The sequence below is a fragment of the Oncorhynchus mykiss genome, chromosome 17 (assembly GCF_013265735.2).
Source record: "Oncorhynchus mykiss isolate Arlee chromosome 17, USDA_OmykA_1.1, whole genome shotgun sequence".
Lineage (NCBI taxonomy): Eukaryota > Metazoa > Chordata > Actinopteri > Salmoniformes > Salmonidae > Oncorhynchus > Oncorhynchus mykiss.
The window spans coordinates 82,914,172-83,438,301 of NC_048581.1; the positions used below are offsets into that span (position 1 = coordinate 82,914,172).

The 524,130-nt window shown below is 42.3% G+C and overlaps 9 protein-coding genes and 1 non-coding gene across 18 annotated transcripts; 3 read left to right on the plus strand and 7 right to left on the minus strand.

Moving 5' to 3' along the window:
* Nucleotides 1-41,374: 41,374 nt before the first annotated feature.
* On the minus strand, nucleotides 41,375-321,056 carry LOC110494726 (metabotropic glutamate receptor 4-like). Its single transcript, XM_021570042.2, has 11 exons — nucleotides 320,186-321,056; nucleotides 250,967-252,013; nucleotides 141,129-141,345; nucleotides 109,981-110,116; nucleotides 106,580-106,734; nucleotides 106,092-106,232; nucleotides 94,349-94,549; nucleotides 78,060-78,196; nucleotides 76,232-77,167; nucleotides 48,171-48,417; nucleotides 41,375-44,090 (listed from the first exon to the last, which is right to left on the minus strand). The coding sequence occupies exons 2-11, from the start codon at nucleotides 251,510-251,512 to the stop codon at nucleotides 44,041-44,043; spliced, it is 2,766 nt and encodes a 921-aa protein (XP_021425717.1). The 5' UTR covers nucleotides 251,513-252,013; nucleotides 320,186-321,056; the 3' UTR covers nucleotides 41,375-44,040.
* Nucleotides 321,057-332,558: 11,502 nt separating this feature from the next.
* On the plus strand, nucleotides 332,559-350,166 carry nudt3 (Diphosphoinositol polyphosphate phosphohydrolase 1). 2 transcript variants are annotated; one of them, XM_021567437.2, is made up of 5 exons: nucleotides 332,559-333,011; nucleotides 334,371-334,481; nucleotides 345,626-345,670; nucleotides 345,775-345,859; nucleotides 345,981-350,166. In XM_021567437.2, exons 1-5 carry the CDS (start codon nucleotides 332,886-332,888, stop codon nucleotides 346,175-346,177), a joined length of 564 nt encoding a protein of 187 aa, XP_021423112.1. In that variant the 5' UTR covers nucleotides 332,559-332,885; the 3' UTR covers nucleotides 346,178-350,166.
* A 198-nt stretch (nucleotides 350,167-350,364) lies between these two features.
* Nucleotides 350,365-353,730, minus strand: rs10 (40S ribosomal protein S10). Of its 2 annotated transcripts, none has more exons than XM_021567430.2 (6): nucleotides 353,596-353,730; nucleotides 352,749-352,898; nucleotides 352,188-352,362; nucleotides 351,635-351,721; nucleotides 351,011-351,066; nucleotides 350,365-350,451 (listed from the first exon to the last, which is right to left on the minus strand). In XM_021567430.2, exons 2-6 carry the CDS (start codon nucleotides 352,896-352,898, stop codon nucleotides 350,404-350,406), a joined length of 516 nt encoding a protein of 171 aa, XP_021423105.1. In that variant the 5' UTR covers nucleotides 353,596-353,730; the 3' UTR covers nucleotides 350,365-350,403. The 2 variants fall into 2 exon arrangements, with proteins under 2 accessions (XP_021423105.1, NP_001154094.1); NM_001160622.2 differs by lacking the exon at nucleotides 353,596-353,730 and adding an exon at nucleotides 353,423-353,464 and having other exon boundaries at nucleotides 350,366-350,451.
* Nucleotides 353,731-355,475: 1,745 nt separating this feature from the next.
* LOC110494727 (protein kinase C and casein kinase substrate in neurons protein 1) lies at nucleotides 355,476-397,193 on the plus strand. 7 transcript variants are annotated; one of them, XM_036950785.1, is made up of 12 exons: nucleotides 355,476-355,629; nucleotides 358,837-358,910; nucleotides 385,809-385,923; nucleotides 388,374-388,530; nucleotides 389,387-389,622; nucleotides 389,792-389,947; nucleotides 391,234-391,409; nucleotides 391,511-391,631; nucleotides 391,795-391,943; nucleotides 393,011-393,261; nucleotides 393,628-393,687; nucleotides 394,079-394,220. In XM_036950785.1, exons 3-11 carry the CDS (start codon nucleotides 385,864-385,866, stop codon nucleotides 393,639-393,641), a joined length of 1,320 nt encoding a protein of 439 aa, XP_036806680.1. In that variant the 5' UTR covers nucleotides 355,476-355,629; nucleotides 358,837-358,910; nucleotides 385,809-385,863; the 3' UTR covers nucleotides 393,642-393,687; nucleotides 394,079-394,220. The 7 variants fall into 7 exon arrangements, with proteins under 7 accessions (XP_036806680.1, XP_036806674.1, XP_036806677.1 ...); XM_036950779.1 differs by lacking the exon at nucleotides 393,628-393,687 and having other exon boundaries at nucleotides 394,079-397,193; XM_036950783.1 differs by lacking the exons at nucleotides 355,476-355,629; nucleotides 358,837-358,910; nucleotides 393,628-393,687 and adding exons at nucleotides 375,953-376,291; nucleotides 377,936-378,030 and having other exon boundaries at nucleotides 394,079-397,193.
* A 12,140-nt stretch (nucleotides 397,194-409,333) lies between these two features.
* LOC110494728 (SAM pointed domain-containing Ets transcription factor-like) lies at nucleotides 409,334-429,680 on the minus strand. Its single transcript, XM_021570047.2, has 6 exons — nucleotides 429,271-429,680; nucleotides 416,347-416,812; nucleotides 412,146-412,343; nucleotides 410,424-410,471; nucleotides 410,083-410,217; nucleotides 409,334-409,884 (listed from the first exon to the last, which is right to left on the minus strand). The coding sequence occupies exons 2-6, from the start codon at nucleotides 416,798-416,800 to the stop codon at nucleotides 409,706-409,708; spliced, it is 1,014 nt and encodes a 337-aa protein (XP_021425722.2). The 5' UTR covers nucleotides 416,801-416,812; nucleotides 429,271-429,680; the 3' UTR covers nucleotides 409,334-409,705.
* A 23,392-nt stretch (nucleotides 429,681-453,072) lies between these two features.
* Nucleotides 453,073-462,435, minus strand: LOC110494729 (protein ILRUN). Its single transcript, XM_021570048.2, has 5 exons — nucleotides 462,096-462,435; nucleotides 461,261-461,415; nucleotides 460,910-461,107; nucleotides 458,371-458,678; nucleotides 453,073-454,865 (listed from the first exon to the last, which is right to left on the minus strand). Exons 1-5 carry the CDS (start codon nucleotides 462,251-462,253, stop codon nucleotides 454,830-454,832), a joined length of 855 nt encoding a protein of 284 aa, XP_021425723.1. The 5' UTR covers nucleotides 462,254-462,435; the 3' UTR covers nucleotides 453,073-454,829.
* A 9,059-nt stretch (nucleotides 462,436-471,494) lies between these two features.
* Nucleotides 471,495-473,160, minus strand: LOC110494732 (zinc finger protein 329). The gene is made up of 2 exons (XM_021570051.2): nucleotides 472,860-473,160; nucleotides 471,495-472,433 (listed from the first exon to the last, which is right to left on the minus strand). Exons 1-2 carry the CDS (start codon nucleotides 473,050-473,052, stop codon nucleotides 471,622-471,624), a joined length of 1,005 nt encoding a protein of 334 aa, XP_021425726.1. The 5' UTR covers nucleotides 473,053-473,160; the 3' UTR covers nucleotides 471,495-471,621.
* A 1,328-nt stretch (nucleotides 473,161-474,488) lies between these two features.
* On the minus strand, nucleotides 474,489-480,711 carry LOC110494730 (zinc finger protein 37). Its single transcript, XM_036948439.1, has 4 exons — nucleotides 480,688-480,711; nucleotides 478,370-478,516; nucleotides 478,133-478,286; nucleotides 474,489-477,767 (listed from the first exon to the last, which is right to left on the minus strand). The coding sequence occupies exons 1-4, from the start codon at nucleotides 480,709-480,711 to the stop codon at nucleotides 475,690-475,692; spliced, it is 2,403 nt and encodes an 800-aa protein (XP_036804334.1). The 3' UTR covers nucleotides 474,489-475,689.
* A 2,757-nt stretch (nucleotides 480,712-483,468) lies between these two features.
* Nucleotides 483,469-494,544, minus strand: LOC110494731 (zinc finger protein 135). The gene is made up of 2 exons (XM_021570050.2): nucleotides 494,273-494,544; nucleotides 483,469-485,473 (listed from the first exon to the last, which is right to left on the minus strand). The coding sequence occupies exons 1-2, from the start codon at nucleotides 494,463-494,465 to the stop codon at nucleotides 484,296-484,298; spliced, it is 1,371 nt and encodes a 456-aa protein (XP_021425725.2). The 5' UTR covers nucleotides 494,466-494,544; the 3' UTR covers nucleotides 483,469-484,295.
* A 29,369-nt stretch (nucleotides 494,545-523,913) lies between these two features.
* On the plus strand, nucleotides 523,914-523,985 carry trnae-uuc. The gene has a single exon. It is a non-coding gene; the product is annotated as a tRNA-Glu (tRNA).
* The last annotated feature ends 145 nt before the right edge of the window (nucleotides 523,986-524,130 follow it).

Genomic DNA, 524,130 nt, shown 5'->3' on the forward strand with positions numbered 1-524,130 from the left:
TGTCAACGTAAAACATAGACATTTTGTCTAACGTCAACTCCTTTGGAGTGTTGAAAGATCTGATAGAATGATTATCTGTTTATTGGGAATTTTTAAACAAATAATTGTACAAATAATTTTGTGGTGTGTCTGTAACTTCAGAAGTGACTTGTCACCTCCATCACCGATGGCTAACTGCCTTAAAAAAATCTGAAATATTCACTGTTCTGCAACTATTTGCTGTGCTAGACATAAGGGATAATGTTTGTTTTAAAAATATTGTTTAATGTTCTAAATCTAGAAAAATATGCCATGATGTTTACAATTTGTCCTGGAGCATTTAATAGTGATATAAAACAAAACAAAAATAAGTTTGGAGATTTGTATTACATATTGGAATAATCTAATGTTAGAATTAAACAATCAAGGCTTTTAAACAATAATTCTACAAATGAATAGGCTGTTACGGTGTCTAACTGAGTTTAAAAAAACACATTTTATAATGTTTTTTAAATGGGAGGTTGTTCCTTTACATGGTGTGATAGACTTGTGCATGGGTTGGGGTGGCTTGCTCGGAACTTGCTCGGTCCCCACACCATTACAGGCCAAAGTATATCCCTTCCCTGCAGCTGCTAGTAGATTTAGAAGGCTTTGCTGTCATTTTACCCTTACAGTAACAGAATTGGCTTAAATGACTACCAACTCGTAGCACTCACGTCTGTAGCCATGAAGTGCTTTGAAAGGCTGGTCATGGCTCACATCAACACCTTTTTCACAGGAACCCAAGACCCACTCCAATTTGCATACCGCCTCAACAGATCCATAGATTATGCAATCTCTATTGCACTCGACACTGCCCTTTCACACCTGGACAAAAGGAACAACTAAGTGAGAATGCTATTCATTGACTACAGCTCAGTGTTCAACTACATAGTGCCCTCAAAGCGAATCACTAATCTAAGGACCTGGGACTAAACACCTCCCTCTGCAACTGGTGGTAAGGTTAGGTAACAACCCATCCCTCACGCTGATCCTCAACACGGGGGCCCCTCAGGGGTGTGTGCTCATTCCCCTCCTGTCCTCCATGTTCACGCGTGACTGCACAGCCAGGCACGACTCCAACACCATCATTAAGTTAGCTGATGACACAACAATAGTAGACCTGATCACCGACAACGATGAGACAGCTTATAGGAAGGAGGTCAGAGACCTGACCATGTGGTGCATGGACAACAACCTGTCCCTCAATGTGATCAAGACAAAGGAGATGATTTTGGACTACAGTAAAAGGAGGACCGAGCACGCCCCCATTCTCAATGACAGGGCTGTAATGGAGCAGGTTGAGAGCTTCAAGTTCCTTGGCTTCAACATAATCAACAAACTACCATGGTCCAAGCACATCAAGACAGTCGTGAAGAGGGCACGACAAAACCTATTCCCCCTCAGGAGACTGAAAAGATTTGTCATGAGTCCTCAGATCCTCAAAAGGTTTTATAGCTGCACCATCGAGAGCACTGGTTGCATCACTGCCTGGTATGACAACTGCTCATCTACAGAGGGTAGTGCGTATGGCTAGTACATCACCGGGGCCAAGCTTCCTTCCATCCACGACATTTATACCAGGCAGTGTAAGAGTAAGGCCCTAAAAATTGTCAAAGACTCCAGCCACCCTAGTCATAGATTGTTCTCTCTGCTACCTCGCGGCAAGCGGTACCGGAGTGCCAAGTCGAGGTCCAAGAGGCTTCTAAACAGCTTCTATCCCCAAGCCATAAGACTCCTGAAAGCTGCTCAAATGGCTACCCTATTTGCATTGCCCCAACCCTTCTACACTGCTGCTACTTTCTGTTATTTTCTGTACATAGTCACTTTAATAACTCTACCTACATGTACATACTACCTCAATTATTTAGACACCGGTGCCCCCACACATTGACTCTGTACCGGTACACCCTGTATATAGCCCCGCTTTTGTTCTTTACTGCTGCTCTTTAATTTGTTGTTATTCTTATCTCATGCTTTTTGGGGGGTATTTTCTAAAAAAACTGCATTGTTGGTTAAGGGCTTGTAAGTAAGCATTTCACTGTAAGGTCTACAGCTGTTTTAGTTGTCGCATGTGACAAAGAACATTTGATTTGTTTGATTTGATTTCATTCAAGACTGAATGGTGCTGTGAGATGGAAGAATGAGTCAACCATGATTCATGAGTCAACCATGATTCATGAGTCAACCATGATTCATGAGTCAACCATAATTCATGAGTCAACCATGATTCAGATTTGAGGATTCTTGGCAATGCCATGCTGTGATCAGGAAAGCAAATGTTCCTAGTCCTTATAAAGGGCATGTAGTCATGAGGTCACTGGCTCCCTCACACTGTTGGGCCTGATTTACAACTCTGTCAGGGTCGCTATGCTGAAACAACCTGCTCAGAACACAATCCTGGACAGCATTTAAATCAGAGGATATATTTGAGCCCCGTGGTCGTTAAAGAACTGGTTGTAGGGAGGTTATGAAGAGTTGCTTGGCAAAGCTTTTTGGGCCCAACGTCCATGATTGCCGTGTAAACAACGGAAGATTCCCAAATTCAGTTGTGTAGTAACAGAACACTTTAAATAAGCCTTTGCAGAATGCACACATAGTCTTATTTCAACTTGAGGTTTGGTTGTTGATCCAGTTAAAAAGTTGTATTATAGATTCCACTTTTGCCAATTTACAAAGGTATTTGATCGTTTTGAGACATTTGGCTGCAAAAGAAGTGACAACATTCGGAGAAATTGACTTCCTCATCGCAACGTCAGTCGTACACGAGGTTCTGTGCATGGTTGCAAATCATGTGAAAGCAGTAGATGTGATACTCCAGTATGGTGAATGTTCATAAACTGTCACTAGTGGCATGTATTTAATCCATTATTATCTGTTCCTGAAAGCCTTGATCCTCTGTCTATTTAGGTTTAAAATGCACCTCAACATTTTCTAACCATTTTCTAAGACTGCTGAACAATTCATCAAATGGCCACCTACACTATTTACATTGACCCCTCCCACATCCTTTGTTTTTACACAGCTGCTACATGGTTTCCATGTGTTTGATGCCATTAAATTGGCTCCATTCTAGCCAATATTATGAGCCGTCCTCCCTTCAGCAGCCTCCACTGATATACATGTACCATGTCAGCTCACTGAGTTTGTTATTCTCCATAAAAACTATTCCATACACTATCAATTACACAACAAGTACATACAGTATACCATCCCAGTTTATCTAAATATCTCCACGTGTCACCATAGTCATTAGACTGTTTGAAGACCAACCATCCATTGAAAGGTGATTGTGGTGTGTTTTGAGATGTTTGCACCGTGTACTGTCACGTACTACTATACCGATATATTTCATTCCAAATAAGAAGATGTGGGTTTTGATGCGGCGCTCATGTCTATAAATAATCATGCAGTATCTCGTTCTAGAATGTAGTACTGTAGTTTAGCAGTTGATGTAAACACGTGTGGTTACAGAGGGAGCAGGATGACACCAACTACAAACATGTTAATTAAGAAATTAGCACAAAATGTTCCACTGTCTTGCACCAACTACAAACATGTTAATTAAGAATTTAGCAAAAAATGTTCCACTGTTTGACACCAACTACAAACATGTTAATTAAGAATTTAGCACAAAAATGTTCCACTGTCTTGCACCAAGTACAAACATGTTAATTAAGAATTTAGCACAAAATGTTCCACTGTTTGACACCAAGTACAAGCATGTTAATTAAGAATTTAGTCCAAAATGTTCCACTGTTTGACATCAACTACAAACATGTTAATTAAGAATTTAGCACAAAATGTTCCGTTGTCTGGCAATCTGCCACTACCAATATTTGTTGGAGTTGTGGGACCTCTTATTACGGCACAAGGGGCAGCTTTTTATCCGGTTTCCAAATACAGTTCAAGAGAGACAATTATACGTGAGGTAAATTATATGTTTAACAGTGATCAAAGGTGATATAATTTGTACTTACACAGATCCCTTACCTGAACAATGGGCCAAAATGACAAAATATTCAAAACTATGTGCAAGAGATGCCTTAGCAACACTTTCTAGATAATCCTGCAATGTCTACACTACATCGTTGATGTTGTGTTACTCTATATTTTATCAAACAGTTTTCAAGTTCAGTTTCAAGGCTGAGTGAAAGTTTCTATACGTAACTCTTCCTGTCCTATACGTGGTGTTTTTATGTTGAATGATCCTCTTGTTTCTGTGAACTAATAAGATGGAAACATAAGGCCTTGCTAAGCACAGCATGGAGCTGTGGGTCTGTTGAGGCTGTTGATCTTTGGGATCATGTGTTATCTGAACGAGTCAGAGGAGAATCGGTTCATAGTAAGCCTCGTACTTTTGAACAGTGATTGAGTCTAGATTCTTTGGGGTCCTCTCCCCCGCTGGGGTCATGAGCAGCAGCTTTTGGGTTAGTCGGGGGGGGGGGGGGGGGGGGGGTGGCCTCCCTGGTATTTTCTCTGAATCATGTGGTCAGGGTATGGAGGGAGGGGAGGGGATAACTGAGATGTCTCTATTTTCAGCCATGGGACGATCTGTTTCATTTTTAGTCATCATCCTGCAATAAGAGAAGGCAGTACCTAATAGCCCCACTCCTCATCTGGTGCGATGGTGTTTTTTCTCTCTCAATGCCTCTCACTATTACCCACACCTCTAGACATCACACTATGGTGGCTCATCCCCTGACATTAAATCCCTGTTTCCCTCACCCTCTATTTCCCTGACCAGGGTGATAAACCCTGAGTCTGTCCCTGTCATATAGCTCCCAGTGCACTCATAAAGGGAACACCTGTTGTTTGTGAATGCCGGGACGCTTCAGTTGGAATATTGCAAACACAGCACTCCTTAGTTGACTTGACCTCCCTAATATCTATTTACTGGTGACATGTGTCCAATTAATGCCACTCAATCCAGTGCTAATACAAGACACATACAATTGAAAAGGTGAAAGATAGCAGGGCCGTGACTTGGCTGCTACTAAAAGGGATCAACACAGTATCATGAGGATGAACGAGGCTCTCTGACTTTCTGAGCTCTGTTGTGAGTTAGCTATGCACTGCTGCAGCCTACAGTACGCTCCTAGCCTCCAACTCCACCTTCACCTCCCAGCTCCACCACCCAGCCTCCAGCTACACCTCCTAGCTCTCTCTCCAACATAAGCCAGCCAAGACTAAACATGTTTCCCACCAGAAATCAGAACACTAATTATCACTGGTGTGAACTAGCAGATTCGCACCCTTGAACTCTAAACTGGAGCACCGCTGATGCCTCGCACATGGTCTGTCAGTGTTAGGGCAAGCGTGAAAGGGATTTTAAGGGACACTCCCTCATTCTTGCATCCCCTCTCTAAAAAGGATACTTGTGCACATATGCATTCTGTCAGAGAGCAGTGTTACATGAGCCCAATGATAGAGATAGCCATTATCAGCACGCTCAGCGGGTGGGTTGTCTCACTATGATGATCTGGGTTGTGGTGAAGGATAGCTGGTGAATGCTGTCAAGAGAGAATGTAACGAAGACAGTACAAAATATGACATTCTCAAATAAAACACACAACATGGCTTCCCACCTCCTCCCCGGCCAACACATCCATCCATCCCATCCAACATTATATTGCTACAGTCATGATCTATTATTCATTGTACAACGATTGGGTCTAATCCTGAATGCTGATTGGTTAAAACCGCATTCCAGCCGGTGTGTATTCCACAAGTTACCACTGGATAAATCTATGACGTTAAAATGCCTATTTACCCTGTTCCGGCTGATTGCGCAATCCGCTCTCTCATCAGCCCAGGCAGGGAAGTTCTGAACTTGATATCCACTATAAAAAGCATCTAGACAATATCTCACATTTCTTTTAGACTAACATTTAGTTTTCAACAGTGGAGATGTGTATAAACCTTGCTCTCTGTCTCTCCGACATTTGCAATATTGTTTCAATATTCAAAGTCGATCTCCAGCTGTCCCATAGTAATGAACTGAATTCAAGACGAGACAGACAGCCAGGCAGCGTTTCTCCGCAAGTCTAAATCATGAATCAGCTGGTGTAATTTTTTATGAATATATACAAACAAATGTAATTTGAAAAAATCTAAAACTAAACTAATCGCAGCTAGTTTGCAGTCTTTCCAGCTTCAGTTTGAAGTGAATGTGTTAGCTTTGTTATTGGCTAGCTCCTCTGAACAACAGTATCCTGAGGGGGAGCACATTTTCTATACCAGGCGAAATCGCGCCTCGTTAGCTCATTGTTATGGATGTATCCAAATAAATGGCACTAGAAAACAGCTTAAACAAATACAAATTCTGAGACTTTGCTCTTATTCTGGCTGCAAGTTCGTCATAGTTGGCTAGCTAGCAAGCAAAGAATAAGAACGTTGCCACCCAGTATGGTAAAGGAACATTCAGAACGAATGACTGGCTCGCAACCATAGATACAGAACAAATAGACTGAACGACTGGGTCGCATCTCTGGCAACTGAATCGATAGAACGAACGACCAGCCGGCTTGTGTAGCAACCTTAGCTTTCTGTCGGGACTATATCTTGTGGAAGGATTCATCAAAATAACGTTTTTAAGGTATGTAAATCATTATTTGATCATTATTTGACGTTTAAAGTATAGCAATCATTATTTGATTATGTTGATAAACCATTGTATAAAAGTGATAATCCACTCTTAGCCAATGTTTGGAGGATATATTAGCACGGTTTGCCTGCACTCCAGCCTAACGACACCCGTGCCATTATATCCGCCAAACACTGGCTTCTCGGGCATTATCACTTATTATAAACTGGGTGGTTCGAGCCCTGAATGCTGATTGGCTGACAGCAGTGGTATATCAGACCATATACCACAGGTTTGACAAAACGTGTATTTGTATTGCTCTAATTATGTTGGTAACCAGTTTATAATAGCAATAAGCCATTATACCACGCCTAAGGGCTGTATCCAGGCCATATACCACACCCCCTCTGGCCTTATTGCTTAAATGACATTGTTTGTTCCAAGAAATTGCACATTAACTTATTTTTTTTTGCAGTCAGTCTTAGCATAGAAGCTTCTTTCAAAATGTAACATACAATAGTTTACAGTTAATTGGTTAATTTATAAATATGCAATTCAAACAACAAAACGGTCACAACACAACTGATTTTTGCTCCTGAGTGGCACAGCGGTCTAAGGCACATCTCAGTGCTAGAAGCATCACTACAGACCCTGGTTGAATTCTGGGCTGTATCACAAACTACCGTGATTGGGAGTCCCATAAGGCGGCACACAATTGGCCCAGTGTCGTCGGGGGAAGGCCATCATTGTAAATAAGAATTTGTTCTTTACTGACTTGCCTAGATAAACAAATTATTGGTTAACAACTGAGGGATGGGGCTGAAGAAATATTACCACTGTCATGACGTTGCCCTCTTTGGGTACAGCGAGCGCCATCCCCCTCTCTCTGTCTCCTACACTCAGGCTGCTGTGACCTCAGGTTGTAAATTCCTGGAGGAGATTATCTCCTCATGGCCACAGTATAGAGAGAGAGTGAATTTTCATAGAGAGAACAAAGGAATTTCAGTTCTCACAGAACTGGAGGTCCAAACAGTATTTATGTTCTGGAGAATGTATAAAAGATCGGTGAACAATCCAGCTACGAACTGGTCCATTTGGTAAAATTTTGTGAAACTCATGAGAGACAATACGGCCACATTACCATAACGCCGTTTATACAATAGCCTCAGATATGAGGCTTCCGTCTTATTGTTGTATAAGATGAATGAGTGAGGATGATACTGTTTGTGAAATTGTGTAATGTCATTTTGGGCTGTTTAATGAAGGAAACTCCAACTCCCTTTGGATTTTAACTAAATCAGAGGACCGCCATTGAGCACAGTTATGGTCTGGCGTCCTGGGACAGGCCCTTTTCTGCTCTTCCGAATAAAACCCCCACCCGGGTTTTCTATCACCAGACCAGCTTACCTCGATAACGAGAGGGCCAAGGTTTGAGAGGAGACCATAAACCATAAACCAAAGTGAGATGGCTGAATCTTTTAACCATACCACGTGGTTAAACTCTTAAACTATCGATACCAACAGAAAAAGAGCGAGTCTTTGATATTAATTACTAGTCTGCAGCTAGGAATTCGGTATCATTGAACGCGAAAACCGACAACCGCCGAAACATCTATCCTATAATGACATGAATGAATCTCACTCTGAATTACCCATTCTAACCATGACAGAGAGAGAGAGGGAGAGGACGGACAGACTCTCCAAAAGAAACAAACTTCTCAACAGAGATCCCGACGACACACTGAGCGTAAATATATAAATTGATTGCAATTGTTCCCGAATGAGTGAGCGTTCATGTGCAAAGGATTAGCATTTAAATTGTGATAATTATCATTCTGTCTAACAAGCCGCCGTACCGGTTTAGCCCACTAGGGCACATTTCTTTGTAAACATATCTATTTTGTTTGTTTGTGTGATGCATTTCTGTGAATTATTTAGTTAGTAAATAAATGATTTTAAGACAAATGATGTATGGATGACTCATAGTGAAGACTGGGTTCTTGCTGATAACCAACAATTTATGACGTTTGGAATGAGACTAACGTGACTTTGTAATCTGAATATTTCCTTGGTGCCCTGACTTCCTAGTTAATTACAGTTACATGATTAAGTAGTTTAATCACGTAATAATAATTACAGAGAATTTTTGAAAAAGATAAGTCTTCAGCTTTAATGATGCCAAAGACACAACACCACTCTCAAACTCATAGACAGAGCTATAGATACAAGGACTAACCATGATATTAAAATTAAAGTATTTTTTTTAGGGCCATAAAGTGTTTGCTTACATTTACATTGTTTACCAACAAAGGAGTAAAACAAGCTTTTGCAGGGTTTTGATTGGGTACAAATGTTGATCTAAGCTATACGTTATATTCTTCAAGGATCAATAGGTACAGTACATATTATTAATTTAAAAGGCATTGCAATGATTTGGATATTAAACATAAAAATGATCATATAGAAATGATCATATAGAAATTATCAATATCAATGGGGCTGTAGTGTAGCGGGTCGAGAGTTTCAAGTTCCTTGGTGTCCACATCACCAACAAACTAACATGGTCCAAACACACCAAGACAGTCGTGAAGAGGGCACTACAAAACCTTTTCCCCCTCAGGAGGCTGAAAAGATTTGGCATGGGTCCCCAGATCTTCAAAAAATTATACAGCTGCATCACCGCCTGGTATGGCAACTGCTCTGCATCTGACCGTAAGGCGATACAGAGGGTAGTGCGAATGGCCTAGTACATCACTGGGGCCAAGCTTCCTGCAATCCAGGACCTATATAATAGGCGGTGTCAGAGGAAAGCCCATAAAATTGTCAAAGACTCCAGCCACCCTAGTCATAGAATGTTTTCTCTGCTACCGCATGGCAAGTGGTACCAGAGTGCCAAGTCTAGGACCAAAAGGCTCCTTAAAACCTGTTGTGACTAGGGGGCAGTATTTTCATTTTTGGAAAAAAAACGTTCCTGTAATAAACGGGATATTTTGTCAGGACAAGATGCTAGAATATGCATATAATTGACAGCTTAGGATAGAAATCACTCTAAAGTTTCCAAAACTGTAAAAATATTGTCTGTGAGTATAACAGAACTGATGTTGCTGGCGAAAGCCTGAGGAAAAACCAATCCGGAAGTGCCTCATGTTTTGAAAGCGCTGCGTTCCAATGCGTCCCTATTGAGCAGTGAATGGGCTATCAACCAGATTACTCTTTCTTCGTATTCCCGAAGGTGTCTACAGCATTGTGACGTAGTTTTACGCATTTATGTCGAAGAATACCCGTAAGCGGCTACATTGTGCAAGTGGTCACCTGATGCTCCCAGAGAGATTCTAGCGTAAAATACAGAGGTAGCCATTACTCCAATCGGTCCTACTGAAAAACGAATTGTCCCAATGGATATATTATCGAATAGATATTTGGAAAACACCTTGAGGATTGATTATAAACAACGTTTGCCATGTTTCTGTCGATATTATGGAGCTAATTTGGATTATTTTTCGCAGTTTTCGTGACTGCAATTTCCGGGCGATTTCTCAGCCAAACGTGAAGAACAAACGGAGCTATTTCGCCTACAAAAAAAAATATTTTTTGAAAAAAGGAACATTTGCTATCTAACTGGGAGTCTCGTGAGTGAAAACATCCGAAGCTCATCAAAGGTAAACAATTTAATTTGATTGCTTTTCTGATTTCCGTGACCAAGTTACCTGCTGCTAGCTGGACAAAATGCTATGCTAGGCTATCGATAAACTTACACAAATGCTTGTCTAGCTTTGTCTGTAAAGCATATTTTGAAAATCTGAGATGACAGGGTGATTAACAAAATGCTAAGCTGTGTCTCAATATATTTCATTTGTGATTTTCATGACTAGGAATATTTTCTAGGAATATTTATGTCCGTTGCGTTATGCTAATTAGTGTCAGGCGATGATTACGCTCCCTCCCGCATGTAGGATGGGGAGTCACAAGAGGTTTTAACAGCTTCTACCCCCAAGCCATAAGACTGCTCAAAAATGTATCAAATGGCCACTGGACTATTACATTGAACCCACCCCACCTTCATTTGTTTTGTACACTGCTGCTACTTGCTGTTTATTATCAATGCATAGTCACTTCAAATTACCTCTAACCTGTACCCGCGCACACTGACTTGGTACCTGAACCCCTTGTATATAGCCTCATCATTGTTATGTTATTGTGTTACTTTTTATAATTTTTTACTTTAGTTTATTTGGTAAATATTTTCTTAACTCTTCTTGAACTGCACTGTTGGTTAAGGGCTTGTAAGTAAGCATTTCACGGTAAGGTCTACACTTGTTGTATTCGGCGCATGTGACAAATAAGATTGTTTTCATTTGATTTTATATAGAGGATATTGACTTAGTTTCTGGACACAAATGCTAAAAAGTAATTATGGTGATCTATCTATCCCTTTATGCTTAAGGTTACCCTCCACCACATCACTAGCCTAACTCCTTATCGTTACAGAATACAGTAATTATCAAAAAAACAGGCAACTTACTGTTACTAGTAAGTCATATGCCTGATAAAATAAAGGTTTATTAAAAATGTTTTGTTTTTTTGTTATTCTTTGCTTTGAAGGTCATACTGTTAATTGTAGGATATTTCCAGTATAACTCCATGAAATAAAACAATTAAAGCAACATGCAGAATGCAATCATCGACTGTAAAGACTCTGAACCAAGGCATAATTGTAGGTTCTGTTGCTGGGTCTGGTGATAATTGTACCGGTCATACTTGGAATCTGCTGACACGTAAAAACAATAAATTATACCACACCATTAAATGACACACTCGCGCCCGGGTGTGTATTAATGTGCAACAGTTCTCCAGCAATCAATCAAACAGCTGCACTGTTATTTTACTCCACATACAGTTGTGTTTTGGATCGTCTCGTCAATCATTCTAATGTTCTATGGATCAAACCACAACAAAATCACTTTGGCTTTAATGTGTCCTCGTGAAGCCATTGTGAAATGGTCTGAGCAGGCCTTGGTAAACATGACATTTGTGATACATTCCATACAAAACCTTACTTGCTGCAGGGGAAACACTGTAAAATGACTTTTGACAAACGAGAAACACTGTACATGGGAACTCAAATTTATACACTTCATAAATTATGGAACAGCTGCTAGTATGAAGTAATATTATGCTTTGTAGATGCTTCATAAATCATTTGTACATTTATCATGAATCTGGGTACTTTTAAAATCATTATCCAGAACAGTATGGCATTCTTTACAGGCCTCATGGCCGCTATGAATTGTTCTTGATAACGGGGTACTGAGAGCATCTCAGATGATTGTTCAGAGTCAGTCAGCATCACCAGTGTGATTGTGACCCTGTACTTAATGCATTACAGTGACAGTGAACCAGTACTACTGCACTACTGTGACAGTCACTGCTTTATAGTAGGTATGATGACAGACAGAAGCAGACAGAAGCAGAAAATGACAGACAGAAGCAGTGCTGATGGCATATTTACTCTGTCAGTAAGGACTGGGGCCATGGGAAACAAACATGCAGGTGTAGGACCTTAATTTGTTTTTAATTTATTGAACCATTATTTCACCAGCTAAATTGACCAGAACACATTCTCATTCACCACAACAACATGTGAAACAGTTACAGGGGGGATGAATGAACCAATTGAAGCTGGGGATGATTAGGTTGCCATGATGGTTAGACTGAGAATTTAGCCAGCAGCATCAGGTCTCCCATCCAGGGACCAACAAGGACCAACCATGCTTAGCTTTAGATGCGAGACAGCATTGGGACACAGGTTGGTATGCTGCTGGCTACGTAAAAAGTGCAATACTGTTAATATAACTGTGTGCTAATGTAGGTTTTCAGTGAATTTATGTAAATCACAAAGCACATCTGCAATCCCTGTGGTTCAGGAAAGTTCACAACAACAAAAGAGTGATCGAATTAAGATCCTATATCTGTAATATCACATAATATGACATGATATAATGCTGAGTCACAGCCAGTACAGTCCAGAACAGTCCATTTAGTTGAAACATCATTTTCATTTAAAAACTGTTGCTTGCAGGGGAAAACATTTTTAAAATTCATGTTTGCTATCTAAAAATATTGGTGGTACTCTACCCACACTTTGAGTGTGTTATATTAATATTTTTCAATATTTGTTTGTAGAATTTGCATATTGGTGCCTTGCATCTAGAAAATAAGAAAGTTCAAAGGTTTTGACCCCTTGAGGACAGCACTTCACAGGTTATGCTTTCAAGGAAGTGGGCGCTAGTCCCTTACGTCCGTAAGCGCCATCGTGCGCAAACTGATTTTGTCCCCCCACACCAAACGCGATCACAACACACCCAGGTTGAAATATCAAAACAAACTCTGAACCAATTATATTCATTTTCGGACAGGTCGAAAAGCATTAAATATTTATGCCAATTTAGCTAGCTAGCTTGCAATTGCTAGCTAAATAGTCCTGGGATATAAACTGAATTGTTATTTTTCCTAAAATCACAAGGTCCTCTACGCCAACAATTAATCCACACATAAAACGGTCAACCGAATCGTTTCTAGTCATCTCTCCTCCTTCCAGGCATTTTTTTCTTTAGACTTTATCTCGCTATTGGCATCTAACTTTCATAATAATGTGTATTACCACAACTGACCAACTGACCTCAGTTCATCTTTCAATCACCCATGTGGGTATATGCTTCTATAAACCAATGAGGCGATGGGAGAGGCAGGACTTGCACCGCGTTCAGAGTCACAACAGAACCGACTTCTATTTTAGCGCTTGGCAACGCAGACGCAATGTGTACATTTATTTTGCCACACGCGAGAAGCGAGAGGTGTGGTCAGCATATTAGACACCACCCCATGGGGATAACACTTCATTTAATTACACATTGATTCAAATGGAATGCCACCTTGATTAAAATGTTTTTCTCATAAACGGGAGTAGGCCCCTTGTCAAGAGGCTCTACATCTCACAAGATGCAGGCAAGATGAACGGCATCACGGAGCGAAGCGTTTGTCGCCCATCGACAACTCGACCCCTCCATAACGGTAAACAGAGGCGCCCTTCGACATTGGATACGCCAATGTGTCTTCTCACACGCACAACCGCCCTCCTCCATTTTCTGTTTCAATTGAGATCTCTCGAATGGACTTGCAGTCAAAGTCACTACCAAGTTATAGTTAAGTTACTGTAAATAGCGCAACAAAAAAATTCTCCATGCCACTTGGAGTGGCATACTTTTGAATGATAAGGAATGAGGGGAAATGCAATTACAACGATACAAGCTTACATCAATCTACTGCATTGTCATCAAACTACAAACTACTATAATATCATTCTACCATCTTGTCCCTTTCCAATCCAAGTATATCCCAATCGTCAAATTGCAGTTACCCTTTATGCAACCCATATTTGGAGATTTGAATGCCATACAATAATCTTGTTCTCTAATATATAATTTACATTTTTGAGGCTGTTTCGATGACTACGGTTACCTAGGAGGGACACAACGAATTGATCAAAGGATTTTCCTGAATCAATATTTAATTGTCTTTTTCAAATGCTGCATAATCTTCAATTCAAACATTTTTGGAAGTCGTGGTCCTTTTCCCTGTCCCTATTACGTCTTCTAATCACATATGTGTTTTTATAATGTAAAGGATGTTTACATCAAGCATTTCCTTTTGCAAGTATTGAATGTATTCTCTTACAGATTTTGTAATTATTTTATATACTTATTTAACCAGGTAGGCCAGTTGAGAACAAGTTCTCATTCACAACTGCGATGTGGCCAAGATAAAGCAAAGCAGTGTGACAAAAACAGCAACACAGAGTTACACATGGAATAAACAAACATAGAGTCAATAACACAATAAATAAAAAAAATATATGTACAGTGTGTGGAAATGTAGAAGATTAGGGGGGTAAGGCAATAAATGGGCCATAGAGGTGAAATAATTACAATTTAGCATTAACACTGGATTGATATATGTGCAGATGAAGATGTGTGGGTAGAGATACTGGGGTGCAAAAGAGCAAAAGATAAATAACAATATGGGGATGAGGTAGTTGGTTGTGCTATTTACAGATTGGCTGTGTACAGGTACAGCGATCGGTGAGCTGCTATGACAGCTGATGCTTAAAGTTTGAGAGGGAGATATCAGTCTTCAGCTTCAGTGATTTTTTGAAATTCCTTCCAGTCATTGGCAGCAGAGAACTGGAAGGAATGGCAGCCAAAGGAGATGTTGGCTTTGGGGATGACCAGTGAAATATACCTGCTGGAGCGCGTGCTATGGGTGGGTGCTGGAGGCTATTTTGTAAATTACATTGGCGAAGTCAAGAATCAGTAGAATAGTCAGTTTTACGAGGGTATGTTTGGCGGCATGAGTGAAGGAGGCTTTGTTTGTGAAATAGGAAGACAATTCTAGATTTAATTTTGGATTGGAGATGCCTAATGTGAGTTATGAAGGAGAGTTTACAGTCTAACCAGACACCTAGGTATTTGTAGTTGTCCACATATTCTAAGTCAGAACCGTCCAGAGTAGTGATGCTAGTCCGGCGGGCAGATGCGGGCAGCAATCTGTTGAAGAGCATGCATTTAGTTTTACTAACATTTAAAAGCAGTTGGAGGCCATGGAAGGAGTGTTGTACGGCATTGAAGCCCATTTGGAGGTTTGTTAACACAATGTCCAAAGAAGGACCAGATGTAAACAGAACGGTGTCGTCTGCATGGAGGTGGATTAGAGAATCACCAGCAGCAAGAGCGACATCATTGATATATACAGAGAAAGAGGGGCCCAAGTATTGAACCCTGTGGCACCCCCATAGAGACTGCCAGAGGTCTGGACAACAGGCCCTCCGATTTGACATACTGAACTCTATCTAAGAAGTAGTTTTTGATACTGTCGCAAAGCTAACTAAAAAGCAGCATTCCCCAAGAGAGGGTGACTTTCACTTTAGCAGTGATAAATTCATGAACTTCTTTGAGGAAAAGATTATGATTATTAGAAAGCAAATTACGGACTCCTCCTTAAATCTGCGTATTCCTTCAAAGCTCAGTTTTCCTGAGTCTGCACAACTCTGCCAGGACCTAGGATCAAGAGAGACGCTCAAGTGTTTTAGTACTATATCTCTTGACACAATGATGAAAATAATCATGGCCTCTAAACCTTCAAGCTGCATACTGGACCCTATTCCAACTAAACTACTGAAAGAGCTGCTTCCTGTGCTTGGCCCTCCTATGTTGAACATAATAAACGGCTCTCTATCCACCGGATGTGTACCAAACTCACTAAAAGTGGCAGTAATAAAGCCTCTCTCGAAAAAGCCAAACCTTGACCCAGAAAATATAAAAAACTATCGGCCTATATCGAATCTTCGATTCCTCTCAAAATTTTTAGAAAAGGCTGTTGCGCAACAACTCACTGCCTTCCTGAAGACAAACAATGTATACGAAATGCTTCAGTCTGGTTTTAGACCCGATCATAGCACTGAGACGGCACTTGTGAAGGTGGTAAATGACATTTTAATGGCATCGGACCGAGGCTCTGCATCTGTCCTCGTGCTCCTTGACCTTAGTGATGCTTTTGATACCATCAATCACCACATTCTTTTGGAGAGATTGGAAACCCAATTTGGTCTACACGGACAAGTTCTGGCCTGATTTAGATCTTAACTGTCGGAAAGATATCAGTTTGTCTCTGTGAATGGTTTGTCGTCTGACAAATCAACTGTAAATTTCGGTGTTCCTCAAGGTTCCATTTTAGGACCACTATTGTTTTCACTATATATTTTACCTCTTGGGGATGTTATTCAAAAACATAATGTTAACTTTCACTGCTATGTGGATGACACACAGCTGTACATTTCAATGAAACATGGTGAAGCCCCAAAATTGCCCTTGCTAGAAGCATGTGTTTCAGACATAAGGAAGTGGATGGCTGCAAACTTTCTACTTTTAAACTCGGACAAAACAGAGATGCTTGTTCTAGGTCCCAAGAAACAAAGAGATCTTCTGTTGAATCTGACAATTAATCTTAATGGTTGTACAGTCGTCTCAAATAAAACTGTGAAGGACCTCGGCGTTACTCTGGACCCTGATCTCTCTTTTGAAGAACATATCAAGACCATTTCAAGGACAGCTTTTTTCCATCTACGTAACATTGCAAAAATCAGAAACTTTCTGTCCAAAAATTATGCAGAAAAATGAATCCATGCTTTTGTCACTTCTAGGTTAGACTACTGCAATGCTCTACTTTCCGGCTACTCGGATAAAGTACTAAATAACCTTCAGTTAGTGCTAAATAAGGCTGCTAGAATCCTGACTAGAACCAAAAAAATTGATCATATTACTCCAGTGCTAGCCTCTCTACACTGTCTTCCTGTCAAAGCAAGGGCTGATTTCAAGGTTTTACTGCTAACCTACAAAGCATTACATGGGCTTGCTCCTACCTATCTCTCTGATTTGGTCCTGCCGTACAAAACTACACGTTGACTACGGTCACAAGACGCAGACCTCCTAATTGTCCCTAGAATTTCTAAGCAAACAGCTGGAGGCAGGGCTTTCTCCTATAGAGCTCCATATTTATGGAACGGTCTGCCTCCCCATGTCAGAGACGCAAACTCAGTCTCAACCTTTAAGTCTCTACTGAAGACTCATCTCTTCAGTGGGTCATATGATTGAGTGTAGTCTGGCCCAGGAGTGGGAAGGTGAACGGAATGGCTCTGGAGCAACGAACCGCCCTTGCTGTCTCTGCCTGGCCGGTTCCCCTCTTTCCACTGTGATTCTCTGCCTCTAACCCTATTACAGGGGCTGAGTAACTGGCTTACTGGGGCTCTCTCATGTCGTCCCTGGAGGGGGTGCGTCACCTGAGTGGGTTGATTCCCTGATGTGATCTTCCTGTCCGGGTTGCCCCCCCCCCCCCCCCCGGGTTGTGCCGTGGCGGAGGTCTTTGTGGGCTATACTCAACCTTGTCTCAGGATGGTAAGTTGGTGGTTGAAGATATCCCTCTAGTGGTGTGGGGGCTGTGCTTTGGCAAAGTGGGTGGGGTTATATCCTTCCTGTTTGGCCCTGTCCGGGGGTGTCTTCGGATGGGGCCACAGTGTCTCCTGACCGCTCCTGTCTCAGCCTCCAGTATTTATGCTGCAGTAGTTTATGTGTCGGGGGGCTAGGGTCAGTTTGTTGTATCTGGAGTACTTCTCCTGTCCTATTCGGTGTCCTGTGTGAATCTAAGTGTGCGTTCTCTAATTCTCTCCTTCTCTCTTTCTTTCTCTCTCTCGGAGGACCTTAGCCATAGGACCATGCCCCATGACTACCTGACATGGTGACTCCTTGCTGTCCCCAGTCCACCTGGCCATGCTGCTGCTCCAGTTTCAACTGTTCTGCCTCATTATTATTCGACCATGCTGGTCATTTATGAACATTTGAACATCTTGGCCATGTTCTGTTATAATCTCCACCCGGCACAGCCAGAAGAGGACTGGCCACCCCACATAGCCTGGTTCCTCTCTAGGTTTCTTCCTAGGTTTTGGCCTTTCTAGGGAGTTTTTCCTAGCCACCGTGCTTCTACACCTGCATTGCTTGCTGTTTGGGGTTTTAGGCTGGGTTTCTGTACAGCACTTTGAGATATCAGCTGATGTACGAAGGGCTATATAAATACATTTGATTTGATTTTGATTTAGTTGGAGGACCAGGCGAGGCAGTCATTTGAGAAACCATGGGTGTTGAGTCTGTCGATATGAATGCGGTAATATATCGAAAGCTTTGGCCAGATCGATGAAGACGGCTGCATAGTACTGTCTTTTATCAAAGGTGGTTATGAGATCGTTTAGGACCTTGAGCGTGGCTGAGGTGCACCCATGACCAGCTTGGAAACCAGATTGCAGAGTGGAGAAGGTACGGTGGGATTCAAAATGGTCGGTAATCTGTTTGTTAACTTGGCTTTCGAAGATTTCAGAAAGGCAGGGCAGGATAGACATAGGTCTATAACAGTTTGGGTCTAGAGTGTCTCCCCCTTTGAAGAGGGGGATTACCGCGGCAGCTTTCCAATCTTTGGTGATCTCAGACGATACAAAAGAGAGGTTGAACAGGCTTGTAATAGGGGTAGCATCAATTTCGGTGGATAATTTTAGAAAGAGAGGTTCCAGATTGTCTAGCCCAGCTGATTTGCACGGGTCCAGAATTTGCAGCTCTTTCAGAACATCAGTTTGCTGGATTAGGGTGAAGGAGAAGCAGGGGGGAGGTCTTGGGCAAGTTGATGCAGGTGGTGCAGAGTTGATTGGCCGGGGTAGGGGTAGCCTTAGAAAAATGCTTATTGAAGTGATCCATTATCGTAGATTTATCGGTGGTGACAGTGGTTCCTAGCCTAGGGCAGCTGGGAGGAGGTGCTCTTATTCTCCATGGACTTTACAGAGTCCCAAAACTTTTGGAATTAGTGCTACAGGATGCACATTTCTATTTGAAAACGCTAGCCCTAGCTTTCCTAACTGACTGTGTATATTGGTTCCTGACGTCCCTGAAATGTTGCATATCGAGGGGGCTATTCGATGCTAATGCAGAACGCCACAGGATGTTCTTGTGCTGGTCAAGGGCAGTCAGGTTTGGGGTGAACCAAGAGCTATATCTGTTCTTAGTTCTAGGTTTTTTGAATGGGGCATGCTTATGTAAGATGGTGAGGAAAGCACTTTTAAAGAGCAACCAGGCTAACTCTACTGCCAGGGTGATATCAATATCCTTCCAGGATACCTGGGCCAGGTCGATTTGAAAGGCCTGCTCGCTGAAGTGTTTTAGGGAGTGTTTGACAGTGCTGAGGGGTGGTCGGTTTGACCACGAATCCATTATGGACGTAGGCAATGAGGCAGTGATCGCTGAGATCCTGGTTGAAGATAGCAGAGGTGTATTTAGAGGACAAGTTGGTCAGGATGATATCTAAGAGGGTGCCCATGGTTACAGATTTAGGGTTGTACCTGATAGATTCCGTGATAATTTGTGTGCGATTGAGGGCATCTAGCTTAGATTGTAGGATGGCCAAGGTGTTAAGCATATCTCAGTTTAGGTCACCTAACAGTATGAACTCTGAAAGATAGATGGGGGGCAATCAATTCACATATGGTATCGAGGGCACCGCTGGGGGCTGAGGGGGCATAAGAGGCTAAGCCAGGTTAAAGCCAGGTGATCATAGAGTCAGGGAGCCGTTCGGTAGTCACTACTACGCTATGCGAGCTGGAGACACGGCGATTCAGACAGCTAGCGGGCCTGGGCTAGCAGATGGGCCTTCGGCGGCGTCATAACGGAAAAGCCACGGCAGACCAGTCGTGTTGGATCGGGAGGGGCTCTGTGTCGGCAATAAAGGGTCCAGGCTAATTGAAAAAAGAGTAATTGTATCCCAAGAAATAGCTGGCAGACATCTTCAGCTCGCCGGGAGATGGGCCTAGCTTGAGGCTAGCTCAAGGCTAACTTGTGCTTGCTTCGGGACATAGGCTTTAGGCAGCAGTAGCCACTCGAATGCAGCTAGCTAGCTGAGATGATCCGGTGCAATGGACCAGGGCTTGCGGCAGGAATCCGGTGATGAGGTAGAGAAAAAGCTGTCCGATATGCTCAGGGTTGATATTGCTCTGTGCAGACTGGTAGGTATTGACCGAGCTGAAGCTGGCTGGTGTCCGAGTTAACGGTGAAGATCGCTAGCAGTTGCTAACAGACTACTAGCTAGTAGCTAGTAGCTAGTTAGCTGACTAGCTTCTGATGGGGGTTCCGATTCTAGAGTATAAAAATAGCAGATCCGTACCACACTGGGGGAGGCGAGTTGCAGGAAAGTATATTCAGTTCGTAGATGGAAAGTGAGATTAAACTATATGCGAAAAAAACGAGGAAAACAACTATTTACACGGGACAAGACGGGACGAGACAAACACACGTCCGACTGCTACACCATCTTGGATTACATTACAGTGATAGTTCACCACCACTGCAGAAAGTATGTACAGCTTAATCATTTGAAATGATCTTGAAAGCACTGCGTACATGACGACGGCCTTCAATCCGTCCATTTCTGCAATCTCTTATTTGTTTGTTTGACTGGCAAACATTCATATTCATCTTAAATATTTTCATACTGAATTAAATGTGTTTGCCCTACAGGGCAAGGGCTGACTATGGCCAAGGCAATAATGGGCAGTTTGGATGTTGGTATAACTGAACAAGGTTTTTGAACTTGAAGTCATGACCGACAATGTATGAGTAAGGCCAAGGTTATTCGGTCTGGGTCAATAGGATGAAGACTTTGATATTGACCTCTGGCTCATTTGACATCACTGGATTATCACCCTCGTGTTTAGAGACAAGCTCTTCACTGAGAACTACATAAAAGCAGAGAGTCATCAAGGAATATCGTCATATCTTACTGCTGTTGATAAACCAGGGCCTATTTCATTTGAAATACTTTAAGATTTAGACTTAGACTGTGAGAGAGTGAGTCTCCAGACGTGGACCAGGCATTCACTTGTGTGTGACTCGTGTGTGTCTGCTTGCAGTTTAAAATAGCCTCAGTGAAACTGATCAGCAATGCTGAGCATCAGTGAAAACCACTTGGATCAGGTTTCTGTAGAGAGCTGGAATTAGGCCACAACATCAGTAGTATCTGTGTGCGTCATATGAAATCATTCAGTGTTTGAAATGCTGAATTAGTTTGAATTGGTAGAAAAACATCAATCTTTGCCGCTGCTGAGAATGTGCTGTTTGTGGAAGAAGAACATTCCAGTTAACCATGATTGCATTCTGTCCTAATTTATCGAAGCTAAATGGTTTACCACTAGGTGGCATTGTTATTCTTTGACTCTTCTATAAATGACCTACTGTATCAGTTCAATACAGGTTAGATATCTCATTATCTTGGCTTGAGATTCATGTTTACTGTGAAGTAATAATAGAGAAATGCATAATAATTTTAGGCCCATTTGAAAATGGGATTTTCTCAGGACACTGATGTTGAGCTGGAATAGGCTTTTATATGGCATTCCTTTTTTTACAGAACCATTTCGCTCAGAAGACTGATTTCAGCCTTAAAACTCTATTACACATGAATATACATTCTGATGGGTGTATAGAGTTTGAAGACCCATGGTAACACTAGCTGCATGTTCTAATGTTAACATCTAAAGAAAGAGCCCCATGCTGTACACTTGGCTCCTTTTTTTATTAATTTGAGGAATAGATCAGCAATATTGTAAAAGCATCTGGAGAGGTGGACTTGGGGTCTTGGGTACCGTACATTAGGACTGATGAAAGGGAAAATCATCATCCTTCATTTACATCAGAAGGACCATCTGACTACTCATACAAATATTATTGATGTATTGATTTGAGTTCCCTACTAATGAAAACAGCCACCGGTCCTTGCTTTGATCCAAGGGGATATGCAGACAAATAGTAAACTCCGCCAATTTCCTATTCAGGAAAATCTGAGCCGGATACGTTGATGAACTAATAACTGAAAATATAACATTTCTGCTGAAGCCAGAAGGTTATTTTGAGTTTTCTTTCCTTTTGTATAATTCAGTAACGTGAAACTAGAATTGACCATGTGAAATCCAAGCCTCAAATTATTTTTTGCAGATGAAAAGACCTATTAGTAATCTTCAACTATCTTACAGGATGTTTGAAGAACCCGCAGAGAAGTTTTTCTACTTGAAAACATTATTGTAGCTTTTTATGTCCCTGAAAGAAACTTCTTCACAAGCAGCGTCTTTCCGAATCTCCTTCCTGTTTTTTTCCCTGCACTGTGCTGCTTTAACAAGCTCAAACACCAGACGTGTTGAAACATGAAGGACAGTGTCAAAGGTGTTACCTTTTAATTGCTTCGTCACTTTGACCCTGATATGACACTGGAGCTACAATGATCATCTATCATGCTATGAGCTCAGCAAACAGGTTTTAGGATATGTGACACACAGGGAGATTCTGTTATGTTGAGTCACATATTGTCCCATGACCTAATGTGTAGAGGGCTGAAATCATTTAGGAAAATTGCATAAAACATTATTTAATTCAAAGGACACCGTCTGGGATTGTCTTTTATACCACCGTCTTCTCTCCCTATCTACCTGGGACAGACTGTCAAATAGCCTGGCTCTCTTGACAGACTGACTCAAAGCACCTCCCAACCAGCCTGAGGCTATTTGGTATATATCACTGGCAACCCTAAGTACAGTACCAGCGAAAAAACTCAGCCGAAGCAGTAATTCATCAAGAGATGACTGGACTAGTATATATCTTTCTGTCTTGGGCCCAATAGCTTTTCCTGTCTGAGTGGTGTTTCTCCAGACGGGAATGATAACTCTACTCTAATAATAATGGAATGCTGCGTAGAACTCATGATGGACGAGACCCTCTTGTAGAAATACGTTTTTAATAAAGCACACTTCTTTAATAACAAGTCAACTCTTTGTGGAATCCACTCCGAAAGAGAATCACTGGTGTTAAAACCCAGTGGAGAGAACCCAAATCCCAACCCAACTCACCTGTGGAAAGTGGACTCCCGAGCTGTCTACGGCACTGCATATCAGTGCAAGATTTGGCACTGTAGTCCCTGGTTCGAATCCAGACTGTATCAGATCTGACTGTGATTGGGAGTCCCATAGGGCGGTGCACAATTGGCCCAGTGACTAGGTTTGGCTGGGTAGGCTGTTGTTGAAAATAAGAATTTGTTCTTAATTCACTTGCCTGGTTAAATAAAAATAAACCTGGGCTTAATAAGCAAATCAAGGTTCACAGAATCTAATGTCATCTGTGAATGAGTTGTCACTAAATGTAATTACACAGAACACAAATATAAATGCAACAATTTTAAAGATGTTACAGTTCACATAAGGAAATCAGTCCCTAATCTATGGATTTCACATGACTGGGAATAGAGATATGCATCTGTTGGTCACAGGTCAGTGTTTGGCGTGACCACCATTTGCCTCATGCAGCGCAACACTTCTTCACATAGTTGATCAGGCTGTTGATTGTGACCTGTGGAATGTTGTCCCTCTTTATGGCTGTGCAAAGTTGCTGGAAATTGGAAGGTACTGGAACACGCTGTTGTAAAAGTCAATCCAAAGCATCCCAAACGGGCTCAGGTACTTCTACACCTGCATTGCTTGCTGTTTGGGGTTTTAGGCTGGGTTTCTGTACAGCACTTTGAGATATCAGCTGATGTACGAAGGGCTATATAAATACATTTGATTTGATTTGATTTTGATTTGAATGGGTGACATGTCTGGTGAGAATGTAGGCCATGGAAGAACTGGGATCTGTGTAAACATCCTTACGTCATGGGGCTAGGCATTATCATGCTGAAACATGAGGTGACGGCGGCGGATGAATGGCACGAACAATGGGCATCAGGATCGGTCACGGAATCGCTGTGCATTGAACTTGAAATGCAATTGTTCGTTGTCCGTAGCTTATGCCAGCCCATACCATAACCCCCTCTGTTCACAACGTTGACATCAGAAAACTGCTCGCCCACACAACACCATTCATACTGCATGCCATCTGCCCGGTACAGTTGAAACCAGGATTCATTAGTGAAGAGCACACTTCTCCAGCATTCAAGTGGCCATCGAAGGTGAGCATTTTCAATCAATCAATCAAATATATTTATATAGCCCTTCTTACATCAGCTGATGTCACAAAGTGCTGTAGAGAAACACAGCCTAAAACCCCAAACAGCAAGCAATGCAGGTGTAGAAGCACGGTGGCTAGAAAAATCTCCCTAGAAAGGCCAGAACCTAGGAAGAAACCTAGAGAGGAACCAGGCTATGAGGGGTGAGTCCTTTTCTGGCTGTGCCGGGTGGAGATTATACCAGAACATGGCCAAGATGTTCAAAGTTCATAGATGACCAGCAGGGTCAAATAATAATAATAATCACAGTGATTGGGGAGGGTGCAACAGGTCAGCACCTCAGGAGTAAATGTCAGATCATTCAGAGTATCTCTACCGCTCCTGCTGTCTCTAGAGAGTTGACAACAGCAGGTCTGGGACAGGTCAACCCGGACAGGAAGATCACCTCAGTGACTCAACCAACTCAAGTGACGCACCCCTCCTAGAGGCCTGCGTCTTGTGACCATAGCGTACATGTAGGTATTTACGGCAGTACCAAATCGGAAAGATAGGTAGGAGCAAGCCCATGTAATGCTTTGTAGGTTAGCAGTAAAACCTTGAAATCAACCCTTGCCTTAACAGGAAGCCAGTGTAGAGAGGCTAGCACTGGAGTAATATGATCAACTTTTTTGGGTTCTATTCAAGATTCTAGCAGCATTGTTTAGCACTAATTGAAGTTTATTTAGTGCTTTATTCGGGTAGCCGGAAAGTAGAGCATTGCAGTAGTCCAACCTAGAAGTGACAAAAGCATGGATACATTTTTCTGCATAATTTTTGGACAAAAAGTTTCTGATTTTTGCAATGTTATGTAGATGGAAAAAAGCTGTCATTGAAACAGTCTTGATATGTTTGTCAAAAGAGAGATCAGGGTCCAGAGTAACGCCAAGGTCCTTCACAGTTTTAGTTGAGACAACTGTACAACCATCAAGATTAATTGTTAGATTCAACAGAAGATCTCTTTGTTTCTTGGGACCTAGAACAAGCATCTCTGTTTTGTCCGAGTTTAAAAGTAGAACGTTTGCAGCCATCCACTTCATTATGTCTGAAACACAGGCTTCCAAGGAGAGCAATTTTGGGGCTTCACCATGTTTCATCAAGATGTACAGCTGTGTTTCTTCCGCATAGCAGTGAAAGTTAACATTATGTTTCCGAATGGTATAATAAATAGTGAAAACAATAGTGGTCCTAAAACAGCCTTGAGGAACATCGAAATCTACAGTTGATTTGTCCCACAGAGACGAACTGATATCTTTCCGAAAGATAAGATCTAAACCAGGGCAGAACTTGTTTGTGTAGTCCAATTTGGGTTTCCAATCTCTCCAAAAGAATGTGGTGATTGATGGTATCAAACGCAGCACTAAGTTCTTGGAGCACAAGGACAGATGCAGAGCCTCGGTCTGACGCCATTAAAAGGTAATTTACCACCTTCACAAGTGCAGTCTCAGTGCTATGATGAGACTGACGCATTTCATATAAATTGTTTGTCTTCAGGAAGGCAGTGATTTGCTGCGCAACAGCTTTTTCTAATATTTTGAGAGGAATGGGAGACTCGATATAGGCCGATAGTTTTTTATATATTCTGGGTCAAGGTTTGGCTTTTTCAAGAGAGGCTTTATTACTGCCATTTTTAGTCCGTTTGGTACACATCCGGTGGATAGAGAGCTGTTTTATTGTGTTCAACATAGGAGGGCCAAGCATAGGAAGTAGCTCTTTCAGTAGTTTAGTTGGAATAGGGTCCAGTAAGCAGCTTGAAGGATTGGAGGCCATGATTATTTTCATCAATGTGTCAAGAGATACAGTACTAAAAAACTTGAGTGTCTCCCTTGATCCTAGGTCCTGGCAGAGTTGTGCAGACTCAGGACAACTGAGCTTTGGAGGAATACGCAGATTTAAAGTGGAGTCTGTAATTTGCTTTCTACTGATCATGATCTTTTCCTCAAAGAAGTTAATGAATTTATTACTGCTGAAGTGAAAGCCATCCTCTCTTGGGGAATGCTGCTTTTTAGTTAGCTTTGCGACAGTATCAGAAATAAATTTGGGATTGTTCTTATTTTCCTCAATTAAGTTGTAAAAATAGGATGATCGGGTAGCAGTGAGGGCTCTTCGGTAATGCACGGTACTGTCACGACTCCTACCGAAGGTGGCTCCCCTTCCTGTTCGGGTGGCGCTCGGCGGTCGTCGTCACCGGCCTACTAGCTGCCACTGATCCGTTGTTTCCCCCTTGTCTGTTTATTAGTTACACCTGTGTTTAGTTAGGTTAATTGTTTGGGCTTTATTATCCAGCCGGCCCGCCTGCTGGGTGTGCGGGATTGTTTTCTGTGTACTCTTGTGCACGCCTGTAAGTCACGGTTTTGCGTGTACGTGTGTTGTTCTGGACTGTTTAGTTCCCCTGTGTTTTGGGGCATTTGTTTGAGTGGCATCGTTTTCACCGGTGTGGTGAATAAAAAAGTATCGCTACTCTGAAGTCTCTGTTTCCTGCGCCTGACTTCTTCCTCCACTACACCCCGGGAATTACAGTAGCGCCATTTCCGTTCCATTTTTCTGGAAGCGTGCTTCAGAGCTTGGGTATTTTCTGTATACCAGGGAGCTAGTTTCTCATGACAAATTTTTTGCAGTATTTAGCGGTGGACTGCATCTAGGGTATTGCGCAAGGTTAAATTGATTTCCTCAGTTAGGTGGTTAACTGATTTTTGTACTATGACGTCCTGGGTAGGCAGAGGGAGTCTGGAAGGGCATCAAGGAATCTTTGGGTTGTCCGAGAATTTATAGCACGACTTTTGATGATCCTTGATTGGGGTCTGAGCAGATTATTTGTTGCAATTGCAAATGTAATAAAATGGTGTTCTGATAGTCCAGGGTTATGAGGAAAAACATTAAGATCCACAACATGTACTCCATGGGACAAAACTGGGTCCAGAGTATGACTGTAGCAGTGAGTAGGTCCCGAGACATGTTGGACAAAACCCTCTGAGTCGATGATGGCTCTGAAAGCCTTTTGGAGTGGGTCTGTGAACATTAAAGTCACCAAAAATGTGAGTATTATCTGCCATGACTACGAGGTCCGATAGGAATTCAGGGAACTCAGTGAGGAATGCTGTATATGGCCCAGGAGGCCTGTAGTAAACAGTAGCTACAAAAAGTGATTGAGAAGGCTGCATAGATTACATGACTAGAAGCTCAAAAGATGAAAACGTCAATTTTTTTTGTAAATTGAAATTTGCTATCATAAATGTTAGCAAAATCTCTGTCTTTGCGGGATGAACGGGGGATATGGTCATTAAAGTAACCAGATGATGAGGCCTCATTTAACACAGTCAATGCATCAGGCTTAAGCCATGTTTCAGTCAGGCCAATCACATCAAGATTATGATCAGTGATTAGTTCATTGACTATAACTGCCTTGGAAGTGAAGTTTCTAATATTAGTAGCCCTATTTTCAGATGTGAGGTATCACAATCTCTTTCAATAATGGCAGGAATGGAGGAGTTCTTTATTCCAGTGAGATTGCTAAGGCGAACACCGCCATGTTTAGTTTTGCCCAACCTAGGTCGAAGCACAGACACGGCCTCAATGAGGATAGCTGAGCTGACTACACTGACTGTGCTAGGAGCAGAGCTAAGCTGGCAGGATGCCTGGCCTGCACCCTATCTCATTGTGGACCTACGGGAGTTTGAGCCCTGTCTATGATTGTTGGTAAGATTTGAGCTTGATATTTTGGGAGGGGCAGAAAACAGTTTTCAACCAGCGATTGAGTTGTGAGACTGCTGTAGAGCTCATCACTCCCCCTAACTGGGAGGGGGCCAGAGACAATTACTCGATGCCGACACATCTTTCTAGCTGATTTACGTGCTGAAGCTATGTTGCACTTGGTGACCTAGATAAAGCGTCCGGAGTGAAAAAGTTGGATGAAAAAAGTTGAGCGAGGGATAAACTAAAAGTATAAACTGTAATTAAAAAGTTAAAAACGTAAAGTTGGCAGGTAGCAAAGTAAGGTTAGCAACAAAACGCACAGCAGCAGGTAAACAAGTCCCACTGAAGTCAGTTACGATGCTGAACTTCAGTCAGGTCAAGAACCTGGTGAGGATAACAAGGTGCAGATGAGCTTCCCTGAGACGGTTTCTCACAGTTTGTGCAGAAATTCTTCAGTTGTGTAAACCCATTGTTTCATCAGCTTTCCTGGTAGCTGGTCTCAGACGATCCCACAGGTGAAGAAGCTGGATGTGGTGGTCCTGAGCTGGAATGGCTACACGTGATCTGTGGTTGTGAAGCTGGTTGGAGGTACTGCAAAATTATCTAAAACGACATTGGAGGCGGTTTATGGAAGATAAATTAACATTCAGTTCTCTGGCAACAGTTTCGGTGGATATTCCTGCAGTCAGCATGTCACTTCCATCTGTGGCATTGTGTTGGGTGACAAAATTGCACATTTTAGAGTGGCCTTTTATTGTCCCCAGCAAAAAGACCACCTCTGTAATGATCATGCTGTTTAATCATCTTCTTGATATGTCACACCTGTCAGGTGGATAGATTATGCTGGCAATTGAGAAATGCTCACTAACAGGGATGTAAACAAATGTGTGCGCAAACATTTTGAGAAGTAAACCTTTTGTGCACATGGAACCTGTTTGGCATCTTTTATTTCAGCTCATGAAACATGGGGACCAACACTTTACATGTTGCGTTTATATTTTTGTTCAGTGTTATTCACCAGAGGAAGACATACTTCACTATGGCAGGGCCTGGGCATAACTTTTTAGTCCATTCGCCAAAGAGGCCTAAAACAATATGTGACCCCTTTTCAACAACCTTCCCTTGCAGTGGCAGTGCAGCTTCTGTACTATGGTCGCTGTTGCTTAAGAGGTAGCTAGTCCCAGTCTCTTGGCAGGTCTTGGCTGCTTGTCACATCCTGGTCTTCTACCCATGGAGCATATTTTTTCCTCTTATCTTAAGAAAAAAATGTGATCGAGGTGTAAATGAAATATGGCATCCCAGCTAATCATGGTCTTCCATAATGGCGTTACGATCATTACTTTTGGCTCTATGACCGTCACTTAGCACCAGCCATGCTGCAACCTTACCCTTTGCCTGAAGGAAATGATGGTAATAATTTAGGCTACCATGCTGAAAGTGCCCATCTTAGGCATTGCTGGAGGTTCGCAGAATTCCATCCATCCAGTGCAGGCAGATGAGCTGTCTAATATGTCACATAGTAATGGCCTCTTGAGATCCTTCTGCTGTCAGGCTCCCTCTGATCAGCATGAATAAAACGGCAATAGGAAGAAGGGTGGTGGGGAATGCTCTTTTGATGTTTGACCTGTCAAGTCCATACGTCAAAAGTGTAAGAGGTGATGGAGGAGCAATGGATCTCATCCTGCAGATAACTGTATTGCTGGAAATAAGGCTTACATTGTCAGCCTTAACCAAGAAATAGTCTTACTGTGTGGTGTGTAGACAATAGTAGGGTTTCCTGCATTGCCCATGTTGTATCTGTGGTCTGTTGCCTGGTTGTTATGTTAAATGTAACATTTATTTAACTAGGCAAGTCAGTTAATTAAGAACAAATTCTAATTTTCAATGACGGACTACCGAGGAACAGTGGGTTAACTGCCTTGTTCAGGGGCAGAACGACAGATGTTTGTTTACCTTGTCAGCTCAGGGATTCGATCCAGCATCCTTTCGCTTACTGGCACAACGGGCCGAATAGGTTTTTTTCACGACTGTCTAGATGTGCTTGGACCATGTTAGTTTGTTGGTGATGTGGACACCAAGGTTCTTGAAGCTCTCAACCTGCTCCACAACAGCATGTCGATGGGAATGGGGTCGTGCTCGGTCCTCCTTTTCCTGTAGTCCACAATCATCTCCTTTGTCTTGATCACATTGAGGGAGAGGTTGTTGTCCTTGCACTACACGGTCAGGTCTCTGACCTCCTCCCTATCGGCTGTCTCTTCGTTGTCGGTGATCAGGCCTACCACTGTTCTGTCATCAGCAAACTTAATGATGGTGTTGTAGTCGTGCCTGGCCGTACAGTCATGAGTGAACAGGGAATACAGGAGGGGGCTTTCCATCATCTGTGGATCTGTTGCTGTGGTATGTAAATTGGAGTGGGTCAAGGGTTTCTGGGATAATGGTGTTCACGTGAGCCATGACCAGCCTTTCAAAGCATTTCATGGTATTTCACGTGAGTGCTATGGGTCGGTAGTCATTTAGGCAGGTTACCTTAGTGTTATTCAGCACAGGGACTGTGGTGGTCTGCTTGAAACACATTGGTATTACAGACTCAGACAGGGAGAGGTTGAAAATGTCAGCAAAGTCACTTGCCAGTTGGTCAGCGCAAGCTCGGAGTACCCGTCCTGGTAATCCGTCTGGCCCAGTGGCCTTGTGAATATTGACCTGTTTATACTTCTTACTCACTTCGGCTGCAGAGAACATGATCACACTGTCGTCTGGACCAGCTGATGCTCTCATGCATGTTTCAGTGTTACATGCCTCGAAGCGAGCATAGAAGTTATTTTGTCTGGTAGGCTCGTGTCACTGGGCAGCTCTCGGTTGTGCTTCCCTTTGTAGTCTGTAATAGTTTGCAAGCCCTGCCACATCCGACGAGCGTCAGACCCGGTGTAGTACGATTCGATCTTAGTTCTGTATTGATGCTTTGCCTTTGTTTGATGGTTTGTCGGAGGGCATAGCGGGATTTCTTAAAAGCTTCCTGGTTAGAGTCCCGCTCCTTGAAGCGGCAGCTCTACCCTTTAGCTCAGTGTGAATGTTGCCTGTAATCCATGGCTTCTGGTTGGGGTATGTACGTACAGTCACTGTTGGGACGACGTCCTTGATACACTTATTGATAAAGCCAGTGACTGATGTGGTGTACTCCTCAATACCATTGGAAGAATCCCGGAACATATTCCAGTCTGTGCTAGCAAAACTGTCCTGTAGTTTAGCATCTGCTTCATCTGACCTTTTTTTTAAAGAACAAGTCACTGCTGCTTCCTGCTTTAATTTTTGCTTGTAAGCAGGAATCAGGAGGATAGAGTTATGGTCAGATTTGCCAATTGGAGGTTGAGGGAGAGCTTTGTACGCGTCTCTGTATGTGATGTAAAGATGGTCTAGAATTGTTTTCCCTCTGGTTGCACATTTAACATGCTGACAGAAATTTGGTAAATCTGTTTTAAGTTCCCCTGTATTAAAGTCACCGGCCACCAGGAGCGCCGCCTCTGGGTGAGCGTTTTTCTGTTTGCTTATTGGTGGAATACAGCTCATTGAGTGCGGTTTTAGTGCCAACTTCGCTCTATGGTGGTATGTAGACAGCTACGAAAGATACAGATGAAAACTCTCTAGGTAAATAGTGTGGTCTACAGCTTATCATGAGATAGTCTAACTCAGGCGAGCAAAACTTGGAGATTTCCTTAGATATCGTGCGCAGACTGTTGTTTACATAAATGCATTGGCCCCCGCCTAGTGTCTTACCAGAGGCTGCTGTTCTGTCTTGCCGATAGAGTGTATAACCCGCCAACTGTATGTTGGTAATGTCATCATTCAGCCACAACTCTGTAAAACACAAGATATTACAGTTTTTAATGTTCCTTTGGTAGGATACACTTGCTTTTAGTTCATCCCATTTATTATCCAGCGATTGAACATTAGCTAGCAGAACGGAAGGCAAGGGCAGATTAGCCACTCATCGCCTGATCCTCGCAAGGCACCCGGATATTTTGCCTCAAAATCTATGTTTCATTCTTCAGCGACTCACAGGTATAGGGGCCTGGTCAGGTGTGTGCAGTATATACCTCGCGTTTGACTCATTGAGGAAGAACTCCTCGTCCAATTTGAGGTGAGTAATCCCAGTTCTGATGTCCAGAAGCTTGTTTCGGTCAGCAGCAACATTATGTACAAAACGAACAATATAGCATGATTGGTTGAGAGCCGATAAGACAGCAGTCCTACTCTCCGGCACCACCATGAAGGCATGACATTTGACTGAGTTCTTTCTTTCAAGTTTTTTTCCAAGCCAAAACGAAAAGATAGATTTGTCTAAGAGTTTTTCTATCAAGGCACAAGGTGAGACCCAGATGCAGACACAGGAGGCAGATGGTTGGAGTCTTACAATGTTTAATAATCCAAGGGGTAGGCAAGAGAATGGTCGTGGACAGGCAAAAAGGTCAAAACCAGATCAGGAGGTACAGAGTGGCAGACAGGCTCGTGGTCAAGACAGGCAGAAGGGTCAGGCAGGCGTGTACGGAGTCCAGAAACAGGCAAGGGTCGAAACTGTGAGGACTAGGAAAAGGAGACTAGCAAAAGGCGTATGGGAAAAACACGCTGGTTGACTTGACTAAACATACAAGACGAACTGGCACAGAAAGACAGGAAACAGGGATAAATACACTTGGGAAAATAAGTGACACCTGGAGGCGGTGGACGCAATTACAGGAACAGGTTAAACAAATCAGGGCGTGACGTTTTCCTTGTGAGTTTATTTACCAAACCACAGTTATTTAAAGTATATCATCCAAGACAAAGGCAAAGGCCCTTTCACAGTAATGTCTTCAAATGTACTATAGAGTCTTGAATATATTATGCTTGAATTTTCACTTATTGTTTTGATATTTCTTTGAACATGTACTGTATAAAAATAAAAAAAAGTCTGATTGAAATGTTCGGTCCGTATCCTCTCAAAATATTGATTAAGTTGCAATTGCTCAAGAGCAAATTAATTATAACATTATCAAACATTTCGAGGACAGTAAACCGTCAAACTTGAAAGGTTTGATCCAGAGTCTGAATTTACCTTGTCCGGATCATGGGTGGGCTATTCACAGGCCCTTGCCAGTTTTGACCAATCAGCATTCAGGATTAGACCCACCCTTTGTACAAAAGATGACGGATTGCCAGATTAAGAAATAAATTGTAGTTTTGGAAGCAAAGTGTGAAAAAAATTATTGTTCAATTTAAGGCTTGTTTGAAATGGGATTGTGTACTCATTTAATGTTTTTGCTGCCGCCTGAGCTGTTTCCGACCTTGGACAAGGCAATATGGAGTGAAAACCAAATGTGTGTGTGTAATCCATCACCTCTCATCATAACAACCACTCATCCTGTTGCTGCTATGCTGGACTTCTTTCAGTATATTACAGCACAAAGTCACAACAAAGCAATAAAATGAAAAAGGGGAAAACAATTTTTTAACACATCTTACAATGACATGGTTTACAGATTGCTCTCTCTCCAGATATTTCAGAAATTATTTAAGACTTGTCAACTCACTAATATACATCAGACATGTTTCTCAGTCAAGTGTCTATCCCGTGCCAGCAGCAATGTTGAGGGCTAGCTGACATGGACAAGCCAAGTTCTTCCTGGAGGTTGAGAAGTAAGACATTAGGTGATATTATTTTAATTTAGTAATCCCTCTAGGCTCCCTCTCGCTGTCACATGGAGTGAGCAGTGACACTGTACTTATTTTAAACCCCTCCAGCTAAAGTAAACTTATTCACCTCCTAAAGTGTTACTTCTATAAAGAAAAATCCCTTTACTTTAAGCTGTCAATAGATATTTTAACACATTCGACATCAAACAAGAGCTCTTTCCTCCTGAACATGACTATTTTTTTGACAGATAACCATGAAATTGATGGTAATGCTACGATTTTGATTCATGGAATATGTGGGAAGCATAGCCAAATGCTTTCACTCTAAATGCACTCTCCTCTCAAATGGAATATGTGTTTATCATGAAATGAAATGCCATCTACTTGCACTGCATCTGTATCAGTTGATACCAGACTACTGCATCATGATGATTGAAGACAAACCACTGTATTCTTTTAGCCAGGTTTATTTCTATTTCTTTTGTTTTGTTCTTTAAACCCATGAGATACAGCTATGGGGTCCCTGTAACATATGACACCACGATGCCACTGCATGCCACAGTTATAGAATCTAATCAGGGCATGCATCGCAACCACTGCAGAGACTCTGAATAGCTAACAGGTGTAGTAATATCCCTTATATAATCATCACAGTTTTTAGTGCATTAGATTGAAAATATAAAAGATGCAGTCTTCTTGTACTTTATGTAGTCTAGACTTCCGGGACCCTGTCAAATGAAGGTTTTCTGTGTGACTTGTGATATCAATGGAAAGTCCAAATAACCTGTATCTTCCTGATTGTACATCATTAGTTCATAGTCACACATGCTCAGAATAAAATTAAAAGTATGCGTTGTACTCTTCATTTGAGTCTAGCTGCAGTTAACCTCCCTCTGTTTACTTATTAATAACATCCAAAAATCTATGTACAAGGAAGGAATGGAAAATGCTTTGTGAGCTGTAAGAGATCACGATTGTTTCAAACACACAATCAGCAGGATGAAGCTCCAAATAGCTTCTAGGCATCAAATTAGCCAAACACCTGTGGGCTATTAGGATAGGGGGGTTGGAAGGTGTGCTTTGCTGCAGAGTAGCATGGAACACTGGGCCATTCCACAAAGGGTACTTGATACTGGCCAGGAGTGAACTCAGATATTACATTTTCCACATGCAGGTGCCACATGATGGGAGCTGTGGATGGGAGGAGAAAAAACCTGGAGTCTTCTGTACATGCTCAGAGTATATTCAACACCAAATGAGAATTGTTTTGAACATTACGCGATAGCAGGTCATATGAATTTCGTTATCTTATTGGTACTGTATTAGTATGGATTGTGGGTGCAGCATATACTGTATATGATATCATAAACACTAGTCAGAAGAACACCTACTGTACGTCTTAATCAAAACCCACTGGATTATAATGAGATTTTTCTCTCCCCTCAAACCAATTTATCTGTTTGAAGTTTTATGTGAAATGTTGAAAATCCAGGAAGCCATTGTCATATGTTGCTACAATACCACTCTCCAGATAACAAAGGAAATGAGAGTCCTGACATGTTTGAGTTTTAAAATTCAAGGGACTTCGTCAATCGCAAGACAGAATTTAGTATCGCATACATTCTTAGTGAAGAAACAAGGGCACCAATTTCTTGGAGAAGTATCTTAAGTCCTTAAATCACTGTTCTAAATGCAATCCATTTAGATGCAAGCCATTCAAGATGCAAGCCATACTGTATCTGTCTCACGATTGACTACCAGATATTTAATGAGACCTCTCCATAGATCTCTCCATAGATTTCTCCATCGGCCTCTCTATAGACCTCTCTATAGACCTCTCCATAGACCTCTCCATATGTTGTAGACACACACTATTTAAATTACAATGCCCTTCCTGGTTATTTTGTACTGAGAATGACATGACTCAAAGCAAATCAACACAAGACCATTGACTCATTAATCTACTTAAAGTTACAAAGCAGGGATCCACATCATTGGCATATGTAATTTGTAAACCTATCTCCCGCTAATTAGACAGTGATGATAAACTCAGATTAGAGGACTGTCCACTCCCTGTCCCTTCTGGGACCCCATTTATTCTACTTTCACCAGTGGTTTCACATGATCTGGGCTGACTCCTAGGCCAGTGCTGAGAAGTTATGGCTGAAAGGTGCTGGTTAAGGGGACTACCTTCAGACAGATGTCTGTTCCAGACTTGGGATACGAGGATATGAGGGAGAGAGAGAATGTAGGCTAGCCAAGGATCAAGAGGAAACCAATGCGGGTCAAAACTTCCTTCTTTGTCAGGTTTGGATGGACTGTCAATTTACCAGGGGCGCAACTTTCACTGGAGATGGTGACATGTCCCACACCCCCCCACACAGTTTTATTATTGGAAAGTGATACATAACGAGGCAACAATGCACTTTACCATGTGGATGCCTCCGAGCGGCCAGGTAGACTGTTTGGTGTGTTTATCTGACTGGATACAAAATCAATTGTCCCCCCCACTTCTACAACCAAAGTTGCGCCCCTGCAATTTACCATTTATTTTTGTCTCCTTTTTGTTTTCTTTATTTCATTAAAACCCACACCACTGACCGGATCATGTTTCATTGTAGCTAGCAGCAGATGTATTGAGTAAGTTGAAATACCAGCAAGTCCCTATAGTTAGCACATCATTTCCAAGTGAAAACCAGGTAAGCATGATTGAATAGGGCTGTGAAATTAAGCAAATGCCTTGGCAGTAAATGGATACAGCAGTGGTGCAGTCCCGGTCACTTTGGCCTACTTTCATGGTAAAGCCATCACCCACCTCCTTACTCCTGGTTTGCCTCCCAGTGGGGAACATCCTACCAGAGTCTGTCCACATTTCTGCCTTCTCTCCCTTGGGCTCATTTAAACACTATGTTCAGTAGACACCTAAGGAATCTTCTGTTATTCAGCCATTCGGATGGGTAACCACAACCTTGGAGATGAGACGACCAGTTAGATATGGCAACATCTCAGTCGATAATGGATACAAACGCTAGGAGGGAAACAAGTACAATAGAGTTGAATGAATTGAAATAGATTCAAATAAACCAGAATTGCAATTCAGTTCATCATAATTAACAGATATTTACATCAGTTTCCTCTTCCCTAATCGCTGCAGGATAATTATGCCATTTCTCAAAGATTGAGTGGGATGTGTTTTCCGCGCTTAACAGTGTGCATATGGTTATAGCTGGGCATGTTTCTCTGTACGAACCAAACCGCATTAACCCCAACACAAGGCTTTAAACCAATCAGTGAACTGTCAAGACATTAAGAGCTTTGAGTTCTGCATTCACTGTGTCACGGTAGAGGTATTCATGAAGCAAACCTTGTGTTTCCTAGCAACATAAAGTATAAAAGATGTATCCTGTTTCTCCCTCCCTCCCTCAAACCTAGGAGCAACACTGTAAATGCAGTTGTTTATATTTGAATTATGAAATAGTGTGTGGAAATATACACTGAGTGTATAAAAGATTAGGATCACCTTCCTCATATTGAGTTTGCATCCCCTTTTTGTCCTCAGAACAGCCTCAATTCGTCGGGGAATGGACTCTACAAGGTGTCGAAAGCGTTCCACAGGGTTGCTGGCCCATCTTGACTCCATTACATCCCACAGTTGCGTCAAGATGTCTGGATGTCCTTTGGGTGATGTACCATTCCTGATACACGGGAAACAGTTGAGTGCTGAAAAACCCAGCAGCAGTTAAATACCCCGTTTTTAACACACTCAAACCGGTGGGCCTGGTACCTACCACCATACCCCATTCAAAGGCACTGAAATATTTTGCCTTGCCCATTCACCCTCTGTATGACACACATACAAAATCCATGTCTCAACTGTCTTAAGGCTTAAAAATATTTCATTAACCTGTTTCCTCCCCTTCATCTACACTGATTGAAGTGGATTTAACAAGTGACATCAATAAGGGACCATAACTTTCACCTGGATTTACCTCGTCTTCTATGTCATAGAAAGAGCAGGTGTTCTGAATGATTTGTAGCACCCACCCGTAGCACGCGCTCCAGCAGGTATATCTCACTAGTCATCCCCAAAGCCAATTCCTCCTTTGGCCGTCTTTCCTTCCAGTTCTCTGCTGCCAATGACTGGAACGAACTGCAAAAATCACTGAAGCTGGAGACTCATATCTCCCTCACTAACTTCAAGCACCAGCTGTCAGAGCAGCTCACAGATCACTGCACCTGTACATAGCCCATCTGTAAATAGCCCATCCAACTACCTCAACCCCGTACTGTTATTTATTTTCTTTATTTTGCTCCTTTGCACCACAGTATCTCTACTTGCACATTCATCTTCTGCACATCCATCACTCCAGTGTTTAATTGTTATATTGTAATTATTTCGCCACTATGGCCTATTTATTGCCTTACCTCCCTTATCCTACCTCATTTGCACACACTGTATATAGACTTTTTCTATTGTATTATTGACTGCATGTTTGTTTATTGAATGGAATATATTTTATTTGAGGTTTCTGACAACCCCCTTTGTAAAGCAAGAAGCCACGTCATTTCCGGGTACGCAGTCCCAACAGAATGCTGTTAAGCTTTTAAAAGAGCCTGTGTGGCTCTCCTCTTGAAAAGCAAAGCCTGGTTTTCACCGGAGAGGAGAGCAAGCAGGACAAGGACAGGACAGAGCTGTTAAGCTTTTAAAAGAGCCTGTGTGGCTCTCCTCTTGAAAAGCAAAGCCTGGTTTTCACAGGAGAGGAGAGCAAGCATGACAAGGACAGGACAGAGCTGTTAAGCTTTTAAAAGAGCCTGTGTTGCTCTCCTCTTGAAAAGCAAAGCCTGGTTTTCACAGGAGAGGAGAGCAAGCAGGACAAGGACAGGACAGAGCTGTTACGCTTTTAAAAGAGCCTGTGTGGCTCTCCTCTTGAAAAGCAAAGCCTGGTTTTCACAGGAGAGGAGAGCAAGCTGGACAAGGACAGGACAGAGCTGTTTGTTTGAGGCTATGCAGACAGTACAGTGCACCACAGTAGAGGGAGATCAGGACTCGTAAGGAGACAAACAATGCTGCAATGCCCAGGTCTCTGTACTGTGTATTAGTGCACAACGCAATGAACATTTGTTTCCTGTAGCTGTGTCTATTGGTTGTACTCATTCTGTCATGGGAGGTGGCAGTATTGTGGGCTGGCAGACAGTGAACTGATAAGAAAATTGGAAATAAGAAATGCCCTTCAACTACACAAGCTCATGAATCAGGCACAAACACTCAAATACTGGGGTAAGTGTATAATCATAATTGCCTTTGATGGCATCGTTGAAGTCAGTCAACTATTTAAATGATTTTCACCACCTACTCTATTGTTGGAAATGTTCAAGTGTCCCACGTCTTGGCCAGCGTGTTCAAGTTATCTATGGAATGTATTACACCCCAATGTTCTCTTACGGATGGATGTAAATGTGATGCATGGATGACGCATGGAGGCCTCATACTTGCAGGAATAATCTGTCAGAAAAAGATTTTCAGTGATTCTTCTCTGTGTCCCGTCTGCTGTGGAGTGATGTTTTGACAGGGTTGGGAATCCTGCCACCCATGAAGAAATCTAACTAATATCTGTGGATCTGAAAGATGGTCTGTTAGCTGTTGTTTGGTATGATGTGTCTTCTGGTGGCTTCACTAACAGACCTTTAGATCAACTATATGGATGTCAATTACTACTGGTGTCTTCATTAACTGTCCATTACAGACTCATCAGTGCCATATACTGTATGATTCATGGGCTTAAACATCTCAACTTCAATCAAAGCAAGTGTATTACTCAATCTGCAATTACACCGTTCAGAGGATTGCATTGAACTCCTCAGTACTTTTTCACAGTAGAATGGTCGGACTGTCATATTTTGACAGAATACACATTTTCTTCGCTATTACTTTGCAACAGCGGATGAAATTGTCCTAAATACACTTGAGTTTATTTAAAATGGCAGGCTTTCAGATTGAGACTTATTGAAGCAAAAAAAACATCCAGATGCTCAAGTAAAATGTTGTCATGTATTCATCTATTTTTACACATTGTTCCCTGTGGCAAGGAGGGAAGTCCTGCTTTTGGTGGTTTTGAGTTGGTTTAGTCACTAATGTTTTGCTCTGACCTTGTATTCCAGCTTGTTTTTGTTGTAAAAACATGTTGCCTTTAACATTGTGTTAGTCATCTATTTGTAGGTTAATTAAAACCTTATCATTTTCAGTCTATTGAATATGTGAACAATGATTATTTGGTTTTCCATGTGTTGTGAGCAATGTGTTTAATTGAGTTTGTTTGTTGTGATCTGAATACTAGGAGGTAAAAGACACAGGCATTGCTCTCTCACACCTTAAGTAGGCTATAGCGTTTGAGGGTGATGGTGTTTAGATGGCACCTTATGCTATTGCACACAATTTCAGCTATGTTCCAGTGTACAAATAACATGAATTTAGCAATATGAGACTGTGATACTGTTATTTTTCTGGCTTCTGTTGCCTAATTGAGGGGCAATCATTCTGAAGGCTTGAGATGAATAGACTCTCAATGCTGGACATTACCACTGCAGGGGCCATGGATTGAAGTATAAAAATATGGCCTACTAACCATTCATTTGAAATAATTGCTTGTTTTCCACCACCAATTCTGTTCCCCTGTGATGCTATTATTAAAGCAATTATGTCAACACAACCAAGCTGACGATGGAAGTCATTGTCTTTCTTGTCAAGTTGATGATCTTTCTTTCTTTCATTCTTCTGTTATTAATTGGTGTTCATCATCCTCTTTCTTTCTTTAGTTTGCTCTTCTTTTGTCATAGCCACACGCACGCGCGCACGCGCACACACACACACACACACACACACACACACACACACACACACACATGTATATGTGGCAGTTGTATCAAAGGATAAAGGGGTCAACAACGTCTCTCACAAGTAATGAGAAACAAACCAACTCACAGGATTTGTTGTCCCTCTAATTCAACTTTTTTTGTGATAGATACCATTGTCAACAAATCCTTTTTCGGTAACACTTTACATTAGCATTTACTTAAAATGACTTATAATGGAGTTAACAAGTTTATGAAACTGTTTAGTTTATAGATTCTTTATAAAATGGTAATTAGCTGTTACACCACATTGTTATTTTGGTTCTTGCCAAATAGTGAAGTTATTTTACCAGTTAATGTCCTGATACCTCCTGAACTTCCTGCTTCTAAACTAATGACATCGCTTCTGCCCTCTGCTGCCCTCTCCGAGACAGTCAGGTCAGTCCTGTTGGCTCTTCTTCCCTCGCTCTTTCCTTCCCTCCATCTCGTTCTATGTCCCTCTCTCTCCCTCTCCCTCTCCCTTCCTCTCTTTCTGACAAGCCAGACCAGTGGAGCAAGACCTCCTCTCATACAGAACGGGTAAATGTTGCACATTACACTCAATTATTACTTTACGGTTTCCACATTCTGACCTACTGACGCTTTACACTCAATTATTTATTTACTGTTTCCCCGTTCTGACCTACTGACACTTTAGGTCATAAAAATGCAATACTGTAAGAGAGAACAATTTTGAAAGAAAGAAGAGAAGCTTGTAATTTTAATTTTATTAGAAATGTGATTTTGTATTTTTTTTTTAAATGGACATGCTCCACACACTTCATTACTTTTCAATAGGTTTTACAAATACGTAGTCAGATAGCCAGGCACTGTTTCTTTTTTGTTTACATTTTTCCCTTTTTAGATTTGTCAAGACATAAAAGCGGACATCATCAATCTATTTAATAACGTACATTAACTTGCCATTTCATTTGGTCAGCACTCACGTTATTTTATTATTTTAGTAATACAGAGGTTAATGGAAAAGCAGCGTTGAGTTCACATCACAAATGACCTCACAATATAAAATAAAATAAACTAAAGGACTGTTCAGTTTTACAGCAACCACTTCTGATGTATTTATTCAGAGAACTGATGGCGGCCGAATGGACTACTGGATCCTTTGGCATTTTGTCTTGAGTAGATTCCTTTCTGTAGCTTGAGGTCATATAGTATACTAGTATATCGCTGAAGCATTTTGCAAAACAGGACACAGTCCTCAGAGATAATTCATTTTTTTATTAATTAGTCTACTGTTTTACCACATAAAACCACTGTTTTATCCATTATGGATATCATCCTGGGTGCACGACTACTGTGTGGCATACTCCCCTGGGGATACTTTACTCCCCATTTAATGGATTTGGATCTGTACAACTTAGCTGTACCTTTGTGTGACCGGTAGGATAGCTGCTGGAAATGGATGGGGGTCATCGATGGTATCTCACTATAGGGCCTCTTGCAGCCTGAGAGACTAGTTTTCCAAAAAAATGTATTACAATCCCTACCATGGATAGTATTGGATGTTCCGTTATTGGACTCCTTTATGGGAACTTTGTAGTATTTAGAAATGCCATGGAGTAGTCTTGGTGACTCGGAACAATTGGTTATCAATATACAGTTTATCGACAACGAGATAAACTACGCCGTTCTGCAATTTCCTTCGGGAACTGATCATTCATGCCTATTTTCGTGCCAGTGAGTCTTCCACCTAGGCTTTTAACTTTTCTTTTATTTCGGAAGAATGCAAATTTGGCAATGATTGGGTGCTTATATCTCTGTCCACTCTGTCCTAAACGGTGTACACGTTAGAGTTTGATTTGGTTAACAGTATCGCCTGGGATCTGTAGCTCTTCAAGACATCATTATTTCATCCCACTTTCAGGATCTTCACCCTCTTTTTCTTTGATACCAGTAAGTACCAGATTTGCTCTCATAGATCTAGTCTGTATTTCAAGTAAGGCTGGTCTCAGAAACATGTTCTCCTTTTAAAGTTTTTTAACGTCCGTTTCAATTGTATTTGACTGTACCTTTTAGCTTGTTTGTTTCTTTCTCCATTGTCGCAGCTTTTTCGTCACTGATCTCGAGGCTCGCCTTCAATTGCTTTATATCTTTACTGACTAGTTCAAGTATGCCCAGTTTATCGTTTATCGACTTTAGCAAGTCGGTTTCTACACTTACCATTCCCAGTGGTGAAAAGCATAAATCGTATGTGTCCATCAAGGATTCTAATATTCTTTTGGGGATTGGTACTCCATGCTTACTCTCCGACATGTTTTGGTGTTGATTGTATTGGTGAAATTGGTCGATACATTTCTCTAGCCTTACAATTTGTTTTGTGTTGTTATCCAGATTGAAGGTTATTGCCCATGAGAACAGTATGTGGAGTGAAGTGCTAATATTTAGTCAAATTTACAGATTTTGAATATTACGTTTTTATCTTGAGGCATTCTGCACCTCTGTGTTCAGTCCACCATGACACATCTCTATTTGTACTGAGAGACTCTTTGTTTTAGTCTGGAGTTACAGTATTAAAGTATGGGCAAAGTGGGCAGAGGACAGTGGTAGCCTTTGGTTAGTTAATAACACAGATCAGGGCCTCACCTCACACAAAGAAACAAAGATCACTCACTAGACCTTCACCAGTTTGGAATTTACATATAATAGAAACCACACTGCAACAGAGTTTGAACGCATTCCAATATTTTTTTTACAACACAACACAGGATGTTCAAACTGGCATGCTCAAAATCAGTAATGACCATATTATTTTTTTGTCAACATCATTATAATTTTTTGGGTCAACTCAATGAAGACAGGTAAGGCAAAAACAACAAAAATATGATGGCGTACAATTATCCTGCATTGTTGGAATGGTTTCTTGAATCCAGTATTTAAACTGGAATACCTTTAAAAAAACAACAAAAATCAATTATGTCACTTAAAATCCTCCTTGAAATAAAAGACTGATCTCATCCTGGTGGCTCTGCAACTTCCTGTAGCATTGAGAGCAATGTCCCTTATTGTTGAGAACACTAGCAGACTACAACCTTGCATGGCATACACCTGAACAGATTCTTTCAATTGGATTGCATGTCAGTCCGGTCGGCTCAAGATAAGATAAGAAAAAAAAGAGAGAGAGAGAGAGAGAGAGAGAGAGAAATAGAGAGAATAAAGCTGCAATGCAAACAACGAGAAGGGAGAAGAAGCCTCATCCCGCATCATATCCTCTCCGGTCTCTGCCAGGGGGGAAGTGTTGGCCTTGTCTGTCATGGCCGACAAGATGGAGCATCACCATTATACTGTATCTGTTCTGTTGGGCCCTTGAGGGTCCCTCTCTGCATCTCTGTGTGGTCTTCTCGCTTTCCTTTATTATGACTATTCCCTGGGAAATCCTTTAGTGATCCTCACAACATGTCCCATGTCCATTTTCTTCCTCTATTTCCCATTTAATTCCAGTGCATAAGAACATTTTCACCCGCCATGAGGTGACCATCCAGAACAACGACGACGGCCTTCCTCTCCTAGATGACATGGTTGCTGTAGCTGATGTATGTCTGCTTTGTGGCGAAAGCTGAAAGAGAAGAAGAAGCGAACAACACAGAGAAGGCCAGCGTTACGTCACAGTTATTACAGTACTGTATACACTGGGCAAAAGAAGTAGTGTTCACCTCCTATCCCCTGTCTGTCTAATGGGTAATATGGCTTCGACCATCCAGTTGTCTCCCCAGACCTCCACCTCCTATCCACTGTCTGTCTTCTGGGTAATAAGGCTTCAACCATCCAGTTGTCTCCCCTGACCTCCACCTCCTATCCCCTGTCTGTCTACTGGGTAATAAGGCTTCGACCATCCAGTTGTGTCCCCAGACCTCCACCTCCTATCCCCTGTCTGTCTACTGGGTAATAAGGCTTTGACCATCCAGTTGTTCCCTAGACCGTGTTGGCTGATCCTCTGCGGATAAATCCTACCTTCCCTGCTACTAATGTCAGCTGGTCAGGGAGACAGGAATTTTTCAATTACATCATGCTGTGTCCACAATGGCAATGACCCTGACCCATTGTGTTGTTTTAAACAAGATATTTTGTCACGAAAAGATGCTCGACTATGCATATAATTGACAGCTTTGGAAAGAAAACACTCTGACGTTTCCAAAACTGCAAAGATATTGTCTGTGAGTGCCACAGAACTAATGCTACAGGCGAAACCAAGATGACATTTCAGACAGGAAGTGAGACAGATTTTGAATGCGCTGTGTTCCAATGTCTCCTTATATGGCTGTGAATGCGCAAGGAATGAGCCTACACTTTCTGTCGTTTCCCCAAGGTGTCTGCAGCATTGTGACGTATTTGTAGGCATATCATTGGAAAATTGACCTTAAGAGACTACATTTGCCAGGTATCCGCTCGGTGTCCTCCGTCAAAACTATTGCGTAATCTCCAGGTGCGTGCATTTTTCAATTTGGTTCAGAGAAGAAACCAAACTGCCTCGAGTGATTTATCATCGAATAGATACAGTGCCTTGCGAAAGTATTCGGCCTCCTTGAACTTTGCGACCTTTTGCCACATTTCAGGCTTCAAACATAAAGATATAAAACTGTATTTTTTTGTGAAGAATCAACAACAAGTGGGACACAATCTTGAAGTGGAACGATGTTTATTGGATATTTCAAACTTTTTTAACAAATCAAAAACTGAAAAATTGGGCGTGCAAAATTATTCAGCCCCCTTAAGTTAATACTTTGTAGCGCCACCTTTTGCTGCGATTACAGCTGTAAGTCGCTTGGGGTATGTCTCTATCAGTTTTGCACATCGAGAGACTGAATTTTTTTCCCATTCCTCCTTGCAAAACAGCTCGAGCTCAGTGAGGTTGGATGGAGAGCATTTGTGAACAGCAGTTTTCAGTTCTTTCCACAGATTCTCGATTGGATTCAGGTCTGGACTTTGACTTGGCCATTCTAACACCAGGATATGTTTATTTTTGAACCATTCCATTGTAGATTTTGCTTTATGTTTTGGATCATTATCTTGTTGGAAGACAAATCTCTGTCCCAGTCTCAGGTCTTTTGCAGACTCCATCAGGTTTTCTTCCAGAATGGTCCTGTATTTGGCTCCATCCATTTTCCCATCAATTTTAACCATCTTCCCTGTCCCTTCTGAAGAAAAGCAGGCCCAAACCATGATGCTGCCACCACCATGTTTGACAGTGGGGATGGTGTGTTCAGCTGTGTTGCTTTTACGCCAAACATAACGTTTTGCATTGTTGCCAAAAAGTTCAATTTTGGTTTCATCTGACCAGAGCACCTTCTTCCACATGTTTGGTGTGTCTCCCAGGTGGCTTGTGGCAAACTTTAAACGACACTTTTTATGGATATCTTTAAGAAATGGCTTTCTTCTTGCCACTCTTCCGTAAAGGCCAGATTTGTGCAATATACAACTGATTGTTGTCCTATGGACAGAGTCTCCCACCTCAGCTGTAGATCTCTGCAGTTCATCCAGAGTGATCATGGGCCTCTTGGCTGCATCTCTGATCAGTCTTCTCCTTGTATGAGCTGAAAGTTTAGAGGGACGACCAGGTCTTGGTAGATTTGCAGTGGTCTGATACTCCTTCCATTTCAATATTATCGCTTGCACAGTGCTCCTTGGGATGTTTAAAGCTTGGGAAATCTTTTTGTATCCAAATCCGGCTTTAAACTTCTTCACAACAGTATCTCGGACATGCCTGGTGTGTTCCTTGTTCTTCATGATGCTCTCTGCGCTTTTCACGGACCTCTGAGACTATCACAGTGCAGGTGCATTTATACAGAGACTTGATTACACACAAGTGGATTGTATTTATCATCATTAGTCATTTAGGTCAACATTGGATCATTCAGAGATCCTCACTGAACTTCTGGAGAGAGTTTGCTGCACTGAAAGTAAAGGGGCTGAATAATTTTGCACGCCCAATTTTTCTGTTTTTGATTTGTTAAAAAAGTTTGAAATATCCAATAAATGTCGTTCCACTTCATGATTGTGTCCCACAGTTTTATATCTTTATGTTTGAAGCCTGAAATGTGGCAAAAGGTCACAAAGTTCAAGGGGGCCGAATACTTTCTCAAGGCACTGTATGTGAAAACACCTTGAGGATTGATTCTAAACAACGTTTGCCATGTTTCTGTCGATATTATGGAGTTAATTTGGAAAAAGGTTTGCCGTTGTAATGACTGAATTTTCGGGGGGTTTTCTCCGCCAAACGTGATGAACAAAACGGAGCGATTACTCCTACACAAATAATATTTTTTGAAAAACTGAACATTTGCTATCTAACTGAGAGTCTCCTCATTGAAAACATCCGAAGTTCTTCAAAGGTAAATGATTTTATTTGAATGCTTTTCTTGTTTTTGTGAAAATGTTGCCTGCTGAATGCTAGGCTTAATGCTATGCTAGCTATCAATACTCTTACACAAATGCTTGTGTAGCTATGGTTGAAAAGCATTTTTTTTTTAAATCTGAGATGACAGTGTTGTTAACAAAAGGCTAAGCTTGTGAGCTAATATATTTATTTCATTTCATTTGCGATTTTCATGAATAGTTAACGTTGCGTTATGGTAATGAGCTTGAGGCTATAATTACGCTCCCGGATACGGGTTTGCTCGTCGCAACAGGTTTTAATCTAGCTGTTGTTGTTATTAAACCAAATAAATGTATTTTAGGATATAGGCCTATATGGCGATGTTCTGTAACGCATGTCCATGCTCAGCATCCTTATAGATATGTGTGTGTCATTAAGATTTGTCCACAAATAGGTATTCTATCTCTGTTGACAGACCGACTCAGACCTCACTTTTCTTTTCTCTGGGAGGCAAGGCGGTCAGGTGTGTGACTCTTTTGGGCATCACCTGAGTCATTTCTGCTGAGTCAATGGTTGAAGTCATTCTTTACCACAGATGTATAAAGCCTGAGTCTGTCCCAGAAACCACCAAGCATTTTGATTGCTTTTGAAATTAGAGTGAGATGGACTTAGACAGCGAGACTTTCAGCTGGTTCAGAACGATAAAGTCAATTGCCTCTCAATTAATTACACATGGCTTTGAACACTTTGAACAGTGCCACAAATCTGAGCCAAACAGTGAAACAAGGAAACGTAGATTCCTGATCATCATATTGAGCACAAGTGTTTATCTGTGAGAATCAACTCAGTGCATTGAAATTAGAAAATAAAACATGGTTGTTGTAGACAGTGTAGAAGAAGAATTTACATGGATAGAATACGTTAAATGAAACACAATAGGTCCATTATAATAAGGTAGCTAGTGTAATAGTACTGATGCCCTTCTTTGTGACCTACACACAGTGGAGAATTTGAGCATATCAGGGAATGTTTTAAGATCTCCCCCAACTTACAAACAGACTTAAAATGAAAACAATGGCAGCCAATTTCCTAAATCCATTGAAGTGTAAAATAACAACGGCATGAGGTGGCTTGTAAATAATGAATTGGATACTGTGCTTTCTACCTTCTACCTCTTAGACCAAATTATTTATGTGATTTACAGCACCTGAAGGACTAAATTAATCTTAGAAACATTAAACACAAACACAAGGATTCGCTCAGCTAATTCTAGCATGTACAGTATATAGCATACATACTGTAAGTCTTCATCTTTTAACTCACCTTGTGTTTCCAGGCTCTCAGACAGCTCAGTCTTGGCCTCTCCATTGGGACGTAGGCTGGCCTTGGGGTTGAACTTGTTGGACATGGTGGTGGCAGTGACCATGGCCTTAAGGCTGCGTGTGCGTTTGGGCACGTTCTGCTCCGGGTGCCTGAGGATCACGTAGACCTTGGGCAAGTAGAGCATCCCCAGAGAGACAGAGGCACTCAGACTCACGGAGATGGTCAGAGTGGTGGTCTGGATGTACATCTGTAAAGTAATATCAAGGAGATTGAGTTAGACATATGGCTCAAAATTATTTTAAGGGTAAGGATGGGGTTAGGGTTAATGTAACCGCCATCTGGAATCTGCTGGCTGTATTCCCTGCCCAAAGGCAATAAAGAGCACTAAGTATTGACAGCTATTACCACACTCCTAAAGGTCTTCACGGATCCACCTGTACCCGAATACCCCCGACATTTTGGACCCGTGAAGGCCTCTATTCTACATGTTCATCCCTGGTGGTTTACTATAGATGTTAATGTTCATCCCTGGTGGTTTACTGTAGATGTTAATGTTCATCCCTCGTGGTTTACTGTAGATGTTAATGTTCATCCCTGGTGGTTTACTATAGATGTTAATGTTCCTCCCTGGTGGTTTACTGTCGATGTTAATGTTCACGTCAAGCCTTGTTGACTACTGAGGTTTAAATACTTCTGTCAGTTTGTCCTTGGCGTATGTCATTCATGAAGAGATGGACAAGGTTTGTGAAGGACAAAACTGATATCATTGAATACATGTCAAAGCCTTGCTCCTCACCAATGTTATTGTGTAAGAAGCTCATTTACTAGAACATATAGACCATGTATGTGGCGTATCACTATGATTAGTTACAATGCACATTAGACAAGTAAATTATTACTTAAGGTAATTTGTTGGTAGGAGGGCAGAGCACAAAGGCTAGTCCATAACACTGTTTATTAAATCAACATCCTTTCTTCATAAGACCCCACCCTACTCCCCACCACCACAGTGCATCAGACCAAGACACTTTTGTTGCATTTTTGCAGTGCTAGTTTTAACATGGAACCCACGGCAATTTCAAAACACCAGTCTATTTTGACTCCATACATGCTACTCTATACAAAGGAAACAACCTCATGAAATATTTATCCATGGCTGAACATTGTGAATCACGGGGGAGGGCCTTGCTGATCAGCAGTCTAACTCACTCCACTTGAAGTGTTTGCTAAGCAGAGCTGTGTTAATTAGGCTAGCTTATTGAGAACATTAAAGGGGAGGGACAGGCTTGCAGGAATTGTAATGTCTACATTGTTACAAATACTGATCACCCGACCTGATCAGGGGAAAGTAATTAAAGGTTGGGATGATATAAAATGGTATAGACAAAGGTGAATCCACAGCATGATACTGTATGCCCCAACCCCAAAACAAACATAAATCCCAATAGTGTGTTAACCTGTAAATATTGGATTTGACTTAGAGATCACCATTACAATAAAAATCTGCTCGGTTTGACCAGACCTTTCTCTCTAGCCAGCTATCTAACCCAGAAAATAAAATCCCTGCTGTTGTTTCATCAACATAGTGTACCTTCCCCAGACGTGACCCTCTGCTAGTGGGTCTGTGTTGTTATTCTCTCTCTCTCTCTCTCATAGGGGATGGTGGATGCAGGGTTGAAGGAGCAGAACCCAGCTGTGGTAGAGTCTCTCACAGACATTGACTATCCCTTTGAGCATGGTTAAGATATTAATTACACTTTGGATGGTGTATCAATACACCCAGTCACCTCAAAGATACAGGCTTCCTTTCTAAATCAGTTGCCGGAGAGGAAGGAAACCGCTCATGGATTTCACCATGAGGCCAATAGTGACTTTAAAACAGTTACAGAGTTTAATGACTGTGATAGAAGAAAACTGAGGATGGATCAACAACGTTGTAGTTACTCCACAATACTGAACTAAAGACAGGGTGAAAAGAAGGTTGTCTGAACAGAATAAAAAATATTCCAGAACATGCATCCTATTTGCAATAAGGCACTACAATAAAACTGTAAAACAGGGCAAATATGACACAACACATGACTACCACTCTTCATATTTTCAGGCATGGTGGTGGCTGCATCATGTTATGGGTTTGCTTGTCATCAGCAAGGACTAGGGAGTTTTTTCTGTTGATAAAAATAAATGGAATAGGCTAAGCACAGGCAAAATCCTGAAGGAAAACCGAGTTCAGTTTGCTTTCCAGCAGACACTCTGAGACAAATTCTCATTCTCATTTCGTCTTGAAAATCTATGGCAAGATCTAGCAATGATCAACAACCAATTTGACTGAGCTTCAAGATTTTTAATAAGAATAATGTGGAAATATTGTACAATCCAGGTGTGCAAAGCTCTTAGAGACTTAACCAGAAAGACTCACAGCTGTAATCTCTGCCAAAGGTGATTCTAACACACCTAGGGGTGTGAATACTTATGTAAATTCGATATTTCTGTATTTCATTATCAATACATTTGCAAAGATCTCTAAAAACGTGTTTTCACCTTGTCATTGTATGGTATTGGGTGCGTGAGTAAATACAACTATTTAATCCATTTTGAATTCAGGTTGTAACACAACAAAATGTAGAATAAGTATGAAAACTTTCTGAAGCCACTGTATTTTAGCACCATATTAACACCATGCTAGTACAATGCTTGGTTGAGTAGTTTACATCTGTAAGTCTAGAATTATCCAATGTCATTACTATTGTGTGAAGTCACTGTGTACTGATAATCATTTGACTTCTGTGATCACTTTATTGTATTTGACTGGTTCATAACTCTGGTTCCAACCCTGGTTTATAACCCTGGTTCATTACCCTAGTTCATAACCCTGGTTCATAACCCTGGTTCATAACCTTGGCTCATAACCCTGGCTTATAACCCTGGTTCATAACTCTTCTTCTGTCACACCCTGATCTGTGCTTGTCTCCACCCCCCTCCAGGTGTCGTGTATCTTCCCAATTATCCCCAGTGTATTTATATCTGTGTTCTCAGTTTGTCTGTTGCCAGTACATTTTGTCTAGCAAGCCTACCAGCATTTTCCCCTTGCTCCTGTTTTTTTTTATTTTCTATCTGTTTTCTAGTTTTCCCGGTTTTGACCATTCTGCCTGCCCTGACCCTGAGCCTTGTCTGCCATTCTATACCTTGTCACACCGCCCCGGATTATTTACCTCTGCCTGCCCTGACCCTGAGACTGCCTGCCGTTCTGTACCTTTTGACTCTGATCTGGATTACTGACCTCTGCCTGCCCTTGACTTGTCATTTTGCCTGCCCCTGTTCTGGTAATAAACTTTTGTTACTTCAACACTGTCTGCATCTGGGTCTTCCCTAAAATGTGATAGGTCCAGGGTTCATAACCCTAGTTCACAACCCTGGTTCACAACTCTGGTTCATAACTCTGTAACAGCTGATGTAACACTGATGTTATAAATGTGTAATTTTGTTCACCTGGAAATTTCTACAAGAGATCTTCACAGATCCACCTGTACGTGATCACGTCCCTCCCTCCTCTCCCTTGCACTTTATCAGTTCTGGATAATAAAGTAGTAAAATAATTGACTCAGATCAGATCTGGATTCGACCAGGTCTATATGGAACACGTCTAGTTGACCTCGGGTCGGTTCGGTCTGTATGTTTATGCATATCGTGTCCGGAGGGGAAAGCTTTTCAAATGTTAGGCCTCTAATTCCTGCTACTCTAGTAAACTGATGTGTAATTACACCCAGTTTGCATTCATCAGACATGGAGTCAACTGTAGCTGACTTTGAAGACAGGAATACTTCTATGTCCATCCCATGCATGCCATCCTCAAATGAAGCAAAACAGCTACTCACAGTTAATTATCTATGCATAGTCCCTTGACCCCAAACCACCTTGACTAACCTGTACCCCGGCACATTGACTCGGCACCGGTACCCCCTGTATATAGCCTCGTTATTGTTATGTCATTTTATTGTGTTCCTTTTTTATGTACTTTAGTAAACATTTTATTAACTCTAGGGCTTGTAAAGTAAGCATTTCATATTAACGTCTACAGATGTTATATTTGGCGTATGTGACAATTAAAATAACATCTGATTTGATTTGATTCCTCGCATGGCACCACGCGGAGTGCCTGTATACAACCGTTAGCGATGGTATATTGGCCATATACCACAAACCCCTGAGGTGCCTTATTGCTCTTATAAACTAGTTTCCAACGTAAGTAGAGCAGTAAAGATGAATGTTTTGTCATTGCTGTCAACCAATCAGCATTCAGGGCTCGAACCACCCAGTTTATAATGCAGAGTTAAATATTAGAATCCGATCACTGTAGAATCTGAATATTTGGATTATGGTTTGGCATTTTAGTTTTGTTGAATAAGCCTAAAATCAACTGTCCACCATAGGACTGTGAGTGTAAATCAGAGCAAAACCAGATAAAATCAATATTCCGACTGTGACTTGGCTCAGTAGACTGGCTGGATCATTAGCCTGTACTTCTTCTTAATCTGCCTCTGCCTCAGCACGTTCAGAGCAGCATACAGAGGTAGGATGGTAAAGGTGCACACACCTCTCATAACTGCGTCATCGACAGTGCAGGCCCGAGCCAATGCATGCCTCAGAAAAGACACCACACTGTAACACTAATGAGTGAAAGAGAGAAGCATAAAAAAGGGGACTGAGCGTCGACAAGGAATGTGCTTGAACAATTGGAACAGTGCTATTGGAAGACCTGCACACATAGAACATATGACATCTACGGACCTGTATTTCTTTAGCAGGCTGGATAACATGCTAGTTCTGAAGACTGATGAAAAAAAAACACTTTCAATGAGAAAACATGCTGGTTCTATAGTTTTATTCATAGTACAGTATGGCACATTCAAAATGACAGGATATTATTAATTTCAATGTAATTTCTATATTTTAGTTGTCGAGGGATTTCATAGCCTCGCATGGTTACTTAGAGTAGCATGGGAACATACAGTGCAGTCATATCTTATTGTATCAAAACTAACTGTGATTATAGTCTAATTAAGCCAATTACAATTTATTGCCCTCAGGGACACTAATGTGCTGTTGCTGGAGAACGTGATTTACAAAGAGACTGCAATGTTTTGGCCTTGATTAGCTTCTTGTCCAATCCCCTACTCTCCCGCTAGGAATGCACAGGTCAACAACTTCACAAACAAAGGGCTTGCATCTTGTAGCTGATGAAACCACTGTGAAATCTTAGATCGTATCCAGGCATCTGTGCGCTGTCCCATTGATCCTCATTATGTTCTATTGGGCCTCTGGGACAGCTGCTCAATGACTAATGTTGTTTATCTATGAAAAACCAACAACAACCCAAAGCAGAGTGCTCTGTCTGATTGCTCTGTCTATCGCTCTCTTTCTGCAGGTGGCGTGGTGAGAACTGTGTCTGACCCTGCATAACAGTATATGGACACATAACATCACAGCGTGTTATCCGATTCTGTTGAACTAACCTACTCTCTTAGCAGCCCAGAGACAACAACAAAAAACAATGTCAACAGAATTATGAAAAATACATAACATAAAAGAGATGGACAGAACCACTCACCAGCACCATAATGGCAGCTCTTCCTAAAGTGGCGGATTGTGTTGGAATTGTGTGCATCCGTGTATTTATGGGTGCCAAGGGAAGACAGGTATCACAAAAAAAATTGACCAATAAAAAATTGTAAAAACACATTGTATAGTAATTTATCTTTTGTTTCTCTGTGTTTCATCATTTCCCTTCACTCCGCAAGAGGCTGAATGTATCTCCTACCGCAGAAAGCATCCGAGCGAGTGAAACAGCACCTCTCTGTCTCCGTACATGTAGCCCATCTATCTGATGCTGTCTGGTCAAAAAGAGTATGATAGTCTTGCCGACTGTAGCATTGAATGCAACGGAAGCCAATCAGTGTTGAGCTAAACTAAGTGCGGTCAACTATGAATGGCCTGGCGCACCAAAAACGGAAGCTAGCTTGGAATTGGCCTCACAACAATTACATCACATCAAGCCAAACATCATTGACAAAAAATGTTTTAAAAGTTGCACCTTGTTGTGTTGTTGTCCTCCGGTTACTAGCTAGCCTCTCTGGGTTAGATGGGACTCTACCGTCCCACCTGACCAACATCCAGTGAAAGTGCAGGGCGCCAAATTCAAACTACAGAATGGTAAATATTTAACATTCTTAAAAATACACATGCAATATGTAAAAATAAAGCTTAACTTGTTAATCCAGCCATGGTGTCAGATTTCAAAAAGGCTTTACGGCGAAAGCAAACCATGCGATTATCTGAGGACAGCACCCCATCAAACAAACACAGACAATCATATTTCATCCGGCCAGGCGCGACACAAAACTCAGAAATAATGATATAATTCATGCCTTACCTTTGAAGAGCTTCTTCTGTTGGTTTTGGACAGCCCTACTTCTTCATTTCTCGAAGGAAAAACATCAACCGACTTCTAAAGGCTGTTGACAACCAGTGGAAGCGATAGGAACTGCAAGCAAGTGCCTTTGAAATCTAGATCCACATAGAAAACCCATTGAAAAGAGAGTGACCTCAACAATAACAAAAATTCCTGGATGGTTTGTCCTTGGTGTTTCGAATGCCGAATAAGTTCTGTTAAACTCACAGACATCATTCAAACAGTTTTAGACACTTCAGAGTGTTTTCTATCCAGATCTTCTGGGCCTGAGTAGCAGGCAGTTTACTTTGGGCACACTTTTCATCCGGACGTGAAAATACTGCCCCCTAGCCTAGAGAGGCTAGCTAGCTAAAATGGTCCCTTTCCTAAATTAGCCATGGACAGAGATAGGGATTTGGACTTGTGGTTTTACTCAATTCTCCATACTGGCCAATGATTATAATGAATTTATAACCATAAATTCATACATTGTGCCCCTGGCCTAAGAGGATGGAAGTTCAATATGTAGCTAGATGTAGTAGGCTAATATTAACTAACTGGCTTATTGTTTCCCATGAAAATAAGTTAGGGTAGCAAGCAAGCATTTTAGCCAGGTAGCACAGGTCAACAACCATCACAGTGTCATAGACCGTTCTGGCAAAATGAAATAGAGGAGGATGGCAATTGTGTTGAGGGTGAGGCAACATGTTTTTTCTAAAAGTAGTCAGAAAATGTCAAAAGCATTAACTTGATTGTCCATGCTGTAGGTCATGTTTGTTACATGCAATATGCTTTGTGGACTTCACTGGACAGATGTTTCTCTCTGGTTTTGCGATGAAACAAATGTGTTGTTGAATTTATTCTGCCATTGTGTCTTCATATTGTCTCAGCCTTAGGGCTATATATCACGGTGGCAAGGCATATGAACTAACAGGTTATAGAGCAAACAACGCAATTATCACAACACATTTTGTATCTCTACTATTTCAATATTCTCACCTCCATTTGATTTGTACACTGCTGCTACTCACTGTTTATTGTCTACGAATAGTCACTTCACCCCTACCTACATGTATAAATAACCTCAACTAACCTGTACCCCCACACACTGACTCGGTACCGGTACCCGCTGTATATAGCCTTGTTACTAACCTGTACCCCCACACACTGACTTGGTACCGGTACCCCTGTATATAGCCTTGTTACTAACCTGTACCCCCACACACTGACTCGGTACCGGTACCCCTGTATATAGCCTTGTTACTAACCTGTACCCCCACACACTGACTTGGTACCGGTACCCCTGTATATAGCCTTGTTATTGTTATTTTATTTAGTTTTTTATGATTTTGTACTTTAGTTTATTTGGTTAATATTTTCTGAACTTTTCTTGAACTGCACTGTTGGTTAAGGGCTCATAAGTAAGCATTTCACAGTAAGGTCTACACTTGTTGTATTTGGCACATGTGACAAATAAAGTTTGATTGAATTTGATTTTACATGGGATGTAATTGGGCATTTTTTTCCCTGGCTTGGCATCCACAGTGATTTTACCCACACACTGGTACTGCCATTATGAGGAGAGACACCTTCTCTTTGAACTCCATGGTAGAGCGCCTCTCCCACTCCTCCCACTCCCCCTACCTGACAGACAGCCTCTGACTCCCCCTACCTGACAGACAGCCTCCCACTCCCCCTACCTGACAGACAGCCTCTAACTCCCCCTACCTGACAGACAGCCTCCCACTCCTTCTACCTGACAGACAGCCTCTGACTCCCCCTACCTGACAGACAGCCTCCCACTCCCCCTACCTGACAGACAGCCTCTAACTCCCCCTACCTGACAGACAGCCTCCCACTCCTTCTACCTGACAGACAGCCTCTGACTCCCCCTACCTGACAGACAGCCTCCCACTCCCCCTACCTGACAGACAGCCTCCCACTCCTTCTACCTGACAGACAGCCTCCCACTCCTTCTACTTGACAGACAGCCTCCCACTCCCCCTACCTGACAGACAGCCTCTGACTCCCCCTACCTGACAGACAGCCTCTGACTCCCCCTACCTGACAGACAGCCTCCCACTCCTTCTACCTGACAGACAGCCTCACACTCCTTCTACCTGACAGACAGCCTCACACTCCTTCTACCTGACAGACAGCCTCCCACTCCTTCTACCTGACAGACAGCCTCCCACTCCTTCTACCTGACAGACAGCCTCCCACTCCCACTCCCCCTACCTGACAGACAGCCTCTGATTTACATCACCTCTCCAGGTGATGCCGTGCCACATCGACATCCATATCCAGCATCATGTTCCGTGAACACACACTATAGATAGGCCAGATGTCTCCATTTGAATGATAGAGTAGGACTCCCCATGGCATTTTTAACATTTCTCCTGACACACGATGACAAATGAATGAGTGTGTTTGGAGTGCCAGATCAGGGAGGCTCGCTGTAAACTGGTGAAGGGAACATATGCGGTCAATCAACAGCATTTAGTTTTCTCTAAAAGACATATAATCTCCAGCCGCAAGGCTTTGTTGCATCGCTCTTGATGATTATCAGCTTATTTTGTTTTGACATGTTCATTTCTTATAAAGGAACATGGTTTACATAACAGTGCAGAGAATCTGTCATGGCATTATTGTCATTGATTTGAAAATCAGCCAGTTTGTGTGTGCTGCAGCCCAGTATTATTGATTGTGGATGCCACATCCTGCATATTATAGCACAAAAGATCGTATTTAAGAACTGCTGACTAATAACATAATCATTCAAAACTGAATATTACATCTCCTTGAGATTCTGTGAAGGTGTCTTTACACCACAGGCAAAGTTTCCTGTGTGAGCACGTGTATAATACTATAATACTATCTAGCTGCAGTAATACAGTTTAAAGGAAAGCAGACAGCAGTATAAGAGACTATGTCTCCGTTCCATCATGCCACTGTGTTTTCTCTCTCACCTAGCAGAGCTTTGGCCTCCTGGCAATGATGTCTCTCCTCCTCCTAATGAATAACAGTTACGCTATCTCTCCCCAAAAGCGTCTGCACTTTTTTTGAGGGAAATACTAATGAATGAATGTCTAATATAATTGTGATAAGAAAAGCCACCTCCTATCTAAAGCCTCTACAAGATAACTTGTTTCAAGTCTTAAAATTGAATTAGCAGAGCTGGGGATCTGAGGGATTGTAAGGGGGGATAAAATAAAAGCTTTACCATCACATTCAAGGTATTTTTTCTTCCACTGTCCTGTTTAGTGATTCAAAGACACACTAGCTAATAGATTACCTTGTTTAGGAAAAAGCTGACATTAAGTATCTCTTCTATTCCACTATTCTCTTGTATCTTTCAAGGCAGAAGACAGCTGGAAGACAGTAGTTATTGATATCCATCGCTGTTTGCTACTGATTACAAGAGATAAACCGTGTTCAGATCAACATCAGATATTCATTTGGAGCTTTTGCAGTTGGTGTTAGTTTATCTTGTTCTTATTAAATACATCTTTAAACTGATCCTTATGCTCAGTGTGCTCTAGTATTTTTGTATTGTTATAAACATAATATGATGGTATCAGACAGGATTTAAGAGAGACTAAGAAAACACTGAATACTCTTCTTGTAATAGTTGTTTTCCCTTTTAAGCCCTGCAGGTGTCCTTCTGCTCTTCAAATCAAATCAAATCTTACTTGTCACATGCGCTGAATAAAACCGGTGTAGACCTTACAGTGAAATGCTTACTTGTAAGCCCTTAACCAACAATGCATACATTTATTTATGTATTTTAAGTAAATAAATAATTAAAGAGCATTAGTAAAATAACATAAGCAAGGCTATTTACAGGGGGTATCGGTACAGAGTCAATGTGCAGGGGCACCGATTTTCCTAGGTAATTGACGTAATATATATAGGTAGAGCTATTAAAGTGACTTATGCAGAGATAACAGAGAGTAGCCTCTGTAGTGTCTTGCGGTCGGAGGCCAAGCAGTTGCCATACCAGGCTGTGATACAACCAGTCAGGGGGAAATATGCTCTCGATGGTGAAACTGTAGAACGTTTTGAGGATCTGAGGACCCATGCCAAATCTTTTCAGTCTCCTCAGGGGGAAAAGGTATTGTAGTGCTGTCTTGATGTGCTTGGACCATGTTAGTTTGTTGGTGAAGTGGACACCAAGGAACTTGAAACTCCCAACCTGCTCCACTACAGCCCTGTCGATGAGAAAGGGGGCATGCTCGGTCCTCCTTTTCCTGTAGTCCACAATCATACCCTTAGTCTTGATCACGTTGAGGGAGAGGTTGTTGTCCTGGCACCATACGGCCAGGTCTCTGACCTCCTCCATATATGCTGTCTCATCATTGTTGGTGATCAGGCCTACCACTGTTGTGTCATCAGCAAACTTAATGATGGTGTTGGAATCGTGCCTGGCCGTGCAGTCATGAGTGAACAGGGAGTACAGAATGGGACTGAGCACGCACCCCTGAGGGGCCCCCGTTTTGATGATCAGTGTGGCGAATGTGTTGTTACCTACCCTTACCAGCAGCATACCACTGCTGGCTTGCTTCTGAAGGTAGGGAGGGTTGGTACTGGTCAGTCCCTGGATGGGAGACCAGATGCTGCTGGAAGTGGTGTTGGAGGGCCAGTAGGAGGCACACTTTCCTCTGGTCTAAAAAATATCCCAATGCCCCAGGGCAGTGATTGGGGACACTGCCCTGTGTAGGGTGGTGTCTTTCGGATGGGACGTTAAACGGGTGTCCTGACTCTCTGAGCTCATTAAAGATCCCATGGTACTTATCGTAAGAGTAGGGGTGTTAACCCCGGTGTCCTGGCTAAATTCCCAATCTGGCCCTCAAACCATCACAGTCACCTAATAATCCCCAGTTTACAATTGGATCATTCATCCCCCTCCTCTCCCCTGTAACTATTCCCCAGGTCGTTGCTGTAAATGAGAACGTATTCTCAGTCAACTTACCTGGTGAAATAATGGCTAAAAATATATTTTTTTAAATACGACCTGGGGACGAACCGTCAGGAAATCCAAGATGGCGTTGCAGTAGGATGTGTGTATCTGTCTTTGTCTTATCTCGTGTCTTATCCTGTGTAAATAGCCAGTCTTTTTCGTATATATATATATATATATATATATATATATATATATATATATATATGTTAATCTCACTTTCTATCTACGAACTAAATTTACTTTCCTGCAACCCGCCTCACCCAATGTGGTACGGATCTGCAATTTTTGTTCCTTATAACTGGAACTTCCATCAGCAGCTAGCCGGCTAACTAGCTACTAGTCTTTGTTAGCCACGGCTAGCAGTCTTTACCTTTTTCCCCGTCATCAGCCAGCCTTAGCTAGGACAACACCTGCCAGTCTGCACAGCGCGATATCAACCCAGAGCATATCGGACTGCTTCTCTCTACCATATCACCGGACACCTGGCGCTCTGGATCATTACACCGGATCATTGCAGCTAGCTAGCTGGCAACTGTTAGCTAATACCCCTGTCCTGAAGCTAGCACCAGCTAGCCTTGAGCTAGCATCAAGCTAGGCCCATATACCAGCTAATTCTAGGGCTACAATATCTCCTTTGCCAACTGGCCTGGACCTTTTATTGTCGACATGGAGCCCCGCCTATCATTCACGACTGGACTGCGGACGTGATCGCCCGATGTGGTCTCATCTGGCTATTCTGTAACGATGTCGCCGAATAACCATCAACTAGCCCCGGCCCGCTAGCTTTTCTGAATGCTGTGTCGCCGGAAGCTTTGGACTGGGAACTGTCACCGGAAGCTCTGGACAGGGTACTGTCGCCAGAAGCTCTGGACTGGGAACTGTCGCCGGAGGCAGCTGTTTATCGTTGTCTCTGATTGCACTGGAGACCAGGCGCGCTGAGCTGGCACAACCTATCCTTGGAGAGATACCCACTTTAGCAGGACAAGTGCGAGGAGTTGGCACAGAACGCACCGGGCTGTGAATGCGCACTGGAGACACAGTGAATACGAAGAGTTGGCTCTGGTTCAAAACCTGGCTCCACCAACCACCCCGTGTGCCCCCCAAAACATTTTTTGAGGCTGCCTTGTTCCCTCGCTGCCTCCGTCTTCTCCCATGGAAGGCGATCCTTTCCAGCCAGGATCTCCTCCCACATCCAGGATCCCTTACCGTCCAAGATATCCTCCCATGTCCAGGATGTCTGCTCCTCCTGGCGACGCTGCTTGGTCCGTTTGTGCTGGGATCTTTTGTCACGATCGTTATAATGAGTGGACCAAGATGCAGATTGGTATGGTTTCATCCTCTTTATGAGGTAGTAAAACTCAAAGAAAACAAGAAAATGCTAAACGAAACATGAAGCTCAGGTAGTGCTCGCAGGCACATAGACAAGATCCCACAAAGCACAATGGGGAAATGGCTACCTAAATATGATCCTCAATCAGAGACAACGATAAACAGCTGCCTCTGATTGGGAATCATACCAGGCCAACATAGAAAAATAATTACCTAGATAACCCACCCTTAATCACACCCCGACCTAACCAACATAGAGAAAAAAAAGCTTTCTATGGTCAGGGCGTGACAGCGTAGTAGTGACTACCGAACGGCACCCTGACTCAACTATTGCTGCTCTCTTGACCCTATGATCACTCAGCTACACAGTGGATGCCCCCTGGACTGTTTCAATAACACGGTATCTCATTTTGTTTACCTGTCAGCCCCAGCCTCAGGTCCTCTATGTACCTAACTGACTCGCTCTTTTATTTATTTATTTTATTTTTTATTTCACCTTTATTTAACCAGGTAGGTTAGTTGAGAACAAGTTCTCATTTGCAACTGCGACTTGGCCAAGATAAAGCGTAGCAATTCGACACATACAACAACACAGAGGTACACATGAAATAAACACAACATACAGTCAATAATACAGTAGAACAAAATAAAATAAAAAGTCTATATACAGTGAGTGCAAATGAGGTAAGTTAAGGAAATAAATAGGCCATGGTGGCGAAGTAATTACAAAATAGCAATTAAACACTGGAATGGTAGATCGGCAAAAGATGAATGTGCAGGTAGAGATACTGGGGTGCAAAGGAGCAAAATAAATAAATAAATACCAATATGGTGATGAGGTAGGTAGATAGATGGGCTGTTTACAGATGGGATATGTACAGGTGCAGGGATCTGTAAGCTGTTCTGACAGCTGGTGCTTAAAGCTAGTTAGGGAGATGTGAGTCTCCAGCTTCAGAGATTTTTGCAATTCGTTCCAGTCATGGGCAGGAGAGAACTGGAAGGAAAGACGACCAAAGGAGGAATTGGCTTTGGGGGTGACCAGTGAGATATACCTGCTGGAGCGCGTGCTACGAATGGGTGCTGCTATGGTGACCAGTGAGCTGAGATAAGGCGAGGCTTTACCTAGCAGAGACTTGTAGATAACCTGTAGCCAGTGGGTTTGGCGACGAGTATGAACCAACGAGAGTGAACAGGTCGCAATGGTGGGTAGTGTATGGGGCTTTGGTGACAAAACGGATTGCACTGTGATAGACTGCATCCAGTTTGTTGAGTAGAGTGTTGGAGGCTATTTTATAGATGACATCACCGAAGTCGAGGATCGGTAGGATGGTCAGTTTTACGAGGGTATGTTTGGCAGCATGAGTGAAGGATGCTTTGTTGCGATAAAGGAAGACGATTATAGATTTAATTTTGGACTGGAGATGCTTAATGTGAGTCTGGAAGGAGAGTTTACAGTCTAACCAAACACCCAGGTATTTGTAGTTGTCCACGTATTCTAAGTCAGAGCCGTCCAGAGTAGTGATGCTGGACGTGCAAGCAGGTGCTGGCAGTGATCGATTGAATGGTATGCATTTAGTTTTACTTGCGTTTAAGAGCACGGAAGGAGAGTTGTATGGCATTGAAGCTCGTCTGGAGGTTAGTTAACACAGTGTCCAAGGAGGGGCCAGAAGTATACAGAATGGTGCTGTCTGCGTAGAGGTGGATCAGAGAATCACCAGCAGCAAGAGCAACATCATTGATGTATACAGAAAAGAGAGTCGGCCTGAGAATTGAACCCTGTGGCACACCCATAGAGACTGTCAGAGGTCCGGACAACAGGCCCTCCGATTTGACACACTGAACTCTATCAGAGAAGTAGTTGGTAAACCAGGCTAGGCAATCATTTGAGAAACCAAGTGGCTGTCGAGTCTGCCAATAAGAATGTTGTGATTGACAGAGTCGAAAGCCTTGGCCAGGTCGATAAATACGGCTGCACAGCAATGTCTCTTATCGATAGCGGTTATGATGTCGTTTAGAACCTTGAGCGTGGCTGATGTGCACCCATGACCAGCTCTGAAACCAGATTGTATAGCGGAGAAGGTATGGCTGGATTCGAAATGGTCAGTAATCTGTTTGTTAACTTGGCTTTCGAAGAAATTAGAAAGACAGGGTAGGATAGATATAGGTCTGTAGCAGTTTGGGTCTAGAGTGTCACCCTCTTTGAAGAGGGGGATGACCGCGGCAGCTTTCAAATCTTTGGGAATCTCAGACGATACGAAAGAGAGGTTGAACAGGCTAGTAATAGGTGTTGCAACAATTTCGTTAGATAATTTTAGAAAGAGGGGGTCCAGATTGTCTAGCCCGGCTGATTTGTAGGGGTCCAGATTGTGCAGCTCTTTCAGAACATCAGCTATCTGGATTTGGGTAAAGGAGAAATGGTGCGGGCTTTGGCGGGGTGCTGTGGAGGGTGCCGGGCAGTAGGGGTAGCCAAGTGGAAAGCATGGCCAGCCATAGAGAAATGCTTATTGAAATTCTCAATTATAGAGGATTTATCGGTGGTAACAGTCTTTCCTAACCTCAGAGCAGTGGGCAGCTGGGAGGAGGTTCTAGGGTTTCTAGGGTTTCTGGGATAATGGTGTTGATGTGACAGGCCTTTCAAAGCACTTCATGGATACAGTCCGTGAATGCTATGGGTCGGTAGTCATTTTGGCAGGTTAGCCTAGTGTTCTTGGGCACAAGGACTTTGATGGTCTGCTTGAAACATGTTGGTAATACAGACTCAGACAGGTAGAGATTGAAAATGTCAGTTAAGTCACTTGCCAGTAGGTCAGCACATGCTCAGAGTACACGTCGTGATGATCCGTTTGGCCCTGTGGCCTTGTGAATGTTGACCTGTTTAAACTTCTTACTCACATCGGCTATGAAGAGCGTGATCACACAGTTGTCCGCAACAGCTGATGCTCTCATGCGTGTTTCAGTGTTACTTGCCTCGAAGCGAGCATGGAAGTAATTTAGAACATCTGGTAGGCTCGTGTCACTGGGCAGCTCTCGGCTGTGCTTCCCTTTGTTGTCTGTAATATTTTGTCAGCCCTGCCACATTCGACGAGCGTTGGAGCCTGTGCAGTAAAATTCGATCTTACTCCTGTATTGTCTGTTTGATGGTTCGTCTGCGGTTATATCGGGATATCTTATAAGCTTCTGGGTTAGAGTCCCGCTCCTTGAAGCGGCAGCTCTACCCTTTAGCTCAGTGCGGATGTTGCCTGTAATCCTTGGCTTCTGGTTGAGGTATGTATGTGGTGTACTCCTCAGTGCCATTGGAATAATCCCGGTCTGTGCTAGCAAAACAGTCCTGTAGCTTAGCATCTGCTTCATCTGACCACTTTTTTATTGACCGAGTCAATAGTGCTTCCTGCTTTAATTTTAGCTTGCAAGCAGGAATAAGGAGGATGGATTTATGGTCAGATTTGCATAATGGAGGGCGAGGGAGAGCTTAGTACGCATCTCTGTGTGTTAAGAAAAGGTAGTCTAGAGTTTTTTTCCCTCTGGTTGCACATTTAACATGCTGGTAGAAATGAGGTAAAACGGGTTTAAGTTTCCCTGCAATAAAGTCCCCAGCCACCTCTGGATGAGCGTTTTCCAGTTTGATTGTGGCGGTATACAGCTCCTTGAGTGAGGTCTTAGTGCCAGCATCGGTGTGTGGTGGTATGAGACAGCTACGAAAAATACAGATGAAAATTCCCTAGGTAATTAGTGTGGTCTATGACTTATCATGAGATACTCTACCTCAGGCGCGCAAAACCTTGACGCTTCCTTAGATATCGTGCACCAGCTGTTTTTTTTACAAATATACATAGAACACCACCCCTTGTTCTATCCTGCCTATACAGTGTATAACCCGCCAGCTGTATGTTATTCATGTCGTTGTTCAGTTACGACTCGGTGAAACATAAGATATTACAGTTTTTATGTCCCGTTGGTAGGATATACATGCTTTTAGTTTGTCCAATTCATTATCCAGCGATTGTACGTTGGCCAATAGTACCAATTGGCAAAGGCAGAATAGCCACTCATCAGCGGATCCTCACAAGTCACCCTGATCTCCTTCCGAGATACCTTTTCCATCTCTTTCTCTTGCGAATGACGGGGCTGAGGGCCTGTTCGGGTGTCTGGAGTAAATCCCTCTCTTAAATCCCTCTTTTTTTAACCTTTATTTGACTAGTAATTTAAGAACAAATTCTTATTTTCAATGACGACCTAGGAACAGTGGGTTAACTGCCTTGTTCAGGGGCAGAATGACTGATTTTTACCTTATCAGCTCGGGGATTCAATCTTGCAACCTTTTGTTTACTAGTCCAATGCTCGAACCACTAGGCTACCTGCCGCCACTAAGCTACCTGCCTATTGAACTGGACATAGATAAATTCTTCGTCCAGATCAAGGTGAGTAATAGCTGTTCTGATTTCTAAAAGCTATTTTCGGTCATTAGACATGGTGCAGTGTCTTAACAACAGTATGTTCTTCAGATGAGTCTGCAGTGTGTTAACAACAGATCATACTGATAACAGGAGTTACACACAATTAATCGATCTCAGTAAAGGCTTAATCCCGTTAACACAAGTATCTCTATGGACATTCTCACACTATGACTGAATGCATCTAACTGGCGATGGTCATAATGAAATGCACAGTAAAGCACTGCAGAAGAATAGAATAATGTTGCACGTAGTGAAAAAGTGATATTCAATCATGTACAAGTCATGTACAAGCTATTAATCATGTACAAACTATTAGTCATGTATAAGCTATTAGTCATGTACAAACTATTAGTCATGTATAAGCTATTAATCATGTACAAACTATTAGTCATGTACAAGCTATTAATCATGTACAAACGATTAGTCATGTATAAGCTATTAGTCATGTACAAGCTATTAATCATGTACAAACTATTAGTCATGTACAAGCTATTAATCATGTACAAACTATTAGTCATGTACAAGCTATTAGTCATGTACAAGCTATTAGTTGTGTACAAGCTATTAGTCGTGTACAAGCTATTAGTCGTGTACAAGCTATTAGTCATGTACAAGCTATTAGTCATGTACAAGCTATTAATCATGTACAAGCTATTAGTCATGTACAAGCTATTAATCATGTACAAGCTATTAGTCATGTACAAGCTATTAGTCATGTACAAGCTATTAGTCATGTACACGCTATTAGTAATGTACTAGCTAATAATCATGTACAAGCTATTAGTCATGTACAAGCTGTGTAGAGAAGCTAACAGAGCAGAATATGTTATTATAATTTTGTCATCCAGTGGGAAAGACTACGATGATGATGACATTATAGTAGCTCTTTAGACCCACTCTTTCTGTTGTTTTACTCCAACCTCACTGATAGTATCCTCCCTGCCAGTGAGAGCCATTCACTGGCCTCTCACCCCTGAGTAGATAACCAGTGCTCTCCATGACAGCTTTGAAGGCCCTGTTCTTTGTTTGACTGCCTAATAGCTGTCTACTTCCACCTACTCATTTCAACCATTGTTTTTATCTCAAGGCTGTGGAGCCCTACACTGCACTGTACTGTAGCTACAGTTATGTGCTAAAATCTCAACCTCCGTCCATTTCTCCCAGTCCTATTTGACCTGTACATCCCAGCAGACGTGGGATTCAAAACGTTTTTTTTTACATTTTGAATAGTGTTTCAGCTTACCTGGCACAACAAAACCCATAGAATAGTCCGAACAAGTGCAACCCCCACCCATCTAACACTCCAATCCAGGGAGTCTCCACCGATTGCTCAAAAGTATTTGAAAGAAAACCAATCATGTACGGTGGCCCATCACCCAAAGTGACTCTATTCAACGCTATGTAAAACATTTTATTGTCTTCTCAGGAATTTTTCCTTCTCTGTTTTAGTCTCACCAAACACCTCTTGTCACACCTCTGGGTAGCAGAGGTTCAGTTGTCTTCACATCCTGTAGGTCTGATGTCTGATTAAAGGTTCAACAACTCAGATTTTGAATGTAAACAACTCTGATGTTATAAAGGTGTCTTAGATTCATTGTTCTCTCTCTTTCCTTGTTCCTGACCTGGGCTGGTGAGATACTCTCTCTCTTTCTCTCTCCACCTCAGGGACTCTTAGGGCATGGCCTTTCAGGCTTTGACTTCTCTCCCTCCTTCTCTGATCATGCATAGAATAGCACCTTGTAATGCTTGTGAATGCCTTGTAACTTAAGCTTTATGCCTTGTATGTGATTTCATACATTTTACAAAGTTATTAAATTATACGCCTCATTCTTGCTCAATTTTGCATGCCTTCTCAAACAGCTACAACTGTATACAGTAAGCATTTGCACATCAAGTCTTCTCTTGAGTTGAGCTCGGGGATGGAACAACTGTTTAACATCTGAACTTGTTGTTGTTTTGGGGGGAAGGGTGGGGAGAGTGTGTGTGTATGTATCCCACATCTGTTGCTAAGAGGTAATGATGATAGGAACAGCATAGGATGAATCACAATAATTGTTTCCCAAACTTGGCTTGTTTCCAAGCCAAAAATGTTTTGTTTTCTAATGACAATCCGGTTTATAGGTCCTTCGTTTGAAATGCTTACACTATTACGCATACTATTTGTTAATTGTGGAAATGAATTAAGATATGCAAGATTTTTTTATATATGGATACTTTTTTAAATAACAGTATACAATACAATCAAGGTGTGTGGGTGTTGGAAATGCTTTTGGCTGTTAATCTGCTTCTGTTCTATAGGTGGCGCTGTGGGCTCTTTTTAAACAATGGGTCTCAATCTCTCAAAGGCCTTAGGGTCCAGGTGGGTCTGCCAAGGGGTGATGATATTAACAAACAATAATTTTGATCCAAATGTGCAAATTGTCCCAACAGATCCATAAGTAAGATGGATTATTTTAAATATGTTACTGTGTTACTGGACTATTAACAGATTTGGCTCATTCATCTATACGGTCAAAATAATGATGATCCACACTTATTTGAAAACATATTTTATACTTTATCAAGCCTACAACCAATACAATACTCTATTATTATGGTGGGAGATTACGATACAGTTTTAAATACCTTAATGGATCATAAAGGACAACACACTACAAACTATCACCCTCATGCACTTAAGGAAATCACTGATATCATAGATATATATGAACTAGTATCAGGAATCAAGGTAACTCCCAGATGCAGGCACGTCAAATTGACAATGGTTTAATTTTCCAACAGGGGCAGGCAATAGACAGGTCAAGACAGGTACCGGATGGCAGGCAGGCTCAGGGTCAGGGTAGGCAGAGGTCAAACATTCTAGAGGTGGGACAAAGGTACAGGTCGGCAGGCAGGCTCGGGGTCAGCGGCAGGCAGAGTGGTCAGGTAGGCGGGCTCAGAGTCAGGACAGGCAAGGGTCAAACCCAGGAGGGCAAGAAAAAGAGAGACTGGGAAAAGAAAGCATTGAGAACAAAAACGCTGGTTGACTTGACGAACAAGACGAACTGGCAACGGACAAACAGAGAACACAGGTGTAAATACACAAGGGATAATGGGGAAGATGGGCGAGACCTGGAGGGGGCTGGAGACAATCCCAAGGACAGGTGAAACAGATCAGGATGTGACAACTAGTGGATATATGAGGCTTACTTGTCTTGACTTAGTTAGATATACACTACCAGTCAAAAGTTTGGACACACCTACTCATTCAAGGGTTTTACTTTATTTGTCCTATTTTCTATATTGTAGAATAATAGTGAATACATCAAAACTATGAAATAACACACGGGATCATGTACTAACCAAAAAAGTGTTAAAACATTTTATTTTAGATTCTTCAAAGTAGCCACCCTTTGCCTTGATGACAGCTTTGCACACCGCACATGGCGGAGGCTCAATGAAGCTAGTCGCCTTGACTACTTTTTGTATAGCATTCTTGCTGGCACCAAAAGTTAGAATGCGGTGGGACCATCAAATATTTGGCATATATGTTACTCTTACAGAATTTCCATGTGGGCGAGGATATTGGAAATGTTATCAAATCCAATTTGATGACAACTTGTTTTTAACCAGGACTGAATCATTTTTAACTGATTGTTTCCATCATAAGTACAGCAGATCACCTTATTTTATTGGACACTTTCAAATGTGCCTTTAGAGGCCTTGCAATGCAATACTCATCTTTAAAACAAAAAACATGTTGGTTAAAAGAGTTCATATTAACAAAGGAAAGAGAGGAACTAACAGTACAGGTAGATATAAAAAAAAACTGTACCACAGACGAACAGAATAATTTAGAGGAAAAAAAAAAACGTATTTAAGAAATATCAAGTGGAATATATTATTTAAAACAATAAAAGAAACTGGATGAAATATGGGAAAACATTCACAAAATTATTTTTTCATCTTCAACATAGAAATGCTACCAAAAAATAATTTACAAAACATGTTATAAATGACGGAGTGATTCATCAAACAATATTTTGAAAGAGGAAGCAAAGTATTTTAAGCATATGTTTTCATTACAGTTTTCTCCATCTCCACAAACCAAAGTTAATTGTAAGGATTGTTTTTCTATCAATAATGTAAAATTAACATCTGTATAGAAATACTCATGTGAAGGCCAATTACAGAGGAGAAACTTCTTGATGCAATTAAGGCCTTAGCAGTTGAGATAAATCAAAACTGTTTTGATGTACTCAGACGACTGCTTTCAGCATGTTTTAACCACTCCTAGTAGATTACTCAACAAGGTCTGAATTCACTATTACTGAAACAGAACCCAGGTGGTAATACAAAGATCAAGTCCATATAAAAATGGTAGGCCCCATAGAGTTCGGTCTTGTGAGGCAAAAATTCCAGCAAAATGTATAGCACACAGATATATTGATCCTAATCAGACATTTTTTTTACATGGATGATACATTGGAGATAATATAAGAGACAATATAACACTATGAAGCATCAGGGAAACCAAGCCTGGTATTCATAGCTCATTTTGAAAAACTTTTGATAAGGTACGACTGGAATTTATTTATAAATGCCTCAAATATTTACATTTTGGAGAATAATTTATACAATTGGTTAAGTTATGAATAGTAGCCCTAGGTGTAAAATAGTAAATAATAGCTACTTCTCAGAAATTATTAAACTGTCAAGAGGAGTAAAACAAGGTTGGCACTGTTGACATATCTATTTATTATGGCCATCAAAAAGGTTAGCTATTAAAATCAGACCCAACAATACTATTAAGGGACTAGAAATCCAGTGCTTAAAAATGAAGGTGTCACTTTACGCTGATGATTCATGTTCCTTTAAATCCACAATAGCCTCAGAGGATCTAGATAATTTTTCTAACATCTCTGGATTACAACCAATTTATGATAAGTATACTATATTATTTATTGGAGCAAAAAAAATACCACTTGTACGTTACTGTGTAGTTTACCAATAAAATAGTCTGACGGTGATGTGAACATACTCGGTATCCACTAAGCGCAAACCAGATGGGATGGTGTATCGCTGCAGAATACTGTGGTGGCCATGCTGGTTAAGTGTGCCTTGAATTCTAAACAAATCACCAACTGTGTCACCACACACCATCACATCTCCTCCTCCATGCTTCATGTAGGGACCACATAATCAGAGATTGTCTGTTCACCTACTCCTGTGCCTCACAAAGACACCACGGTTGGAACCAAAAATCTTGAATTTGGACTCAAATTTGGACTTAAAGGACAGATTTCCACCAGTCTAATGTCCATTGCTCGTGTTTCTTGGCCCAAGCAACTTTCTTCTTATTGGTGTCCTGTAGTAGTGGTTTCTTTGCAGCAATTCGACCATGAAGGCCTGATACATGTAGTCTCCTTTGAAGAGTTGATGTTGAGATGTGTCTCTTACTTGAACTCTGTGAAGCATTTATTTAGGCTGCAATTTCTGAGGCTGGGAACTCTAATGAACTTGAACTCTAATGAATCCTCTGCAGCAGAGGTACCTCTGGGTCTTCCTTTCCTGTGGCGGTCCTCATGAGAGCCAGTTTCATTATAGTGCTTGATGGTATTTGCAACTGCACTTGAAGAAACTTTAAAAAATCTTGAAATGTTCTGCATTGACTGACCTTCATGTCTTAATGTAATGATGGACTGTCATTTCACTTTGCTTATTTGAGCTGTTCTTGTCATAATATGGACTTGGTCTTTTACCAAACAGGGCTATCTTCTGTATACGACCCCTACCTTGGCTCAAATGCATGACGAAGTAAAGAAATTCCACAAATTTACTTTTAACAAGGCACACCTGTTAACCTGAAGTGACGCCCAGCCCGTGAAAGGGACAGTTATCATCTGACACTAATTAGCATAACGCAACGGACATAAATCTTCCTAGAAAATATTCCTATTCATGAAAATCACAAGTGAAATATATTGGAACACAGCTTAGCATTTTGTTAATCACCCTGTCATCTCAGATTTTCAAAATATGCTTTACAGCCAACGCTAGACAAGCATTTGTGTAAGTTTATCATAGCCTAGCATAGCATTATGCCTTGCTAGCAGCAGGAAAACTTGTAACGGAAATCAGAAAAGCAAACAAATTAAATCGTTTACCTTTGATGCACTTCGGATGTTTTCACTCACGAGACTCCCAGGTAGTTCATTTTTTTCCCAAAAGATTATTTTTGTAGACGAAATAGCTCCGTTTGTTCTTCATGTTTGGCTGAGAAATCGCCCGGAAACATTGGAACACAGTGCTTTCAAAACCTGGGGCACTTCTGGATTGGATTTTTCTCAGGCTTTCGCCTGCAACATCAGTTCTGTTATACTCACAGTGTCACGCCCTGGTCTTAGTATTTTGTGTTTTCTTTTTATTTTGGTCAGGCCAGGGTGTGACATGGGTTATTTATGTGGTGTGTTTTGTCTTGGGTTTTTTGTAGGTCATGGGATTGTGGTTAGTGGGGTTGTCTAGAATAGTCTATGGCTGCCTGGAGTGGTTCTCAATCAGAGGCAGGTGTTTATCGTTGTCTCTGATTGGGAACCATATATAGGCAGCCATATTCTTTGAGTGTTTTGTGGGTGTTTGTTCCTGTCTCTGTGTTTGTTTGCACCAGATAAGGCTGTTTAGGTTTTCACGTTTATTTTTTTTTTGTATACTGTTTGTGTTTTCATCTGTTTTAAAGATGTATACAAATAACCACGCTGCATTTTAGTCCTCCTCTCCTTCGACGGAAGAAAACCGTAACACACAGACAATATCTTTACAGTTTTGTAAACGTTAGAGTGCTTTCTATCCAAAGCTGTCAATTATATGCATATTCTAGTATCTTTTCCTGACAAAATATCCAGTTTAAAACGGGAAACTTTTTTTTTTTCCAAAAATGAAAATACTGCCCACTAACACCAAATTTGAAATGCATTCCAGGTGACTAACTCATGAAGCTGGCTGAGAGAATGCCAAGAGTGTGCAAAACTCCCAGCAAGGCAAATGGTGGCTACTTTGAAGAATCTCAAATGTAACATATGTTTTAATTTGTTTAATTAACGCTCTTTTTGGTTACTACATGATTCCATATGTGTTATTTCAAAATGCTGATGTCTTCTTTTGGTGCTCTCCATGTGTAGCTTGTTTTTGGTTGCAGTTTCAAGAATAGCTGAAGAATTGAAACATTTACAGTACCTGGAGTTTACGCTTTAAATATCACTGCTGGGTGATCTGAAAAGTCATACATTCATTTATGATCTGAACTCTTGTGAAACATCACTGCCCATTTAAAAAATATATATACAATATCTGGATGGTGTTCAGAGATACATGGGAGGGGTTGAGGGTTGCTGAAGGAAGGGACTAAAAACAAACAAAATATAACTAATGTGAAATATACTGTGTCCATAAAATGCTGTGTGTATGTATAGGCTAGAAGTAGAAGCCTAAGTGTTGTTGTAAATTAGTTTACTCCAATTAGGGTGGAAATGTGCATCCTTTGTCCTGATCTTGTCCACATGGTGAATGTGCGCACATTTCCATGCTATTAAAATGTATTTTTTATCCATGTCCGCATTGTCACAAGATTCTCTGGTATACCATGTATGCACATTATATGACATATATTCTTTAAAAATAATATTTAATTATCTATTTTAAGAAACATATTGATGCCATAAGTCAATTGTGCCTCTGTCATTGATTTTAGAGGGCGACATAATGATGATTTAAATGGTATTATTGTCCAGATCAGTCTACACTTGTAAGATATCCAGACACAATTCGTGCCTGGCTATATCTGGAAGTGTTCAGGCAGATCTACAATGCCTTCAGAAATTATTAACACCCCTTGACCTTTTACTCATTTTGTTTTGTTACAGCCTGAAATTAAATGTGATTAAATGTTGATTTTGTGTCACTGGCCTATACACAATACCCCATAATGTTAATTAAAGTGGAATTATCTTTTTAGAAGTCTTAACAAATTAATAAAAAATGTAAAGTATTAAGTATTCAACTCCTTTCTTATGGCATGCCTAAATAATTTCAGGAGTAAACATTTGCTTAACAAGTCAGATAATAAGTATGCAATCTCATTTCTGTACCCCACACATACAATTATCTGTAAGGTAAATTGAATATCCCATGGTAAATGTATTAATTACCCTTTGGATGGTATATCAAAACACCCAGTCACCACAAAGTTACAAGTTTCCTTCCTAACTGAATTGCAAGAGAATAAGGAAACCGCTCAGGGATTTCACCATGAGACCAACGTTGACTTTAATTAGAGTCTATTAAAACTAGTTAGGGAGAGGCGGGACGCAAATGTCCCACCTGGCCAATTGCCAGGGAAAATGCAGAGCGCCAGATTCAAATAAAATACTATAAAAATCAAACTTTCATTAAATCACACATGTAAGATACTCAATTAAAGCTACACTCGTTGTGAATCCAGCCAACATGTCAGATTTAAAAAATGCTTCTCGGTGAAAGCATAAGAAGCTATTATCTGATAGCCTGCACCATCTGCACCAGCAGTAAACAAAGGAGTTAGCATATTTCAACCCTGCAGGCGCTATACAAAACGCTGAAATAAAATATAAAACACGCATTGCCTTTGACAAGCTTCTTTTGTTGGCACTCCGATAAACATCACAATTGGTCCTTTTGTTCGATTAATTCCGTCCATATATATCCAAAATGTCCATTTATAAAGCGTGTTTGACTCAGAAAAAAACAGCTTACAAAAAACACAACGTCACTACAAAACATTTCAAAAGTTGCCTATAAACTTTGCCAAAATATTTCAAACTACTTTTGTAATACAACTTTAGGTATTATTAAACGTTTATAATCGATCAAATTGTAGACGGGGAAATCTATGTTCAATACAGGAATGAAAAAAAAACAGCGCCACTTTACACGTCTTGCGCAACTCACAAAAGTGTACCCAGTTCCTAGTTGGCCTACTTCTTCATTGCACAAAGAAATAACCTCAACCAAATTCCAAAGATTGGTGACATCCAGTGGAAGCGGTAGGAACTGAAAACAGGTTCCTAAGAAATATCCCTTGGCAATGACAAGTCAGGGAACAGAGAGAGGCAAAAAAAAGAAAAATCTGAACAGTTAGTCCTCTGGGTTTTGCCTGCTACATAAGTTCTGTTATACTCACAGACATGATTCAAACAGTTTTAGAAACTTTAGAGTGTTTTCTATCCAAATCTATGAATAATATGCATATCTTATATTCTTGGCATGAGTAGCAGGAAGTTGAAATTGGGCACGCTATTTATCCAAAAGTTAAAATTCTGCCGCCTAGCCCCATTAACACATCCCTGCGTCAATTTAAGTAATATATTTTAAAAAATCCCCATCAAAATCCATCAGTTTAAACTAGAGATATCAGTTTTTTGCATGGTTTGCATCTTAATCCACCACATCCACCTGTCGTCCTTCCGCATCTGCGGTGGAAGGTGGCGGAGCTACAGCAGCGTTTGTCAGACCATGAGACATCTGACAATCGGTCTTCTCAAAAAAACATCTGTCCGGTCTGGACTAGTCTGAATTCGTATTGCTGATGTGCCCATTTCTGTCTGTAGCTTCTGAACCGTTTGCGCTTCAAACTAATATGACCCCACTATGGAAAGGGCAGACTCTCACGAACATGATGGTGTTTTGCTCTACGACCCCCACAAGTGTCACGAGACTCCTCAGAAGGTAACTGATACAAAATAATGGAAGTATAGAGGTCATTTTGTGACACAAATAAGTGATTCAATATGTGTCCAAAAAACGTAAATGTTTCCTGAGCTTTCTTATACCTCCTTATACCTCGAGACTTCAAAACCTTATTCCTTATGATTATTTTTTTACCGGTTGTTAAAGGACGGCTGTTAGAACCAGGTATAAATGGGCTAGATAGTCAGGTTTATCAACTCTAAATGGCTAAATATTAGTACTACAATACTATTTGACACAAGGTATGAATCCCAGTGTTTCCAGTGGATTTGCAGTTTACCAGGCCAGGCTCATTAATTTGACATGATGACAAGTGGGAATGCTGTGGTTGTGAAAACAGCTCATAAGGTCAGCTGTGGCACACATCCCTCACATACACATGTCACAAAATCACAAGTCATTTAACAATCTACTGTAGGCAAAGGGCTTGCAGAGCTCAGGGGAATTCTCCTCAAATGCTCTGCTTGTAGAATAGGCCTTTCTTACTTTTGTCTTCAGATGAGAAGTTTTGATATTCCAACAGTGAATGGCCTCCCCAATTGAATAGAATCTCAGATATAAGTCATAGAATTATACAATATTTTGCATGTAATTTTTGTCTTCCTCAAACCGAGACTGCAGGGGTGATTACATCTTTATGACTACAAAATGAAAATTGGTGTTCTGACACAGAGTATAACAGCAAAAATTCACCACCCTTTAAGCTCTGCCAGAAAACACTCATGCATACCATAGCATAATGCGATTTTCATCCAGCCATGTCCATTTACAGGACACTGACTGACCAGCACAATCCTTCCATGATGAACAAAGGTACAATTGCCTCTCTATAAACAAAGCATTATAAAAAATAAATATGTTTCAACTGAGAAAGAGAGAGAAAGAGAGAGACACGGTCTGTACAATCATATTTCTGCTAATGCTGTCCTTTTGCATATCAACAACAACAGAAAACGAACAGACCAAGAAAGAAGACGACTCTGAGCTTACCTTCTCTGTGGATTGGAAGGTGCCAAAGAAGATGGGGATAAAGGCCAGCCAGTTCTTACCTTCTCTGTGGACTGGGAGGTGCCAAAGAAGATGGGGATGAAGGCCAGCCAGATCTTACCTTCTCTGTGGACTGGGAGGTGCCAAAGAAGATGGGAATGAAGGCCAGCCAGACTATACAGGTGGTGTACATGGTGAAGCCGATGGGCTTGGCCTCGTTGAAGGTCTCCGGCACCCCCCGGGTCTTGATGGCGTACACCGTGCAGGTGACCATGAGCAGCATGCTGTAACCCAGCAGGCAGATCAGTGAAAGGTCAGAGATGTCACATTTGAGCACGCCACGGGCCATGTCCGGATTGGCCGTGCGCTGGTCCTCGTAGTCGATGATGGCCTGAGACGGGTCTACCCCAAACCAGATACACACCCCCAGTAGCTGCACCAACGTCAGGCTGAAGGTGATGACCAGCTGGGAGGCTGGGGAGATGAACCTGGGGGCGCTCACCGACATGGATCCCTGCTCGAAGATGCGGTAGATGCGGTTAGTCTTGGTGAGCAGGGCTGCGTAGCTGATACTCATCCCCAGACCCAGGAAGATCCGTCTGAGGGAGCAGATGCCAACATCAGGGGCAGAAATCATGAGGAAGGTGGTGGCATAGCACATGAAGATACCAGTCAGCAGAACGTAGCTGAGCTCGCGGCCTGACGCCTTGACGATGGGTGTGTCGTTGTAGCGGATGAATGTGACCACCACGAACAGAGTGGCCATAATGCCCGCTACGGAGATGAGGACAGGGATGATGGCCCATGGGGAGCTCCACTCCAGCTTGACAATGGGGATGGGACGGCAGGCAGTGTGGTTCTCGTTGGGACGCAGGTCAAAGCGACACATCTTGCAGCTGTAGGTGTCTGACTGGTACTGGTAGCCGTTGCAGCGCTCACAGTGCCAGCAGCAAGGGATGCCCTTCACTATCTTCTTGCGCTCTCCGGCCTGGCAGGGGTGGCTGCAGATGGAGTAAGGGATCTGACGACCTCCACCTGGCCAGTGCATTGCTCGGATCTGAGGGGGGGTGGAGAGGAGATGAGGGGTACAGTCAAACACTTCACAAATAACTAACACTGTAACCCATAAACAGTCTCTTCTTGCTTAATAGCAATTACCACTGGTAATACAGTTAGTTTTCGGGCTTCTTTCTCCTCTCCATTAAAAAGTCTATTACACATAATCACTATTTGTCTTATTGAAAGGATATATTTAGTGTTATGTTATTAACTTTTTTTTGCCATCAATGGTGGTTGTTAAATTCATAGGCGGAAAACGCATCCCCAAATGTGTATTTAATTAACAGCTATAAGAATCCTATTAAACTAAAAGCACACCACAGGACTAGCATTTACACCACATTTACAACAACATTCACTGTCTTCCACCATTCACACAGCGTTGAAGTACAGAACCAGGTCGATTCCATGGAAACAAATTTCTTTTTTCTTTCAATCTTTCTTTGCCCAAGGCCATCTCTTCATATTCCATTCAAACATTATTTGCAGGGCCGGCTTCATGTAATTCATTGTTATAGATTTGTAAGCTCCTGTGTCCACAACTCCACCATATTGTTTCACCAAGACAGTGGATGGTATCTGTTTTTAAGCTCTTATTGTTTTCTTTTCATCCCAGTCACTTGTTGTTAATCATTAAAGCACCCTCTGGATGTTTGCACCATTGAAGATATGTGCACAAAGCCGTAGCTAATGGTTAAGGAGGAATTACTGAGCAAAGGAAGCACTAAAGTAGAACCAACAGATGACAACATTCCATCAAAGTTTCTTTGGGAGGAGAACCACTGACACCAAATGGTGAAACAGGTAAAGGTCATTTGGAGGGCATAAGTCTGATAATATAATTAAAGTACTGTATCTGCATATTAAATATATAAAAAATAAATGCTTACGGTCAGAGAGAGCTGTTCGGTCCAGTGACCGATGATTTTGTACTCAGCTGTTCTGTTTCTGATCTGGTACTGATAAATCTCATAGCGACCAGGGGCGTCTCCATTCTCATTGAAGAGCACTGGGTTGCCAGCTATTCCTGAAGGACAGAGGAGAGAGAGAGTGAAAGCATTAGTTTGAATTGTAATATAATTGTAATATATATATATATGCATACACACACAAGTACCAGTCAAAAGTTTGGACACACTCATTCAAGGGTTTTTCTTTATTTTTACTATTTTCAACATTGTAGAATAATATTGAAGACATCACAACTATGAAATAACAAATATGGAATCATATAGTAACCAAACAACTGTTAAGCAAACAAAAAATAAATATATATTTGAGATTCTTCAAAGTAGCCACACTTTGTCTTGATGACAGCTTTGCACACTCATTGCATTCTATCAACCAGCTTCACCTGGAATGCTTTTCCAACTGTCTTGAAGGAGTTCCCACATATAATGGGCACTTGTTGGCTCCTTTCCCTTCACTCTGTGGTTCAACTCATCCCAAACCCTCTCAACTGATTGTGGATACCAAGTCGTCTGAAGCAGCACACCATCACTCTCCTTCTTGGTCAAATAGCCCTTAATCAGCCTGGTGGTGGGTCATTGTCCTGTTGGAAAACAAATGATTGTCCCACTAAGTGCAAACCAGATGGGATGGTGTATCACTACAGAATACTGTGGTAGCCATGCTGGTTAAGTGTGCTTTGAATTCTAAACAAATCACAGACAGTGTCACCAGCAAAGCAACCCACACCAACACACCTCCTCCTCCATGCTTCACGGTGGGAACCATACATGCAGAGATCATCCGTTCACCTAGTTTGTGTCTCACAAAGACACGGCGGTTGGAACCAAAATGCGCAAATTTGGACACATGAGACCAAAGGACAGATTCCCACTGGTCTAATGCCCATTGCTCGTGTTTCTTGGCACAAGCAAGTCTCTTCTTATTATTGGTGTCTGTAGTAGTGGTTTCTTTGCAGAAATTCAACCATGAAGGCCTGATTCACGCAGTCTCCTCTGAACAGTTGACTTTGAGATGTGTCTCTTACTTGAACTCTGTGAAGCATTTATTTGGGCTGCAATTTCTGAGGCTGGTAAACTCTAATGAACTTGTCCTCTGCAGCAAAGGTAACTCTGGGTCTTCCTTTCGGCGGTCCTCATGAGAGCCAAATTCATCATAGTGCTTGATGGTTTTTGCAACTGCACTTGAAGAAACTTTCAACATTTTAGAAATTTTCTGGAATGACTGACCTTCATGTTTTAAAGCAATGATGGACTGTTGTTTCACTTTGCCTTTTTGAGCTGCTCTTACCATAATATGGACTTCTACCTTCTCACAACACAACCCTTTTACTCAACCTCATTAAGAAGGAAAGAAATTCCACAATTTAACTTTTTACAAGGCACACCTATTAATTGAAATGGATTCAATATGACTACCTCATGAAGCTGGTTGAGAGAATGCCAAGAGTGTGCAAAGCTGTCATCACAGCAAAGGGTGGCTACTTTGAAGAATCTCAAATATATTTTGATTTGTTTAACACTTTTTTTAAAGACCCCTACTGTATGCATATATATATATATATATATATATATATATATATATATATATATATATATATATATATATATATATATATATATATATATATATATATATATATATATACAAAAAAGTCAAAGCAGAATATGCAAATGTAGGCGGGTAACCAAAATAAATATGAAAATTCAACTTCTCTATTCAAGAAAGTTTGAAATGTAACTTGTGGGGTGAGGAGAGAATAAGTGGCATATGCTGATTGTATATTCTCTCTCTGGTCTGTTATGTCTAGGGGTTTCTGCCTAGTCAAATCATCTCTTCAGTCATCTATTAAAATGTTTTCTTCTATTCTCTAAGTGAGAACTGTGGGTGGGGGGATTTTGGGAAACAGCTTTTGTGAGAATAATGTCAAACTACAATGTGTTACTGTGTAGTGTTATCGCACACTGAAATTCTTTGTTAATGTTTTTCCCCAATATGTTTTGCCATTCGAGCTATAGTAATGGTATGTCACATGACTTAGAAGCCAAATGTCTGCAGATTCTCACCATCAACAAAACAGTCCCCACTACACAACAAACAATACACAACGACATATTTTCCTGAGATTCTCCTTTGTGATATTATAAATTATTTAAACTACACAACAACATTTACTTCCCAAAGAAGCCCCTTTGAATATATTAAGCATAGCATCACTGCTCTCTGCTGAGGATGCAAAGAGTACATCCCTATCGACTTCCACTTCAAAACTCAAGTTTGAACATGCAGCAGTACACCGCCATCCACTGATGGAAGGCGTAAGGCGCTGACATTTCCCTTTTCATGCCTGTCTTATCAACAAGTCTCCCCAAACACAATGGGTGTCCCATCTTACAAACAAGGGGAAAGCGTGGATGATCTCGGCGGTTCGGATTTCTGCTGAAGAGTATGCTTTTTCCTTCTCTTTGTTTAGCGTCAGGCGTAAGACGTACGCAGCAGCCTAATCCACATCTCGATGAGCCAGCCCCTCTGGATTAAGGATTTACTGTGTGCTCAGCCGTGCCTCAGCGACAATGTAGCCCCACATCTCACAGCAAAAGAAGCAGATGAGAGGGATTACAGCAGATGTTATTTATGAAGGAGATATGTTTAAAAAACACTCTCCATGAGTGTAATCATTTGTATCGTTTGTATCTGGGATTATAATCATAATGTTTTTCCTTTACAATTATTTTTTTTTACAAAAAGACATAGCTTTCCCACTGGCTCAGTTGGAGCTGTGTATTAGGGCGTGTTAAGGCTTTGAGGCCGTAGCCCATCGCATGGCACTGGCACCATGCTGTCACTGTGAAAGGAAAATGGATCCTGACTGCCACATTGGTCCTTTCAGACACTAATGTGGCACCACAGCCTGCCACTGCAGATCTAATTACATTTAACAGTTTACGGTCTTTTGGTCATGCTTGCTGCTCCAATCTGAGGTTGGCCCAGAGATTATTGGCATCTCTTAACCAGGCTGTTCTCTAGATGGACTGTATGTTCATGGCATGCCTTCTGGCATGCATGCCCTCATATACTGTATGTATGAGTTTAAGCCAACTTCTCAGACTATCGTTGTCATGCAGGCATGCCGTTGCAATACTGTCTTGTCATACATGGCATGACAATGATAGTAAGAGAAGCTGGTTGAAGATTTAGGGACAGGCTATAGTACAGGCTACAGTATAGACTACAGTACAGGCTACAGTACAGGCTACAGTACAGGTTATAGTACAGGCCACAGTACAGGCCACAGTACAGGCTACAGTACAAGCCACAGTACAGGCTACAATACAGTCCACAGTACAGGCCACAGTACAGGCCACAGAACAGGCCACAGTACAGGCTACAGTACAGGCTACAGTACAGGCCACAGAACAGGCTACAGTACAGGCTACAGTACAGGCTACAGAACAGGCTACAGTACAGGCCACAGTACAGGCTACAGTACAGGCTACAGTACAGGCTACAGTACACGTCTGCAGATGCATGTCAGAAACATTACAGTCCAGACTTAAGGCTCAGACACATTTTTGTGCATTGTATGTCACTTTTTAGTACCATTGTTCTCCAGAGCTACATTTAAAAGGCTTTTGGTTTGACATTATGGCTAGGGAGTAAAGTTTTTCCTGGTTAAGTTATGTAGTAAGGAAAACTCGGAGTACTAATGGAAACTGAGTATCCGAAAGGTGTATCCTCACAGCAGACTGACATAGTGATAGTGAACCACTTTAGAGTATACCATACCAGAGCCTAAACTGAGGGCATTGTATGATACCATAAGCAAAAATCTATATATCCTCTTGCAGTCACCATAGCAAAACCCTGAAGACTTGAAATTAGCTAAATATTTTCATAACTTTTATTCAGAAGTTTCCTGAAGCATATTTTCGACTACAGAAACAAGGTCCTGAGAGCAATCTTCAAAATTGCAGCCATTTTGCAGTCCTGAAAATGAAATTGAATGCACTCTCGGCGCATTGTTTAGTTTCTCTTTATGCAGTCCATTGTCCTCGGAGTCATTTCCTATTCAGGAGCCGAGCTGAGCCGTCTAACAGTTGCCACACTCACACTTCCATGCACTTAGCCTACAGACTCACTCACCCTCCAAGTGTGATATTATCTGAAGAGAAGTTCAGCAATGAATGAGCAGGGCATTTTTCCTGCTATTTTATGGTTGATTTGTCTCTCGTGATTCAACCTCTCATTATTTTTTTACAATCAAGAAACATGAATAGTATGTGATTGGACTGAATACGAAAGTTGAGTCTCTCTCTGGAGAGCTCAGATAGACACGATAAGCTGATTAAACTTGATAGAGGTACATGTGTATGTGAATCTTGTGTGATTTTAATGTTCACAACGGCGCAAAAAAAAGTAAATGCTGTATTGTCATGTACACCGGATAGGTGAAATGTGTTGTTTTACAGGGTCAGCCATAGTAGTATGGCACCGCTGGAGCAAATTAGGGTTAGATGCCTTGCTCGAGGGCAAACCTACACATTTTTCACCTTGATAGCTCGGGTTTTCCAACTAGAGAACTTTAGGTTACTGGCCCAAAGCTCTAACCGCTAGGCTACCTGCCACCTGCAATTTAGGAAAAGGTTAAGATTATTTCAACAGAGGATTCGTGGAACGAAGGAAAAAAAATGTTACGTCTCGGTCTCTGTTTTCTTAATGTTTCACACCAGCACTGCCATGTACTCTAGTGTGTTCAGTGTTAAATGACACTATTCTGTTGGCATGTGATTGAGGAAAGAGAAGGCCAATACACATTCATACTCATCATCCTAGCATAATATTATCCTCAACAATCACTAGTCATCATCCTGGCATAACAATAATCCTCAACAATCGCTACTCATCATCCTAACATAACAATTATCCTCAACAATCACAACTCATCATCTTAGCATAACAATTATCCTCAACAATCACAACTCATCATCCTAGCATAACAATTATCCTCAACAATCACAACTCATCATCCTAGCATAACAATTATCCTCAACAATCACAACTCATCATCCTAGCATAACAATTATCCTCAACAATCACAACTCATCATCTTAGCATAACAATTATCCTCAACAATCACAACTCATCATCCTAGCATAACAATTATCCTCAACAATCACAACTTATCATCCTAACATAACAATTATCCTCAACAATCACAACTCATCATCTTAGCATAACAATTATCCTCAACAATCACAATTCATCATCCTAGCATAACAATTATCCTCAACAATCACAACTCATCATCCTAGCATAACAATTATCCTCAACAATCACAACTCATCATCCTAGCATAACAATTATCCTCAACAATCACAACTCATCATCCTAGCATAACAATTATCCTCAACAATCACAACTCATCATCCTAGCATAACAATTATCCTCAACAATCACAACTCATCATCTTAGCATAACAATTATCCTCAACAATCACAACTCATCATCCTAGCATAACAATTATCCTCAACAATCACAACTCATCATCCTAGCATAACAATTATCCTCAACAATCACAACTCATCATCCTAGCATAACAAGTATCCTCAACAATCACTCTCTATTTGCCACATTTTCAAACCCATTATGAATTCTCTAACCAAGTAGGGCACAGCGTAACATCGCAGTCCAAGAGCCAGCTATATCCACAGAGTGATAGACTGTATGGATTATGAAGAAACTAGACAGATCCAGAGGAATCATGCGGTGACACAAGTTATCTGAACATGGATGGTGAGCATCATTTTTAAGACCCATTGACATTTGATAAATGTCATTATGATTGACAACAACAACAAAAAACATTATTTCGGTGAGCGAGTTCATTAGAAAGTGCATGGATGATGTCGTTCCCATAGCAACGATTAAAACATTCCCAAACCAGAAACCATGGATTGATGGCAGCATTCCAGTGAAACTGAAAGTGTGAACCACTGCTTTTAACCAGGGAAAGGTGACCGGAAACATGACTGAATACAGACCGAATACAAACAGTGTAGCTATTCCCTCCGCAAGGCAATCAAACAAGCTAAGCGTCAGTATAGAGACAAAGTAGTCACAATTCAATGGCTCAGACACAGGAGGTATGTGGCAGGGTCTACAGTCAATCACGGATTACAAAAAGAAAACCAGACCCATCTCGGACCAGAATGTCTTGCTCCCAGGCAGACTAAATAACTGTTTTGCCCGCTTTGAGGACAATACAGTGCCACTGACAAGGCCCGCAAACAAAACCTGCGGACTCTCCTTCACTGCAGCCAAGGTGAGTAAAACATTTAAACGTGTTAACCCTCGCAAGGCTGCAGGCCCAGACGGCATCCCCAGACGCGCCCCCAGAGCATGCGCAGACCAGCTGGCTGGTGTGTTTACGGACATATTCAATCAATCCTTATCCCAGTCTGCTGTTCCCACATGCTTCAAGAGGGCCACCATTGTCCCTGTTCCCAAGAAAGCTAAGGTAACTGAGAGACTAGTCAAGGACCATATCACCTCCACCCTACCTGACACGCTAGACCCACTCCAATTTGCTTACCGCACAAGTAGGTCCACAGACGATGCAATCTCAACCACACTGCACACTGCCCTAACCCATCTGGACAAGAGGAATACCTATGTGAGAATGCTGTTCATCGACTACATCTCAGCATTTAACACCATAGTACCCTCCAAATTCGTAATCAAGCTCGAGACCCTGGTTCTCGACTCTGCGCAACTGGGTACTGGACTTCCTGACGGGCCGCCCCCAGGTGGTGAGGGTAGGTAACAACATCTCCACCCCGCTGATCCTCTACACTGGGGCACCACAAGGGTGCGTTCTGAGCCCTCTCCTGTACTCCCTGTTCACCCACGACTGCGTGGCCTTGCACGCCTCCAACTCAATCATCAAGTTTGCGGACGACACTACAGTGGTAGGCTTGATTACCAACAATGACGAGACGGCCTACAGGGAGGAGGTGAGGTTCCTCGGAGTGTGGTGTCAGGAAAATAACCTCACACTCAATGTAAAAAAAACAAAGGAGATGATTGTGGACTTCAGGAAACAGCAGAGGGAGCACCCCCTATCCACATCGATGGGACAGTAGTGGAGAGGGTAGTAAGTTTTAAGTTCCTCGGCGTACACATCACGGACAAACTGAATTTGTCCACCCACACAGACAGCGTCGTGAAGAAGGCGCAGCAGCGCCTCTTCAACCTCAGGAGGCTTGTCACCAAAAGCACTCACAAACTTCTACAGATGCACAATGGAGAGCATCCTGTCGGGCTGTATCACTACCTGGTACGGCAACTGCTTATGTACTGCTTATGTACATATTCTTTATCCCTTTACACTTGTGTGTATAAGGTAGTAGTTTTGGAATTGTTAGGTTAGATTACTCGTTGGTTATTACTGCATTGTCGGAACTAGAAGCACAAGCATTTCGCTACACTCGCATTAACATCTGCTAACCATGTGAATGTGACAAATAAATTCGATTTGATTTGATTTTAAACTGGATGCTGATTGGCTGACAGCTGTGGTATATCAGACCATATACCACAGGTATGACCAAACATTTATTTGTATTTCTCTAATTACATTCGTAACCAGTTTGTAATAGCAGTAAGGCACCTCGGATGTTTGCTGTACATGGCCAATATACCATGGCTAAGGGCTGGGTCCAGGCAATCTATGTTTTGTCGTGCTTAAAAATAGCCCTTTGCCATGATATATTGGCCATATACAACACCTCGTCGGGCCTCAATGCTTAAGTATATTCCATTCTATATTCCATTCCATTTACAATATCTAGATAGAAAATACATTTCAGTAGATAAAGAGGCATCATTGGTGCAGCCATGTATTTACAGACTATTGGCGCTATTCCACCTCAGTTCTCCAGGTGTGTTATTTCTCCAGCTGTCCATTTCAACTGGACATAGTTGTAAGTAACAGCATGCTGAGGCTGCCTGGTCAAGGCCTGTGTTGAGGGTGAGCGATTAGGCTTGTCATGTGGCACACATTGCATGTCTAAATGGGGCCTATCTGTGTCAGGGGCCTAATGAGGGCCCTTAGTGGACTCCGTTGTGGCACATACACACACACACATACGCCCACATGCACACAAACATGCCCGGGACAGCAACACAATTAGACCCAACCAAATCTTGAGAAAACAAAAAGATAATTACTTGACACATTGGAAAGAATTTACAAGAAAACAGAGCAGAATACCTGACCACTGTGACTGACCCAAAATTAAGGAAATCTTTGACTATGTACAGACTCAGTGAGCATAGCCTTGCTATTGAGAAAGGCCGCTGAATGCAGACCTGGATCTCAAGAGAAGACGGGCTATGTGCACACGGCCCACAAAATGAGGTGGAAGATGAGCTGCATTTCCTAACCTCCTGGCAAATATATTACCATATTAGAGACACATATTTCTCACAGAATACACAGACCCACAAAGAATTTGAAAACAAATCCAATTTTGATAAAATCCCATATCTATTGGGTGAAATACCACAGTGTGCAATCACAGCAGCAAGATTGTGACCTGTTGCCACAAGAAAAGGGCAACCAGTAAACACTATTGTAAATACAACCTTTAATTATGTTTATTTATTTTCCCTTTTGTACTTTAACTATTTGCACATCATTAGAACACTGTATATAGAAATAATATGACATTTGAAATGTCTTAATTCTTTTCAAACTTTTGAGTGTAATGTTTACTGTACATTTCATTTTTGTTTATTATCTATTTCACTTTCTTTGGAAAAGTAAACATATGTTTCCAATGCCAATAAAGCCCCTTAAATTGAAATTGTATTGAATTGAGAGAGTAAATCTGCAATATAAACAATGGGAGGAGAAGTCTCATACCACATCATATCCTCTCCGGTCTCTGCCAGGGGGGAAGTGTTGGCCTTGTCTGTCATGGCCGACAAGATGGAGCATCACCATTATACTGTATCTGTTCTGTTGGGCCCTTGGAGGCCCTCGCTGCATCTCTGTGTGGTCTTCTCTCTTTCCTTTATTATGACTTGCCTGGGAAATCCTTTAGTGATCCTCACAACACCATGTCCATTTTCTTCCTCTCTTTATTTCCCATTTCACATATTGAACATCATTTCTGATAATCCATTAACTCGAAAAAGCATTCAGTGGAGCGAACAGGCCTGAGTTTCAGTCATCTCAAGAGTAGTGTTTCAGAAGAAACAAATAGGCCTGACTTTCAGTCATCTCAAGAGTAGTGTTTCAGTAGAACAAACAGGCCTGACTTTCAGTCATCTCAAGAGTAGTGTTTCAGTAGAACAAACAGGCCTGACTTTCAGTCATCTCAAGAGTAGTGTTTCAGTGGAGCGAAAAAGCCTGAGTTACAATGTACTGCATGATCGCTCCATCACTGTAATGTAGTCTTGTGTGTGTGTGTGTGTCTGTGTGTGTGTGTGCGCGTGTGTGTGTACGGGAGCGAAAAAGCCTGTAGTGTCTGTTTGTTTTTCTGAACAGAGCCCAAGGACCAGCTTGCTTAGGGGGCTCTTCTCCAGGTTAATTTCTCTGTAGGTGATGACTTTGTTATGAAAGATTTGAGAATCACTTCCTTTTAGGTGGTTGTAGAATTTAACAGCTCTTTTCTGGATTTTGATAATTAGCGGGTATTGGCCTAATTCTGCTCTGTATGCATTATTTGGTGTTTTACAACGTACACAGAGGATATTTTTGCCTAATTCTGAATGCAGAGTCTCAATTTGGTGTTTGGCCCGTTTTGTGAATTCTTGGTTGGTGAGCTGACCCCGCCCTCACAACCATAAAGGGCAATGGGTTCTATAACTATTCAAGTATTTTTTAGACAGATCCTAATTGGTATGTCAAATTGTATGTTCCTTTGTATGGCAGAGAAGGTCCTTCTTGCCTTGTCTCTCAGATCGTTCACAGCTTTGTTGAAGTTACCTGTGGCGCTGATGTTTAGGCCGAGGTATGTATTGTTTTTTTTTGTGTGCTCTAGGGCAATGGTGTCTAGATGGAATTTGTATTCATGGTTCTGGCAACTAGACCTTTTTTGGAACACCATTATTTTGTCTTACTGAGATTTACTGTCAGAGCCCATGACTGACGGAATCTGTGCAGAAGATCTAGGTGCGCTGTAGACTCTCCTTAGTTGTGGAAGTAAGCACCAGATCATCAGCAAACAGTAGACATTTGACTTCAGATTCTAGTAGGGTGAGGCCGGGTGTTGCAGACTGTTTAAGTCCCTTTTTCAGGACCCTGTCTTTCAAAGATAATTAGTAAAAATCCAAATAACTTCACAGATCTTCATTGTGAAGGTTTTAAACACTGTTTCCCAATGAACCTTATATAATTAATGAACATGCACCTGTGGAAAGGTCGTTAAGACACTAACAGCTTACAGACGGTAGGCAATTACGGTCACAGTTATGAAAACTTAGGACAATGAAGAGGCCTTTCTACGGACTCTGAAAAACACCAAAAGGAAGATGTTCAGGGTCCCTGCTCATCTGCATGAACATGCCTTAGGCATGCTGCAAGGAGCCATGAGGGCTGCAAATGTGGCCAGGTCCATAAATTGCAATGTCCGTACTGTGAGACACCTAAGACAGCGCTACAGGAAGACAGGACAGACAGCTGATCGTCCTCGCAGTGGCTGACCACGTGTAACAACACCTGAACAGGATTGGTACATCCTAACATCACACCTGTGGGACAAGTACAGGATGGCAACAACAACTGCCAGAGTTACACCAGGAATGCACAATCTCTCCCTCAGTGGTCAGACTGTCCGCAATAGGCTGAGAGAGGCTGGACTGAGGGCAAACCCACCATCGTTGGACCAGACAGGACTGGGAAAAAGTGCTCTTCATGGTCTGGGGCAGTGTGTCACAGCATCATCGGACTGAGATTGTTGTCATTGCAGGCAATCTCAAAGCTATGCATTACAGGGAAGACATTCTCCTTCCTCATGTGGTACCCTTCCTGCAGGCTCATCCTGACATGATCCTCCAGCATGACAATGCCACCAGCCATACTGCTCGTTCTGTGCATGATTTCCTGCAAGACAGGAATGTCAGTGTTCTGCCATGACCAGCGAAGAGTCAGGATCTCAATCCCATTGAGCACGTCTGGGACTTGTTGTATTGGAGGGTGAGCGCTAGGGCCAGAGGCAATGTACTTGCAGGTGCTTTGGTGGAAGAGTGGGGTAACATCTCACAGAAAAAACGGGCAAATCTGGTGCAGTCCATTAGGGGGAGATGCACTGCAGTACTTAATGCAGCTGGTGGCCACACCAGATACTGACTGCTACATTTGATTTTGAACCCCCCCCCCCCCCCCTGTGGAACTTGTTCAGTGTATGTCTCGGATGTTGAATCTTGTTATGTTCATACAAATATTTACACATGTTAAGTTTGCTGAAAATAAATGCAGTTGACAGTGAGAGGATGTTTCTTTTTTTTGCTGAGTTTATATGTTGAAGAGGCTGCATCCCTATCATCCCTTAAGCTGCATCCCTATCTCCCTCTGGCTCTGTGGAAAGAAGTGTGTTTTTACCAATTTTAACCGCACACTTGCTATTTGTGTAAAAGGATTTTATAATGTTGTATGTTTCTCCTCCAACACCATTTTCCATCAATTTGTATAGCAGACCCTCATGGCATATTGAGTCAAAAGCTTTTTTTTAAATCAACAAAGCATGAGACTTTGCCTTTGTTTTGGTTTGCTTGTTTGTCAATTAGGGTGTGCAGGGTGAATATGTGGTCTGTCGTACAGTAATTTGGTAAAAAGCCAATTTGACATTTGCTCAGTACATTGTTTTCACTGAGGAATTGTACGAGCCTGCTGTTAATGATAATGCAGAGGATTTTCCTAAAGTTGCTGTTGAAGAATATCCCACGGTAGTTATTGGGGTCAAATTTGTCTCCACTTTTGTGGATTGGGGAATATGTCAGATGTTAAAGAGTTTAAATATAGCCAATTGTAATTTGTTGTCTGTATATTTTATCATTTCATTTAGGATACCATCAACCCTACAGGCCTTTTTGGGTCTGTATTTTGTCATGTAGTTCATTAAATGTAATTGGAGAATCCAGTGGGGTCTAGTAGTCTTTAATAGTTGATTCTAAGATTTGTATTTGATCATGTATATGTGTTTGCTGTTTGTTCTTTGTTACAGAGCCAAAAAGATTGGAGAAGTGGTGTATCCATACATCTTCATTTTGAGTAGATAACTCGTCATGTTGTTGTTTGTTTAGAGTTTCCCAGAAGTGGTTAGATTATACGGATTCTTGACAGATTTCTGACTTCTTTTCCCCTAGTGTATTTCTGTATTGTTTTAAGGTTTTTGGTTGGATAGGTTTAAAAAAAAGTTATTAGGTTTTTGTATTCTTCATCAAACCATTTGTCATTGTTGTTAATTTTCTTAGCTTGTCTGCTTGAACGTTTTAGATTTGCTAGGGAAGCTGAGAGGTCAGGTAAACAGTAAAACCTTTTGTCCAGGAAATTGTCTAGAAGGGATTGAATTTGTTTTTGCCTAATTGTTTTTTGGTAGATTTCCACACCCTTTTCCTTCCATCTATAGCATTTCTTAATATTATTCCATTCCTTTAGCTTTGATCACTCGTGATTGAGCACAGCTCTGTTCAAGAAGAGTGTGATTTGTTGTGATCTGATAGGGGTGTCAGTGGACTGACTGTGAACACTCTGAGAGACTCGGGGTTGAGGTCAGTGATAAAGTAGTCTACAGTACAACTGCCAGGAGATGAGCTATAGGTGTACCTACCATAGGTGTCCACTCGAAGCCTACCATTGACTATGTACATACCAGCGCCAGACAGAGCTGCAGGAGCTGTGACCCGTTTTTGTTGTCTTAGTTGTGTCTAGGGGGGCATATGGGGGAGGGAATGCTGTCACCTCCAGGTATGTGTTTGTTCCCCTGTGTGCTGAGGGTTCCAGTTATTGCCCAGTTCTTGTCGAGTTCTGGCATTTAGGTCTCCACAGACTGGTACATGTCCTTGAGCCCGGAAATTGTTGATCTCCCCCTCTAGGATGGAGAAGCTGTTAAAGTTAAAGTATGGGGATTCTATTGGGGAGATATAGGTAGCACACAAAGATATTTTCCTCTGTTGAGAGAATTTCCCTATTAATTTCTAGACAGATGTAAAATGTTTCCGTTTTGATTAATTTAATAGAGTGGGTTAGCCCTGCTCTATTTCAAATTAGCATACCCCCTGAGTATCTTCCCTGTTTCACACCTGGTAGTATGGTGGATGAGACTACCAGCTATCTGTAACCTAGAGGGCAACCAGTGGGTCCGTCTCCTTTATACCATGTTTCTTGTAGGATGACAATGCCTGTATTTCCAATATTCTTTGATTAAGTCTGGGTTTAAGCTCTTTAGGCCAAAGGCAGATGACCTCAGATCTTGTATATTCCAGGATCAGATAGTAAAAGCTTTGTGTTCCATAGTGTCTAATGTTGTTTTTGTGTGGTTTAGACCGTGACCATCACAGTAGGTGTGAGCAGAGCATATTGAGCATCTGATACATACCTCTTAGGTCACAGGATGGGGCTTGGGCAGATGTAATAGTGGGGGTTGGGCCTGTTGCTCTGCTCACGGCTTGGGCAATATGTCCTGCTGTCATGTTGAGGTCCTCTCTCTCTCTCTAATACTTTTCACTAAATTAACCTTTGCTATCTTCTCTAGTACTCTCAAGCTGGGCTATCATACCCAGAGACCATACTCATGAAAGAAGTGGACACCAGTTAATGTCCTCAGAGTTCACCTATTAGAATCAAAATGTTGATGTACTCATGATACAGTATTTAATGTACCTTGCCATGTAATTTAGAAACAATATGAGGTAGGAACTAGTTCAGATTACATTCTTTTAAACTAACATTTACATTCCTGTTTCCCCATTTGTAATTATAAGCCAGCAATATAGGTATGTACTGTATGTTTAGTGTACAGTCATTGGCTGACTTCGATGCTGTATGTAAGGCCTTCTTTTTTATGCGCCTTAACTGACGTGAAGCCTTGTTCTTCAAGTTCATGTAAAAAAAAAAGAGAACATCTGATGGCATGCAGATTTTTTTTTACAATTTCAATTGGCAGTGTCTGAGACACACAACAATGAAGAATTGGCACTTCCCTGAGAAGAGGGGAAAAGAAGCACGCTGAGAGGGAAAAACCCACAGTGCTTTGCCTTTGTTCCATAGTCACAACTGCAGTGTCTGTGGAGACTGACAGTCAAAAGGCCCACTGCATTCTGTCTGCAGTAGAGTTAAAAGACAAAAAGAAAACACTATTTCTCAGACGTGATAGCAGCAGACTCAGAACACTGATGGGAAGCTTCATTCAATCGCAGCTCATTGAAGTTTCTTGCCAGTCTTTGGAGCATCAAAGGAAGAAGTGGGCACAAGATGGAAGAATGTGCTGGGAGAGGTTGGGACCAGGGGCTAGAGTGAGGTTGAAAAATGTTTGATACCTTTGCTTTGTATGTTGAGGCATTGACGGCTACTGAGCGAGCCAAAATTAAACATTTGAGAAGTGGATGTTTTAGAATAGACAAAAAAAAGTATCAGAGGATACATTGGGAAGGGTAAAGCATGAAGGTTAATGATTTATAGAAATATGCCCTCTGTCTTAGAACTGAGTGGCTGACATCAACACTATTGAATTTTGTATAATTGAAAAATACTTTCTACTAACTATTACAAATGTCTATGCCAGGTCTTAACCACTGTCATACTGCTTGTGGTTTCTATAAGAAGAAGCAGAGCAAGACATCAAAGAACCTACTTAGTACATACTTTTTGAAATGACAGAAGGATAAGCATCCTCACACTTGAACAAAGAGGGGTTCTCTCTGCTACTGTGAGAGTAGAGATGTTGCGATAGTCCACTGAGGCCAATATTCCTAGATAAGATTGGTGATGATTGTCAGCCTGCCACAGATATGGCCACCTCACTGTGACTAATTACACTACCAATGCTTTGCTTTTGTGATGCTGTTGACGTTTGACCTTTTTTGACGTTTGTGCATTATCCTGGATGTTTTAAGCATAGTGTATAAGAGGATTGACACATCAGACCCTCTGCGGTTAAAACTGAGACTGGGTTGTAATTAAATCTCAGCGGAGACCTTGAACCCAACGACAACAACAACAAACAGCACTGGCTGTGGCCTCTGGAACAATTCATTACAAGTGAAACAAAAAAAGCATTTTAAACTGCTCTCACCAATCTGTCATATGATTTTTGTTTCCAAGCGATCTTTTTTTTTTTATGTATCCTTTGGAGGTATTTTGATGACTAATTTATGTATCTGGTGAGGAGATAAATATTATCTTTGATAAATGACCCTCCAGTCTGCTATTCCCATAGCCCCAGTGGGTTGGTTCTCCATGTTAAACATACTGATGTGTGCTGCTTATGATGCAACAGGAGGAAGTTGAGTGTAACCCAGAAGTAGCCCACTTGTGTCGCACAGTGTCTACAAAAAGATTGGGGTACCTGCTACAACTGATCTTGTTGTTAGTGTAGTTGGTGTAGTTTTCCTTGGTGTCTTCAAATAAGCCAGGAAAAACACATGCAGTTGTTGGTTTCATATCTCCTCCTTAGGAGATACATGTTTCTCACATACACCATTGCATCTTTTGTAATAAATGTATTCAATAATAGTGTTTTCTTGGATGTTTTGCCAAACATTGATCCCAAAAATATTCCCAGGAGTATGTATTTCAATGGACTGTCCCCCTTCAAGGAGTTTTCTAGATTTTCCAGCAAGCAGCATTGTTCTCTCTCCGTTTAATCCATTTGAAATGAATCTCTGTAAAACCCCAAAAGATATTTCCTCTATTTCTTCAAGAGGCCCTCTCTTGACAATGTGTTACTCTGAATGGTTTTTAGTCTCCTCTCCTCTCCTCTCCTCTCCTCTCCTCTCCTCTCCTCTCCTCTCCTCTCCTCTCCTCTCCTCTCCTCTCAGTTTAGAGATGTCTTCAATTGTTTGTAAATATTTCACATCGTGTAATTAATCCCATTTTATTAAATAATCATAGAAAAACATCACAAATCTGATAGAAATGGTGTGGTGGTGTGTGTGTGTGTGTGTGTGTGTGTGTGTGTGTGTGTGTACAAAGTAGGTGGCTGACCTGCGAAGTTGAGCATGCGGATGTGTTTGAGCAGTAGAGTGCCATTGATGGGATCCATCCTGGAGCAAAGGCCCACCTTCCCCGGACAGAGTTCCCTGTGCATGTTGTGCAGCGCATGGGCCATGGAATAGACTGCATCGATAACAAACTGCACCTTCCCCTCTTGCTCATAGTTGGAGTCCTTCCCTATCCGCTCCTGATCTGTAGAGCAGAGCGACAACCAAGTTAGGTATCTGAGAAATGCAATACGTTATACCACTGGTCACCAACCCTAGTATCACCTTAAGCTTAATAGAAAGGTGATCCCAAGCATATGAGCAATGTTACATGTGATAGTATAGGAAATAATACAGAAATACAATAACAGGTAGGCCTACACGTCTTGAATATTATGACGAATAACATGTTATGTTAAAATTGAGTTCCTATTGTGTTGATCCTAACAGTAGGTGATTATTACACTCAGGTGGTGACCACATGAGTAGCTTCCATACAGTGATGGTTCTTGGACTTGCAAATTAAGGAGGAAAATAACTTATTTTTGCTGGTACTCAATTTCTCCATTGTTAGCTTTGTCAAGCACACACTACCATGAATGCTGCGAAGCAATCATTAGACCCAGATTGAATTGTATCTTCTAAATGTGTATTTGAAATGCTCATCAATCTGGTACTACATGATTACTGATTGGTATTCCATCTGCTGTGGTGGCTTATCAAAAATATGAGTCCACTTTAAAGGGCAAAGTGGGTCCTTTGTTGGGGGAAAAAAAAGCTTTACACTTATCTACTTAAACACTGTCATCGGTTTTGTGAGCTGTATGACCTATGGTTACTCCGGTGTGAAGATGGCTGATGAGAAGGTACAGAAACAGACAGCAAGAGAGCAACCTGCTCTCAAAATTCCATGCCACTCCATTTAGTATGACATGTTACTTTATGTGAAGTTACATTACATTGGCCTACCAATGTGATAGCGGTCATACAATAAGAAAAATGGAAGGACGTATAGTTTCCTCGGTCTTTATCGCATTTGAACCATTTAGTATGATATATTACGTGCAACTGCTTCAGTAGGATATGCTATGTTAGGTTAGGGATTAATGTTAGGAGTTAGGTTAAAGGGTTATTGTTAGGGGAAGGGTCAGCTAAGCAACCCTAGTAGTAGTAAGAGAGTTAGCTAAGTAGTTGCAAAGTAGATAAAAAGTAGTAAGTAGTGGCAAATTTGCTAATTAGCTAAAATGCCTAAGTTGTCCGTGATGAGATTCGAACACGCAACCTTTGGGTCGCTAGACATTCGCATTACATTTTGCCTTAAGTATCCTACTGTCCATACCAAACGTAACATATGATACTAATTTGAAAGTCCCCGATTTACATTTACTATGTTACTTCTAGTCAATGTAATGTAACCTAATATAAAGTGACAATCACACTAAATGGAGTGGCATGGATTTGAGTCAAACATAATATGTTTTGCTCTGAGAAGAGGCTGAAGAGACATACAGGCAGACAAAGACAGCAGGTAATGTTTGGAAAATACTTTATACCAATGGTATATACCGATTGCCTATAAAGTCTACTAGATAGGAATTAGGGCGCTATTTGGGACAACCTGTGCCTATTTAATTACCACCAACTGGATTCTATGTACTGAGACTGTATGCTTTCACTATGCCAGGGTCCACAGTTATACTGCTAGTTCTTTGTCAATCTGAAATGTTAGGAACTTAGTGTAAAGTAAGTCAGCAAAGTTGAGTACGCGGCTAAGCCAGTTCTGTTTGAAGCACTTAAGAACAGTAGGACCTTGTAATGGAAGGCGTGGCAAAGGGCCAGGCGTCATAGAGAAAAATACATTACCCTTCCGTTAGGCTAGCGTCAAAGGCCTTGATGCACTGACTGACTGGCCCCTCCTTCCTGATACTTCTCACAATTAGCTGGAAGGTAAATGTTTAGCTAGACCACTGCCGAGGAGCCAATAAATTCCAATATGTGGAGTGTAGGGTCTTCTCCTCAGAGGAATCACTATTTTTCTTCTTTCTAGGAATACATGGATTATTGTTGTTCTTCACTTCCTGTTTGAAAAATGTCCAGTGACATATACAGTATAATATTTATGTGATGTATAAACATGTCATATACAGTATATTACATAGAATTACATCTCATAAGTGATGTATAGGTAATATGTTACATAAGCGACAATTAATCAGATGTAATTATATGTAGGTTGCCTAGGAAGCAACCATTGCTTGTTTCTGTTTTTCTACAATACCATGTTGTGTAAGGGTTGTTTGGGGGAGAATTGTTTTTGATACAGAACAAGATTGACGGTCTTGTGTGTAAGCATAAATCTACTAGGGAAATTAGTCTCAGTATAGGTGGGTCTGTTTGGACAATAATGTAGTTTTGAGTTTTGATTAATTATGATCAAACCTCATGTACATGGAAATATATTGTATTTTCACCCATTGCAAACCTAATAGCTATGGATTTAAAGCATTCCAGCAGGAGAATACTGTAAAATGTTTTCTTTATTCATTTCACATATAATCAAATCTAATTGTATTGGCCACGCCCACAGTTTACAGCAGGTATAAAAGGTGCAGAAAAATGCTTGTGTGCTAACTACCTTAACTATTGTAGTACAATAATCAATAATAAAGACTCAGATAAAAATAACAAGTAATATAATAGGTACTATGCCTAGTAATATAATAGGTACTATGCCTAGTAATATAATAGGTACTATGCCTAGTAATAGAATAGCTACTATACCTAGTAATAGAATACGTACTATGCCTAGTAATAGAATAGGTACTATGCCTAGTAATAGAATAGCTACTATGCCTAGTAATAGAAGAGGTACTATGCCTAGTAATAGAATAGCTACTATGCCTAGTAATAGAATAGGTACTATGCCTAGTAATAGAATAGGTACTATGCCTAGTAATATAATAGCTACTATGCCTAGTAATATAATAGGTACTATGCCTAGTAATAGAAGAGGTACTATGCCTAGTAATAGAATAGGTAGTATGCCTAGTAATAGAATAGGTACTATGCCTAGTAATAGAATAGGTACTATGCCTAGTAATAGAATAGGTACTATGCATAGTAATAGAATAGCTACTATGCCTAGTAATAGAATAGGTACCATGCATAGTAATATAATAGGTAATATGCCTAGTAATAGAATAGGTACTATGCCTAGTAGTAGACTAGGTACTTTGCCTAGTAATAGAATATGTACTATGCAGAGTAATAGAATAGGTACTATGCCTAGTAATAGAATATGTACTATGCCTAGTAATAGAATAGGTACTATGCCTAGTAATAGAATAGGTACTATGCATAGTAACAGAATAGCTACTATGCCTAGTAATAGAATAGGTACTATGCATAATAATATAATAGGTACTATGCCTAGTAATAGAATAGGTACTATGCCTAGTAGTAGACTAGGTACTTTGCCTAGTAATAGAATATGTACTATGCAGAGTAATAGAATAGGTAGTATGCCTAGTAATATAATAGGTACTATGCCTAGTAATAGAATAGGTACTATGCCTAGTAATAGAATAGGTACTATGCATAGTAATAGAATAGCTACTATGCATAGTAATATAATAGGTACTATGCCTAGTAATAGAATAGGTACTATGCCTAGTAGTAGACTAGGTACTTTGCCTAGTAATAGAATATGTACTATGCAGAGTAATAGAATAGGTACTATGCCTAGTAATAGAATATGTACTATGCCTAGTAATAGAATAGGTACTATGCCTAGTAATATAATAGGTACTATGCATAGTAATAGAATAGCTACTATGCCTAGTAATAGAATAGCTACTATGCCTAGTAATAGAATAGGTACTATGCCTAGTAATAGAATAGGTACTATGCCTAGTAATAGAATAGGTACTATGCCTAGTAATAGAATAGGTACTATGCATAGTAATAGAATAGCTACTATGCATAGTAATATAATAGGTACTATGCCTAGTAATAGAATAGGTACTATGCCTAGTAGTAGACTAGGTACTTTGCCTAGTAATAGAATATGTACTATGCAGAGTAATAGAATAGGTACTATGCCTAGTAATAGAATATGTACTATGCCTAGTAATAGAATAGGTACTATGCCTAGTAATATAATAGGTACTATGCATAGTAATAGAATAGCTACTATGCCTAGTAATAGAATAGCTACTATGCCTAGTAATAGAATAGGTACTATGCCTAGTAATAGAATAGGTACTATGCCTAGTAGTAGACTAGGTACTTTGCCTAGTAATAGAATATGTACTATGCAGAGTAATAGAATAGGTACTATGCCTAGTAATAGAATATGTACTATGCCTAGTAATAGAATAGGTACTATGCCTAGTATTAGAATATGTACTATGCCTAGTAATAGAATAGGTACTATGCCTAGTATTAGAATATGTACTATGCATAGTAATAGCCTGATATGTACACTGTATGATATACAGTATAGATAAGGAATGTGCTATGTCAAGTATGTCTGTATTGAAACATATTTATTTGATATTTTAGGTATTTTTTGCTATAGTTGCAGCTCTCTCTGGTAATTTGTTTCATGGAAAGAATTGATTCTTGATTTTCTCTGCAGAAACCGTGTTGCATCACTCTAATTCATTCCTCTTGCAACGCTGTCCTGATATTGGTGCCAGACAATTTTCTGATCTTAGCAGAACCACTTCAACTTAAAAGCTTGCTAGCCCCAAATCGATAGCTCTCTTTCAGTCATATTTCATCTGCCATATATCAGTTTGCCACAGCAAAAAACTAAAGCTTATGCATCTATGAAATAAATAAAGAACCAGGTTACGGCTGTGATAATTGTGGTAAACTGTGGTAATTGAGCGCCACATGCACCAAAATTGGACAGACAAATCGAAAGCTTAGGACTATAAGGTTCTATCTGCAAAAACAGTTGAGGCTGGCTTCTGGGTTAAGTGGGCATTGTGTCAAGAAGCAGTGCGGCTTGGTTGAGTTGTGTTTCGCAGGACGTATGGCTCTCAACCTTCGCCTCTCCCGAGTCCGTACAGGAGTTGCAGCAATGAGACAAGATTGTAACTACCAATTGGATACCACGAAATTGGGGAGAAAAAAAGGGTAAAAGTAAATAAATAGATGATTCTGAGATAATTGGCTTTGAAGTTCTGAACCCCCATGGGTTTGAATGGTTTTAGCCATTTCTATTGTGTATTATTTTGACCTTAACATGAAATGGTGTATAATATAGGTAGAGAACATTGAATAGAACAATGCTATGTCAATAACTACATTTTGACAAATATCCAGATAGAACATTTTAGCCCCAAGTTCTCTAAATATTGCCACAGGTTGGCTGATGCGGTTGGGCTGTGGGTCAACCCAGGAGCGAGAGAGGGAGTGATATAGTATATCTCTCTCAGGCTGAGGTATGGTGGCCCACACACACACACACACACACACACACACACTTGGTATTGCCTCTCTTTCCTAGCAAAGCCGCTCATCTCATTGCAGAGTCGGAGCATGCCCACGCACTCCCAAGGCTGGCTCGCTGCCTTCAGAGAAATCCTTTCAGACTAAGAGCAGCAGCACAGCAAGGTCGTGTCCCTCTACCAGGGTGCCACAGAAAGGAGTTAGTGATTCTGGGTCGGCTCTGACCCTGTTAACCTCTGCATGCTCGGGTTTGGCACCAGGCCACATCTCCCTTCATCGTCGATAAAAACATGAACTTCATCCATAGTCAATCTTCATCCATTTTTTCACATGAGAACATCTCCCCCTATGTGTGCCTTGGGAAAATGTAGGATGTTTAAGTTGATGAACATTCCCAATTCGTCTGTCCTGACTCTGCCATCTCAAAATCATCTGTCCTGAAGTTGCCAACTCAAAACCTGCAAGCTGGAACACATGGATAAAAAAACAGGATGTTGTAAACATTTTACAAACTGTTCATTAGAGACACGTGAGACCATTTTGGATCTCATATGACATAAGTTGGTGAATTAAAACCATAACTTATTGTGGTAATATCACATGGTTATGGCAAAGGACTCAGCCATTGTGTCTGTGTTGCTATGCTGCTTGCTGTGTGTTGCTATGCTGCATGCTGTTCTCCCCTGTATTAATTAGACAGAGGCATCAAACCCCAGGAAAGGGAGCTGGGACCCGTTCTACCTTCCTGCTCCTCTCCACATTAATCAATATCAGCTGTGTATTTCACTCATTCACAGATAAAAGACTAGTCTACCAGTCACTCACACGCTCGCTCTCTCTTTGATCACTGTGAGCACACAGAGCCCTCCCAGGACATTGATTATTCTTCACTCATACCCCATGTGGTCTGCTTAGCACCTTGAAGACAGGTGCAAAGCCTTCGCCAGCACCACCAGAGGCACCTGGAGAATTCCTGAAACGTTGCACGTTGAGAGGGGATTGCAAAGCCAAAGAAGTTTATGACTTTCTGCTACGTCAACAAACTTCCACACAGCCTTAGAAAAACAACACCCCATCATATTTCTGGCAAACAGAGCTGTGCAGGCAAGGTATTTAACTCAGACTGTCACTCACATAAATCCTTCACAGCCTTTTCACATGGCAAAGCTCTTCATCAGATCTTCATCTTATCCGGATTTTTCTCCGCACATTTAGCTATTTTGTTCACCCCAAGCAATGAGCAAAATCATCATTAATTTGGTTCTCTCAGGCACCTGAACTAGTTGGATGTGTCTATTTTTCCATATGTATTGATTAGTCCTGTACAATACTCATAGAACGTGGATATTTTCTTTATTTAACTAGGCAAGTCAGTTAAGAACAAATTCTTATTTACAATGACAGCTTACCAGGGAACAGTGGGTTAACTGCCTTGTTCAGGGGCAGAACAATAGATTTTTACCTTGTCAACTCAGGGATTCGATCCAGCAACTTTTCAGTTACAGGCCCAATGCTCAAAACACTAGGCTACCTGCCACCCCAATTAGGCATGAACGTGCCTCACAATGGGAAAATATAAACAACTAAAGACACATTCTCATTTTTAGAGACAGGTTAGTGCTACTGTAGCTAGAAAAATGTGTAGAATCGATTCCTAACTAACTGTAAGCAATTTTAGGTAGCTAGCTAATCCTCTTGCTAAACGTGAGGTGAAACAATTGACCTATTTACTGTTAATTAGCTAGTGCAAATCTCTTTGCTAGCAAACGAGACAATGTCTCCAAAACTGCTGGGTGTCTATAGCAATGTTTACTTTATGACATTCTTGATGTCTCCATTTTCCAAGCACATTGTAACTTTTTAGATGAAAAAGACAATGCAGGCTTCCAACTGTCATGTCATGACATCCATATGAGACCAAGGCTTTCAGCCACAGGGAGCAATGCAGATGTCAAGAAGTGTCAAAGAATAACATTCTGGCACACATGATTTACCCCCTCACAATAACATGCCTGTTGAGTTTGTATCACTATTCCAGAGCAGCTATGCCAGAATTTATGCGGTAAATGTGTAAATGGAATGCAGACTGTTCCATTGACCAGGCTGGCGCACATTCAACAAATCTAATCAAACAAAGTGGATATTTGTCAAATCCATCATGATTTATGTATTGTAACAGGCCCACAATGTTATTTATTTTGCTGCATAACATTTAGAAGTTGTCCCTTTTCAGGTTTAGAGGAAGTTACTGCTAAATGCTAACTCCCGTTTGTATACATAAATTGTTGCTGGTAGTCAAAGTATTTTTTAACTGTAGGGCAGTTGATTGGGGATGATGACATTAACATATGTTGGGGTTGACAACCATACAAATTTTATATGCTGATTTTTACCTCATCATAGTGTGAAATACACATATAAACAATAGCCTAAATGTAGGCTAATTTTGTTGGGGGGCAATGAGGAGAATAGGGATCTTTCCCCATTGGCCCGTTCCCTCACACGTTTCCATGGCAATTCCATTGTTTTGGTCAGTCCGATTGACCTCTTTACTCCATCTACGCCTCAAGACCAATCTATCTCAGTGTGTAACGCCCATGCATGGATGAGTTGATGAGTCAATGAGCTGATGAGTCAAGGTTGATGTCCCAGTTCCCCAACCCTTCCTCCTCCAGGTACTTCTAGTGAATGAAGTCATCAAGCAAGCTTAGTTCAACATTAAAAGACAATGTGACTGAGACTGACACAAAACCTGTCCTTCAGTTTGCAATTTATATCTCTCCAATCCCTACTCAGATCGTTCAGCTTATTGCTGACTTGTCATAGTGGAAATTACAAACTTTAGAAGCCTTTTTAAACCTTGGAATGCACTACTATTTGCATGTATTGCTTCAGAGGAAAAGTATCTGTGACAATAGTGATCAAATGAAGATAAAGATCTGTAGCTATATCCTTGGCTTTCTGAAAGGGGTTTTTCTTCTCCCAGATCTTTTCTTCACACGGAGCCAGTTCATCCATGAAAAAGCAATGCAGTAGATAGTGGAACTGAGAGGATGTGACTGGCATTAGTCTTCTGTTTAGACTGATGATATTGATCTGTTGAAATCTTATTTTGCCATATTTTTCCCAATAGATACCTAAGACATGTCTGCTTACTGAACTCACACTATTGCTGATTTTTGAATTACTGGCCTGGGTGAGTAGAGATGGCCTCTAATCCACTTGTATAGTTAGTTTCCAGTTGGATGGCTTGATACACTCCCAGAAACAGCAGTGCTAGCCTAACGACTTAAAACCCAAACAGTACCTAATAGAAAACAAAAGGGAAGGAAATTCTTCTGTTGGTGCAGCCTTTGACAGTTTTGTAGTATATTGCGAGAATTTGATTGCTGGTCCATGTAGCAGTGTGATTAAACAAACACACATTTACAATGTATTCCGTTTGTTGGCTTCTACTGAAAGCCAATTAGAACATGACTATGAAATATGCTCGCTTCATGAATTTTAAGGATGTACATTTGCTACATGTGAATTGAATGTTTGTAAATGCCTATTATATTTTACAGTATGTTGTGTTCCTTCATACACTGTATTTACCGTGCCTTGCGAAAGTATTCGGCCCCCTTGAACTTTGCGACCTTTTGCCACATTTCAGGCTTCAAACATGAAGATATAAAACTGTATTTTTTTGTGAAGAATCAACAACAAGTGGGACACAATCATGAAGTGGAACGACATTTATTGGATATTTCAAACTTTTTTAACAAATCAAAAACTGAAAAATTGGGCGTGCAAAATTATTCAGCCCCTTTACTTTCAGTGCAGCAAACTCTCTCCAGAAGTTCAGTGAGGATCTCTGAATGATCCAATGTTGACCTAAATGACTAATGATGATAAATACAATCCACCTGTGTGTAATCAAGTCTCTGTATAAATGCACCTGCACTGTGATAGTCTCAGAGGTCCGTCAAAAGCGCAGAGAGCATCATGAAGAACAAGGAACACACCAGGCAGGTCCGAGATACTGTTGTGAAGAAGTTTAAAGCCGGATTTGGATACAAAAACATTTCCCAAGCTTTAAACATCCCAAGGAGCACTGTGCAAGCGATAATATTGAAATTGAAGGAGTATCAGACCACTGCAAATCTACCAAGACCTGGCCGTCCCTCTAAACTTTCAGCTCATACAAGGAGAAGACTGATCAGAGATGCAGCCAAGAGGCCCATGATCACTCTGGATGAACTGCAGAGATCTACAGCTGAGGTGGGAGACTCTGTCCATAGGACAACAATCAGTCGTATATTGCACAAATCTGGCCTTTATGGAAGAGTGGCAAGAAGAAAGCCATTTCTTAAAGATATCCATAAAAAGTGTTGTTTAAAGTTTGCCACAAGCCACCTGGGAGACACACCAAACATGTGGAAGAAGGTGCTCTGGTCAGATGAAACCAAAATGGAACTTTTTGGCAACAATGCAAAACGTTATGTTTGGCGTAAAAGCAACACAGCTCATCACCCTGAACACACCATCCCCACTGTCAAACATGGTGGTGGCAGCATCATGGTTTGGGCCTGCTTTTCTTCAGCAGGGACAGGGAAGATGGTTAAAATTGATGGGAAGATGGATGGAGCCAAATACAGGACCATTCTGGAAGAAAACCTGATGGAGTCTGCAAAAGACCTGAGACTGGGACGGAGATTTGTCTTCCAACAAGACAATGATCCAAAACATAAAGCAAAATCTACAATGGAAGGGTTCAAAAATAAACATATCCAGGTGTTAGAATGGCCAAGTCAAAGTCCAGACCTGAATCCAATCGAGAATCTGTGGAAAGAACTGAAAACTGCTGTTCACAAATGCTCTCCATCCAACCTCACTGAGCTCGAGCTGTTTTGCAAGGAGGAATGGGAAAACATTTCAGTCTCTCGATGTGCAAAACTGATAGAGACATACCCCAAGCGACTTACAGCTGTAATCGCAGCAAAAGGTGGCGCTACAAAGTATTAACTTAAGGGGGCTGAATAATTTTGCACGCCCAATTTTTCAGTTTTTGATTTGTTAAAAAAGTTTGAAATATCCAATAAATGTAGTTCCACTTCATGATTGTGTCCCACTTGTTGTTGATTCTTCACAAATAAATACAGTTTTATATCTTTATGTTTGAAGCCTGAAATGTGGCAAAAGGTCGCAAAGTTCAAGGGGGCCGAATATTTTCGCAAGGCACTGTATGTCAGTAACTGCATTTTATAATTGAGTGACTGTCCAAACCAAAGACAAAAAAAAACATGATTTGAGGGGATTTTCACAAAATGTAATCCATAGAATTGTCCTTTAGAGGAAGGATTGTTTACATATATTTGACATGTGTATCTAAAAACATACTTGAGTAATAATTCATCAAAGTTGGCATATTTATGACATTTTGGCCTTACCCAGGCCTCTTAAGACTCATTATATATGAACATATGACAACAGAAATCACAATAGGAATAATTTGATTTTAAACCCGTAGGGAATAACGGGACTATATTAGCATTTTGCTGTTAATTGCAATTCAAACCATTATCATACCACTAGCCTTATGTCACATACAGCTGGATTCTTAGAACACCTAGAGAGAAGGTATTGAGCTCCAAGTCAAGATTGAACGCCTGGGGTGAATTTGTGACGATCAAACAATCTCCAGGACACTAAGACAGAACACAACAGGACACATCTGGATAGCATATGGCATTAATCCTGGAAGTAGAGATGTTTAACCACACAGACCTGCTACTACCCTGTTCTGTTGCCATCTCCAGGTAGGAGGACAGGCAAACGGTCTACTCAGCCAAAACACAAGGCCCAAATAATACCTCATCATCATAATTTTTAATCTAGCTCATGTTGTACCTATAGCTTTCGATGGTGTACAAAATGTCGTCATGTAACTTAAGCCAAGGGCCACATCATTCTATGATAAGGACAGAGGGTTTTCCTGGTTAAGTCAGATGGTCAGGAAAACAGCTGTTTCTACCTGTGAAACTTAACCATTTTCTAAAGGTAGTTGAGATCAGTAGAGATGCAATGTGGGCCTGTAACCGAAAGTTTGAATCCCTGAATGGTTTGAATCCCTGAGCTGACAAGGTAAAAATCTGTCATTCTGCCCCTGAACAAGGCAGTTAACTCACTGTACCCCTGTAGACCCTAATTGTAAATAAGAATTTGTTCTTAACTGACTTGCCTAGTTAAATAAAGGTAGATTTAAAAAAAAAAATTGTTAGAAAAGGAAAGGAGAATTGTCTTACTTGTACATTTCTTCAGCCCGGACCCTTTCTTCAAAGCGTGTCGGCTCAACTTGCAGGCGAAGTTGTTCTCCCAGAACTCAGCAAACCAGATATTCCTCCTGTTGTTCTCCAGTGTGCGGCTGATGAAGTAACGATCAAACCCTGGAAGAGATCGATCACATCATTGTCATCATCAGTGCACTCACTCTGGCAACAGTGTCCTTGCCAATACAGTTATTGACATGTGGTGGAATGTAATGGAGCATTGGGGTAACACTTTTAACTATGTTTTTGACTTGGCTGGCAGACTGAGTAGATCATGACAGAGGTGGGGACAGCAAATCTAAAAGTTCATAGCAGCAACCTAAAAGCTTTCTTTGTTCACCTTACATCCCCCCAACAATTAATTTACTAATTAAGCAAGCAATCATTCAGTCAATCAACCAAATCAATCTGCCAATCTAAAAGTTTTCCCCAGCAACCTTAAAGATGTCTCTGTTCCCCCTCACCTCTGATGGACTGGCGTTTGGGCAGGATGGTGACTGCTCCCTCTGCCATTTCCTCCTGGTGTAACACTGGAGAGATCTTTGAGCCCCAGCTGTCTGAGCCCACCCAGATGAAATGGCCAGTCTGGTTGGCCTTCTTGGCTGCTTGGAGTAGCCGCCTGGTACAAGTGGATAAACACATTTAGCTACCAGTAATACATGTGATATTATGGTAACACTTCGATTATAATCACAGCCGTATATATTCCCCCCCAAGCAGACACATCGATGGCTCTGAACGAACTTTAGTTGACTCTTTGCCAACTGGAATCCACATATCCTGAGGCTGCATTCATTGTAGCTGGGAATTTTAACAAGGCTAATCTGAAAACAAGACTCCCTAAATTGTATCAGCATATCGATTGCGCAACAAGGGCTGGTAAAACCTTGGATCATTGCTATTCTAACTTCCGCAACGCATATAAGGCCCTCCCCCGCCCTCCTTTCGGAAAAGCTGACCCGGACTCCATTTTGTTGCTCCCTGCCTACAGACAGAAGTTAAAACAAGAAGCTCCCGCGCTGAGGTCTGTTCAACGCTGGTCTGACCAATCTGATTCGACGCTCCAAGACTGCTACCATCACGTGGACTGGGATATGTTTCGTATTGGGTCAAACAACAACATTGACGAATACGCTGATTCGGTGAGCGAGTTCATTAGAACTTGCGTTGAAGATGTCGTTCCCATAGCAACGATTAAAACATTCCCAAACCAGAAACCGTGGATTGATGGCAGCATTCGCGTGAAACTGAAAGCTCGAACCACTGCTTTTAATCAGGGCAAGGAAACATGACAGAATACAAACAGTGTAGCTATTCCCTCCGCAAGGCAATCAAAGAAGCTAAGCGTCAGTATAGAGACAATGTAGAATCGCAATTCAACGGCTCAGACACAAGAGGTATGTGGCAGGGTCTACAGTCAATCACGGATTACAAAAAGAAAACCAGCCCAGTCACGGACCAGGATGTCTTGCTCCCAGGCAGACCTAATAACTTTTTTGCCCGCTTTGAGGACAATACAGTGCCACTGACACGGCCCGCAACCAAAACATGCGGACTCTCCATCACTGCAGCCGAGGTGAGTAAAACATTTAAACGTGTTAACCCTCGCAAGGCTGCAGGCCCAGACGGCATCCCCAGCCGCGCCCTCAGAGCATGCGCAGACCAGCTGGCTGGTGTGTTTACGGACATATTCGATCATTCCCTATCCCAGTATGCTGTTCCCACATGCTTCAAGAGGGCCACCATTGTTCCTGTTCCCAAGAAAGCTAAGGTAACTGAGCTAAACGACTACCGCCCCGTAGCACTCACTTCCGTCATCATGAAGTGCTTTGAGAGACTAGTCAAGGACCATATCACCTCCACCCTACCTGACACCCTAGACCCACTCCAATTTGCTTACCGCCCAAATAGGTCCACAGACGATGCAATCTCAACCACACTGCACACTGCCCTATCCCATCTGGACAAGAGGAATACCTATGTGAGAATGCTGTTCATCGACTACAGCTCAACATTCAACACCATAGTACCCTCCAAACTCGTCATCAAGCTCAAAAGGAGGTGAGGGCCCTCGGAGTGTGGTGTCAGGAAAATAACCTCACACTCAACGTCAACAAAACTAAGGAGATGATTGTGGACTTCAGGAAACAGCAGAGGGAACACCCCCCCTATCCACATCGATGGGACAGTAGTGGAGAGGGTAATAAGTTTTAAGTTCCTCGGCTGAACTGAATTTGTCCACCCACACAGACAGCCTCGTGAAGAAGGCGCAGCAGCGCCTCTTCAACCTCAGGAGGCTGAAGAAATTAGGCTTGTCACCAAAAGCACTAACAAACTTCTACAGATGCACAATCGAGAGCATCCTGTCGGGCTGTATCACCGCCTGGTACGGCAACTGCTCCGCCCACAACCGTAAGGCTCTCCAGAGGGTAGTGAGGTCTGCACAACGCATCACCGGGGGCAAACTACCTGCCCTCCAGGACACCTACACCACCCGATGTCACAGGAAGGCCATAAAGATCATCAAGGACAACAACCACCCGAGCCACTGCCTGTTCACCCCGCTATCATCCAGAAGGCGAGGTCAGTACAGGTGCATCAAAGCTGGGACCGAGAGACTGAAAAACAGCTTCTATCTCAAGGCCATCAGGCTGTTAAACAGCCACCACTAACATTGAGTGGCTGCTGCCAACACACTGACTCAACTCCAGCCACTTTAATAATGGGAATTGATGGGAATTGGTGTAAAATATATCACTAGCCACTTTAAACAATGCTACTTAATATAATGTTTACATACCCTACATTATTTATCTCATATGTATACGTATTTACTGTACTCTATATCATCTACTGCATCTATGTAATACATGTATCACTAGCCACTTTAAACTATGCCACTTTGTTTACATACTCATCTCATATGTATATACTGTACTCGATACCATCTACTGCATCTTGCCTATGCCGCTCTGTACCATCACTCATTCATATGTACATATTCTTTATCCCTTTACACTTGTGTGTATAAGGTAGTAGTTTTGGAATTGTTAGTTAGATTACTCATTGGTTATTACTGCATTGTCGGAACTAGAAGCACAAGCATTTCGCTACACTCGCATTAACATCTGCTAACCATGTGTATGTGACAAATAAAATTTGATTTGATTTGATATGAATCAACTGTTAGGGCTGTACTGCGTTAAGAACTACACATACAACAATGACTTATATAGTACACTGCGTTCATGATTCAACTTGAATTCACTCATTCTTACATCTGTCCTATCCATCGTGAAGGTGAAAAGGTAAAAACTAATTTGGATCCCATTGTATTTGTCTGGCTGGTCTGATTAATACAGAATGTGATGTGTATGTATGGTCTGGTGTGTTGTGTGCCCAGAGAAATCAACATCATTTTTTTTACCAGAAAATGTTAACAATAGAACTATAGCAAATACTTTCTCCAGGTTTTTTGTTTTTCACCTGAGTTTTCTAAAGCAGGTTTATGGCAACATTAGTCATCCAAAGCTTATTGCACAGTGGCTGGTAACATTGACTGACGTAAGGACAACAAAAGGCTAAACGATTAAGATCATTTCCAAGTTTATCCTGTTGTCACTAAGATAATGTGTGGAAGCATATTAACATGAGTTACCGACAGAGAATCTAAAAGGGGAATTATGACAGCGCTCGACCAAGGCATAATGCATCATTTAAATGTCAAGCTTTTTATTTCTGCCGATTGACTCTTCTCCCTTTGATTGATAATATTTCATGCTGCGTATTTCTTATAATGAACATTTGTATGATTTTAGTATATTCCATATTCAACTTGTCAATGCTACGATGATAATACCCTTACCTGATATCATCCTCATTGGCGAAAATAATGACCACCCTTGCATTTGGGTTTTCTCTTAGTCTGCGAATGACCTTATCAAACTCTCCCTGTTTCGGCTCCCGGGGAATCTTGACTGACTGAGAGATGCACACACCTCCTACAACAGAGAGAAAGAAAACACAAAGCAGTTGAGTGGCAGGTTAAGTGCTGGATTGGAAGGTTTTCACTTTTCACAGAAGCTCAATTTGAACTATCAGTACACTCTTAGAAAAGAAGGTGCTATCTAGAACCTAAAAGGGTTCTTTGGCTGTCCCCATAGAAGAACCCTTTGAAGAACCCTTTTTGGGTTCTATTTAGGACCATTTCCACAGAGGGTTCTACCTGGAACCAAATATGTTTATCCTATGGGGACAGCCAACAAGTATTTTTTTCTACGAGTGTAGATCACCAGTAAGTGCAGAACTCTCAACAACATTGTTCTCTCTGAGGTTTGTGACTGTATGAATCCTTCGGCCTCACTAAATACACCTGCTGTGAAAACATTTGCATCTGACGCTCAGTTACTGCCCAGTGGGGGGCAGAGAGGAAATCTGACACATAGGACTTCACTTGATCCATGTTCATTTTGAAGATACCCTTACCAAGGACATCTTTAATCAACACACTTAAACCACGGGGAGGAGAACAGCTTCAAATTAAATATGGAAATTAGAGACCCACTATACCAAAGCAGAAATACACACAAGGTGATGATGAAAGCAATGACAGACGTCACATATTAAAACAATATTTGCAAGTAGTAAATGTTATGGTAATTAGATAGCGGTAAGACAATAGGGTTAGAATCGGCGACGTGTATTCATGGATGCCAAGGGAAGCCATGCTTCTCCAAATATTTGACCAAAAAAGATGTTCCGTCAATTCGCAAGTGGCTGAATCTCACCGGAAAAATCATACGAGTGCCCCTCTGTCTCAGTATGTGTAGCCCATGTATCTGGTGCTGTCTGGAACAAAAGAGTGTGAGATGTTTCCACCGCAACATTTCATTGATTGATGTCAGCAATCATTTGGCCTCCCTTGATAAAACAATTCTAAAATAATTAGCCAATCAGCATTAAGTGTGGGATTGTCCTGGCGCAGCAAAACACCCCCCCAAGGGAGGCCAGCTTGGATTTGGCTTCACAACAACCAAATCATCTCCTAAGCAAAACTTCACCATTGTCAGAAAAATGTGACCCTTTTCTAAAGCATGGCTGGAGATGGGTATTAGGACTTGCGGTTTTGACTTAATTCTCTGTACAGGCCAAAGATTCTGACGTCGATTCTGATCTAACCATAAATTCATATGTTGTGCCACTGGCCTGAGGTGATAGAAGTTCAATATGTAGCCTGGATGTAGCCTAGTAGGCTCACGCTAGCTAGCTAACTTAGCTGGTTCATTGTTGCCCATGCGAGGATGTCAGGCTAGCAAGTATTTTAGCTAGGTAGCCTAAGAAAACTAAAACTAAAAGCATACAGAGCTATAGACCGTTTTGCCAACATGAAAGAGAATGGGACGGCATTGGTGTTCAACTATTCAAAAAGTGTGTGCGCATGCACGCATACACACAGAGACAGATAGAAATCAGCACCATGGACAACCACAAGATATTTAGCATCATTGATTGGACTAAATTATTTTTGGCATCTTACATTTTTTTCTACTGTGTATTACACCAAGCATATATAGCCTTGTTGATTTGATTATGTTTAAATGTATACGTTGAAATGGTGCTGGAACAGCGGAGGCAGTGCTCCTGTTGTCTTTTTGCTGACTTGGGGTAACTCTCTGTGGTTTTAAATCAGTAGTTGTTTAGTAAACTGTCGAAAACATTAACTGACCATGCTGTAGGTGATGTAACTGTTTGTGACATGCAATATTTGCTTTGTGAACCTCACCGGACAGATGTTGTTCTCCGATTTTGTGATGAAACAAACATATGCATAGTTGAATTTATTCCGCCACCATGAGACTGTTGTCTGTTTGTTGTCATAGCCTTATTGTATATCATGGTGGCATTAGAACAAATGGGTTATAGAACAAACAATGCAATTATCACAACATAGGTTGTAATATTACTTTTTTACTGGCTTGGCTTCCCCAGTGATTTTACTCACGCACCGCTACTAGCTACCAAACGCCCTAACAAAAGAAGCTATTTGGACATAAATGATGGACATTATCGAACAAAACAAATATTTATTGTGGAACTGTGATTACTGGGAGTGCATTCTGATGAAGATCATCAAAGGTAATTGAATATTTATAATGCTCTTTATGACTAATGTTGACTACCCAATATAGAGGATATCTTTTTGGCTGCTTTGTTGTCTGAACTCTGTACTCAGATTATTGCACTGTTTGCTGTTTCCGTAAAGTGTTTTTGAAATCTGACACAGCTTGTTGCATTAAGGAGAAGTATATCTCTAATTCCATGTATAACACTTGTATTTTCATCAACATTTATAATGAGTATTTCTGTAAATAGATGTGGCTCTCTGCACAATCACCGCATGTTTTAGAGCTACTGAACATAACGCGCCAACGTAAAATTTGATTTTTTTATATAAATATGCACTTTATCGAACAAAACATACATGTATTCTGTAACATGAAGTCCTATGAGTGTCATCTGATGAAGATCATCAAAGGTTAGTGTTTCATTTTATCTCTATTTGTGCTTTTTGTGACTCTCTTTTGCTGGAAAAATGGCTGTGTTTTTGTGTGAGTTGGTGGTGACCTAACATAATCGTTTGTGGTGCTTTCGCTGGATTAAGGAGAATTTTATCTTTAAAATGGTGTACATTACTTGTATGCTTGAGGAATTGTAATTATGAGATTTTTGTTGTTTTGAATTTGGCGCCATGCACTTTCACTGGCTGTGTCTTTCAGAACCCCTCCTATAATCCCACCTGTTTTGTTTGATTGTTGTCAGTGACTCTTTGTTCCCCCTTCTGTTTGAGCGACAATATTTGGATTTCTTGCTGGGGAACGTAACAGTTACGCTAACTGACTGACATTATTATGAAACGTAAAATATCTCCTAAACCTGTGTAAATCTCAGACCTTATTTCTGGTGTTTATCCCAAAACCCTATACTTTCCCCATTTATTTTCCCCATAGGAATGGCTGAACGAACCAGAAGTAACTCATTTACGTTATTTAGGACTAAAAGATGGTGAGATCTATTAATCACAGGGGAACTTCCTCACCAAGAAAATGGGAATTAGAATTGAATTGAAAATAGAAAATCATTAATGTCAAAATAGTTTGTGCACCGAGCAACCTACTGTTCAGATATTCCATTACACAGAATCATTCTCATTCCCACTGAAATGCACTGCTGTGAGCAACTGCTTGTGTTTTTATTCCATTTTCAGGACTCCAATATAGCTTTGTGTATAATGTCACCCTTTTTTCCAGCACATAATGATCTACAGTTCTAATTGCATACAGTGAAACTACTGTTTCTTATTCTCAAAATGTTTGTTGTCAGCAGCTGAAGTAAACAGTGAAAAGAAATGGGCTTAAATGAGGGCCTTCAGAAATAATTCACATGTTTGTGTAACAGCCTGCATTTAAAATGGATGAACTTTACATTTTGTGGGCTACACACAATATCCCATAATGTCCCCATAAAGTGGAATTTTGTTTTTACAAATTAATTAAAAATGAAAAACTGAAATGTCTTGAGTCAATAAGTATTCAACCCATTGGTTATGGCAAGCCTAAATATGTTCAGGAGTACAAATGTATTTAACAAGTCACATAAATACGTTTCATGGACTCTGTGTGCAATAATAGTGTTTAACATGATTTTGGAATGACTACCTCATCTCTGTACCCCACACAGTACATACAATAAATCTGTAAGGTTTATTAATAAAAATCTGTAAAATCTGTAAAAATCTGTAAATCTGTAAGGATTCCTGAACAGGAATCAAATGGCTACCCGGACTATTTGCATCGTGTGCCCCCCAACCCCTCTTTTAGACTGCTGCTCTCTGTTTATCATATATGCCTAGTAACTATAACTATACATTCATGTACATACTACCTAAATTAGCCCGACCAACCAGCGCTCCCGCACATTGGATAACCGGGCTATCTGCACTGTGTCCCGCCACCCGCCACCCACCACCCGCCAACCACTCTTTTATGCTACTGCTACTCTCTGTTCATCATATATGCATAGTCACTTTAACCATATCTATATGTACATACTACCTCAATCAGCCTGACTAACTGGTGTCAGTATGTAGCCTCACTACTTTTATAGCCTCGCTACTGTATATAGCCTCGCTACTGTTTTTTCACTCTCTTTTTACTGTTGTTTTTATTTCTTTACTTACCTATTGTTCTACTAATACCTTTTTTGCACTATTGGTTAGAGCCTGTAAATAAGCATTTCACTGTAAGGTCTACACCTGTTGTATTCGGTGCACGTGAAAAATAAACTTTGATTTGATTTGATTTGAACTCCGTTGCTAGAGAGGAAGGCAACCAATCAGGGATTTCACTTTGAGGCAAATCGGTACTTTAATAAAACAGTTAGAGTTTAATGATTATAGCGGGCAAGAACTCTATAAACAAAGGGGCTGGAAGACAGGACCCCACACCTAATAATGGAGATGAGTATAAAATAAAATAGTTTTAAGGTCCAAGCAATGGTTTAATAGCTGTCATAGGAAACTGAGCATGGATCAACAACACTGTAGTTACTCCATAACACTAACCTAAATGACAGAGTGAAGAGAAGGAAGCCTGTAAAGAATAAACATATTCCAAAACATGCATCATGCTTGTGATAAGGCACAAAATCAAATCTGCCTAAAAATTGGCAAAGAAATCAGCTTTATGTCCTGAATACAAAGCATTATGTTTGGGGCTGCATCATGTTATGGGTATGCTTGTCATCAGCAAGGAGTACGTCGTTTTTTGTTGATAAAAACAAACAGAATCGAGCTACGCACAGGCAAAATCCTAGAGGAAAACCTGCTTCAGTTTGCTTTCCAACAGACAATGGGAGACAAATGTACCTTTCAGCAGGACAATAACCTAAAACACAAGGCCAAATATACAATTGAGTTGCTTACCAAGATTACATTAAATGTTCCTTACTGGCCTAGTTACAGTTTAGACGTAAATTGGCTTGAAAATCTATGGCAAGACTTGAAAATGGCTGTCTAGCAATGATCAACAACCAACTTGACAGAGTTTGATTTTTTTTTAAATATTACGTGCAAATATTGTACAATCCAGGAGTGCAAAGCTCTTAGAGACTTACCCCGAAAGACTGCCAGCTGTAATTGCTGCCAAAGGTGATTCTAACATGTATTGACTTAGGGGTATGAATACTTATGTAAATTAGATATTTCTGAATTGCATTTCCAAAGAATTTGAAAAAATAAATGTGAAAAGAATTCTATAAACTTGTTTTCACTTTGTCATTTAGGGGTATTGTTTGTAGATGGGTGAGACACTCTTTCATCCGTTTTAAATTCAGTCTGTAACACAACCAAATGTGGAATAAGTCAAGGGGTAATACTTTCTGAAGCCGCTGTGTAATACACGTAGAATATGACGTATTCTCTAAATAGGATTAAGTATGAATAAAGATAATGAAATGTTTCACATCAGCACTCCACTACCCATACATTAAACTGTATACAGTGCCTTGAAAAAGTAATTGCCCCCTCTCTGATTTTCTCTATTTTTCCATATGTTTGATATTGCATCTTATCAGATCTTCAACCAAAACCTAGTATTATATAAAGGGAACCTGAGTTTGCAAATAACAAAACAAATTGATACTTATTTTATTTAATTAACAATGCTATGGAACACCCAATTCCCCTGTGTGAAAAAGTAATTGTCCCCTTATACTTAATGCTTAATGCTAAATTACAATTATTTTGCCTCCATTGCCTTTTTATTGCCTACCTCCCTACTCTTCTGCGTTTGCACACTCTATACATAGCTTTTCATTTTTTTCTCTTGTGTTATTGACTGCATGTTTGTTTATGTGTAACCCTGTGTTGTTGTTTTTGTCTCCCTGCTTTGCTTTATCTTCGCCAGGTCGCAGTTGTAAATGACAACTTCTTCTCAACTGGCCTACCTGGTAAAATAAAGGTGAAATAACAAAATTAAATTAAATAAAAACACTCAGTAACCAACCAAATGACAGCAACCAAATGCTGCCTGTAGTCGTTGATCAGTCTTGCATAAGGCCTGGCATAATTTTCTATGTAAAATAAATTAAATAAGTATGTAATTGCTGTTATTTGTCAACTAAGGTTCCCTTTATCTAATATTAGTTTTTGGTTGAAGATCTGACACCATTCATTATAAAAAATACGCAAAAATAGAGAAAGTCAGAAAGGGGGCAGTACTTTTACACTGCACTGTATACAGCTCAATGTATTTGTATTGGAGTGATGCCCTGAAACAGTAGAGCAAATTAGAAAGGGTGCAAATACTTTTTCATAGCACTGTACACCAAAAAAACTGTCTCAGACTTCAATTTATTTTTGTAAATGTGTACACGTATAGTCCGATGGTTGTGTTGAAGTGCAATGTGGCTTAAGGGTTCAAACTGACACAAAGCTATATCTTTCCCATGCTGAATTCATGTTCATTAAATTTAAAAACACAATCATTGTTGCCCAGAAACCCAATTCGTTGTTGTCCGCACTTCTCTGATGGGGTTAAATGCAGATGACACATTTCGGTTGAATGCATTCAGTTGTGCAACTGACTAGATATCCCCTTTCCCCTCAGGCAGTGTTTCGCTCACTCCACAAGTATTCATTGGAAACAGTGTGTGTTGTCATGATGTTGGCCTGGCTTATGACAGTCATAAATACCTCTTCCCCCCTTTTTCCTCTCTCTACCCTACTGATGTTACATTTTCAAAACCCTTGGTTAACATAGAGATTCTGGGAACATCAGAAGGTGGGGGGAAATGAATTATATTCTGGTAATCCGACCATCTGAACATATGCGGTGGTACTTAATGAATATGATGTCAGTTCGGTTGTCATCTGAGACATTCTCATCAATGATAAGATGACATAAACTCTACAGTGGAAAGTCTACACATCAGAGTTATCGGATTCACATGGAATTGTTGTTCAATTTAAATGTTTGAATATGAAATTATTTGTGATGGGATGAAATGTGATTTTAGCTTTTAAAATGTGAGATTTCGGTTTTCATAAGATAGGGCTCTGCTCAATCAGTGGCCCGCCCCTGTGAAGGGACATGGGCTATAAAACTTTTCAAACACTCCCTCCTCTTCCTTCCTATATAAGCCCTTGACAACAATACAGCCTCCTGTTCTGAGGACGTCAGGACGACGGTCCGATGTCAGAATGGTTCAGATAATAACTACAGAACGAAACCAACATCAGCGTGCGCTTTGGTTGCGAATGGTATGAACTTTGAACTCTTATTCACTACAGAAATGATACCTCCTAGCCGTTGAGTTAGCAACAGCCGCTGCAAACGAGGGTTAGGAAGGAACAGACAGAGTATCCCATCTACCACACAATGACGTTACTACAACGTATTCAATTTACCAGCAGAGACATTCTTCAAAGGACAAAGGACTCGGTTGGGCAACACGGCCTTCCATCTACCACCAACCTACCGAAGCGCAGCTCAGAGTCAATATTTATTGCATTTTCCTTTTCCAAATGGGCGGTAATTTAGAATGCATGAGATACTGTATTTACGATAGCACAGCTTTGCCCTTTGTTCCTCAGTCTTCCCGCTCTTTCACTTTCACCCAGCCCCTTTTCTTTTGTGTAACCAGCTGTCATATCTGTTCCGCCCGCTAGGGACGTTTTCCTTTATGACGTAATTTGTAATCAAGTTATGGATTAATTATGTGTATGTGTAATTCAGTGTGATTAGTTAGGTATTTAGTAAATAAATAATTAAACCATATTTTGTATTGCTGGTTCAACTTGTTAGCCAGATAACCAAGAATTTACAACTTTCAGATGAGACTGAATTAAGATGACGATTAATATTGACTGCTATTGATGTAAAATATTACTAGGTCTTTAAGAGTTTATTCGGAAGATAACAGCACTATAAATATTATTTTGTGGTGTTCGACTCTAGTTAATTACATTTACATGATTAGCTCAATCAGGTAATATTATTTACGGAGAAATTATTTTATAGAATAGCATGTCATATCACTTAATCCGGCATAGCCAAGGACACGACAGTGTGTTGAGTTTAATACCACACACTCAACTAGCTCTCTTCCCGGCTGAGTTTTCCCTGTATTTTACTTAACAATATTCTTTTGATAAAGTGATACATTAATTTGCTTAATTTCACTTAAAATGATTAGCTAGATACCTGTCTGTTTGTTTCATGTAAACAATTAGCCCAACAAAAATGACCTAATTAACTATTATTATTTTCACAAAACAGCAGATCCCCTTGCCCTGTTATTTTACAAATAGTAATTAGCATAATATGATACAAAATCATTTGAATTACGAATAAGTGGTTAGGCCAGGATGCAGGGCCTTGTGCGGGGTGAAGCACTTATCTCAACATCTTGTTAGCTCACATGAGTGGATAGAATAACAGATCAGAACAAATGAATAAATCTGTTCCCTGCTCTTTTACCCAGTGTTAAATTTCCACCCAAAATAGCAGCATAAGTTTTCTGCCACAAAACCGTGTCACAATGCCCCTTCACTTTTGTGAAGTGAACAACTCCAGTGGGACTGTGCAAATCTCTCCCATAACAGACAAATTGGCACAAGCAGGGGGGAGGGAGGCTGACTAGTGTTTTTCATATCGATGTGAAGTTGTTGAATAATGTATTGGCAACACTGCAAGAGTTTTTTGTCTTGCATCGGATGCAGACTGGTTGAATGCTGACACATGACACATGTCATGACACATGTCATGGTGTTGTGGTTTATAAACACTTGGGTTGTGCATTGGAATAGGTGAACCACAAATTGCCAATTGAACCACTTGCACTGCTATATTAATGCTGATATCAGTGATTCAAAGCATATTATTGTGGCCTTGTTTAAGCCTATGGTGTTACTTTAAACGCTGTGGTAGTGTACTATAGATCAAACAGCTCAGTGCAGGGCTCACATAGACAACTGCACCTGGAAGGTCATTCTGAATCTTAAGCTAAACTGACCAGAGTTTTTGGACTCAGCATGCAACCCTGGAGCAGTGGCCCACACCTGACAGACTGAGAAAATGTAATGCCTAAAGGGACCAAGCTGCGTCGAGGGCAGAGGTTTCAATCAGAACAGTTGACTTCCTCCTGACCTCACTCAAACGTCTACAGCTGCCTTGGGCAGACTGTCGGTCCGCTTTGCAGTAATATGCAATCTATGTGAACAGCAAGCCTTTAGAATTGGAGTGATGGGAATTATTCCGATTTGTTTTTGTATTCCTTAAAATTTGTTGTGGTTTTAGTAATATATAGAATGTCTGCTACATTTTTACAACTTACAGACACACAGACTAAGTCCCAGCTCAGGCTTTTAAACTATAAAACTATACGTCTATAATGTTTAGAACAAAACACAACTCCCATGTAGCCGACAGTGTATCAAGCACACCTCCCTTTGACTACCTTACATCTGAAGCAAGCTGAGCCAATAACTCTCTGATTTGGTTCAAGAAATGTATGGAAACCCAGGTCATTGATGCACCACAACACCATGTTTGCTTGTTGAGATAAATTCTAGGTGTTTTCTTTGTCTCGGGGACTGGCAGGTAGGTTATGCTCGTTTGTTCTGTAGATTGAGAGCTTTTGGGGTTTGAGTCATTTATAAACTGTATTATGTGAGAGAATAGAACAACCCCTGCCAATTAAATCTGAACAGCTTGTAGATGCTCCTCCCTGGGAGAGCGTTTTGCACAGGTTTGACCTGTCCTTCCAGAAAAAGGGACCGCCTTTACCATCTACAGGCGTTAATTAAAAAGCGGAGGGAATGGACTGGGGTGCCATATGGAGGAGACTGCCTGACAGCAGGATCCTAGAGCCCTGGCACATCGCTCCACTGCCTTCGTATGTCACAGTGGAGACTGGGTCATCCGGAATGACAAGGTGTCTGTCTGTAGTCAGGAAGTAGTGGGCCTCGCTGGGCCAATGGAACGTTGTGCCGCAAATCACAATCACATTCATTTTCTGGGTCAGAACCAAAATAAAACAATCTTCTACTTTTGGACTGTGTGTGCTTTTAGTTTCCATACGGTGTGATACTGTATTATAACATTTCAAATTAATGATTTAGTTTTTTAAAATGAATTCAGCTGTATGTTCTCTATTTGCCGTCTTCTCTTTAGACATATCTAGAAAATAAACTCTACGAAGTGTTACTCATTATGATTCCGGTTTGGAATAAGGTCGATAGCAGACAACTAGTTTGATGCATTAAGGGAAAGCCATTACTCATTATTCAGACAGTCTGGGTCAAACCAACCCCTTCCTCATGTTTTGCTTTACAATTCACAATTATTCTGACTGTTATTGGACGTCTAATGAGAAAGCTTTAAGTCAGTGGAAAGTTAAAGGCAGTTGGAACAAACATCCTCAACACAAGAGAATGTTGAACTCCCAGCTATGAATGCAGACTTTCTAAGACTTTATCTCAGCCTTTTTGTCCCTCTATAGTTAACACACCACAAGCATCATCACCCGTCATTAGTGAGACTTGTTGCCTGGGAGCAGTGGTGTAATGTACTTAAGTAAAAATACTTTAAAGTACTACTTTTACTCAAGTATGACAATTGGGTTCTTTTTCCACCACTGCCTGGGAGCAGAGTGGCTTCAGAGGAGAAAAATCCAAGCCCTTAAGATGCCAGGCGCGGAAGATAACAGAGCTCTGAAATCACACATGCAGAGATACGGGCAAAATAGGCCCACAATAAACAGGCATATGCTGCCCATTCATTACACAGGGTAGTAAAAATGCTAATCAAACGTTCTGCTGTACACAATGAATACAGAACGGGAGAATATATTTGCATAAAAACACTGCAAAACAAGCTGTAACTGAAGAATAGTGGAACCTGATGACTGATGTGTGAAGTCATTTACATAAATATCCTCTTTGTGGATCTGTTTTAAACATTTTGGGTGGTAGTGATAAAAAGCCATTTAGATGGAACACTCCATCTGGAGAAGTTGAAGATATTTTTCTGATTTACTTAATCTCTTTTCAGAGTAGAAAATATTTTTCCTCAACTTCCCTAAAATGTATCATCTGAAGTGTGTAAAAAAAAAAAGTGTTGAGTTCTGTGCATGGCCCTAAGATTAAGGATAAAAAAGAACATTCCACCTACCCTATGATGTTCTTAAGTGCTGTGCTGCACCAAACCAATTTTGCATCAAAGAAGCAAAAGATGAAAAGAATTCAAAGGGACAATATCATTTTTTTCATTATGGAATCTAATGCAGCAATATTTTCATTATGGCTGTGTTCGTCTAAATTCTGATTTTTTTCCCCACTGGAATACACTTCTGCCAGCACAGATTTTTTTTATGATGCACTTACTGGTATGTGGCTTGAAGAAAAGATGACTCTGGCTGTGTCCTCTTACTGTCTATTTCATTTTAGAGTCCTGGAAGTGGTGGATAAACGACTTGGAGCCATCTGTGTGCATTTCACACAAATATGTGTATTTCACAAACTACCTTATAGTTGTTGCAATTGTACTGGAATGAGAAAGTACAGTTTCATTATTTATCTTCCTAATGTTAATCATAGTTGACTGATGTTGATGATGCCATGTAGGAGGAACCCAATTATGACTTTAGCGTAGTGTTGTGCAGTGGCATGTATTCATTGATGCCAAGGGAAGGCAGCACAAAAATAAAAAACATATAATAAGTTATCTTTTGTATCTGCCTTCATAATGTTCCTTCAATTCACAAGAGGCTGAATGTATCTCACCGGAGAAAGCATCCGAGCGAGCGAAACAGTGCCCCTCTGTTGGCCGTCTATCTGATGCTGTCTGGTCAAAAAGAGCTAAACTAAGGGAGCTCAACTGTTAATGGTCCTGGTGAACCAAAATAAACGGAAGCCAGTTTGGATTTGGCTTCAATTCAATCACTTCACAATGAGAGCAAAATGTAATTGACAGAAAGAACTTGAATTGTTTCATCTCGTTGTTTTGTTGTTCTCCGGTGGTAGCTAGCTAGCTAAAATTAGCAAAGGATGGAGAGAGCGATTTGAACTTGTGGTTTTACTTAAATCTCAGTACGGATTTTAATGGCAATTCTGATCCAAATATACATTTATACATTGTGCCCTTGGCCTGAAAGTATGGAAGTTGACTCAGTAGCTACAGTTGAAGTCGGAAGATTACATACACTAAGGTTGGAGTCATTAAAGCTCATTTTTCAACCACTCCAGAAATTTCTTGTTAACAAACTATAATTTTGGCAAGTCGGTTAAAACATCTACTTTGTGCATGACACAAGTCATTTATGTCAGACAGATTATTTCACTTATAATTCACTATATCACAATTCCAGTGGGTCAGAAGTTGACATACACTAAGTTGACAGTGCCTTTAAACAGCTTGGAAAATTCCAGAAAATTATGTCATGGCTTCAGAAGCTTCTGATAGGCTAATTGACATCATTGTAGTCAATTGGAGGTGTACCTGTGGATGTATTTCAAGGCCTACCTTCAAATTCAGTGCCTCTTTGCTTGACATCATGGGAAAATCAAAAGAAATCAGCCAAGACCTCAGAAAAAAAATAGTAGACCTCCACAAGTGTGGTGCATCCTTGGGAGCAATTGCCAAATGTCCGAAGGTACCACATTCATCTGTACAAACAATAGTATGCAAGTATAAACACCGTGGGACCACACAGGCGTCATACCGCTCAGGAAGGAGACTCATTCTGTCTCCGAGAGATGAACGAACTTTGGTGTGAAAAGTGCAAACCAATCCCAGAACAACAGCAAAGGACTTTGTGAAGATGCTGGAGGAAACAGTTACAAAGTATCTATATCCACAGTAAAACAAGTCCTATATAGACATTATCTGAAAGTACGCTCAACAAGGAAGAAGCCACTGTTCCAAAACCGCCATAATAAAACCAGACTAAAGTGCAAATTGCACATGAGGACAAAGATTGTACTTTTTGGAGAAATGTCCTCTGGTCTGCCGAAACGAAAATAAAACTTTTGGCCATAATGACAGTAGTTATGTTTGGAGGAAAGAGGGGGAGGTTTGCAAGCTGAAGAACACCATCCGAACTGTGAAGCACGGGGGTGGCAGCATCATGTTGTGGGGTTGCTTTGCTGCAGGAGGGACTGGTACACTTCACAAAATAGATGGAGGCAGGAAAATTACGTGGATATATTGAAGAAACATCTCAAGACATCAGTCAGGAAGTTAAAGCTTGGTCGCAAATGGGTCTTCCAAATGGACATTGACCCCAAGCATACTTCCAAAGTTGTGGCAAAATGGCTTAAGCACAACAAAGTCAAGGTATTGGAGTGGCCATCACAAAATACTGACCTCAATCCCATAGAAAATTTGTGGGCAGAACTGAAAAGGTGTGCGCGAGCAAGGATGCCTAGAAACCTGACTCAGTTACACCAGCTCTGTCAGGAGGAATGGGCCAAAATTCACCCAACTTATTGTGGGAAGCTCGTGGAAGGCTACCCGAAACGTTTGACCCATGTTAAACAATTTAAAGGCAATGCTACCAAATACTAATTGAGTGTATGTAAACTTCTGACCCACTGGAAATGTGACGAAAGAAATAAAAGCTGAAATAAATCCTTCTCTCTACTATTATTCTGACATTTCACATATACAATTATCACAACACAGGTTGTAATACAACTTTTTTTTCTGTCTTCCCCATTGCATTTTACCCATGCACTGCTACTGGTGTACTGGAAGCAATAGTTTCTGTATCCATTCTCAATAGCGTGATAGTTGTGAGGTGTTAATAAGAAAAACATTGACATTTCTCCAATCATTTTTTCTTCTTCTTCACAGTAGGCTATGTTGTTAAATATTCTATATTGCAAAGATAAGCCTGTCTGACTCAGACACTATTGTTGCTGCCAACAGCCATTAAACATAGCTGACTCCAAGGCCTATTTGTCTAACTTGTGTTTGCAGTAGGCAGTATCATTTGCCTAATGAGTTGCAGATTGCCAATTGTCAGTTGCAGTTCAAATAGTCCATGAAGAAGCCCATTAGTATTGATTTAGACATTTAGATGCATCATTTTATCTAACAAACTACTAATAAATCATGCATTATTTGATGCACCTTTTGAAATGAAAATGCAATTTCAGAAATTGTTTCTGTAATGTAGTTTGATTTGATTACATCCAGCGCTGCTGCAACTCTTCTGTACAGATAGGGTTCATGGATTACTGTTGTTAACAAGTCATATTACTACCTAGAGCAAGGATAGCAATAGCTGCATACCCGGAGACTACTCTCAAAGGGATATTATTATATTTTCATTATTTGGGTGCATTAAAAAGGCAATAAATAGGATATGTAAGGTATTCCTGTAAGATTTTCCATAATGTGTGATGGAAATGTTATTTTAGAGTTAAAAAAGCATCTTGGAAGATGGCACTGTTCTGTGCCAGCTTTATCAAGAGTGTTGTCTAAATCGGGTCCCAGAAGAGAATTCAGAGAAGAGTGCAAACATTGTTCAGCTCCCAGTTCCACAATAAAAGAGAACTTGACAGGGCACTCCAGGCCAACCAAAACATGGATAACAAATGAGTGCATCATTCGTATTGGCTTGGGCTAAATTACTTTTTAGAGTCTGTGCAGCAGGCTCTATGGCATAGAGTAATGAGCTATGCTACTTTATGTGTATGGCTTGGACTGTGGGTACTGCGTCAGGCTTATCCTCTTAAAAAGTGAATTTAATGAATTGCAATGCAGAGAAACCAACAGAATATCAAAGATATTAATAATAATTGCACCAAACATCTCTCCAAACTATTTGTTTGGTAGTGGCAGACCAAGGCCTCTCTGTAGTGCTCTGAAAGTGAAGGAGAGAGAAAGAAGATAGAGGGGAGGGATCAGTCAGAGCTCTTTGTGATGCTAGTCATGTCTTGACTCCTCGCTCCTCGACACAGCTGACCCAAACATAGTAATCTGGGATTAAGCTCCAGACCATGTAGAACAGGCCGTGTCAATCAGGACTGCACCTCCTACATGACTGTTGGTCATGAGTGGAGGAGGTGGAGGAGCCATGCTAAAGTGGGGATAATCCCTGAAACAGTTATGGTATCACAGGGCCAAGCCCAGGTCCTTCAACTCTAATGGGATAGTGAAAAGCACTGAAAAGCAAACGGGGAGGAGATAAACTGAGTGGAGCTCCCTCTTCAACAAGCCAAATTCATTAGCCTTGCCTTTTTATTCCGCAGACAGTGAAACATGATAATTCTCTTATCATTCTATTATTTCTGCAGCTTTTTAGCTTCTCTTTGTCCTCCTGATATAATGGAGTTCATGTCATCACTCTGTATTGACAGCGGTGGAGGCTGCTGAGGGGAGGACGGCTAATAATATTGTCTGGAACGGAGCGAATGGAATGGCATCAAACACATGGAAACCATGTTTGATGTATTTGATACAATTCCACTGATTTCACTCCAGCCATTACTACAAGCCTGTCCTCCCCAATTAAGGTGCCACCAACCACCTGTGATTGCACACCGAATCAGAGTCTATGGTTGGTCGCTCATGCTTGCTCATGTTTTTTTACCTTTCTATTCTTCAACTTGCATCCTTGATAACTCTGGTCTATCAGAGTTATCAACCAGTATTATTGAGTATACACAACAGAGTCGAGCACAATGCAGTCAGACATCTCTGAATACCTCGAAATTAGGGGTATTGTGTATATATACACTGAGTGTAAAAAACGTTAAGGACACCTTCCTAATACTGAGTTGCATGCCCCGTTGAAAGGCACATACCATACCCTGTTCAAAGGCAGTTAAATAGTTCACCCTTTGAACGGCACACATACAGAATCCATGTCTCAACTGTTTCAAGGCTTAACAATCCTTTAACCTGCTGCCTCTCCTTCATCTACACTGACTGAAGTGGATTTAACAAGTGATATCAATAAGGGATCATAGCTTTCACCGGATCATGGATCATCTCATGGAATCATCTCATGGAAAGAGAAGATGTGCTTAATGTTTTGTACACTTTGAACGGGGTATGGTAGTAGGCATCAGGTGCACGGTTTGTATCAAAAACTGCAACGCTACTGGGTTTTTCAAGCTCGACAGTTTCCCGTGTGTATCAAGAATGGACCACCACCAAAAGGGACATCCAGCCAACTTGACATAACTGTGGCAAGCATTGGAGTCAACATGGGCCAGCATCCCTGTGGAATGCTTTCAACCCTTTGTAGAGTCCATGCCCTGACGAATTGAGGAGGGCAAAGGGGGTGTCATTCAATATCAGTATTTTCCTAATGTTTGGCATGCTCAGTGTATAAAATATTGCAAGCAGCCACAGAACAAATGTTAAATGGCATACCTACTGTAGAAAAGAGGAGAATATATTTCTAATAACTTTATTTCTCAACTACTAACATTGAGCCAATTACACTCACTGGGGCCAGTTACACTTGCTGGAGCCAATTACACACTCTGGAGCCAATTTTTTTTTTTTTAACCTTTATTTAACTAGGCAAGTCAGTTAAGAACAAATTCTTATTTTCAATGACGGCCTAGGAACAGTGGGTTAACTGCCTGTTCAGGGGCAGAACGACAGATTTGTACCTTGTCAGCTCCTTCCGGTTACTAGTGCAACGTTCTAACCACTAGGCTACCCTGCCGCCCGTCAATTACACTCACTGGAGCCAATTACACTCACTGGAGCCAATTACACTCACTGGAGCCAATTACACACTCTGGAGCCATTGCACTCACTGGAGCCAATTACACTCACTGGAGCCAATTACACTCACTGGAGCCAATTATACTCACTGGAGCCAATTACACTCACTGGAGCCAATTACACTCACTGAGCCAATTACACTCGCTGGAGCCAATTACACTTGCTGGAGCCAATTACACTCACTGGAGCCAATTACACACTCTGGAGCCAATTACACACTCCGGAGCCAATTACACACTCTGGAGCCAATTACACTCGCTGGAGCCAATTACACTCACTGGAGCCAATTACACTCACTGGAGCCAATTACACTAATTTGAGCCAGATACACTCACTGGAGCCAATTACACACTCTGGAGCCAATTACACTCACTGGAGCCAATTACACTCATTTGAGCCAATTACACTCACTGGAGCCGATTACACTCACTGGAGCCAATTACACCATCCACCAAAAAAAACCATCCACCAAATCTATTCACTTTATCATGCCATTATCCCTGCCATTATCATTCACCTGATAAGATAAGACGTGAAAATTTGCAAACGTATGATGGGGGTCTCCGGTTCGTCTGGGAGGAGGTCCCTGGGCAAGAAAAGGTTGAAGACCCCTGCTCTAAATAAATAAATAATGCTATTGGACCTGGAGAGAGGGAGTTGTGCAAAATGCTGCCAGATTTTACACTAGGACCCATGCTAGATCATTTGTGTATCCTGGCAGCCTTATCACATAATTGATGCCATTCATTTGTTGATTGTTTTTTTTTCTTTGGAGGGGGGGGGGGGAATTTAAGCCGCCAGATCATTGCTGAGAAAATCGGAGAAAAATGTTCACCTAGATGATTGATATGGGATTGAGGGCCGCAGGAGCTGGAGCATTGCCTAAATGCAAGTGGGTGTTTTTCTCTTTGCAAGCTTGGTGCCAAGCCATTAATAAACCCAGCAAATGGTGATAGCTGCTATATTGATTTCAGTTGCGTGCCCTCCATTCAACTAGCCCTCACTCTAACACTTTGCCTCAGTAAACACAATTTTTTTAATTATCTCCGGTGTTTTTCAAATATTTTGACAGTACAAGAGCAAACTGTAAGGTCTTGAAGATTGATGGTATTCTTTGAGGTATTCATCCTACAGTAGGATCTTGTTTGACCACTCATTGACGAATACAGACCTTCCTGCAAATTTACCTTTGGTTCTTTTCACTAGCAAGATTATCTACCCTTATCTACCCAATATTTCCTTATGGGATAGTACACTGATAATTTCTCTAATCAATCCTCCTATCTTCCCCTCTTTGCTATGGTAACGTCCTGCCAAAATCGATTCCAAAGTGCCAAGTCTCACAATGTTAGATGACTCTGAAAGTTGGAACTTTTTCTGTCTCTGCAACTTTCAACTCTCTCATTTAGCAACTCCTCTCCCTGTCCTTTTTTAGAAGGTTCTGTTCAGCACATTGTCACTGGTAAGGGGAATTACACGCCCTGAGTCAAAGTGACATTATGTCAAAATTGTACCCTGTGATTCCTGCCAGACTCAATCACTCTTGCCGCGCGCTTCATTCAAAATTAAATTGGAAACACTCTTGCAGAGCCTCCATAACTTAAAGGCTCCAGCATAATGTCTCCAATAACACTTAAATACTTGAACTCCAGCCAAGCCAGGCGTTCAGATTAATTTTGCAGATAAAGTTGCATACCTCTCTAGCCACTTGCTACTTCGTCGACGGAATTTCGATATTGGCAAAGAGAACAGGAGAAATGCACTCAACTTTTAAACAGCAACAAACAAATTCATGTTAAGTTTCCCCTCTTGCCACTAAAATAGCTGAAATAGCTACGCCTGTATCTCTGTCTGTACTGGCAGAAAATATGACATTTTATAATGCTGCAACAGACTCCTGCCGCTTGTCGAGGAGACTGATAGACAGCAACACATTCTCATAAAGCAGCGAGAGGTCCACTGTTTATATGAATCTGTTGTAGCGGAAACAGTCCCACATAAAAAACGAGACTGTGATGCGTAAATCCAAAGGGGAACAATCAGAAATGCCTGGGTGCCAAGTTGGCTGCAGCTCCTCACAGCTAGGCTAACAGAAGGATGATGATGATTGCTGGGAAAGAAACAGGAAAGAATTCCATCAACACATTGTTGAATTAAGCATCTTGTTTGTTCCTGTTTTGAGGAAAAAGTAAACAATCTACCATGACTGCTTTTGTTGTGATGCTGAAATCCATCAACCTCTAATCCATCAACAGTAAATAGAATACTGCATATGTACAAATAATTTGTGTTTTCTTGCAGGTTCATCATTTTCACAATTGTTTAGAATTTGAGTGCAGGGTTCTACCAATGAAGGTGAAAGTGGGAATCCTTAAAGACAGCTCTAAACTAAAGCTGTTTTTTTCTCTACCCCTCATTCAATCAATCCTCACTGTTGAGCCCCGAGTTCAAACATCAGCCCGACCTCATCAGCACTAATAGGCCAATCGCAATACTATTTGTATCTCAGTGTGCAACCTATTACCTTATGGAAATCTTATTCATGGAGCAGTATTAAATGTAAAAAAAAATCTTCAGAATCCAGTTTCCGTAATTAAGGTTTGAGTGATTTCAGATAGCTGTGTTGTAAGATTGCTCATCCACCAAGTTGTTTTGTGGCACCAGGCTACAATCTATCCTATGTGTCACATGTGACAGCAGCCTGTCTACCACATCTCTCTCTCGTTTCCTTGCTGGCTCCCCCGTCTCCACCAGTCTCCCTGCTGCCCCCCCCTTCCCTGCTGGCTCCCCCGTCTCCACCAGTCTCCCCGCTGCCACCCCTCCCGCGCTGTCTCCCCCTGTCCCTCTTCCATGCTATTTCCAAATTGACCCTTCAAGGTCCTCATGCAGAAACAAAATTACATTTGTGCCCCATTACAAGAAGCCTGGGGATTTTGAAAATAGTTGGAAATGTCTGACAGTGGTGAACACTGCAGAATAATTATTATGTAAATTTGCCAAGCGGTCGGGTTCCCATTGTTGCGAGGGGCCAAGGACTCACATCAGGATCTCTTAGCGAAGGTGTGAGCCATCTGCTTGTGACAATACCGCTCATGTTGATTCACTTCTCTCCAGATAGGCTACTGGAGACACTGATTAATGTGCTCAACCATAATAGGTTTCAGGTGTTCAACCATAATAGGTTTCAGGTGTTCAACCATAATGGGTTTCAGGTGTTCAACCGTAATGGGTTTCAGGTGTTTAACCGTAATGGGCTTCAGGTGTTCAACCATAATGGGTTTCAGGTGTTCAACCATAATGGGCTTCAGGTGTTCACATTAATTCCATTTGTGTTTTGCTGCACAATGAGGTCCTGATAGATTGTTTGACTTGTTTTTCCTCCACTTAACAGGGGCTTTCATCCAGCCATACCTGATAAAGAGGAGATTGGGAATGTATGGTTATGGGTATGGCAGTAGTACTTATTTTTCTATTATAGACATTTTTGTGACGTATTTTTCATATTCCATTGAGGCCACTTGTTGCACCCGTCTCAGACCTTCAAAGCCCACTCACAATATAGTAGAGGTTTTGTCACACAGTGTGTGTGTGCGTGGAAGTAGATGCAGAATTTATCTTCACCCTGTAGGGATTATGGAGCAGGGTTAGGGTCAATCCCATTTCAATTTATTCCATTCAGGAGATGCATTGACATTCAATTCATGAATGGGAAAAAAAATGCCATTTATCTTCAAAAAGGGTTTTTCAAAGCATGAATAGAATTTGAATTCCCTTCCTGTATTGACAGAACGGAATTGGAATGGAATTGATCCCAGACCTTGTTGTGTACTGTAGACAAAGGATCTGTGTTCCAAGGTAATTCATGGCTATTCTGTGGTAGGCTGTATCGGGCCCCATCCCCTCCTATAGGGAAAGCAACAGAGGATGTGTGTATGCCCTCTTCAACTTCTCAGCACTGAGAACATGTTGGTAATGTTGAATTACCATTTAAACAACCCAACTGAAACAAACTAAGTTATTGTAATGACTCAAACCAGTCCAATTTTTGGAGAAGTTTTTTGGCAATGTTCAGGCTGGCAGTGTTCAGGCTGTACAGTAATTACATTTTCCACCAGTCAAGACCACTGTAAGAATTTCAATAACTTCACTGTCACGGCTGTTGTAAGGAGGAGACCAAGGTGCTGCGTGGTGAGCATACGCATTCTTTTTATTTAGAAAAGACGCCGAACAAAACAATAAACACTACAAAACAAACCGTGAAGCTAAAGGATATGTGCCTTAAACAGTCAGGTGGATAAAAAGGGCTACCTAAGTATGGTTCTCAATCAGAGACGACGATAGACAGCTGTCCCTGATGGAGAACCCTACTCGGCCAAAACATAGAAATGCAAATTATAGAGTATAGAATACTCACCCCAACTCACACCCTGACCAAAACAAAATAGAGACATAAACAGGATCTCTGAGGTCAGGGCGTGACATTCACTTTCAAGCAAACTCGTGGCCTTCAATGGACATCATCTTTACATTTAGTTAATAGTATATTCTCAGATCAAATGTAGAGTAGTATTTCTGTAGAATTAAGGAATAATACAGAATATTTTGTTAGTATTATAGAATATGACATAATTTACTAAATGACACAAAAGATACAGATATCGTTTAAGTATTTCAGTTACTTCATGTAAAAAAAACTTTAATAATAATACAACAAATATTTGAATTGTCCTGCTTGATTAACAATATGAAGACTTTCGAAGTCGATTAGTGTATGCTGTAAATCTGATCCCGTTTACAAAAGTGCTCTAAATTTGTTCTAATGAGAAGCAGTTGGAACCGTAGAATTGTAATCCGTATTAGCTGCATGAGTTGATCAATTTCCATAATCTTCTGATTCTGTTTCACAAAAACCTTTCCCTTTCTTAATGAGTTATTATTGCAATGGAAAACATTTAGTCACTTCCGCCTACAAACCACCCACCCACAAAGACATGCGCATGCATCCATACTGTACAAACACACACGGACACTCACACACGCTCTACTCCAATTCTTGTTTCCATTCTCATTGTCCCAGTGGCCAGGATGTTTCAGAGTCATATCACCATTCCATGTATGGATTGTCCAATTATCTCATACATTTTCGACCCTTTGATATGCTTCATTTTCTGCTCTTCCCCTCCAAATTGATTGCCTCTCCTGTTGGTAAATGCAATTTGGTAACCACAAATCGAATCAAAACTGGATTCCTCGGCACACGACGGAGCAGCCGAGTGATTGGGTGCCCGCTTAATGTTGATCTCTCCCACAGCCAGCCAGACTACCAACCAGACACAGCCTATTTTCATCTCTTTTCCCAAAAATTATAGTCATATATTAGCTGACACTGACGTTAACCTTATCTATAGTAATTCACAACCTCTTTTGTGGCATATTTGTGCAGCCTCCTCACAGTGTTTCAGGATAAATTTACCATTCTTTCTTCACCCAAACTTTCTCTGAGGCTTTCCCCATGTAGAACAAACTGTATTGCTTGATTTTTACAATTTTTCTACATTGAATAATAATAGTCAAAACTATGAAATGACACATATGAAATCATGTATTAACTTAAAAATTGTTAAACAAACAAAAATATGTTTTATATTTGACATTCTCCAAAGTAGTCACACCTTGCTTTGACAACTTTGCACACTCTTGGCATTCTCTCAACCAGTAGTTCCCACATATGCTGAGAATATGTTGGCTGCTTTGCCTTCACTTTGCGGTCCAGCTCATCCCAAACCATCTCAATTGGGTTGAAGTCGAGTGATTGCGGAGGTCAGGTCATCTGATGCAGCAATCCATCACTCTCCTCCTTGGTCGAATAGCCCTTACAAAGCCTGGAGATGTGTTGGTTCATTGTCGTGTTAAAAAAACAAATGATAGTAAACCAGATGGGATGGCGTATCGCTGCAGAATGCTGTTGTAGCCATGCCAGTTAAGTGTGCCTTGAATTCTAAATAAATCTTAGAGACAGTGTCACCAGCACAGCACAGCACAACACACCATCACAACTCCTCCTCCTTGCTTTGCGGTGGGAACCACACATGCTCAGATCATCGGTTCCCCTGCGTCTCACAAAGAAATGGCCGTTGGAACTCAAAATCTCATATTTGGATTCATCAGACCAAACGACAGATTTCCACAGACCAAATGTCCATTGCTTGTGTTTCTTGGCCCAAACAAGTATCGTCTTCTTTTTGGTGTCCTTTAGTAGTGGTTTCTTTGCAGCAATTTGACCACGAAGGCCTGATTTACACAGTCTGCTCTGAACAGTTAATGTTGAGATGTGTCTGTTACTTGAACTCTGTGATGCATTTATTTGGGCTGAAATCTGAGGTGCAGTTAACTCTAATAAACGTATCCTCTGCAGCAGAGGTATCTCTGGGTCTTGAATGTTTTTTGCGACTGCACTTGAAGAAACTTACAAAGTTCTTGATATTTTCCGGATTGACTTACCTTCATGTCATGATGGACTGTCATTTCTCTTAGCTAATTTGAGCTTTTCCTGCCATAATATGGACTTGGTCATTTTACAAATTAGGGCTCTCTTCTACATTGTCACAACACAACTGATTGGCTCAAATGCATTAAGAAGGATATAAATTCCACAAACTAACTTTTAACAAGGCACACCTGTTAATTGTTAAATTAACTGTTAAATGCATTCCAGGTGACAACCTCATGAAGCTGGTTGAGAGAATACCAAGAGTTTGTAAAGCTGTCATCAAGGCAAAGGTTGGCTACTTTGAACAATCTCAAATATATTTTTAACTTTTTTTGTTACTACATGATTCCATGTGTTATTTCATAGTTTTGGTGTCTTGACTATTATTCTACAATTTAGAAAATAGTAAAAAAATATATTAAAAAATAAACTGGAATGAGTAGGTGTGTCCGAACATTTGACTTGTACTGTACATCTACAGTGGTAAATTTAAATTTAAATTTCAGGGTTGTGGTAAATGTATTTTAAATTCCAATCAACTCAGAACTGAAACCAAACTCCAAATTCTTCTAATTGAAAAGCATTAATTGAATTGAATTGAGTCTGCTTTCTCAATTGACTGGAAATTAAATTGAATTGACCCCAAAACAATCCAGCTACTTGTCTTCTACTGTGCCTCTACCGGCATGTCATAATATCTCTAGACACAGTCATTCACATTCATAGAAATGCCGGAGAGGCACGGTCATTCACTGTGCCATAGAGATGCCTGAGAGGCATGGTCATTCCCTGTGTCATAGAGTTGCCTGAGAAGCACGGTCATTCACTGTGCCATAGAGATGCCTGAGAGACACGGTCAGGGTGGCTGTTCCGTCCGTCTGGCCCAATTTAAGAACAGGCATGTAATTGTCTAAATGAAATACAACAGGACACATCTGGAGGGTTAGACAGACAATTGTTTAATGTCTGACCGTAAATTAAGACATAAATGACCATAGCATCGGGTTTTTATTTTTTATTTAACCTTTATTTAACTAGGGTGAATGGTTGCAAGTAAAAGGTCATATGGAACATCTGCTGCTATCTGTTGTATGAATTTATAGTGGATTAAGTTACAGACTGCCTTGATAGTTAGAAACATCAGCGTCTGCAGATATTTGTTGAATGGATTTATGGTGGATTAGGTTACAGAATGGCTCCATAGTTAGTTGCAGACTCTGATGTTCCTATCTGTTGTATGGATTTATGGTGGATTAGATTACAGACTGCCTCGTTGGGCGATTTGTCTTCTAGGGAGATATGAGGTGTCCAGTTTAAATGATAAAATAAAAATCATATTCATTGTTTACCGATTGTCATTCAATGGGCAGTTCTGGGTTAATTTGATGTGAATACAATCCCTACAGTTTAAATAAAAATACCCATATTGACCTCTATCAAAGTTTCAGTTGCTTATTAATGTTTCTATATACATGCTGAAAATGTTCTGAAAGAACCCTGGGCACAACGTTTGATTCTGCACACAGGGTAGCTATTTAGGCCCCTTGCTTTTTTCAATTTTACTAACGACATGCCACTGACTTTGAGTAAAGCCAGAGATTCTACTGTATGTATGCGGATGACTCAACGCTATACACGTCAACTACTACAGCGACTGAAATGACTGCAACACTCAACAAAGAGCTGTAGTTAGTTTCAGAGTGGGTGGCAAGGATTAAGATAGACCTATATATTTCTAAAACTAAAAGCATTGTATTTGGAACAAAACACTCACTAAACCCTAAACCTCAACTAAATCTTGTAATAAATAATGTGGAAAATTGTCATGTTCTGACCTTAGTTCTTTTGTTATGTCTCTGTTTTAGGTTGGTCAGGGCGTGAGTTGGGGTGGGTTGTCTATGTTCGTTTTCCTATGTTTTGTTTTGCGTTTGGCCTGGTATGGTTCTCAATCAGAGGCAGGTGTTGTTAGTTGTCTCTGATTGAGAATCATACTTGGGTAGCCTTTTCCAACCTGTGTTTCGTAGGTGATTGTTTTCTGTCTTTGTGTATGTCACCAGACAGGACGGTTTCGTTTTCTGTCTTTCTCTTTGTTATTTTTGTTTTAGTGTTCTGTGTTTAATAAATTCATCATGAACACATACCACGCTGCGTGTTGGTCCTCCGATCCTTCATACTCCTCAGACGAGGACTAAGAACGTTACAAAATTGAGCAAGTTGAAATGACTAAACTGCTTGGAGTAACATTTGATTGTAAACTGTCATGGTCAAAGCATATTGATGCAGTAGTAGCTAAGATGGGGAGAAGTCTGTCTATAATAAAGCAATGCTCTGCCTTAACAGCACTATCAATGAGGCAGGTCCTACAGGCCCTAGTTTTGTTGACTACTGTTCAGTCGTGTGGTCAGGTGCCACAAAAAATGACTTAGGAAAATTGCAATTTTCTCAGAACAGGGCATCATGGCTGGCCCTTGGATGTACACAGAGAGCTAATATTAATAATATGCATGTCATTCTCTTCTGGCTGAAAGTGGAGGAGAGATTGACTTCATCACTACTTTATGAGAATTGTTGAATGCAGCGAGCTGTCTGTCTAAACTACTGGCACGCAGCTCGGACACCCATGCATACCCCACAAGACATGCCACAAGAGGTCTCTTCACAGTCCCCAAGTCCAGAACAGACTATGGGAGGCACACAGAACTACATAGAGCCATGACTACATGGAACTCTATTCCACATCAAGTAACTGACGCAGGCAGTAAAATTAGATTTCAAAAACAGATTAAAAAAAGCACCTTATGGAATAGCAGGAACTGTGAAGCAACACAAACATTAGCACACACACACACACACACACACACACACACACACACACACACACACACACACACACACACACACACACACACACACACACACACACACACATACAATAACATACGCACTATACATACACATGGATTTAGTACTGTAGAGATGTGGTAGTGGTGGAGCAGGGGCCCGAGGGCACACAGTGTGTTGTGAATGTATTGTAATGTTTTAAAACTGTGTTAACTGCCTTAATTTTGCTGGACCCCAGGAAGAGTAGCTATTGCTTTGGCAGCAGCTAATGGGGATCCATAATAAATACATATACACACGCAGACAGTCAGGAGAGTTTCTCATGTTTATGTCAGACAACCTAATGGCTTGCTGGAATCTCGTTAGGGTCTTTATTGACATTGTGTTTCATTAACTTGATAGATGACATCTCTTAAGGCATGGTTACACAGTAGTCAACAACTCTGCGCCAAAGCGAGTGTCTAGTCTGTGGTCAAAGATGGCTCTCAACAGGTTTGGCCCTAATAGCCTACAGTTTACTACCACTGCCATGCCCTGCCTGTGTCACAACATGTCTGCATTCTGTGCATTTATTATATAATAAAAGCCTCTTAACAGCACCCCTCAATGACCCCCGGCATATGTGGGTGCACACACACACACACACACACACACACAGTGTTCTGCTCACTCTCTTGGCACATGATCCAGCTCAGGTCCATATGGGAAGTGTATTAGAAGAACCTATGACTGACCTTTATAAAAGGTTCATACTTAGTTGAAAAGAAACAGACTTTGTTCAGAGTGAGAGGTATCTCAAATGTATCATCTATAGTTTCTATGAGATAATGATCCTGTAATGTAAATGATTAGAAAGGTCTGCCAAAAGCCCAATCTACATGGGGATTAGTTACTAAAGCTAAAGAATCTCATCCATATCCCAGCCCCCAACTCGAGGGACACCTCTAATCATTGCGCCTGTCCTCATACAATGTTTTCCCGACAGCATGTGATGGCTACTACACATAAGGGGACATAATAGTCTGGTTAACAGCCCTTGCAGTGCACAAAATTGCAAAAAGAAGGGATGACACTTAATCCAAAACAAGTTTGGAATACTTAATCTCTCAGTTGCATCGCAGGAATCACAAATACTGTGTCCATTTCAATCTCCAGGGATTATTTCAGCCTTGTCGTGGACGTCTCAAAAATAGGTTTTCACACCACAGTCAAAATGACACCCACATCCAGACTGTGCCTGATTGGTGGGGTGGGTTGGGTGATTTAAAGTTTAGTCAAGGGGTTGAGAGTGATAGTAGGGTAAATTGATGATGGGTACCTAAGGCCAAGTCTGTCTCAGTTCACCGTTGCCTGCCCAGCCAAGTGCAAGCCAGGGACAGTCAGGGACATGACTAGGCCACCCCAAGGTCTCCTACATTTAATTTCCGTTCTGCTTAGTCAACCAAGTACAGTGAAACTCCTTGGAGGGACTGGGAGAGACTGACGGATTGGTGCGGAGGGGGAGAGAGGGAGACTGGAGGAGAAGAGGGAGCCCGAGAGAGAGACTGGAGGTGAGAAGTGGTGGGGCGGGAGAGAGAGAGAGAGAGAGAGAGAGAGAGAGAGAGAGAGCTAGAGAGAGAGAGACTGAGAGAGAGACTGAGAGACTGAGAGAAGAGTAATAGTGAGGAGAAGGAAGAGAGAGACTTTAGGAGAAGATTTGTGAGGTGAAAGACTTTAGGAGAGGATTTATGAGAGAGAGAGAGAGAGAGAGACTGGAGGGGAGGACTAGTAAGGAGAGTTAGAGAGACTGGAGGAGAGGAGTAGTGAGGAGGGAGTGCGAGAGAGAGACTGTAGGAGAGGAGTAGTGAGGAGGGAGTGCGAGAGAGAGACTGGAGGAGAGGAGTAATGAGGAGAGAGAGGGAGCGATAGGGCTCTTAAGTTGACTCATGGCAGTCACTTTTCACTCACGCTTCTTTTTATTGTTTTTATTGTAGTGATAAAAATGGTTTTGTGTCTAGCTTTTAATGTGTCATCTGTGTTACTATAGATGAAGACATCCCTATTTGTTTCTGTAGATGTTGAGCAGAACAATGTCTACACCTATAAACTGGGTTCTGTCAACCAAGCCAGCTTGTATGAACAACATTTTAGGCTTGATTGACTGAGATAAATGGCCAAGAGATTCCAACACAAAACTTATTCAACATTTTTTGCTCAATAGTCATGACACAATCCTATAATTTCAGGGCAATTCTTCGCACAGAGAACAACATTGCACAGGTGTAACAGCTAGCCATAGTGAAAGGTACTGTTGCTATAAAAAAAAATGGCCATATGCTAAACCTACATTATGTAAAAACCCATCAGACTACCTTATTGATGCATTACGTAAAGTGTCTTCTTTGGGTTCTAAAAAAGCACTTTGTATATGCAATGTATTATAATGATAATATAATGATGATATAATAGCATAATATACCTGTAATTCATTAGCATAATGTAGGCTACCTTATACTCAATCACATACTGTATCTGCAGTTGGTTAAACACCTGGTTTTGGTGTAGTGAAATGCCAGTGTTAGGACACACCAATTTACCTTATTGCCTGCTCCCTTGTTCGCACTCCTCGAATTAAACCTAGTTTATTGATTCTGATTCCTTCTGTTTCTAATTCTTGAGGGGACTGCGTTTCTCTACTACACTGTCCCACAGAGATATCCAGATGATCTCTGTTTTCTGTGTTAATGGACTGTAGGGAAACAATAAAGCTTGTAGAACTTGCAGAGCTTGTACTCTGGCAGTTGAAAGTTGAATATAAAATGTTTTACCTCGACAAGTGTTGTTGCTGTGCACAAGTGACAAAACGCTAATTTAATATTCAATTTACAGTTAGCTTTTGTAAACAGGTGGCTATGTGCAATGCTGTCAGAGTTGTTTGTTACCGCCTACTTGAATGCAGAAATACACCCACATGTCTAGGAAAAGGCCTATAGAGAGCTTTTATGTTTTTCTGGTTTTGATAAGTGGAGTTTGACGATCGAGTTGGTAAGAGACTATTGGCAGATTGTGTAATGCATTGCAAAGTCTGTCAACAAGCACACCCCTTCCTTGACAACTGTAAGGCAAGAACAATGGCAAAATGTAAAGTAGGTGTAGGCACTATTTGATTCATACTGTCGCCTATTTCTGACTCATCATAGAGTGAGGTTGGTGTGATTGACTTCAACACTTAACCTCAACACTCTCTTAGTGCTTTTGAGGCTGATGTGATTGACTACAACATTTAACCTCAACACTCTTACATGCTGGCCACACCAAAATAAATACATTTAAACATACATGTTATTCAATTATTGCACAAAGATGAACTGAGTTTGGTCAGTTATCATGGCAACTATGAGATGCCAATCACCATATAAAGTCCAAAGAAGAAAAAGCCTGGAAGGAGGAGAGATGACTAGAAACAATTTAGTTGACCGTTTTATGTGTGGATTAATTGTAGGAGTAGAGGAACTTGTGCATTTCAGGTAAAATAACAACTCACCATTTATATCCAAGGACAAATTAGCTAGCAACAGCAAGCAAACTAGCTAAATTGCCATAAATGTTTAATGGTTTTCGACCTGTCCCCAATTAATATAATTGGTTTAGAGTTTGTTTTGATATTTTACCCTGCATGTCGTGATCAGGTTTGGTGTGGGGGAACAATATCACGATAGCACACGCTCGCAGATGGTTTGGGTACGGTGTTAGTGCTTTTGAGGCTGATGTGATTGACTTCAACACTTAACCTCAACACTGTCTTAGTGCTTTTGAGGCTGATGTGGTTGACTTCAAAATTTGATTTCAACACTCTTAGTGCTTTTGAGGCTGATGCGGTTGACTTCAACACTTAACCTCAACACTCTCTTAGTGTTTTTGAGGCTGATGTGGTTTACGTCCAAACTTAACCTCAACGCGCTTTTGCAGTCGCATGTTGATAAAAAGAAGAGAATAAATCAGGCAGTTGTATCGGATCAAGGTGAAAGGGCATTTGACACCTAAGCTGCTATAAAAAGAAAAAGAGAAGTGAACCAGGTAGGTGCTCACTTTCAGAATGTCGGAGTACAAGGAAGGGGTTCTCTAGATTCTGAATAGCCTTAATCTGCTAATTAATACACACACACACACCAACTTCTGAGCTTATTTTAGTCATGATGCATTCAAAACACCCTATAAGTGGGCCATGAGTTATTACAAACTTACAGTATTTATTTATATGTTGTGAGACCACATTCATACTATGCAACAGATTTATCTCTCTGGACAATTTAATTGTGTACTTGATATTCAGCAAATCCCCCGATAGCCAAAGATATACGTCCCATATCACACATCAAGAATTGAATTAAATGAAATACTTATATTTCCAACCAACCATGGGGAATTGAAATGCAAAAGGAAATTGAAATGTAAAAGTAAGCCATGATGCATATCTCAAGTTTGGATTGAAGTTATATTTTCCATATGTCAATTTAGTATTCCGCCCACCTCCAATGGTTTGTGAGAATGGTAATCAAAAGGTTGCTGGTTCAAATCCCTGAGCTGACAAGGAAAACAAAGCCAATAAAACATGTTGTTAACCCACTGTGTCCTGGTAGGCTGTCATTGTAAATAAGAATTTGTTCTTAACTGACTTGCCTAGTTAAATAAAGGTAATAAATAACCATGTATTGGTGCAGATTGTTGTTTTTGGGTGAGATGTGTACAGCATATGGACTCCTACTTTCAGAAGACAAACCCAAGGAAAATAGGTCAGCTCGACCACTAGGGGCCTTCTTCTATTGCATCATCCTCAGTTCATATGGCAAGAGGAATGATGAATGAACAGAACAAAAGCACAGAGAACCCACTAACCATCCTCTCGAGACTTCTGTATGAAGGCATCCACCCCGCTCTCTCCGTAGTTGCCCTCTGACGCCACAGTGGAGACGTAGTTCCAGCGCATGGCCTTGACGATGTCCACCATGGCCTGGGCCTGGTAGGTGTCTGGGGGCACCACGCGCGAGAAGAAGTCATAACGTGTGTTGTCGCTCAGCTCCGGGGCCGTGGAGGCGTAACTCACCTGGGGGATCTAAGGAGAGAGAGAAGAAAGGATGAGTTAACATGGAGAAGAGGAGAAGAATTTGGAGGAGACAGGGAGGGTGGGTGGATGAGAGGAGAATAGCAAACAGTCAGTCTCAAGGGGACAGGAATGGTGATGGATCAGTTGGTAGAGCGTGGTGCGTGCAATGCCAGCGTTGCGGGTTCGATTCCCACAGGGGACCAGTAGGAAAATGTATCCACTCATTGCTGTGGAAAGGAGTGTCTACTAACTGACAAAAATGTACAACTTGAAGAAGTATTTTCCTGGCTGTGACGTAGTGGGTGATATGACTAACTGTTCTGTTTTAGTGGGGAACCGTGATTTTAATGCAACAGCTTTCTTTCTCCACCACAGCTAGGTGGTTCATTATCATTGGGCAGCAAGCTCAGAGGCACAAACACTCTCTGGAAACACTCAATATTACATCTGACCCAATGCCATCCTGCTGCCAAGTTAGCACCCACCACAGATCCATACCAAAACAAATATCTGGGCTGGCAGTGGACTGACACAGACTCAGGATTGTGGCTCCCTATCCATTGTCACCACATCCTCTCCAGACCCTTGTCATGTTTTAGCAATATTCAGTGTAAAACATTAGAAGAAGGGTAAAACTAACCTGTCTCACGACGTTCTAAACCCAGCTCACGTTCCCTCCTAAAAGATAAAAATCCTTTTCAGTTTACTAAGTAAAATATCACCTTTGATAGTTCAGTGGCCTTGTTGTTAATGTGTTGTCTCTGAGAATGGAAGGTTGGGGGTTCGATCCCTGGTTTATTCATACCAACGACTCTAAAAAAAAGGTGTGTACTTGTCCTCACGCTAGAGGACCAGGAGATGGGCCAATGTGGCTCAGACAAGTCTACATACAGATGTAGGCTTTTCATTTTAACCAGTTTCTCAAAGCAGGAAAATAATTCATTGTTATTACATATGTTTTTGTAGGGGTTTATACATTTTTAGTTATGACAAAACAAGTCTGACATTTTAAAGTGGACTTTTCATTTCAATCATGATGTTTTTACACAAATTTCCCTACCACTATTTTTAAAAGCAATGAAACAATTTAGTATGACACCAGTTCATCCATTTAAATCCTAAAATGACTCTCCATTTGCAGTCTCGCCATTTGAAATAGGACAAATATAGCACCCACCAAATAATATATATTTTTTTTTCTCAGACAACACTTAGCTGTAATTTACCGGTAGCCATGGTCCTGGTTATTACTACGTGTTTTACTTTTCTATCATTTCTCTATTTTATTTCTCTCTGCATTGTTGGGAAGGGCCGTTAAGTAAACATTTCACTGTTTGTCTACACCTGTTGTTTACGAAGCATGTGACGAATAGAATTTGATTAGATTTGGTCAGTAGCTTTTACTGTTGTTCATTTACATTGAGCTGAGGCTAAGAGACAGTATGTAGCCTACGTTTTATTTTACTTATCTATTTTGAATGAACCCTTATTTTACCAGGTAAGTTGACTGAGAACACATTGTCACGTTCTGACCTTAGTTATTTTGTTATGTCTTTGTTTTAGTATGGTCAGGGCGTGAGTTGGGTGGGTTGTCTATGTTTGTTTTTCTATGAGTTGGTATTTCTGTGTTTGGCCTGGTATGGTTCTCAATCAGAGGCAGCTGTCAATCGTTGTCCCTGATTGAGAACCATACTTAGGCAGCCTGTTTTCACCCTTGATTTGTGGGTGATTATTTTCTGTGTCTGTGTGTTCCACGCGGAACTGTTTCGGTCTTTGTTATTTCACGTTGTTATTTTGTATTTTTCTGTGTTCTATTAAAAGTATCATGAACACTTACCACGCTGCGCATTGGTCCTCCGATCCTTCCTACTACTCCTCATCAGAGGAGGAAGAAGACCGTTACACACATTGTCATTTACAGCAATGACCATGCTTCAGTTGTTAGGGAGCAGTGTAGCCTGCTCGATGCAGCTGTTGTGTTGGCATCATTAAAGTGAAGACTTATTTTATCAAATCAATTCTTTGTAATTATTATTATGTGATTAAACTAATAATGTAAATGTAATTAACTAGGAAGTCGGGGCACCAAGGAAAATCTTCAGATTACAAAGTAATACTTTTCCTAATATAACTTTTCAGATATTTTCATATCTGATCAATTAGTCTTCTAATTAATGAATCATTCTTTACCTCACGTTAGTCTCATTCCGAACGTCGTAAATCGTTGGTTATCTGCACAAACCCAGTCATCCATACATCAATTGTCTTAATCGTTTATTTATTAACTAACTAAATAATCACAAATGCATAACAAACAAACAAAGTAGATATGGTCACAAGGAAATGATAGGGGATGTGCCCTAGTGGGCTAAACCGGTATGACGGTTTGGTAGACAAAGGGACTGAGACGGGTGCGAAAGACAAAAGACACTACACAGTTAATAATTATAATAATTGAAATACTAATCCTTTGCACATGAATGCTCACTCATTCGGGAATAATTGCAATCAATATATATTTATTTATGCTCAGTGTGTAGTTATGATCTCTGTTGGAATCGTCCGTCTTTCTGTTGGAAAGGTCATCTGAACTTCTCTTTGCATCGCTGGAGTCTCTGTCGTTAGAAAGGATACTTCAGAGTTCCATTCAGAAATGTTCTTATAGAATAGATGTTTTGGCAGTTGTCGGTCTTCGCATTCAATGGTATATAATTCCTAGCTGCAGACTAGTAATTAGTGTCGAAGATTTGCTCTTATTCTGTCGGTATCGATAGTCTCAGAGTTTAACCATTTGGTATAGTTAAGAATTCAGCAACCATTACAACCTTAGCTTGTCCTGAGGTTTTTCTGGTCTCTACTCAAACCTTAGCTCCCTCAGCTGACCGAGGTAGGCATGGTCTGAAGATGATTTCTCCAGGTGGGGGTTTTATTCGAAACTGTGGAAAAGCTGTCCCATGACGCCAGATCGATGTCTGTGCCCATGGGGGCAGGCCAATGACTTAGTGAAACTTTAAACATGAATACAATTCTCTCACATTAACAGTTTAAAATCACATTACATAATTTCACAAATAGTTTCATCTTTACTCATTCATTTTATACAATAATAAGATGCAAGCTTCAGAACTGAGGCTCCTGTATAAACAGAGTTATGGTTCTGTGGCTATATTGTCTTTCCTGAGGTCACAATCATAAAACAAAATGGCCCGGTTGTAGCTGGATTCTCCTCCGACCGTTTTACACACTCACCAAAACATGGATATTGTTCAGTTCTCAAATTCTGTGATGTAGAAGTTCCTTTGTTCTACTGTGAAACTCTCTCTGACTATACTGCCTGGCCATGAGGAAAGAGTCTCCTGTAGGAATTTACGACCTGAGATAACAGAACCTGGGTGTAAGAGGGAGAGCGGGATAAGGCACTCATTATACTCAAAGAGGGCCACGTCATAACACAGTGTTACATGAAGATGCACAAATACATTTGAGCATTTCGATAACCCTTAAAATCTCTGCTCAGTTAAAGAAGATGTCATATGGTTGGGTAAAAAGCTACTGCATAACGCAGTAAAGAAAACACTTATTTTTTCCTATCTCTTTATTTGCCTGTTTGGTAGCCTACGGTATAGCAGCTACATTGCAGTAGGTCCATGGTGTTTGCTGTCCTATACCATAACCAGGACTGTTTCAGTCCACTCAAGCCGTAGCTGGGTTTGAAAAGTATTCAAAGAGACAAGTTAGAGGCCAGAGTCCCTGAAGGGCCCCAGCATGACCCACAAGATGCTTTGACCCTCAGAGTGTTCTATTTCCATGATGTAGTAGTTGCCTTGCCATGTTGTCCATAATAAGGGACATGAGCAGCCTGCATTCTTGTGCTTAATGTGGGTAGACTCAGGAAATAGAGTTGATAGTTGAAACACTTCCATGCTACTGTAGTAGTTAGCAACAATAAAGGCTCATTTCGAATTCACAATAATAGGAAAGGTGAATGTTTCACACTATATTTTTTAAGTTTTCCTTTATATAGTACCTAATTGTATGAACAGATTCAGTCTTGATACATGGAAGTATTCTCAGCTCAATTTCACAGTATATGTAGTGTACAGAGTAGTGTTCCAGGTCCAAGAACAGTGATGGCTTTTAAATGATCTTAATGCTTTGTTGGTGAGTATAACCTCGCATTAAGGGGGCGACTGCCTGTGATGTTTTTCTAGTTAAAGAAGGAAATGAAACAGATTTTCCTCCACAGATAGGAGGAACCAATGTCCTGATCGGCAGTATAGCCCTACTGTTTGATACTTTGTCTTACCAAAATACAGTGTATTAAAGAAAGAAAGCTGATGGTCACTAATTATACCAGCTAAATTAGCTAAGAGTGATTTATATTCTAAGAAATCTCTTTCTAAGAAATCCAAATGCAGTATAATTGTCTATGGAGTACACCTACAAAATGAAGGCACAGCGGGTTTTAGTCCACTAAGTGCCTTCATGTTAATGAAATTGAGAATGCCTCGCAGGGACTGTGATGGGATACTATCAGGAATAAAGAGTATCAAATTACATCATTCTCACAGGTATATCTAATTTGAGATGCTCAAAACATTAAGTGTTCTAATTCGGACCCAAATAAGACAAGATGTGTTAGTATATAGGCCAAGTAGGTATTGAGTTTAAAGGGTCTTTGAACTTTGACCTTAGAGAGTTAATGGGGTGCGGCAGTGTTAAGACTATGGCATCAATAAATCAATATTTCTCCTAAAGCTGTATCCGATGGATTTAGTTGGATAAATGTAATCATGGCATACAAATGTAATGGTAGCTAGTATGAAACTGGAAACAGATTTTAAACGGTGACCCTTGTGGATTACCATTGTTAACCAGATATTCCTTTGGGTGCTATTCCTGTTCAAGTGTAGCCATCTGAATGCGCACTGTATGTCTGTTATGTTGCTAGTATGCATATTATAATTGGAATCTTGCAGTTTGGAGTTAACAACTGTTTAAGCACAATTAGCAAGTCAAGAACTTGAAATTCTCAGGCTTGCATTTTATCAAGCACTCTTTGGAATGTAAATGAAGTTGCGGGAAAGATCACAGCTAAAGCTGAAAGACATTGAGTGACTAAACCAGAAGGTGTTTTTTCTGCTGTTTTTTTATCAACCTGGCTAAGCACTGTAACTTCACTTCACACACAAAGTGTCAAAGAAAACATATGCACAGTGGATATGTATTGTCTGCCAAGCTTTATAATTGCTGTGATTGTATGGTTACTAAAGAACGCTTCCAGAAATAGCAGGTCTCTGTAAGAAGAACTTCCGCCCTATTAATCTGTTACTGAAAACATGGCAATTCATTGGATACTAAAGGAGACTTGTAAATTAAAAGCCATGCATCAATAACCAGTGTGAATTAAGTTATTTAAATAAATTGTATTCATAAAATGCTGTATGTGTTTGGCTGGGTGTTATCTTTCCTTATGCCTCTTGTTGTACTTCATCAACTGTTCATGAGGCGGAAACAAATGTGGCATGGGCCCTCAGATCCTCAAAAGGTTCTACAGCTGTACCATTGAGAACATCTTGACTGGCTGCATCACTGCTTGGCATGGCAACTGCAAGGCACCCGACCGCAAGGCACTACAGGGGGTGGTGAGTACGGCCTATTACATCACTGGGGCCAAGCTCCCTACTATCCAGGACCTCTATTTTTTTATTTTTTTTATTTTACCTTTATTTAACTAGGCAAGTCAGTTAAGAACCAATTCTTATTTTCAATGACGGCCTAGGAACAGTGGGTTAACTGCCCAGGCAATGTTAGAGGAAGGCACAATGGATTGTCAAAGACTCCAGCCACCCAAGTCATAGAATGTTCTCTCTGCTACCCCATCGCAAGCGGTACCACTACACCAAGTCTGGAACAAACAGGACTCTGAACAGCTTCTTCCCCCAAGCAAGACTGCTAAACAAGACTGCTAAATAGCTAATCACCCATGTATTGCAATAGTTTATGTGTCAGGGAATAGGGTCAGTCTGTATATCTGGAGTATTTCTCCTGTCTTATCTGGTGTCATGATATTGTCCTCTTCGGGTACAGCAAGCCCCATCCCCCTCTCCCTGTGTCCTACACACAGGCTGCTGTGGTCAAAGAGGTCATAAAATTCCTGGAGAAGAGAATCTCCTCATGGCCACAGTATAGAGAAAAGGTGAATTTTCATAGAGAACAAAGGAATTTCTTCCACCTCACAGAACTTGAGGTCCGAACAACATTTATGTTCTGGAGAAGGTATAAAAGATCGATGAAGAATCCAACTACGAACTGGTCCATTTGGTACAATTTGGTGAAACTCATGGGAGACAATATGACCATATTACCATAACGCTGTTTATATAATAGCCTCAGATATGAGGTTTACATCTAATTGTTGTATAAGATGAATGGGTGAGGATGATACTGTATGTAAAATTGTGTAATGTGATTTTGGACTGTTTAACCTAAGATAAAATTCTTGTTAATCCAGCCACAGTGTCTGATTTCAAAAAGGATTTAAACCGAAAGCACCACAAAGGATTATGTTAGGTCACCACCAAGCCACAGAAAAACACAGCCATTTTTTCCAGCCAAAGAGAGGAGTCACAAAAAGCAGAAATATAGATAAAATTCATCACTAACCTTTGATGATCTTCATCAGATGACACTCATAGGACTTCATGTTACACAATACATGTATGTTTTGTTTGATAAAGTTCATATTTAGATAAAAAAAAATCTGAGTTTACATTGGCGCGTTATGTTCAGTAGTTCTAAAACATGCGGTTATATTGCAGAGAGCCACATCAATTTACAGAAATACTCATAATAAACATTGATAAAGATACGACAATTATACATGGAACTTTAGATAAACGTCTCCTTAATGCAACCGCTGTGTCAAATTTTAAAAAAACTTTACGGAGAAAGCAATAATCTGAGTACAGCCTTTTGACAACAAACAAGCCAAAAAGATACCCGCCATATTGTAGTCAACATTACTCAGAAATAGCATTTTAACCTTTTGTGACTAGGGGGCAGTATTTTAATTTTTGGAAAAATAACGTTCCCGTAGTAAACGGGATATTTTGTCAGGACAAGATGCTAGAATATGCATATAATTGACAGTTTAGGATAGAAAGCACTCTAAAGTTTCCAAAACTGTAAAAATATTGTCTGTGAGTACCACAGAACTGATATTGCAGGCGAAAGCCTGAGAAAAATCCAATCCGGAAGTGCCTCATGTTTTGAAAGCGCTTAGTTCCAATGCGTCCCTATTGAGCAGTGAATGGGCTATCAACCAGATTACTTTTTCTCCGTATTTCCCATTATGCACTTATGTTGAAGAATACCCGTAAGCGGCTACATTGCGCAACTGGTCACCTGATGGCTCCCAGAGTGATTCTCGCGTAAAATACAGAGGTAGCCATTATTTCAATCGGTCCTACTGAAAAACCAAATCCTGGTGGATATATTATCGAATAGATATTTGAAAAACACATGAGGATTGATTATAAACAACGTTTGCCATGTTTCTGTCGATATTATGGAGCTAATTTGGAATATTTTTCGGCGTTTTCGTGACTGCAATTTCCGGGCGATTTCTCAGCCAAACGTGAAGAACAAACGGAGCTATTTCACCTACAAAAATAATATTTTTGGAAAAAAGGAACATTTGCTATCTAACTGGGAGTCTCGTGAGTGAAAACATCCGAAGCTCATCAAAGGTAAACAATTTAATTTGATTGCTTTTCTGATTTCCGTGACCAAGTTACCTGCTGCTAGCTGGACAAAATGCTATGCTAGGCTATCGATAAACTTACACAAATGCTTGTCTAGCTTTGGCTGTAAAGCATATTTTGAAAATCTGAGATGACAGGGTGATTAACAAAAGGCTAAGCTGTGTCTCAATATATTTCACTTGTGATTTTCATGAATAGGAATATTTTCTAGGAATATTTATGTCCGTTGCGTTATGCTAATTAGTGTCAGTCGGTGATTACGCTCCCTAACGCGGGATGGGAAGTCATTCGAGGTTAACCTGTTGAACCTATAGGGGCGCTGTGTCATTATTGGATAAAAAGACGTGCCCGTTTTAAGCGCAATATTTTGTCACGAAAAGATGCTCGACTATGCATGGAATTGACAGCCTTGGAAAGACACAACTCTGACGTCTCCAAAACTGCAAAGATATTATCTGTGCGTGCCCCAGAACTAATGCAACAGGCGAAACCAAGATGAAGTTTCATACAGGAAATGCCCCGGATTCTGAAGGCGCTGTGTTCCAATGTCTCCTTATATGGCTGTGAATGCGCCAGGAATGAGCCTGCGCTTTCTGTCTATTCCCCGAGGTGTCTGTAGCATTGTGACGTGTTTGTAGGCATATCATTGGAAGATTGACCATAAGAGACTACATTTACCTGGTGTCCCGCCCGGTGTCCTGTGTGCGTAATCTGTAGGTCCATGCGCGTTCCATTTCTTCAGAATTGAAAGTAAACTGCCACGATGGATTTTATCGTCGATAGATATGTGAAAAACACCTTGAGGATTGATTCTAAACATCGTTTGCCATGTTTCTGTCGATATTATGGAGTTAATTTGGAAAAAAGTTCGCGTTTTAATGACGTGATGAACAAAACGGAGCGATTAGTCGACACAAATAATATTTTTTGTAAAAAAACGGAACATTTGCTATCTAACAGAGTCTCCTCATTGAAAACATCTGAAGTTCTTCAAAGGTAAATTATTTTATTTGAATGCTGTTATGGTTTTTGTGGAAAATGTTGCATGCTAAATGCTAGGCTTAATGCAATGCTAGGCTATCAATACTCTTACACAAATGCTTGTTTAGCTATGGTTCAAAAGCATATTTTGAAAATCTGAGATGACAGTGTTGTTAACAAAAGGCTAAGCTTGAGAGCAAATTGTCGTGCAGGTGAGTGAGGACACAAAAGTGGTTTAACAAAAACAGAGTCTTTTAATGTAAACACAGGGAAGACATAGATCCTCTTCAGATGTAGATAATGGAAAAATAGGCAACCCGCAGAGAGGGCGACAAATGAAACAAAAAGTCCTTCTGATAATTACAAAAGAGCCCCCTTCTTAGCAGCAGAGGAGAATAGCTGGGTTAGCAGCGACAGGCTGCAAGTCTGTCTGGGTAGGCGCGGGTCGTAGAGGAACAGTGGTGCCTGATCTCACATAGCATCAGATGAACTGGACACAGTACAAACGACAAGACAGTTAGCTGAGTACAGGATGCACTTGCCAGGCGGATTCCGACAGGACGGGACAGGACAAGGGTGAAGCAAACGAGACGATAGTTTGTTTCTGGCATGAGAAACTCAAACGAGAATCTGACAAAGAAAGAAGCAGGAACAGAGAGAGAAATAGAGACCTAATCAGAGGGAAAAGGGGAACAGGTGGGAAGAGGGTGAACGAGGTAGTTAGAGGAGATGAGGAACAGCTGGAGGAGGAGAGAAAGAGAAGGTAACCTAATACGACCAGCAGAGGGAGACAGAGTGAAGAGAAAGAACAGGAACAAGACATAACATTACAAGACATGACACAAATAGATTAATTTCATTTCATTTGCCATTTTCATGAATAGTTAACGTTGTGTTATGCTAATGAGCTTGCTGATTGATTTACACAATCCTGGATACATGGGTTTTTTCGTAGCTAAACGTGACGCAGAAAACGGAGCGATTTGTCCTAAACAAATAATCTTTCAGGAAAAACTGAACATTTGCTATCTGAGAGTCTCCTAATTGAAAACATCTGAAGTTCTTCAAAGGTAAATGATTTTATTTGAATGCTTTTATGTTTTTTTGTGTAAATGTTGCCTGCTGAATGCTAACGCTAAATGCTATGCTAAATGCTACGTTAGCCATCAATACTGTTACACAAATGCTTGTTTTGCAATGGTTGAGAAGCATATTTTGAAAATCTGAGATGACAGTGTTGTTAACAAAAGGCTAAGCTTGAGAGCAAATATATTAATTTCATTTCATTTGCGATTTTCATGAATAGTTAACGTTGCGTTATGGTAATGAGCTTGAGTCTGTATTCACGATCCAGGATCCGGGATGGGGAGATCAGAGAGGTTAAATATTCACTTACCTTTGATGATCTTCATCAGAATGCACTCCAGGAATTCCAGTTCCACCATAAATGTTTGATTTGTTCGATAATGTCCGTCAGTTAAGTCCAAATATCTTCTTTTGTTAGAGCGTTTGGTAAACAAATCCAAAAGGGCGTTCAGGTCGCGCTGAACGTCGGACGAAAAGTTCAAAAAGTTCCGTTACAGCCTGTAGAAACATGCCAAACTAAGTATGGAATAAATCTTTAGGATGTTTTTAACATAAAACGTCATTAATGTTACAACCGGACAATTCTGTTGTCTGTACAAATGAAGTGGAACGTAGCTACCTTTCTGAAGTGGAACGTTGCTACCATTCTGCATCACTGGTGGTGAAGAATCGCAAGTACATCTCTTAAAAGAAGTGGTGGAAATCCAAAAGTGGATCACTTTAAGATATTCCAGCAATCTCAATTGTTTGGGTATCATCGTCTCATTCAATTTATTTATTTAAATTGTCGAACATACCTTTCTAGGTTCTTCCAATTAAATGAGACACCTTAAAGTTTGCAACAGTAACCTGGATGAACCAACTTCCCAGGTTATTTCAAAGTTTAATTCTCAGATAGCCTATCCAGGTATGATTAATCATTATCATTGATTAATTCAATTTGCTTGTGCAAATTCATTCACGTCCAACTCCCGCAGTACTGTACAGTACTGATGGTTCATCAATGTCTATAAATAGATTAAAATCGTCTTTGCAGTTCCCAATATATTCCAAAAGCAAACTTTGGAAAATTAGGAAAAACAATTTTCCTTTCGAATGTTCTAATAATGTGCAAGCTATCAGAGGGGGTAGTCCCCACTCACCCACTAATTACTGAACCTCCACCCGCAAATGGATTGATCTCTGACCTCATGCCATTAGCGGAAAAACAGACGACAACAACGCTTTCCAACATCAAACATCGGGCGCAAGCCTCGTAAAGGTTCTCTCCAGTCTAGCCCTGATGTCTTGCCACCCGAGATTGGCATCTATCCAATACCATAGTGCACAGCTGAAGCACGAGCAGGTAATGGTAGACATAAAGGAACAGGTGGAGAGATCCGGGAAACCAATGACAAATGCAGAAAAGGGAAAATTCTGCTAGCTATGGAACTGCGCTTGAAACCTGAACAATTAAATATAATTGCAAAAACGTATGATGATGAACAAGCACAAGCTCTTCAACAAAATTGTCTTCTACAGGAACAAAATCAAATGCTACAGGAACAACTCGATTTAGCCAAAACTAAGTATGATGATGTCCACAACAAACTAGATAACTCTGAAGAGTTATCTACAAACAGGAGCGCTCTACTTGATAACATGCATGCAGTTTTGTTGAACGTTACTCAAAGTAACACAGTTCTACTAAAAACGCTGCAGAACAAAGACGATCAGTTAATGAACACAATGACAAAGTTGGATGACAAATCAGCAGAACTCATTGAAGTCGCTGACCAAATGAATGATGAGAGAACTCTGAAGATGATGATGGTGGAAATATTGATTTCTAAGCAAGAGGAGGAAATCTCATCACTGAATCTCTCGCTCCATACTCAAGACCTCTATCTGCAAACCATGACAGATAAGTTTGAGACCGAAAGGAGCAAGTGTGACACTCACGTGTCCAAAATCAGTACTCTAAGCACTCAAGTGGACTCTGCAATGCAGCAGAATACCACCCTTAGGTTCCATCTGGAGGTAGTCCAGAATGTTCACGCTCTACAGTGGGACTACCAATCCAATCAACCGAAGCCCTGTACTCACAGGAGTAAAGACAATAGGTTTCAGACCTTGCCTCCCTCATGTGTCCCTCAGTCTTCTCCTCTTGGTCATTCGGCACTGAGTAATATTGCGCCTCTTGTCCAACAACAACAAGGCTTGGCATCTCCTCTTGGCCTTTCGGCCCCAATCTCTCCACAGGAGAGCCCGTTCCAGGTCAGCAAAATGATACTGAGGCGTTCCTAGCTGACATAGAGGATGCGTTGGATGGCTATCCAAACGCTACGGGTTCTGACAGGGTTTACCTGTTGAAGCGAACGTCGAAAAGACACGTGACAAGGTTCATTCGTCTACAACAGCAACACGTGCTAAATGACTACACTAAACTTGCCCAAGCTTTGAAATTAGAACTCAGTGGTTCTGCGACTCGCAAACACGATAGCTCACTGGCTAACACGTCAAACAAGTTTGTAGCGAACACCTACAAGCTTACTAGCATAGGCTCCATTCAGCTTACTTTGGCCTACTCACTGAAACAGGCATGGAAGACCTGTTACCTTTTCAATAATTGTTCCTGTCGAACATGTATCCTACCTTCATTACCTACTTGGGCCCTGCCGCCCACGTTGGCTTGCCTATCTTACAACTCAGAGAGCTTGCAAGCTCAGCTTTTGAGGCATCAAAAGTTCACAACGCTAAGATCCCTGACCACTCGGTTTTGAAGTTTGTATTATCAGGTATTGGAGCGTTGAGAGATGACGCACAACAACAGTTTCTACCACGAAACCATGATTCCAATAACCTCCGCAGTCGAAATGACTGTAAAGTGCGCCACCATCAACATGACTACCGCTACAATTGACCTGTTCGCTACGTTCCTGCACCCAAGCCACAAAGGTAACAAAGGGTTGATGGACGATCAAAACATAGACCAATGTTCTCCAGAAGTTCCACTAAAGGAAAAAATAAAGTGAGAACAATTTGAGAAAAGGGTAAAAGATAAGTCACAAGGACTAGACGAGGAATTACCAGACACCAGGTCCGCAGGAATTAACACCCATAGCAAGGACGTTAAAGTTCAAATTTCTCCCGCTCTCATTCAAGACCCTATCCAGGGCCCGCTTGATCAAGAAACAAGCCCCCGGACTTTGTCTATAGACTCTGATACAAAGGTGGAGAAGAAAAAGGTCAAACGCTTTGTTAAAGCCAAGCCCACTCAAAATCGGAAAAGTCAGTCTGCTTCCACCTTGAACAGAAATGGCACATCAAGTCGTTGCGAACGACCACTCCACTAACCACGAATCTAAACGGCCATACCTGGAAACAGTCCTGGAGGACTGCTTAACTTGTCAATGCGCTAATTGATTCGGGTGCAACAATATCACTCATCTCTCAAACATTGTTAGATCATCTCAAAAGGGCTCTGAAGCCAACTAAACGTTGGTTAAAAGTGGAACGATGCGACACTACACTTCGAGTGGTCACTCAGACTACCTCGCCTTACATAGAGAGTCATGCTGTAACTACACTTCAAGGACGTATCGCTCATTCACCCTGTGTATGTTACCAGCCCCGAAACTGTACCCCTGCTACTTGGAGCAGACTTGATGGATCGGTTACTCCCATTGATGGATTGGAAAACCTACCAGGCATGGTCACAGGCCACAGTGCCTTCTCCACTGACCACACTGTCTTCCCCTAACGCTAGCTGCAAAACAATCAATCACAAGGGGTGTCTGTCGAAAGCAGCCCTTGGGAAAAAGACGTTTAGAAACCTCTTGGGGCAGAATCCGATCCAAGGAGATATAACGATATCTCGACACATTCCATGAGCCAACCTGATTGACCATTATTTTCATGATTTTGAGCCAGCTGTCTGTTTCGAGCCAGCTATGAATAAGCAACTTCCCTCCTCCTTGCAGTTCTGCAATACAGTAGTTGAGATGAACTCCCCTTGCCCTTCGGATACTTCCGCAAGCACTGCGGCCGTCTCAGCAAGAAAAACATTGATGCGCAGAGTATACTCTGCTTCTGATGATACACCTTCCGCTTTGTTGGGGACTGTCACCCCTTACAATGACACAAATGGCGTCAGTCCATCAACTAACCCGATGACTCCCACTGCTGAAACACTTCGCGATATCACAGACCGATATCCTCATCTCAGTTCTCAGGTACTGAAGAGGTTGCCACACGCGGACGCGGTGGTGACTGACATGCCTCGACAGCCACTGAGCGTTTTGAAGCACAAACACCAGGTGATTTGGTTGAAAGGTTACAGCCATTCTCATAACAATGCGGCCGCTGTCAACTCGTACATAGGGACCGACCTTTTCGTTTGTGGGGGATCCTGAGACACAAAGGTAGCCCAGACCCATGATGAGCCTCATCGAGGCCGGTGAGGGGGTCGAGACTACAGACAACACCGTATGAGGCCGCCAGAGCATAAATCAAATCTAGTTGTAAACTCCCCTATGAGAACAGCGAGGAGCAGACAGGCCCCTAGACAGGGATTATTTTAGAACACATCTAAGAGAGTACTGAGGTGTACCACACTGGTCATAAAGGAAGTCCAGTGGACTTGTCCACCTTCAAAACAAATGGAAACAATAATCATTCCTTGCCATGTGTAGGTTCAACTACAATACAACTAGTAAAATGCTCCAATCATGTGTTCCGGTAGTATAATATTTCTGAATAAATCGGTAGGATAACTGGTCCCTTTGAGCACCAGTACCAATACCAGTGACAGTCAGTCCTGCTACAATGAGTAAGAAGATTAGAGACCTAACCAATCAAATTACCCTTGACAATAGCGACATAGGAGTCACTCAGAGTGCAACACGTGGAAGGGAATCTCCAGTGCACTCTTCCAATAGTTAACACACATGTCACTAATAAATAGAATCCTCTGTTCAGGAGGAATATTATTAGAATCATTAACCATGATCACACCACGTACGACTGGTACAATACTTAAAGAGTACTTTGGTCGTGAGGTTAGCTCCTCCGTGGATAACATAGCTATGAAATAGACTTCATACCTAACACCACTACAATAGTGGAAGACACAGTGACTTGTAGTAAAAACTACTACAGACTCCCTCGACACCAATTCTGACTGACCTCCAGGCATTGACCTGAAAATTACCTGACTACGTCAGTGTTATGCGGTGAGTGAGGACCCAAAAGCGGTTTAACATAAACAGAGTTTCTTTAATAACGAAACACACGTAGGCTCAGATGGACAGGCAGATTCCGACAGGACAGGACAAGGTAAAGCAAACACGACGATAGTCTGGTTCTGGCATGAGAAACACAAACGAGAATCTGACAAAGACAGAAACAGGAACAGAGAGAGATATAGAGACCTAATCAGAGGGAAAAAGGGAACAGGTGGGAAAAGGGGTGAACGAGGTAGTTAGAGAAGATGAGGAGCAGCTGGGGGAAGGAGAGGGAGAGAAGGTAACCTAATACGACCAGCAGAGGGAGACGGAGTGAAGAGAAAGGACAGGAACAAGACACAACATGACAATACATGACAGTACCCCCCCACTCACCGAGCGCCTCCTGGCGCACTCGAGGAGGAAACCTGGCGGCAACGGAGGAAATCATCGATCAGCGAACGGTCCAGCACGTCCCGAGAGGGAACCCAACTCCTCTCCTCAGGACCGTACCCCTCCCAATCCACTAGGTACTGATGACCACGGCCCCGAGGACGCATGTCCAAAATCTTACGGACCCTGTAGATAGGTGCGCCCTCGACAAGGATGGGGGGGGGGGGGGGGGGGGGGGAAGACGAGCGGGGGCGCGAAGAACGGGCTTAACACAGGAGACATGGAAGACCGGGTGGACGCGACGAAGATATCGCGGAAGAAGAAGTCGTACTGCGACAGGATTAATGATCTGAGAAATACGGAACGGACCAATGAACCGCGGGGTCAACTTGCGAGAAGCTGTCTTAAGGGGAAGGTTCTGAGTGGAGAGCCAAACTCTCTGACCGCGACAATATCTAGGACTCTTAGTTCTACGCTTATTAGCAGCTCTCACAGTCTGCGCCCTATAACGGAAAAGTGCAGACCTGACCCTCTTCCAGGTGCGCTCGCAACGTTGGACAAAAGCCTGAGCGGAGGGGACGCTGGACTCGGCGAACTGAGACGAGAACAGCGGAGGCTGGTACCCGAGGCTACTCTGAAAAGGAGATAGCCCGGTCGCAGACGAAGGAAGCGAGTTGTGGGCGTATTCTGCCCAGGGGAGCTGTTCTGACCAAGACGCAGGGTTACGAAAAGAAAGACTGCGTAAGATGCGACCAATAGTCTGATTGGCCCGTTCTGCTTGACCGTTAGACTGGGGGTGAAAGCCGGAAGAGAGACTGACGGAAGCCCCAATCAAACGGCAAAACTCCCTCCAAAATTGAGACGTGAATTGCGGACCCCTGTCCGAAACGACGTCTGACGGAAGGACATGAATTCTGAAAACATTCTCGATGATGATTTGTGCCGTCTCTTTAGCAGAAGGAAGCTTAGCAAGGGGAATAAAATGAGCCGCCTTAGAGAACCTATCGACAACCGTAAGAATAACAGTCTTCCCCGCTGACGAAGGCAGTCCGGTGATAAAATCTAAGGCGATGTGAGACCACGGTCGAGAGGGAATGGGAAGCGGCCTGAGACGGCCGGCAGGAGGGGAGTTACCGGACTTAGTCTGCGCGCAGACCGAACAAGCAGCCACGAAACGCTGCGTGTCATGCTCCCGGGTGGGCCACCAAAAACGCTGGCGAATGGAAGCAAGCGTACCCCGAACGCCAGGGTGGCCGGCTAACTTGGCAGAGTGAGCCCACTGAAGAACGGCCAGACGAGTAGGAACGGGAACGAAAAGAAGGTTCCTAGGACAAGCGCGCGGCGACGGAGTGTGAGTGAGTGCTTGCTTTACCTGCCTCTCAATTCCCCAGACAGTCAACCCGACAACACGCCCCTCAGGGAGAATCCCCTCGGGGTCAGTGGAGGCTACTGAAGAACTGAAGAGACGAGATAAAGCATCAGGCTTGGTGTTCTTAGAGCCCGGACGATAAGAAATCACGAACTCGAAACGAGCGAAAAACAGCGCCCAACGAGCCTGACGCGCATTAAGTCGTTTGGCAGAACGGATGTACTCAAGGTTCCTATGGTCAGTCCAAACGACAAAGGGAACGGTCGCCCCCTCCAACCACTGTCGCCATTCGCCTAGGGCTAAGCGGATGGCGAGCAGCTCGCGGTTTCCCACATCATAGTTACGTTCCGACGGCGACAGGCGATGAGAAAAATACGCGCAAGGGTGGACCTTGTCGTCAGAGGGGGAGCGCTGAGAAAGAATGGCTCCCACGCCCACCTCTGACGCGTCAACCTCGACAACGAACTGTCTAGAGACGTCAGGTGTAACAAGGATAGGTGCGGATGTAAAACGATTCTTGAGGAGATCAAAAGCTCCCTGGGCGGAAACGGACCACTTAAAGCACGTCTTGACAGAAGTAAGGGCTGTGAGAGGAGCTGCCACCTGACCGAAATTACGGATGAAACGACGATAGAAATTCGCGAAGCCGAGAAAGCGCTGCAACTCGACGCGTGACTTAGGGACGGGCCAATCAATGACAGCTTGGACCTTAGCGGGATCCATCTTAATGCCTTCAGCGGAAATAACAGAACCGAGAAATGTGACGGAGGAGGCATGAAAAGTGCACTTCTCAGCCTTCACAAAAAGACAATTCTCTAAAAGGCGCTGGAGGACACGTCGAACGTGCTGAACATGAATCTGGAGTGACGGTGAAAAAATCAGGATATCGTCAAGGTAAACGAAGACAAAGATGTTCAGCATGTCTCTCAGGACATCATTGACTAATGCCTGAAAGACAGCTGGAGCGTTAGCGAGGCCGAAAGGAAGAACCCGGTATTCAAAGTGCCCTAACGGAGTGTTAAACGCCGTCTTCCACTCGTCCCCCTCCCTGATGCGCACGAGATGGTAAGCGTTACGAAGGTCCAACTTAGTGAAAAACCTGGCTCCCTGCAGGATCTCGAAGGCTGAAGACATAAGAGGAAGCGGATAACGATTCTTCACTGTTATGTCATTCAGCCCTCGATAATCTATGCAGGGGCGCAGAGACCCGTCCTTCTTCTTGACAAAAAAAAACCCCGCTCTGGCGGGAGAGGAGGAGGGGACTATGGTACCGGCGTCAAGAGCTACAGACAAATAATCTTCGAGAGCCTTACGTTCGGGAGCCGACAGAGAGTATAGTCTACCCCGGGGGGGAGTGGTTCCCGGAAGGAGATCAATACTACAATCATACGACCGGTGTGGAGGAAGAGAGGTGGCCCTGGACCGACTGAACACCGTGCGCAGATCGTGATATTCCTCCGGCACCCCTGTCAAATCACCAGGCTCCTCCTGTGAAGAAGAGACAGAGGAAACAGGAGGGATAGCAGACATTAAACATTTCACATGACAAGAGACGTTCCAGGAGAGGATAGAATTACTAGACCAATTAATAGAAGGATTATGACAAACTAGCCAGGGATGGCCCAAAACAACAGGTGTAAAAGGTGAACGAAAAATTAAAAAAGAAATGGTTTCGCTATGATTACCAGAGACAGTGAGGGTTAAAGGTAGCGTCTCACGCTGAATCCTGGGGAGAGGACTACCATCCAAAGCGAACAAGGCCGTGGGCTCCCTTAACTGTCTGAGAGGAATGTCATGTTCCCGAGCCCAGGTCTCGTCCATAAAACAGCCCTCCGCCCCAGAGTCTATTAAGGCACTGCAGGAAGCTGATGAACCGGTCCAGCGTAGATGGAGTAGCACTCAGTAGCGCTCACCAGTAGCCCTCCGCTTACTGATGAGCTCTGGCTTTTACTGGACATGAAGTGACAAAATGACCAGCGGAACCGCAATAGAGACAGAGGCGGTTGGTGATTCTCCGTTCCCTCTCCTTAGTCGAGATGCGGATACCTCCCAGCTGCATAGGCTCAGCACCCGAGCCGGCAGAGGAAGATGGTAGTGATGCGGAGAGGGGGGCAACGGAGAACGTGAGCTCCTTTCCACGAGCTCGGTGACGAAGATCAACCCGTCGCTCTATGCGAATAGCGAGTTCAATCAAGGAATCCACGCTGGAAGGAACCTCCCGGGAGAGAATCTCATCCTTTACCTCCGCGCGGAGACCCTCCAGAAAACGAGCGAGCAAAGCCGGCTCGTTCCAGTCACTGGAGGCAGCAAGAGTGCGAAACTCAATAGAGTAGTCTGTTATGGATCGATTACCTTGACATAGGGAAGACAGGACCCTGGAAGCTTCCTCCCCAACAACAGAACGATCAAAAACCCGTATCATCTCCTCCTTAAAGTCCTGATACTGGTTAGTACACTCAGCCCTTGCCTCCCAGATTGCCGTGCCCCACTCACGAGCCCGTCCAGTAAGGAGAGATATGACGTAGGCGATACGAGCTGTGCTCCTGGAGTAAGTGTTGGGCTGGAGAGAAAACACAATATCACACTGGGTGAGGAACGAGCGGCATTCAGTGGGCTCCCCAGAGTAACACGGAGGGTTATTGATTCTGGGCTCCGGAGATTCAAAAGCCCTGGAAGTGGCCGGTGGATCGAGGCGGAGATGGTGAACCTGTTCTGTGAGGTTGGAGACTTGGGCGGCCAGGGTCTCAACGGCATGTCGAGCAGCAGACAATTCCTGCTCGTGTCTGCCTAGCATCGCTCCCTGGATCTCGACGGCAGAGTGGAGAGGATCCGAAGTCGCTGGGTCCATTCTTGGTCAGATTCTTCTGTTATGCGGTGAGTGAGGACCCAAAAGCGGTTTAACATAAACAGAGTTTCTTTAATAACGAAACACACGTAGGCTCAGATGGACAGGCAGATTCCGACAGGACAGGACAAGGTAAAGCAAACACGACGATAGTCTGGTTCTGGCATGAGAAACACAAACGAGAATCTGACAAAGACAGAAACAGGAACAGAGAGAGATATAGAGACCTAATCAGAGGGAAAAGGGGAACAGGTGGGAAAAGGGGTGAACGAGGTAGTTAGAGAAGATGAGGAGCAGCTGGGGGAAGGAGAGGGAGAGAAGGTAACCTAATACGACCAGCAGAGGGAGACGGAAGAGAGAGAAAGGACAGGAACAAGACACAACATGACAATACATGACAGTCAGACTCATTCTGAACAAGTTGTAATCTGCCAGGATACTTGGTTTTCTTCCGTTGACATGCACGCTTGTGTAAGCATAAACGCACATGCACAACGGAACATCCAATTAGGATTTATGCTAGGATCACTTAAGGGTCCAAGCAAAATACCAGCCTTAGTAAAGTTGAACATTTACTTCTAGGCCTTTGACTCTACAGCACTCACCAGTTTTTTTTCCCCAGAAGTCCATAGGTCATTCCTGTTGACTGCCCAAAACTAGTGCCTTACAGCTGTAGACTTATCATATAGTTCAACTTAGGATAGTGCCTAAGCAACACACCAAGTAGGAAAACCCTAGATATGGCATTAGAGACAATGCCATGATAGTCATTTTGCCAGAACATTGGACGTATGTAGAATACAATCCAATTAGATGATTTTTGTGTGAGACCCATATTTTGTATATCTTTTGTTTATGCTTTCATTTCTTTTCGGTTCAGTTCCTTTGACACTTAGGAAGTGACAGAGCCATAAACAAATTCCACGTACAACCATCACTTAGTGCCATAAAGCCGCTCATTGGAAATGAATGTAATTATATATATTTCATGAGTGTGTGTGTATGCGTTGTTAACATCTGCCTAAGCTACTGCCCAGATCTTCCAGTCTGGACGACGACCAGACGACGGGTCCGGAACGGCGACCACAAATCCGGACACCCACGACCCATCATTGTGGCAGCATGCCCCGCTGTCAGAGAGCCTACCAAGGTAAACCACCAGAGGTGGGGACCGCAACGGCGAACACCAACCAGGACATCCCCTGGCCCTTCCTGGGGTACTTTGCAGCTTCCAGGGAACCTACCAAGGTAAACCACTAGAGGGGACCACAACGGCAATCACCAACCGGACATCAACTGCCCATTCTTGTGGTGGACTGCTCCGCTCTCAGAGAAGCCTACCAAGTTCAACCACCATAGGGGATTGCAACGATGATCTACAAACAGGACATCATGTGGTCATGATATTTTGTTGATTTTTAACTTGCACGACAAAGAAGTCGTATTTAAGACAATTGATGTACGGATGACTCATAGTGAAGACTGGGTTCGTGCAGAAAGCCAACAATTTACGACGTTTGGAATGAGACTAACGTGAGGTAAAATAAATAATGAATTAATCAGAAGACTATTGATCAGATATGAAAATATCTGAAAAGTTAAATTAGGAAAAATATAACTTTGTAATCTGAATATTTTCCTTGGTGCCCCGACTTCCTAATTACAGAGAATCTTTGATAAAAACTAAAAGTCTTCATTTAATGATAGTAAAGACACGACACGGTATCCAGTGTGAATATAATTATGCTCTCTAATTCTCTCTCCCTCTTTCTCTCTTTCTTTCTTTCTCTCAGAGGACCTGAGCGATAGGACCACTCAGGTCCTCTGAACTACCTGGCCTGATAACGCCGTGCTGTCCCCAGTCCACCTGGTCGTGGTGCTGCTCCAGTTTCAACTGTTCTACCTGTGGCTATGGAACCCTGACCTGTTCACCGGACATGCTACCTTGTCCCAGACCTGCTGTTTTCAAATCTTTAGAGACAGCAAGAGTGGTAGAGATACTCTGAATGATCGGCTATGAAAAACCAATTGACATTTACTCCTGAGGTGCTGACCTGTTGCATCCTCAACAACCACTGTGATTATTATTATTTGACCCTGCTGGTCATTTATGAACATTTGAACATCTTGGCCATGTTCTGCTACAATCTCCATCCGGCACAGCCAGAAGAGGACTGGCCACCCCTCATAGCCTGGATCCTCTCCTTGTTTCTTCTTAGGTTCCAGCCTTTCTAGGGAGTTTTTCCTAGCCACCGTGCTTCTACACTTGCATTGCTTGCTGTTTGGGGTTTTAGGCTGGGTTTCTGTACAGCACTTTGTGACATCAGCTAATGTAAGAAGATCTTTATAAATGCATTTGATTGATTGACCCTTTTTTGAACTAACTCTCTTGCACTGATGCTATGCACACATACTGGACTCTACCCACACAATCATACATACCTACACCCCAACACACACAAACACACATGCATACTGACGCAACACACACAAACACACATGCATACTGATGCCAAACACACACACACGCTGCTGCTACTGTCTTGTCTATCCTAGTCACTTTACCTCAATTACCTTGTACACATCGACTCGGTATTGGTACTCCTGTCACGTTCTGACCTTTATTTCCGTTGTTTTGTATTTATTTAGTATGGTCAGGTGTCATTAGTTGTCTCTGATTGAGAATCATACTTAGGTAGCCTGGGTTGCACTGTTTGTTTGTGGGTGATTGTCTATGTTGATGGCTTGTTTCAGCACAGTCCATATGATTAGCTTCACGGTTGTTATTTTGTTTACTGGTTTTGTATAGTGTTCAGTGTTCACTACTTTCTTTATTAAAGATTGACCATGGACACTTACCACGCAGCGTATTGGTCCTCAGATCCATCTCGCCTCTCCTCTTCAGATGAAGAGGAGGACGGCCGTGACAGAATCACCCACCAACCAAGGACCAAGCGGCGTGGTAAAAGGCAGCGATGGCGGCAGCAGCAACAACAACAGCGGCCGGCTTCACAGGACTACACAACTTGGGAGGAGATAGACAGATGGGCCATCGACCCAGGGAGAGTGCCGGAGCCCGCCTGGGATTCGATGGAGCAGTGCAAGGAAGGTTACAGGAGAATGAGGTTGGCGAAGGCAGCAGGGCAGTGCGACAGGTACGAGAGGCAGCCCCAAAATTGTTTTGGGGGGTGGCACACGAGGGGTGAAGCTAAGCCAGGTAGCAGACCTGCGCTCACTCCTCGTGCTTATTATAAGCAGCGCGTTACTGGTCAGGCACAGTGTTATGCGGTTAAGCGCACGGTGTCGCCAGTATGTGTCCGTAGACCGGTGCGCTAAAAGACAGCCCCCCGAGAGTGTCATGCGAGCGCGGGCATCGAGCCAGGGCGTATGGTGCCAGCTCAGCGGGTCTGGTCGCCGGTATGCAGTTTTGGTCCAGGGTATCCTGCGCCGGCTCTGCGTGCTGTGTCTCCGGGGCGCTGGGAGGGTGCAGTGCGTCCTCTGCCTGCGCTCCGCTCGTACCGGGCGACTGTGGGAATGGAGCCTAAGGGAGAGGTGCGTGTAGTAAGCACTAGATCTCCCGTGCTTACCCACAGCCCGGTTCAACCTGTGCCTGCACTCTGGAGGGTCCGGGCTAGAGTGGTTATCCAGCCTGGGGAAGTGGTGCCAAGGTTGCGCACCAGAGCTCCAGTGCTCCCCCACAGCCCGGTCCTTCAGGTGCCTCCTCCTAACCCCAAGCCTCCTGAAGGTCTCCCCAGCCTGGTGGTTCCTGTGGCAGCCCCACGCACCAGGCTGTCTCTCTGTCTCCTCCCTGCAGGTGGTCCTGTCTGTCCGGCGCCGCTGCCGGAGTCTCCCGCCTGTCCGGCGCCGCTGCCGGAGTCTCCCGCCTGTCCGGCGCCGCTGCCGGAGTCTCCCGCCTGTCCGGCGCCGCTGCCGGAGCCTCCCGCCTGTCCGGCGCCGCTACCGGAGCCTCCCGCCTGTCCGGCGCCGCTGCCGGAGCCTCCCGCCTGTCCGGCGCCGCTGCCGGAGCCTCCCGCCTGTCCGGCGCCTCTGCCGGAGCCTCCCGCCTGTGTCAGGCGCCTCTGCCGGAGCCTCCCGCCTGTCCGGCGCCTCTGCCGGAGCCTCCCGCCTGTCCGGCGCCTCTGCCGCACCTCTGTCCCGAGCAGCTGTCCCTCTGTCCCGAGCAGCTGCCCCACCTCTGTCCCGAGCAGCTGCCCCACCTCTGTCCCGAGCTGTCCCTCTGTCCCGAGCAGCTGCCCCTCTGTCCCAAGCAGCCCCTCTGTCCAGTGGGGTCATTGAGTAGGGTGGCCATGGTGAGGAAGCCACGGAGGCGGACAATAAAGCGGACTAAGACAATGATGAAGTGGAGTCCGCGTCCCGCGCCAGAGCCGCCACCGCGGACAGACGCCCACCCAGACCCTCCCCTATAGGTCAAGGTTTTGCGGCCGGAGTCCGCACCTTTGGGGGGGGGGGTACTGTCACGTTCTGACCTTTATTTCCGTTGTTTTGTATTTATTTAGTATGGTCAGGGCGTGAGTTGGGTGGGCAGTCTATGTTTGTTTTTCTATGTTTTGGGGCATTTCTATGTTTTCGGCCTAGTATGGTTCTCAATCAGAGGCAGGTGTCATTAGTTGTCTCTGATTGAGAATCATACTTAGGTAGCCTGGGTTGCACTGTTTGTTTGTGGGTGATTGTCTATGTTGATGGCTTGTTTAAGCACAGTCCATATGATTAGCTTCACGGTTGTTATTTTGTTTACTGGTTTTGTATAGTGTTCAGTGTTCACTACTTTCTTTATTAAAGATTGACCATGGACACTTACCACGCCGCGTATTGGTCCTCAGATCCATCTCGCCTCTCCTCTTCAGATGAAGAGGAGGACAGCCGTGACAGAATCACCCACCAACCAAGGACCAAGCGGCGTGGTAAAAGGCAGCGATGGCGGCAGCAGCAACAACAACAGCGGCCGGCTTCACAGGACTACACAACTTGGGAGGAGATAGACAGATGGGCCATCGACCCAGGGAGAGTGCCGGAGCCCGCCTGGGATTCGATGGAGCAGTGCAAGGAAGGTTACAGGAGAATGAGGTTGGCGAAGGCAGCAGGGCAGTGCGACAGGTACGAGAGGCAGCCCCAAAATTGTTTGGGGGGGGGGCACACGAGGGGTGAAGCTAAGCCAGGTAGCAGACCTGCGCTCACTCCTCGTGCTTATTATAAGCAGCGCGTTACTGGTCAGGCACCGTGTTATGCGGTTAAGCGCACGGTGTCGCCAGTACGTGTCCGTAGACCGGTGCGCTAAAGGACAGCCCCCCGAGAGTGTAATGCGAGCGCGGGCATCGAGCCAGGACGGCCGTGACAACTCCCTGTATATAGCCATGTTATTTTGACTCGTTATTGTTATTCGTTGTTCACTGTGTGAATGTATTCCTTGTGTAAAAATGGTTTTATCTTTCACTCTGCATTCTTAGAAAAGGACCCATAAGTAAGCATTTCACTGTTACTCTACAGCGTTGAACCGTATCAAACAGATGAAACTGTATGACTCCGTTCCATTGATTCCATTCCAGTCATTACAATGAGCCTGTCCTCCTATAGCTCCTCCCACCAGCCTCCTCTGGTCTACACCTGTTGTTTACAAAGCATGTGGCAAATAAAATGTGATTTGATTTGATCAGCTGTGGTGAAATAATACAGCCAAACAGAGATATGCTCACTTTGTCAATTAGTGACTTATGAATCACTGCCAATAATAAACAGAATAACATTACTGTTGTTTAACACTACTGTTTATTAGCTGATACAAAGAGAAATTACCTTGCAAGGTCTCTCAATGTGCTTTGTTTTCATTGAATTACACTCTGACTTTACAAGTCAATCTTGACACTTCATTAGAATTCATTGTCTCACAAGTGATTCTCGCTTTAATAATATGTATTACAGACTATTGCCTGTCTTTGGGGAGAGGGCTGATGAATGTAGATCCACATGATACACATCTCTGTTCCACCTGGAACGCAATCTGGATATCAACCTGACGCCCCATTTTCAAATGTCTAATTTACAATTAAAATAATGCCCTATGCGATCAAGACATTTAATGATAACATCTGTAAATGTCCTTAGATTAAATGAGATCCGAACAAGAGTCATCCGGACCTTAAGTAGGCATGCCTTTGCACTTATAGCTAAGTGCAGCATCATTACAACACACTGACATTCTGATGCTTTCACATTTACCCATTAGCCTGGAAATCAACTTTCATCTTGCCCCCAGTGGAGTTGAGGGTCAATCAATGACAATAATACAGTATATGTATTTTTGTAAATGAGACCAAAATCGTGCATATGTTTGCATAAATGTATAAATATACATCAGTAATGTAAACTTAGACTCTGACCAATACGTATAATGTGTAATTGTGCTAGTGCTTATTCACAGTAGAAACTTTATCGTTGTGTGGCCCAGCCACATTATGATGTGGACCAGGGATGATAAGTAATATGACCTCAATAACCCAAAATCATTATTGGACCATCCTTTCAATATGCAACGTGTCGAGCTCAAGGCAAACCATGCTAGAGAGAGTAGACAAGAGTAGTGGACTGTTTTGATATCCAGGTTTGAGAACAGATGACATCATCTCAACAGCAAGTTTATGATTGTCATAATTTCTCAATCTAGCCACAAAGTACTTTATGGATGACTTAACTTAATTTTGCATCCACTGTCAAATTGCAGAAACATGTAGTCTACTGAGTACTGACGCTGCTTCAACTGACAAACACTTGTGCATTAAATGGGTCAGGTCAGCAAGTTGAGAGTTTTTGTATCCTTCTTGTCCTCTGTAGCTCAGTTGGTACAGAATTATGCTTGCTTCGCCAGGACTGTGTTTGAATCCCGGGACCACCTATATCGTTTCTTTTTTTTATTTCACCTTTATTTAACCAGGTAGACTAGTTGAGAACAAGTTCTCATTTATAACTGCGACCTGGCCAAGATAAAGCAAAGCAGTTCGACACAAACGACAACACAACACATGGAATAAACAAACATACAGTAGAATAGAAAAAGAAAAATAGAAAACAATAGAAAAAGTCAATAGAAAAAGAATACAATAGAAAAAGTCTATATACAATGTGTGCAAATGAGGTAGGATAAGGGAGGTAAGGCAATAAATAGGTCATAGTGGCGAAATAATTACAAATATAGTTATTAAACACTGGAATGATAGATGTGCAGAAGATGAGTGTGCAAGTAGAGATACTGGGGTGCAAAGGAGAAAAATAAATAAAATAAATAACAGTATGGGGATGAGGTAGTTGGATGGGCTATTTACAGATGGGCTATGTACAGGTGCAATGATATGTGAGCTACTCTGACAGCTGGTGCTTAAAGCTAATGAGGGAGATATGAGTCTCCAGCTTCAGTGATTTTTGCAGTTTGTTCCAGTCATTGGCAGCAGAGAACTGGAAGGAAAGGCGGCCGAAGGAGGAATTGGCTTTGGGGGTGACCAGTGAAATATACCTGCTGGAGCGCGTGCTATGGGTGGGTGCTGCTATGGTGACCAGTGAGCTGAGATAAGGCTGGGCTTTACCTAGCAAAGACTTATCGATGACCTGGAGCCAGTGGATTTGGCAACGAATATGAAGCGAGGGCCGGCCAACGAGAGCATACAGGTCGCAGTGGTGGGTTGTATATGGGGCTTTGGCAACAAAACGGATGGCACTGTGATAGCCTCCAACACTCTACTCAGCAAATTGGATGCAGGCTATTTTGTAAGTGACATCGCCAAAGTCAAGGATTGGTAGGATAGTCAGTTTTACGAGGGTATGTTTGGCAGCATGAGTGAAGTATACTTTGGTGCGAAATAGGGGTCCGATGTTAGATTTAATTTTGGATTGGAGATAATTAATGTGAGTCTGGAAGGAGAGTTTACAGTCGAACCAGACACCTAGGTATTTGTAGTTGTCCACATATTCTAAATCAGAACGGTCCAGAGTAGCGATAATGGACGGGCAGGCAGGAGTGGGCAGCGATCGGTTGATGAGCATGCATTTGGTTTTACTTGCATTTAAGAGCAGTTGGAGAGGAGAGTTGTATGGCATTGAAGCTCGTCTGGAGGTTAGTTAACACAGTGTCCAAAGAAGGGCCAGAAGTATACAGAATGGTGTTTTTCTGCGTAGAGGTGGATCAGGGAATCACCAGCAGCAAGAGCAACATCATTGATGTATACAGAGAAAAGAGTCGGCCCGAGGATTGACCCCTGTGGCACCCCCATAGAGACTGCCAGAGGTCCAGACAACAGGCCCTCCGATTTGACACACTGAACTCTGTCTGAGAAGTAGTTGGTGAACCAGGCGAGGCAGTCATTTGAGAAACCAAGGCTGTTGAGTCTGCCGATAAGAATGTGGTGGTTGACAGTGTTGAAAGCATTGTCTACATCGAGGAATACAGCTGCATCGACCAGCTGCATCGACTATGTGAAATGTATGCATGCATGACTAAGTCGCTTTGAATAGAAGTGTCTACTAAATGGCATATGTTATTCTGTACACAAATCTGTATCTGTGTGCTGGTGGCCCTCTAACCCTGGCCTCTACTGGAGAGAAAAATATAGTGGCAGGTGAATTTCAGTTATCTAGTGACATGAAAGAATCTTATTAAAACATTTTTTCTGAATATTTAAATCAATTCGAAGAATATGGATGATAATTAACATATGTCATAATAGATGGACGATGATTGGTTACCCTCTTCCAGTGTATCATCACTGTTTTGAATATTTGAATCAGATTTTAATTCCCCACTAAATTCATAATAATGATGGGGATTTTGATAAATAAAACAAAACAGGAAGTAGAACGCCTCTTTCAGGCAGATTAACTGTAATAAGAGAAAATCAAGGTCTTTGGTTTTACTTCTCCTCATGGGTCCAGGTCTCTGTCCTTGTTTCTACTCTGTCTGTATTACCTTCCTCCAAAACTGTAAACCCTTTCACAACTGATACCCTGCTGGCTGTTGCCAAGCAAAGCCAGCATTCGTAATTGTTTCACCAGAAAAAAAAAACTGTTTTTAGTATTCTAGCAGAGCAATGTAAAGTCTGCAGTTTTGTGCTCCAGTTTCGTGTGGATTTAATTTAGAATGCATAGCGTTTTGGCTGTATTTAAATATGTAGAGGTTACACTCTCTAGCCTACTTAGTACATATAGTACTGTGAGGCAACAACATACAGTAGTTACATTAAAACCACTTTTAGAAAGAAAAACATCCACTAACAATGGTGTTTTATTTTGTTATTGTTCTTTTTATCATAGACTAGAGAAAGATTACAATAACTAATTTAGCAGATGCATTGGATTGTGGTAGCCGATACCATTTAGCTGTGTCCAGAATTGTAAATGGTGAAGTATAGATCCAATGCACTGTGAGTATTTCATTCCATTTGAGTAAAATTCTAAAATGTTGTGTCACCTTTAAGATCCGAAAAAATTAGTTTTCTATCTAGTAAGTGGTGGTTATCTTAATTTGCAGCCAGATAGCACAATGAGTGCTGTGGGTAAACTCATTTTAGTGAACTGGCCCAGTTCTGTTTCCAATGCTTCTCTTCAATTGTTATCAGCTGGTGTTAACATTAAGACGGGATGGAAGTTTCCCTTTGTTACTGTCAGGCTAAGTGGAGCAGCAAATGGCTGAGTCTGAAGAATAGAAAAACAAAGGTTGCATAATGAGAGAACAAAACAGATTGCTACCACTCAGAGAAGGCGCAAACACTAACCAAGTGGATCTGTGACAGAGACAAAGAGCTGTCTCCACACTTCACATCATGTGATGTAGCTAATATGATGGATTTAAATGACACCTTTTTTTAATTAGAAGCTCACAAACAAAACTCTTGTCACTTTGACACATCATTCAGATATCACAGCACTGATGTATTGCAACTATAAAAGTATCAACATCAAATTGAGAACAGAATATAGAAGATTGAGGTTTTGAAAAGTTGTTGCTGTCACACCCTGGCCACAGAGAGGGTTTTATTCTCTATTTTGGTTAGGCCAGGGTGTGCCTAGGGTGGGCATTCTAGTTTCTTTATTTCTATGTTTTCTATTTCTTTGTGTTTGGCCGGGTGTGGTTCTCAGAGCCAGCTGTCTATCGTTGTCTCTGATTGAGAATCATACTTAGGCAGCTTTTTCCCACCTATGTTTTGTGGGTAGTTGTTTTCTGTTTCGTGTCTGCACCAGACAGAATGTTTCGGTTTGATCCATGTCGGTATTTTGTCTCAGTGTTCAGTTTAAATCAATTATCATGAACACGTACCACGCTGCGCTTTGATCCACTCCTTCTTCATCAGACGAGCGTTGCAGTTGCCATAGCTCCAGTATAGTATACAAGTATTAGCGTGAAATTAGAGGTAGAATAAATATTTTGGGATCGAGTGTCAACAATTTAGATTATTCATTGTGCCATTGTCTGGCCAATTTAAAACCCCTGTCCCAGGAGGCTGATAATACAGTCACAAACCGTGCATTAGACCTTTCATAATATTTCCATCTCTGAAATTTGACCTTTACAGTTTTGGCTCTCCATTGCAGTGAGGAAATGGCTGTTTCAATAATGCCCATCCCCTCATCGCCCAAAACAGATTGACATCATCCTATGGCCCAATCACAATCATGCATATATTTTCAACAACTAGTCCAGTCTCTCTCCTCTCTTCTCTCCTTGGCTGCAGTAAAAAAAAAAAAATTGTAAAACTGTCTCAATCTTTGTGAACTGGACTGAATCTGTGTGATGACTTCTCTCCAGAGATCTGTTATGTTGAAGGATAGGAGCTTAGAGGTCCTGGTCAGGAAAAACAAATGGTCTTAAATGTGACTATTAAAATGAGAGAAACATGAATTGATGGCTCATCAGGTCAGCAGAGTCTACCGTTTGAGGCCAGCAGTCTATCATGTTTGTAATCCTTGTCCGAGCCAGAATGGACCATAACGGCATCCCTTTTCTGTATCATGAAGCAGCTTGATGTACAAGCACACCCTCTGGACAGGACGCTAGTCTGTCACAGGGCATGCCATGTTGGAGGCCAATATAATGTCTGGTAGGGAGAACTCAGATGTGTCCATTAACTGTGCCTTGCTGTGGGATATAGGCATTAATAATCTTAGCTATTCGTCACATTATACTCTTCCTGTAGTGGCTGTGTTATCCCACTTGTTTCCCCTAATGGAAACTGTTCCAGGTATTGATTTGTTTGTCTCACACTTGCTGTTTTGCAAACTCAGTCTGACACCAGTCTAGTTGACGTGATCGCTTGATGTCGTCGTCTGGAATGAATGAGATGAGACACTCCCTGTTGCAGTGTTTCACTCAGTACATTTCTGTAGGCAGATGGGGTGGGTCCAATTGGATATTCACATCATTCAAAGAATGAGGAAGACTATATTTGAACATATTCAAGCCATAATTTTTGTAATCTTTATTTAACTAGGCAAGTCAGTTAAGAACAAATTCTTATTTACAATGACAGCCTAGAAACAGTGGGTTAACTGCCTTGTTCAGGGGCAGAATAACAGATTTTTACCTTGTCAGCTCTGGGATTTGATCTAGCGACCTTTCAGTTCCCGGCCCAAACCCCTAGGCTACCTGCCACATAATCAATCAATCATGTAGGTCTGAAGTTGTAATTGGGTGTAAAGACAGTAGGTAGAAGTTACACCCTCCTCCCCTCTAAGTTTTAAAGGCCATAGCTGTTTATATAGTATGAATGCGTGTAGTTTGTAATTGAACCTAACACTGGCCTCAGTTTTTACAATAACCCAGATTGCTGATGACAGCAGATTCCTCTTTGTTAACGGCATCCCCATGGAGAGGGCTAGGCCCAGGAAGACATGCTAAACATACTAATTGGCTGTCCATAACAAAGGCTTTGGTGTATTTTTTAAGGTTGTCTCTTTGAATGTATAACTTCATTACCCACGACTAGAGTAGGGGCCCTTGTGCATTTTGTGGCCTCTGACTTGGTTATGAGGTGTTATGAATGTAATACATCAAGTGACTTCCAATTATCTGCATGGAAATAGGCAATGGTTTGGCCCTATGCTGGATAATAATATTGTTTGGAAAGATCAGGAGACATCAAAATAAGACTTATTCCAACTTTAAATATTGAGCATCTTCTATAATAAAAGGTCATTTGATCATTAACATTTACCTGTGATATCAATGTTCCTTTATTGAAATACTAATATGGATCATTAATTCATAAGCTCTGGTATTTTAATGTTAAGTGACAGTTATTTGGTTTAAGCTGCTGCCAAATTGGGAGCTAATGGCATCTTAATTCCTTATATGACAGACTCAGTCACTAATGAACACTCCAATATGAAGGGTGCATTCATAAAGTGCCAGAGAGCGCTCAGAGTGCGCATTGGGCCGTTCCTAAATTCAGAGTGTTGTCATATTGTCCATTTGTAAATTCAGAGCGTTTCACTTGGAGCGTTTAGACAGCACACTGGACGCTCTAGCTGAGGAATAGGGTTGATCTGAGGGTTCTGACCTCATAACGGCAGTTAAAGCACCCAAGCTAACTGGCTAAGGTTAGCTAGCTTGCTATCTACTTCCAGACATAAATGAGAGAACACCTCACTCTGACCATTTTACTTGCCCTAGCAGTGCTGGTTAGGCTGTTTTCATGTCATCCAGAGCATTGGTGACTGTAACTGTGCTGCTGGCAATAATTTAATTACGCTTTTTTGCCGATGTTTGCTGACACTGGCCATATTCAACGGGTGTTGAGCGTTAGTAAATGCATTATTATTTGACCATGCTGGTCATTTATGAACATTTGAACATCTTGGCCATGTTCTGTTATAATCTCCACCCGGCGCAGCCAGAAGAGGACTGGCCACCCTTCATAGCCTGGTTCCTCTCTAGGTTTCTTCCTAGATTTTGGCCTTTCTAGGGAGTTTTTCCTAGCCACTGTGCTTCTACACCTGCATTGCTTGCTGTTTGGGGTTTTAGGTTGGGTTTCTGCACAGTCCTTTAATATATCAGCTGATGTACGAAGGGCTATATAAATACATTTGATTTGATTTGATCAGTTAATCTGCGCTACAAACGTGCTGATGGCTCATCATTCATTTCTATATGAAGGTAAATTATTAAAGGGAAATGTCAGCGCTGCTCTTTGACTATATATGTCCATCTATATGTTATTAACATATAATATGTGTCATAAAAATAGAGAATTTCCCCACTATGCACAAATACAAGCGTTTCTGCATTTCACCATTAGAAATTGGCCAAATACATTTCCTGGTTATTTTATTTACTTAACCTGTATTTAACTAGGCAGGTCAGTTAAGAACAAATTCTTATTTACAATGATGGCCTACCAAAAGGCAAAAGGCCTCCTGCGGGGATTGGGATAAATATATATATATATATATATATATATATATATATATATTTATAAATGAGTTACGCCACAATACTAGCCTAATTGACAGAGTGAAAAGAAGGAAGCCTGAACAAACTAAAATATTCCAATATTCCTGTTTGAAACAAGGCACTACAGCAAAAAAATGTGGCATAGCAATTCACTTTCTGTCCTGAATAGAAAGTAGTATGTTTGGGGAAAATACAATACAAGACATTACTGAGTACCACTCTCCATATTTTCAAGCATTGCATCATGGTATGGGTATGCTTGTAGTCATTAAGGGGAGTTTTCAAGATAAAAAAATATCAAATCAAATCAAATATATTTATATAGCTCTTCGTACATCAGCTGATATCTCAAAATGCTGTACAGAAACCCAGCCTAAAACCCCAAACAGCAAGCAATGCAGGTGTAGAAGCACGGTGGCTAGGAAAAACTCCCTAGAAAGGCCAAAACCTAGGAAGAAACCTAGAGAGGAACCAGGCTATGTGGGGTGGCCAGTCCTCTTCTGGCTGTGCCGGGTGAAGATTATAACAGAACATGGCCAAGATGTTCAAATGTTCATAAATGACCAGCATGGTCGAATAATAATAAGGCAGAACAAAATAAACGTAATGGAGCTAAGCACAGGAAAAATTATTGACGAAAACCTGGTTCAGTCTGCTTTCCACCAGACACTGGGAGATGGTGATGAACTAACCTTTCAGCAGGACAAATCTACACTGTAGTTGCTTACCAAGAAGATAGTGAATGTTCCTGAGTGGCCGAGTTACAATTTTGACTTAAATCTACTTGGAAATCTATGGCAAGACCTGGAAATGGTTGTCTAGCAATGATCAACAACCAATTTGACAGAGCTTGAAGAATATTTAAAACGGATAATAGATAAATGTTCCACAATTCAGGTGTGGAAAGCTCTTAGAGGCTTACCCAGAAAGACACAGCTGTAATCACTGCCAAAGGTGCTTCTACACATTATTAACTCAGGGGTGTGAATACTTACCATAAAACCGCTTAGCTAGGCCAAATGTATACACTCCTTTCTTGAAACATTAATATATTAACAGCCTTTAAATCTATTATAGACATGATTGTTCAGTGGTGAACCTATAGACCTTCAGTGTGTGACAGGTTCATGATTCTGAAAGAACAGCAACCGTAATACCAGCGCACTAATGTAGAAGAGTGCACTTTTTGTAATACACAACGTTCCGGTGCTCTAGTAGACGCAATATGCAGGTATAAGCTATGTAGACACTTTTTTTCAGTGGGCATTACATATACTCACTTCTTAATCCCTGCTGACGTAGTGTAGTGGCAGTATACGACTTACCAATTATGTAGTACAATACAGAAATCATATACAAAGTAGCCTACACAATTGCAAATCACGTGAAATATATTCACATGCCCACCGCACACAAAGCCTAGTTTCAGAGCAATATCGTCTGCAGGCAGCAAGAGTTTTGGCATGGAGCAGCTCACAGAATAATGACATTGGTAGCTGGTAGGGAAGAAAATAAGTTTCAACTTATATTTACCAGTAAATGCTAACTAAGGCAACAATTGTCATCATGCACTGTTTGCATCAGGGTCATAGACATGGATTGGCCTGGGTGGACAGAGGCCCACCTACTGGGGAGCTAGGCCCTGACAGGCCCACCCAATCAGATTGATGTGGTTTAAGCATTGTTGTGGACTTATTATAGCAGTACATTTTTGTAATTTTTCTAATTAAAAAAGTGTGATTTTTGAGAGTGAAATCTGATAAATCTATGGTAAAACTAATCGGAAAACATTGGATTTTTCAAACAGGGTGGCTTTCCTTCACTGGGCGGGACATTTGCAAACTTTTCGGCAAAATTTGAATATACCAACTTCTCCAAGCACCACTACACCGCTGGATAGGGCCAATGGAAAGACAGCAGTCAGACACAGCATGATGTTAAAGGATAAAGCAGTCCATAAACTCGGTCAAAATAAGCCAGTAGGACCCAATCTTAAGAATACAAAAACACAACCATTAAGCATTTCCCAATAGAAATGTACAACTACTACTTCCCATTGCAAAAAATGTTTTTGCGTTTAACACACAAAGTAACCGTTGACCTAAAATTGAGTATGGAACTGACAGCGTTTTAACTACTTTGCAGGAATGAAACAAACAGACAATCATAATAGCTGTCAAAAATATATCAAACGTTTAAGAGGTTTTAAAAATAGGTTATATTTCACTCAATGTTCCATGACGTACACCAAGGCATTATTGGCAGAATAGATGGATGCAGTTCAATGCATGATTTATATAATTCAACAATACATTTCTTGGTTGTACAAAACATATTGCTATCAGGTTGTTAATCACAGCTGACCTGGCACAATGTTTGCTGTCTGCATTCGGGATGCACTGTTTCAGTTTCAATGACTCAATATTCTGGACAAAAACAGACAAATGTAACTAAGGCTGGGAATGTCAATACAATCAAACTGCAAGGACAATGATCAAAAGTCAGTCATAACATGGCTAATGGGCTAGCATATCTATTTATGTAGCAACTAAAACCATGGAGCCTAATGTTAGCTAGATAGCTACCTAGCTGCTAGGAGGATGTCATGTCATGCCATTGGAGTAGTGGGTGAATGACTGATTTTTCCCCTCATATTGTATTTCAGTGGCTATACACAGCTAGAGATGCAGGTGTCATTTGGTTAGCTAGCAAAGACCTGAACGACTGTTATCCAGTTAGCATATCTCTATCTACTCTGATTTCAGAGCGCTCTCATCTGAGTGTGCCAGAGCACAGAACAACTGATGGATTTACAAATGCGCAACACCCGCTGAATATGACCGTTGTCAGTAAAAGTAGACAAAAAAGTAATAGTTAGTCAAGAATACTCTAGATACCATGTAAACAGCCTAACCAGCTCTGCTATGGTGAGTAAAATGGTCAGAGTGAGGTGTTCTCTCATTTGTGTCTGGAAGTAGCTAGCTAGCAACTTGAGCCAAATTTAGCGGGTGCTTGGTTGGGATACGCATGCATTGGCAGGCAAGCTACAGAAGGATGAGCAGCCTACAATTCCCCATTGTTTTTCAGTGCTATTTTGACAGTCAGCTAGCAGAAAAGGTTTGAAAGGGTTTATCTAATCCTTCATTAGATTTTCTCTCATCTTGCTCTGGCTAGCATTAGTTGTTCATTGTAGTATCTGGGATCTACATCTGTTTATATTAGTTACTGTGCTGTTACTAAGCAGTAATGCATTACAACAGTGTTACGTTACTACACCTAATAGGAAATGCACATGCGCACTGGGGTGCCGGGAACTGTAGAGCACGAGGGGTTTTGACTAAATGAAAACTAACTATACTCCCGTCTCCTGCCTGGTCATTTCTCCACAACACAAATATTACAGTGGCGACGAGGATGGGATTAAACTACATAAACGGACATTGCTTGAAGGGAAGAATGTTGCGTGAGTAATGAAACTCAAAATAATTATGTAATTCGTCAGTTATTTTTTATTTTCTTTCGCCAGTAGAGAAGACTAAGCACTGCTAGCATTGCTAGTACAGAATTCAGGAGCTGCCAAGTAGCAAGACTATTGGAGTCCAGAATAGCGACACTGCCCTCTGGTGGTTAAATAAAAAAAAACTGTCATTGAACCCATTGAAATTAGGCGATCTCAGTGGAGAAATATTGGCAAGAAAAAAAAATGAAGAAGGAACGTAACAAGGTCTATACATTATTACAAATGAGTGCAGTGAATGAAGTAATTGCAGAAACTTCTGAAGTGAAGAACTAGATGAAAATTAAGGAATACAAGGAATAAGGAAACTGAACAATTAACTGTGAAAATGGCAACCATTGGTCGAGTACCAGAGTTTGAGGCTACAAAAGAGGATTTTGATTCCTATTTGGAGCGTTTTGAGCATTGGCTGGCTGCAAATGAAATCAAAGAGGAAAAGAAAGCAGACGTATTTCTCAGTGTTTTGGGTCCAACTGAGTATGGATTGCTGAAAGGTCTCATTGACCCAATAAAAGCAGTGGAGTTGAACTATGCAGAACTGACTGAAACTCTTTCAAGGTATTTCAAGCCTAAGCCAATTCTCATTGCAGAATGTTTCAGATATTACCAACGTTACCAGGGTCAAGGGGAAACCGTGGCTGACTACATCCTTGCTTTAAAAAGGCTGGCAAGTACATGTGAGTTTGCACGATTTCTTGATGATGCTCTCCGAGACAAGTTTGTATGTGGTCTCACAGGTGAAGCATATCACAGAAGGCTCCTGTCAGAGAAGGACTTGACCTTTAAGAAAGCCTGTGATATAGCACTTGGACTCGAGCTTGCCCACAGGGATTCTATTAAGCTATCGGGACATGCAGAACGTCAGAAAGGTGTTCACAAGGTCAGTGATGCACGTGGTGAAAAAAGCTCACAAAAGTCACACTTTTTTCAGTCCCGTCCTCAAGGTTACACAAGAACAAAGCAGCCCACATCTCAAAGGTCAAAGCCAAGTTGCTAAGCCAAGTTGCTACAGATCATCAGCACAGTGAATGTCGATTCCAAAATGAAAAGTGCCACAATTGTGGAAAGGTTGGACATTTACAGAGAGTGTGTAAGGCCTCGAAACGCACAGCAAGAGCGCACAAAGTGTCAGACGCAGCACAAGAAGAGGAAGGTACAACTGAAACAGTAGTGGAACTGTTCACAGTGTACACAGCTCAACAACAAAAAGATGAAATCTATCTCAACATGGAGTTAGCGGGAAAACCAGTAAAAATGCAGCTGGACACTGGAGCGTCTGTATCTCTGGTTCCAGAGAGACTCTACAAAGAAAAACTGAAAGAGTGCCCTCTTCCATCCGCCTTTCTTCATACACTGGTGACACTATTCCTGTGTTAGGGCAGATCCAGGTACCAGTCCGGTATGAGGGCAAGGAGTGGACGCTACCGCTTGTCATTGTTAAAGGAGAAAAGTCAGCCTTGCTAGGCAGAAATTGGCTACAAAAGATCAAGTTGAACTGGGGAGAAATCTTCAGTCTGAGAAATGACAAACCAGTGAGTCAGGTTACATTCACTAACATGCTGGAGACGCACAAATAACTTTTCAAAGATGGCTACGGTGAAATACAAGACTTCACAGCAAAAGTCAGAGTGCAAGAAGGAACCAAGCCTATCTTTCACAAACCACATAATCACGAAAGTAGCGAGGAGCGACTGGGCCGCTCCGATTGTTGTAGTTCCAAAGAAAGACAAGACCGTCAGAATGTGCGGTGACTACAAGGTCACAGTAAATCGCTGCATACTACCAGAGGAATATCCACTACTAAATGCTGAAGATCTGTTTGCCACTCTAGCTGGTGGGAAGGTTTTCAGTAAGCTGGACCTGGCATTCGCTTATCAGCAACTGAAGCTGGGTCCGGAGTCAGAACAGTATCTGACCATCAATACACACAAGGGGCTATTCAGATTCAATCGCTTGGCCTATGGAATCTCAACAGCTCCAGTGATATTCCAACACACAATGGATCAGATCTTGGATGGTATAGACCATGTTGTGTGCTTCATGGACGACATCCTCATGTCAGTACCAACCATTGGAGGGCACCTTGTAGTGCTGGACAAAGTGATGTCAAGACTGGAGAAATATGGAGTGAGAATGAAACGCAACAAGTGTGAGTTCCTCCAGGACTCAGTGGAGTATCTCGGATACAAGATTGATGCACAAGGCCTGCACCCAACCAACAGCAAGGTGGAAGCAATCGTAAACGCACCAGCACCCACAAATATCTCAGAGCTGAGGTCATTTTTGGGGCTCCTGAACTATTACGGAAAGTTTGTGGCAAACTTGTCCAGATTGTTGCATCCGCTTCACCAACTGCTGCAGGCCGATACAAAGTGGAATTGGTCCCCACAATGCGAAGAAGCATTCAAGACTTGCAAACAGCGTCTGCTAAAGAGCTAGTGGCTTGCCCACTACAACACAGAGATGAAATTGAGACTTGCGTGTGATGCATCTCCATACGGAGTAGGAGCCGTCATCTTGCCCTGAGCATAATATTCGGAGTGAAGAAGTTTCACAAATACCTCTACGGAAGGAAGTTCCAACTGCTGACAGATCACAAGCCTATGTTGGCCATCCTTGGACCAAAATCAGCTATACCAACCCTTGCTGCACTTCGAATGCAAGGTTGGGCTCTGATATTGTTAGCCTACGACTACGAGATTGAGTACAGACGATCCAGTGATCACGCAAATGCCGATGCACTATCGAGGCTACCGTGCAATAGTGACTCCGACAGTGAAGATGATAGAGCAGTCTTCCAGATCTCTCTCATTGATGAACTGCCCATATCTGCTTCTGACATAGCAGAGGAAACAAGGAAAGACCCAGTGCTTTCCAAAGTCTTGGACTTAACATTAGGCGGATGGCCAACCTTCGTAAATAACGATAACCTTCGTCCATTCATCGACAAGAAAGACCAGTTGTCCACTGATCAAGGGTGTGTTCTGTGGGGATCAAGGGTGGTGGTACCTCAAAAAATTCCAGAGGATACTGCTATCTGACCTGGTTCCTGTTTACTTACCGTAACACACCACACACAGTAACGGAATGTACACCAGCTGAACTGTTTCTGAAACGCCAACCACGCACCCGCCTGACATTGTTGAAACCAGACTTGTCAAGCACTGTGGCAAAGCACCAGCTACAGCAGAAGAAGGCTCATGACAGACACTCAAAGACAGTCAGAGAATTCAAAGAGGAAGAGAGGGTGATGGTACGTGATTTCAGACACCCTAAGCGCCTGTGGAACTCAGGTGTGATCTTGCAACGCAGAGGACCTTTGACTTGCTACGGTCCAACGCCCCAGCAGAGACATGCCGAGAGAACAAGAACAATAACGACACCCAGGCCTATTCTCCTGACTGTGGACGTACGGGAGAGACAGAGCCTGACCTTCCACCCGAACCTGGCCCACCACAGGAAGCCCAGGAGGAGCGGAGATATCCTATTCGACAGCGAAGGGCACCTCAAAAGCTTGACCTGTGAGTTGAGCTGGTTAAGGAGGTAACAGACAGTAAAACAAACACTTTAATATGTCCTAGATAAAAGGAAAGAAAAAGGACATTACCTGGGTTAGTTATTAGGACACAAACTCCATCTTCGGGGCAGAATAATCCCCTGGATTTGTCCTGGGCTCTGAAAAGTCTGCTTCAACCCAGTAGTTGAAAAATGTTTAAGAATGCATTGTTCAGATATTGCATTAGTAGTTACCTAACATATTTACCTTGTTCTCTGGGAGTTAAACACTATGGGGGAGGAGTGTAGTATCTGGGATCTACATCTGTTTATATTAGTTACTGTGCTGTTACTAAGCAGTAATGCATTACGGCAGTGTTACGTTACTACACCTAATAGGAAATGCACATGCTCACTGGGGTGCCGGGAACTGTAGAGCACGAGGGGTTTTGACTGAACGAAAACTAACTGTACTCCCTCCCGTCTCCTGCCTGGTCATTTCTCCACAACACAAATATTACATTCATGTTTGTTGTTGTTGATGTGCATGAATGAGGGAGAGAGAGTCTACCTTTTCAAGGTTGTTTGATCAAAAGGACTGTAAAATTCCCAAATGTAAGGAGGACTCCGGTGATGTTTACATATTTGCAGAAATCAATTCAGGTCCATTTTGTGGCTTTTGGCGAATGCTTCTTAAGATCTAAAGTCACGCTGCTGCAACTGCCTGTAAACACACAGTCCAGTTCAAAGTGAGTGATGGCAGGTCAGTGTGGCAAATGGCTTGTTTGTATAAAGGCCTACTTCAGCTCGGATTGGCTATTGCGTAATGGTCTGTGTAGACTCCAGTCCTGGACAAGACAGGTGTTGTTTTTATTTGGTTTTATTTACTGCAGTGTCTATTAATTGTCCAAACGCACGGCTGCTTTCCTATTCTACATTGCTACAGAATTTTCACAAATTCCTTAGTATACGCAATTCCCAAACATTCTAAGAATTTCTTAAAACGTGAAACTGACCATATTGAAGTGGTCGCTTGTAAAAAATACAATAAAAAAAAATGCAATCAAATAAAAATAACAACCTCTAATTCTTCCTGGGGGTGTATATGAACAGATTTCATGTTTGCTAAAATGCCGTCAGTACCACTTCAGTTATTATTTTCAAAGAGATGGCTAACAACAGCAAGTATACTGCCATAAAAAACACAGTTCCACTCACCAGATGATGATCATTTGAAACGTACTGCAACTTCTTATTGAAAGTTTTTTTTTTGAAAAGGGAAATTATCAACAACATCCTCTTTGATAACACTAGCTGCAGCCTCTGCAAACTAGCCAACAACAAAAGCTAGCAAGCTAGACCATGGGAAAACTGCTTCACAGTGACATGTTTTTTTAAACACCTTACAGGAGTTAAGGCATACATTTTTATACCAGTCTCGGTGAGAATCAAACCCACAATCCTTCCATTGCAAGCACAATGCTCTACCAACTGAGCTACAAGAGACCTGTTGGCTAGAAAGAAGGCAGAAGTTTCCATGCGTTTTTGTAAAAAAACAGTCCCATCCATTAAGTGAAAATGTGATTGGTTGATTCTGCTGTCACTCCAAAATGTTGTCCTAATACAGTTGAATAGCAGATGCCTTTATCTAGCTTTTGATGGCCTAGTCAATGGCTGACTTAGCTAGATTTATCTCCCCAGAGACCAGCAAATAAAAATCCCGACTGGATATTTTTTTCTTGTCTGTCCTAACTGTGGCCTCCTGAGTGGTGCTGCAGTCTAAGGCACTGCATCTCAGTGCTAGAGGTGCCACTACAGACCCTGGTTTGAACATGGGCTGTATCACATCTGGCTGTAACTGGGACTCCGGTAGGGCGGTGCACAATTGGCACAGAGTGGTTCGATTCTGGCCGGGGCAGGCTGTCATTGTAAAACAAGAATTTGTTCTTAATTGACTTGCCGAGCTAAATAAAGCTTAATAAATATAATAACCCTTTATTGTCCAACACAAACTAAAGAGACAAATCAGAATATCTTTGAAAATAATAATGCAATTCTATGTTATAATCATTTTTTATAAATCCTTAGCCCTTCTCTGAAGGCGTAGAAGGCCCGTTGTTCCCCGCTGTGTTTGGGTTAGTAATATTTGTTGCTCTATTTTCCCTCAGCATGCATTCTTTCACTATTTTGAATGTGTAAAGAATCTATTTGCTGTTCTGAATTATGAACACAGAAATACTGGATGTCTTATTATGGTGGGGATTTGATCAAATTGCGACTCAGACTCGATTTTCTCCGGTCTTGGTCTTGACTCGGACTCGATTTTCTCCGATTTTCTCGATTTTCTCCGGTCATGGTCTTGACTCGAACTCGATTTTCTCCGGTCTTGGTCTTGAGTCGATCTCGCATTAGGTTGTCAAGAACACAACACTGGTAGGGAGATTCGACAAACACCCCAAATAGTGTCTAGCGGTGAAGTTTCCCTATAAGGAAACTGTAATACACACACACACACCAAAAAAATACTACTAAATAATAATGTGTGTGCGCACGTGCATCTATCAGTTACACATACATGTCAGTACATACACCCAAAAATAAGGTCACACGAGGGAGCTTTATCTGTTTTTGAAACCAAATATGATGTTTACTTATGCTATATGAGATGGAAGGGAGTTCCATAAAATCATAGCTCTATATAATACTGCACATTTTCTTGAATTTGTTCTGGATCTAGAGACTGTGAAGAGATCCCTGGTGGCATGTCCGTTAAGGGTAAGTATGTCTAGCAGAGCTATATGTAAGTTGATTATGCAGACAATTTGGAATTTTCAACGCATTAATATCTCTCACAAAACAAGACTTGATGCAGTCAATCTCTCCTCTACTTTGAGTCGAGAGAGACCGACATGCATACTGTTGATGTTAGCTCTCTGTGTACAACCATTCACAAAAAACACCTTGGTTCCCTATTTTTCCTTGGAACAAACTGGAACAAACTGGAAAGAGGCGTCTTCAATGACACTACCCCTGTTGCTCTCCTTCTGTTGTTTAATGAATAAAGGACTAAATTATTAATGATCCCCAGGACCATTAATTATTCAAATGTGCCTGTGGTTGAAAGCGGTGCTCTAGGTAAAAGGGGGTGATGTATCGTCTGAGAAAAATACCTCTTTCTTAATTGTGGTGATTAGCATTGGTCACCTAATGATGTACCTCCCCTCCCTGTTTCTGATGTCAGAGAACCTGATGTACTTAACAGGGTAGAATAAATAGCTGCATATGTGTTTTGGAGAAATGTGTGGGAGAAAATGTCTCACCACACTGAATTATGTCCATGCAGTGGCTTGTACAGTATATATGAATAACAGTTTAATAATATAACAGCTGGAATCCTTAGCTGCTGCATAATTTTTTTTACTTTCATTAAATTCATTATATATACCCATTTATTCTTGAAGAAGATAACGTGTCAATTCCTCATGAGCTTAATTCCACTGTCTTAAGCCATCAGAAGTCAAAATAAGCTTGTATTACACCGTTTGTATACCAAATCAATGTAAACAAACATTATATAGCATCAAAACATGGTTCAAACTATAATTTTGATATCATGAATGGTTAGTCCTTGCATCCATAGCTCTGTCTGTATAGGAATTTGAGAGTGGCTAAATTTCACCCACTGTCTGGTAGGAATGTGTGAAACATTGCTTCAGTTGTATATGAGAACTTCTCAGTTCAGCCCAACCAATCAGTGTCTTCTTCTTGGATTCTATGAAGTAAACAAAAACCACTCTGTGATATTGTTGCCACTCAGAACATTAAAACATTTTCTATTACGATTTTTTGACATATCCTTTTTATGATCCCCAAATGTAAACAGAGTCAGAATTAGTTATCCTAAATACTGTTGGTCCCACAGTTTGTTGGCCGGAGGCTAGGGTCAATATTTTCTGTTTCTTTGATTTTTGTCACCTAAATGCATTAGAGCACCAGGCTGCATCAGGCTCTAGCGGCTTTGACAGGTAATTAGATTGGGGTGCCACCAAGGCAACAACGCATATTGACTCTCTTATGACACATCAGGCACCACTGCCCAAGCAGAAATAACCTAAATCTTTCATTCTCAGAGGGCAAAAAAACAACACAAGACACACCACAGGAACAATACTAAAAAACACTAAAGCACCAGCACCACCAAAACTAAAGCACAAACACCACAACAACACCACCAAAACTAAGGCACCAACACCACAACAACACCACCAACAATAAAGCACCAACAACACCACAACAACACCACCAACACAAAAGTACCAATACCACCAACTCAAGTACCAACTCAATGTCAACAAACTTAGACCAAGGAGATGATTGTGGACTACAGGAAAAGGAGGACCGAGCACAACCCCATTCTATTCAACGGGGCTGTAGTGGAGCAGGTTGAGAGCTTCAAGTTCCTTGGTGTCCACATCAACAACAAACTAGAATGGTCCAAACACACCAAGACAGTCGTGAAGAGGGCACGACAAAGCCTATTCCCCCTCAGGAAACTAAAAAGATTTGGCATGGGTCCTGAGATCCTCAAAAGGTTCTATAGCTGCAACATCGAGAGCATTTGCTCGGCATCTGACCGCAAGGCACTACAGAGGATAGTGCGTACGGCCCAGTACATTACTGGCGCTAAGCTTCCTGCCATCCAGGACCTCTACACCAGGCGGTTTCAGAGGAAGGCCCTAAAAATTCAAAGGGTCAAAGACCCCAGCCAACCCAGTCATAGACTGTTCTCTCTACTACCGCATGGCAAGTGGTACCGGAAACAAAGAACTTTCTTCTGAAAGTCGTCAGTATATTCTTGTTCCATGTGAGAAATTGCCAAGAAATTGAAGATCTCGTACAACGCTGTGTACTACTCCCTTCACAGAACGGCGCAAACTTGCTCTAACCAGAATATAAAGAGTGTCTAGTTTGTGTCTAGAGTCTAGTTTGAGAAAGTGTCTAGTGTCTAGTTTGAGTGAATAGTTTGAGAAACAGACACATCAACTGGCAGCTTCATTCAATAGTACCCGCAAAACACCTCAATGTCAACAGTAAAGAGGCGACTCCGGGATGCTGGCCTTCCAGATACTCATCTAGTCTAAATATACTCTATTATTATGGTTGGAGATTATAATATGGCTTTAAATACCTTAATGGACCAAAATGGAAATCACACTACAAACTATCACCCTCATGCACATCACAAATATCATGGATATATTGGAACTAGTTGATATATCACCTGACCTAGCGAGATTTACAAGGCGGAGGCTCAACCAAGCTATTCTTCTTGACTACTTTCCTTTGACATTCTCACTGGCACCAAAAGTTAAAAAAAAAATTGATAGGGCACCAAATAGTTGGAATACACATTACTCTTACAGAATTTCCACATGGGCGAGGATATTGGAAATTTGACAACTTGTTTTTATCTGAGACAGAATCATTTATAACTGACTTTTTACTTCGTAACACAGCTACAGGAGATCCCCTTATTGTGTGGGACACTTTCAAATGTGGCTTTAGAGGCCATGCAATTCAATAGTCATCTTTGAAACAAAAACAATGTAGGTCAAAAGAGCTCATGTTAACAAAGAAAAAATGGGAACAAACATTACAGGTAGATATCAACATTTGTACCATAGACACACAGAATAAGAGGAATAACAAAAATAACTGGAGTAACTTAAAATATATATTGGGTGTAGAATGAATCAAAATGTTATTGGTCACATGCACCGAATACAACAGGTGTAGATCTTACAGTGAAATGCTTACTTACGAGCCCCTAACCAACAATGCAGTTTCAAAAAATACAGATAAGAATAAGAAATAAAAGTAACAAGTAATTAAGAGCAGCAGTAACAGGGCTAGGTCTGAGGACCCATAGCAAACCTTATCAGTCACCTGAGGGAGAATAGGTTTTGTCGTGCCCTTTTCACGACTGTCTTGGTGTGCTTGGAACATGTTAGTTTGTTGGTGATGTGGACATGAAAGAACTTGAACCTCTCAAACTGTTCCACTGCAGCCCCGTCAATGAGAATGGGGATGTGCTCTGTCCTCTTTTTCCTGCAGTCCACAATCATCTCCTTTGTCTTGATCACGTTGAGGGAGAGGTTGTTGTCCTGGCTCCACACGACCAGGTCTCTGACCTCCTCCTTATAGGCTATCTCGTCGTTGTTGGTGATCAGGCCTACCACTGTTGTGTCATCTGCATATTTAATGATGGTGTTGGAGTCATGCCTAGCTGTGCAGTCATGATTGAACAGGGAGTACAGGAGTGGACTGAGCACGCACCCCTGAGGGGCCCCTGAGTTGAGGATCAGTGTAGTGGATGTGTTGTTACCTACCCTTGTCACAAATGACAGTCATCCACAATTCACCAAACAATATTTTCAAAGAGGAAGCAAAGGTTCTCCCATTTTCAGGATTTTTTATTTATTTAAGTGTAAAATAAATGTACATAATTAAAGCCTTTATGTCCAGGAAAACTCCAGTGCCTGGTGGCATACCAGTTGTTGTACAGTATATCAAACCTTTTTCGATGTACAGTGCCTTCGAAAAGCATTCAGACCCCATTACTTTTTCCATATTTTGTTACGCTACTCTAAAATTGATTATATTGTTTTTTTTACTCTCGTTAATCTACACATAATGCCCCATAATGACAAAGCAAAAACAGTTTTTTTGCATTTTTTGCAAAGTCTCTCTCTCTCACTCTATTAAAAATAAATCATCTGGAATTTCACATTTACATAAGTATTCAGACCCTATACTCAGTACTTGGTTGAAGCACCTTTGGCAGCAATTACAGCATCGAGTCTTCTTGGGTATGACACTACAAGCTTGGCACACCTGTATTTTGGGAGTTTATCTGATTCATCTCTGCAAAACCTCTTAAGTTCTGTCAGGTTAGATGGGGAGCGTTGGTGCACAGCTATTTTCAGGTCTCTCCACAGATGTTCGATCGGGTTTAAGTCCGGGCTCTTGCTGGGCCACTCAAGGACGTTCAGACACTCGACGCTAGGCATTCAGGCCATAGAGTTCAATCTTGGTTTCATCAGCTCAGATAATCTTGTTTCTCATGGTCTGAGTCCTTTAGGTTCCTTTTGGCAAACTCCAAGCGGCTGTCATGTACCTTTTACAGACCAAGGCCCTTCTTCACAGATTGCTCAGTTTGGCTGGGCGGCCAGCTCTAGGAAGAGTGTTGGTGGTTCCAAACTTCTTCCATTTAAGAATGATGGAGGCCACCGTGTTCTTGTGGATCTTCAACGATGCACACATTTTGTGGTACCCTTCCCCTGATCTGTGCCTCGACACAATCTTGTCTTGGAGCTCTACGGACAATTTGTTCGACCTCGTGGCTAGGTTTTTCCTCTTGGTTTTCCCACTGCACTGTCAACAGTGGGACCTTATATAGACAGGTGTGTGCCTTTCCAAATCATGTCTAGTCAATTGAATTTGTCACAAGTGGACTCCAATCAAGTTGTAGAAACATCAAGGATAATCTATAGAAACAGGATGCACCTGAGCTCAATTTCGAGTCTCATAGCAAAAGGTTCAGAATATTTAAGTAAATAATAATTGTAATAATAAACCTGTTTTTGCTTTGGCATTATGAGGTATTGTGTGTAGATTGTTGAGGATTTTTTTTATTTAATCAATTTTAGAATAAGGCTGTAACGTAACAACATTTTGAAAAAGTCAAAGGGTCTGAAAACTTTCCAAAGCCACTGTGCTCAGGGGTCCGTTATTACAATGTTTTATCCACTCCTATAACAATAGTAGACTATCAGATACTCAGCAAGAAGGTCTGATTTCACTATTACAGAAACAGGACCCAGGTGGTAAATATAAACATCCAGTCCACCTAACAAACTGGAGGCCCCTTACACTTCAGTGTTGTAACGCAACATTCTTTGCAAAATGCATAGCTCATAGAATTAAAAATGTTTTTTCGGATATTATTCATTCTAATCAGACAAGTTTTTTACATGGACAATACATTGGAGATAATATAAGACAAGTACTGGAAACAATAGAACACTATGAAAAAGTGGGAAACCAGGCCTGGTATTCATAACTGATTTTGAAAAGGCCTTTGATAAATTATTTATATACTGTATAAATGCCTGGGCTATTGTAATTTATATGGGGGATTGGAAATTATGCAGATGTCATGACTGTCCTGACCAGGTCAGGTTACAGGAGACCACAACCCTACAGATTATCTCTCAACCCCACCAGTGAGGAGAGATCTATGGGTCTGAAGATGTGGGGTTTTTATAACCCCTCACACCCCTGGTAAATCTCAGGCCACAGACAAATTAATTTGTCCTGTTACTATGGAGAACCAGCCTCAGAACATTAAACATGAAATAAAGGGACTTTTGGTTTCCGTCAGCCACAATGGTGGTCATGGCGATAGATGGAATATGAAAATGTATGTCATTTTTGTTTTGTTATTAAGGGTAAGGTTTAAGGTTAATAGGTTAAGGTTTAAGGTTAATATATTACGGTATTAAGGTTAATAGATTACGTTATTACAAAAACATTGTAACGTGAAGAGTTTTCCTAGTATATGTTTGATGTTTATACATTGTACGTTGTGTGGAAAATGTCCAAATCAAAGGGAATGTTTTGGTAGAAATGAAATGTTAAGTTAGTTGTCTAAAATTGGATTTGAGTGAAATCTAGACCTTGCCGTCATTAACTTGGTACGCCCAGAGAATTTCCCTAAATGCGGTTACGCCCAATTCTGACCCAAGGGTATAAAACCTGTGAGTAAAGAATTCACAGACAATACTACGTGACCCAAGCTGCAGCCAAGGTCTAAAAAGGCAATGAACCCAGAATGCAACACAAGTTTGAAGAAAAATAAATCATTTTCTACCCAAGCTACGGATGAGAAGCTGTGTCTAAGTGGGTGAATTCAAGCCGGACCCCGGTTTCATTCCTATGCTGTGAGCTCTGAGCTACAGCTGTCTGTCCTCAGAAGACCCCTTACAGAGCAAAGGGTGAGGGAACAGACTCCTAAGCCAAAAGGACACTGACATCGAGAGGACGATCAGAGAGGTGCGCCGGAGTAGTGCGTCATCGAGCAGCCTGAACGGTCCCCTGAACGGTCCACGCAGAGAATCCTCAGAAATCATCCCCACGTAATTACATCATTATATTCTGACCCATAAGAGCGGCAGTTTGGAGCAAGGCTAGGGTTAGAATAGCATAGCTGACAAATTCACCCAAATGTAAATTTCTCTCATGTACTTTCTTTTTTCTCTCTCTCTCTCTTTGAAATCCCCATTTTGAGTAACATGCGCCATAGTATGTTGGCCCGTTATACTAAGTTCTAATCAATAGCCTATAATGTGTTTTGTCTATGTGTATCTTTATCATCATTTTAGTTTTTTAGTAAATCAATATTAAGCTAAGATTGGTGTGGTACGAACTCATTGGTTAGACCCGGGTCCGTGCAGATTCACGGGCTATACGACATTCAGAACGTGATTGGTAGAGGTAACTGGTTAATTATCAGCTGTTGTAAAATCGATATTCTGATTTTCTTTGAGTTAATTTGGGAGATAGAAACTCAATAAAAACTAGTTTTCCCATGGTGCCCCAGGTTAATGAGTTAATAATTGCTTGATTCAGTTAATCACGCAATTAGAAACTTTAATCATTCGATGAACAACAGTCGTCACATTAACTAATACAACATCACAACACAGACAATTACATTGATAGAACCCACAATCTATGTGCAATATTAAAGCTGATCTACCCACCACCCCAAACCAAAAATCACCAACACAACAACTCCACCAATACTAAAGTACCAACGCAACACCACCAACACTAAAGCACCAACACTAAACACCAACGCAACAACACCAGCAACACTAAACCAACATCACAACAACATTACCAGCAACACTAAACCAGCAACACAACAACACCACCAACACTAAAGCACCAACACCAGCAACACTAAAGCACCATCACAAAAACATCACCAGCAACACTAAACCACCAATACAACAACAACACCACCAACACCAACACCAAAGCACCAACATGACAACACCACCAACACTAAAGCAACAACACCAGCAACACTAAAGCACCTTGGAAGCAGTCAGGGAGGGATTTGGGAGGCTTGGATTTATCATGCTGTTTACGTGCGATTTGACATGACCCCCTTTGAGTTGAAATACACATCCTCTGATTGCTTCAGCCTCTGTGACATGCACTTTCAATCTGTCTCTTTCAGACCAATTCCCCAAGTAGGGTTTAGTCATCTATATTTTCTAAACTATTTGTGGATGTACAAGGCAAGATTGTGCCAAGCTCAGAAAATGGTCTGAATTACTTTTTTTTTTACCCTCCCCCTGCCTTGGGAAATAGACAGCAAACAAGTAAACACAGGTATGTGAATGGTGTGTGTTCATGTAATGTCATAACATATTTTTGGATTAATCAATATCCTGAACAACGTTAGAATCAAATCTGATACTGTGTAATGTATTTTTTCAGTCATAAAAAACATGCTGTATGAATCATCTAAATCTTATCATAGATAACTGATGTGAAATTAACTATTTTATTTTCTACATTTTTTATTCATGGTAGGCTATTGAAGTTAATTAAATGTACTATTAGATTTTACTGTCACAAGATTACGTACTGATGGTGAAATGTAGTGTCACATACCCTCCTGGTGTGATTTTGGTTAAAACTCTTGACCGTGCATTTTCAGTAATTCACGCCTAAATTTAAATTTGCTAGAGACTAGAGAGAGAGAGGGAGAAAGAAGAAAAGTCATCTTAAACTGCAATTAAAGAGTATAGGAAGAGCCATGAATTCAGACGAGGCATGTTTAAGGTAGATAAGGTGAAACCAACTGACGGTCTTTCCCCTATTTCAGTAGCAGCAGACATGTTATTGTTAATAGTCTTCCCAGCCCTGATGAATGAGCCCGAGCACGACAACAGCTGGAGAAATGTGTTTGGTCACACAAGTCATTGGAAATGAAGGTTCTTTTTAGCAGTGAGTTTCCTCCATGAAATGTTCCTTTCCCTTTTTAAGGAATCTCCCTCCCTAACGAAGGCGTTCCATCACAAGCACAAGTCTGTTACGATTCACAATGTAATTCATAGGTCTCTTACATGCATGTATAGACATTTGTCAGGCTATATTTGTATAGGCATATGATGGGCTGGCTCGCTCCTAAAAATATATCCTAGTGTCAGGACAGTTAGTTAGTGTGACATGGATGTGAGATTTCACACGTTTTTGTGGGAGTATTATCGTTGTTCTTACAGGATGTCAGTCAAATGACTGAGGACATGTTATGAAGTTTCAAGTTTTAACTTTGTCCCAGAGGGCAATTGGTTTTGGTTATGGTATATCATACAAACACATACGTATGAAACTAGACAGACACTAAATACAGCAAACTAAAGTCCCTCTGATTTCCATGGAAAAACCAGATGGGCTCCAGGCACAGGAAGGTGATCAACCAGGTAGTGAACAGAGGTCATCTTAGCTCATTGCCCCTGAGCTAAGCTGTAGTGGCTAACACAAGTATTTGGGGCTCAGGCAAGACTAGAACTCATTCAAGCATTGGTTCTGCCAGGTCATGGCTGGAGATGGACAGTGGGTGGTTGAAGGATGGTTGGAAAATATCCCAATACCAGACAGATTCCTAAAACCCTGGATAGTGCTTGAGACTAGAGGCTCCATGAACATTTCCTCCCTGACACTTCAGTGGAAAGGGGGCATCTTGTCAAATAGGGGGAGTAACAGTTCACAACTTGCCTTGAGTGGTTGAGTACCTCACTTAAGCAGGTTGACTGGCAGGTTTAAACACTGTGTCCACCAACTGCTGTGGGGCAGCTCTGTTCCTGAAAACCACCAGATCCACTCACAGAGATACACTGGGGATAATCAGTTATGACAGACAGTTGAAAGTGAGTTAAAGTGTAATCTAGTCATAATCAAGACGCTGGAATGAATATTGAATCTGACATGTAGCAGTGGAATCAGTCATGTCCAGAAATCACAAGGGCTATTCTAGTCAACTAACTATGATAACAAAATAGTTGCTAAGATGCTGAGAAGCAACTGTAGAATGCATTGGGAAACCATGAAACCATGGAAATGGTGAGTTAATATATTTCCCAGAGAATAAATAAATCCTAATATTCCAGCTTGGGAAAGCATTCATGTGACATCCTATGAACACAATGTAGGTATTACTTAGCTATAGAGAGACAGAGAGAGAGAGAGACAGAGAGAGAGCGACAGAGAGAGACAAAGAGAGAGTGACAGAGAGAGAGCGACAGAGAGAGAGAGAGACAGAGAGAGAGAGACAGAGAGAGACCGAGAGAGAGATACAGAGAGAGGGACAGAGAGAGACAGAGGGGGACAGAGCGAGACAGAGGGGGACAGAGCGAGACAGAGAGACCAAGAGAGACAGAGAGAGAATGGCCTCACCATTGGCAGTTATCTTAGCCGTTACAAAGAATAATGTACTGAAATCAAGCAAAGCGAGTATGTATCCGCACATTACATTTCAAATAACTCCGCTCTGGGTACGTTCATTAAGTATTGAAAGCTATTCTTGCCTCGAACTTTGGATTTCCATAAGCTCATTAGTGATCATATTGCTCCACAGATCATCAGGGTTGGGGCAAGAAATTACTCTGCTACAAACGACCAGAGAAGGCAGCTTCAGCTAGAAATATGGTAATTAATAATGTCTTTGTGGGTAGACTGATTAAAATTACTGCAGGATAACAATGTACCAAATGGGTTTATGCCCACCCTGCTTTTCACCCATCAGCACCATATTGAGATTTTCCACCGAGAAGATTAGTTATCAAAATGAACATTCAAATAATGCTTAGTACATCTGACCCTGATGAGTCCTTGTGTTTGGGCCAGGCCTATTACATTGCATACCTAGCTCCTAATAATCTGCTACATTCACACACCTCTTCTTCAAGGCCTGGAGGTTATTGCCAGGTCATGCTGGCAAAATAGGTTTCTAACCTCCAAGGGGCTTTCATGGTTGAATAAATAAATATTGATGTCAATCCGTTCATAATGATTTTTGACAAGTGGGATCTCCATTCCTTGCAGGAAGACTAGTGAGTCTCATTCAACTTTCCCTCCAGAGCATCTACAGTGCCATCAGAAAGTATTCACACCCCTTGTCTTTTTCCACATTTTGTTGTGTTTGAACCTGAATTTAAAATGGATTCAATTGAGATTTTTTTTTCACTGGCCCACACATTATACCCCATAACGTCAAAGTGGAATTATTTTTTGGGATAATTTTACAAACATTTAAAATGAAAGGCTGAAAAATCTTCAGTCAATAAGTATTCAACCAGTGGAGGCTCTTGAGAGGAGGAAAGGGAGGACCATCCTTCTCAGTGAATTTCAGAAATGTTTTAATTGTAAAACATTTTAAAAGTTATCATTTTTACATAAAACAATACTAAATATAATCATGTCACCAAATAATTGATTAAAACACACTCTGTGGGGTAGCACCATGGTGTAGCCGGAGGACAGCTAGCTTCCATCCTCCTCTGGGTACATTGACTTCAATACAAAACCTAGGAGGCTATTGGTTTTCACCCCCTTCCATACACTTACACAGTAATTATGGCAACTTAAGGAGGACATCCTCCAGCCTATCAGAGCTCTTTCAGCGTGAACAGACATGTTGTCCACCCAATCAAAGGATCAGATAATTAATCTAGTTCTGAAAGCATAAGCTACAGCTACTAGCTAGCACTGCAGTGTATAAAATGTGGTGAGTAGTTGACTCAAAAAGAGAAAGACAATAGTTTAACAGTTTTGAACAAATTATTTTCTTCCAAAATGAAGGAGAATCACGAGAGAAATAGAGAGATTGTAATTGTTTCTCTTTCAGTTTCACTTACATAGCTAGCAAATGCAGCTAGCAGGTTTAGCCTACTGAAACACCCTGCTCAAACAGAGGGATGCTATGTTAGCTAGCTGGCTATGACTTTCCAACACAACACTGGAACTATTCCACGTCAAGGTATGCTTTTGGTATTATTAATTTATTGCCACTGGGCACGCCGTTGTAACTGCTTACTGACTGTACACTGTAACGTTACTGCATGATTGCAATAACATTAGCTATTAGCTATGCTGACAACGATGTAGGCTGTGTGAAGCGGTATGGCTTGGGAATGTTTTTTTCCGTTGGTGATATACAGCTGATGTGTTGTGCATTGAAGTCCACAAGCGAAGGGAAGAGGTGAGAGGAGTAAAGCGCAAAGATGAATACAAAATGGATACTAGAAAAGTAAACTGTGTTTATGCGTGATAAGGGGTGTATTCATTCCACCAATTGTGTTGAAACATGTTTCTTAAATGGAACCAAATGGAACAAAATGGTGATAAACCGTTTAGAAACGTTTGTTTGCAACTGTTGGACTTATGATTACGCCCTTTATCAGCTAGATGCAGGAAAGAGTGTGCAAGGCCGTATTGAATGTCACTGTCTGTCCATGTGTCACTGTCTGTGACCTCAAATGTGTATTTTAACCTGGGTGCACCTACGTTGTAAACTTTCATTCATAGGGTGGCAGGTAGCCTAGTGGTTAGAGCTTTGGGCCAGTACCCGAAAGGTTGCTGGGATTGAATCCCTGAGCTGACAAGGTAAAAATCTGTTGTTCTGACCCTGAGCAAGGCAGTTAACCCACTGTTCCCCGAAGACGTGGATGTCTACTATGGCAGCCCACCGCACCTATCTGATTCAGAGGGGTTGGGTTAAATGCGGAAGACACATTTCAGTTGAAGGCATTTAGTTGTACAACTGACTAGGTATCCCTCGTTCCCTGGGTTGTAGCAACCTCATGATGGGTATAGAGATAATTAGAGTATCATGTAGTAGCCTAAACCTATCGCTGTTATATTGAACTGGGTCTATTGAAAATGATGGAGTGTCATCCAATATGCTGTAATAGAAATAAGGCCATGCTCAGGAATAAATAATTGTCCTCCCTCATCGTAAACGTCACTGAACGCCACTGTATTCAATCCCTTTGTTAAGGCAATCCTAAATAAGTTCAGGAGTAAATATTTGATTAACGTTGCATAAAAAGTTGTACTAGGTGTGCAAAAATAGTGTTCAACATGATATTTGAATGACTACCTCATCTCTGTACCCCACAAATACTATTATCTGTAAGGTCCCTCAGTCGAGCAGTACATTTTAAACACAGATTAAACCACAAAGATCAGGGAGATTTTCCAATGCCTCACAAAGAGAGGGGACCTACAGTATTGGTAGATGGGTAAAAAAAAAATCAGACATTGAATATCTCTTTGAGGATGGTGAAGTTATTAAATATGTTTTGGATGGTGTATCAGTACACCAAGTTAGTACAAAGATAAAGCCATCCATCCTAACTTTGTTGCCAGAGAAGAAAGAATATACTCAGGGATTTCACCATGAGGAGAATGGTGACTTTAAAACAGTTACAGAATTAAATGTCTGTGATAAGGGAAAACTGAGGATGGATCAACAACATTGTAGTTACTTCACAATGCTAGCCTAAATGACAGAGTGAAAAGAAGGACTCCTGTATAGAATACAAATATTCCAAAACATACATCCTGTTTGCAATAAGGCACTAAAGTAAAAGTGCTAAAAATGTGACAAAGAATGTGTATTTTATATGTATGTACACGGCCGTTCAAAAGATTAGAAATGTCCTTGTTTTTGAAAGAAAAATATATATTTTTGGCCATTAAAATAACATCAAATTGATCAGAAATACAGTATAGACATATTTAATGTTTTAAATGACAATTGAAGCTGGAAACTGCAGATTTTTTATGGAATATCTACATAGGCATACAGAGACTCATTATCATCAACCATCACTCCTGGAAGCTTCATTCAATAGTACCCGCAAAACACTAGTCTTAAAGTCAACATTGAAGAGGCAAAAAAAGTGATTTTCTTTAAAAACAAGGACATTTCTAAGTGAACCCAAACTTTTGAACGGTGGAGTATATAATATGTATATGTGTATATAGGTGTGTGTGTGTGTGTGTATATATTTGTGTGTATGTATATACAGTGCATTCGGAAAGTATACTGACCCCTTGATTTTTTCCACATTTGGTTGCGTTACAACCTTATTCTAAAATAGATCTTTTTTTAAAAGAAAAAGTCAACAATCTACACACAATACAACATAATGACAAAGTGAAAACAGATTTTTTGAATTTGTAGCAAAATAATAACAACTAAAAAACACATTATTTACATAAGTATTCAGACCCTTTGCTATGAGACTCGAAATTGAGCTCAGGTGCTTCCTGTTTCCATTGATCATCCTTGAGAAATTTCTACAACTTGATTGGAGTCCACCTGTTGTAATTAAATTGATTGGACAGGATTTGCAAAGGCACACATCTGTCTATATAAGGTCCCACAGTTGGCAGTGCATGTCAGAGCAAAAACCAAGCCATGAGGTCAAAGGAATTGTCTGTAGAGCTGCGAGACAGGATTGTGTCAAGGTACAAATCTGTGGAAGGGTACCAAAAAATGTCTTCAGTATTGAAGGTCCCCAAGAACACAGTGGATTCCATCATTCTTAAATGGAAGAAGTTTGGAACCACCAAGACTCTTTCTAGAGCTAGCCGCTCGGCCAAACAGAGCAGTTGAGGAAAAAGGGCCTTGGTCGGGGAGGTGACCAAGAACCTAATGGCAAGGAGGTGACCAAGAACCTAAGAACCTAACCAATCAGGCCTTTATGGTAGAGTGGCCAGACAGAAGGCACATAGTAAAAGGCACATACCAGCCAGCTTGGAGTTTGCCAAAAGGAACGTAAAGGACTCAGACCATGAGAAACAATATTATCTGGTCTGATGAAACCAAGACTGGACTCTTTGGCCCGAATGTCAAACTCCACGTCTGGAGGAAACCTGGCAGCATCCCTACAGTGAAGCATGGTGGTGGCAGCATCATTCTGTGGGGATGTTTTTCATTGGCAGGGAGACTTGACAGGATCAAGGGAAAGATGAACGGACCAAAGTACAGAGAGATCCTTGATGAAAACCTGCTCCAGAGCACTCAGGACCTCAAACTGGGGCGAAGGTTCACCTTCCAACAGGACACCGACCATAAGCGCACAGCCAAGACCACACAGGAGTGGCTTCAGGACAAGTCTCTGAATTCCTTGAGTGTCTCAGACTTGAACCTGATCGCACATCTCTGGAGAGACCTGAAAATAGCTGTGTGGCGATGCTCCCCATCCAATCTGACAGAGCTTGAGAGGATCTGCAGAGCAGAATTGGAGAAACTCCCCAAATACAGGTGTGTCTCCCCAAATACTTGTGGTATCATACCCAAGATGACTCAACGCTCTAATTGCTGCCGAAGGTGCTTCATCAAAGTACTGAGTAAAGGGTTTGAATAATTATGTAAATGTGGGAACTCCTTCAAGACTGTTGGAAAAGCATTCATGAAGCTGGTTGAGATATTACCAAAAGTGTCACGGCTATTACCAAGAGTGTCACAATAGGTGGGGGAAAAGGGTACCTAAGTATGGTTCTCAATCAGAGACAACGATAGACAGCTGCCTCTGATTGAGAACCACACCCGGCCAAACACATAGAAATAGAAAATTATAGAACATAGACTGCCCACCCAAATCACACCCTGACCAAACCAAAATAGAGACATAAAACGCTCTCTACGGTCAGGGCGTGACAAAGAGTGTGCAAAGCTGTCATCGAGTCAAATGGTGGCTATTTTGAAGAATTTCAAATATAAAATAGGTTTGATTTGTTTAATAGTTTTTTGGTTATTGCATGATTCCATATGTGTTATTTCATGGTATTGATGTCTTCACTGTTATTCTACAATGTAGAAAATAGTAAAAATAAAGAAAAACCCTGGAATGAGTAGGTGGGTCCAAACTTTTGACTAATTTTGTGTTTTTATACAAAAAAAAATATATGGGGGATTGGAAATTATGCAGACAATTACATTAATGGAAGCTACAATCTATCTGCAATATTAAAGCTGATCTACACCCCCTCCAAAATTAAAAATAAATACAAAATAAATAAAGAACTTACTTTATGTCCTGAATACAAAGCGTTATGTTTGGGGTACGTCCAACAGTACCTTTTCATATTTTCGAGCACGGTGGTGGCTGCATCATGTTATGGGTATGCTTGTCATTGGCAAGGACAAGGGAGTATTTTAGGATTCAAAAAATGGAATGGAGCTAATCACAGGCAAAATCCTAGAGTAGAACCTGGTTCAGTCTGCTTAACAACAGACACCGGGAGACAAATTAATCTTTCAGCTGGACAATAACCTAAAACACAAGGCCAAATATACACTGGAGTTGCTGATCAAGACAACATTGAAAGTTCCTGAGTGGCCAAGTTACAATGTTGTGTGGATGGGTGAGATTAACCCAATGAGAGATGGTCACAAGTGTTTCCATAAAAGGTGTCTGGGTTTAAACATCTGTTTTTGTACATAAAGTGAATAGTTTAATCAGTTGATAGTGACAGAATTAGATTACTTCCCAATCAAAGTCAGCCTCTGAATGTCAAAGAAACGAAACAATGATACCCCATATCCATCGGAGTCACACATTTCCCAGGTATTTTACAGCTTGTTTCTAGCATAAAGCATTGCGCACCAAAACGCTGTTATAGATCACTTTATATAATTGGATCCCTTTAATTTTCTTCAAAATGTTAAGCTAACAAAGGGTAGGCTGTGATTTTTTTTGCCATTTTCTTTAATAAAGGTAGGCCTATAGTATACCCTCTCATTCCCCCTCAATTTGAGCATTGGTTTTAACTTAACAGCCTATTTAAAAAGTGCATGGTGAGTGAAGGAATTGACAAATCTATGGATATAGCAGCCTATAGCCAAATTTGGTCATTCAAACAGGTAGGCCGACCTCATTTCTTAAATAGGAAAAAATAGGCTCCAACCCAAAGCCCTCTTGTTGTTAGCAATGTCTAATTAAAATTAAGATTGTTTACATGAATTTGCCTTCTTTCATCACCATTAGCTGTCCATTTCCGCAGCTGCTGCTTTAAGTTTCAGCACCAAAATGTAAGTTACTCCAATCTGGCTTATTGTGAAGTCAATAACTCTGATAAAAACATAATGGGCAAGAAACATTTCATTAAATCTATTATAGTGGTAGCAGGCTATCAAAGGTGACCTCCAATCCTCCTTCTCATCCTTCTCATCCTCCTTCTCAACTCCTTCTCAAACTGAACAGAACATAGTGCATTTTTTGGAATAGGCCTAATCGAAAATAATTTTCGGAAGAAACATTTGACTCTCCTCCTGAACTGCCACAGCCCTTCACAGTATAGCATTTGGTTAAGCAGCACACAAAACTGTTTTTGATCAGCAAGAGCAGAGCAGCGGGACACAGAGTTGGAAAATCCATTGCACTGTGTAATGCAACTTAGTTTTATTTGGGCACACATCAATATATAGCCTAATAAGCAACGTATTCTAAAACACTGAGAAATATTGACATTTCAATGACAAATTACATGACCCTCCCATGGACTAGATTTTTAAAAAACTACTAAACCTTCCCCTTGGACTAGATTTTAAAAACTACTAAACCTTCCCCTTGACTGAAATAGAACATTTCAATGCATCCCTTAGTGAAAAAAATAAATCTGAATTGGGCTGCCGGTGTAAACACAGCCCATGAGACGCCATCTTAACCAACTTCATTTGGCTTCAATTCACATTTTACATAGGAATGAATGGTGTCATGTGATTGATGGCTTTGTCCATTCACATATACTGTAATTGATTCACACCAATAACTCTGAAGACATGATTATATGACTCTTTGAATATTGTGTATCAGGAGCTACTATCAAATGATCCAGATCTAGTCAAATGTTCAAGTCTTTCACATTTTCATTGGTATTTTAGGCTACTTGTATTTCACTTGTTGTTTTTTTACTTGACAATATAATTGTATTGTCAGCTAAATTGAAACTGGAAGGGAATAATGTAATTACCACCACTGTAGTATACCCTAAATCGGCCATAGCAGATGGTAGTTTCTATGCAACGTATCTTATTTAATTCCTGTGTAGCATCCCAGTTTTTGGTTCCTAGCTACACCCACACTAGACTAGTGTGAGAGAATCTCCTGAGATTGTGCTGAGAGGATAATAGGGAGGCACTTAGCCCTGTTCATACACTGCTCTTTCTCCACTCTACATTCTCATTCCTTCACAACAAAACTGCAGAGTAGGGAGGATCGTATTACCACTATAGCATAGGCTATAGTGGTAAGAGGTCGGCTCAAAATAATGGTACCACCAGCTCCCTGTCATAGGGTCCTTCTGGGTAATTTTGATACATTTAAATGCGATATAAATTAAAATCACCCTGACACTTTCTGGAGGACAGTGAGAGAGGAGGGTCTTTGTGAAGGTATCCACCAGGAAAACCAAAGAAGAAGAACACTCACAAACACTGGCGTAAACTTACAGAAAACTTAGATTGTGCCTTTGCGCAAATGTTTTCTCATATATTTTTTGACAAAATGAGAAAACCATGAGATGTCTCACTGTATTTTTTCAATATGTGTTTCCGTCATGTTATCTAATACTTTACATGACTGTGTGTGCTCACGGAAGGAGAACGTCAGTGGCTGTGAACTCCTCTCCAGCTTCCACAGCTATGGTTGGGGGGGGGGGGCAGGGCCGAGCCGAGCCGTTGATCCAAGCCTGAACCTTTAAAAATGGAGAAGATCAATCAGACTTATCAGATTGTATGAAATCTAATCAATAGGCACCTCTTGAGGAATACAGGGCTCTCAGCACCAGTGTAAGTCATCGATTGCCTTCTCAGGTTGCCGTTTCAATTAGACCGCTCTTATCAGTAGCCTGGTCTTTCTTTAAGGAACAACACAAGTCTGGATATATCAACATCTTGTTTTGCCTTGCTGTCCAATCTAACAGCACTTCAAAAACCAGGCTAGGACATCCCGAGATTGTACACTATCTGTAATGCTTCCACCTCTCACACAAGTTTTATATCGCTTCCACTTCTGCCACATGAGCTTTCTTCCTAAAATTGCGTTGCACCCCTTTTTTCCCTCAGAATATCCTTAATTCATCGAGGCATGGACTCTACAAGGTGTCGAAAGCTCTACACAGGGATGCTGGTTCATGTTGACTCGAATGCTTCCCACAGTTGTGTTAAGTTGGCTGGATGTCCTTTGGGTGGTGGCGCATTCTTGATACACACAGGAAACATTTGAGCGTGAAAAACCCAGTAGCGTTGCAGTTCTTGACACAAACTGGTTTGCCTTGCACTTACTACCTTACCCCATTCAAAGGCACTTAAATATTTTGTCTTGCCCATTCACTCTCTGAATGGTACACATACACAATCCGTGTCTCAATTGTCTCAAGGCTTAATAATCGTTCTTTAACCTGTCTTCTCCCCTTCATCTACACTGATTGATATCAATATGGGATCATAGCTTTCACCTGGACTCACCTAGTCAGGTTATGTCATGGAAAGGTGTTCATAATGTTTTGTACACTCAGTGTATATTGAAATTGCGAAATGGCTCTAGCAGTCATGTGCCTTTCTGAGATTCTACATAAGATATGGTGAATAGCAGGTTGGGTAGCCGCATTGTGAATAGCAGCAGGGTGGATGGCCTTATGGAAATCCACATCTGTGACCTTCTAATGCTTTCATGGCAAAGGGATGAGTCACAAGCGGGACAGCTCAAATTCCATTATCCTGGCGGCTTTGGGCATGAGCTAAATGGAAAAGGGTGGCATGCCCAGCCAAAATGGGATCCAATAGTAATTTATTTGATTTGAATTACAAAGGATAAAACTGAGAACTGTAGAGGAAGAATAGATTTCTGCACCCTAAGTATTAGTCTCTACCAGGGTTTCACACAGAGACCCTATGTATCTGCCGTATACTATAGCATCGAGGCCTGGGTTGAAGTCAAGATGGTATTGGAGGGAATGATAGCTGACATGTGGTAGTGGATAATGTGAATATCCCAAATGTTTTTTTCCTGGTCAAGTCACAAACATTAACATTTCTTAACAGAAATGCTTACCTTCTTTCATGGACAACACCAGACTGAGAAAATATCTCTAGTTCTACAGTACATCTCGTTCCCCTTTTACTGCCCATATCATTCTGGGGCCAAACATGCATTAGAGGAGCTATCAGCTCGGCAGGGCTTGGCTGTTTGAAACAGACCATGACTATCAGAGTTCGATAGAAACGTCTGACTTACGCGGTGCAGTCAGTTCCCCATATTTCTGTCTTTCACTTGTGCAACCACTCTGCCTTATCCTTATCAGTCCGCCATGCAGTGTTGTCGAAGCGAGAACACACATACTAACAACAGGAACAACAAAAAATGTCACAGGAATCAATTTATCATATGGTCATGTTTCATTACGGACGCTCGTCTTGAAGAGTCAAGGTCAGGAGTCAAGCTATAAAGGTCACGCTTAGCGGTGCAAGTGACCAAGTTAATTGTAGGTTAATAACGGAGGTTGAATGAGATGAATGAAAGTACTACTTTGGATGATTGACTTATCAAACTAGCCCCAGCTCACCAGTTTGTCACACCAGATACATACTGTATATACTGGTACACCAAATGTAACCGTGGATAATTTTCTCATTCTTGCACAGTGTGTTACTGAGAAAAAACACCTGAAAGATGGAGAGACTCATGTTACATCAAGGACTGAAAAAAAGTCATGCATAGAAAAAATGCATTTGACAGAACAGAAACCCTTGATTAGAGAATAATTATACTTTTAATATTGGATCTGTTCAAAAGTGGATTTCGATGTTTAAGACGTGGGAGAACATACCAACTCTAGTTGGCACTATGGTTGGACACGCAATAACATCAACAATGAGCATTCTGATTGTTGCTCACATAATTCTATAGTGGGGTCAATGGGACAATGGGTCTTCCACACTAGAGCGAGAGAGGGGGAAACGTGGCTCTGGAAACTTAATCAACGGCCATTGGACCATTTTGAATGTCCAGGGGAACTATAGGGAATTTCCAACTACATCCAAATGCAGCAATGTGCAGTGCATGCAGATGCTGCTTCCTCCCTCACGGTAGCACAGGCATACAGACATGGTCAAATACAGTGAGGTGAACAAGTATTTGATACACTGCCGATTTTGCAGGTTTTCCTACTTACAAAGCATGTAGAGGTCTGTAATTTTTAGCATAGGTACACTTCAATTGTGAGAGACGGAATCTAAAACAAAAATCCAGAAAATCACATTGTATGATTTTTAAGAAATTAATTTGCATTTTACTGCATGACATAAGTATTTGATACATCAGAAAGGCAGAACTTAATATTTGGTACAGAAACCTTTGTTTGCAATTACAGAGATCATACGTTTCCTGTAGTTCTTGACCAGGTTTGCACACACTGCAGCAGGGATTTTGGCCCACTCCTCCATACAGACCTTCTCCAGATCCTTCAGGTTTCGGGGCTGTCGCTGGGCAATACGAACTTTCAGCTCCCTCCAAAAATGTTATATAGGGTTCAGGTCTGGAGACTGGCTAGGCCACTCCAGGACCTTGAGATGCTTCTTACGGAGCCACTCCTTCGTTGACCTGGCTGTGTGTTTCGGGTCGTTGTCATGCTGGAAGACCCAGTCACGACCCATCTTCAATGCTCTTACTGAGGGAAGGAGGTTGTTGGCCAAGATCTTGCGATACATGGCCCCAACCATCCTCCCCTCAATATAGTGCAGTCGCCCTGTCCCCTTTGCAGAAAAGCATCCCCAAAGAATGATGTTTCCACCTCCATGCTTCACATTTGGGACGGTGCTCTTGGGGTTGTGCTGCAGGATTTTAATCCATGACGGCATAGTGTGTTACTAATGGTTTTCTTTGAGACTGTGGTCCCAGCTCTCTTCGGGTCATTGACCAGGTGCTGCCGTGTAGTTCTGGGCTGATCCCTCACCTTCCTCATGATCATTGATGCCCCACGAGGTGAGATCTTGCATGGAGCCCCAGACCGAGGGTGATTGACCGTCATCTTGAACTTCTTCAATTTAATAATAATTGCGCCAACAGTTGTTGCCTTCTCACCAAGCTGCTTGCCCATTGTCCTGTAGCCCATCCCAGCCTTGTGCAGGTCTACAATTTTATCCCTGATGTCATTACACAGCTCTCTGTTCTTGGCCATTGTGGAGAGGTTGGAGTCTGTTTGATTGAGGGTGTGGACAGGTGTCTTTTATACAGGTAACGATTTCAAACAGGTGCAGTTAATACAGGTAATGAGTGGAGAACAGGAGGGACAAACTAACAGGTCTGTGAGAGATGGAATTCTTACTGGTTGGTAGGTGATCAAATACTTATGTCATGCAATAAAATGCAAATGAATTACTTAAAAATCATACAATGTGATTTTCTGGATTTTTGTTTTAGATTCCGTCTCTCACAGTTGAAGTGTACCTATGATAAAAAATTACAGACCTCTACATGCTTTGTAAGTAGGAAAACCTGCCAAATCGGCAGTGTATCAAATACTTGTTCTCCCCACTGTATATTGGCACCCTTGCGCTTTACAATGGAGTAAACAGAATGTTACGTTTTCTTTAACGTTTTTTATTAAAGCTGGTTGAATGGCTATTTTTACCCTGTAGGCACCTGCAACTTAACACATGTGAGATAATTTACACAGTAAACGAGAATCATTACCTCCCAACAAATGAATATTAATTTTTAATAATTTAGATCATTTATTTATTGGCCCTGTCTAGTTGTAAATCAAACAAATAAATGTGTGAAGACAAAAAAATAAAAAATAATTTCAACCTATTTTAGAAGAAATTGTTAACCATGCAAGGGAGCCAGTATATTTGACCACATCTGTATCACATTATTTGTTTGTCACTGTCCCCCTTCCACCAGGCTCAGCTTAAAGAAGCATCAATTGGCCTCCCTGTGTAGTTCTCATGCATTTCTCATGAACATTCACTGGAGCCCCTTTGAAAAGACTAATCTCTAAAGCCACCATCACAGTTCTGTTTTCCTGCCTGTGATACAATACAGTGTGTTAGAGGGAACAATATTGCATTTCCCCCTGAGGCTATATGAGATGAATGGGCATGACAGATGAGGGGACACCATTAAAAGTAGGCTATAAACCTTAAAATAACTCCAGACATCCACACACCAACCCCACCCCAATGCCATACATTACTTATTGAAAATCTAAATTTAGAGGCCTAAAATAAACCTTAAAATAACTCCAGACATCCACACACCAACCCCACCCCAATGCCATACATTACTTATTGAAAATCTAAATTTAGAGGCCTAAAATAAACCTTAAAATAACTCCAGACATCCACACACCAACCCCACCCCAATGCCATACATTACTTATTGAAAATCTAAATTTAGAGGCCTAAAATAAACCTTAAAATAAAGAAATATTCTGTAAAGTTCATCATCTGCTTCCCTAGCCTAGATCATTCTTCCCTACTTTAAGTCACTAAGAAAGTAGATTTGTTGGTCACACCTAAAACCAAATATAACCTATGGAGGCTTAATGAAGCCTTCATACGCCCATTATAATACCTACATGAACACTACACAAATAATTTATTAGCAAACGCCTCACCTTTATAAGTTATGGTTATTTTAAAAACAATGTGAGCGACTTGTTATTCCACAGGAGAAGCAGTAGTTCACCACAGGCTATCTATATAATGTAGTGGTCTCCTCCAGCATGCTGTCTCCCAGAGAGACCTCCAGCCTGCTGTCCCCCAGAGAGACACGGATTGAAAGGGACACAGTCAGTAGAGCAGAAAGGGGACAGGGAAACAGGTAGGTGAGAACTCAGACACTGCAGGGAATCCACAATAGGATGAGAAAATAGCAGGAAACAGAGAGACAGAGTGAAAGATATGTTCTTAGGAAAGCAATTTTCGACGAGGACTGATGATGCAACCAGAACAAAGATAGCAGAAGACAAAGATAATCATGGAGATATTTCAATAATAAAGTATATTTTAACTGCTCTATAGCCTACATGAAATCCAACCCCTTGCTACAGTTCTCTTACATTATCAAATACATCAAAGTTTAAATGGATAATTAACCTGATCTTGTTCTCCCCTCAGCTAAATATTCAAAAAAATGATCTTTACCAGACAGAGACGTGTCAAAAACACAATTATTACAATTCTTCCCTGACTTTCTAATCATCATCATACCAAAGAAAGTTATAATCACTTACTTCCAATCACCTAACATCTCCAATGGCCAGATACTGTACATAATAAGAGGTCATAGATCATTCATTATAGAGAATTGTGACTTAAAGATCTGTACCGTCAGCAATCAGGGAGAGAGAGAGTTCATTTGGTAAAACTTACTTGAGTGCTTTACGGGCATATACAGGCTTTGAGGGCTGCTAGGGATAGATAGCATTCCCACACCGGATCATTGACACCGATGGGGAAAAGTTGCCAGTCTAAGAAGTGACTAAAGAAAATCCTCCTCCTCAGCACATCACACTCAGATGTGATTTAGTGGGGCATGTATCTGCAAGGAGATGATAAACATGGGGGGATCCATGTCCCCTCCTAACCCCTACGGCTATTTGGAGACTAGTTCACGATGTAGGCAGCTTAAACGTGTCCTTTACCACATCCAATCTGTTAGTCAACATTTAGTTCACGTTTCTACAACTTTATCGGCTTGTATACACCGGAACAACATTAGTAAGAAAAGGTTGTGATTTATCAAGACTTCCAGGTGTGGCACACCGGTACAAAAATCAACACTTTCAAGTTGTTGCTTCTAATTTCCACATGACAGTATCAAGCTCTGATTATCGTGTTTTGTTTACATCGTTGGGTTAGGCTGAAGACACAACACAGTGTGCAGTAAAACTAGTTCCCTATCCATCATCTAACCCTGCCTAACTCCTGATCTTAATTATTAGAGGTAAGAGAGGAACATGTGACCTCAGATGAACATTGGTAGACCTAACAGGACATCTAGGGCAACGATTATCATATTATCTGCAAAGTTGAAGCATTTTGGAAGCCCCTCAGACCTATCTGAGGGTGTAGATCAAACTTCAAAGTCTCCCAATCAAAGTCTATGGACCAATTTGGGGCTTTGAGCCCTGGGGCCAATGAGGTTTCTTGCAAATATTAGCAATAAATAGTGCTGAGCGATTAGTGCTTTTTGAGGTTGGTCTTGTACGATTATTAAAAAATTATCATGGTTTTTGATTTTGATTATATTCATAAACATTGAATGCATTATGAAATAATGACATAAAAATGATTAGAGCTTTTTAATGGAAATTCCGAAGCCAAAAATAGTGAACATTCAATTGTCAAAACATTGAAAATATTCCATTGTCTCTGTCAGGTCCACATAGTAAAATAGGAAAAGACTATGAAATAATAAAATATTTCAGTTGTGTATATTACTTACATTACTTACGTTTTATTTGATGACGTTATTACTTTAAATTCCTTAAAGTAATCATCTCTTCTCTGCTCAGGCAGCCAGCCTGACAACCATCTAACGTTATCTCTGTTCTCCCCACACTGTAATGTCTTTAGTCATCCTATTTAGCTAGGCTAGCCTGCCTAAGTATGGTGCAGAGCTGACTGACAATCATTGTACTCATTTTTCAAAGTAGATAAGGCATACTTTCACTAACTCTCTCTATCCCACTCTTTCATTGTTATGTTGTGTACATTCCTCTCTCATGCAGCGGAGCATGCGGTCTGTGTGTATCTAACCTAATGTAGCAGGTGTAATAGTGTAAACATTTCTGTTCGAGACGGAAAAGAACAGGTGCAATGGATTATGGTCATTGAAGTTCATTACCACGTTTTTGCGCTGAACTAGGTTAACTATTTGCTTAATGCAAACTACTACTCCCTACAGCCCAGCTGTTATTCACTTAATTAACTCATTAATTGTTTGATTTCTCTTTAGTGAAAAGGCGCTTTGGAATCAAAAATATATATATACATGGAATTCAAGTAATTGAACTAGTTGTTTAATCGCCCAGCACTAGTAGTAAATATCCCTCATTTTCCAATCTCTCAAAATCAGTAGTCTCATCTAATAATTTGTCTATTATACAAATTAATCTGAGTAGTGTCTCATACAAAGAGATACAGGTACTTTGCTCTGTACTTTTTTTAAATAAGCAAACATTGAAATATTACACCTGAAAACTCAGGCAGTATTTGTTGAGCACATACAGCGTAAATAATAACTATGACTATACTGATGACAAAGAGTGCATGTCAAGTCGACATAGCATGGCAGGGCAGGGATTTGGCCTGTATCGACTACAAATAGAATTTTGGCCAGGGGCTGTGGGGATGAGAGGAGAGGCATCATCTGAGATCTCTTCATCATCCAGACACAGAGTGCCAGGCATGCATGTGTGTAATGGTCCTCACATGCCTCAGTGCCCAGGCTCCAGCCCAGGGAAAACTACACACAGAATTACACACACAGCGCCTTGCTGAGGATGACAAACACTCTGCTGCTGCAAAGTGTCCCGGTAGTACCGGTGGCATTTTACCCCACCCACAAACACACTGGTACAGACACACACACACACACAGATATGCACACAAGTGGAGGCTAGTGGGAGGAGCCAATGGAGGACAGACTCATTGTAATGGCTGGATGAAATAAATAAATAGAACGGTATCAAACACATCAAACATATATAAACCACATGTTTGCCTCCGTTAAATGTATTCCATTCCAGCTATTACAACGAGCCCGTCCTCCTATATTTCCTTCCACAGGACACACACACACACAGATATGCACGCACACACACACACACTACCCCATACACACACACACACACAGATATGCACACACACACACACACTACCCCATACACACACACACAGATATGCACGCACACACACACACACTACCCCATACACACACACACACAGATATGCACGCACACACACACACACACACTACCCCATACACACACACACACAGATATGCACGCACACACACACACACTACCCCATACACACACACACAGATATGCACGCACACACACACACACTACCCCATACACACACACACACACAGATATGCACACACACACACACACACTACCCCATACACACACACACAGATATGCACGCACACACACACACACTACCCCATACACACACACACACAGATATGCACGCACACACACACACACACACACACTACCCCATACACACACACACACAGATATGCACGCACACACACACACACACACTGCCCCATAGACACACACTGCCCAATCCGGGGGCGCTATACTACTATGGCTAACCCAGTAAAACAACACATTTCATTGCACCTATCCGGTGTATGTGACAATACAACATACTGTCTGTAGCTGTATAACACACCTGGTCAATGATTATTCCTTCACCCATTGCTCATCTCTCATCATATGGGATTTTTTTATTTAACAAGGCAAGTTAGTTTAAGAACACATTTTTATCTATAATGACAGCCTTCCCCGGGCAAACCCTAACCCGGACAATGCTGGGCCAATTGTGCACCACCGTATGGGAATCCCAATCAGGGCCGGATGTGATACAGCCTGGAATCAAACCAGGGACACCGCTAGCACTGAGATGCAGTGCCTTAGACCGCTGCGCTACTCAGGAGCCCCAACAAAAAGAGTCCTGACCTTTTAGAATGGTAGCACAGTTACAATGGGACTAGTTTCACTAGTCAACCTCACTTCACCCTTGTCAATTTTACATTACTGCATCTGTCTGGACAATCGATCTGTGTTCCTCCACTACGCCGGCTAACAAGAGTTCAGACTCCTTTCAGACAGATGATTACATATGAGCCAGACTGCTGCCTCTCCTCTCCTCTACAGACTAGTCTACAGCCCAGAACAGTAACTATAGCAGCTATAGTGCCCTCCAAGTTCACCCTGGGAGTGAACACCTCCCTCTACAACTGGATCCTAAACTTCCTGACGGGCCGCCCAGGTGGTGAGAGTATGCAACAACACAACCGCCACACTGACCCTCAACACAGGGGCCCCTCAGGGGTGCATGCTTATTCCACTCCTGTACTTCCTGCTCACCTATGACTGGCTAGGGTCAGGCTGGGGTCAGTCTGTTATATCTGTACTTCTCCTGTCTTATCCGGTGTCCTGTGTGAATTTAAATATGCTCTCTCTAATTCTCTCTTTCTCTCTTTCGTTCTCTCTCTCAGAGGACCTGAGCCCTAGGACCATGCCTCAGGACTACCTGGCATGATGACTCCTTGGTGTCCCCAGTCCACCTGGCCATGCTGCTGCTCCAGTTTAAACTTTTCTGCCTGCCTCTATGGAACCCTGACCTGTTCACCGGGCGTGCTACCTGTCCCAGACCTGCTGTTTTCTACTCTCTAGAGACAGCAGGAGAATTAGCCGATCATTAAGAGTATCTCTATGAAAAGCCAACTGGCATTTACTCCTGAGGTGCTGACTTGCTGCACCCTCGACAACTACTGTGATTATTATTATTTGACCATGCTGGTCATTTATGAACATTTGAAGATATTGGCCAAGTTCTGTTATAATCTCCCCTCGGCACAGCCAGAAGAGGACTGGCCACCCCTCATAGCCTGGTTCCTCTCTATGTTTCTTCCTAGGTTTTGGGAGGGAGTTTTTCCTAGCCACCGTGCTTCTACACCTGCATTGCTTGCCATTTGTGGTTTTAGGCTGGGTTTCTGTACAGCACTTTGCGATATCAGCTGATGTAAGAAGGGCTATACATTTGATTTGATTTGACTGCATGGCAAAGTACGATTCCAACACCATCAATAAGTTTGCCGACGACACGACGGTGGTAGGCCTGATCACTGAGAAAGTCTAACTGGAGGAGGTCAGAGACTTGGCGGTGTGGAGCCAGAACAACAACCTTTCTCTCAATGTCAGCAAGACAAAGGAGCTGATCGTGGACTACAGGATACAGGGCCGAACATGCTCCCATTCACATCAACGGGGCTGTGGTGGAGCAGGTCGAGAGCTTCAAGTTCCCCGGTGACGCCATCACTAAGGATCGATCATGGTCATCACACACCAACACAGTCATGAAGAGGGCACAACAATGCCTCTTCCCCCTCAGGAGGCTGAAAATACTTGGCATGGGCCCTCAGATCCTCAAAAAGTTCTACAGCTGCACCATTGAGAGCTGCATCACTGCTTAGTATGGCAACTGCTTGGCATCTGAATGCAAGGCGTTACAGAGGGTAGTGCGTACAGCCCAGTACATCACTGGGGCCGAGCTCCCTACCATCCAGGACCTCTATACCAAGCGATGTGTGCCAATGAATCAAGTATGGAACCAACAGGACCCTGAACAGTTTCTAACCCCAAGCAATAAGACTGCTAAATAGTTAGTACAGGCAGCTATTTGGTTAACTTCTTGAGTGTAGGGGGCAGGATTTTCGTTTTTGGCTAAAAAACGTACCCATTTGAAACTGCCTATTTCTCAGGTACAGAAACTAGAATATGCATATAATTGTTAGATTAGGATAGAAAACACTCTAAAGTTTCCAAAACTGTCAAAATATTGTCTGTGAGTATAACAGAACTGATATTGCAGGCGAAAACCTGAGGAAAATCAAACCATGAAGTGCCGTTTTTCCTGAAAGCTCTCTGTTCCATTGGATGCCTTGCCTCCATTTAAAGGGATACCAACCAGATTCCTTTTCCTATGGCTTTTCAACAGTCTTTAGACATAGTTTCAGGCTTTTATTTTGAAAAATGAGCGAGAAAGATAACATCGCGTTAGTGGATATCTGGGTGTTCGCAGAGTTTTGCTTGCGCAACAGAGTGGGGCAGCCATTGTCCCTCCCTCTCCTATTGAAAAAGCGACAGTCCCGGGTTGATATATCATCGATTATATATTTTAAAAACAACCTGAGGATTGATTATAAAAACCGTTTGACATGTTTCTGTGGACATTACGAATACTATTTGGAATTTTCATCTGCGATGTCGTGACCGCTCGAGCCTGTGGATTTCTGAACATAACACGCCAAACAAATGGAGGTATTTTGGATATAAAAATTATCTTTATGGAACAAAAGGAACATTTATTGTGTAACTGGGAGTCTCGTGAGTGCAAACATCCGAAGATCATCAAAGGTAAGCGATTTAATCTATTGCTTTTCTGACTTTCGTGACCAATCTACTTGACTGCTAGTGTTTGTAATATTTTGTCTACTGAGAGAGATGTTCTTACATAAACGCTTGTTATGCTTTCGCTGAAAAGCTGTATTGAAATCTGACACGCCAGGTGGATTAACAACAAGCTAAGCTGTGTGTTTGCTATATTGCACTTGTGATTTCATGAGAATTAAATATTTGTAGTAATTTAATTTTAATTTGGTGCGCTGCTATTCAGCGGGTGGTGATGAAAATGATCCCGCTAAAGGGATGGGTACGTCAAGAAGTTTTTAACTATTTAACTATCTGCATTGACCCAACTTTTTTGTCTCATCACATATGTTGCTGCTACTGTTTATTATCTGTCACTTTACTCCTAGGTATATGTACATAACTACCTCAATGACCTTGTACCCCTGCACATCGACTCGGGTTCTGGTACCCTGTGTATATAGCCAAGCTATCGTTATTCATTGTGTATTTATTGTTACTTTTATTATTACATGTTTAACTTTCCTATAATTTCTCTATTTTCTTTCTCTCTGCATTGTTGGGAAGGGCCCTTAAGTAAGCATTTCACTGTTAGTCTACACCTGTTTGCAAAGCATGTGATTAATACAATTTGATTTGAGCTAGGAGTAATCACCTGTACTGCTGTTGTAGGGATGATAAGAAATACTGAGCATACCCACCATAGATAACCCATAGATAACCATGTCCATCAGCAGTATCCAGACCCCTTGACTTTTCCACATGTTGTTATGTTACAGCTTTATTCTCAAATGGATTACATTGTTTTTTTCCCTCATCAATGTACACACAATACCCCATAATGAAAAAGTGAAAACAGGTTTTTTGAATTTTTTTTATAATTTATTATAAATACACAGCAATTCAACTATTACTAACGGTGGAGAGAGAACCTGAACTAAAGTGGCCAGTGTTTGTCAAGATCAGTGTTGTTGTTGTCTTGATATGTTGGATGCCCAAACCACAGTGGTTAAACATAGCTTTTTGTTCATAGTATGTTGAGACATATGAAGAAGGGATGAATAACGTTTTACGTTTTGATAGATTGTACCATGATTACCTGTAAGGCACACACTCACATATGCATGAATGCAACTATGCACACTCATGCAAACACACACATACATTTATGTCAGTGTTAATTATTTTTAGTCTTCTGAGATGCCATCCAGCACAACAGATGGTAGAATGACTTTGGGATGCAGACTCACAAAAGTTGGTAAACGTCTTGTGATTTGCGTCACCAATGACGTGGACCATTACAAGTGTTGCAGGCGCCGGCTGAGTTGTAGAGAAGAATGCTATTCAATAGAGAAACAGACATGAATATTGACAGCTAAATAGGAGCAAATGAAGCACATGGTTTGAACAGAGAGTCCTTGGAAAATAATGATAATCACAGAAAGGGTGGAAGGATCATCACTTTGTACATTATAAATATCTATATTTTCTCATGGCAGAAGCGTACTTCTTCTTAAAAACATAAATTTGTCAGTTGTCGGTAGTGCAATTGACAGAATACCCTCTTTTTCTTTGGTAATGTCTGGAAAGCATTTTCATGGAAACAAAGGCAAACATCTTTCCCAGTGACTGTGATCATTTAGGATTATGGCTGCTGTCAGAATTTACACTATAAATACAAAAGTATGTGGACACCCCTTCAAAATACTGGGTTCGGCTATTTCAGCCACACCCGTTGTTGACAGATGTATAAAATCGAGCAAACAGCCATGCAATCTTCATAGACAAACAACGGCAGTAGAATGGGCTTACTGAAGAGCTGAGTTACTTTCAATGTGGCACCGTCATAGGATGACACCTTTCCAACAAGTCAGTTTGTCAAATGTCTGCCCTGCTCGAGCTTCCCTGGTCAACTGTAAGTGCTGTTAATATGAAGTGGAAACGTCTAGGAGTAACAACGGCTCAGCCGCGAGGTGGTAGGCCTCGCAATCTCACAGAGCGGGACCACTGAGTGCTGAACTCTTCAGTAGGGCCTTTCTACTGTGAATGTTTGTCTATGGATATTGCATGGCTGTGTGCTCAATTGTATACATTTGTCAGCAACATGTGTGGCTGAAATAGCCAAATACACTTATTTGAAGGGGTGTCCACATACAGTGCCTTGTGAAAGTATTCGGCCCCCTTGAACTTCGCGACCTTTTGCCACATTTCAGGCTTCAAGCATAAAGATATAAAACTGTATTTTTTTGTGAAGAATCAACAACAAGTGGGACACAATCATGAAGTGGAACAACATTTATTGGATATTTCAAACTTTTTTAACAAATCAAATACTGAAAAATTGTGCGTGCAAAATTATTCAGCACCCTTAAGTTAATACTTTGTAGCGCCACCTTTTGCTGCGATTACAGCTGTAAGTCGCTTGGGGTATGTCTCTATCAGTTTTGCACATCGAGAGACTGAATTTTTTTCCCATTCCTCCTTGCAAAACAGCTCGAGCTCAGTGAGGTTGGATGGAGAGCATTTGTGAACAGCAGTTTTCAGTTCTTTCCACAGATTCTCGATTGGATTCAGGTCTGGACTTTGACTTGGCCATTCTTTTTTAACCATTCCATTGTAGTTCTTGCTTTAAGTTTTGGATCATTGTCTTGTTGGAGGACAAATCTCTGTCCCAGTCTCAGGTCTTTTGCAGACTCCATCAGGTTTTCTTCCAGAATGGTCCTGTATTTGGCTCCATCCATCTTCCCATTAATTTTAACCATCTTCCCTGTCCCTGCTGAAGAAAAGCAGGCCCAAACCATGATGCTGCCACCACCATGTTTGACAGTGGAGATGGTGTGTTCAGGGTGATGAGCTGTGTTGCTTTTACGCCAAACATAACGTTTTGCATTGTTGCCAAAAAGTTCAATTTTGGTTTCATCTGACCAGAGCACCTTCTTCCACATGTTTGGTGTGTCTCCCAGGTGGCTTGTGGCAAACTTTAAACGACACTTTTTATGGATATCTTTAAGAAATGGCTTTCTTCTTGCCACTCTTCCATAAAGGCCAGATTTGTGCAATATATGACTGATTGTTGTCCTATGGACAGAGTCTCCCACCTCAGCTGTAGATCTCTGCAGTTCATCCAGAGTGATCATGGGCCTCTTGGCTGCATCTCTGATCAGTCTTCTCCTTGTATGAGCTGAAAGTTTAGAGGGACGGCCAGGTCTTGGTAGATTTGCAGTGGTCTGATACTCCTTCCATTTCAATATTATCGCTTGCACAGTGCTCCTTGGCATGTTTAAAGCTTGGGAAATCTTTTTGTATCCAAATCCGGCTTTAAACTTCTTCACAACAGTATCTCGGACCTGACCTGTGTGTTTCTTGTTCTTCATGATGCTCTCTGCGCTTTTAACAGACCTCTGAGACTATCACAGTGCAGGTGCATTTATACAGAGACTTGATTACACACAGGTGGATTGTATTTATCATCATTAGTCATTTAGGTCAACATTGGATCATTCAGAGATCCTCACTGAACTTCTGGAGAGAGTTTGCTGCACTGAAAGTAAAGGGGCTGAATAATTTTGCACGCCCAATTTTTCAGTTTTTGATTTGTTAAAAAAGTTTGAAATATCCAATAAATGTCGTTCCACTTCATGATTGTGTCCCACTTGTTGTTGATTCTTCACAAAAAAATACAGTTTTATATCTTTATGTTTGAAGCCTGAAATGTGGCAAAAGGTCGCAAAGTTCAAGGGGGCCGAATACTTTCGCAAGGCACTGTGTTACGGTGCGTGAATGAGGACCCAAAAGCGAATCAACTTAAACAGAGCTTCTTTAATTACCAAACATAGGTAGGCTCAGATGGACCGGCAGATTCCGACAGGACAGGACAAGGTTACAGCAAACATGACGACAGTCTGGTTCAGGCATGAATGACACAAACAAACAAGAATCCGACAAGGACAGGAGCAGAAACAGAGAGAGATATTGGGACCTAATCAGAGGGAAAAAAGGGAACAGGTGGGGAACGGGGTGAATGGGTAGTTAGAGGAGACAAGGGACAGCTGGGGGAAAGCGGGGGAGAAAAGGTAACCTAACACGACCAGCAGAGGGAGACAGGGTGAAGGGAAAGGACAGAGACAAGACAACATGACAGTACATGACAGTACCCCCCCACTCACCGAGCGCCTCCTGGCGCACTCGAGGAGGAAACCTGGCGGCAACGGAGGAAATCATCAATCAGCGCACGGTCCAGCACGTCCCGAGAGGGAACCCAACTCCTCTCCTCAGGACCGTACCCCTCCCAGTCAACTAGGTACTGATGACCACGGCCCCGAGGACGCATGTCCAAGATTTTACGGACCCTGTAGATAGGTGCGCCCTCGACAAGGATGGGGGGGGGGGGGGGGAAGACGAGCGGGGGCGCGAAGAACGGGCTTAACACAGGAGACATGGAAGACCGGGTGGACGCGACGAAGATATCGCGGAAGAAGAAGTCGCACTGCGACAGGATTAATGACCTGAGAGATACGGAATGGACCAATGAACCGCGGGGTCAACTTGCGAGAAGCCGTCTTAAGGGGAAGGTTCTGAGTGGAGAGCCAAACTTTCTGACCGCGACAATATCTAGGGCTCTTAGTTCTACGCTTATTAGCAGCTCTCACAGTCTGCGCCCTATAACGGCAAAGTGCAGACCTGACCCTCTTCCAGGTGCGCTCGCAACGTTGGACAAAAGCCTGAGCGGAGGGGACGCTGGACTCGGCGAACTGAGATGAGAACAACGGAGGCTGGTACCCGAGGCTACTCTGAAAAGGAGATAGCCCGGTCGCAGACGAAGGAAGCGAGTTGTGGGCGTATTCTGCCCAGGGGAGCTGTTCTGACCAAGACGCAGGGTTGCGAAAAGAAAGACTGCGTAAGATGCGACCAATAGTCTGATTGGCCCGTTCTGCTTGACCGTTAGACTGGGGGTGAAAGCCGGAAGAGAGACTGACGGAAGCCCCAATCAAACGGCAAAACTCCCTCCAAAATTGAGACGTGAATTGCGGACCTCTGTCCGAAACGACGTCTGACGGAAGGCCATGAATTCTGAAAACATTCTCGATGATGATTTGTGCCGTCTCTTTAGCAGAAGGAAGCTTAGCAAGGGGAATGAAATGAGCCGCCTTAGAGAACCTATCGACAACCGTAAGAATAACAGTCTTCCCCGCTGACGAAGGCAGTCCGGTGACAAAATCTAAGGCGATGTGAGACCACGGTCGAGAGGGAATAGGAAGCGGCCTGAGACGGCCGGCAGGAGGAGAGTTACCGGACTTAGTCTGCGCGCAGACCGAACAAGCAGCCACGAAACGACGCGTGTCATGCTCCCGGGTGGGCCACCAGAAACGCTGGCGAATGGAAGCAAGCGTACCCCGAACGCCAGGGTGGCCGGCTAACTTGGCAGAGTGAGCCCACTGAAGAACGGCCAGACGAGTAGGAACGGGAACGAAAAGAAGGTTCCTAGGACAAGCGCGCGGCGACGGAGTCTGAGTGAGTGCTTGCTTTACCTGCCTCTCAATTCCCCAGACAGTCAACCCGACAACACGCCCCTCAGGGAGAATCCCCTCGGGGTCAGTGGAGGCTACTGAAGAACTGAAGAGACGAGACAAAGCATCAGGCTTGGTGTTCTTAGAGCCCGGACGATAAGAAATCACGAACTCGAAACGAGCGAAAAACAGCGCCCAACGCGCCTGACGCGCATTAAGTCGTTTGGCAGAACGGATGTACTCAAGGTTCCTATGGTCAGTCCAAACGACAAAAGGAACGGTCGCCCCCTCCAACCACTGTCGCCATTCGCCTAGGGCTAACCGGATGGCGAGCAGTTCGCGGTTACCCACATCATAGTTACGTTCCGACGGCGACAGGCGATGAGAAAAATACGCGCATGGGTGGACCTTGTCGTCAGAGAGGGAGCGCTGAGAAAGGATGGCTCCCACTCCCACCTCTGACGCGTCAACCTCGACAACGAACTGTCTAGAGACGTCAGGTGTAACAAGGATAGGAGCGGATGTAAAACGATTCTTGAGGAGATCAAAAGCTCCCTGGGCGGAAACGGACCACTTAAAGCACGTCTTGACAGAAGTAAGGGCTGTGAGAGGAGCTGCCACCTGACCGAAATTACGGATGAAACGACGATAGAAGTTCGCGAAGCCGAGAAAGCGCTGCAGCTCGACGCGTGACTTAGGGACGGGCCAATCAATGACAGCTTGGACCTTAGCGGGATCCATCTTAATGCCTTCAGCGGAAATAACAGAACCGAGAAATGTGACGGAGGAGGCATGAAAAGTGCACTTCTCAGCCTTCACAAAAAGACAATTCTCTAAAAGGCGCTGGAGGACACGTCGAACGTGCTGAACATGAATCTGGAGTGACGGTGAAAAAATCAGGATATCGTCAAGGTAAACGAAAACAAAGATGTTCAGCATGTCTCTCAGGACATCATTGACTAATGCCTGAAAGACAGCTGGAGCGTTAGCGAGGCCGAAAGGAAGAACCCGGTATTCAAAGTGCCCTAACGGAGTGTTAAACGCCGTCTTCCACTCGTCCCCCTCCCTGATGCGCACGAGATGGTAAGCGTTACGAAGGTCCAACTTAGTGAAAAACCTGGCTCCCTGCAGGATCTCGAAGGCTGAAGACATAAGAGGAAGCGGATAACGATTCTTCACTGTTATGTCATTCAGCCCTCGATAATCTATGCAGGGGCGCAGAGACCCGTCCTTCTTCTTGACAAAAAAAAACCCCGCTCCGGCGGGAGAGGAGGAGGGGACTATGGTACCGGCGTCAAGAGCTACAGACAAATAATCCTCGAGAGCCTTACGTTCGGGAGCCGACAGAGAGTATAGTCTACCCCGGGGGGGGGTGGTTCCCGGAAGGAGATCAATACTACAATCATACGACCGGTGTGGAGGAAGAGAGGTGGCCCTGGACCGACTGAACACCGTGCGCAGATCGTGATATTCCTCCGGCACCCCTGTCAAATCACCAGGCTCCTCCTGTGAAGAAGAGACAGAGGAAACAGGAGGGATAGCAGACATTAAACATTTCACATGACAAGAGACGTTCCAGGAGAGGATAGAATTACTAGACCAATTAATGGAAGGATTATGACAAACTAGCCAGGGATGGCCCAAAACAACAGGTGTAAAAGGTGAACGAAAAATTAAAAAAGAAATGGTTTCACTATGATTACCAGAAACAGTGAGGGTTAAAGGTAGCGTCTCACGCTGAATCCTGGGGAGAGGACTACCATCCAGGGCGAACAAGGCCGTGGGCTCCTTTAACTGTCTGAGAGGAATGTCATGTTCCCGAGCCCAGGTCTCGTCCATAAAACAGCCCTCCGCCCCAGAGTCTATTAAGGCACTGCAGGAAGCTGACGAACCGGTCCAGCGTAGATGGACCGACAAGGTAGTGCAGGATCTTGAAGGAGAGACAGGAGTAGTAGCGCTCACCAGTAGCCCTCCGCTTACTGACGAGCTCTGGCCTTTTACTGGACATGAAGTGACAAAATGACCAGCGGAACCGCAATAGAGACAGAGGCGGTTGGTGATTCTCCGTTCCCTCTCCTCAGTCGAGATGCGGATACCTCCCAGCTGCATGGGCTCAGCACCCGAGCCGGCAGAGGAAGATGGTAGTGATGCGGAGAGGGAGGCGACGGAGAGCGCGAGCTCCTTTCCACGAGCTCGGTGACGAAGATCAACCCGTCGCTCAATGCGAATAGCGAGTTCAATCAAGGAATCCACGCTGGAAGGAACCTCCCGGGAGAGAATCTCATCCTTTACCTCTGCGCGGAAACCCTCCAGAAGACGAGCGAGCAAGGCCGGCTCGTTCCAGCCACTGGAGACAGCAAGAGTGCGAAACTCAATAGAGTAGTCTGTTATGGATCGATTGCCTTGACATAGGGAAGACAGGGCCCTGGAAGCCTCCTCCCCAAAAACAGATCGATCAAAAACCCGTATCATCTCCTCCTTAAAGTCTTGATACTGGTTAGTACACTCAGCCCTTGCCTCCCAGATTGCCGTGCCCCACTCACGAGCCCGTCCAATAAGGAGAGATATGACGTAGGCGACACGAGCAGTGCTCCTGGAGTAAGTGTTGGGCTGGAGAGAAAACACAATATCACACTGGGTGAGGAACGAGCGGCATTCAGTGGGCTCCCCAGAGTAACACGGCGGGTTATTGATTCTGGGCTCCGGAGATTCGAAAGCCCTGGAAGTGGCCGGTGGATCGAGGCGGAGATGGTGAACCTGTTCTGTGAGGTTGGAGACTTGGGTGGCCAGGGTCTCAACGGCATGTCGAGCAGCAGACAATTCCTGCTTGTGTCTGCCTAGCATCGCTCCCTGGATCTCGACGGCTGAGTGGAGAGGATCCGAAGTCGCTGGGTCCATTCTTGGTCGGATTCTTCTGTTACGGTGCGTGAATGAGGACCCAAAAGCGAATCAACTTAAACAGAGCTTCTTTAATTACCAAACATAGGTAGGCTCAGATGGACCGGCAGATTCCGACAGGACAGGACAAGGTTACAGCAAACATGACGACAGTCTGGTTCAGGCATGAATGACACAAACAAACAAGAATCCGACAAGGACAGGAGCAGAAACAGAGAGAGATATTGGGACCTAATCAGAGGGAAAAAAGGGAACAGGTGGGGAACGGGGTGAATGGGTAGTTAGAGGAGACAAGGGACAGCTGGGGGAAAGCGGGGGAGAAAAGGTAACCTAACACGACCAGCAGAGGGAGACAGGGTGAAGGGAAAGGACAGAGACAAGACAACATGACAGTACATGACACACTGTACTTTTGTATATAGTTAACACATAAATATACACATAAAAAACACTTTACACACCAATATACACATCATCATACACTGCAACGAATACAGCAATGAATACACATCAATGAATATACAGTATACTGAACAGAAATATAAATGCAACATGCCATAATTTAAATTTTACTGATTTTACTGAGCTACAGTTCATATAAGGAAATCAGTCAATTGAAAAAAATCATTAGGCCCTAATCTATGGATTTCACATGACTGGGCAGGGACGCAGCCATGGGGTGGGGCTTTGGAGAGCACAGGCCGCTGGCGTGGTTACACATGGTCTACAGTTTTGAGGACAGTTGGACGTACCGCCAAATTCTCCGAAACAACGTTGGAGGCAGCTTGGGCTAGAGAAATTAACATTCAATTCTCTGGCAACAGCTCTGGTGGAGATTCATGGAGTCAGCATGCCAATTGCATGCTCCCTCAACTTGAGACATCTTTGGCATTGTGTTGTCAGACAAAACTGCACATTTTAAAGTGGCCTTTTCCTTCCCCCAACACTAGGTGCAACTATGTAAGGATCATGCTGTTAATTCAGCTTATTGATATGCTGGGTGGATGGATTATCTTGGCAAAGGAAAAATGGTCACTAACATGTAAACACGGATGTAAACACATTTGAGCACATTTGAGAGAAATAAGCCTTTTGTGGGTATGGAACATTTCTGGCATCTTTTATTTCAGATCATGAAACATGGGACCAACACTTTACATATTGTGTTTAGATTTTTGTTCAGTATTCATCAATGAATAGACATTAATGAATGCACATCAATATACACACCAACACACAAAATGAAAAAAACACAATAATAGAAAACTAACACATTGTTCAGCAAAAAAAAGTCATCAGCCATCTGAATTGCCCTACAGGCACTAACTCTTCCAATTTTAGAGAGCTTTGGAGATTATTCCACAAGTATGGTAAAAAAAAAAAAAAAAAAAGATTTACCGCAGAAGAATAAGGAACATTGTGTTTCATTGCTCTGCCTTATCAGCCGCTATTGTGTAAAAAAATATATATTAACAAGAGAGAGGGTGTAAACAGATTTACGGGCCTGTTTGGGCTATCACCCTGGAATGAATGCATTGGGTAGGAGTCGACAGACTAATACTGAGCAGAGCTGTTCATCTTGATTCAGTTGTCATCTCCTAAATGAGGTGTTACATCACTGCAGACACAGGTCCTCATCCCACGATGTCACTCACTGGTCTACGGGAGAATAGGAAGCATTTCCTGAGGTGTAACTGTTTATGTGAAACAACCTCATATGTCAGTGTATCTCTCTGCAGTGTGTTGATAGGGTTTCCATCAGACACAGTGTGTTGATAGGGTTACAATCAGACAGTGTGTTGATGGGGTTACAATCAGACGCAGTGTGTTGATGGGGTTCCATAAAGACGCAGTGTGTTGATAGGGTTACATAAATACACAGTGTGTTGATGGGGTTACATGTATTTTTTACAATTTTATTTCACCTTTATTTAACCAGGTAGGCTAGTTGAGAACAAGTTCTCATTTACAACTGTAACCTGGCCAAGATAAAGCATAGCAGTGTGAACAGACAGCAACAAAGAGTTACACATGGAGTAAACAATAAACAAGTCAATTACACAGTAGGAAAAAAAAAAAAGAGTCTATATACATTGTGTGCAAAAGGCATGAGGAGGTAGGCGAACAATTACAATTTAGCAGATTAACACTGGGGTGATAAATTATCAGATGGTCATGTGCAGGTAGAGATACTGGTGTGCAAAAGAGCAGAAAAGTAAATAAATAAAAACAGTATGGGGATGAGGTAGGTAAATTGGGTGGGCTATTTACACTGCGATGGACTATGTACACTGCAGTGATCGGTTAGCTGCTCAGATAGCAGATGTTTAAAGTTGGTGAGTACATGAAGGACTTCTTAGAGAGGGGGGTTTCTTCCTTGGTCCTGGCGACCCAGCACTAAGAACCCTGATTCAGCTAATCAAAAGTGATTTTGAGGCATGGTTGATATGGTAGATAGGTACAAAGCATAAAGTAAAAGGCTTAAACTAAGCCCAAAGTGTAAGTCTAACAGCACCTATGATTGAATTTGGTCTGACGTCTTGTGTGCGTCATACCTAACCATTGGACCAGCCACCCTAGGGACTGGTGATGCAGTGGTGGGAGAAGGTGAAGAAATATCATGGGAGACAAGGCCACAGCATGGCTCTGCTGGCTAAATAATGGAACCAGAAATAATGACAAGAGACTAAGGTGACAATTCAATCAAATGAAGGGAAAACAAATAAAAGCATAGCGTACTAAAGAATACTCATGCTGGAGATACCTTTAAAATGTAAATTACACACGTGTTTACATACAGTACCAGACCAGTTTGGAGACACCTACTCATTCAAGGGTTTTTCTTTATGTTTACTACTTTTAACATTGTAGAATAATAGTGAAGATATCAAAACTATGAAATAACACATACAGTGGAGAGAACAAGTATTTGATACACTGCCGATTTTGCAGGTTTTCCTACTTACAAAGCATGTAGAGGTCTGTCATTTTTTATCATTGGTACACCACAACTGTCAGAGACGGAATCTAAAACAAAAATCCAGAAAATCACATTGTATGATTTATAAGTAATTCATTTTTCATTTTATTGCATGACATACAGTAAGTATTTGATACATCAGAAAAGCAGAACTTAAGATTTGGTACAGAAACCTTTGTTTGCAATTACAGAGAACATATGTTTCCTATAGTTCTTGACCAGGTTTGCACACACTGCAGCAGGGATTTTGGCCCACTCTTCCATACAGACCTTCTCCAGATCCTTCAAGTTTCGGGGCTGTCGCTGGGCAATTTGGACTTCCAGCTCCCTCCAAAGATGTTCTATTGGGTTCAGGTCTGGAGACTGGCTAGGCCACTCCAGGACCTTGAGATGTTTCTCATGGAGCCACTCCTTAGTTGCCCTGGCTGTGTGTTTCGGGTCGTTGTCATGCTGAAGACCCAGCCACGACCCATCTTCAATGCTCTTACTGAGGGAAGGTGGTTGTTGGCCAAGATCTCGCGATACATGGCCCCATCCATCCTCCCCTGAATACGGTGCAGTCGTCCTGTCCCCTTTGCAGAAAAGTATTCCCAAAAAATGATGTTTCCACCTCCATTCTTCATGGTTGGTTTGGTGTTCTTGGGGTTGTACTCATCCTTCTTCTTCCTCCAAACACGGCGAGTGGAGTTTAGACCAAAAAGCTCTATTTTTGTCTCATCAGACCACATGACCTTCTCCCATTCCTCCTCTTGATCATCCAGATGGTCATTGGCAAACTTCAGACGGGCCTGGACATGCGCTGGCTTGAGCAGGGGGACCTTGCGTGCGCTGCAGGATTTTAATCCATGAGGGCGTAGTGTGTTACTAATGGTTTTCTTTGAGACTGTGGTCCCAGCTCTCCTCAGGTCATTGACCAGGTCCTGCCGTGTAGTTCTGGGCTGATCCCCCACCTTCCTCATGATCATTGATGCCCCACGAGGTGAGATCTTGCATGGAGCCCCAGACCGAGGGTGATTGACCGTCATCTTGAACTTCTTCCATTTTCTAATAATTGCGTCAACAGTTGTTGCCTTCTCTCCAAGCTTCTTGCCCATTGTCCTGTAGCCCATACCAGCTTTGTGCAGGTCTACAATTTTATCCCTGATGTCCTTACACAGCTCTCTGGTCTTGGCCATTGTGAAGAGGTTGGAGTCTGTTTGATTGAGTGTGTGGACAGGTGTCTTTTATACAGGTAACGAGTTCAAAGAGGTGCAGTTAAAACAGGTAAAGAAAAACTAACAGGTCTGTGAGAGCCGGAATTCTTACTGGTTGGTAGGCGATCAAATACTTATGTCATGCAATAAAATGCAAATTAATTACTTAAAAATCATACAATGTGATTTTCTGGATTTTTGTTTTAGATTCCGTCTCTCACAGTTGAAGTGTACCTATGATAAAAATGACAGAGCTCTACATGCTTTGTAAGTAGGAAAACCTGCAAAATCGGCAGTGTATCAAATACTGGTTCTCCCCACTGTATGTGACCCGATTCAGGAAACTATGCATATGTCACAAGTCACGACTTCACAGGAGAGCCGTTTGAACATAAAAACATGTTTTATCAAAATTATTTTTTTGGCAGAAATACCTTCTCGAACATGTGAACTTTTATGTGCCTTAATAACAAACTTGTATGTCATCTGTAAATATGAATAACATTGTTAAATTACGAGCCTTGTTGTTTAAGCCACAGAAAAATCCAGGAATATTCCCACTAGCCATGATTGGGTGAGATAATGAGTAGGCTGGAAATGCCGAGAGAGGAGTTCGGATTGGTCTGCCATATTTGTTTATTTCATTTTACCGTTATTTAACCAGGCAAGTCAGTTAAGAACAAATTCTTATTTTCAATGACAGCCTAGGAACAGTGGGTTAACTGCCTGTTCAGGGGCAGAACGACAGATTTGTACCTTGTCAGCTCGGGGGTTTGAACTTGCAAAGCTTTAACCACTAGGCTACCCTGCCGTCCCATAGACGGCGTCTGTCTATTTGAGCTGGTCAGTCTGTGTTGGTGATACTGTCAAACGCCACTTTTTAAAAATGTATTGTGTAGTGGAGCTGCGTAAGTGTTGCTCTCCGCTTTCTGGAGGATCAAGTATTGAAATCAGTGGAATTAGAGTATGATAGCTAAAGATATGGAGAAAACACCTGTCTCCGGATTACATCTTCAAACTAAGGGCAAACATGGAATGGCATTTGTGACAGGGAGATGCGTTCATCATGCACAATGATGTATACAGGTAAGACAGTCTAGTGTTAGCTAGCTACATTTTCAGACTTCTGTCAGATTTGGACAGAAAGTGGTTTCATTTCAAGCTAAAGTGTACTGTTAGCAAGATAGCTAACGTTAGCTGGCTGGCTCCTTAGCTGACATTATTATTCGTATCCCAGAGCTGTTTTCTTTTCGAATTAAAGCCTAATGTTAGCTAGCTAACATTGAACCTGGTTGGTTAGCCCACAGCATATTCATGCAGGGTAGTAACAACATGATTTGGCACTGTGTTCATTGTTGTTTAACTAGCCAACGTTAGCTGGCTGGCTCATTAGCTAACGTTACGTGACTTGTGTGATCTTAAAAGTTGTTTATCTAGGTTCATTGTTTACCTAGCTAGCTAGCTACATGTCTTTTAAGCTAAAGTGTACAACACCCGTTGAATATGGCCGGTGTCAGTAAACGTCTTCAGAAAAGCATAATGAAATTGTTGCAGCAGAGCTGGTTAGGCTGTTTTATGTTATCCATAGGTAAACAAATCATCGGCCAGAGCGTCAAGTGTGTGCTCGGAATGCTCCGAGAATTAAACGAGATAGGTGGGGCTAAAGCTTAAGAGGGTGTGAATGGGTGTAGACAAGGAAGAGCTCTTCACTAGTTACCAAAATAGTCAAAGGCCATTTTCTCAAAAGTGAGTTTACAAGTTTATCAGCTTTCAAAACAGAATTACTTTCCCATTATTCCTCAAATGAGTCTCAACTTTTTTCCAATGTAAACAACACAATTTTAAATGTTGCTACATAAGACCAAATCCAGGTGGTGAGTCACATATGGAATCATGTAGTAACCAAAAAAGTTTTAAACAAATCAAAAAGTATATTACATTTTATATTCTTCAAGGTAGCCACCCCTTGCCTTGATGACAGCTTTGCACACTCTAGGCATTCTCTCAGCCAGATTTATTATGAATGCTTTTCCAACATTCTTTAAGAAATTCCCACATATGCTAAGCACTTGTTGGTTGCTTTTCCTTCACTCGGCGGGCAAACTCATCACAACCATCTCAATTGGGTTGAGGTCGGGTGATTGTGGAGACCGAACAAACCACCGACAAAACGTTGCCTAACATCGAACTCAGCAGCCCAAGTCCATAGAGCCTACGGGTTCAAAAAAGGTTCCCACAAAGACCCAAGGTGTCTGGAATGTCAGAACTCACACAAGGAACCGCAAATCCAAAACAACAAGGCACCTGCTGTGACTTGATAATGTGCAATCTATGCCGCCTCAAGTAAAACCCACGGCAGCCCAAGACTCAAACCCACAGGGAAACTGCGGTAACCTGAATATATGCACAATCTACGTGCTGCCGGACACCAAGGCAGCCCAAGGCTCAGACCCACAGGGCAGGGTTCGTCAACTCGATTTGGCCTTGGGACACATTTTTTCCTAGGGCCATAACATAATTAGTATAGAATATTAGCACAATTAATTGGCCTACACCACAAATTGAACAATATTTTTAACACATCTGATTAGTTCATAATAATTTGTGACAATAACATAATCATTTCAATCTGATTATACTCATAAAATCACCATGTCTCTATTCAATTATTATTTTTGTCTATTTCTCTATGCGTTGATTGGTGGGTAAAAACAGGTCTACGTAGCCTACTGTAGGCTACACTACTTTAAGGTCAACATTCCTTCAGAACAATTTGCTTGATAGCAAAAGAAAGGTGGATAATGAAAATTGAAGTTTCAAGGAAGAATGTACAGAGAGATATGTGTTCATCTTACCATCTTTTCCCAATACCAAGCCAGTGTGTCTTATTTGCAATGAATTCTTTGCAAACAGCGACATTTTCAATCTCAGACGTCATTATGAATCTGAGCATGGAACTTTCAAAGTGGCCTTCCCGTCCCAGAGGCCCGATGCAAAAACATTGAAGAGCTAACTACAAGCTACACACACAGCTTTTTTGGCTGACATATTCTGTCACTTAAACTGGTTAAATCTGCAGTTACAAGGAAGGAAAACAGTTGTGGACATGGTGGAAAAACTTAAGGCCTTTACTAGGAAGCTTGAGTTGTTCAATTTGGAATTGTCATCTGGAAGGCTACTGCACTTCAACACACTGAAGAAACAATAGGCAGAGGGACTAGGCCGAAGCATGGAAGATTTCATCAAGCAGCCAAGGGACATCTTCTCCACAGGATTTGAAGACTACAGCATGCACAAGGATATCATTGTGTTTGTACGTGCGCCTCTCACAGTCCACCCAGGTGGAGAATGCTCCTCCCTTGCTAAGAAAAATATTATATTGCTGGATGAGGCCGCAATTCAAACTGAGCTGATTGAATTCCAGACATCGAGCCAAATCAGGGATGCGTTCAGGAGTGCAGAGTCCTCCTGTGCGTTTCGGGTGGCATGCTCAGAGGAATACAGCCAATAAAGAAACTGTAAGCCTTATAGCCTACCTCAGCCAGTTAAGTTATTTCATATAGGCCTAGGCTCTGAAGAAATAGACTCCAATTAAGCTCTCTTGTTGTTTATAAAGTCAAATTAAAATGAAGATTATTGATGAAATGAATTACCCGACTGGTGTAGGTTTTCTCCATCTGTCGCTGTGCAACACTTGCATAACAAGTTATCTATATTTTCAGCAGCAGGCACTGTTCACCTTCTATTGATTGCGCTGTGGTTGCAGCTTTACGTTTCAGCACCACAAAATGGTCCGCTGCCTGCTTTATTTGACTGTCTCCTGCATTCTCTCTCCCCATGAATAAGCTTAAAATGTAACTTTTGCATTATTTAGGTAGGGTAACTTCCTTCTTGGGACATTGCATTTGGAAGTTTTTGCATCTCGGGACCGAGGTTTAAAATATGTTTTATTTATTTATTTATTTATATTAAACAAATATTCACAATTAATTTGTGTGCTTACACACTGATCTGAGCTGACGCACACCTTTCAGATACAGCACCACCAGAGGATGAGACCTCTGAGTAGAGCCATCAATCTTAAGATTGAGATGGCTGCCACAAAAACATTCAGTTTAGAAGAAAAAAATTCCTTGCTCAAAAAGCGTTTGCAAGAACATCAAAATGTCCACCAAAGAACTTGAAAAACAGTCTAACCGGCCCATCGGAACAGTGCCTTCATTTTTGTACTGTTCCCCTCTAATCAGAGACTGATTTAGACCTGGGTCAACAAGTGTGTGCAATTATTAGGTAGAACAGAAATCCAGGAACTCGTAGGGTACCCTAGGGGCACAGTCAGAGGTTCAAATCCGCCGGATTTGCCTTTTTGAACATACTCTTACCACTGGCCATCTTACTCAAGCAAGGCTGCACTGGCTGCCAGTAGTGTAAAGTACTTAAGTAAAAATACTTGAATGTACTACTTAAGTCGTTTTTGGGGGTATTGTACTTTACTTTTTATATTTATATTTTTTGACAACTTTTACTTTTACTCCACAACATTCCTTAAGAAAATAATGTACTTTTAACTCCATACATTTTTCCTGACATCCAAAAGTATTCGTTACATTTTGAATGCTTAGCAGGACAGGAAAATTGTCTAATTCATGCACCTCTCAAGAGAACATTCTTGGTCATCCCTACTGCCTCTGATCTGGCAGACTCACTAAACACAAATGCTTTGTTTGTAAATTATGACTGACTATTGAAGTGTGCCCCTGGTGTCCGTAAATGAAAAAATAAAATAGTGCCGTCTCTTTTAAGGTATCTTTAGTTTTACTCAAGTATGACAATTAGGTGCTTTTTCCACCACTGCTTGCTACACAAGCAGAGCAGAAGTGGTAGGCGTTTAGCAAACAAAATCCTACCCAAACAAGGAAGCAATAGCTATGTGTCACGTTCATTGTAACGAGGAGACCAAGGCGCAGCACATTCCTCTTTATTAAAGGAAGAACACTTAAACAACCGTGACGCTAATAACCACTAGTGCTGACACAGGCAACTATGCATAGACAATAACCCACGAAATACCCAAGGAATATGGCTACCTAAATATGGTCCCCAATCAGAGACAACGATAAACAGCTGCCTCTGATTCAGAACCAATCTAGGCAACCATAGACATAAAAACACCTAGACTAGAAACAACCCCATAAACATACAAAAACCCTAGACAGGACAAAAACACATATATCACCCTCGTCACATCCTGACCTAACCAAAATAATAAAGAAAACAAAGAATACTAAGGTCAGGGCGTGACACTATGCAAGCAGAGCAGAAAGTTGTTCCCTTTTAGCGAACACAAAAAAACGATACTAAGACCCAAAGCCAACAACATCTAGGGGGACGAGTACACTCTCCCCTCCAACGGACACCTACGTCAGTGCCGAATCCAGTAGTCTTTGTGTGCTTGAAAAAGTTTGTCAATTGCGTGATACGTTCTCCTTTAGGCTACCTGAAGTCCAAAGAATTTAGGAAATGAATATGAGCCACAGAATTATAGCCAGGAAATCGGGGCTTCTGTGGGTGGGCTCTACATTCAACGTGGACGTGTTTTTGGTTTTCTTCAGGTGAATGTGTTTGGTCATTGGTGCCCCATAGTTTGTTGTACCGAGTGACCTACTGAAAGGTAACTTTGTAATTTGACAAAACTTACAGAGAGAGACTACTGCAGTAACTGTTTCATTCCAATTGAACACGTCCTACTGGCTCAGCTCAGAGCAGTAATATCATTCTCCATATAAAGTGTGAAAACAGAAAAGCAAACAAGAAAATGACATGGTGCCTGGAGCGCTGCTGTTAAGGACGTGCAGGAAGTCCATTAATAAAGTACCGCCTGTTTAAAAAAGTAATAATACATCTTCCTATAGCTTCTGGCCACAGAGGAACTTTGCCATCGTGTTTAGCAGAATGTTTACTTCAGTGTTTATTTAGTCCCTACTTGAATTGTAATTTCACAGATAACGCAGTGGAAATGGATTTTTGTAGATCAAGACATGCCAGGAGGAAAGGAAAGTGAGTGTAGCAGTGGCACGTTTCTGTCGTGACAGCTAAAGATAGAGGGAAGGAGGGGGTTTGAAGTTTGGCAGTTTATTTACAAGAGAGGAAATGTAATTTAACCGACCAACCTGTTGTCTTTCAACTCTTGCCTTTCCCCACAGCAGAGAAAGTATACAAACTGAGGAACGTGACTTCTGACAGGACAGTGTGTATGTGCATGTGTGTGTGTGTGTGTCTGCATGTGTGTGCGTGCAGTGAGGCAGAGGAAGTTCATGTTTCAAACACATGTAACCCCATGAGACGGCGATAACATTGGGGGGTGGAGGCACGCCAAAATCTGCCCCAACTCTCTCTACACACCTAGGCTAGATTAGAACAGAGACTTGAGAGGTGAGCAGTTGGGCCGTCCCCTTTAGGGCAGTCAAGCACCTATTCGACAGCAGCCTTCACTTGTGTCCCTGTTCCCTTTTTCCTCCGACTCTCTATTGATTGACCTTTAAATGGGAGGCAGGGACCGTCAGGGAGTAGACTGAAGCGGACCATCACAAACACCTTCCCTCTAACACTAATAGATCTGTACTCATGTCACGACACATCTCTCCAGTCAACACACAATGGGTCAACAAATCTTAGAGGTTTCTAATCATTTCCGTAAATGCATTCAACGAGAGCCAGTAACTCAGGTGCTTGCGTTCATTTAAAATGTAAACGAGTCAAAGAAAGTGAGTAAACTAACTAGCAGCGTGAGTTGAAGAATCCTGAAGTTTATTCCTGAGTGCTAATCTTCTTTGAACTCTTTATTATCCGTAACAGCTTTGCATTATTCATAATAACAGCAGAATGTAAATAGTAGGCTCTCTTATCACCTCATGCATAGAATGACTCCTGATTGCACGCTAGGAAATATAACTTTTACTATCTGTTTGGGAAAAACTTGAAGAAAGGAGAACTAGCTATGAACATTATGCACGGTGATGGCACTCCACAGTGCAGGTGTCAATATTACATCAAGCGTGTTGAGAAATTTTACGGTTTGTGTATAACAACATGCCAGAGATCATAACAAATATGATGAGGATTCTCTAATTAGCCTATCTGGGCTTTGTTGACCGAGGCATATTCGGTTGGTACTATAGCTAATCCCCAATGAGCCTTTGCTGCTGTGTACTGTGATAAACAGTAAACGACTGCCTGGTTGTGAAATTTATAGGTGAGGGCATCTGCTATGCAAATTAATAATGAAATCACACAGCATTGCTATGGCTAGTCTCTTAACATTAATTATCCTTTTCTCAGCTGCCTGTCACAGTAGCTCCATTGTTCTGAGGGAAAAGCTACACAGAGATGTTCTGCAGCTCAGGGCCCTGTGCTGCCATTACGTAACCACAGAGTAAAATATTCATCATGCTGCTCTAGACCACATCTGTATGTAGGAGATATGCTGAGGAAACAGTTCTCTTTAAAACCTGCTAACTGCACGTGTGTGGCTGCTACTGGGAGAGGCAATCTCACAATCTCACAATCCCGTCAATCACCCTCACCCATCATAGCCCTGCCATTCCCAACCAATCAGAGCGCTTGGAAATACGCATCTGGACACTGCACCCGTCAAGTGTTATCATTGTCCGAAGGGAGAAGACACACTTTTGACAATTTTTTATTGTCGACAGTAACACCAATGTCTGAATGTTGTGTGTGTATAGAAATGTAAGTTGCAGGGGGGTTTATTGGTGGGTCTACATGCTGTATAATAATAGGTAATTACCACTAATTACTTAAAGTTCCTTTGATAACTTTCAGCCAAATATTCTACTGTATGGCTGTAACTATTCTTTAATGTTAGAGTTGTCAATACTGTTTTGTGTATTATTTATTGTATGTAGTATTATTCTGTACTGCCATAAGTATTATTAATGCATTGGTTGCACCAGTACTTTCACAGAAGTGGTTTAATTGTTTTATTGGTAAACATAGTATTTTGCATGCACACGCTACAGCAACATGTTCTATAGTGGCCTTTATTTAAGGTGTTGTATTGCTCGGCCAGCTTCTAGAGTCATCCCAGACGGCTCTTGGAGCTTGCACATGCCAGAGTAATTTACGACCCGTTGGCACCCGGTAGATTCTCAAACCAGTCTGGACATAGAGAGTGCCATAAATCTTGACCCCTTGTCAATCCAAGTAATTCGTTTATCTTCTCCAAGAGGTGAATGTTTAAGTTTATGTTTATAGTGATGCTGTGTTTATAGCCCTATGTAGACGTGTTATAAGTGTAATGCCATTAGCCATTTATTAATGTAGTTACAGTACCAGTCAAAAGTTTGGACACACCTACTCATTCAAGGGTTTTTATTTTCTTGTACTATTTTATACATTGTAGAATAATAGTGAAGACATCAAAATTATGTAATAGCACATATGGAATCATGGTAGAAACCAAAAAAGTGTTAAACAATCAAAATATATTTTACATTTCAGATTCCTCAAAGTAGCCACCCTTTGCCTTGATGACTGCTTTGCAGTCTTGGCATTCTCTCAACCAGCTTCACAAGGTGGACCTGGAATGCATTTCAATTAACAGGTGTGCCTTGTTCAAAGTTAATTTGTGGAATCTCTTTCCTTCTTAATGAGTTTCAGCCAATCTGTTGTGTTGTGACAAGGTAGGGGTGGTATACAGAAGATAGCCCTGTTTGGTAAAAGTCCATATTATGGCAAGAACAGTTCAAATAAGCAAGAAGAAATTACAGTCCATCATTTAAGAAATGAAGGTCAGTCAATCAGGAAAATTTAAAGAACTTTGAAGGTTTCTTCAAGGAAAGCGCAATGATGAAACTGGCACTCATGAGGACCGCCACAGGAAAGGAAGACCCAGAGTTACCTCTGTTGCAGAGGATAAGTTAATTAGAGTTGCCAGCCTCAGATTGCAGCCTAAATAAATGCTTCAGAGAGTTTAAGTAATAGACACATCTCAATATCAACTGAATCAGGCCTTCATGGTCAAATTGCTGCAAAGAAACCACTACTAAAGGACACCAATAATAAGAAGAGACTTGGGCCAAAAAACACAAGCAGTGGACATTAGAACAGTGGAAATCTGTCCTTTAGTCTGATGAGTCCAAATCTTTGTGAGACGCAGAGTAAGTGAATGGATGTTCTCAGCATATGTGGTTCCCACTGTGAAGCATGGAGGACGAGGTGTGATGGTGTGGGGGTACTTTACTGGTGACACTGTCTGAGATTTATTTAGAATTCAAGGCACACTTAACCTGCATGGCTACCACAGCATTCTGCAGCGAAACACTGTCCCATCTGATCTACGCTTAGTGGGACTATATTTTTTTTAACAGGACAATGAGCCGAAACACCTCCAGGTTGTGTAGGGCTATTTGACCAAGAAGGAGAATGATGGAGTGCTGCATCCGATGACCTGGCCGCCACAATCACCCGACCTCAACCCAATTGAGATGGTTTGGGATGATTTGGACCGCAGAGGGAAGACAAAGCAGCCAACAAGTGCTCAGCATATGTGGGAACTCCTTCAAGACCTTCAAGACTGTTGGAAAAGCATGCCAGGTGAAGCTGGTTGAGAGAATGCCAAGAATGTTCAAAGCTGTCATCAAGGCAAAGGGTGGTTACTTTGAAGAATCTAAAATATATTTTGATAATTTTTTTGGTTACTACATGATACCATATGTGTTATTTCATAGTCTTGATGTATTCACTACTTTTTTTTACAAGGTATACAATTGCGAAAATAAAGAAATCACTAGAATGAGGAGCTGTGTCCTAATGTTCTCGAATGTTCACCAGTGAGACCCAAGAAAAGCAGCCACTGTACTGTGGTTATCCTGACTGATCCTGATGTGATTGGCTGGCTGAAACATGGCTTAAGCCTAATGAATTTACTGTGTTAAATGAGGCCTCACCTCCTGGTGACACTAGTGACCATATCCTCCTCAATCACTTTTTATAGCTACTGTTTACAGGCCTCCTGGGCCATATACTGTGTTCCTCACTGAGTTCCCTAAATTCCTATCGGACCTTGTAGTCATAGCAGATAATATTCAAATTTTTGGTGACTTTAATATTCACATGGAAAAGTCCACAGAACCACTCCAAAAGGTTTTCGGAGCCATCATCGACTCAGTGGGTTTTGTCCAAAATGTCTCTGGACCTACTCACTGCCACAGTCATACTCTGGACCTAGTTTTGTCCCATGGAATAAATGTTGTGGATCTTAATGTTTTTCCTCAAAATCCTGGACTATCGGACCACCATTTTATTACGTTTGCTATCGCAACAAATAATCTGCTCAGACCCCAACCAAGGAGCATCAAAAGTTGTGCTATAAATTCTGACAACCCAAAGATTCCTTGATGCACTTCCTGACTCTCTCTGCCTACCCAAGGACGTCAGAGGACACAAATCAGTTAACCACCTAACTGAGGACCTCAATTTAACCTTGCGCAATACCCTAGATGCAGTTGAACCCCTAAAAATGAAAAACATTTGTCATAAGAAACTAGCTCCCTGGTATACAGAAAATACCTGAGCTCTGAAGCAAACTTACAGAAAAATGGTACAGAAATGGCGCCACACCAAACTGGAAGTCTTCCAACTAGCTTGGTGCCTTGCAGTATCAAAGAGCCCTCACTGCTGCTCGATCATCCTATTTTTCAAACTTAATTGAGGAAAATAAGAACAATCCAACATTTATTTTTGAAACTGTTGCAAAGCTAACTAAAAAGCAGCATTCCCAAAGAGAGGATTGATTTCACTTCAGCAGTAATAAATTCATGAACTTCTTTGAGGAAAAGATCATGATCATTAGAATGCAAATTACGGACTCCTCTTTAAATCTGCGTATTCCTCCAAAGCTCAGTTGTCCTGAGTTTGCACAACTCTGCCAGGACCTAGGATCAAGGGAGACACTCAAGTTTTTTAGTACTATATCTCTTGACACAATGATGAAAATAATCATGGCCTCTAAACCTTCAAGCTGCATACTGGACCCTAATCCAACTAAACTAAATCCAACTAAACTTCCTATGCTTGGCCCTCCTATGTTGAACATAATAAATGGCTCTCTATCCACCGGATGTGCACCAAACTCACTAAAAGTGGCAGTAATAAATCCTCTCTTGAAAAAGACAAACCTTGTCCCAGAAAATATAAAAAAATATCAGCCTATATCGAGTCTCCCATTCCTCTCAACATTTTTAGAAAAAGCTGTTGCGCAGCAACTCACTGCCTTCCTGAAGACAAACAATCCATACGAAATGCTTCAGTCTGGTTTTAGACCACATCATAACACTGATACAGCACATTTTAATGGCGTCAGACCAAGGCTCTCCATCTGTCCTCGTGCTCCTAGACCTTAGTCCTGCTTTTGATACCATCGATCACCACATTCTTTTGGAGAGATTGGAAACCCAAATTGGTCTACACGGACAAGTTCTGGCCTGGTTTAGATCTTATCTGTCGGAAATATATCAGTTTGTCTCTGTGAATGGTTTGTCCTTTGACAAATCAAATGTATATGTCGGTGTTCCTAAAGGTTCCGTTTTAGGACCACCTGTTTTCACTATATATTTTACCTCTTGGGGATGTCATTCGAAAACATAATGTTAACTTTCACTGCTATGCGGATGACACACAGCTGTACATTTCAATGAAACATGGTGAAGCTCCAAAATTGCCCTCGCTAGAAGCCTGTGTTTCAGACATAAGGAAGTGGATGGCTGCAAACTTTCTACTTTTAAACCCGGACAAAGCAGAGATACTTGTTCTAGGTCCCAAGAAACAAAGAGATGTTCTGTTGAATCTGACAATTTATCTTGATGGTTGTACAGTCGTCTCAAACAAAATTGTGAAGGACCTCGGCGTTACTCTGGACCCTGATCTTTTGACGAACATATCAAGACTGTTTCAAGGACAGCTTTTTCCATTTACGTATCATTGCAAAAATTATACATTTTCTGTCCAAAAATGATGCAGAAAAATTAATCCATGCTTTTGTTACTTCTAGGTTAGACTACTGCAATGCTCTACTTTCCGACTACCCTCCAGGCAAGTTCAATGCCATACAACTCTCCTTCCGTGGCCTCCAATTGCTCTTAAATACAAGTAAAACTAAATGCATGCTCTTCAACCGATCGCTACCTGTACCTACCCGCCTGTCCAACATTACTACTCTGGACGGCTCTGACTTAGAATACGTGGACAACTACAAATACTTAGGTGTCTGGTTAGACTGTAAACTCTCCTTCCAGACCCATATCAAACATCTCCAATCCAAAGTTAAATCTAGAATTGGCTTCCTATTTCGCAACAAAGCATCCTTCACTCATGCTGCCAAACATACCCTTGTAAAACTGACCATCCTACCAATCCTCGACTTTGGCGATGTCATTTACAAAATAGCCTCCAATACCCTACTCAACAAATTGGATGCAGTCTATCACAGTGCAATCCGTTTTGTCACCAAAGCCCCATATACTACCCACCATTGCGACCTGTACGCTCTCGTTGGCTGGCCCTCGCTTCATACTCGTCGCCAAACTCACTGGCTCCATGTCATCTACAAGACCCTGCTAGGTAAAGTCCCCCCTTATCTCAGCTCGCTGGTCACCATTGCATCTCCCACCTGCTGCACACACTCCAGCAGGTATATCTCTCTAGTCAACCCCAAAACCAATTCTTTCTTTGGCTGCCTCTCCTTCCAGTTCTCTGCTGCCAATGACTGGAACGAACTACAAAAATCTCTGAAACTGGAAACACTTATCTCCCTCACTAGCTTTAAGCACCAACTGTCAGAGCAGCTCACAGATTACTGCACCTGTACATAGTCCACCTATAATTTAGCCCAAACAACTACCTCTTTCCCTACTGTATTTAATTTATTTATTTATTTTGCTCCTTTGCACCCCATTATTTTTATTTCTACTTTGCACATTCTCCCATTGCAAATCTACCATTCCAGTGTTTTACTTGCTATATTGTATTTACTTTGCCACCATGGCCTTTTTGCCTTTACCTCCCTTATCTCACCTCATTTGCTCACATCGTATTGTTTATACTGTATTATTGACTGTATGTTTGTTTTACTCCATGTGTAACTCTGTGTCGTTGTATGTGTCGAACTGCTTTGCTTTATCTTGGCCAGGTCGCAATTGTAAATGAGAACTTGTTCTCAACTTGCCTACCTGGTTAAATAAAGGTGAAATAAAATAAATAAAATAAATAAAGCAGTTGTCACGTTCTGACCATCGTTCGTGTGTGTTTTCCTTGTTTTAGTGTTGGTCAGGACGTGAGCTGGGTGGGCATTCGATGTTGTGTGTCTGGTTTGTCTATTTCTATGTTTGTCCTGATATGGTTCTCAATCAGAGGCAGGTGTTAGTCATTGTCTCTGATTGGGAACCATATTCAGGTAGCCGGTTTTGTGTTGGGTTTTGTGGGTGATTGTTCCTGTGTTTGTGGCACCAGATAGGACTGTTTTGGTTTTTTCACGTTTCTTGTTTTGTAGATTGTTGTATTTTCATCTTTATTAAAAATGTACAAAACTAACCACGCTGCTTTTTGGTCAGCCTCTCTTTCACCAGAAGAAAACCGTTACAGCACTACATAAACTTCAGTTAGTGCTAAATATGGCTGCTAGAATCCTGACTATAACCAAATGTTGATCATATTACTCTAGTGCTAGCCTCCTTACACTGGCTTCCTGTTAAGGCAACGGCTGATTTCAAGGTTTTACTGCTAACCTACAAAGCATTACATGGGCTTGCTCCTACCTATCTTTCCGATTTGGTCCTGCCGTACATACCTACACGTATGCTATGGTCACAAGACGCAGGCCTCCTAATTGTCCCTAGAATTTCTAAGCAAACAGCTGAAGGCAGGGCTTTCTCCTATAGGGCTCCATTTTTATGGAATGGTCTGCCTATCCATGTGAGAGACGCAGACTCGGTCTCAACCTTTAAGTCTTTATTGAAGACTCATCTCTTCAATAGGTCCTATGACTGAGTGTAGTCTGGCCCAGGAGTGTGAAGGTGAACGAAAAGGTACTGGAGCAACGAACCGCCCTTGCTGTTTCTGCCTGGCCGGTTCCCCTCTGTCCACTGGGATTCTCTGCCTCTAACCCTATTACAGGGGCTGAGTCACTGGCTTACTGGTGCTCTTCCATGCCTGGAGTATTTCTCCTGTCTTATCCAGTGTCCTGTGTGAATTTAAGTATGCTCTCTCTAATTCTCTCTTTCTCTCTCTCGGAGGACCTGAGCCCTAGGACCATGCCTCAGGACTACCTGGCATGATGACTCCTTGTTGTCCCCAGTCCACCTGGGTGTGCTGCTCCAGTTTCAACTGTTCTGCCTGCGGCTATGGAACACTGACCTGTTCACTGTGATTACTATTATTTGACCATGCTGGTAATTTATGAACATTTTAACATCTTGGCCATGTTCTGTTATAATCTCCACCCGGCACAGCCAGAAGACGACTGGCCACCCCTCATAGCCTGGTTCCTCTCTAGGTTTCTTCCTAGGTTTTGGCCTTTCTAGCCACCGTGCTTCTACACCTGCATTGCTTGCTGTTTGGGGTTTTAGACTGGGTTTCTGTACAGCACTTTGATATATCAGCTGATGTAAGAAGGGCTTTATAAATACATTTGATTTGATTTGATCCATATAATTAGAACAGTGTTGACTCAAGATGTGGCCAACTTCAGGTTCTCTCCACATCCGGATCGAACTGTCTACCTGCATCACATGACTGTTATTATGAGGGGAGTTTGATGTGGGTCATGTAGAAATAGGAGTGGAGTAAAGGGGTAGATTAATAATTAGATCAGAGAGAGCCACATAAAATAGGTAGGGAAACCTGCTATATGCAGTAATGATAAGAGTATGCTGTGCTAATGACGCAGGACTTCCAACAGGCTTCCTGAGCGAAAGGGATCAGAGAGTGCTGTCGGAGATGCTTATTATTGTAAGAGCCCGCCACCATGCTGGGCTCACTCAGGGCTATGCTTACAGCCGGGCTGAGGAGGATAGAGGATACACTCCTCCTGGTAGGTACTGTATAGCCCTGTGATGTTGGAGTCAGCTTCGAGCATTCAAGGTATTTATTGCAGAACATAAGGGCTGTCACAGCCATGTCCCTAACCCTCCCTTCCCCGTCCACTGGAGCTCTTTGATCACAGCCCTCTGCCAGATGAATGGCGTTACACAGGCAGAGCTTTGCTTGTGTAAACACCCATTCATAACTGAGCCACCAGTATTCATGATGATGCATGTAACTTCAGCATAGGGAAGGATCTGTGATAAAGATAATACATCGCTGGAAGTGCCTGTCTTGTCTTTACCAGAATCATTTTTAATGAATTTTATCAGGCTAAAATATATAATCCAATTATCACAAATAGTGAGATGTTTAGTAATAGATATGCAAAATATACAATTAGTCTTAAAACGCAGTCTGAATGCATGACTTCCAGGAGAGTAAAGGCAAAGCATTTCTTATCAGAAGGAATGAATGACTCTATGAAATGGCAGTACTTTGACAGGTTGGAGCCAACTCCAGCAATCAAACCTGAACAACAGCAGAAGTAGCATTAACAGATCAGAGAAAGCAATTAAGATGTCTGGGCTTATAAATCAGTGAAACCATGGGATTCGGTATGCTCTATGACTAAGTACAGCATCTGGATGAAAATGACTTTTTTCTATCATGGGGGGGGGGGGGGGTCAATCAAAGTAATGAATCCGGGTCGAAAGACAAACTGTTATTGTTCTATTAGGAGACAATGACATGAACTGCTGTTGCATCCTATTATTCAGGATAGTGAGAGCATAGCGATGTACTTGAAGTTTTGACTATGTACCATCTATGTACCATCTATACAACTCTATGGGTGAGAGGTACTAGCTGCGATTGCTTAGCAACCGAGACAAAGGATGGTTAGATTGAGATGGCCAATGGGATTATTGTAAGATTATGGGAACTCCCATGGTGTGGAGTCAGATATTTACACTTCTTAGGGGTAGCCCCTTCTTTGCAATTTTCGCCTAAAATGACATCCAAATCTAACTGCCTGTAGCTCAGGCCCTGAAGTAAGGATATGCATATTCTTGGTATCATTTGAAAGGAAACATTTTGAAGTTTGTGGAGATTTGAAATGAATGTAGGATAATATAACACAATATATCTGGTAGAAGAAAATACAAATAAAAACACCATCTTTGTAATGAAACAGAAAGGTCCTACATCTATCCATCACTCTGGTTGTAATTCCGATGGTGTCCACAAGTATATGTGAAAGCAGTATATGTGAAAGTTTCAGACGGATAACTTGAAGTAGGAGCAAACTACATGACATTACTACATGACATTTAGTGTGAAGTCACCCAGGTACATTTGGGCAAATCGTGAAGGAGACATTTACATTCACATTGCATTTTTCTGCAAGAATATTGTCAAATCTGTATACTTGGACTTTGATTTAGCTTTTCCAGTATTAGCAGCCATATAAGTTTAACATCTGCAAAACACCCAGTTTTCATAACTTCATAACTCTCCATATTCTTATAGTTTTGTCCAAAATGAAAAGGCTTGCTGTCGCACAAGGTTAGCAGCTACATTTTGCGACAGATACGGGGTTTCTCATAAAGCCCAGCTCATTGGCTATCTAGCTAGCTTAGTTTGCCACCGATTGGTGCTTATTTGACAAAGTACCGAAATGTGTTGTTTCTCTAAAATCTGCGATCGTGACACAATGCGCTGCATGATTTACAACTGTCCCGTTGACAGGATGCCTATCCCTAGTGAAGACATCAAAACGATGAAATAACACATATTGAATCATGCAGTAACCACAAAATTGTTAACAAGATGCAGCCCAGCCTCCCAGTGAGTGCAGTGGTTCCTCAGGACAGGCTAGAACCAGTATGAGAAGGGAGCTAACAAGATGCAGCGCAGACTCCCAGTGAGTGCAATGGTTCCTCAGGACAGAGTGTGCAAAGCTGTCATCAAGGCAAAGGGTGGCAACTTTGAAGAATCTCAAATATAAAATATATTTTGATTTGTTTAGCTCCCTTCTCATACTGGTTTTAGCCTGTCCTGAGGAACCACTGCACTCACTGGGAGTCTGGGCTGCATCACTGTTGAAACTGTTAATTACAGTTCGCAAAACAATGTCCATTAAAGGCTAGAACACTTTACAATGCAAGAAGATAACGGTAGCTTCCAGCTCTGTAGGCTACGTTTCCTTGCTATCTTACAGCTGAAGCTAACATCAATCCACTACCCTAGTACCCACTACCTTGTTTGTGATAATATGCAAACTATAATGCAAAATATTGCTGATTTCACCAAAAACATTATTATTTCACTTTATCTCCCCCACCTCTCATCTCTCCCAGTCAAGATTATCTTTGCTCGAGCCTCGAACTGAGTGTGTGTGTGAATGCACTTTTAAATAAGAAGAGATTGCTTCTTCTATGCAAATGTTGTAGATCAGTACAATAAAATATGTCTCAAATGGAAGGGAAACAGATTGTTTTTCATCTGTAGCCCCATGAAATCAGCCAAAACAAGCTCAATAACTCAGTGCATGCACACAATTCTATAGACAATGCATTCACCTGTATTTTAAATAGGCTAAATCTAGATGTACCATTCAAGTGGTTGTTATTATGTTATGTAGTTAGATCGTTTTAAAAAATATAGAAAATACAATTGTGACTTTATAACTGGTTTACTACTGCATACATTAATACATCTCAAATGTAATGATATTGAACTCAAAAGATCTGTCTGGATGAAGTGCCATTCTGTGACTTTGGCTAACAGGTCTTGTTTTTTTCTCTTGGTATCGCAGATCTTGATACTAAACTTGGTGTTGTGACAACACTACGTACCGCTATCAGCATTTTAGCTAGCACATAACAGTATGTGGCTATCTAGTCTATGTTTTATAAATGTGCAATGAGCATTAAAATGTATGTATATAAGGAATCATTCTCATTCTGAAATTGTCAAAAACCCTTTCCACCCCGGTCATAGACTGTTCTCTCTGCTACCGCATGGCAAGCGGTACCGGAGCGCCAAGTCTAGGACCAAAAGGCTTCTCAGCAGCTTTTGCCCTCAAGCCATAAGACTCCTGAATAGATAATCAAATGGCTACACAGACTATTTCCATTGTGTCCCACCACTCACTGTTCTTCAAACAGTGTGTATTCAAGGGTGTATTCATAACAGTTCAACTGTTCTATCTTGTTAGCAAGCAAATAGATCCAAATTGGCTAGACTTGAAATATAAAGATTAGCTGGCTACTCACTAGCCCTAACACATCCGACACTGCAAACACCACAGTGTATATATATCAGACATTCACTACAACACTGCAAACACGTCAATCAGTGGCGACCCGTCTTTCAGGGCAGTTGGTGCGAAAACCCATCTGTTTTGAGCCCCACCTATTAAAAAAAGGCATGTTTTGCATGTAATTCTGGCATTAATTCATGTCACATATCAATTTAGCAAACAATGAAGATTATCATTGAGTTAATAAAGCAGCATCCAAACTCATTCTTGAGTAAGCAGCTCCAAAATGCAGGTGTTTCAGCCTAGCTCAGTGCTTTCTGTGGTGGAGGGGCCGTGATTGGCTCAGGGTTCTGTCACTCATGGGTACACTACTTGACCGCAGAATCTACGGGAGAGATAGGTAGTTCAAGCCCCCTTGGGTAATGCTTTGATTGGACTGATCATGTCAACAACATACTTTCAACATTTTAGCTAGCAAACCAGTCTTTGGCATCATTAAAAGTGAAGACTGTTATTTTATCAAATAAATTCTCTAATTATTATTATGTGATTAAACAAATTATGTAAATGTAATTAACTAGGAAGTCAGGGCACCATGGAAAATCTTCAGATTAAAGTTATAATTTTCCGAATATAACTCTTCAGATATTTTAATATCTGATCAATTAGTCTTATGTTAATTATTTATTCTTTACCTCACGTCAGTCTCATTCAAACGTCATAAATTGTTGATTGTCTGCACAAACATAGCCTTTACTATGACTCATCCATACAACAATAGGCTTAATCATTTATTTACGAACTAACTAAATAATCACAGAAATGCATAAACAAACAAACAGTATATATGTTACTAACAAATGACAGGGAAGATTCCCTAGTGGGCTAAGCCGATATGACGGCTTGGTGGACAAAGGGAAGTGGGTGTGGACTGAGAAAGAGAGGGAGAGACAAAAGGGATCACTACACACAATTGATAATTATATTAATTGAAATGCTAATCCTTTGCACATGAACGCTCACTCATTCGGGAATAATTGCCATCAATAAATATTTACGCCCAGGTGTCGTGATCTTTTCTTTTGGAATCCGTTCTGTCTGCTGGAGAGTTCATCCGAGTCTCTCTTTCTGTTTTCCTGAAGATCAAAGTAATTCGTTACTTCAGAGTACCATTCAGAAATGTTCTCATAGAATAGATGTTTCGGCGGATGTCGGTATTCTAATCCCAGGTTTCCGTAATTTCTAGCTGCAGACTAGTAATTAGTATCCAAGATTTGCTCTTATTCTGTCGGGATCGATAGTCTCAGAGTTTAAAGATTTCCAGCACTGTAGCCAATGCTCCACGTGGTATGGTTAGGAATTCAATAACTATTCACAATCATAACTCACGCTGTGGGTTTGCTTAGTCTAAACTACTCACAATCACAGCTCACACTGTGGGTTTCCTTAGTCTAAACTACTCGCAATCACAGCTCACACTGTGGGTTTGCTCAGTTTTACTCAATCCTGTGCCACCTCAGTTTACAACGAGGTATGCATGGTCTGAAGAGGATTTTCTCAGGATGGGTTTTATTCGTAACAAAAGAAAAGGCCTGATCATGTCTGTGCTCCCGGGGCCAATGATTTAGTTAAACTTTAAAGGGAATACAATTCTCTCACATTAAAGTTTTAACATCACATCATTTCACAAACAGTTTCATCTTTACTCATTTATGTTATACAATAATTAGATACAAACCTTATAAGGCACCTGTATAAACAGAGTTATGGTAATGTGGCTGTATTGTCTTTCATGAGGTCACAAACATGAAACAAAACGGATCGGGTCGTAGCTGGCTTCTCCACTGACCGTTTACACATTTTCGAATACATGGATATTGTTCAATTCTCAAATTCTGTGATGCAGTAGAAGTTCCTTTGTTCTACTGTGAAACTCTCTCTAGAGAGAGAGTCTCCATCAGGAATTTACAACCTGAGATAACAGAACCTGGGTGTAGGAGATAGCGAGAGGGAAGCCACGATCTATACCCAGAAAGAGCCACGTCATGACACTAGCTAGCTAGATAAGCAGTCATCATCATGAATCACATCAACAATCTACTAGCAAATCCTTTTAAATCCTTGTCATATGAAGAGAAACAAGAGATAAAACATCTCTGCGCTCATCGGCCATAGGACATAAACAAGTCAGAAATCGCAAATTCAACAATGAATAGTTTGGAAGGGAGCAGTGGCAAACTACAAGCATTGCATTTCAGTATTTTGCAACCCCTCCCTGCTACTCAATGGAGAAGGTGTGTTTTCCAAGTCTGGGTTTAAGGATTTAAAACTTCTGTCTGAAAGGGTCACAAAACATGAGAATTTTGCATCACAGGTAGACAATGCAGGTAAACTGGGATTACTGGGGAAATTAAACATTGTGGCTCAGCTACACACCACACATAGACGAGCCATGGCCTTCACAACCAACAAACAAAGGAGAATAGGTATGTGTAGAATGAATTCCAGAATTATAGCATGCATTAAATAGTGTGGCAATTGTGAGACAGCACTACAGGGCCATGACGAGTCGGCCTACTCCTGCCTAGGCATTTTCAGGTGTATTTTTGAATCCGATGCGTGAAAGAGATTACAGGCTACAAAGCCATTCTGACGACCAACACCTTATTAAGTGTACATCATCATCGCGATCCAATTAAAATGCAGCACCATGGGCCAGAAAAGGTTGAATGCATTGGCCATGCTGTCGATCCAGCATGACGTCATCCAGAGAATGACAGACTTTGACGACAAAATAATTGAGAAGTTTGCCCACAAGGACCCCCACGCCACCATTCTGTTCAAGTGAGCACAGTACAACAATGGTGAGTCCAAAAATATGTCTGGTATGATGCATAAGTGGTGTAATATGCCAGGGAGATGTTAATACTGTAGCTAAGAAAGTAACACTATATGTATGTTATGTAAGAAGCTAAGTAGCCTAAAAATGTGGACCCTCTCCCCCTCAGAAGTTAGTCTACTGTTCTGACTTGGTGGTGCAGCCTATAGCCTGTTTTAGAGAAATGTCATCATCTAATATTGTAAGAGCTTTCATTGTCTGCTTATGTCTCCACGTTATTTACTACACAGTTCTGACTTGGTGGATAAGGAGAATACTATAAGAACAGCCCATGTTTTAATTTCTGCCGCTGTCCATTTAAATAGTGCTGAATGAGGCATATAGGCTCAGCTCGCTCATGTCTTGTGTCTTATCTGTTCATCGTTGCCTTAAGCCGTAGTTAGTTTGTATATCTTCATTTTCACATTGCTTATATTCACTGAGTATACAATCATTAGGAACACCTTCCTAATATTGAGTTGCATCCCCTTCTGCCCTCAGAACAGCCTCAATTCGTCGGAGCATGGACTCTACAAGGTGTCGAAAGCGTTCCACAGGGATGCTGGCCCATGTTGACGCCAATGCTTCCCACAGTATCAATTTGGTTGGATGTCCTTTGGGTGGTGGACCATTCTTGATACACACGGGAAACTGTTGAGCGTGAAAAACCCAACAGCGTTGCAGTTCTTGACACAAACCGGTGCGCCTGGCATCTACATCCATACACCGTTCAAAGGCACTTAAATCAAATAAAAAATCCCATTCACCCTCTGAATGGCACACATACACAATCCATGTCTCATTTGTCTCAAGGCTTAAAATCCTTCTTTAACCTGTCTCATTTACACTGATCGAAGTGGATTTAACAAGTGACATCAATAAGGGATCATAGACTTCACCTCGATTCACCTGGTCATATCATGGAAAGAGCATGTGTTCTTAATGTTTCATATATCCAGTGTAGGACTATCTCATTAGTATCTTATTCATAATTTGTGACCCGTTTCAGGAAGCTAGGTGTATGTCGCACTTCACTACTTCACAGGAGAGGCATTAGAACATATTTTTTTTAAATACATAAAAAAATGTTTTTTTTTCCAGACATGCCTTCAGGAATATGTGATCTTTCATGCGCCATAATAACAAACTTGTATTACATCTGTAAATACGAATACAATTGTTAAATTACAAGCCTAGTTGGTTTAGCCACGAAAAAGAGAGGAACCCTCCCGCTAACCATGATTGGCTGAGATAATGGATGGGCTGGACATGAGTTTGGATTGGTCTGCCGTGTAGCATGCTTCTGTCTATAATGTGAGCTGCTCAGTATGTGTAGATTGTCCTTTCTATAGCTGCGTTTTTGAAAGAAATAACGTTTGCCATCAAGAACTACAAACGTTTTGCTACTTTTCTCAACAACATTGACGCCCTGAATTTAACAGGTGCTACTTTCTGCTTTAGCTACCTGCAGATTCATACTACAGCTATGACAATGTTTGTATTGGTAGTAGTGTGAGTTGCGATTTTGCCAGTTCATTGTTTCGCTAGCTACTGTAGCTACATGTCTAAACAAAAGACTCCAGTTTTCCAGAAGATTACATGACCCATCAAGTTAGTCAAGTTAGTCATGGGTGTTTATGGCCATCTATTGTTTTTCATGAACATGTGTACATGTCTAGACAATAGTGACCCATCCACTTAGCTAGTTGTGCTGGGGGGGGGGGGGGGGGGGGGGCTATAGCATTTATTTAACATGACCCATCAATTTAGACAAGTATGTCTGGGTAAGAGTTATCTAAAAATTATTAAATATCTATGAAATATTTTTATCTGGACACTTTCTGTTTTTGATATTGTTACTATGCAAGTGACCATTTCACTGTACTGTTTACATCTTTATCAGAGACAGTAATGTGAAGAACAACATGACCTGCACCAAAGTCAGATTAGGATATAGGCCAAGGACTAGATAAAGTGTATTTTTACCTGGAGTTTTTCCCTTAATGTAGTCTACTACTTTTATCACTTTTAGTCTTGAAATCTTTGGTTGTTTACTACACTACTCATTCTGTTTAGCACGTGGCCTCACGTGTGAATCCTTAAAGAGATGGATGGGGCTAAGGCTTAAGAGGTTGTGAACAATGTTGAATTGGGTAGACAAAGAACATTCAATAGCACATTTTCTCAAAATTGGGGTTACAAGTTTATCAACTTTCAAAACAGAATTACTTTCCCATTGTTCCTCAACTGCAGTGTATGATATACCGGGTTCTACTTTTATCCCATCTTAAAAAAACACCATTTCAAATTTTGCTACATAGGACCATATCCAGCTGGTGGGTCACACTTTAGGCAATTCAATTATGCATTTAATAGTATTGTTTACTTTGTGTATTATAATTAGCTCATGCGTTTTTCTCCACAAGGAAGGGGATGCTATTTTGTTGGGTCTGTAACCATGCTTGCCAATGACAATCCAATTCAAACATTTATTTTTTAAACAGATGTTCAGTAATGGGCCAAATGTAATTCCATTTCATATTGCGATGGTGGTTTAGTTTGCTCAATGCACTGTCTCTGCACCGGTACATTGTCTATAAAACGTTTCTCTCTCTCTCTCTCTCTCGCTCTCTCTGTGTGTGTGTGGGCTCTCTCTCTCTCTCTCTATCTCTGTGTGTGTGGTGACTTTATGAAGAGTACAGTTAAGGCCTCAACATCTTGCTGATTTTGTCTTTACTAACATCTATCAGAATTTCTGTTGCTGTCCATTTCGAAAGTGCTGAACGAATAGGCCTACTTCGTCGCAGCTCATTTTCTTGCACTTGCTTATACTTAGAGCTAAGTGTTAAATACATGAAAACAAACATTATGAATTTACTGAACATCAATGTAATAATGTTTGTGTGTGGTTCTAAAGTCAAAACTCATGTCGGCATGTATTATTATTGAAGGAGAATGTGGTTGTTATCGAGTTACAACAATCCACAAGGAACCAGTAGAAACACATTTTATTTAAAGAAGTCAGACATCAGCTATGGTTTGTAAAATGGCAGTAAATGAGAGTGAGTGAAATGTTTTGCTGCCAGACGTGGCTCAGCTGATAACCAGGTGGAGCGGTGATAAGGATTCACTCCATGGTGCTGAAAGGAAAGCTCTGCTGCTGGGACAGCTGTATGTAGGCCCTAACAGTTTGTGGGCACCGTTTGTCACCGTTAAAGTACATTTAATGCATTGTTTATTGTTGTGTTGTGTAGTGGCTTCGCTGGCCTGCATCAATAAAAATTGGTTGAGTTTGACCCACCAAGAGACACTCACACTGTAAACACTCCACCACAACCACACAACCATGTAGTGAAGACCCCCAAGGGGTGGTCCTTACCTTGAAGAGCCGCAGTATGTTGGCCACCATGATGGACACAGAGCTGGACGATGCTCCAATGACTCCCACTACCCTCTCAGGCTTGGTGATGATGGGTGCTCCCCCGCCAAGACACTTGACGTCCGTCCCATCCTTCTCGATGAGGGCCTGGACGAAGGTAAGTGACTGCTCCAGGGCGTGGGTGTCCCGGGAACACGTGTCTAGAATGCGTGCTCCCAGCGTGATGTTGGGCAGCAGGGAATGGTCGTTGTTGATACGGTCTAGGGCGAACAGCATGGCCTCCAGACGATGGATCCCCTTCTCCTTCTTCAGCTCCCCACAGGCCTTGCCTTCGTTGCCCCTGGCGTGCACAGGGAACAGGCCTCCCAGGGAGATGTCTCCGTCGATGCGGATGGAGTTGAGGTGTGTGCCACCCGGGCCTTTGGGTTTGGCAGCCTGGGCGGTCATGAGAGAGCAGTAGAGTAGAAGTAAGAGCCTGATCAGGCTGCCTCTGTGACAGATCCTGTCTGTCCGATGCAAAGCACACCCCTGGAGCTGAGACACCATGACCACAGCCCAGACACGAATACTGACACACTCTAGAACCCAGCGGAATCAGGAACACAGAGAACACTACTTCATGTCATGGGGGTTAATCTTAATAATACTTTTCGAAGAGGTGGGCACAGAAGAGGTGATGTGTCTCGTTGCTTTGCTTTAAGTTTGGTTCTTCAAAGGATATATCCTCTTCTTTTCTTATCTTTTTATTTCCTTCTATTCTCCTCACTCCATGGTCTGACTAGTGTGGTGGGCAGCTACTCCTCTGCCCGCTGTTACTCACCACCCTGCCTATGGCGATCCCTCACAGGGGGCATTAAGAAGAGCAAAGGTGTATGATAAGCTCTTTTTCCCCCTCTCTCTCTCTCTCCCTCCTTCTCTTACTCTCTCCCTCCACGTCGATCAGGAGTTTTTAATCTCTCCCCTTCCCTTGGTGGTGGGGGGGTTAGTTGATTCGTGTCAGAGCCTTCAGGCCACTCGGCTCAATTCTCCGGGTTGCTGAGTGAATTCCTGCAAGATAAAGCAGAGGAGGAGCGATGAGAAACACCACACAGAATGAGAGGGGCTAGAGATGAGAGAAGGGATTTGTGTTGGTTTGAGCTTTTCACTGCTTTCTTTTTCTGTCAAAACTCCTTTTGCTGCAATCCTGTGTGGAATGATGAGACAAATTTTTTCTCTCACATGCTGTCTTTCACTCTCACATGCTCTCTCTCTCTATCTCTCTCTCTCTCTCCCTCCTCCCTCCCTACCTACCCACCCACCTCTCTATCTTGAATTTAAAAAGGGTTGCCATGGACTCCCAAGGTCGAAAGGCATGAAAGTTAGCTCCCACACGCCTCTTTTCAACATACTCAATAGGAAAACTAGCCTACTGTACTAATGTGCCTAGCATTGTTATGTTGCAACATTTTTTGTATGACGTGTATTCTCATGTCTTGATTACATGTACTATATCTCTTTCGGTTCTTACTGTCAGTACTTAAATCAGATATTTCCTCCATACAATTATGTTGCTTCTGTTGATTAGTTCTTAACCTCTTCCGACCGTTCCCGATCCAAAGATGACATTAAGGCAACATCGGACCAATATGTTAAGATGACACTAAGGCAACGTCAGACCAACATGTTAAGATGACGCTAAGGCAACATCAGACCAATATGTTGCGTCTTTTATAGAAATTCCACATTCCTCTTGACACCTCGTATCCCTTCTGTCAAATGACAGATCAGAGAGGAGGAAGATATTGGATGAATCATCACATTGGAGTCATCCCTATTGGAGTCCTCCTTTCCTATTCTTCCATCAGCACGTTTCCCACTCCTTTCTTTCCCACAAAGCTGTCATATCGGAGTCTGCACCTTGTACGGCATCAAACCATTGGGATGGTTTCTCTGAAGAGACTGTGAAATGGTAATTGCAATATTACTACAGGAGCAGAGCTGCTTTGATACAGGAGTAGGTAAGAGGAGAAATGTCCCCAGAAGAACTAGCTCTTCAAAGTTTAAACCCATATAGCGTGACTTGGTTCTTTAACTGTACACGCCCACATTCACTTGTGGGAAGATAGCCCAAATTGGATTAAATTCCATCTCTATGCCACTTATCATTTTCATATCATTTTAATGATATTGGTTTAACTTGACGTGAGTACTTTCACAAAAATCCTAGTCAAGCACAATGTAGAAGCAGTGTGTCATTGGAAAATCTGCCACGCAAAATCAAACATTGAGAGCTTTTTGATAGTCCAAGGCAATATCTATATGTGATGGGCGCCCATTAAAAAAGTATAATACTGAGGGAATTGGACACAATATACTGTTGCATAAGGAACATTATCACCAAAGGTGTAGCCCACCGATCTGCTGCACCATCCCCAAATCGAAGTCACAAATCCCATGCCTTCTTCAGTGCAGCAAATACAATAGGCTAGTGGCCATTCCTGAATAAGGGCTTTAGTTTTTGAGATCCCCCTACCTGAGGTAGAACAAAACACAACCATGGTTTTTCACATCTCTTATGTCTCCCCATTTATGAAATGTATGGTTGTGAAAAAATATTATACTGCAAAAGTGTGTCATGACTGTCCTGTGAGGATCAGAATGGGTCAGATCAGACTGGGGGTGATGGTAACCAGGCCTCTCTGTCTCCCACAGAGGGGGAGCTGCTGGATGATCGACCGTTTACACCCTGTCGTAAATTACAAGAGAGGGAGACATTCTCTCTTTACCCGCCAGTATTGGTTAACCTGTTGGATCTCTAGGGGCGCTATTTCATTTTTGGATAAAAAACTTTCCCGTTTTAAGCGCAATATTTTGTCACAAAAAGATGCTCGACTATGCATATTATTGACAGTTTTTGAAAGAAAACACTCTGAAGTTTCAGAATCTGCAAAGATATTGTCTGTAAGTGCCCCAGAACTCATTCTACAGGCGAAACCAAGATGAAACGTCAAACAGGAAATGAGCAGAATTTCTGAAGCTCTGTTTTCTAATGTCTCCTTATATGGCTGTGAATGCGACAGGAATAAGCTTAGACCTTCTGCCGTTTCCCCAAGATGTCGGCAGCATTGTGACGCATTTGTAGGCATATTATTGGAAGATTGACCATAAGAGACTACATTTTCCAAGTGTCCGCCTGGTGTCCTGCGTCGAAATTGGTGCGCAAAGCCAGCTGCAAGTTTTTTTCCATTTGATTGAGAGGAGAAACCATGCTTCCACGAACGATATATCATCGAAGAGATATGTGAAAAACACCTTGAGGATTGATTCTAAACCACGTTTGCCATGTTTTCAGTCGATATTATGGAGTTCATTTGGAAAAAAGTTCGCGTTTTGAGGACTGAATTTTCGGGGTTTTTTTGTAGCCAAATGTGATGTACAAAACGGAGCTATTTCTAATACACAAAGAATCTTTATGGAAAAAACTGAGCATTTGCTATCTAACTGAGAGTCTCCTCGTTGAAAACATCCGAAGTTCTTCAAAGGTAAATTATTTTATTTTAAGGATTTTATGTTTTTGTTGAAATGTTGCGTGCTGGATGCTAACACTAATGCTAGTGTTGTTTACAAAAGGCTAAGCTTGAGAGATGGCATATTTATTTCATTTCATTTGCGATTTTCATGAATAGTTAACGTTGCGTTATGGTAATGAGCTTGAGGCTGTAGTCACGATACCGGATCCGGGATGGGGAGATCAGAGAGAGAGAGAACCTCTTACTTCTACCCCCTCCTTTTTCGAACATTCTGTTAAAAATCGTGCAACTTTTCAGCGTCCTGCTACTCATGCCAGGAATATAGTATATGCATATGATTAGTATGTGTGGATAGAAAACACTCTGAAGTTTCTAAAACTGGTTAAATCACGGCTGTGACTATAACAGATTGTGTGTTTCATTGAAAAACGCAAGAAAAACTGCTCTCTGAAAGCTAAAAATAATTTCCATAAGTCACTTTCATGGGTTGTTAAAAGGGCACAAAATTTAATATCGACCTGCATGCAATTCATACAGATTCCACACGATGTCGCCATTGTCGTCATTTTCAATTGAGTTTTTTGTTGGAAAATCCAACTAACTGGATTCCGTTTCTTCCGGTCTCCACCAGGATGTTTTCAATATGCACATTGGCAGCCATTGATTTGCAGACGAGGAGCTATTGAATATACATCGCCCTGTAATCATTTTGATAGATTATAAACGTTTACTAATACCTAAAGTTGGATTACAAAAGTATTTCGAAGTGTTTTGTGAAAGTTTATCGTCGACTTTTTTAATTTAAAAAAATGACGCAGCGTTTAAAAACGATGTTTTTTTCTGAATGACACAGCTTCCATAGAAAGCTATTTTGGGTATATATGGACCGATTTAAACGAAAAAAAAGACCCAATAGTGATGTTTATGGGGCATATAGGAGTGCCAAGAAAGAAGCTCGTCAAAGGTAATGAATGTTTTATATTTTATTTCTGCGTTTTGTGTAGCGCCGGCTAAGCTATATCTTTGTTTACATCGCATTCAGGCATTTGGGGGTGTTGCATGCTATCAGATAATAGCTTCTCATGCTTTCGCCGAAAAGCATTTTAAAAATCTGACTTGTTGGCTAGGTTCACAACGAGTGTAGCTTTAATTCAATACCCTGCTTGTGAATTTTGATGCACGTTTGAGTTTTAACGAGTACATTTAGCATTTAGCGTAGCGCATTTGCATTTCCAGGTGTCTACTTGAGACATCTGCGTCTCAAGTAGAAGAAAGAAGTTAAGGAAACTGTCAAGTTTCCATCCAATATGTTGTGTATATAATATGAATATTTATGAACGTATGTGTGTTAAGATTGGAATGTGATTTTCGATTTCTAATGAGATGATAGTTTTTGGCATCCTTTGTACATTAAGTAGCCAAGCCTCAAGTGAGGTCAGAGAGCTTGTCCGCTTGCTCTAGACTACATGACAAGTCATTGAAGCCATGGACAAATAAGAAGAAGAACATTGTGACCTCTTGTGCACAATCAGAGCCTTACACTCAAGTCTGAGAGAAGGCCAACCAAAACTCTTTGTCGGAACCAAGAAGGCTTGTCCAACACGAAGGCATTTCACACGTAAATACATTCATGATTTCTTACTCCAAACGGGCAGCGATTTGTGTGCAAAGTATATGATTAATGTGTGAATAGTTATAGAATGTATCCACAATAAGTGTCCATCTATCTCTCTCTTTTTCCCCCTCTCCATCTCTGTGTTATAAGCCGTCATATTGTGTCAGTCCGCTACGGACCCTTGTCTGATGTAAAGGGCGTATTTTTATTTTGTGTTATTATTTAGTTAACTAGTTAATAAATGATTAAAACAATTAATATAGTACGGAATCATGAGCAAGGCTGGAATTTTTGCTGATCCAAGAAGGTTACGATTGTTCAGAATGATGATATGATAAGAGGTTACAATTCATATGTTGACTGTTTTATGGATGTTATAGGTAAAGACATTATAGAGTTTAATTTGGGAAATGGTAACTCTTTAACTTCTCTAGGGTAGGGGGCAGCATTTGGAATTTTGGATAAAAAGCATTCCCAAATGAAACTGCCTTCTACTCAGGCCCAGAAGATAGGATAGGCATATAATTAGTGGATTTGATTAGAAAACATTCTAATGTTTCCAAAACTGTTAAAATAATGTCTGTGAGTATAACAGAACTGATTTGGCAGGCGAAAACCTGAGAAAAATCCATTCAGGAAGTTACAGTATCCATTAACTTAGGACTCAAATTGCAGTTCCTATGCCTTCCACTAGATGTCAACAGTCTTTAGAATTTTTTTTCAGGTTTGTATTCTGAAAAATGAGGGAGTAAGAGCAGTCTGAATGAGTGGACCCTGCCGTGTCACAGACCTTTTTCATGTGCGCGACCGAGAGAGTGTCTTTCTTGTTTACCTTTTATATTGATGACGTTATTGTCCGGTGGAAATATCATCGATTATTTAGGCTAAAAACAACCTGAGGATTGAAAATAAACATTGTTTGAAATGTTTCTATGAACTTTACGGATACAATTTTGATTTTTTTTTTCTGCCTGCTGAGACTGCGTTTGAGCCTGTGGATTACTGAAAAAAACGCGCAAACAAAACAGAGGTTTTTGGATATAAAGAGAGACTTTATCGATAAAAAGGGAACATTTATTGAATAAATGAATGTCTTCTGAGTGCAATCATATGAAGATCATCAAATGTAAGTGATTCATTTTATCTCTATTACTGACTTGTGTAACTCTTCTACTTCGCTGGCTACTCTTTGTAATGATTTGTCTGCTGGGCTATGTTCTCAAATAATTGTACGGTATGCTTTCACCGTAAAGCATTTTTTTAAATCTGACACCCTGGTTGGATTCACAAGAAGTTTATCTTTAACATATGTAAAATAGTTGTATCTTTTCTGAATTTTTATAATGGGTATTTCTGTATTTGAATTTGGCTCTGCAATCTCACTGGATGTTGGCCAGGTGGGACGTCCCACATACCCTAGAGAGGTTAAACAACGTCTTCCGTGGTGCCCCAAATCCTAATGAGTTAATTGTTACATTATTAATTTAATTGGGTAACAATTAAACATAGTTAGTGGATTAAACAAATAATAGTCGTCAGATTAATGAAAGTAAAGTTATGACAAGTGGTTAAATTGATAAATATTGTGACACCCTCTAAACTCAAATCATGCAGAATAATGCCTGGCCGGAAGGGGGATGGGCTCTATAATCTCATTAACCCAATATTGCAAGCACTAATATTGCTGCAATTTGGAATACAAGTAGTCTGTTGTTTGCCCTACATACACAAAAACAGAATAAGGATATCTTAATGCATCTTGGAAATATAGACCTGTAAACCACAGGAGAATGGTGGCACCTTAATTGGGGAGAAGGGGCTCTTGGCAATGACTGGAGCGGCATTAGTGGAACGGAAACAAATAGATCAAACACATGGTTTCCAGGTGTTTGATGCCATTATATTTGCTCCGTTCCGGCCATTATTTTTTAGCCATTCTCCCCGTCGTCAGCCTCCTGTGCTGTAAACACAGAGATACAATAGACGAAAATATCAGATTAACTCTCATTCAGTGCTGTATGGTCCAGTCTGACAAAAATACATACAGTTATGCATGTTCTTTTGGTGATGTAATTATTTTAATCTAATGGGCTCTGAGAAAAACAACTGGGCTCAGACATAAATTACAGTTATGTCTATTTCAGTGAAAGATTATATTTGTTCAGCTCCTACTCTTGCAGTTACATTTGGGGCCACTCCCAGATTTGACCACTAATCCTATATGGCATCCAAAATTGCATATGGCTGCCACAATACCATTAAATTGTGATACAATCACCTGTATATACACATGTTTTAAATGAGAGACATCTTTCAGATTTGTGTACTGTCCTTATGACCTGCACTCAAGACTATTTCTGTACAATTCAACTTTGTTGGAAATCCAATATTCCTGCTATAGTTACACTCAAACACTTTTGTCTCGAATACAGAAAAGGCAGCAGACTGCTTGGCATGGCAACACCAAGTATTCCACACCTTTTTGAGGATCAGTGATTCAACTTGGATGCTCCAACAAAAGAGAAAGAGAATCCAACCCTGGACTCTTGACACCCTCACCCTCATAACCCTAACTTTACATATTGTCCCCATTGTGGTATGATTGCTAGTCCAATGACCTTCCGCTGGCTCCCTGCATTCGTGATGCACAATGGAATGTTCAGTGCACTCTTCTACAGTTATGGTTGAGCGGGCACATGACCTTTTCCAGAAAACCATGACCACCATCCTGGCTGTCTACCCTGGAGTTGCCATACATGTTGACTTGGTGGCAGGTATCCTAATGGTTAGAGTGTTGGACTTTTAACTGAAAGGTTGCAAGATTGAATCCCTGAGCTGACAAGGTAAAAATCTGCCATTCTGCCCCTGAACAAGGCAGTTAACCCACTGTTCCTAGGCTGTCATTGAAAATAAGTTTGACTTGCCTCGTTAAATAAAGGTGAAATAAATGAAAATATTGTGTATGGGTAGTTGAATGCAACCAAACATTATGTCAAGTGCATAAGGCAGGTGTTTACCACAATGAACCAACACAAACTGACGATCATTGACAAGAAATCCTTAGTGGGCCTTCACTATGTGTATTGAAGTAACCTTTAAAACCATTTCAAAACCAATCCAAATGACCCCACTATGTACGCTGGAACCAAATATTTTTGTACTTTGCTGTCTAGAAAAATATTTTTTATCAGACTTTGAATCGACATTGCACACTGCCCTCAACCTTAGTTTCAATGAGGAAAACAGGCAAAAGGTTAGAGCTGTACATATACGCTCTTAGAGGAGGTGACTGCTGTGGTAAAGGTTGCTTTTCTGTAACTTGGTTACGCTACTGTGTGCTTGTGTTGTGAAAGGCTTCTTATTATATTTGCGGAATTGCCCATTGTCATGCTGTAAATCTGAATGAGATTTAAACATGAGCACACATTGAAAAGCTATGTGGCTTTAGCTATTCAAACACAGAGGCATGGTAGTGCCACTGAGTCTTAGATATACCAAGAGCCTTATGAAGCCCTTTTAAAGACAGAATAATGCAAGACAAAAAACAAGGGCCACTTATATAAAGGCGAAGGTGTTTGAGTGCAATCATGTTGGCCATATTGGATTCAGAAAATAATTACACCAAAACAGTCATTATGGACATGAATGTTGTACACAATTCTGAAAAAATGCCTCTCATCTCCAAAATTCACATTTACACGTGCTTTAACCTCCATTAAATGGTACTATGGCAGCCATATTGGATTTTGGAAGACAGCTATCTATAATATCTATACATATACTGTAACCACTTCTGCAGTAAACTTTTTTTAGACATTAGGGATGTATTTTGTTCTACCTCGTGTAGCTGTATCTCAAATTTTGGCACCTTGCCACTACCCTACAAATGGAACTCTACAACAAACTGGCAACTTTGTAGTGCTTATTAGTGCACAGATATAGTTTGTACCAGCCTACGAGTTAGGCCTACATTGTAAGGATTACACACACAACTTCCTATTGAAACATTGTTTCAATTTGTTGTAACCCAACCTATTTTGGTGCAGAGAGGAAGAGGCGAAGCAAGACCGTTTACTTTGCGCCAAAAATCTGCACGAAAATAAGAGCATCAAGTGAGGAATTTTCGCATGTAGCTCAATGAGAGTCACAAATTTGGTCAACAAAAAAATGTAACTGCTAATTTGCTAGAAGATTCATAATGGCTAGGTTGTTTGCGAATGAACAAATATAAGTGGATGCTGTTATGTATGGTGTGGCATGCTGTACATTGAACTGTACATTGCTATGGTTTACGACAGTGTGCTGCTTTATGTATGAATGGGTTGTGGCACGTCATTAAACGTCAGAGTGATGTAAAATGTTTAAAAAAAACGTACAGACTTGCGTTCTTCTACAGCTAAGCTAGATACAGGCGCACGTACCATTTTGGAAACAAAAAAATTACTTTCTATCGGAGTTGTTCCTGTGTTCACACGCATATCTGCCCTCTCATTGGCTCGAATGGTCCCACCTGATTGCGCCTCCTTCCGCCTAGGGCTGCTACCATGACCGTATTATCGCATAGTCATGATCGCAGTCAAATTCCACGTGACCATTTAGTCACGTTAATTAGGATTCTCGAAGCTCTGATGCCGCTGATGGTCATTTGTAGCCTACCAAACTTGCTAACTGCCTAGTACTTTGCACTCTAATGTCCCTCTAATCACTCTGACATCAATGCAAATCTGATCGAAAATCTAATCAAACACTTCATGAGAGCCCATCAGCTCAGGTTGCGCAACATTTCTATAGGCTATTAAATTGTATGAGAAAACAGAGTGATGGCCTCTATTAAAAAGAGGAGGATCCCATCAGCTTTCTATAACCTAGGCCTACAATATTTTTTTATCAGCTTTCCAAACATTAAGCACATTGCTTCTCTTTACAACAGGAGTTTAGCCAACCTGCCTGGCATGAAAATTAACCACGGGAAAAGTGTCCTCCATTCTCTATTTAAGTGAATACATTACATGTATTTTTTCCCCTGCCCCCGTTTTGAGACAAGTGCATGATAATCGTCAATGCTAAATCAAAATAAATTTCGGACATATGTTATTTAGCACATGTAAAGACAAGATTAAGTGAGGAATAGTCTGATGGGTGACAATATTAGCCCATCACTTTTGAATTATATATTAGCACTTGAATGAGTCACTTCATCAGTCTCTCATTCACAATTCGACAAGCACTTGATAACGCCTCGATTTTCCCGGCGGCATCCCCTTTCTGTCGCGGTAATGCCCCTTAAAAAAAAAACTACTCTTTAGCTGGTTCATTGTTGCCTCTGCGAGGAAGTTAGGCTACGAATAATTTTGCCAGGTAGATTAGTCTAGGACAACAACAACTGAAAGTGTGTACTATTGTATGACAGAGGCATAGACCCTTTTGCCAACATGAAAGAGAGGGGAATGGCATCTTGTCTACAAGTAGGGTGAGTCAACAAGTTCTTTCTACTTGCGCACACACACACACAGACACACAGATAAATCAGTGCCATGGACAGCCACATGATATTTAGCAATGTTGATTGGACTAAATCGTTTTCACTGTATTAGACTAAGAATATAGCCTAGTTGATTTGATGATGTTTAAAAGTTTAAGTAGAAATGGTGCTGGAATGGTGGAGACAGTGCTCCTGTTGTCTTTGTGCTGACTTGCGGTATCTCTCTGTGATTCTAAATCAGTTGTTGTTTAGTAAACTGTCAGAAACATTAACTTGCTTGATCATAGGTCATGTAACTTGTTTGAACTAATATTTGCTTTGGGGACTTTACTGGCCCGATGTGGCTCTCCGGTTTTGTGATGAAACAAACATGTGTGGTTGAATTCATTCCGCCACTGTGTGACTTGTCTTTTTGTTGTCTCTGCCTTATTGTATATCACAATGGTGTATGAACTAATGGGTTATGGAGCAAACAATGCAATTATCACAACATAGGTTGTAATATGGCTTTTTTCCCAGTTTGGCATCCTCAATGATTTCACCCACGCACCATTGCTGTTCTTAGTTGTTAGTGGTTTAGCCTGTTTTGGGAGTTTAAACCAAATATGGTGCATAAATGAAGATACTGTAGTTCACTGAACAAAATGGTCAGTTCTAGTCTACTAAATGGGGTGGGTCTCCCATAGACACCAATACAATAGCAGTGGGGTCTGGTCTACTTAGAAATTCAATTCATTGTCTCTGTTTAAAGTTCAGGTATATAGGCTAACCTCCATTCGTCGTTATTGTCACACCCTGATCTGTTTCACCTAACCCTGAGCCTGCCTGCCATCCTGTAACTTTGCTCCACCTCTGGATCACTGAACTCTGCCTGTCCCTGTACTTTGGCTCCCACTCTAGATTGTCGACCCTGCCTGCCTTGACCTGTCGTTTACCTGCCCCCGTGGTTACAATAAACATTGTTACTTCACACCGTCTGCACCTGGGTCTTACCTTGATTCCTGATAGTACGAACTGGTCATGACTGACCCAGCAGACTTGGACCAGCTCCGCAACGCCATCTCCTCCCAAGGAGCAAACATTAGTAGACACGAGGAGATGCTTTGCAGTCTGATGGAAGGGTTCCAAGCCGTGGTCGAACGTCACAACCAAACATTGGACGCCTTACGGGAGCAAATCCGTTGGTTGCCTACTAGGCGGCCTACCACGACGATAAACTCTCAACCCTTCTGTAACCCGGCTGGTAGCAGCGCCGTCACCCCGGGTCCCGGAGCACCCCGCTTACCTCCCCCTTGTTCGCTACGATGGAGATTCCAGAACATGCCGGGCCTTTCTCTCCCAGTGCTCCCTCGTTTTCGAGCTGCAGCTTTCTTTGTTCCCCTCGGACCACTCAAAGATAGTGTACATTATTACACTTATGTCCGGGAGGGCACTCGCCTGGGCCATGTCGGGGTGGGAGCAACAATCCACCATCTGCCTCAGTCTGGGAACCCGGAAGCGCTGTTCGACACGTTCCTGTGCGGATTATCGAGGTGTTAAAGGATGAGCTGGCAGCCTGAGAAGTACCGACGGATCTCGACTCACTCATCACTTTAACCATCTGGATCGATGGTCGGCTACAGGAACTTAGGAGGGAGAAGAGGTCCGATTGCCGCCCCAAAAGCTCACTCAGGGATCCCACCTTGCAGATGATGAACTCCGGAAGTCCCCGACGTCTACGTCCCCGAGAGGATCCGAACTTACCCGAGTCCCTCCAAGAGCCTCCAGAGACTGTCGATTCACCTCTTCACGAGTGTCACGCCCTGACCTTAGAGATCCTTTTTATGTCTCTATTTTGGTTTGGTCAGTGCGTGAGTTGGGGTGGGCATTCTATGTTTTGTGTTTCTATGATTTTCTATTTCTATGTTTTAGCCGGGTATGGTTCTCAATCAGGGACAGCTGTCTATCGCTGTCTCTGATTGGGAACCATACTTGGATACCCTTTTTCCCACCTGTGTTTGTGGGAGGTTAACTTTTTTTGATGGCACTTAGAATTAAGCTTCACGGTTTGTTTCTGTATTGTTCATTGTTTTGTCGGCGACATCCACTATTAAAAGTATGTACACTCACCACGCTGCACCTTGGTCCTCTTTTTCCAACGGCTGTGACAACGAGCTGATGCAGCTCGGCAAGGCTAAGCTGTCTCCGACAGAACGCATATGCAGACTTGAGATCAAGAGTTGTCTGTATTGTGGTACTGCCGGTCATTTTGTGTCTACATGTCCCTTCAAGAGACCTAGCTCATTTGTTGGAGTGAGTACACTGGTGGGTCTTAAAGATAAGTGTTCTTCTCCCATTACTCACCCCACCCCCCCCTCTCCATGCCATACTGCTGTGGGGTGACCAGTTCAAGTCTCTGCAGGTACTCATCGACTCGAGGGCCGATGTGAGTCTCATGGAGGTTACCCTGGCGTCTGAGCTGGGCATCCCCACTTAACCCCTCTCCATTCCCATGCGTGTTAGAGCGTTGGACGGGTGCTGTATAGGCCAGGTCACCCACCAGATAACCCCAGCCTACAAGTGTCGAGGAACCACAGCGAGATGATCCAATACTTGCTGGTTGACTCGCCTCAGGTTCCCGTGGTATTGGAATTATCTTGGCTCCAGTGACACAATCCCTCCATTGACTGAACTACTGGTGCCATTGTGGGCTGGAGCCTGTCCTGCCACACTCATTGCCTGAAGTCAGCTCTGCCTGCCCCGGGACGTCTTTCTGGGGGCTTGGAAATTGCCCCGGACCGCTCCGCAGAGTACCAGGACCTCCGGGAGGGGTTCAGTAAGGTCCGGGCCACTTCGCTTCCGCAGCACCGACCGGTATCCAAGAAGGTCAAGCCCGAGGCGCTGGCAGGCCGCTATAGTGCCGGAAGCCGAGACATTTCCCCGCGCTCCAAGATCGTTAGCCCCTCTGCTGTTCGTCCTCTTTTGCCCCGTACCCTCCGTAGATTTTGTCTAGATTTTGTATTTTCTATGTCTAGATTCAAAACTATGTCTGATTGCCCCTTGTCTTCTGTTTCTAGGCCCATCCCTCCGCCCCGTGTCATCGATTGCCAGCCAGTATACACGGTGAGATGCCTCCTGAGGGTTCGACCACTGGGCAAAGGTTTTCAGTACCTTGATGACTGGGAGGGTTATGGCCCGGTGGAGAGGTGCTGGGTTTCCGCTAATCTTGGACCTCATCGTTGACTTTCACCTCCAGCACCCCAGTCAACCAGGTATCCGCCCAGGTGGTGTCCCTAGTGGGGGGGTACTGTCACGCCCTGATCTGTTTCACCTGTTCTTATGCTTGTCTCCAGCCCACTCCAGGTATCACCCATCTTCCCCATTATCCCATGTGTACTTATACCTGTATTTTCTGTTTGTCTGTTGCCAGTTATTCTTGTTTGTCAAGCTTACCAGCGTTTGTTCCTGTCAGCTCCTGCCTTTTCCCAGCCTCACTTTTTCTCATCCTCCTGGTTTTTGACCCTTGCTTGTCCTGACCCTGTACCCGCCCGCCTGACCACTCTGTCTGTCCCTGACCCTGAGCCTGCCTGCCGTCCTGTACCTTTGCTCCCACTCTGGATTATTGATCCCTGCCTGCCTTGACCTGCTGTTTGCCTTGACCTGCTGTTTGCCTGCCACTGTTGTTACAATAAACATTGTTACATCACACCGTCTGCACTTGGGTCTTACCTGGATTCCTGATAGTTATGGAGAACTGCTTGTGAAACAATGTGGACACTGGGCACACACTGCTGGAGTCAATGTTGGTTCAACATAATTTGTCTATGTATTGTGACTTGGAATCAATGTGGAAAATACATTGTATTTGAAAAAAATCTTCGTCCAGTACGGTACTATTTTCATCTCATTTCAACTAGCATTGTAAACATTGAAATTAGGGTAAAACTTAAACTTATATACATTGACTTTACCTGACTAACAGTTTTTTTACATCTATCTAATTTCAACATAGTCATCAGAACTATACATACATTGAACATTGCACATAGAAATGGAACAAATATTTTTCAATTTCCTAATATTGAGTTGCACCCCCTTTTGCCCTCAGAGCAGCCTCAATTTGTTGGGGCATGGACTCTACAAGGTGTCGAAACCGTTCCACAGGGATGCTGGACAATGTTGACTTCAATGCTTTTCACAGTTGTGTCAAGTTGGCTGGTAGTGGATCTCTACTCCAAATAGCTCGTTCCATCTCGTCCCACAGATGCTCAATTGGACTGAAATCTGGTGACTGGGCACCAGGCCACTGCAGTAAGGTGAATTCACTGTCATGTTCATGGAATAATTCCTGGACAATCCTAGCCTTGTGGCATGGGGCATTATCCTATGAATTTATTTGTATCTTTGTGGCACCAGACCACACAACTAGACAGTAGTCCAGGTACGACAAAACTAGGGCCTATAGGACCTGCCTTGTTGATAGCACTGTGTGTAGGCCAGTGACACAATATCTCAATTGAATCCATTTTAATTTCAGGCTGTAACACAACAAAATGTGGAAAAAGTCAAGGGGTGTGAATACTTTCTGAAGGCACTATATATACACACACCACATGACGGGATACCCGCTCGTCGAATATTTCATTCCAAAATCTTGGGCATTAAAATGGAGTTGGTCCCCCATTTGCTGCTATAACAGCCTCCACTTTTATGGGAAGGCTTTCCACTAGATATTGGTATACTGCTGCGGCGACTCACTTCCATTCAGCCATAAGCGCATTAGTGAGGTCAGGAACTGATGTGGTGCCATGTAGGCCTGGCTCGCATGTCGGTGTTCCAATTTATTCCAAAGGTGTTCGATGGGATTGAGGTCAGGGCTCTTCGCAGGCCAGTCAAGTTCTTCCACAGCGATCTCGTAAAACCATTTTTGTATGGACCTCACTTTGTACACAGGGGCATTGTCATGCTGAAACAGGAAAGGGCCTTCCCCAAAATGTTGCCACAAAGTTGGAAGCACATAATCATTTGGAATGTCATTGTATGCTGTAGTGTTAAGATTTCCCTTCACTGGAACTAAGGGGCCTAGCCTGAACCATAAATAACAGCCCCAGGCCATTATTCTTCATCCACCAAACTTTACAGTTGGCACTATGTATTGGGGCAGGTATCCTTCTCCTGGTATCCGCCAAACCCAGATTTGTCCGTCAGACTGCCAGATGGTGAAGCGTGATTCATCACTCCAGAGAATGCATTTTAACTGCTCCAGAGTCCAATGGCGGCGAGCTTTACGTCACTCCAGCCGACGCTTTGCATTGCGCATGGTGATCTTAGGCTTTTGTGCGGCTGTTGGGCCATGGAAACCCAAACCCGATGAATAGTTCTTCTGCTGACATTGCTTCCAGAGGCAGTTTGGAACTCGGTAGTGAGTGTTGCAACCGAAGACAGGCAATTTTTAAGCAGTATGCGCTTCCGCAATCGGCAGTCCCATTCTGTGAGTTTGTGTGGGCTACCACTTCGCTGCTGAGTCGTTGTTGCTTCTAGATGTTTCCAATTCACAATAACAGCACTTACAGTGGACCGGGGCAGCTCTAGCATGACAGAAATTTGACGAACTGACTTGTTGGAAAAGTGGCATCCTATGACGGTTCCACGTTGAAAGTCACTGAGCTCTTCAAGTAAGGCCATTCTCCTGCCAATGTTATTCTATGGCGATTGCATGGCTGTGTGCTCGATTTTATACACCGGTCAGCAATGGTGTGGCTGAAAAAATCAAATCCACCAATTTTAAGGGGTGTCCACATACATTTGTATTTATAGTGTATGTTGGATTCACGTCTCCATCATCAAAAATCACATTTAAAGAATATCACTAAATCAAATCCAACTTTAAATGCACTTCAAACAAAGTTTGATGTAGTCCTACTTTTCAACAAAGATTTTTGGTTGAGATGGAAAACGTGAATCCAACATATTAATAATGTTTAGATACATTTGAAATCAACCAACCATCCTTCATATACAAGAAAACATCCAAAGGTAAAATTGTGTGATGATGTAGATTTATGCCCACTCGTCACAAACGGTGCACACTGTCTAATCTGCCATTAGGCCCTACATTAAAATATTCTGTCTCTTATGCGTTTTGCCATTTCTTTCTAGGAGCATTATACTGGCCATACAGTAACTGTATTATTATTTAGCTCCTTTGTTAGCAGTAAGCTACTGTTTATAGTTCATGCCCAGTTCGGTAGGAAAATGTTGGTAAGAAAATGTTTGTATGGAAAGGTATTTTCGTATAATCGGTTCCAGACATAAATGCGGTTATTTTCCTGTCTCTAGCCTACAAGAGTGAAATGTTGGTTCGGTGCACAGAATCATGGTAACACAAGTTAAAGACTCTGTGTGTTTCATTCTGTTAATGCTTTCCTTTGTCCATACTTCCCACGTTGTGTCGAAGCTCCGTGTGTCCTGTCTCGTCTGTGTCATTTGGGTTGTGTTACTGCACTCCAAAAATGAAGGTATCAACAAGGGTTCTTCTAAGATCATCAAAGTCATTTGAATAAGCGTTCGTTCTTGAATAAACGAGCGTTCTTGGCACTGAAAATTGCCCCAAAAAGGTTCTTCCAAGAACCCCACAGGAGGTGGGGTTCATCGAGGAACCTCCATAGTTGGTGAGGGTTCTTGCAGGAACCTAATTGCCCAACTGAAACACTTGGATTTGAATTTGAAAGGACAGCAAGTAAGGCACTTAACTGAACATGTTAAAGATCCCCTCAATTTAAGGTAAGGAATGGCCCTTGTATGATCTAAATTTAAATTGTTTTGTGATGGCACAGCCTATCTTTTCATATTTGTGCAAATCTTTCTAAAACAGAAAATGGACACAATTCAGTAGATATCAATAAACAAAGAGGTAAGAATATGTACTGTAGTCTATAAGGAAAGCTGTAATGGGTGCAGATGACTGAACTGCTCACTTTTGTCTGTCTGCAGGTATACAGATGAGGAGGCATACAAATGTATGTCAGTTGGTATTGGTACAGTATGTAATGCAGATCAGATTTAACATTGTCCTCCCTTACCTCTCCAATGAATATCCCATAGGCCTCTACGTTATGGACGAGGTATGTCCAAAATAAAAAAAAATTAATTCACATTTACCACGTAAACCAAGGTATGAATACTGTTGTGTGCATGTTTTTTAATCATCTGTTAAACTACTATTTTTTGGATTCACAGACTTCACCCTCCCTACACCTCTGATGAATATAACAGGAAACCTGTTCGTTCACCATGCACTGCAAAATCATTCTGGCTATGGATACGGAGAACATCAACACATCAATACAACATCAACACACGCCAGAGGATATACCCATTGGACTTGGTACTCTGCTGGGAGTTTACCTCATATTTGTTTTTTTATTCTGCTTTTCCACTAAAATCATAATAAACACTGACAACTAAAATAGTGTTATTGTTGTTATTGTAATGAATATTATTATTATTATTATTAATAATTAACCAAAAAGATTCTTAAAAAGGTTCTTCAAGGATCCATTCAAAGGGGTTCTTTGAAGAAAGGGTTCTTCAAATAACTTAAGGGTTCCCCCACAGTTTCAATTTGAAGAACCCCTAAAAGATACTCCAGGAACCTTTTCTTTTTAGAGTGTAGGTTGCTGCCATTCGCTGATTCCATTCAGGTAACAATTCATGATTGTTGTTGCTGTTTCACAAAGTGTATTATTAATATCATGAATTTGGCATCATATTTTAAATGGAAAATGGTAACTACTTCTTAACTTCCAAAGATCCAATCAACCATGGATGAATGATAGTATACATAGCTTCAAGTTGAAATTATGTCCATTTGGCAAATCAGATGTCAATGTAGCCTGCATAATCCCAACCTCGCTCCAAATTTACTTTCACATACAGCTTGTGTAAAACAGTCAGAGGAGTTACTTTCAACTATTCAAGTTATTTAGGTAGTCTATGCAAATGAGCATGGATGCTGATCAGTGTCTAAATGTGTTGACATGATAGCTCAGCTGAATCGCACACAGCTGATTTTCCAAAGCTAAGCATTGTACACAGAGGCAGTCATCTTTGGACTGTGGCTTGCAATTTTATTTCAAAATACGTCTTTATTTAGGTTGATGGCATGAAGTTGAAACAATGATGCTGATTCAAACATAATTTTACTATCCACATTGAAACAACGTCAAATAACATACACCACCGTTCAAAAGTTGGGGGTCACTTAAAAATGTCCTGGTTCTGAAAGAAAAGCACAGTTTTTGTCCATTAAAATAACACCAAATTGACCATAAATACAGTGGAGACATTGTTAATGTTGTAAATGACTAATGCAGCTGGAAACGGCTGATTTTTTATGGAATATCTACATAGGCGTAAAGAGGCCCATTATCAGCAACCATCACTCCTGTGTTCCAATGGCACGTTGTGTTAGCTAATCTATGTTTATAATTTAAAAAGGCTAAATGATCATTAGAAAACCCTTTTGCAATTATGTTAGCACAGCTGAAAACTTTTTTTCTGATTAAAGAAGCAATAAAACTGGCCTTTAGACTATTTGAGTATCTGGAGCATCAGCATTTGTGGGTTCAATTACAGGCTCAAAATTGCTAGAAACAAATAATGTTCCTCTGAAACTTGTCGGTCTATTCTTGTTCTGAGAAATGAAGACTATTCCATGCGAGAAATTGCCAAGAAACTGAAGATCTCGTACAACGCTGTGTACTACTCCCTTCACAGAGCAGCGCAAACATGCTCTGACCAGAATAGAAAGAGGAGTGGGAGGCCCTGGTGCACAACTGAGCAAGAGGACAAGTACATTAGAGTGTCTAGTTTGAGAAACAGATGCCTCAACTGGCAGCTTAATTAAATAGTACCCGCAAAACACCAGTCTCAACGTCAACAGTGAAGAGGCGATTCCGGGATGCTGGCCTTCTAGGCAGAGTTGCAAAGAAAAATAGTTATCTCAGACTGGCCAATAAAAAGGAAAGATTAAAATGTGCAAAAGAACACTGGACAGAGGAACTCTGCCTAGAAGGCCAGCATCCCGGAGTCGCCTCTTCACTGTTGACGTTGAGACTGGTGTTTGCAGGTACTATTTAATTAAGCTGCCAGTTGAGGACTTGTGAGGCGTCTGTTTCTCAGACACTCTAATGTACTTGTCCTCTTGCTCAGTTGTGCACCAGAGCCTCTCACTACTCTTTCTACTCTGGTTAGAGACAGTTTGCGCTGTTCTGTGACGGGAGTAGTACACAGCGTTGTACGAGATCTTCAATTTCTTGGTAATTTCTCGCATGGAATAGCCTTCATTTCTTAGAACAAGAATAGACTGACAAGTTTCAGAAGACAGTTATTTGTTTCTTAACATTTTGAGCCAGTAATCGAACCCACAAATGCTGATGCTCCAGATTCTCAAATAGTCTAAAGGCCAGTTTTATTGCTTCTTTAACCAGAACAACAGTTTTCAGCTGTGCTAACATAATTGCAAAAGGATTTTCTAAAGATCACTTAGCCTTTTTAAATGATAAACTGGGATTAGCTAACACAACGTGCCATTGGAACACAGGAGTGATGGTTGCTGTACACCTATGTAGATATTCCATTTTAAAAAATCAGACGTTTCCAGCTACAATAGTTATTTACAACATTAACAATGTCTCCACTGTATTTCTGATCAATTTGATGTTAATTTAATGGACAATTTTTTTTGCATTTCTTTCAAAAACAAGGACAATTTTAAGTGACCCCAAACTTTTGAACGGTGGTGTATGTCTAATAAAATGTCAAATGTCAAAACAATTTAATATAGGATAATAAAAAAAAGACACCGTTTCTACGTGGAATTTTCCACTCAATTTCCACGTAAACATAGATCTGATTGATGTAATTAGATTGATGTAACAACCTGTTAGTCAGGTTAAGTAATTGTATTTAAGTTTAAGTTTTACCCTAATTTCAATATTGAACAACGTTGAATTCAACCATTATGTGCCCAATGGGTGTGTTGTGTAGCTGTCAAATGTGTTATGCCCAACTGAGTAATAGACTGTCAAAGGCCTCGCCAGTCTCGCTGAAATCCTTGCATTGTTGCAATATACTGTATGTTGGATATTTAGCAGTTTGTCTGGTTCCCTGTCTAATGGCTGTATTAGACACGTTTGATTATATAAATATATATATTGTTATTATGGAGTTTATTATCTACTCGGTAAAACTGAGTGTTAAATGTTAGTGCCATATCTGAGCTCTACCGTGTCCCGGTCCCTTTCCAATCCTGGTTTATGATTACAATGGTATAGTATAATTACTGTATAGATAATTAACATATATTGTACGCTCTGCTGAACAATGCAACACTGGGTTGTTTCAGATGGATAGTTCCTGTATCAAGAGAGACGTGAACTAAATGATACAACATATCTGCATATTGACATCAGGTCTGACAGGATTGTGTTTTTTATATTTCACCGCCTTTTGACCAATCTCCCTCCCTCCCCCTCTCTCTCTCTCTCTCTCTCTCTCTCTCTCTCTCTCTCTCTCTCTCTCTCTCTCTCTCTCTCTCTCTCTCTCTCTCTCTCTCTCTCTCTCTCTCTCTCTCTCTCTCTCTCTCTCTCTCTCTCTCTCTCTCTCTCTCTCTCTCTCTCCCTCTCTCTCTCCCTCTCTCTCTCTCTCTCCCTCTCTCTCTCTCTCTCCCTCTCTCTCTCTCCCTCTCTCTCTCTCTCTCTCTCTCTCTCTCTCTCTCTCTCTGTCCCTCCCCCTCTCTCTCTGTCCCTCCCCCTCTCTCTCTGTCCCTCCCCCTCTCTCTCTGTCCCTCCCTCCCCCTCTCTCTCTCTCTCTCTCTCTCTGTGTGTGTCTCTCTCTCAGTCCCTCTCTCTCCCTCTCTCCCTCTCCCTCTCTCTCTCTCTGTCCCTCTCTGTCTCTCTCTCTCTCTCTCTCTCTCTCTCTGTGTGTGTGTGTCTCTCTCTCCCTCTCTCTCTCATTCTCTCCCTCTCTCTCTCCCTCTCTCCCTCTCTCTATGTATCTCTCTCTCTGTCTCTCTCTCTCTGTCTGTCTCTCTGTCTCTCTCTGTCTCTCTCTCTCTCCCTCTCTCTCTCCCTCTCCCTCTCTCCCTCTCCCTCTCTCTCTGTCTCTGTCTGTCTTTCTCTGTCTCTGTCTCTCTCTCTCTCTCCCTCTCCCTCTCTCCCTCTCTCTCTGTCTCTCTCTCTCTCTGTCTGTCTCTCTCTGTCTGTCTCCCCCTCTCTCTCTCTCTCTCTCTGTCTCCCTCTCTCTCTCTCTCTCTCTCTCTCTCTCACTCACTCTCACTCTCACTCTCTCTCTCTCTCCCACCTAATTGCTGATGTCCTGAATGTTCCTGACACTGTTCAGTCTCGGCAGTAGGATCAGTAATGGAGTCTGAAGGAACAATCTCCCAGCACACATCCACACAATAGAGGTGAAGGCGCTAGTTGGCCCAAAGGAGTGGGTTAGTCAGACGATGGAAAGCTGCACAAAGTTCCGAGATTCATTGTGAGCATATTGAAAGAGACAAGGTCCTTTGAATACACCCAACTATCTCCTAGTGAGTGAGAAGTCATTTATCAGAGTTCATTCACTGCAGATTCACTTTAAATGCAGCAGAAAGGGCAATGACACACAGAGAGGGGAGGGGAGGGAGGGAGAGCCCAGGAAGCACTACAACCAACACCCTCCACACATCCCCAGCACAGCATACCTAACTGAAACTAAATAATGATTCTATAAGGAATCTAATTCTCAAATTTCAAACAGTTTTCACTATAGACAGATTCTATAGTATTTGGAAAACAATGAGAGAGAAAAGGTTCTGAGGAAAATGCTACTATCGTGCATGAAATTATGTCAGAGGGAATAAAACAGTGATGTCAGAGGGAATAAAACAGTGATGTCATAGGGACTAAAATAGTTATGTTAGAGGGAATAAAACAGTGGTCATTGTTTGAAGTAGCATCTTTGTTGTTGTAATATCCCAAAACAGATGTGGCATTTTCACTGCAACAGATTCTAACTTTAAAGGGCAGGTTTCTTTTGGCTTACAAATTAAAGGGCAGGTCTCTAAAGGGGCACAAATATAATTTCCAGATATATAATTGAGTTGAGTCATTAAAGAAGCGTGTCTCCCAATAATAGAGTAAATATGTTAGTGTTCCTGGAACCTGACCAGTTTGTTCATCATTAGTTGCTTGGCATTCTTCTTTTATATTTTCTTGAATGAAGATGTGAGAGAAGTATTATTATGTTTACATGTTTACTCAATTAACAAGATCACAACATGAGAGTGCATCAAACAATATGGTCGACATTACAATGCCCCTTTGTTGTCTCCCAGTTTAAGATGGATATTGAGTAATAATCCCACTTTGATTGTGATGAGAGTGGTTTATGCTCACAGTCTTGTTTTTTGACTGTCATGTCTATTTAATTGGCCTGGCTTTGAATCTCTGTATCTCTGAATCCTATGAATATCTTTACAACCCACCGTCAGACGGTCTCCAGAGACCAAGAAAATTCTGATTTAAATCATTGGGATAACCACAGGACAGTGGGATTATACTTACATTAGAATTTTAGAAATTGGCATCTAGTTTCTTGCAAAAGTATTCATCCCCCTTGGCGTTTTTCCTATATTGTTGCATTACAACCTGTAATTTAAATGGATTTTTATTTGGATTTCATGTAATGAAAATACACAAAATGGTCTCAATTTGTGAAGTGAAATGAAAAGAATAAAGGAAAAGTGGTGCACACATGTATTCACCCCTTTTGCTATGAAGCCCCTAAATAAGATCTGGTGAAACCAATTACCTTCAGAAGTTACATAATTACTTAAATAAAGTCCACCTGTGTGCAATCTAAGTGTCACATGATCTCAGTACATATGCACCTGTTCTGAAAGGCCCCAGAGTCTGCAACACCACTAAGCAAGGGCCACCACCAAGCAAGCGGCACCATGAAGACCAAGGTGCTCTCCAAACAGGTCAGGGACAGATTTGTGGAGAAGTATAGATCAGGGTTGGGTTATAAAAAAAATATCAGAAACTTTGAACATCCCACAACGCACCATTTAAATCCATTATTAAAACATGGAAAGAATTCGGCACCATAACAAACCTGCCAAGAGCGTCCACCCACAAAAACTCATGGACCTGGCAAGGAGAGCATAAATTTAGAGAGGCAAGAGACCAAAGATAACCCTGAAGGAGCTGCCCACAGAGCTGGGCTTTACGGAAAAGTGTCCAGAAAAAAGCCTTAGCTATAAAAAAAAAAAAAGCACACACATTTGATGTTCGCCAAAAGGCATATGGGAGACTCCCCAAACATATGGAAGATGGTACTCTGGTCAGATTAGACTAAAATGTAGCTTCTTGTCCATCAAGGAAAACGCTATGTCTGGCGCAAATCCAACACCTCTCATCACCCCAAGAACACCATCCCTGTGGTGGTGGCAGCATCATGCTGTGGGGATGTTTTTCATCGGCAGGGACTGTGAAACTGGTCAGAATTTAAGGAATGATGGATGGCTTATAGAGACATACCCCAAGAGACTTGCAGCTGTAATTGCTGCGAAAGGTGTCTATACAAAGTATTGATTTGGGGGGGTGAATAGTTTTGCACTCTCAATTTTTCTGTTTTTTTGTCTTATTTCTTGTTTGTTTCACAGTAAAAAAATATTTTGCATCTTCAAAGTGTTGTGTATGTTGTGTAAATCAAATGATACAAACCCCCCCAAAAAATACATTTTAATTCCAGGTTGTAAGGCAACAAAATAGGAAAAATGCCAAGGGGAATGAAAACTTTCGCAAGCCACTGAGACCAAGATTAGAGCAGTAAATGGGTCTTTCTATAATTAAAGGGGCCAATGTGGGGGCGGCAGGGTAGCCTAGTGGTTAGAGCGTTGGACTAGTAACCGGAAGGTTGCAAGTTCAAATCCCTGAGCTGACAAGGTACAAATCTGCCTGAACAGGCAGTTAACCCGCTGTTCCTAGGCCGTCATTGAAAATAAGAATTTGTTCTTAAGTTAAATAAAGATTTTAAAAAAATGTGTGACATCAGGGTCAACATTTCAAAATGGTTTGATATTCAGGAAAGTATACAGACCCCTTGACTTCGTCCACATTTTGTTACGTTACAGGCTTATTCTAAAATGTATTAAATAAAACAATGTCCTCATCAATCTACACATAATACTCCATAATGACACAGGTTTGCTATGAGACTCAAAATTGAGCTCAGGTGCATCCTGTTTAGATTGATCATCCTTGAGATCTTTCTACAACTTGATTGGAGTCCACCTGTGGTAAATTCAATTGATTGTACATGATTTAGAAAGGCACACGTCTGTCTATATAAGGTCCCACAGTTGACAGCACATGTCAGAGCAAAAACCAAGCCAATTAGTTCAAAGGAATTTTCCATAGAGCTCCAAGACTGTGTCGAGGAACAGATCTGGGGAAGGGTACCAAAACATTTCTGCAGCATTGAAGGTCCCCAAGAACACAGTGGCCTCCATCATTCTTAAATGGAAGAAGTTTGGAAACACCAAGTCTCTTCCGAGAGCTGGCAGCCCGGCCAAACTGAGCAATCGGGGGAGAAGGGCCTTGGTCAGGGAGGTGACCAAGAACTCGATGACCACTCTGACAGAGCTCTAGAGTTCCTCTGTGGCGATAGAATAACCTTTCAGAAGGACAACCATCTCTGCAGCACTCCACCAATAAGGGTTTTATGGTAGAGTGGCCAGTCGGAAGCCACTCCTCAATAAAAGGCACATCACAGTCCACTTGGAGTTTGCCAAAAGGCACCGAAAGACTCTCAGACCATGAGAAACAAGATTATCTGGTCTGATGAAACCAATATTTAACTATTTGGCCTGAATGGCAAGCATCACATCTGGAGGAAACCTGGCACCATCCCTACAGTGAAGCATTGTGGTGGCTGCATCCAACTTGACAGAGCTTGAGAGGATCTGCAGAGAAGAATGGGAGAAACTCCCCAAATACAGGTGTGTCAGGCTTGTAGCGTCATAACCAAGACTCCTCAAGGCTGTAATCGCTGCCAAAGGTGCTTCAACAAAGTACTGAGTAAAGGGTTTGAATACTTATGTAAATGTAATATTTCCTGGTGGTTTTTCAATATAAATGAGCAAACATTTCTACAAATCAGTTGTTGCTTTGTCATTGTGGGGTATTGTGTGTAGATTGATGAAGGAACATTTTAGAATACGGCTGTAACCTAACAAAATGTAGAAAAGGTTAAGGGGTCTGAATAGTTTCCAAATGGACTGTATTCAAATATGATTTTCTTGCAGCTTCAAAGATGTAGTTACGGGAATAAGAGTTTAAATTGGCACAATGAGACCATGACCCTTAGCAACAACAAAACATTTACATGTCATTCTAAATGTCACATGAAACATGGACATTGCATGTTTCTTTGTCATGCCTGTGGCCAAGACTGCTTTAGTCAACTTCTTTATCATTTATAGCCATGCTAAACCTTAAAATATAAACAACAGCATTTCTATATTTTTTAAGTGGATATCATAATTTAATTCAATAATATAATACAATGGGTTCTGTCAACAAAATCATTGATGATAATAATAACAATGATTTCATTATAATCAGTAAACTCTTCAAGCAGTGTGTGTGTGTGTGTGTGTGTGTGCGTGCGTGCGTGCGTGGGTGCGTGCGTGTGTGTGTGTAAACTAAACATCATATTCTTGCTTCCTCTACTCCTTTCCTCTCCTTAACATTGCATTGGAGCCCGAGTATAGGAATCTTCCCTCCCCTCCTCCAATGTGCTTTGAGAGGGAAGAGGAATGGGGGAAACACTCGCATCCTATCTCCTTGCCTCCTTTTCAAAACCCATTGGATACGAAGGTGAGAGGGGAGGGACCTCTGACCTTCTCATCCAATGGGCTTTGAGAAGGAGACGAGGAATGAGAATGCAACTAATCTAGGTTTGAGAATCTCACAAGGACAGAGGAAGCAAGAATTTGACAGCTATTAAAATGTTTTTGACAGTGCCAGACTGACTGACTGACTAAGCTACCATAATACCCATGGCCTGTCTAGAAACAATCCCTAGCCCCTACTGCCCAGAGTCTAGACACTTGTGGAGATCTGAGAGGGAATGATGGGTGGTGACATTGTGAGAGCTTCACCTTACCCTCTGATATTGGTGGAATTTCTGTTACACCTGTCCAATTCTCTCAGATCTCCACAAGTGTCTTGTAGGGGCTAGGGGTTGTTTCTGGACAGGACCCCCAACTCTTTGGGTGTGCGGTGGACCTACAGCATGACACGTGAGGCATTGGTTGGATGTTTAATCCCATTTCTATACACTCTGCGATTTGCACAGGTGTAAAATGGACACACCCACGGCAACCTATCAGGCTGACCAGACAGGTATGGATAGCTGGAGACCTGCTGTATAAACAGTGGAAGGATATGTCCAATTTTCACACCCTAGCTTCATTCCAGCTAGTTAAATGTGCAACCACTGATTAACTATAGCCAGGGGCATATCTCTAGTCTAGTAATAGACATTGTTGTTTTGGCTGTATTGCATCATTTAATAAGATTACCAATGGTTAACTAGGCTATATCAGTCAGCTAACTATTTACAGCTGTGGATCGGTATGGGCAGCTATTAATCAATTAATTCATTGATAATAAATAAAGAGATTAATAGAATGGAGTTAGAAGGGTGACCTCCTACTTTGAATGGAAGTGTTGGTTGTGCACTTCAAATCAAATCAAAATGTATTTGTCACATGTGCCGAATACAACAGGTGTAGATCTTAATGTGAAATCCTTACTTGAGGTAGAAGCTGTTAAGGAGCCTTTTGGACCTAGACTTGGCACTCCGGTACCGCTTGCCATGCGGTAGCAGAGAGAACAGTCTATGACTTGGGTGACTGGAGTCTTTGACAATTTTTGGTGCCTTCCTCTGACACCACCTAGCATATAGGTCCTGGATTACAGGAAGCATGGCCCCGGTGATGTACTGGGATATATACACTACCTTCTGTAGTGCCTTGTGGGTCAGATGCCGAGCAGTTGCCATACCAGGCAGTGATGCAACCCTTCAGGATAATATCGATGGTGCAGCTATATAACTTTTTGAGGATCTAGGGACCATGACAAGTCTTTTCAGTCTCCTGAGGGGGAAAAGGTGTTGTCGTGCCCTCTTCATGACTGTCTTTGTGTGTTTGGACCATGATAGTTTGTTCGTGATGTGGACACCAAGGACCTTGAAACTCTCGATCCGCTCCACTAGAGCCCGTCGATGTGAATGGGGGCGTGTTTGGCCCTCATTTCCCTGTAGTCTACAATCAGATCCTTTGTCTTGCTCACATTGAGGGAGAGGTTGTTGTCATGGCACCACACTGGCAGGTCTCTGACCTCCTCCCTATAGTCTTTCTCATCATTGTCTGTGATCAGGCCTACTACCGTTATGTCGTTAGCAAACTTAATGATGGTGTTGAAGTCGTGCTTGGCCACGCAATCGTGGGTGAACAGAGAGTACAGGAGGGGACAAAGCATGCACCCCTGAGGGGCCCCCATGTTGAGGATCAACGTGGAAGATGTGTTGTTGCCTACCCTTATCACCTGGGGGAGGCCCATTGGGAAGTCCAGGATACAGTTTCAGAGGGAGGTGTTTAGTCCCAGGGTCCTTAGCTTAGTGATGAGCTTTGTGGGCTCTATGGTGTTGAATGCTGACCTGTAGTCAATGAACAGCATTCACACATAGGTGTTCCTTTTGTCCAGGTGGGAAAGGGCAGTGTGGAGTGTGATTTAGATTGCTTCATCTGTGGATCTGTTTGGGCAGTATGCGAATTGGAGTGGGTCTAGGGTTTCTGGGATGATGGTGTTGATGTGAGCCATGACCACAGCTTATCATGAGGTTCTCTACATCAGGCGAGCAATACCTCAAGACTTCCTTAATGTTTGACATCGTGCACCAGTTGTTACTCATAAATAGGCACACACCCCTACCCCTCGTCTTACCAGATGTAACTGTTCTGTCTTGTCGATGCACGGAAAACCCAGCCAACTGTATATTATCCATGTTGTCGTTCAGCGACTCAGTGAAACATAAGATATTACAGTTTTTAATGTCCATTTGGTAGGATACTCTCAAACGGAGATCATCCAGTTTATTCTCCAGTGATTGCACTTTGGCCAATAGAAAGGATGGCAGAGGCGGGTTACCCACTTGCCAAAGAATTCTCACAAGGCACCCCGATATCCGCCCCCTGTATTTCCATCTTCTCAACACACGAATGATGGTGATTTGGGCCTGTTTTCGGACTCATTAAAGAAAAATCTTTGTCCAGTTTGAGGTGAGTAATCGCTGTTCTGATATCCAGAAGCTCTTTTCAGTCATAAGAGACGGTAGCAGCAACATCATGTACAAAATGTATAAAACAAACAATGTGAAGAAAAAATAAATAGCTAAGTTGGTTGTGAGCCCATAAAACGGCAGCCATCCCGTCCGGCGCCATTATAATAATTGACCAGGCATTCCACATTTAACCCCACCCACAATTGAACATCGAAATATCAAGTTGTTTTTTGGTTTTATATTTCGATATTTTTCAAAAAATAAAAATAAGCTGACTGTTTTCACGTTCCCGATTGTTCCATTTAAACTCAGGAAAACAAACGATCAAAATGTACACTGACCAAAATCTTACCTCAGGAATATTGATTTATTGTTGTCCACAAAGTAGGCTAATTATCTTAACAACATAGATACCAAAATGTTCTGTCAATCCTCCAGATCAACATTAATTCCCGCACTTTGGCTGTTCTTAAATCGCGTGCAGTATCACACAACCTCTTTATCACTTGACTGTCATTCAGAAAATCCTTTCCTGTATAAGCTGATGTTGCGTGATAATGTCCCCACGTAACTAAAGAGCTAAACATAAAACTTGCATCAAACAACTATTATGCATAATTATAAGAACACTGTTAACGACAGTATCATGTTTTATTGTTAAATATATTAAAAGTTACTATTTCTGTTTGAAGCATTGGATTTTGCAATTACATACATTATTTTGGATATGTGTGCCCATGAAAAGTGTTTTCACAACGTAACATAGGGAGATTTAAAATGTTACATGGTTACAGTACACTTCTGAGATCTCCATACAAAAAAAAGTCAGACAGCAATATTCAGGAATGTCACAGAATCAAGGTCAATGTGTCATTCAATTGTTAACTGCTTAGTATATGATATAACAACAAACAACAGTATCATAAATGTAAGGTAAGAAAGGTCGTTTTTTATGTCACGATTTTTGCCAAAACTGTAAAGACTCCAATTATGAGAAAGGGTTTAAACATAGGTTTTGATTCAACTCAGGAATTATATTGAATGTATCTACGTTATCTCTTTATATCTTAATGTAGTCACAAATTTGGGTGGGAAATTATTATTAATGACTTTGCAACAGCTTCAAAGAGTTGTCCACTACAAGAAATACTCATTGGTACCCTAGTTTATAGAAAGACCCAAATATGCTCTGCTAAATATTAAGAGTAAACCAACATAAATGCATTGTAGCCCCAAAATGTCAGATAGGTGTGGGAATGATATGGGATTCATGTGAGAAGAATAACCTTTCCTCAGGTTCAGAGGCAATGTTTGTAATAGAGAATGGATCCATTTGAAAAGGGCACAAAATAACCTTTAGGCAAGAGTTACACGTGTGCTTTTGCACACGGCCTCATAACTAACAACAGTGATTGAGCGTTCAACACCTCATACCTGGCTGGGCAGACAAGAATGGCCTGTTGGATACTGTTGCAAGATGAAAAGTTTTAATGTCACATGCACAAGTACAGTTAAATGCCTTTCTTGCAACTCAAAGCCCAACAATGTAATAATCAATAACAATGTAATACTAGAGGAAAAAAATCATGAAATATGAAGAACACAATAAGTAAGTAAGTAAGCATACTATATACAGGGTCATTCCAATACTATATTTACAATGTCAAGGGATACTAGAGTGATGGGAGGTAGATATGTATAGGGGTAAGGTGACTAGGCAACAGGATATATGATAAAAAGAGTAGCAGCAGCTTGTATGTGAGTGGGTGTGTGGATGTGCAGAGTCAGTATAAATGTATGTGCATATTATGTGTGAGCGAGCAAATGACGGAGTGAGTGTTTGTGTGTGTGTTGGAGTGACCGTGTGTGTGAGTTTGAGATAGTGCAAATACTGAAATAAAAGGTCAATAAAGATACATGGTAAACTCGGTCCGTGTAGCTATTTTGTTAGCTATTTATCAGTCATATTGCTTGGGGATAGAAGCTGTTCAAGATCCTGTTGGTGTCAGACTTGATGCACCTTTGCCGTGCAGCAGCAAAGAAAATATGTGCCGAAAGCAACCTTCCCGTGAAATGCTTACTTACAAGCCCTTAATCAACAATTCAGTTCAAAAATGGAGTTTAAAAATAATAATTACTAAATAAACTAAAGTAAAAAATAAAATAAAATAAAAAGGGTATATACAAGGGGTTGCCAGTACTAAGTCAATATGTGGGGGTACAGATTAGTCGTGGTCATTTGTATGTGTAGATAGAGGTAAAGTGACAATGCATAGATAACAAACAGTGAGTAGCAGCAGTGTAAAACAGAGGGGGGTTAATGTAAATAGTGCGGGTGGCCATTTGATTAATTGTTCAGCAGTCTTATGGCTTGGCGGTAGAAGCTGTTAAGGAGCCCTTTGGTCCTAGACTCCGGTACCGCTTACCGTGCGGTAGCAGAGAGAGCAGTCCATGACTTGGGTGACTAGAGTCTTTGACTATTTTTTGGGTCTTCCTCTTACACGCCTAGTGTGTAGGTCCTGGATGGCAGGAAGCTTGGACCCAGTGATGTACTGGGCCGTACGCATTACCTTCTGTAGCGCCTTGCGGTCAGATGCCGAGCAGTTGCCATACCAGGCAATGGTCCAACCCTTCAGGATACTCTCGATGGTGCAGCTGTATAACTTTTTGAGGATCTGGGGCCCATGACAAATCTTTTCATTCTCCCGAGGAGGAAAAGGTGTTGTCGTGCCCTCTTCACGACTGTCTTTGTGTGTTTGGAACATGATAGTTTGTTGGTGATGTGGACACCAAGGAATATGAAACTTTTGACCTGAACAAGATCCAATTGCAGAGGGAGGTGTTAAGTCCCAGGGTCCTTAGCTTAGTGATGAGTTTTGTGGGCACTATGGTGTTGAACCTGTAGTTAGTGAACAACATTCTCACATAGGTGTTCCTTTGGTCCAGGTGGGAAAGGGCAGTGTGGAGTGCGACTGATATTGCATCATCTGTGGATCTGTTGGGGCGGTATGCGAATTGGAGTGGGTCTAGGGTTTCCGGGATGATGGTGTTGATGTGAGCCATGACCAGCCTTTCAAAGCACTTCTTGGCTACCGGCGTGAGTGTTACGGGGTGGTAATCATTTAGGTAGGTTAGCTTTGCTTTCTTGAGCACAGGGACTATGGTGGTCTGCTTGAAACATGTAGGTATTACAGACTCGGTCAGGGAGAGGACCTCTACGGGATCGGTGTCCCTATACTGGGACGGTTGAGCTAACGTGCGCTCATTTGATTAGCATGATGTTGTAAGTAACAGCAAACTTTCCAGGGCATCTTATAGACATCTTATATGGGCAAAAAGCTTAAATTGTTGTTTATCTAACTTCACTGTCCAATTTACAGTAGCTATTACAGTGAAAAAAACATGCTATTGTTTGAGGGGAGTGCAAAACAACAAAAAACTTTTATCATGGTAAATAAAGTACTTACAGTGCCTTGCGAAAGTATTCGGCCCCCTTGAACTTTGCGACCTTTTGCCACATTTCAGGCTTCAAACATAAAGATATAAAACTGTATTTTTTTGTGAAGAATCAACAACAAGTGGGACACAATCATGAAGTGGAACGACATTTATTGGATATTTCAAACTTTTTTAACAAATCAAAAACTGAAAAATTGGGCGTGCAAAATTATTCAGCCCCTTTACTTTCAGTGCAGCAAACTCTCTCCAGAAGTTCAGTGAGGATCTCTGAATGATCCAATGTTGACCTAAATGACTAATGATGATAAATACAATCCACCTGTGTGTAATCAAGTCTCCGTATAAATGCACCTGCATTGTGATAGTCTCAGAGGTCCGTCAAAAGCGCAGAGAGCATCATGAAGAACAAGGAACACACCAGGCAGGTCCGAGATACTGTTGTGAAGAAGTTTAAAGCCGGATTTGGATACAAAAATATTTCCCAAGCTTTAAACATCCCAAGGAGCACTGTGCAAGCGATAATATTGAAATGGAAGGAGTATCAGACCACTGCAAATCTACCAAGACCTGGCCGTCCCTCTAAACTTTGAGCTCATACAAGGAGAAGACTGATCAGAGATGCAGCCAAGAGGCCCATGATCACTCTGGATGAACTGCAGAGATCTACAGCTGAGGTGGGAGACTCTGTCCATAGGACAACAATCAGTCGTATATTGCACAAATCTGGCCTTTATGGAAGAGTGGCAAGAAGAAAGCCATTTCTTAAAGATATCCATAAAAAGTGTTGTTTAAAGTTTGCCACAAGCCACCTGGGAGACACACCAAACATGTGGAAGAAGGTGCTCTGGTCAGATGAAACCAAAATTGAACTTTTTGGCAACAAAAATGGTTCAAAAATAAACATATCCAGGTGTTAGAATGGCCAAGTCAAAGTCCAGACCTGAATCCAATCGAGAATCTGTGGAAAGAACTGAAAACTGCTGTTCACAAATGCTCTCCATCCAACCTCACTGAGCTCGAGCTGTTTTGCAAGGAGGAATGGGAAAAAATGTCAGTCTCTCGATGTGCAAAACTGATAGAGACATACCCCAAGCGACTTACAGCTGTAATTGCAGCAAAAGGTGGCGCTACAAAGTATTAACTTAAGGGGGCTGAATAATTTTGCACGCCCAATTTTTCAGTTTTTGATTTGTTAAAAAAGTTTGAAATATCCAATAAATGTTGTTCCACTTCATGATAGTGTCCCACTTGTTGTTGATTCTTCACAAAAAAATACAGTTTTATATCTTTATGTTTGAAGCCTGAAATGTGGCAAAAGGTTGCAAAGTTCAAGGGGGCCGAATACTTTCGCAAGGCACTGTACATTCAGTAATGTTGCTCTGATTTGTCATCCTGAAGGTCCTAGAGATAAAATGTAACAGTTTTGTTTGATAAAATCCATTTTAATATTCAAATGTAGGAACTGGGTTCTACAGTTTGGACCCCTGCTGTCTCTGGCTCCACACCCACCCCGTCCAGCCATCTAGATGTGTGAAAGTGAGTGTGTAAGCTAATGATCCATCATGTATGACATTTCTGGGAGCGTGTAAACTTTAATGTAGTATTACCATATAATTGTGTATGTTCTCTATAGTTATGTACTTGAAAATGTATCAACTGACCAATTCGACACATTTGGGCAGACTTGATACAACATTTTGTCCAGTATTGCAATGCTTCACTGGATCAATCTGGGAATTGCACACACACTGCTGCCAAATCTAAATTGTGCATAAAGTGCAATATTATATTATTGCCTTTCTCTTGCATTTCAAGGATGATGAAAAAAAAATTAAAAAGAAAACGCTGTTTGTATTTTTGTTTGTATTATCTTTACCAGATATAATGTGTTATATTCTGCTACATTTTCACATTTTCACAAACATCAAAATGTTTCCTTTTAAATGGTTTCAAGCATATGCATATCCTTGCTTCAGGTCCTGACCTACAGGCAATTAGATATGGTTATGTCATTTTAGGCTTAAAAATGTCAGTGAAGACACTTGCTGATTTGTCTGCGCATGCTTTGAGTACACTCCTGGTAATCCGCCTGGCCCCGCGGCCTTGTGAATATTGACCTGTTTAAAGGCCTTGCTCACATTGACTACGGAAAGTATGATTACACAGTCGTCTGCAACAGCTGGTGCTCTCATGCATGCTTCAGTGTTGCTTGCCTTGAAGCGAGCATAAAAGCTATTTAGCTCGTCTGGTAGGCTCGCGTCACTGGGCAGCTCGTGACTGGGTTTCCCTTTGTAGTCCATAACAGTTTGCAAGCCCTGCCACATCCGACAAGCATCAGAGCCGGTGTAGTAGGATTCAAACTTAGTCCTGTATTGATGCTTTGCCTGTTTTATGGTTTGTCTGAGGGCATAGCAGGATGTCTTATAAGCGTCCGGATTAGTGTCCCACTCCTTGAAAGTAGCAGCTCTAGCCTTTAGCTCAGTGCGGATGTTGCCTGTGATCCATGGCTTCTAGTTGGGATATGTACATACGGTCACTGTGGGGACTACGTCGTCGATGCCCTTATTGATGATGCCAGTGACTGAGCTGGTATACTCCTCAATGCCATTAGATGAATCCCGGAACATATTCCAGTCTGTGCTAGCAAAACAGTCTTGTAATGTAGGATCCGCGTCATCTGACCACTTCCGTATTTAGCGAGTCACTGGTACTTCCTGCTTTAGTTTTAGCTTGTAAGTAGGAATCAGGATAGAATTATGGTCAGATTTACCAAATGGAGAGCTTTGTATGCTTCTCTGTGTGTGGAGTAAAGATAGTCTAGAGTTATTTTTCCTCAGGTTGCACATGTGACATGCTGGTAGAAATGAGGTAAAAACGGATTTAAGTTTGCCTGCATTAAAGCCCCCGGGCCACTAGGAGCGCCGCTTCTGGATGAGCATTTTCTTGTTTGCTTATGGCAGAATACAGCTTGTTGAGTATGTTTTATAGTCTATGGCTTAGGTAGTTTTGGACCATTTTCCAGGCCTTCTTTTCATGTCCCGTGATATTCAGGTCCTCGAAGGCAGGGAGCTCGGCCCCAGTAATGTACTGGGCTGTTTGCACATTCGGATCCCCAATAGCTGTTGGCTACAGCTACTCTTCCTATGCTGATGATCACCCTTATCTAGGCATACTGATCTTATTTGTCTAACATGGGCAAAATGTCCAATGTTTGATATTTTCACTTGAGACCTTGACATGCAAATCCACAGTTGCATTATGTTCTCCTTTGTGTGTTCTGTACCTAATAGAGTATTGGGATTTTGTTTCTTGGACGGACCTTTGCTCTTGGACTTAATTTCTCATAGCTTATCCATAACACAATATCCAATCCCATAGCCCTCATAGACTTGGGTTCAGACCATGGAAAGGAAAAAGCTGTTCCTCCTCACCACTTTTCTCAATCTGTCTGTTTTAGAAAAAGCACAACACTTCAAAGTACCCACAAAGTACCTTTGAAGGATATTTCTCACAAACAGAACATGTACTCCAGACCAACCCATTTATGTAAAAAACACTAACGAAGATTTTATTAAGTAACCTTCATTACTTACACTTCAAATGGAAGATGTTTCACCATCCCAGTCCAAACGGCTTGGCATGCGGTACGGAAAATACATAAATGGCAACAGGGAGTCACTTGAAGCAAATCTATACTTTTGTCGTATGATTTCCCTCTTCCTTCTCTAATGCACTGCAGCTGAGGAGTGCATGGGGAAAGCAAGCATTCAGTGAGAGGCTCTTTAGGATGTGCTGTAGCTCCTCCATACACAAACAGACAGACGGCAGGAGGAGCTGTCTAATTGACACACTCCAGAATGTTGATGCTCCAACAGCCGATCAATAGGAAGGTATGAGAACGTCCTGAAGGAAGCAGTGAACAGATGGAGAGAGAGAGCATGGGTACACACGAAGGCGTTGGAGAGATTTAAACATGCTACTATGATTTTTTCATTCTGGATATGATCGATTTTAGAGCATGTAAGGCTGGTATAGGCTTGGTGAGCAGATGGAAATGTGGAGTGTGGTTCAGAGGTTGCTTATGGGTGTATGGTGTACAATTTGATAGTCTTGACAACAGCATATAATGGATGTTTGGTGAACAAGGTTACTGCTTGGCAACTGCTTGTATAAGACAACGACGACACATCCTTTAACACATCCTCAACATCTGGGTTTATTGTTGTCTCACAGTAGTTTCCGACCATTGTTATGGTTGGCCAATGACAGTGAAGCAAAATTCACTGTCTAGATTCAGCATTGTTCTACGTAGTTATTTCATCATGATTGATATACTGTATAAGCCAAACAACCACAAATTCTATGTAAATCAGCTTTCTTAAAATGCCCATTAGGTGTCCTGGCATGTTGGTGGTCCTAAACAGAGTAGACCCAGTTTGGGAAACCCTGCCTTAGACACTGATGTAAGGTCAGCTTTAGCATTTTCTTTTTACTGGTTAAGGTCATGCTTTGGTGAGGGTAAGCTGATCATAGATCTGTGCCTGAGGGCAACTTCTACCCAGAGCCAAGTAGCAAACAGTGCTTGGATGACAGCCTTTTCAGTAGAGCTTCTGTCCATTCCCAGTACATCCCTGTAGCACTTAATCACACACAGAGACACAGTGAGCTGAGGAGTGGATCCAGTGACAGTTATGATTTATGTAGAGCCTGGAAAATGTGTTAAACATCCGGAAGACATTATATTATGCATCAGCCTACTCTTGGTGGACGTTTGGTTTCCCATTCCTGGGAAACTCTTCGGAAACACTGACGCAATTTTCTCTGAAAATACTAATGTTGTGACTGCCACACCAGAGAGGAGTTCCAGTTATGTTTTGTATATGTAATATCTTGTTTTTTTTTCAAATGCATGCAAGGAAAGCATCAGCCAATGAAAATGACGGAAGAATTTGAAACAAGTATTCAGGGCCACAGACAGAGTAATGTGGTTGTTTGTAGGATAAGTATGCACTAAAAAGTGGAGATTGATGGGGCGTTGAAAGGAAATGGCTGAAAAAGAGAGCCCTCTCTAAATGTACCATTTACTCATAGAATGCTTTCCCCTGCAATGGAGGCATAGATTCATTTAACTGTGTCTGGTAGAAGAGAAATGGGTAGAACTGTAACCCAGATAGTGCTGTAGGATGGATGGATCACACTACATTAAGAGAGGGATGGAATAAAGGCAAGGAGAGAGGGGTGGAATAAAGGTATGTAGAGAGGGGTGGAATAAAGGCATGGAGAGAGGGGTGGAATAAAGGTATGTAGAGAGGGGTGGAATAAAGGCATGGAGAGAGGGGTGGAATAAAGGTATGTAGAGATGGATGGAATAAAGGTATGGCGAGAGGGGTGGAATAAAGGTATGGAGAGAGGGGTGGAATAAAGGTATGTAGAGGGGTGGAATAAAGGCATGGAGAGAGGGGTGGAATAAAGGTATGTAGAGATGGATGGAATAAAGGTATGGCGAGAGGGGTGGAATAAAGGTATGGAGAGAGGGGTGGAATAAAGGTATGTAGAGAGGGGTGGAATAAAGGTATGTAGAGAGTGGTGGAATAAATGCATGGAGAGAGGGATAGAATAAAGGCATGGAGAGAGTGGTTGAATAAAGGTATGTAGAGAGGGGTGGAATAAAGGTATGTGGAGAGTGGTGGAATAAAGGTATGGAGAGAGTGGTGGAATAAAGGTATGTAGAGAGGGGTGGATAAAGGCATGGAGAGAGGGGTGGAATAAAGGTATGTGGAGAGTGGTGGAATACAGGTATGTAGAGAGGGGTGGAATAAAGGCATGGAGATAGGGATGGAATAAAGGCATGGAGATAGGGGTGGAATAAAGGTATGTGGAGAGTGGTGGAATAAAGGCATGGAGAGAGGGATGGAAAAAAGGCATGGAGAGAGGGGTGGAATAAAGGTATGTGGAGAGTGGTGGAATAAAGGCATGGAGAGAGGGGTGGAATAAAGGTATGTGGAGAGGGGTGGAATAAAGGTATGTAGAGTGGGGTGGAATAAAGGTATGTGGAGAGGGGTGGAATAAAGGCATAGAGAGAGTGGTGGAATAAAGGCATGGATGGGATGGAATAAAGGCATGGACAGAGGGATGCCTGGTCATAACTATCCCACTTCCATCCTCCTTTATCACTGACTCCTCTTTTTTGGGTAAATTTTTTCTTGTGTAGTCTTTCCTATTACAAATAAGAAAACTAGTCTGCATTCTAAAAATACACATGCTTTTGCCATACTCTTCATAGACCTCTCTATATTAGGCTATGCATCACATACATATCTGAGGGCACAGATAGAACTGGATTTAAAATCTGCCTTTGACTACAAAGATTCCATATGCCATATCCATTTACAAAATGTCCGGAACCCCACGAGCAATTGGCAGTTAAGGCTGCTCTCTCAGCCGGTCCAGAGAGAGGATGGCATGGGGTGAGCCATCTCCTCTTGCCTGTTGACTCTGGGTGGTAGTGGGTGCTAATGATCCCTGATATACTCAACATAATGGGTCAAGAAGGAGCTTTGTCACACTTCATCACGTAAACCACAAATGCCTTTAGAAGGCCTACGGCCATATTACAGCCATATTACTGTAACGACTGATCTCCTCTTCGTCTGAAGAGGAGTAAGGATCGGACCAAGATGCAGCGTGGTAAGTGTCAATTATGTTTAATACGAAAAACAACACTAGAACAAAACAAAATAACGTGTTTCAACAAAAACCGAAACAGTACCGTGTGGCAACAAACACTCACACGGAAACAAACATCCACAAACCAACAGTGAAACCCAGGCTACCTAAGTATGATTCTCAATCAGAGACAACTAACGACACCTGCCTCTGATTGAGAGCCATACTAGGCCGAAACAGAAACCAAACATAGAAAAACAAACAGACTGCCTACCCCAACTCACGCCCTGACCATAATAAATAAAGACAAAACAAAGGAAATAAAGGTCAGAACGTAACAATTACGGCCATATTTCGGCCATATTACGGCCATATTTCGGCCATATTACAGCAATATTACAGACATGTTATAGCCATGTTGGAGCTAGTATAATGACTACACCATTATAAACTTTTTCAGACTTAAGAAGGATCAAAGAAGCCTTCGCTCTGTGGTATGTGACGGAAGCAGGCAGCTTCTTGGTCAATACTGAGCACTGCTTCCAGGTCCCCAGTGTCCGGTCTGGAGTGTGAAGTCATGAGCTCTGCTGGCCGGCTACTGCGTAGCAACCTAGCGGTTCCAAAAGCCCTGGTCTGCCCTAGAAGGCCTATGTAAACGATCAGAAGAACGGACAACAAAAATTATAATTTTATGCAGTTTTGAGGGTGTATCCTGAGATGAGATTGTCCAAAACAAGGCTAACAATAGCTGCACAATCCTTTTGATAAGCCACCTGTTGATGAACTGAGCTCAAATACTCTGTAGTCTCAAATACCCTAAAGCCTTGATCACATTTGCAGTTTGAAGTGACTCAAATCCTATTTTATTGGATTTTATTGAATCTGTTCTTTTTCCTGCAGTCTGAACAGCCAAAAAGCAAATTGGATTGGACATTTCAAGCCACCTTCATAGGTTTTAGCTGACACCTAAAAGTACTCACCTGGTCAGTCTATGACATGGAAAGAGCAGGTGTCCTTAATGTTTTGTATACTCAGTTTATTTGACGGTTAAGGTGGGAGTGTATGTTATGTTATGTGATGGGGGCAGCCCAGACTGTTAAGGTGGGAGTGTACGTTATGTGATGGGGGCTGCCCAGACTGTTAAGGTGGGAGTGTACGTTATGTGATGGGGGCTGCCCAGACTGTTAAGGTGGGAGTGTACGTTATGTGACGGGTTCTGTCCAGACTGTTAAGGTGTGAGTGTATGTTAAGTGACATTTTGAATGCTTAGCAGGACAGGAAAATTGTCAAATTCAAGCAATTATCAGGAGAACATTCCTGGTCGGAATGACCAGCTGCCTCTGATCTGGCAGACTCACTAAATACAGTGCCTTGCGAAAGTATTCGGCCCCCTTGAACTTTGCGACCTTTTGCCACATTTCAGGCTTCCAACATAAAGATATAAAACTGTATTTTTTTGTGAAGAATCAACAACAAGTGGGACACAATCATGAAGTGGAACGACATTTATTGGATATTCCAAACTTTTTTAACAAATCAAAAACTGAAAAATTGGGCGTGCAAAATTATTCAGCCCCCTTTAGTTAATACTTTGTAGCGCCACCTTTTGCTGCGATTACAGCTGTAAGTCGCTTGGGGTATGTCTCTATCAGTTTTGCACATCGAGAGACTGAAATTTTCCCCATTCCTCCTTGCAAAACAGCTCGAGCTCAGTGAGGTTGGATGGAGAGCATTTGTGAACAGCAGTTTTCAGTTCTTTCCACAGATTCTCGATTGGATTCAGGTCTGGACTTTGACTTGGCCATTCTAACACCTGATATGTTTATTTTTGAACCATTCCATTGTAGATTTTGCTTTATGTTTTGGATCATTGTCTTGTTGGAAGACAAATCTCCGGGTTTTCTTCCAGAATGGTCCTGTATTTGGCTCCATCCATCTTCCCATCTTCCCATCAATTTTAACCATCTTCCCTGTCCCTGCTGAAGAAAAGCAGGCCCAAACCATGATGCTGCCACCACCATGTTTGACAGTGGGGATGGTGTGTTCAGCTGTGTTGCTTTTACGCCAAACATAACGTTTTGCATTGTTGCCAAAAAGTTCAATTTTGGTTTCATCTGACCAGAGCATCTTCTTCCACATGTTTGGTGTGTCTCCCAGGTGGCTTGTGGCAAACTTTAACCGACACTTTTTATGGATATCTTTAAGAAATGGCTTTCTTCTTGCCACTCTTCCATAAAGGCCAGATTTGTGCAATATACGACTGATTGTTGTCCTATGGACAGAGTCTCCCACCTCAGCTGTAGATCTCTGCAGTTCATCCAGAGTGATCATGGGCCTCTTGGCTGCATCTCTGATCAGTCTTCTCCTTGTATGAGCTGAAAGTTTAGAGGGACGGCCAGGTCTTGGTAGATTTGCAGTGGTCTGATACTCCTTCCATTTCAATATTATCGCTTGCACAGTGCTCCTTGGGATGTTTAAAGCTTGGGAAATCTTTTTGTATCCAAATCCGGCTTTAAACTTCTTCACAACAGTATCTCGGACCTGCCTGGTGTGTTCCTTGTTCTTCATGATGCTCTCTGCGATTTTAACGGACCTCTGAGACTATCACAGTGCAGGTGCATTTATACGGAGACTTGATTACACACAGGTGGATTGTATTTATCATCATTAGTCATTTAGGTCAACATTGGATCATTCAGAGATCCTCACTGAACTTCTGGAGAGAGTTTGCTGCACTGAAAGTAAAGGGGCTGAATAATTTTGCACGCCCAATTTTTCAGTTTTTGATTTGTTAAAAAAGTTTGAAATATCCAATAAATGTCGTTCCACTTCATGATTGTGTCCCACTTGTTGTTGATTCTTCACAAAAAAATACAGTTTTATATCTTTATGTTTGAAGCCTGAAATGTGGCAAAAGGTCGCAAAGTTCAAGGGGGCCGAATACTGGCATGATGACTCCTTGCTGTCCCCAGTCCTTGCTGTCCCATCGACTGTCCCGTCGATGTGGATAGGGGGGGGGGGGGGGGTGCTCCCTCTGCTGTTTCCTGAAGTCCACGATCATCTCCTTTGTTTTGTTGACTTTGAGTGTGAGGTTATTTTCCTGAAACCACACTCCGAGGGCCCTCACCTCCTCCCTGTAGGCCGTCTCGTCGTTGTTGGTAATCAAGCCTACCACTGTAGTGTCGTCCGCAAACTTGATGCATGGCCACGCAGTCATGGGTGAACAGGGAGTACAGGAGAGGGCAGAGAACGCACCCTTGTGGGGCCCCAGTGTTGAGGATCAGCGGGGTGGAGATGTTGTTACCTACCCTCACCACCTGGGGGCAGCCCGTCAGGATGTCCAGGACCCAGTTGCACTGGGTGGGGTCGAGACCCAAGGTCTCGAGCTTGATGACGAGTTTGGATGGTACTATGGTGTTAAATGCTGAGCTGTAGTCATTGAACAGCTTTCTCACATAGGTATTCCTCTTGTCCAGATGGGTTAGGGCAGTGTGCAGTGTGATTGCGATTGCGTCGTCTGTGGACCTATTGGGGCGGTAAGCAATTGGAGTGGGTCTAGGGTGTCAGGTAGGGTGGAGGTGATATGGTCCTTGACTAGTCTCTCAAAGCACTTCATGATGACGGAAGTGAGTGCTACGGGGCGCTAGTCGTTTAGCTCAGTTACCTTAGCTTTCTTGGGAACAGAAACAATGGTGTCCCTCTTGAAGCATGTGGGATAAGGATCCCAGCAGACTGGGATAAGGATTGATTGAATATGTCCGTAAACACACCAGCCAGCTGGTTCTTTTGTAGTTCGTTCCAGTCATTGGCAGCAGAGAACTGGAAGGAGAGGCAGCCAAAGAAAGAATTGGTTTTGGGGGTGACTAGAGAGATATACCTGCTGGAGCGTGTGCTACAGGTGGGAGATGCTATGGTGACCAGCGAGCTGAGATAAGGGGGGACTTTACCTAGCAGGGTCTTGTAGATGACATGGAGCCAGTGGGTTTGGCGACGAGTATGAAGCGAGGGCCAGCCAACGAGAGCGAACGAGAGCGAGAGCGAACGAGATGATCGGCTATGAAAAGCCAACTGACATTTACTCCTGAGGTGCTGACTTGCTGCACCCTCAACAACTACTGTGATTATTATTATTTGACCATGCTGGTCATTTATGAACATTTGAACATCTTGGCCATGTTCTGTTATAATCTCCACCTGGCACAGCCAGAAGAGGACTGGCCACCTCCTCATAGCCTGGTTTCTCTCTAGGTTTTTTCCTAGGTTTTGGCCTTTCTAGGGAGTTTTTCCTAGCCACGGTGCTTCTTCACCTGCATTGCATGCTGTTTGGGGTTTTAGGCTGGGTTTCTGTACAGCACTTATGTACAAAGGGCTATATACAGTGGGGCAAAAAAGTATTTAGTCAGCCACCATTTGTGCAAGTTCTCCCACTTAAAAAGATGAGAGAGGCCTGTAATTTTCATCATAGGTACACTTCAACTATGACAGACAAAATGAGAAAAAAAATATCCAGAAAATCACATTGAAGGAATTTTATGAATTTATTTGCAAATTACGGTGAAAAATAAATATTTAAAATAAGGATCTCTCTACGACCGCATGGCAAGTGGTACCGGAGTGCCAAGTCTAGGACAAAAAGGCTTCTCAACAGTTTTTACCCCCAAGCCATAAGACTCCTGACATGGTTACCCGGACTGTTTGTGTTGTGTGCCCCATCCCAACCCGTCTTTTACACTGCTGCTACTCTCTGTTTATCTTATATGCATCGTCACTTTAACGATACCTACATGTACATACTACCTCAATAAGCCTGACGAACAGGTGTCTCTATATAGCCTTGCTACTCTTTTTTCAAATGTTTTTTACTGTTGTTTTATATCTTTACTTACCTACACACACACACACACAAACCTTTTTTTCGCACCATTGGTTAGAGCCTGTAAGTAAGCATTTCACTGTAAGGTTGTATTGTATTTGGCACACGCTAACCTGTTGTATTCAGCGCATGTGACAAATAAACTTTGATTTGATTTGATCCCATGTTTCATGAGCTAAAATAAAAGATCTCAGATTGTTTGTTTTTTTTACAATTTTGTGCACAAATTCGTTTTAGAGAATTTGGCAGTACGTCCAACTAGCCTCACAACCGCAGATCACGTGTAACCACGCCAGCCCAGAACCTCCACATCCGGCTCCTTCACCTGCGGGATCGTCTGACTCCAGTCACCCAGATAGCTGATGGAACTATTGGTTTGCACAACTGAAGAGTTTCTGCACAAACTGTCAGAAACCGTCTTCTATTTTATACATTTTTTACCTTTATTTAACTAGGCAAGTCAGTTAAACAGAACAAATTATTATTTACAATGAAGGCCTACTAAAAGACAAATGCCTTTTGACGGGGGATGGGATAAAAATATATAAGGCAGCAACTCATGACAACACAGCATGGTAGCAACACAACCTGACAACAACATGGTAGCATCACAACATGACAACAACAATTCTAGCAACACAACCTAGCAGCAGCACAACATGCTAGCAGCACAAAGCATGGTACAAACATTAATGGGCACAGATAACTCAGAGTCTTGACCTGACTGCAATTCAGCATCGTTACCGACTTCAGTGGGCAAATGCTCACCATCGATGGCCACTGGCACGCTGAAGTAGTGTGCTTTTTACAGATGGATCCCGGTTTCAACTGTACCAGGGAGATGGCAGACACCATGTATGGCATCGTGTGGGCAGTGCTGATGCCAACGTTGTGAACAGAGTGCCCCATGGTGGCAGTGGGGTTATGTCCCAGTAGGCATAAGCTACGGACAATAAACACAATTACATTTTTATGAATGGCAATTTGAATGCAGAGATACCATGACGAGATCCTGAGGCCAATTGTCGTGCCATACATCTGCATCCACCACCTCATGTTTCAGCATGATAATGCATGGCCCCATGTCACAAGGATCTATACATAATTCTTGGAAAATTAAAATGGCCCAGTTCGTCCATGGCCTGCATACTCACCAGACATGTCACCCATTGTGCAAGTTTGGGATGCTCTGGGTTGACGTGTACGACAGCGTGTTCCAGTTCCCGCCAATATCCAGCAACTTCGCGCTGCCATTGAAGAGGAGTGGGAGAACATTCCACAGGCCACAATCAGCCTGGTCACCTCTATGCATAAGGAGATGTGTCGCACCGCATGAGGCAAATGGTAGTCACACCAGATACGGACTGTTTTTTTTATCCACGCCTCTACCTATTTCTTATCGTATCTGTGAACAACATCTGTATTCCCAGTCATATGAAATCCATAGACCAAGGCCTAATGAGTGTGTTTCAATTGACTGAGTTTCTTATATGAACTGTAACTCAGTAAAATATTTGAAATTGTTGCATGTTGCGTTTATATTATTGTTCAGCATACAGTGGCAAGAAAAGGTTTGTGAACCCTTTGGAATTACCTGGATTTCTGCATAAATTAGTAAAATATTATCTCATCTTCATCTTAGTCACAACAATAGATGAACACAGTGTGCTTAAACTAATAACACAGAAATTATTGTATTTTTCTTGTCTATATTGAATACATAATTAAAACATTCCCAGTGTAGGTTGGAAAAAGTATGTGAACCCCTAGGCTAATGACTTTTCCAAAAGCTAATTGGAGTCAGGAGTCAGCTAACCTGGAGTCCAATAAATGAGACAAGATTGGAGATGTTGGTTAGAGCTGCCTAGCCCTGTAAAAAAACTCACAAAATTTGAGTTTGCTATTCACAAGAAGCATTGCCTGATGTGAGCTATGCCTCGAACAAAAGAGATCTCAGAAGACCTAAGATTAAGAATTGTTGATTTGCATTAAGATGGAAAGGGTTACAAAAGTATCTCTAAAAGCCTTGATGTTCATCTGTCCACAGTAAGACAAATTGTCTATAAATGTAGAAAGTTCAGCACTGTTGCTACTCTCCCTAGCAGTGGCCATCGTGCAAAGATGACTGCAAGAGCACAGCGCAGAATGCTCAATGCGGTTAAGAAGAATCCTTAACCTCTGGAACATGCTAACATCTCTTTTGTCAAGTCTACGATATGCTAAACACTAAACAATAATGGTGTTCATGGGAAGACACCACGGAAGAAGCCACTTCTGTCCAAAAAAAACATTGCTGCACGTCTGAAGTTCGCAAAAGAGCACCAGGATGTTCCACAGCGCTTCTGGCAAAATATTCTGTGGACAGATTAATTTAAAGTTGAGTTGTTTGGAAGGAAGGAACACACAACACTATCGGTGGAGAAAAAAAGGCACAGCACACCAACATCAAAATCTCATCCCAACTGTAAAGTATAGTGGGGGGAGCATCATGGTTTGAGGCTGCGTTGCTGCCTCAGGGCCTGGACAGCTTGCTATCATCTACTGTACGGAAAAATGAATTCCCAAGTTTATCAAGACATTTTACAGGGGAATGTAAGGCTATCTATCCGTCAATTGAAGCTCAACAGAAGTTGGGTGATGCAACAGGACAACAACCCAAAACACAGAAGTTAATCAACAACAGAATGGCTTCAACAGAAGAAAATGCGCCTGGAGTGGCCCAGTCAGAGTCCTGACCTCATCCCGATTTAAAATGCTGTGGCATGACCTCGAAAACGGTTCACAACAGACATCTTAAGAATATTGTTGAACTGAAACAGTTTTGTAAAGAGGAGTGGTACAAAATATCTCCTGACTGTTGCTCGGGTCTGATCTGCAACTACAGAAAATGTTTGGTTGAGTTTATTGCTGCCAAAGGAGGGTCAACCAGTTATTAAATGCAAGGGTTCACATACTTTTTACACCCTACACTGTGAATGTGTACATGTTGTGTTCAATAAAGACATGAAACGTATAATTGTTTGTGTGTTATTAGTTTAAGCAGACTGCGGTTGCCTATTGTTGTGACTCAGATGAAGATCAGATCAAATTTTATGACCAATTTATTCAGAAATCCAGGTAATTCCAAAGGGTTCACATACTTTGTCTTTCCACTGTATATATATACAGTTGGAGTCAGACGTTTACATACACTTAGGTTGGAGTTATTAAAACTTGTTTTTCAAACACTCCACAAATTTCTAGTTAACAAATGGTAGTTTTGGCAAGTCGGTTAGGACATCTACTTTGTACATGACACAAGTAATTTTTCCAACAATTGTTTACAAACAGATTATTTCACTTATTATTCACGGTATCACAATTCCAGTGGGTCATAAGTCTACATACACTAAGTTGACTGTGCCTTTAAACAGCTTGGAAAATTCCACAAAATGATGTCATGGCTTTAGAAGCATATGACAGGCTAATTGACATCATTTGAGTCACCTGGAGGTGTACCTGTGGATGTATTTCAAGGCCTACCTTCAAACTCAGTGCCTATTTGCTTGACATCAATTTCCAAACACCTGAAGGTATCACGTTCATCTGTACAAACAATAGTGCGCAAGGATAAACACCATGGGACAACACAGCCGTCATACCGCTCAGGAAGGAGATGCGTTCTGTCTCCTAGAAATGAACGTACTTTGGTGCGAAAAGTGCAAATCAATCCCAGAACATCAGCAAAAGACCTTGTGAAGATGCTGGAGGAAACAGGTACAAAAGTATCCATATCCACAGTAAAATGAGTCCTATATCGACATAACCTGAAAGGTTATGAGCAATGCAGGTAAGATGCTAGCGGAAAATCAGCTTAATCACTTTGCACCTGCACATAACTGGCGCGTTCTCTCTCTCATTCCTGTCGCAAGGCATTCTGGAACGTGCAGACAAAAGCGTAATTCAATACTAACCAATACAATTATATATGTAAATAACTGTAAAGAAATATCTTTAGATACAGCTCCAATAATTAACTTAAACATTAACTATGTAACACATTAAAGTTACAACATTCTCACCTCCCCGATGAACAACTGTGTTCATCTAGATCTCTAGGCAGTATATCAAGTGAATAGGTCTCCTCAACAAAGTCCCTGAAGCAGTACGAACTGAACATGATCTAACTAGGCCATCTCGGCCTGGAAACAGGTCCTCAATCTTTCCTAGTTTCCAGGTTTGTCTGGGTGTGTTATCTTCTCCAATGAGTACAACGTCACCCACTTTCAGTGGGGTGGGCTGTGGTGTGTCACAGCGGTGTGCTGACTTTAGATCCAGCAAGTAGTCTCTTCGCCAACTGTTCCAGAAACTGGTCACAAGTCTCTGCCTGTACTTCCATCTGCGTGTCATTTCCCCCTTGTTGGGTGCTGAGTGTCAGCTGGAAATGGCTTTGGAGGCAAAGAGGTTAGTCTTTTACCCACCAGGAAGTGTGCTGGGGTCAGGGTTGTGGTTCAGGTCAGAGGCCTAGAATTTAGGATAGCTTCAACCTCTGTCAGGACTGTGCACATCTCTTCAAAATTAAGTGAAGCTCTCCCAAGAACCTTTCGCAGGCATGTTTTTACTGGCCTGACGAGTCTTTCCCAGAATCCGCCCCACCAGGCTGCTCGCTCTGTGATGAACCTCCAGATGATACCCCTTTCTGAGAAGAACGCCAAGAGTTGGGGCTCTTCGATTGCCTTCCACAGCTCTTTCAAGTCCTGATCAGCTCTCTTGAACATTTTTGCATTGTCTGAGTAGATTACCTTGCATAATCCTCTCCTTGAGATGAATCTTTTTAGAGCTAACAGGAATGTCTCTGTTGACTGATCTGAGACCAGTTCCAAATGCACTGCTCTTGTTACAGCACAAGTGAACAGTGCAATGTATGACTTCTTCACAGAACCATTTTCTTTCACATAGAGGGGTCCTGCAAAATCCACACCTGTGACTTTGAATGGTGGGGATTCAGTTATTCTGTCTTTTGGTAAAGGTACCTGCTGTCCGGCCCTTGCCTTGAATCTCTTGCACACTATACATCTTGCCACTGTGCTCTTGACTAGCTGCCTAGCACTCAAGATCCAGTATCACTCTCTGATTTGTACTAGAGTGTCTCTTGCTCCAGAATGCATCACCTTCTCATGGTGGTACTGTATCAGCATTTCTGAGTATCTAAACGTATTGGGCAGAACCCATGGGTGCTGCTCTCTGAATCTGAAGTTGGACTGTTGCAGTCTTCCACCTACACTGAGTAGTTCGTGTTCGTCCAGGAAAGGTTTCAGTTCTCTGATTTTACAGTCATTGTTTAGGCTTTTTCCTGCCTTCAGTAGTTTGATCTCCTGTCCAGAACTCTGTTGTTGTGTTACCTTAATCCAGTGCTTTCTGCATCGAACAGTTTGTCAGCAGTCAGTTCACCTTGCATTTTTATATTTGTACGAGCATTGGCTATTAATCTCTTTATCCAGGCGGTGACTCTGAACACTCTTTTCAGTTTGCTGTACCTTTCAAGCTCCAACAGGTTCAGTAATGTCTGTGCTGTTTTCTGCGAGTTGTACAGTAACCTGGCAACTGGACTTGAGTTCTGTATTCACCTCTTCTGGAACCTTGTTATAATCAGTCTCTTCGGACTGATTGGGTGATGTCAGAATTCTGGGTCCATTCCACCATAGCTCGCTCTGTGTCAAGTTTCAAATAGTTTGTCCTCTTGTAGGGAGGTCAGCTGGATTAGTTTTCCCTTCAATATGTGACCATGACTCTGGATTGGTCAAGGACTGGATCTCCGTCACTCTGTTCGCAACAAACTGTTTCAATTTCTGAGCTGAGCTGCAAATCCAATGCAGCACGATCATCGAGTCTGTCCACATTTTGATCTGTTTTTCTTCCATTTTTAGGGTGGTTATCAAGTTGTTTGCTAGTCTCGCTCCAATCACAGCTCCCATGAGCTCCAGGCGTGGCAGCGTCATTTTCTTAAGTGGGGCTACCCTGGACTTGGATGCGACTAGACTTGTTGTTTCCCTGTCTTGTGACTCACCTTGCAAGTAAGCTACTGCACTGTAAGCCCTTTCACTTGCATCACAGAACACGTGTAGTTTCAGGGTGTGGTTATTCTGTGGCCGCATGTCTGTTCTGTACCACCTTGGTATGGTGAGCTGGTGTAACTGGCGTAGTTCTGAACACCACTGTTGCCATTCTCGTGTCAGATCAGATGGTAATTCTTCGTCCCAGCTGAGTCCCCTTTCCCACATTTCGTGGAACATGCACTTGATCCTAATGGTGAAGGGAGTTAAGAAACCAAGAGGGTCGAAGATATGTGCAGACAACTGCAGAACACTTCTCTTTGTGTTTTACTTTTGCTTTAGAATGCTCAGTAGCGGCCTGAGGTCAAACACAAAGTCATCTGTTTCCGGTCTCGGTAGTCTGAACTTTACCAGAACGTTGAGCAGATCCGGATTCAGGTTTGGTCCTGTGAGTAGACAGTCATTGAGGGATGGACAGCCATCTTCATGGGACGAGGCATCAAACACCACTCTCAGTTTTGTTGTCACCTTATCTTCTCGGAGTACTGCATGGTGAGGTAAGTAGTATTTTACGTTGTCTGCACTTGATGCGTTGTCCTTGGGCACGTCCTCTGCCATATCTTGTTGTAAGTAGTCTTCTACTACTTCATTGTATCTGCTGTACAACGTCACATCCTTCTTCAGTCTTTTCTTCAGACCTTCAAACCGTTTCTTGGCGATTCTATAGTTGTCTTGGAGTTCTGGCATTTCTTGTTTCCATGGCAACTCCACATGGTATCGCCCATCTTTGAAGGTGGTTGTTTCCTCGAACCTTTGTAGAGCCTCGTTTTCCTCTGGGTTCTGTGTTTTCTCGCTTAGAATACCCAGAGACTCAAGCTCCCAGAATGCATGCAGTTGCTTGGAGACTAGTGTGTCTTCATCAAGTGGGATGAACATGCAGGTTGCCTCGGCGACACTTGACATGGACACGGGTCCCTGCACCGACCATTCAAAGGTGCTCTCTAAAGCAACTAGCGTCTCCATCAGTCGCTTCACTCTGCCTGATATTATCTGCCAGTAGTAGTCTGCTCCTATCAGGACAGAGAGTTCAGGATCATTGTCATCTCCTGGAAAGTCTTCGAGCTGCAGTCCCTTTCTACTGAGCTCATGCTGAATCCATTCACCAGGAACCTTCATCACAGCTGTGCACATTTGTGGGGTTTCAATTGCCTCTCTCTCTACTCTCTGCTGTTTGTCCCAGACATTCTCCAAGATGACTTTCACTGTGTTGCGTTGTGACGTTGCTGGGGCAGAGGAGCCAAACGTGTGAAGAGTGAGTGCCTCTTGTCTGATTACTGGTAGCTTCAAGCCCTTCATAAGGTTTTAATGTATGAAGCTTCTCTGACTGCCTCCATCTAGTAAGCAACGAGCTGTCTTCCTGCCCGATGGGCCTTCTACCCATGCCTTTGCCGTTTGTAGCAACACAGTGTTCTGTCCATCTGGTTTCATCTTCACTGAATGGGGAATAACTGAGGAAACAACAGCATCTACAGAAACAGTAGGGGGTTGCACCTCACTCCTCTTACTGGTACACACAGAAATGTGATGTCTGCTTCCACATGTTGCACATGACACATCTTTGACTTTACAGAATTTTGCTGTGTCTCTGTCCTAAACATACAAAGCATCTTCCCGTTTTCTTTAGTTTCTCTTTGCGTGTAGCAATTTTGTGGTCAGGGCAGTTTTCTGATTTGTGGTCTGCACTGTCACAGAATAGACAGTTTTGTTCCTTCTGGCTGGCTGTATGCAGTGCTGCAGCAGAGGGCATGTTAGGTATTTTTGTTTTCATTTCATTGGAGAAGCATGACTTGTTCCATGGTTTGCTCTTTTTCTATTGGTTGCATGATCTTGTCATTTGTAGCGCTCTCTCCCTGCTCTGAACTTCTTTCTGTAGGAAACTGATAATCTCAGACACTTTCCATTCATCTACTCCCCTCTGACGACTATAGTCAAGAGTTATGTCCTCTGGAATCATCTGCAATAAGATTGGGCATAGTAGGCTTCCATAGGTTTCTGACACTACACCCAGTGATTCCAAGCTCCTAATCTGAATTTCACATTCATCATATAGCTGCCTCAATGCATTTAGATCAGAGGATTTCTTCACAGGTGTGAGATTCAGCAGCTTTGACATATGAGCACTAATCACAAGATCTTTCCTTCCAAATCTGCTCTTGAGTAGAGCGATTGCATCATCATAGTTACTGTCTGTTAACATCATTCCTGCTACTGCCTTTGCAACTGGTCCAGTAAGATATGTTTTCAGATAGATAAACTTCTCTTTATTACACAGTGAATCATTGTTGTGAATAGCAGTCTCATACTGGCTCCAAAACTCCTGCCACATACTGACATCTCCATAGAATTTCTCAATAATCAACTTTGGTAGCCTTACTGATTGTCTCTGTGATATGTTTGAGTTATCGTCACTCACCCGGGCTGGTAGTGGATTGACGTCCTGTTTCTTCTTTATCACTCTTTGTGCACGGCTCTTCAGCATGATAATGCGCTCTTTGTAATCCTCCGTGCATGCAATCTCTGCCTCCAATCCGTCCAATGGCGTTAACTGTTCAATTCCATGATCAAGTTCAAACAAACTGTCCTCCTTAGCTGATAGCAATTCCAACAATGTACTCAAGTGATCGGTATCCGGATTTGACTGGGCTATTTCCACGTCAATCTGATTCAAAATCCGCGTTGTGGCGCCTCGAATGGTACCCCGCTTTCGTCTCATTCTTTCTGCTTCAAGCCGACGTTCCTCCTCAGCCATTTCAGCCACTTCTTTGTTGCAGCTCATATCCCGTGTTTCGGCACCAAATTTTAGATTAACTGTCTTCAAAGTAATGACTCGGGACGTCGGGTTTGATATGAAAGCTTATTTTAGTAATAATACTTGTTCACGTTACATTTAACAACTTTAGATTCTACAGAGCAATGCAGGTAAGATGCTAGCGGAAAATCAGCTTAATCACTTTGCACCTGCACATAACTGGCGCGTTATCTCTTTCATTCCTGTCGCAAGGCATTCTGGAACTTGCAGACAAAAGCGTAATTCAATACTAACCAATACAATTACATATGTAAATAACTAAAGAAATGTCTTTAGATACAGCTCCATGAATTACCTTAAACATTAACTCTGTAACACATTAAAGTTACAACAGGTCAAAGCGCAGCTCAGAGTATTTCCAAATGGGCGGAAATTTTAAATGCATAAGATACTGTATGTACGATAGCATAGCTGCCTACGGCTAGATAGACACCAAGACCTTTTTGCTCCTCAGTCTTCCAGCTTATTCACTCAAACCCAACCCCCTTTCTTTGTGTAACCAGCTGTCATATCTGTTCCGTCCGCTAGGGACGTTTTCCTTTATGACATAATTTGTAATCAATGAATGATACTTTCTGTGTAGATGTAATTCTGTGTGATTATTTAGGTATTTAGTAAATAAATAATTAAACCAAATTTTGTATTGCTGATTCAACTTGATAGCCAAGGTTCATGAAGATAACCAAGAATTTGCAACTTTCAGATGATACAAAATAAGGTGACGATTAAATATTGACTGCTACAGATGTAAAATATCAGGTCTTTAAGAGTTTATTCGGAAGATAACAGCTCTATAAACATTATTTTGTGGTGCCCCGACTTTCTATTTAATTACATTCACCTAATTAGCTTAATCAGTTAATATGAATTACATAGAAATTATTTTATTGAATAGCATTCCATATCACGTAATCCGGCATAGCCAAAGACACGACAACATGACTGTATAGTTAAAGTGACTATGCATATATGATAAACAGAGAGTGGCAGCAGCATAAAAGAGGGGATGGGGGGGGGGCAGGACAATGCAAATAGTCCATGTAGCCATTTGATTACTTGTTCCGGAGTCTTATGGATTGCGGGTAAAAGCTGTTGAGAAGCCTTTCAGTCCTAGACTTGGCACTCCGGTACCACTTGTCATGCGGTCGTAGAGAGATCATTCTATGACTGGGGTGACTGGGGTCTTTGACAATTTTTAGGGCCTTCCTTTGACACCGCCTGGTGTAGAGGTCCTGGATGGCAGGCAGTTTGGCCCCAGTGATGTACTGGGCCTTACGCATTACCCTCTGTAGTGCCTTGCGGTCGGAAGTAGAGCAGTTGCCATACCAGGCAGTGATGCAACCATGTACCCATGCTGTCGATGTTGCAGGACCCATGCCAAATCTTTTTAGCTCCCTGAGTGGGAATAGGCTTTGTTATGCCCTCTTCACGACTGTCTTGGTGTATTTGAACCATTCTAGTTTGTTGGTGATGTGGACACCAAGGAACTTGAAACTCTCAACCTGATCCACTACAGCCCCGTCGATGAGAATGTGCTCGGTCCTCCTTTTCCTGTAGTCCACAATCATATCCTTTGTCTTGATTATGTTAAAGGAATAGGTTGTTATTCTGGTACCAACCGGCCAGGTCTCTGACCTCCTCCCTATAGGCTGTCTCATTGCTGTCGGTGATCAGGTATACATACCACTGTTGTGTCATCTGCAAACTTAATGATGGTGTTGGAGTCATGTCAGGCCATGCAGTCATGGGTGAACAGGGAGTACAGGAGGGGACTGAGCTCGCACCCCTGAGGGGCTCCAGTGTTGAGGATCATCATGGTGGGTGTGTTGCTACCTACCCTTGCCACCTGGGAGTGGCCCGTCAGGAAGTAAAGGATCCAGTTGCAGAGGGAGGTGTTTAGTCCCAGGATCCTTAGCTTAGTGATGAGCTTTGAGGGAACTATGGTGTTGAACACTAAGCTGTAGCCAATGAATAGCATTCTCACGTAGGTGTTCCTTTTGTCCAGATGGGAAAGGGCAGTGTGAAGTGCAATAGAGATTGAGTCATCTGTGGATCTGTTTGGGCGGTATGCAAATTGGAGTGGGTTTAGAAGTTCTGGGATAATGGTGTTTATGTGAGCCATTACCCACCTTTCAAAGCACTTCATGGCTACGGACGTGAGTGCTACGGGTCTGTAGTCATTTAGGCAGGTTGCCTTTGTGTTCTTGGGCACAGGGACTATGGTGGTCTGCTTGAAGCATGTTGGTATTACAGACTCAGAGACATGTTGAAAATGTCAGTGAAGACACCTGGCAGTTGGTCAGCACGTGCCCGTAGCACACGTCCTGGTAATCCGTCTGGCCCCGCAGCCTTGTGAATGTTGACCTGTGTAAAGGTCTTACTCACGTCGGCTACGGAGAGCGTGATCACACAGTCATCCGGAACAGCTGATGCTCTCATGCATGCCTCAGTTTTGCTTGCCTCGAAGTGAGCATAGAAGTGATTTAGCTCGTCTGGTAGGCTCGTGTCATTGGGCAGGTCTCAGCTGTGCTTCCCTTTTGTAGTTTGTAATAGTTTGCAAGCCCTGTCACTTCCCGACGAGCGTCGGAGCCGGTGCAGTATGATTCAATCTTAGCCCTGTATTGGCGCTTTGCCTGTTTGATGGTTTGACGGAGGGCATAGCAGGATTTCTTATAATCTTCAGGGTTAGAGTCCCGCACCTTGAAAGCAGCAGCTCTACCCGTTAGCTCAATGCGAATGTTGCCTGTAATCCATGGCTTCTGGTTGGGGTATGTACGTACACTCACTGTGGGGATGATGTCCTCAATGCACTTATTGATAAAGCCGGTGACTGATGTGATGTACTCCTCAATGCCTTCAGAATAATACCAGTTCATGTTCCAGTCTGTGCTAGAATAACAGTCCTGTAGTTTACCATCTGCTTCATCTGACCACTTTTTTATAGACCGAGTCACTGGTGCTTCCTGCTTTAATTGTTGCTTGTAAGAAGGAATCAGAAGGATAGAATTATGGTCAGATTTATCAAATGGAGAGTGAGGGAGAGCTTTGTATGCGTCTCTGTGTGTGGAGTACAGGTGATTTAGATTTGTGTGGTTTTTGTGGTTGTGCATAACATGTTGATAGAAATTAGGTAAAACTGATTAAAGAAATGTTTTAAGTTGCATTAAAATCCCCGGCCCGTAGGAGCGCCACCTCTGGGTGAGCGGTTTCCTGTTTTCTTATTTCCTTATACAGCTGACTGAGGGCAGTCTTTGTGCCAGCATCCATCTGTGGTGGTAAATAAATAGCCACGAAACGTACGGATGAAAACTCTCTTGGCAAATCGTGTGGTCTACAGATTATCATTAGATACTCTGCTTCAGATGAGCAAAATCTAGAGACTTCCTTAGATTTTGTTTACCAGCTGTTGTTTAGAAATATTTCCATGTCGTCATTCAGCCACGATTCTGTGAAACATAAGATGTTACTGTTTCTGATGTTCCGTTGGTAGGATATTCGTGATCGTACCTCGTCTCATTTATTGTTCAATGATTGCACGTTGGCAAATAATATTGACGGTAACAGCAGCTTTCCCACTCATCGTCTGCGGATCCTTATGAGGCACCCCGCTCTGTGTCCTCTGTACCTGCATCTCTTTCTCTTGCCAATGACAGGGATGTTGGCCTTGTTGGGTGTTCGAAGTACATCCTGTGCGCCCTGCTTGTTGAAGAAAAAATCTTTGTCTCATCCGAGGTGAGTGATCGCTGTCCTGATATCCAGAAGCTCTTTTTTGCCGTAAGATATGTTTGCAGAAACATTATGTACAAAAGTTACAAATAACGCAAAAAAAACACATAGTAGCACAATTGGTTGGGCGCCCGTAAAACTGCTGCCATTTCTTCCGGCGCCATTTTCCCATAGGAGGTTAGGGGGGATAGAGGGGTTAGAGGGGATAGGGGGGTTAGAGGGGTAGGGGATAAGGGGGTTAGGGACGATAGGGGTATAGGGGGGTTAGAGGGGATAGGGGGTTAGATGGGATAGGGGGGTTTGAGGGGATAGGGGGGTTTGAGGGGATAGGGGGGTTTGAGGGGATAGGGGGATGGGGGCTACCGGGTGGGACTAGGAGTTAGAGGTGATAGGGGGTTGTTTGTGGACAGAGAGTCTGCTCACTTCACTTCATCTGACTCAGAGAGTTGACCTCCTTATTAACCTCCACTTTCATCCATCTCGTCTTATCTTGTTACCAACGTCACCGTCTCCCACCAGCGTCTAATTAAAAGATAACCACGGAGACCCTTTCCTTCCTCGTATTCAGGAGAATCTGTGTATGTATTACTAATGAATCGGGCCCAATAAGGAATCTCAATTGCAAGATTAAACCTATTTGGTCCAAATGTTACTTGTTGCTAGTCTTGTGCAGTGGCAAGGATGGAGAGGGCTGCTGCTGAAGATGAATATACACAAAGAAGGTAATCTGAAAGAAGGGGTGTCTCGCATGTCTATTAGATGTTCCTGCACCACCAGCTGCTGTATGTGGACACAAATGGTGAGAGCTTCACCATACCATCTAACCTCAAGGTTATGAGTTTCATGGAATTGAAGAAGAACAGGTGAACAAATATAAGAAAATTAACATTAAGTGAGCTGCTCATGATGAATGTATTACATCTGACACTATGCTGGATATGCTCATTAGCTTTCTGTTTGCAATTATTCATGATTAGATGTACATGGCAACACCTCAAAGTGCGTCCAAATGGTTGTTGCAGTGTGCCAATCAATTCTTTAATTGCCTCAGTTATTTGTTAATTTCTTGCTTTTTCAGTGTCGTCTGACTCAAAGTACTATGGCATCGCTCTCTCTCGTAGTCATCTGTGAGACATTAGGTTGGCAAAAATGTACACAAATCAGCACTTGTTTTTACAGAAAACTGAGTCAGTCCTGTGACATTTGTTTTGAATAGATACAAAATGCTATGAAGAGGGATTGTGTTTTTTTTTACCAGAATGTGTGAGTGAGTATTGAGAGCCTGTCATGTGTATGGAGTGAAATGGCAGTAACTGCCACAACATTTGTACTGGAAAACATAATCAGATTCTTATTTGAAATGGATAGCAGGATTCAAACTTCAATTCATCCAAGTCAAATTAGAGATATTGTAGCATCCTTGGTGTAACACCAGAAACCTCCCCTAGAAGTTCCGACCTCTTGTAACAGCATAGAACTGGCTGACTGACATACCCGGTTGCAGTTTTGAAAATCCTGATCATATATAGAATTCCCTATTCGTTACACTATTTTCCCATGAGTCCAGATGAGTCCAGAAGTTGACCCCAGGGCTACCCTTTAAGCCTATGCACTCTACATGGGGTCGCAAGATTGCGGATGTTTCTGTTTTTCAAGGATACAGTATTTTCAACCTACTTTCCGTTTCCCCTGAAAACAGATATGGGGACTCTGCTCAGATGTCTTTTTACGCCTGCTTTGTTAGATTAAGGCCTTTGAGACAGACTGTCCCCTGGGGCTCTGCTTTTCTCCTACCCTGTCTGTCTTCTATCTCAGTGCTTTCCCCTGTCCTGTCCTCTGGCATCAGGGCCTGAGTACTGTCTCATCACACATACCTTCAGCTGAAGGCATTTAATGAAAGGTCTACATCAACACCCTGACAGTAATGGTGTCAGTGGGACAGGTTGAGGCCCTTAGTCCCCATCAGGGGACCTCTGCTCATCTGCCACCTGGAATTTGTAGACCTGCCTTTTTAAATGAGAGTTGTTCCAGACCTGAATAGGACAGGATTGGATAGACAAGCGTGCAGACAAGAGAGCCACAGACAGTAGCACCAATGGATGTTCCAGGCGTTCTTCCCTGGATCCTGCATAACGTTCTACTCCGTGAGTCATCATGCCATGTTTACTGATGACACAGATCAGGGCATTACCTTCACCTTTACTCACCGCCATCACCCATCCATCGGCCACTCATAGCCTGCTCAGTTCTGTTCCTCCAGTCCTCGAAAGGCCCTCAAAGGTCAACGTGGCAGAGATGACTGCCCTCTCTCCCCTCTCCCCTATCTACGCACCGCTGTGAAAGAGTGCCTCTGCTTTGGCCCTATTCGCCTGCCTGCATGGCTGGGCCCTGATCGCAGGCGTAAGGGGGTTAAGGTAATGCTAGCTGACATCCTGAGAAAACTGAGATTGCGTCGAGGGCTTTGTGGGTATGCAGGGACAGCAAAGAGGAGGAGTGGGGTTTGTTTGGGGGCTAGGGGTGAGGGCAATGTCTCACAATGCACATTTAACAGCCTTTTAAAAGCTCTGAGAGGGACCAACCTGGCGGCAACTGCTCACGGGCGGAATCGTTGTCAGGGCAACACTTTTTCAGAGTTCTGATTTCCTAGAATGCCATGGATGGAATTCATCATCATGGAGCCTGTGCTGTGATGCGATAGCCTGACACGATGCTCTAGACACGCTGCGACCCCGGGTCTGGCCTCGCCATAGTCTCTCTGTAATTACAACCGCTTGTACTGAATCATAATTCAGCTACCATGCAGCAACCTCTGTAATAACATCCCGTACTCCTGGAAGACTCTCTCCACTTCCCACAGCATTCCATGGCAGTTCTATCTCCCATCGCTTAGTGCTATGTAGAGGCTAAGCCTGACTGTCCACTGAAAGATGTCCTGGCTACAGTACAGTCCATTGCTTTGTTATACAGACAGTTCTCACAGTAAGTCAAAGGGAAGCAAGAAAGAATGTACACTGTGATTGCTCAATTAATTCAATTAGCTAATAGGACCAAATTACAAGCGCAATTGGAAATCTATTTAATAAAAATCCCAGAATCAATTTGAAACCCAGCGATGAAAGAGCTCCTTTCTTATTGGTATTATTTCTCCCGCCAGTCTTTTCTGACCTCCCTTTGTGTTCCGTGCTCTCATCTCTCTGCAAAAGATGGAGAATGGCTTGAGAGTGAGAATGAGAGAAATGCCTGACACTCCATGGGAAGTCTGTAGGGCTGTGGGGGGGTTGGGGGTTGGGGGGAGGGTAGAGACGACCAGAGGAGATCACAGCAGTACAACTGAACACATCAGGAAACATTGCTGTAGGCAAGCATAAGTCAACAGTGCCTAATGTGAGCCATCGGTATGCATGATGCTAAATAGATTGTGAAAATGCTCTTTTTATGAGTAAGATGGAGCTTTTCATTTATCCTAGAGCTGAACCTACCTCCGCAAAACAACAAGAGCATCCCTCGGGGGAAGACAGACAGAGAACACCCATGGTGGGGTACAGGGATCCGAGATTTTAAAACATCACACACACTCTCGTGGTCGCATCCACCCCATCAAGTGTGTGTGTGTGTGTGTGAGTGAGTGAGTGAGTGAGTGAGTGAGTGAGTGAGTGAGTGAGTGAGTGAGTGAGTGAGGGACAGAATGAGAGAGAAAGAGAGAGGGGGACAGAATGAGAGAGAGAGAGAGGGGGACAGAATGAGAGAGAAAGAGAGGGGGACAGAATGAGAGAGAAAGAGAGGGGGACAGAATGAGAGAGAAAGAGAGAGGGGGACAGAATGAGAGAGAAAGAGAGAGGGGGACAGAATGAGAAAGAGAGAGGGGGACAGAATGAGAAAGAGAGAGGGGGACAGAATGAGAAAGAGAGAGGGGGACAGAATGAGAGAGAGAGAGAGAGGGGGACAGAACAAGAGAGAGAGAGAGAGTGTGCATACACATGCCAGTGTGGGTGACTGTGTTTGATATTCACATAACTTCAATCATGGCCTTGCTTTAATGCGCATGGTCGACTGTTGTACAGACCTTCTCTGAAGACACACATGATCAATTTAAGCGCTTTGAATCAATTTCTGGCAACACCTTATGACGACACCCACATATTAGGCAACAGCTTAAAGGATACAACACATGATGTTCCTGAATAGTACTGTATTTCATATGAATCCTCCAGAGGAGGTTGGTGGCATCTTAATTTGTGAAGCCGGGCTAGTGGTAATGGCTGAAAAGGAAAAGATGGAAGGGTATCAAATACATCAAACACATGGTTTCCATGCGTTTGATGCCATTCCATTCGCTCTAGTTTCAGCCATTATTATGTGCCATCCTCCACTCAGCAGCCTCCGCTCTAATCCTCAAATTATTATTTTTTAAACCATTTCTGTGAGCAATGATTTAACAGAGTAATGATTTATGAAAAGAAGGACCTGATAAATAATACCGTTTTTCTGAATTGAGAACACTGTTTTGAATTGTACGCAAGACACAGAACTCGGTGGACTTTTGGGAAACACTAAAAGCATTTACAAAATGTATTTGCCCTTCTCAAAACATAAGTACATGAATCAAAATGATATGATACCTTCAAAGTTGCTAATACATTCCTCAAAAGAAAATGACTGTTTGCAAAAAGATTAACACAAACCTAAATGTCTCTTGAGTCTAAGCTGACAAAACAGAAAGTTCATCAGGCTTTGAAAAAATCTCGGTGATCAATAGATTTTCTTTGCAGTCACTAAATCATGATGATCATAATCCCCCATTTAAAATCAGGAAAACTGACTGCAGTGGAACACATCTGATACCAATGTACAGGCCTCAATCCACACCAGGGCAAAGCTGTATCATGGAAGTTCACAACGTTTAGGGATGATGATTTAGGAGTAACCCACAGTGACATAGAATTAACCACTTCATCCTCCGTCCCCTCTGCATTGCTTGTGTTTTATCTTGGCCAGGTCGCAGTTGTAAATGAGAACTTGTTCTCAACTAGTTAAATAAAGGTGAAAAAAATGTCTGCAATGTTGTTGTTTTTTTAAACATACAAATTAGACATGCCTTGCTTGATCTTTCCCTATATTCTACCTGATGTACTACTGATAAAGCTATTTACAATTTTGTGCAGTAGTATTTACTGATTTCCAGAAACGTTTTCTCTTCTACTGAAAACAATGTGTTGATATTCTGTGAACAAAACACTTTAGTATTCATTGATGGCAATTGTATTTATACTTTTGCAAAAGTGTGTCTCAGATATGCAATCCAGGTCCAAAGGAAAGAAAATTAGCAGACATTCTGTAAATGTAATTAAACATTTGATCATGGTTGTTCTGCTATATCTAGGTACGTTTAAGCACAGTTTAAAAATAGAAAATTCTTACGTCTCCAATTGAAAAACTGTAACCATAAAGCTCCAGAACTGATGGACTTCCTCTTTCCTCTAGAAAAAGTCTGATCTTGATTGTGTCTATTGAATAGACAGATGGCAAAGGCTGTGTGGTTCCGTCATACAGTCCCACTGTGTCTGTAGATCACTTTAGATCACTGTGAAGTAGACCAATGGCTGTGCAATGTTGTGCAACACTGTGACTGAATGAATCACAGCAAAGCAGCACCATGAGCATGACTGTGTATTTGCAGCAGAGTGTGTGTTTGTCTGTCTAACTTTGGAGCACACGTCAGCGTAGCTGGTGTACGTGTGTGTGTGTGTGTGTACGTGTGTGTGTGTGTGAGTATACGTGCATGTTGTCCAGTCCAGATCCAATCTGAATATGGCCTCATTCCGAAGCTGTCATCCTGTCATCCACGGTAAGGAGAAGAAGGAATACAATCTAATCAGTCTTGCTGCTCATATAGTTCAATGAATCATCAGAAGGCATCATAAAAAATAATGCCTGTCCTCTTATGTCTCCAACCCCAACACCATCATGTAGCCTGCCGATCCCCAGCCCCGGATCCAGCTCCAGCCTCAGACCCATATTATCACAGAAGGTAAATCTATTTCAGAGCGGAGGAGACCATTTTGGAAGGTTTGGATGGATGAGTGATGTGTGAGCTTCCTTCCCCCCCCAGGTAATGGTCCATACATAACTAATCATGACGTCTGAGGTAATAATTATAGTTACCTGCTAACTTGCACCTTAAAATTGAAGCGAAAGCGACAGAGAGAGAGAGACAGAGAGAGAGAGAGACACACACAGACACAGAGACAGGGAGAGAGAGAGACAGCGAGATTTGCACTCTGTCACAATGGTAAATTATTCTGGGTGACTGACACTGTTGCTAATAGAGAACCTTTAATCTTAACATGCGATTACTACATCTATTTTTGGACTTTTAATTAATGATATATAACCACTGATTCTTGAAGAATATAACTTATAAATGCCTCTTGGGCTGACTTCAACTGTCATACCCCATCAGAACCCAAAATATAAGCTTGTTTTACTCCATTGTTTATAAAACAGTGTGGTAGTAAACAAACACTATTTAGCTTTAAAACATGGTTAGAACGATCACCTTCATATCAAGGATGTTCATTCCTGGCATTTGTAGCTCTGGATATTCATTTGAGAGTGGTTACATTTCTCCGGCCTCGTCCCTCAGTAGTTTACTCAAAAAGTGGCAGGGTGATACCTCTTTGTTATCGTTGAACTGCCCCTTTAACACCAGTTAGCATTTCTTTCATCACTCTTTAGAGAGCAGAAATAAATAAAATGTATTAGAAAATATCAGGTTGAGTTGTTATTCTTAGCGCCTATGAAAATGACTCCCACGTGGGTTATTTTATTGCATTATTGCATGCAATTAAAATACTGCAAGGATCGAATGATGACATGGTTTCAGATGGCTAACAAGCGACGGCACAAGCATTTTCAACCAAATTACGTGTATGCATGGCAAACGATCCAATCAAAATCCATGTCACAGAAAATGTGTTACAGTGAATTGCCAGAGAGAGGAAAGTGTGACTGAAAGGGGATATTCAGAACAGGGCTTATATCAAATCAAATTAAATTAAACTTTATTTGTCACATGCGCCGAATACAACAAGTGTAGACCTTACCGTGAAATGCTTACTTACAAGCCCTAAACCAACAGTGCAGTTCAAGAAAAGTTAAGAAAAAATATATATATATTAAAAAAAAAATAGATATAAAAAATATATAAAAAGATAACAATAACTTTTTGATAGTTTTTTTATTTATTTGGTAAATATTTTCTTAACACTTCTTGAACTGCACTGTTGAAAATGCTATGATCAGTGGCTCAGCCACGGCTCTCATTTTAGCTCATGTTCTTTGGCATGTAAACATAACGATTGTTGCTGCATTAGAGCAGTGAAATAGACTCCATTTCAGGACATCTTTTCCTTTGAGATTGATATGACACACGTGTTGCTATCAGGGAAGTATTTTATTTTTCATCTTGCTGCTCTCTAAATTCAACCATTGTCAGTGTTAATGTGTTGTAACCTGATGTTATGGTTGTAGTTAATTCAACAGAAACAACTCCTCTCCACGTTTGTGCGGGGTTGTCTGTGGAAATGTGCTCTGAATGTTTATTTGACAGTATTAAAGGTGAAGGGGACTTGGGGAAGTGTTGAGAGGCAGAGGCAGGGTGATGACTTAAGCTTCTGTGATGTGTATAATTCAGCCAGTTAGGGGATGTTAAGTGCACTCATTTCACAGTCCATTTCTCACCCGTCAGCCCTAGGAGAATGCTTTGCGTACAATGACTCAGGATATACTCTTAACATTCTTGGGGACCTTTCTATTCTGCATATATTTAGTTTGAGAGAGCGAGAGAGAGAGAGATAGATTTGCACTTTGTCACAATGTGAGAGAGCGAGCGAGCGTGTGTGCATGCACACGTGTGTGGTTGGCTGTGTTTGAGACAGATATTCACATAACTTCAATCTTGGCCTTGCTTAATGTACATGGTCTACTGTTGTACAGACCTTCTCTGAAGACACACATGATGAATTTAAGCGCTTTGAATCAATTTATTACATTGCCACATATTAGGCAACCACTTAAAGATATGCAATCCAAACATTTGATAATGGCTGTTCTGCTATATCTAGGTACGTTTAAGCACAATTTAATAAATACAATTCTTACGTCTTTCGTCTCCAATTGAAAAACTGTAACCATAAGGCTCCAGAACTGATGAACTTCCTCTTTCCTCTATAAATGTCAGATCTTGACTGTGTCTATTGAATAGACAGATTGGTTACTTTTCTTTATCCACTGTTAGTAGTATGAATTAATGAATCCTCTCAGGAGTCAGGACATTCTGCCTAGTTCATAGTGAATGAGCAGTTTACTCTACATCACAGATTGTGTAGACAGAGATCAAGACTGAATTGGGCTTGTTGCATTCCACAAACCTTACCTGGGTAGCAATATGGAATGGTCAAAGTGTTTTTTAGGAGTCGATGCCTACAGAAAACTCAACTTCTGACACAGAACCCTTATGAATTAATGCCATGTTCACGGAACTTACAAGGGAGCCATACAGACAAATCTTGCCAGTATGAGTCAGTCTAGTGCAGTGTTGCATCTCTCTCTAGCTACCTCTCTCTCTCCACCTCTCTTTCTCCCACCAACCCTCCCTCTCTCTCTCTTCCACCCCCCCCCCCCCCCCCCCCCCCCCCCTCCCCCCATCTCTCCATTATACCAACACAGAGCTGCTTGGACAGGGCCTCCAATGAGCAGATGGTATCTGCCGGGAGGAGACTGAAGCTGGAACTCGGGCTCGTGATAGGCTGCACAGCCCAATGGAAGTCCCCTTCCTTCCCAACCAAACTCGTTACAGATGGAACAACATCGCTCCAGGGGAAGTCATTGGGCTGTTTTTTGGAAATCCATCCTCCAATTTTTCTTTATCTTCTATATAAAATCAATTTTAAGCAACAATGAACCACTCTCTCCACTCTGTTCAAAATACGCTACCGTTGTTTCTACTTGGTATTTCGATAACATACTAAATGTTGATTACTGTGATTTTATTAACTTTAAATAAATGGATGTCCTAGACACATGACCACTCCAAACTAGATTGGAATGTCAAACAGCAATAACACCATCTATTAAGAACCAGCATAATATGTTATGCATGTAGCCATACATTATTAACTTGGTATAGAATAGAGTAATGCTATCTACTCCATAGCTGCTTACATTCTGCCCCATGGCATATTAAAGAAACTTAAGAACAGTGGGCTACCCAGAGGGCTCTTGCTGAGTGTGCACATGTTAAACCAACCGAGAGCGACAGACAGACGGACAGACAGACGGAGACAGACGGAGACAGACGGAGACAGACGGAGACAGACGGAGACAGAGGGAGACAGAGGGAGACAGAGGGAGACAGAGGGAGACAGAGGGAGACAGAGGGAGACAGAGGGAGACAGAGGGAGACAGAGGGAGACAGAGGGAGACAGAGGGAGACAGAGGGAGACAGAGGGAGACAGAGGGAGACAGAGGGAGACAGAGAGACAGAGGGATAAAGAGAGACAAAGAGATAAAGAGAGACAAAGAGATAAAGAGAGACAAAGAGATAAAGAGACAAAGAGAGGGGGGAGGGGGAGCAGCAGAGCGACGCAGGGTAAAGTAAATCTAAGGCTGTTTGAGCCCTGTACCTCTTTTTCCATGCAGCGTGTTGCATTAATACAGTAGCCTACGACACACAACCTGTATCCCCCTGGGATCTGCTCACATCACATGTGTTCTCTATCTGTCTAGCATCATGTAGCTAGGCTACCAGTGGCTGTGTTCACTAAGAACATGCCAGAAGGAATAACCCAATAACGGAAGACATCAAATCTATCCAGGGGAACCTCAAAGACTGGGCAAAATTGAATCTAAATAAAAAATTTTGTGCTTAGTCAGCCTCTTAAGATAATTAACCCAGTGATATGTAGAGTACTTTTCCCCTTTAACTGTACGTTCGTCAAAAACAAGAAACAAATTATCTGCAGAAATGTGCACATTTGGAAGCAATCATGTCAGCGGTCCGATTTGAAGGCAAGCTGACAGAAAGATAGAACAGAGCTTATCTTATACCCTAAACAGACAAAGAGAGGCCTGAGGTATAGATATCCTGCAAATGGAAACGGCATTATTAATATCATGATGTCATTACTGTAATCTGACTTTCAAGGCAGTGTTCACTTCCCCAGAGGTCATATTCCAGTGCAACCTCTGCAGAAACCAATGTTCTGATATTTACCACATCTTCCATTAGACCTGGCCGTTTCAAGTGTATGCCTGTCACCATCTTATTTAAAATGATCATGTTAAAGGGGCTGTGCTGTCAAAAACGTGATTTCTCTGTGTTATATATATATATATATATATATATATATATATATATATATATATATATATATATATATATATATATATATATACACACACACAATACCAGTCCAAGGTTTGGACACACCTGCTAATTCAAGTGTTTTTCTTTATTTTTACAATTTTCTACATAGTAGAATACAAATGAAGACATCAAAACTACGAAATAACACATATGGAATCATGTAGTAACCAAAAAATTGTTAAACAAATCAGAATATATGTTGTATTTGAGATTCTTCAAAGTAGCCACCTTTTTGCCTTGATGACAACTTTGCACACTCTTGGCATTCTCTCAACCAGCTTCATGCTCTTCCAGCATTCTTGAAGGAGTTCCCACATATGCTGAGCACTGGTTGCTTTTCCTTCACTCTGCATTCCAATTCATCCCAAACCAGGCTGTCCAGTGCCTTTTACTGAGGAGTGGCTTAAGTCTGGCCACTTTGCCATATAGGCCTGATTGGTGGAGTACTGCAGAGATGGTTGTCCTTCTGGAAGGCTCTCCCATCTCCACAGAGGAACTCTAGAGCTCTGTCAGAGTGACCATCGGGTTCTTGGTCACCTCCCTGATCATGGCCCTTCTCCCCCGATTGCTCAGCTTGGCCGGGTGGCCAGCTCTAGGAAGATTCTTGGTGGTTCTAAACTTCTTCAATTTAAGAATGATGGAGGCCACTCTATTCTTGGGGACCTAAAATGCTGCAGAAATGTTTTGGTTGCATTCCCCAGATCTGTGCCTCGACACAATTCCTTTAACCTCATGACTTGGATTTTGCTCTGGCATGAACTGTCAACTGTGAGTTCTTATATAGACAGGTGTGTGCCGTTCCAAATCATGTCCAATCAATTGAATTTACCACACGTGGATTACAAACAAGTTGTAGAAACATCTCAAGAATGATCAATGGAAACAGGATGAACCTGAGCTCAATTTCGAGTCTCATAGCAAAAGGTCTGAATACTTATGTAAATAAGGTATTTCTGTGTTATATTTTTTATACAATTGTAAACATTTAAAAAAAACTAAAAAAAAAAACTGAAATTGTGAAAATTCTGATCATGTATTTTTAGTGTAAGGGCTGTTTGAAAAGACCACCTGAAATGTCAGCATGTTTTGCATCGGAGCGGTTTCAGACCGCCTAGCTACATACATTTGAGAGATTGAGATAAAAACGGTTGCATTGGACCTTTAAGAATACTTGGTCATAAAAGGCTGACTTCCACTGAACATTGGAATTATCATAGGGTGAGGTTAGTAAGAAAATGCATTTGCAAACCCAATGTGTTAACATTTCCAATGAGAAATGTAAAAACTTCTAAAAGCTGTTGCATGGTGCAGCCGAATAGTCCTTCAGACTATCCGTGGTGTTCATTTTATGACTACCTATATCCACCACAATTCTTCTCAATTGACAGGTCTGTCAGTTAATAGTTTTCCATTCCATTTGACACGTGTGTCTCCAGATCGTTTTCTCGGATTGCCAAGAGGATGCTGCACAGCTGTAGAGCATCTAGAGGGGAAAATAATTCTAACACACCGTTTGCTTTCCCCGCGGGAGTTTTCTCCGGCGTATCGAACTTATTGCAAGGATGCAGATGGTGGGGGGGTATCGTGCTCTTTAGAAGGCACCTCACATTCTGTGATATTTCTAACTCGTCTGAATAGCAGAGATTCAGTTGCTCATGCACTTCCACAGAGGCTCAAAATAATTGTAGATATCAGTCGCGAGATATATTCGATCAATTGTAACATTGTTTGCCCCACAAAAGCATACGTGAAGCAACATAACTTAGTTTGTTCGCTTCCTGACAAAAACATCTCGTTGCTCTGCAGTCCGCATCATTTCCGTGTGGACTATGGGTGCAGACCTGCACACACACGCTGCACCTTTATGCATAAAACAATCAATGCGTGCCTCAGTATTCGTGGTGTTGCACTTCTCAGGATACACATACACCACATAATGAGATCTCGACGTTTCTCTGCAAGTATGTGCCTATATTTTGCAATTGTGTTATTATAGTAAAAATCGTTAGGCTACACAAACTCCTAGGCTACAACACTTCCGTTTGTCTAAATAATTACTTTCAGTTAATTTTATACAACCACATATAGAGCTTGAGCGTACGGAAATGTGAATAATTTGCCTTTGTCTATCTTCTGCTTTATATTTGAATTTCAAAGTTGACCCATTTTACGGCTACTTACCCCTTTACCGGGTCTGCTCTGGCAGAATCTTCTCGGTGTGAACTGACCCATATCCAATGCACAAACGTGTCAATGTAAGAATCAAGAAAAATGTCGTTCCTGTTTGTAATATTGTGTAGATTACTTGAAGAATGTCATCGACCTTACTTCCAAAGAGCTCCATCCATCGTTTGAAATATCCCAAAGAAATCCATGCGTTTGAGTAGGCTGTCTCGATCCCAAAGCCGCTGGAGCGCTGTCCAGTGGAAAGTCTTGACTCGCCTAACTTTAGTTGCCTGCTGCTGATTACAGATAAGTCAAATTGACCGATGACGTAAAGTAGCCTTTATACAACAGTCACTTAATGTGTTTAAACAACATATATTGACATTTCCTGATAATGAAGATGACTGAAAAGCAAACCTCGCATGCCCGCGGAATGGAGACAGCAATGTCCAATCGATGGAGTGCACTCAGCGCCCACTGAATTCATTTGATCATAATGCAACGCAGCAAAATGCACATTTCATTTTGGTAAAGGGATTGGTATCAATGCCTCTGCTGAGAACCGGATAGAAAGCGCAAATATTTCACAATTACCAGAAGGCAGTTACACCACATGCCAAGAAAGAGTGCGCCATGCACTTATTAAATCGTGCTCGTATTCTTTTTGATTTAGGCTATGTCGATTCGACCACCTGCTACATTAAGTTTAATTTCATTTCAGACTTGAAGTCCACTGAGTTTACTTGTTTTGGAGTTATACCTTAATCCTATAAACATTGAATATGTATAAGAATATGTTATGATTAGTCTGCTCAAAAGTGTGTAGCAGACATAGCTCATCTTCACGCTCAAGAAGATTTACAATAAACACGTGAGACACAATTGGTTCGCCTGCCTCAATAAAGATGTTAGATTATCATTTTTGAAAACCGAAATAGATAATTAGGCCTAATCGTTATGTTTTTGACATGCAACTACTATGTACATCCAGTAGTCGATGTTGTCGAGATTTGACAGGGCAACCAAATATTAAAACTGCATCTATCTAACAACAACGCTTTTGGTCGTTTTTCTAGAGCGGGAACAAAAGGCGGTATTTCTATGTTTTCAAATGTGACGCAGCTCAGCTGACTCAAACAGGCGAGCATTCTCTAACAGACGCTGCATTGCCAATGCGATGTTTGGTGTATTGTGTGCTCTATTTTCTGGGTCGCAAAAAGTTTTGGTTCATGATGCATTAGCTTCCTTTAGGACAAACAGTTTTTAGTTTGCCCAAAATTAACTGCACAGGTGTCACGCCCTGACCTTAGAGATCCTTTTTATGTCTCTATTTTGGTTTGGTCAGGGGTGTTTTGTGGGTCGTTGTTTTCTGTTTTTGTGTCTGCACCAGACAGAACTCTTTCGGTTCCGTTTGTTCTCTTTGTTATTTCAGTGTTCAGTTCAAATAAAGGTATGAACACGTACCACGCTGCACCTTGGTCCTCTCCTTCCAACAGCCGTTACAGAACTACCCACCACCAAAGGACCAAGCAGTGTGGAAGAAAGGACATGGGAGGACATTCTGGACGGCAAGGGATTCTACACATGGGAGGAGAACCTGGCTGGAAGGGATCGCCTCCCATAGGTGGAGGCAGCCATGAGAGCGGAGGCAGCAGGAGAAAGGAACCAGTGATATGAGGGAACACGGCTGGCAAGGAAGCCCAAGAGGCAGCCCCCCAAAAAATCTGGGGGGGCACACGGGGCGAGCATGTGACCTGTCAGGCCCCGTGCTATGGGGTGATGTGCATTGTGTCTCGGCCGAGCATTCACAGGCCGGTGTGCTCGGTGCCAGCATCCCGCATTTGCCAGGTAGAAGCTGGCATCCAGCCAGAACGGGTGGTGCCAGCCCTGCTCTCCAGACCTCCAGTGCGTCTCCTTGGGCCAGGATATCCTGCGCCGGCTCTAAGCACGGTTTCCCCAGTTCGCCAGGAGAACCCAGTGTGGCCTGTTCCAGCTCCCCGCACGTGCCGGGCTAGAGTGGGCATTCAGCCTGGAAGAGTGGTGCCAAGGCTACGCACCAAATCTCCAGTGCTCCCCCACAGCCTGGTCTATCTTATACCTCCTCCACGGACCAAGCCTCCAGTGTGTCTCCCCAGCCTGGTGAGTCCTGTGCCTGTGTCCTGTCCGGCACTGCCAGAGTCGCCCTCCTGTCCGGCGCTGCCAGAGTCGCCCTCCTGTCCGGCGCTGCCAGAGTCGCCCTCCTGTCCGGCGCTGCCAGGGTCGCCCTCCTGTCCGGCGCTGCCAGGGTCGCCCTCCTGTCCGGCGCTGCCAGGGTCGCCCTCCTGTCCGGCGCTGCCAGGTTCGCCCTCCTGTTCGGGGTCGGCGGCGAGGGTCCCCGCTCCAGAGGCGCCACCTAAGTGGGCCAAGCCTAAGGTGGAGGGGGGTCTACGTCCCGCACCAGAGCCGCCACCGCGGATAGATGCCCACCCAGACCCTCCCCTATAGGTTTTAGGTTTTGAGGCCGAAGTCCGCACCCTTGGGGGGCTACTGTCCTTAAATACTGTCCCTGACCTTAAATCCTTTTTATGTCTCTATTTTGGTTTCGTCGGGGCGGGAGTTGGGGTGGGCATTCTATGTTTTGTGTTCTATGTTTTCTATTTGAACTGAACACTGACGTTTTCTGTTTTTGTGTCTGCACCAGACAGAACTCTTTCGGTTCCGTTTGTTCTCTTTGTTATTTCAGTGTTCAGTTCAAATAAAGGTATGAACACGTACCACGCTGCACCTTGGTCCTCTCCTTCCAACAGCCGTTACAACAGGTAGGGGAGAGTGGGGTAAATTGAGCCAAAGCGGTAAGCTACAGAAATGTGTAAGCGGCTCAACTTACCCCAAATGGACAAGCTATGTTTTCAAATTAATTATGTTTATTTCCAGGGATACACAACATCCTGAAATATATGTAGATATCTTTGTTGAAATATATGTAGATACCATATTTCCCTTGATGGAGTGATGCTGAACGTGAACAAAATGGCTCAATTTAACAGTTAAATAAAAATAACTAAATAAATAACCCATTGGCCCCTACAGTACATATTATTTCCCTGTACTACTTAATTTTATCTGATTGTTTGTGGAGTTGTTTGGTGTGCTCACCTCAGGGGCAGGTTTATTGATTTATTGTCATGATCGGCACCCGTGTGGCGCAGCGGTCTAAGGCACTGCATCTCAGTGCTAGAGGCATTATGACAGACCCTGGTTTGATCCAGGGCTGTATCACAACCGGCTGTGATCGGGAGTCCCATAGGGCAGCGCACAATTGGCCCAGCATCATCCGGGTCCGGGGAGGGTTTGCCAGGGATAGGCCTTCATTATAAAATAAGAATTTGTTCTTAACTGACTTTCCTAGTTAAATAAAAATTAATCTTGCCCTGGAGGCAGAACTTGAGTGATTTCCGCTAGATGGGCCAGTGTTATATTGTAAACATTAATGAAAACTAAAATGTGCTTTTTGGTCTTAATTTATGGTTAGGGTTAAGCATTAGGGTTAGCAGTATGGTTAAGGTTAGCGTTAAGGTTAGGTTTAATATCAGATTTTATGACTGTGGCTGAGCCACCTAGTGACCACTCTGCAGAGCTGCCTCCAGGACAAGATTCATGACAATAAATGCCAACCTGCAACTCAGGGCTTGTATGAAGGCCCTGACTAGAAGGCAGGTACCCTGCCTCCCTCGCACTTGCTTGGTTTTATAATCCACCACAGAGCTGGCAGAAGGGCAGTGCACACCTGCCAAGAATGACTTCTCTCCTCCAGGGACCATAACGTTTCTTTACAATGAAAAGTAACGTGCTATATTACTTTGTATTATTTTCATGAACTAAATCTCTAAATCTCACTATTTGTTTGACTGTTGGAGGGAGCAAGGCAAATCTAATAGCTTAATTGCAGTGCCACATTTTTAAACTCTTTCTTTGTAACACTTTTACACAATTATCCCGTGACAGGAATGTTCAATTTCACTATTTCTGAGGTCCCTGCAGACTCTTAGTTCAAATGAGGAGATACCCTCAAGATACCTGAAGCAAGCAGTTTCTCAAATTGAGCCTGCCTGTGAGCACAGCTGCTGTGTGATGTTCCCTCGATGCCCTCTGGTCAGGGAGCTACAGTATGCTCCTGTTTCAGGGGGCAGGCAGACTTTGCAGGTCACACCTGTGGAGTGCTGAGCAGATTCCACCTCAACCATCCAACCTCCATCTGAACCGTGAAAGAGTAGGCGGGACGATGCTCTATATCAGGAAGCATCTTTCTGGGCTTAAAAAAAAGCATCTGAGCCAATCAATGTTGCTGCATAACTCTGTTGGAGCAAATTCAACCCTAACTAAGCATGCAATGCACCTCAGCCAGTGACGGCAACTCCGGTCCCAGGGGGCCTGAGTACCTGCCGGTTTTCTCTTTCACAATTTAAGCAGGCCCTTGTGTACTACATCAGAATGTTGTGCGTTCGAAGGGGACCAGAGTACAGCTCACATTATCTTAAGAAACGTTCTGTGTTTCACAGCATTTTACTAATCACCACACATACACTGTCCCTATCTCATCCCCTGAAACTAATTCTCGGTTTATGTCTAATGTCCTTGGATGAGAGGGAGTAAGATTCTTTTGAGAGTGCATTTAAAACTACAAATCTCACCCGTTACTGTTTTGCTTTAAGTCACCGCTTTAAGTGGAAGAGCTTAAGGTAGTTAAAGGTTGCTGGGGGAGCTGGAGCCTTCTTACTCCTGTTTAGTGTGTCTGCTTTGAGGAGATCATGTTGAGACAGAGCTTCAGAGCGGTCCTCCCGGTTCCTCTGTGGTGTGCCGACTCGGGAGATTACACGTTTCAATTAGCCGAGGGGCTGAGGAAATTTAAGCCATGCTAATTCCAGTCCCCAGTGAGAAATCCCAGTGAAAAGGCAAACCACTGAGGCATAATCGCCTGCCCCAGACAGCTCTCATTTCATGGATATATTATAGAATTAATTCAAACCTGTCACTACCAATGTTGGGATTAGTTACTTGGAAAAGTAATACATTTTACATTTAACATAAGTTACTTTACAGTATTTCTTTGTGTGAAAAGTAACGCGTTATATTACTTCGCATTACTTTCATGAACGAAATCTCTAAATCAAACCATTTGTTTGACTGTTGGAGGGAGCAAGGCGAGCCGCACACACTCTACCATAGATAGACTACTTACAAACACAGGTTTGTGGATCTGCTTTTCTGTGATAGCGCAGCAGTTATAGACTATCATATGGGGAAACCTGTACAGATTTCCTATCTTTTCATTCAAAACCTTTCTCTAGAACCGCCAGTTCTAGTTATAGACTACACGGACCCATAGAGATGTATAGAGGGCACACTTAGCACTAGATGGGAAAGCCCTCTATGGGTTTTACTATCACAGAAGCGTTCAATGGAAAAGATCAGAGTTTCACTCTCTAAACATTTCTATGGACAGCAGCTGATATGACATTTCTCCAAACAGCCTTTCTCCACTCGCTCGAGAACTAAATGAGGAAACAAGTCGAGATCGGATCATGACACACGCGCCCGGATTCTGAAAGTATCGCATGAGTTGTTTGACAAAGTAAATGTAATAATATTACCCAATTAGAAAAAGTAATTGATTACTTTACTCGTTACTCATAAAAGTAATGATTATGTAACACGTTACTTTTGTCACACAGTGGTCACTACTTAGTACAGAACTGAACTTTGTTCAGAGCAGTTCAGTATGTTTAATGACAATGTGAATGGCTGAAACCTTGTGATTTCTCCTTGTGGTGTGACTATAACGCAACTGATTTTAGCTTCTTGCTTTTCACACACTCACACACTTTCTCATGTACACACACTGCCCTCAGGATGTTGAACCCAATCAGAAGAATTACACCATGCAGCGCATTCGACAGAATATACGAGGTCAGAAAACTTGGCTTAAAATGCAGAATTCTTATGGAGGCTGTGCTGGCACGAAAAGTTCAGTTCTCCTATTTTTTACAGATTTTTCTTGTATTAATCACTTGGAGGAGTAACTTTGGAGGCTGTATGAACTGAGGAGACAGAATCTCCCTGTCAAGGTTATGGAGGTGAGGTGATTTCCTTCAACACTTCAATGCTCCACACGAGTTAGTTATCTTCAGACTGAAGAGATGTCTAGCTGCTGTTTGTACCTCCGTCGGCCCAGCATCATTTCATACAGTTGTTGCAGTTGGAACACAGTTTGTGTTTTTATATCAGCATTGTTGTAAGGAGTGATATGCTCTCAATCACCATTCTGATAGTACCTAGTAGTACAGTATACCACATTGAGAAATAGCACTAAACAAGATTAAAGGTTATTCAGCCCTTATTGTTACATGATTTCCACATCAATCAACACTGCATGTCACACATCCTGTGGTTCTCATGGACTGGAATGTCCTTTTCCCTTTACATTACTGAGGTAACAGCAGCCTCTGCTGGTCTCTTTCTTCTAAGTAGAAAAAAAGTTTAAGAGGAAATGTGTTATTTACCTGTCCTCCCTGATCTGAAAGTAGAATGCTGCTCAGAGGGTATTGTTTCATTGTGAATAGAGTAGCTGTTCCATGTCTATCATTAGGGACAGGCTATAGAAAGTGCATGCAGAAAATGACTGTATTGTGGTCCACAGCAGGTAACGATTTGAGGCAATTACTCTATTACTTTAAAGTATCTTAATTTAGCGAAGGACACTGACACAGAGAGAGGGCTTTGTACATCAAAGCACGGCAAATTACAGTCTAGTCAATTGGTCGCCTTAATTAATATGCAAAGCCAAACACAGTGCGTAGAAGCCTGAAGTGTTACAGCAGTCTTTCATTTGTTTAGTTATTAAATAGGGAGAGAGAGACATTTTATTAGGTAGAGTTACCAACGGCTTCGGAATGTCTGATTTAAACAAGTGTTCTGCCCAATAGCCACAGGGTTAGGTTAGGTACACCATGATTATGTGTGGAGGGATAACCAAATCATCTCATGTTAAATTGACTCATTTTACACCCTGCTGATTTTGTTCATCTTGACCTTTTTAGTTAAGATATAGTCGCTAGTTTATATAATTTAATATTTTCTATGCAGAATGTGTCACAGCATTCGAATGACTGTCATACTAAGAGCACTATTCAGTCTGTAAAGCTGACGGGTTACAGATTCCGCGATAGAAATGTTAAGGTACTTGCCGATTGAGCCGACATATGCAGCGTGAACGTTGCCTTTAAATTTCAATCATACTGTAAAGCTGAACTTCCCAGAAGATTATTGCCTGGCTACCCAAACTCCTTCCTCCGGCCAAATGCTACTCCACTCCCACGTTAGTTTCTTTTCCACAATGAGTCTGGATCCGAGTACGTCCCAGACGATTTCTAGAATGGAGATCCATTCTAGACCATCTGATTGGTCCCAGAAACCGATGGGTTGGGCCAGAGCCAGAACCCACGTGGCTGTAGCAGCATTTTGAAAATGTGTCATTGGCTTTGATACTCTGATTGGTTAGAGATTATCCAATCGCTGATGACTTTGTCATTTTCTACAACACCCCTCATTTTAACGTGACCACAAACAACTTCAATGATGGCAGTCTCAGATTGAAGCATGTAGCGAACAATTGAGCAGCAGAAGAACTCAGTTTAAATCGTCAGTCAAGATTGAATAGAGCCCTAAATCGATTTTTATGGCATAGGTAATGTGTGAGTTGAGCACCCTCTGCTGGAGGGAATCAGACCTACAGTGGTGTCCATGATGAGTGGCTCTCCAGAGGCACCTAAAGAATGAGAGCGGGTTGCCTTAGCAACTGCAGACGGGTTAGAGCAGTGGCTATTCAGTTTCATATTATCCATAAAGATCTGCTTAATCATTTAAAACCAACACACAAAACCATTGGTGGCCATCACAGAAAAAGGATATATTTATTTCAAATATTGCTCTGCCGTCGAGTTCAATGATGGTACAGTCTTCTATTGTTGTGTAAATCAGCTGACCCATATCGTTCCCTGTGTACAATGGTTTTGATATACATATATTGATGATGTATGTGTAACACTCATGGTTTATTTATTTACTGAAAATGAACTTCTTCTTGGTTTGTTGCACATGTCAAAAACAATAGATGATCGAGACAGATTATGAAGTCATAAATCTATGCATGAAACATATTTTTAAATATGAAACAAAGCATACAGCCTATAAAGTCTAGATGCTCAAATGCCTCTGAAAAGAATACATAACCAACCGTGTCCTTGGACACTGGTCTGTGTAGGGAAGGGTTCATTCACACTGCATTTTATTGTGAGTGATTGATTGCATTTTCTCTACTGCTTTTCAGAGGAGCTTTTACAGGCCTATTTATTAATTGCTATTAGATATTTACTTCTGAGCCTGGCTACACGCAAGACCTGCCATGGACCCCGTTGTCAGTTTATGTATAACCGAAGTCACTGTAATGCACACAACCTTGATCCTCCATCAATAACGCAAAGGTCCAGTTGTTTATGCTTCAACAAACAGTAAAAAAATACATAGTATTACCTGGCAAGTGACAACCAACCGAATAGTGAACTCCTCTGCACAGCTCAAGATCACATTAGCCCACTGAGCTACCATTCGTCTTCAAGCCTCAGGCAAAGTTACTCTGTGTGAGTTGGGAGAACATCCTCCTCTGCTATACTTCACTGCTTTCTTAATATTTTTGAATGAATCAGTTTGGATAAGAGTGCCTCTGCCCTGTGTAAATGCCTATCCACAAGATAACAGTACAGTACATTGCACTACATATAAGCTACATGTTATGGTGCGTGAATGAGGACCCAAAAGCGAATTAACGTAAACAGAACTTCTTTAATAACAAAACATAGGTAGGCTCAGATGGACCGGCAGATTCCGACAGGACAGGACAAGGTTGCAGCAAACATGACGATAGTCTGGTTCAGGCATGAAAAACACAAACAAGAATCCGACAAAGACAGGAACAAAAACAGAGAGAGATATAGAGGACTAATCAGAGGGAAAAAGGGAACAGGTGGGAAAAGGGGTGACGAGGTAGTTAGGAGGAGACAAGGAACAGCTGGGGGAAAGAGGGGGAGAAAAGGTAACCTAATAACGACCAGCAGAGGGAGACAGGGTGAAGGGAAAGGACAGAAACAAGACACAACATGACAATACATGACACTACACTACACAACATTACCCTACACTACACTACTCTACACTACAAAACATTACCCTACACTACTCTACACTACAAAACATTACCCTACACTACTCTACACTACATAATATTACCCTACACTACACTACTCTACACTGCATAACATTACTCTACACTACATTACCCTACACTACACTACTCTACACTACATAACATTACCCTACACTACACTACTCTACACTACATAACATTGCCCTACACTACATAACTTAACATTACACTACATAACATTACCCTACGCTACTCTACACTACATAACATTACCAAACACTACTCTACACTACATAACATTGCATAACATTGCCCTAAACTACACTACATAACATTACCATAGACTACACTACTCTACACTACATAACATTACCCTACACTACACTACTCTACACTACAGTACACTAGCACCTGCGATAAAAGCCTCTGAACCCCCTGCCTTTACTTGGCTGAACCATCTGTCTCCCCCTACTGGTGCCAATAACACATGCAGTGTTACACATAGCACACATGCGTCTTGGCCCAAGGTGTTGTCATCATAGACAATAATTATATAATGCTGTCTGTTTACTATATAATCTGTGCGCCTGTTTTCATGTTTTCCGCCTTTTAGATTTTTTTTATCAATTATTTTATTAAATTAGGTGCATAATAAAATTTAAAAAACAGCCATTTTTAATAAAATGTAATTGCCAATCCAGAAAATGTGTTGTGAAAATATATATATATATTATCACAGTACAACCGTCTTTCCTAATACATTTGGTCCATTCATAACAGAGTTGTTTTTGTTTTCCACCGTGAACAGAAAGCTACTGTTACTGCAGAGCAGAAACAAAGAGGGTAACCCAAAAAAGAGGTAACACTAGTCTGGTGTCTATTCTTTGATGACTGTACCTTATCCTGGTTCCTCTTAAGATAGACACAGCCTGTATTGTTGAGGTCTGCTTGTGAAAAAAATGCATGTTGTAGATAAGAACAATATACTGTTCACAGCTGGTTCAAATCAAATCAAATGTATTGGTCACATACAAGTGTTTAGCAGATGTTGTTGCGGGTGTAGCGAAATGCTTGTGCTTCTAGCTCCGACAGTGCAGTAATATCTAACACATAATATCCAACAGTTTCACAACATAGACTGAAAATACACGTACATCTAAGTAAGGAATGGATTAAGAGTATATACATATATGTCAGAGCAGCATTGGACTAAGAAACAGTGGCATAGTATAAAATACAGTAAATACAGTGGGCCAAAAAACTATTTAGTCAGCCACCAATTGTGCAAGTTCTCCCACTTAAAAAGATGAGAGAGTCCTGTAATGTTCATCATAGGTACACTTCAACTATGACAGATAAAATGAGAAAAAAAAACAGAAAATCACACTGTAGGATTTTTAATGAATTTATTAAGTAAAACGGATTGAATGGTTGCACATTTAACATGCTGGTAGAGATGAAGTAAAACGGATTGAGTTTCACTGCATTAAAGTCCCTGCCCACTAGGAGCTCCACCTCTTAATTAGTGTTTTCCTGTTTGCTTATGGCCATATACTATGCCGTATAGAGCTCATTGAGTGCGGTCTTAGGGCCAGCATCGTTCTGCGGTGGTATATAGACAGCTATAAAAAAAAAATTTAGATGTTAAGTCTCTTATTAAATAGTGTGCTTATCATGAGATACTCTACCTCAGGCGAGCAAAACCTTGAGACTTCCTTAGATTTCGTGAACCAGCTGTTATTTACAAATATACATAGGCCGTCACCCCTTGTCTTAGCAGAGGCCGCTGTTCTATTGTACATTGGCTAATAGGACCAATGGTAAAGGTAGATTACCCTCTCGGCGACAGATCCTTACAAGGCACCAGGACCGTCGTCCACGATATCTCCGTCTTTTCCTCCTGCAAATGATGGGGATGAGGGCCCTGTAGGGCATCGGAAGTAAATATGTCCCGTCCGACTCGTTGAAGAAAAATAATTCCTCCAGTACGGGGTGAATAATCGCTGCCCTGATATCAAGAAGCTCTTTTTGGTCATAAGGTTCTCTCTGCAACTGGATCCTGGACTTCCTGACAGGCCGGCCCCTGGTGGTGATGGTAGGCAACAACACATCCGTCACGTTGACCCTCAACACGAGGGCCACTCAGTGGTGCGTGCTTAGTCCGCTCCTGTACGCCTTGTTCACCCATGACCAATTGTGTATAGCACTTAAGTAAAAATACTTTAAAGTACTACTTAAGCAATTTTTGGAGGTATCTGTACTTTACTTTACTATAAATTATTTCTGACTACTTTTACTTTTACTTCACTACATTCCTAAAGAAAATAATGTACTTTTTACTCCATACATTTTCTCTGACACACCAAAGTACTAATTACATTTTGAATGCTTAGCAGGACAGCAAGATGGCCCAATTCACACACTACCTCTGATCTGACGGACTCACTAAACACAAATGCTTTGTTTGTAAATGATGTCTGAGTGTTGGAGTACGGCCCTGGCTATTTGTTATAAAAAATTGTTAATTAATTATGTCGTCTGGTTTGCTTAATAATTTGAAGGGATTTATACTTTTACTTTTAATGTGATTGCTCAAATATACTTAACTATATTTCTAAACCAAAAACTTTTACTCAAGTCGTATTTTAATGGATGATTTTCACTTTTACTTGAGTGATTTTCTATTAAGATATCTTTACTTTTTCTCAAGTATGATAATTGGGTACTTTTTCCACCACTGGTATAAGGTAATTGAGGTAGCTATATACATATAGGTAGTGGTAGAGTGACTAAGCAACAGAATAGATCGTAGACAGTAGCAGCAGTGTAGCAGCAGCACACACTAGATTTCTGAAAACTTTTGGTATTGTGCAAGTTTGAAACTGGGGAAAAAATTTTAACCAAAAAAGGAACATAATGGCAGGGATAAAGGAGAACAAAAATAGGGAAACAGAGAGGAAAAAACCTGGTGACAGTGAAAGTGAGTATGCAACTTAGGCTTTAGAAGTGGGGGGACATAATAATAACTGTTATTATTTTTAAAATGATGTCGGGATAAACGCTCCAAACAGCGTACCCGACCGCATGGAGGCGTCCAAGCATTCGGGTGGGTTCTGCTCGGACGCACATGCAGGAACGCCCTGAATTGCGTCCCGCAATTGCGTCCTCCGCGAAACCAGCGTCATTTTCGTAAATTCTCTACTTAGTTTCGTTTTTTCGTAATTCGATGCCGTATTCCTCAAAATAAGATACGTACTATCCTAAAGCCAATTTCGTTCAAATGTGCCTTGTTACGTTGATTACGCAGTTATCTTCATAATGGCGACCGTGCTGGAGAAGCGCCTATGCTTGTGAAAATGAAGCGAATAAGTTATTTATTTTAATAAAACGCCGGTGTTACCCATAGGAGGACGTTGCATCGAAGACAGCGGCTTTCCCAGTGTTTGAATTACAGTTTTGGTCCATTGGTAGCCCGAAATGATGAAGTTAAAGTCAAATCAAACCCGGACATACGATGGGGATGGCTACAAGAAGCGGGCCGCCTGTCTGTGCTTTAGGAGTGAAAGTGAAGAGGAGGTGAGGACGAGGATGCAGGGCTATAGGGTGGGCCGCAGTTCAGGAAAACCAAAATAGCTATAGCTAGCTAGTGTTTGTCATTTGCTAATTAGGAATGCAACTTAGCTAACTGTTAGCTACTGGTTTTGGTGTGTTGGTTTGTTTTGTTGATTCAGCGTACAGGTCAACCACCCAGGGATATCTAGCTAGATAACGTTTTGATAGCTAGCCAAATGTTGAGCTAACTAACTAGCCAGCTATCTTGGTAGCTGGTAACTACAACGAGTGGGGTATTTTATTATATCTAGCTAGCTAGTTAACTCGTTGCGGCTAACCAAACAGTACAAATATTACTAGCTAGTTACTTGCCACATTGTTGGTTACCTAGCCAGCTAGGCTAACTAACGCGTAGCCAATTAACGTTAGCTGCTAGAGTAACATGATAACCAGTGCGCTAGTCAGCACTGTATCTTCTTGATATCTAGCTAACATATTGTTAATGCTAGCTAACGTTAGCTAGTATATTTCTGGTTATAATGATCACATTAAACACTATGACAATCAATGTTTAGTAACATTGTCAATGGCTCAAAACTAATGTCGATTCGTCATTAAAATGAATTTAGCTAGCGCCAACTACTAGTTATTTAGCAACATTTGCTAGATGGATAGCTACCGTTAGCTAAATAGCTAGCTATGGGCCTTCCTTTGCTTGGATCGGACTAGCAACAGGTAACTTGACTGGAACTACAACGACCTAACCGTGCTTGTGATCAAACTAGCTACCTGCCCAGTTATTCCTTCAATCTAGCTAACAAATCACTTGAATAAGTCTACTAGTTGTTTTACCTGGAGGTCAGCTAATAACACATTGCATCACTCATATGGCCTATATTATGGGTGCCAACCTGGCTAAAGACAAGTCAGTGTCACCAAACCATCTGTCATCACTGTCTGTGGTAATCAATGATTTATATAGCTCTACACACGCCATTGGTAGTAATGTGTCTTGCTTGTGTATGTGAGGGAGCTATGCCTAAATTATGCATGCATAATAACTATATGCATTAGGCCAGGGGTGTCAAGCTCATTCCATGGAGGGCCTAGTGTCTGCAGTTTTTTTCCTAATTCAATTAAGACCTAAACAACCAGGTGAGGGGAGTTCCTTACTAATTTGTGCCCTTAATGCATAAGTCAAGTACAAGGGAGGAGCAAAAACTTGCATACACTTGGCCCTCTGTGGAATTACTTTTGACACGTGCATGTCAGGTGTCATTTGAATATGACTGGCGTTTTCATCAACACAGTAGAGAAGTGGTCTCAACAACATGCTCTACTGTGTTTACATTGAAACCTGAAGCTCTGGATTTGATCGATGGTGCTCAATGCTGTATCCTCTTGCTGCAGGTACTGTTGGTGAGTAGCAGTCGGCATCCAGACAAGTGGATCGTCCCTGGTGGAGGGATGGAGCCAGAAGAGGAGCCCAATGTAGCTGCAGCACGAGAAGTCTGTGAAGAGGTTAGCTTCTTTCCCTCTCATTTCATTGACTGTAATCATTCAAACTATATTCCCTCCCTGTATCCCCACATTTGACGGAACCTGTGGGTGTCTTCCATAATTGTTATGGATATTAGAGATGTTGCTCTCTTTGTTTTAGGTGTGGCTTTTGCGGTAGACAAAAGCCACACAAAATATTTTTTTTTCCTGCAAACCACACCCCTTGATTATAAATGGCAACAAGTTGTTGAGATTTGGCAATGTGAGTAGGCTTTTTACCTTGATATAGCTTGTTGAAAGATCGCTCTACGTTTTGCGTTTCAACACATGTTAATCCATGTTGGTCAAAACACATCCACTTTGGGCGGTGCAGTTGGTCTTTATGTGTCTCTGTTTATGTGTGCTGAGAATATAAAGGCTGCATCCACAGTAGCTAAGCAGACAGGAATGTTGGTGCCAAAGGGAGTTTGGCGACTAGTATTTTTTATTTATTTTTACCTCCCGCCTCTGGCTAAATGTGTTAATGTGTAGTTCATACGTGCATAATCACGAAATTCCAAATCTGAAAGCACCTGTTTACTGGAAGCTGTTCAGTGCCATTTCCCCCCCCCCCATGGACCTACCCCCTAGCAATTCAAGTTCCTGCCAATAAGCTTCAGCTCCTCGCCAATTAAGTGACAGCTAGCAAGATGCTCACACAGCAGAGAGAGAGAGCAATAACATGGTGCACTTATCTGCACATATGTGACGTAGTGTGCAGCTTTTGGGACCACTTTTGGCTCCTAGCGCTACTTTCAGAACTACTGGCTAAAATGTATACAAAGGTACCAAAGAATCTCTTTAAAGGGATACTTCTGGGAGGCCCTTAATCTACCCCCCCCCCCCCCAGAGTCAGAAGACCTTTTTTATGTCTGTCCAGTATGAAGGAAGTTAGGAGGTAGTTGTGTGAGCCAATGCTAACTAGTGTTAGCACAATGGCTAGAAGTCTATGGGTATGTGCTAACATTTGCGCGTGTTGACATGTAACGCAGAATGTAGCCTATTCTGTATTTCAACGTTGATGCCTAGTCACTGTAATTGAACCATGACGATTCAATATTTACATTTGAGCCCAGGGACTTTTCTTCACCGGGGGGGATGAAGAGGGTTTCTCTGTTGCCAAGAAGGGCTTCTCCAACTAAGAATTAGGTTTTAGAAAATAATCAGCAGATTCATTCTATTAGGGAGGTATGTCATGATGTTTTAGAGCTGGCGATATGAACAAAAATCCATATTCCGATAAAACATTTTTAGATAACGATAAATAAGCGAGAAATTATGCAAAGTTATTTTTGGGGGGGGTGCTAGAGCTGGGCGATATGGACAAAGTCATATTGCTATAAATGTAACTATTTTTGCTCAATAACTATAAATAAAATGTTTTAATGGACATTTACCTTACATTAGCAGCAGGGCTCTAGACAAAAATACCAGTGCCAAGTAAGATTACTGAGATGGTAGCCTATGATTTTAAAAAGTAAGCTATTTCATCTAAAATATACAGGGAATGCATTATTGTTATTTTCATGTGCAACCTGGCAAAATAGTATCTAGAATGATCAAATTTTATTTTTGACTCTCAGAATTTTCTGACATCTTTGTGCAGGCTGGCTATATTATTCACCACCTGATGAAGTAGGAAAACTATGAATTTGTTGTTCTATAGCCATGTAGGTTAATTAATTAATCTATCAGTAAATGTAAGCTAATGTGCTGCAACAACTTTCCAGCGCTAGGCCTAGGCTACTTGATGTAGCATCTCAGAAAGTTGTCCAACAGCCAGACTGGGACAGGGTGTTTGATTTCACCACCTGATAGACAGTCTTTAGTGGGTCATTAGATAGAGAATAAAGAGCAGACTGAGCGCTGTACTCCAATCTAATTTAAGTTTTCACATGTGCCGAATACATGCAGTGAAATGCTTACTTACAAGACCTTAACCAACAATGCAGTTCAAGAAATGGAGTTAATAAAATATTTACTAATTCAACTAAAGTTTTTTTTTTTTTTTTAAGTAAAAAAGTAACACAATAAAATAATGAGGCTATATACAGGGGGTACCGGTACCAAGTCAATGTGCGGTGGTACTGGTTAGTAGGAATAAAGTGACTATACATAGATAATAAACAGCGAGTATCAGCAGTGTAAAAACCGGGGGGGGGGGGGGGGTTGCAATGTAAATAGTCCGGGTGGCCATTTGATTAACAGTCTTATGGTTCACAGCAGTCATCCCTCGCAGGATGCTGATATCTTCTCCTACCCTGGCTGCTCACTGCTCAGTAAGTTAGACATAAGTCTAGCAGCTGAGCTGACATCTCTGGCTTGGCTTGCCCATTGATTTTCCGTCGGGCACAGTGTTTTGTGTGTGTAGACATCACATCAGTAGCACAGTCTCTTAAGGTGTTGACAAAATACAATATCACAATACCTGCAGTGCCTTCAGCAAGTATTCACACACCTTTACTTTTTCCAAATGTTGTTGTTACCCCTGAATGGATTCAATTGCTTACACATAATACCCTATAATGTCAAAGTGGAATAATGTATCTAAAAACATTTTTTGACTGATTTAATTAAATGAAAAGCTGAAATGTCTTCAAACCCTTTGTTATGGCAAGCCTAAATAAGTTAAGGAATATAAATGTGCTTAATAAATCACATACTTGCCCTCTGTGTGCGATAATAGTGTTTAATGTGTTTTTTTTACACGACTACCTCATCTCTGTACCCAACAAATACAATTATCTGTAAGGACCCTCAGCCAAGCAGTGAATTTTAAACACAGATTCAACCACAAAGACCGGGGAGGTTTTCCAATGCCTCGCTAAGAAAGGCACCTATTGGTAGATGGGTTAAAACAAAAGCAGACATGGAATATCTCTGAGTATGATGAAGTTATTAATTAATTACACTTTGGATGGTGTATCAATACACCCAGTCACTACAAAGATGCAGACGTCCTTTCTAATTCAGTTGCCGTAGAGCAGGTATTCCCAAAAAATAAAATATCCTTCCAGACTCACATTAAGCATCTCCAATCCCAAATTAATTATATAATTGGCTTCCTATTTCGCAACAAAGCATCCTTCACTCATAAAACTGACTATCCTACCGATCCTTGACTTTGGCAATGTCATTTACAAAATAGCCTGCATCCAATTTGCTGAGCAGAGTGTTGAAGGCTATCATAGTGCCATCTGTTTTGTCACCAAAGCCCCATATACTACCCACCACTGCGACCTGTATGCTCTCGTTGGCTGGCCCTCGTTTCATATTCAAATCAAATGTTATTTGTCACGTACGCCGAATACAATAGTGAAATGCTTACTTTCAGGCTCTAACCAATAGTGGAATGGAGCCAAATCCACTGGCTCCAGGTCATTGATAAGTCTTTGCTAGGTAAAGCCCTGCCTTATCTCAGCTCACTGGTCACCATAGTAGCACCCACCCGTAGCAGCACCCACCCCACCTGTAGCACGCGCTCCAGCAGGTATATTTTCCTGGTCACCCCCAAAGCCAATTCCTTCTTCAGCCGCCATTCCTTCCAGTTCTCTGCTGCCAATGACTGGAACGAACTGCAAAAATCACTGAAGCTGGAGACTCATATCTCCCTCACTAGCTTTAAGCACTAGCTGTCAGAGCAGCTCAGAGCAGCTCATCCCCATACTGTTATTCATTTTATTTATTTTTCTTCTTTGCACCCCAGTATCTCTACTTGTACACTCATCTTCTGCAAATATTTCACTCCAGTGTTTAATTGCTATATTGGAATTATTTTGCCACTATTGCCTATTTATGGCCTTACCTCCCTTATCCTACCTCATTTGCTCACACTGTATATAGACTTTTTCTATTGTATTATTGACTATGTTTATTCCATGTGTAACTCTGTGTTGTTGTGTCGCACTGCTTTGCTTTATCTTGGCAGGTTGCAGTTGTAAATGAGAACTTGTTCTCAACTAGCCCAACTGTGAAATAAAAAATTAAATAAAGTTTAAAAATTCAAACAGTCCGTTTTATATTTTCCAACGGAGCTATACATTTGGGTGAGTTTTTTTTTCTCACCTGAGTAGCCTCGTTTCACTTCCCGAAAATACAATTAAACCATATAGTGTTCAGTGAAATAACAACACAATGTCAAATACAAGTAGCCTTGTCAAATAATTAACATCCAATCACATTAACCGTTACTCTCTCGCAAGAATTCCACTAACGGTCCGTATGTAGCTGCTGCTCATTCCGTTTGCTCGAAAATTGATAAGTGGTTAAAAAAAGGCCCATGTTCATAGAGACACATACCAGCTCTACTGGTAGTACTGCTACTACCAGCAGTACTGCACCTGTCGATGACACAAGTTGTTCTGCTTCCACGAGCACATCCAATGCTATCATCAGTAATTCTACATTTGTTGTTAGCCCAGCTAGCATGGACACTGACAGTTGTGAATTTTGATGCAGCCGAAGAGCTACTGCCCCCTTACCCGGGAAAGCACCGAACAACAGACGGGAACGTTAGACCATCGAAGAGGCGCAAATATTATGAGAACTACATTGATTTGGGGTTAATTTCTATTGGGAGTAGTGCCTTTCCTCAGCCACAGTGCATATGTGTGCAAAAGTACTGTCTCACAACTTGATGAAACCTTGACTCTTGCGCAGACATTTAGAAACAAAATATGCCAATTTGAAAAATAAGTCACAGGAGTTTTTTGAGCGAGAATTAAGACTACTTTAGAGTAGTAAGACATGTATAAAAGCAATAGGTGCCATTAATAAGAATGGGCTAGAAGCGTCTTATATGGTGAGCTACCGAGTGGCTAGGACAGGGAAGTCCCATACTACCATGGAGGGCGTAATTCTTCCTGCTGCCACGGATATGGCTGGGGGAAATGGCCAAAAGAACAATAGACAATGCCATCATCAAACAGCACTGTTTCACGACGCATCAGTGACATGGCAGGAGATGTTTTGAAACGATTACTGCTTCGCATACAAGCTTGTGAATTCTATGCGTTACAGCTGGATGAGTCAACAGGCGAGGCGGGCCTGGCACAGCTCCTGGTATATGTCTGTTACATTTTTGGGGGGGTTCAATTAAGAAAGACATCCTCTTCTGCAAACCACTGAAAACCAGGACAACAGGAGAGGATATTTATAAAGTACTGGACAGCTTTGTGACATCTAATGGACTTTGGTGGTCAAGATGTGTTGGTATCTGTACTGATGGTGCAAAAGCCATGACAGGGAGACCTAGTGGAGTGGTAATGCGTGTGCAAGCAGTTGCTCCCGACGCCACTTGGGTACACTGCAGCATCCACTGAGAGGCTCTTGCTGCCAAGGGAATGCCTGATAGCTTGAAAGACGTTTTGGACACTGCAGTGAAAATGGTTAACTTTGTTAAAGCAAGGCCCCTGAACTCACATGTATTTTCTGTACTATTCAATGATATGGGCAGTGACCATGTAACGCTTTTACAACATACAGAAGTGCGCTGGTTATCAAGGGGCAAAGTATTGACACGTTATTTTTTTAACTTTAAGCTCATCTCTCAATTTTTCTTTACTGTCCATAATTTTCACTTGTCTGACCGCTTGCATGATGATGAGTTTCTCACACGACTGGCCTATCTGGGTGATGTTTTTTCTCGCCTGAATGAGCTGAATCTAGGATTACAGGGACTCTTCGCAACTATATTCAATGTGCGGGACAAAATTTAAGGATATGATTTAAGAATTTGGAGCTATTCTCTGCCTGCATTAACAAGGACTCCAGCTTATGGACAATGTCATATGTGATATAGCACCTGAGTGAGTTGGGTGCGCAATTACGCAGGTACTTTCCTGAAACTGATGACACAACTGGATTCGTTATCCCTGTCATGCCCTGCCTCCAGTCCACTTACCTATATCTGAACAAGAGAGCCTCATTGAAATTGCAACAAGTGGTTCTGTGAACATTTTATTTAATCAGAAGCCCCTGACATATTTCTGGATTGGGCTGCGCTCAGAGTATCCTGCCTTGGCAAATCCTGCTGTTAAGACACTGATGCCCTTTGCAACCATGTACTAGGGCTGGGCGACATGGCGATATGTATCGTGTGACGATAGATGTTTTTCTATCGTTTCATATTATGCGCTATTGTTTATATCGTTGTTTCGCAAATCACTCTTTACGGCAATATTTTTTGTCTTTTGGACGACGCTTTGCCTTCCACACGTGCCATGTGGAAGGAAATGTTCAACACAAACAAACATGGAGGAGAGTGAATGTGGCAGGGAGACACGGCGCTCGTACCTAAAAGGGGCTACTTCGGTCGCATGGATATGGTTTGTGTATGAGAAGTCTGACACGGACCAGAAAACCGTCTTCTGCACAACATGCCGCAGGCTGGTCCCGACAACAGGCTCAAACACCACTAACCTCCTTTACCACCTATGCAAGAATCATGCGAAAGAGTATGGAGAGAGTCTACGAATGAGACCCAAAAAGTACAGTCGAGTGCTCAAAACAAACCCCCGACTGACGTTGCAAGAGGCGTTTGCCCTTGGCACCCCATATGGCAAAGAATCGCGAAGATGGAAGGAGATAACCGTTACAAATTACATCTGCAAAGAAATGGCCCCGTTTTACACGGTCGAGAAATGGGGGTTTCGTGAGTTGGTGCTAACACTCAACCCAAGGTACCAAATGCAAATTGATATGTGACACGTATTGATGCCAAAATAACATGCAAAACTGGCAAGCCCCCAAAAATATAAATATTTATTTTTAGGCCTATATTTATTTTGTTTGCATCTATAGTTGAAGTGTTTTCTATTTACCCCTTTAGATTTTATACATTAATATTTAATATTTTGTTACATGCTTAATTGAAAATTTGCACAAAGGTTCTAAATAAAAGGGGAAATAATAGTGGTCTAAGGCACTGCATCGCAATGCTAGCTGTGCCACCAGAGATTCTGGGTTCGAGCCCAGGCTCTGTCGCAGCCGGCCGCGACCGGGAGGCCCATGGGACGGCGCACAATTGTCCCCGGGTCGTTCGGTTTAGGGAGGGTTTGGCCGGCAGGGATATCCTTGTCTCAGTGCGCACTAGCGACTCCTGTGGCGGGCCAGGCGCAGTGCACGCTGACCAGGTGTACAGTGTTTCCTCCGACACATTGGTGCGGCTGGCTTCCGGGTTAGATGTGCATTGTCAAGAAGCAGTGCGGCTTGTGTTTCGGAGGACGCATGGCTCTCGACCTTCGCCTCTCCCTAGTCCGTACGGGAGTTGCAGCGATGAGACAAGACTGTAACTACTAGCAATTGGATACCATGAAACTGGGGAGAAAAAAGGGGGAAATAATCAAATATGAGTAAGTACCTTCTATTTGTTGAGTATAATTCAAAATATAATTCAAAAAATAGGCCTTCACATGTGGTCATTTTATATAAACTATTTATTCATTGAATTTACAGAATGCGCTATATCGATCTGTATCGTTATTGGGATATGAAATGACCTATATCGGGATATGGGATTGTGGCCATATCGCCCAGCCCTACCACTTACCTATGTGAGAGTGGATTCTCGGTCCTCACTAGCATGAAAACTAAATAGAGGCACAGACTGTGTGGAAAGGGATTAAAGACTGAGACTCTCTCCAATACAGAGTTATGTGTATCCTTTCAAGCACACTATTCTCATTAACCTGTGGTGAGTTATTCACAATTTTTGATGAACAAATAAGGTTTTATATGTAAGATGGCTAAGTAAAGAGCTAAATGATTGATAATTGTATTATTTGTGCCCTTTTTCTATAAGAGCTCTGTGTCACTTCCCAAGATCCAGGTTGTGTCAAGCTCACACTCATTCTTATGTTTAAATGTATCGTATCGTGTGTGTGTGTGTGTGTGTGTGTGTGTGTGTGTGTGGCAGGCTTACAATGATTGCAAAAAACAACATTTGAGAGTGCGCTGACCCTGGTGCTAGGCAGCTGGTGTTTGAAGGGGTACGGGACTATAAAAAGTTTGTGAACCACTGCTGTAGATCAATCCATCTCTTATTCTTATCCATATTTATTTTCAACTGCATTGTTGGTTAGGGGCTCGTGTAAGTAAACATTCCACTGTTGTATTCGGCGCACGTGACCTAATAAAATTTGATAACACAATAATTACTACGGCTAGGCTAATTATACAATTAAAAACAGATTAAAACGGGCTCAAGTCAAATAGGCTACGCTTTTATAGTTATCATAGCATGTGGGGACCATGCTAGAATCAAATCCACAGCCCTACTGTCGCCAACAGCACCTTGCTCAGTCAATCCCACAGCAACCACTGCCCATAAACACTAGTGAATTAAAAAAGTACAGATTTCCATATCAAGATATTGTTTTTGTGCTAATTTGCTGTGCCTGCACCAGAACTCCAGTATATGTCATAGCTTGTTCTCGATCTTCTTTTTAAATACGGAGCCAATTTGTTTTCCAAACTTTCATTCCCATGGCTGATCAAAACTCATTTTCTCATGGCTCTCTCTTGTCCCTCTGCAGCAGACATATGGTGAGCAATATGTTTTGTCATACCGACTTTATGCCATACCGGGAAATTCCGTAATACCGACACTGAAGATAAGGAGTGCTGTTTTCAAACCCCACTGATGCTCTGTAATCCGAAGGTTATCAATGCTAACAAGTACATGTAAAATGCTAACAATTATATTATAAATATTTTTTTCTAGAGTTTCTGACCTAAACAAGTAACTACAAAATGCTATTCACAGTTTCCTGCACGTACAAATATAATATTAGCCAGCAAGGCTCTTGATCCAGGACGGGATTCTCTGTTGTTACCAAACGAATGCTTGATTTTTGAAAGAAGCTAGATAGCGAACTAACGTTAGCTACTAAATTGGCACAACTGCAGAGCATTTATCACATAGTTATAAGATATCTAGCTGGCAAACATTTAGTTGTGAATTCCATACTATAATTAGATTGCTTGGCGCATGCTGCCCAACAGTGAGTGACTCAAGGCTCCGGTCTCTCGTCGTAGTGTGCCTGTAAACAAACACCATGTGACACGTGACTATTAAAAGCTTCATGATAATGTGACCGCTGAAATGAAGAACGCAATGTTCTTCATCCCCTAACATATTGAGCAAGTTGACTGTGGGTATTTACTTAAAGTAGCTATGAACATTGAAATGTATTAAACATTTAAAAGAAAGAGTTAACGGTATTGATAAAAACATCCCGTTGCTTTTTTACAAATACCCCCTCCCCTGTATACGTTATACCTCCCAATCTATAGGCAAGTGCCTTCCAAACCCATCGCCAGTGCTGCTGCTGGTTTAAACCTCTTAGTGCACTCCGTTGTAATAGGTCATAACCCTCATTCTAATTCTGATGGCTATTTGACAAACCACCCAGCTTCTTATGCTGGTTGGTGTGGAGTCCGGCCAGGACTGAAAGACATAAGAACAGGTCAAGGGTTATGGATCGTAGTAGTGATTTTGGGGGGGCGGATCGATGCAGTTACATATCGGATATAATTTGACAATGTCAAACAAATTGACTCCCTTTTCTTTATTTTTTTAAGATGGAAAAACAATATAATATATTGGGCTCCTGAGTGGCGCAGCAGTCTAAGGCACTGCATCTCAGTGCTAGAGGCGTCACTACAGACACCCTGGTTCGAATCCAGGCTGTATCGTGATTGGGCGGCGCACAATTGGCCCAGTGTCCCCCGGGTTAGGCCGGTGTAAATAAGAATTTGTTGTTAACTGACTAGTTTAAATAAAGGTTACATTTATAAAAATAAATTTTAAAAAGTATTTGTTTTCCCGCACTTATTTCCATGACTGATCAAAACTGTTTTCTCATGGCTCTTTTGTCTCTCTGCAGCAGACATATGGTGAGCAATATGTTTAGAGTGTCGAATCGCAATAAAATCACAATATCGAATCATAATACATTTAGAATCGCAATACATATCGTATGATCACCAAAGTATCGTAATAATATTGTGTAGGGAGGTCCCTGGCAATTCCCAGCCCTAGATAGTCAAACTACAGTGTCCACATCCACTCGTCCTCAACTGACCTGACCCAGCAGAGTCCAAATAGATTGGAATGCAGCTCTAATGCTCATGTTCTTCACTCACGTTCTCATTATGATGCGGAGGGTGGCCATTTTTGATTAGAGGAGGTGGTTGAGAGGAACTGAAGTCTAATCTTAATAATTAGGCCTAGGCTATCCAAACCCTGCCTTTTCTCCAATCAGCCCAGTGGTGTTCTTCCCCATTTTTATCTGGTTGAAGACAAGAAGAGTGTGAGATTAATACTGGGGTATACTGCCTATGGTGTCTAGGTTTTATTAATAGGCTGAAACTGGAACCTGAAGAAGATGCATACTGCTGGCATCCTCTAGTAGTATATAAACCTGGCCCAGTACCCCTCAGTCTCCGGGAGTCGTGTACAAAACGCCTTCAAAACACTGTCATATCTCCCTCACTAAATTTAAGCATCAGCCGTCAGAGCAGCTTGCACCAGTACATAGCCCATCTGTAAATAGCCCACCCAACTACCTCATCCCCATATTGTTGTTTATTTATTTTGCTCCTTTGCACCCCAGTATCTCTACTTGCACGTTAATTTTCTGCTCATCTATCACTCCAGTGTTTAATTGCTGAATTGTAATTATTTTGCCACTACCTTCCTAATCTTACTTCATTTGCACACATTGTATATACGCTTTTCTATTGTTATTGACTGTACGCTTGTTTATTCTATGTGTTACTCTGTGTTCTTTGTGTTGCACTGCTTTGCTTTATCTTGGCCAGGTCGCAGTTGTAAATTAGAATTTGTTCTCAACTGGCCTACCTGGTTAAATAAAAATGTAAAGGTGTAAAACTTTGGTGCGTTGAGGTACTGGTGTGTGCCGTTTTTGATGTATGTATTAGGATAATTGTGTGTAGCCTGTGCTACAATATGTCCTGAAGATGCCTTTCAAAAATCATCTTTCACACAACTAATTCATCGCTCATTCATTACTGCAGTGACACAGGCCCTTAAGATTGAAATAATGATGTATTAGTTCCTTAAATGTGTGTTGATTCGCTTCCTTATTTATTTTTTTCAACAGGCAGGTGTGAAGGGGACTTTAGGTCGTCTAGTTGGAATTTTTGAGGTGAGTTTATGACCTTCCTAGGCATGCTTAAGGTGATTTGGGAGTGGAGAGAAATATTGACTTTGTTCTGAATTTTTAAAAGATATACATTAACTATCTTACAGAACCGAGAGAGGAAGCACAGAACCTACGTCTACATTCTTATCGTAACGGAGGTCCTGCAAGATTGGGAGGACTCTGTCAACATTGGTGAGTGGCTTTCATTTAAATCTGATTATACTAGATTGTTTGAATTCTGGTTATAGTTGTCTCATGTTTGTCTTACCATTTAAGTTAAGCACAAGTTGTCTGTTCATGTTCCTTTTAACAGGGAGAAAAAGGGATTGGTTTAAAATAGACGATGCCATACAAGTGTTGCAGTGTCACAAGCCTGTGCAGGCCACCTACTTCGAGCCTCTCAAGGAAGGTTGCCTGACCAGCAACGGGACGCCCCTAGTGGCCACGATAGGCGGAGAACTCTCGCCCACCTACAACATCAACCAGAGCTCTGTGTCGGGTATCAGATAACTAAAACACAACGCTGACACAATCCCCAGGAGCTCTCGCCACCACTCTCTCTCTTACTTCTATTATTTTTTATCTCAAATACCAACATGGGTTGCCTTGCCAACTCTTTTGTGCCAGAGTTGTGGCGCAGACTTGACAGGTGTTGGCTGAAGATTCTGAAACACTTTGTAAATGTAATTTCTGACCCTTTTTTTGTTGTTGTTGTTATTATTGTATTGAAAATTGCATGAAGCATCCCTCACTCCCACATTCTACTACCTTAACGCGCCCTTAGCGTGGTGTTTATTGAATGCAAGAACTACTTTTTACTGTTGTGATGTAAAAGTGTATACTTAGTGCTTAAGCTCAAGGCTTTCAGTGGTATTTTATGTCTTTTGGTTATTTTCTGTGAATGAATGTGGCAAAGAGTGTTTTCCCTCTTAAGTATAGGAAATTTGAGCTCGACCGTTGTTTTTTTGGGGGTCCGATTGATTTATTTTGGGGGGGGGGGTAAAATGTGCCGATATACAGTTTTACAGCCGGGAAGTGAGTCTTGTTTTTTCACCACACTGAATTCTCATAAATTACCATCCCAAGAGAGCAGTTGTCCAATAACTATGCTTCAAATGTTTTCATACATTGCGATAATGACCCATCATGAGAATGGCGGCAAGTGTTCAGATCAGCATGAGATTCCCATTTTTCATCTTATTTATTGAATATCGGTGGAACTTTCTTTCGATAGTGGTAGAAGGCCAATATCTGCCGACAATATCGGTGAACCGATATATCGGTCGGGCTCAATAGAAAATGTTCTCTGTCATCTGAATGGACAGATTGTGGGAAGTTACTTGTTTTGCGTGAGCACTGGTATGTTTTGTCTTACACATTGGGGTGACCTGACACTGATTGTGCAGCAGGGTAGTCTTCTGTGGTAACCAAGGTCTTTGAATTATCTTCATTTAGCTCGATTGTGGTTATTGGTGTTAATATTTTGCAGGTTTCATCAGAAAGACTAGGCCCTTTTCCACATGGATTTATGACCCGATTGTCAAGTTGTACATTTTCCCTTAGTCTGGAAGCTAGCCAGCCATTTCAATATTACATTATGGGCAAAAAAAATATATACTATAGAAAGGTCTACTCAACTAAAGATGTAGAACAAAGTCTCCTATAGAGAATGTATTTCTCCAGTGTCTATATCTATTTTAATGTTCCCCTAGTCTGTTGATAGTGGTTCACTAGACACTGAAACAGTTGGCAGATCCCCCTACCGACCGAAATGTATCCGTTTTTATCATTTGGAATTGCATGATGTGAACGACTGCAGTCTTCCTCCATTTATTTTCCAGAGGGTGAAAGGACTACTGACTGCAGTGCCATCCATGGACTGACTTACCTTCACCCAACACATAACTCTTAATCACATTTTCAGATTCTCCCGACTCACATTAACCTCAGTTTATAGCAGATGTTTACATTGTTCATAGCATTTATTTATCACACCAGACAGCTAGATGGGTATTTTAGATGACTTTTCAGTAAGGTCTTTTTTTTAGTATAGAATCTGCATCCCCGAAACAAACACATGATACCTACCTGCTTGACATTCAAAGTCATGGAATCTAAAATGCTGTCTTGGCAAGATGCAGAACAAACAAGCCTTGAACAGTTGGATACCTTGTTTTTAACATGTAAAAATGCTTTTGGATAGTTTTTTGCTCTCTCTTAAACGTCTGGCAAAAGTCTCTCTAGCCAACCTGCGATACTTGCCTTGGATGTGGCATGGAGCAGCTGGCTTAATACTGTGAAACTGGAGGCGCTGTAGATAGCATGTAAGCTGTTGTATTGTAAATTGTTTATTTCTGTATAGAACAAAGGTGAGTGTACAAATGACAAAAACAGTTTCTCTGACGCATGTGTGAGTGCTATATGTTGCTCAACATGGCTGTAGAGTTGACTCGATCCCCAAACAGGCGGTGATGTTGGTTTTGGAGGTTTTGTTGACGAGTTACTTTGATACACAAGGGCTGGGGCTGAAAATAACTCAAATTATATAAGCAGCTGAGATGCCGCCTCAGATGTTCTATGAAGACCATGTGCAACTGAGGCCGAGGTAATAAAGTGAAGTTAATCACAGTTGAACGGTTAACATACAAAGGACTCAAACACATCCGCTTTAGCCGACATCTTCATAGCGGTTCTTTTGGTGGTGTGGAACTGCATTAGAGCTGTCAAATCCACTGGCAGCTCCTGGCATTTTACCTAAAGCGGACACTGCCATTGGCTGCACGGAGTCACATTAAGAGAAACCCCATGTAGCCTTGTTTACAAGTTGGAACACTGGAATGTGAGAGATAATTTACACCTCGATTAATTAGGCTGATATAAATCCTTATTTTGTTTTCTGATTTTCAATTTGAGCATTATTTCTAAATAGTGTAGGCTCTTGTTCTAAGCTTCTAACGCAAATTGGACGGGTGTGGCATTGTGACTGATCAAGAGCTGCTGCACACTGATTTGACGGATCCAGCGCAATTGCACCTATGCAGGTGTCGGCTATTGCCGGGTAACTCTTAAATCTAATTTAGGCCGAAATGTAGATTCTCAGCTGATTACTGTTCCAAACCACTAGTCTACCAGACAGCACTGCGCTGTTATGACATTATCCTAGTCTCTGACAACCAACACTTACATGCCACTACATCTCCCCCGTCATCTCTTTTGCCCCATAATTGTTTCATTCGCTCTCCAAATGGAGCGTTATCTATGTTCTCCCCAATCCCAGACTCAATGATGTAGGCCTGTTCTCGAATTGGCAATGGATGTGAAATATCTTTAAGGGTGTAACTAAATTGAGTGGATGACATATCAATAGGAATGCTACAGGAATCCCTCTCACAGAGGCCTGGGACTTTGAACCTAGATTTATTGCTTTTTAAATGAGCTGCATCGAAATGTGTGGGGGCAAAGTCTTGGAACTGTCTAGTGAAGACCGGATCCTTTCCAATATCACCTGTCAAACCCAGAGCAGAATACATTTAGGCCTGTATTTCAATTCTGTGGTCAGCCTCCCTCAAAGTCCACCATTTTCTTTCAATAATCTAACAATTAGTTTAGAGCTGGAAAATCTGTGTGATTGACAAAGGGCTTCTACTAAAAATCGGTACAAGGGCAGGCAAGCGCTGTAAAAAAAAAAAAAAATGGATATTCGTGTAACAGCCAATGAATGACTACTTGTTCTTTAACCGTTGTCAATTTTAATGTGTTCCTGACAAGATGTGTTGTCCCGCTTTAGCTAGTATGCATGTACGTCTTCTAGCTAGAGGCTCTCCGACACACTTTAGGCTTTAGTGAAGTGTATGGTTTCCCCTTTCCATATCACAATTAACTTTTATTTTAATGCAATGAAAGTTGAAGTGGACAGGGATTTATACATGCATTTCTCTTCTTAAGGGATGACTCTACACGGCACTGCTGTCAAAGCATGAAAAGCACAGTGAAAGCCTGGAGGATGAATGAAAGTAGGAAGGATGCATTTCTAAAAGGCTCATAGGCCATGGTCCTTCAACACAAGAGATACTGGAAATCACATGACCACTGGGAAACCATTAACACCAGCTAGTGGCCAGGCAGTATTCTGCAACAACCCACGTGAAAATGTTTTTTGCCTCAATGTTCAGTTCTACAGTGTTCATGGCATAGCATTTCATTGGCATAGTGGTTAACAGCTTGATCCTTTTTCAATTGGACCGTCCAGCAATTCGGGTAATACTCCCGCTAGGCAAAAATTGTGATTCATTGTAAAAAACTATTTGGACTACCCTAATATGTTTCCATTTCCCTCAACATGACCTCAGCCTTTTAGTTTCCCTACATATTCGTAGTAAAGGTGTACTTCTCTGGAATTTGATTTCTCATCATTTGGGACTGTGGAATAAATCAGTGGGCTGAAGATTGTAATATAAAAATGTGCCAACAAATAAAAACACCAGTATTTCAGATCTGGATTCAATTTGCCTTTATGAACCTTCATGTCTAGCTGCTTATTCTGCTTTTAATACTTGTTGATTAACACCTGACTGAAAGACTGCACTTTGAATAACCTTAGCTAGTATAATTACTGTAGTGTGTGAATTAAGGCTCCTCATTCTACATGAATCCAGAATGCTAGTATCTAAAGCACTGACAAAGAAAAAGGACAGAGCTGCGTTTTGTGTGTTTATTGTAAAGAAATGGATAGAAATTTACTCCTGAGGAGGCTGCTGTCCTCTGCCACGTCCAAATCCACCCCTCTGAAAGCAAGAGAGAAGGGTAAACTTCCACATCACAGGACAACAGTTGGTAAGGAAAACAAATCATACTGTTATGTTTCCAATTCATGTCCCAAATTTGTCTACCCGAATAACTTTACCAAATGTGTTAGACCATTGCTTCTGGCTACACAAGGTATGCAGTTTTTCCAAACCAGCTGATCAATTACAATTGCTCATGGTAATGTCATAGTTGAGTCTCAATTTAAATGCCAACAAAACAAGAACATTTCCTATTCTAGTAACAGATGTACAAAACCTTTCAACGGTCGGCTATCCAATAAACTTAAAATCGTTTTTTGATAATTTGATATTTAGACTTGTCAGTGTAACCAGCATACTGAGTGGCTCCATAGGAACGGATGAGAACACCTGGGGTGTAATCATTAGTCCAAACAGTTAAAACAAGTTTCTCTATTAGACAAAATCAGGTAGGTCCCGTTTTGTTTGCTTCCATTTAGGAAACGTTTTGGAACAGAATCGGCGTAATGAATACGCCCTTGCTTCAGACTACAATATCATAAGGCTATACAGTACTTACGAATTGGAACTCTGTAGCTGAACCAGCACCTGCCTCTGCTTTCTTGTCTCCACCAGCTGTAAAGAAGAAAAAAAACAGCTTGTAGGCCAAACATTCTTTCTCCAATAATGTTTTAAGTTATGGGTCATTTTCAATAAAACGTCACAAGTTTGATTTGGCTGCTGGGGGGCAAGGAGACCTCATATCCACTAAAACTATTGACAACTACATGCGGTTTAAGGGATTGTTAAATAAATGTTAACTTTTTGATTTGAATATCACCTATTGAAGATAGTCAGGACTAAACATTTCTGATTATTCCATGCAAAACAATTGTGCACAGTTAGCTCTATCATCAGAGTTACGCAGCAAGTAAATGCATGCTTTTCATGATCAGTAAATGTGAATGACCATGTCATTTCTGATAGGTTGTAAGCCAAACATTTTCACCCATTCAACATCAACCTTCACACTAGTTACACAAAGGCTGAGACAAGTCATTACTGATCACAAATGTGATCAACTACTGGAAACCAAGGCAGGGTTAGCATCAGTGTATTTTAAGCTACAAAGCACACTAGTCAGCAGATGAGATGGCTGAAAGCTAACTTTTGGACGAGCAGGATCCTGTAACACTATACATACGTGGTGCAGCAGATCTCCTGTAATTGTCTCGGTCACCCCCATCACGGTTGAAGCGGGCGGGCCTCTCTCCCCGCTCTCCCTCCATACCTGGAAAAGAAACGACAACGCTCAGCTGAGTGGAAGGTTAAAGACGCTCAAAAACACAGGAAGGATCATCACGTCGAGGTCCAATTAGCACCTAGGGCTTTAAAGCACTAAATTCAATAGTCCTCACTGTCCGGTCCTTGAGGACCAGTGTATGCAGGCAGACCTGTTCAAGCCCAGCTCTAACCCACATGATTGAACTAAATCGGCCCAAATTTAAAAATACCACGATTAGTTGAATCAGTTGTTAGTACTGAGCTGGTACTAAAGCCAGCACACTGCAAACCCCAGGATTGGAACGCTCCAGCCCAGGTTATTGAAGTAGGGGCCTTACTAGGAACAGTAACACCAGATTCACATTACTGTGCTGGCCTGGAAACTTTCTTTTCAGCACAGTTCCAGCAGCTACAATGGATGTGTAGTACACAGCTCAGCAGTGTGAAAATGGTAGGCATACAAGTGGACGTACCCTTGGGCCTGGGCCTTGCGGTCTCAGGACGCATCTGGCGGCGCAGAGTGGCAGGAACAATCTCAGGTGGAAGGTGCAGGAAGTCTCTCAGGTACTGGATACCTTCATTGGTGAGGTACCAGTAAAAATGGCGCCAGGCAAATTGCTCCTTAACATACCCAAGTGACTTCAAGGACTGAAAGACAAACATGCAAAACATGCATTTTCTAGCCAGAGATACAATAAAGTCACAAAAATCTCAGATAAGGCATGCTAGGAAATGTCTTTATGTAGACCAACTGAGTACAAGTCTGCAAATCCACATCAAATATGCATCATCTCTTCACTGTCACCCTTGTGTAGTCCACTCACAAAATTCACCTTCAGGTCTTCACATCAACAAATCTGACTTCAGATACAACGCAGTCCTTAACTGGTTACAAAACACACTTGAAATGTTGCCTAATAGTGCAACCAGACACAGTTTATACCTGTGGACATCATGCTACTTGACACAAGAACTGCACCCCAGTCTCAAATGATAAAACGATAACTCAAAGTAGAAGCAATAGTTTCTCTTACCAGCATTGCTTTCATCACATGAAGATTGGGCACGTTCTTGTCAGCAAGCTCGGGGTGCTTAGGCAGATGCACATCTTTCTTTGCCACCATGACGCCCTCTTTGAAGAGGAGCTCATAGATCGCAATACGGTTCTTCTTGGGCATCAGCATCTGTTCACACAAACGACAATTAGACAAGCGTTCGCGGTACTGGCTGGCTTACATTCGCCTACAAGGTGGTCACGGTTTGACCAAGTTTGGGAGCCCTATGTCATCTCCCCCAGTCGGTAGCTAACCAGCTTCGTCGGGCAACTATGGTATGGGCTCATTTCCCAGATGTAACAGAGACCTTTAATTAATATATATATATTTATTTTTTTAAACAAGGCTTATACAGTCTAATGATAACGCCACACTTAAACGTGTATCTGTTGCATCCGGTAAAGTGGTAGCTAGCTTGGGGGCGTCAGAAAAGTTAGCTTAATGGTCGAGCGGTGGGCGAGTAACCGAAAGGTTGGTGGATCGAATCCCCGAGCCGAAAATGTAAACATCTGTCGCCCTGAACGAGGCAGTTAACCCGATAAGCAGTCATTGTAGATAAGGATTTGTTCTTAACTGACTTGCCTAGTTAAAACATTTTTTTTTTAAAAAGCTATCTAGCGTTGACCAAAATGCAGTCATGCCTGGGTAGTTACCTCGAATAGCTTGTGTATATCAGCCTACCTCTCGAGTAATACAAGTATTTTTGGGGAAATGTGTGGATGTTTATAACAACGAGATACACATCTATGTAAACTGAGCGTAACAGCTTCCTACAATGTAAGATGTTGGAGATTTATTACGATATTTTTTTCCGGAATTTACTTACCTTACAACTTGCTAGGGGACCGGAGCCGGAAAGAAAGACAGAACTCGTTCACAAGAGCGTTTATGCGCAGGCGTTGGACCTAAGCAGCTTTAACGCCATCTACTGAGCTGGCGGGAAAACTGTAGTAAAATAAATTGGATTACCAGTATTGTTAAATTATTATCATTCTATTTTTTTCTATTTACTATTATTACCATATGGGTAAAATAGCCATGCACCTTTGTTAATAACATAGTCTAATTAATGAACACATCTCTGCAGCACACTGTCTGAGTTTACACCACTTCAATCTGAACCTGTTCCAATCATCCTCGCAAGGTTTTTTAATTTTTTTCTTCATTTAATCTTTATTTAACTAGGCAAGTTAAGAACAAATTCTTATTTACAATGACGGCCTACCCAAAGGCAAAGGGCCTCACAAAGGCAAAAGACACCACAACACTACATAAAGAAAGACATAAGACAACAACATAGCAAGGCAGCAACACATGACAACACAGCATGGTAGCAACACAACATGGCAGCAGTTCAACATGGTAGCAGCACAAAACAGAGTAAAAACATTATTGGGCACAGACAACAGCACAAAGGGCATGAAGGTAGAGACAACAATACATCACAACTGTCAGTAAGAGTGTCCATAGTTGAGTCTTTGAATGAAGAGATTGAGATAAAACTGTCCAGTTTGAGTGTTTGTTGTTGCAGCTCGTTCCAGTTGCTAGCTGCAGCGAACTGAAAAGAGGAGACCAAGGGATGTGTGTACTTTGGGGACCTTTAACAGAATGTGACTGGCAGAACGGGTGTTGTATGTGGAGGATGAGGGCTGCAGTAGATATCTCAGATAGGGGGGAGAACATCCAGAGCCGGCTCCAGGCATAAGTTTGGCCCTGTCCGGGGGTGTCCTCGGATGGGGCCACAGTGTCTCCTGACCCCTCCTGTCTCAGCCTCCAGTATTTATGCTGCATTAGTTTATGTGTCGGGGGGCTAGGGTCAGTTTGTTATATCTGGAGTACTTCTCCTGTCCTATTCGGTGTCCTGTGTGAATCTAAGTGTGCGTTCTCTAATTCCCTCCTTCTCTCTTTCTTTCTCTCTCTCGGAGGACCTGAGCCCTAGGACCATGCCCCAGGAATACCTGACATGATGACTCCTTGCTGTCCCCAGTCCACCTGACTGTGCTGCTGCTCCAGTTTCAACTGTTCTGCCTTATTATTATTCAACCATGCTGGTCATTTATGAACATTTGAACATCTTGGCCATGTTCTGTTATAATCTCCACCCGGCACAGCCAGAAGAGGACTGGCCACCCCACATAGCCTGGTTCCTCTCTAGGTTTCTTCCTAGGTTTTTGCCTTTCCAGGGAGTTTTTCCTAGCCACCGTGCTTCTACACCTGCATTGCTTGCTGTTTGGGGTTTTAGGCTGGGTTTCTGTACAGCACTTTGAGATATCAGCTGATGTACGAAGGGCTATATAAATAAATTTGATTTGATTAGATTTTGATAAGCAGTCGCTTAGGGCCCCAGTCCGCTAGGGTATTTATAAAAAAGTTCGGGTGTCAAGAAGGTATACGTTCGAAACTTCATTGTGTATCAGCTATTTTTCTGTTATGTCAGTCAATAACGGTCACTCAATTAGCCATGTCAGCTAACAATTTTTCAGATTGGTAAATTAGGCTAGCCAGCTTTCTAAACTTGTAGTAATCATGTCCGAAAACCAACCCTGGCCCCCATTGATTTTGTTAGTCAATCTCACTCAGATATAATTAACATGGCATAAGTCATGGAAAAATGTGTAGAATTCAGGGGAGGGGGGGCGCAAACCATATCTTGCTTAGGGCCCCAAAAGGCTAGAGCCGGCCCTGGGACCATCCCCCATCTGTCGCCTCTTTGCCCCCCGCACTTTAAGTGCAACACACAAGGCAAGCCTTTGCTGTCAGTTGACTGAGCAGGGTCTATCGACCATTCTAGCTATTATAACGGAAACATTTGTATATTTAGGCCAACAGGGGAGTCGGACACATCGCATTACGTTCTCTGGTATGTCATGCATTTATATGCGCATTCGCAATTTGTAGTTTGGTTGAGTAGAAACTAGAAAGAGCAAAAGAACAGTATCGTTTGACTGGTAGGCTACGCAACCCATTTCATACTGCTGCTACCCGCGGCAGCGATACTTTTCCAACCTGCAGTTTTTTTGTTGTTGTATTCTTTAGTAACCAAAATTGTACAACATATAGCTGTTATAGCCTTTTGACTGTCAAATGACGCCATTATACCGCACCTATAGCATGCTTCGCATAATAACTATGTATATGATTAATTTGTTTTCATTCATTTTGAATGAGGATAATAGGATGGTTTGGGGTTGAACATCCCCTGCCTGTAATTCTCACAGAAACCACTTTATTTCGCGCAACAACAAAAACAATCGACACTTTCCCTGGCTACCACTTCTCTCGGGCAACTAAAAATGTAAGCAGTCTCATCTCAACTGTTTAAGTCACTCCAACAAAACAATGTTCAGGTACATTGCTCGAATATTTTGTCATTTAGAAAAAGATTTAAGACTACATTTAATCAAATATAGTTAGATCTATAACTTTTTTATATATATATACCAGTAAGGGAGCCTAAAGAAAAATAATCAATTTGGCTAGAGTGATTGCCATCAGTTTTTATAAAATAATAATATTTAAAGTTAGTATGTTTGGGGCAAAATGCCCCCAGGACAATCCAATACAAGTCAATAGTACCCATATTAGCATTTTTCAAATCATGTCCAAATCATCTACAGTATCTATAACTAACTTCAGTGAACAAATCATCTATAAGTAACTTCATTGAACTTCATTGAAATCAATTTTGAGATACTTTAGGATGATTTCGATAGGAAGCGTGAAAATTAATAGGGACCTTACATCATTGGGCTTTGATATTTTATTTATTTAATTACAGTAAGATACCTAGACTTTAGCTTTTAAGAGTCAATTACAAAAAAAAGGGAAAAAATGTAAACATATATAGATTTTAACACACTAAACTTCAGGGATAATTTTGTCCCGATGGTGGGGCAAAACACCCCCTTTCTAAATTTTCGATTTTTATTAAATAACAAAAAAACTATTAATTCTGCCCACTTATTTCTCTTCAAAATGTGTTTGCCTCAGGATAGCCAGTATGCAGATATTTCATATTTTTACCAAACTTTTTTGTTCTCAGAAAATAGAAATGTTACCTACCCTAAACAACCTCTCAGATAAATGATCTATACATCTAGTACAATATTCATATCAATGCCATCCACCATCCAGGCTTTTATACATAATCTATTAGAGGAGCATGTCTTTCCTTGAGTAAGCTTGAGAGATATGGGATAATCACCAATAGGAGCAGAATTGGTTGAACCAACTAAGCTAGTGGGCCCTAGCAGTGGTTCAGATAAAGACCTCTCTTCAGGTCCTGACTCCTGATGGTTCTAGACTGTATTTACACAGGCAGCCCAGTTCTGATCTTTTTCCACCAAATGGTCTTTTGACCAATCAGATCAACTATTTTACCAATAATTGTGCAAAATATCAGAATTGGGCTGCATGTGTGAACGCAGAATGTCCTAATGTGAGTCAGGTCTGCTCAGGTTCTGTGATGGAGGGTCAGCTGAGAGGATGCTGTAACCAGTACAGTGAGACATGGTATCTGGTTACAAAAGCTAAAGGGTTGCTGCATAATAACATTAAATATATTGTACATGTTTGATGCAGCCTCTCAGACAGCTGAGTGTTTGTGGTCATGGACACATTTAATTTGGGGGACTTGCCCCAAATAAACAATTCTGTGGAGTTTCTCAGTGAAGTTGTCTGACCTCCATCTGCAGAGAGAGAGAGAGAGAAGAGAGAGAGAGAGAGAGAGAGAGAGAGAGAGAGAGAGAGAGAGAGAGAGAGAGAGAGAGAGAGAGAGAGAGAGAGAGAGAGAGAGAGAGAGAGAGAGAGAGAGAGAGAGAGAGAGAGAGAGAGAGAGAGAGAGAGAGAGAGAGAGAGAGAGAGAGAGAGAGAGAGAGAGAGAGAGAGAGAGAGAGAGCTGTTCAACAGGGCACTGTCCAGGGTCCTGAACTCCATCACCATGCTGAATGACACTGGACCTCAGAGCACGTTGTCTGTCCTGGCGAAGCCCCATTTCAAGCGGAAATCGTTCATTGGAGAAAAGCACTAGGGAGTATAGGCCTAGCAATGTGAAGGTCCATTTTGTTTCAGCCAAACCCACACCTGGAACATTTATTTGGATCTCCACAAAGGTTGGCCTTGGCGATACTCCATGCCAACGTTTACCTCCAGATCAAGAAATGTGTCTTCAGCACTGAGAGTTGTTGTTTGGCCAGCAGAAAAACTCATTCTCATTCTCTCGCCATGCTCTGTGTTTGCGTTCTGAGCATAAATGAGCTGCATGAAAGCCATCTGCTGTTTGAGATGAATAAACCAACACATTTATCTATGTTTTTATCAAAGTCTGTTATGATGCCTGCCGCAATGGGTCCACATAAGGCTTTTACTCTGAAGTGAAGGGCACGATGAAACTAGAAGAGCAGAGGGTCATACAGTACTTTAGTACTGTGTGTGTGTGTGTGTGTGTGTGTATTTGCCTACATGCATGCATGCTTCAGTGTGTTTGCATGTGTGTATGTGCGTGTGCATGCGTCTATGTGTTCGTGTCACGTATGTGTCTGTGCGTGTGTGTGCCCCTGTCTGTGTTAGTGTGTAATTGGATTAATTAATGTGATGAATATGAATGGGGCCCAGGACACACGTCTGATTTATACAACCCAATTCAGCTGACTCCGCTGAAGGAGGAATGACAGATGTGGCACCATTTCTAATGTAATTAATTAGCCCAGATCATAAGTTGTTTTTCTTCTCCAAATGAATGTGAATCTGCCACTGTAGGACTGTTGGCTATTCCCCATGGATACATCCATTCACTGTTTGCCTCAGTCATTTGTACATACAAGCCTCCTTGTCACATCTGCTCTCCACAATCTTAATCCTACACTAAATGACACTGCATTTGATTTTGCCAAATCACTGGTTTTACCCATTCCCATCTTGTGTAGCCTGAAGATGCGTTATTTGTAGTAGTAGTAGTAGTAGTAGTAGTAGTAGTAGTAGTAGTAGTAGTCTGTCATTTTGTTTTATTATGACATCCATAATCCTACTCCTGATGTAATAACTGTCTCTTTCTTGTGTGCTTCTTTAGGGGTGGGGATTTTAAGGAACACAATCCAAACCTGCATGGGGATATATGGAAACCTGATTGGCCCAGTTGAGAAGGTAAGAGTTTTCACTGATTTCTGATTAGGCTCACATTTCAACATACAAGCAGAAACTCCCTGTTTTCTACTGGTTGAGTGTGCTCCCTATATATAGATGCAGACTTTGTACCTTTAAAATGTAATTCACTGATCTAACACAATTGGATAGGGGCAAAGGAAGGGGAGGAGCGTATCATATCATTAGTATCTGGTTGAGAGATGGCGAGGGTGGCAGGGAAGGGGCTCTCCACAGGCCCAGACCAGGCAGGCCCAGGCACCCAGCCCAACCACCATGCTGGGTGGTAATTGAGCAGTTTGCCTGTAGAGCCTATGAGAGACGAGCAGATGGTGAATTCCTCTACAGCGTATGACTTGGCAGAAATGGATACTGTATGTGTCCCAACTGGTTGGTTTGAAACACATTTGGAAATCCTCTGTTTTGTTCTTAATTTTGCTTGATGGATTAAGGCAATCAATTCTTCCATTATGAGTCTCAGTCATGAGTCATCACCTTTCCGACAGTGAACACACATGCATCTCATATATGTAACCACTGCTCCCATACAGAATAGCTTGTTAGGAGAAGGACTTGGCTCTGTCTATCCATCCACCAGTACTGTCTGTGACCTAGGCTGTGTCCCAAATGGAACGCTATTCCCTATATAGTGCACTACTTTTGACATGAGCCCTATGGATATAGGGTGCCTTTTGGGATTCAGACGTAATGGAAACCCGTGTGGGTGTTGACTGCAGGTTTTAACTGTTCATCTATAGTCCAGATTTACAGTGTCCGTTCAATGGAGAGCTGTAGAGCTATGGGAGAGGGCAGCAAGGGCCGGTGGAGGGAGGAAATGGCTTTATGTTGTCAAAGCGTTGGGTGCAGAACTTGTTTGATTGTTCCAAGGCACCATTTAATCCTCTGACCTCATGTTAGCACGTCTAGCTGGCAGACATACCCTATAGTCCAGGGGTTGGCAACAGGTGGCCCGCGGTTCAAAACCTGGCCCACCAGTGATATTTTTTGGCCCCCAAAGTTTTTAGTATAACATTTTTATTATTTTTTTATAAATAAAAAAAACTAAAATCACCAGGAAATCAGCTAAAAATGAGTTTAATTTAGGAAATCTGTTCTCAATTATTCCCACGAATAGAAACACGGACATGTGTAATCGTGTCAATGTAATCAAGGTATGACACAATTTTTAATGCTTTTTCGGCTCAGTTGTGGTCAATTTGTAATGTACAAACTATTATTAATATGTTTCGGCCGCCGACCATCCGCTCAGACAAAAATCAGCCGTGGCTGAATCTAGTTGATGATCCCTGCTCTAGTGTCACTGTGAGGGTTTGACAATTTTACAGTGTTAATGTGCTCTAATCTGTGTCTTAATTATGCATTGACTCTAGCATCTCGGATATTGTAGATGGTCTTTGCTTACCTGCATCCTTGAATAGTTTTTCCTCTCACTACGAGGACACGAGAGCTCATTCATGAAAACACCATCAGATAACCTCTCTGTTGTGTAGCTAATCACAGCAGTGAGCAGCTGCAGTGTGTATTTGAGTGTCTCATTTCGCCTACTTGGCATTGTAAGTTCAGAAACGATTGGTGCCTCTCTGTAGAGCTCTCTTTAGCATTCCTGAGTGTTATTGTGGCTCTCCGGTGGCTGAGCCCTGGGCTTGAGTGAATGTCCTGCCCCGGTTATAAACTACTGGGCCAGGGAAGCATTATTGATCAAAAGCTAACTGGAATGGAGACTTTTTGGAGGACAGGAATCCTCTGTGGTCTCTCTAGGCTATTGATTGGATGTGTAGCCTAACCTTGCAGAGGCTTTATAATTGGTCTCACCAAGGTGTATATAGCTAAATGCTTGGCATTTAGATGTTAGCTATTTTGGAGTACAATGTTATTAGTGCAGTCAAATGTTGTCAGTAGCCTATGCCTCATTTTATATCAATAAATTAAGTGTTCTTGTGGTCAATTAAGACTGTTAGGACTGTTTAGAACAAAAAATATCCATTGTGGCATTATTATATCCACCATGGTGTTATTATATCCACCATGGGGTTATTATGTCCACCATGGTGTTATTATATCCACCGTTATGATGTCCACCATGGAGTTATTATGTCCACCATGTTGTTATTATGTCCACCATGTTGTTATTATGTCCACCATGGAGTTATTATGTCCACCATGGTGTTATTATATCCACCATTATGATGTCCACCATGGCATTATTATATCCACCATGTTGTTATTATGTCCACCATGTTGTTATTATGTCCACCATGTTGTTATTATGTCCACCATGGAGTTATTATGTCCACCATGGTGTTATTATATCCACCGTTATGATGTCCACCATGGTGTTATTATATCCACCATGGCATTATTATGTCCACCATGGAGTTATTATGTCCACCATGTTGTTATTATGTCCACCATGGAGTTATTATGTCCACCATGGAGTTATTATGTCCACCATGGAGTTATTATGTCCACCATGGAGTTATTATGTCCACCATGTTGTTATTATGTCCACCATGTTGTTATTATGTCCACCATGTTGTTATTATGTCCACCATGGCATTATTATATCCACCATGGCGTTATTATATCCACCATGGCGTTATTATATCCACCATGGAGTTATGATGTCCACCATGGCATTATTATGTCCACCATGGCGTTATTATATCCACTACGGGTACAGTTCCTGCAGGGGGTCAACAGGGGGTCAAACAGAAGCCATAAACAGAGAAATATTGTACTCCAGGCACCTCACCATGGTCAGGAATTTGGCCACGGATACATGCGAGCTGATGGGGAGGCATGTATAGAGAATAAAGACAAAAGAAAGACACTAAACGCCTCAGGCTCCTCAGTCTCTACACACACACACCAGGATTCTGACCTAAATAATGTTTTTTACCTATTTTCTTCCTTCCTGCCCCTTATCTCCCTCCCCTCTCTTCTGGCCCCCTCTCTCTCCTGGCCCCTCTCTCTCCTGGCCCCCTCTCTCCCCTGCCTCCCTCTCTCTCCTGGCCCCCTCTCTCTACTGGCCCCCTCTCTCCCCTGCCCCCCTCTCTCCCCTGCCTCCCTCTCTCTCCTGGCCCCCTCTCTCCCATGCCTCCCTCTCTCTCCTTTCCCCTTATCTCTTGTCTTAATCTCTCTCTTGCCTCCCTCTCTCCCGCCTCCCTGTCTCTCCTGGCCCCCTCTCTCCCCTGCCTCCCTCTCTCTCCTAGCCCCCTCTCTCTCCTGGCCCCCTCTCTCCCATGCCTCCCTCTCTCTCCTGGCCCCCTCTCTCCCCTGCCTCCCTCTCTCTCCTGGCCCCCTCTCTCCCCTGCCTCCCTCTCCCTCCTGGCCCCCTCACTCTTGTCTTCATCTCTCTCCTGGCCCCCTTTCTCTCCTGGCCCCCTCTCTCTCCTGGCCCCCTCTCTCCCCTGCCTCCCTCTCTGTCCTGGCCCCCTTTCTCTCCTGGCCCCCTCTCTCCCCTGCCTCCCTCTCTCTCCTGGCCCCCTCTCTCCCCTGCCTCCCTTTCTCTCCTGGCCCCCTCTCTCCCCTGCCTCCCTTTCTCTCCTGGCCCCCTCTCTCTTGTCTTCATCTCTCTCCTGGCCCCTTCTCTCTCCTGCCCCCCTCTCTCTCCTGGCCCCCTCTCTCCCCTGCCTCCCTCTCTGTCCTGGCCCCCTCTCTCTCCTGGCCCCCTTTCTCCCCTGTCTCCCTCTCTCCCCTGGCCCCCTCTCTCTTGTCTTCATCTCTCTCCTGGCCCCCTTTCTCTCCTGCCCCCCCCCCCTCTCCCCTGCCTCCCTCTCTGTCCTGGCCCCCTCTCTCTCCTGGCCCCCTTTCTCCCCTGTCTCCCTCTCTCTTCTGGCCCCTTCTCTCTTGCCTCCCTCTGCCCTACCTCTTTTTATCTTGCGGCCCCATATCTCCTTCCCTCCTCTCTCTCTGACCTTCCTTACTTTCCTGCCTTACTCTTCCCCTCCTTCCCCTCTCTCCCCCTTGCCTTCATCTTTTCTCCTAACCATTTTCTCTCCTGTCCTTTTCCTCTCCATGACAAATGTTCTCCTTGAGACTTCCTACAAATGTGTCAGCCGGACAGGAAGGGAGTGCGCTCACTGGCAGCTGGCTAATTATTGATGGCCTTACCTGTCTTTAGGAGGATGGGGCAAAGTTCAGTCTGCGTGTTTGTGTGTGTGTGTGTGTGTGTGTGTGTGTGTGTGTGTGTGTGTGTGTGTGTGTGTTGTGTATGTGTGGTGGTGGTGGTGGTTAGACAACAGGGTGTGCCATCTCCTTCAGGTGCGTAGCTATTCTAGTTGCCTGTAACCTCTAAAACTGTCCGTCTCGAGTCTGTCTCAAGGGTGGACACAGATTGCTCCGAGTGACCAGGCGCATTACTGTTGTTATGTTATTCTAAAAGTAACAATAGAGATAATACATACATATATATAGATATATGTATGTATAATATATAATATATATATATAATACAGATATAATACATACAATACATACTGTCAGAAATATTCACAGACTTATACAACCTAGGCGAAATGACACAATTTAGCAAAATCAAGGTTCTTTAGAGGACTCCTATACTTAAGCAATAAGGCCCGAGGGGGTGTGGTAAATGGCCAATATACCATGGGTAAGGGCTGTTCTTAGGCACGACGCAAAGCCCTTAGGATACAGCTCTTAACCGTGGTATATTGGCCATATACAGCAAACCGCCAGGTGTTTATCGCTATTATAAACTGGTTACCAACGTAATTACAGCAGTAAAAATACATGTTTTGTCATACCCATGGTATATGGTCTGATATACCACGACTGTCAGCCAATCAGCATTCTGGGATGGAACCACCCACTTTATGATTTGCTGATAATGTGAACAATGTTGTTTAGTTTTTCTCTTACCTGATTAGCTAGCTGCTCCTCCACTGCAGTAGAGCGGCAGGTAGCCTAGTGCTACGCCATCCAAGATGCAGTGCAGACGTGTTTTGTTCGTCCTCTCGTGTACTTTTGTATTTTTCGTCTTTTTTTGTGTATATATATACATTTTATTTTCAATCTCTTTTCCATTTTAATTAAATTATACCTTCCGGTAACCTGCCTCACCCAATGTGATACGGAACCGCTATTATTTTACATTTTTAGACCTTATAGCAAGAACCACCTAGCCACCAGAAGCGAAACAGCTAATTAAAAAGCTAAAGCTATTTAGTAATTGTTAGCCACTGCTAGCAGCCTTTACCTTCTGCACAGATACCAGCCCTTTTTTTTAGCCTGGATAATACTCTCCAGCCTACCAGTATCGGACTGTCTCTCCACTACAACGCCGGATTCCTGCCATAATCCCTGGACCATTACTCTTGATTTTCACAGCTAGCTAGCACCCACCGAGTTACCCAGTACCGAAGCTATCCCTGAGGCCCACCTCCTGGCCTACTCAGTTGTTCACCCGGACTACACCCAGACACAGCTAGAACCCACTACTCCACCGGATCCTTGCCGTAAGCTCTGGACCTTGGCACCGGATCACCGCTGCTACCGAGTGGCTATAGTGGCTGCCCCGAAGCTAGCACCAGTTAGCCGTGAGCCAGGCGCATCTCTCGGCTGGCAAACTAAATTTCTACAACTACAATACACCTCTTTCGCCATCTGGCTTGGATCTTTTGTCGACAAGGCGCCCCGCCGCACCATCATGACTGGTCTGCCACGAATACTCCATCTGCTGTGCCTTCAACTGGCCTCCGTCTGACGTCGGAGCAGATCCTTCTACTAGCCCTGGGCTACTAACTTTAAACGCTGTGTCGCCCGCGTGCTAGCGTAGTAGCGACTACTTCCCTGTTCCATCGATTGCTGCCCCGGGACTCTATGATCACTTGGCTACATAGCTGATGCCTGCTGGACTGTCCATTAATCACGGTACTCCATTCTGTCGGCCCCAGCCGTGAACTAAGACTCTGTGTGTATTTAACCAACGTTCTCTGCCCAGTCATAGCCATTTTACCTGTTGTTGTTTTAGCTGATTGGCTGTTGTTGTCTCACCCGTTGTTGTCTTAGCTAGCTCTCCCAATCAAATCAAAATCTAATCAAATGTATTTATATAGCCCTTCTTACATCAGCTGATATATCAAAGTGCTGTACAGAAACCCAACCTAAAACCCCAAACAGCAAGCAATGCAGGTGTAGAAGCAGGCTAGGAAAAACTCCCTAGAAAGGCCAAAACCTAGGAAGAAACCTAGAGAGGAACCAGGCTATGAGGGGTGGCCAGTCCTCTTCTGGCTGTGCCGGGTGGGGATTATAACAGAACATGGCCAAGATGTTCAAATGTTCATAAATGACCAGCAGGGTCAAATAATAATAATCACAGTGGTTGTCGAGGGTGCAACAAGTCAGCACCTCAGGAGTAAATGTCAGTTGGCTTTTCATAGCCGATCACGGAGAGTATCTCTACCGCTCCTGCTGTCTCTAGAGAGTTGAAAACAGCAGGTCTGGGACAGGTAGCACGTCCAGTGAACAGGACAGGGTTCCATAGCCGCAGGCAGAACAGTTGAAACTGGAGCAGCAGCTCAGCCAGGTGGACTGGGGACAGCAAGGAGACATGCCAGGTAGTCCTGAGGCATGGTCCTAGGGTCAGGTCCTCCGAGAGAGAGAAACAAAGAAAAAAAGAGAGAAAGAGAGAATTAGAGAGAGCATACTTAAATTCACACAGGACACCGGATAAGACAGGAGAAATACTCCAGATATAACAGACTGACCCTAGCCCCCCGACACATAAACTACTGCAGCATAAATACTGGAGGCTGAGACAGGAGGGGTCAGGAGACACTGTGGCCCACGTCAGCGACTCAACCCACTCAAGTGACGCACCCCCCCTAGGGACAGCATGGAAGAGCACCAGTAAGCCAGTGACTCAGCCCCTGTAGTAGGGTTAGAGGCAGAGAATCCCAGTGGAGAGAGGGGAACCGTCCAGGCAGAGACAGCAAGGGCGGTTGGTTGCACCAGAGCCTTTCCGTTCACCTTCACACTCCTGGGCCAGACTACACTCAATCATATGACCCACTGAAGACATGAGTCTTCAAGACATGAGTCTTCAGTAAAGACTTAAATGTTGAGACCGAGTCTGCGTGGGTAGGCAGACCATTCCATAAAAATGGAGCTCTATAGGAGAAAGCCCTGCCTCCAGCTGTTTGCTTAGAAATTGTAGGGACAATTAGGAGGCCTGCGTCTTGTGACCATAGCGTACGTGTAGGTATGTACGCCAGGACCAAATCGGAAAGATAGGTAGGAGCAACCCCATGTAATGCTTTGTAGGTTAGCAGTAAAACCTTGAAATCAGCCCTTGCCTTAACAGAAAGCCAGTGTAGGGAGGCTAGCACTGAAGTAATATGATCAAATTTTGGGGTTCTAGCAGCCGTATATAGCACAAACGGAAGTTTATTTAGTGCTTTATCCGGGTAGCCGGAAAGTAGAGCATTGCAGTAGTCTAACCTAGGAGTAACAAAAGCATGGATACATTTTTTTGTATCATTTTTGGACAGGACGTTTCTGATTTTTGCAATGTTACGTAGATGGAGAAAAGCTGTCCTTGAAACAGTCTTTATAAGTTTGTCAAAAGAGAGATCAGTGTCCAGAGTAACGTCGAGGTCCTTCACAGTTTTATTTGAGACGACTGTACAACCATCAAGATTAATTGTCAGATTCAACAGAAGATCTCTTTGTTTCTTGGGACCTAGAACAAGCATCTCTGTTTTGTCCGAGTTTAAAAGTAGAAAGTTTGCAGCCATCCACTTCCTTGTGCCTGAAACACAGGCTTCTAGCGGGGGCAATTTTGGGGCTTCACCATGTTTCATTGAAATGTACAGCTGTGTGTCATCCGCATAGCAGTGAAAGTTAACATTATGTTTCCGAATGACATCCCCAAGAGGTAAAATATATAGTGAAAACAATAGTGGTCCTAAAACGGAACCTTGAGGAACACTGAAATTTACAGTTGATTTGTCAGAGGACAAACCATTCAAAGAGACAAACGGATATCTTTCCGGCAGATAAGATCTAAACCAGGCCAGAACTTGTCCGTGTAGACCAATTTGGGATTCCAATCTCTCCAAAAGAATGTGGTGATCGATGGTATCAAAAGCAGCACTAAGGTCTAGGAGCACGAAGACAGATGCAGAGCCTCGGTCTGACGCCATTAAAAGGTCATTTACCACCTTCACAAGTGCAGTGTCAGTGCTATGATGGGGTCTAAAACCAGACTGACACATTTCATATACATTGTTTGTCTTCAGAAAGGCAGTGAGTTGCTGAGCAACAGCTTTTTCTAAAATTGTAGGTAGTTTTTTATATTTTCTGGGTCAAGGTTTGGCTTTTTCAGGAGAGTCTTTATTACTGCCACTTTTAGTGAGTTTGGTACACATCCAGAGGATAGAGAGCCATTTATTATGTTCAACATAGGAGGGCCAAGCACAGGAAGCAGCTCTTTCAGTAGTTTAGTTGGAATAGGGTCCAGTATGCAGCTTGAAGTTTTAGAGGCCATGATTATTTTCATCATTGTGTCAAGAGATATAGTACTAAAACACGTGAGTGTCTCCCTTGATCCTAGGTCCTGGCAGAGTTGTGCAGAGTCAGGACAACTGAGCTTTGGAGGAATACGCAGATTTAAAGAGGAGTCCGTAATTTGCTTTCTAATGATCATGATCTTTTCCTCAAAGACGTTCATTAATGTATTACTGCTGAAGTGAAAGCTCTCTTGGGGAATGCTGCTTTTTAGTTAGCTTTGCGACATTATCAAAAATACATTTCGGATTGTTCTTTTTTTCCTCAATTAAGTTTGAAAAATAGGATGATCAAGCAGCAGTGAGGGCTCTTCGATACTGCACGGTATTGTCTTTCCAAGCAAGTCGGAAGACTTCCAGTTTGGTGTGGCGCCATTTCCGTTCCAATTTTCTGGAAACTTGCTTTAGAGGTCGGGTATTTTCTGTATACCAGGGAGCTAGTTTCTTATGACAAATGTTTTTAGTTTTTAGGGGTGCAACTGCATCTAGGGTATTGTGCAAGGTGAAATTGAGTTCCTCAGTTAGGTGGTTAACTGATTTGTGTCCTCTGACGTTCTTGGGTAGGCAGAGGGAGTCTGGAAGGGCATCAAGGAATCTTTGGGTTGTCTGAGAATTTATAGCACGGCTTTTGATGCTCCTTGGTTGGGGTCTGAGCAGATTATTTGTTGCGTTTGCAAACGTAATAAAATGGTGGTCCGATAGTCCAGGGTTATGAGGAAAAACATTAAGATCCACAACATTTATTCCACGGGACAAAACTAGATCCAGAGTATGACTGTGGCAGTGAGTACGTCCAGAGACATGTTGGACAAAACCCACTGAGTCGATGATGGCTCCGAAAGCCTTTTGGAGTGGGTCTGTGGACTTTTCCATGTGAATATTAAAGTCACCAAAAATGTGAATATTATCTGCTATGACTACAATGTCCGATAGGAATTCAGGGAACTCAGTGGGGAACGCTGTTTATGGCCCAGGAGGCCTGTAAAACAGTAGCTATAAAAAGTGATTGGGTAGGCTGCATAGATATCATGACTAGAAGCTCAAAAGACGACAACGTCATTTTTTGTTTGTTGTAAATTGACATTTGCTATCGTAAATGTTAGCAACACTTCCGCCTTTGCGGGATACACAGGGGATGTGGTCACTAGTATAACCAGGAGGTGAGGCCTCATTTAACACAGTAAATTCATCAGGCTTAAGCCATGTTTCAGTCAGGCCAATCACATCAAGATTATGATCAGTGATTAGTTAATTGACTATAACTGCCCTATGAAGTGAGGGATCTAACATTAAGTAGGCCTATTTTCAGATGGGAGGTATCACAATCTCTTTCAATAATGTCAGGAATGGAGGAGGTCTTTATTCTAGTGAGATTGCTAAAGCGAACACCGCCATGTTTAGTTTTGCCCAACCTAGGTCGAGGCACAGACACGGTCTCAATGGGGATAGCTGAGCTGATTACACTTGACTGTGCTAGTGGCAGACTCCACTAAGCTGGCAGGCTTGCTAACAGCCTTCTGCCTGTTCTGCACCCTATTTCATTGTGGAGCTAGGGGTGATTGAGCCCTGTTTATGTTCGTAGATAAGATGAGAGCACCCCTCCAGCTAGGATGGAGTCCGTCACTCCTCAACAGGCCAGGCTTGGTCATGTTTGTGGGTGAGTCCCAGAAAGAGGGCCAATCATCTACAAATTATATATTTTGGGAGGTGCAGAAAACAGTTTTCAACCAGCGATTGAGTTGTGAGACTCTGCTGTAGAGCTCATCACTCCCCCTAACTGGGACGGGGCCAGAGACAATTACTCGATGCCGACACATCTTTCTAGCTGATTTACATCCTGAAGCTGGTGACCTCTGACTGTTTCATCCTAACATCGTTGGTGCCGACGTGGATAACAATATCTCTATACTCTCTACACTCGCCAGTTTTTGCTTTAGCCAGCAACATCTTCAGATTAGCCTTAACGTCGGTAGCCCTGCCCCCTGGTAAACAGTTTATGATCGCTGGATGATTCATTTTAAGTCCAATGCTGCGAGTAATGGAGTCGCCATTGACTAGGGTTTTCAATTTGTCAGAGTTAATGGTGGGAGCCTTCGGCGTCTCAGACCCCGTAACGGGTGGAGTAGAGACCAGAGAAGGCTCGGCCTCTGACTCCGACTCGCTGCTTAATGGGGAGAACCGGTTGAAAGTTTCTGTCGGCTGAATGAGCGTCACCGGTTGAGCATTCCTACAGCATTTCCCTCCAGAAGCCATGAGAAAGTTGTCCGGCTGCGGGGACCGTGCGAGGGGATTTATACTAACATTACTATCTGTACTTACTGGTGGCACAGACGCTGTTTCATCCTTTCCTACACTGAAATTACCCTTGCCTAACGATTGCGTCTGAAGCTGGGCTTGCAGCACAGCTATCCTCGCCGTAAGGCGATCGTTCTCCTGTATATTATGAGTACAACGACTGCAATTAGAAGGCATCATGTTAATGTTACTACTTAGCTTTGGCTGGTGAAGGTCCTGGCGAACCATGTCCAGATAAAACGTCCGGAGTGAAAAAGTTGAGTGAGGGAAAAACTAAAAATATAAACGGAATTCAAAAGTAAAAACAGTAAAGTTGTCAGGTAGCAAAGTAAGGTTGGCAACAAAACGCACAGCAGCACGTGAACAAGTCTGCAAGTTGTGACCGGAAATGACAAGGATGCACCTGAACTCTATAGTCTTCTCAACACCTGTGATTACTTTATGCCTCGCTGTATGTCTTTCTCAAATGCCAATATGCCTACTGCTGTTTAGGTTAGTTATCATTGTTTTAGTTTACAATGGAGCTCCTAGTTTCACTCATCATACCTCTGATACATCCTTTGTCCCACCTCCCACACATGCGGTGACCTCACCCATTATAACCAGCATGTCCAGAGATACAACCTCTCTTATCATCACTCAGTGCCTGGGCTTACCCCCGCTGTACCTGCACCCCACCATACCCCTGTCTGCACATTATGCCCTGAATCTATTCTACCATGCCCAGAAATCTTCTCCTTTTATTTTTTGTCCCCAACACTCTAGGCGACCAGTTTTGATAGCCTTTAGCCGTACCCTCATCCTACTCCTCCTCTGTTCCTCGGGTGATGTGGAGGTAAACCCAGGCCCTGCATGTCCCCAGGCACTCTCATTTGTTGACTTCTGTGATCAAAAAAGCCTTGGTTTCATGCATGTCAACATCAGAAGCCTCCTCCCTAAGTTTGTTTTACTCACTCACTCCGCCAACCCTGATGACCTTGCTGTGTCTAAATCCTGGATTAGGAAGGCCACCAAAAATTCTGAGATTTCCATACCCAACTACAACATTTTCCGTCAAGATATAACTGCCAAAGGGGGAGATGCAATCTACTGCAGAGATAGCCTGCAAAGTTCTGTCATACTTTCCAAGTCTATACCCAAACAGTTTGAACTTCTAATTTTAAAAATTAATCTCTCCAGAAATAAGTCTCTCACTGTTGCCGCCTGCTATGGACCCCCCTCCGCTCAAAGCTGTGCCCTGGACACCATTTGTTAATTGATCGCCCCCCATCTAGCTTCAGAGTTCGTTCTGTTAGGTGACCTAAACTGGGAGATGGTTAATACCCCGGCAGTCCTACAATCTAAGCTAGATGCCTTCAATCGTACACAAATCATCAAGGAACCCACCAAACCCTAAATCCGTAAACATGGGCACCCTCATAGACATTATCCTGACCAACTTGCCCTCCAAATACACCTCCGCTGTTTTCAATCAGGATCTCAGCGATCACTGCCTCATTGCCTGTATCCGCTATGGGTAAGCGATCAAATGACCACCCCTCATCACTGTCAAACGCTCCCTAAAACACTTCTGCGAGCAGACCTTTCTAATCGACCTGGCCCGGGTATCTGATATAGAATTTTGTAATCAATGTTCATAAATTTCACTTATCCTTATAGGTCTGCAAACCAGAGTTTGTAATGTTCTGGTTTTAAATGAAACAGACAGAATTCCCAGCTCACAATTGGTCAAATCCAAGTTTATTTGCGAGAGCTCTCCTGTGCATATACAAAGACATACCTTATATAACATTCTCTTAACATACGCACATACTGTACATGCACACTAACATTAGGAGAGCTATCTACTTCTCTACAATTCTCACCACAGATGATCACTACAAAGCTAAAAGTTCCAGTCTCCCCCAGATAAGGGAAACCTGGAGGGGCTCTCCCTGTCCTATCTTATCTCCCCAGAGTTATAGCCGGGTCGGTTCAAACATAGGTTAAGGCTTCTCTTTGTCTTTGTTTTCAACCTAGTTGGACCGGTGTTTATTATTTTTAATTACTCCTTGTCCATGCTACATAACCTCTAAACCCTAATGGTTAAGTTTCTGGGTAGAATTATTTAATCATATATCTTAAACCTTTATAAAATATTTGAACAGTATCCTGGAAGGATATTGACCTCATCCCGTCAGTCGAGGATGACTGGTCATTCTTTAAAAGTAATTTCCATCTTTGATAAGTATGCCCCGTTCAAAAAAAATCAGAATTAAGAACAGACATAGCCCTTGGTTCACTCCAGACCTGACTGCCCTTGACCAGCACAAAAACATAATGTGGTGGACTGCAATAGCATCGAACAGTCCCCGCAATATGCAACTGTTCAGGGATGTCAGGAACCAATACACGCAGTCAGTCAGGAAAGCAAAGGCTAGCTTTTTCAAGCAGGAATTTGCATCCTGTAGCTCTAACTCCAAAAGGGTTTGGGACACTGTAAAGTCCATGGAGGACAAGAGCACCTCCTCCCAGCTGCCCACTGCACTGAGACTAGGTAACACGGTCACCACTGTTAAATCCATGATAATCGAACATTTCAACAAGCATTTCTCAACGGCTGGCCATGCCTTCCTCCTGGCTACTCCAACCCCGGGCCAACAGCTACCCCTCCCCCCCAAGCCTCCCCAGCTTCTCCTTCACCCAAATACAGATAGCAGATGTTCTGAAAGAGCTTCAATACCTGGACCCGTACATATCAGCTGGGCTAGACAATCTGGAACCTCTCTTTGTAAAACTATCCGCTGCCGCGGTCATCCCCCTCTTCAAAGGGGGTGACACCCTAGACCCAAACTGTTACAGACCTATATATACATACCAAGTTGCCAAGTTAAGCCAAGTTAAGCCAAGTTAATAAACAGATCACTGACCATTTCGAATCTCACCGTACCTTCTCCACTGTGCAATCTGGTTTCCGAACCGGTCACGGGTGCACCTCAGCCACGCTCAAGGTACTAAACGATATCATATCCGCCATTGATACAAGACAGTACTGTGCAGCCGTCTTCATCAACCTGGCCAAGGCTTTCGACTCTGTCAATCACCATATTCTTATCGGCAGACTCAATAGCCTTGGTTTTTCTAATGACTGCCTCGCCTGGTTCACCAACTACTTTGCAGACAGAGTTCCGGGTGTCAAATTGGAGGGTATGTTGTCCGGACCTCTGGCAGTCTCTATGGGGGTAGCACAGGGTTCAATTCTCGAGCCGACTCTTTTCTCTGTATATATGATGTCGCTCTTGCTACACATTCGTCGCCAGACCCACTGGCTCCAGGACATCTATAAGTCTATGCTAGGGAAAGCTCCGCCTTATCTCAGTTCACTGGTTACGATAACAACACCCACTCGTAGCACACGTTCCAGCAGGTATGTCTCACTGATCATCCCCAATGCCAACACCTCATTTGGCCGCCTTTCTTTCCAGTTCTCTGCTGCCAGTGACTGGAACGAATTGCAAATATCGCTGAAGTTGGAGACTTTTATTTCCCTCACCAACTTTAAACATCAGCTAATCTGAGCAGCTAACCGATCGCTGCAGCTGTCCATCTGTAAATAGCCCACCCAATCTACCTATCTCATCCCCATACTTTTTAAAATGTATTTACTTTTCTGCTCTTTTGCACACCAGTATCTCTACTTGCACATCATCATCTGCTCATTTATCATTCTGGTGTTAATCTGCTAAATTGTAATTATTCGCTCCTATGGCCTATTTATTGCCTACCTCCTCATGCCTTTTGCACACACTGTATATAGACTTCATTTTTTTCTACTGTGTCATTGACTTGTTTATTGTGTTATTGGCTTGTTTATAGTTTACTCCTTGTGTACCTCTCTTTTTTTTATATGTATATATATATATATTTTTGAATTTTACCCCTTTTTCACCCCAATTTCATGGTATCCAATTGTTTTAGTAGCTACTACCTTGTCTCTTGTCGCCCGTACGGGCTCGGGAGAGACGAAGGTTGAAAGTCATGCGTCTTCCGATACACAACCCGCACTGCTTCTTAAGACAGCGCAATCCAACCCGGAAGCCAGCCGCACAAATGTGTCAGAGGAAACACCGTGCACCTGGCAACCTTGGTTAGCGTGCACTGCGCCCGGCCCGCCACAGGAGTCGCTGGTGCGCGATGAGACAAGGATTTCTCTACGGGTCAAACCCTCCCTAACCCGGACGACGCTAGGCCAATTGTGCGTCGCCCCACGGACCTCCCGGTCGCGGCCAGTTACGACAGAGCCTGGGCGCAAACCCAGAGTCTCTGGTGGCACAGCTGGCGCTGCAGTGCAGTACAGCGCCCTTAACCACTGCACCACCCGGGAGGCCTCATGTGTACCTCTCTGTTGTTGTCTGTGTCATACTGCTTTGCTTTATCTTGGCCAGGTTGCAGTTGTAAATTAGAACTTGTTCTCAACTAGCCTACCTGGTTAAATAAAGGTGAAATAAAAAATGTATTAAAAAAAGAGCGTTGGGCCAGTAACCAAAAGGTTTCTAAATCGAATCCCTGAGCTGACGAGGTAAAAATATGTCGTTCTGCCCCTGAACAAGGCAGTTAACCTGCTGTTCCTAGGCCATCATTGTAAAAAATCATTTGTTCTTAATTAAACTGACCTGCCTAGTTAACTAAAAGGTTAAAACAAGATCATTGCAAACAGGTCATTGGATAACAAGTTGAGTGACCAATCCATCTGACTAAAAATATTGTTGTTTTTTTCTTCAGCTGTTCTGTACAAAACCTCCTGAATGTGTGGGTGGTAGAGGGTGTTGTTCTCAGATACCCTGGATACACACGTTTTGGTAAGCAAATAGATGTCATAATTGATGTAAATTTGATGTCACCACAATAGGGAAGTGTGTATGTTTACTGCACTTTGTTATGCTCTAGGCTTTTCTCTCATGTTATTATTGTCTCATTGAGCCCTTCTGATCTTTCATGACACCGGGGGCTGGTCTCTCTCTCTCTCTCTCTCTCTCTCTCTCTCTCTCTCTCTCTCTTTCTCTCTCTCTCTCTCTCTCTCTCTCTCTCTCTCTCTCTCTCTCTCTCTCTCACTCTCTATTCAATTCAATTCAAGGGCTTTATTGGCATGGGAAACATGTGTTAACATTGCCAAAGCAAGTGAGGTAGATAATATATCAAGTGAATATATAAAGTGAAATAAACAATAAAAATGAACAGTAAACATTACACATACAGAAGTTTCAAAACAATAAAGACATTACAAAAGTCATATTATATATATACAGTGTTTTAACAATGTACAAATGGTTAAAGGACACAAGATAAAATAAATAAGCATAAATATGGGTTGTATTTATAATGGTGTTTGTTCTTCACTGGTTGCCCTTTTCTCGTGGCAACAGGTCACAAATCTTGCTGCTGTGATGGCACACTGTGGAATTTCACCCAGTAGATATGGGAGTTTATCAAAATTGGATTTGTTTTCGAATTCTTTGTGGATCTGTGTAATCTGAGGGAAATATGTCTCTCTAATATGGTCATACATTGGGCAGGAGGTTAGGAAGTGCAGCTCAGTTTCCACCTCATTTTGTGGGCAGTGAGCACATAGCCTGTCTTCTCTTGAGAGCCATGTCTGCCTACGGCGGCCTTTCTCAATAGCAAGGCTATGCTCACTGAGTCTGTACATAGTCAAAGCTTTCCTTAATTTTGGGTCAGTCACAGTGGTCAGGTATTCTGCCGCTGTGTACTCTCTGTGTAGGACCAAATAGCATTCTAGTTTGCTCTGTGTTTTTGTTAATTCTTTCCAATGTGTCAAGTAATTATCTTTTTGTTTTCTCATGATTTGGTTGGGTCTAATCTCTCACTCTCTCTCTGTCTATCTCTCTCTCTCTCTACCCCCCCCCCCCCCCCCCCCCCCCCTGTGCTGCTTCCAGTGCCAATCTTTTGTTTTGGGGAGTTGGCCAAGCACTCCCGTCCCAAGGAGGAATCTGTAGGGAGCAGCTCTGTTTGCTGTCTCCTTCGCTGTTAGTCAACTGTGAGGTCACCTTTAGAGTGACTCATGCTTTGCTCTTATCAATTGAACTTTTTTTTATCAATTGGACATTGCTGGTGAGGCCACTGCAGCTCCCTTCAGCTGTGTTCAGCTGGGGAGTGAAGTGGGCTGGGCAGAGCATCAGCATAGTTTCCCAGGGAGTTTAACAGGGAGGGACGGGTTAGGGTATCCTGTCATTGTTGGGAGAGACCCGAGTGAGCCAGGGCATTTTAATGGCTGTGTTTTGTTGTAGGAAGGTGTTGTCTGGTTAGTTAGTGTCTGATCTGTTTCTGCTTGGGCTTGGTGTTAAAGTACAGAGAGAGGGAGAGGCTGTGTGTGTCACAAGGAGGAGTCCGATGTAAGATGAGGTTATAGATGAAGTGGTTGGACATTGATCAGGGTTTATAGAGTGGGTGGAAAATGCAACAGGAGTTTTGTTGTCTTCTTGGATGTCTCTACAGTCCCTACTGTCTCTACAGACTTCTGACTGGAAGACGTTGCATAGAAAGGTGAGTGGAACAATGGAACTAAAGACCACTCAGAAAAACAACTTGGTATCTAGAATCTAAAAGGGTTATTTGTGTGAAAGGTTATACCTGGATTGAAACCATAAAGTGTTCACCTATCGGGGACAGCCGAAGAACAGAACCCTTTTACATTTTTTTTGTTGACTAACTCATATACTCAGCTGGCTCACAGTGACAGACTATGCCATTCTATTGGTTGACTCACAGTGACAGACTATGCCATTCTATTGGTTGACTCACAGTGACAGACTATGCCATTCTATTGGTTGACTCACAGTGACAGACTATGCCATTCTATTGGTTGACTCACAGTGACAGACTATGCCATTCTATTGGTTGACTCACAGTGACAGACTATGCCATTCTATTGGTTGACTCACAGTGACAGACTATGCCATTCTATTGGTTGACTCACAGTGACAGACTATGCCATTCTATTGGTTGACTCACAGTGACAGACTATGCCATTCTATTGGTTGACTCACAGTGACAGACTATACCATTCTATTGGTTGACTCACAGTGACAGACTATACCATTCTATTGGTTGACTCACAGTGACAAACTATGCCATTCTATTGGTTGACTCACAGTGACAGACTATACCATTCTATTGGTTGACTCACAGTGACAGACTATACCATTCTATTGGTTGACTCACAGTGGCAGACTATGCCATTCTATTGGTTGACTCACAGTGACAGACTATACCATTCTATTGGTTGACTCACAGTGACAGACTATGCCATTCTATTGGTTGGCTCACAGTGACAGACTATGCCATTTATATTGGTTGACTCACAGTGACAGACTATGCCATTCTATTGGTTGACTCACAGTGACAGACTATGCCATTCTATTGGTTGACTCACAGTGACAGACTATGCCATTCTATTGGTTGACTCACAGTGACAGACTATACTATTCTATTGGTCTGTGCGTATAACCTATTATTTTGTGTAGGGCGATCTGCGAGCATATTTGCTGGCTTAGAATATCAGAACCCCAGAAATTATTTGAAAAGGCCTGTAAAATCAATTAGATTTGCATACAATGCTAAGGTAGTGATAGTTGATAAGATGACAGCACTCCTGATTGAGACTGGCAGTGTGTCTGTACTGTATGGTAAATGATATGGGATGAGTTGGAGCTGTGGGACCCTGGCGGAGGCCTCTAGGTGTGTAGAGTTGGTCATTGCTCCTATCTGTTTACACAGTACGACTGAATAATTGATGATGTCTACTGTCTCTGTATGTAGAGCAGGATGAGATCATCAGGATGCAGCGTCTCTCCTGAATAAAACGAGTGCTGCATATGACCAACGTCAGATCCTAGATCCTAGATCCTAGATCCTAGTGTAGTGGGATTTTTGGCGTATCAGGGGCAGCAACAGTTGGGTACTGGAGGAACACAGAGACAGTGAGGAAAGTGTGTGTGCGTGCGTGTTCATGCGTGTATGTGCGTGTCTGTTATCTTTAGGTGAGGGCATTTTCGGAGATCTACTAGGTCTCCACTCCCATTGGGTGCGTTCGGTAGGCCTATTTGAAATAGCTTCCTTACCTCCTCTGTCAGACTGAAAACCTCTTGTTGCTGTCGGTGTAACGATATTTCATGTCTTCCCTGGCAGTGCCGCTTCGCTGAACACTGTTTTAGAAGCCTTTCACCCAGATGCTTTGTTGTTGGAGTACTGTATACTGCTCCGGGTGTAGATGAAGACATCAGGTATTGACAAAGCTAGCACAGTGGTGTTTTCTGTCTGTTGTCTTTCTGTTTGGTTTACAGAGTGACATGAATGAATAAGTGAATGAATGAACTTCTCTCTCTCATTTCTTAGCCAGGGGATAAACTTTCGATAGTATGATGCCTTTCCGTTTCTTCATGATACACTTTGGGAGTGTATCACTATTAATGTTACGTTATACGTTGTTATAAAGCTACAGTATATGAACTAGTCCAATGTGTCAAGAATGGACGACAGCCATTTCAACAGATGACATCTTACGGCCATTCACAGTAGTGCTTCAGAAGGACGGTTGGTCAGTCTACACCTGTTTTAAAGTGGAATACAATGCACAAACCCCTGGCCTAATGAATGTGAATCAGTGTTGAGCCTGTCTGCTCTGACATACTCTTGTAGCTTACGCCACCATTCAGACACAAGGCAGTCTCAGGGTTACAATGACAAATGATTCATATCTAATCAAACCAGGACATGTTCAATTTACTGTACAACCACAGACATCATGTCATCATTTGTCAAGGTACCTTAGTAGCCTGACCGCAGAAAGCATGTTTGCATTCATGTTTCGTACTCTGTAGGTTAACAGTTGGCTTAAGTTACCTGGAGGATTTAAAAATTCAAATAGGCCTATATTTTCGTAGGTTTCCATTTCCAATAAATGCTGTGTATTTGGTATGGCCCAGTGGAATTGGGACTTAGTTGGTATGGCCCAGTGGAATTGGGACTTAGTTGGTATGGCCCAGTGGAATTGGGACTTAGTTGGTATGGCCCAGTGGAATTGGGACTTACACAGTTACCTTCAAGGGAAATTACCAAAGCACATAGATTGAGGGAGTGTTTTATGTAAATGTCAGCAGTACAGTGAACTACGCCTTTGAACTGGACATTACAGGAATTCATTCAGTTGATTTGAAAATAGCTTTTTTTAAGAGAATAGGACTACATTTTGACTTTAAAAGCCCTAAGATAAAGTTATTGTTATCAGTTTGCAGTTCGGTTGTTTCCTGAATATTTCCTCGACCTGTACTCGAGTGCCTGCAGTCAGAGAGATGTGTAGGCAGCACATTGAGTGTTTATGATAAATAGCTGTGGTGCTGCCTTGGGTTCTGAGATATTGAGGACCTGTCCTTTACTGCAGTGGAATTTTACTGTGACTAGCTGGGAGCTGTAGCTGTGGCCCCCTTATTTTACCACTGCCCCCCTCCCCCACTCCCTCCCCTGTCCTGCCCTGCTCAGCATCACTCTGTCTAGCGCCCTACCCAGTGACGTTTAATCACCTCTCATCTCATCCCCTCCTCTCTAGCAACTCGGTCTATACAGGAAAGCACTACTGGTTACATTCACAGGAATGGCATGATATTACACAGGTCTATCAGCTGTTGTAAAAGCATCGTCATGTTACCCTTTGTTCTGGAATGTGCTGCCAGATTTTCCTGGCTGCTGATCACCCTCACGTATGACTGTCTCATCATAGCACTGAGTTGCTCTCTTGGCTTCATGAATATTCAAATCAGGGTTTTATTATTGGCTTTCTGTCTGCATGGCAACTCGCAAATCCGCCTTTGAATATTAGATGAGATTGATAATACACACTATTTTTCTCTTGAAGTGGAGTCAACCTCTTGTGTAATAATAATAATAATTATAATAATACATGCCTTTTCCCTCTATTACCTCAAATCAAATAAAATGTTATTAGTCACATACACATAGTTAGCAGATGTTAATGCGAGTGTAGCTAAATGATTGTGCTTCTAGTTCCGACAGTGCAGTAATGTAATCTAACAATTCCCCCAAAACTACCTAATACACAGAAATCTAAAAGGGGTGAATGAAAATATGTACATATAAATATATGGATGAGTGATGGCCGAGCGGCATAGGAAAGGTGCAATAGATGGTATAAAATACAGTATATACATATGATGTGAATGATGTAAGATATGTAATAAGAGGCATTGTTTAAAGTGACTAGTGATCCATGTATTAAAGTGGCCAGTGATTGGGTCTTAATTTAGGCAGGCATCTGTCGTAAAGGTCACACCTGTACAATTTACTCTCTCCCTCCATCTTCAATCACCTCTACCTTCTACTCCTGTATTCTCCATTTCTGTCTGCTTCTCTGTTTCCTCCTCACTGTGTCTCACTCTCTTCCCTAGCTACACATCAGAGGCTCTTCATACTATATTTCCCCACCTCCATGTCTCTCCTTTAACCCTCATCGTCTCTAGTCCTATCAATCAATGCAATCCTGTGCCCTCATGATGCCATGGTTAGTACACCCCCTCATCACCCCCACAACCTTCTCCTCATCCCTCGTCCCCCACAACCTTCTCCTCATCCCTCGTCCCCCCCACCCTTCCACTCATCCCTCGTTTCTCCTCCCCCCACCCTTCTTCTCATCCCTCGTTCCTCCTCCCCCCACCCTTCTCCTCATCCCTCGTTCCTCCTCCCCCCAACCTTCTCCTCATCCCTCGTCCCCCCCACCCTTCCACTCATCCCTCGTTTCTCCTCCCCCCACCCTTCTCCTCATCCCTCGTTCCTCCTCCCCCCACCCTTCTCATCCCTCGTTCCTCCTTCCCCCACCCTTCTCCTCATCCCTCACCCCCCCCACCCTTCCACTCATTCCTCATTTCTCCTCCCCCCACCCTTCTCCTCATCCCTCATCCCCCCCACCCTTCCACTCATTCCTCATTTCTCCTCCCCCCACCCTTCTCCTCATCCCTCGTTCCTCCTCCCCCGTCTCCCTATGAGAGTCTCTTTTCTCTTCCTCCTTGACTGAACCATTCAAGCAAAACACCAGAGGATTATCACTCAGCCATTGAGAAACACACACACACACACACACACACACACACACACACACACACACACACACACACACACACACACACACACACACACGCTTTCACTCAACACGTTGCCTGGCCAGAAGTGTCTGTGCTCTTGGATAAGACAGTGTCTATGTTTGTTGACGGTGTATGATGTGATGATGTGAGAGCTCAGCTGTCTGAGAAAACGGGGCTCTGAGCTGAACAAAAACAAAGGGGTGGGAGGAGAGAAGAGTGAGAGGAGAGAGAGGAGTGGAGCCCACGTGCCTCAGAGCTGGAGCTGTATCTGTAGCTAGCCGTCGTGTCTCACTCTGCTAATGGAGGACTGGGGGTAAGGCTTTTGTTGTTAGGACGGAGGTAGTCTGCCTGCGTCCCTCCTCTTTTTGGGTGCATTCATTTGCAGTCCTTTGTCTTGGCTATAGCCTAGAGTGGTTTCTCACTGTCTGGTTATTGCAGTTGGTTGATGTGCTGGTGTGTTTGAGGTTGAGGTGCGTGTGTGTGTGTGTGTATATATTTGGTTATGTGTGTGGAGATGGAGAGCCCTAATGAAATATGTGTGTTGTGATCTTCTTCATAGTGTTGCTGGGGTATGTAGAGGAGAAAAAGGGTACTTCATGTTCCTTTCCATGGTGATTTTGATGAGACAGCAAGAATGGTTTGTTACTGCTTTCGTCACCTTAGGTGTGTTAGAGCTTAACTGGACTGACTAGATGTTTAACTGGACTGACTAGATGTTTAACTGGACTGACTAGATGTTTAACTGGACTGACTAGATGTTTAACTGGACTGACTAGAAGTGTTCTTTTGTGTAAAAGACTACTAGGCCTTAATACATTAGAATTGTGATCAATTTCAAGTATTGATTTCTGTACATATTACAATGGTTTAGGACAGGAAGAATTTAGAAATATGCCGTCTGCCAGAAAGATAGTAACGGGTGAGGAGGCGTGAGGTGGTGTTTGTGTGTATACACTACCATCTAGCCTTGTTCCCAGACAGGACTGTCCTACACTAGAACAAAAGCCTCCTCTGGATGGATTAACCAACTGTGGTGCACACCCAGCTCTCACACATTCCCCATGCAGCCGAAGCCCTTTTTGTGTTTTAACCAAAGCCGTTCTGCTCACGTTTTGTCTGGGGAAAAACTGCATTTTGAAGTCTGTATCGCTCTCTCTCTCTCTCTCTCTCGTTTTCCCTCTCTCCTTCTCCCAATTGTCAAAAGTATTTTCCCAGCCATTAGTTTAGGACGGCTGAGGTGACCCAAATACCCATGCAGTGCCCCCACCCCCCACCCCCACTCTAAAGCAGAGCCCTCTATTGTCTCTCCGAGGCAGCGTCACTGGGCCTTCGTCCTCGGGAGTGGCTTAAAATATTTGTGTTTCAATTTTGCCCTTATTTTACCAGGTAAGTTGACTGAGAACACATTCTCATTTACAGCAACGACCTGGGGAATAGTTACAGGTCGTTGCTGTAAATGCGACATCCTTGGTTTGGTGAAGATGTGTTATTGTTATTGGGCTCACAAGGGACGCAGCGGTCTAAGGCACTGCATCTCAGTGCAAGAGGTGTCACGGCAGTCCCTGGTTCAAATCCAGGCTGTATCACATCCGGCTGTGATTGGTAGTCCCGTTGGGCGGTGCACAATTGGCCCAGCATCGTTCGGATTTGGCCGGGGTAGGTTGTCATTGTAAATAAGTATTTGTTATTAATTTGTTCTTAACTGACTTGCCTAGTTAAATAAAAGGTTACAAATTAAAATACGTTGTTATTGCTGGTAGCAGACTGCCATCAAGGTGATTGCATGGCTGATGAGGGGTTGCTGTATCGGATGTGAAAGTGTATCGGTCACTCTCTTGGAGTACAATCTGGAAGTTGTAGGCTCTACTGCCATAGGCATTACAGAATATGATATTTGCCTTGATTAAGGACTCAACCAGCCACAACACTGTTAGTGGAAACCATTCTCCATACTAGCATGTTACCCTTTCTACTCAGCGCTGGGTTAATATTAGAAATACTAACGTTTGAGCATGGATAGACTGTTATTTTGTTCTGAGACAAATCATTCCTCATGGAGTCTGAGGTGTTTTTTAATGACATATTGGTCACATGCTGTGTAAACAACAGTGAAATTGTTGCTTACGGTCCCTTTCCAACAATGCAGAGAGAAAAACTGATCAAATATAGAAAGATAATAAAACAAGAAATGGGGTACCAGTACCAGAACAGAGGGAGGGTTGCTTTGCTGTACCAGTACCAGAACAGAGGGAGGGTTGCTGTACCAGTACCAGAACGGAGGGGGGGTTCCTGTACCAGTACCAGAATGGAGGGAGGGTTGCTGTACCAGTACCAGAACAGAGGGAGGGCTGTTGTACCAGTACCAGAACAGAGGGAGGGCTGTTGTACCAGAACAGAGGGAGGACTGTTGTACCAGAATGGAGGGAGGGCTGTTGTACCAGAACAGAGGGAGGGCTGTTGTGCCAGAATGGAGGGAGGACTGTTGTACCAGAATGGAGGGAGGGCTGATGTACCAGAATGGAGGGAGGGCTGTTGTACCAGAACAGAGGGAGGGCTGCTGTACCAGTACCAGAACGGAGGGAGGGCTGCTGTACCCGTACCAGAACGGAGGGAGGGCTGCTGTACCAGTACCAGAACAGAGGGAGGGCTGTTGTACCAGAACAGAGGGAGGACTGTTGTACCAGAATGGAGGGAGGGCTGTTGTACCAGAACAGAGGGAGGGCTGCTGTACCAGTACCAGAACAGAGGGAGGGCTGCTGTACCAGTACCAGAACAGAGGGAGGGCTGTTGTACCAGAACAGAGGGAGGACTGTTGTACCAGAACAGAGGGAGGACTGTTGTACCAGGAACAGAACGGAGGGAGGACTGTTGTACCAGGAACAGAACAGAGGGAGGACTGTTGTACCAGGAACAGAACAGAGGGAGGACTGTTGTACCAGGAACAGAACAGAGGGAGGACTGTTGTACCAGGAACAGAATGAATGGAGGGAGGGCTGTTGTACCAGGAACAGAACGGAGGGAGGACTGTTGTACCAGGAACAGAACGGAGGGAGGACTGTTGTACCAGAACAGAGGGAGGACTGTTGTACCAGGAACAGAACGGAGGGAGGACTGTTGTACCAGGAACAGAACGGAGGGAGGACTGTTGTACCAGAACAGAGGGAGGACTGTTGTACCAGGAACAGAACGGAGGGAGGACTGTTGTACCAGAACAGAGGGAGGACTGTTGTACCAGGAACAGAACGGAGGGAGGACTGTTGTACCAGGAACAGAACAGAGGGAGGACTGTTGTACCAGGAACAGAACGGAGGGAGGACTGTTGTACCAGGAACAGAACAGAGGGAGGACTGTTGTACCAGGAACAGAACAGAGGGAGGACTGTTGTACCAGGAACAGAACGGAGGGAGGACTGTTGTACCAGGAACAGAACAGAGGGAGGACTGTTGTACCAGGAACAGAACAGAGGGAGGACTGTTGTACCAGGAACAGAACGGAGGGAGGACTGTTGTACCAGGAACAGAATGGAGGGAGGGCTGTTGTACCAGGAACAGAACGGAGGGAGGACTGTTGTACCAGGAACAGAACAGAGGGAGGACTGTTGTACCAGGAACAGAACAGAGGGAGGACTGTTGTACCAGGAACAGAACGGAGGGAGGACTGTTGTACCAGGAACAGAACAGAGGGAGGACTGTTGTACCAGGAACAGAACAGAGGGAGGACTGTTGTACCCACAACAGAATGGAGGGAGGACTGTTGTACCAGGAACAGAACAGAGGGAGGACTGTTGTACCAGGAACAGAACGGAGGGAGGCCTGTTGTACCCACAACAGAATGGAGGGAGGACTGTTGTACCAGGAACAGAACAGAGGGAGGACTGTTGTACCAGGAACAGGACGGAGGGAGGACTGTTGTACCAGGAACAGAACAGAGGGAGGACTGTTGTACCAGGAACAGAACAGAGGGAGGACTGTTGTACCAGGAACAGAACGGAGGGAGGACTGTTGTACCAGAACAGAGGGAGGACTGTTGTACCAGGAACAGAATGGAGGGAGGACTGTTGTACCAGGAACAGAACAGAGGGAGGACTGTTGTACCAGAACAGAGGGAGGACTGTTGTACCAGGAACAGAATGGAGGGAGGACTGTTGTACCAGGAACAGAACAGAGGGAGGACTGTTGTACCAGGAACAGAACAGAGGGAGGACTGTTGTACCCACAACAGAATGGAGGGAGGACTGTTGTACCAGGAACAGAACAGAGGGAGGACTGTTGTACCAGGAACAGAACGGAGGGAGGCCTGTTGTACCCACAACAGAATGGAGGGAGGACTGTTGTACCAGGAACAGAACAGAGGGAGGACTGTTGTACCAGGAACAGGACGGAGGGAGGACTGTTGTACCAGGAACAGAACAGAGGGAGGACTGTTGTACCAGGAACAGAACAGAGGGAGGACTGTTGTACCAGGAACAGAACGGAGGGAGGACTGTTGTACCAGAACAGAGGGAGGACTGTTGTACCAGGAACAGAATGGAGGGAGGACTGTTGTACCAGGAACAGAACAGAGGGAGGACTGTTGTACCAGGAACAGAACGGAGGGAGGACTGTTGTACCAGGAACAGAACAGAGGGAGGACTGTTGTACCAGAACAGAATGGAGGGAGGGCTGTAGCTTCTGTTGCTCTTCAGTCATCAGTTGTTTCACACCTGTTTGGGCTGAATGTTATTTGATGCCATTATGAATTAAAGGGATCTAATGTTTACACGTATAAAGAAGGACAACTTTAATAGTTTCTTTTCAATTCCCACAGCAAATCTCTGAAATGGCCTTTCGCTGTATTTTTTGTAGTTTGGATGAATGCAGCTGACCACATTGTATTGCTATTATTAATGATCCTCTTTCTCCTTCCCTCAGTGCCTGAAGACCAAGACCAAAACCTCCTCACGTCCTCTCTGACAAATCTAGGATCATGTCGGGTGCCTATGACGAGTCGGCCAGCCAGGAGGATGGCACAGACAGCTTCTGGGAGGTGAGAACAGACCACACCTGTTTGGAGATACATTAATATGTAGTCAAACATGCATCCCTTTCAGTGGAACTGGGATTTGAACCAGAAACTCCAGGTGTCCACACTTTGCTGGCACTGCGTCACCCTCTTTTGGCTTTGCAGCAGAGCTGGCAGTGTGACAGGCCGCTGACTAGGGCTACTGATGAAGGAACCTCAGACTCTGGGCTCCTTTAAAAATGGCCTAAACCCTTTAGGAAGGCTTTCTGTTAGATATAGAGTAGCTGTGTTCCTTGTTGTCCTTTCCCCTTGTCAGCTGTGTACTTTGTGTCAGTGTCCATGTCAGCTGTGTCCTTTGTGTCAGTGTCCATGTCTAGCTGTGTCCTTTGTGTCAGTGTCCATGTCTAGCTGTGTCCTTTGTGTCAGTGTCCATGTCTAGCTGTGTCCTTTGTGTCAGTGTCCATGTCTAGCTGTGTCCTTTGTGTCAGTGGCCATGTCTAGCTGTGTCCTTTGTGTCAGTGTCCATGTCTAGCTGTGTCCTTTGTGTCAGTGTCCATGTCTAGCTGTGTCCTTTTCTGTCTATGTCTCTTGTTTTCATGTATTTTATTGCTCCTCACTGTATCACTCAGGGAGACACTGACAATACCGTTCTTAAGGTGGCACGACAATGATCACTCAGTAGGGAGACACTGACAATACCGTTCTTAAGGTGGCATGACAATGATCACTCAGTAGGGAGACACTGACAATACCGTTCTTCAGGTGGCACGACAATGATCACTCAGTAGGGAGACACTGACAATACCGTTCTTAAGGTGGCACGACAATGATCACTCATTAGGGAGACACTGACAATACCGTTCTTCAGGTGGCATGACAATGATCACTCATTAGGGAGACACTGACAATACCGTTCTTCAGGTGGCATGACAATGATCACTCATTAGGGAGACACTGACAATACCGTTCTTAAGGTGGTACGACAATGATCACTCAGTAGGGAGACACTGACAATACCGTTCTTCAGGTGGCACGACAATGATCACTCAGTAGGGAGACACTGACAATACCGTTCTTAAGGTGGCGCGACAATGATCACTCAGTAGGGAGACACTGACAATACCATTCTTAAGGTGGCACGACAATGATCACTCATTAGGGAGACACTGACAATACCGTTCTTCAGGTGGCATGACAATGATCACTCATTAGGGAGACACTGACAATACCGTTCTTCAGGTGGCATGACAATGATCACTCATTAGGGAGACACTGACAATACCGTTCTTCAGGTGGCATGACAATGATCACTCATTAGGGAGACACTGACAATACCGTTCTTAAGGTGGCATGACAATGATCACTCAGTAGGGAGACACTGACAATACCGTTCTTAAGGTGGCGCGACAATGATCACTCAGTAGGGAGACACTGACAATACCGTTCTTAAGGTGGCGCGACAATGATCACTCAGTAGGGAGACACTGACAATACCGTTCTTAAGGTGGCACGACAATGATCACTCAGTAGGGAGACACTGACAATACCGTTCTTAAGGTGGCGCGACAATGATCACTCAGTAGGGAGACACTGACAATACCGTTCTTAAGGTGGCACGACAATGATCACTCAGTAGGGAGACACTGACAATACCGTTCTTAAGGTGGCACGACAATGATCACTCAGTAGGGAGACACTGACAATACCGTTCTTAAGGTGGCGCGACAATGATCACTCAGTAGGGAGACACTGACAATACCATTCTTAAGGTGGCACGACAATGATCACTCATTAGGGAGACACTGACAATACCGTTCTTAAGGTGGCACGACAATGATCACTCATTAGGGAGACACTGACAATACCGTTCTTCAGGTGGCATGACAATGATCACTCATTAGGGAGACACTGACAATACCGTTCTTCAGGTGGCATGACAATGATCACTCAGTAGGGAGACACTGACAATACCGTTCTTAAGGTGGCACGACAATGATCACTCATTGGGGAGACACTGACAATACCGTTCTTAAGGTGGCACGAAAATGATCACTCATTAGGGAGACACTGACAATACCGTTCTTCAGGTGGCATGACAATGATCACTCATTAGGGAGACACTGACAATACCGTTCTTAAGGTGGCACGACAATGATCACTCATTAGGGAGACACTGACAATACCGTTCTTAAGGTGGCACGAAAATGATCACTCATTAGGGAGACACTGACAATACCGTTCTTAAGGTGGCACGAAAATGATCACTCAGTAGGGAGACACTGACAATACCGTTCTTAAGGTGGCACGACAATGATCACTCAGTAGGGAGACACTGACAATACCGTTCTTAAGGTGGCGCGACAATGATCACTCAGTAGGGAGACACTGACACCACTGTTCGTGGAACGCCACATTCTTAAGGTGGAATGTTTTGAATGTAATTGAAATGCCTCTCATTCTGGTACCTATGAAAGGTGGGAAACTATAAGCGTGCTGTGAAGCGGATTGATGATGGCCACCGGCTCTGCAATGACCTGATGAACTGTATACAAGAGCGTGCCAAAATCGAGAAGGCCTACAGCCAGCAGCTGACCGACTGGTCTAAGAGATGGAGACAGCTGGTGGATAAAGGTACGAGGGGAGAAGGGGAGACACACCCAGCAGCTTACAGTGGATTGGAAGAGTTGTATTGCCATCTGTAGGAGCATGCTTTAAAAAAATAATAAACTCCTTCTAGTTTTGTCATGGGAGTACAGCGAATGCAATGTGCAGGATATTCATTGAGTCAGAGTAATACCATCTGTTTCTCAAAATACTAATGGACCTCCCTCTAACCCTGACCCTCTTCTCCCTCTCCCTCTAACCCTGACCCTCTTCTCCCTCTCCCTCTAACCCTACCTCTTCTCCCTCTAATCCTGACCCTCTTCTCCTTCTCCCTCTAACCCTACCTCTTCTCCGTCTAACCCTGACCCTCTTCTCCCTCTCCCTCTAACCCTGGCCCTCTTCTCCTTCTCCCTCTAACCCTGACCCTCTTCCCCTTCTCCCTCTAACCCTACCTCTTCTCCGTCTAACCCTGACCCTCTTCTCCCTCGAACCCTGGCCCTCTTCTCCTTCTCCCTCTAACCCTGACCCTCTTCTCCTTCTCCCTCTAACCCTACATCTTCTCCGTCTAACCCTGACCCTCTTCTCCCTCTCCCTCTAACCCTGGCCCTCTTCTCCTTCTCCCTCTAACCCTGACCCTCTTCTCCTTCTCCCTCTAACCCTACCTCTTCTCCTTCTTCCTCTAACCCTGACCCTCTTCTCCTTCTCCCTCTAACTCTGACCCTCTTCTCCGTCTCCCTCTAACCCTGACCCTCTTCTCCTTCTCCCTCTAACTCTGACCCTCTTCTCCGTCTCCCTCTAACCCTGACCCTCTTCTCCTTCTCCCTCTAACCCTGGCCCTCTTCTCCTTCTCCCTCTAACCCTACCTCTTATCCCTCTCCCTCAGGGCCCCAGTACGGCAGTGTGGAGAGGGCCTGGGTGGCAATGATGACAGAGGCTGAGAAGGTGAGTGAGCTGCACCAGGATGTGAAGAACGGACTGCTCAACAATGACTTTGAGAAGGTGAAGAACTGGCAGAAGGACTCCTACCACAAACAGATGATGGGAGGCTTCAAGGAAACCAAAGAGGCAGAGGAGGGCTTCAAGAAGGCTCAGAAACCATGGGCCAAGAAGCTCAAGGAGGTGAGGGGCAACCACCTGAACTACTGTACACTTGAGCATTGCCGTAGAGATCTGGACCAAATCAGAACATGCACCACGCTCTGCTGTAACCTTGAAGTAGTTTGCATTGAAATGATACCTCCAAAAGTGTAAATATCCTTCAAAAATATACCATATCTTCTCTCCTCAGCTTGAGACTGCCAAGAAGACGTACCACCTGGCGTGTAAGGAGGAGAAGGTGGCATCCAGCAGAGAGGCCAACAGCAAGGCAGACACCTCAGTCACAGCCGACCAGCAGAAGAAGCTCCTGGACAAGGTGGACAAGTGCAAGCAGGACTCTCAGAAGGTGAGCTCCCCAGACCCCTACTCCCCTGACCCCTACTGCCCAGACCCCTACTATCCAGACCCCTACTGCCCAGTTCCCTACTCCCCAGGCCCCTACTCCCCAGGCAACCCAGGAATGTTTTTTTTTTAAAGTGAAAATACTGCCCCTAGAGTCGCAACAGGTTTTAAGGTGTAAAATGTTGACATTAAAATAAACATTCTGAAAGGGCTCTGAAACATTAAAACACATTCTGAAAGGGCTCTGAAACACTAAAACACATTCTGAAAAGGCTCTGAAACATTAAAACACATTCTGAAAGGGCTCTGAAACATGAAAACACATTCTGAAAGGGCTCTGAAACACTAAAACACATTCTGAAAGCTATTCTGAAACATTAAAATAAACATTCTGAAAGGGCTCTGAAACATTAAAACACATTCTGAAAGGGCTCTGAAACACTAAAACACATTCTGAAAGGGCTCTGAAACACTAAAACACATTCTGAAAGGGCTCTGAAACACCAAAACACATTCTGAAAGGGCTCTGAAACATTAAAACACATTCTGAAAGGGCTCTGAAACATTAAAATAAACATTCTGAAAGGGCTCTGAAACATTAATACACATTTTGAAAGGGCTCTGAAACATTAAAACACATTCTGAAAGGGGTCTGAAACATTAAAATAAACATTCTGAAAGGGCTCTGAAACATTAAAATAAACATTCTGAAAGGGCTCTGAAACATTAAAATAAACATTCTGAAAGGGCTCTGAAACACTAAAACACATTCTGAAAGGGCTCTGAAACACTAAAACACATTCTGAAAGGGCTCTGAAACATTAAAATAAACATTCTGAAAGGGCTCTGAAACATTAAAACACATTCTGAAAGGGCTCTGAAACACTAAAACACATTCTGAAAGAGCTCTGAAACATTAAAACACATTCTGAAAGGGCTCTGAAACATTAAAATAAACATTCTGAAAGGGCTCTGAAACACTAAAACACATTCTGAAAGGGCTCTGAAACATTAAAATAAACATTCTGAAAGGGCTCTGAATCACTAAAACACATTCTGAAAGGGCTCTGAAACACTAAAACACATTCTGAAAGGGCTCTGAAACACTAAAACACATTCTGAAAGGGCTCTGAAACACTAAAACACATTCTGAAAGGGCTCTGAAACATTAAAACACATAACCCGCTTTGCTGGGGTCCTCGGACCCTCAGCTCTCAACTGTACAGCCTGTGTGGTTGTTTATCCCTAACATGTTATTAACATACTCTCTGTCTGATCTTCACCATGCAGGCTAAGGAGAAGTATGAGAAGACTCTGGATGAGCTGAGGAAGTGTACGCCCCAGTACATGGAGAACATGGAGACAGTGTTTGACACGTGTCAGCAGTTTGAGGAGAAGAGACTGAGCTTCCTCAGGGAGGTGCTGTTGGACATCAAACGACACCTCAACCTCACCGAGAACCAAAGGTAGGTCCATACTCACACCACCTGGGCACCACCATTATGATACACTGAGTCAAGATGAATGTGTCAGAATAGAGATGTAACTTCTCTCTATCCGTCTTCAGTTACGCCACAGTGTACAGAGACCTGGAACACACCATCACCTCTGCCAGTGCACAAGATGACCTGAAGTGGTTCAGCAACAACCACGGCCCTGGTATGCATATGAACTGGCCCCAGTTTGAGGTACACAACCACTTCTTCCCAGTTAGCCTAACAATGCGTGTTTTAATTGATCGTTTTCAACTCATGGAATTCATTTCAATTCACTTCCTCCATTGACTGAAGGGGAAAAACTAGGAATTGACTTGTAACTGGCTTGCTCCCCACCTTCCTTCCTTCCTTCCAGGAGTACAATCCAGAGCTCACTCACATGATCAGCAAACGAGAGAAGTCGAAGAAAGGGGCAGACGGTATAATGCTGACTAGCGTGACAGCAGCACCCAACCATGTGGCAGCACCGAACCATGTGGCAGCACCGGCTGGAGACAGGGGCAGGTTGGTCTCACAGACAGGGGCAGGTCGGTTTCATAGACAGGGGCAGGTTGGTCTCACAGACAGAGGCAGGTTGGTCTCACAGACAGGGGCAGGTTGGTCTCACAGACAGGGGCAGGTTGGTCTCTCCACCACCACGGTTACCTTCTGTAGAAGAACAAACATGCCTTTCTAACATGTAGAGTCACTGTGAGTGTCATCACAGAGACCATTTTCATGTTTTATCAATACTAACAGCAGAATGTATCTAATTTTATGATGTCAGGGGTGTAATAGGCATTGTGCAATAGTAAGTAAGTAAGCCTTGTCCGATGTGTAATGTGTAAGGGGTTAAATTGTAAATATGCCTTGTCCGAGCCAGAATAGCCCATAGGTGCAATAGGCAATATATGAATTATGTGTATGAGACGTTATATCTGTTTTCATACAGATGATATCAGTTGTTTGCTCAATACTATTTCCTCTTGTATTGGGGTCTAGAACATTTATCTAATCTAATGTCCAGGAGGTGGCAGCAATGATTAATGTTGATATAAAGTTAACCGTTCAGAAATACAAAGCATGCGATGTTATTGCAAACTACAGTATCAATACGATGTCGATTAGGGCAGCCCCCCGCACCTCTCTGATGTGGGGTTAAATGCTGAATATTTCGGTTGAGTGCATTCAGTTGTTCAACTAAAAAGGTATCCCCTTTCCCTTTCCAATAACCTATTGTGAAATGTCACAGTTGTGTTTGGTAATATCTCCACAAGTGCTGTTTAGTGGCCAGAAGATGATGTCACCCAGTTGTTTTAGTATTATTATGTGATTATAGCAGAACAGAGAAGTGGGGGCGGCGCATGTTTTCTCGTGCTGGGTTGACATGAGTAAAGAGATCAGCTCATAAAAGTGAAACATACAGTTTGGGTCTCCAATTCACTCAGCCCTTTCTCCTCTGTGCTGGTCACATGATGACCATGTTGATGAATAGTGATCCTAGTTACTGGAGGAAGCTTGTGGTGAAACTTTTCTGCAACCGAACAATGATGATGATGGTCTAGGATGTTGAAACGTCTCCTCCTCCACAGTGTGAGCAGCTCTGATAAGAACCAGGCCTACTCCTCCCAGGACCAGGCCTACTCCTCCCAGGACCAGGCCTACTCCTCCCAGGACCAGTCAGCAGAGTGGTCAGACGATGAGCAGGCCGCGCCAAACTCAGGCTCAGACACCAATGGGGGTGGAGCCAACCCCTTTGAGGATGAGTCAGCGAAGGGCGTACGGGTCAGGGCGCTGTACGACTATGACGGGCAGGAACAGGATGAACTCACCTTTAAAGCAGGTGAGCATCCCAACAAGAACTAACAACTCTATTTGGTTGTGATTCTGTTTGTCATGTATCTTTTGAAAATGTTATGTCAAAAAATCTATTTCCCATTTGGGACAATAACGTTACTAATACTGCTGCTACTACTGCTGCTACTACTACGACTACAACTATTACTACTACTTGTGAACCTTTTAGAAACGAAATCTGTTGATTGGGTACCACAAGAAAGACACTACATTGTGCACTGGACTTTTCAATTATATTTGTTTTGATATATATGATTTAAAACCAATCATCTAACTAACCCGCAGTAGGATAAAAGGTTTCCAAACATAAAAATCAGTTTTTTTGTCTCATTACCTTTTTCATCCCAAAAAGAAAACAAACAATAGCAACATCCACGGCCCTGGCATGCATATGAACTGGCATCAGTTTGAGGTACAGTTTGCAAAAAGTTAACACACACACCTCAAATATAACCCAGATTTCAACCAAAAATCTACAACAGAGTTTCAAGGTTTGGTTGATTTCAAATTGAATTCAAATTGAATTCATGTTTGTTGATAATCAAAAATCAAACAAAATTGTATGTCAATCTGATGTCTCTCTCTCTCCTTCCCTTCCTCTCTCTCACTCTCTCTCCATCTCCATCTCTCACTCCCTCTCTCCCTCTCACTCTCTCTCCCTCTCTCTCTCTCCCTCGCTCTCCAACTCACCCTCTCTCTCTCTCTCTCTCTCTCCACCTCGCTCTCCCTCTCTCCATCTTGCTCTCCCTCTCTCTCTTGCTCCATCTCTCCCTCACCATCTCTCGCTCCGTCCTTTCTCACAGGAGACGAGCTAACTAAACTAGAAGACGAGGATGAGCAAGGCTGGTGTAAAGGCCTGTTGGACAGTGGCAAGTTGGGTTTATATCCTGCTAATTACGTAGAGCCCATCTAGTTGGGTTTATATCCTGCTAATTACGTAGAGCCCATTTTGTTGGGCTTATATCCTGCTAATTACGTAGAGCCCATCTAGTTGCTTGGGTCACCCAGACTGAACCGTCCAATCATACTGCACATTGCCAGAGACTTCAAAGCAACGCTTCCCTGTTCCCCCTCTCTGCCTGACCAACCAACACACTAACTGAGCAGTCTTTATTTAAACACTCCCCTAGGACCCACTTCAGAGAAACACAGCACCAACATAACCAACACATATCAGCTACAACACTGGGATTGTTACCACAGTCAAACCATGGCAGTATGTGTGTACCAACAACACCACAACTCCTACGAGCGCAGGAAAATATTCTGCCGTGTTCTATTCCAATGTTGTGCTGTGGTTGTGATGAAATTTACCTGGCAGTATGGAAGTATGTTCCCTCGTAACACCAGTGATATGGTATAGTCAATGGTGCCTGCATAGCCAGAATAAGCTATGCACTGTGCATTGTAAATATTAGCAGATTTTTTTTGCAGCCTGGATGCTATGCGAAACTGTACAGTCCTGTTTTTTTTTTTTTTTTTGCATCTGTCATTCCATGTAAGGTTTTAAATATGCTGTACAGTACAACAGATTCTCACTCTTTTTCTATCTTTTCTATGTGAGTTGCTCCTGTGTTGAGTGTTATGCAGTGTTTGGTGTTTTCCCCCTGAAGTCCCCCTGAGCAACAGCAGCAGCATGTCCTACTGGATCACAATAATGACATTTAGCTGATCCTGGACAAATCACTTTCGAGCGGAGCAGAGCAGTACTACACTGTTGAGCCTTGTTCAGTGTAACGGTATACAACAGTGTTTCTCTACACACCGTTGTACCAGGGACTGGTAAGCTTGGATGCCTGTTTATGTTGAAAACCTGCTCTCAAGATCAGATGAAATCAGTGTCTGTGACGCACTCAGGCGTAGTGGGTGCGGAGTCAGGCGCAGGAGGCAGAAGGTACAGAATAGTGCTTTTATTTAGGCACAGTGAAAATCGTACGCGCCAAATACCGGGCGCACATCCACGATTGGCCCAAAAACAGGACCTAACTAGTCTGGAGAAAAATCCAAAACGAAACACACTACCACACATAAACACAGTGGAAAAATAAGCCCACACAAAGAGCAGGCGGTCCTTACCAGCTTAAACAGCCCAACTAAAAACCTAAACAAGAAACAGGTGAAACCAATAAGACAAAACCAACAGAAAAGGGAAAAGGGATCGGCGGCAGCTAGTAGACCGGTGACGACGACCGCCGAGCTCCACCCGAACAGGAAGAGGAGCCACCTTCGGTAGGAGTCGTGACAGTGTCAGTCAGATAACCACCTGATGGACCACTCAGCAATGTCCCAGGGACCGGTTCCCATCGGACCATGGATCCTGGGAATGAGAAACACTGGTATAGAATACATACCTTCCCCAAGGCAGCATTGAGTGTACTTGTAGTACCTCTGACCATGTCCCTCATGTGCCTGTAATTTCCTGTGTAATTTCTTGACCCAACTGCTTTCTGGACTCATCACTTCTAGTACCTCTGACCATGTGTTGGGTTTAGGTGTGAGAGCATGTGAACAACACCCCCTTGCTTTTTTCTGGTTACATGTTTACCACAGTGGCTTTTTCAAAGGGTCAGGGTTCAAACATTAATTAGCCTACGTCGACCTCCACAAAGGTTCAGCACAAATACAAAATTGATCCAACACCACCCTACTCCATCAATGGTGAAACGGGAATAGGCTTGTCATCAGAAATGGACTTTCCCTGACCAAATTAAAGGAGCCAAAGAAATGTGGGGATATGAGCTAATTCTGGGAATTTGCTGTATGGATGATCACATTTACAGTAACAACCCAACGAGAGCCCCACTTCCCCATGGGAGATACTAGATCCTGTCTCCTCTGGCTCAACACTGTAACCATAACTGTTTTTGTTGCCATGGCTTCAGTTTATTATACGACTTCTATGTCCTGTCTTTTTTCTGAATGAAAATGATGTCACCTTTACTGTGTCCCGGCACCGTCTCCACCTTGCTATCTCTGATCTAACAGTCATTGCATGCTCGATCACCATAAATAAGCATTGAATTCTGCTGTGAGCTTACTGTACAAATTGACCAAATTGACCTAACTTTGTTTATGTTTTTATCCTGTCTGTTGAATCCTAAACGTAATCTTATGAAAACTGATGCCAATGATTTTGGTCTCTTAACTGGCAAAATTTAGACAAATCAGTATATTCAATGTTTTTTAACATCTCCAAATAATTGGGAGAATTGGAATCTATGCAGCATAAAATCCTGTTAAATCTCAATCCTTGTATTTTGAGCTGGTGAATCCAACAGAATCTTCAGCAGAGATTATACGTGTGACTGTTATATGACACAGCTGTTGTGTTCGTTTCCTTAGCAACCCTGGGAGGTAGTGAAGGCTATAATACCCTGACTGCTCTCTCAACACAAGAGGTGTGTACTCTTACAAAAAGCTACAGTACAAAGTGCACTGCAGAAAAAGGCAGAAAGCCGAGCCTCCACTGAAATATTGATGAGGAAACTGCATTTTCTGCTGCTAGAAGTTTATTCTGGAGATCTGGGATATATGGCTGTGGGGGGACATTTTGGGACTGTACACATCCGATTGTGGGATAAAACACTTTAACCATCAGCTCTCATAATGAGTGTTGTGGCAGCGCAAGCTCTGAAACACAAGCCTAGCTAACTCCGTAAATGCTTTACCTGAGCCACCACCCATACTCACAACACACACTCTAACAGGGAGAAAAAGAGAGCATGCATATTTAACGATGCATTTACCTTGCGTTTTACCTCGTTTTGCGTACTGTATGTAGGGGAACCAGTGGTTGGACATGTGGGAAAGCCCTAGTGGTCTAGAAGTCTGTCTGTTTAGAATAATAGCTATTTACTCTACAAACTGTAGTGCCTGTTCATCTGCATACAACAAAATAAAATTCTTCATCAAAACATTGATATGACTATTGTGATGATGATAGGTACATGCATTCTGTGGATAGAGGGGAGGTATACATCCATAAAAAAACGTTTCCCCGGTGCTGGATCCAAGAGGATAACGTAAAACAATAAAGTTAATCTGCACCCTGGTACGATGCTCCAAAAACATGCACTCTGTGGACATGTAACGTACACTCTTAGAAAAAAGGGTTATGCGGTTGTCCCCATAGGTGAACCCTTTTTGGTTCCATGTAGAACCCTTTTGGGTTCCAGTTAGAACTGTTTTGGAAAGGGTTCTACATGGAAACCCAAAATATTCTACCTGGAACCAAAAGTTTCTTCAAAGGGTTATTCGATGGGGACAGTCGAAGAACCATTTTTGGTTCTAGATAGCAATTTATTTTCTAAGAGTGTAGTGTCCATTTATGTATATGCTAGACCCTGGGTATTCAACGCCTACCCTACTAGGTCCGGAGCCTGCTGGTTTTCTGTTCTACCTGATAATTAAATGCACACACCTGGTATCCCAGGTCTAAATCAGTCCCTAGGGGGGCAATGAAAAAAATGCAAGGTCCAGAGTTGAGTTTGAGGGCTCTAGACTATGTGGAGGACCCCATTTAATATGGAACCGACGTTAAATCACTTTACATAAAGCCTGGAGATATAGCACTCTACAGCTTATCATTAGCATATATTAGCCTTTATAACGTCTTATGACAAGTCTAATCATTGCTATCTATACCTGCAGGCTGTAGGTAAAGTGTTCCCCAGCTCGCCACTAGAGGTCATCAGTAAACTTCAGCTCCTACCAGAGTATATGAGTCGTGCGGACCTGGAACCGGAGCTTGTCCAATTTGATTGGAATTTGGAGCAAGATTCCCAAAGGCTGGAGCGTCGGCCTTCTCGCCAGCTCCAATTTTGCTCCAGTAGCACTCACTCCACGAGCTCAGGGCATGCCGCTCCAGCATGCATTTGTAGTCTACTAGTGTGCTGCTAATAGTCCCTTGCTTTAGCTACTGTCATGGAATTCGCAATAGTAACATATTATATCTTTAATGTCAATAATATAGACAGTGTTCATAATAGTAAATAAGTACTTTGCAAGGTTTTCCAAAAATTCTGACACAAATTTACATTCAAAGAACAAGTGAGACATTCTCACCTTCTTTTTCACAGAAAATGAAGATATCATCAATAGCCACAAATTTGGAAATCATAGAATTACATGGATATACAGTGCCTTGCGAAAGTATTCGGCCCCCTTGAACTTTGCGACCTCTTGCCACATTTCAGGCTTCAAACATAAAGATATAAAACTGTATTTTTTTGTGAAGAATCAACAACAAGTGGGACACAATCATGAAGTGGAACGACATTTATTGGATATTTCAAACTTTTTTAACAAATCAAAAACTGAAAAATTGGGCGTGCAAAATTATTCAGCCCCCTTAAGTTAATACTTTGTAGCGCCACCTTTTGCTGCGATTACAGCTGTAAGTCGCTTGTGGTATGTCTCTATCAGTTTTGCACATCGAGAGACTGAATTTTTTTCAGATTCCTCCTTGCAAAACAGCTCGAGCTCAGTGAGGTTGGATGGAGAGCATTTGTGAACAGCAGTTTTCAGTTCTTTCCACAGATTCTCGATTGGATTCAGGTCTGGACTTTGACTTGGCCATTCTAACACCTGGATATGTTTATGTTTGAACCATTCCATTGTAGATTTTGCTTTATGTTTTGGATCATTGTCTTGTTGGAAGACAAATCTCAGTCCCAGTCTCAGGTCTTTTGCAGACTCCATCAGGTTTTCTTCCAGAATGGTCCTGTATTTGGCTCCATCCATCTTCCCATCAATTTTAACCATCTTCCCTGTCCCTGCTGAAGAAAAGCAGGCCCAAACCATGATGCTGCCAGCACCATGTTTGACAGTGGGGATGGTGTGTTCAGCTGTGTTGCTTTTACGCCAAACATAACGTTTTGCATTGTTGCCAAAAAGTTCAATTTTGGTTTCATCTGACCAGAGCACCTTCTTCCACATGTTTGGTGTGTCTCCCAGGTGGCTTGTGGCAAACTTTAAACAACACTTTTTATGGATATCTTTAAGAAATGGCTTTCTTCTTGCCACTCTTCCATAAAGGCCAGATTTGTGCAATATACGACTGATTGTTGTCCTATGGACAGAGTCTCCCACCTCAGCTGTAGATCTCTGCAGTTCATCCAGAGTGATCATGGGCCTCTTGGCTGCATCTCTGATCAGTCTTCTCCTTGTATGAGCTGAAAGTTTAGAGGGACGGCCAGGTCTTGGTAGATTTGCAGTGGTCTGATACTCCTTCCATTTCAATATTATCGCTTGCACAGTGCTCCTTGGGATGTTTAAAGCTTGGGAAATATTTTTGTATCCAAATCCGGCTTTAAACTTCTTCACAACAGTATCTCGGACCTGCCTGGTGTGTTCCTTGTTCTTCATGATGCTCTCTGCGCTTTTAACGGACCTCTGAAACTATCACAGTGCAGGTGCATTTATACGGAGACTTGATTACACACAGGTGGATTGTATTTATCATCATTAGTCATTTAGGTCAACATTGGATCATTCAGAGATCCTCACTGAACTTCTGGAGAAAGTTTGCTGCACTGAAAGTAAAGGGGCTGAATAATTTTGCACGCCCAATTTTTCCGTTTTTGATTTGTTAAAAAAGTTTGAAATATCCAATAAATGTCGTTCCACTTCATGATTGTGTCCCACTTGTTGTTGATTCTTCACAAAAAAATACAGTTGTATATCTTTATGTTTGAAGCCTGAAATGTGGCAAAAGGTCGCAAAGTTCAAGGGGGCCGAATTATTTCGCAAGGCACTGTACCTGCTTGAGCGCGTGCTACAGGTGGGTGCTGCTATGGTGACCAGCGAGCTGAGATAAGGGGGGACTTTACCTAGCAGGGTATTGTAGATGTCCTGGAGCCAGTGGGTTTGGCGATGAGTATGAAGCGAGGGCCAGCCAACGAGAGGGTACAGGTCGCAGTGGTGGGTAGTATTGCCACGTTCTGACCTTAGTTCCTTTGTTTTGTCTTTTTTTTAGTATGGTCAGGGCGTGAGTTGGGGTGGGCAGTCTATGATCTTTTTTCTATAATTTGGGATTTCTGTGTTTGGCCTGGTATGGTTCTCAATCAGAGGCAGCTGTAAATCGTTGTCCCTGATTGAGAACCATACTTAGGTAGCCTGGTTTCACCTTTGAGTTGTGGGTGATTATTTTCTGTTCTGTGTTTTGTGTATTCACCATACAGGACTGTTTCGTTTCGTTCGTTGTCGCTTTATTGTTTTGTTCTTTAGTGTTCTGAGTTATAATAAATATCATGAACACTTACCATGCTGCGCATTGGTCCTCCGATCCTTCCTACTACTCCTCCTCGTCAGACAACTGTTACAAGTATATTGGGCTTTGGTGACAAAACGGATGGCACTGTGATAGACTGCATCCAATTTATTGAGTAGGGTATTGGAGGCTATTTTGTGAATTACATCGCCGAAGTCGAGGATCGGTAGTATGGTCAGTTTTAAGAGGGTATGTTTGGCAGCATGAGTGAAGGATTCTTTGTTGTGAAATAGGAAGCCAATTCTAGATTTAACTTTCGATTGGAGATGTTTGATGTGAGTCTGGAAGTTTACAGTCTAACCAGACACCTAGGTATTTGTAGTTGTCCACATATTCTAAGTCAGAACTGTCCAGAGTAGTGATGCTGGACGGGCGGGCAGGTTCAGGCAGCAATCAGTTGAAGAGCATGCATTTAGTTTTACTTGTATTTAAGAGCAGTTGGAGGCCAAGGAAGGAGAGTTGTATGGCATTGAAGCACGTCTGGAGGGTTGTTAACACAGTGCCCAAAGAAGGGCCAGCAGCAAGAGCGACATCATTGATGTATACAGAGAAGAGAGTCGGTCCAAGAATTGAACCCTGTGGCACCCCCAAGAGACTGCCAGAGGCCCGGAAAACAGGCCCTCCCAATTGACACATGGAACTCTATCAGAGAAGTAGTTGGTGAACCAGACGAGGCAATCTTATGAGAAACCAAGGCTATCGAGTCTGCCGATGAGGATGTGGTGACTGACAGAGTTGAAAGCCTTGGCCAGGTCAATGAATACGGCTGCACAGTATTGTTTCTTATCGATGGCGGTTAAGATATCGTTTAGGACCTGGAGCGTGGCTGAGGTGCACCCATGACCAGCTCTGAAACCAGATCGCATAGCAGAGAAGGTGCTGTGGGATTTGAATTGGTAATCTGTTTGTTGACTTGGCTTTCGAAGACCTTAGAAAGGCAGGGTAGGATAGGTATAGGTCTGTACACATACAGTGGGGCAAAAAAGTATTTAGTCAGCCACCAATTGTGCAAGTTCTCCCACTTAAAAAGATGAGAGAGGCCTGTAATTTATCATAGGTACACTTCAACTATGACAGACAAAACGAGAAAAAAAAATCCAGAAAATAACATTGTAGGATTTTTAATGAATTTATTTGTAAATTATGGTGGAAAATAAGTATTAGTAAGACCTGAAAAAGGGGCGTTTCTTTTTTTGCTGAGTTTATATACATACACACATAATTTTTTTAGAATATACCTTTATTATTCCCTGCAAACCATACCATCCCTCCCCCAATTGGAGTAAACTAATAAACAATAATATTTAGGCTTCTACCTTCAGTTTATACATATACACATTTTACAGGCACAATCTATTTTACAATAGTTATATTTTGTTTGTTTTTAGTCCTTCCTCTATTTCTGATTTCTATTTGTAACTGTGCTATTTCACAAAATGTCTGAACCTACAGTATATACATTTTACAGGCCCCGTATATTTTACATTGGTTATCTTGTTGTTATTAGTCCCACCCTTCAGCTCCATTCAACCCCTCCCATCTATTTCTTAACACCATCCATTTTGGATTTCTCTTTGCCATGTATTTTTTACCTGTGCTGTGATACTTCACAAAAGTACTGAACATTTCTATTGTCATAGCTTGTAAATTAAAGATTAAAAAAATTGCTCAAATAATTATTATATTATTGATTGATTGACTATGACTTTTCAAATCGCCCAGTGTTGCTATCTGCTTGGTTGCAAGAATTTAAAATAAAAAAATGTGAAGTTTTGAATCCGGCGTTGTTTTGCTTGACAGTTCATAAACCATGTGCCATGGAATAGGTACATCGATAATTTCTTCACAACTATTTTGCAATTTAAATGGCACAGCTGTCAATTTAAATGAAATTGGTATATGTTTTTATTAATCACAATTTTCTTTAACCATTTATGGTCTTTATTAATGCAGGGCCAAAATGTAAAAAGCACTTGTACATCTGAGCAATCTTATTGAAGGTGCATAATTACAGTTGAACAAGATGAAGGAGAAAAAAAAACGCACACTGCTCTGGATAGAATCACTGATCTTTAATAAGCTTACGTATCGGCCTCACAGCCTTCGTCAGAGCTTTTGTGATTAAAAAAAAATTTTGCACCCTTATGTAGACCTAGCCCCACCCACATCCGTCCCACTCATCGAAAGGGGTTGAGGCGAAGGAAAACAAATAAGTGCTACCAAATATAACAACATACATTTCATAAATATTACAATAAAGTGTGTAAATAAGACGTATTAAACACGTCTGTAAAACCACAATGAGGACATAGACCTACCAAGCAAGTTCTCATTAATCATTGGGTACATCGTACGAAAAACATCAGAGTGATCTTAAATAGGAGCATAATTCATGTTCAAATTCACAACATAACATACATGGAAATTTCATCATTAAGACCTTTAGGAAATAATGTCTGGAGGGTGAAAATCCCAAAACATTCTCTTTTACTCAGAGTATTATTTGATATCACCTCCCCATGTCTGATATCTTAACTTTCTCTATACCATAAAATCTAAAATTAAGAAATGTCATGCTTTATGTCATTAAAATGTACTGTGACTGGATAATCCCTGTCATATGTCCTGATTTAACTTTTATGTTCACTGATTCTCTGTTTGAGAGAACGAGAGGTTTTACCTACATAGCACATGGACATTTAATAATGTTAATAACATGGGTGGTGGAACACGTAATAATTTCATTTATTTGGAACCGTTTTCCTGTATGTGGGTGGCAGAAATATTCACACTTCACCATATTGTTGCAGTGTGCGCATCCTCTGCATTTATAGCTACCATTTGGTAGAGGGCGTGAAAGAGCCTGGCTGATTGTCTTTTGTGACTGGCAGTTGGCATGAACCAATTTATCACCTAAATTGCGACCTCTCTTATACACAATAAGTGGTGGATTTTGAAATTCAGCCAGGAAAACTGGGTCCGATGATAAAATATGCCAGTGTTTCTTGACCGCATTTCCCACTTTTCGCGAGTTCAAAGTATATGTGGTTGTGAACATTACGGAGTGTCCTTTAGCTTTAGCGGGTCTTTTTTTGTAGCAGTTCATCTCGTGTTTTTCCCAATGCCAAATTAAGAGCTTCATCCACAAATTGTGGCCAATAGCCTCTTCTTAAAAACCTAGTGCGCATCTTCTAGATAATCCTCTGTGGAGTGGCATATACGGCGCAGTCTGAAAAACTGGCTTCTTGGAAGTCCTCTTTTTAATGGCTCAGGATGGAAGCTGTCCCCCTTTAATAGAGTATTTCTGTTTATTTTCTATACAGAGTTGTTAACAGGGTTCCTTTTGATTTCTCAATCCACATACCGAGGTAATGAACACGTTGCGTGTCACATTCAATAGTGAATTTGAGATTGGGGTCAATGTCATTCAGTAGTGTCATAAAGTCTGACAGCTCTTTTTAAGTTCCTTCCCATATGCAAAACATGTCGTCAAGATATCGATACCACTTCAGGACTTTATTCAAAAATGGATTTTCATTTTCATTATTAACAAAGAGTTCTCCAAAAAGACCCACATAAAGGTTAGCATAGCTTGGAGCGAATGTGGAGCCCATCGATGTTCCATTCATTTGGAGGTAGTATTCATCATCAAACCTGAAATAGTTGTACGTCAACACATATTCAGCCAGCTCTAGAATAAAGTTTTAATGCAGGGCCAACAGACAAGTTCCTTACTTTTTCCCCATTCTCATTCTACTTGCCTCTTCCATTTTTGTGGTAATGCTGCAATTAGTTGGTTGAAATTTTGGGTAGAGCAGACATTTCCATATGTCTGTGTTAGCTTCATGTCTGACATAACTCCACCAGTCCTAGTTATGATATAATTTACAACAATTATACCTTTTAAAATTTTTTTTATTGAAAAATACGTTTTTAATTTAGTATATTTGAGTTTAACCACAATATTTGTTGTATTAATTGTTCTGTCTTTTCAGGTGGATTAAACTGAAATTGCAACCATAAGGCTTGTTTAAAAAATGACGTAATTTGGGAGATTATTTCGTTATAAAATAACCGAAAGTGAGCAGTTGTAATCTGAATAAAGGGGAAAAGGCATGGGGTGAGACATTCTTACCAATTTACTACAGAACAATTTCGGATGTAAGTGTAACTTTTGTATGACTAAGGCCTTTAGTGAGAGGCTCTAATGCTTTAATATTTAATAATTTCTGCCATCCGAATTCATATTCGTTATATAAATAGGCCCTTTAATTATGTCTGGCTTCCCATTCCAAATAAATGTGAATATTTTTTGTTCGTATAATTTAAAAAGCAGGTCACTCGGTGTAGGCAAAACCTTAAGCAAATAGGTAAACTGTGATATGACTAAAGAGTTAATCAGGGTGATTTTTCCACAAGTAGGCAGGTATTTTCCTTTCCATGGTAGCAAGATCTTATCTATTTTTGCTAACTTTCTATAAAAATTTATTGGAGTGAGATCATTTAGTTCTTTCGGGATTTGTATACCGAGTATGTCCACATCCCTGTCAGACCATGTAATTGGAAAACTACACGGTAATGTAAAAGTTAAATTTTTTAGTGATCCAATACGTAATATCAAAATTTGGTTTTAATCCAGAAAGGTTAGCAAAAGCATCTAGATCCTCTATGAGGCTATGAGGCTGTGAAGGTATTCTAATAGTGTTTTTTAAAGAAAACATGAATCATCAGCGTACAATGACACCTTTGTTTTTAAGCCACAGATGTTTAATTCCATAATATTATTATTGGATCAAATGTTAAGAACTAACATTTCAATGGCAATAATAAATAGACATGTCGATAGTGGACAACCTTGTTTTACTCCTCTTGACAGTTTAAACTTTTTGAGATGTAGCCTTTATTTACTATTGTAACATCAGCTTCCAATTCACACTCCCAAACACTTAGATCCCCGGAATGCAGACCACTTTCCAGCTCACTCTCCAAACCCAATCACTGGAATTCTTATCCCATCTATTTGACTCCCCTTCCTCTAACCCAGCTTTTTATGGCGGTTTTGGAACAGTGGCTTCTTCCTTGCTGGGCAGCCTTTCAGGTTATGTCGATATAGGACTCATTTTACTGTGGATATAGATACTTTTGTACCTGTTTCCTCCAGCATCTTCACAAGGTCCTTTGCTGTTGTTCTGGGATTGATTTGCACTTTTCGTACCAAAGTACATTCATCTCTAGGAGACAGAAAGCTTCTACTTCCTGAGCGGTATGATGGCTGTGTGGTCCCATGGTGTTAATACTTGCGTACTATTGTTTGTACAGATTAAAGTGGTACCTTCAGGTGTTTGGAAATTGCTCCCAAGGATGAACCAGACTTGTGGAGGTCTACACATTTTTTTCTGAGGTCTTGGCTGATTTCTTTTGATTTTCCCATGAGGCACTAAGTTTTAAGGTAGGCCTAGAAATACATCCACAGGTATACCTCCAATTGACTCAAATGATGTCAATTAGCCTATCAGAAGCTTCTAAAGCCATGACATAATTTTCTGGAATTTTCCAAGCTGTTTAAAGGCACAGTCAACTTAGTGTATGCAAACTTCTGACCCACTGGAATTGTGATACAGTGAATTACAAGTTAAATAATCCGTCTGTAAACAATTGTTGGAAAAATTACTTGTGTCATGCACAAAGTAGATGTCCTAACCGACTTGCCAAAACTATAATTTGTTAACAAGAAATTTATGGTGGTTGAAAAACGAGTTTTAATGACTCCAACCTAAGTGTATGTAAACTTCCAACTTCAACTGTGTATATATATATAAATATATATATATATAAAAATCTTGGTGGCAAATGGGTCTTCCAAATGGACAATGACTCCAAGGTGTGGCAAAATGGCTTAAAGACAACAACAAAAAAGTCAAGGTATTGGAGTGGCCAACGCCTTGACCTCAATCCCATAGAACATTTGTGGGCAGAACTGAAAAGGTATGTGCGAGCAAGGAGGCCTACACCAGCTCTGTCAGGAGGAATGGGCCAAAATTCACCCAACTTATTCTGGGAAGCTTGTTTGACCCAAGTTAATAAATTTGTAGGTAATGCTACCAAAAACTAATTGAGTGTATGTAAACTTCTGACCCACTGGGAATGTGATACAGTGAATTACAAGTTAAATAATCCGTCTGTAAACAATTGTTGGAAAAATTACTTGTGTCATGCACAAAGTAGATGTCCTAACCGACTTGCCAAAACTATAATTTGTTAACAAGAAATTTATGGTGGTTGAAAAACGAGTTTTAATGACTCCAACCTAAGTGTATGTAAACTTCCAACTTCAACTGTGTATATATATATAAATATATATATATATAAAAATCTTGGTGGCAAATGGGTCTTCCAAATGGACAATGACTCCAAGGTGTGGCAAAATGGCTTAAAGACAACAACAAAAAAGTCAAGGTATTGGAGTGGCCAACGCCTTGACCTCAATCCCATAGAACATTTGTGGGCAGAACTGAAAAGGTATGTGCGAGCAAGGAGGCCTACACCAGCTCTGTCAGGAGGAATGGGCCAAAATTCACCCAACTTATTCTGGGAAGCTTGTTTGACCCAAGTTAATAAATTTGTAGGTAATGCTACCAAAAACTAATTGAGTGTATGTAAACTTCTGACCCACTGGGAATGTGATGAAAGAAAAAAAAGCTGAAATAAATTGTTCTCGCTACTATTATTTTGACATTTCACGTTCTTAAAATAAATTGGTGATCCTAACTGAGCTAAAACAGGGAATTTCTTCTAGGATTAAATGTCAGGAATTGTGAAAAACTGAGTTTAAATGTATTTGGTTAAGGTTAAGGTGTATGTAGACTTCCGACTTCAACTGTAATATGGTAATTCCCAGTGGTGTGGTGTTTTCTACTATAGGTGTTTCCTAAAGCAGTGTGAACATCTAACGGCTTTGTGAGTTACACTGCAATGATACATCAGACTGTACCGGCCAGATACAGTGGCAAGAAAAAGTATGTGAACGCTTTGGAATTACCTGGATTTACCTGGATTTCTGCATAAATTAGTCAGAAAATTTGATCTGATCTTCATCTTAGTCACAACAATAGACAAACACAGTGTGTTTGTTTTTTCTTGTCTATATTGAATACATAATTAAAACATTCCCAGTGTAGGTTGGAATAAGTATGTGAACCCCTAGGCTAATGACTTTTCCAAAAGCTAATTGGAGTCAAGAGTCAGCTAACCTGGAGTCCAATGAGACAAGATTGGAGATGTTGGTTAGAGCTGCCTTGCCCTATAAAAACACTCACAAGCATTGCCTGATGTGAACCATTCCTCGAACAAAAGAGATCTCAGAAGATCTCCTAAGATTAAGAATTGTTGATTTGCATTAAGCTGGAAAGGGTTACAAAAGTATCTCTAAAAGCCTTGATGTTCATCCGTCCACAGTAAGACAAATTGTCTATAAATGTAGAAAGTTCAGCACTGTTGCTACTCTCCCTAGCAATGGCCGTTCTGCAAAGATGACTGCAAGAGCACAGTGCAGAATGCTCAATGTGGTTAAGAAGAATCCTAGAGTGTCAGATAAAGACTTACAGAAATCTCTGGAACATGCTAACATCTCTGTTGACGAGTTTACCATACGTTAAACACTAAGCAATAATGGTGTTCATGGGAAGACACCATGGAAGAAGCCACTGCTGTCCAAAAAAAACAGTGCTGCACGTCTGAAGTTCGCAAAAGAGCACCTGGATGTTCCACAGCGCTACTGGCAAAATATTCTGTGGACAGATTAAACTAAAGTTGAGTTGTTTGGAAGGAAGGAACACACAACACTATATGTGGAGAAAAAAAGGCACAGCACACCAACATCAAAGTCTCATCCCAACTGTAAAGTATGGTGGAGGGAGTATCATGGTTTGGGGCTCAGGGCCTGGACAGCTTGCTAATTTTACCGGGGAATGTAAGGCTATCTGTCCGCCAATTGAAGCTCAACAGAAGTTGGGTGATGCAACAGGACAACGACCCAAAACACAGAAGTAAATCAACAACAGAATGGCTTCAACAGAAGAAAATGCGCCTGGAGTGGCCCAGTCAGAGTCCTGACCTCATCCCGATTTAAAATGCTGTGGCATGACCTCGAGAACGGTTCACACCAGACATCTTAAGAATATTGTTGAACTGAAACAGTTTTGGAATGGTCCAACATATCTCCTGACCGTTGTGCAGGTCTGATCCGCAACTACAGAAAATATTTGGTTGAGTTTATTGCTGCCAAAGGAGGGTCAACCAGTTATTAAATGCAAGGGTTCACATACTTTTTACACCCTCAATGTGAATGTGTACATGTTGTGTTCAATAAAGACATGAAAACGTATAATTGTTTGTTGTTTGTGTGTAGACTATGTTTGTCTAATTTTATGACCAATTTATTCAGAAATCCAGGTAATTCCAAAGGGTTCACATACTTTTTCTTGCCACTGTAAGTTAATGGAGCATGCATATAGGAGAGGGTCGGATGACTGTGGTGGCTGTATGAGTTTGCTGTCAAGGAGTTGTTGATGCACTCCCATTCAGGTTCAGTGAACTGCTCTAATTCTCTATTGTAAATGCCTTTCGGGAGAATTCCGAAGTGTGCCATGTTATGAGTAAAAAAAGAGGGAGCTGTTTGTTCCTCTGGATAACAGCCAGAACTAAATGCTACTGAAGCAAAACTTCTAAATAAATTCCCAGACGAATGACGGGGACCAGATCTGATAAATTAACAAACAACAAACTGTTCTTCATTCTACAGTGTTGTTTTAAGATACTGATTATTGGTTAAATTACACAATAGGAAAACAAGGACAGGCAGATCATGCAGATTAAAAAGGCAGTTCAAATGTCAGGGGGGGGGGGGGGGGGGGGGGGGGGGGGCAGTCCAGAAAGATCACTTAACATTTTTGTCTCAAATTTCTTCTCTGCGTTAAAAAAATAAAATCTTCATTTGCCAGCTTTGGCAGCTGACACTTCCGTACTGGCAAAGGGTATGTGTACTGACAGGGATTAGCCAGTGCATGTGTTTTACCCCTTTTCAGCTTGGTTGTGTAATGTTCAAGACCAAGGTGTGATCGTGTGGTCCTTTCTTTGTAGGCCTTTGTCCTCCTCCTTCCCCTTATACTGGGTGGACAAACTGGTAGACCAGTCTCTGGGAGACGTCAGGCTTACGGATGATGCCCTTCTTGTAATACTGCCGTATGGAGCGGCTCAGCTTGTCATAGTTCATCGCTGGTCGGTTCTTCCTCCGTCCCCAGAGTCTTGCCACATGAGCAGAGTCCTCGATTTTGAAAATACCTGGCATACAGCAGAGTGGGATTAGATATGGAATACATTGTCACTCCATTCAATTGTCAGTTTCCGTCTTTTTGATGAAATTAGTAAATTATAATAAACATTAGAAGAGAGAAAAGGATGGATTATTGCAGAGTTGAAAATACTTCTGAACTTATCCCATCCCAGTTCTTGGCGGGTCACACAGCCTGCCTGGCTCACCTTTCTCCTTGTTGAGCCAGCGGATGCAGCGTCCGTAGTTGTGGGGCTTGAGGAGCAGCTCTCTGAGGAACTGCCACAGGTGGATGGGCTGGCCTGAGCACGACGAGTCTGCCTCCAACCACAGCTCTTCTCCGCCTGCACAGAGGGGGGAGGGATGAGCACACACACACACACACATATTTGCCAACAAGACTGCACTATACATGACCCTCTGCTCTTCTACCTAGGAGCTATGAACACAACTGTCACTACTCCTTCCCAAGGGCCAACAACACTCTGGTCCTGGAGAAACGAGATTCATGTCACTTTCTGTCCTAACAAAGCTAATAGGCTAAACCTACCTGTGATTTTGCTGTCTCCAACTGAACACCTCTCTTTCATCCAGGCAGCTGTGGGGAGAGAAAGAAGGGGATACGAAAAGAGAGAGATTAATTGTTGCATTGTTTGAACAGAATAATACAAGCTTCACTATAGAAAACAGTAGCACAATATGTGCAGACTGTCTACGCTAGTCATACAGCTACAGTATTATAACACAGCTGACTGTCTGCACCAGTCATACAGCTACAGTATTATAACACAGCTGACTGTCTGCGCCAGTCATACAGCTACAGTATTATAACACAGCTGACTGTCTGCGCCAGTCATACAGCTACAGTATTATAACACAGCTGAATGTCTATGCCAGTCATACAGCCACAGTATTATAACACAGCTGAATGTCTACGCCAGTCATACAGCCATAGTATTATAACACAGCTGACTGTCTACGCCAGTCATACAGCTATAGTATTATAACACAGCTGACTGTCTACGCCAGTCATACAGCCACAGTATTATAACACAGCTGACTGTCTACGCCAGTCATACAGCTACAGTATTATAACACAGCTGACTGTCTGCGCTAGTCATACAGCCACAGTATTATAACACAGCTGAATGTCTACGCCAGTCATACAGCTACAATATTATAATACAGTTGAATGTCTGCGCTAGTCATACAGCCACTGAATTATAACACAGCTGACTGTCTACGCCAGTCATACAGCCACTGTATTATAACACAGCTGACTGTCTGCGCTAGTCATACAGCCACAGTATTATAACACAGCTGACTGTCTACGCTAGTCATACAGCCACAGTATTATAACACAGCTGAATGTCTATGACAGTCATACAGCTACACAGAGGAAAAAATATAAACGTAACATGGAACAATGTCAAAGATTTTACTGAGTTCCAGTTCATGTAAGGAAATAGGTAAATCAAAATGAATTAATTAGGCCCTATTCTATGGACTGGGAATACAGATATGCATCTGTTGGTCACAGATACCCTTTAAAAAATAGGGGTGTGGATCAGAAAACCACACCATTTGCGTTATACAGTGCTACACATTTCCTTCGCATAGAGTTGATAAGGCTGTTGATTGTGGCCTGTGGAATGTTGTCCCAGTCCTCTTCAATGGCTGTGCGAAGTGGCTGGATATTGGCGTAAATTAGAACACGCTGTCGTACACATCGATTCAGAGCATCCAAACGTGCTAAATGTGTGACATGTCTGGTGAGTATGCAGGCCGTGGAAGAACTGGGACATTTACAGCTTCCAGGAATTGCGTACAGATCCTTGCGACATGGGGCTGTGCATTATCATGTTGAAACATGAGGTGATGGGGGTGGATGAAAATGGCCTCAGGATCTCGTAACAGTATCTCTGTGCATTCAAATTAGCATTAATATAATGGGCAGCCATATGCCATACCATAACCCCACCACCACCATGGGGCACTCTATTTGCAATGTTGACAGCAAACTGCTCGCCCACACAACGCCATACACAATGTCTGCAATCTGCCTGGTACACACTTCTCCAGCGTGCAAGCGGCCATCGAAGGTGAGCATTTTCCCATTAAAGTCGGTTGCTCCATGAACTGCAGAGCCTGGTGAGGACGACGAGTACGCAGGTAAGCTTCCCTCATGAAATATGGGACCAACACTTTACATGTTGCATGTATTATAGCATACCTGACTGTCCACACCAGTCATACAGTTATTATAACACACCTGACTTCCAGATGTCCAGGTGGGCGTGCAGAGTGTCTCCGCACTGAGGGACCCTCTGCCTGAAGTCATCTTCACTCATGGCACACAGGTCTTTCCCAGTCTGCTCCTGGAAGGTCTTTCCAGCCTGAGGCAGTCTGTACAGATGCTCTGTCCACAGCAACCACTTCTGAACGTTCCCCGAGCTCCACTCCATGGGGTCTGGGGATAACAGATAAAAACAATAAAAATATAACTTTTGGGGGGGTTAGTCCCCTATACATCTATAGAAACTATTAGCTAGCAGTACTATTAACTAGCAGTAACATTTACGATAACTGTCAACTGCATGTCTGTTGACCTTCAATAGGGAAGGATCTTTTCAGGGTTAAAAAAAAACGTATGTGTGTGTGTGTGTGTGTGTGTGTGTGTGTGTGTGTGTGTGTGTGTGTGTGTGTGTGTGTGCGTGTGCGTGTGCGTGTGTGTGTGTGTGAGATCAAAGATCAAGTGACACTGTGGTATAGGGACCACACACACATCTAGCATCTCTACTGTGTTCATCGTTGTTTTGGTAACCCTCTTTAACTACCCTGAATAGATCCCTCCCTATATGTATCTATGTATGTATGCAGACATATACAAACACAAATGCTGTCAGTCAGAGGCCTATCACTGTCTTCATCTCAAGCAGTTTATTTGACTAGTATTTTCTCTGTGAGGTTCACTCTGGGTAAACTCTAATCACAGGCATGAGCTGGGGAGAATGGTGGTTTGCATAAGATACTGTACTGTTCTGTTGTGTATTCTACAATCGTTTTCATCATTTGAAACGCACCATGACACCACATTTTTGATACAACAGCAGCAGCAGCAGGACGAGGGGCTCTGAAATGTCAGGGTGTGACTGACTGAAGTCATCTTACAGTACACACACAGTACTGTATTCCTTCAACCTGCTGTTTGCTTTGCCAGTTGAACAGACCTCACCCAAGTACTGTGTACACGGCTGGCAGGCGAGCAACAACGTCATTCCCATAAAGTCCTGTTGGGTATGTGTTAAATGCATGCAAAGGTTGGGATTATACAGATCCTGGAGCAGACAAACATGACTTGCGTCAGAGAGATATCATTCTTCATCGAGCTGTCATCCAGCCATTATCATCTAGCAGCAGGAGTATCTTTTGTCTCAGGGAGACTTGTCTGCTCTGAATCAATACATCAATACCTCTGTCAATACCTGGACAGTAATGAATGAATACGCTAGAATGATCGGCCACGGTGTTCTTAATGCTATTAGATAATAAGAAGAATCTACCGCACACCCACAGCTGATTAGTGAAGGTGCTGAATCTACCGCACACCCACAGCTGATTAGTGAAGGTGCTGAATCTACCGCACACCCACAGCTGATTAGTGAAGGTGCTGAATCTACCGCACACCCACAGCTGATTAGTGAAGGTGCTGAATCTACCGCACACCCACAGCTGATTAGTGAAGGTGCTGAATCTACCGCACACCCACAGCTGATTAGTGAAGGTTCTGAATCTACCGCACACCCACAGCTGATTAGTGAAGGTGCTGAATCTACCGCACACCCACAGCTGATTAGTGAAGGTGCTGAATCTACCGCACACCCACAGCTGATTAGTGAAGGTGCTGAATCTACCGCACACCCACAGCTGAATAGTGAAGGTGCTGAATCTACCGCACACCCACAGCTGATTAGTGAAGGTGCTGAATCTACCGCACACCCACAGCTGATTAGTGAAGGTGCTGAATCTACCGCACACCCACAGCTGATTAGTGAAGGTGCTGGAGGCAAAAGGCAAAACTGGAGAAACCGGAAAAAGTCTCTGCACATTTCAAGTCAGATGCACATTATATGCTATTTTGTTAGTTATGTCGCATTGTTTGTAACTTATTTTGTACATAATGTTGCTGCTACGGTCTTTATGCCTCGTTATTGATATTTTCTTGTGTAACTTTTCATTTAATATTTTTTTTTGACTTTAGTTTATTTAGTAAATATTTTCTTAACTCAATTTCTTGAACTGCATTGTTCGTTAAAAGGGCTTGTAGTAAGTAAGCATTTCACCTGTTGTATTTGGAGCATGTGACAAATAAAATTTGATTCGATTTGTCATTTGATTTCTTTAATTATGGCTGAGCTTTCAGTCAGTCGACCTTCCTTTAATGCTCTTGAAAAGGAGACAGGATCATGTAGCGATGGCACCATAGAATAACAAGTAGGAGAAAGTGCATGGACTATGGTTTGTGGCCCACATCAAATATGAAATGCACAGAATGCTGATGTAACTACTAGAGGTCGACCGATTATGATTTTTCAAAGCTGATACCGATACGATTATTGGAGGACCAAAAAAAAAGCCGATTCCGGATTAATCGGCCAATTTTTAAAATGTATTTGTAATAATGACAATTGCAACAATACTGAATGAGCAATTATTTTAACTTAATATAATACATCAATAAAATCAATTTTGCCTCAAATAAATAATGAAACATATTACATTTAGTTTAAATAATGCAAAAACAAAGTGTTGGAGAAGAAAGTAAAAGTGCAATATGTGCCATGTTAGAAAGCTAACATTTAAGTTCTTTGCTCAGAACATATGAAAGCTGGTAGTTCCTTTTAACATGAGTCTTCAATATTCCCAGGTAAGAAGTTTTAGGTTGTAGTTATTAAGGGATTATAGGACTATGTCTCTCTATACCATTTGTATCTCATATACCTTTGGATGTTCTTATAGGCACTTTAGTATTGCCAGTGTAACAGTATAGCTTCCGTACCTCTCCTCGCTCCTACCTGGGCGCGAAGCAGGAACACAAAGACAACAGCCACCCTCGAAGCAGCGTTACCCATGCAGAGCAAGGGGAACAACTACTCCAAGTCTCAGAGCGAGTGACACTTGAAACGCTATTAGCGCGCACCCCGCTAACTAGCTAGCCATTTCACATCACATTGTTGCATCAGCCTAATCTCGGGAGTTGATAGGCTTGAAGTCATAAACAGCAGAGCTGCTAGCAAAATGCACAAAAGTGCTGTTTGAATGAATGCTTAATAGCCTGCTGGTGCCTACCATCGCTCAGTCAGACTGCTCTATCAAATCATAGACTTAATTATAATATAATAACACACAGAAATACGAGCCTTAGGTCATTAATATGGTCAAACCCGGAAACTATAATTTCGAAAACAAAACGTTTATTATTTCAGTGAAATACAGAATCGTTCCGTATTTTATCTAACGGGTGGCATCCATCAGTCTAAATATTCCTGTTACATTGCGCAACCTTCAATGTTATGTCATAATTGCGTAAAATTCTGGCAAATTAGTTCGCAATGAGCTAGGCGACCCAAACTGTTGCATATACCCTGACTCTGCGTGCAATGAACGCAAGAGAAGTGACACAATTTCACCTGGTTATATTGCCTGATAACATGGATTTCTTTTAGCTAAATATGCAGGTTTAAAAATATATACTTCTGTGTATTGATTTTAAGAAAGGCATTGGTGTTTATTGTTAGGTACACTTTGGAGCAACGACAGTCCTTTTTCACGAATGCACACTGCATCGATTATATGCAACGCAGGACACTCTAGATAAACTAGTAATATCATCACCCATGTGTAGTTATAACTAGTGATTATGATTGATTATGTTTAATGTTAGCTAGCAACTTACCTTGGCTTCTTACTGCATTCCTGTAACAGACGGGCTCCTCGTGAGGCAGGTGGTTAGAGCGTTGGACTAGTTAACCGTAAGGTTGCAAGATTGAATCCCTGAGCTGACAAGGTAAAAATCTGTCGTTCTGCCCCTGAACAAGGCAGTTAACCCACCATTCCTAGTCCGTCATTGAAAATAAGAATGTGTTCTTAGCTGACTTGCCGAGTTAAATACAGATTAAATAAAGGTGAAAAAAATAAATAATATTAATACAGAAATAAAAAAATCTGTAAAATCGGCGTCCAAAATTACCGATTTCCGATTGTTATGAAAACTTGAAATCGGCCCTAATTAATCAGCCATTCCGATTAATCGGTCGACCCCGATTAATCGGTCGACAACCATCAATTAATTGTACATTGGACATGGAATGAGTATCCACCACAGAACATAGCTTCAAACAGAAATATCCATAAACTCTAATAATAATATTTCTAGAATGAGAGTGGCAGCTTACTACAGTACCAGTACCTACCTGGGGTGATGTTGAGCAGCTTGCAGGCCGTCTCGATGTCCTTCAGAACCTCTCCGACCACCATGCTCTGGACCTGCTCCAGGGATCGCTCCTCCTCCTGGCCCTCTAGCCCCGGGGAGAGCCCCAGGGCCTGGCTGTCGATGACGGGGCACTGCTCTGGCTCCTCTCCGTGCGCCATCCTGGGTACAGGGACAGGCACGGCGCAGGCCAGACCCGGGGAGGCCTCGGACACCTTCACCAGCCAGGTGGAGTCCTCGGTAAAGAGCATGTCAAAGCAGGACAGGTAGAGGCCTGGAAACCCACAATGCTCCAGAGCCTCCATGCAGGGCTTGGTGTCCTCCATCTCCCAGGCAGCCCCGGCCCTGTGTCCCATGTTTCTCTCGGACAGACCTAGGCAGGGCGGTAACAATGAGCTGCTGCCCTCTGATGATAGACTCTCCCCCGGACTCGACATGGCTGCTGCCTCCTGGAATGGAAATATAGTTTACAATAGTCATTCATATTTATAGGTCAAAGGTCAAAGTAGTCCATCAGTATTTCATATTTGATATGTTTATATACTGTAGGTGATTGGCCACATTCGTAAAGTTTAGATAATGAAATAATGAATAACAACAGTTTGTCATCAAATGGTGTTTGATCCTGCAACACCATTTCAGCCATTTCAGTGTGCTATGCGGATAATTCTCTGACACTTTCACATAGTCTACTTGTTGACCCAAAGTAAACAAGTGTTTCTTTATTTAAGTGGGAATGAGCAATAGCACGCACTAGCTCTCTTATTTCATATTCAAATCAGTTCAATGTCGGACAGGAAAACGTAAAAGACTCTTTCACTGAAAACTATGTAAAGAAGATGTTGCCAGTGACCTAAACGAGCTTCCTGATAGCCAAATTGTAATAACGTTTTGGAATTATTGAAATGATTGAAATTCCAAAACAAGGTATTATGAACATATCATTTTATGCAGTAGGTGTTACTCCTGCAGTAAATCAAAATCACAGTACCTTCGAGAAACTATCCGTGCCCAAAGCTCCGGCTGCTAAACATGCATCAGTTACAAAACTGTAAGAAAGTCCATCAGAGGGACTGTGGGTGTGAGTCCTCCAGGGGATTGTGGGCGTGAGTCCTCCAGGGGATTATGGGTGTGAGTCCTCCAGGGGATTGTGGGTGTGAGTCCTCCAGGGGATTGTGGGTGTGAGTCCTCAAGGGGATTGTGGGTGTGAGTCGTCCAGGGGATTGTGGGTGTGAGTCCTCCAGGGGATTGTAGGTGTGAGTCCTCCAGGGGATTGTGGGTGTTAACCCTCAAGGGGATTGCGGGTGTTAGTCCTCCAGGGGATTGTGGGTGTGAGTCCTCCAGGGGATTGTGGGTGTGAGTCCTCCAGGGGATTGTGGGTGTGAGTCCTCAAGGGGATTGTGGGTGTTAGCCCTCAAGGGGATTGTGGGTGTTAGTCCTCCAGGGGATTGTGGTTGTGCGTCCTCCAGGGGATTGTGGGTATGAGTCCTCCAGGGGATTGTGGGTGTGAGTCCTCCAGGGGATTGTGGGTGTGAGTCCTACAGGGGATTGTGGGTGTGAGTCCTCAAGGGGATTGAGGGTGTGAGTCCTCCAGGGGATTGTGGGTGTGAGTCCTCCAGGGGATTGTGGGTGTGAGTCCTCCAGGGGATTGTAGGTGTGAGTCCTCCAGGGGATTGTAGGTGTGAGTCCTCCAGGGGATTGTAGGTGTGAGTCCATCAGGGGATTGTGGGTGTGAGTCCTCCAGATGGACTGCGGGGCAGGTGTGACTCCAGAGCACCCTTGTGTCAATTCACTCTGTTTACCTACATGTTGGTTTCAGTAGTTTTCCCTGCCTCATGTAAAATGTCCCAGAGGTATTTCTCAACACGTGACCTGAACAGGAAAAACCTTTGGAACATTTTCTTCACAGGTGCATTTCTACTGGCTTTAAATTTCCATCCTAAGTCAACATCAAGAGGATGCCAGTGTAATCACAGGATGACCTCACTATGGTTAAGTGTACCTGGCTACCTGCTGCCACAGGTTGTAGAAGGGAAGGAGCATAGGTGTCATACAGACAGGGTTATCAGTAGTTGTGCTATTATGTTAAAAGATGCTTGCTCTCACATAGCACATGCTCAAAGAGTGACATGCTTTGTTTGTCCAAAGAGACTGTGAGCCAAGGTATTAATAAAACCGCTATAACACTACCGTGCCACACCCAGCAACAGCCACCGAAGCCATCAATAAGGACAATAGATTTAAGTTGATCCATTTTTCCACTTGTTATATTATTGTTTTATCAAAGAAACGAAGAAACTTGTCATAGAATATTCCCTGGGGTGGGAAAAAGGCTTGTTTAGCTTTACCCAATAATCCTTGCAGGAACAAACTTGACCGACCTACAACAACTCTGTATCAGTCCCAGAGCTGTAACCACCCTAAAGGAAATGAAGTTATCCTCCCCAAAATAGTTCTACTCTCTCCTCTTTCTCTCTCTATTTCTCTATTCTCTGTGTCTCCAACCCCCAGTCTACCCCCTCCCCCATTCCTCCTTTTATCTCCCAATGTCCCGCTAAGGGTCTAGGGATAACCCACTGAGTTTTCCCTTCATCAGGGGTCAGATTAAAAAAGTGCCAGGCAGTGTCCCGGCTAGCCTGCTGTGTGTCCACTCTCCTCTGTAACAGCTTGCGCTAAGCCCATTAGCCTGGCAAATGTAGCCATGTTAGCTTTTTCCAAAAGGAGAGGGGACGGGAGAAAGAGGCGCAAACATGCTCCCCAGGGGAAGGATTAAGGGCCTGCCTGATCTCTAAATGAGTTTGGTCAAGACGGTGATATTCATTTCAGGAGAATTAGGATCTGCTCCATTTGCTGGACAGGTCAGACACACAGTCAGACGGACTATTGATGTGAAGGCAGCCATCATCCCTGGTAACCATCCAGTGCAGGCCTTAGACACACAGTCAGAGGGACTATAGCCGTGAAGGCAGCCATCATCCCTGGTAACCATTCAGGGCAGGCCTTAGACACACAGTCAGAGGGACTATAGCCGTGAAGGCAGCCATCATCCCTGGTAACCATTCAGGGCAGGCCTTAGACACACAGTCAGAGGGACTATAGCCGTGGAGGCAGCCATCATCCCTGGTAACCATTCAGGGCAGGCCTTAGACACACAGTCAGAGGGACTATATCCGTGGAGGCAGCCATCATCCCTGGTAACCATTCAGGGCAGGCCTTAGACACACAGTCAGAGGGACTATATCCGTGGAGGCAGCCATCATCCCTGGTAACCATTCAGGGCAGGCCTTAGACACACAGTCAGAGGGACTATATCCGTGGAGGCAGCCATCATCCCTGGTAACCATTCAGGGCAGGCCTTAGACACACAGTCAGAGGGACTATATCCGTGGAGGCAGCCATCATCCCTGGTAACCATTCAGGGCAGGCCTTAGACACACAGTCAGAGGGACTATAGCCGTGAAGGCAGCCATCCTCCCTGGTAACCATTCAGGGCAGGCCTTAGACACACAGTCAGAGGGACTATATCCGTGGAGGCAGCCATCATCCCTGGTAACCATTCAGGGCATGCCTTAGACACACAGTCAGAGGGACTATATCCGTGGAGGCAGCCATCATCCCTGGTAACCATTCAGGGCAGGCCTTAGACACACAGTCAGAGGGACTATAGCCGTGAAGGCAGCCATCATCCCTGGTAACCATTCAGGGCAGGCCTTAGACACACAGTCAGAGGGACTATATCCGTGAAGGCAGCCATCCTCCCTGGTAACCATTCAGGGCAGGCCTTAGACACACAGTCAGAGGGACTATAGCCGTGAAGGCAGCCATCATCCCTGGTAACCATTCAGGGCAGGCCTTAGACACACAGTCAGAGGGACTATAGCCGTGAAGGCAGCCATCCTCCCTGGTAACCATTCAGGGCAGGCCTTAGACACACAGTCAGAGGGACTATAGCCGTGAAGGCAGCCATCATCCCTGCTAACCATTCAGGGCAGGCCTTAGACACACAGTCAGAGGGACTATAGCCGTGAAGGCAGCCATCCTCCCTGGTAACCATTCAGGGCAGGCCTTAGACACACAGTCAGAGGGACTATAGCCGTGAAGGCAGCCATCATCCCTGGTAACCATTCAGGGCAGGCCTTAGACACACAGTCAGAGGGACTATAGCCGTGAAGGCAGCCATCATCCCTGGTAACCATTCAGGGCAGGCCTTAGACACACAGTCAGAGGGACTATATCCGTGAAGGCAGCCATCATCCCTGGTAACCATTCAGGGCAGGCCTTAGACACACAGTCAGAGGGACTATAGCCGTGAAGGCAGCCATCCTCCCTGGTAACCATTCAGTGCAGGCCTTAGACACACAGTCAGAGGGACTATAGCCGTGAAGGCAGCCATCATCCCTGGTAACCATTCAGGGCAGGCCTTAGACACACAGTCAGAGGGACTATATCCGTGAAGGCAGCCATCATCCCTGGTAACCATTCAGGGCAGGCCTTAGACACACAGTCAGAGGGACTATAGCCGTGAAGGCAGCCATCCTCCCTGGTAACCATCCAGTGCAGGCCTTAGACACACAGTCAGAGGGACTATATCCGTGAAGGCAGCCATCCTCCCTGGTAACCATTCAGGGCAGGCCTTAGACACACAGTCAGAGGGACTATATCCGTGAAGGCAGCCATCCTCCCTGGTAACCATTCAGTGCAGGCCTTAGACACACAGTCAGAGGGACTATATCCGTGGAGGCAGCCATCATCCCTGGTAACCATTCAGGGCAGGCCTTAGACACACAGTCAGAGGGACTATATCCGTGGAGGCAGCCATCATCCCTGGTAACCATTCAGGGCAGGCCTTAGACACACAGTCAGAGGGACTATAGCCGTGAAGGCAGCCATCATCCCTGGTAACCATTCAGGGCAGGCCTTAGACACACAGTCAGAGGGACTATAGCCGTGAAGGCAGCCATCCTCCCTGGTAACTAAATTCATTCCTCTTTCTTTTCTTTCTTGGCTTACTCTGCATCTCAGCTTGATGTTCAGCTAGAGTCTCTGTGGTTCCTAACCAGCTTTACTATGACAGGTCCTCTATGGAGACATGAAGTATGTAGGATGGGTGGTCAGGTTAAGTAACACTTATTGTTTTGGGTCCTATCCCTATGAGAAGCTCATTAAGGCAAAACTTTCTTTCCATTTCAATATTAGGATGCTAGTGACTAGTGACTTTCTCAGGAACAGGAGTCAAATACCCTGACTGCTTGGTCTTTTACAAGACTGTTGTATCTGGTTTAAAATTATTATTTGAGACAAAAGTTGGCATAAGTACTAGATATAGGGAAATGCAACAGTCACCACATTTCCCTTGTTAAGTCCTCTCCCTGTGCTCCTCCAAAGGGCTCCCCTGTTTGATTTTGGTGTTAAAGAAGTATATACAGTCAGGCATGTTTGCTGTGTGTGTAAATGTGTACGGTTTAAAGAGAAATCTGGAGCCACAGGGATTCGTTGTCATTGTTTCTCACGGGAAACTTGGAACGGACGAATGAAAGAACAGGTCCGAGACGAAAGAAAAGAAAAGATAATGATTGCGCTCTACGGCAGGCTCCTACCGCAACAAGAGAATGCTGGGAAGCTACATATACCCAGCAAAGTCTGCTGTTCCCAGGAAATAGTATTTTCTGAGAGAAATATAACCTAATACAGCCATTTGACTCTCCTTACACCATGTCATAATGTTTTATTTAACCTTTATTTAACCAGGAACTCCAATTGAGGTCAGAGGAAATCTTTAACACACTGATAACCAGGTGTTTTATATGAGGTCTGTTCAAAACGTAAAGACCCAAGAAGCTTGTGTCAATAATGAAGAGATATTGAAAACACATTAAAAAAAATACAATATGTGTGCAGAGAAAAGTACAATGAATGGGACTCATTTTAAATATTTGTGGTGAGAGTTCATAATAGATCAATGTGTCATTATTAAGATCAGTCATTCAGTAACAATTGAAATCTTTATAACAATGACACAATCATGTTCTGTCCCCTAGCTCTCTTCCCATCTGAGGGCATATACCTCACACTATTAAACTTCAAATGGGGAAGTCTTGGAATGAGTAAAATATCTGTATACCTCTGGCCCTTCTTTGGACATTGTGTTAACTAACCTCCAGACGGGCTTCAATGCCATACAACTCTCCTTCCGTGGCCTCCAACTGCTCTTACATGCAAGTAAAACAAAATGCATGCTAATCAACCGATCGCTGCCCGCACCTGCCCGTCCGTCCAGCATCACTACTCTGAATGGTTCTGACTTAGAATATGTGGACAACTACAAATACCTAGGGGTCTGGTTAGACTGTAAACTCTCCTTCCAGACACACATTAAGCATCTCCAATCCAAAATTAAATCTAGAATTGGCTTCCTATTTCGCAAACAAAGCATCCTTCACTCATGCTGCCAAACATTCCCTCGTAAAACTGACAATCCTACCGATCCTCGACTTTGGCGATGTCATTTACAAAATAGCCTCCAACACTGTACTCAACAAATTGGATGCAGTCTATCACAGTGCCATCCGTTTTGTCACCAAAGCCCCATATACTACCCACTACTGCGACCTGTACCCTCTCGTTGGCTGGCCCTCGCTTCATACTCGCCGCCAAACCCACTGGCTCCAGGTCATCTACAAGTCTCTGCTAGGTAAAGCCCCGCCTTATCTCAGCTCACTGGTCACCATAGCAGCACCCACCCGTAGCACATGCTCCAGCAGGTCACCCCCAAAGCCAAATCTTCCTTTGGCCGCCTTTCCTTCCAGTTCTCTGCTGCCAATGACTGGAACGAACTGCAAAAATCACTGAAGCTGGAGACTCATATCTCCCTCACTAGCCTTAAGCACCAGCTGTCAGAGCAGCTCACAGATCAGCTCACACTGCACCTGTACATAGCTCATCTGTAAATTGCCTATCCAACTACCTCATCCCCATACTGTATTTATTTATTTTGCTCCTTTGCACCACAGTATCTCTACTTGACATTCATCTTCTGCACAGCAACCATTCCAGTGTTTAATTGCTATGTTGTAATTACTTCGCCACCATGGCCTATTTATTGCCTTTACCTCCCTTATCCTACCTCATTTGCAAATCAAATCAAAGTTTATTTGACACGTCCACCGAATACAATAGGTGTAGACCTTACAGTGAAATGCTTACTTACAGGCTCTAGCCAATAGTACAAAAAAATGTATTAGGTGAACAATAGGTAGGTAAAGAAATAAAACAACAGTAAAAAGACAGGCTGTATACAGTAGCGAGGCTATAAAAGTAGCGAGGCTACATACAGACACCGGTTAGTCAGGCTGATTGAGGTAGTATGTACATGTAGATATGGTTAATGTGACTATGAATATTTGATGAACAGAGAGTAGCAGCAGCGTAAAAGAGGAGTTGGTGGGTGGCGGGACACAATGCAGATAGCCCGGTTAGCCAATGTGCGGGAGCACTGGTTGGTCGGCCCAATTGCAGTAGTATGTACATGAATGTATAGTTAAAGTGACTAAGCATATATGATAAACAGAGAGTAGCAGCCTGAAAAGAGGGGTTGGGGGGCACACAATGCAAATAGTCCGGGTAGCCATTTGATTACCTGCACACACTGTATATAGACTTGTTCTACTGTACTATTGACTGTATGTTTGTTTATTCCATGTGTAACTCTGTGTTGATGTATGTGTCGAACTGATTTTCTTTATCTTGGCCAGGTCGCAGTTGTAAATAAGAACTTGTTCTCAACTAGCCTACCTGGTTAAAAAAGGGTGAAAAAAAATACAAAATAAAATAATAATAATTAGTCTAGACATTTTTTTGTGGACATAAATATTTTGGGGCATGACCAATAACACAGAAACATACTGTAATTGCAGAAAACAGTAAAAGCTGAAAAAAAGCTGCTTCATAACTTCTTGACTCACTGTCTAATTAATATTAATCAACCATGATGACTGTATCACCCAGGAGCATTCACATATACTGTATATTTGCATGTGAAGCATGAGAAAGCATGTCCCTGGGACACACTTCTGGACACATTTCCTATTGACTACTTTCCAAGGAAGTCTCTTGAGTTATTCCCCTCTTTCTTTATGGACACGTGGAATGACCCCAGAAAAGTAAGCAAGAATCAAGAAGTATTTCATCACCATGTAAAGTATCTCTAATATATTAATTGTGACATATCCCTACATATCCAGACATGTTATGGAAGCCCAGTATCCCCTTACCCTTTCCAGGGTAACAATGCCCTCTGGTATAAATCAATCAATGAACAATAGTGGTTGAATCTACATGACTGGATTTGAATGAGGGATGTTGGTTTTTATTTCCTTGCTTAGAAGGGATTGGTATGAACTAGAGTGAATGGTTTCTTTCTGTGTCACGCTATTTTGCAGTTCTTGTGACAGGACCATTTCCACCTGCAATGGCACCAGGCCAGGATCTTCAGAGAGGGGTGGCTACAGTTACTTTTTTTTATATTTTCTAAATATTTCATTGCTGATTTATTACTCTGAATTGGATGTTTTGAGTGTGGAGAGCTCTTGAGCACCCGCACCCTTTCTATCTCTGAAAATGATGTGGGCGAAATGCACTTTGTTATTTATTTTGAGACATATTCATGTGCTATGGTGTTATGGGTTGGGTAGCAGCCAAACCAAAACAGCTACTTTTCTGTACAACCTAAAACCATCAGGTGCCTATAATTTTCTGGTCTAATTTTTATTACTGTTGGCATCCTCCAGTATCTCCTATTGGAAAGATACTTTGTACAATATGCCAGATAAATCGGTTTGTGGCCACATTTGTGATTGAATGGAGATTACTATATTGATTGACAAACATCCAAAATACACAGATGGATGCAATAGCACAGATTCTGTAGTATCTTAATGTTGAATAAAATTCAATAAACTAAAATACCAAACTGTGTGGTATGACTCAGGAAATTAGAATATTTACATCTTTATCAGCATAAGAGCTACAAACTGTATGTGTTTGATAGTGTTGGGTCATAGTGAGCTACATTTAGTTAAACTAGTCATTTAACTACATTTTGCTGTAGCTTGGTGGTAGTTTAACTCAAATAAAATCTTGGTAGTGTTTGTCAGTACTTGATATGGTTTTTACCACGTAGTGGTGCAGCGAACTACTGGAACTACACTGTCACAATCGTTGGAATGAATGGACCAAGGCGAAGCGTACGTAGAGTTCCAGGTGTTCATTCGATGAAACTCACAAAAACAATAAAGAGTAACGAAACGTGATGCTAATGGCGTGCTCACAGGCAACTAACCAAAAAACAAGATCCCACAACAAACAGGTGGGAAAAGGCTGCTTAAATATGATCCCCAATCAGAGACAACGATAGACAGCTGCCTCTGATTGGGAACCATACCAGGCCAACATAGAAATAACAAAACTAGGATGCCCACCATAGTCACACCCCGACCTAACTCAAAATAGAGAATAAAGGATCTCTAAGGTCAGGGCGTGACATACACACTACTTTAAAAATAAAATGTGGGTGAAGTAATAATAATTTCCTTTATTTTTTGGTATCAGACCTGCCTATTTCTCACTTGAAACATTGTTTTTGTGTTTAATACACTAAATTACACTTCCTGTTAACATATGACCCAAAGTGATCTGTTCTTGCAATTCAGATTGACATATAATAAGTATTTATTAAGTATTTTGGATGTAGTGACCTACACTGCAACATGCAATAATTTCAATAATTTCAAAGATTTTACTGAGTTACAGTTCATATAAAGAAATCAGTCAACTGAAATACATTCATTAGGTCCCAGATAAGCATCTGTTGGTCACAGATAGCAATTATTTTTTAAAGTAGGGACATGGAATTGAAAACCAGTCAGTATCTGGTGTGACCACCATTTGCCTCATGCAGCGCGACACATCTCCTTCTCATAGAGTTGATCAGGCTGTTGATTGTGGCCTGTGGAATGTTGTCCCACTCCTCTTCAATGGCTGTGCAAAGATGCAAAGGATCCCAAACGTGCTCAGTGGGTGTCTGGTGAGTATGCAGGCCATGGAAGAACTGGGCTATTTTCAGCTTCCAGGAATTGTGTACAGATCCTTCCGATATGTGGCCGTGCATTATCATGCTGAAACATGAGGTGATGGTGGCGGATGAATGGCACGACAATGGGCCTCAGGATCTCGTCATGGCATCTCTGTTCATTCAAATGGTCATCGATAAAATGCAATTGTGTTCGTTGTCCCTAGCTTATGCCTGCCCATACCATAACTCCCCGCCACCATGGGACACTCTGTTCACAACGTTGACATCAGTGATGTGAACACATTTGTTCACAACATTTTTGAGAAACATGCTTTCTGTGTATACCGTATGGAACATTTCTGGGATCTTCTATTTCAGCTCATGAAACATGGGACCGACACTTTACATGTTGAGTTTATATTTTTGGTCAGTTTTCTTTTTCAAAGTAACTTTAGTCAAATATATTTTTCTTAAGGGTAGTTTTAGTGTAGCTAAACTTCTTCCAGTGTGAAGTAATTGGTAGCATGGCAAACTATATTTTTGGAGTAGCTTGCCTGATGGTGCTTGATCTCGCTTCATAAAACATAACCCCATAGACCTTTACCCCATAAGACACAGTGCCTTCATAAAGTGTTCATACCTCTTGACTTATTCCACATTTTCTTGTGCTACAGCCTGACTTCAAAATATATTCTACACACAATACCCCCTAACAACAAAGTGAAAACATGATTTAAGAGGATTTTTTTAAAAATACGTTTTAGAAGCACCTTTGGCAGTGATTACAGCTGTGAGTTTTTCTGGGTAAGTGTATAAGAGCTTTCAACGGCTGAAATTCGCCCATTATTCTTCTCAAAATTCTTAAAGCTCTGTCAAATTGGTTGTTGATCATTGCTAGACAACCATTTTCAGGTCTTGCCATAGATTTGAAAGTAGATTTAAGTCAAACCTGGCCCCTCAGGGACATTCAATGTCATCCTGGTAAGCAACTCCAGTGTTTTTGGCCTTGTGTTTTAGGTTATTGTCCTGCTGTAAGGGGAATTCATCTCCCAGTGTCTGTTGGAAAGCAGACAGAACCAAGAATTCCTCGAAAATGCTTAAAAATATGGAGAGTGGTACTCAGTAATGTGTTGCATTGGATTTGGCCCAAACATAGCACTTTGTATTCAGGACAAAATGTTAATTGCTTCGCAACATTTTTTGCAGTATTACAGAATAGTTTTTTTTCTGTACAGGCTTCCTTCTTTTCACTCTGTCAGTTAGGTTAGTATTGTGGAGTAAATAAAATGTTGTTAATCGATCCTCAGTTTTGTCCTATCACAGCCATTAAACTCTGTAACTGTTTTAGCCTCATGGTGAAAACTCTGAGCAATTTCCTTCCTTAAGTTTTGAAAGGCTGGTTATGGCTCACAACAACACCACCATCCCAGAAACCCTAGACCCACTCCAATTTGCATACCGCCCCAACAGATCCACAGATCACGCAATCTCTATTGCACGCAACACTGCACTTTCCCACCTGGGCAAAATAAACACCTACGTGAGAATGCTGTTCATTGACTACAGCTCAGCATTCAACACCATAGTGCCCTCAAAGCTCATCACTAAGCTAAGGACCCTGGGACTATACACCTCCCTCTACAACTGGATCCTGGACTTCCTGACGGGCCGTCCCCAAGTGGTGAGGGTAGACAACAACACATCTGCTACGCTAATCCTCAACTCGGGGGCCCCTTTGGGGTACGTGCTTAGTCCCCTCCTGTACTCCCCATTCACCCAAGACTGCGTGGTCAAGCACGACTCCAACACCATCATTAAGTTTGCCTACAACACAACGGTTGTAGACCTGTTCACCAACAATAGCGGGACAGCCTATAGGACAGTCACCTTGAAGTGTGGTTCCAGGACAACAACCTCTCCCTCAACGTGATCAAGATAAAGGAGATGATCGTGTACTACAGGAAAAGGAGGGCCGAGCATGGCTCCATTCTCATCGACAGGGCTATAGTGGAGCAGGTTGAGTGAATTTTTTTTTTTTTACATTTAGTTTTCTTAAAACTCCATTGTTGGTTAAGGGCTTATAAGTATTTCACGGTAAGGTATACCTGTTGTATTCGGCACGTGTGACAAAGAAAATGTGAAGGACGCCCCTATCTTTGTAGTGACTGGGTGTATTGATACACCATCAAAAGTGCAATTAATAACTTCACCATGCTCAAAGGGATATTTAATGTCTGCTTTATTGTATTTGACCCAATAACCAATAGGTGCAGGAAATTCGAAAACCTCCCTGGTTTTTGTGGTTGAATCTGTGTTTGATTTCACTTACAGACAATCGTATGTGTGGGTTACAGAGATGAGGTAGTCATTCAAAATCATGTTAAACACCACTATTTCACACAGAGTGAGTCCATGTATCTTATTATGTGACTTGTTCAGAAAATGTTTACTACTGAACTTATTTAGGCTTGCCATAACAAATGGGTTGAAGTCTTATTGACTCAAAACATTTCAGCTTTTCATTTAAATTTTTTAAAAAATTGGACATAAATCCACTTTGACCTTATGTATTTAGACCAGTGACAAAATAAAATTATTTTTTTATCCATTTTAAATTCAGGATGTAACACAACAAATGTGGAAAAAAGTAAAGGAGTGTGAATACTTTCTGAAGGCACGGTAACTGCAAAGTCATTTTCTTTCTGAAAACATAAAATAAGACCAACACAGAGTGAACAGCACCTGATAAATCTGCCATAAGAACCCTGGAGCCAGTTCTGTTTCTTTTTTCTTACACACAGACCCCACAGAATGCCGACTTCCTGTCCAACTCCTTACCTGGGCCAAGGTGTGCTGGTCTCTGGCAAGGATGAGACTATTGCTGAGTGTAGACAGGACAGGACAGCAACAGATGTAATGTAGACTAGTGGTGATGATGACGTCTGGTCCAGTTAGCCCAGACTCCTCTTCTATTAGCCTGCAGATGTCTGGTGTTTTCTGATGGGCCAGGAGAGGCACCAGGCAGGAAGGCAAGCAGGTACCAGGTAGGGCAGGCAGGCAGGCCTCTATGTCACCCAGAAGACTGATGAAGAATCGTCTGCATTGGGACCTGAGGGCTGAGGCTGTCTCCTAGACTCTACTAGATCACTCAAAAGACTTGAAAGGTGCAGCCTAAAAGCTCACCAAGGCTAACTTACGCTATTGGTGACACTATACCTACTGTGGGTGTGACAGAGGGAGAGCAAGAGCGTGTGAAGGAATTTCAGTTCCATTGGCTGCAGGTCATATTTATACTAGGGCAGCCTTGTTACCTATGCACACAGTGTGTGTGTGTGTGTGTGTGTGTGTGTGTGTGTGTGTGTGTGTGTGTGTGTGTGTGTGTGAGCTGACCCCTGTCAGAGGGCCTTGTTGCCACCCCAGCCCACTCCTCCCAAACTAATGCCTAAGCCCCTTCAGAACTCTGTTAGTACAACAGCGTCTGATCTTAGTTCAAAGTAAATGGGGGTCTGAGTGTCCATGACAACTTCTCATTTAATCTGGTAGATTCTGCAAAGGTAAACTGAAAAATCATTGGGAAATAGACAGTAGGTTGCTTTGTAAATTGTACTTGAAAAGACAGTTGTTTTGACATTTAAAAAATCTAGTTGTCTTCTTTACTTGAATGTAGTTAGGCAGCACCTTAACAACGGTTAAATCAAATAACATTTGATAACTTTTCAGTCTCCTGAGAGGGGTAATAGACATTGTCATGCCCTCTTTTTTAAAATATTTATTTAACTAGGCAAGTCGGTTAAGAACAAATTCTAATTTACAATGACAGCCTAGGAATAGTGGGTTAACTGCCTTGTTCAGGGGCAGAAGGACAGATTTGTACCTTGTCAGCTAAGGGATTCGATGTAGCAACCTTTCGGTTACTGGCCCATCACTCTAAACACTAGGTACCCTCATCACGACTGTCTTGTTGTGTTTGCACCATGATGGTTGGTTAGTGATGTGGACACCAAGGAACTTGAAGCTCTCGACACGCTCCACTACAGCCTCATCAATGTGAATCGGGGAGTGCTTGCCCCTCCTGTTCCTGTAGTCCACGATCAGGGCTTAGGTCCTCCGAGAGAGAGAAAGAAAGAATTAGAGAGAGCATACTTAAATTCACACAGGACACCGGATAAGACAGGAGAAATATTCCAGATTTAACAAACTGACCCTAGCCCCCCGACACATAAACTACTGCAGCATAAATACTGGATGCTAAGACAGGAGGGGTCTGGAGACACTGTGGCCCCATCCGACAATACCCACGGACAGGGGAAAACAGGCAGGATATAACCCCACCCACTTTGCCAAACCACAGCCCCCACACCACTAGAGGGATATTTTCAACCACCAACTTACCATCCTGAGAAAAGGCAGAGAATAGCCCACAAAGATCGCCGCCACGGCACAACCCAAGGGGGGGCGCAAACCCAGACAGGAAAATCAGGTCAGTGACTCAACCCACTCAAGTGACGCACCCCTCCTATGGATGGCATGGAAGAGCACCAGTAAGCCAGTGAGTCTGCATCTTGTGACTGTAGCGTACGTGTAGGTATGTACGGCAGGACCGAATCAGAAAGATAGGTAGGAGCAAGCCCATGTAATTCTTTGTAGGTTAGCAGTAAAACCTTGAAATCAGCCCTTGCCTTAACAGGAAGCCAGTGTAGAGAGGCAAGCACTGGGGGAATATGATCAAATTTTTTAGTTCTAGTCAAGATTCTAGCTGCCGTGTTTAGCACTAACTGAAGTTTATTTAGTGTTTTACCCGGGTAGCCGGAGAGTAGAGCATTGCAGTAGTCTAGCCTAGAAGTAACAAAAGCATGCATTAATTTTTCTGCATCATTTTTGGACAGAAAGTTTCAGATTTTTGCAATGTTACGTAAATGGAAAAAGCTGTCCTTGAAACAGTCTTGATACGTTTGTCAAAAGAGAGATCAGGGTCCAGAGTAATGCCGAGGTCCTTCACAGTTTTATTTGAGACGACTGTACAACCATAAAGATTAGTTGTCAGATTCAACAGAAGATTTCTTTGTTTCTTGGGACAAGCATCTCTGTTTGGTCCGAGTTTAAAAGTAAAACATTTGCAGCCATCCACTTCCTTATGTCTGAAACACAGGCTTCCAGCTAGGGCAATTTTGGGGCTTCACCATGTTTCATCGACATGTACAGCTGTGTGTAATCCGCATATTAGGGAAAGTTAACATTATGTTTCCGAATGACATCACCAAGAGGTAAAATACAGTGGGGAGAACAAGTATCTGATACACTGCCGATTTTGCAGGTTTTCCTACTTACAAAGCATGTAGAGGTCTGTAATTTTTATCATAGGTACACTTATGTGACATAAATACTTATGTCATGCAATAAAATGCAAATTAATTACTTAAAAATCATACAATGTGATTTTCTGGATTTTTGTTTTATATTCCGTCTCTCACAGTTGAGGTGTACCTATGATAAAAAATACAGACCTCTACATGCTTTGTAAGTAGGAAAACCTGCAAAATCGGCAGTGTATCAAATACTTGTTCTCCCCACTGTATATAGTGAAACCAATAGTGGTCCTAAAACAGAACCTTGAGGAACACCAAAATGTACAGTTGATTTGTCAGGACAAACCATCCACAGAGACAAACTGATATCTTTCCGACAAATAAGATCTAAACCAGAACTTGTCCATGTAGACCAATTTGGGTTTCCAATCTCTCCAAAAGAATGTGGAGATTGATGGTATCAAAAGAGGCACTAAGGTCTAGGAGCACGAGGACAGATGCAGAGCCTCTGTCTGACGCCATTAAAAGGTCCTTACCACCAACACCAGTGCAGTCTCAGTGCTATGATGGGGTCTAAAACCAGACTGAAGCGTTTCGTATACATTGTTTGTCTTCAGGAAGGCAGTGAGTTGCTGCGCAACAGCTTTTTCAAAAAGTTTTGAGAGGAATGGGAGATTCGATATAGGCTGATATTTTAAAAATATTTTCTGGGTCAAGGTTTGGCTTTTTCAAGAAAGTCTTTATTACTGCCACTTTTAGTGAGTTTGGTACACATCCAGAGGATAGAGAGCCGTTTATTATGTTCAACATAGGAGGGCCAAGCACAGGAAGCAGCTCTTTCAGTAGTTTAGTTGGAATAGGGTCCAGTATGCAGCTTGAAGGTTTAGAGGCCATGATTATTTTCATAATTGTGTCAAGAGTTATAGCACTAAAACACTTGAGTGTCTCCTTTGATCCTAGGTCCTGGCAGAGTTGTGCAGACTCAGGACACCTGAGCTTTGGAGGAATACGCAGATTTAAAGAGGAGTCCGTAATTTGCTTTCTAATCCTTTCTAATGGCTGTCTCATCGTTGTCGGTGATGTCTCATCGTTGTCGGTGATAAGACCTACCACTGTTGTTTTGTTGGCAAACTGAATGATGGTGTTGGGAATCGTGCTTGGCCATGCAGTTGTGGGTGAACAGAGACTACAGAGGGGACTAAGCACGCACATTACACACTAGTGTGTAACGGTACCAAATATGATTTTCTTCCTTTCATGGGACCTGGAGCCGTATTCATAAAGCTTCTCAGAGTAGGAGTGCTGATTAGGGCTGTTGCTGATCTAGGATCAGTTTCGTCTTTTAGATCATAAGGATCAAGATTACAAGGACACACACATTGCTCCTAGATCCGCACTCCTACTTCAAGAAGCTTTATGACCTGATAAGAAAAAAGCATGTGGCCCTAATGTCCCGTCAATTAGAATCTAAAGAACGTAATGTAGAAGTACTCGCTTTTTAGCAATAAAAGATGCATGCGCCCCCTATATGACAGTAGTTTAATTTCTTTCCCCCATTAATTACTTTGTACTTGCACTGTAAAACATTATTTAATTGCTATAAGGATGACCGGACCTCGATGCTGCTCTCTTAGCTATGGAGGAGTTGAGTTTAAATGATAATAGGATAAAATAACATTATTAGGTTTCATGTGTGAAAGTACATATGAGAAAGGAGTTTGAAGCTTGTATCCATTCTCTTTCTGTACACCAACACAGGTGATCAGTGGCTCAATAGAACACATCTAATGATTTACCTCTAATCAACTGTGTCTTTTAATCCCTAAGAGTGCCATTCTTCTATTTTACTTTTCCATTACCAAGAGCGTAAGTTAGATATCATTACGCATGCAGTGTGTGAATAGAGTAATTGTGAGATAGGGAGAGGGAGTGCTGCTAGCATGGGGCCTTTAGAGAGACAGCCTGGTGTGTGTTTGTACTGTTAAACAGACACACCCACACTAGCCCTGCTCTTTTACACCTGCAATAATCACATGAACCATGACAGACGGACTGTTATAATAGTTCCAAGATTGAGAGTGTGTGTGTGTGTGTGTGTGTGTGTGTGTGTGTGTGTGTGTGTGTGTGTGTGTGTGTGTGTGTGTGTGTGTGTGTGTGTAATTGTGTGTGTGTGTGTGTGTGTGTGTGTGTGTGTGTGTGTGTGTGTGTGTGTGTGTGTGTGTGTGTGTGTGTGTGTGTGTGTGTGTGTGTGTGTGTGTAATTGTGTGTGTGTGTGTGTGTGTGTGTGTGTGTGTGTGTGTGTGTGTGTGTGTGTGTGTGTGTGTGTGTGTGTGTGTGTGTATGTGTGTGTGTGTGTGTGTGTGTGTGTGTGTATGTGTGTGTGTGTGTGTGTGTGTGTGTGTGTTGGGAACGTTTTTTGTAGCCTACTGCATTATGAAGCATTTCATATTGTGTGAAAGGCTGGCATTGTAATACTATACATCCAGACTGAACTTGTCTGCAAAATTGAAGACATATCTTGCAATGGAGCGACACTTTTAATTGGAAAATAATTCTATCCGCATTCATTCAGCATTACCACAATGAGTCAAATGGCGTAAAAATGAATCATCTCAGTTGAGCTCAACGGCACAGAGCTCCTTCTTCTCACTCTCTTCTGTTTGTTTTTGCCTTTGCCGACATCCCATCTGTCTGAAGAAATTTGCATGGCAGTTACTTGAGATGTGGGAAGAACTACTTCGCTCTTTTAACCTTTAGAAAACATTGCTTTAGAATAACATTCACATGGTTGAGATAGGATTTGAGAGAGTTAAATAATCATGTCACAGTTCAAATTTACAACTGTGTCTAAACAATTGCAGCTATTGTAATAGACGTGATCTTGAGCAGGCGTTTGGGCCAGGCAACTGTCAATTGTGTACCTTGGTGTTATTAACCCCACTGCAACCTTCCTCAGTGACTTTCAGGGTTGGAGCAGGTGTTTCTGGCATGAATGATGTATTCAGTTATGGGTTGATTAACTGTTCTGGGTTCTTGACTTATTTTATGTTCGTAGGCAGTGACAATCCTTAACTGCCTGATCAAATTAATATACAGATCAGTAGATAGAGTAGCAATGAATGGGGATTATGTCCTCAAATTACTTTGACTAAATGTGATGCGACACATTTGCAAATTAAACTGTGTTGACAATAATGAAAACATAATTTGGGGAATCTTCATGGTAAATACATTGTTGGGGTTAATTACATTTCAACAATCTATGCTAGGGATAAAAACCTTACCAAATAATCAAGGTAATCAATATTTAATTGATGTGGTTGTCAACTAGGCATAATGGTGCAAAACACTCCAACAAAATATGTTCTTATGAAATCTTGTTTTCAGTACAGAGAGGAAGCAAAATGAAATGACCAAAAGGCAACTGGCAGCCTTCCTTTTGAAGGCCCTCAGATCAATTAAACAATATATAAATAAATCATTTAGGAACTCATTTGGGGTCTCAACTTACTGTTGCAAGTTAGAATAGTAGAATAGGTGCAATTTAGAAATGTGGTTGTGCATCAGCAGTTTTTATCTTGTGTTTTTATGTGAACAAATGTTTAATTAAAATAAGGTTGGTAGCAACGTCAAATCGTTATGGAAACCTGTTGCAGTTCAAGTTGACTACTAAACTCGCAATGCTCTTTCTACCGGCTGCCTGGCCAGCTAGCTAGCAAATGTAGCTACACACAATAATACCAAAGTCAATATCAGACCATGGAGTGGTTTGGAATTAATCATTTTCTAACTGCAAGCACCGCAAAGCATTCATTAGCCTGCTATTCAATGGAGTGCCTGTGTGGTCCCAGAAAGTTTAGAATAGTTTAAAATGATAAAAATTCAACATTGGCTATGCTGTCAATGAAGCATGATTTGTGCCGTGCTCAAAACAACTTAACTCAGAACTGAGAAGTCTGACTTCAGTGAGTTCAAGACAACTGGGAACTCAGAAAAAACAAGCTCCAACTGGCAAACTGAACGGTCATCCAACTCGGAATTGTAAATCGGGAACTCGGGCCTCTTTCTACATGAATATCACTGAAAGCACCATAAATTCAGAGAATGACAGAATTTGATGACAAATTTCGCCCAAAAAGGAACTCCCCGCCACCTTCCTATTCAAGTGAGCACAGCACAACAAGGTGACCCTAATAATTTGGTATATTTTCACCTCTTAATTTCACCAAATGTTCTGACTTGGTGGTGCACATGTAGCCTATTACCTATTTTAGAGAAATGTAATCTTCAAATATTGTAAGAGCTTTCATTATCTGTTGATATGCCCCCTGCTGAAGAAATAGTTATATTGACTACATCCGTCTTAGCTCGCTCATTAATATCTTAATCGAAATTACGGATTACCTCTTATCTGCTTGTCGTCCTCGTATGCAATAGTTTGTACACCTCATTTGTCAGTAGAAACCACATCTGTTTAAGCAAGTCAGCCATAAAAGCTATGTTTTTTAAAAGGCAGTAAATGAGGCTGAAAAACTGTTTCGCTGCCAGACAAGGCTCCGCTGATAGCCATGTGTAGCAGTGGTAAGGTGTTGGGACAGCTTTATGTAGGTGCTAACAGTCTGTGGGCACCGTTTGTCACCGTTAGAGTACAATTAATGTATTATTTAGTGTTTTGTTGTGTAGTGTATTGGCTTTGCTGGCATCCATCCCACATTATTACATTTTTTGCCCCACCAAGATTTACATGCTAAAATCGCCACTGGACATGGGTCCATATTGATATCTTACATGTATGATAGACATTTTTGCAATCTTAAAGTTGTTTTCCTATTAATTTCCAGTGTAGTGAGAGCGGCTTTATCGCAATGCTACACTACATGAACAAAAGTATGTGGACACCTGCTCGTCGAACATTTCATTCCAAAATCATGGGCATTAATATGAAGTTGGTCTCCCCTGTGCTGCAATAACAGTTTCCACTAGATGTTGGATCATTGCTGTGGAGACCTGCTTCCATTCAGCCACAAGAGCATTAGTGAGGTCGAGCACTGAGGTAGAGCCTTATAGTTCCAAAGAAAAAGCCATATCTCAGACTGGCCAATAAAAAGAAAAGATTACGATGGGCTAAAGAACACAGACACTGGAGAGAGGAATCTGCCTAGAAGGCCAGCATCCTGGAGTCGCCTCTTCACTGTTGACATTGAGACTGGTATTTTGCGGGTACTATTTAATGAAGCTGCCTGTTGACCACTTGTGAGGTGTCTGTTTCTCAAACTAGACACTCTAATGTACTTGTCCTCTTGCTCAGTTGTGCACCGGGGCCTCCCACTCCTCTTTCTATTCTGGTTAGGGCCAGTTTGCGCTGTTCTGTGAAGGGAGTAGTACACAGCGTTGTACAATATCTTCATTTTCTTGGCAATTTCTCGCATGGAATAGCCTTAATTTCGCAGAACAAGAATAGACTGACGAGTTTCTTAAGAAAGTTTTTTGTTTCTGGCCATTTTGAGCCTGTAATCGAACCCACAAAGGCTGATGCTCCAGATACTCAACTAGTCTAAAGAAGGACAGTTTTATTGCTTCTTTAATCAGAACAACAGTTTTCAGCTGTGCTAACATAATTGAAAAAGGGTTTTCTAATGATCAATTAGCTTTTTAAAACTTTAAACTTGGATTAGCTAACACAACGTGCCATTGGAACACAGGAGTGATGTTTGGTGATGATGGGCCTCTCTACACCTATGTAGATATTCCATAAAAAATCTGCTGTTTCCGGCTACAAAAGTAACTTACAACATTAATATTTTAATAGATATAAAATGTGCTTTTTTTCAAAAACAAGAACATTTCTAAGTGACCCCAAACATTTGAACGGTAGTGTAGATGTTACCATTTTAGTAATCAACCGAGCTAGCTAGTAACCTTTTTATTTTTGTCTTTCAGATGGACCGGAAGCCCAGTGCCAACACTTGGGTCTGTAGCTGCCATTTTCCGGTGGGAAAGAGAAAGGGCCCTATACTTACCAGAAAAGGTAGCTCATCCACCATGGCAGAAGAGGAAGATCCAGACTGTTGATTGGGAAACAAGAACAAACAGCGAGTCATGAGGATTGGGAGTTGAGGGACCAGTTGTCACATTGTCCAAGGTGTATTTGTGTTATGATAAACTATGAGTTTTCTGTCCTGATAAAGATTATGATACCGCATTGAAAAAGACCCACTGCTGATCAAATGTCTCTTTGTTTTCAAGGACAACAGGAGTGAATCCTTCAGGACATCCTGTGCATGGACATCCTGTGCATGGACATCCGGTGCATGGACATCCTGTGCATGGACATCCTGTGCATGGACATCCTGTGCATGGACATCCGGTGCATGGACATCCGGTGCATGGACATCCTGTGCATGGACATCCTGTGCATGGACATCCTGTGCATGGACATCCTGTGCATGGACATCCTGTGCATGGACATCCTGTGCATGGACATCCTGTGCATGGACATCCGATGCATGGACATCCTGTGCCAGTGTGATCCGAGAGTGAGCGTCCAGTTGTGGAGACTACAGCACATGGAGCCTGTGGATGGACAGGTCAGTAACTCATCAAATATGATACAATATTATGTAAAACATTACATTTGTAGATGCGTTAACATTTTTACTTTATGTCCCCTTTCCCCATGTTTTAAACATGAAGTGTGACATGTGGAACATCAGGCTCACCCCACCAGAAGCAGTGCACGATCAACGCCACCCTCAGCTAGGTGATCTGCTGGAAGTGATGTACTCTCTCACTCTGGGGGTAAGGCATCATTTAAACATCACAGATATATATCCCCACTGTGCCCAAGATAAAATGCAATGTGAATTGCTTTTTGAGTAAAACTTTTATGTAATATAACCTATTCTGGGAGCTTTGTGTGCGTGTGCGTGTGTGCGTGTGCGTGTGCGTGTGCGTGTGCGTGTGTGTGTGTGTGTGTGTGTGTGTGTGTGTGTGTGTGTGTGTATTGTCTTCCCTGAAAAGAGGTACTGACAGGAGGAGCAATAAGAGTATGGTGGCAAAATTACAAACTTTGTTTTGCACATGCGTTGTATGAGCCTTAACCTGTACATTTCCACTGTCTGTTTCTCTCATGTAAGAAGAAGCCAGTGTTTTTTCCCCTCTTGTTTCTGAGCAACTTGGTCACGCGGCCAAAGACAAAGAGCCTCTGAGAATGACAACACCGTTTTTGGTCCATCCTGTTCTTTTTGTATATCTTTCAAGGGCACAGCTGTGTGGAGATATGAAGAGAACAAAGACTAGCTTGAGCAACAGCGACAATTCTATCAGCAAAAAGAAGTAACAAAACTGACGTGATCACTTGTTTGTGCGCTATGTTCCCACCAAGATCTCACACACCTGCTAAACTGCCATGTAGACAGAGGTTGTATTTTTCTATAAAGGCTGAGACCCAACTCTTATTTGTTAGGCTCTTAAAAACCTCTACAGGATCGGTGGGTCCCCCGCGGGACGGTTGAGCAAACGTAGGCTAGTGTGATTAGCATGAGGTTGTAAGTATCAAGAACATTTCCCGGGACATAGACATATCTTATATTGGCAGAAAGCTTAAATTCTTGTCAATCTAACTGCACTGTCCAATTTACATGAACTATTACAGTGAAAGAATATTGTTTAAGGAGAACTAGAAAATGTATTAATAAACCAATTAGGCACATTTGGGCAGTCTTGATATGAAAGTTTTAACAGAAATTAAATGATTCATTGGACCAGTCTAAAACATAGCAAAGACACTGCTGCCATCTAGTGGCCAAAATCTAAATTGCGCCTGTGCTGGCATAATACATAATGGCATTTGTCTTGCATTTCATAGATGATTTTACAAAAAAAATATTAAAAATCACGTTTTTTCTATGTATTATCTTTTACCAGATCTAATGTGTTATATTCTTCTACATTAATTTAACATTTCCACAAACTTCTGTGTTTCCTTTGAAATGGTATCAAGAATATGCCTATCCTTGCTTCAGGTCTTGAGCTACAGGCAGTTAGATTTGGGTGTTTAATTTTAGGTGAAAATTGGATCCTTATTAAAAGGTTATTAACTCAGCACTGTTGTTGAGTGGATTGTTAACCAGCTCCAAATGTGCAAATCTTAAAATAAAAAGTTGTTTTTCTGAAGAATCTGCAGTTTCTCTTCCCTTTGATTAGAATTTCCACAACAATTTTTTTTTTTGTAAAAAAAAAATATGTTTTTGCCCATTTTCATGGTATCCAATTGATAGTTACAATCTTGTCTCATCACTGCAACTCCCGTACGGACTCGGGAGAGGCAACGGTTGAGAGCCGTGCGTCCTACGAAACACATCCCAACCAAGCAATACAGCTTTTTGACACATTTCCCACTTAACCCGGAAGCCAGCTGCACCAATGTGTCGGAGGAAATACAGTACAGCTGGCGAACGTGTCAGTGTGCACTGCGCACGCCACAGGAGTCGCTGTGCGCGATGGGACAAGGACATCCCTGCAGGCCAAAGCCTCCCCTAACCCGGATGACGCTGGGCCAATTGTGCGGGGCCCCATGGGTCTCCCGGTCGCGGCCGGCTGGCTGGACTCAAATTCAGAATCTCTAGTGGCACAGCTAGCACTGCGTTGCAGTGCCGTAGACCGCTGCGTCACTCGGGGAGGCCCTCCATGACAATTCTTGGCGATGAGGATGGGATGGCTAACTCCGTTTGCTGATTGTTCCCAAGGACACCAAGGTTGACTGTGTGCAGGGGCTGCATTAGACGTGGCTCGGGGAGCGCACACTCCTCCTAAGTGGAGCAGAAGGGACGCACCTCGGACACTACAGGGAGCATCAGTTAACGGATACGCTATTCCAAAAAATACAATTAAGGGTGAGACTGACTTTCTTTAGGGACAAAAGTGCAAATTAAAATAAAGATATTGTCTTAGTGACAGAAGACTGTGTGTAGAGAAGAATTCACTGTGTGTGTGTGTGTGTGAAGAAGACCTTGTCTTTTTGACAAGGAGGGCTCTGCTGTGTGTGGAGAGAACTTTTCCATAACAGACGTATTCCCGGGTAAATGTGCGTTATTTGGCAAAGTACTCAATCAATTCAAATCAATTGACATGCCATGGTTTCCATGGTTTGCGATCGTCAAATGTAAAATGTAAATGTAAACGCATGAGCTATGTGATTCTAGGTCAGGGTCCTGAGATAGAAGTAAGGAAATATTCCTGCAGGTTAACACATTATTTTAGAATGCCTTTTGACCAACGGAGCCATAGGAGAATTGGATATACTTGGGAAATAATTGATTACATACATTAAACACAGACAACATTTTGTATAGGGGGAAATACTGTATGGGTACAGAATTCTAAACTACATAATGAAATTAAAACATATGTTGATGGAAAAGAAATGCCCCCTTTTGAATTAACTCATGATCCATTTATTTTTGCATTAACCCATAATTCATTTTAAGAAAGGAAGACGTCCCTAACTAAATACTGTTTGTTTTGTTTTTGTTTATCTGTGTGTGTGTGTGTGTGTGTGTGTGTGTGTGTGTGTGTGTGTATAGATGGTGTTTTACAATGGGAGCCAAGAGCAGAAGGGGAGAACCCTGTACCCTGAACCTGCTGACTGGACTGGTAAGGTAATGGTGGATAAGTGGGATAGGGACATTCCTGAACAGGTACCAAACTTTCTCTTGAAAGGCACATTAAGCAAAGTTTTGTTAGCAGAATGTACAAAGAGGTTATAGGACTTTGAGAGATAAACCAAGAAAGGCAAGTAGAATAGACTGGGGATGGTTTTAGGAAGTGGGAAAGAGAAACAGAGAAGGGCAGACAAGAAAATGTAAGGAATAATGGTGAATGATGAGAAACAATGACAAAACTGGCATTATCAGTTGTTTGTGTGCTATGTTCCCACCATGATCTCACACACCTGCTAAACTGCCACGTAGACAGAGGGTGTATTTTCCTATAAAGGCTGAGACCCAACCCTTGTTTGTTGGGCTCTTAACTCTGCACTGTTGTTGAGTGGATTGTTAACCAGAACCTTGTGACAAAAAGCCTTGACTCCTGCACATCCATCCCTGTAGCCATTTGAATGCCTTGATGCCATCTTCTTCATCATCTGTCCCCCACTTTACAGACAACACCCCTTCCAGCGACTATTCGCAGCGACAGAGTAACGCATTTGTTCCTATTCATTGCTCCAAAATTGACTGCTGTCAACCTCCCTCTCCTCATGGTGTGCTGTTCAACTGTTGCCTGCCATATAGCCCCCCTGCTCCACCACCGACAACGCCATGCCAGCCAGGATGCCTGCATGCCCCAGGTGCCCCTGTTTTTTTTAACAATGTCTGGTACAGACTGGGATGACAGGGAGGGTAGCGGTTGTTCTGGCTCAGGTTCAAGGAGCCATGCCATTCCACTGAACCTGCCGCGGAGACGGTACCTTAGCCACTGAAGATCGTCCTCTGTGGGCTCTTGGGACAGAGGGTTCAAGTCTTCGGCCAGGTACAGATCCCCCACTGACTGCAACTGGTTGGGCCACGGCTGGCTTCCTTCACTCGCATTCCACATCAGTACACCGCCAAAATAGGCTGCATGGCTGCATGCATGGCTGCATGCATGGCTAGCTCCACGGAGGCATTCACATGTGGTAGAGAGAATCCCCTGGTCACCTATAGAGATCTGCCAAGAGGAAGGAGGTTAAATCAAATCAAAGTTTACAGTGAAATGCTTACTTACAGGCCCTAACCAACCAATGGTGAACAATAGATAAGAAATAAATAAGAAACAACAGTAAAAAGACAGTGAAAAATGACAGTAGCGAGGCTATTTATAGTAGTGAGGCTTTAACAGTAGTGAGGCTATATACAGGCACCAGTTAGTCGGGCTAATTGAGGTAGTATGTACATGTAGGTATGGTTGAAGTGACTATGCATATATGATAAACAGAGAGTAGCAGGAGTGTAAAAGAGGGGGTGGTGGGTGGTGGGACACAATAAAGATAGTCTGGGTAGCCAATCTGAGGGCACCGGTTAGTCGGGCTAATTGAGGTAGCATGTACATGAATGTATAGTTAAAGTGACTATGCATATATGATAAACAGAGAGTAGCAGCAGCGTAAAAAGAGGGGTTGGGGGGAGCCACAATGCAAATAGTCCAGGTAGCCATTTGATTACCTGTTCAGGAGTCTTGTGGCTTGGGGGTAAAAGCTGTTGAGAAGCCTTTTGGTCCTAGACCTGGGACTCCGGTATGCCGTGAGGTAGTAAAGAGAGCAGTCTATGACTGGGGTGGCTGGGGTCTTTGACAATTGCCCATGTCTTTCAATGCATGACTGTGAACACCTTGAAATGCATTCGTTGTAAGAAATGTGCTATATAAATATATTTTTATTTGATTGATGACATTACAACTGTAGAATATTTAATAAACTGTGATTTTCACATGAGGACAAGTGCAGTTTTTTCCATAAACCTGTAATTGATAATTGGAGATTTTATCACTTTACATATCAATCATATAGTGGGAAGAATCCTATGAATCAAAACTGTGAATGCATGTACCACTCTGGATAAATAAATACTGTGCCTTTGAAGATTTGTCTCTGGTCATGAAACTACAATACAGGCTGGATGTACATTCTTGAACTGAGTTATCAATCATCGAAGTCTGGTATCCGGGGATGTCACTCCCTGATCTGTTTCACCTGTCCTTGTGCTTGTCTCCACCTCCCTTCAGGTGTCGACCATCTCCCCATTATCCCATGGGTACTTATACCTGTGTTTTCTGCCTGTGTGAATTTGTTTTGTTCGTTCAAACCTACTAGTGGTTTCCCTTGCTCCTGTCCTTGCCATAGTCCCTGTTTTCTAGTTTCCTGGTTTGGACCTTTCCTACCTGCCCTGAGCCTGCCTGCCGTCCTGTACTTTTGCCTCTACACTGGATTACCGACCACTGCCTGACCTGAGTCCGCCTGCTGTTCCGGTGCCTTACACCCTCTCTGGATTACCGACCTCTGCCTGACCTGAGTCCGCCTGCTGTTCCGGTGCCTTACACCCTCTCTGGATTACCGACCTCTGCCTGACCTGAGTCCGCCTGCTGTTCCGGTGCCTTACACCCTCTCTGGATTACCGACCCCTGCCTGACCTGAGTCCGCCTGCTGTTCCGGTGCCTTACACCCTCTCTGGATTACCGACCCCTGCCTGACCTGAGTCCGCCTGCTGTTCCGGTGCCTTACACCCTCTCTGGATTACCGACCTCTGCCTGACCTGAGTCCGCCTGCTGTTCCGGTGCCTTACACCCTCTCTGGTTACTGACCCCTGCCTGCCTTGACCCGTTGTTTGCCTGCCCCTGTTTAATGAATACACTTTCGTTCCTTCAACACTGTCTGCACCTGGGTCATACCTTAAAACGTAACGGGGTAATCTGGTTAATGATTAAATGGCTCTTTCCTTGTATAATGTTGGTGGCAGTATAGAACATGTTGTATTGCTAAGATTTTCAAATTTAACTTAATAGCTACATTGACGTAGACAGGATAAACTTCATCCCTCATGCTGGCCCTGACCAAACCGGTAAATTGCCCCTCACTATAGCTGCACTTCTCTACATGGCCAGACTTCTAGTGGTCTTCTCCCCTTTTAGTGCTCATACTTGAAAAATGCCATAAGATCTAAAATGGACACAAGTCAACATGCAGTACAAACAATCATACATGTCACTATTTTTTGATCCACTGCTCTGCTAACTAGCTAGGTAAAGTGTGGTAAGTAGCTAGCTAAGACCGAGAAAGGGGACATAAGAAGTTCCTGGATTGGGCACAGAAGGTCTCTGATCAAACTGGTGAAAGGTAGCTGAAAGTGTCGGACAGAAATTACGTGCATGAGCTTCCTGAAGGAATTTGTAGTCTTGCCGAGGTCTTCTCTGTTGCTAATTAGCATTTACATTTTGGGGGAGTAAATTGATAAAACTCACCTTGTCCAAAAGAGAATTACGCGGTTATCAAAACATAATGCCAGGGTAAGCCTACACAAAATACAGACCTTACCTGAAGTAGTTCTAAAATCCCAGACACAATAGTTAATGATGAAAAAACTATTGGAACCATTACTGGGATTTAGAGCATTTGTCCAGTAACCGAAAGGTCGCTAGTTTGAATCCCCAGGCCAACTATGTGAAGAATTTGAGTAAGGCACTTAACCCCAATGGCTCGTGTAAGTCACTCTGAATAAGAGCATCTGCTAATTGACTAAAATGTACATTTAAAATGTACCGCTAGGTTTTATGGGTATTATGATGCAACCACTGTGCCAGACTACAGCTCAGATACACATAAAACATAAAATTACCCCTGGGAATTGATAGAACATCGCTCAGAGATGCATGAAAACAATATAACATTCAAAATGGGTGAATTGGTCCTTTATGTCAAGAAAGTCAAGCAAGATAGGTGAAAATAATGTTAACTTTTTCATAAAAGAATAAAACATTTATACAGTTTGGGGCAATGAACATTTTCAGAGATGGATCCAAACTTTCACCTAATTTAAAAAAAAATATTGTCGTGAAATAAAGCGATGGAGCCATCGCAAAAACGCCCTCTGGCAGCCGTGGTGGCCATTTGTCCATTCCGTCATAACCAGGCAATGTGTTTTCCTTCATATATAATAATTGGGTTGATTTAAATGCACTTGCAGATCCCAGATATGATAAGCAGCGGTTTGCCATGTCTTCCTTATTCAAGTTGCCAATGTACTGCAGAGAGTCAAAGTCAATATTTGTCTTCATTTGTTCTGTTGACACCATGTCTGCACAGTCCCACTCAAATAATCACCATACACACATATTATTTTATTCAAAAACCATCATGGTACCTGTCCATCACATAGTCAGAGACCATTCCAATGTTTTTGTATACAGGAAGGTTTGTGTTGTGTTAAGTGTCCTCAGAAAGTGTTCATACCCCTTGACTTAATCCACATTTTGTTGTTAGTGTCTGAATTCAAAATTGATTTTAAAAATATTATTTCACACCCACCTACACACAATACCCCATAATGACAATTATGGAAGGTGATGCTAATGTTTAATAACTTAGTATATATACAGTACCAGTCAAAAGTTTGGACAACTACTCATTCAAGGGTTTTTCTTTATTTTTTACAATCATTTGTGTTGTGACAAGGTAGGGGTGGTATACAGAAGATAGCCCTATTTGGTAAAAGACCAAGTCCATATTGTGGCAAGAAGAGGTCAAATAGCAAAAATAAACGACAGCCCATCATTACTTTAAGACATGAAGGTCAGTCAATACGGAACATTTCAAGAACTTGTAAAGTTTTTTCAAGTGCAGTCGCAAAAATCATCAAGCTGTATGATGAAACTGGGTCTCATGAGGACCGCCACAGGAAAATAAGACCCAGAGTTGCCTCTGCTGCAGAGGATAAGTTCATTAGAGTTAAACTGCATCTCAGATTGCAGCCCAAATAAATGCTTCACAGAGTTCAAGTAACAGACACATCTCAACATTAACTGTTTAGAAGAGAATGTTTGAATCAGGCCTTCATGGTCGAATTGCTGCAAGGAAACCACCACTAAAGGACACAAATAAGAAGAACATACTTGCTTGGTCCAAGAAATACGAGCAGTGGACATTAACCGGTGGAAATGTGTCCTTTGGTCTGGAGTCCAAATTGGAGAATTTTGGTTCCAACCGCGGCGTCTTTGTGAGACTGGGTGAACGGATGATCTTATCTCTGATTGTGTATTTCCCACCGTAAAGCATGGAGGAGGAGGTGTTATGGTGTGGGGGTGCTTTGCTGGTGACACTGTCTGTGATTTATTTAGAATTCAAAGCACACTTAACCAGCATCGCTACCGAAGCATTCTGCAGTGATACACCATCATATCTGGTTTGGGCGTAGTGGGACTATCATTTGTTTTTCAACAGGACAATGACCCAACACACCTCCAGGCTGTGTGAGGGCTATTTTACCAAGATGGAGAGTGATGGAGTAATGCATCAGATGACCTGGCCTACACAATCCCCCTGGCCTCAAACAAGTTGACATGGTTTGGGATGAGTCGGACCACAGAGTGAAGGAAAAGCAGCCAATAAGTGCTCAGCATATGTGGGAACTCCTTCAAGACTGTTGGAAAAGCATTCCAGGTGAAGCTGGTTGAGATAATGCCAAGAGTGTGCAACGCTGTCATCAAGGCAAAGGTTGGATATTTGAAGAATCTCAAATATAAAATATATTTTGATTTGTTTAACAATTTTTTGGTTACTACAAGATTCCATATGTGTTATCTATGTACAAGGTAGAAAATACTAAAAATAAAGAAAAACCCTTGAATGAGTAGGTGTTCTAAAACTTTTGATCTTTTAAACATTCACAGTGTGGGTTGGAAAAAGCATGTGAACCCCTAGGCTAAGGACTTCTCCAAAAGCTAATTGGAGTCAGGAGTCAGCTACAAAAGTATCTCTAAAAGCCTTGACGTTCATCAGTCCATGGTAAGACAAATTGTCTATAAATGGAGAAAGTTCAGCACTGTTGCTACTCTCCCTAGGAGAGGGGTGGCAGGTAGCCTAGCAGTTAAAGCGTTGGACCAGTAACTGAAAGGTTGCTAGATTGAATCCCTGAGCTCACAAGTTAAAAATCTGTTGTTCTGCCCCTGAACAAGGCAGTTAACCCATTGTTCCTAGGCTGTCATTGTAAATAAGAATGTGTTATGTACTGACTTGCCTAGTTAATAAATAAAGAAGGAGTGGCTGTCCTGCAAAGATGACTGCAAGAGCACAGCACAGTGCAGAATGCTCAATGCGGTTAAGAAGAATCCTAATGTCAGCTAAAGATTTACATAAATCTCTGGAACATTCTAACATCTTCATTGACAAGTCTACGATACGTAAAAAACTAAACAAGAATGGTGTTCATGGGAGGACAACACGGAAGAAGCCACTTCTGTCCAAAAAAAGTTTACTAAAGTGCACCTGGATGTTCCACAGTGCTACTGGCAAAATATTCTGTGGACAGATGAAACTACAGTTGAGTTGTTTGGAAGGAACACACAACACTATGTGTGGAGAAAAAAAAGGCACAGCACACCATCAAAACCTCATCCCAACTGTAAAGTATGGTGGAGGAAGCATCATGGTTTGGTGCTGCTTTGCTATCCTCGACGTAAAAATGAATTCCAAAGTTTATCAAGACATTTAGCAGGAGAATGTTAGGCTATCTGTCCGACAACTGAAGCTCAAAAGAAGTTGGGTGATGCAACAGGATAACAACCCAAAACATAGAAGTAAATTAACAACAGAATGGCTTCAACAGAAGAAAATACGCCTTCTAGAGTGGCCCAGTCAGAGTCCTGACATCAACCCAATTGAGATGCTGTGGCATTACCTCAATAGAGCAGGTCACACCAAGCATCCCAAGAATATTGCTGAACTGAAACAGTTTTGTAAAGAGAAGTGATCCAAAATTCCTCCTGACCGCTGTGCAGGTCTGATCCCCAACTACAGAAAATGTTTGGTCGAGGTTATTGCTGCAAAAGGAGGGTCAAACAGTTATTAAATCCAAGGGTTCACATACTTTTTCCACCCCTGCACTGTGAATGTTTACACGGTGTGTTCAATAAAGACATGAAAACGTATAATTGTTTGTGTTATTGGTTTAAGCAGACTGTGTTTGTCTATTGTTGTGACCTAGATGAAGATCAGATCAAATGTCATGACCAATTTATGCAGAAATCCAGGTATTTCCAAAGGGTTCACATACTTTTTCTTGCCACTGTAGTTGTACAGTTTAGTTTATTAAACTAGCTGTTACACATGCAGTTTAGTAATATAGTTTCTTCTTCTTTAAGTTTTTTCGACCTCAATCTGCCTTGGTCAAAACTAGCCTTTTAGGTGGTTGAATCCGTGTGCATCAGAATTCCAAAGAAGACGTTACCTATCACCATAACAACATTAACTGTCTCAATAACTTTTGTAAGAACTATTATGGGAACTTGCTATTGAGCATGAAGAAAAACACAGCTATGCCACACGCACAGGTAATTATCCCAATGCTAAACACTACCTGGAAGCCAAACATTGGAATTCCTGAGGTTATTTATTCAGATGGGCTGGTGACACACAAGCGCCTCAAGCTAAGGGAGACATACTGCAGTGGTGGAAAAAGTACCCAGTTGTCATACTTCAGTAAAAGTAAAGGCACAGTTGATGTCGGAAGATTACAAACACTTAGGTTGGAGTCATTAAAACTTGTTTTTCAACCAATGTCGGTTAGGATATCTACTTTGTGCATGACACAAGTCATTTTTACAACAATTGTTTACAGACAGATTATTTAACTTGTAATTCACTGTTTCACAATTCCAGTGGGTCAGAATTTTACATACACTAAGTTGACTGTGCCTTTAAACAACATGGAAAAGTCCAGAAAATGATGTCATGGCTTTAGATGCTTCTGATAGGCTAATTGACATCATTTGAGTCAATTGGAGGTGTACCTGTGGATGTATTTCAAGGCCTACCTTCAAACTCAGTGCCTCTTTGCATGACACAATTTTTTTGTAGACCTCCACAAGTCTGGTTCATCCTTGGGAGCAATTTCCAAACGCCTGAAGGTACCACGTTCATCTGTACAAACAATAGTACGCAAGTATAAACACCATGGGACCACACAGCCGTCATACCGCTCAGGAAGGAGACATGTTCTGTCTCCTAGAGATGAACGTACTTTGGTGCGAAAAGTGCAAATCAATCCCAGAACAACAGCAAAGGACCTTATGAAGATGCTGGAGGAAACAGGTACAAAAGTATCTATATCCACAGTAAAACGAGTCCTATATCGACATAACCTGAAAGGCTGCACAGCAGCAAGGAAGAAGACACTGCTCCAAAACCGCCATAAAAAAGCCAGACTACGGTTTGCAACTTCACATGGGGACAAAGATCACACTTTTTGGAGAAATGTCCTCTGGTCTGTTGAAACAAAAACAGAACTGTTTGGCCATAATGACCATCGTTATGTTTGGAGGAAAAAGGGGGAGGCTTGCAAGCCGAAGAACACCATCCCAACCGTGAAGCACGGGGATGGCAGCAGCATGTAGTAGGGGTGCTTTGCTACAGGAGGGACTGGTGCACTTCACAAAATAGATGACAGCATGAGGGAGGAACATTATGTGGATATATTGAAGCAACATCTCAAGACATCAGTCAGGAAGTTAAAGCTTGGTCGCAAATGGGTCTTCCAAATGGACAATGACCCCAAGCATACTTCCAAAGGTGTGGCAAAATGGCTTAAGGACAACAAAGTCAAGGTATTGGAGTGGCCATCACAAAGCCCTGACCTCAATCCCATAGAATATTTGTGGGCAGAACTGAAAAAGTGTGTATGAGCAAGGAGGCCTTCAAACCTGACTCAGTTACACCAGCTCTGTCAGGAGGAATGGGCCAAAATTCACCCAACTTATTGTGGGTAGCTTGTGGAAGGCTACCCAAAATATTTGACCCAAGTTAAACAATTTAAAGGCAATGCTACCAAAAACTAATTGAGTGTATGTAAACTTCTGAACCACTGGGAATGTGATGAAAGAAATAAAAGCTGAAATAAATAATTCTCTCCATTATTATTCTGACATTTCACATTCTTAAAATAAAGTGGTGATCCTAACTGACCTAAGACAGGGAATTTTTACTAGGACTAAATGTCAGGAATTGTGAAAAACTGAGTTAAATGTATTTGGCTAACACGGAACCCAAACTGGCTGCACGCGTGCGCCATCGTGCATAAATGTATTTTGTCCTCCTACACCAAATGCGATCACGACACGCAGGTTAACATATCAAAGCAAGCTCTGAAACAACTACATTAATTTGGGAACAGGTCGAAAAGAATTACACATTTATGTCAATTTAGCTAGTTAGCTACCACTTGCTAGCTAATTTGTCCTATTTAGTTAACTTGCTGTTGCTAGCCAATTTGTCCTGGGATATAAACATTGAGTTGTTAATTTACCTGAAATCCACAAGGTCCTCTACTCCGCCAATTAATCCACACATAAAACCGTCAACCGAATTGTTTCTAATCATCTTTCCTCATTCCAGGCTTTTTCATCTTTGAACTTATACGGTGATTGGCATTTAAACTTTCATAGTATTACTACACCGACCGACAACACAGTTCGTCTTTCAATCACCCACGTGGGTAAAACCAATGAGGAGATGGCACGTGGGTACCTGCTTCTATAAACCAATGAGGAGATAGGAGAGGCAGGACTTGCAGCGTGATCTAGAAAGGAGTTCTATTTTAGCCCTTGGCAACGGAGATGCTCGTTGATGCGAGCATGTGTGGGTGCAATAATTGAATTACATAGATTTCTAAATTTATTTTGCAATGCTCGCGCACGCAAGGTGAGCAGTGTGGTCAGCCTATAAGGTGTATGTTCCGACTTCTGACTTCAACTGCACCTTAATAGAAAATGACTCAAGTAAAAGTCACCCAGTAAATTACACCCAGTCTGAAAGTATTTGGTTATAAATATATCAATATATCAAAAGTAAATGTAATCATTTTAAATTCCTTATATTAAGTAAAACAGAGAGCCAGGGGCACACCTCTAACATTCATACATTGTTTAGAAACTAAGCATGTGTGTTTAGTGAGTCCACCAGATCAGAGGCAGTAGGCATGACCAGGGATGTTATCTTGATAAGTGTGTGAATTGGACCATTTTCCTGTCCTGATGAGCATTAAAAATGCAACGAGTACTTATGGGTGTCAGGAATAATGTATGGAGTAAAAAGTACATACTCTTCTTTTGAAATGTAGTGTGGTAAACATTGTCCATCATTTAAATAGTAAATTACAGATACTCCCAAAAAACAACTTAAGTTGTACTTTGAGGTATTTTTACTTAAGTACTTTACAGTACTGACATACTCAAATCAAATCAAATTTTATTTGTCACATACACATGGTTAGCAGATGTTAATGCGAGTGTAGCGAAATGCTTGTGCTTCTAGTTCCGACAATGCAGTAATAACCAACAAGTAATCTAACTAACAATTCCAAAACTACTGTCTTATACACAGTGTAAGGGGATAAAGAATATGTACATAAGGATATATGAATGAGTGATGGTACAGGGCAGCATAGGCAAGCATACAGCATACTGAATCCATACGCTCAAACGCACCACCTATCTCAATGAGGACATAGATTTCTCTCCTTTCCTGTAGCCCCTCCCCCCTACACACTCAAGTCTGATCCTTTCAAGCTACAGACTTTAGTCCCTAAAAAATCCAATGTATTCTCTTCTCCAACATTAAGTGGGGTTGTTTCAGAAGAAATAAGTTGTTTCTCCTTTTCAGGCACCATACATTTACATTTAACATTATTATGTTCATATTGTCAGTCTGCCACAAAAGTTATGGGTTGTTTAATGAATGTCAATTTTTCTACCATTGTCCAACTGTAATTTATTTATATATTTTTTACATGTGTATGCACTGTATATCGTTTATTTTCCGCTCTTCATTACATACAATGTGATTTAAGGTGTAGCTAACAGCAAAGTCAGTGCGAGTAGTACAAAAGTGCAAGTGAAGGTTCACGAAAGGTAAACGTGTTCATTAAGGGGGATGCTGTGGGACTTTTTCCATTCCATTTTTTTTTATTGCTTTTGAGCATGTCTGAACTTTAGTCATTGTGATAACCCCACTTAAGTCAGTGTACAGTAAGATGAAGAAGTGAGATGGCCTACACTGAACCCTGGATAGAAGAGCCCACTGTGAGGAAACATCATACCTGTCCCATAAACCAACGGCCACACCATAAATGTGGGAAGCAACCCCTCTGTCACCACTACTGCTTACTTCTCAACAATAGACTTGCAGTTGTTTGTATTGCCACAGTAATGTTTTTCTCGGGGACCCAATACCTCATTGTTCTGTCATTTGGGAACTGCAGCCTCATCCTAGTGGTTAGAGTGTTAGACTAATAACCAAAAGGTTGCAAGATCAATATCCCTGAGCTGACAAAGTAAAAAAATCTGTCGTTCTGCCCCTGAACAAGGCAGTTAACCCACTGTTCCTAGGCCATCATTGAAAATAACAATTTGTTCTTAACTAGTAATTTTTTTTATTTTTAAAAAATCCTGTCAAAAGAGAACATACAACTGTGCTGTTGTCTCCTTGCCAAACGGGGCCGATTCCAAGGAATCATTCCCGTCACCTGCTAACCAATGTTTCAAACAGTGTGTTACATAAGTCAAAACTGAGTCAGAAAATAAACCTGGTGCCACATTTTCTGTTTCAGTGTTAATTTAATCGTACAAATGTTCATTTATACATATAGGAAAAAGGCTTTAATTTGACATTTTCTCTTCTCATGAATGTTCTATCATAAGACTATGCAAACACGCCACTCTCCATGCCATCTTGCTTACAACTGCACCCTCCCACCAAAATAAAAAAAACGGAATAAAGCTAAGAATTAAACACTCTCTGGTTTCAGAGTAAAATGCAGAACAGTGAACACAGAGGACTAACATAATGCCCTTGACAAATACATAAATATGAAAGGCTGGTGTGAAAGCACAACAGCCACAAGAAAACAGGGACTTTTCATCAGAAGAAACCATAAGATAAGCCTCTACAAGATCTTTAGTCTATGAATAACAATTGTCATCAATTTCCTTGTTTTTCATTTACTCATAACCTTGTGGAAATTGTGAAACATTGGAAGCAGAGAAATCTTGATTGCTTGAAGAACGTGAAGGTAAATAAAATAAATTAAAATAACATTCCAAATGGGAAACAAATTGCATAACATGATGTTAACTTGGTTGATACCATGTAATTGTAAACAATAATTAATATGACTACATCTCGTAATAGAGCATTCCACTTTGACGCAGAGGAATGAATGAATCCCAGGGTTGAACCTGTCCTTTTGAGCGTATGTACCCACTCTACTTAATTTGACAATCAAAACGGGACTCAACGTTGTTAAGTGTGGAAGAAAACTAAAACACGGAGAATATATACTATTACAACAGACAATAATATCTAGATCCAGACAGCATACAGAAACTAAATCAAATCACCACTTGTAAACATCTGAAGTGACATCGTGCAAACTGCAGAAACAAAACAAACGGTGCTGATATTGTCAATGGCTTGAGCAGTCACAAACCCAGAATGTAAATACCTCTCCCTACGATGGGAAAGGGAAGTCTATTTTTCAATGTCTGTCGTGATGCGTCAGAGACCATTTGGTTTGGTTGTTTAGTTAATAGCACCATCTGCTGGCTCTAAAGAACAAGCTTTACCACATATGTGTCGTAAGTACAGTACAGCAAAGGCTTGTTTACAGGGCAACTCATTCACAGGCCTGTATCCTCATTTCTGAAACACCTGTGGAGAATTATATATTTTTTTATTAGTATTATTTTGTTTAATCTATTTAGATACATAACCTACCTGGCCTACATACATAGGTCACCACAACTTCTTTACCCAAGTTGTATCCACCACTGTGTTCAGTAAAATCCAAAAGGAAACTATACACGTGCACACATGCACAATTCAGAAAACACAGACAAGGATTCAAATCCTACAGTAATAGCTCAACAGGCAAAATAGTTTTAGATGGCTTTTTCTCACACATTTCATTTGCTCAAGCTCACACACACATCCATCCTTTTGCTAAGCTCAACCAGCAGTGCCTACCCTACACTAATGAGGTGTGTTGACAGCTACAAAATAATAACAAAACATGTATGTAGTAGAATTTAGGATTTATAGCACTCTTAATGTAGCATTCACTCATGCTGATCTTGGGAGGGTGCTGATGATGCTGGTAGGGTGTTCACTGGGATAGGTGCCTCCTTGTTCTCACTGTAGCTTGTGTTTTGGTGGAATGGGGTAGGGCCCAAGGGAGAGAGTTTTCTAGAGTCTGTATGAAATATGTGTCCCTCCCCTCTCCAGTGCCCCTGCCGCAGGTCAGCATCAGCATGCCCAGGTCTGTTCAGCACCACCTGGCCTGGGTCTCCATCTGTCTAACTCTGGCCTAACGGATAGGGTCCATGAACACCCTGAGGGGAGAGACAGAACACAGTCAACACAATGTATTCTACGAGTTATAATCTTTCTGTTATTTTTATCTCTGCATTGTTGGGAAGTATTTCACTGTTAGTCTATACTTGTTGTTTACGAAGCATGTGGCAAAGATATATATTTTTATTATTAGTTTGATTTGCATGATAGAAGTTCAGTGATCGCCCTGTAGCATTCACATCTGTAATTATGAAGTACTTTGAAAGGCTGGTCATGACAGACATCAACACCATCATCTCAGACACCATAGATCCACTCCAATTCTCATACTGCTTCAACAGGTCCACAGATGACGTTATCTCAATTGTACTTCACATTGCCCTCTCCCACCTGGATAAGTGGGGAAATAACTCAGACTTCAGGTCAGCGTTCAACACCATAGTCCCCTCCAGGCTCATCACCAAGCTAGGGACCCTGGGACTGATGGAGATGAGTCAGCCTACAGGAAGGAGATCAGCGACTTAGCAGTGTGGTGCCAGGACAACAACCTCTCCCTCAACGCCAGTACGACCAAGGAGCTTTGTGGACTATAGTTAAAAGACGGGAGAGCACGTCCCCATCCACATCCACAGGGCTGTTGTGGAGCAGGTCAAGAGCTTCAAGTTCCTTGGTGTCCACATCACTAAGGACCTAACAAGGTCCACACACACCTGCACAGTTGTGAAGAGGGCACGGTAGCGCCTATTCCCCCTCAGGAGGCAGAAAATATTTGGTATGGGCCCTCGGATCCTCCAAAAGTTTGACAGCTGCACCATCGAGAGCACCTTGACTGGCTGCATCACAGCTTGATATGGTAAATGCACCACCCTTGACCGCAAAGCGCTTGAGGGTGGTGCGGACAGCGCAGTACTTCACTGGGGGCCGAGCTCCCTGCCATCCAGGACCTCTATATCAGGCAGTGTCAGAGGAAGGCCCGAAAAAAATGGCAAAAGACTCCACCCACCCAAGCAAGGCTGTTCACTCTGCTACCGTCCGGCAATCAATATCGGAGACATGGCCAACAGGCTCCGAGCCCGCTTCTACCCCCAAGCCATAAGACAGCTAAATAGTCCATTAAGGGTGCCCAAAATATCTTCACTGACCCTACGCACACTCACTAGACTATATAAAGTGCATTCGCAAAGTATTCAGAGTCCTTCACTTTCCCCCCATTTTGTTACGTTACAGCCTTATTCTAAAATGGATTCTAAAACATTTCCTCAATCTACACACAATAATGACGAAGCGAAAACAGGTTAAGATATTTTTGAAACTTTATAAAAATACTTATTTACATAAGTATTCAGACCCTTTGCTATGAGACTTGAAATTGAGCTCAGGTACATCCTGTTTCCATTGATCATCCCTTTTCTCCCCAATTTCGTGATATCCCACTTGTAGTTACAGTCTTGTCCCATCGCTGCAACACCTGTACGGACTCGGCAGAGGCGAAGGTCGAGAGCCAACACGACCCCGCCAAGCCACACTTCTTCTTGACACACTGCCCGCTTAACCCTGAAGCCAGCCGCACCAATTTGTCGGAGGAAACACTGTACAGCTGGCGACCGAGGTCAGCTTGCATGCACCAGGCCCGCCACAAGGAGTCGCTAAAGAGAGATGGGACAAGGACAATCCAGCCGGCCAAACCCTCCACTAACCCGGACAGTGCTGGGCCATTCTGAACAGGGCAGGCCCCTACATACAGCACAGCTGTATTTTTCAGAAAGATAAGCTCAGCCGTATGTAAGGAAGTACCTCAGTCTATTACTGGCTCAATAAAATCTGTGAATGAGCAACAGAAGCATGTGTTTCAGAACAGACTAGTTTACCCAGCCAAGAGTGGCAGTAAGTTAACAATGCTGGAATAAAATGGATTGCTCTGACAGAAGTAGGAGGTGATTTAGAGCAGGCACACACAGCTCTGAGGGCTATTGCACCAGTATATGGTTGTGAACTGACAAAGGGTTATTATCGCATAAAGAGGTAAATTAATAAAAGGGGAATAAACTGGGCAGATGGTGGATGTTATTGCTCAGTGAAAACCACCAGCTGACACGTAGGACCAGTTTCCCAGAAACAGATTAGGACTACAAGGTGCTTTCAATGGCGAATATCAGTTGAGAATAATTTTTAGTCCAGGATTAGGCTTAATATGGGTCTGGGAAACCCGTAGAGTTGACCTTTAGAGCAGGGGTGTCAAACATACGGCCCATGAACCCATTCAATCCGGTGGTTTGAGCAAACAAAATAGCACATTTTGTTTTGGGGGGGGGACACACACAATCTCAATCAACACTGAAATGACTAAAACAAGGCCTCCCGAGTGGCGCAGCGGTCTATGGCACTGAGGCACTTGAGGTTTCACTACAGACCCAGGTTCAAACCCAGGCTGTGTCCGGTCGGCCGGGATTTCCTCTAGCCTGAAAACTGACTTCAGTCACCAGCTGGGCAGTATTTCCTCCGACAAATTGGTGAGGCTGGCTACTGGGTTAAGCAAGTAGAGTGTCAAGAAGCAGTGTGGCTTGGCAGGGCCCTGTTTCGGAGGACTCTTGACATTCGCCTCTCCCGAGTCCGTAGGGGAGATGCAGTGATGGGACAAGACTAACTACCAATTGGGAAGAAAAATGGGTAAAAGTACAAAAAAATATATAGATGAAACTGAGTAGAAATGATAACGGTGCTACATTTACAGTCTCTTCACTCTGTCCAGCTCGTTAACAGTCAGGGAGCACAAAAAATTCCAAAAGCGCTGGAGAGTCATCTTTATGGTGGGGGAAATATAACCAATTTTAAGAGCAGCCCTCCAGACCTCACAGGGCAGGGCAGGGGTGCCTGAGTGAAAAAAGTTTGGGAACGCCTGCCTTAGAGGAACTGCACAGATGCATAGAATACCAATGAGCTCACGTGTGTTTTCTACATCTGTTCAACAACATGTGGTACGATAGAGCACGGTGGTTGACATGTTACATTTTCCTCTACTACTATTGTTTTGCATAGGAGAATGGTGGAATTTTTAGAAGGTCTGTCTGTTGTGTCTGGTCACTAAGGTGACAGGTAGGCTTACTTTTGAGCCAGGTGAGGGTGCAGTAAACACTGTAAAAATGTATAACATTGTGTCGAAATCACAACAATGCTTTTCATAGATTACTGATTAACAATACTGATGGAAAACAATTTATCTGTGCCACAATTCAGAGCAGAGATCTATTGTGATTTTTCCACACATACTGTAAAGTTACAGTAGTGGCATCATCTGGAAAACCTGAGGGCTATTGCACCAGTATATGGTTGTGAACTGAACACGGTACTCTTTTGTGACAACAACATGTTTTATTTTGAATCGGACGTTTCAAAGCCAGCCATGAATAAAGCACTTTTTACACACATCCAAATGTGGCACAGAAATTGAACTTGTGCTCCCACAATGTTAAGCAAAAAACAGTGAGGAGTGGACATCAGCTTGTTTCGAGGCAAGCTAACCTTGGTTCATTCATTCATACATACCTGACTGTAAGTCACTACTGACAGATTGTTTTGTAGCCCATTCGATGCTCTATTTACAGCATTGTGAGACAGTCCGTTTTCATCTTGCTGGATGGCGTCCTGCCTGCCCTCCCAGGCTCCTCCAGGCTCTTTGAAGTTGTTGTCGTCTCCGGCGTCGCGTTTGCTCTTCTGTGGCGAGGCAAAAGGGTTGAAGTCTCCCTCTACGTTGCGGTGCGGCTGGGTGTTGAACTCCGTCTCGAAGCAGGAAAGCTGCTGTGTCACGCCCAAAAGGCCACCCACCTCCACGCTGAGGATCACCCAGATGACGTCTGTGTGGACAGAGAAGGTGACACACACCAGGCATTAAGGGTGACTTGTTCTGTCCAGGAGACAGCACTGGTGGTAGTGATAGGAGTTAAACACCCAAAATGCTCAGTAGTCAATTAGAAAAAAGTTTACTTTACATTTTGGTCAAGTTGACCAATTTCAAGACATTGATTGACTACTCAATGTCTTGAAAAAGTACTTCACACTAAAAATGTTTCATGGGTCCGAAATGGATCCGTGGCTTTCCCACCCGACCCAATATATATATATATATTTATTTATTTTTTCCTCACTGAGACATGTTCCGAATAGACCAGAGGACAGTCAGTCCCGTTCCGAAAAGGACAGTGGAAAACAGACCCGTGCTGGTTCAGATCCGAGAGTAGAAAGAGAGAGAAAGAAACCTCCAACTGGGCGCTGCCAGCGCCATCAATAAACAAGCCATATTGGCCAAATGATCCACAGGCACATCCTTAAAAAAATATTTTGTTGTGTTTCGATGTGCAGCATATTCAAAACATTAGAATCTATTTATTACTTTATTAGTTTTTACTTTCATAAAAAAATATTTGTCTATGTCACAGTTCAGCTGTCGGAGATTTGAGTGATAAATGCATCAGGGAATTGCATGCATATAGGCCTAAATTATATTGTATGATATTAATAAAAATGTTATATTAAAAAGGAGACATTTAAGAATTATATTGTTAGATTAAAGGAGTAAGTCTGGTTGGCCTAAAACCTTCTTCCTCACCTCAAATTCAACTGTCGAAGTCAGTTGGAATGCCGGAGTGCACTGCCTTCATATGCCTGCAGTAAGCCTAATAATAGCCATACGCCACAAAACCTTCACAAAAGTTGCTTAACTTTATTAGGGTAATATCAAAAGTAAGTCAAGTCATTGTTTATAGGGGAAATACGAACAGGTTATTATATAAATGGATGAAATTAATGACCAACAAAAGACGATTGCCTACCGTAGGACAATCCAGCGAATGACATCAATACGCTAATGCTATTTATTTTACAACATGCCTACTTTAAACCTTGAACTAAATAGGGAGGACAAAATTAAAGACGGTTAGAATTTAATTTAGCCAACAAAAATGTATCAACAAAATGAAAAAAAACACTTTTTGCATAGGTTATTTAAAGAACTGATTAAGATGATTAAATAGGCCTACAATAACAATAATGACTAAACAATTGATAAATACAAAATGCATCAAACCTAAATAGCGAGATGCACACAGTCCATTTGGCCACGCCAGCTTTCTTATCTTTGTCCACTACAATATTAAAACTTGTCCCTGGGGACATTCCCCTTGTCGGCTTCTTTTCACTCTAACCAGTTTCAGCTGGACAAAAGCTGTACGTATTATTGAGTTGCAATTAGCTGACACAGATAACAAGCTCGCAGTTCTCATCACACAAACACAAAATTAGGACAGGTCCAATTGGGTCCAGTCAGTAAATGCATTTTAATTGAACATACCCGAGACACGTGGCAATTATATCAGACCTGACCAATATCTGAGACAAAAGTCTGAATTTAGGACCCAGACCCGCTACGGTCCCGTGTCGGATCTCAGAATTTCAGGTCTGTTGAAATCGTGAAGACCTGTAGTCAGCACACAAACATGCAGGTTGACGTTTAATGTCATGAGTCTTGCCCTTTAGGCAGAACTGAGCGGTTTCTGTAGGATGGGCCAGCAGCAAAGTCAAAATTGGCTATATTGTAAAAATTCATGAAAACAAACAAGGAGCTTTTTGGTCTTAATTAAAAGGATAGGCATTATGATTAGCAGTTTGTTTTTTATTTTACCTTTATTTATCTAGGCAAGTCAGTTAAGAACAAATTCTTATTTTCAATGACGGCCTAGGAACAGTGGGTTAACTGCCTGTTCAGGGGCAGAACGACAGATTTGTACCTTGTCAGCTCGGGTATATGAACTTGCAACCTTTCGGTTACTAGTCCAACGCTCTAACCACTAGGCTACTCTGCCACCCCAGTGTGGTTAAGGTTAGGGATAAAATCAGATTTTATGACTTTGTGGCAGTGCCAGCTACTGACCACTCAGCAGAGCTGCCTCCAGAACAAGATCCATGTCGATAAACGCTAACCTGCCACAAACATGCAAAGGTTAACATGTGTGGATCATTTCTAGACTTGGTTACACACTTATAAAACATGTTGTCCACAAAACAGTGTGTCTGCACCGTTTGGACCTACCTCCGTAAAACAGCCCTGTGGGTGTGCACATCCTCCATTGGCCCTGGTACATGCCGGGCGCTGCGGGGCTACGCATCTGCACACTGACGTCTGAAATCTCCTGGGGTTCCAGACAGCGCACCATCACTATGTTGACGTGGCCAAACTGGTCCCCTCCAATGTACTTCAGACATACCCCAGGTGGCCAGGAATCTGCACCTGTGAAAGAAACAGACAAAGAGATTACACACGTTTACAGGCCAGTGGTTTCCGGGTCTTACATTGCAGTAAAGGTTTTTCTTCTTGTGTGCCATTACATTGATGAATCATAGGTATGGCGATATGATGTAGATGTCTGAAAGGTAACCCCACCTGTGTTCTGTATCCTCCAGGTCTTTGTGAATGGTGTGTCGGGGGGAACAGACTCTCCCTCACCAATCGTCACATCCTCCACAAAGGACATGGATGGTGTGTTGATGCTGGGACTCTCAACATCATAATAGGCACCGATGGCTGCCTGTAGATTCCTATTTTAATGGCAAAAGGCATTTAGAAGAGTGGGTGAGTCAATGCCATGTTTAATCAGCAAGTATTCAAACCTGATCCAGTTCCTGAAACTACTTCACAACAAGAACATTTAAAAGAAGGAAAAAAATGTAAAAGTATATCTTGCTGATAATGATTTTCCCTTGCAAGAATGAGTCGAGGTCATTTATCAGGATTGTTTTATTTTGTTCAGTGATAAAGTATTGATCACTAGCCTAGATTAGCTCACTACCGATTAAATTACGTCATCATATCACAAACACTTGTTAGGTGATATAAAATGTACGCCTAGAGCCTCTTGGCGCAAGCTTTAACATTAGCGGTATATCTAGACCACAACTAGTTCAAACGCTTACAACTAGTGTTAGCTAGCTAACGTTACACAATTAACAAATCTGGTCAGGTTAGTTATGGTGAATATTTATGTTGCAATACGTCCTTTTGTTTTTAGCAAAAGGTAACTAGACTTAATTTGTAACAGTGACTAACTATCTGGCGTTAGCTACAGTTTCACATAGCTATGTCTTAGCAGCAATGACAGTCCGTGCAAAATATCGACACAAGAAGCTATACATGCAAGAGAAAAAGAGAGCCTCTGGGACTACTCAAAATGTACCTAGCTAGCTACTATACAAGCTAGGCCCCACATCCCCGAACTCACCAGTTGCTCATGTCAAGGAAGAAAGCACATCCTGCCGGGTTGACCTGGAACCCCAGCAGTCTTTGGAACTCTGAGATGAGGACGTCCTTGTCAGTGGTGCCCATGCAGTTGAATTTCTGAACGAACTCCGGGTCCAGGTCTATGTCCATGCCCTCCATTGGCAGGTCTCCCGTGGCAGCGACGAGGGGTTCTCTCCTAATTTAGTCCGAGGCCTTGTCCAGTCATAACAACCAGTTCAACAACAACAAGCGTAATACGCATGGCTGCGGGAGGGACAACGTTGGACGTCGGTGCAATCGAACGTCACCTTTCGTCACGGTGTATGGACTAGAATTAGAAATTAAAATAATTAATTTAATAGGATCTCTATGTGTAGACTTTTGTTTACGTCATCTGTTGCTATTCGAATTATTATTTTCATTGGCTTTTCTTTCGTTAATGATAAAACAGATTAGGTCATTCAATTAATGCTATTCATCCGTCTTTTTGTAGTTACTATACTAAACAAAATATAAACGCAACATGCAACAATTTCAAAGATTTGACTGAGTTACAGTTCATAGAATGAAATCAGTCAATTGAAATAAATTCATTAGGCCGTAATTTATGGATTTCACATGACTGGGCAGTGGCACAGCCATGGGAGGGCTTAGCCCCAGCCACTTGGGAGCCAAACCAAGTCAGTTTTTCACCACAAAAGGGATTTATTTCAGACAGAAATACTCCTCCTCTGGGATCTTTTATTTCAGCTCATGAAACACCTTACATGTTGCATTTATATATATTTTTTCAGTATTGTTAGCTCTGGTCCAATGCACAGCTATATATTTGGATTCCAGTAACTTGGTTAACCTGCTTTTCTGTATCCCACAGATACAAAAAAAGCTATGCAAGCTACTTACCTTACGGGTGATACGTACCTTACACATGACTCGCCAGCCTTTCATTTTCAGGTTTTGACACACACACACACACAAACTTTGCAGGTCCATCAACCTATTTAAATACCTCATACCCTACAGTAACCTGTAGGTCATGAGAGAACCTTCATAAATCCGCAGAACGTTAATAACCTATTTATTCACACTTTATGTAGTATCCTGTAATACTTAGTCCATATCGCATGACTCTGTATTTAATTTAAAGTTATACCCCTTTGGTAATTTATAACGCATACATAAATGCCTTGTATCATATGACGCTGTATTTAGTATGAAGTCAGACACCTTTGGTCATTCATAACACAGACATAAATGCCTTGTATCATATGACGCTGTATTTAGTATGAAGTCAGACACCTTTGGTCATTCATAACACAGACATAAATGCCTTGTATCATATGACGCTGTATTTAGTATGAAGTCAGACACCTTTGGTCATTCATAACACAGACATAAATGCCTTGTATCATATGACGCTGTATTTAGTATGAAGTCAGACACCTTTGGTCAATCATAACACAGACATAAATGCCTTGTATCATATGACGCTGTATTTAGTATGAAGTCAGACACCTTTGGTCATTCATAACACAGACATAAATGCCTTGTATCATATGACGCTGTATTTAGTATGAAGTCAGACACCTTTGGTCATTCATAACACAGACATAAATGCCTTGTATCATATGACGCTGTATTTAGTATGAAGTCAGACACCTTTGGTCATTCATAACACAGACATAAATGCCTTGTATCATATGACGCTGTATTTAGTATGAAGTCAGACACCTTTGGTCAATCATAACACAGACATAAATGCCTTGTATCATATGACGCTGTATTTAGTATGAAGTCAGACACCTTTGGTCAATCATAACACAGACATAAATGCCTTGTATCATATGACGCTGTATTTAGTATGAAGTCAGACACCTTTGGTCAATCATAACACAGACATAAATGCCTTGTATCATATGACGCTGTATTTAGTATGAAGTCAGACACCTTTGGTCATTCATAACACAGACATAAATGCCTTGTATCATATGACGCTGTATTTAGTATGAAGTCAGACGCCTTTGGTCAATCATAACACAGACATAAATGCCTTGTATCATATGACGCTGTATTTAGTATGAAGTCAGACACCTTTGGTCATTCATAACACAGACATAAATGCCTTGTATCATATGACGCTGTATTTAGTATGAAGTCAGACACCTTTGGTCAATCATAACACAGACATAAATGCCTTGTATGTGACTGACCGGATCGATTCGATCTTATGTAGCAACATTGTGGTTTTTTTACATTGGATAAAAGTAGAGATTTAAAGCTAGAAAATAGTATATCACTACAGCTGAGGAACAATGAGAAAGTCATTCTGCTTTGAAAGTTGATAAACTGGTAACCTCACTTTTGAGAAAATGGCCTTTGAATGTTTTGGTAGACCAACTGGAGAGCTCTTCTTTGTCTACACACATTCAGCATCGTTCGCACACTCTTAAGCTTTATCCCCACCCATCTCTTTAAGGGTTGATCCGAGTGTTCTGTCCTAACAACAGCAGCCAAGCACTCAAGCTAACATGCTAGCTACTTCCAGACACAAATGAGAGAACAGCTCACTCTGACCATTTTATTCGCCCTAGCAGATCTGGTTAGGCTGTTTTTATGTTATCCAGAGTATTGGTGACTGCAACTGTGCTGCTGGCAACAATTTATTATTTTTTGCCAACGTTAACTGACCACGGCCATATTCAACGGGTGTTGAGCGTTCGTAAGTTATTCTGTGCTCGGGCACACTCAGGCAAGATTGCTCTGAAATCTAGGTAGATAGCCAGAGAGAATTTACCAGCTACGTCTATCAACAGCTGTCGCAATGACATTCCATTTGTGAATTATCGGGACCCCGATCTGATGCTGGTTCGAGAAGAACATTGGTACTGCTGCTGCTTCATGTTTCTCTCCTCCTCCTTCATAGACAATTCAACATGAAGGATGTGCATCTTCATATCATGCTCTTCTTTTAAATACTTTAGTTTGCGCCCATGAAATTCAATGGCATGTTTTGTTACCAATCCAGGGCTATTGTTTGAGCTATCTTTGTTGTGAGAAGTGCTGCATAGCCAAAGCATCTCAGCGGGCTAGTCAATTTCTGTCATTGTCTGCCTCAACCATGGGATCATCTGGGTCATCCTCATCTTCAATGCAAGGATCTGGGCAGCCATGCTGTTTGAGGTCATTGAGACACACTGCTGTTGCAATCGTGACAATTCAGCAATTTCTTTGTTGAAAGCGCAATGTGTTTCTGAGAACCTGGAAACGACTCCTCCATAGACCAAACATGCACTCCACTACACCTCTGGTGCGGATATGAGCTTGGTTGTACCATTGTTGCTCAGGTCCTATTGCATGAAGATAGCGGGTGAGCAAGAAGTTGGTCTGTGCATACCCACTGTCACCAAGTAGGATTCCCCTATGTTGTCCTCCTTCAAGCTGAGCATACAAAGAGAAGTTTTGGAAAATCCTTGTGTCGTGAGTTGTACCTTTACAACTTGCCTCGATGTTGGAGAATTGCACACTGGGAGTGTACACACTTTGTACATTTATTGAGAACCAGTTTTTAAGATTCCTGTACTCCTCAGCATCTGCTGTAGCGGTACAGTTGATGGGAATATGGCATTCCCGTATTCATAGAACCTTATAGGTGGCTTGGGCAGCAGAATCAGGGACCTTTATGTAATTGTATTTCAGTTCACATATAGCATTGCAGACTTTGTGGAGTATTCTGTATACAGTCTGTTCACTTACACCACACAAATCTCCTGTTTCACAATGGAAGGTTCCAGATGCCAAAAAAAAGATGATCAGTACTTGAATGGAAGGAGTGATGGATCTTCCCAGAAGAGAGTCAGATTAAAGCCTTGGCTCAAGCAAACAAATGTCAACTACATTTTCTTTGTACATACCGAAACGGTCACAGAAATGAATTTCATTAAAATCCTTCAGTGGGTTGCTCTTGACTATAACCACCCCTCTGTCTAGCCTTGGTTGTGCTCTTTGATCGTCATTGAAATAGTCAAGGTAATCCCTTTTCCTCCATTGCCAAGGTCAACCTGGGGGCCAACATCGGTGCGAAAGACCCACTGCAGCTCATGAAAACATAAAGAGAATGTGAAAGACTACTACCAGAAATGGATGGAGGAGAAGGCACAGAGCCTCATCGATAAAACAGGCAGGGTTGGATAGGTTACTTTTTAAATGTAATCCGTTACTAGTTACCTGTCCAAAATTGTTATCAGTAATGTAACTTTTGGATTACCCAAACTCAGTAACTTAATCCGATTACATTCAGTTTATTTTAGATTACGTTCCCTTTAAAAGGCATTAGAAGAAGACAAAAATTTATGTTACCAATTGAACAACATTATTGCAGGATAAATCAATGTTAAAGTTAACATAGCTGGTCATATATGGATGTTACATATTACTTTGTTTTTTTACTAAGGCTTCTTCTAACCCATCGCTTTCTATGACATTTTATACAATTAAATGATATCTTTACATTAATAAATATAATTTAAAAGTCCAAACAGGGACAACTACAGATTGTCTCTGTAAGTCTATCAAAAGTGTTTCCAGTTTGAGCATGTGTCCATTAGGCCTATGGATTTACTTATTTAATCAGCATGAATTAGATTGAGCAATAGAAGCCCCACTTTTATTCGATAGGCTGGGATCCGCACTATGCAGCTGTTGCCAGAACGCATTTTTCACTGGCTGCCCACTGGTTTGAAAAACAATGATTGATAGGCAGCTTAAACTTCTTGAATTCAACCATTATTGGGTTCAAATACAGATTGTGAACAGCCATCCACAACAACTAAATGAGAGAGCAGCAGTGTGATTCACATCAATGCGCTATGTAGATATCAATAAAAAGTTATATCCGTGCTGTCATTCGTACCGCCAATTCTTTATTCAAGTTGGATAATCTTTGGATGCCGACAGCAGTTGCACCATTGGAAGACAGAGCTTGGACTGTAGCCTACAAAAGCCTATTTCTGAGCTATGTTCGAATACCCGTACTAACATACTGTATACAACATACTTAATGAGTATATACTACATATTATATACAATTAGTTAATTTTATTTACTATAAACGAACAGTATGCTTTCAGTTGAGCTCTTCACCTGTCTACCGGAAGTTGATGGTGTTGCTATGCAACCTCTTGCTAGCTAGTTAGCATAACAAATTACTAGTTAGACATTCGAGTGTGTTAGAAAGAGGAGGAAGGGAAGCGCTACTAAGGTACACAATAGTACACTTTGGTTGACAGAAGATGCTCTTTGGTAAAAGTGGTGAATTGGTCATCAAAAACAAAGGGGGACCAAGGCACTTCTTAAATTCAATCTGGAGTGCCAGAGTGCGCTCGTAGATTCAGAACATTGTCAGATTGTCCATTTTTAAATTCAGAGCGTTTCACTCTCGGAGTGCACACTGGACGCTCAGGCCTATGAGTGGGGTTGGTTTGAGCATTCTGACCTTACAACGGCAGTCAAGCACCCAAGCTAACATTGGCTAGCTTGCTAGCTACTTACAGACACAAATGAGACCACTCTGACCATTTTACTCACCCTAGCAGAGCTGGTTAGGCAGTTTTCATGTTACCCAGAGCATTGGTGACTGTAACTGTGCTGCTGGCAACAATTTGATTAAAGGTTTACTGACACCGGCCATATTCAACAGGTGTTGAGCGCTGGTAAATTCATTATTCTGCAGTGAAAGTGCTCTGAAATCGGAGTAGATAGAACGCACAATGACTATACCATTTAGCTAAGCTAAGAATGACGGGAATAATCAAGTCAATAAACATTGGGTAGTTAGTTAGATAGCCTATATTTAATATAATGTCAAGTTTGATGTATAAGTAGCCAACTAACGTTAGGTAGCTAACTAACAACATACCGGTAATGATACGCTATGTGGTTCGTAAGGACAGCGTAGCTAACAAATTGTCAGCCAATATAACGTGTGAGGTAACTTATTTGAAAAGTCATTACTTTATTATATTGCTCAACATTTTCTTAACATTTGTCATAATTAGTTAAAGCAATGAATTTGTATCTGCTCTCGTTTTGACTTTGACTGCATATTTTCCGCCATTTTCTTCAAATCTGGTAACAATGTGAAGCCACACCCATTTCCTGAAGAATTGCATTATGGGCCCTAAAGTATGGAAATAGTGTCCTCTGCGTGTATACTTCATATTTTGGCGAATTTAGTACGACACCCCGGAACTTTTGGCATACCAACTATATCCATACTATGACCAATAAACATACTATATACTCAATTCACGTCACAAATAGTATGGTTAGTGTGGTTAGTATGAGTATTCAAACACAGCTCTGCTGTTTTTCCGCAATTCATCAAACACATTTGGTGTGTCATCATAGTGGTCTTTGACTTGTGGTCAGACTTGCTCAGGTGGAACAAACTTAAATTTGTGTCATTTTTCAATGATGATTTGAATGTCAGAAAACAGAGAAGTGTCAAACATTTTTTTTTTCGCAAACATACTTTCTGAATTTAAAAGTAATCCTCTAAATAATCATCTAGTTTTTCAAAAGTATCTGTAATCTGATTACAATATTTTTGCTGGTAATTTAACGAATTACAATTACCCTTTTTTTTTGTAATCCCTTACATGTAACAGATTACTTGTAATCCGTTACTCCCCAACCCTGAAAACAAGTAAGCACATATGAAGGGGGATAGCTAAACATTCAGCAGATTCCATGCAGTTTTGTTTATAAGCAACAGATACAAAACATTCACAAGCCCCACACACCCATAATAATAATATAGTGTGAATAATGTAGAGAATTCAGGGGTAGCCCTGACCAGAACTTGAACTCCAGTCCAGCAACTGTCAGCCCAACACCTTAGCCCTTACGCACTAATCATCAAGGGCAGAGATCCCAACCTCTTTTACACGAAGAGATCCCAACCTCTTTTAAGGTCGCGACACTACCCCCTTCTTTTGAGTCCTCATGCGTCTTTATGCCAAGACCTTCACTTTAACAAACGCCTGTCCGATGGCCTCAGTGGCACCATCCCACGTTTCACACCAATGTAGTGAATTGAGGGGTAGCCCCGACCGGGACTCAAATCAGGTTCCTGCCACTGTCAACCCAACACCTTAGCCCTAGGTGTTGTTTGTTTAGGTGTTGGGTCGCTACAATAAGTTAACATGTTGCCTTGTGTTTTCCTCCTCAGCGGATGCCTTCCAATCGGGGGAAGATCCCGCCGAGTCCGTTCACTGGTTCCCTAGTTCGTTATGTTTTTATCGGCTTGTCAAAGAAATATCTTCAAAAAGTAGGTTACCTTCGCACGTTCATCCAAACTAATTCCAGCATCTGAACAGTGCACTGTGCACCCGCCAACTTTCCTTGAATTTGTAAGTGGCTGAAACAATTTCACTGGAGAAAGCATTCAAGCGAGCGAAACAGCGTCCCTCTGTCTTACTATGTGTGGCCCATGTATCTGATGCTGTCTGGCAAAGAAAGTGTATGACATGCCTTACTCTTTTTGGCCAGACAGCATCAGATTAATGGGCTACACATACTGAGACAGAGGAGCACTGTTTTTCTCGTTCAGATGCTTAAATCTAGGATTGATGCGTCATTATTTCGGCTTGCAACTCGGTCAAATAAATTATCAATATTTAAATGTTTTATTTGGATGGGCAAGGAGGTACGGTACGGAGGGCCAGGCCCCCTAAGGCCCGCCCATAATGTCGGCCCTATCCTGGGGACTGAGCTTTTGCAGCGTTCATAACATCTCCTACTATTGTAAAAATGAGCATGAGACTGGGAAACGCCCCTCCAGCTCATAATTACTAGTGGGATCCCTGAGCTTTGACTTCTCTTACATGCTGAACTCTGATCACTACTAAATAAATGACCCTTGATAACAATTTCAGCAGTTAAATGCAACAACCAAACATTATTTATAAAAAGCAATCTATTGATATTGTTTTTGAACACTATAATTTGTTTACAAGCATGATAGCTGTTGTTTTAGTTTATGGTTGACAAAGCTTGTTTGCCATTAGTCAATTTGTATTTCTCAACCATTTCACTGTGAAAGCATTCAACTGTTTTTTATGACTTCACAACTGGTAATTACCCCCTTCCCACTTGGTTATGAACGCAGCAATAAACCTTTGCTTTGTGAACCCCAGGTGAACCTCCACACCCAGGCATGCTACCAGTGCCCGGGCCCCATATGAATGGTCATGGTCCTCCTATGATGCAAATGAGGGGCCCCTCACCACATGGAATGATGCCTGGAAGTGAGATTGTTGCCCCAACACTTAAATTATATATTGTTGATGTAAATATATTTTTGATAGGCATTGGATTAAAGATCTACAAGTTCTCACCTGAATTTACAAAATGTATCTACTGCTGATCACCAATATCTTCATTGAACAAAATACAGTAGTTCATGCATGGTCAAGGTCATAACTTTGAGATGTATTTTTCACCAAGATTTGATAGAATGGATTCATAAGGGACATGTATACTCGACCATGATAAGGATCTAATGTGAATAACAAGTGAAACCATTTAAGATATCTGTGATGTTTGCTGTCCTGTAGGCCAGGTATGCAAACACCAATGGGCCACATGCAGATGATGCCTGGCCCACATTAGATGTGCCCCCATCGGCCAATGATGCTAATCAGACCGGGTATGATCCAGCCAGACAGATGAGACCCAAAATCAAGTGGTTCTGCACTGCAATACATGCTCTTTGGAAGTCACTGCTGCCCAAAATGCATTGTTTGGGTTTTTGAAGTGGCCACCTATTGTCTTGACTCAAAAACCCTTTTGGTTAGAGTGAATACCGTGTTTCAGCGAGCTCCCGTGGCATTAGTTAATTTTTCTCTTTATATTAATTTCTTAGCTTGAAAAGGTAGTACAATTTGCAAAACAAGTTACTCTACAATGAGTCTTGACGGATGTGTCAAAAGTTTCTGACAACATGCCCGGCAGAACTACTAAGAACTCGACCAAAACCACCACCCCTGTAGGGCTCCCGAGTGGTGCAGTGGCCTAAGGCACTGCATCTCACTTTGACTATATTAATTGGTGCAATGACAGATAACAGACTGTGTTTATGTAAGGAAAAAAAACATCCTCTTGCAGTGGATTAGTGACATCTATTCAAGGTTGGCACATGCAAACACCTCTTATCCCTTGGGTTTTGTTATTCCAATGTAAAATTGGCTTTTTTTTAGACCCACAGACTTTTATTTTTTTCAATAAATAACATTAGTAGACTTGAACATGTATGTTGGTCTTCAATCATTTTGTTTGAATAACAGATGGATGACAGAGGCTCCTAACTATCTATAGCTTCATAAAATGAGAACACCTGTTGTTTAGTAAATGGTCAACACATTTATTCCTTCAAATATTGACCCATACATTATTAAATTAAAAGGGCATTACTTAAGTGTGCCATATAGATAGAAGGCTACTTTTCAGATAGACTCTTTCTCCGCAGGTCACTTGTACGTTCTTTTCTTCTTGTGAATGTGCAGCATGTGATTCGTAAGGGCATTTGTACGACTGAAGCACTTGCCACAATCATGACAGCTAAATGGTTTCTCCCCAGTGTGTATCCTCATGTGCTCCGTCAGGGCTCCTTTCAGTTTAAAGCATCTTCCACAAACATGGCACCGGTGTGGCCTTTCCCCTGTGTGAAGTTTCAGGTGTGTCTTTAAAGTGCCTACCGCAACAAAGCCTTTGTTACATAAAGGACATGTAAATGGTTTCTCTCCTGCATGACCCATCATGTGCACGATAAGACTTTTTTCCCTCTTGAGGAATTTGCCACATACATTGCACTGAAATGGTTTGTCTGATTCTGCATTGCCAATTAGCTGATTCATATTTAATGTGCTCACGGAGCTGTAAGGGGTTACTACAGAGAGGGTTTGAGAGTCACTGGTTGGTTCTGATACTCTGTAATCCTCTTCATCGGGTTCTATTTTGATCTCTTCAATTGTGCTGGTAGGTAGTGAGTCCCTCTCTCTGTTCTCCACAGTTTGTATGTGGTAAAGTTGGGAGGACTTATGTGGGTCATCCTGATCACAGTCACTTTTCACAAAGGGAGGAGAACATGTTAGAATGTTGGTATCAGACTCCAGCCCCTGAAGCTGCTCTTCCTCCTGATTGGTCCTGAGTTCTTCCTGTTCTTCTTTAATCTGTGTGGGGTCTGAGTCCTCCTGCACCAGACCAGGGGTCCACTCCTGCTCACAGTGCTGCTGCTCAAGGGGAACCTCCTCAGGGACAGGGAGAATGAGCTGCTGGGTATCTGGCAGAAAGGACAGAGGATGAAAGAGTTGTCTAGATCTCCATATTCATAGTGGTGACAAGACGAGATGTAATCTGTCCAAGTATTAGGCACTAATATTTAAAAATATTCACATTGATTAAAAATGAATGGGTGTTGTAAAAACTCTAGAGGCTTGCACAGATTATTTAATCAGCCAACAGTATTCGCATGCCATGGTAACTTTGTTGCTGTCGATCTGTGCGTCTCAGAAAATTGCTTAGTATATTTGCTTCCTGAGATATTACACTAGCATGTGCTTCCTTCCCGCAAGTTGATATCAGATAATCGTGCACAGCGCGACACCAATACAGTCTATCTGGAACGCAATCAATGTGTAATTTATTGAATTGTGTAGCATAATTAATAACTAGACCTATCTGTAATGGTAGGTAGGTGGCCACAAACCTGCTTTATGTAACTTTATCTTCGGTTGGGTAACGATGTGCAGTTGCCTTTGTAGACGATCGATCTCCTCCTTTGAACGGGAGATTTCTTCCTGGTACTCCGTTATCGTTTTTTCCACTGCCCCAAATATCTCAACAGCCGCTGCAGTTAATCGCTCGGTGAGAAACGTATTCAACAGCTGCAGTTTGGACATTTTCAGATAGATTAATGCTCTTAATCCACAGAATCAACAATATTTATTGCATTTCTTCTCTCAAATGCAAATAAACGGATACACATGCGCAGCCTCTATAGCTCTTGCCCTGGGAAGTTATTGGCTGTGAAGAACAGCTCGCTACATTACCGCCACCTGCTGTGCAGTATGACTGATTTAGAGTGAATCATTATTTCATCTTTTTGACCAGAACATTTGACACATTAAACTCCAACAGTAGGCTATGTGAGCCACAGGATATCATAATAGCCAAGTTCATTATGCATAAAATTAAGTTAATAAGAAACAAACCTAGATGATTGAAGTGGTATGTCTCCTCCATGGTCTCTGATAATACTGAAGTCCAAAAATGTATGTCTCCACTATAGCCTCTGCAGTGACAGTAATTATCAGATGGTTTGCTATGCAAACCCGCCGGAGCACGGAGAAGATCTTATTAAACACGCATTTCCTATTTGAAATTATTTGCCAACCGGCTACCTGGTCCACAACGATTTTCATCATTCATGGACTACGCACCCTGTACTATCATCCTAGAAATGCACATTGCTCTTTGCACATCATATGCACCGGACTCTTTTTCAGAAACATATTTTCCCCACCGCACATCATCCTGTAAAAGTGTTTTTTTATTCATACATCTTTACATACAGTGTACACTGAGTGTACAAAACATTAGGAGCACATCCTCTTTCCATGACAGACTGACCAGGTGAAAACTATGATCCCTTATTGATGTCACCCGTTAAATCCACCTCAATCAGTATAAATGATGGGAGACCGGTTAAAGGATTTTTAAGCCTTGAGACATGGATTGTGTGTGGGCCATTCAGAGGGTGAATGGGCAAGACAAACTATTGAGGAAAGGGGGATATCAAGTCAGTTGAACAACTGAAATATGCCTTCCGCATTTAACACAACCCCTTTAGGTGCCTCAAGACCTCCAACACTCCTGAGTTTTTCAAACTCAACAGTTTCTGGTATGTATCAAGAATGGCCCACCACCCAAAGGACAGTTATCCAACTTGACACAACTGTGAGAAGCATTGGAGTCAACATGGGCCAGCATCCTTGTGGAATGCTTTCGACGCCTCGTAGAGTCCATGCTCCAACAAATTGAGGCTGTTCTTAGGGCAAAAGGGGGTGCAACATTATTAAGGTGTTCCTAATGTTTTGTACAATTAGTGTTTAATGTAGCCTGTAGTTGTTCAATTGGAGTGCATATCGCATGTGGATTTGTGTAAACTGCTTCTATTATGCTGTCTGTTTATCATCGTCTTTACTGTGGCAGCACTATTTCACCAAGTCAAATTCCTTTAAAATGCAAATGTGTTTGGGGAATAAAGGTGATTCTGATCGATGATATCTATGGATGTTGTGTTTGCGCAAAGGTTGCAAACTCAAGGAGTAGGCTATTTCAAGAACAAAAATGTACATTTTTAATGAATGGTAAATGTAATGGACAAATATTCATAGGTTTCACACAAAATGCTGATGTTAGGTCAAACAAAAAGCTACACATTTAATTTGGGTGTCGAGCTAAGGAAGTCCATTACAATAAATGACAAAACATGTACACAATTCTTTGTTATTGCTGCAACAAATACTTTCATAAGATGAAATCAAGCCGATACCGATGATATAGTATTACATAGATCAGCACTGAGGGGAGGACAGCTCAAAATAATGGCTGGAACGGAGCGACTGGAATGGCGTCAAACACGTGGAAACCCTATATTTGATACCATTCCACCGATTCTGCTACAGCCATTACCATAAGCCCGTCTTCCCCAATTAAGGTGCCACCAACCTCCTGTGAAGTAGATACATTAATATCAAACGCATTAGCCTTAAAGGGATAGTTCACCCAAATTGGTTTCCTTACCCTGTAAGCAGTCTATGGACAACGTTATGACCTTTTCCACATGCTAACGTTTTAGTGTTTGTGGCACAAATCCCATTCAAGTCATGCTACTGATATTAGCATTTTTCACGCATCATGTCCAAATCATCCAAAAGAATCTGAAATGGATTGTGATCCTCAGTCACAAATCGGTCCCATGACTCTAATGGGATGTGTCACAAATGCTAAAACGTTAGCATGTGAAAACAGTGCCAAGGAAACTAAACCAAAACATGAATTACCATTATACCTTGTCCATAAACTACTTACAGGGTAAGGAAACCAATGTAATTTGGTTGAACTAACCCTTTAATCAAACAAAATAAGTTTTGCTAATAGAAGATAATGACTAAATTGTTGTGACATTTGATAAATTAGCTGGGACTGTTGCTTCTGCCTTAAAAATCCACTCAATCTACAAACTTTTCAACAATGTTCTGCATGTTTATTCATGCATACCATAAGTTAATTCTACCCAGTCGTCCTCTAAGGTTCCTAATGGTATATAGAGTACAATGTGCTCTCAAACTAGGTTCTAACCTCACATTTTCCCCACACAGGTCTCTTTCAACTTTTTGAACTGTGGTGGTGTATTGTCAATTTCTCACACCAGAAAACGACAAAAATAAATTCACAATGAACGGAGGAGTTTTTACTCTAAGTGCTCTTCTCGTTCTCTCACGATTCCCATTTGATTGAAGCATTTACCACAGTCATTGAACCGGTTGTTTCTCTGCCGTGTGTTTCATAATGTGGCTAGCCAAGTACGCCTTCTGAGTGAAGGATTTGTCACAAACATTGCACTTATATCTTTTCTCCCCCGTGTGTGTCCTCATATGAATTTTCAGGTCTGCATTCAAAGAGAAACATTTGCCACATTCTTCGCACCTGCATGGTTTCTCCCCTGTGTGTCTTATCATATGGGTGGTCAGATTTCCCTTCAGACCAAAGCATTTGCCACATTCAGGGCAGGGATATGGTTTCTCCCCTGTATGGGTCCTCATATGTTCTGCCAGTTTCTCCTTCCGACTGAAGCTTTTCCCACAATCGTTGCACTGATAGGGTTTCTCTCCTGTGTGAATTTCCTGGTGGCGACTTAGATGAGTCGTTGATGAGAAACATTTTCCACATGAAGTGCACTTAAATGGCCTCTCCCCTGTGTGAGTCTTCTCATGGTCTTCCAGGGATTTTCTCACAGTGAAGCCTTTCCCACAGTGTTTGCACTGAAATGGCTTCTCCCCTGTATGGATCCTCATATGCACTTTCAGATTGGAACTACAAGTGAAGACTTTAGCACAGGCGTGGCAGAAATGCTTCACTCCCATGTGGGTTTGCAGATGCTTCACCATACTATCTGTGGACCTAAAATCTTTCCCACAAACCCCACAAAGATGGTATTTATCCTTTAAATGAATTTTTTGCACATGACTAACAAGATAAGTCATGAAAACAAAAGACTTCCCACACATCTTGCAACAATGAGGTGCCGTATGGTTTTTATTGGCTGATGTTACCTTGGGTAACTTGGAGATTTTCCTGACTCCACCACTGGTAAGATAACTTTGTCTTTTCTTGTGGGGTAACTTTTTAGTTTTCCTCGCTTCAGCACTGGCAGGAGAGCTTTGTTCTTTCTTGACCCGTGCTCTCAATGTCCGAACTAACCCCAGTGCTGACCGTAGTCCTCCAGCCTCCTCTCCTCTTATACGTGGTGACTTTGAAGTTCTCCTGCCTACTGCACTGGTATTGGGGCTTTGCACTGTCTTGAGGGGTGACTTGGTAGTCTTCCTGCCTCCATCACTGGTATTGGGGCTTTGCATGGTCTTAAGGGGTAACTTGGCAGTCTTCCTGCCTACTGCACTGGTATCAGGGCTTTGCACTGTCTTGAGGGGTAACTTGGTAGTCTTCCTGCCTACTGCACTGGTATCAGGGCTTCGCACTGTCTTGAGGGGTAACTTGGTAGTCTTCCTGCCTACTGCACTGGTATCAGGGCTTTGCACTGTCTTGATGGGTAACTTGGTAGTCTTCCTGCCTACTGCACTGGTATCAGGGCTTTGCACTGGCTTTAGGGGCAACTTGGTAGTCTTCCTGCCTACTGCACTGGTATCAGGGCTTTGCACTGTCTTGAGGGGTAACTTGGTCGTCTTCCTGCCTACTACACTGGTATCTGGGCTTTGCACCGTCTTCAGGGGCAACTTGGTAGTCTTCTTGCCTCCATCACTGGTATCTGGGTTTTGCACTATCTTAAGGGGTAACTTGGTAGTCTTCCTGCTTACTGCACTGGAATGGGAGCTTTGTACTTTCTTGTGGGGTAATTTTTTGGTTCTCCGGCCTCCAACACTTGCTTGCATACTGGTTGTCCGTATTAACCCCAATGCTGACAGTAGTCCTCCACTCGCCACTACATCAACACTTCCACTGGTGTTGTTCTGAGCTGCAGGGGATCCTGGATATTCTACAGAGAGGGACTGGAAGTCACTGGTTGTTAATGATGCCCCATTTCTCTCCCCCTCCGGTTCGGCGTCCATCTCTTCAGTTGTGTTGGTGGTTGGTGAAGGCTGGGGTGGGTCCTGATCATAGTCACTTTCCACACAGAGAGGAGTAAATATGAACTCTATGTCGGGCTCTAGTCCTTGATACTGCTGCTCCTCCTGACTGGTCCTGACCTCCTCTTCCCCTTCAATGTGTGTGGGCTCTGGCTCCTCCTGGCCTAGACTGGGGCTCCACTCATGCTCACAGTGCCGCTTCTCAGGGGGAACCTCCTCTGGGACAGGGAGAGTAAGGTGCTTGGCATCTGGGGGGGTAAATTATATGAACATTCAGTTTGTGGCAATAATGTTTATATATTTCATTACATTTGTTTACAGTTGTTGGCTGCCTGGCTGCAACAATTGTATTTGCAACAACTCTAGCCATGCCATTGATCTAGTAACGTTAGTGATAAAGAAATGAAAAGCCCGCACACGTAAATATAGCTAGCTAGCTAGTCGCTCCCCAGTGCGTTACCGCACCCAAAAACATTGGGGAGCTACTACCGGGTGCGGGACTTTCAATTATTTATCTATATAATTGTTTAGCCCAGCAACGTTAATCTAGTTTAGGATGTGCACATCACCCTCCTATTTTTTTATAGTCTAGTTAGCAGTGGCCACTACTAACCTGATTTATGTAACTTTAAGTCGGGTTTCAAAGCCAAATCCAGAAGCCTCTGTAGACGTTCGATCTCCTCCTTTGAACTGGCAATTTCTTCCTGGAACTCGGTTATTGTTTTTTCCACTGCTCCAAATATCTCAACAGTTGCCTCCGTCAAGCGCTGTGAGAGAAACACATTCAACAACTGTAGTTTGGACATTTTGAGGGAAATTAAAGTGAATACGTTTATGCTTTTCTGCTCACTCCGTAGCCCTGCTCAAACAAAGATGGCGGAAGTGAAACCACAAGGGCGGCCAGAGTGACGAACCAAAGATTGAAACTCTGTGGACGACCTACTCTGCATTTAGTCACGTGGTATACAAAGAGTGACGATCTTGCGGTACCGAAACCCTACCAACAGAGGGCTTTAAGTGCAAGAGCAGATGAATGTTGGTCATTTTTTCACAGAAAACAAAATATTTGTAGACACGGGCCCTCATTCGAAGTAACAAAATGTCACGACACTGTATCTAGGTTTCCATCCAACTAGCGACAGGTTTTCCCACTAGTGGTGTTTCTACCAAACGGATATAGTGCGGATAAAAATCAGTGCGTGGTGACATTGCTACTTTTTCTGTGAACTCTCTCTCGCTTAACTTTTCATGTACCAAGTACAAATCTAAAGTTCATGTGTTTCCATCGCATTTTCCTATAGTTCTGTCAAAAACTGTTGTGTTAAATAGCCAAGTGCCTACTCTGGTTTTAGAACGTGCGATCTAGCCAACAGATACAGTATATGTATACGCCATATGTATTGAATTCAAAATAAAATAAATCGTGGACATGAAAAATAAAGTTAAGAATGTAAACATATTTTCGAGTACGGGTGTATTAATGGATATTGAAATCAAAAACCAAAACAATTGAAAGCAAAATGTATAGAATTGTAAACAAAAATAAGACATCAAAAGCAAACCCCCAAAACTTGTAATCAACTCATTTTAAATCGAGAGCAAAACTCTGACAAATTAATTAAAAAATATATTTGAACATGATAGAAATTCTTTTTTTCTTTTACCTAGTTAAGTGGACGATCTGACGTCACCACTACGCGCCAATTCTTTCCCCCATGTGTCCGAATGTTCTGAACATGCGGGCATGGGGGAAATAATTGGCGCGTAGTAGTGACGTCAGATCGGCTATTTAAGTAGGCAAAAGAAGAAAAAAGCAACAAAAAAGGTTAAATTAGGAATAAATCTATTCTAGATTTACGTGACATAGTTTTGGTGGTCCAACCCTTAGCATCTGGATTGAAATAACGCCAGGCATCCTCAACAAAGAGATCCTTGCATAATGTAATGATGTTACTATTTTGAGGATTTTGACTCGTTCTAGGCGGAAAACGATCAGCACATGCATCAGGTGTTTCATTAAAATGCCCTGAAATAATAATAAAAAGCCTCTGAGTATTTGTTGCTTAAATCCTGTACTTTCCTGGTAAATTGGGTAAAAAGGGTCTTATTAGGAGCATGTGAGTTATGTCCATATACATTACAGATGATGGAAATAGCATTGTCAAGTTTTACAGTTACTATGACCCATCTGCCACCTTGTGAAGATGTGGATTCTAAAATGTCACCTTTAAACTTGTGAAGTGTCAAAACACCAGCAGAATGATTTGATCCATGACTGAAATAGGCCATATCTCCCCATTGTGCTTTCCAAAATATCAAATCACTTTCACCCGAATGAGGTTCCCGAAGGACAAAATCTGCATTACTGCGTTTACAGCATAAAAATAAAGCTTTTCTTTTTGTAAGATTTCTCAAACCCCTAGCATTCAGACTAACGATATTGAGTGAATTGAAAACAAACTCCTGCATTAAAAAAGAAAGAACACAAATAAGATAAGTATTAATGTGAACAATAAAACAAACAGTGAACCTTGAGAGGGTTACTTCGACGGAAAACTACGCTCGGCAGAGGTAGCGGCGGTTAACAGAATAACAAATCTATTTACTTTCTTTTCTTTGGCAAGTGTTGAAGGCAGGCTAGAAGTGTTGGATTTTGTTGACATAAATAACACTTAAGATAAACTGGTTGAAAAAATGTTTGATCGATACTGATTCAATATGGTATTTCATTCCAAATAATGTGTTTGATAAATTGGGAGGTCTTCAATTTTTACTGAAATTAAATTATATTCCTGAAAGATTACCTGCAAAATTGGCTAGGTTTCACCAACAAGCTTTAATGGCCTGGAAAATGTTTCCTGCAAAATATTTCCCCTCATAAAGCTCTTTTGTGGAATAATTCAGACATAACTGTAAGGAATAAGTCATTGTTCTACCCCAGCTGGCATGAGAGGAATATTGACTTTGTTCTTGATATTTGACAACAAGGGTAATATTCTCACATATGAACAATTTAAAACATTGAAAGAGTTTCCAATACCTTTCAGAGAGTTTATTTCTGTGATCAAAGCCGTTCCCAGTGGTCTAACTACACTTATGAAAACTCATCTTAATTTTGGGAATGATCACAGAGTTTATCCAGAACTCAGAAGGAAGGCGTGGGCTTACTTGAGAGATCTTGTTGTAATACATCTATAAGACAAATTCTTCATTCACAAAACCAACTTACACAGAGGGGAAAGTGTTTCTGGAAAGTGTTTCTGACATTGTCTGGAAAAATGCATGGTTAAGGCCCTTACAAATACTGTATACCAAACAAAGTTAAGGAAGTGCACTTCAACATTTTACATGAGATATATCCATGTAATTCTATGATTTCCAAATGTATGGCTATTGATGATATCTGCATTTTCTGTCTCACTTGTTCTTTGAATGTAAATTTGTGTCAGAATTTTGGGAAAACCTTACAAAGTACTTATTTACTATTATGAACACTGCCTATATTTTTGACATGAAAGATATATGTTACTATTGCGATGATAACAAAACCACTGAGATGATTTTAGTTTCGTTTTTTTTTTATTCTTGTTGCCAAATACTTTATACACAAACAAAAAATCCAAAATTACACATCTTTCTGATTGAATTATCTTATTAAAACATTAACCCTAGTGAATAACAACAATAATAACATCTTCATGAATCATTATAATCATTATAAGATTTTTGTATTATTTTATTGATATTTTTTTGTATGTTTGAGTATTGTTAATACCTGTGTTTGGTTTGCTAGGCATGTTAGATGTAGCAATGTAAGTTGATTTTTGTATTATGAATTAAACATTAAAAAAAAGCATGCCTATCATGTTCATTTATTGGGTTAAGACGAATCGTCACTACAAAACTAGCGGACCAATGGAGACTCATTGTCTACGCTTCCCTCTAAACCAGCCTTTCACAGAAAAAAAATACGCCAAAACTCGCAATCGAAAAGACTGGCAGTGAAAGCAAAGAAACAGACATCGAAAGCAAAGACACGAGTAGCGTAACCAAAAAGGTAGTACATGCAGGCAAGAGCCTAGGCAAAATGTATTCAATACGATTGGTTGCTGGGAAAGTTTAACCGAAAACGTTTTTTTTTTGGATTCGTTTTCAAATATATATCTTCCATAATTTGTCAGTTATGCTCGCTTTAAAATGATTTTCTTACACATTTTGGGGGTTTTGCTTTGATGTCTTATTTTTGTTAACAATTCTATACATTTTGCTTTAAATTGTTTGGTTTTTGATTTCAAAATCCATTAGTTAACTCGTCCTCGAAAATAAGTTGACATTCTCAACCTTATGTTCACAAATTATTTTATTTTGAATTCAATACATATGACGTGAAATTTACAGGAGATTATGATGTATAAAACCGAGAATAATGTAACGACCGGAAATCGATTCTGCCGCACGAGCATGCTTTTGCGGCACAGTCGATAGCGCGCCGGACCTCGGGCTAGAAGGTCGAGGGTTCGAGACCTGCTCCCTGCTGTTTCATTACATTGGTGTCAGAAGTGGGATTAATTGTCAAGCATCGATCATCATGCCACCTGGAAAATACCCCCGATATTTATTGGAAAGGAGCATCAAACTCACCACCCTGTGACTGCATACCCACCCGATTAGCCACCAATCACCCCATAAAAAAGGTGGAAAATATTAATTACACCATTCATATGGTGAATGTGGTATCCCACACGCCACATGTTGTACGCGTGTGCACCATTGCCGACGAGTCGTAATGGGAGGACCACACAACATGTCATCGCGTGACTTCAAGTTTACTTCGATATGGTTATTATATCAATATTTGCACATAAAAGCATTCGCAGCGCCATTTCTCGCTTAATAATTTTACCGACACAAAAATCTATCACCATGTAAAACAAACTAATTATGTCGGCATTTATTAAATTGTACCGAAACTTCCTGTTTCCATCACATCTGTCGTTTTTATTTTTATTTTTTAAAATACAGTATGACTTTACTCATAACTGGATGGCAACGTGGTTAGGGACTATTTACAACACTGAAGGACAATGCTGTATGGTTATGTCTTGAAGGGGTATAGTCTGTCAGAATTGACTTTTTGTAACAGGCTAGGATAATTAGGTTAAGGTTAGGAAAAGAGTTAGGGTTGGCAAAAAGACCAAGATTTAACACCACATTTTAATGGGCTTTGACCATCCTGGCCAAGTGGGTTGTTTAGGTTTTAAGTTTAGGGGTGTGTCTTGGGGTAAAGTGGGCTGTAAAAGCTTCTGTTTGGGATTTTTGTCACTGCTCAAATATGGCTGTCTCACTTCCATTAGACTGCAGATGAAGTTGTTTATCATGATGTGAAATAGCCCAGAGGTTGAATTTGGATATTGAGGACTTTATAACTCATGCTGATCCTCATACTCAATGTAGTTTGCAAAATTTCAATCATTAAGCTGTTCTGAATACTCACTAACTTAATACATCATGCAATACATCATTCAGTTTCCTATTCTATGTGCTTAGTGGGAATGTATGTTAGCGGTTACACATGTTATCATCATATCTCTTTTCTGTTAGCCGTGGGAAATGTCATACACCTACTTACCTTATAGCCTACAGTATGAGCATGGCACAAAAATGTACATTTCTCACACTCGCTGTTTAACATATCTGCTTACTCTTACAATTACAACCTCTCTCTCTCAACCAATGGGAGTAACTCTTGCAATGTATTTATGTGTCAAACTTACCCAAATTCTCTTAATTGTAATCACATCATCTGGCTCCGAGGATCTTCCCTCAAGAGAAGGCCATTTCCCAAACTATTTAATAAAATGTCATATTGCATTCAGTCTCTGTTCTAAATTCAGTTAATCGTGTACTAGATTTAAATGCCTTAAGTAGCCTAAGCACACACACACACTAAAGCCAAAACATATTTTTTTAATTATTTCAATATCTAGCAGAGATATTACAGACAAAGTAAAACTATGCCTCAATAACAACACCGTTACATGAACATCCTAAAACATGACAGCACAGATTTTCCATATATTCTCAGCTTGGTAGACAAAAAACAAACAATGAATTCAAAAATAAAATGATCACAGAATGTGGAAGGGTGTAGGACTGTCTATCCTACAGTAACAGCAATTCAGTGGTCACTATATGCATTTATATAGATTTACAGAATCTTCACTTTTTTTACATTTTTTTATTTTTTTACTATACGACTGTGATATATGGTCTTGTCTCACCTAGTTACCTTAAGACAGAGTTTCTCAAAAGGGTTTCTCCTGGGTTAACTTTTTTTTATTTTCTTCCCCCTAAGCACTACATAGCTGATTCAAATAACCAACACCTCATGAAACTTTGATGATTTGAAATCAGTTGTGTAGTGCTAAGCAAAAAAACCAAAAACGTGCACTCGGGGAGGCCTAGGACCTACCTTGGGAAACCTTGCCTTAAGATGAACGCAATAAATGTAAGTCACTCTGGATAAGATTTAAATGTATCACACTACATGGTTCTGTGTACATTACATGTCTTCTGTCACTGAATGATCACTGCAGGAGATTATTGTTCTCCCAAAGATGAATCAGTGAAAATTCTTGAGGGGTTAGGGGCTAATTACAATCTCCATTCTGAAAGTGACCCTCTAAGTTCAGCAACATGTGACATTGGAGTCGCTTGGGGTGCGGTGTTGGTTTGGAATTGGGGGAACTGTTTGTACATGTTCTTCATGTGCTTTCTCAGGGTCCCCACATGACTAAAGCTTCTGCTGCACTGGCTGCACTGAAACAGTTTCCAGTTCTTTCCAATGTAATCCGTTGGTGGAGACTTCGTTTACTTGCTGAGACAAAGGACTTCTCACAAAAATGGCACTTATATGGTCTCTCCCCCGTGTGGTTCCTCATATGCACGGTCAGGCTGCTCGAGTGTTTGAAGCATTTGCCACATTCTTCGCACCGATACGGTTTCTCCGCTGTATGAGTCCTCATATGCTCTTTCAGGTTTTGCTGCTGCCTGAAGCCTTTGCCACATTTTTGGCACCAATATGGTCTCTCTCCTGTGTGGACACGCATATGCGTTCTCAGTTTAGCATTACAATGGAAACATTTGCCACAAATATGACAAAAAGGTTTTTCTGCAATGTGAGATTGTTGGTGTTCTATCATACATTGAGAAGAGTTCATGTTTTTTCCACACACACCACACATATGTTTAGCATCATTTGCATGTACTGTTTGCGCATGATTAATTAAAGCCACCAGAAATTTAAAAGACTTCCCACACACTTTGCAACAAGGAGCAGCATTGCCATGACTGGCTGATTTTTGATTGGTCATGGCATCGGTTTTCCAGCCCTCTGCAGAGGTACTGAAATTTTGTCTCTCATTTGTCCACATTCTCTTTGATTTGAGTAGCTTTAACACTGGTAGTAGCTTTAACACTGGCACCCCCCCGTTAACATTTTCACTGACTTCACATTGAGCTCCATTTACTACAGGGACGGGTGGAGAGTAACTGTTTGATTCTGTTCCTCTGTAAACCTCGCCACCAGGTTCCGTTTCCATCTCTGTAGTTGTGCTGATGCATACTAAGTCCCTCTCTCTGGTCTGCATTGTTAGGTTTTGGGAAAGATGTGAGGGCTGAGGGGGGTCCTGATCACAGTCATTTTTCACACAGGAAGGAGTGAATATGAACTCTTTGATATCAGACTCCAGCCCCTGAAGCTGCTCTTCCTCCTGTCTGGTCCTGATCTCCTCCTGTTCCTCTTTAATCTGTGTGTGATCTGGGTCCTCCTGTTCCTCTTTAATCTGTGTAGGGTCTGAGTCCTCCTGCTCCAGACCTGGGCTGCACTCCTGCTCACAGTGCTGCTGCTCAGAGGGAACCTCCTCAGGAACTGGGACAGTGAGCTGCTGGGGTTCTGGAGTGATGGAGAAGGTAACATAAGGGAAATAGGCCAACATAAAATGTACAATACTTTGATACTGTTAATCTTATAGTCTGATACTAAGACTTACGGGTGATTCCTCACGAAACTAGAACAAAACCATGACTTTGGGGATTTTCACAAAATGTAATCCATAGAAGGAAGAAGGATTCTTGAAATATCTTAAAGCATGATTTAGAAATAATGTTTTGAAGTTGGAATATTGTGACAATTTGTCCTTACCCAGGCCTCTTACAACACGTTTCATCTGTAGGGGCTACAAAGCAAAAGTGTCATTTGAAGCTTTATCGCTTGCTCTGTAATATGAGTAGTATTATCTATTATTTTATGTTCAACAATATATTGAAACTTTTGCCATATAAAACATTTTCAATATTCATGTTTATATTTGTCAGTACTCATAAATTTAAGCAAATTGTTAGAAATGTAAATACTACTCATATTATACAGAGCAAGCGGTAAAGTTACGTATGTTTACTCTGTATCACCTACAAATGAAAGAGTCTTAAAGGAGGCCTGGGTAAGTCCAAAATGTCACAAGGCTAGGACTAGGCTTTCCACCTTCAATTAATAATTTCTGCTTTAGAAAAACGTTATTGTCGACGCAATGTGGAAATTTGTCTTTGGCTTCACCCCATAAAAACAGACATTAATACACCATCATGAGCATATCATTCTCAAAAATCAATTTGTACTTTGTAAACCATACCAAGTGCTACATATGTTGAGTCATTGGTCTAAATCTGGTCTATTTAAAATCTTCTCATGGATTGAGACAGGTGGGCCACCCTAGCCCTTGATCATGAATAATTTCCATTACATGACACTAGAGTCATTGGAAGAAGGTGTCTTCTATAGGGGGGAGTTTTGTTATGCTCCACAACGCTCAATCTGAACTTTAAACACACGTCACTTGCGTAAGGTATTGGAAGTAGAAGGATTTTATCTTTCATATCAGCGAGAAATCATTGAAAAAAAACAAAAAAAGGTTAAATTGATACACACCTTGATAGTGTTAGTCTTCCCAAATGGCCAGATCTCCATGCTACAGAGCTTGTTTACGGAAAACAGACAGAAGACAAGAGGCAAACCACCGGTGTAAATGAGCCATCTAGCATGCTCTGAACAACTATGTGTAAGCGTAACTCGGGAAGTGCAGGCCCCCATAGCTGTATGGATCTTTAACTGCTACAGTAAGTCAACCTTTCTTATTTGAAGGATTCTTTCTCGCTGATGAAAGGGCCATGTGTTTCAAAAGCGATGATTGACGTTTCGAAGCGTTAAAACATCGTTGGGATTTAAGTTCACGAGGCAGTCGTGGGAGAAGCAAATGTCTGAGAACTGCAGAGAGAAGGCAGAATGCCTCCTAGAGTTTGAGAGCTAGGTCCACCCCAAAGTACCACGTCATGATGACACTCAGCTGTCTCGATCAATGAGTAAAACATTTGAAATTGACAAGATTGTGGCGTATATATCGCTCCTAATGGAGCAAAACATTTATTTTAATAATGGAGCATTTTCTAAATTCAAACGCAATTGGACACAGACATTTTAGAAGATACTATCTTGGTTCTCGTTTAAAAAAATACATGTACAAAAATGTATCGCCAAGTTAAGGGTGGTTGACAGTTCTGTGGGGAGCTTCTCAAACTCTGAATTAGGGTTGACCCCGCCCCCCCCCAAAAAATATTGGTTGACCGAAAGTAATCTGTTCTTTCGACCAAGCGATTGGTGAACACTGTGAACACTATCAGTCAAAAGTTTTAGAACACCTACTCATTCAAGAGTTTATTTTTACTATTTCTACATTGTAGATTTAAATTATTATTCTACATTGTAGAATAATAGTGAAGACATCTAAACTATGAAATTACACATGGAATCATGGAGTAACCAAAATAAGTGTTACACAGACCAAAATATTTTATATTTGAGATTCTTCAAATAGCCACCCTTTGCCTTGGCATTCTCTCAAACAGCTTCACCTGGAATGCTTTTCCAACAGTATTGAAGGAGTTCCCACATATGCTGAGCACTTGTTGGCTGCTTTTCCTTCACTCTGCGGTCTGACTCATCCCAACCAACTCAATTTGGTTGCTGTCACCTCCCAAGTGGCGCAGTGGTCTCAGGCACTGCATCGCAATGCTAGCTGTACCACTAGAGATCCTGGTATGAGTCCAAGATCTGCCGCAACCGGGAGACCTATGGGGCGGCGCACAATTGGCCCAGCGCTGTCCGGGTTAGGGGAGGGTTTGGCCGGGAGGAATGTTCTTGTCAAATCAAATTTTATTTGTCACATACACATGGTTAGCAGATGTTAATGCGAGTGTAGTGAAATGCTTGTGCTTCTAGTTCTGACAATGCAGTAATAACCAACGAGTAATCTAACTTAACAATTTCACAACAACTACCTTATACACACACACAAGTGTAAAGGGATGAAGAACATGTACATAAAGATATATGAATGAGTGATGGTACAGGACGGCATAGGCAAGATGCAGTAGATGGTATTGAGTACAGTATATACATATGAGATGAGTAATGTAGGGTATGTAAACATTATATTAAGTGGCATTGTTTACCAATTCAGTTTGTCCGTGATGTGTACGCCGCGGAACTTAAAACTTACTACCCTCTCCACTACTGTCCCGTCGATGTGGATAGGGGGGTGCTCCCTCTGCTGTTTCCTGAAGTCCACGATCACCTCCTTTGTTTTGTTGACGTTGAGTGCGAGGTTATTTTCCTGACACCACAATCCGAGGGCCCTCACCTCCTCCCTGTAGACCGTCTTGTCGTTGTTGGTAATCAAGCCTACCACTGTAGTGTCGTCTGCAAACGTGATGATTGAGTTGGAGGCGTGCATGGCCACGCAGTCGTGGGTGAACAGGGAGTACAGGAGAGGGCTGAGAACGCACCCTTGTGGGGCCCCAGTGTTGAGGATCAGCGGGGTGGAGATGTTACCTACCCTCACCACCTGGGGGCGGCCAGTCAGGAAGTTCAGTACCCAGTTGCACAGGGCGGGGTCGAGTCCCAGGGTCTCGACCTTGAAGACGAGTTTGGAGGGTACTATGGTGTTAAATGCTGAGGTGTAGTCGAACAGCATTCTCACATAGGTATTCCTCTTGTCCAGATGGGTTAGGGCAATGTTCAGTGTGGTTGCGTCGTCTGTGGACGTATTGGGGCGGTAAGCAAATTGAAGTGGGTCTAGGGTGTCAGGTAGGGTGGAGGTGATATGGTCCTTGACTAGTCTCTCAAATCACTTCATGATGACGGAAGTGAGTGCTACGGAGCGGTAGTCGTTTAGCTCAGTTACCTTAGCTTTATTAGGAACAGGAACAATGGTGTCCCTCTTGAAGCATGTGGGAACAGCAGACTGGGATAAGGATTGATTGAATATGTCCGTAAACACACCAGCCAGCTGGTCTGTGCATGCTCTGAGGACACGGCTGGGGATGCCGTCTGGGCCTGCGAGGGTTAACACGTTTAAATGTTTTACTCACGTCGGCTGCAGTGAAGGAGAGTCGGCTCGTTTTGGTAGCGGGCCGTGTCAGTGGCACTGTATTGTCCTCAAAGCAAGCAAAGAAGTTGTTTTGTCTGTCTGGGAGCAAGACATCCTGGTCCGCGACAGGGCTGGTTCTCTTTTTGTAATCCGCGATTGATTGTAGACCCTGCCACATACCTCGTGTCTGAGCCATTGAATTGCGACTCTAACTTTGTCTCTATACTGACGATTAGCTTGTTTGATTGCCGTGGAGGCAATAGCTACACGGTTTGTATTCGGTCATGTTTCCCCGTCACCTTGCCCTGGTTAAAAGCAGTGTTTCGTGCTTTCAGTTTTGCGCAGTTGTTGCTACCTACCCTCACCACCTGGGGGGAGCCCATCAGGAAGTCCAGGATCCAGTTGCAGAGGGAGGTGTTTAGTCCCAGGATCCTTGGTTTAGTGATGAGCTTTGAGGGTACTATGGTGTTGAACACTAAGCTGTAGTCAATGAATAGGATTCTCACATAAGTGTTCCTTTTGTCCAGGTGGGAAAGGGCAGTGTGGAGTGCAATAGAGATTGCATCATCTGTCGATCTGTTTGGGCGGTATGCAAATTGAAGTGGGTCTAAGGTTTTTAGGATAATGGTATTGATCGGAGCCATTACCAGCCTTTCAAAGCACTTCATGGCTACAGACGTGAGTGCTACGGGTCTGTAGTAATTTAGGCAGGTTGCCTTTGTGTTCTTGGGCACAGGGACTATGGTGGTCTGCTTGAAACATGTTGGTATTACTCAATCAAGGACATATTGAAAATGTCAGTGAAGACACCTGCCAGTTGGTCAGCACATGCCCGGAGCACACGTCCTGGTAATCAGTCGGGCCCCGCAGCCATTTGTATGTTGACCTGTCTAAAGGTCTTACTCACGTCGGCTACGGAGAGCATGATCACAGTCGTCCGGAACAGCTGATGCGCTCATGCATGCCTCAGTGCAGCTTTCCTCTAAGAAAGTATATAAATGATTTAGCTCATCTGGTAGGCTCGTGTCACTGGGCAGCTCGCGACTGTGCTTCCTTTTGTAGTCTAATAGTTTGCAAGCCCTGCCACATAAGACGAGCTTCAAAGCCGGTGTAGTATGATTCAATCTTACACCTGCATTGACGCTTTGCCTGTTTGATGGTTCGTCGCAGGGCATAGCAGGATTTCTTGTAAGCTTCCGGGTTAAGAGTCCCGCACCTTGAAAGAGGCAGCTCTACCCTTTAGCTTAGTGTGAATGTTGCCTGTAATCCATGGCTTCTGGTTGGGGTATGTACATACAGTCACAGTGGAGACAACGTCCTCGATGCACTTATTGATAAAGCCAGTGACTGATGAGGTGTACTCCTCAATGCCATCGGAAGAATCCCAGAACATGTTCCAGTCTGTGATAGCAAAACAGTCCTGTAGTTTAGCATCTGCTTCATCTGACCACTTTTTTATATACTGAGTCACTGGTGCTTCCTGCTTTAATTTTTGCTTGTAAGCGGGAATCAGGAGGATAGAGTTGTGGTCGGATTTACCAAATGGAGGGCGAGGGAGAGCGTTGTATGCGTCTTTGTGTGTGTAGTACAGGTGATCTAGAATTTTTCCCCTCTGGTTTGCACATTTAACATGTTGATAGAAATTTGGTAGAAATTATTTAAGTTTCCCTGCATTAAAGTCTCTGGCAACTAGGAGCGCCGCCACTGGTTGAGTGGTTCCCCGTTTGCTTATTTCCTTATACAGCTGACTGAGTGCAGTCTTAGTGCCAGCATCTGTCTGTGGTAGTAAATAAACAGCCACGAAAAGTGTAGCTGAAAACTCTAGGCAAGTAGTGTGGCCTGCAATTTATCACAATATACTCTACTTCAGGCGAGCAAAATCTAGAGACTTCCTTAGACTTAGTGCACCAGCTGTTGTTTACAAATATGCACAGACCACCCCCCTCATGTTCTATCTTGCCGGTGCAGCGTATATCCCGCTAGCTGAATTTCCATGTCGTCATTCAGCCACGATCCCGTAAAACATAGGATATTACAGTTTTGGATGTCCCGTTGGTAGGATATTCGTGATCGTACCTCATCTAATTTATTGTCCAGTGATTGCACGTCGGCGAGTAATATTGATGGTAATGGCAGCTTTCACACTCGCCTCCTGTGGGTCCTCATGAGGCATCCTGCTCTGCGTCCTCTATACCTGCATCTCCTCCTCTTGCAAATAGTGGGGATGTTGGCCCTGTCGGGTGTTTGGAGAATGTCCTGTGCTTCCTGCTTGTTGAAGAAAACATCTTTGTCTAATCCGAGGTGAGTGATCGCTGTCCTGATATCCAGAAACTATTTTTTTTGCCGTAAGATATGGTTGCAGAAACATTATGTACAAAATAAGTTACAAATAACGCAAAAAAAAAAAAACAATAGCACAATTGGTTGGGCGCCCGTAAAACTGCTGCCATTTCTTCCGGCGCCATTTTGCTGAGCAATCAAAGTGGAGTGGGACACCATTCTATAGGCCACAATCTACAGCCTGATCAACTCTACGCAAAGGAGATGCCACGCTGAATGAGGCAAATGGTGGTCACACCAGATATTGACTGGTTTTCTGATCCACTCCCCTACCTTAAAAAAAATAAGTATCTGTGACCAACAGATGCACATCTGTATTCCTACTCATGTGAAATGCATAGATTAGGGCATACATTTATTTTAATTGACAGATTTCCTAATATGAACTGGAACTCAGTAAAATCTTTAACTGTTGCACTTTTATTTTTGTTGAGAGTATTTTACCTAAACCCTCCATGGCCTGAACACTTGAAAAAAAATTACCCTACCCTTTATCCCAAATACAAAAAACAAAGTGGATAGGAGAGAACATGTCTACTGTTTACCCTCCCTTCTTGGACAGAACAGAGCATTAAATAATTTTACTTTAGCTGAATCTTATTTTAATACTATAAAAATTACCAAAATTAGAGGCTAAGAATGGACAGAGACATAGGCCTGTGTTTAACTTATCACACTTCTCCAATGCCAAATCAGTGTGTCTTGTTTGCAACGAAACTGTCCCTGTTTGCAAATAATAGGAATCTGTGCATTGTAGGCCTACCCTTCCACCCCAGACAGAGTAGGCCTACTGATGCAGAGACATTTAAGATGAACTGCTGGCTACACTTCTTCCATGGCTCAACCCAATGAGAGAAGGTCACAAGTGCTTCCCTAAAAGCTGTCTGGGTTTAAACATCTATTGTACAGAAAGTAAACATCTTAATGAATTGATAATGACAGAATTACTTTACTTCTCAAGCAAAATCAGCCTTTGAATGTCAAAGAAACAAAACAATGATATCCCCATATGCATCGGAGTCACGTCTTTCCAGGGTATTTTACAGCTTGGTTCTAGCATAAAAGCATTGCGCACCAAAGCGCTGTTATAGATTACTTTATATAAATCGGATTCATTTTATTTTATTCAAAATGTTAAGCTAACAAGGGGTAGGCCTGTGATTTTGGGGGCATTTTCTTTAATAAAAAGGTAGGCCTGTGGCATACCCTCTCATACCCCTCAATTAGAGTCTTGGCTTTAACAGCCCTTCACTGACATGGAGGTAGGCTATTTAAAGTGTGCATGGTGGGTGGAAAATTGACTGACAAATCAATGGATATAGCAGCCTGTAGCCCAATTTCATCCGTCAAAAAGGTAGGCCTACCTCATTTCTTAAATTGGAAGAAATAGGCTCCAACAAAGCCCTCTAGTTCAGTCTAATTCAAATGAAGACTGTTGAAATGAATTATGCCTATTTTCAGCACCACGAGCTGTCTATTTCCACAGCTGCTGCTTTAAGTTACTAGCATCTGGCCTATTGTGAAGTCAATAACTAAATACATCATGGGCAAGAAACATTGTTTTTAATTAAATCTATTATAGTAGTAGCAAGCTATCAAAGTTGACCTCTGTTCCTCCTCATCTTCACGCTCTCCTTCTCAAACTGAACAGAATATAGGCTATAGTCTAGTCCACGAGCAAGAAAATAAAACATATATTTACATTAGAAACATTTGACTCGCCTCCTTATCTGCAACCTACGCAGCACAGTCAATGGTTAAGCAGCAACACAGTCAATGGTTAAGCAGCAACACAGTCAATGGTTAAGCAGCAACACAGTCAATGGTTAAGCAGCAACACAGTCAATGGTTAAGCAGCAACACAGTCAATGGTTAAGCAGCAACACAGTCAATGGTTAAGCAGCAACACAGTCAATGGTTAAGCAGCAACACAGTCAATGGTTAAGCAGCAACACAGTCAATGGTTGAGCAGCAACACAGTCAATGGTTGAGCAGCAACACAGTCAATGGTTGAGCAGCAACACAGTCAATGGTTAAGCAGCAACACAAAAACGTTTTTGATAAGCTGAGCAGGCTGGGGCTCAGGGTTGGACTATCCATGCAGCCTAGTTTTATTTACATGACCCCAGCAGCTCTAATAAATATAACTCTGCGCTTCTCCGTGCATGCACTTTGTAGCCTATAGGCTATGGATCATTTGATTGAAACCACGCTAAATAGCTTGGAGGCGCACTTGATTTGGCGCTCCAGCAGAGAATCACGAGGGGCAGCATCGATGTACAAAACATTAAGGGCACCTTCCTAATATTGGGTTTCACCTCCCCTTTAGCCATCATAACAGTCTCAATTCGTCGGAGCATGGACTCTACAGGGTGTCAAAAAAGTTCCACAGGGATGCTAGCTCATGTTGACGCCAATGCCTCGCACAGTTGTGTTAAGTTGGCTGGATGTCCTTTGGGTGGTCGACCATTCTTGATACACTGGAAACTGTCGAGCGTGACAAACCCAGCAGCGTAAACAGTTCTAGACACAAACCAGTACGTACGCCTGGCAGTTACTACCATACTCGTTCATTGTTGCATTTCTTTTTGCACTTAAATATTTTTGTCTTGACCATTCACCAATTGCCTCAAGGCTTAAACATCCTTATTTAGCCGGTCTCCTCCCCTTCATCTACACTGACTGAAGTGGATTTAACAAATTACATCAATAAGTTATCAGAGCTTTCACCTGGTCAGTCTATGTCACGGAAAGACATTAAAGACTACCCTTAATGTTTTGTACACTCGGTGTATAGGCTAATAAAGCAAATAATTCTAAAACACTTATACATATCGACACTTCATTATTGCAAATGACTTGACCCTCCCCTGGACTAGATTTAAAAAATACTTGACCCTCCCCAGTCAGTCAGCCTGTTAGCTACAAACCTGTTTTATGTAATCTTATCTCTGGTTTGTAAGCCGAATCCAGTAGTCTTTGTAGTCGTTTGCTCTCCTCATTTGAGCGGGACATTTCTTCCTCGTACACTGTTATCATTTTCTCCACTGCCCCAAATATCTCCACAGCCACCGCTGTTAATTTCTGAGTAAGAAACGCATTCAACACCTGTAGTTTGGACATGTTCAGTAGCGTGAAAGACGAACAGACGACCTCAGATAAGTGTCTCGTTAGCAACAAAAAAATACTTCCGGGTCACGGAATTTCGCACATTTTCTAAATAAAAGCATCCTCACATAATAGTCGGAAAGGCTCCATTCTTCTTTGGTGAGGTTTATCGGCGGTTGGCATCCAAAGTTATGGTGCATTACCGCCACCTACTGTACTGTGTGGGCCAGAGACGGGGATAAACGAAATCTTACCTACCAGCCCGTTGCACTTAAAATATAACTATCTAATGATATTCTCCTCAATATACTCTTTAAAATTTCCTATATCCCCTTCATGCTAGACCTCAACCTCTTTCTCTCTGATACTGCCCACTGTGGCAATACATGCTCCATGGTCTCTGTTTCCTGGCAATAATCACACTTTCCTGTTGGATGCGTTCCTATCACATTTAAGTTCTTATTCAACCGGCTGTGTCCCACCCTTAATCTTGTAAAACATAGCCTCCTCTCTTAGGTCCCGTCCTGCCATCCTCCCCTCCCGGACTTTCCTTTGTACTTTAAATAAATGTCTGCCCTTAGTATCTCTATTCCACTGCTCCTGCCATCTCTGCACCATCACTGTCCATATCAGGCTTTTTGCCTCTGCCTTGCTCATTGAAACTACAACATCAACATCCCCACTACTAAGTGCTTGTTTAACCAGTACATCAACTGTCTTGTTCCCCTCCACCCCCACATTGGCTGGGACCCAAGTAAATCCTATCTGTATACCCATCTGTCTAATTCTGCCATGGGTTTGTAACACCTCATAAAGCAGGTCTTGTCTGCTACGTGAGCTAAAGGACTGGAGACTCATCAACACTGCACATGAATCAGAGCAAATAGCTACTACTAACGACTTACTCCACCCACTGCAAGGCCAACAGTATGGCCAGCTAGTCTCTCCAACACTTCTAGATCAACTACTGGAGGCGGGAGTAGCCGTGGTGGATTTACAGGAATAGCTACCATTGGACTAAACTTCCTTCCATACAGTGCCATCTCCTTCGCCTGGGTATTACCCACCCACCCAAAGCTTCTGTCTTTCCTCATGTTCCCAGCATGCCTGTAAAATCCCTTTCGCAGGATGAGACACCCTATGTCCCTGTAGGTTGACCCAATATTTCTTTGTCAGCTGCTGTCTCCTAATCTGCAATGGCATATCCCCCATCTCCACCTGTAGTACAGCCACTGGGGAGGCCCGAAACGCCCCACTACATATTCTGAGTTCTTGCCCCTGTAGCCTTTCTAATGAAGTCTGATCTGCTGAACCATACCCTATACTGCCATAGTCTATTACAGATCAGAACAATGCAACATACAGTGCCTTGCGAAAGTATTCGGCCCCCTTGAACTTTGCGACCTTTTGCCACATTTCAGGCTTCAAACATAAAGATATAAAACTGTATTTTTTTGTGAAGAATCAACAACAAGTGGGACACAATCATGAAGTGGAACGACATTTATTGGATATTTCAAACTTTTTTAACAAATCAAAAACGGAAAAATTGGGCGTGCAAAATTATTCAGCCCCTTTACTTTCAGTGCAGCAAACTCTCTCCAGAAGTTCAGTGAGGATCTCTGAATGATCCAATGTTGACCTAAATGACTAATGATGATAAATACAATCCACCTGTGTGTAATCAAGTCTCCGTATAAATGCACCTGCACTGTGATAGTCTCAGAGGTCTGTTAAAAGCGCAGAGAGCATCATGAAGAACAAGGAACACACCAGACAGGTCCGAGATACTGTTGTGAAGAAGTTTAAAGCCGGATTTGGATACAAAAAGATTTCCCAAGCTTTAAACATCCCAATGAGCACTGTGCAAGCGATAATATTGAAATGGAAGGAGTATCAGACCACTGCAAATCTACCAAGACCTGGCCGTCCCTCTAAACTTTCAGCTCATACAAGGAGAAGACTGATCAGAGATGCAGCCAAGAGGCCCATGATCACTCTGGATGAACTGCAGAGATCTACAGCTGAGGTGGGAGACTCTGTCCATAGGACAACAATCAGTCGTATATTGCACAAATCTGGCCTTTATGGAAGAGTGGCAAGAAGAAAGCCATTTCTTAAAGATATCCATAAAAAGTGTCGTTTAAAGTTTGCCACAAGCCACCTGGGAGACACACCAAACATGTGGAAGAAGGTGCTCTGGTCAGATGAAACCATAATTGAACTTTTTGGCAACAATGCAAAACGTTATGTTTGGCGTAAAAGCAACACAGCTCATCACTCTGAACACACCATCCCCACTGTCAAACATGGTGGTGGCAGCATCATGGTTTGGGCCTGCTTTTCTTCAGCAGGGACAGGGAAGATGGTTAAAATTGATGGGAAGATGGATGGAGCCAAATACAGGACCATTCTGGAAGAAAACTTGATGGAGTCTGCAAAAGACCTGAGACTGGGACGGAGACTTGTCTTCCAACAAGACAATGATCCAAAACATAAAGCAAAATCTACAATGGAATGGTTCAAAAATAAACATATCCAGGTGTTAGAATGGCCAAGTCAAAGTCCAGACCTGAATCCAATCGAGAATCTATGGAAAGAACTGAAAACTGCTGTTCACAAATGCTCTCCATCCAACCTCACTGAGCTCGAGCTGTTTTGCAAGGAGGAATGGGAAAAAAATTCAGTCTCTCGATGTGCAAAACTGATAGAGACATACCCCAAGCGACTTACAGCTGTAATCGCAGCAAAAGGTGGCGCTACAAAGTATTAACTTAAGGGGGCTGAATAATTTTGCACGCCCAATTTTTCCGTTTTTTATTTGTTAAAAAAGTTTGAAATATCCAATAAATGTCGTTCCACTTCATGATTGTGTCCCACTTGTTGTTGATTCTTCACAAAAAAATACAGTTTTATATCTTTATGTTTGAAGCCTGAAATGTGGCAAAAGGTCGCAAAGTTCAAGGGGGCCGAATACTTTCGCAAGGCACTGTACATGGTCATCAATGACAAATGCCCAGCACCCCCACTCCTTCCCCATCAGACAGCGCATCACATTTAGCACCTTCTTACACATTACCACCACACTCTCAATGTGTTCTGCTCAGGTCAGTTTAGTGTCAAAGTATATCCCAAGGAACCTGAAGCCCCCTACCCTCTCCAAGTTTCTCCCATATAACCTCAAGCATACCTCATCTCCCATCTTCCTCCTGGTAAAGAAAGAACACTGTCTGAGTTCTCTATAGAGAACCTGAATCCCCACACTTCAGGCTCCTATTTTCCCCACTTCCTGTCTGACTGACTTGCACAAAGTAAACTGCCTGTTACTCAGGCCCAGAAGCCAGGATATGCATATAATTTGTAGCATTGGATAGAAAACACTTTTTGTTTGAAGTTTGTAGAAATGCATGAGACTATAACACGACTGATATGCTAGGAGAAAATCCAAAGAAAACCCAACTGTATTTTTTTTTTGTTGAGATCCCATGCTCTTCCCTAGAACGTATAGGGTCAATGTTAAATCCGGCTCCCAGATTGCAATTCCTATGGCTTCCTCTAGATGTCAACAGTCTTTGTTCAAGGTTTCTGGCTTGTTTCTTCCCAAACGAGGAAGAGTTTTGGCACTGGGAGTCATAGCTGGAAATTAGTCTGTGCGCGTGAGATGAAGAGGACGTACGTCTGATAATTGTACTTTTCTATTGAACATACTTCTTTCCGTATTAAATATTATAGTTTAATTACATTCTAGCATACCTGAGGATGAAATAGAAATGTAATTTGACTTGTTTCAACAAAGTTTAGTGGTAGCTTTTTGGATTCCTTTGTCTGCATGTTGAACGATTGGATTACTCAAATCGATGGCACCAACTAAACTGACTTTGTGGGATAATTTTAATTTATCCATAATTTTAATTCATTCAAATCGAATTTGATTTGATTTGTATGTGCCAAAATGTTTAATATCCATAATTGTAATGATTTTAATGATGTTTGACTTACGCGCCCTCCAATTTCATCGGAAGTTGTCGACAGGTGTCCCTCTAGCGGGACATCCCAGAGAGGTTTGCCTAGTGCTTTACGTCAAATTGCTTCCTGTTCCTTCCTAATTATGGCACTTTTCTTCCCCTCTTCCATAAGGCCCCATCATCTGCAAATAACGACCTCCCAATATCCGTCCATGCCTGAGAGTAAACATCATTGATCATGATTGAGAACAACAGAGGACTAATCACGCTCCCCTGCGGTGTACCGTTATCCACCAGCTGCCTGACAGAGACTTCCCTAGAAAACAAAAAATAGAATGCCCACCCCACATCACACCCTGACCTAACCAAATAGAGAAATAAAACGGCACTCTAAGGTCAGGGCATGACACACAGCTGTTATTGCTGCCAAAAGTGATTGTAACACAGGGGTGTGAATACTTATTTAAATTAGATATTTATGTATTTCATTCTCAATAACTTTGCTACATTTTCTAAAAACATGTTTTCACTTATTTTTACAATATGGGGTATTGTTTGTAGATGGGTGAGAAAAAAAATATATTTAATGAATTTTGAGTTCAGGCGGTAACACAACAAAATGTGGAATAGGTCAAGGGGTGTAAATAATTTCTGAAGGTAATAGAATCATGATCTTAGAGTGCAATTTGTTTAATCAGATGGGTCTGCTAGGGATGGGGGAAAAAGTGTGACACCACTTCAGCCCCCGAGGACTCGAGTGGCCCATCCCTGGTCTAGGGGCTATGTAGCTTATTATCTGTCATGTTAGGAGTTGTGTTGTGCTGTTGTGTGGACACTTGAATGTATCTTTACAGTTGAGCTTCCCTGGTCGAAACTTTAAACTAACCCCCCCCCCCCCCCCCCCCCCCCCAAAATATGAATCAGGAACATTTATTCTACTGTCAAAATTGACGACAAAGTGTAAACTTGATGCACCGATACCTCTTGCCATGCGGCAGCAAAGAAAATAGTTCATGGCTTGAGTGGTTGGGGTCTTTAATGATTTTCCGGCCCTTTTTTTCACTCCACCTAATATAGAGGTCCTGGATGGCAGGGAGCTCAGCCCCAGTATTGTACCGTGCTGTCCGCCTAACCCTTTGTGGAGCCATGCGATTGAAGGCAGTGCTATTGCATACCAAGCAGTGATGCAGGATTTGAGGGCCCATGCCAAACTTTTCCAACCTCCTGAGGGGGAAAAGGCACTGTCATGCCTTCTTCACGACTGTGTGTGTAGACCGGGAAAGATGTCAGTCTCGTCCTGACATGTTCATTTTCTAAATAGGACACTGGAGATCTAATTTCAATATTGAAACTATGTTGCAAATATTGAGTCACAGACAGCAACATTTGTACAACCCCGAATCGTTGAATCGTTGTTTTTTTAATCCTTTATTTTCCTTACAGTGACAACCGGAGAGTAGAAAAGCATCAGGCTTCTTCCGACAATCCTCATTCCTCTCACCTTGTAAATCTGTCATCAGTATGCATAACTTTTTAATATGAAAACCTGCCTCTTTTTGTCCAATTGCTCACCTGGCAGGTAGCCTAGTGGTTACAGAGTTGAGCCAGCAACTGGAGGGTTGTCTCTGACATGAAAAATCTTGTGGGAAGTGAGCTGGCAACCAAAGGGTTGCTGGTGTCAAATCCTAGATTACCTGCTGTTGTGCCCTTGAACAAGGCACTTAACCCCCCACAAAAACAGCTGCTCAGTGTGACACTCCCCTGCACCTCTCCAAAAAGCTGTATGTGTGTCTTTAGGAGCGGTTGGGTTAAAAATCATTAGTCATATTTCGTTTGTACCTGTTACGGTGCGTGAATGAGGACCCAAAAGCGAATTAACGTAAACAGAGCTTCTTTAATGACAAAACATAGGTAGGCTCAGATGGACCGGCAGATTCCGACAGGACAGGACAAGGTTGCAGCAAACATGACGATAGTCTGGTTCAGGCATGAATAACACAAACAAGAATCCGACAAAGACAGGAGCAAAAACAGAGAGAGATATAGAGGACTAATCAGAGGGAAAAAGGGAACAGGTGGGAAAAGGGGTGACGAGGTAGTTAGGAGGAGACAAGGAACAGCTGGGGGAAAGAGGGGGAGAAAGGGTAACCTAATAACGACCAGCAGAGGGAGACAGGGTGAAGGGAAAGGACAGAAACAAGACACAACATGACAATACATGACAGTACCCCCCCACTCACCGAGCGCCTCCTGGCGCACTCGAGGAGGAAACCTGGCGGCAACGGAGGAAATCCTCGATCAGCGCACGGTCCAGCACGTCCCGAGAGGGAACCCAACTCCTCTCCTCAGGACCGTACCCCTCCCAATCTACTAGGTACTGATGACCACGGCCCCGAGGACGCATGTCCAAAATCCTACGGACCCTGTAGATGGGTGCGCCCTCGACAAGGATGGGGGGGGGGGGGGGAAGACGAGCAGGGGCGCGAAGAACGGGCTTGATACAGGAGACATGGAAGACCGGGTGGACGCGACGAAGATATCGCGGAAGAAGAAGTCGAACTGCGACAGGATTAATGATCTGAGAAATACGGAACGGACCAATGAACCGCGGGGTCAACTTGCGAGAAGCGGTCTTAAGGGGAAGGTTCTGAGTGGAGAGCCAAACTCTCTGACCGCGACAATATCTAGGACTCTTAGTTCTACGCTTATTAGCAGCTCTCACAGTCTGCGCCCTATAACGGCAAAGTGCAGACCTGACCCTCTTCCAGGTGCGCTCGCAACGTTGGACAAAAGCCTGAGCGGAGGGGACGCTGGACTCGGCGAACTGAGATGAGAACAGCGGAGGCTGGTACCCGAGGCTACTCTGAAAAGGAGATAGCCCGGTCGCAGACGAAGGAAGCGAGTTGTGGGCGTATTCTGCCCAGGGGAGCTGTTCTGACCAAGACGCAGGGTTGCGAAAAGAAAGACTGCGTAAGATGCGACCAATAGTCTGATTGGCCCGTTCTGCTTGACCGTTAGACTGGGGGTGAAAGCCGGAAGAGAGACTGACGGAAGCCCCAATCAAACGGCAAAACTCCCTCCAAAATTGAGACGTGAATTGCGGACCTCTGTCCGAAACGACGTCTGACGGAAGGCCATGAATTCTGAAAACATTCTCGATGATGATTTGTGCCGTCTCTTTAGCAGAAGGAAGCTTAGCAAGGGGAATAAAATGAGCCGCCTTAGAGAACCTGTCGACAACCGTAAGAATAACAGTCTTCCCCGCTGACGAAGGCAGTCCGGTGACAAAATCTAAGGCGATGTGAGACCACGGTCGAGAGGGAATGGGAAGCGGCCTGAGACGGCCGGCAGGAGGGGAGTTACCGGACTTAGTCTGCGCGCAGACCGAACAAGCAGCCACGAAGCGACGCGTGTCATGCTCCCGGGTGGGCCACCAAAAACGCTGGCGAATGGAAGCAAGCGTACCCCGAACGCCAGGGTGGCCGGCTAACTTGGCAGAGTGAGCCCACTGAAGAACGGCCAGACGAGTAGGAACGGGAACGAAAAGAAGGTTCCTAGGACAAGCGCGCGGCGACGGAGTTTGAGTGAGTGCTTGCTTTACCTGCCTCTCAATTCCCCAGACAGTCAACCCGACAACACGCCCCTCAGGGAGAATCCCCTCGGGGTCAGTGGAGGCTACTGAAGAACTGAAGAGACGAGATAAAGCATCAGGCTTGGTGTTCTTAGAGCCCGGACGATAAGAAATCACGAACTCGAAACGAGCGAAAAACAGCGCCCAGCGCGCCTGACGCGCATTAAGTCGTTTGGCAGAACGGATGTACTCAAGGTTCCTATGGTCAGTCCAAACGACAAAAGGAACGGTCGCCCCCTCCAACCACTGTCGCCATTCGCCTAGGGCTAAGCGGATGGCGAGCAGTTCGCGGTTTCCCACATCATAGTTACGTTCCGACGGCGACAGGCGATGAGAAAAATACGCGCAAGGGTGGACCTTGTCGTCAGAGAGGGAGCGCTGAGAAAGAATGGCTCCCACGCCCACCTCTGACGCGTCAACCTCGACAACGAACTGTCTAGTGACGTCAGGTGTAACAAGGATAGGTGCGGATGTAAAACGATTCTTGAGGAGATCAAAAGCTCCCTGGGCGGAAACGGACCACTTAAAGCACGTCTTGACAGAAGTGAGGGCTGTGAGAGGAGCTGCCACCTGACCGAAATTACGGATGAAACGACGATAGAAGTTCGCGAAGCCGAGAAAGCGCTGCAGCTCGACGCGTGACTTAGGGACGGGCCAATCAATGACAGCTTGGACCTTAGCGGGATCCATCTTAATGCCTTCAGCGGAAATAACAGAACCGAGAAATGTGACGGAGGAGGCATGAAAAGAGCACTTCTCAGCCTTCACAAAAAGACAATTCTCTAAAAGGCGCTGGAGGACACGTCGAACGTGCTGAACATGAATCTGGAGTGACGGTGAAAAAATCAGGATATCGTCAAGGTAAACGAAAACAAAGATGTTCAGCATGTCTCTCAGGACATCATTGACTAATGCCTGAAAGACAGCTGGAGCGTTAGCGAGGCCGAAAGGAAGAACCCGGTATTCAAAGTGCCCTAACGGAGTGTTAAACGCCGTCTTCCACTCGTCCCCCTCCCTGATGCGCACGAGATGGTAAGCGTTACGAAGGTCCAACTTAGTGAAAAACCTGGCTCCCTGCAGGATCTCGAAGGCTGAAGACATAAGAGGAAGCGGATAACGATTCTTCACTGTTATGTCATTCAGCCCTCGATAATCTATGCAGGGGCGCAGGGACCCGTCCTTCTTCTTAACAAAAAAAAACCCCGCTCCGGCGGGAGAGGAGGAGGGGACTATGGTACCGGCGGCAAGAGCTACAGACAAATAATCTTCGAGAGCCTTACGTTCGGGAGCCGACAGAGAGTATAGTCTACCCCGGGGGGGAGTGGTTCCCGGAAGGAGATCAATACTACAATCATACGACCGGTGTGGAGGAAGAGAGGTGGCCCTGGACCGACTGAACACCGTGCGCAGATCGTGATATTCCTCCGGCACCCCTGTCAAATCACCAGGCTCCTCCTGTGAAGAAGAGACAGAGGAAACAGGAGGGATAGCAGACATTAAACATTTCACATGACAAGAGACGTTCCAGGAGAGGATAGAATTACTAGACCAATTAATGGAAGGATTATGACAAACTAGCCAGGGATGGCCCAAAACAACAGGTGTAAAAGGTGAACGAAAAATTAAAAAAGAAATGGTTTCGCTATGATTACCAGAAACAGTGAGGGTTAAAGGTAGCGTCTCACGCTGAATCCTGGGGAGAGGACTACCATCCAGGGCGAACAAGGCCGTGGACTCCCTTAACTGTCTGAGAGGAATGTCATGTTCCCGAGCCCAGGTCTCGTCCATAAAACAGCCCTCCGCCCCAGAGTCTATTAAGGCACTGCAGGAAGCTGACGAACCGGTCCAGCGTAGATGGACCGACAAGGTAGTGCAGGATCTTGAAGGAGAGACAGGAGTAGTAGCGCTCACCAGTAGCCCTCCGCTTACTGATGAGCTCTGGCTTTTACCGGACATGAAGTGACAAAATGACCAGCAGAACCGCAATAGAGACAGAGGCGGTTGGTGATTCTCCGTTCCCTCTCCTTAGTCGAGATGCGGATACCTCCCAGCTGCATAGGCTCAGCACCCGAGCCGGCAGAGGAAGATGGTAGTGATGCGGAGAGGGGGGCAACGGAGAACGCGAGCTCCTTTCCACGAGCTCGGTGACGAAGATCAACCCGTCGCTCAATGCGAATAGCGAGTTCAATCAAGGAATCCACGCTGGAAGGAACCTCCCGGGAGAGAATCTCATCCTTTACCTCTGCGCGGAGACCCTCCAGAAAACGAGCGAGCAAAGCCGGCTCGTTCCAGCCACTGGAGGCAGCAAGAGTGCGAAACTCAATAGAGTAGTCTGTTATGGATCGATTACCTTGACATAGGGAAGACAGGGCCCTGGAAGCCTCCTCCCCAAAAACAGATCGATCAAAAACCCGTATCATCTCCTCCTTAAAGTCCTGATACTGGTTAGTACACTCAGCCCTTGCCTCCCAGATTGCCGTGCCCCACTCACGAGCCCGTCCAGTAAGGAGAGATATGACGTAGGCGACACGAGCAGTGCTCCTGGAGTAAGTGTTGGGCTGGAGAGAAAACACAATATCACACTGGGTGAGGAACGAGCGGCATTCAGTGGGCTCCCCAGAGTAACACGGCGGGTTATTGATTCTGGGCTCCGGAGATTCGAAAGCCCTGGAAGTGGCCGGTGGATCGAGGCGGAGATGGTGAACCTGTTCTGTGAGGTTGGAGACTTGGGTGGCCAGGGTCTCAACGGCATGTCGAGCAGCAGACAATTCCTGCTCGTGTCTGCCTAGCATCGCTCCCTGGATCTCGACGGCTGAGTGGAGAGGATCCGAAGTCGCTGGGTCCATTCTTGGTCGGATTCTTCTGTTACGGTGCGTGAATGAGGACCCAAAAGCGAATTAACGTAAACAGAGCTTCTTTAATGACAAAACATAGGTAGGCTCAGATGGACCGGCAGATTCCGACAGGACAGGACAAGGTTGCAGCAAACATGACGATAGTCTGGTTCAGGCATGAATAACACAAACAAGAATCCGACAAAGACAGGAGCAAAAACAGAGAGAGATATTGTCATGTACTGTCATGTTGTGTCTTGTCTCTGTCCTTTCCCTTCACCCTGTCTCCCTCTGCTGGTCGTTGTTAGGTTACCTTTTCTCCCCCTCTTTCCCCCAGCTGTGCCTTGTCTCCTCCTAACCACCTCGTCACCCCTTTTCCCACCTGTTCCCTTTTTCCCTCTGATTAGGTCCCTATATCTCTCTCTGTTCCTGCTCCTGTCCTTGTCGGATTCTTGTTTGTTGTGTTTCATGCCTGAACCAGACTGTCGTCATGTTTGCTGTAACCTTGTCTTGTCCTGTCGGAATCTGCCGGTCCGTCTGAGCCTACCTATGTTTGGTAATTAAAGAAGCTCTGTTTAAGTTAATTCGCTTTTGGGTCCTCATTCACGCACCGTAACAGAAGAATCCGACCAAGAATGGACCCAGCGACTTCGGATCCTCTCCACTCAGCCGTCGGGATCCAGGGAGCGATGCTAGGCAGACACGAGCAGGAAGTGTCTGCTGCTCGACATGCCGTTGAGACCCTGGCCACCCAAGTCTCCAACCTCACAGAACAGGTTCACCATCTCCGCCTCGATCCACCGGCCACTTCCAGGGCTTTCGAATCTCCGGAGCCCAGAATCAATAACCCGCCGTGTTACTCTGGGGAGCCCACTGAATGCCGCTCGTTCCTCACCCAGTGTGATATTGTGTTTTCTCTCCAGCCCAACACTTACTCCAGGAGCACTGCTCGTGTCGCCTACGTCATATCTCTCCTTATTGGACGGGCTCGTGAGTGGGGCACGGCAATCTGGGAGGCAAGGGCTGAGTGTACTAACCAGTATCAGGACTTTAAGGAGGAGATGATACGGGTTTTTGATCGATCTGTTTTTGGGGAGGAGGCTTCCAGGGCCCTGTCTTCCCTATGTCAAGGTAATCGATCCATAACAGACTACTCTATTGAGTTTCGCACTCTTGCTGCCTCCAGTGGCTGGAACGAGCCGGCCTTGCTCGCTCGTTTTCTGGAGGGTCTCCGCGCAGAGGTAAAGGATGAGATTCTCTCCCGGGAGGTTCCTTCCAGCGTGGATTCCTTGATTGAACTCGCTATTCGCATTGAGCGACGGGTTGATCTTCGTCACCGAGCTCGTGGAAAGGAGCTCGCGTTCTCCGTTGCCCCCCTCTCCGCATCACTACCATCTTCCTCTGCCGGCTCGGGTGCTGAGCCCATGCAGCTGGGAGGTATCCGCATCTCGACTAAGGAGAGGGAACGGAGAATCACCAACCGCCTCTGTCTCTATTGCGGTTCCGCTGGTCATTTTGTCACTTCATGTCCAGTAAAAGGCCAGAGCTCGTCAGTAAGCGGAGGGCTACTGGTGAGCGCTACTACTCCTGTCTCTCCTTCAAGATCCTGCACTACCTTGTCGGTCCATCTACGCTGGACCGGTTCGTCAGCTTCCTGCAGTGCCTTAATAGACTCTGGGGCGGAGGGCTGTTTTATGGACGAGACCTGGGCTCGGGAACATGACATTCCTCTCAGACAGTTAAAGGAGCCCACGGCCTTGTTCGCCCTGGATGGTAGTCCTCTCCCCAGGATTCAGCGTGAGACGCTACCTTTAACCCTCACTGTTTCTGGTAATCATAGTGAAACCATTTCTTTTTTAATTTTTCGTTCACCTTTTACACCTGTTGTTTTGGGCCATCCCTGGCTAGTTTGTCATAATCCTTCCATTAATTGGTCTAGTAATTCTATCCTCTCCTGGAACGTCTCTTGTCATGTGAAATGTTTAATGTCTGCTATCCCTCCTGTTTCCTCTGTCTCTTCTTCACAGGAGGAGCCTGGTGATTTGACAGGGGTGCCGGAGGAATATCACGATCTGCGCACGGTGTTCAGTCGGTCCAGGGCCACCTCTCTTCCTCCACACCGGTCGTATGATTGTAGTATTGATCTCCTTCCGGGAACCACCCCCCCCCCCGGGGTAGACTATACTCTCTGTCGGCTCCCGAACGTAAGGCTCTCGAAGATTATTTGTCTGTAGCTCTTGACGCCGGTACCATAGTCCCCTCCTCCTCTCCCGCCGGAGCGGGGTTTTTTTTTGTCAAGAAGAAGGACGGGTCTCTGCGCCCCTGCATAGATTATCGAGGGCTGAATGACATAACAGTGAAGAATCGTTATCCGCTTCCTCTTATGTCTTCAGCCTTCGAGATCCTGCAGGGAGCCAGGTTTTTCACTAAGTTGGACCTTCGTAACGCTTACCATCTCGTGCGCATCAGGGAGGGGGACGAGTGGAAGACGGCGTTTAACACTCCGTTAGGGCACTTTGAATACCGGGTTCTTCCTTTCGGCCTCGCTAACGCTCCAGCTGTCTTTCAGGCATTAGTCAATGATGTCCTGAGAGACATGCTGAACATCTTTGTTTTCGTTTACCTTGACGATATCCTGATTTTTTCACCGTCACTCCAGATTCATGTTCAGCACGTTCGACGTGTCCTCCAGCGCCTTTTAGAGAATTGTCTTTTTGTGAAAATGTTACACTATGATGTGGGTAACCGCGAACTGCTCGCCATCCGGTTAGCCCTAGGCGAATGGCGACAGTGGTTGGAGGGGGCGACCGTTCCTTTTGTCGTTTGGACTGACCATAGGAACCTTGAGTACATCCGTTCTGCCAAACGACTTAATGCGCGTCAGGCGCGTTGGGCGCTGTTTTTCGCTCGTTTCGAGTTCGTGATTTCTTATCGTCCGGGCTCTAAGAACACCAAGCCTGATGCTTTGTCTCGTCTCTTCAGTTCTTCAGTAGCCTCCACTGACCCCGAGGGGATTTTCCCTGAGGGGCGTGTTGTCGGGTTGACTGTCTGGGGAATTGAGAGGCAGGTAAAGCAAGCGCTCACTCACACTCCGTCGCCGCGCGCTTGTCCTAGGAACCTTCTTTTCGTTCCCGTTCCTACTCGTCTGGCCGTTCTTCAGTGGGCTCACTCTGCCAAGTTAGCCGGCCACCCTGGTGTTCGGGGTACGCTTGCTTCCATTCGCCAGCGTTTTTGGTGGCCCACCCGGGAGCATGACACGCGTCGTTTCGTGGCTGCTTGTTCGGTCTGCGCGCAGACTAAGTCCGGTAACTCTCCTCCTGCCGGCCGTCTCAGGCCGCTTCCTATTCCCTCTCGACCGTGGTCTCACATCGCCTTAGATTTTGTCACCGGACTGCCTTCGTCAGCGGGGAAGACTGTTATTCTTACGGTTGTCGATAGGTTCTCTAAGGCGGCTCATTTCATTCCCCTTGCTAAGCTTCCTTCTGCTAAAGAGACGGCACAAATCATCATCGAGAATGTTTTCAGAATTCATGGCCTTCCGTCAGACGTCGTTTCGGACAGAGGTCCGCAATTCACGTCTCAATTTTGGAGGGAGTTTTGCCGTTTGATTGGGGCTTCCGTCAGTCTCTCTTCCGGCTTTCACCCCCAGTCTAACGGTCAAGCAGAACGGGCCAATCAGACTATTGGTCGCATCTTACGCAGTCTTTCTTTTCGCAACCCTGCGTCTTGGTCAGAACAGCTCCCCTGGGCAGAATACGCCCACAACTCGCTTCCTTCGTCTGCGACCGGGCTATCTCCCTTTCAGAGTAGCCTCGGGTACCAGCCTCCGCTGTTCTCATCTCAGTTCGCCGAGTCCAGCGTCCCCTCCGCTCAGGCTTTTGTCCAACGTTGCGAGCGCACCTGGAAGAGGGTCAGGTCTGCACTTTGCCGTTATAGGACGCAGACTGTGAGGGCTGCTAATAAGCGTAGAACTAAGAGTCCTAGATATTGTCGCGGTCAGAGAGTTTGGCTCTCCACTCAGAACCTTCCCCTTAAGACGGCTTCTCGCAAGTTGACCCCGCGGTTCATTGGTCCGTTCCGTATTTCTCGGGTCATTAATCCTGTCGCAGTTCGACTTCTTCTTCCGCGATACCTTCGTCGCGTCCACCCGGTCTTCCATGTCTCCTGCATCAAGCCCGTCCTTCGCGCCCCCGCTCGTCTCCCCCCCCCCCCCATCCTTGTCGAGGGCGCACCCATCTACAGGGTCCGTAGAATTTTGGACATGCGTCCTCGGGGCCGTGGTCACCAGTACCTCGTAGATTGGGAGGGGTACGGTCCTGAGGAGAGGAGTTGGGTTCCCTCTCGGGACGTGCTGGACCGTGCGCTGATCGAGGATTTCCTCCGTTGCCGCCAGGTTTCCTCCTCGAGTGCGCCAGGAGGCGCTCGGTGAGTGGGGGGGTACTGTCATGTACTGTCATGTTGTGTCTTGTCTCTGTCCTTTCCCTTCACCCTGTCTCCCTCTGCTGGTCGTTGTTAGGTTACCTTTTCTCCCCCTCTTTCCCCCAGCTGTGCCTTGTCTCCTCCTAACCACCTCGTCACCCCTTTTCCCACCTGTTCCCTTTTTCCCTCTGATTAGGTCCCTATATCTCTCTCTGTTCCTGCTCCTGTCCTTGTCGGATTCTTGTTTGTTGTGTTTCATGCCTGAACCAGACTGTCGTCATGTTTGCTGTAACCTTGTCTTGTCCTGTCGGAATCTGCCGGTCCGTCTGAGCCTACCTATGTTTGGTAATTAAAGAAGCTCTGTTTAAGTTAATTCGCTTTTGGGTCCTCATTCACGCACCGTAACAGATATAGAGGACTAATCAGAGGGAAAAAGGGAACAGGTGGGAAAAGGGGTGACGAGGTAGTTAGGAGGAGACAAGGAACAGCTGGGGGAAAGAGGGGGAGAAAGGGTAACCTAATAACGACCAGCAGAGGGAGACAGGGTGAAGGGAAAGGACAGAAACAAGACACAACATGACAATACATGACAGTACCTTGTGTACAATTGACAAATAAAGTTATCTTATTCTGACAATACTTGTTCCTCTCACCCTATAAATCTATCATCATCCATAACTTTTTAATATTAAAACCAGTATCCTTTTGTCAAACCGCTCACCCTTGTCAGGATTTGAACTTGTAGAAGGGTAAATGTGTTAAGCCTAAACACCACAGAAGTTAAATCTTGTTTATCTGAAATAATAGAAATGGCTTATTCTATACATTTAACATAAAGTTCACATTGAAAATGTAATGTTAGCTAAGTTGTTTTGATTGTAAATCAAGGAAGTAATTGAAGTAACAGAATTGGAGGAAGATGTGAGAATGACAAATATACTCTAATTGTTGAAAGGCACTTCCATCACACATAAAACCAAATATAAAACAGTTCATCATATAACATTATTACACCACTACATATCTACAATACAAAATGTATACCACCATACAACAATATAATGTACGTGTGTGTAGAGTGCATTTGCTGGTGTTTGTGTCTGTACCTGTGTGTGTGTCTCGTCACAGTATCTGCTGTTCCATAAGGTGTTTTTTTAACCTGATTCTACTGCGTGCATCAGTTACCTGATGTGGAATAAAATTCCATGTAGTTATGGCTCTATGTAGTACTGTGCTCCTCTCATAGTCTGTTCTGGACTTGGGGATTGTGAATAGACCTGGTGGCATGTCTTGTGTGGTATGCATGGGTGTCCGATCTGTGTGCTCATAGTTTAAACAGACACTTTGGTGAATTCAGCATATCAACACTTCTTACAAAAACAAGTAGTGATGAAGTCAATCTCGCCTCCATTTTGAGCCTTGAGAGATATGCATATCATTAATGTTACTTCTAGTCTCTGCTAGGTAAAGCCCCGTCGGCCCGAGAATTTAACCCTGTGGCACACCCATAGAGACTGTCAGAGGTCCGGACAACAGGCCCTCCGATTTGACACACTGAACTCTATCAGAGAAGTAGTTGGTAAACCAGGCGAGGCAATCATTTGAGAAACCAAGGCTGTCGAGTCTGCCAATAAGAATGTTGTGATTGACAGAGTCGAAAGCCTTGGCCAGGTCGATGAATACGGCTGCACAGTAATGTCTCTTATCGATGGCGGTTATGATGTCGTTTAGAACCTTGAGCGTGGCTGAGGTGCACCCATTGCAAGCTCTGAAACCAGATTGCATAGTGGAGAAGGTATGGTGGGATACAAAATGGTCACAAAATGGTTTGTTAACTTGCCTTTCGAAGACCTTAGAAAGACAGGGTAGGATAGATATAGGTCTGTAGCAGTTTGGGTCTAGAGTGTCACCCACTTTGAAGAGGGGGATGACCGCGGCAGCTTTCCAATCTTTGGGAATCTCAGACGATACGAAAGAGAGGTTGAACAGGCTAGTAATAGGGGTTGCAACACTTTCGGCAGATCATTTTAGAAAGAGAGGGTCCAGATTGTCTAGCCCAGCTGATTTGTAGGGGTCCAGATTTTGCAGCTCTTTCAGAACATCAGCTATCTGGATTTGGGTAAAGGGGAAATGGTGGGGGCTTTGGCGGGTTGCTGTGGAGGGTGCCGGGCAGTTGACCGGGGTAGGGGTAGCCATGTGGAAAGCATGGCCAGCTGTAGAGAAATGCTTATTGAAATTCTCAATTATAGTGGATTTATCAGTGGTGACAGTGTTTCCTAGCCTCAGAGCAGTGGGCAGCTTGGAGGTGCTCTTATTCTCCATGGAATGTACAGAACTGTCCCAGAACTTTTTTGAGTTAGTACTACAGGATGCAAATTTCTGTTTGAAAAAGCTTGCCTTAGCTTTTCTAACTGCCTGTGTATATTTGTTCCTAACTTCCCTGAAAAGTTGCATATCAAGGGGGCTATTCGATGCTAATGCAGAACGTCACAGGATGTTTTTGTGCTGGTCAAGGGCAGACAGGTCTGGAGTGAACCAAGCACGATATCTATTCCTAGTACTACATTTTTTGAAGGGCATGCTTATTGATTTTAAGATGGTGAGGAAGGCACTTTTAAAGAATAGCCAGGCATCCTCTACTGACGGTATGAGGTCAATGTCATTCCAGGATACCCCGGCCAGGTCGATTAGAAAGGCCTGCTCGCAGAAGTGTTTCAGGGAGCGTTTGACAGTGTTGAGGGGTGGTCGTTTGGTCGCAGACCCATTACGGATGCAGGCAATGAGGCAGTGATCGCCGAGATCTTGATTGAAAACAGCAGAGGTGTATTTGGAGGGCGAATTAGTTAGGATGACATCTATGAGGGTGCCCGTATTTACTGATTTGGGGTTGTACCTGGTAGGTTCATTGATAATTTGTGTGAGATTGAGGGCATCAAGCTTAGTTTGTAGGATGGCCGGGGTGTTAAGCATGTCCCAGTTTAGGTCACCTAGTACCACGAGCTCAGAAGATAGATGGGGGGCAATCAATACACATATGGTATCGAGGGCACAGCTAGGGGCAGAGGGAGGTCTATAGCAAGCGGCAACAGTGAGAGACTTGTTTCTGGAAAGGTGAATTTTTAGAAGTAGAAGCTCAAATTGTTTGGGTACAGACTTAGATAGTAATACAGAACTCTGCAGGCTATCTTTGCAGTAGATTGCAACACCGCCCCCTTTGGCAGTTCTATCTTGGCGGAAAACGTTATAGTAAGCAATGGAGATTTCAGGGTTTTTGGTGGTTTTCCTAAGCCAGGATTCAGACACGGCTAAGACATCTGGGTTGGCAGAGTGTGCTAAAGAAGTGAGTAAAACAAACTTAGGGAGTAGGCTTCTAATGTTAACATGCATGAAACCAAGGCTTTTATGTTAACAGAAGTCAACAAATGAGAGCACCTGGGGGGTGGGAGTGGAGCTTGGCACTGCAGGACCTGGATTAACCTCCACATCACCAGAGGAACAGAGGAGAAGTAGGATAAGGTTAAGGCTAAAGACTATATGAACTGGCCGTCTAACACTTTCAGAACATAGAGTAAAAGGAGCAGGTTTCTGGGCATGATAGCATAGATTCAAGGCATAGTGTACAGACAAAGGTAAGGTAGGATGTGAGTACATTGGAGGTAAACCTAGGCATTGAGTAATGAAGAGAGAGATATAGTCTCTAGAGATGTTTAAACCAGGTGATGTCATCGCATATGTAGGAGGTGGAACAACATGGTTGGCTAAGGCATATTGAGCAGGGCTAGAGGCTCTACAGTGAAATAAGACAGTAATCACTAACCAGGACAGTAATGGGCAAGGCATATTGATATTAGAGAGAGGCATGCGTAGTCAAGTGAACATATGGGCCCAGTGAGTGGTTGGGCTGGCTGGGGACACGGTGATTCAGACAGTTAGCAGGCAGATGGTAACAAGCTAGCAGCTAGTAGACCGGGGCAAGCTAGCAGTTAGCAGGCTGGGTTAGCAAGTAAGCAGTTAGAATGGGCTAGCAGTTACAGACCGGGCAGGTAAGCTAGCAGTTAGCAGGCCGGGGGCCGGCAGCTAGCAGTTAGTAGACCGGGGCAAGCTAGCAGTTAGCAGGCCGGGTTAGCAAGCAGTTAGCAGGGGCTAGCAGTTAGCAGACCAGGTTAGCAACCAAGCAGTTAGCAAGGGCTAGCAGTTAGCAGACTGGGCAGGCAAGCTAGCAGTTAGCAGACCGGGTTAGCAAACAGACAGATAGCAGGGGCTAGAAAGTTAGCCTTTCGGGGACGTCACGATGGGGGTAGGTCTGTTTTTGCCTCTTCGTGCGGTGACGTCGATAGACCAGTCGTGGAATTAGTAGGGTTCCAAGTAGCTCTAGGTAGCTAGCATAGCTGGTTAGCATAATGGGCCTTCAGCGGGTGTCACGCCTGAGTGGACTGCGAAGGAGGTGCTAATGAACATTGTTCAGTGCCTCTGTGTTCAGTTTCTTCAAAAGGTAATGGTATTGTGAGCTTCCGTAGTTTCCCGGTCGATGTAGAGCTCAGAAAAAGGTGGTTGGTGGCAGTACGTCGTGACAACAGCTACAATAGCAGCTAAATCATGTCTAGTGCTACTTGATGCTTAGAGAAGATGGGCAATAATAGTAATGAGCTTTTTTGGTATTCAAATAGTCTGGGTCTGTCTTTAGGTTTTGCAAACTACACCCACCTGATGGCCTTCTGGCACTTGATTGAGCGGGCAGCAGAGACCAGGTTTATAAGAGTCACAAGCACCAATCCATCTGAAACAAGTGTTACTCGAAGAAAACCAGTAAGGGACAACTTCATTAAATACAGTACTTAATAGAGAATATTATTTGATCTTACTGTAATTGTTAAACATGATTTACTTTTTGTGTTATGGACAATATATTGTACTAAAATGGTTTTCTTTATGTTCAGACACGGCCATCAATCAACAATTTCTTCTTGTTTTTGACTCATCTGTCGCTGGGTCTGAAGCCGAATGGTTTGGCCCATCGGTTCAGCATCCACCAATCGTCTCTTGTGTCATCATTGTATGCTGAATCTGTGAGTGACAAGGAGATCTTCAAGCAGTCTGGAATTATTTCCTTACTCACCTGACATGGCCATTATGGTGGATGAGGGCTTTCTCGTAGATGACATTGTTCCGTGCAAGGTCTACCGGCCAGCCTTTCTGTCAAGACGCACACAGATGCCAGCGCATGAGGTTAGGGAGACCCAATCCATTGCCAGGCTGAGAGTGCTTGTTGAAAGAATGATCCGCTGAGTAAAGGAACACAAGCTGTTTGACACGGTCATCCCCCTAACAATCTCAGGCAGCATCAACCAATTATTTGTAGTGGCATGCCTGTTGGTCAACTATCAAAATGGACCTTTTGTCAGTGCATGGGCCAGGCCAGTGTAAATGTACATGTGTTTATTTACTAGCAGAAAAATAATAATTTGTTTATATATGACATGTATCAATAATGTGTGTGGAGCTTGTATTGGCTGTAATTAGGCAAGGAGTTGGGGGAGGGAAAGATATCAAGTAAACACAGAATATCCAGAATGCAAGATTGAATACAATGTTAGAGATGTGTAATTGATTAACTGAACTGTTGAACATTTGCTGAAATATTTGTTTTAAACAAATCTATTCCACTGTAGTTTTCTTCACAAGAACATCAATACTTATTTTTCATGATACCACTAAACTTGACACCCATGCAGGGGATCCATTCAGGTGCGAGATAGACACTTCTGCAAGTAATGGTAAAAATAAGTGGTCAACCTTCTCTCTTATAGTTTTTGAAACCTGTAGATCTTGATATATCCTTTCAACTAGGATGTGCTCCTGTGCACAGATGATAAAGTCACACCAGCTACAACCTGTGAGAAGGATTTGACCTTGCACCTGCCAGAAGTAAGCATGAGATCTCTTCAACATCTCCATTCTGTATCTTCAGGTAAGGACTTCAGCTCTCTATTCTGTATCTTCAGGTAAGGACTTCAGCTCTCCATTCTGTATATTCAGGTAAGGACTTCAGCTCTCCATTCTGTATTTTCAGGTAAGGACTTCAGCTCTCCATTCTGTATCTTCAGGTAAGCACATCAGCTCTCCATTCTGTATCCTCAGATAAGGACATCAGCTCTCCATTCTGTATCCTCAGATAAGGACATCAGCTCTCCATTCTGTATCCTCAGATAAGGACATCAGCTCTCCATTCTGTATCCTCAGATAAGGATATCAGCTCTCCATTCTGTATCCTCAGATAAGGACATCAGCTCTCCATTCTGTATCCTCAGATAAGGACATCAGCTCTCCATTCTGTATCCTCAGATAAGGACATCAGCTCTCCATTCTGTATCCTCAGGTAAGGACTTCAGCTCTCCATTCTGTATATTCAGGTAAGGACTTCAGCTCTCCATTCTGTATCTTTAGGTAAAGACTTCAGCTCTCCATTCTGTATCTTCAGGTGAGGGCAGTCAACATAACTTGGTACATTTGGGTACCTGACCTCTGAGAGTCCAAAGTGAGGTTGCACACTGGGATCAAATGTGATGCCGTCTGGAGAGGATCCTAACCACGGGGAATCTGGCTGCACTACGAAGCCACACGGAAAGAAGTTAACATTCTTCAGTGTGCAGTACTCCTGTACATCCGCTAGCCCCCTCTTTATCTCTTGGTCTGCATACCAGGCATGTATCCATTGAGTGGTTTGTAGAGAGAACTTCTGTAAAACATTTTCAAATCAAATCAAATGTATTTATATAGCCCTTCTTACATCAGCTGATATCTCAAAGTGCTGTACAGAAACCCAGCCCAAAACCCCAAACAGCAAGCAATGCAGGTGTAGAAGCACGGTGGCTAGGAAAAACTCCCTAGAAAGGCCAAAACCTAGGAAGAAACCTAGAGAGGAACCAGGTTATGAGGGGTGGCCAGTCCTCTTCTGGCTGTGCCGGGTAGAGATTATAACAGAACATGACCAAGATGTTAAAATGTTCATAAATGACCAGCATGGTCAAATAATAATAATCACAGTAGTTGCCAAGGGTGCAGCAAGTCAGCACCTCAGGAGTAAATGTCAGTTGGCTTTTCATAGCCGATCATTAAGAGTATCTTTACCACTCCTGTCTCTAGAGACTTGAAAACAGCAGGTCTGGGACAGGTAGCACGTCCGGTGAACAGGTCAGGGTTCCGTAGCCGCAGGCAGAACAGTTGAAACTGGAGCAGCAGCACGGCCAGGTGGACTGGGGACAGCAAGGAGTCATCATGCCAGGTAGTCCTGAGGCATGGTCCTAGGGCTCAGGTCCTCAGAGAGAGAGAGAAAGAAAGAGAGAATTAGAGAGAGCATACTTAAATTCACACAGGACACCGGATAAGACAGGAGAAGTACTCCAGGTATACCAAACTGACCCTAGCCCCCCGACACATAAACTACTGCAGCATAAATACTGGAGGCTGAGACAGGATGGGTCAGGAACACTGTGGCCCCATCCGATGATAGCCCCGGACAGGGCCAAACAGGAAGGATATAACCCCACCCACTTTTCCAAAGCACAGCCCCCACACCACTAGAGGGATATCTTCAACCACCAACTTACCATCCCGAGACAAGGCTGAGTATAGCCCGCAAAGATCTCCGCCAAGGCACAACCCAAGGGAGGGCGCCAACCCATTTTAAAACCTTAAAATCAGGTTGGAGAGATTACTATGACAAAGACTCATGTAACTTGTCCAGAAACAGCACAAACCTGAAAGTTCAAATAAAATTGATTAAAATATACAGATTTATAGATTATTATATATTTCTCCCCAGTCTTTGTCCTATACATTTTTCATTACTTCGTAAAGACGCCACTGTTTAGGCTTATCATCTGGAAACAAAAAATCACAAGAAAATGTTTTCTAAAATTTTTTCATTCTAGGAACCTCCAACTTACCTTATTCCATCAGCACACGAGTTAGTAGGCTTACAGAACTCTATCCCATCAACCGGACCTGGCTTCACACCCTAATTAACAAGGATTTACTATTACATAGGCTGAATACTTTTCAGGTGCATTTTTTACGGATATTGATAGACTCACAAGTGTTCATGGCTTGTGCCAACACTGTTCTGTGTCTGTGCAGCTGTGAACTGGTGGTGCAGCAGGAATGTTTAGTTGAGAGTAGTGCGCTGTCTGGTAAAGAAGGGACACCAGATGAATGCACATAGCACTTCCTGCAACACAGGAGCAGTGGCTTTGGACCACTATCACTGGTATGGAGTGCTTTAACACCATCTGTGAAGTGAAGATAAGTGTTATGAAAGACTGAAGTGAGAAACAAGAATGATGCGGCCCATAAATAACAATAAACATAGTAGTGTCTAGTCTTCTTAACTAGGAGCTCATTTAACTATACAGGAATACATTGTGTTTCAGTAACAAAACTACCAAACACTGCATCAACAGATCTTTACCAAATAACCTGTTAAGTGGGCAATTCTAAATTGGGATTGGGACCCATCATTAATATCTATCTATTGATAAGATTAAACGTTGACACTGTCTCCAACACACCATGATGACAGTATCTCACAGGAGATGTTCTAAGGTTTGCTAGTAGCTATCTATAACCTTTCCCTCTTCCTCATGGACCTGTGACAGGCAGCCCTCACGGTGATCTCCCCTGTCAATGTATCTTTAGTTACTGTGTACAATGGAAGACATGAATAACAGCGAGCAAATATAGCTAGCAAGCATCATTTTTAAGCAAGCTAATGAAAATACACACATTCTCAGGTAGATTCTGTCAACATTACATCATTTTACGAAGTAACTAGCTAACTACAGTTACTGGTTAAATTAGCTGGCTAGCTAATATGATTGTAGCTAGGTATATCTGTCACTGACTCACCTTCATAGTTGTCTATGTAGCTTCCTATATACATCTTGAACCACTTTTCGTTCTTGCTAGCTGGAGTCTCGGAGGCTGATTTAGCAATTCGATGTACATAATTAATATTAATTTGAGGCAAATCCTGAAGACACCTAGTAAAAAACTGCGACATAGTGGTAGTAATGTTATATTGTCGATAACAACTAGACTTTTGTTATATAGTTTGCGCCACCGGAAATGACCACAACGGTAGGAAGTTGTGCTTTGAATGTTCGGTCATGGAATGTGCATAAGGGCTATAGTAATTTTCCAAACTCCCTCTTTGTGGCACCTGACCACACGACTGAACAGTAGATCTTGAGTAATAGGTAGGTCATTGTGACAACAGTTATGAGTGCAGGCACTGCTAGGATTCAATACCAGGGTCTCATGTTGCACCAGCTGAGCCTGACACATCTGCAATGCAGGTTGTCAAGCCTGCTCTTTAGAGGAAGTGGATGGCAGTTTGCAAAGTGAGGTAATGCTTCACCGAATAAATAGTTTGCCCAACATTTCCCTCGAACCCACACCTCTCATATTAGAAGTCTCATGCTCCACTGACCAAGCTAACCAGGATGCTCAATCACAAGCTGGCGTTGGACCAAATATCGTACAACCATCTTTGTGCAATCATTGGTGATCAGCATTCTGTTTTCTATGGAGCCTGTGGCGCAATCGGTTAGCACATGGTACATATACAGCGATATGCAGCAGAGCTATGCCGAGGTTATGAGAAGCCTCACCAGGAACAATGAATTTTCTTGAACCCTCTGCCTGTATATTTCTTGTCCAAAAAAGGAACACTTTCCACTTTATTTAGGAGGACGTTTCCCGAGTAATAGGTAGGTAATTGTGACAACAGTTATGAGTGCAGACACTGCTAGGATTCAAACCCAATCCAGAAAAGGAAACTTTTTAACCCTTTGAGCTAACTCTCAGTTCAGGACACACCACCTTGCGAAACATGTGCCAGTCTTCAATCCTGTAGTCCACTCCTAACTCCTAGAACAAACTCCTATTTGTTCTTAACTGACTTGCCTAGTTAAATAAAGGTAAAATTAAAAAAAAGGTTTCACTCTACAGGATGGGTAATCAAACATATACCCCCATAATTGTTCATTAGACATCAACCCTGGATCTTTCAGTACAGTTGTGTTCTATACACATTTAGAAAACACTTTTTAGGCACCTGATATATTGCTGATTTATACTCACACCTTTATCTATGTTTTAGGCGTTGTCTTGCTTCCGAGGTTAAGGTCGTCACGGGCTTATCAGTATCACTTAACAAATCAACGTTTTCTTTCTTCCTTCTTTACAGTCTTCTGTGGTTTATCTTAAGGTTTCTTGTCTCTTGTAGTGTTCACAGCTCTTACTAATACTCAGGCATACCTACCCTGGAAATTAGTTTTTCATATACAAGCTCCCTAAACAGCTGAGCCATAAGTCTAATACAACATTTCCAAACTGTTACTGTCTGGTTCTCAGAGATTCATGAGGTCACCATCTTGTCGGAGAGAGCATGCGTCAAACACATTGTAGAAAGATTTTATGTGGGACTTTTCCCCAACCTCTCCGAGAAAAAGATTGAGCTTTTAAAAACTACAGACATAATTTCAACCAGATTTTTATTGTACTTTATAGATTTGTCAGTAAAGTTTTTTGATTGAGAGTGTCTTCCCATATGGTGTAGCGGTTAGAATTACAGGTTTTCCCCCAGGAACCCTGACTTCAACACGTGGTATGGGAAACAACATCTTGTAATTTGGCATGCACTTGTGTAACAACATATTTTAACTGGCAGCAGTTTCACACAACACAACAATATTCCCTCAGCAACAGGAAATGTGACATGTTATGTAGATTCAAATTATACAAGGCATTTTAAACATTGAATACACTTCATGGCTGCATTTCTTGCTCTGCAGTAAAATTCATGCAACAACAGGAGGATCAAATTAAGATTTGCATCTGTAACAGAAATCCCAAGGAACCTTGTCTGTGACAGAAGCTATGACTGTGTACACTGGCCTAGGTGTGTCCTGACTTCAGCTTGGCTGTGCGGCCAGTGGCGCAATGGATAACGTGTCTGATAACAGGTCAGAAGATTGAATATTTGACTCCTGTTTGGCTCAAAACTAGATTTATTTGACCAAAATCAAGCTGGGAAAAATACTGTATACTTTTCATTGTGTCTGGCAGTTCTCGATTCAAACACATTTTAGACTGATTTTATATGGGACTTTTCTCCAACATCTCTGAGAAAAAAGATGGAGCTTGTAATACAACAAGCATCATTTCAACGTTTATGGATTTGTCTGTGATGTTTTTTTAAGTAACTGTCTTCCCATATGGTCTGGCGTTTAGGATTCCTGGTTTTCGCCCGGGTTGAACTCCCAGTATGGGAAAGAACATCTTGTCATTTGGGATGCACTTGTGTAAGAACAGATACCACATTTTAACTGGCAGCAGAATCACACAACACAACAATATTCCCTCAGCAACAGCAAATGTGACATGTTTTGTAGATTCATAATTTACAAGACTTTTTAAACATTGAATACACTTCAAGTTTGCATTTCTTGCTCTGCAGTAAAATTCAAACAACAACAGGAGGATCAAATTAAGATATGCATCTGAAACAGAAAACCAAGGAACCTTGTTGTTGACAGACGCAATGACTGTGTACACTGGTCCAGCTGTGACCTGACTTCAGCTTAGACGTGGGGCCAGTGGCGCAATGGATAACGTGTCTGTCTACGGGTCAGAAGATTCTAGGTTTGACTCCTGGCTGGCTCGATACTTAATTTAATAGATTGAAATCAAGCCGGGATTGATACTGTATACTTTTCAGTGCTTCTGGCTGTTCTCACTTCAAACTCATTTTAGACTGATTTCATCTGGACATTCCCCAACATCTCAGTGAAAAAAAGATGTAGCTTTTAATCCAACAGGCATAATGTCAACATTTAAAGATTTGTCTGTGATGTGTATTTTAAGTATGTGTCTTCCCATATGGTCTAGCGGTTAGGATTCCTGGTTTTCATCCAGGTGGCTGGGGTTCAACTCCCGATATAGGAATGAATGTCTTGTCGTTTGGGATGCACTTGTGTAACAACAGATACTGCATTTTAACTGGCAGCAGTTTCACACAACACAACAATATTCCCTCAGCAACAGGAAATGTGACATGTTATGTAGATTCAAATTATACAAGGCTTTTTAAACGTTGAATACACTTCATGGCTGCATTTCTTGCTCTGCAGTAAAATTCATGCAACAACAGGAAGATCAAATTAAGATTTGCATCTGTAACAGAAATCCCAAGGAACCTTGTCGGTGACAGAAGCTATGACTGTGTACACTGGCCTAGGTGTGTCCTGACTTCAGCTTGGCTGTGCGGCCACTGGCGCAATGGATAACGTGTCTGATAACAGGTCAGAAGATTGAATATTTGACTCCTGTTTGGCTCAAAACTATATTTATTTGACCAAAATCAAGCTGGGAAAAATACTGTATACTTTTCATTGTGTCTGGCAGTTCTCGATTCAAACACATTTAGACTGATTTTATATGGGACTTTTCTCCAACATCTCTCAGAAAAAAAGATGGAGCTTGTAATTACAACAAGCATAATTTCAACGTTTATGGATTTGTCTGTGATGTTTTTTTTAAGTAACTGTCTTCCCATATGGTCTGGCGTTTAGGATTCCTGGTTTTCGCCCGGGTTGAACTCCCAGTATGGGAAAGAACATCTTGTCATTTGGGATGCACTTGTGTAAGAACAGATACCACATTTTAACTGGCAGCAGAATCACACAACACAACAATATTCCCTGAGCAACAGCAAATGTGACATGTTTTGTAGATTCATAATTTACAAGACTTTTTAAACATTGAATACACTTCAAGTTTGCATTTCTTGCTCTGCAGTAAAATTCATGCAACAACAGGAGGATCAAATTAAGATATGCATCTGAAACAGAAAACCAAGGAACCTTGTTGTTGACAGACGCAATGACTGTGTACACTGGTCTAGCTGTGACCTGACTTCAGCTTAGACGTGGGGCCAGTGGCGCAATGGATGACGTGTCTGACTACGGATCAGAAGATTCTAGGTTCGACTCCTGGCTGGCTTGATATTTAATTTAATTGATTGAAATCAAGCCGGGATTGATACTGAATACTTTTCAGCTCTTCTGGCTGTTCTCACTTCAAACTCATTTTAGACTGATTTCATCTGGACATTCCCCAACATCTCAGAGAAAAAAAGATGTAGCTTTTAATCCAACAGGCATAATGTCAACATTTAAAGATTTGTCTGTGATGTGTATTTTAAGTATGTGTCTTCCCATATGTTCTAGCGGTTAGGATTCCTGGTTTTCACCCAGGTGTCCCGGGTTCAACTCCCGGTATGGGTAAGATTATCTTGTCATTTGGGATGCACTTGTGTAACAACAGATACTGCATTTTAACTGGCAGCTGTTTCACACAACACAACAATATTCCCTCAGCAACAGGAAATGTGACATGTTATGTAGATTCAAATTATACAAGGCTTTTTACACGTTGAATACACTTCATGGCTGCATTTCTTGCTCTGCAGTAAAATTCATGCAACAACAGGAGGATCAAATTAAGATTTGCATCTGTAACAGAAATCCCAAGGAACCTTGTCGGTGACAGAAGCTATGACTGTGTACACTGGCCTAGGTGTGTCCTGACTTCAGCTTGGCTGTGCGGCCAGTGGCGCAATGGATAACGTGTCTGATAACAGGTCAGAAGATTGAATATTTGACTCCTGTTTGGCTCAAAACTATATTTATTTGACCAAAATCAAGCTGGGAAAAATACTGTATACTTTTCATTGTGTCTGGCAGTTCTCGATTCAAACACATTTTAGACTGATTTTATATGGGACTTTTCTCCAACATCTCTCAGAAAAAAGATGGAGCTTGTAATTACAACAAGCATAATTTCAACGTTTATGGATTTGTCTGTGATGTTTTTTTTAAGTAACTGTCTTCCCATATGGTCTGGCGTTTAGGATTCCTGGTTTTCGCCCGGGTTGAACTCCCAGTATGGGAAAGAACATCTTGTCATTTGGGATGCACTTGTGTAAGAACAGATACCACATTTTAACTGGCAGCAGAATCACACAACACAACAATATTCCCTGAGCAACAGCAAATGTGACATGTTTTGTAGATTCATAATTTACAAGACTTTTTAAACATTGAATACACTTCAAGTTTGCATTTCTTGCTCTGCAGTAAAATTCATGCAACAACAGGAGGATCAAATGAAGATATGCATCTGAAACAGAAAACCAAGGAACCTTGTTGTTGACAGACGCAATGACTGTGTACACTGGTCTAGCTGTGACCTGACTTCAGCTTAGACGTGGGGCCAGTGGCGCAATGGATGACGTGTCTGACTACGGATCAGAAGATTCTAGGTTCGACTCCTGGCTGGCTTGATATTTAATTTAATTGATTGAAATCAAGCCGGGATTGATACTGAATACTTTTCAGTGCTTCTGGCTGTTCTCACTTCAAACTCATTTTAGACTGATTTCATCTGGACATTCCCCAACATCTCAGAGAAAAAAAGATGTAGCTTTTAATCCAACAGGCATAATGTCAACATTTAAAGATTTGTCTGTGATGTGTATTTTAAGTATGTGTCTTCCCATATGGTCTAGCGGTTAGGATTCCTGGTTTTCACCCAGGTGGCCCGGGTTCAACTCCCGGTATGGGAAAGAATATCTTGTTGTTTGGGATGCACTTGTGTAACAACAGATACTGCATTTTAACTGGCAGCAGTTTCACACAACACAACAATATTCCCTCAGCAACAGGAAATGTGACATGTTATGTAGATTCAAATTATACAAGTCTTTTAAA

Bases quoted from the DNA above. Each gene is read 5' to 3' on its own strand.
- LOC110494726 (XM_021570042.2), bottom strand. From the start codon at position 251,512: ATGGTGTCTCAGCTCCAGGGGTGTGCTTTGCATCGGACAGACAGGATC. The intron at 110,117-141,128 runs GTTAGTGGGTTC...TCTCTGTTGTAG, and splicing joins ACAGAAGTCTCGAGAGGATG to GAGGTGTGTGCATCTCTCAG. The intron at 44,091-48,170 runs GTGAGTTAAAAG...CTTCTCTTTCAG, and splicing joins TGAGAGCCTGGAAACACAAG to CTTTCGCCACAAAGCAGACA.
- nudt3 (XM_021567437.2), top strand. From the start codon at position 332,886: ATGATGAAGTTAAAGTCAAATCAAACCCGGACATACGATGGGGATGGC. The intron at 345,671-345,774 runs GTGAGTTTATGA...ACTATCTTACAG, and splicing joins GTCTAGTTGGAATTTTTGAG to AACCGAGAGAGGAAGCACAG. The intron at 345,860-345,980 runs GTGAGTGGCTTT...TCCTTTTAACAG, and splicing joins GGAGGACTCTGTCAACATTG to GGAGAAAAAGGGATTGGTTT.
- rs10 (XM_021567430.2), bottom strand. From the start codon at position 352,898: ATGCTGATGCCCAAGAAGAACCGTATTGCGATCTATGAGCTCCTCTTC. The intron at 351,722-352,187 runs GTACGTCCACTT...TTTCTTTTCCAG, and splicing joins CGCAAGGCCCAGGCCCAAGG to GTATGGAGGGAGAGCGGGGA. The intron at 350,452-351,010 runs GTAAGTACTGTA...TCTTGCTTTCAG, and splicing joins CAGCTACAGAGTTCCAATTC to AGGGGTGGATTTGGACGTGG.
- LOC110494727 (XM_036950779.1), top strand. From the start codon at position 385,864: ATGTCGGGTGCCTATGACGAGTCGGCCAGCCAGGAGGATGGCACAGAC. The intron at 391,410-391,510 runs GTAGGTCCATAC...ATCCGTCTTCAG, and splicing joins AACCTCACCGAGAACCAAAG to TTACGCCACAGTGTACAGAG. The intron at 391,632-391,794 runs GTACACAACCAC...CCTTCCTTCCAG, and splicing joins TGAACTGGCCCCAGTTTGAG to GAGTACAATCCAGAGCTCAC.
- LOC110494728 (XM_021570047.2), bottom strand. From the start codon at position 416,800: ATGTCGAGTCCGGGGGAGAGTCTATCATCAGAGGGCAGCAGCTCATTG. The intron at 412,344-416,346 runs GTAGGTACTGGT...TGTTATCCCCAG, and splicing joins GCTGCTCAACATCACCCCAG to ACCCCATGGAGTGGAGCTCG. The intron at 409,885-410,082 runs GTGAGCCAGGCA...GCTGTATGCCAG, and splicing joins CTGGCTCAACAAGGAGAAAG to GTATTTTCAAAATCGAGGAC.
- LOC110494729 (XM_021570048.2), bottom strand. From the start codon at position 462,253: ATGGAGGGCATGGACATAGACCTGGACCCGGAGTTCGTTCAGAAATTC. The intron at 461,108-461,260 runs GTGGGGTTACCT...TTTCTTTCACAG, and splicing joins CTGGAGGATACAGAACACAG to GTGCAGATTCCTGGCCACCT. The intron at 454,866-458,370 runs GTATGTATGAAT...CTCTCCCCTCAG, and splicing joins CAGTAGTGACTTACAGTCAG to GGTGTTCATGGACCCTATCC.
- LOC110494732 (XM_021570051.2), bottom strand. From the start codon at position 473,052: ATGTCCAAACTGCAGCTGTTGAATACGTTTCTCACCGAGCGATTAACT. The intron at 472,434-472,859 runs GTTTGTGGCCAC...CCTTTCTGCCAG, and splicing joins GATAAAGTTACATAAAGCAG to ATACCCAGCAGCTCATTCTC.
- LOC110494730 (XM_036948439.1), bottom strand. From the start codon at position 480,711: ATGTATTACAACAAGATCTCTCAA. The intron at 478,287-478,369 runs GTGAGCAGAAAA...TTTCTCTCACAG, and splicing joins TGTTTGAGCAGGGCTACGGA to CGCTTGACGGAGGCAACTGT. The intron at 477,768-478,132 runs GTTAGTAGTGGC...TTACCCCCCCAG, and splicing joins CTTAAAGTTACATAAATCAG to ATGCCAAGCACCTTACTCTC.
- LOC110494731 (XM_021570050.2), bottom strand. From the start codon at position 494,465: ATGTCCAAACTACAGGTGTTGAATGCGTTTCTTACTCAGAAATTAACA. The intron at 485,474-494,272 runs GTTTGTAGCTAA...CCATCACTCCAG, and splicing joins GATAAGATTACATAAAACAG to AACCCCAGCAGCTCACTGTC.